We start from the raw sequence: 468,021 nt of genomic DNA, 5'->3' as shown, positions 1-468,021 counted from the left end.
TCCAGCCTGAGCTAGTCAAGCTGTATTCAGATGCAGCCCTTAGGGAAAAAAAATCTTACAGAATGTAATCACAATTACTAATCTTTCTATAGACTTCTGGGCCATCCAGTGCCATTTAATTGTATCCCTACTACAGGATAATGCAAAAAACAAAAACAAAAACCAACCCAACCCTACAGAAAAGTTACCATTTTCTCTTCACTGCTATAGTTTATTTTGGGATACAGTAATTGCTATAGAACTCCATTGCATTTCCATACAACCCTGTTACATTCTATAATCTGTTTCCCTAAGGGAGTTTGCATTAGTAATGACTATGTTAATACTTAGCACTTACATAGTGCCTTCCATCCAAGGATCTCCAAGCACTTCACAAAGGTGATTAAGCATACTTATCACTGTTTTACAAATGTGGAAATTGAGGCAGAGATTAAGGCCACTGATTTCGAATACCTCCGTTTTTGGATGTCCAACCTCAGACACTTTCATCCCAGTTTTGCCAAGTGTTGAGAACCCACAACTCCAACTGCCACCAACAGGACTTGTGGGTGCAGAGCAGCTCTGTAACTTGGGCCCAGAGTGCTTTGAGATGGACACCCAGAAATTAAGGCACCCAAAAATCAGTGGCTGAGCTTAAAAACATAGCTGACAATGATTTCTCCAAGACACTCAGCAAGTCTCCAGCACAGATGGAATTAGGAGCCTGGTCTCCTGTCACCCACTCCTATGCCTCCCACAATCATGCTCATAAAACCTCAAGAAGCACAGTAAATGTGGAAAAACCTTTCAACAGATCATTGTGGAGCAGACAGGTGGAGAAGAGGGCCTCCATGCAGAGCTCAGAGGAGAGACTGTGGCAGGGAAGCTGTTCAACAGGGGAGAAATCAGTGACTTCACAGAGATCTGTCTGTGACATGTGAACCAATCAAGAGCCATTCTAAGCCAAACCTCTGCCAGGCAACAAGCTAAAGTAACCTGCAAGCCATCCATATACCTACCGAGAGCTTCTCCCCCTTATTATTTTCTCTAGACTCTGTTGCTTCTATTATGGTAACGCTGCTCTAGATCCATAGGTTATAAGGTCAGAAGGGACCACTACAATCTAGCACAGCGATACTCAATTAGATCTACCTGCGGGCCAATTTGAGAATGTTATGACAAGAGGCGGGCCATTTGCGCAGAAGGCTGACAAAATAATTATTAAAAAAACCCCACTTCAGCTGTCAATAAATAAAGACCTTGATTACAACATAAGTATTAGTTTCAGAGTAACAGCCGTGTTAGTCTGTATCCGCAAAAAGAAAAGGAGTACTTGTGGCACCTTCAAGACTAACCAATTTATTTGAGCATAAGCTTTCGTGAGCTACAGCTCACTTCATCTTTTTACTGTCAACTTTGCAACATTTCCTCCAGTTCACATTCATTTTTTGGCTCCGTTTCCATCACTAATGAAAAAATGGGTGGGTTCATAGCTCCATTGCAACCGATGCTATCGCATGAACTTAAGATCCAGTAAGCAGGGCTTAATTTGTGCCGGGCTAGCTGGGGCTGAGCCCCAGCACCTCAAGGCTTGGCAGTTCATAACCCCAGCACCTCTGGGCTCCTTGCCAGCAGCCACCGCTTTCCAGGTGCCCAGCTCTGAAAGCAGCACCGCCGCCAGCAGCAGCGCAGAAGTAAGGGTGGACATACCATTCAGCTTCTTTGCCTGTCTACACTAGGGGCTTACACTGGTGCAACTATACCAGTGGCTGCCCACTGATGGCTGTGATGGCAAAGGCAAGATCTTAGGTCAGATCTATGCTATAGACCTATATCAGCATAACTACGTTGCTTAGGGGTGTGAAAAATCCCCATCCCTGAGCAATGTAGTTATACCAACTTAGCACTGTCTACCTGGAGGGTTATGTCAAGGGGAGAACTTTTCCTGTTGACATAATCCACCCCACAAGAGACAGTAGCTAAGTCTGCCGACAGGAGAAGCTCTCCCATCGGTGTAGTAGCGTCTTCACTAAAGTCAGAAAATACAGGGAATCATGAAATACACCCTTTCCTACTCCCACAAGTACAAGAGACAACGTTCCTTCATTAATTAAATGAGATGTCCTGGATCTGAAAAGGAAGTTTCATCACCTCTTCCCTCAAGAGTTACCCTGACAAACCTGCAGGCCACGAACAGGCCAGGTACATTATGGGGAGAAGAGTCATCTTTTCTGAAGTAACCGGAGCAGACAGACTAATTGCCTTCTCCAATAGGGCAACTCGGCTGTTCTCAATTATCACAGCTCACTCACTTCATGCCCCCGCCCCCTTACTTTCCTGTAACTTATCAGAGTAAATTGCACCAGTTCAGCACATCTACCGTAGGCATTTGGACCAGGTTAGTAGCTACATCAGTGCAAACTTCTAGTGTAGACAGAGAATTTGCCTCCTCAAGGGTATGTCTACACAGCAACTAGATACTTGTAGCTAGCCTGTGCCAGATGACTCAGGCTCACAGGACTCGGGCTGTGGGGCTGTTTCATTGCTATGTTGACTTCCCAGCTCAGGCTGGGACCCAGGTTGTAGGACCCTGTGAGGTGGAGGGCAGCAGCCTGAGCCTAGAAGTCTACGCAGTAATGAAACAGCCCCACAACCCGAGCCCCACAAGCCCAAGTCCAGGGCAGCCACAGGTTTTTCTTTACTGTGTAGCCATATCCCAAGAGGCTTTCAGTTGTAGGGTTTCACTTGGCAGGTCCTTCCATGATCTAATTGACTTCACTGAGGTAATATGGTTCCTACCTGCTAACAAAGATTTCTTCTCTTCTTAATTGCAGATCAACCTATAACAGTAACTCTTTGGAGCTGGTGTGAAGAGCCAGATAAAGAATGGATGGGTAAGTACAGAGGCAGAAAGTGATAACAATGGGGGGCGGAGGGGATGCAGGACAGGAAATTAACTCCTTTTCCTTGTCTCACCCCTATAGGATACACCTGTCTGCAAGGTCACACATAGACAGCAGAGGTGTTCACAGGCCACTTCATCTTGAATGGTCCCTTGAACTATGTGATAACTATTTATGTTGAACAATCTGTTCCATCTTGTAGTTAGCTGTGATACACTGAGTTCCTTTCCCAGACTGGAATAAGAGCTCTGTGTAGCTCAAAGCTTCTCCCTCTTCCACCAACAGAAGTTGGTCCAATAAAATTTTATTAAAGCTAATATTAAAAAAGTATATAATACATAGGTTGGGAAAAGAGTGTCTGTACATCTGGGTATAGTGCTTAGATTATCCACAAATACAAAGATAGGTTTTTAAAAATCATATGATCCATAGAGTACATAACCAGCAATAACCCAAATTTAGGTGGATAGATTTAACAATACGAATACTCAGGTACATCACTCATGAAAAGTTGTGCAGAGATTTGGTTGTGGAAAGCAAAATATATCAATGAGTAGAGATTGTCCCTCAGTAATTGAGAATTAGGTGGGTTGTCCATTTAGAAAATACAATCCATGAGGAAAGCATTTGTTACTTTCCTGACTGCGCTTCGCATCGGTACTCCAGCTCCTGGTATTGCCTTGTATTGTATTGTCCTTGTAGTAGTTGGAAAGGCCCAACAAAAAAAATAACAGAACGCCACTAGTCATCACCTTCAGCCCCCAACTAAAACCTCTCCAACGCATCATCAAGGATCTACAACCTATCCTGAAGGACGACCCATCACTCTCACAGATCTTGGGAGACAGGCCAGTCCTTGCTTACAGACAGCCCCCCAACCTGAAGCAAATACTCACCAGCAACCACACAACAAAAACACTAACCCAGGAACCTATCCTTGCAACAAAGCCCGTTGCCAACTATGTCCACATATCTATTCAGGGGACACCATCATAGGGCCTAATCACATCAGCCACACTATCAGAGGGTCGTTCACCTGCACATCTACCGATGTGATATATGCCGTCATGTGCCAGCAACACCCCTCTGCCATGTACATTGGCCAAACCAGAGAGTCTCTACGTAAAAGAATAAATGGACACAAATCAGATGTCAGGAATTATAAACATTCAAAAACCAGTTGGAGAACACTTCACTCTCTCTGGTCACTCAATTACAGACCTAAAAGTCGCAATTCTTCAACAAATAAACTTCAAAAACAGACTCCAACGAGAGACTGCTGAATTGGAATTAATTTGCAAACTGGACATCATTACATTAGGCTTGAATAAAGCCTGGGAGTGGATGTGTCATTACACAAAGTAAAACTATTTCCCATGTTTATTTCCCCCCCACACACACTATTCCTCACACATTCTTGTCAACTGCTGGAAATGGCCAACCTTGATTATCACTACAAAAGGTTTTTTTTCTCTCCTCTGGTAATAGCTCACCTTACCTGATCACTCTCCTTACAGTGTGTATGGTAACACCCATTGTTTCATGTTCTCTGTGTATATAAAATCTCCCCACTGTATTTTCCACTGCATGCATCCGATGAAGTGAGCTGTAGCTCACGAAAGCTTATGCTCAAATTTGTTAGTCTCTAAGGTACCACAAGTCCTCCTTTTCTTTTTATGGTAGGGACTAATCCAATTAGTGGTAGTGGACTAATCCAATTAAAAATGCAATAGCTGATGTAATTCTGATGTTGATTTAGTGAAGCCCAGGAAAATTATCCCAAGGAAAGTGAAGAACAGGAACATCAGACACTCACAATAAGCCTTACTCCATAAGGGCCAGCAGTTAAAACTTCTCAAATTCTAAAATACAACAAAGCCACACGAAGGGGTCAAGCAACAGACACTTCTTCATCTATTTCTCTCCCATACCAAATGGCTCAAGTCTCAAGTGCTGACGTCAACAGAGCTACTCCTAATTTACACTAGTGTAAGTGCAAAGGAAATCAGACACACAGAATTAGAGACTTGGGGTCTTTTGCTGACTAACTTGTAGTGTTATTTTGCACAAGTCACCTGCCTCCAAATTTTCAGAAGTCGTCAATAATTTGAGATACCTTCAGCTTTGGGGCAAAAATCAGCGGTCCTTTAGAAAATGTTGACCTTCATGGCTCCGTGCCTCAGTTTCTCCAATTGTGAAATGGGAGTAAGAACCCTTGCAACTCTTTGTAAAACATTTTTAAGATCCCAAGAATGATTATAAATCAGCGCTTCAGAGGGCATGCACAAATCTCGGAGCAATTAAGCCACTTAGCATACCCCACACCACAGTGATACAAAGAGTGGATTACACAGGGCTCTTTCAAACCTCCCTAGCTCAGTGCAATTAAATCCTTACCCTTTTCTTTAAACTAGACAATGAAATAACTATATGAGGCCAGTATCGGCACACAACAGAGGTGAGCAAACAGTGATAAAACATCAGAGAGCCCATCATGAGTTTATCTTAAGATCAGGGACTGCCTGATGGGTACATCTACACTGGCAATTTTAGGGAGATCTCCTATCTTTCCCTTAACAATGGTATTTGGGAGGGTGAGAGGGCTAGCACATGGAGCAGGGCACATTGGTGCTACCACCATACAAATAAAGAAATCAATAACAATAATAGTGTAGTCTTGATGCAGGCATTTTTATCTCCATGTTGTCTTGCACAGATCAGGTCTAGATAACATGATGGTAAAAAGGACAGTGGCTTGTCACTCTCCCACTCTTAATCCCAGTGGTAGGAGATTGCCCTAAAATTGCTGCTGTAGACAAGGCCATAAAATAATTCCCATCCTTTGATGCCAAAGGCACAGGGCGAAACATCTCATTCCTAGTTTCTACACATATCTGTCTTTTAAAGGTCAGGCTAATTGTGGTTTAGCCCCTTAAGGCATGCTCCCAAGGGAAGAGATTGGAACAAAGAACCCCATTATCACCTAAGGCTTTGTCTTCACTGCTACAAAAAGGTGTGCTTTTACCACAGGTTAACTCAGGCCTGGTCTACACTGCCATTTTACCACACTGCAACTGTCTTGCTCAGGGGTGTGAAAAAACACCCCCCTGCGCGCTGCAAGTTTCAGTGCTGTAAAGGGGCAGTGTAGACAGTGCACCAGCACTGGGAGCTGCACTCCCAGCCCTGGTAGCTTCACCCCTCATGGGGGTGGTTTCTCCCAGCGCTGGTGCCGCGATTACACAGTACATGCTTTAACGTTGCTAGTGAAGACATACCCTTAACAGGCAAAAACCCTGTGGGGATGAGGAACTGTAGTGTTACTATGAGGTAGACTAGGTGAGGTCAACCCAGGTAGGCGTGTAGTGCTGACCTCCCTTAGCCATCTTGTGGTAAACACGACAGGTGCCTGTCTCCACTAAGATTTTACAGCAAGGAAACTGTTTATCCCACTCCAAAAAACTCACCTTTTTGGCAGTGAAAGCATAACCTTAGTTGACCAAAGATGAGTGCAGGTACAAAGGAATCTGCAGTGTGACAAAAGCTCATGACAGCTCTGTGTGTACTTATGTATTTACGCACTAGCCCACAAAGCATGGCCCTGCCCTGGGTCAGACTGTGGAGACCGTAAAGTATTCAGCAAAAGTGGCTGATTCCATTTTTACCTTTTTTACCTTTTCAATTAAATGTTACTGACTTTAATGGGATGGCAAGGTACCCTATACCGTTTACTCTTGTATAAGCCATAAGCTAACCCTTCTACTTTGTAGGGGTAGGGCTCAGTGCCTCAAAATAGGGTCTCATGTTCTTTGTAAGGGGCTTTGTGTCTTCCAGAGGGGGAAAAAGCTGCCCACCAGCCCCTACTTCTTCCCTCCCTACACCCACAATCCTACAGGTTCCAGCTGATTGGCCGGAGCCTTTCTCCAAAAACCTCCACTAAAGCAGAGCCTGGTGGAGTCTGCCAACTTGTGTGGACCCTGTTGTAATAATTACAGTCCAGCAGAGGCTCTTCACAGCTTTAATGCTAAGCAAGCAGAAGGTGCACTGCGCAGAGCATTTCGGATCCCAACCAAAGAGCAAAGGGACACAAGCCTCGAGGCTTCCCACCCCCTCCCTGTGTCTTCTCACTGGGCAACAAACACCGTGCACATAGCACACCACGCAGCCAGGATCCTGAGCAGCGATGCTCGCTCTCACCCTCCCGCACTGGCTGTGCCGACAGAGCTCCACAGCAGAACTTGTTTGATCTTCGGTCACAGGCAATGACCTGGCACGGCATTGCTTTGAACCAGTAATGAGCTCTTCCACGAACGCCCAGACTGGAAAGTGTAATGTCCCAGAAAGATCCGACCACCACCACCTGCCCGCTCTGTATTCATGACCGAGAGAGACCGATTCTCCTTCCCCCTCAAGAAGAATCCATCCCAGTCTTTACACAAGATCCAGTGCACACGGGGACAAAACTTTGGGAGTGTTAGTTACTGCCACCTACACATGGAGCTGGAGAGTGGGTGTGTTTCAATTAAAATGACAGGCCGAAGAGGAAAGGCATATTGAGGGTCACATGCTGCCTGGGAGATGATGACAGCTTGATGTCGGCTCTCCTCAAGTGAAATTTGATCTTATTATTCATCAGTGTTTTCATATCTCATTAACTACAATGAGACAAACTCACCATCCCAGAGCGCCCTCTCACAGTGAGGCCCAGCATGGCAACACTTCCACCTCCCCTGGACTCCTATGGCCTAGCGTGATGATATGGCCCTCAGGCCAGGTCACGCTACCATCCAGCCCTTCCGGAGTATCAATGCCCTGCACTGCACTAGTCACCAACGCAGGTTCCATCCCCTCCAGGGCTCTTTCAGAACAGGGGATTCCCAGACCACTCCCTGGGGCTCACCTGCAGAAAAGCCCCAAACAGAACCACACATGACGTAAGCCACCCAGACCATCCTACGCTTCAGCTTTCAGTCTCTCTGGCTTCTCCCCAGCTCCATGCTCCTCTTCCAGAGCACCAACCCACAGGGCTACCTGCCTGGGGTCTTGCTCCTTGGTCAAGACCCGCCAGAGGGACTCAGGCTACTCCTGTTGCTTCTCAGTGTCTCTGCCGTCCCTGGCTCTTTGGCAGAGCTCCCTTCTCCGATGAAGTGAGCTGTAGCTCACGAAAGCTTATGCTCAAATAAATTGGTTAGTCTCTAAGGTGCCACAAGTACTCCTTTTCTTCTCAGGAGAGGCTCCCAAGGCCTTCTTGCCCTCGCTGCTTTGAGTGCCTCCCTTTATGGGATGACCCAGCTCCTACCCAGCTGGGTCTGCTAAACAAACTGTACCTAATGCACCCTCCAGATGCCACGAGTGAGCTAGCTGAGCCTTTGGGCTCCCAGTAACCTTTTTGCTGTCCACGTGAGGTGTATACACCCCATCAATCACAAAAATTCAAAAAGTTAAAAAAAAGCACACCAAAAAACACTGCCCAGATATTTTTTGGATTGCCACAGATGGATTCAGATGTCTAAATACATAAGAGGCCAAAGACTCACTTGCTTAAGCAATCTCCTCCTCCCTAGGACAGTGGGATGCAGAGCTTAGCACAGGAGATAGCAACTGAGAGAAAAAAACCAGGCATTTTAATAGACACACATTCCCTCAGAGATGAGGGCTCTCATGTTAAATCCCAAATGTCTTACTTAGAAAATGAGCTACTAAAAGTAGCTGGTGATACAAGTGGCATAAAGGGGGATTTGTCTTCCATGATCTGAGGGGATGAGCAGCTCTGAGGAGAAATTGGATGACCTGGAAAACAGGCCAAGGGAAACAATCTCCATATTCTGGGCATTTCAGGTTTAGAAGGGAACGATGCCATTACATATCTTTAGAAAAGCCTCCAGGCCTCCTCTGGTTAGACGCACAGCTCTCTCGTTTTGAAAAAGAGAGGGCGCACAGTGAAAAACAGGTGGGAAAACATGAAGCCCAGGGAAGGGAAAGTCATTTATAAGCTCCTAATGTGGGATGGGACTAGGAAATGGAGAGAGTTGAGCAAAAGTTGAGAGACAAGGAGCAGGAGCTTTATATCTTTGTTGAGCTTTTCAGCAGAGCTCAGCAAGAAAAGAGCATCATTTAATGAGTGGGTGCAGATTCCCAGGTGAACTGGCTGTGAGATACGGTCTCGCATGCGCTGCTATCTCCACCATGCATTTGGCTGCTTTGACTAAATTCTTTTAAGACTTCATTGAAGGGTATGGCTACACTACGAAGCTTTTAGTGACACAGGTGTCCTGCTACAGCTGTGCCGCTAAAAGCCACGCAGCGTAGCTGCTGTTTGTCAGCGGGCGAGCGCTCCTGCCGACAAAGCGCTGTTCAGACCCGCGCTTTTCGTCAGTAAAACTTTTGTCGTTCAGGGGTGTGTGTGTTTTTTAAACACCCCTAAACGACAAAAGTTTTGCCGACAAAGTGCCGGTGTAGACAAAGCCTAAGGCAAGACACACAGCTCCAGACACACAGCTCTGAACTGACTGGAAAGAGGCCTATGTATCAACAGGGTCCATTCCTCTACAAGGTCAGGATATAGATCCCTAGTAAAGGAGCATCAGCACAACTCAAGTCTTAGGTCCTGTCTGTATTAGAAAGGGTTTGGCAGTACAGCTATACTGGTACAGCTATCCAGGCAAAAACTCCTAGCGGAGATGCAGCTTATTTTAGCAAGAGTTCTTTTGCCAGTATCGCTTATCCCAGTTCCCCGAACGAAATAAGCTACACCAGCAAAAGGACTGTTTTGCTGGTATAACTGTGTCTCGACTAGGACTATGTCTACACTTACAGAGTTTTTGCGCTGTGAATTTCACCAGTGATAGAGAACCGGCGAAAGTAGAACTCTGGTTTGTGTACCCACTCAATTCTTCAGGAGTCAGAGTGTTTTCACCAGCAGCACTTCCATCCCCGATGAGAGCAGCGCTGTAGGGCAGCTATCCCACAGTGCAGCTCTCTCGATAAGTCTTGTGGGAAGGGGGGGGTGAGAGGAAGGCATTCTGGGTCCCTGCTCAGTGCTCCGTGCTGCCCTAGCATGTCCCAGCAGCCCTATTACTTCCTGGTTTCTTCCATGGCATTTTTTAAAAAACCGCCTGCTGTCTGGCTGCTTTCCCTGCCACATCTACAAGCAAACGGAAAGTAGGGTGACCAGATAGCAAGTGTTAAAAAATCGGGATGGGAGTGGTGGGGGGTAATAGGTGCCTATATAAGAAAAAGCCCCCAAAATCGGGACTGTCCCTATAAAATCGGGACATCTGGTCACTCTAACGGAAAGGGAGTTTCAAACTTCCCGGGGCTTACAGGGGGAGGGGCGGACCTCCGTGCAGCAGAGCAGCAGAGATGCTGGCCAGAGTGGCCACTTTTGGAACTGTGGGATATCCTTCAGAGGCCAAAGGGGGTTTACGCTGGTAGAACGTGTCTTCACTTTCACAGCAGCACAAAAAGAACAGCAGTAAGAGCTATATGCCTCTCGTGAAGGTGGTTTTCTTTTTGCGATGAAACTTCTGAGTTTCACTGCAAAAAGTCATTAACAAGTGTAGACACTCCCGCTGTTTTAGTGTAAAAAAGGGACTTTTTGCACTTTAAATGGTAAGCGTAGGCATACCCTAGGGCTCTTGTGGACAGGGGTGTGAGTTTTTTCACATTCCTACCCGACATAGCTATGCCAGCAAAATTTTTAAGCGTAGACCAGGTCTTGGTGTCATTAATCCCAGACTCTTAGAGGTCTGATGTACAACAGAGAGGTAGAAAACCATAGGTTGCACCTGTTCCGTCTGCTGCCATACATGCAGGGACTGACCTATTTTAGAACACAGACCTCTCTGGAAGCATTATGAGCCTGATCTAAAAACAGCCTCTATTTTTATAGGCCCAATTTTTCACCCACTATTAATTACAGGCACAAATCATAGCACTTAGACATCTAAGGCCTCACCTACATTCAGTTTATTCACTGATTAATTAAATCAGGGCAGCCCCCTAGCAGAAATGCAGTTATGTCGACAGAGAAGTGTTTAATCAAAACAAGTTATACTGAAATAACCATGTTTCTACTGACATAACTGAATGCACTAGGGGACTGCATCAATTTAACTAAATTGTTTTTTCTATAGACCAGGTCCAAATGCTATGGATTGTGTCCACAAAATTGGAAGCGCTATCCACACAATAGGAGCTCTCTTCTTCCTTGTGTGTACTAGATCCACTTACCTATGTATTTTGTACTCATCAACCATCTTTCCCTCCCATGTTTCTGACCCTCGTCTCAACCCAACCTTGCCCCTAGTTTGGGCAGTTCAATTTCTCTGTTGGGTGGCCCATATGTGAAATGAGTCTGATACTGTCAGTCCAATTCCTAGTGGACAGGTGTCCACATCACAAACGGAAGTCAGTTAGTACCCTGGCTGGCAGTCTCAGCAGGGAGGCTGGGGACTGAATGAGCCATGGACACTTTACAAGAGGTTTCCCACATCAAAGCTGAGGCCTGTTAACAGAGCAGCGTGGGGAAGGTTTGCACTCTCATTGTCCATGCCTAGGGTGACCAGCGAGCAACTGTGAAAAAACGGGACAGGGGGTGGGGGTAATAAGTGCCTATATAAGAAAAAGTCCCCAAAAATGGGACTGTCCCTATAAAAACAGGACATCTGGTCACCCTATCCATGCTGCATCTGTTCTGTGGATAGAGGACTTCAGTCTCCAGTACCTTTCATAAGCACTTTATTTGCACACACAGTGTGTGATCCAATGCGGCATGACTTCAGCTTCACATCAGTTCTATCGGGGAAAATGCTAGTGTAAAACTGGAGTAATGTACTGTTGAATCACATACACAATTATCGATGACATCAAACACCGCACATACAATAAGGCGGAAACGGTTAATCTTTTATTAACCCCCCCCCAGTATAGACAGCACTAGGGCAATGGATGAATTCTCTCACCAACCTAGCTACTGCCTCTGCAGGGGGTGGAGTACTTACGCTGTGCGGCAGCGTTTTAAGTGCAGGCAAGCCCTTGGACTACAGACCCATGCAGGGGAGTAAAAAGACTAAGGTGTCCCTCTGGGGCATCTGGCACTGGCCACTGTCGGAAGACAGGATACTGGGCTAGATGGACCTTTGGTCTGACCCAGTAAGGCCATTCTTATGTTCTTAACCCTCCCCACCCCCATAAATCCTTGTGTGGGCTACATGGGTGCCCAGGAGCAAACAGGCACTCAGCTCCCACTTTACTTCACATTAGAGCCCTGCCCAGGACAAGTGTAGAGCCCTGCAGTGGGACCAGGATCCCGTGGGGCCCGCAGGACCCGCTGCCATAATAGTGGGAGTGGGATGGGAGAAGAATTTAAAATAGTCCAGCACTGGGCTCTACTTCCCATCTAAAGCAAGGGAGCAGGGAGCATGCAGGAAGGGGCGAGGAATGGGAGTCCCCCCACCAAATGCACCAACTAGTGGAGCTGAGCCGGAAAGGGGGTGTTGAAGTTTGCTGCTGGTACAGCCTACTCCTCATCCCTCTTTCTCCTGGAGCAAGGAATTATGTCTCGGGCATGATGCCGCCTGGGGTTATTCTTGGTTGGGGTAGCTTATGTAGCGCTCCTTGATTGGGGCTGTGCTTAAAGGCACAATCTATCCCAGTGGAATTACTTATAAAGTCTTACTCCTCATGACTAAGGCCCTATGGTAAGCAAGTGGTAGCAGGTGGGGCTAATAATAATGTACATCAGTGGAGGTGAGAGCTGGAGGGTCATTTTCTGATGTCGGAGAGGTCCCTGATGAGAGGGAAAGAAGGAAGGGCATCATTTGGCTCGCTTGGGAGGAACAGACACTCTCTATACACAAAAACAATGATGAGTCCTTGTGGCACCTTAGAGACATTTATTTGGGCATAAGCTTTCGTGGGCTAAAACCCACTTCATTACAATTATTTCTCCTTTCCCAGGAGGGCTCCAGAGAATTTGCCTTTGCTGCCTGAAGATGATCCTAGAACCATGGGAGAAACACAGAAAGAGGACAACCTGCACAGACATCACTCCAATAGGAGTGAGGGTCTGGGAGAAGACACCTTCTGCAACCAGGCTCCTCCCGTAGACACTGAGAGCAGCATGCAGCCTGCCAGAGAGGATGTGGGCCAGGGAGAAGATGGCACCAGCTGCTATGGGATTCTTTCTGTAGCCCCCGAGCAACAGCCCAAGTACGTATCAATGCACTCACTTTGCGGCTAAGTTTTCAAGTGTGCCATCAGCATAACACCCCCTTTGTATAGCATCCTCTGAAGAGCTGAAAGCCCTTTACATCCATCGATTAATGCAGCTTCACAAATCTTGTGTGGGAAGTAAGTATTGTCCCTATTTTAGAGGGGCTAAATTGACACTCTGAGAGGTGAAAGGACATACCGAAGACCGCTCAAAACTCTGAGGCAGAGAAAAGAATAGAATCCAGATTTTCTTGAGTCCCAATACCATGTCCTACCACAAAAACCTCTCTCTTCTCATGGCTCTCATTTCCTACCACTTGCCCGTTCTATTTAACACATGGAATACAATTTTCAAAATTGGGGCTTTACTAGGACTGGCAGTCCTGCATTCAGATACACAGCATGCAGGTAAGTCCCCTTTTTACACAGCTGGTGTCAAGCACCAATTAGAATCCTCTAATGTGGGATGTAGGTGCTCTCTCAAGCCCCTGGTGTGAAAATTGGGCCCAGGGGATTGCTATTAAAATAAATTGCTGGTCACTGTTAGCAAACTCCACCTTGTTACCTTGTAGCAAGGCATGTAAATGAGAACCAATGTAGTGGATTTACATGCCTGAGTTTATTTCCACTATTAATTTGAAGGCGTGGTTTCTGGAGGGTTTTGAAAAGCAGGCAAGCTCACTGGCATTTCCCTCCAGATGCAGAATGTTAGCAAGTCATTTGCATAAGAGTACCCATAATGTGCAGCACCTTCCATAAGAGAGAACTCTACCTGGTCTGTGTGAAAGTAAGGAAACCTGGACATCACATGATTTCAGATGGCACCGCTACAAAGGCCCTTTATCACTTCCTGGGCCATACACCTAACACAGCTCTAGTCTAGCTGAGAGCAAGGGTGGAGTCTAAAGGGAACAATGATGCGGCCACTAATTAGCCAGCAGGAGCGTCATTGAACAATGGTTAACCCTCACAAGATATTTCTGATAGCTTTCCACTCTCAAATGGCTCAGAGAACATGTGACCCTGTCTAGCATCCATACCTGCATAGCACATGGTGCTAAAACTAAGAGAATACTACTGCTAAAAATTTACATTGTATGTTACATTCCCAAAGCACTGTACACATATCAGCCAGCTCCTCCTCTCAATACATTTGCAAAGTATTATCCCCAGAGATGTTGTGCAAATCACTTTAGACAACATAATGACTCAATGGCAGAGGCAGGGCTGGAACTCCGAAGTGCCTGGTTCTTGGTCGATGCTCGAGCCATTCAACCTTGCTACCTCTTGGATCTAGTAGCACCAAGCTGGTCTTTCTAGTTTGTACATCTATAATGTTAACTCTTAAAGGAGATCCCTTTGCATAGAAAGTGCATCAGGGTATCTCCCACACAGGTGCAAACTGCTTCAAGCCACAACATAAGCCAAATAGAGCTCATCTCCATATCATTGCAGGTTTGTACAGAAATCCTTATGCAACAATGTCCGTGTCTCCCTCTCTTTTCTCGAGGAATAGCAAAGTAGGCAGGGATCTCATTCACATTTATGCCCCAATAGCTCCTGGAACTAGAACTGCTCACATGGTTTTCTCATACCCATCTTTGAATTAGGCAAATGGACTGCTGCAAGCTTCACTCTTAAATCTGATTTTCTGTTTCAGAGTCTCTAGTAGGGCAGTTTTGTAACCTTGTGCTGGCTTAGGCTGGGGTGAGGTGGACAGCAATATGCACAAAGGGAAGTCAGCTGATGACCATTAAATAATTGATTTGTAACCCAAAATGTCATCAATAATAGTGAATTTTGTAACCATTCAGGAAGGAAAAATCAAATGCACAAATAACTGGCTAGGTAGCAAATGTTGCCAAAAAGGATCTTGGGATTAGAGTGGATCACAGATTGTACATGAGTCAGCAATGAGATGCACTTGTGAAAAAGGCTAATATAATTCTGGGGTGTATTAACAGGAGTCTTGTTAATACAGGATGTAATTATCCCACTCTACTTGGCACTAGTGAGACCTCAGCTGGAGCACTGTGTCCAGTTCTGGGCGGCACACTTTAGGAAAGATGTGGACAAGTTGGAGAGAGTCCAGAGGACAGCAACAAAAATATTAAGAGGTGTAGAAAACCTGACCCATGAGGAAAGGTTAAAAATACTGGATACGTTTAGTTCTGAGAAAAGAAGACAGGGAGGACCTGGTAACAGTTTTCAAATATTAAAGGCTGTTAGAAAGAAGACGGCAATCAATGGTTCTCCATGTCTAGGAAGGAAGGAGAAGAAGTAATCAGCTTAATCTGCAGCAAGGGAGATTTAGGTTAGATATTAGGAAAAACTACCCTTAGAGTTAAAAACTTAAGCACTGGAATAGGCTTCCAAGGGAGGTTGTGGAAACCCCATCATTGGAGGTTTTTAAGAACAGGTTGGACACCTGTCCGGGATGGTCTATATTTATTTGGTCCTGCTTCAGCACAGGGGGAAGGACAAGATGATCTCTCGAGGTCCCTTCCAGGCCTACATTTCTAAGGGCTTGTCTACACTACAGGTTATGTCAATATAATTTATGTCACTCAGAGGTGTGAACAGGCCACCCCACTGAACAACGTAAGTTACACCAACCTAAGCACCAGTGTGGACAGCGGGAGAGCTCCTCCCGCCGACATAGCTACCGCCTCTTGCAGAGGTGGTTCTATTATACTCTCCCGTCGGCATAGAGCATCGTCACCAGCTGCGGTGCAGCTGCGCCGCTGTAGCACTTCTCATGTAGACGAGCCAAGATTCTATGATGGCCTGGAGGGGAGTAAATGAGGGATTCTAGAAGATCCCCTCAAAAGAGAATATGTTTACCGGTGATTGTGCTCCTTTCTGTGCCACAAAAGACCAGCTCCCTGAATGTCCTTTGGGACAATGTTCCCAAGGTGGTGGATTTCTGAAATGACCCACCTACTGGTGGGAGAGTAGCTCCTGACACTTGATTCCTGGGATGGTCTTAGCATGAGTTTCTGAGAGTGGAGCAATAGCAGCTGCGTACTAGGCCAAGGTGGCTCAGGGGCTCCATGGGGGAAAGAGACTGGATAACAAAGGAATGTCATCATCTTGTCAGCAATTGTGTTTGGACTGGGTCGGTCTGGGGGCACTGATGGGGATTCCCCACTAGAATGCCAGGGGCACACGGCTTTAGACTGTTTTGACCTGCTTGTTTGAAATCTCTAACGACAGGTCAAGAAAGTGAGGTGCAAGGCCCAGGAGACAGCTCCCAATCAGAATCACTCCTGGTATCGTACACCTGTCATGGGATTATTGCTTGGCCCTCAGTTATCATCACTGACGCTGAAGGACACTGATGCCAACGGGGGAAAAAATACCCTTCACTATCTCTTTTTGTGGCCTCCTAGCAAGGGGAGTCACATTCCTTTGCTATTTCAGTCTTTTCCATGGCAACAGATGGATGTCACAATCACAAAATCACCACTTTGCCGTATGGCGAGAGGGAGGGAGGGAGAGGGGAAGACAGATGGTGTTTGAGGAAAAGCTCCGATTCTTAGGGGTCTAAGAAATCACAGGAATCCCTGATTGCTGGAGCCAAAAAGCTGACCCAGAGCTGTGGGAGGGAGGGAAGGAAGAGGCGGGCGGCTCTGCTGAGCCCAGAATAGCCGACCAGCTGTTAACTTATCACTTGTAATTATTATAACATATGGGGAGTAAAGAATGGCTCTGAAGGGAAAAACAAGTAGATAAATAAATAAATAAGCCAACAAGTAATCCAGGCTGCTGAAAAGCTGGTTCTGTGCGGATAAGAGAGACAACCGGTACCTGCAAGTAGGGAGGGGACCTTAGCGAGGTACCATGTATATAGGCAATTCCAGCCTATCGGAAAGTGGTCTGTGGAACAGACAGAGGCACATGAGAGCAAAATGTTACAGAGCCACTGGGTGAACGGGTACTGCCAGCCAAGGGGGTCAGAGTCTGGGCAGCAGGGAGGGGACATTGCAGAGGCACTAGGTTCATAGGCACTGCCATAGGAAAAGGGCCTGTCACCAGATACATGTGCATGTGGAAGAGACGTTACAGAATCAGAGGGGTGAAGAGGCCTGTACAACAAGTACCTGTGTAGTAGTAGCCCCATCTGTTTACAGCAGAGTTTAAACCCAGGACCTTTGGCTCAGGCCTCTACTCCTTGAACTAAAAGATGAATCCTCCTAGCCAGGAGCGGTGGCAGGTGGTTAAACTCTGTGGATCAGACACAGAGAGAGGACACATGACACACCCAGAGTGGTGGGTTACACCTGAATGTAGGGAGGAAACATTACAGAGGCGCCGGATGCCTGGACACCTCTAGGGGAAAGGGCCCTGTGCATCAGATACTGTCAGTGAGGTGGTGACATTACAGATGCATGGGCACTGCATGCCGATGGGCAAGGGGGAAGAGTGTGGGAAGTCGGGTACCACAGGAGGACGTTTTCCTGTCGTTTTTGCGGAAAGTGAGGAGCACCAGGAAAACAGAGTTTTATTGTATTGCCTGGTCAAGGTGATTCTAGGAAAATATTCCAAGAGGCAGGGAGTGAGGAGGAAAATCCACCCCACACATTACATTTTCCCCTTGCTGTTTATTACTGTTTATTTTCTGGGGCTGCCTTCGTGACCTTCAGCATCATATCCCCAGAGCTCCTGAGCCCCTTTATTTTCCAGCTGTTGCCTGTCCACCTAAAGCAGCACTTATGTGTCTCAAAAGGTTTGTCTCCTTGTAAACTGCAACAGTGAATAGTAAGAGGTAGTGATGGGCAAACTTCAGGAAGGTTCCAGGCAGCAGTGTCAGATAGACAGTCCACACGCTGTGTTTATATAGTTTGCAGGACACTCAGATAATCTAAAAAGTTTCTAGCCTTCATAGCTGCAAAGGTAATTGTGCAAGTGTATCCTGAGTGCAGGTGATGCCGGGATGGCCGCCTGAATCTGCAGATAGCCTGAAACAATGACTCAGCTGTGTGAATTCCCTAGTCACCTATTAATCTAATCGGAGTATCCGTTGTAAAACCCAAATGTTGATGTTTCAGTTTCCACACAAACTATTGAATCACTGTTCATTTTAGTGCCCTGAAATGGGAGTTGGAGGGTGTGGCGGGAGGGAAGCCCACAGGAGGAAATGGGGAGTTGCTTCAAGGGAAGGAAATGCAGAGAAAAGAGCAGAGGAAGTTTAATAAGACCAGGAAGAGGGAGATAAACAGAAGGAGGAGGATGGGGAAGGAAGAGACACAAAGGACAGAAGTAGCAGTGGGAGCAGATTGTCTCATTCAGTGATGAATGGGATGATAAGGCACTAAACAAATGATAAATAAGCACGAACGGTTTAGTTACTACACAGAGGCCATATTCTCTGCTTGATCACTGTGAAAAGCTCCTACTGACACCCATGGGCATGCACGCCACTGTGCACTGTGGGAAGTATACCAGTCCTGAATTTACACCCTGGCCCAATGGACTATAATGAAACATAGAATCCAGCCCTCTCACCCTTCATCCAGAGATTTCACTCAGATGCTGATAGGGCACCAGACTGAAAGGAACTTGCATTCTATTTCCTGCTCTGCCACTGACTTACTGTGTGATCTTGGGCTTGTCACTTCACCTCTCTTTGCCCCTGTTTCATCCTCTATAAAACTGGGTGATAATGTTTACCCATCCCATCCTTTGTTCAATTCAATATGCATGAAAAGTACCATGGCCAAGCTTTTCAAAACCAGATGACTAAAGTTAGATTCCTAAATCCTTAATGAGCCACTTGAATAAGTGGCCCGTATTCTAGAGATGCACAGAATGTTTGAACCTCCCCATGATCTGAGCATGGGTTTGGATCATTATCATTTTAATGGAATATATATCCTTTGGTTCCATTGCAGAGCCCCTCCTGTGCAGCCGAAGGTCCTGCAGAAGAAGGACGACACCCATGTCCTGCGCTTGTTGCTGCATCAGAGGGACCTGGAAATCCAGGGGCTGAGATGCGCCACTCAGAAGGAGCCAACTTCCCGACTCTCCTTCATTTTGCAGGAGCTAGTGAGCATGAGGCAGAGAGTGAGTGCAACCCCGACGAGGTGAGCAGCAGAAAACAAGGGGTTGAGGTCAGACACTGGTGGGAAATGTGACAAAGTCCCACTGAGTGACAACACAAAGACTGGCAAAAGGAGGGGAATCTGCCTGTGTGAAAAGGCCCAACTCACCATTATGTATCTACATTGCCTCCATAAAAACGACAGTCAAACAACATTATTAAGGTTGCAAAGTCTGGTGCTCAAAAGTTAGGATACACCCCTCTTGTGTGTGTATGCGTTATACTACAATCTTCAATGCATGATCACAGACTACTTTTGCCACAGGACACCTGCCTCAAAATGTATTGGTATTATTTTACACTCATGATTTTGAAGTGAATCTCACGATTTTTTGGGCCCTGATTTACAATGGTCACAAGTGCGTTGAGGCTCACGCTCTAGGCCTAGTCTCTAGAATCAGGGCGCACACTGTAGGGTGGAGAGAGTATAAGGAAACATGATTGATGGAGAGGGTTGCCATAGATTGCAGGGGGCTGCGGGAAAGCAGAAATGAGGGAAGAGGGTCAAAGAGAGCGGCACAGGGGAGAATTCAAGGGAGCAAATCTTTGGGGAAGGAGGGAGAACAGAGAATTTATGCAAATGATATCATGCATATTTGTCAAATTAGGACACTGCCTTATTTCCATGGCACCTCCAGATTTCAGGCCCTAGCTCCTTAATTGGTGATGACACAGCTACTTGGACTGGCTACTTCAGTTTCTGCAGCCCAGGAAAAGAATAAAGTCACTCTAACATAGATAGAGAGTCTCTTCCAGTGAGGATGAGAAAGCTTAGCCCAGCTTCTGTTGGCTCCCCAAGTACAGCAGCTGTCTTCGGATGATGAGCCATGGTAACATGCAGAATACGTACACCCTGGCACTGATTTTCAGAGGTGTTGAGCACCCACACCTCCTACTGAAGCCAAGTGGAGCCATAGATGCTCGGCAGCTCTGAAAATCAAACCCTTGAAGCAAATCCAGCTACTAGATGGATGCAAGACTCTGCAAACTGGTGGTAATGTGTGTCAAGGTCTCAATTTGCTTAGACCTGATCTTGCTTCCATTAAAGTCAATAGAAGCAGGAGCAAGCTGGTGGGGACAGATTTCCAGGATGTCAGCACCCACAATTAGGGTCCAATTTTCAAAAGAGCTCAGCACCCGTCCTGATTTTGGGTGCTGAGCACTTTTGAAAGTCTGGCCTTTAATGCTGAAGAGTTTAGCCAAGAATCATCTCACTGGGATATAGACCAGAGTGAAAGAAAGTGTTGTGACTGCGGAAAGGAACTGCGCACAGCACCAGCCCAAAACAAGACTAGAACAAAAGCAAAGGCTCTTTGCTCAAATAGACACAATCCCTAGGGGGAAAAAAGCCAGGCAGCTCTGAGATTTCTCTGCAAGATAAACACAAAATGGAACTTTGGTTTTGGTGCAGCCTGTGATGGGAAGATGAAAGATTTTTGGGAAACCCACTGAAAAGAGGATCCCGCTCCTGCTGGTGCCATTGATTTGAAAGCCTGCTTTCTGGCGCAAAGTTCATGCCACCGGGAAATCCGGTGAGCTCAGGGCACGGGGGAGAGTGTTCTACATCATGGGTCTGCCTATGAATCACAGTGCAAACAAGGCTGCGCTCCTTCTGAAAGGGAGGCAGTGGAAATATAAACAGCCATTCAAGCTCCATGATCCAGAACATGAATAAATTGTATGTGGCAGAGAACAGCCACCATGCCTATTAAAAAAAATCCTCCCTGTATCCTAGGAACCCATATGTATACATTATATGACACACCTATATGGGCCAGCTCCTCAGCCACTGAAATCAAGGAAGCTATGACAGTTTACATCAGCTGAGGATCTGGCCTTATATATCCTAAATCACTTAGGGCTCCAGAGAAGGGCCTATGGGATCCTTCTGGATAGGCCAGGGGAGCAATGACCATACTGCCACGAGCAAGGAGCAATGATGGTACTGCAGTCACTGCTGTCCTTAGATCACTGCTCATCCCAGAAAAGTTCTTGCATGAATGTCCAGAATTCAACTCCACAGCATAGCTGCATGAGCTGTTCTGTGTTACAAACTGGCCTTTGACGTAAGTCACATGTGTTCCTGCTTGCCTGAAGTGGTGCTGACAAGTGATGGTTGTGGGTATAGTTCTCACGCTCTGGGGCTGCTATTTAACTGGAGCCGCATCACCGGTGCTCAGATACTGCAGGGATGAACACGGTACAAACACCTCAACAGAACAAGGCACATTTAGGGTCAGCTTCACCTTTGTAAAGCCCCTAAGTCCTAATTCTCCCCTGTCTCGCACCTTGTGTAGTCATTGACACCTGCTCCAAGTGGGTGTGTTGTGTTACCATTCAGATTTGCTTGTGCTTTTATACCCACTTTGCACTGACTCTGAACATATGTAAATGACTGCATGGGGCAAGTTAAATCGAGTCTCTGGTGCCTGCAAAAGAAATTGAAGGGAGGGAGATTAGCACAGCCTTTCTGCTGCTGTTTGCTGTGTTATTACAATGATCTCTAAGCCTGGCTGTGGGAGACAAGAGCCTGCAAAGAGCTTCCCTCTTCAAAGCAGATTTGGTGAGCCTTTTGTGCATTCCAGTTCAGCTCCTGGAGTTGGCAAAGGCTGAGTCGGACCTGACTGGGGTCCTGTTGGCTGAACCTCAATCTGATGTACTTCCACTCACCTTTTCATCCTTGGGATCACAGCTGGCACTTGGATGGTCTGTGTTGCCAGAGTATTTCCTCAGAGGGATGTTTGCTGCTTCAACAGGCACGTGCGCACATGCACACACAAGGGAAGACTCACACACACACACACACACTCTTGTGGTTTTGGCTTTGCTTCCAAATGCTGACTTGACCCCTCAGATCCTTTTGGTTTCCTCTCTCTCCTCCGACAACTCTGGGTTTCCTGCATTTAAAGAACATACCACAGAAAAACCCGTGTTGAATCACATGCGCACTGCACTCAAAGCCAAGAACGAGCACATCCTGCCTGGGAGCAATGTTCCCATCGGAAAGGCAAGCTGTCTGACCAGTCGTGACATCAACACATCAGAGGTGATGTCAAGAAGACACAAGTCACAACCAGCAAGGGGCGGAAGCCCTGTGTGGCTCCCAGCCTTCCCAGAGGAGATAGTGCTCAGGCTTCATCTCCTGTTAACATGGCAAGCTTCCTGGTACCTGATCAGAGAGCTCACAGGCAGCCCTTCCACCTCAGCTTCATGGGCCACCAGCGACAATGTCTATATACCCAGGCACATCACTTACAGTAAGAGCCTATCACTTAACTGCTAATCGGGAGCCCTGATCTGGCCCCATCTGACTGCATGTGTTGATGCTCCAGTTAATTGCATACTAGTTACTTGCATAACACGGATTGGAGGTCCAGATCCTGCGTGCTCAGAATGGGATGGGGGTGGTGGTGGCAAAAAGAGCCAGTCAGAGTGCATAGCCTCTCCACGATCACTCATCTTGCTTTGAGAGGGCATCTGGATTTGAAGCTGGATCTGCAGTTAAATGCTCTGCCACTGAGGTGGTTCTCAACCTTTCCAAACTCCTGTACCCCTTTCAGGAGTCTGATTTGTCTTGTGTACCCCAAGTTTTACCTCACTTAAAAACTACTAGCTTACAAAATCTGACATAAAAATACAAAAGTGTCCCAGCACACTAGAACTGAAAAATGGCATACTTTGTCTGTATGAAATTTTAGTTTGTACTGACTTCACTAGTGCTTTTTCTGTAGCCTCTTGTAAAACTAGGCAAATATCTAGATGAGTTGATGTACCCCCTGGAAGACCTCTGTGTACCCCAGGGGTACGCTCACCCAGGTTGAGAACCACTGTGCTATATCTCTCATCCTCCTACTGCAATGTAACATTTTAAATGGGGAAAAGTTGAAAAGAAAATGGGTGTTCCTGTAAACGATAAACAGCAGCATAACTATAATAAAACTCCTCCCAAATCCACTATGTTAATAATTAGAGACAGACTATCCGCCTCAGCCTCTGCACACAAGTTGCCTCAGGTACATAACTTTTGAGGATTCTTGCTCCTCCCTTTCTGGGTGGCCTTTTTATGCTGGGGCCTCCTGAGCTTCTGTTATTGCTCCAGAGTTTTCAAAATAAGGACACCAGGCATTTAAATTGGCTTGGCATAACTTGGTTAATGTGTCACAAAACTAGTTAGGAGGGACGGGGGTTTCAGTCCCCAGTGATTCCACCCCCATCAGGAAAAGTTCACGTACAATTGGTACAAACTGCTTTACGGCTACGAGTGGAAGAGGATGGGGGAGCTGGAAGGGGTTCAGGAGTGTAATGAACATATTGATCATATTGCTGATGTAAAGATCATAGTACTAACCCATGAGCAATGTTGATGCATTCGAAAGGGAGTCCCTATCCAGTCTTGCCCAGGGGATGGAAAGGCAGTGTAGGTAGAAACTGAAAAGAAGACAATGATGGTAATTCTTGTGACCTCATTTCATTCATCCTCTGGCAATAAGGCAAGCAGAAACACACACACACAAACACACAAACACACATGGAAACAGAGGAAATTAGGGTTAGCTGTCTGTCTAGGCATTTATAAGGCACCAAGCACTGTGGTTGTCTCTAAAATGTCTGAAACATGTCTATTGTATTGAGATATCTCTGAACATGGTTTGGAATTGGACAGAGAAGTGTAATGATCTTGTGGGTTTCTGTAGGTACCAAACCAAAAGAGACCAGCCAGAGCATCTTCAAAAGGAAATAGACAGACTGAGCTCTGAACTGCAGGCTGAAAAGGAGCTCCATATGAGGGTAAGTCACTGAAACCCAGCAAGGGGGGAGGATCTCAGACCCTGGACATCACCCAGAGCGGGAACTTCCACATTGCTATTTTTAGCCCGGGCACTCCAAACCCTGCGAGACCAGTCAGTTGACCCAGGCAGGCTCTGAGACTTGGTGCCACAGGGAATTTTTGCAGTGTAGACACACCCGGACAGACCAGGCTAGCCGGGGCTTGGGCACCCCACAAGCAATAGAGGTAGCGAAAGAACTGTGGAGCTGGATAACAGAACAAAATCGCCTGTGATTCTCAGGGCTAAGGCTACGTCTACACTAGAAACACTCTAGTGGCACAGCTGCCACACAGCAACCGTGCTGCTGTAGTGTAGACACTTACTCCAGCGAGGGAGGGGTTCTTCTGTCTGTAGTAAATCCACCTCGCAGTTAAGTTGATGGAAGAATTCTTCTGTTAGCCTAGCGCGGTCTACATTGGGGTTTGGGTCAGATTAACCATGTCTGAATTTTTCACACCCCCGAGCAACGTAAATAGGTGTTGACCTAAGTTTTAGGTGCAGACTCGACAGGCCTATGTAGCATGCAGACATACCTTATACAAATGTTTTATAAGTGTGAACAGAGAGATCAGTTCTGAAAGAGGCAGGCGCGGGCATTTAATGGGCAAAATGAGGTCCAGTGGCATCCGTGCCACATCTGCTGAGCGGCTGACAGGCCAATATTCACCGATAAGAACTACAAACAAATACAGAGTCAGTCCAGCAGAAACTGGCTCCGACACCCAAATACATTTAAACAACAACCACATCAGTGCACTGACTGTCCAGTGTAAGTAGCTGTTGTCATGGTTAACAACAGGGCTCATGCAATGCTCTGCTCTGAGGCCATTACAGCTATTATAGACTGAACGTAAGAAAATATGGAGGGAGCTGTGACAAGATGGACTGTGCCCTGGATGTTCAGTCTAGTCCAAGACCCTCAGGTGAGTGGGATGCGGGGGTTCTTACCGGCAGCCTGGCTAGTGTGAACTGATGGATGGGTGTACTGATTACTGATTAACCTCTCAGACTGCATTGGTTAAAGATTCAGTCTCCTGAGGGCTACAACATCGGGAATATTATTCGTATTAAGAGACCCTAGGAGCGCACTGCTGCAGTCTAAGAGATTAATCAGTAATCAATACACCCATCCACCACTAAGGCTACATGCGGAGCACAGACTATATCTTTTGGGACTGACCTTTCATTGGCCAGACCACTGGTCCATCTCCTTTCTCCTTCTGAGTGAGCTGCAGGACAGTGTGTTTGTGGTAGTGGCTCGGGCTTTGGAGGTAGTAGGTTCAACCCCTGCTGACAGCCCAGCCTGGGGCGGGTGTCATTACAGGCCTGAGGCCAATTTGACCGCCACCATCCAGGCTCATTCCAACAGCTGGGAAACGGGGCAAATATCGACGGTGAGGGAGTGAAGTGTCCCAGGATAAGAATGAGAGTCACACAGCAGCATAGGTGCTGAAACCAGGGCTGCTGGGGGTGCTGCCAGCAGGGAGTATGGCCCCAAGTGGTTGGCTTTGGCATTTACAGGTTTCCTTTTTTAAAAGGAGATGCAGGTCTTGAAGGAGAGACTCTGCAAATCAGAGCTGTTGGGGCAGCACCTGTACAAAGAGATCATGAGGCTGAAGAAGTCACAGCCTGGGAGACCCGCCCAGGGCCGCAGAGAGCCACAGGAAACAGAGACCAGCGTGAAGGGGGGTGAAGAGCCAGAAACAGAGAGTTTCGAGGTAGGAACGAAAGCTTTAGAGAGCCGAGAGCAAGCGAGTGAGAGCAAAGAAACAGAGGGAGAAAGTGGGGGAGGGGGCTGGAAAGGCACTACGGGTCAGAGATGAAGGCTGCACAGTCTCCAGGCATCAGGACTAGAATGAGATTAAATTGCCTGCTCTACAGACAAATCCACTGGCCCGTGATTTAACCGCCCAATCAACAGGGAGAGAAGGATACTGGCACTGTCAAAGCATCCTCTCAAAATGAACACACACACCACCCCAGAGACAGAAACCCCACCCACTCTGTAAAGGGGTGGCCACTATCCTACAAGCTCTCCCCCTTCCCCCAAGCTGTCTCCATCCACACACCCCCGGGCCCCGATTCTAGTCACTCACCACCCTGATATCCAGCCTTGCTTCCCTGCAAACTCTTTGCCATCCCTCAGGGCCTTGAGCACATGGCCCTCGGCTGGGATGGGGGCTACTCATCCCTCCTCCTGGATGGAGTCTTAGAGACAGGGAGGGATGGCCTGGGAAGTGCAGAGGCTCCCTTCCCAGCCGCCTAATGGTGACCCCTGCCACTTCCATTCCCGGCAGGGTGAGGTCATGGTATACGAAGAGGAGTGACTGTGGTGCAGGGGTGGAAGCAAAGAAATAGCACATGCCAGGGGAGGGGGCTGCGAGCCTCACTCTGCTCCTTGCTGTCAGGGTGAGCCACGCTCACTCTAGAGCTGCCCTGTTTCCAGGAGACAGCACCAGAAGGAGCCGGGCTTAGAGGCAGCTTTGTGTGCTGCCTCGCCTCTGTGGCACTCTCTGAACGCTCTTGTTCCTCAGATAGTCGCTCTGCCCTTGCTGGGAGAGGCTTGCATGCAGACTGGCCGGCCAGAGATCTGAGTCCATGTCACTCCCATGGTGTAATTCATTAGCGGCTGGGTGTTCCATTACTCCATCTGGTGCTTGGTCACTTCCCTGCAGATTCCTCCACCCAAGAACCGTTCTCCCACAGATTCTCTTTCCAGCCACCTTTCTGTAGCATAAAAACAAGAAATGCCCTGCTGCTTTTCTGCACCACAGACAGCTAGGTCACTCCCAGAACCGACATGTTTCACTGCGGTGCCCAGTACGCCGTGCCCAAGCTGTCTGCCATGCCGGTACCCTCGGTGCTTCCCATCCTCCTGACATGAGGCTCTCAAGACACTGAAGGAGGAGAGAGGTGGCTAAAACCGAAGTCACACTGAAAGGACAGTCATTGCTGGTTCTCCCAGTGCTTTCTGTCCTCTGCATGGCTTTCCTTCACATCGCAAGCTCTTGCGGGCAGGGACTGCAACTATTGGGTGCATTGCACCGTGCCCGCGCTAAACAAGTGATACTAAGCAAGCAGCCTCAGCTGGTGACACTCCCTGCTCCCACATAACCTCTGGCTCCAAACTGCTGCTCATCCCCCGATATTTCTGGATGTTGCTTCCTTTTCCTGTACCTGATGCTGGGGATTCAGAAGCCCTCTACTGGCTGGGCACTGAACAGATCCTTTCCCCCACAGCTCATTCGGGCCCTGATTCAATAAGGTATTTAAACACAGGCCTTACTTCAAGCTTTGATTTCAGTGGGATTCTCCCCATGTGCTTAAAAGGTAGGCCCGTGCTTAAGTACGTTGCCAAGTTTGGGCAGGGGGAAGGTAAGCAGTAAAGATCCAGCAGATTCATCCATGGTATGCACTGTGCCTACTGCTTAGCGCTCAAGTGGCAGTGACATCTTCTCTTTGCAAGCCCCTAGGCAACAGAGGGCGAGAGCTTTGCAAAGCGATACATACTGGGGCTGGCCTGACCGATCCCGTCCAGTAATGGGCAGTGGTACACACCACAGGGAGTCTGACCCTCTTTATTCCCTGCCCCAGTGAGAATTAGGATGGGAACAAAGAGCCATCCGCCCCTCCTGTGAGCCAGCCAGGTCTAAATGAAGAAGGGGGCTGGGCCTGGAGTAGGGGGCAGATTTGAGAAGTCCTCTTTATTTACCCTTCTAGTCCATGCCTGCCTCCCTGGGGACGCTGAGCGGTGATCAGCTGTGAAAGCCTCTCTGGGAAAAAGGAAATGCTCTAAGCTGAGGCAGCGTCCCTCAGACAGAGATGTCAGTCACTCGAGCCTCACGGGGAGGCCTGTGTGGCTGCACTCTGGGAGTTTAGCAGGAAAGGTTAGGAAAGGTGTATGGCTGAATCAGGGAAGAACAGCGCCTGTCACAAGCAATTACTTTATTATCATCAGTACATAAAGCCAGAGGAGCAGTGCAACCAAGTGGCTAATTCAAGGAAAGTGGAGAGGGAGGGGAGAAGGAAGCAGCAACATGTATCATCATGTATATTCCTCTATTGCACCCTTTTTATACAAACATATTCAGGGCCCAAGCATTTTGCATGGGACAGACAGAAAAGATGGGCCTGCTCCGAAAGCCCAGATTCAAACACCCACAGATTTTGGAGCTTTCAAAATCCTGAGCCCAGAGTCAAGTTTTGCAGCTTTGGTTATAGCACAATTAGAATGGGGTGAATGTGGCTAGGAGCCAGTGTAAGTCAATCTTACAGGAGAAATGGATCTATCAAGAAAGAGCGAGTGGACAGGCCTTACATAAGTTTCTGTGCCATACATGCAGAGTCTGCCACAGGGCTGGAGGGAGTGGGTGCACTGCTTTAGGTTGCCCCTTGTGGCTCAGAGAGAACTCTTAAGAATGCAGGAGACTTGCCAAGTCTCACTCCTTTAGCGCTTGATCCAAAGGCAAGGGGAGGCTGTTCATGGACGTTAGTGCACGTTTGATGAGGCCTCTTGAGAGAGACTCGCTCAGTTGGGCTAACAATTTTTAACATCTCTCACTCTTCAGCTGAAGGAATTTTGAAGTCAGTGTCTTTTTACAGGTCTGACGGATTCAATCTGGTAGTTTAGTCCCTCAAATTTAGGTCTTTTTGGAGAAGAAGGATGGTCTTGTGGTTCAGGGGTTGACTGGCCTGGGATTCGGGAGCTGTGCATTCAACTTCTGGCCCTGCCACAGACATCTTATGCAACTATGGCTGTATCACTTAGTCTCTCTGTGCCTCAGTTCCTCATCTGTTGAATGGGGATAATAATGCTCCCTTTGTCTGTCTTGTCTAATGTAGAGTGTACACATTTCAGGGGCTGTCTCTTAGTATGTGTTCATACAGCACCCAGCACAATGGGGTCCTGCTCTCAGCTGGGGCCTTTCCGCACTACAATAACAAAGAGGTTTTGCAAGATCTAACAGGCAAAGAAATGTCCCTGCCCCCAAGTCTAATGAAAAGCATGTTTAAAAACACACTTTTCAATTTGTCATTAACATACTGAAAAACAATATCAAATTATGTAGATATTTATCCTGATTAACCTTACCTAACACATTCATCCTTCTGCACCAGTACAATCAATCTTAATCATAACCATTTCCATGTATCTCTCGTCTCCTAATTCCACTTTATTTAACCTTTAACAAAAATCCACACAAGAGGCACTTAGACCTCTAGACTTTGACAAAACAAATAAAAGTCTAGTTATCCTCCCCTGCACATAGTGTCCAAATGTGAATAGTTGTTCTGCCTTCCATGGAGGAGACTTTCTGGAAGTGTTCCCTTCTTCTGCTGTTTTTTCCTTTGTAAATCACATATAAGTCATAATCAATTGCTATGTATATCCCTTCATATAGGATCATTTGACCTGTTCCTCATCTGCTTTCCCCCTCTATATCTGTCAAGTTTAAAAGTCCCATTTGCATTTGGTGAGCCTCTTATTGTTGTCTCTATTTGTTTTGTTCAAAAGTAAAAACACAGTGACCATACACTAAAATCTGCTTGATCCCAGTATAAAGCAATCTGTCATTTTTTCCATGGCATTGGTTTCCCAAGCTTTATTTCTCCATGCCATTAATCTAATGAAAAGATTTGTGTTTACATTTAAAACTCCCTGGCATTGTTTGGGAGTATTGGGCTGGTGAATGAGAACTAAGAAGGGGAAATGACTAGTCTATTTCATTCTCCAGTCTGAGTAAAGAAAAGGAAATGGTGTAACAGGTAATAAGTCAGTTATTGAGCTTGATTTTTAATTTGTTTCCAAGTCTAATAACCTACATTAGTAACACAGGGAAAGAAATGTGCTTTCTTCCACCCCTAAAAATCTCAGATTTGTGACTCAACAGCATCCTTTAAAAATCTCATTTGTCACAGGTTGGCAGCATCACCGGGGGCACTATTAGATCAGAATTTGTTCTTTGCACGGTTGCCATGTCAATCCACTCCTTGTGGACAATATTTTGAGTAGAGTTCTCCCACCTAACAGGAAGGCTCAGTAACTGCCCGAAGCCAGGTCCTTCTTGCGGGTCTAGGATGGGTTGGTGGATCAGTAACAATCCTACATATTATTCCTAATAGGCAAAACCTTTGTTGCAAGGCTCTGTCACATCATGCCTTTGCTCTTGGTCAGCATATCAGCAGCGAATATGCCAGGTTGACACGAGTCTTTCCTGCTTCCAGGATGTTGACAAGAACCTCACGAAGGCTTATATATTAATTCTGGCCCTTTGGAGGCCACTTTCCCTTGTTCCGTCTCCGCCTCAGTTTTTGATGGTTTTGAGCTCTGGGTTTGTGGGATCCTCTATCGTAAACAGTCCTTATTCACCAATTGAGGGCCTGATCCAAAGCCCTTGATGTCAATGGAAAGACTCCCACTGACTTTGCCAGCTGTAGGTTCGTAGTCATGGAACAGTTGCAGCTCCCTCTTTAGTTCAAACCCAGACCCTTGCTTCTTGCTGTGGACTTAAAAAAAAATAATAGCAGCACCCCAGTCTGCCTGCTTGGAGCTCAGCACCTTCAAGGTCAGGCTGAAAGTGTCTTCCTACAACAGGATTCCGACTGAATTGCCTCATATAACGTGAGCAGCTAGACACGCCGAACTCAGTAAGGTTTGACAATGACCCCGGTATTGACCTGAAAGGATGTCAGGTATCACTGGGATGGGACAGGCTACAGAGATAGTCAGTGTGGTTCTAAGGGTACAAGGCTGGAAAGGGTGCCCAGTCTACTAGCTTCTGGTCAAGGGCGTCACTAAGCTGCCATGGTTAACATGGCAAGGTCTGGACATTGAGGACCAGAAGAGCAATCAATGATCAAGAGGCCTCCTTGCTGTTGTGCTGCTCCTAAGAATAACTAGCACATATCTAGATGGTCTCATGGGAAGCACTAGCTCTAGGGCTCATTAGGTTAGTGCTGAGTTCTGGGCTGTGCCTCAGACATACTGTGTGAACTTAGGCAAGTTGATTAATCTGTGTGCCTCAGTTTACTCATCTGTGAAATGGGGCTAATGATACTTCCCTACCTCACAGGGGAGAGATGGGGATAAATTCATTCACATACATGCTCAGATACCTAAGAGAGGAGCAACTGGAGAGAGGGGAGGGAGCGATTTCTTATTAGCTGGAGTCATGCCTGTGCATAAAAATGTCTCTTTAGTGCAGAACTCCATTTCGTAACTTGCAGGGGAACTATGACACTCTTAATTTTATATTAAATTATTTAATGTATTAAAACACTGCCTGAAGCACTGATGGGGGATTTGCTTTTAAATTCCCCCACCTCCTCACACATACAAAACATACTTGGTTTTTAAAATAAGACTGGGTGTGCATAAATACCTGTCCCATAGGGAAACAGTTTGTTTTCCTTTGCATTTTCTCTTCTTCTCTCCCTGTTGCTCCCTCTCTTCCCTCTGCCCCTGCCTCACACCCACCTTCTCATGTGTATTTTTTAACAGACACAATCATGGGCAACACAAGAACGTTGACTATTCAGAGTGGAATTTCTTAGAGGGTGTACATCATTACAGGGCTTTTAAAGCTGAATGGAAGTATGTGTGTACACTCACACATGTGCATGCATGGCCCTGTGCACACTGGGACAATAACTGCTCTAGCCAGTCACGTTTAAACAAGGTTATGGCTCGCAGTATTCAGTTTCCATGCCCAGTTTTAATAGGATCTCCTTTTGTTGAATGAGACTCATGTAAGCCAAACATAAACTATGCATAGGGCCATTTGTTTTTTTATTTTCTTTTAATTTTTCCTGGGAGTTTATCAGTGTTTATTACCACAGCAACAAAAACAGGTGAAAATCAGTGGAAAAAATAAATAATATTTCTGGGTAAATATCGGGGTTTATTTTGGTGGACAGGGAAAAAGGTATTCAGTAGATTCATGCTTTGATGAATGGAATTCAACGTGGTTTGCTGCAGAACTCAAAACCCAATGCCACCTCTGAGTTTAAGAAAACAATATATTTCTAATCCCCAAATAAAACTTTTCATTTGAATAAACAGTTTACTGTTGTAGACTTAGAACTATTAGCCTATAAATATTTACATATTTATAAATATATATGGGCCACACCATTTGCAGCGCATATACTCAACTTCATCCTTTTCCCCTGTTTTTTGAACACTTTTGAATATTCGGATACAGATTTTTGTTTTCTCCCCATTTTAGTGGGTCAGATTTTTAAACCATTATCTGCTAACAGCTTGAAAGGTGTACGTGGTGGGCGTGAGATTCGTCAGTACGTTCAGATGTGCACGCGCTTCAGAGCTTGTGTGTGTGCCTGTTTATTGTGTGTATCTTTTAGACTAATACATGGCCTTACTTCAATAGGCAGCTTTGCATATACACACAGACTAATGTATTATCGTCATACATACATCTCATGCAGCATATTGCATTTTCCTAATAAAACAGTTATTTTTTATATATTTGAATGATACAAAAGTAGGGTGAAAATCGGAAAAAACTAAACACTGAAGAACCCGTGATTTTTTCAGTAAAAATCAGTTTAAACTGAAAAGAAAGGCGCTGAACTATGCAGCCTATAAAAAGAAAAGGAGAACTTGTGGCACCTTAGAGACTAACAAGTTGATTTGAGCATAAGCTTTCGTGAGCTCCAGCTCACTTCATCGGATGCACGCAGTGGAAAATGCACCCTATGTAATCCATAGCATGGTTTTACAACACAGATCTCAGACAAAACAACAACAACACTTGCACGCACTGGTCAGGGAAAATGTGCTGGAGCCCTGCTAGTAATAACCTTGTTCAAGCACTATTGTAGCTATCAGTTTCTATATCAGTGTGAATAGGGGCCAAAAATACAAGGATCCTGCAGATAACTGTCTGCTAAAATGCACATAAGCCTGGGAGAGAGAGCAAGTCACAGGCAAAAGACAAATGCAGAAAGAATAAGAAAGGTGCAAAATCAGAGTTTGGGCTGGTTCCCACTGAAGCCAATAGCAAAATTCCCATTGACTTCATTGGTATTAGAATCCAGCCTTCAGCCCCCTCCTGGACAGGTGCCCTGTTATAAGGAATAAATCCTGCTTCATGTGTGAGAGAAATTCCAACGCCAATCTAGCTAAGCACAGTGTCTCCTGTTCAGGAATTAGAACCCTAATTTGGCACAGAAACCTTGGCAGAGGGACGAGAATGTTGGAACAGGTTTGAGCCTGCAGTGCTGGGGGATCTGCAAACTGCATTACAGCAATGGTATGTGGTATGCAGCTCCGCTCTAATCCAGAAGAGGATGGAAGCTATGCAGTGGGCAAGCGTGGCCCCAGGCCAGGGAAACTCACAGCGCTGCGTGCCCTGGATGGCTCAGTTTTGATGTAATGTGGTTACGGAGCAGGGCTTAGGCAGAAGGCATCCAGTGGGGGTGGGGATAGCGTGGGGGTGCGTGTCTGGGCAGGTCACAGCCAGGGCTGCCCTTATATCACGACAAAATACCTCCCCTGCAATTGGAACTAGATTTGTAAGGAGCAGCTAAGGCGTTCCCCCTTTGGGGCAGGTCAGCTCAGGCTGGCTCTGTCGGAAGTTACAGAGACATGAGGTGAGGACTGGAAGGCAGAGCTAGATTAGCTGGCCCACAGGCTGCTGGAGTGCCCGTGACTTCAGGCAGCAAGGGCACATGGGGAGCTGGGCACATTTTGCTGCGACTCCCCCTATATCTGGTAGCGTGGTTTATGTGGAGGGGCCTCAGAAATGCTGTGGGAAGAGGAGTTAAAACCCATTAAGAGAGGAGGAGATATGTGCTGAGTCAACAAAACTCCTCTGTAGGGTTAGAGGCAGGTGCTGGGGCCTGCTCTGGTGGCACAGTTGCAGGAAAGCCCGTGGGTCTGGCCTAAGGACCACCCTGCAGAGCGGACTGCTAGGGACCCTTCACCCTCTTCGCCCCAGAACAGGATTAGAGGATCCTAGGAACTAACGGACTGGGTCGCACCAGCGCTCATCCGGCTAGTCTAGGCTCTGGGTATGGCTATTTTTAGTGTGCTGGTCCAGCAGCATTAACACACGTCTGTGTGCGCAGTATTCAGCAGTGCACATACCCCTGCTGGGGCCCGTACCCGCTTCTTCCGAAGAAGATGCAAGAAAGCCTTCAGCAGGCCGTAATGGGATAACACACCTCCCAATTTCTTGTTTGTTTAACACCCTTAGTGTTGTAACTCAGGGTGTCCTGGCTAGCCATCTAGCTCTCTTCTCCCTTTTTTGCGCCCTCAACAGTATCCTGTGACAGTGAGTTCCACAGCTTAACTTCGCAGTGTGTGTGTGGAAAAAAATATTTTCTCTGAGCAGTTTCAGATTTGCCACCTTTCCGTTTCATTGTCTGTACCTTTACTACCTGTTTATTCGCCCTTCTTGTAACACTTTCCTGATCTACCTTTTCGGTACCGTTCATTTTGCGGTGTCCTTTGAGGCTGGATGGCCAGAACTGAGCACAGTATTGCAGATCAGGGCATCTCAGCAATTTAAATAATGCCAGTGACAAAAGCCAAAAAAGATAAAATTAGAAAAATAAACCCAGCATTGCCGAGCTGTCAGAATCCCCTACTGGCTGAAAGCAAGCCCATAATTGTCCTTGCTAAGGAGGGAGCTGATCCTGCAAAATTGAAGCTAATAAGAATTTGGCCATTGATTTCAATGGGAGCAGAATCAACCCCTAGATTCATTACACCATTTGGACACTAGGGGGAGATAGCCAATAAGCCTTTGCTGCATATGGAATTCACATGTTATTGCTCCCCACATGGCTAAGCTTCCTTCTGTTTTTAAAATCAACCTTTGTGACTTTAGGCAAAACAAACGAAGTAGTGGAAAAGCAGATGGCCCTGTTTGATTATGGGCATCTTCATGCAGGCACACAAGAAAGGAGCGGGGGATCCTTTGGAATTTGAAGTCAAAATGTGACACACCCCAGTAAAATAAGCAGAACCAGAGCTAAACTAATGGGGGCAGATTATATTTCAAACCTTAAAATCAATCACGAATAAGGCAGATGGATCCCCAATACGTAAAGAGTGAAGCAGGACCAGCGAGGGGTATGCTCTTCAGCAGCTCTGAGGGGCTGCAAAGCGCACCCCATCCCATTAAGAGAAGGGAATAAACACGCCTGGACTCTTTACAATTCACTCCTTGAGATTCAAGAGGAAAACCAAACCTGGGGCTGGAGGGAGAGGCAGGAGAATGTTGTTAAGCAGGAATTTAAAAATAAGTTAAATGTGAAAGAGAAGCAGAGACCCAGCGGAATTCAGAACAAACACAACCAAAACAGCAAAGCCCTCTCTGTCAACTAGTGGCTCTTAGGTGTTGCTTACACTCTCATAATTGCACCCATGGGTGCAGCTGAACAGGGTGTGGACCATGACTCAGCTGCGAGAATAGCCAAGCACAAACCAGTTTCTGAAATGATGCTAGAACATGGTGCGTGCTTGGCTACTCTTGCAGTTAAACTGGGACAACTGCACTTATTGCTGACATCCATTGGCAGTAGGGGATATTTCCTGTCCCATAGACAAGGGTTTTCAGGACTGCAAACTTTTAAGCATTGTCACCGACTCATTGCCATCTTCTCCTGTTGTCTGATACTGTAGTAAGGGTTAGCTGGGGGAAGTGAGCCTGGCAAAAGCAACAGGTTTTTCTTCTGACACCAGCTAATAATATTCATGACTCCACTTGCAGAGACACCTCATCACCTGTGAGCGAATTGATTCTGAGGCACCCTCCCCACTAGCTGGCAGTACAGTTGCACCAGTGGGCATGTTACAAAATCATCCCATTACTTGGCACAAATATGGCACCTTTCCTCCAATTTATCTCCAAGCTCTTCGGCGACAGTTAGCTTTGGCCCACTCTTGGTAGGCAGGAAAGCATTGCTGTACTTTAGGGAGAGGGAATTGGAGACTTAATGAAGGAAGGTGACTTGCCTTGTGTTCTTCTACATACAGTAGCAGAGTCAAGGAGCAAGTTCTGATTCTCCTTACCCTGCTGTAACCACTAGCCCATGCACTAGTTACAGAGACTGCAAGTCTAAAACAAGACATGCATGGTGTTTTTCAGGACAGACCTTTGATTCTCAGAGATGGTATTTTCTTCTTTCACATCTGCTTCAGGTGACAACTTAAGCATGGTTAAAAAAACCTGAAAGGAAATATCCAGCTAGCACTGCGACAGAGGATAAAGAGCAGTCTGACTCTGGTACAGTGGGGTTAGAAGTCCTGTTCAGGGTCTTCTCCAGGCTCTATGCCAAGTGAATAAACACACCCTCCACCCTACAGATCAGAGTGCAGACCTGATTGGCCCAAATAGTGGCCCTCAGCAAAACACTGCACTAAATTCTGGTTTTGCTTTTTATGATCTTCCCCCAGTGCTGCGGAGTCTTGATGGTCCCTACTAGACAGATCTATAGCTGCAGGGGACATAGGGACCAGAAAACAGCACAGAGACTGCTCTGGGGGCAAAAAAAAAGCCACTTACAGAAATGTCCCAAAACCACAGAAATAAACATGCCAGCTCACAGTCATGTTAAGACCATTACTGGAGTTTGGGGGTCGAGAGGGAGGTTATTTAAAGACAGAACTGAATGCTCACCCTTGAGTAAGTGAACACGGATTGTGCTTTAGCGTGTCCACAAAGAGGGTGTGATGTTGGCCGAGGATCACTGCTTTAGCTTGTTTCATGTCAGGCCCCCTCCACCCTGGGACTCTTCCCACATCTAGCCAGGAACCTCCTCTCATCTACCAGTATAGGGAGGGTGGGTGGTCACACGCCCCTGGGGCCCCGTTTTGATCCCCACATTGAGAATCCATGAGCTAGAGGATCAAAGCGCATGCCCTGCAGTGGGGCTGCAGCACCTGAGTCCAACTGATGGCGGGGGAGTGGGGGGGATATGATAAAGGACGACCGAAGTTAGGACTCGGAAAACACTCTTGCACACAGGACAAATCACACATGATGGAGTGGCTCTGTTAACGTGCTGCTTGCATCTCTCCATGTAGCTTTGGACAGAGATGGGAAACAACGTAGAGGCAGAGCCTAGTAACATGGTGCTGCGGAGGATCCCCAAGCACATGAGCTTCCTGGATTCATTCTTCAAGGTCAGTCCAGTGCACAGCTCCATGGAGGGCGGTAGAGTCAGGGTTAAGTGCAAGACCAGGGACTGGAAGCCCCTTCTGACAAAAGACTCCACTTCACTGCTTGATGTGCCATCAGTGTGCGATTGTATTAAACAGCTGGTGAGGGGCCAGGAGGGGAAGAGAAATGCTCCTGGGACTGGCACTGGTAGTGAGGCCCTTGTCCAACCCTTTCAGTGAACACGGCAGAGCCAGATCTTTGGGCTGTCCAAAAGCTCGTAGGGAACCCTGCAGCCTTGGGCTTAGAACAGACACAATAGTCACTCTGCCACCATTTTTGGCTGTGGCATTTGTCTCTAGAGGACACGAAAGGGGCTAGCAGTTGGCACACAGATCGCAGTCCTGGACAGCGATTGGCAGGTTCACCAGTTTCTTCCGCTTTTTTAGGATAGAGATCCAGCAACACTTGAGAGGGAAAAGGACAACGGAGGAACCCAGATGGCAGAAGTAGTTCAAGCAGAATTCAACGTCAACCCCAAGTCCTCTACAGAGTCAGAGGCCAGGTACGGCAAAGCCAGTGACTGCTCCCCACCTGCTCTCCATTACCACAGGGCTAGTAGTTAATCCCCACAATACTGATGTTCGCAGCACCACTAGCGGCTTCATATTAGAGTCAGGGGTGTCCCCATGAAGTCTATGGGGCAAATTCACAGTGACACCAGTTCTAGCCCAGTGTAACTCCACTGACATTGTTAGAGTCACTCCTGATTTACACTGGTATGCATGAGAGAGAAACAGGCCGAATGGATTTACAGCAGGGCTGTTTGGTCTGTAACTGTTACTGTGAGCTACATATAGAAGAAACAGGATTTCTACAGGGAGTGCAAGATTCACACCTGCCACTCCAATAGGGGGACCCTACCCCCTTCACCTCGCTCTTCTCATGCCCTTATCCGAGTGTGATGGCATGGAGGTCACCCCAGTCTACCCCTTTTGGCCAGACATGGTGCCAGAGGTGAGCCCTGCCTCACTCCTCTTCACCCAAGCTATAAACCAGGCTAGACGTTTTAATCAACGAGCACCCCCCCTTTCCAAGGTCCATGTATTGACTGCAATAGGCATAAATAGGTGCTTACCCCAATACACTGAGGGATATTTGTTGTGCCATGCTCAGTCCAACCAGCAATCAAGGACTGGATTTGGGGTGAAAGGCTTGGGGGACACCAGGCTTGGGTACTGTTTTTGTTGTTAGTGACAAAAGGGAAAATAGAATGTTTGAAGTAAAATATTTCAGGTATTCCATAGGTGAATTAATTTTTCACTAACGTCCTAGAATATTCTGGACCTTTGTAGAATCTCATGGAACTTTAGAGACTTTCTGAGAACTACATTTTCCTTGAATCCCCTAGAATATTGTGGGCCGTCAGTCAATGAGATTAAGAGCGAAGTGAAGTGAGAGCCTAGCTGTGATATTGTGAACTTCATTTTATTGTGTAATTGTGAAAGTGTATGTGTGGTTGGCACGGAAATGGAGGTGGGGTGCCGAAAACACTCCTCGACTGGGGCACCATTTGGTCTAGGGCCAGCCCTGCCAGCAATCTCTGGCTCCTTCCTTCAGGACACTCTGCTTCCCCAAACCTGTGAGCAGTCTGTTTCTGGGACTCTCCCTGGTTCTGTCTCTGGGTTACTCCTTTTCAGCCCTTCCTTAAGCAGGAGTCCCCCATTCTCCCCTCTGAAGTGGAGTTGTGGATTAGCCAGCTGTAAGGTCTTTGCCAGCTTCCCCCTCAGCTGGCCCCTTTTCCCTCAAGCTTCTCAGCTAGCCTTTCTGCATTGCTGGCTGCCCTGCTATCAGGGAAGAGGCAGCATATGCGCTGCTCCCCTTCTCCTAATTCATCCCCAGTTGGCTGGGGACTTTGCCCCACCGTCTCTGTAAGGGCCCTGTCCCTTAAAGAAACAGTATTGGCATTTCCTCCCAAAACACTTCTTACTCCTAGAACCACTTCCGCTCTCCCAATATCTCCCAGGCAGGGGTGGCAGGTTTGTATAATTTTTGGTGGTGCCCAGAACAGGTCCAAGTCCTGTCCCCCCCCAGCCTTGTAAGCCAACATACAGTAACTCCTCACTTAAGGTTGTCCCAATTAACGTTGTTTAGGTAATACGTTGCTGATCTGTTAAAGAACATGCTCATTTAAAATTGCGCTATTCTCCCTTATAGTGTTGTTTGGCAGCCGCCTACTTTGTCCACTGCTTGGAGGAAGAGCAGCCCTTTGGAGTTAGTGGTGGGGGCTTGGAACCAGGGTGGACCGACACCCCCCTGTCAGCTCCCCTAAGTTCCCCGTGCGGCTGCCGCCCAGCAGACTATCAATTGCTGGACAGTTCAGGTGTCTCTCCCCCCACTGCCACGTGCGGCTCCTGCCCTCTGCCTTGGAGCTGCTCCATGAACCTCCTGCTTGCTGTGCAGGGGCGGAGGGGGAAGAGGGGTGCTGATGTTAGGGTGTCCCCCTCCCCCGTTCCTGCCCCCCCCCATCTCCACAGAGCAGGGGTGGGATACGACAGGGCTCAGAATGGAGGGAGCTTGCTGGCAGCAGCTGCTGTCTCAAAGTCTCTCTCTCACACACAGGGTGTGTGTGTCTCTGTCTCTCTCTGCCATGCTGTTCTCCCCCCACCCCCATTTGTGGTGCCTTATAGAGTGTGAGGCTGCATTAACAACGTGTTAACCCTTGAGGGCTCAGGGGAGTGCTAGTTCATCATTTAGCAGTAAGGCATTCCCTGGGAAATATCCCACCCCCTGACTCCACCACCTCAACCAAGCTTCCATTGGCAAAAAAAGTTCCCTGGAACCTAATCTCCCTATTTACATTAATTCTTATGGGGAAACTGGATTCGCTTAACATCATTTCCCTTAAAGTAGCATTTTTCAGGAACATAACGACAATATTAAGCGAGGAGTTACTGTATATTTAAAATAATGTAAAACTGTGAGGGCTCTGGGGTGGGGCTGGTGATGAGGGGTTTGGGGTGTGAGAGGGCCAGCCCTCTGCCTGAGTTGAGGTTGAGGGGTTTGGGAGGGGCTCAGGCTGGGGAAGAGGGTTGGGGTGCAGGGGGTGAGGGCTCTGGCTGGGGATGTGGGCTCTGGGGTAGGACAGGGATGGAGATGAGGAGTTTGGGGTGCAGACAGGCTGCCCCAGGGTAAAGGGCCCAAGAGGAGGACTCTCCCCAGCCCTCTCCCTGCAGGCAGCAGCAAGCTCCAGGGGAGGGCCCCCCCACTTCCCCTCTGCACCACACTCACCTTGCACCACTGTCACTGCACATGCTCCTAGGGCCCCTCTCAGGTACAGGAAGCCCCCCTTCCTCCCCTGTGGTGGGTGCTGGGGGGAGGGGAGGCTGCCATCACACATGCACCTCCTCCCCTGCTGCTGCCCCTCACTGTAGCCTCACTGGGGGTGGAGGGTGGGGCTTCCCCTTGCCCAGTGTGGGGCAGGAGCTGTGACTGCAGGTGTGGGGGACCCCTGTGCTTGTGGAGGGTCCTGCTGGAAAATGAAAGGGTCTGAGGGAGAAGAGCAGGGTCAGGGTTAGCCTGCCCTGGCACTAGGGGATGGGGGGCACTAGGACCCTGCGGGAGCAGTTGATGCAGGGAGGCAGCATGGAGCTGCAGGGGAGAGATAGGGATGCTCTGCACACAGAGACCCAGGGAAGGCGCGCCCGGGCAGCAAGTGGAGGCCAGTGGGCACTCAGGGCAGGCATGAGGGGGTGGCAGGTGGGGCCCCAGGCCCTGAATATTGCTGGAGCCCAGGCACCACGGGCCCATACAACTTGCTGCCCCTGCTCCCAGGTCCTTGTCTATACAGTCGGACATTTCAAACTCTTAAAGGCTTGCTACGTGATGGGGTGGGCTGACCATTAGGCCCCACTACTCTTAAGGAGCATGCCACCCCATCACACTGAACTACCATCTTATAATCAATCCTTTTTAACAAGGGGTCCCATGTATCCAGAGAAACCCTCACTCTACCCCAGGATGTCTCTCAGAATGAATAGCCACAATAGCTACTATGGTCTGTTGCTTCATTGTTTTCCATTGTGGATGTATGGGGGTCTATCCCCCTTCCTACTGGGGAGTCTCCCCACAGCATCCTCCAACCTCCAGGCATTGATCATAAACTCAGATTCCCTTGAGTCGAGGCAACACAGCACTGGGGCGTGTGTGTTTTGTAGTGATTCATATTATGGAGAAACTAAACTAGAGAGGAGGAAAAATGGCCTTATATGACTAACCCAGCAAGCAGTGGAGCAAGCCATTGAGTTTTCATGTCAGCTGATACAGCTGCAATAGGCCTGCCTTTTTCTATAGTTGTCTGGTTATTAGCTGTCTAATGTGCTAAAAAGTGCTTTTGTAATCCATTTGATTAGGTACCAGTGTTTGACTCATTATTTAAAGGGTTACTACAAACAATATTTTTGTAAGCCCAGATACATCAGTTTTATGTACTGTCTGAGGGGCACGGACCACAAAATGGGCTTAAAATTTGCCGATTTTCAAGTTCTCCTGTGTTAAGACTACCCCCCTCCAGCCCCAGCATGTACTCCGCTAATGCTATGTAAAGCGCAGAACTCCACTGGAGAGGACAGTGGCTGCAATGCAGGTCTACCTGCATTATATTATTCAGCCACTAGAAGTCTGTTTTCTGGATAGAGTTCCAGACAGAATGTGGTCCTTGGTAAACAATGAAGAGGAAGCTGGAACTCAAGCTGTGTAGAAACTAGTTTGGTGTTTTATATAATAATCACAGGTCTGTCTGTTATTCCATATAGCAAGACAGCAGCCACTTGCTCCAGCGTGGGGTTCTACACTATACTGTATTTTGCAATTTTTTAAAGAAAAACCCTTGTTTTACAAAATAACGATAATCTGTAAGGGGTGGGTATGAGGTTACCAGCACAGTGCATGTTGGGGCATTATGAGGCAGGAAATGGACTTTGTAGAAAGGCACATTTAAAGTCCAATCTGTATTGAATGCCTGTCATTGCTGAGCTATCTGAAGCATCCAGTAAAACATTCTAAAGTGGTTTGCTTTTAGTTTATAAGTCAACGCACCTTTAAATGTACTACCGATAGGTGATATGCTACCCCCAGGGTCTGGCCAGAACATACACAAGATAGTTTTTCTACTTATCAAACTGAATAAGGATTACTTTTCCATCACCCATAGTTCATTAGTTAATTCATTCTATTTCTGGGGTAGAGACTGCCAAACATTATAAACAGTACATCAATCCAGCCAGACTTTAAACATTTTATCTTTTCCTACAGATGGAAAATGAGTGATTTTAGCAGCTTCAGTTCAAGTCTAGAGCTGGTTAGTTCACCTGCAAGACAGGAGAGGAAACTATACTCAGAAAGTTCTTGGTGGGATGTCATCTCTTCTCCAAAATCAGATCTTGTTTCTACACCAAGCAGGTCTGAAATTACGGTATTGTTCCCCAGTCTCCCACCATCCTGGGAGAACATCCAGCCCAAACACTCTGGTTGTAAGTTTAAATTCTGCCACTTTATACGATCTGGCATTAGGGGAGTCATGCATGGGCAACACTTGCAGACACATGGCCTGGGCTCATGTAATCTAGATTAATCTGTCCAAGAGGGTGAGAATTAGTTACAGTTGACGCTAAATGACTCCTTTACAATGTGATAGCTACTGTCCTGAGGGATCCAGTTACAATCCTGTGGTCCCCTGACAGTTAAAAAATGTTCTCAGTTATTCTACCAATTTCAGTACAGTCACTCTGGCATAACTGAAATCAGGGTCCAGCTGGCAAACTACAGGAACTAAGTATATTTTAACCACACTGGGGAGTTTATTGAATTATTAATTATTATTATTATGCTAGTGTCTGGATTCCCTATCCAATGTCAAGGCCCCATTGTGTTAGGTGCCGAGCATGCATATAGTAAGAGACAGCCCCTATTCCAAAGGGTTTATAGACTAAATAGACAAAGGGAGCTTTATTATGCCCATTATGTAGAGAGATTAAGTGACTTCCCCAAGACCACACAGGAAGCCTGTGGCAGAGTTGAGAATGAATGATGTCCCCTGAGGCCCAGTCCAGTGCCTGAACCACAAGATGATCTTTTCTCGCAGGATATAAATAGTTCCTGCAGCCACCTCCTGGGATCTACAGCAGCTGTAACTTGATGACAGCTTTAACTAACCTCCCAACTAACAAAGCTTAGTTCAGAAAACCCCACCCAGTCACACCGTACGGTCACGGGAGAGAACCAGCCATCCCAGGCACCGATTGCCCTCGGTTTTCTGCAGTACTGGTCACACACCAGGCATCACCAAACACTTGACACTTACGCGTATGCCTACACCTGGCACTGGGGGCATGATTCCCAGCTGGAGGAGACAAACCTATGCTAGCTCTCGTCATCACAACAGCACACGCGGCAGGAGGGGCTAGCCACCCTGAGCTCCTGCCCAGAGATACTAGGTATGTATTCGGAGCAGGTAGTCCTCTCCCACCACTCACATCACCCCGGCTAGGCTATTTTTAGCCTGCTAGCTCACTGCGAGCGAGTGCAGCTATGTCTCCTCCAGCTGGGAATCACACCCCCAGCTCCAAGCAGAGACACCCCAAAACGGAATTGATTAACTGGCTAGAGTGCCCCAGAATCCACTGCAAGCAGCAATCCTGCACTGGCAGGGCCCAGTGCTAGCTAGAGATTATAGGGACTGCACAGGAAGACAGGGCACCCCTGGGGCCCTGAGTCACAGCTCACGCATCGCAGCTTTGGATGTTAAAGGGCCCAGGTTGGAACCACTGACGCACAGTAAAGTTGTGCCGGGGTTTTCATTAGTAGCAGGAGGACACTAGTGCACAGGGAAATTTGTCAGAACACACGGCGTCATTCCTTACTCTTTTCCAAGAGCTTCTGGGATCTTGAATAGCTATTGGCATGGCCACCAGGGAGAGGGGCGTCACAGGCACCGGGTAGAAGTCTCTCCTAGGAGAGACGATGCTGGCCAGGACATCAGCGTTAGGCCTTCTCCTTTGGCGAAGCACCGTCGGGGCACTGGCATCTAACACAGCCAGGCAGGCATTTTGTGTTGAGGACAGCCCCTGTCATAGCACGGCATCAGGCACCACGCTGCCAGGTCAGCGCCCAGAGCAGTGTTTGAACCTGCAGCCTGGCTGGGGCTGGGAACAAGGTGCACGTTTAACAGGGAGGGGGATTAACCATTGAGACACCTGGCCAGGAGATGTGGTCAATTTGCCATCGCTTGGAGTCTTCAGATCAGGAGTGAACATCCTTCGGAAGAGGCACACTAGTTCAACCACGAGTTACCGTGAGAATCACGGAGTAGAGTCCTTCGGCCTATGTTAGGCAATGGTCTAACTAATGGATCATAATGGTCCCTTCTAGCCTTAGAATCTGTGAACCCCCCCTAAAAAGCAAGAGTACATAGTAAATTGGATGTTATCTGAAACCAGTTCTACCTCTGAGGAGAACTGGGCAGACTGAGCTCCACCTCGGTTTCCCCTTTCAGAGGATTACATTAGCACATGTTAATATTCAGTAGCTGTCCCCCCCACTTTGAGTTTGTGTCTCTTTCTTTTAAAAGTCCTGGATCTGAAGACAGAGCAGTCCCAGGATCTGTGCCGTCTCACTCATGCCAGTCTTGATGGGATAGGAGCTTGCAAGACATCTGCGATGCCCTCAGGTCGGAGCAAAGGCGAAGAATACGAAAGGTGAGTGCCATGACCTGGCACCCCTGAGAACGTCAGACACAGATACAGGCAGCTGCTCTCATGTAGCTGGGACTCAGGAAGAATTACAGAAGTGTAGGACTGGAAGAGACCTTGAGAGTTCATCTAATCCAGTCCCCTGCACTCAAGGCAGAACTACATAATAACTAGACCATTCCTGACAGGTGTTTATCCAACGGACTCTTAAAAATCTCCAATGATGGAGATTCCACAACCTCCCTGGGCAATTTATTCCAGTGCTTAAATTGCTGCAATTTAAGCCCATTACTTCTTGTCCTATCCTCAGAGGACAACGAGAACAATTTTTCTCCCTCCTCTTTGTAACAACCTTTATGTACTTGAAAACTGTTATCATGTCCCACCTCAGTCTTCTCTTCTCCAGAGTAAAGAAACCCAATTTTTTCAATCTGCCCTCATAGGTCACGTTTTCTAGACATTTAATAATTTTTGTTGCTCACCTCTGGACTCTCCAATTTGTCCACATCTTTCCTGAAGTGTGGCACCCAGAACTGGACACAGTACTACAGTTGAGGCCTTATTAGTGCAGAGTGAAGCGGAAAAATTACTTCTCGTGCCTTGCTCACAACACTCCTGCTAATCCATCCCAGAATGATGATTTTTTTTTTTTGCAACAGCATTACCCTGTTGACTCCTATTTAGCTTGTGATCCACTATGAACCCCAGATCCTTTTCTGTAGTACTCCTTCCTAGGCAGTCATTTCCCATATGTATGTGTTCAATTGATTGTTCTTTCCTAAGTGGAGTAGTTTGCATTTATCCTTATTGAATTTCATCCTATTTACTTCAGAAGAAGTTTAAGCTCCGACAGTGATAGGTCTCTCTCTCTCACACACTTGCTCCTTGTCTGCTAGCAGTGGAGGAGGAAGAGAAGCTCCTATCCTCTTTCTTCCTTTGGTGCATTATTCCTTCCATTTGTCTCCCTACCCCCAGGGCTCCTGGGGACACAGGCTTCCTAAAGATCACCACCGTGAATCGCAAGGGCAAATTCGTTCGAATCCTCAACACCTCATTGGACCAAGACATGGACCTGAGTGGCTTCATCATCCAGCAGTGGATGGGAGGGTACCCGGTGTCCATCTACCGCTTCCCCCCAGACACCACGCTGCCCGCACTGCATCACATCACGGTAAGCAGCAGGCCCATTTGTGGCATGATGCACTGCCTGCTCAGTGGCTGGAAAGGCGAGAACTGAGTGACTAAGAAAACCAGAGACTCTGGGCCCCATTCTCCATTACACTACAGCCGCTGCAGACACCTCTGGTGGCATAAAAGTGCCCTTAAAGGGGTGATAAATGGCCCCCTGAGGGTACCTCCTGTGCAGGGCTGGCGTGGAGGTGGCCCAATGGCTTGTAACAGGGTACTCACTGCTGGAGCGTCTCCTCTGCCCGATCAGACGCTCCCTTCCTTCGCTCAAGGAGTCGCAGTGCCTCTCCTTGGTGGCTTGGTCTCCAGCCAGCTCCTATACCGTCTTCCCCTGCCAGGTTAAGAAAGTCTCACCAGACCAGCAGCCGGGGTACCTTTCTAGGCAGTGCCACTGTCCCAGTGGCTGGTAGAGAAACCCAGCCCCACCCACTACTCTGCTTTCCAGTCCAGGGGCCCACAACCAGCAGCCCAGGTCTGCACCATCTCAACCCTTGCTGCTATTTCCCTGGGCCTCTTCCTACTCCACAGGCTTCCTCCACCACCCCTGTGGGTAAACCCTTCCCACCAACCCTCGGGCTCGGGCTCGGGCTCGGGCTCCGAGTTTCCTCCTCCTCCTCTCCTCACTAGGCCCAGAGAGAGACTGCAGCCCCTTCAGCTCTCACTTCCTGGCTTTATACAAGCCCCACCTATTCCTGGCCAAATGGGCTCCATCTTCACTTCGGGCTTGTCAGTCAAGCTTATGTCTTCCCCCAGGTGCAGCCTGCCAGGTTAATTAGCCCCTTCTGAGCCACCTTAATCCCTTCAGGGGTGTGTGGGGAGAAGACCCCATCACACGGCTCTAGGCCAGCCCTGCTCCCGGCCCCCAGCATAAGGGGTATGTCAGGGCCCGTCAGGGTTGTTGAAAGAGGAGGCCGTGGTGGGGAGGGGATGTAGGGTGACCAGACAGTAAGTGTGAAAAATCGGGCCGGGGGCAGGGGGTAATAGGTGCCTATATAAGAAAAAGGCCCAAATATCGGGACTGTCCCTATAATATTGGGACATCTGGTCACCCTCAGGGGATGTGTCTAGAATGCATTGAGCTATGGCTATTCTTGCTTCCCATAGGGGGGCATGAAAAGCAGAGTGTAAATTAGAGCAGCCCTGCAGCTGCCCTAACTTTAACCAAGCGCATGGAAGTAGGCCCCAGAGTATGAGAAAAGCAAAGGGGGCTTAAAGCCACCTTAACACTTTCCCCTCCCCACCCTCCCCCACACACCTCTCTTTCTGCCCCAAGCAAAGGAGGGGAGGGAGGGAGGGAGGGAAAGGGGCCCTGCCTGCTGCTGCAGGACAGACAAGAGGATGAGGGCAGGACAAAGGCTGCCTCACGCATTAGGGTTCAGCAAAGGACAGAAGGAGCCTCCTCCAGTTGAGTTCTTCATCTCACAATGTCCCGGGTGCTGTGCTGTCTCAGAGGTGCCTGACTCAGTGGGAAGGGGAAGCTGGTGAGGAAGAGCCACAAACAACACACAGAGCTGTATAGAAGAGTCAGTTGCCAGGCTAGGCAGCATCTCCCTTCAGGGGTTCCCCCAGCATTCCTGAGGTGGGTGGGGGAAGTGGCAGAGCCCGAGCTTTGGGGGCCCCAGAGCTGTGAAGCTCACTCCCCCAACAGGATTTCGCCCAGCCCAGCCCTCCCCACTTTTAAAACAACACTTGACACTGTGTGTCTGGCAGAGGCCTTTTCTGGTTTAGCCACTCTTGGCCCCAGTGCAGCAGGCCCTGGCCTCTCATCAGTGATGGCACAGCAGCCTGGGAAGCCGCCTGGCCAAACTGTAAGGTGGATGGAAAGCTATCGCCAGCCAGAGCTACAGAGCATAGACATGGGCTACCAGAACAAGGAGTAAAGTAGGCAGTGCAGTCTAATGGCTAGAGCAGGGGCCTTGGAGGCAGGATTCCTGGGTTCCATTCCCAGCTCCACCACCGCACGCTGTCTGACCTTGGGCGAGTCATTTCTTGGGGTCTCTCTTTACCCATCTGTGAAATGGAAACAACCGTACCTACCACACAGGGGTGTTGTGCGCCTTGGGGCCCAATCCTGCCCCTGTGCTTATGCCGAGGAGAACCTTGCTCTGCAAGCAGCCCTGCTGGCTAATGTCAGGAAAGTACTTGAAAGCCCTCAGATGATAGGCGATATAGAGAGGGATGTGCTGGCGTAAGCGATACGGCGTGAGCTCCAGGAGGTGCACAGACACGATTCCCTTTCCCAGGGGCAGGACATGTTCATCTGATTGTAAGCTCTTTGGGGCAGGGGCTGTCTTTTTTTCCGTGTTTGTACAGCACTGAGTGCAATGGAGCCCTGGTCCACAACTAGAGCGCCTAGGCATGCCACTAAAACAAATAACCAGCAATAATAATCTGCCCTGGTTTTTAGGTCTGGGCTGCAAGAACTGATTGCACCCATAAAAAACCCACAGACGTGACAGTGAGGGCCCAGCAGTATTTCCGAACAGGCCCAGAATGCACCACAGTCCTCAGCAATGCAAAGGGCCAGGTGAGTTGCAGTTGGGGGCATGCCGGGGTGGGAGGGGTGCTGTATTTGTTTGTACACCTCTCTGTGTCAGGCAGAGCGGCAGTGGGCAGCTGATAGCCCCAAGGTGGGCTCACATCATGGGAACCTTACCACGGGGCTGCAAGGCAGACAGTGCGGATCTACCAGGGCATGCCTGCAGGACGATCTCCCCTGCACACACATAGCTGTGACCCTGTTACTGACCTGCTTGATATGTCAGGGCTGGGGTAATATGTAACAAGTGATTCTTCACAGGCAGCCTGAGCCGTAGGTTAAAACCCAGGCTCCTGACGCTGCTTTCAGGACCTGTGTTCCCCCATGGCCAGCACAGGCAGGAGGGATCTCCCCTCTCTTTCCCCTAGTGAGGGGCAAAACTAGCTCAGGGCTTGCTGAGAAGTGTAGTCCCCCGAGCAGCCAGGGTCATAGTCTGGGATCTTGACAAAGCCTGCTGGAAAATGGGACTGGGTTTATAACAGGCTCCTTTCAGAGCTGGTGCTCGGCATTGGCATAAGCAGACTAAGCAATTGCCTAGGGCCCCAAGCAGCTCAAGGGGGGTCCCCCATTCACTTGTTTAGTATGTGTTGCCCCCCCTAATTACTCCTGCTTAGGGCCCCCAATGGGCTAGCACCATCTCTGGCTCCTTTTGCCACAGAACAAGGAGAGACTTGGAGGAAGCTTCTGGGACTTCTCCTAGAAGAAGGGGGAAAGTCCCCCTTTTGGGGGGCTGCTCTTTACTGTGGTGTAACTGGGGTGGCCCTTTCCATTGGTTCGCCTTGCCAAAGTGACCCTTTCCGCTTCCAGTGCGGAAGGCAGTTCCTTGCTGGAGGCACAGCTGGATCACGCTCATCCCGCAGCGGTGGTTCCTGTCCCGCGGGGCTGGGGCTGGGGCTGGCTCCCGCTCCGGGCATTGTGACCTGGCACGTGGGGTCATGATGGAGGGGTGGCCCGGCCGAGCTCATGCGGCATTCTGTGACCCTGTGCACCAGCTCCTAATGCCCGAAGCGGGGAGCCTCTGCCTCTGCAGGGTGGGCTCTCTCTCCACTCCCACCCCAGGGCCTGCCCTCTGCACTGGGCTGGGATTAGGGATGTGGTCCCATGGCAGAGGGTGGTGCTGGGGTATTGGAGCCTGCTCAGCAGCTTCATATAGTGCACCCAATGAATCAGGAGGCCCCCTGCACAGTCCTGACTGGGGATGCATTTCAGTCCAAGGAGTCTGTATAACCAGGACAGCAAACCAGAGATTGTAAACCAGCTGGGACCATCTGGCGACTAGGGGGATCTCTCGGGTCTGGAGCACAGTGTGTCTGTTTCAGCCAGAGCTTTGTCTGCCTGCCATAGAGCTGACTCTGTGCCCTACAAGCCCCATCACGTCTTCTCCACCCAGGAGCAATTGCTTGGTGCTTCTGCAGAAGTGAGGGGACTGAGTGCTCCATAGGGCTGCCTCGCTGACTCTCCCTCATCTGTCGGGCTCATTCGCCGTCCATGGAATCAGTAATTACAGCCCAAGGCCTCTGCAGTCTTGCACAGCAGCTTATTCGCCACTTCCCCTTGTATCCAATTAGTCAAGTAAGGCATTTTGCATGCGGTAATGCTACACATTTAAATTCCTAAGCACATCTGTAACTTACATTTAAAAGGGACAGTGATTTTGATTTTGATTTAGCTGGGGCTTGGTCCTGCTTTGAGCAGGGGGTTGGACTAGATGAACCTCCTGAGGTCCCTTCCAACCCAGAGGTTCTAGGATTCTAGGATTTTTCTGTATGTTAAACAAATACCAATTATTCCAAACTGGCTGACTGAGCATGCACATTAGTGTCCGAGATTATAGCCACTGCTGGTGTTGAGGTTGAGACGCAGTGACTGGTTAACAGCTCCTTTTTCTAATGCACATGCTGACTCAGACAATCTCTAGAACGGCTGGACAGCGTGGGGAATCTGGAGTAGAGCCGGTCAGAAAACCATTGGTGGAATCGTTTTCGGTGGGAGAACATTGTTCTCTCAAAGTCAAAACACTTTGGTTCAGAGAAAAACCGGGACCAAAGCTTCGACAATGTCCCATTCTGACATTTTCAGATCGCAGCATTCTGATCTTTTGTTTTGAAATTACTTTTTGTTTCAAATGGTTTTGGTTTTATATTATATTGTAATTTAAAATGTAAAAAGTCACTTGAAACATCATTTCAATAAACCCCAAACTTTTCTTTTTTTTTTGCCATTTTCTTTCATGGAGAACTTTGCAATGTGCGGATTTTGTTCTTAAGTGGGACAAAGGCAAATCTCGAAAGCTTTTGCTCAATGGAATTTCTGTCTTCGGAACAGTTCTAATCAGTGGTCCAAATTTGAGAGCATTTGAGTTAACAGTTCCTGAGATACAGCCTCCTCTCCTCCCCAAAAAATCACTTGATAGCAACATTTTACAGTTCTTATAATGTTTTGTGCACACCTGGGGCTCAACTATAAATCTAATCCTCCCCAAACTGAAGTCACCTGCTGAGAATTGATCTCTGCTAATGCCCAGCACCCTTTGCCCCTTCAGGGAAGCAATATTTAAAAGTTAGCCAGTGTAAAAGTTGGATCTACAATGTGGTTTGAGCCAAGTTGACAAATCAGTGAAAGTCGTTTGTGTATGTGCAGCAAGTCTGGGGCTCTACTGCAAGCTAGAGGGCTTGCAGGCAGCCTGCTATATAAGAGTAAGGTGATGGCTGAGGGTGTTATGTGGTGACCCTTGATCGGCCACAGTAGTACTTGTGTGCTGTGAGATTAACTCCCAGCCCTTGGTGGCGCTCCAAGAATGTGTGCTCTGTGCAATTGGCAGATATGCCTTTGGAAAGTTTTGCTTCTGGTTCAAGAGCAGTTATTTCAAAGTGTTCTAAAATCCACATGCACACTCAGCTGGGTTTGAAAATGGCTATGCCATATCAGGGCCAGGGATAGAGTTAGTGATCTAAGTGTGGGGTCATTGTCCTCTAGTTCCTCAGATAACCCCCCCCACCCCAGGAGCTGCTTTTAATAGACACATTACTCTAAAACTCACATGCACAAGGCGATTGTTTTGAAAAGTGGTATGCTGCAAAATGGTGTGGGGTAAAGTAAATGGTGAAAATTTGAGATCATTTGGTCAAGGGGTTGCTGAAATATAGCCCCAGCCCCCCCAGTATAACATTTTCAGCTTCTAATAGCGTTTTTTGGTGCAGATCTAAGGAAAAATCTAAGACTCTGCCCCTCATTAAATGCATACCATGGACTGGCCTTGAGCTCACCTATTGAACAGTACAATATTTGTACTTCCCGGTTTTCATAGGTTTAAGTATAGGTGCACATTCTGGAAGGGGATTAGGCAGCGCTGGGCAACCTTCATTACGTATTAACAAAGTTTTTGAGCAGTTATTAAAGATCTATGGTACAGCACAACCTCAGAGAAGGAATGTTTTACACCTAGTACTGAGCCAGCCGGTCACTCTCCTTAGACTGCTTCCTCACTCCCAACATAGCAGATATGTCAGGCAAAGCATGTCTGCAGTTCTGCCCCGCGGCCCTCACCGCCGTCCATTGGGACTTCCCCAGAGCATCAAAGGAGCCCACCAAGGCGCACCACTGCAGCTGGGCTGGGGGACCTGCGATGAAGCAAGTAGTTCAGCGTTAGGTGCAGTAGGTGGAGACGTTATCCTCCCGCGTAGTGAGGGGGGACGGAAGGGTAGCACAGAGGATGGCTCCTGCTCAGGGAAGCTCAGCAGCACACAAGCACCGTTCCCCATTTCCTCCCGTGGATGTTTTCCCTCCACACACTCTCACCAGCTCTCTTGGAGTACGGGCGAGTGAAAGCCAAAAGAACTAGGTTCTATTCCCCGCCCTTCCACTGCCTCAGTTTCCCATCAGTACAGTGGTGTCAGGAGAGCTGACTCACACCTTTGAAGTTCCTTAGCTGAAAGGCGCTGTGTAAGCATTGCACGGGCTTCTGGGGAGCTTCCAGGCAGAGTTCAAGGTGCTGACTTTAATCTGTAACGACTGAAATGGTTTGGGTCCTAGTGAGCTGAGAATCCATCTCTCCCCCCCTATGCTGCAGCGGCAGCCGACAGAGGCCTTGGAGCTGCAGTTCCTGGAATTAAATTAGAGGGATCTGTTAGCAGAGTGTCCCCCTGGAGGCCCCTCTAAAATCGACTCCCCTCCTTGCTATACCGCAGATGAGTTTGTGAAGCTTGTGGGGGAGGAGTGGGCTTACAAGTGGTCAGGCAGGTTTGCCTGTGTTGGTGTATTTCTGTAGGGGAGCTTGTTAATTAGAGGACTGTGCAAGTGAACATGGTTCTGTGGTTGAGATGCCTGGAGCTGTGGCCCGGTGTCCAACAAATGGAGCTAGATACTGGCGATCTAGAGTAGCAAAGCATTACGGAGGAGGAGGATGAAGATTGGGAGTACAGGGAGCAGCCTCCTCAGTGGGATTCTCTGGCCCGTTACACTAAGTTTTCAGGAGACATGCACTCAGCTCTCTCTGTCACAGCTGCCACTGGGGGCGATGGACACAGGCCCCGGCTGCATGACAGCAGCCAGGAAGTAAAGCTGTCTCTAACCAGCATGCTGGCGTGTCTCCGCTTTGCTTCCCCTTGGCTGCAGGGGGGAGCACCAGGTGTGTAGCACACAAGCAGGTATCCTTCCCACGAGCAAAAGGTTTTGATTGTCAACTTCCCAGCTTTCATCTCTCTGGTGAAGGCTTTCCTGCTGCACCTCTGCTGCTCCAGGTACACTGCCCAGCAGCTGCCAGTGGAATCATCTTCCCAACAAAGCTGCCTCCTTGTGTCTGAGTACAGGAAGCACAGGGATCTGAGCTGAGATGGATGCTGGAAGCAGGGCTAATTGCAGCCCTGAGCTTGGCAACAGCCTTTTTGCACTCATGTCGCCTTGTGGCCTTGTTGCTGTCCCCTGGCCCGGAGCCTCTCCTGGGAGCTATGTCTGGGTTAGACAGCATCCCTCTGATTCCAGGAGGGGGAAAGATAGACAGTGAAATCTGCAGGTGTTCTCAATATTCTAAGGTTTCAGAGTAACAGCTGTGTTAGTCTGTATTCGCAAAAAGAAAAGGAGTACTTGTGGCACCTTAGAGACTAACCAATTTATTTGAGCATGAGCTTTCGTGAGCTACAGCTCACTTCATCGGATGCATACCGTGGAAACTGCAGCAGTCTTTATATACACACAGAGATCATGAAACAATACCTCCTCCCACCCCACTGTCCTGCTGGTAATAGCTTATCTAAAGTGATCATCAAGTTGGGCCATTTCCAGCAGAAATCCAGGTTTTCTCACCCTCCACCCCCCCCCACACAAACTCACTCTCCTGCTGGTAATAGCCCATCCAAAGTCTCTGTGTGTATATAAAGTCTGCTGCAGTTTCCATGGTATGCATCCGATGAAGTGAGCTGTAGCTCACGAAAGCTCATGCTCAAATAAATTGGTTAGTCTCTAAGGTGCCACAAGTACTCCTTTTCTTTTTTCAATATTCTAAGGCTTTCCCCAACGTGTCCCGAACCCCAGCTTTCTCCTAGTGGCTGCTCCCACCCACAGGCTTTCCCATCACAGCAAAACATCAGCCACTTCCCTGTCGGTCACCACACCGCCCCAAGGCCACAAAAGCTGCGCTGGTCATTCCTCTGTCAGCAGTTGTCCTTTGCCTCCCTACAGAGCCAAGCCCAGCCTCAGAAGCAGCGTTTTCTTCCTTCCCCAGAGTCTGCCATGTGGTGGTCGGTTTATTGCTCCCACCCGGGTCAGAGTTTCAGTAACAGGCTGTGGGGGGGCCATGACAAGCACCAAGCAGGAATAAATCCAGCCAGTGGAGCAGTTGGAATGTGAGGAGGGAGAACCAAGGGATAGAGGGGCCTGGAGAATAATCCTCTCTCTTTCCTTTCCTCCCCTCACTCCCTTGGCCTGTCCGAGACTCTCTCCAGGTACACGGCCCCTCACAGATTCACAGCAGCCGCAGACGCCTACAGTGATAACACGGACCTTTCGGTGGACAAGTTCCCACTCGCTGGAGAAGGAGAGGAAGCAGAAGAACCTCTGCCCCAGAAGGATCAGCAATGGGTCCCTGCAGCGCCATGCAGAGGGAGGACAGGCAGGCCACCGGCTGTACTGCAGGAGGCCAGGTAAAAACCCTGGCTGGAGTGAAACACTCAGCAGAGCTCCTCTCCTGGGCCTGGCACAAGGGGCCTGATGCCCAGTCACACAAAGGCTCCTTTGCCCCATCCCTGCAGGGGGCCTCGCTGCTGCTGTGGAGCTGCTGTGAGAGCTCTGCCCCAGCCCTGCTCCCAGGCCCCAGTGGAGAGGGCAGGTTGGAGGTAGGCCGGGCAGGGGAATGGGAGGCTGGGAGTGGAGACTGGCTGGCTGGAATGTGCTGTGCTCGGGCTAGTCTCTTCTTCCTAACACCCACTCAAGGCCATGGGAGGCAGAGCATATGCTGGAGCTGCTCTAACTTACTCCCAGAGGTGGGGAGTCCACCACCTGCCCCAGACCATGGAAAGACCAAAAGGTGCCTTGAAACTGGCTTTGCCAAGCTCTCCCCTTCCTGCCACAAGGGGAGGAGCAGAAGAACTGAAAATCAGGGCCAAGGGGTGCAATGTCTGATCCTCTAGGGTTTTTCTGGCTCAACTAGGCCTTTAGCACTGATATAGCTGCTACATTATGAGTCAGGGGCAGGGAGAATCATACAGCAGCAGCAGATAGCGTGAAGGAAGTTGAAGTTGGGAAATCAGAGAAGAGGCAGAGGCTAAGCCAAGTTTGGCCAACACGTAGCAGGGAGTTTATTGAGCCAAGAGTGTGAGGCACCCCCAAATGGCCAGGATATAAGAGCTGAGCTGTAACAGTGATCGTATTTGTGCTGAGAGCGGGTGTAACGGAAATTCATACTTCAGGGGCTCAGCTGGGTGCTGCTGCTGGGGTGAGGCAGGAAAGTTCTCTCCCAGGAACAGCATTGCATAACTGGCCAGGTGCATTACGGGCTTTTCACGGGCGAGATGTAGGACGCCAAAGCAGATAGAATATTGATCGGAGCTGATATTGCACATTTCAGAAAGGCTGGTGGTTCCCTGCAAATGAGATTCCATACCAGTAGCTGATGGTTTGAAACATTCCCAGCAGTAAAATGAAGCCCCTGAATTGACTGAGACTGATGAAAAGTGTTGGTAACAGATTACTAACACTCAACCAGCTTACGTGGTGCATCGTGAATGGGTCCTGTTTCTCCTCACAGGGACAGGAAGCACTTTCCTGTTGGCTCTTCAAACAGGAACCATCTGGGAGACCCTTCAAACGGCAGTAAGAGGAAAATCCAGCCTGGACCCAGAGAGACAGTTCACAAGACTGTCTCTTTCTCAGTCGAGAACTTACCTTCCATATCAGGTGCGTTGGTGCAGAGCAGCACAGTGCTACATACCCTACAAAATAGTTTGGTACTAAACCAGCTCAGCCAATCCAGCACTGACTTGCACAGTGGCACTCACCCTCGGTGTCAGGCAACCTGCATTCAGATGATTTTGAACAAAACAGTTTCATGTCAGTGGATACACTACGTGAACCAAGTAGCCATGAAAATGCTCCCCAACCCCCAGGACTGTCTGGAAAGCACCTGTTCCCTACTTTCAGCCTGTGTTTCCTCTGCCCAGAATGCCAGGCCCTCGCCCAGGTCTGGAATGTATAATCACCCCTTACCCACAACCCCACAGCAGGTTCCAGAAAGAAGGCACACCTCAGACTGGCAATTGTAACGTTCTCTTTACTATCAACATCAAGAAGATCCTCCCATGGCGTAAAGCGCCCTAGTGTCGCTGACTTCCCCAGAACTCCGCCAGCTTACAGCAGCTGAGGGGCTGGCTCACATTGGCAACGTGAATGTACTCTCCTTAGAGCACTGAGCGTGTTCCACCAACCACCCAGCATAACCCTCCTGTGCCCTCCCACAGATCTCCAGCCCTCCACCTCGCTGCACCTCCCCTGCCAGCGTCGGGACTCTCCCACAGTCCCCGTGTGATGACATGGTGGTCACTCCTGTGCAGCTCCGGTTGGCTGAGCATGGCCCAGCTGGTGAGCCCTGCCTCACTTCCCTTCGCCTGGGTTATAAACGAGTCCAGACAGACCTATTACATCAAAGCCCACCCCCTTTTTCAAGGGTCTCAGTTATTAACAAGAGCCAAAAGCACAAGCAGGAGCTTACTCAGATACACCTGGGGACATTCATTGTCTCAGGTTCAGTCCAACCAGCAATCTCTGGCTCCTTCCTTCAGAAGACTCTGCATCCCCACACCCCTGAGCAGTGTTTCTGGAACCCTTCCAGGTGTCTTCTCTGGGTGGCTCCTTTTCAGGCCATCCTTAGGCAGGAGTCTCCCCAGCTCTCCTCTTGGGAGCTGAGCGAGTTCTGGGTTAGCATTGCCCTGCTCTGCCCCTTCAGCAAGGCCCTGATCTCTTAAAGCTACAGGGATGGGATTTCCTTCCGGACACCCCTCAATCCCAGCACTGCTTCCTCTCCATCCGTATCCCCCATTAGGGCCTTCTGTAGTCTACTGGACTTCTCAGATCCTTAAGGGCTATGCCACCTGGTGCGGTGGGCTGACCACGAGGCATTATTGCCCTTAAAGAGAAGACTACCCCGTCACACGCCCCCGAAACAAACTCTTCAACCCAGCTCCCCATTCTGGTACACCGAAAGAATGTCAGGGTTTTATTCACCCAGCAGTGAGATGCAGCCACCTCTGGGGCTATGTAGGGCACTCATTTTGGACCACATTTCCAAACCTATGTATAGCCCTGGGGGAACAATGGGTGGAACTGTCAGGGGCCCCTGGCTCTTCCCACCTAGGACAGGCTGAAATGTTTGGCTGAGATTTACTGCTCCTGCTTCCTGGGTGTGCACTCCGTGCATAGCACACTGAGGCCCTGGCTTTGGTGGAGGCTTTTGGCACTACCTAATCCAAACAGCAAGTTAGGAAACTTCCCTGAGTCTCCTCACGATTCAATTGTGTTTTCATGAGAGAGTGCCTCTCCCATTGAAGTCTCTGGGGTTCTCTCTTCAGTGGCAGTCAAGCAGAAACGCTTTTCACCCAGCAAGGAGAAGGAGGATGAAGAGGAGGATTTTGCTCCTCATGGAAGGCAGCCTCCAACTGCAGAGCCAAAACCCAGAGTAAGTAACTCTCTGGCAGCGCTGGACACAGAGGGAGGGGAGCTGTGTGAGAGGAGATGGGTTGTTTAAGGCGTACATTATGTCAGACAGAGCTGAAAAGGGGAGGCAGGGCCCGGCTAGCCATTTGATATCTACACCCTCAGCTGGCTAGTCTATTGTTCTCCCTTAACCAGCGTATCCGTCAGCTCCCTGTGGCAGGGTCAGGGGCTGTAGAACTGGACAGACGCTTGGCAAAAGTCCCAGGATATTCATTGCTCCCTGGTGGCAAGCGTTGCCTGGGGCATTAAGAAAGATCCTGCAGCTGTTAATACATTGCAGCAAGGTGCGGAGGAAGGTGCAATATGTCTGTTATCTGGGACAGCGCCAGAGCATGACCTAGTCCCAGAATAGGCAGGCTTTGCCAGCAGCAGATAAGCAGCCAGCACAGAGCAGCCTGTAATGAAGGCATCACAGCGAGGCAAGAGGTGGCAGGAGGGAAGGGTTTGCAGTTGCTGTGCTCAGGAGGAAGCGCTGTAGGGAAATGAACAGACTCACAATGAGCAGCTTGTGTCCTGAGGAGCCTCGGCCGTCTGGCAGAAAATTCCTCCCCTTGGTCCTGATTTATTAACAGCTGGGGGGAGGGAGGGTGGTTCTTTCCCCCTGCCTCCTGCTTAGACTGTAAATATCAATTTGGCAGCAAAGAGCAAATCCCATTAATTCTGAAAGATTCTTGAAGGCATCAGCAGTTCCTGTCCCGTTACAAGACTGAAGGGACCTGTCTGCGATTCCTAGCATCCTAAGCTGGGACGCTGCAGAGATTCAGATGAAAAGAATGGGATAGGCCCCTTAGATCCCTGGGGGCCAAGGCAGGATTCTAATCAGGGAAACATACACAGAGAAATCCACAGCTAATCTCATTTCCCATTTCATCCAAATGAACCCCCCTCACAGGCATCCCATCACACTCGGCATTTCTTAGTAGATTGATAAAACAAGGCCCTAGATTTTTTTTTATTTTTTTTGTGTGTGTGGCAGTTATAAAGGTGGAGGGTGTATTACACTAGCTAAAACCAGTGTCAGCTTCTCACCCCACAGCTCTGCCAGGACAGCTCAGCCCTGATGTGCAACAGCCAGTTCCCTGTGCCAGCCCTGGAATCAGGGACTGATAATTGTGCAGTGGTTCTCTGCCGCTTTGATGTGGCATCCGCTAGCAATAGAGATGAGACCACCAACCTTCTTCCTTTGTATGTCAGGCTGTGATGACAAGTTTCCTCTCTCTAACCAGCCTTCCTGCTGTTACATTCTCACTGGTGTTATGCTGCTCTGCATGTCTTATTACACATTAAACCCCATTGTACATATGCTTGCATGTAGTATTCAGGAGGTCAGGCCCCCGGGGAAGGATGTATTGAAGGCTGAGTGTGGAGTTCAGACCGGTAATAGAAAATTGTCCACTAAGCCTCAACAACCATTAATTGGATCTGCTCTCATCTGAGCTCCCCTTACCCCGTTCTAGAACAAATTAGCATTTTCCCAGAGAGTGAAAAGTTAACTATGCCACATATGGAAGGAGGCAGTGTGGGCCCCTGGGAGTCAGCAGCTCTGCCACTGGTTTGCTGTGAGACTTTGGGTAAGTCATGTACCTCAGTTTCCCCATCTGTAAAATGGGGATAACAATGCTCACCCTCCTTTGTAAAGTACTCTGAGATCTGCGACTGCAAAGCGATGTATGAAAGCTGGGTGTTATTTATGGAAAAGTGGGAGGATAGTTCATTTGTCTCCTGTGACACTGACTGAGAACGTAGCCATTCGTGCGTCCAGTCAGACAAAGTGTGTCAGCCCCGTGAAGCACAATCCCCCTCTCCTACACTTCAGAGTGTTTGCTGTGCCTACCTCCACTTTTCTGTAAGGTGACTGTAGCAGCAGGCTGAGAAAAGGGAAGCACAGGTAAGATGGGCAACTACTTGTTTGTGTGTCCCCGAAGTTAAAATAATGACTCTGTGTCATCAGGATGCGGGATCATGCATGTTTGGAGAGCCTCCTGGTGTGTCCACATGGGATAATCTGTCCTCGTGCCATGCTGCATCATGAGCCTCTATCACAGCATTATTTGTGCAGATGCATCATCGTGATGCAGCAAGGTGACATAGTGAGACCCGTAGTAAATTCATACGCCTGTCATGTCCTCTAAGAGCAGCTTTCAAGCTGCAGGCAGACCCATCACAATGGACTAGGCTCTGAATGTCAGAGGAGAGGGGGCAACCCTAGGGCTCCTGGGAATAAAAAAATCCCTCCCATTAGAGAACATTAGACATGGATGAACTCCATCGTGGTGTTCTCTGGAGCTTGAAAGGCAAACACCAGCCAGGTACCCAGTGGCACTCCCCATCTGCTACAACATGCCTATTACTTATGATAACTTTGCTTTTCAGGTCTTCAAGACAGCTCTGGATACAACAATTCCTACGGTGGGGCTGACAGGACAGAAGAGTGCTCGATCTAAATACGGCTTCAAGCACATGGCTTACCTACCTACCACTACTGACATGCAGCTTAGGAGATACTGTCCTGCTAGATGATGCACGGATTAATAGGTGACACAGGAAGCTTGCACAGGTTCTTAAATACACGCCATGCTGCTCCAGTGAACGTGCTGCCATCTGGCTTATTTCAACCAGGGGAGAAGAGTCAGTCAGTAATAGGTAGGGTGGCTGTTTTGAAAGGATGTGCTGCCTGCAAGGCTGTTATTTATCACTTGAGAACTCCACCAAGAGCAAAGTCAGGACACTGTAGGCAAGATCATCATGGAGCGGCCATTGGTGGCTGCAGTTCCCACCCTTCCAGTCAGGAGGCCCATGGTGAAGGCTGGGAGTAAGGTCTGCTGGTGATGTGTTCCTCATCTGATGATAGTAGAATTACTGGGGCAAGAGAGAAGGTCTCTATAACTGAGATGAATGATGACAAAGGTCAGAAATGGAAGGGATTGCTCCCACTGAGCCCACAAAGGCACTTCCCAAAAGTCTCTTACTCTGCTCCTGTACCATGGTCCCTGTTAACTTACCAGTCCATAGACAAAAACACTACTGATCATTTCTCCCTGTCCCCCACCACAGGAATACAGTGGAGAGGCCCCTTGCCTGATAATGGTACAGAGCCAAGCCTGTGTTTTCCTGGAAAGATCCCATAGCCATTTCCAGAAGTAGCTTCTATATCTGTGCCCAGTTTGTGTGCAGATCAGGCAGACAAACCCAACTGCCTGATTTGCAAGCCGAAACCCCATTTATGCATGAGAATTTAGGATTCTGTACATACGAAGTCACAAGCACAAATTGAGAGAGTAGCTAGGGGCCATTTGCAGCAGATGGTCCTAAATACCACTCACTTTTACACTAGCTTTTATACGCAGGGCCTGCTTTTCACAAGTGTTGAGCATCTGCAACGCCTATTGACTTCACCCCGGAGTGTGGGCACTCAGCACTTCTGAAAATCAGGCCCTAACATTCTTCTCTTTTCTATCCTATTGAGCCAGACTGTCCCTTTATTTTGTTCATGATCAGTGACACTGGCATAGAATCAATTTGAGATGCCAGTTTAACTACACAAGCACTTTGTTGGGCGATGAGTGACTGGAAATCCCTCCAACACTCACGATTTTGGGGAACTGCTTGCCACTCAATACTTAATGTATCTGATTGATGATTCTTTCTTATGCCCACTGAGAGAATATGAACTTGACTTCCGCTCACAACTATTTTATAAGAAGAATGGGTAGCAGGGCAGTGGGACCAAGCTGAAGGATTTGGGTCTATGGTACATCGTATTCCTTTAGTTTATATTAGCAGTGGGGTTCAGGCAACAAACTATACAAGGGATAATTGCATAATTTAATGTATTATCAACTGTTTCCCAGAAAATATCTGTAACGTATTAATTTGAAGGTAGAAAAAAAAAAGATTTTCTGATGCTTGGTTTGAGAACACCTGACATTGTTCAGATCATACACCGCAGTCACTCTTACCTATATCACAGTATGCAATCATTTAGATCAGCTCATAGCACTTTACATCTTACCCCAACATAGAATAAATACCCTGTGGAAAACAAGAACTGCTCCTTCCTTACCCACTTCACTGTTACTGATGAATCACTTAAAATAATGAAGTCACATTAATTTGGAAAATGTAACTGATCTGAAAGAATAAACAGGGAATGTTTGATTCTGCATGTCTGTTTGCTTGTCACTCATTTGGTCTGAAATGTCAGGGTGACAAAGAGAGTTTTCTGGGGAGCCAGATGGACCCAATTAAACTTATTTACAAAGGTCGCTGGGTGAAATTCAGACCTGGGATGTCTAGCCATAGAACAGCAGTTCTGGGGAAGTGCTGAGAGTTCCTTCAGAGCAGAGACCCGGCAGGCTGACACACTGATTTTCCAGTGAGTTGCATCTTCAGTATTCCTTCCCTTAGCCATATAGCTGAGGGGAACAATTAAAGATTACAAACAGATCAAAGTGGTAAATGTCAGTGGGAGAATGAAATTAGTGCTAAAATCAGACAGACTTCCTGCATGCTGGACTTCAGCTATCCCAGGTGAGTAGGGAACACGCACACTCATCTGCAATACAATCACTTTAAACTGGTCTTTGCAGCAATCCCCCCTCCACTCAGAGTTGTTTCACTTGTGTGTTGAACATATAGGATCCAAGGAGCGTATGCAATGCGCCTGTTTAGATGACAGCAGGCTGACACATGCATGAGTATTTTGCACGCTGAATGCAAGAGGGAAAACTGAGGGCCCTCAGATGCCCTGAGTTTAGGGGACTGCAACTTTCCCTTTCCTATGGGGCATCACTGCAGGCTCCCTAGTAACATAGCTGGGGATTAATGCAGAGAAGCCAAGTGTGCCAAGTCTTGTCCCTTTCAGCACACAAAGACTATACAAATAGCTGCTTTTTATTTAATAAGAGGTTGATCAACTGTTGAGTTGATTAGAAGGTGCTTTTTCAAGCAAGCATTTCTGACCAGCTGTAGCTTTAACTGAGACCAATCAAGCTGTTAGTTCTGCTTGTGCAGCTCCATCAATGTATTCAGCTCTCATAAGAAGTCAGAATACAGCATTCGTGCTGCTGGTGTTAAGTGTGAGGGACGCAGACTCCAACTGAGCACTGTGGGCTTGTCCGACTCGGCTCCAACGTACATGGCTACTTGGGGTATTTTCTATGACTTTGGCATTTTGCTCTGAGTAGCTGTTGAGACACTGGGCCTGCTTGGCAACCTCTGCAGAGCAGCCTTGGCCGTCAGAGGACGGACCACATTCCTCAGCGCAAACCTCTCTGGGGTTTTTGTGGATGAGCGGACAACTGGCTGGTGACGGTTGATCACTTTGGGGGGACTCCTATCCACAGTGGCTCTGAAAGGAAGAAAAAATTGCTATTGTGAGATGGCGCAAGTTGTTATGGGGAACTGAGTGAGCCCCGTGGATTCACCCGAGAACTGCACCAAGCACTTCCAGCACTGGACACCACAGGAAGGTTGGCACAACAGGACTCTCTGAGGAGTCCACACTGCTATTTCAGTTAGTTTGGCAAACACTAGACTGCTTGCCAGTCTCTGTAGATGTGCAGAGTCTCCATATGGATGAAGGACTGATAGAAAGGCTGATATTGGAGTTCTACCCTGAGAAGACAGATCGGGACACAATATGAAAATGTAATTCACTGGGTCTTTGGTTTTTTGGGTTATTTTTAACTCGTTCACTGCTGGCCCCCCTCATATCTGCTGTGTCATCATTGTCCACCAGCATTTCATAGGTAGGAATCCTACCTTGGCACACAGCAGATGTCTTTTACCTGGGTATAGCTGGAACACGGAGTAGCATGCAGGCAATTGAAGAGTTAGATTGTAAAGGGAAATTTTTCTCTGTTTTAGAAAGTAGCTAACCCTCATTTGGAGTGACCCGAACAAACAGTACAAGGGACAGCTCCTGTGTTGATCCTATATTATAACTATTATGTTACCTGGAAATCAAAATGTCCACATTCTGGGCAGCTCCAACTTTCAAATGAGCAAATAAGATGCTGATATTACAATAGAAGGGTCCAATCACAACCAGATTTGCTTTACGTAACACCTATCTACTTTACATCCACTTTTATCTTTAGAAACGCCTTTCCCCCTGAATTTCCTTTTCAAGTGAATTACTGTAAATTTCAAGGAAAAACTGCGTATCTGATATGACTAATATCGAGACTGAATGTTAGACGTAACCAAGGTATGAGTAATGTAAGATCATACTAGTTTAGTTTTGGAAGGACTAAATGATGCATAGGTCACCAAGATACCAAGCAGTGCTTTCTACAGAATATACGGTAGATACCATCTAGCTAAGAGTTTGGACTCTGTGGTGTAGTAAACATCAGAGTCAACAGGGCTTCACCTTTTCTCCCCCAGTGAAGTCCCTTCTATGCTTACCAGAATTGCATAGAAAAGTTGCCTACCTAGTGAGCATACCTGACACTTGTTGATCCAATAGCTGCTGGTCCTGAAATAGGCCTCCTGGTTTGCCTGCCAACATTCTCACTGGTCCAAGTCCTCCCTGCAGCTCTCAATGGTGATGCTTCATATGCAGCAGGTGTGTTGTGCAGACTCAGACTAGCAATCTCTTCACCCACAAGATGGGCTGCCATTTCTGTGCTAACTCTTGATTGGGGATATTCCTTCAGTTGAGCTGCTTCTCTCTGGTTGGGCACTTTCAGACGTCTGACCCTGATGTCTCTCACTTTCGAAGGTCTAGCTGCAACACCCTGTATGGACGAGGGTGAGGGGCACTTTGGAGGAGAAGGTACCAGGGAACGATTCAGACTGGTGAGCACCACACTTTCTTGGGCATGCGATGAATCTGAAACACAACAAGGAAGCACACTGATTTCCTGGCATGGCTCATTCACCTAACTTTTAATGGGCCAATCTAATGTTTACTGAAGTCATTGGAAAGGCTGTTTTTCACTTCAATTGGCATTGGATCAAGTGATGAGTCCCCTCAACTCCGGTTACTTCCAATAAGGGTGGAGGGCTCAGAGCACTTCAGAGGAGTGCATCCCAACTCACTGAAGTTTAAGGCACAAGAAAATTGCAGATCAAGGGATACTGAGTTTTAGCAAATACAGAAGTGCAAACACGGCTCTCACATTAGCATTAGAATAAGGGAAAGCACCTAAATGTTAAAAATATTTTTGTATATTCTTTATACTGTTTATAGTTCAGCTCATATGATCCCTAGCTGTAACACACACGGAAGGAGAAGAATCCTGATGATGATGTATGACTGAGCCCGTTGGTTTTCAGTTTAAACTGATTTTTACCGAAAAATTCCCGGGTTTTACAAAAAGTATTATTCTGTTTTTTTCAAAAAAAGAAAAGGAGTACTCGTGGCACCTTAGAGACTAACCAATTTATTTGACAGGTTTCAGAGTAACAGCCGTGTTAGTCTGTATTCGCAAAAAGAAAAGGAGTACTTGTAGCACCTTAGAGACTAACCAATTTATTTGAGCATGAGCTTTCGTGAGCTACAGCTCACTTCATCAGATGCATACCGTGGAAACTGCAGCAGACTTTATATACACACAGAGATCATGAAACAATACCTCCTCCCACCCCACTGTCCTGCTGGTAATAGCTTATCTAAAGTGATCATCAGGTGGGCCATTTCCAGCACAAATCCAGGTTTTCTCACCCTCCACCCCTCCACACAAATTCACTCTCCTGCTGGTGCTAGCCCATCCAAAGTGACAACTCTTTACATAATCAAGTCGGATGCATCCGATGAAGTGAGCTGTAGCTCACGAAAGCACGTGCTCAAATAAATTGGTTAGTCTCTAAGGTGCCACAAGTACTCCTTTTCTTTTTGCGAATACAGACTAACACGGCTGTTACTCTGAAATCTGTTTTTTTCTGATTTCCACCCTACTTTTGTATCATTCAAATATATAAAAATAACTTGTTTTATTAGGAAAATACAATACATTGCATGAGATAATACATTAGTCTGTGTGTATATGCAAAGCTGCCTGTTGAAGTAAGGCTATGCAATATGCATTACTATGTTGAAGTAAGGCTATGTATCTAGAAGATACACACTACAAACAAACAGGCACACACACAAGCTCTGAAGTACGTGCGCATCTGAACGTACTGATGAATCTCATGCCCACCACGTACACCTTTCAAGCTGTTAGCAGATAATGGTTTAAAAGTCTGACCCACTAAAATGGGAAGATACCGAAAATCTGTATCAAAATATGTTTCAGAACACAAGAAAGAATTCAAAAGTGTTCAAAGAACAAAAACAGGAGAAAAGGATGAAGTTGAGTGTATGCGCTGCAAATGGTGTGGCCCAGTTATTAAATGAAAATATTTATAGGCAAATAGTTCTAAGTCTACAACAGTAAACTGTTTATTCAAATGAAAAGTTTTATTTGGGGATTACAGATATATTGTTTTCTTAAACTCACAGGTGGCATTGGGTTCCGAGTTCTGTTTTAGTTCTACAGCAAACCACACTGATGAACGGAATTCAAAGCATTAATCTACTGAATACTTTTTTTCCCATCTTTCTGTCCACCAGAATGAACCCAAATATTTACCCAGAAAAATTATTAATAGTTTTTTGCACTGGTTTTTGCACTATTTTTGTTGTTGTGGTAATAAACACTGATAAATTCCTGGGAAAAATTAAATAAAATAAAAACTGAAAACGAAGAGCCCTATGTATGACACAGCAATGTTGTGTATGTTTATCGTTAGCAAGATTCTATATATAGGAGAGATCCATTTGCTGCTGGCCATAAAAAGATTGAACAGTACCTAATTGACTGATGTACAGAATTTAGGCTAAGGACACAATCAAAAGAATGGCCTTTGAGTAGTTCGCAAAAAGAAAAGGAATACTTGTGGCACCTTAGAGACTAACCAATTTATTTGAGCATAAGCTTTCGTGAGCTACAGCGATGAAGTGAGCTGTAGCTCACGAAAGCTCATGCTCAAATAAATTGGTTAGTCTCTAAGGTGCCACAAGTACTCCTTTTCTTTTTGCGAATACAGACTAACACGGCTGTTACTCTGAAACCTTTGAGTAGTTGTGTCACTAAACCTCTAGGAGAGAAATACAGCCTTATATGTCCTAACTGAATGCAATTTATTATACTGCTTGGGTGACAAGAAAACACATTCTAATGTACTGCATCTCCAGTATTTCTTCTCATAGCCATGTAGCTGAGAGAAACAATGAATGATTATATTCTTTCTTCGGCTATCCTTCGATGTGAGGATGATGTTTGCCAAGGGGGTTCACTGGTGGGTTTTAAAGTGGCTGTGGAGCCCAATTCATGCATAAGAACATAAGAATGGCCATACTGGGTCAGACCAAAGGTCCATCCAGCCCAGTATCCTGTCTACTGAGAGTGGCCATGCCAGGTGCCCCAGAGGGAGTGAACCTAACAGGTAATGATCAGTGATCTCTCTCCTGCCATCCATCTCCACCCTCTGACAAACAGAGGCTAGGGACACCATTCCTTACCCATCCTGGCTAATAGCCATTAATGGACTTAGCCTCCATGAATTTATCAAGTTCTCTTTTAAACCCTGTTATAGTCCTATAGCTTTCACAGCCTCCTCAGGCAAGGAGTTCCACAGGTTCACTGTGCACTGTGTGAAGAAGAACTTTGCACCCTCCAGATTTTCCTACAGAAGTGACAGGTGTAGTCTTGGAGAAGAAACAGACAAAAAGTAATACATGTCAACCCTTCCCTAGAAAGTGAGAAGGCTAACTGAGACCAGTACCTGAGGAGGCCTGGGAAAGACAGGACTGGCAGGAGGAATCTGGTGAAATCCTTTCAATTAGGTCCTCGTCGTAAGTCTCTGTCAGCTCATCCTCACAGCTGTCACTCAGGCTGCATTCTTCATCCTCCTCCTCCTCATCACTGTGTATCTTCAGCACCTGGGGGGCCTTCTCCATCTGAATGATTTGCAGACACCTGACAAATGTTAAGCTCTACAGTTTTAGCTGGCCCCCACATGCTATCTTAGAGGAGTGTACACATGCATGTACAGTACTCAGAAGAGTTCAGGTGGGGTCGCGGCTGTTTAGAGACAAATATAGGTAACATGGATTTACATTCACCTGGATTGGCTTACCTTTCACACGCAAAAATGGGCTACGAATTAGGTACCTAAACTGCCTGTGTTTTATTGTTTCAGATTCAGCCAACCTTTAATTAGCCAAGTGAAACATGACAGATTTCAAGGAAGGGCATCAGAGTTGAAAAAAAGGCATTTTTATCTCTAAGATAATAGTCACCGCTCAGATCCATGGAGGAAGCTCAGCTCAATATTATTTTCTCCTGTGGTGCATAGAATATCGGGGCAGAGATCTGCCAGGCAGACCAGAGAAGAATTTTGCCCATAAAGTGGCCTGATCCAAAGCACACTGAAGTCGGTGAGAAAACTCCTATTTAGTTAGGCAAATGCCAAGTGCTTTTGAAAATCCTGCCCTTACTGTCTAAAGGAGAACACTGCTAGGATCAGTAATAACCTACATACTGGTAAAAGAAAACACTTTAACTGCACCCTTTATTGCAGGTATTGCCCTTCCTGTGTAGAAGGAGAGCCCAGTTAACTACAGGGCAACAATTTCCCACTGATCCCACACACACTTCACAACTTGCCATCAGCCACACAGAGGGCACTCCAGAGGTCTGAGATCTGCAAGTGGTGAGGAGATGGGAAGTAATTGCTGGCCTGGGGGAGGAGTAGGAGAGCTAGGCATGGGTAGTGGCTGTGGAAGGAGAAGTCCATCTTTCCCTTTCTGCTTTATGGAATTTTGCCAATCTGTATTAATTTTCCTCTGCCCACTCGTCCCTCTACAATAGGGATGTCCCTTTAAGGAGGCTGCCAGGAAGTGGGCTGAGGGAGGGCTCACAGACCCAGAACCAGCATGGACATCTTGGCCTCCCCTTGGATCAACATGGACAATGCCCCAGAGATTTCCTCCCCCTTTGTCCCTCCCATAAGGTTTCCAGCAGAAGGGGCAACTAAGCCTGGAGTTTGCAAATAGATTCCACTGTGTTGTCTCTGCCTGCCTAGATATGAATTTACAAAATTAAAGGCAATTCCCCAAAACTGCCAACAGGTGGCTGAAGAGTTTGCCTTATTACAGAGGCGGAACACTGAGTCCCTGCTTTATTGTAAGATAATTTAGAATCATCCCAAACTCTTACTGGTTATGCTGCTCTCTCCATGCCCTCAGTTCAGCAAAGACATCTTCCCGGCTTAGGTCTTCAGCTTCTTCAGAGTCGTAGGTGTGCTCCATCTTGGGACCAGGCATTTGGAAAGGGTTCATTGCTACAGACTAAAAAATAAAACTAAAAAGAGTTACCACCGATAACTTGATGTTTACTTTACCGCTCACCTTGTTTTGCCAACAACTCTTCCTCTAGCTCAGTTTCCAAACTCTGGGCATCAGAATTTTGATGCAACTTTTGATGTAACGGTTGGGTTTTCAGTTTACCCATGACTGTGTTCTTTATTTTGACTTTTTTAAAAAATTGTACTGAATATGATAATCCCAGCTACAACCCCTGTTATGATACCATGTTTCTAATACATTCACTCCAGAGACCCAGCATTGTGATGACTGGAAGAGTAATGACACGTTTGATTCTGGCCCCACGGATATGTAGCTCTGGGTACACTGACCCGAACCTGTAATAGCTGCACCGACAGGCATTTCAGGCACATATAGTAAAATGTGACTGTGTCGCATATGATTATGGTCCCCTTATACTATTATTAATTCTCATTGTTTTAACTAATTTCAAAAAGCTTCATTGATTGGGCAGGGCAGGGCAGAGAAAAGGGACACTTCAATCCCCCTCCCCCCCCCAATGATTTTTCTAATATCTGTTGTCAGGAATGACATGTAAAAATTATATACATTGTAGTGATCTATATTTCATGTAAGTGACATGGCCCCAATGCAGCAAAGCACATCTAAAGTTACGCACATGCTTACATGACTTGCTGAATCAGGGCCCACAAGGGTACGTCTATACTGCAATTAAATACCCGTGCCTGGTCCATGCCAGCTCACTCAGGTTCATGGGGCTCAGGCTATGGGCCTGTTTCTTTGTGGTGTAGATGTTCATGCACAGGTTGGAAGCCAGGATCTGCGACCTTTCCCCCTCCCGGGGTCCCAGAGCCTGGGCTCCAGCGTAAGCCAGAACCAAATCCTGTGGTCCTTACTGTGCTTTGCTCAGGTCCCAGGGAAGTTGATGCAAGTTTTGTGAGTGAGGAATGCCAGATGTGGCATGTAATTTTCATGCGTTCTTTTACAGTCCATTGTTTTTAATGTCCTCTAGTGAAAGTAACGGTTCTCCCTACTGGTTGTTTCTCTCCTCTGTTTCTTATATATGATCACAGCTGATATCTGAATACATTCTTATTAAATGACACAATTGGTTTGTTTTGGGTTGACACTTCCCTCCCAGCTCTCTCCAATCTCTCCCAGAACAGGAAGTCTGGAATTCTCAGATTCATGACCCCCTCACCACTCTCTATTTATCCATTGATCTTCCAGCTCGCCAAGTGTCCTCTCCTGCCCTTCTCCATGCCTTATTTGGCCTTCCATATCTCCTGACTCAGCAGGACACTTAAGCACATGCTTATGTGCTTTGCTGAATCAGGGCATTTAGACCCCTGCCTTCTCCAACACACATTGCTTTTGTATATAGATTTCTGGACTATAGACTGGAGTGGAAATCCATAAAATACATTAGGGGCCTCAGCTTATCTCAGCAGAACTCATCTGATTTGGGTGTCAGGCAGGACTGGAAAGCATATAGGAAAGAAAACGTACACCTAGCCTTTGTCTCCGTGCATGAAGGGCTTTGATAGGGTTCCCACATATAACTCGGCTGATTCCTAGCAAAAAGAAACAAAACAAAGCATTTCTCACTAGTTTTTAACACTTCGTACAGTTTTTAAATCAGTTTACAGTCCCAATGAGATTCTGTTCTCGAGGATATAACATATTTCATTCATCGACTGTCTGGAGCTGGTCTCCATTTCCTTTGCTAAATGTGGAGTATCCAGTTCTAGCAAGGTGCTGCTTCATGGCTCTGGATGGCTTCACTGGCTCAGCTGGTACTGCTGAGCATTTGAACTACCTGTCTCAGAGAGCTGAGAAGGAACTGGTGTTTACTGGAAAGACAGGCTCAAAATACTGGGGCAAATAAACACAAGCTGACACACCTAATCGGCATCCAAAGAGCTGATTAGATTGCAGCACTCTGGCCTTCTCAGTGACAACTGACCAAGAAATCCTAGGCGGCCTTCAAAACTGGATCAAAACAGGACTCTGCCAGACATTTCCCATTCAGCCATCCTTGGGCATCCTGCCAGTGGTCCTCAGGGGCTTGTTTGTCTTCCCCTTTAAGGTTTAAGATCTGATAGAATATCAGAGTTGGAAGGGACCTCAGTCATCTAGTCCAACCCCCTGCTCAAAGCAGGAGCTATCCTCAATTTTTGCCCCAGATCCCTAAATGGGCCCCTCAAGGATTGAACTCACAACCCTGGGTTTAGGAGGCCAATGCTCAAACCACTGAGCCATCCCACCCTCTCCTTGCTCTTCAGCTCTTCTGGCATATCTACACTGTTGTCTGCTCTGAGAGGGGTCTTGGATGTAGCTATATCCAAATCTCAGTCATCAGCAGTGAGGCTGAATTAGCCAGAAAAATTGCTGCCGAGTGGCAGAAGGCCCTCCACTTCCTTCTGAGGGGCTGTGCTGACTCTGCAGTATGCTCAGGAGGGAAGAGCCGGCCACCAGGTTGCTGAGTACTGCGCTGCAATTAGAACTCTGGGCTGGCCCGCAGGCCAGAAATTTTAAATCAGTGACATGATCCCTCACCCTGGGAGACTGACGCCCTGGAGACTGATGATACAGTCACTTACAGCAATGATCCCTACAGGAATATAAGTATTGAGCTTGGATACTCTGACCTTACGACCCATTCGTGAAGGGGGCATGCAACACAGCTTCTGAACTCCAGATGTTCTGTAGGGACAGTTTATCTTAGGACATTACTCCAGTGTTTTAACACAATTATATGTCCAAATAGTTCTGAATGTTTTCATATAAACTAGATCTAAGTGACCCCAGCAAATTTGGGGTCTATAGATAAGGGCTAATGAGAACAGGTTTGAATAAAAGTAGGGGGACAAACCCTAGCTGAGAGCAGACTGCTTAACAAATAGCAGGCAGGGAGACATAGCCAGCCTTTCATTAGGGCACTTTGTAGCAATGTACAACTTATGAAGGGGGATTAAAGAGTAAAATGGGAAGGTGGCCCCAAAGGACTTTCACCTTCTGCCTCAGGAGAAAATGAAAAAGCACCCCAACCTCACTGTGCGGGCTTCACACTTGGAAACCTATGGGCAAGCCAATGTGCCATCAGTACCGGTGTGTGCCCTTGAGAGCACATGTATAAAGCAGGAAGAACTTTGAGAGGGGGTCGAAAGAGGGGTGGGTGGGGGAAGAACAGACAAAGAAAATTCATCACCATGTGTCAAGTCACTTGCATCATCTTCTAGGAATATCTCATCAGAGACAGTGGATTCTGGAAGGGTGCTACCACTGGATAGCAAATGGACATTGCTAGATATCCCTGCACTCGCAGGTCTCTGAGCAGTCCATGGTCTGGAAGCCGACATGAAGTGAGCTGCAGTAGGTCTCAGACCGGAGCCAGGTCTTCTTCTTGTTGCCTCTGGATGAGTATCTGAGAGATTTCAGTAAGATATAACTAAGAATGCAACATTAAAAATATCCTATCATTTGCAGAGTCATGATAAAGCAATGGCAACAGGCTTGGTGCTAGAGAGAACAGAAGAAAATGCAGTTCCTGCTTCAAGAAACTTAAATGGAAACACTACACCCAGCACAGCCACACAGTGTCTGCCATTTCCTCATGCTGGGACACTTATCTGGCCACCCTCCAGCATGAACACCTGCACTCTTCACACAGTGTCTAAACCACTTAAATATTAAGCAATAGGCTGGCAAAGGAAGAACAGTCCAGCAGTACTGGGTGCTCAACGCTCTTAATAATCAGGCCATTTATTTAGGAGCTTAATTTTAGGCACCTATTTATTAAAAATATCTTGGCCTTTGTTATTAATGCAAAACTGTAAAACACAAAGCATGTGCAAAGCAGCTAAGTTAACATTGCTAAAGAAGAGAAAATGTTTGGAATTTCCTAACCTTTGTGCTTAATGTCAAAGGCAAAAATACAAACATGAATAGAATATAAAGTAATATGAATGCCCTATTCTGTGCTCCATTCTGTGCTCTTTCTGCTTCCCAACTTTACTATTTTTCTGTAATTCAACCTTATGTAGCCAACGGAGGGATCACCAAAGGATCAGATTTTTACAGACTTTTCCTACGATACCTATTACTACAACTAATGATTTGGACCCGCTGGGATTAAAACAAATGACAACTGTGTGCACTTATTCCAAAATAAACTATATTTTTAATGGCGCACAGTTGGCAAGCATACCACAATAGTGGGGGTCAGGAAGCCAACAGTATTGCCCACACTAATGGGAAGCAATAGAAGCAATGATAGGAAATACTTTACTGACCATGGTAAAGCATATGTCATGTAGTATATAAAAGCATAACACATGAACCAGGGGTGACCAAGGAAATTAATAGGCAGCAGGTTTAAAACAAAGATAAGGAAGTACTTCTTCACACAACACACAGTCAACCTGCGGAACTCATTACCTGGGGATGTTGTGAAGGCCAAAACTATAATTAGGTTCAAAAAAGAATTAGATAAAGTTCATGGAAGATAGGTCCATCAATGGCTGTTGGCCAAGATGACCAGGGTGTTCCTAAACCTCTGACTGCCAGAAGCTGGGACTGGATGACAGAAGATGGATTGCTCCATAGTTGCCTTTTCTATTCATTCCCTCTGACGCATCTGGCACTCGCCACTGTCAGAAGACAGGATACTGGGATAGATGGACCATTGGTCTGATGCAGTCTGGTCATTCTTATGAACCAGTTTTGCCAAATAATGTACTGTCATGTAGTTACATGGGTCACTATTTATGAGCCATCACACTGTTTACCACATTCATTTCCAAGATTTCACTTGAATTGCTCAGTTCAAAGCATACATACAAGAAGAATACTAAGGGCTAGAACCTCAGCTGCAGATGAGACATGCTGGGTGGTTTAAGCCACTTTTACATTTCTCTGATCCTGGGGCTAGCATCAGGGCTGCTCTAAATTACTCTAAATTACATTGTTTCATAGCCACATTTGGACAATCACTGGAGAGCAGAGGCATTCTAGCCATTCTCCATTTCTCCTAGCCATTCACCAGACTCAATGGCATAGCAGCCAATATGGCATCCTTACAGTACCGAAGGATTCCCCAATGCAGGAGGGAAGAATCCTCCACTGGCTGGTTAAGAGTAGCACAAAGCAGCCTCAAAGTGGTGGAGGTTCTGGCCATAAGTTTGAAATTTCAGTTACATTTCAAAGAATGACCATGAAAATGGCACGGGGAAGTTCCATCTTTATTGTCCCACAGTGAATTCCATAGCCAATCTGCTCAGTTTCCAAGTGAAGAGATTGAGTTTCCTTCCTCCCAGCCCTGAAAGCTCAACTTGGGATCTTAGAGTCCAGCTGCACTCTTTCTTTCTTACACATCAGCACCAATAAATGGTGAGAAATTTGACATACCAAACTGAGAAATGTCTTTGGCTAAACTGCCCTCCTTAATGGACTCCTTGACAATTAGCCAGTCCTTGTTCATCTTCCTAGAGGGAGGGATGGTGATTTGATTTGCTAGTATTTCATCCAAATACTTTAAGTGAGGGATGTGTTTTTTCACTTCAGCTCTGTAGTTATAATCTGGCACCTGAAAGAATTGAGAATGTGGTCATTTTAACAGATTGTTCAAGAGAAACTGGACTACTACAAGCAATGCGGAGCTGTTCACTTTGTATGAACGCTGGATAGTTTGAAGAATGCTTTGAAGGGGCAAACCAACCCACCTCAAAGAATAAACAGAAATGTAACCATACTTTTCAAATCTCACTATGCTTCTCTCTGATGGAACTGCTGCTCAAGCTGCTGATGTATTGACAACACAAGCTGCACAAAATAAAAGGCGAATTTGCAATGTATTTAGTCAATTACCTCAGCACCTATTACCATAGCATCTGGGTGCTGTACAAAACTGCAAACAATACACTGCTCTCCATGGGAAGATTGGACACACTCAACCCAGAGGCCCCCCCCCCCCTGCTACTTTTGGACGTCTCTGGTTGCAGCATCAACTTCAGGCCATAGTGTGACTAAAAAGATATGCCTGGGCCGGAAGGCTGCCAAACCCAGTGTCTGATGGACCAATAAGGAGCAAACCTCTCAGAGCTAGAGCAAACCTCTCAGAGCTAGATTGGGACATTCGGCAGAACTGTAAGCCAGGTGCATATGCAGCCCGGGGAGGCACTGTGAGTGCTTCTGTATATGAGAGGAGATGACTCAATTTAAACCTAAGCCCTTTTTCTGCAAGAGGACGCATGCCAAGGACAGATGCACAAAGGCTAAAAGGAACTGTATCGAGGTTTCTTTTCTGAGACTTTGGAATGTTCCCTCCCATGCGCACATGCTGGTTATGACCCATGTTGAGGGGCACAGCTTCTTCTGGAGTAATACATCAGCATTTTGGATTATATCTGAAATGGCCATGTGCACATCGCAATGATGGAGGAATTACGAATCGTAGGAGAGAGGAGTTTAGGCTTACATACAGTGGTTATTTCACTATGGTTCTGAATCTCCTGGTGAATAATGGGCATTTCTAATAGATTAGGACACCACACAGATGTCTGTACATGGCATCTCAGCTTTGGGAAAATGTAGTGAGGTGTACAGGTGGGTTGGAACATGCATTTTGCAACACTGGTTAAAAAAAATTAGGTTCAAGAAGGCAGCAGACAATGTTTGACTGTCTCAAATACACTAGCAGTTTAAAGAGAGCACAAAGCAAGATTGTCCTGGTGATGGAGTGTGAGGGGACGGCTCATCTGAATGTTAACATCGATCTATAAGTGAGGCTGTGAGTTTGTCATGGAGGTCACGGAAGTCATGGATTCCGTGACTTTACATGACCTCTGTGACTCCTGCAGCAGCCGGTGCGCCTGGCCTGAGGGCAGCTCAGACAGCCCCTGCGCAAGTCGCACCGGCTGCTGCTGGGGCAGTCTCAGGCCACGGGGAGCTGCGGGGGTGGTACCCTGGGTGGAGGCAGCACACAGAGCTGCCTGGCCACACCTCCGACTAGCAGCTGATCGAGGAGGATGTCGCTGCTTCCGGGGAGCCCCCAGGTAAGCGCTGCCCAGAGCCCATCTCACCCTGTCCTGTGCCACCAACCCCCTGCACCCTCCCACACCCAAACTCTGCCGCTGCTGCGGGGTGTGTGTGTGTGCGTGGCATGGAACCAGGTAGGGAGCCACCAACCCCTCCCCAGCACCAGCGGGGGTCGCAGGCTGCATGCCGCCGCCCACTCTCCCTCCCCAGCTCCCGGGGCACCCCCAGGCAGCCCCCTCAAGTTTTAGTCAGGGGTATATAGTAAAAGTCATGGACAGGTCACAGGCCGTGAATTTTTGTTTAGTGCCCGTGACCTGTCCATGACTTTTACTAAAAATACCCATGACTAAAACGTAGCCTTACCTGTAAGTCACTCATTTGGTCCTGATAGAGTTTTTGTTTTTCACAATGTTACATGTTATACCACCAATTCCCAGTCAGCCAAGTCCTTGCCCACCAGTAATGTTGTCACACAAAGAAATCTTTCTGTAGCAGCAGTATGTATAACAACTGTCCATTCCCTTCCCACAAAACACCACACTGACCGGCAGAGGGCATTTGTCAAATAAAGCATATATTTGCTGGCTGCTGCTAAGAAGAGGCAGACACTGACCTGACTAACTGACTCTTTAATCTTAATTTAGGAACAGCCTTAACCAATCATCATCCCTTCACGTAGCACATGAACTTTGTACAGGGCGCTGGCTATAGGTTTACAATTTATAGTGCTGTCCTGTTTGAGAGATGATGCATCATATTACACTCACACGGCAATACTGCAAACAGCAGCTGTAATAGGGGCTACAGTATGTATCATCAGGTTGTTGCTTTTGGTTTAGATGACAGAGGAAGATGAGGTCATCTGAAAATCAAATTACACAAAGCAAACAGGGAGCCTGAAGAAAGAGCAGTAAATCTAGTTAATCATTTTGTAAATAAAAAAAATACACATACTCTTACTGAGGTTGTACTATGGAGTACAGCATGCATGCAGCTTGAAAGGTTAGACTTGCCCAACCAGGGAACACAAATGTAAGTCCACCTCTATTTTTTCTATTTCCCAGCTGAATTTTCTATATCTCAGTCAGTTGGCAAAAGCATTAATAGGAACAAAGCAACTGACAGAGCCCAGGGTGAAATTCTCAGGAATAGAGGTTAGAATGGGTTTTGTGATGGCCTCAGAGCTGTGGAACTCCCCACTGAGGGGTTAGAGTGAATTTGTGAGTTGCCTCTTTTAGAGCATGGTGGAAGACATGTCTCTCTGAGGAGGCCTCCCATCAGTAGAGGCAACAAATGGCTGATTAATCTGTCTTCTAGAATGACCCAAAGAAGTAAAATCCAACCAAGCGAGAGGCAGAGAAGATGGTCCATATGTGGACAGCAATGAATCTTCTTAAATTCTTATATTTTTCTTTAAATCTAGCTATCCCAGTAACTGATGCACTTGTTATGCAATGACTGACAGAAAGACATGCATGCAATAAGATCTCTGGATTGTAAAGTCTTAGCTAGCAATTACGTAAGAGATCCCATTTTGCAAAACTTGTGTGAGAATGTGTCTTGTGTGCTACATACTCTGTCTGCGTACTCTACTTCCAAAAACACATTGCACTTCAGCATATTATAATACTGATCAGTTCCTGGTTTCATCACCTAAACAGGTCAAGAGCAGTCATGGCATGACCCTATCACAAGTGGTTTTTAAGGACTGAAGACACCAAGTGATAATTATGTCTTCTGAATATGTTACTACATTTGGCGATGGGCGATATGAACTCCTTATAACTCTAGTACCTATTGTGTAGGTTCTGATAGTACTACAACTATGAAGTGACAGAAACTGCACTGTCTTATTTCTATGGGAGTAAAAACAAGCAAGAAGACATGATCTTTCCACTAGAAGCAGGCATGGATTTCTTTTTGTAGAGACTTTTGATTCTGATCACGTCTTCTAATCACGTCTCCAGCAAGGAATGAAATGTCAATAACAAACATTTCAATTATAAATAGTTACAGTATCTGCCTCTGAAGTACACCTCTGAAAGTACAAAGAAGGAAAACAAATGTAGAGCAATTTGTTAAGGTACAGCCTACTGGATCTCTGAAAAGAAAAAACATGACAATTAAAACACTACACTGTGCTGGTGCCTTCAGTGACAGATGTGATCAAGCCAATAATTAAACATAAGAAAGTGATACAAATCTTCACGATTATTATATGCATGGGTTGAAATACCCACACTTGCACTACATGACTGAGATTTTAGGGATGCTATCTAAGCTTTCAAGCTTAAATTCCTACACAAATTAATTCTGTGGACATGAACGGTTTAGAGTAAACGGGGAAGTTATATGGCACGTGATACAGAGGAACAGGGCCAGCCTTAGTGAAAATGGTGCCCTGGGCAAACTTGTATTTTGGCGCTCCCCCTCCCCTCATCACCCCTGGCTCCTAAGGGTTCCCTGGGCTTCCCCCCACAATCACCTCCAGGCCATTACCTATACTTCATACGGAATGTCCACAGGAAAGTCCATTCAATGTAGATGGGCATCTTCCATGGTCCGTTGTGAGTTATGTGTCCCCTGATGAGCCATTTACTTTGACTAGTTTCAGAGTGGTAGCTGTGTTAGTCTGTATCAGCAGAAAGAACGAGGAGTACCTGTGGTACCTTAGAGACTAACAAATTTATTTGCACATAAGCTTTCATGCTCAAATAAATTTGTTAGTCTCTAAAGTGCCACAAGTACTCCTTGTTCTTCCTACTTTGACTAGTCCCTTCAAGATGTGCTGGCTAACTACCTTGTGGGCATTACCCCAGAAGCAAACATTGAAATACAGGTATAGAGACAATACTCATAATTTCAAATACAAAAATGATACATGCATACAAATAGCATAAACGTATTCAGCAAATCATAACCTTTTCATAGACATCTTAATGCCACATCTTGTACAAGATCTGTTGCAAATATATAACAGTGGTTGCAAGAATGATCTACATGGTCATGTTTTACTCAGATAACATCACAATGAGTAACTGCTACAACTAGCAAATTCCTAGGCCACTGTCAGCATAAGCGCAGAAGTAAGGGTGGCAAGGTATGTGGTGTATTGCCACACTTACTTCTGTGCTGCTGCGGTGGCTTGTAGTGCCTGGCGCTTGGCCTGCAGCTCACAGCAGGCTTCGCGCTGTCACATGGGGGCTGCATCTTGCCAGAGCCCCCGGCCCTCCTGCAGCCCCTAGCCACTCCTTGCTCATCATGAGCATTTTGACAGGAAGTACCAAGCAGTAATAACAACAACAGTAATACAAGTGTGTGTGTGTGTGTGTGAGAGAGAGCCAGTGTGTGAAAGAGAGACAGAGAGAGAGCCAGTGTGTGTGTGAGACTATGTGTTGGGGGATTGTGTGCCAGAGTGTGTGTTGGGGAGTGTGAGACTCTGTGTGTGTGTGACAATCTGTGTTGGGGGACTGTAAGAGCCAGTTAGTGTGTGAGAGAGACCGTGTGTGTGACTGTGTGTTGGGGGATTATGTGAGAGATAGTGTGTGTGTTGGGGAGTGAGAGTCTGTGTGTGTGTGTTAGGGAAGTTTGAGAGACACTCAGCGCATGTCACTTAAAGTCTCCCCTCCCCTCTCTCACATGGAAGTTTTGCTCCTCCTGGCCCCAGCCTGGCCAGCCCCCACCAGACCCCAAGCAGCACAGGGCCAAAGGCTGGGAGGGATTCGGCTCAGCTCCGGGCAGCGAGCGGTGGGCCGCGCTGCCAGTGACTGGCCCCGTCCGTGCCACTCTGGGCTCCCCGGGGCTGGGGCAGAACTGGCCGGCTGAGGAGCGAGGGAGGGAGGGGCTAGGGGGTCAGGGGCGGGGTCAGGGAGAAGCCTGCTGGCCCAGCGCGGGGAAGGGGCTGGAGAAGAGAGGAGTCCAGCCACAGCCAGCCAGGAGAGGCCCAAGCCCCTTGTGGTGCCCCCCTGGTTATGGCGCCCTGGGTGCGGCACCGTTTGCCCGGCCCTAAGGCAGGCCCTGCAGAGGAATCATAGTACCATCCCTTTGTTTTCTGTCTTCCTCATGCATTACTGGTCCTCTGTAACATCAATGTGGAATGCTCCAATTCCTAGAAAATACACTATCTCCCAAAACATCTTGATTACATATACTGTATCTTGGTTTTAGCCTACCACTAATAACTCGGGAGATTAGTGCTACAATTAACATTCAACCTAATTTGTTTGTCTCATGTTTATCTCTTGAGAATTGAAGACCTGCAATTACAGCAATCTTAAGAAAATGATAGTGGATCATTTGTTTTAACCCAGAATAACTATTCTCCATGTACACAGAAAGTTTTCAAAGAATATACATTTATTCAATTTATCAGATAAATGTTCTAGAACAGTGATTCCCAAATTGTCATCCACAAACCACCAGTGGTCTCCAGAGGGCTTGCTGATGCGCCTGAGAACTGGTTGATTGAATTATGCTGACTCCGCTGATTGTTTCAAGATGCTACAGTGCGAGGATTTAAAGTTTCCAGATTTAAAGAGTCCAGTTTTAGAGCTATTACCTGTTCCAAGGGTAGTCCCCATTTTAAGTAAAAGGCATATTGCTGGAATCAACATCTCTAAAACTGGAATTAACTTGTTAAATGCATGCACTGTACATCACATTCAGCACTTTTCTAATATCATTTTTGCATGTATACAATTACTGTAGTTGCCACTCGGATGTTATGCAATCCAAACACGAAGGGAGGAGAGATGGTTATTTTGACTGCAAAGAGGATGAGCATGTCCACAAGACAATCTCTCTATTAAGACCCTGATCTATGCTATGAAAAAGTTTGATAACTTCTTTTTGAAAGAGTCCCTCACTTTGACATGCCACTTTAAAGTTTTATTTTGGTGGTCTCCTCTCCTCTTGAAATTCCTTGAAGTCACAAAACAGATTATAAGAATGATCCAGAATCACTGTATTAACACATAAATTTAAGAGACAGGAGAAGGATCTAATATGGATGGACAGATAATCACATGTGTGTGTTGCTAACTCTGGGTGCTTTGCCTTGCTCTTCTGCATTGGTGAGAATATGCTTTTTACCACTGTTAACAACTTTCACGCGGTAAATAAGCACTCGACTTTCACAATAAGCCAAAAATCAAGCTAATCCCATTTCAAAACAAGGCCAAAACAAGCCAATCCCTAAGAACCCCAACACTCTATGTGACTAGATCCCCCTGGCGTGCAGTCTGGGACTGTGGTGGGCCCGCTGTGCACCCCTGACTCTCTCCTCCCTTTGCCCCTGTTTGCCCCCCCCCTCTGCTTGCCGGAGCCGTTAAAAAAAAAAGAAGCAACAAGCTAAAACAAGCAACAAGCCAAAAACTAGCCAACAAGCAACTCACAAGCCAATTAAGCCAAAAACAAACCCAATTTCTGTGTTTTTTTCAACGGGTTTGGCATGTCAGCTTTTTACTACTACACCCATATGAAAGTAATAATGAGAGAAAACAACCATGCAGTCTCAAACTTAAAATGGTCGTTTTGGGTTTCTCCCAAAAGCTATGAAAAGAGGGAGGTGAGGAAAGGGAGAAATGGACAGACTAATGCTGTTACACTGTATTGCTGACACCCTTCTGAAATCCCAGCACAAGAGGCTGCCGTTTTTACACACCGCAGCAGGGTTATCTGACACAGCCACATGATCTCTCATGTTTGAGAAGTTTAGTCCCCAAAGAGCAGAGATAATTTAACTGGTTTCCAGAGGCCTCTTGGGCACTGCAAGGATCCATAAGAAATGCTGAGGGTAACTGGCCCTTAATGTGAGGATACAGACCACTTGGGTGGGGCCATATTAAGCGATTAAAAAAAATATTATTTAACTAGGGCAAAATGCAAACTGGTGTCTTGGCTGAAAGACTTTGACCTCATTTCCAATAAAAACTGGGAACCAGTGGAGACAAATAACCCATTGGTACCAGAAAGGCTACAACAGCTGACACCTTTCAGAGCAGCTGAGAACTTGCAAGTCAATCTGTTTTACCTGCAAGGCGCAGCTGATACCAGTGGGATCATTTGTCTCCACTGGCTCTACTTCACACCTTAGGGAGACATGCAGGATCTGTGCTCTGCAATGCAAGCTGTGGGAATAGGTGCCCTATGCCTAGCGGTAAAGCAGGGGACTTTGAAAATTTTCCCCCTCATTCCATGCCACTAATTCTGGCTTGGCCTCAGTAAAGGGAGCTTCAACGTGGCCCGTTCAGCTGACTCTTTGTGTAGCTTGTCCACATGTTCAGCCAGGCTTCCCTGTGGCCTGCTCATATCTCTCAGTGTGGATCTTGCCCACATGCCAACTGAAAGCTGGTTTAATTGTGGCCTGCCCAGCTCTCTCAGTGTGGGTCTGACCCATATGCCATCTGGGGGCCAGTTTCACTGCAGCCTGCTCATGCTTCTTGGTCTGGACCTTGCCCACACACTGTCTAGGAGCTGGGTTCCTGTGGCCTGCTCAATTCTCTTGGTGTGGACCTCACTCATACGCCGACTGTGAGCTGGGTGCAGGCAGTCTGCTGTCCCTGCCATTTCTGAGTGGAGGAGAGGTGCTGTCCTTCAAACCCTCCTCAGAAAGCCACAAGAATTTTTTTTTTTTTTAGTTTAGCAGTTTTGAGAAGAAATCCTCAAAGCCATAAAGAAACCTGAGAGATGGTTAATTAAAAATCTTTCAAAAATCCTCTGAAAGCTCTACTCCAAGGGGTACCCTAGAGTCTGCTTGGAGGCAGAGAATTCTGGGAAGTTCTTCTGGAGGGCTGGTCCTAAGCCCAGGCTCAGTGCAAAGATCTCGACTGCCCCACTGGCCATGGAAATGAGGAACGCCCACTGTGAAGATTGACATGAGGACTGAGAAAATATTATTTTCTTGCTAAAAGGTAATGGAGGTTAAAAAAAAAAAAAAACTTAAAAGCCTGCTCCATGCTCCCTGGTGAGCAGTGAAAGGAGTTTGGGCTGGCTAGAAAGCAGGAAGAAATTAAACTCTAGCAACTCTTGGGCAGGTTCGCAGCAGATGGTAATAGATTTAATGTTGCACAAATATGTCCACTAGCATGTGGGAGAAGTGTTTATTCTTGTCAGAACAATTTGCTTGCTAGTTTATTTTACCCTACACTATGAAAGGGATTCCTACTAATATCAACACTCCCCTGAAGCCATTAGGGAAAAGGCCTTGTCAATTAATACTAATACTTCCTCTATTTTTCCCTCTGTTCATGTTTAAAGAAAAAATAACTATAGAAAAAGAGGGATAGAATAGAAAAGAGAGAAAGAAAAGACCTACTATAACACCACCACCACCACCACAACGGAAGTATTTCTGTGGGTATCTGATTTACCAACTCAAGATAAATGTGCAAAATTTAACACAAGAAATCTGAACAAGGTTCTTACCTCTGAAGACTCTGGGTTTGGCTTAAGGCAAATAAGATTCCCCTCCACTGTGAGACTATTCAGTTTGCCGCAGAGTCCCAGGTACTGAATCTGGTTGATGTCCTCAATATTGTTTCCTTCCAGGTCCAGAATCTCAAGATGATCCAGCAAGCTCACTTGGCTCAGGTCAGAAATATTGTTATAGGCTATATAGAGTTCCTCAACAGAAGTAAACAGAACATATAAACCACAGACTTGCCCAAATTACATTAAGCCACTTACTGACTTACTTCAAATCTTTAGGAAATTGCATACTACAAAGAGCTAGAAATATCAATTAGAATGCTCAGGTACTAGCTTGGGCAGAGTGCTTCCTATCATGGCTAATGCCATTTTAAGTGAATGAGACTATCATGGAAATAAGTAAGTGTGTTCAGGATCAGACCACAGTGCTGTACTAAAAAATAATTGCTTTAGCATCTTCAAAGATTAATAAATACAAACTCAAGGTGCCCAATCAAAATCCTTTAAGAACTTTAAAAAAAGTGACAGTACAATTACAGGAAGAGAAATATTAACTAAAGATATCGACCGTAGGAGCATATTTGAAATGACCCAGTTTTACCTACCTTCAAAGAGATGCAGGAAGAGATTCCATCTAAATCTGTGAGCCCACAACGAGCCATCCACAATACTTGGAGATGGGACAACGTGCTTCCAAGGTCCCTTGTAAGAGAAACAATTCAAGCACTGATTTAAATGGGAAAAGAAATTTAGAAGACATTTTGTTTCCCCCACACTGGAAAATCTGATTGTTTCCTCATAGCCTGTATCCTTAACAGGCAGGAAACATAGAGAAACAGTTCAACTCTCATAGATGAAGAAAGAGATTAAGGCTGTATAGTGAACATTTTATTCTAATCTTTTCTCCCAAATACACTTTTGATCTCCAGTGACAATACGGCTCATGGAACAGTATCTGCTCCCAATTCAAGAAATCCATTTAAAATTCTGCCAAAAGTTTATACTTTGGTGATTTTTCCATAATTCAAAGCAAATTAGATAAATGCTACAAATTCTGTAAGAATTTATTTCTGTGGTTTTCACTACATATTGTATAAGCATAATCCAAATAAATACATCTGATTTTAACCCCCTCCTCTTGCCTTTTATCAGTTTATGCGGCACCTTTCCTCTCCTTGCACTGGAAGTGATAAACAAATAATATTGCTTGGATCAGTAGAAAATGGTAATCCACCCCATTCCATCTGTCCACCTTGTAGGCCTAGCAACACGTGAGTAAGGGATTGATTCTGCAAGGTTCTGAGCATTATGGCCCTAATCCAGAAAAGCACTTAAGCACATTTAACTTTGTGCACAAGTTGTCCTATTGACTTTGCACAGACATAAATAGCTACATAAAGTACAAAAATAGTGGCAAATCAAGCCCAAGGTCTTTAGCACCATCAATCTTCTATATCATTGAGCTACAAGTGCATATCATTCAAATGTAAATGAGATACAATGGCTTGACAAACCCAGAAGAGACCACGGTATCCAACCCCAGACTTTCTCCACCATAGAAAAAACACTGCACCCTCTCAATATTAATGAAAAAAGTTTTCCCCACTTCCTAGTACATTGTGTTTATTTTAGATTCTTCATAGAACAAAGCAAACAACAAAACCTAAGAACCACCACAGAGCACTCTTCAGTCCAAAGCCTGTGGCTTCCGTGATAGCAGAGAAAAGTGATTCCTTTATGTCTCTATTGTTTACTGTGTTACTGCTGCTGTTAAAGGCAGATCCTCATGTATATTGGCATAGATGCCTTGACTTCACTGGAGTGGTTTCAGTTGACACCAGCTGAGAATCTGGGCCACAGCAACAACGATAAAGTAAACAATAGACACAGAAGAATCACTCTTCTCCACTATCAGTCCTTTCTGTGGACTCACTGACCAATCTCTGCTGATGTCAGCAGGTTATACAATTCCTTAACTGGCAGGATCATAAAGCTAACCTGATGAACAAACTCACTTGCTTAAATCCTGCTGGTACTGAATAAGACCCTGCAGAAGAGGCAGAATTGTTAGGTTTCTTTCCAGGAGCCAGCTTAGGTCTGTTCATCCAGAAGGGTTTGCCCCTGAACCCAAAGGGTCACAATGTGCCATCACAACCACCCAGCATTTGTAAATAGCCTCTCCAGTGAATATTTCCACTGTACATACTTTTGAATAAAACAAACTGATTTCAAGGCATCCTTGAGGCAAGAATGCACCAACTGCAATATTTACTGAAATTTATAATCATAAAAGCAAAGGGTGGAGGGGAGAAACAAAGTAAAAATGAAGCAGCTGCCACCAAGCATGGCAATGCTTACTGCCTGAGCAACACACCAATAAACTCAGACCTGTTAGTTATGACTAACATGAAGAAAATGCATTGCTCATTTCATGACCCATTTACACGCTGATCAGCCTTTGAGAAATGTGGGCAGTGTTATTTTGGTGTGAAAGTCTCCTTTTCCCTATATCATCAGACCCAGGTAAATGTAAAATGGTTACCCAGAATATTCACATTTTCACACTATTAAAGTGGAAAGCAAATTATTTCTGTTAAATTCTCCGTATGTTGCAGTGAAAGACAAGACTGAAAACAATCATAACTTCATATTTTACCAAATTTTAACAAAAAAAATACATTTGTTTGTGTCTTATACTTTCTCTTTTAATGTGTATCTTTCAAACCATAACTTTTGGTATTATGTTTGCCTCCTAAGAGTTCCTCCGAATGCTGAGTCAAAACAACATATTAATTTACGTGCATTTTTCACACATGACTGTTTTAGAGTGACTGCCACCACTTCATAGTTACAGCCATGATCCTGCAGTGAACTCTACACAGGAGACCCCGGCACCCTCACAAAGCTCCACTCCAGCAGTGTTATCCAGGTTAATAATAATTTTGCCTGTAGTGTGTACAAGGACAAGTCATGTTTGAAAAGTGTGTTAGCTGGTCAAGTTTAATCTCAGTCCCTTCCGAAGAGTTAATTCTGACCCGCTCTCACATTTGTAAACATGAATTGCCCCTGTTTACAAATGTGAGATGCTACATTGTGTTAATTAAAACGTGTTAGTTAATCCACAAGTTCTCAAACTTTTTCTTGCTGAGGCCCCCCTCAACATGCTATAAAAACACCAGGGCCTGGGTGCAGGAGCGCGGGGTTCCGGGCCGGGGGGGACTGGGGGAAGATCCTTGGGCACAGGCACAGTTTTACTTCTATTTTGGGGGCGCAAGGGCTGGCGGGGCTCGAGCCAGCTCCGCACAGCAGGGTTCAGGGAGGGAGCGCCAGCTCCACCCCCTGACTCGCTCAGCAGGCCATCCAGTCTGTCTGGGCTGTGGGGGGACACAACCCAAAAATATAACTCAAAGTGGGGGACTTGGTTCAAAAAGTTTGAAAACCTCTCAAGGTACAGGGAGGGGGTAGCTAGGGGCTGTGTATTTCCTAGTTTGGACACAGCCTTAAGGGGGCACTGTAAAATAAAAATTACTTTTTAAAGTTCTTACCTATGAGCAAACTTACTTGTCAAAGTTCATGCTACATCATAAAAATACATATATCAGTTCTGCTTCTGTTTATAGTTTTTGGAACTGATTCTGATCCAGCTAGCCCTTGATGCGAGCAACTCCTTTAAAGCTAACGTAGTTAGAACTGGCATGACAAAGGAATCAGAGCCTGCGTCTCAGGCTCACATGCACATGTGGAATGCTGCAATGTTTGGGATGCAAACACAAGCAAGACAATTTTTGTTACTGTTGCTGATTTACAAAAATGATTTCTTTGGCATTAAAAAACCCCAATTAAAACCTTTATCTTGGTTTTGCGTTTTATAAAAACGTATTTATACAATGCCGAAATATGGGGCTAAACTTGACTGAGAGTATCCAAAGCTGCAAAGCTGACCATTAACTCAAACCAAAGAATGCATAACAATAAAGTTCGAGAAGCTTAGTTTTATTAGATGTACAACTGGATATCAGTGGGCCTGATTCTGTGCTCGGCTTTACTAAGGGGGCCACAAAGCAAAGCTAACTGGGCCCTGGGAAATACAGAAGGGCAGCATCGGATTAAAGTAAGTGACCCAATGCTACTCCTTCCATGCAGCATCCAGTGTAGAGGGATGCCAGCAAATCTTCTAGACCAGGAGGGCGACTGGCCAGAGCACTTTGTTCTTTGTCTATCCTGGGCTTCAGAGAAGCTACTGCAAGTCGAGACAGCAATGGGGCTCCTCTAACTTATGCTGTGGGCTATGCCAGCCATTGGAACAGCCCAGAATCCTGAGTGGTACAGCTCCAAATTTGTCCCAGGGTATTTTTATATTACTTCTATAAAAAACAATGTCAAGTCAGATTGCCTATTACAGCAAGGCACATCTGCAAATATTTTATTTCTGAACTAACACAAGAAGCATTTGGAAAGCTTTGGATCACATCTGAAAACAAAACAAAACAAAAAAAACAAAAAAAGTTCATGCTTGTAGCATCAAAAAAATTCCCAGATTAATTAACGCACAGTAATTCCCACTGAGAATGCTGTTGCTAAAAGGTTGCAATGTAAAACAGCAGTTGAACTCAGAGTAAGCTGGCCCAGACAAGACAATTGCATGTACCTACATTTCTGAAAGTATTTCTACATTTTTGTTGGCCATTTGCAAGAAAAGTTAAGAAATTCCAAACGATGGGCGTGCCTCATCTGGAACCAGCTCTGCTTCATTTGGAATGTACAAGTTTGAGGGGGTTAGCGAGTCTTGGGAAATATTGCACATGTATTGATCACATTTTGTGTGTATGTTCATATATTTAAGTGCAACGCTCAACTGAACCTGAACTACAGAGCCACAACTGATGCCTCCCTAATAAAAATAAAAAAGAGGAGATTTACATTCTAACCATAATTTATGATGGAAATTAGGAGGAAAAATCCATTTCCATTATATTTTTTGTGTGAGGAGGCCCAGAAAAGATTACAATTTTTAGGGAAACAGTGTTTATGAAGATTGTTGAAGATACAAAATGATCCTTCATACCACTATGTGAGGTTAATTATTATTATTTATATTACAGTAGCATCAAAAGGCAGAAATCAGAGACCAGGGCTCCATTGTGCAGAGCTCTGGACAAACAGATAACAAGACAGTTCCTCTCCCAAAGAGCTTACCATTTAAATCAGCTCTGTGGGGCAGGGATTATCTAACTAATAAGTGATTTCTGGGTAGAGATGAAGTTCCACAAAAAGGCTGAGGCGTTTCTGGCAGCTAGGAGAGGTGGCAGGTAAGAAATGTAGGGCACAGCACTAATGAATGATGAAGGTAAGTTGGATAGAAGATCATGTGCAGTATAAAACTGATCCTGGGATGATGATCAGTACTCCACTCTAGGGGGCACCAATCACACAAACACATATAATAAGAGACACTTCTGTTCCTAGTGGATAAGTGTCCCAATCACCACAAATCATATTAATTACCAGAAAGGCTAAGGAATGAAGGGGCATAGAGATTAAACTACCCTCTCATTCCCGCAAGTGTTTCTTCCAGGTCAGCTTTGAGCCAGACTACCAAGGCTATGTGTGAGAAGCTGCCACTTCCCATGCTGTACATTCTCTTGATGAACAAAGGACTACAGTTTCCAGGGGTTTCCAAACCAGCAGCTTTCAGAAGCAATCATCATTTCACACACAGGCCTCATCTTGTGTGTGTGAGGAGCGCGAACAGAGTTCTAAAACATGCTCTTTATTATCCAAAAATATAGAAAGAACATGTGCTAAGAAACCAATGTGTACTCACACAGCCACTGCCTCTTATGTTGCCATGTTCACAGGCCATGAAGAATGCTGGAGAGTTCTATTCAAGAGAGCTTAAAGCTGCACTTCACATTTATTTTGGCTTAAGAAAATGAACAAAGATAACAGTATGAAAACTATGCTCCAATTTTCTCCACATAAGTTTGTCCAGTGAGTTCCTACCACTGCAGTACTATATTCCTGTCAGGGTGTTGCAACAGCCTTCCAACTTGCACAGAACCATTCATGATTTCTTTTGTGAAATCCAATTCTCCAGACAGCTCATCACTCTTTGAAATGAGGGGAAAAAAACAAGTTTGGTTTACAACAACTAATGACATTTTGAAAAACAAAAACTTGTTCTTCTTTTAATCCAGCAGACTGGTTCTTTGGGGATTAGTTCACTTGAGCTAAAATCCTACTGGATGGAGACCAGACTTTAAAAGCAAAATTCTGCTCTTGGTTTTGCCAGCGTAAGTATGGAGAAGCTCCACTGATGTTAACGGAGCTACTCCTCACTTACACAAATGCAGCCTTGAGCAGAATCTGGTCCTAAATGGCTATCAGTGGGAACACTGTACTGTTTAATTTGGAAGTTATTCAGAATCATTCCCTAAACCACAAAGCATCTAAGCCACTCAATTTGCAAACAATAACTATTTTCTAAACACGTATATCTTTGTTTAATGAATCCTAACATGCAATATTCTTCCAAATTCATTTTAGAGGCTATTCTTTTCATTTCTAAAGAAGGCCATCCTAAAGATGAATATGCTAGCTATCAGCCAACTTTCACCATTAAATACAGATTTTAAAATAATGACCAAGTTACTGGCTTCCTGCTTAGGAAAAAACAATCTCCTCACTGATCTATAGAGATCAAGACAGATTTATTAAGGAGTGTAACGATAACAGTGATCTGGTCCATATGTCAGTATACAATGGTTTGGTTGTACGGGTAATTCTAACATCAGAAGCAAAAATGTTTAAAGTTTGTATGTTACTTAAATCAATAACATATGCTTAAATGGAAAGTTTACATAACAGTATCATTGTTCTCTCAAATGGCTATAAAGGACGCAAAACTGTAAAATAGTGTGCACTTCTCGTTTTGTTAAGTCTGTGACATAGCCCCCAATTCAGCAAGCAGATAAGGGGATATCCTTATGTCCCTGTGGTGTCCCTTTGCAGCCAAAGGGGCTCCATGCAGGGGCAAAGACCTACCCAAGTGGATCTGATGGCAGAATTGGAGACTTACTTTGTATATTTGCTAATATAATTAGGGCATACTGATTCTCCTTTGTCTTGCACCTCGCACAGTCATCTACACTTGAATGCAGTGGGTGGAAAATGTTCCCATTCTGATATGTTAATATCTTGTACCCACTTTGCACTAGTGCAAATGATTGGCCCTGGTGCAAGGCAGTGGCAAATAAGGTCCAGACTTTTGTTGCCAAAAGCCTATTGTTACACTGAAATGCTACGTTGTTGTAATGCCTAATATTTTATCCTCATTTCGCCTTCAGAATTGAGCAGTCTTTTCTTGACAAGTGTTCCTAACCTTGTTCTGCAACATCATCCTCAGACTCTGAAAACTAAGTGAGAATAAGGCTTCATCAAGCTATTTTTAAATTTACAGGTGGAAAACATCAGTGGAACGCAAGTGTGCTCAAGTCACATGCGTTGAATAGGAAGCCTGCATCTGTACAAGGTTTGGGTTTAATAACAGGTGTGTTATGTGAAATTCTATTTCCATTTTTTTTTTACACACAAATGTGGACTCGCATTTCACTGTGAATGAAAAAGGTGGAGTTGGTGGGTATCTTTGCAGGCCAGTGTCTGTTGCTGAATGTTTTTTATAGGGTTTTCAGGCAACCTTCATACTAACGGAAACCTTTATTTTCCAAGTGTTGATGACAGTCAGTTTTTCTCCTAATAGAAATATTTTATGGGTTTTTCTTGTTTAAACATTCAGATTTGGAGTAGGGGCAAAAGCACTGTATAGCGCTTTTCTTCTATAGAGCTCAAAGTATCATTATCCTCCATTTTATTGATGCGGAAACTGAAGAACTGAGAAGGAAATGACTTGCCCAGACACACAGTAGTCAGTGGAAGAGTTGGGAACAGCACCCTGGTCTCCAGGCTCCCAGTCTAGCACCCTATGCACTGGGGACCTTTACATCTCCAGTCTCAGAGTTGCTCTCATTTACAGCCAACAGCAACATCTCCCGAAGAGTTGCTGCAGCAGCCTGTGATCACTGGAGAAGAGTGCACGCTGGCCAAACCCCCTCTCCCCAACACGTCCCCTAACCTGGGGCCAGATAGGTGTATAGATGGCTACAGTACCAGGGATTCCAATTGCTGAAGCAGCCAGCCTATTCACGTCTTAGGCTGAGGATCTGGCCCAGAAGCTGTAATGACTGTACATCTTCTCTTCAAACTGTTTTTCTCCTCTGAGTCTCACTGCTGCTGGTAGTTACTTGTCTTGAGTGTTTGCTGTCCAGGGTTGGAGTCAAAGATGAGTGCGTGCAACCACATTGGTAGCTTTAATCTGGAAGAATGGTTGGGCTAATCCATAGACAAATTTGCTACGAACAAGGCAGCTAGAGACACTCCATGGGTGAAACCCCAGTTTCATTGAAATCGATGGCATAACTCCCATTAACTTCAACAGGGCCTATATTTCACCCCAGGAGTCTGTCTTTCATAGGGGTGAACTCTCTGAGCATCTTTTACTCGGCTAGGATTGCTCTGCTGAAGCAGATAGGAGTGGAGGATGCCAGTAAGGATACAACCAACCCCTCCAAGTTGTGTTTCAGGGCTACGTCTATCTTCATTTTGGTGGTATATTCATGTATTATGGTTTCTTAGGCCACCATTGCATCCACTGTAGCAATCACAACATAAGACTAGCAGCACCATCTGCAAATATTTTGTTTCCCAATTCAGAGCATATCAGAGTAGAATCCCATTTTATATGAAATCGGGCTCAACTGAATTAACTGAACCTACCAAGGTAGTTTCAAATGAAATCAGGAGAGCTGATCAATACACTGGTTTTGTAAGGGGTCATAATTGTGTTTTAATTAACTAAGAGTTTTTGTTCAATTTAATAAATTATAATGTACTGTGAAGGGGAAGTCTCTGAAACATAGCTTTAATTTAAAATGTTCTCATTTTCAGTTGCTGTCAAAAAACCCAGAGCAGAATAATTAGCTTGATGAAAGCTGATGTACCTGGAATGAAGAATAAAAATTCTCTAACACATGAATATATGTATGCGTGGGTGGGGTACATGTAATTTTGTGTTAATTTCCTTTCGATCTTGAAAATTGCTTGTCATTTTATCTCCGTGGTAGTCTTTTAACAGGTAACCGAGTATTAATGATGAAATATTAACAGCTTTAACTGAGTTTCCACAAATTTAAAAATAGCCAGATTTGCTCAAATGTGGCTCATAAACCAAATACAGCCCTGGAACTTCTTTCTACATTATGTTTCTACTCCTACCTTTGCCACGGAGTTGTGCCCATAAAGGCTGTACACCCCAATATGCAATGCGCCATCTTGACATCAGCATTACATATTCTGAATTGGCAACTGAACTTTCAAATGGAGGAAAATTTAGATACACTATAAATAAAACTGCATCTCAACTGTCTCCTCTTTTAGCCCCAAAGCTATCTATGCTGCACAGAAATTTGGCATTCCCTCATTTTAACTGTTGAAAATTATGTACAACGGAAAAAAAGACTAATAAAGCTAAGGTTACAGAATGAGTTATTTATACTAAAGGAATACATCCCAGCATTTTCAATTTACTGCATGGTTAATGTCTTTGTATTTTTCATTTTGGGTCTTTGTTTCACATTATCCCAGATTTGAGGTTTGGTAAGATAAGAGAGATGTGCTTCCACTTTGCTTTAATACAGTTTTGACACTTTAAAATCAAGACCCCAGAAACTTTCTATACTGGAGAGAGTAAGTAGGAAGAAAAGGAGGACTTGTGGCACCTTAGAGACTAACAAATTTATTTGAGCATAAGCTTTCGTGAGCTACAGCTGAATGCATCCGATGAAGTGAGCTGTAGCTCACGAAAGCTTATGCTCAAATAAATTTGTTAGTCTCCAAGGTGCCACAAGTACTCCTTTTCTTTTTGCAAATACAGACTAACACGGCTGCTACTCTGAAACCAGTAAGTAGGAAGAATATCTGGTAAAAGTGCTTTGATTGTGAGTAAGTAGGAAGAATTTTTGGTAAAAGTGCCTTGATTGCATGATATCAATTGTAGAGACAGATCACTGGTGTTTTAAAAAAAACCCTTCATTTTGTTCCAACAACTTTAACACACACAAAAATTGGAAAAAATAAAATACCAGAACAACTGGACATATACAAATTAAGAAGAAAGATGCCAGTCATTAGATTTCTATTCAACTTCTGTTCTGTTGGAAGCTGGAAATAAATGTTCTCTCAGAAAACCAAAATAAATTGCTATGAGACCAGAGACCTAGATGCCACAGAGATGGGTGTGATATTAAAACAGACAGAAAATGTTGAGCCATTTAAAAATGACTGAACAGACTCTCATTTTCAAGATTGTTTAAATCTAGCAGTTTCATACTATGCTAAAATGTAAAGCCCTCCATGAATTTTTAATGTCTCCCTATAATTCTCCAATGCAGCAGCACAATGATTTCCAAACTGATGTTCCTGTCAATTTTTAAGTAAACCAACTGGATTAGTTTGCACCTATGGGTGCACCTACACTACGGGGGCTATACCTTCATAGCTATGCCACTGTAGCCATAATCTCGTAGTTTAGACACATTAGAAGGGACTTTTCTGTCAAGGTAGCCGGAACACCACCTTTCCAAATGACAATAAATCTAGGACGATTAAAGCATTCAACTGCATCTGACATATCTGTGTCTACATTGAGGGCTAGGTCGGCATAGATTTTTCACATCCGTGATTGACATAGCTATACTGACCTAAATATTAAGTGTAGACCAGACGTTAGGAAAAATTCCCATTGAAGCCATTGCTAGAGTACAGATGGTACAAAATGAGATAATTTTCTTTAATAGATATGATTTTCTTTCAATGTATGTTAACTGCTTTAAAATGAACATTTTAAAAAATTCTGCAAGATGCAAAAATTTTGGAAACAAACAAACAAAAAATCCTACATAAATAGGCTGTGACTGGCACTTGAGCTCTTCAGCTATAATGTAAAAAGAGAGATGGAAACCTTACTTCATCTAATTATTACACCTGTGTGTTTGTGAATTTCACAGTAAGGAGGATTTATTTCTATATCGCTAACCCCAGATTATTTATCAAATGGGAGATTTGGTTGAGTAAGGACTGATGCTGAGTGAAACTTTTTGGGGGGCTAGTAACTGCATTTTTTAGTGCACTTAAACTATTCACAAATTCAGATCGAATTGCGCCAACAGTTTCAGCCACAGGAGAGAAAAAAAATGCAAAGCCATTTGTTTCAGCCATTTTGAAACAAGTTGTCACGAATATAGGGGGAAGGGTAGCATAAAATCCCTCCTTGGCAGCGGTACTGGATTGCCTTCCTGGAAAGGGTTAAGCAGTTCAAATAACCTAGTTGGCACCTGACCAGAAGGACCAATGAAGAAAGAAGATACTTTCAAATCTAGGTGGGGGGGGGGGGGAGGATTTGTTTGCTGTTCTGTGTGTTGTTTCCTCTCTGAATGGAAGAAGAAGCCAAGCAGGTACAATATCTCCTGAAACATATACCTGAAACAATCCATCTAAAAACACAGAAACTGTGAGTAGGGCAAGGAAATGTGTTAGGTTATCTCTTGTTTTGGCTTGTGAATTTCCCTATGCTACAGAGGTAGTTTCATTCCTGTTTTTGTAACTGTGAAGCTGAGCCCAGAGGGGAATCCTCTGTGTTTTAAATCTTTTTATTACCCTGTAAAGTTACCTTCCATCCTGATTTTGCAGGTGTGATTCTTTTACTTTTTTCTTTATAATAAAAGTTCTTCTTTTAAGAACCTGATTGAATTCAGTGTCCTAAGGACAAAGGGTCTGGTGGAGCTCATGTTGCTAAGGCAACTGGTTGGTATTTTAGTCTCAAGCTTCCCCAGGAAAGGGGGTGAAGGGGCTTGGGGGGATATATTGTTTGGGTTAGGGATTCCAAGTGACCCTTCCCTGAATTTTTGTGTAAATCACTTGGTGGTGGCAGCAATATACCATTCAAGGACAAGGAAAGGAATTTGTGCCTTGGAGAAGTTTTAACCTAAGCGAGTAGAATATAAGCTTAGGGGGTCTTTCATGCATCTGTACCCCAGAGTTCAGAGTAGGGTGAACAGATGTCCCGATTTTATAGGGACAGTCCCGATTTTTGGATCTTTTTCTTATATAGGATCTTTTTCAATATTCTTATTGCCCCCCCACCCCCTGTCCCGATTTTTCACATTTGCTGTCTGGTCACCCTAGTTCAGAGTCAGGGGATACCATGTCACAAGCCTTTTTGACTTTCCATTTAGGAATGTTTAGTTTCAAAATGGTCAAAACGTTTTGTTTCAACACAGTGGTTCATTTAGAAATGTAGCTAAACATAAAAAAAGGGGGTGGTGGTGAAAAACATTCCAAAACAACCTGAAATGAAAAAATGAAACAAAAAACGTGGGGGATGGGGTAAACAAATCATTTTGTTTGACCCCAAACTGAATTGTGTTGGTTTTTCTCACCAAAAAGTGGGGTTTTTTTCTGGATTTTTTTGATTTGGCCCCCAATGTGTCCTAGTTTGCACAAAGCAGCTGCAGAGCATTGGAGAATCAAGCCCTTGATGCACAATAGAAATTACACAATTTATACAGTACAAAATAGTAAGCACAACATATAATTTCATGGGGCCAGATTTTCAAAGGTATTTAGGCACCTAAGCAGGTCAATAGGAGTTAGGGACCTAACTCATAAAGGCACTTTTAAAATCCCACTAGCTGCCTATTTGCATCTTTAGGTGCCTACATACCTTTTGAAAATTTTATCCTGGCCCTCTCTACCACCAAGAAACCAGATTGCATGATCCCAGCACCTCAGCGAAGCAAATAACTCTGCCATTACTTACATTTACTATTACGAGGTGGTAATTACCAGAGCTAAATCATGTTAGGAGGACTTCCAAAATTCAAACACTAAGTTCTTGCAATCTTCCAAAAAGAGGCTACCATTATTTTAAAAAAAGTATAAACACATTGATTACCCACAATTTGTTTAGTGTATTTTTAAGGTATAGTGTCAACCAATTACAGATACCACACTAAAAACTGTGAAGCGTTACAAAGAGTCAGGAGTATGGGAACAACAAAATTAACACATGCAGATCTAAACGAAAAAAGGATCACTTCTTCCAGCAATTAAATCCAGCCATATCCGGGGTGGTTCTAACATTGTGCCATAGCACTACATAACATTTTAAGGCAGGAAGTGAAGAATTCCTTTTCCATATGAAACTCCCGCGTGAATTTAGGTGAAAAGAATGTAATTACCCAAACTGGAATGTGGCCTGAACACCAGTGTCACAAAGAGTGCTGTGGTATCTTTAATGGCCACACCTAGTGAGGAACCTTGTTTTATGTCTCATCTAAAATATACCACTTCCATAGGCACCATAGCATCTGATACCACACAGAGAATACCGGTGGCGAATCAGAGGGAACTGTGCCAGCTCCTGAATTACCAACACCGCTTCCTATTACATGGAGGCTTTGATTAATTTCTTTTATGCAAGTACTGACTCATCCCAACCATGCCTGACTTGTGCAGTCTGTTAAGATCACAACACATGGTGGCATGGCTATCACAAACACTGAGTCCAACAGAAATAACAGACCTACAGGGAAAGAAATATATGTGCACGTGTGATTTTTTTTTGGAATAGCAACAGGTTCTCTTTGTGCTGCAATGCGCTCATGTAAGATGACAATCACTAAATCAATTGCATTCTGAATATTTTACAGAAATCAAACTCTCAGAACTGATCATATATATTATTATCTGCATCTCTTCTTCACCCTCTAGTCATGTTGCATGACATTTACCAATAAGCAAATAAATCTAAATTGCTTCATTTCCCCCTTTTTGAAACCAGCAGCAACCTGGCATTCCAAGCTCGTAATTTTCGATTCAATGTTATTGCTTCAGAAAAAACAAAAGCTGCAGATAAGGGGCTCTTCTGAGGAAAGAATCAAAACAACCCACAACCCCTCATTACACTATTGTTATAGATTGTTTTCCGACCTATTTCTGTAAGGATATACCTTTCTGATGGCTGCTTAGACCACTGTTGTCATGGAGACGGTTAAGGTTGGGCAGCTCTACCAGCAGCAGTTGCATTATCATTACTCCCCAACTCTCAGGTCTTTGGGTTTCCTCTAGGGTGACCAGACAGTAAGTGTGAAAAATCAGGACGGGGGTAGGGGGTAATAGGAGCCTATATAAGAAAAAGCCCCAAATGTCAGGACTGTCTCTATAAAATAGGGACATCTGGTCACCCTAGTTTCCTCAGAGATTGACTGTAATCATTCTCTTTCATCACTAACTAAAAAGATCACTTAGGCCTAAATTCACAGAAGTGAACACTAATATGGTGGGTAGAAAAGTTGCAGATGCAAATGGTAATAGCTGGGCATCTAAATACTTGTCTCCAGATACAAAACCTTTAGTTATTACTATTATTGTTTGTGCTACAATAGTGCAGAGAGGCCCCAGCTGAGGTCAGGGCCCCATTGTGGTGGATGCTGTACACAAATAGAGCAAGAGACAGTCCCTGACCCAAAGAGCTTATAATTTAAATAGACAAGACAGGCAAAGGGAGAATTATAACAATTTTTTTTTAACAGATGGGGAAGAAAGGTGCAGAGAGAGTAAGTGACACACCTAAGATCATTGTGACTGATCAAGGTATTGAACTTGATCTTCTGAATCCCAGTCTAGTGTTTTAACCCCAAAAGCACTCTCTCGCTCAAGTGAGATACTACCATTTCTGTCTGCTGGAGGTGCAAAACTGCACCTTGCAAAATTAGAGACTGGATTCAGGCCCAGCTGAGACTGGGCCCTTCAATTTACTCATTTATTACATTGCAATGTGGCTATTTGAACTAGTTACCTACTGTAAACTATCAATGTTTGTAAGAACAAACCAAACCAATAATGATTGGCTCATTTAAAACATTTTCTTTGGAAATGATGAAGTCATCATCTATACATTTTCATGGAAGAGGAAAGGAAGGGAGAAGGGGTACCCAGAGAGTGAGAACCAGAAGAGGTTCGGGTATACAGAGTTTTTGCTTCCTGACACTAATGCTGGAGTGGGGATAGTCTCTCCCCTCAGTATGCAAAAGGGCAGGTCATGATCTCTCTATTCCCAGACCCTTCACATAGGAAGGGGCAGGCTGGGAAATTCACTTCATTGCCCTTAACTGATCCCACAGGAAACCAACTGTACAGCTGATACAGCCTAAGCACACTACGTATGCTTTTGATTGAGCCACTCTGCACTGTGGAATCCCATTTAAAGAGGGGCTCCAGAGACAGTGCCACATGGAAGAGGCAGAGTGAGAGGACCTTGAATTAATACACAGGATCAGAATTTTATGCCAGTGCCCCTGGCCTCCAGTAGGTCTCAGGAAATCCATTAGTTTTGGGAGGGGGCTGATTTCCCTGCTTTTTCCATGATGAAAACACTTTCCCCTCCCTTCCATGGAAGAATGATCACAAAATGCTGAAAGGGGAATCCAGGACTTTTTCATTAGGAGAGCAGGCTCTAGTCATACTGGGAGGTTCTCTACTAAGGGCTTGGCTACACTTGCAGATGTAGAGCGCCGGGAGTTGAACCAGCCCTCAGAGACAGCAGCAGGGAAAGCACTGCTGTGTGCTCCTTGTGACTGTGGAGCATGTCCACATTAGCAGCTCTTGCAATGCCACAGACAGCAGTGCATTGTGGTAGCTGTCCCAGTGTGCAAGTGGCTGCAGGGTGCTTTGGAAAGGGTTTGCAATGCCTAATGGGGCAGGCACAGCGTAACATGATGCCGATTTCCCAATCCCATTGTTCTATGGGCATCCTACTAGATTGCCAGCTGCTTTTCAAATGAGGGGGTGGGGAGTGTGACAGGGAGTGTGTTGTGTGTATGTGGGGGGAGAGACAGTGTGTTTTCGGGGGCTGAGTGTGTCAGCATGCTACCTTGTAAGTTCAGACAGCGGCAGGGGCAAGGGGGAATCCCGACATCAGCCCCCACCGTCGCCTCTCTCTCTCTCTCTCTCTCTCACACACACACATACACACACACACGCGCCTGCCTCTGCAGCAGGAGCATTCCACAGTAAAGGTTTGCTTTGTGTCCCGGAGCAGATAAGCATGCAGGCTGTCAGAAACAAAGCTTTGAAAGGGGATATCCGCAGGCCTGCAGCTGAGTTCAAAACAATGACCAGAGTGGCCACTGGACTTCAGGGGATTATGGGATATTTCCGGAGGCCAATCACAGTACAGTAATGCAATACGTTGTCCATACTGACACCCCGGCGCTCCAGCTGGGGCGCAGCAAGCTCTATGCTTCTTGTGGAGGTGGATTACCAGAAGCGCTCCAGCTGCAGAGTCCAGGCGCTCGAAGTGCCTTGCCAATGTGGACACTTCAGGAGTTATGGCGCCTGGACCTGATTTAATGCGCTCTAACCTGCAAGTGTAGACAAGACCTAAAATAATTAGAAAGAAGAAAGCCAAGGAATGTGTGGGCCCCTTACTGAATGAGGGAGGCAAACTAGTGACAGAGGATGTGGAAAAAGCTAATGTACTCAATGCTTTTTTTGCCTCTGTTTTCACTAACAAGGTCAGCTCCCAGACTGCTACGCTGGGCATCACAAAATGGGGAAGAGATGGACAGCCCTCTGTGGAGATAGAGGTGGTTAGGGACTATTTAGAAAAGCTGGACGTGCACAAGTCCATGGGGCCGGACGAGTTGCATCCGAGAGTGCTGAAGGAACTGGCGGCTGTGATTGCAGAGACATTGGCCATTATCTTTGAAAACTCGTGGCGAACGGGGGAAGTCCCGGATGACTGGAAAAAGGCTAATGTAGTGCCAATCTTGAAAAAAGGGAAGAAGGAGGATCCTGGGAACTACAGGCCAGTCAGCCTCACTTCAGTCCCTGGAAAAATCATGGAGCAGGTCCTCAAAGAATCAATCCTGAAGCACTTGCATGAGAGGAAAGTGATCAGGAACAGCCAGCATGGATTCACCAAGGGAAGGTCATGCCTGACTAATCTAATCGCCTTCTATGATGAGATTACTGGTTCTGTGGATGAAGGGAAAGCAGTGGATGTATTGTTTCTTGACTTTAGCAAAGCTTTTGACACGGTCTCCCACAGTATTCTTGTCAGCAAGTTAAGGAAGTATGGGCTGGATGAATGCACTACAAGGTGGGTAGAAAGCTGGCTAGATTGTCGGGCTCAACGGGTAGTGATCAATGGCTCCATGTCTAGTTGGCAGCTGGTATCAAGTGGAGTACCCCAAGGGTCGGTCCTGGGGCCGGTTTTGTTCAATATCTTCATAAATGATCTGGAGGATGGTGTGGATTGCACTCTCAGCAAATTTGCGGATGATACTAAACTGGGAGGAGTGGTAGATACGCTGGAGGGGAGGGATAGGATACAGAAGGACCTAGACAAATTGGAGGATTGGGCCAAAAGAAATCTGATGAGGTTCAATAAGGATAAGTGCAGGGTCCTGCACTTAGGACGGAAGAACCCAATGCACAGCTACAGACTAGGGACCGAATGGCTAGGCAGCAGTTCTGCGGAAAAGGACCTAGGGGTGACAGTGGACGAGAAGCTGGATATGACTCAGCAGTGTGCCCTTGTTGCCAAGAAGGCCAATGGCATTTTGGGATGTATAAGTAAGGGCATAGCGAGCAGATCAAGGGACGTGATCGTTCCCCTCTATTCGACATTGGTGAGGCCTCATCTGGAGTACTGTGTCCAGTTTTGGGCCCCACACTTCAAGAAGGATGTGGATAAATTGGAGAGAGTCCAGCGAAGGGCAACAAAAATGATTAGGGGTCTGGAACACATGAGTTATGAGGAGAGGCTGAGGGAGCTGGGATTGTTTAGCCTGCAGAAGAGAAGAATGAGGGGGGATTTGATAGCTGCTTTCAACTACCTGAAAGGGGGTTCCAAAGAGGATGGCTCTAGACTGTTCTCAATGGTATCAGATGACAGAACGAGGAGTAATGGTCTCAAGCTGCAGTGGGGGAGGTTTAGATTAGATATTAGGAAAAACTTTTTCAGTAGGAGGGTGGTGAAACACTGGAATGCGTTACCTAGGGAGGTGGTAGAATCTCCTTCCTTAGAGGTTTTTAAGGTCAGGCTTGACAAAGCCCTGGCTGGGATGATTTAACTGGGAATTGGTCCTGCTTCGAGCAGGGGGTTGGACTAGATGACCTTCTGGGGTCCCTTCCAACCCTTATATTCTATGATTCTATGATTCTAATTACCCAGAGTTCAGATAGTGAGATGGTGCCCTGAGGTGGCAGGGATCTAGGGATACCAGAATCTAGTTCCCAGATGGTCCTGCCACAGTAGAGATATCAGCCACCTGGAAAGAAATGATTCAATTAACCATTTTTTCAAATTATCTAGGGCAAGATAGCCTACCTCCCATTCACACTGTGACCAGGGATGGCAAAATATTTATGAAATTATGGACTTGCATGAGCGAAAGCAGTGGAGAAAATAAGAGTGTTCTGGGCGTGAGCATAAAAACAGAGAACCAAAACAGTGCAACGTTCAGGCATTATTTCTTCCTCAACATACATATATTCCTTTCACCTCAAACACTCCCTGAAATAAAGTTCTCAAAGGGTATTTCTACATTGCAACGTTAGCCCAGGATTCGAACTCAAGCTCAAGCCTAACCCCCTTTCCATCTACACACAAATCACACTAACCCAGGGCTTGGACCCAGGGTTCCAGGACTCCACGGGGGTGGAGGGTCTGAGCCTGAGTCAAGCCAGGACCCAGAAGTTCAAGCCCTATGGCTCTGAGTTGCTCTGCATCTTTGCTGCTAAATTAATAAAATAAATAACTTCCATACTGCTATTGTAGCGCTCTCGTCCAAGGAAAGCTCATGAGTCTGTCTACCTGCAGTAGGACTCACACCTCTCAAAGACTACAACAATGTAAATAAATAGTAACAGTAAGATGTCAAGAATTATATTTATCTTTAATAAAAAGAGCAAACGAATGTGATTTTACCAAACAGTTTAGAATTTCACAGAATCATAGAATATTAGGGTTGGAAGAGACCTCAGGAGGTCATCTAGTCCAATCCCCTGCTCAAAGCAGGACCAACACCAACTAAATCATCCCAGCCAAGGCTATGTCAAGCTGGGCCTTAAAAACCTCTAAGCATGGAGATTCCACCACCTCCCATTCCAGTGCTTCATCACCCTCCTAGTGAAATAGTGTTTCCTATTATCCAACCTAGACCTCCCCCACTGCAACTTGAGACCATTGCTTCTTGTTCTGTCATCTGCCACCACTGAGAACAGCCTAGCTCCTTCCTCTTTGGAACCACTCTTCAGGTAGCTGAAGGCTGCTATCAAATTCCCCCTCACTCTTCTTTTCTGCAGACTAAATAATCCCAGTTCCCTCAGCCTCTCCTCGTAAGTCATGTGCCCCACCCCCTAATCATTTTCGTTGCCCTCCGCTGGACTCTCTCCAGTTTGTCCACATCCCTTCTGTAGTCGGGGGACCAAAACTGGACGCAATACTCCAGGTGTGGCCTCACCACTGCTGAATAGAGGGGAATAAGCACTTCCGTCAATCTGCTGGCAATGCTCCTACTAATACAGCCCAATATGCCATTGGCCTTCTTGGCAACAAGGGCACACTGCTGTCTCATATTTTGGAACTTTCATATTCTAAAAGAATCCAGACAGATTTATTTTGAAGCCATCACTGAGAATTGTTGCTTAAGGATTACTGTATGTATGTACAGCATCTAAACTATATACCAAATGTAGTATCCCAGAACATGGAAAAGTTAAAGGTGAATGGGAAATACCGGAATAATGGAAATGAAAGATATGGGTGAAAGCTGACAGGCAGAAAACCAGACTGGGGAGAATGGTGCCCCGCATTTCAAAGGTACCTGTCCCAAATATCACTTATTGGGTGGGATTTCTATCCCCCTATGCAGTACTGATACTTCAAGCTTCTGTAACTGATATGCTAGCACTTGATCTTGCAACGTACTGAGTACTCTGGACTCTCTCCAACAATGCACTTAAGCACATGGTTACCTTTAAGTACATGAGTAGTTCCACTGAAGTCGGCAGGACTATTCACGCATTTAAAAGTAAGCATGTGCTTAAATTCTTTGCTGGATTGGGGCCAGAGAGGAATACTGTCTATTCCAAGCACTGAAAAATCATGAGTCAGGCTCCCCCACCCCCAAATCATCAGATTGGCTGGCACACCATGAAATTAAAAAAACAAAACCATACAAAACCAATAAAATTTAGCTTCTTTTTATTTGCCTTCTGGTTTCAGAGTGTGAAATCCTGGCTCAACTGAAACCAATGGCAAAATTCTCATTGTTATCAACGGGACCAGATTTTCACCCCAAGTCTTTAGGGTGCATTCACATGACATTTTCAGGCTTTTCTACACAGCCATGAGAGCTAGGGACTTACTTTAAAAAAAAAAATGTGGAGATTCTCATGTAATCATTTGCCTCCAGCAGCTAAGCTTTAAGATAAACACACAGTTTCACGAGACTCTTGATAAACGTGTAAGAGCAGGCAACAGTTGTAGTGCTCCGAACCTTGCAGGAATGAGCCTTTAGTTAAGGATTGCCACCTCCTCGTCTCCCTGCAACTTTTACTGGACACTAGCGCTCCAGCACGACTTTCCTCTCATTCAGCTGTGCACGGACAGCTCCAAAACTGAATGTAACACGGACTACAGCACAGACACATTTTAAATGTATCTGTATTTGGATAACAGAGTTCTGCATTATCTTTGCTCTGTTCCTACTTCCCTCCCACACCCTCTGAGCAATACGTTGATGTGCACCCACCTTTCCCGTCTCCATGAAACCACATACATGGAGCAACATTAATTTCAGCTCCTGAGCTGCAGATGTTACTTCTCTATTGTAAGGAATTGCAAGAGTGAAGTCTGGAGAAGCCCAGCTGTCTTGTGAGCTACAGTCCCTACAGCTGAATGGGAGAGTGGGCAGTAGCTGGTAGAGCAGAGGTTTCAGTCTGGTTAACTATTGCTTGTGCTATGAACTTATGGGCACAAGTTACCGAGAATTTACTTCAGTTTAAAAAAAAGCCTTCCAAGAAGGCAAATGTCTAACATTTTACACAAGTCTCTCTATTCATCCCTGAAATTAGAATGAAAGCTATTAGATAAAACATATAGGATGCTAGCCATACTAGAAGAGAGCTCATTAGTTCTGAAATATTGTTCTTTTTGCTGTAATCATTAGGAAGACAAGTAACATGTCATCACAAAACAGTGAAAGAGAGTCTTTTAACTCACACTCTTCAGAATAGGTTCCATGTTTCTTCCTTAATTATCAGTTCATAAATCTAGAGTTTCTTGGCTGATACGAGAAGGATGGAGGTAATAAGTGAGAACCTCATAAAATCAGTGTAATTTAGCAAATTAACAAGGACCTGAAGTAATTCCTTTTCATCATATACTATATTCTCAAAAAGTATTTCCATTTTTGAAAGAGGTCTGTAGGAAAAACATTGAAACTGAAAAAATGCAGATATTTGACAAATAAACTGGGACTTATTGACCACCTATATGGTATATAATAATAGTTTGCAGTTATATAGTGCCTTCCATTCTGAGGTATCCCAAAGTAATGCAAACTTTATAAACTACCCCCACAAAAAAGACAACTCATTAACTTATGGCTAAGGCTGCTCAGTTACATTCCCTACCATTGGAATCATAAAAATTCCAGGAAATCATCTTTCAAGCCAACAATCAACCTCAACTCACGAGACATACCAATGAAATGTCAGCTTATTCAAATGATTCCTCAGCTCCACATCAAACTCCTTTTCAATTCCAACATACTACATAACCAACCTCTATTTCCTCACAATCACACACACAACTTTAACTCCAGTGTGAGGTAGGTGACTTAAATGCCAAGATTTTTATAAATGGGTACCTACAGGTAGGTTCCTAAATTCTCATTTAAGCACCTAAATATAAGTGGTTTCATTTCCAGAAGTGGCCTTTTCTTGTTTTCAGATTTTAAAAAGTGCTTTTATTATTTTCCATCTTAAAAAAATAGGAAATTCCAGACAAAACCTACATTAAGAGAAATTTAAGGTTGCCTGGATAAGCACACAAGTTGGAAAGTGACAATATGCATCATGCCTCCTCATATGCATGAATTATGATACAGTCTTTAATTACATGACCACACACTATTTGTCATATCATACAATATAGAATCTGATATTCTTTCCATCACATTAGAGACATGTGCAACATCTGGGAAAAAAATTCCAGTCTTCAAAATGCTAAGGATTGTATTAAAGAGGACTGTGATCAATTGTTCTCCATGTCCACTGAAGGTAGGACAAGAGGGAATGAGCTTAGTCTTCAGCAAGGGAGATTTAGTTAGATATTTGGAAAAAAATTCTAATTGCAAGGATAGTTCAATTTCTAATTCCAAGGGAGGTTGTGGAATCCCCATCACTGGAGGTTTGTAAGAACAGGTGAGACAAAGACCTGTCAGGGATGGTCTAGGTTTATTTGTCCTGCCTCAGTGCTGGGGGCTGGACTTCTCGAGATCCCTTCCAGCCCTACACTTCTATGATATACTCACCATATTTTCATTGTTCTAACAGTGGTCCAGTCTATCTTTAACAGCTTGGAATTTATCTCTAAAAATGCCTCTGCCAGTTTTCAGCTTCCTATTCCCAACCATTCTGGCTTTATGGCTATTCAAAAAAGTTAATAGGAATTATTTTTATAATGAGAAAAGTGCATTTCTCCCCCACTGTCCTCATACTCAAAAATATACAATCTCTTATTTGCTCTTTAAGAAAAAAAATCACCTTTTGGACAGAGACCAAGCATGGAAAATTTCAATCCCAAAAGTGAAATTTCTTTGACTATGAGTGACTAAAAACAGAGGGTTAGGATGGAAACCATTATGCAATATTAATTATCACAGTCATAGCTGCTCCCATGATAGCATCTTATTTTAGGATGTTGTAATAACAGGTATTAAACTGACACAATACAGATGCCCAAAAATATAGTTCAAGTAGACACACTATGCTTGTGTGGGCTTTGCCCCTAAGTACTCCCAGTTTATCCCAAGGCTGGAGACTGGAAGTAATGTCTGAAAGCCACTGCTGTGTTGGGCTACCAGAGCTGGTTTTTTTAACTCAGCTGGCAGAATTCTGCTCTAGGAATGCTGCCAGGTTCTAGTCCCTCCTTTGCCTACTCCCTGTAATTTCATTTAATTGACATGTAGAAGACATGCTTATTTAAAAGAGGTGTGAGCTGGCTTCTACTGGTACTTCTGAGCCTGGCAAGTGTCATAGGTAATATTAAAGCAGATATCCATGCCAAAACAGTTCTGAATTGTATTTGATCAAATTACTGCTAAATTTAAGACTAACTCTCACTAGTTTCCAAGACCAAAAGAATGTCAGGTGTCAGGAATTATTTTGTTAAATCTTTTCATGCCAGGAGTTGGATTCCTCAAGTACAGAGACAAGAGCAAAATCTCCCTAAAGCTTCAATTCAAGTCAATGGGACTTAAGGACATACTTAAATCCTTTCTTGAACGGGGGCCTAAATGCAAAACCGATAGAGCTGGTCGAAATATTTTCATCAAAACTTTTGAGGAAAAGTTGCTTTTTGCCCAAAACAAAAAAATTCATTTTGGGCAAAATTTTCATTTTTTTCCAATGATAAAATACTTCATGTTTGGGGACAAATTCGGTTTTTAAAATCTGAAACTTTTTATCAAAAATTATTTTTAAAAACTGAACATTTTTGTTTTTTTGGTTATAAACCAAATCTTTGAGGGAAATTTAAAATAAATGCAAATATTTGTTTACATTTTACTAAAAAATGCTATGCTTTTTTGACCAGTTGTAAATACCAAACAATTGCAAAAGACAAAATAACAACAGGCAAAGGCCCAGCAGAGAGTTCACAGCAAATATGTAAACAACCTACTAGAGTGTATCCTGCAAATACACAGTGTTCATTTCAATTACTTGTGTTTCTGCTAATAGTTCCAGAGTGACAATGCCCCTGATTCTCTACTGCCCTGCAGAGAGGTCATTAATACTTGTGCCAAATACTGCTATCCAGAAATGTCAATCTAGCACTTTTCATGAGCACAAAATCCAAAGTTTTCTATTGAGGTTTGTTTCTCTTAAATTAATTACATATTTTCACCCAGGTATTTTAAAGCAGTACATCTGTGACACCTTGATGTAAACTACTAGCTTGGAAACACCTGTGCCCACAACTGTTCTCACAAATTGGGAGGCCAAACCTCTTCCAATTAATCCTCTTTAATACCTAATTTGTCCTCTCAACTCTCCAAAAGGAGCAGAAGGCACCATTCCCTGTGAAGGGCAATAGAGTAAAACACATTTTGAGTGCCTAGGCCGTCCCGGTTTTGAAACATTACAGGCAAAAAAACAGAACAAAAACACCTGAATTGAAAAACGCCACATTTTTGGAACCCTAATATTACATTTATGCACTGTTCAATTTTCTTCAAACATTCCACAAAATCTCTACTATGAAATAATATCATGGAGAAGAAATTTTGGGAAGTCTGTTTTGTTTAAAAAGGGATTTTCTGACTGAGGCAAACTAGAATGCAAGTTTAATTCAAAAAGCAATATACTTTGCCATATTCCCTTGGATATTGGCAAAAATGGTTTCAACAAAATCATTCCTTTCACCATATATTTTTTCCTCCTATGCAATCCTGCAGCAAAATTGTAATCCTATGCTTATGACTTAACGGCAAGTTGCTATGAAAATGATTAAAGTGATGTAGTTTCAGCATTTCAAACAAATAGGTAAAGATGGGCCAGGATGAAAACAGGCTTTATTCAAACCACAAATACTGTATCTAATAATTAATAAGGGGACAAGGAAAACTAAATACATAAAAATGAAACTCCTCACCTTTCATACTAAGTACTGCTTGTTTAACTGTTTTCCTATTGACTCATAGCCCCTATTTATAAGGACATTTGTGACTGAATGAGCATTTTGTGCCTGAAATTGACTCCAAACAAATGACATCATAGGGCTCCATGTCATCCATACTCTTAATAACTGTCTCATCAAATCTGCTCAGCTTATTAGTAAGATTTCTTTTCTTTAATTGGGAGAACCCCGTAGATGCCTGTGGTACTTCGCTGATGGGGAAAAGGCAGGGTGGGAACAACCACTACTAATGACAGGGATCCAAGGTCATAAATTTCTTAAGCATCTTTTTCAGCACCTTACTGAAGCATTCCACCAGCTCATCTGTCTGAGGGTGATAGACTGATGTCTTTAAGGCCTTGATTTTCAAGAGGTCACACAATTCCCCCATTAGCTTTGAAGTAAAGTTGATCCCCTGGTCAGTCAATATCTCCTTCATTATCCACCTGTGCAAAAACCTTCATTGATTTGGTGGTGATAGTAGCCGCAGCGGTTGTGCAAAGGGAGATGGCCTCTGGGCACCATGTGATGTAATCCATTATCACCAGAATGCACTGGTACCTGGCCGCACTCTATTCAGTGGTCCCATCAGGTCCATACTGATCCTCTCAAAGGGTACTCCAACCACTAGGAGAGGGAGTAGTGGAGCTCATGGGTGGCGGGTATCATAGGCTGGGGAAGGCTCTGCCTCCCCGAACAGCCAAGCATGGCCCCACGGCCCCTGCTTCTGCTCTGCAGCCCGACTCCAGGGGCTGGGGCCACGCCACCTGCCCTCCCGATGCTCCGGGGTTGGGGGGGCTGAGGTGACGCCAACAGCCCTCCCTCCAGGCGCTCCGGGGCTGAGGGCACTAGCCTGGGGCAGGGGTCAGTGGCTGTGTTGCTGGAGCTCTGGGCTCCAGAGGGGGCGAGGCAGGGCCTCAGGTGGAAGGGGCAAGGCTGGGCACTAGCCTCCCCCAGCCGGCGGTTCATGCGCCCCCCATGGTGGAACTTTTGGGGCCCTGTCCATTGGCACGCCGGGCACAATGAGCAATAGTCCGTTTTTGTTCCCCTGACAATAAAATTTGAGGGCCACCCTTTTAAGAGTCTTCTCTCGCCCCATTTGTCTCCCTCAAGGTATTGCATGCGCCAGTGTAGTACTTCGCAGCAGAGTTTCTTCAGGACAAGAAGTTGTACTCCTTACTTCTCTGGTTTGGGGGTCCTTCGCCACCTGATACAGTCTCCCCTCCCTGAGTTCAAATAAAAGCCACTGCTTCATCCATCATGTATTTATCATCTCACCAGTTTATACTGGCAAGTTGGTCATACGCCCTGCTCAGGGTTGTCTTGTCTTTCTGACTGCTACAAAAATTACATCTGCCGCCAGTAAGTTTATTTCTAGGGAGTGTGAGATCCTCTGCTTCCCCTGAATACAGGGAGGGCACAGCTCCTGCCGGGAGCTCCCTTTGCTCGGATCTTCTGCCTCTCTGACTCCAGGGGGCTGTAATATTAGTTCTGGTACTTCTACCCCATTAGCCCACACAGGAACTAATATCTTGATCAGGCCTCTTTTCCAAGCCATGGTATTAGTTGTCCAAGCCTGTTCAGCGTTGCTAACCATGGTAGTCTTGGCAGAAATGTCCTCACTGTCCATGTGAAAAACAACTTCTGATCGAGGGACTTGCCCTGTCCCTTGACTGCCCTAGGGGAAACTGGGTGTCTGAGGGGGGTCTTCCCTCAGGATTGGGTTTTCCTCAGCACTTTGTTCCCAGTGAGACCAGGCTTCTGAGGTTTTGCCATAGCTGTGGATCATCCAGTGGACTAAGCTTTATATTTGGTTCCTCGGAGCTTGCTCCCATTGCCAGGCCGAGAGATCCGTAGTCTACACAGTCTGTAGATCTTAATGAGCACCTTCAGGCCTGGGTGTTTCACTGGCTGGGCATGCAGCTGCCATAGTTTTCTGATAGCTGTACTGTGAGGGCCAATGTCTCAGGCCTGTGCCGCAACACCCGCTCCCATCCCCCAGCCAGGAGAATTTCCGAAAATTGCTCCAGCATGACCTGCTCGGCCACCAGCGCCACCAATAACAATATTCTTTAAATCTCTGGGCTGCTGCACAAAGTCAGGTCCCCAGTGGAAATTTTTCCTGGTGAAAGCGCTGTCAGTGGGTCTCGGCATTGATATCAAAGATGTCTAAAATAGCCACCTTGACCTGTGCATAGTCTTGTTTGTCCACAGAGCTGAGGCTCCAATACACAGCTTGAGCTGGCCCAGTAAGATAAGGTGCCAGCAAAATAGCCCAGTGTACAGATGGCCATCGAGCTGCTGTGGTGACCCTCTCAAAACTGAAGAGGAAAGCATCCAGGATGTCCCGAAGTTCTATCTTTGTGTGTTTTATGAGAAGCCTTGGGGCTGGGGTGTGGCTCAGCATCCTAGCTGCCAGCCCCTCATGGTTGTAAAAGGGTTGCCACTTGCTGGACCAGGCATTATTGCTGCTCTTGCTGTTTCATCTCAAGCTCCCAGATGAGCTGTTATCGTTGCTGTTGATGTTGTGCGGCTACTGTTGGGTGGCCGTTTGTTGAAATAGCTGGTTCTGTTCCTGCTGCTGTTGGGAGGCCTGTAGTGGTCGGCTGTCTATCCGCCACTTCATCAATTTGTCTATAGCCGTGCTTCCCCTCCCCCCCACACAAGGCCTTACAGAAGACCTGGCAGGAGAGACCACATTCTCCATTGAGTTGTGATGGGCAGTGCTCACTGCTGGTGTCGCCTAATGTTCAGGATACTAGGTATCTACTCACCCCGCCTCCAGTGTCTCTCACTGGCCATTTTCATGCCCCTTGGGGTCTGCCTTTTGTTGGGTGTTGACTTGACACTCTGGTCAGGTCACTAATTAGGCTCCAAGGAAGATATTGGGTCCCACGCCCTCACAACTGGGGGGAACATCAGTCTATCTGTTGACCCCCTGCAGGCATCCAGTCCCAGTTGCAGTGTTTTCAAAGTCTCTACCCCCCCTTGTTTCCCCAAGGGTGAGTTTGGAAGTGAAGGTTTTCATGCTCTTCATAACAAGGGTGGTTGGTAGGGCAGCCCTGGCCCTGTCACTCCACTGGACCCTAGCGGAGGACCCAGCTCAGGACCCTGTAAGAGGCAGCATGTCTAGCACTCAGGAATGCCTTAAGGCTGCCTCCCTGGGCCACTTCCTACCGCCTACTCTCTCAACAAAGGCTTATAGTTTGACACAAGGTAGTGAAGAATGAGTAACAGAACGTTCCATCCCTCTGGGCTCAGAAGGCAGGCTCTTTTTCGCAGGGAAAGGCTTCTGGAGCATCCTTCTTTAGGAGCTCTCAGGTTAGGTCTATCTCCCTGCCCTGCCAGGCATTTGCTGAGCTGTCTGGCTCCCTTTTAAGCCCCACCTCCAGCTGTAGCATGCTCTGAAGGTGGGGTGGGCAGGGTCGCCTTGGGCCAGATTTGCTCCATAACCTCTTCATTGTGGTGGGCTTATATACCCCACCACAATAACCCATCTGACTACAGGCTGGGGTGAAATCCTGTCCCCATTGAAGTCCCTTCGACTTCAAAATTCCCTTTGACTTCAGTGAGGCCAGGATTTCACCCCAGACTCTCAGTTAGGGTATACCAGTGTAACACCATTGATATCACTGGAGCTATGCTGATTTATACCAGCTGAGGTTCTGGCCCTAAATCTGTAGGCTATTGGACATATATAGAATTTTCCTACACTGCTTTTAAGGGGTGGCAGGGAATAAAGGCAGCAGAAATGAACATTTTACCACCCAAACAGGGAAAGGAAAGGTGTCATATTCCTCATGTTTATTCCAATTATGGTTTCTTTCTTACCTCACAGATACAAGTAAACTGTTGTTCAATTTCAGTTGTCTTAGATTAGGGAGATAAGCACCTGCAGGATCAGAATAAAGAATCATTTTGTAGAACTGGTTACAGAACATAGGAAACATATGTCCCACCTCACAAGCTCAAGCAGCCCACAGATTTTTCAGATGCACTTCTTACCCATCTCGACCACCTCTAACACACTAGACAATGTCTGAAAAGTTAATTACATTATTTCAGTTGTGCAACATTCCAGCCTCTGCATCCTCTCATTGTAAGCTTGCATGTTAGCTGCAGTGGTTTCACAGTTACAACCTTTGAAACTCCCCTCTGAAAAGCACCATGTGGCATCATTCCTGACAAGATCAAACATTAACACAAGGTTTGCTTGGAGGTGATCATATGTTGCTCTGTCTGATTCTATATCCTTATTGACTAATAATGACTTATTCTGAAGAGTTAAGAAAGATTTACATTATCTCCATGTGTGCAACATATCCCCGTGTTTTTTATAGTTCGCTCTCGATTCTCTCTTCTACATCTCTCTCTACCCTGTTACCTATTGCATAATAACTGGTGACGGAATTGCAGTATGTGTGTCTTACAGCCAAGTCATACTTCATTTGAGGAACTGAAATCCCCCTACTGTATATTCTTCTAACTGTGATTTTTGAGCCAATCAGCAAAAAGTGCCATCTTATTTGTCACAAGCCAATCATGTTATAACAAGGCTGCAGGTTGGTCATGAAGGTCACGGATTCTGTGACTTTCTGGGACCTCCGGGACTTCTGCAGCGGCCGGTGCGGCTGGCCTGGGGGCTGCCTAAGGAGCTCGGGCATCTCCTGGGCCAGCCTCACTGGCTGCTGCTGGGGAAGTCTTGGGCTACTGCCCACCTCCTCCTCACATTTACTGCCCATGACCTGTCCATGACTTTTACTAAAAATGCTTGTGACTAAAACGTAGCCTTAGTTATCATTGCATTGACCAAGATCCCCAAAATCCTACCTTTGCTTTGTTATCTACTTTCATGTATTTTCTGCATATAATCTATTGTTTACTGCTTGGTTTTGTAAGTTTCATAATCATGAGCAACCTTTATTTAATTATTTTAAATTTTTCACTCTCATCCCTTTGAACATTTTCCTTTTCACTTATTTCTAGAGGCAGTTCTGAACCAAAACCACAAAACCAAACTCCTCTAAACCTTGGAGCAATTTGGATACAGGTACAAATTCTGTATCTCAGCCACCATCTCTATTAATCTCTGAATAATTATAGATCTTATAATTCAGTCCAATGTATTTTGTTTTAGTTACCATAGATGAAGGAAAGACTTTAAAATGGTGTCTATGGGCATCTCGGTTTCACTATATGGTGTAGTTGTATGACATACTTTATAAAACACAGTACTCTAGAGCCCCTTTTAATTGTCAGAAACAAATGTTCTATTTAAGTGACAGACACAGAAGCTGGCAGAGTTGAGCAACAGACCTGGCATGGTTCTACCTCCACCAGTTTTCTACCAGCGGAAATTCCCCTAGATAGGGAGAATTCCCCAATACAAACCTCCAGTCACTTTGCAGACAGAACCCTTTCTCCAAACCATAAGAAAAGCATCATCAGTTTGATGCCATATGGTGCATTGTAAAGCTATATGGGGCATTTTACAACATCTCTCTCCAATACTACAGGCTCTCCCTTTAAGTTTTAATACTACATATACAATTGCTTCATTTATGTTAAGAGTTCATTGTCTGTCTAATTGTTTCAATGATCCTGACTCGTTACACATAGATCCAAGAATGGATCCAACTTAGAATGGCTGCCAAAAGGCAACAATTGAAACAGAATGCACAGCACTGTAGGCAACTTGATTAAAATCACATAGGCAGAAGAGAAGCCATGTAATGTCTTAGATGAATGTATCCAACATTACTTTAAACAGGGATTTCTACAAGTTGGTCATGAATACAGCCCCAGATCTGTCAGCAATCAAAATTGAAGGGGTAAACCCATAGAAAAAAATATGTTTACTCTAAACTAAACACCACATGCAGATAAAGAAGAGTGCACAAGTAAATCCAAATGCTGTGGACCTTGAAAAGAGACTTGCCAGGAGAGTTCAATTTTTTGCGTGCCATTCAACAAGACACATAGAAAATAAAGCACCAGAGACTTCAGCAACAACCTGAAACAATAATGGGGCTTAATTTTCAACTGCTGACATGAAGCCCATAATTACTTTAAAATAGTCCATGTGACAGCATTTTTGCAAGGATCTATCTTGTAATACTTTTGCACACACCCTTTCTTTGAGAAATATAACCAGCTCCTCTCCACCATGATCACATCACTGTGCAGAGGGCTGGTCTGACAACTCGAGAGAAGGTCGACTGGATTATTCATTGAAGTCCTCCATTCCCCAGAACTGAACTGACCAATTTTATATAACAGGGGAGATCTTTAGGTCACCCCTAACCTTGTGCTCTGCGAGATGCGGATCTTGAGTGCTTCTGCTGGGGTCCGTACATAGCTAACAACACTTTAAAATTTTCAAGAGGAAATTCTCCACGCAAATTGTGGATTTTAGGGCTACCGGGGTTTCAGCTACTGGAGGGTTTCATGTACTGCCTGGTGACTTTATACAGCAGAGAGGTTAAGTGACCTGATTAAGGCCACAGAGAAAATCAATGTCATAGTCAGGTTTAGAATGCAGGACTAGCTTACTTAGCCTATTCTGTCTCTCAGATTAGCTACCAAAGGCCACAATAGCTGCTCAGCAGAGAAGTGGTTCAAGTGCAATTGGCTGGGCAGGTATTTGTACTGAGTCTGGCACCTTCACTGGCAGCCTAGGTGGCACTGCCCCTTCCACAAAGGCAAATTGTCTTGGGATAACCCTACAAACCCAAGCCCCGTTCCACAGGTCCAAAAAACAAACAAACAGAAAAAAAAACAGCCTCAGATAGCTGTCAGGTGGAGAGAGATAATGAATTACCAGTGAAATTAAGAATAATCCAAGTGGCAAACTTTCCAACCTAGCCACGTATTGCCATTTTCCAGGGTGTTTTCAGAAGGAAAGTGGCTAAAAACTTACTTATGAAAAATTACAGTTCAGATTGGCTTGATATTTTGCAGTACTCAAAGTCATTGGCGACTTACAGCTATGGGATTTGTAGGATCCAAAGGCCAGCTCTCTGTGTAGACTTGGACTAAACAGTGTCTGCATGCAACCCAGAGATAGTTCACTATATCCAGAGAAGTTAGCAAAAGTCTATCGGAAGGGACTGGAGAGTGACAGATTTATTCCAGTACTAGGAGGGAAAGGGAACCATGACCTGAAGGGAACACATGAGAGAGGAAAAGAGAACAGTGAGATGGTAAATAACCAGTTTTCTTTGTTCTTTCTTTCTAGCAAGAATGATTGGGAAGATCTAATAAACAGATAATTTTTTTTTGCATGAGCATAGGAGGAAGAACAGACAGCAGAGATAAAGATTGAAGCAGGCAATGGAAGGGGCTACACATTAAAATAACCAGAAAAGGCATGGAGGATGTACATCTTGTAACTGGCTTGTCATATACAATGGAAAAATATGGCAGAATGGAAGCTCAGCTTTGGGGAAGAAAAGAATGGGAAAGGCAAAAGGAAATTTCCTTAGGGAGATGACCAGTGCCTGCCGATAGTGGAGGGGCAGAGTGAGAGCAGCTGGCTTCAGCAGGTTGCTGAGCATGTTCACTCTGTGTGAGCATGTTTAATACAAGCCAAGCAGCAAATCTGGGTGAGCACATGCCCCTGCATGCCCCTGCAATGCATCATCTCCGTTAGGGAAATCTGAGTGCATTATGAACTGCAAAGGAGATGGTTTAATTATGTACTAAATTATCATGTGCATGTCATAAAAAGATCTGGGCATCAAAATTATCCAAGAAAATGGTGCAAAATGGCTGGACAAATCAACACAACTCTCGTACCACCTTACTTCTCAACCCCTATCTAAAAGTCTCTGCTAAATTAAAAGGCTTCCTTCAAAAGATCATCCTTTGCATATTAAAGGTGGCCATCCACAGACTTTGGTGGACTGCAAGTGAGAACAACTTCCTTGAGTGAAAATACCCTGCCAGTGCCATCCACTTCCTGGAGTTGGTCTCTGGGTACAGGGAGCGAGACCATCCCACTGTACCATAGTTTCTGTGTTGGAACATGGTGGAGGAGATGTTTTTGGTGATGATAAGAATCAGCATGTTGCTGAAAGAAAGGGCTAAACAAGAATTGGGGGGTGGGCGCTGACAAGCTCAATGTAAACCTTCCTATACAAGAAGTTTTCTCAAACTACCTTACTTCCTTTTTCTCGAGCCCACTGACATTCACAGGGAGAAGACCAATAAGTGACAAGTATTGACAGCATTCATCAAAATTGTGGAGCACATAGAATCTCTCTCAAGTCCATTCTCAAACATAGTTAGATGTGCCGTTTTTAACAGGACTGGATGAGAAAGTTAAGTACCGTAAGCAGATACAGACAGACTCTATGCAAAAGAAACCAGGTCAGCATGAGCTGAGATCTTCCAATCTCTACAGCAGTGAGATAACAAATCTACCTTGGTCACTGGACTTGTCAATGATTACAGCTGGACAAGAGAAAATTAGTTCTGTTGCATCTGGTACCACAGATCGATTGAAGAATAAAGGGACTGACCGCCTGATCTGGCTAAGATGAGCATTTTGCAGAACTATGAATGGGGAGGCAAAGGTGGCCAAAAAAGCTTGGAACTGTGCAGCTCCTGATCTGATCAGCAGCCTCAGGATTGCACTATCTTTCACCCCATCTCATATTGCCCCAGGGGGCTGTTCCACTGGCCAGGGAACACAGAGGCCTCTATCTGTACCCCCTTTCTCCCAGACATCTCTTCTATCAGGGGCGAAAAGGATGGACCTATCGCCACTAGAAGATTTCCATTTACAAATAAAATCTTCTACTGGGCAGTTAAGATGAGTTTAGGCTGTTTTGTCCACCTGGAATAGCATAAAGCAGCCTTAATGGACCAGAAAACTAGTTTAAAGACTATGGGTGTTGAATGCAGCTCTTCAAGATTACTGCAGTTTGTGATTTTGAAGTTGGCTCACAGGTCTCTGAACAATCATAGAATCATAGAATATCAGGGTTGGAAGGGACCTCAGGAGGTTATCTAGTCCAACCCCCTGCTCAAAGCAGGACCGATCCCCGACTAAATCATCCCAGCCAGGGCTTTGTCAAGCCTGACCTTAAAAACTTCTAGGAAAGGAGATTCCACCACCTCCCTAGGTAACGCATTCCAGTGTTTCACCACCCTCCTAGTGAAAAAGTTTTTCCTAATATCCAACCTAAATCTCCCCCACTGCAACTTGAGACCATTACTCCTTGTTCTGTCATCTGCTACCACTGAGAACAGTCTAGAGCCATCCTCTTTGGAACCCCCTTTCAGGTAGTTGAAAGCAGCTATCTAATCCCCATTCATTCTTCTCTTCTGAAGACTAAACATCCCCAGTTCCCTCAGCCTCTCCTCATAAGTCATGTGTTCCAGACCCCTAATCATTTTTGTTGCCCTCCGCTGGACTCTTTCCAATTTTTCCACATCCTTCTTGTAGTGTGGGGCCCAAAACTGGACACAGTACTCCAGATGAGGCCTCACCAATGTTGAATAGAGGGGAACAATCACATCCCTCAATCTGCTGGCGATTCCCCTACTTATACATCCCAAAATGCCATTGGCCTTCTTGGCAACAAGGGCACACTGTTGACTCATCACATCCAGGAATAGTGGTAATTAATCTAGACTGGAATTTTCCTATTTGTTTTCCTTTGTGTGCAGCATTATTCATCCTAGCAGCATAAAATCAGGCATGAGACACCAGAAAAACAAAGTCAGCTAAATCTTATTGCCCAGCTACAAGCAGCGCAAACTGAATGGAGCTGAAATTGAACTGGTATTGCTCATCACATTTACATATAATATTTATTGTTCTATTCAGCTCTTCACAGTAAAAAGCTGATAAGATGCTGACTGATGCCTGTGTTTTAAGAAAATCTCTAACAAGACTGTATTTCACACATTCCACTGCTTTCTGAGCCACCAGCCCCTCACGTTCAGCATGCTTCTCCTTCACACCAAAATAAATGAGTAAGAGATTAAGTACAGGATGAAGTGTTTTCTCACCAAAGTTTCCCAAGCTGTTCTCTCTCGTGTCCACACGCATCTCTAGGGCCTTCACTTGCTGCAGATCATCTACCCCCGTCAGCGCTTTCTGTAAAGATAAGAAGAAATAGATGTGAACTCGCAGAAAGTAAGGCAGGTGACATGGTGTGGAAATGCTTCCAATCAATACTTTGGCAACATATTCTCCACATCACAATGGCCCTCTTCCAATATATTCTAAATGAATTTCTTCCAGTAGCTTCAGATCACTCCGGATTGCATGTAACACTTGCACTGTTTACAGTGACAAAAAAAAAAATCTGCACTCAGGGTGAAATTCACCCTTGCACTGAGACGCAGCCCAAGCCCTACACACTACTTAAATCTAACTGAAGCATTATTTTGTGGTCTTAACTACTAGATAAGCTTTGTGCTAGGACTCTGCACAGGGATGAACTTTGTTCTTGATGCACACTGCAATCAAGGACATGTATATAGTGAGATTAATGTAACTTTTTTTTTTTCATAGTCATGCCGTTTACACTCTTCGGAAAAAAACTGTAAATAGAAACTAGCGATTTTAAGTGCCCATTGTCAAATGTCTTAATGCGGCCTGATTTTCAGAAAGTGCTGAGCACACACTCTCTGAAAATCAGGCTCCTTTATAAAGTTGGGCACCCAAAATATTTAGTCACTCCTGAAGATCTTGGTCATAGGGCTAAATCCTGTGAAATACTAAATAATACGAACTGAATGCATTCCATACTTTGCAAGAGGCAGTCAATACCTCACTGGATCAGGCTCAAAATAACCAAAAGCTCCAACAGTCAACATGCACATGCATACTGACATTCTGCTTTATACAATCTGGGTTGTCCTTTGCCCCTGTATTAAGAAGAGGATAGGGGAGCAGAAATCAATTAGTTGGTCCCCATGTATTGGAGAAATTTTAACATTAAAAAGTTACAGCATTCTTTGTTTATTTTGTTTTAATCTGGAGAATAACATTAATGGCAGGGAAATGATTTATGGGAAGACAATATGTGTGAGTCCACCTCTATTTATGTGTTTTAGGAAAAACACAAGCATGTAGTCCCTGATCTTCAAAGGTATTTGGCCACCTAATTCCCATTGATTTCAATGGGAGTTAAGTGTCGAAATATTTTTAGACACTTAACACAGAGATGTGGGAATTACAATATTCCCACTCACTGGGTCAAATTCAGATGTGATGTAAGTGGGCCCAACACGGTTTAATGGGCCATGTCCACTTACAGAGAGGGGATCAAACTCAGTCTTAGTGCATCTAATCATTTTCTTCTTTAAAAGAGGACACTGTATTAATACAAAACTGAGTTTTAAGTATTTGTTAAACTGATTTTTAAAACTACAGTTTTAAGTGCACTGGGTCCAATAAAATTTATAGAATGTATTTTGTTCCCACTAGATTTTATTAGGTGAGAGGTAAAAAGGCGTAAAGCGCTAGCCTAAAGCTCCCCAAGCACATCCAGAACCTCAGTGAGTGTCCCTGCCACAACAACCACAGAGAAGCCCTCATATTCGTCTCCCACAGAAACTGCCCTGCTTCCATGGAGGTAGTTTCCTCCAAATCTGAGTGACGTTATCCTCACAATAAATCAGAAATTCTTCACTGTTGCACTCACTGTTGCAGTAAGCTTTTCCAACAGATAACATGGTTTGTGCATCTACTGGTTTACTGCTAGATGCCATCCTCCCTCAAACAGTCCTGCAGAAGGGTAAAACTGGATGAGAAAGCTCAGCTGTTTTAGCATTTCTGATCCTTCTCTCAGTGAGGAGGAGATTGTGGCAACTCACAGAGGAGGCCCGTAAACTCAGCAGATTCAAAGATCTGCAGAAAAGGACTCCCTACAGTCCTCTGGCATTCCCTCTGCACAGTTGCCCAGTCTCTACCTTCACCAGGACTCTCTTAGGAGTGGTGCTGCTGTTGACTCCCGTTTGTTGTGGCTATACAGTAGAATCCATCGACAGGCCTCTGCTGGAGCCGATGTTTTTAGCATCATTAACTCCTGCTCAGATTTCAGCTCAAAAAGCCCCTTGGATTTCTGCTCTGTGCAGGGCTCTGAGAGAAGCTTGCCACAGACAGCATCATCACACCTATGGCTCCAGGCCAAGTGTCTCCGGCCAGGAACATGCAAACTAAGCATCAGAGTGTGTCTGAGCAGGGTTTTATTTTTGGGGGGGGAGGGCGGAGGGGAGGTTGGAAGAGAGGAATCATGTTGTGCTCATGTGAGTCTCTATTTCTTTATTATTTAACATGCTCATGAGGCTCTTCCAAATACTTTACCTGTTTGGCTCCCGGGTCTTAACTCCATCAGCTCAGCTGAGCTTCTTTGATTTGCTGACGTTCTACTAAAATCACCATGGAACCAACCTCATGACATACCTGGTACAACAGGCAACAATGAGGAAGGAGTACCTGGCATAATAGACAGCAGCAGAGCAGGTACACCCCTTGCAAGTGACACTGCTACCCACAGGACGAGTATGCACGTTTATTAAAGAGAGAATCTTCACCTGCGGGTGCAGCAATCACTTTATATCTGACCTATAAGTCCTCCTCCTCAAAGGAAACCTGCACAACACCTTCAAAAGATAAGGTTGGGAACTTAAATTCATAACTTCGCTAGACACAAATCACGGACTGAATAAAGAAACTGGATTTATGGCATATTACAACAATCTATAACCCACTGACAACTCCCCCCCCCCCCACAGCTGCCTTTCCCTCCCACTTCCTTTCCCTCCTGGAGGGGTGTTAACGGGTCACTTCACTTTCATCAAGACCACATTACACGATCCATTGTCTACAACCAAGCTCTAAGATACAACCGCATTTGCTCCAATCCCTCAGACAGAGACAAACACCTACAAGATCTCTATCAAGCGTTCTTAAAACTACAATACCCACCTGGTGAAGTGACGAAACAGGCTGACAGAGCCAGAAGAGTACCCAGAAGTCACCTACGACAGGACAGGCCCAACAAAGAAAGTAACAGAACGCCACTAGCTGTCACCTTCAGCCCCCAACTAAAACCTCTCCAGTGCATGATCAAGGATCTACAACCTATCCTGAAAGACGGTCCCTCACTCTCACAGATCTTGGGAGACAAGCCAGTCCTTGGTTACAGACAGCCCCCCAACCTGAAGCAAATACTGACCAGCAACCACACACCACATGACAAAAACACTAACCCAGAAACCTATCCTTGCAACAAAGCCCATTGCCAACTCTGTCCACATATCTATTCAAGGGACACCATCATAGGACCTAATCACATCAGACACACCATCAGAGACTCATTTACCTGCACATCTACCAATGTGATATATGCCATCATGTGCCAGCAATGCCCCTCTGCCACGTATATTGGCCAAACCGGACAATCTCTGCGCAAAAGAATAAATGGACACAAATCAGATGTCAAGAATTATAACATTCAAAAACCAAAACCAAAAAGTCGGAGAACACTTCAATCTCCCTGGTCACTCAATTTCAGACCTAAAAGTCGCAATTCTCCAACAAAAAAACTTCAAAAACAGACTCCAATGAGAAACTGCAGAATTGGAATTAATTTGCAAACTGGACACCATTAAATTAGGCTTGAATAAAGACTGGGAGTCGATGGGTCATTATACACGAAGTAAAAACTATTTCCCCATGCTAATTTTTCTCTTACTGTTACTCAGACCTTCTTGTCAACTGTTTGAAATGGGACATCCTGATTATCACTACAAAAGTTTTTTTTCCTCCTGCTGATAATAGCTCACCTTAATTGATTAGTCTTATTACAGTTGGTATGGCAACACCCATTTTTTCATGTTCTCTGTGTATATACACATCTTCCTTCTGTATTTTCCACTGCATGCATCCGATGAAGTGGGTTTTAGCCCACAAAAGCTTATGCCCAAATAAATTTGTTAGTCTCTAAGGTGCCACAAGTACTCCTTGTTTTTTTTGCTGATACAGACTAACATGGCTACCACTCTGAAACCTTTCATCTTGAATGGTTCCCTGAAATCTTATGCTAAACAATTTGTTCCACCTTGTATTTAGCTGTGACACTAGTATGTTTCCCAGACATGAAGAAGAGCTCTGAGCTTGCCTCTCTCACCAACAGAAGTTGGTCCAATTAAAGATATTCCCTCACCCACCCTGTCTCTCTAATCTTTGAACCAACATGGCTACAACAACACTGCATATAAGCTGTTTAGCAAACAGAAGGCAGAGAGGGCAGTTAAAGAGGGTGTTGAGTTGTGAAGAAGAATAGTTGGAGAAATTCCTATTCCAAAGGCATTTTTCATGGAATATTAAAGTAGTTGGAAATATGGAGTATATTTCATATCAGAATGTCACAACTAGAATTATGGAGCCTGGAAAGCAGAAGAGTTGGGGAAGGGATTTCATGGTGACATTCAAAATTATTAAGTTCATACTGAACACTCACCAGTCTCTCTCCTTTTTAGGCTGGTCCATACTATGAGAACATGGAGACACTCAACAAAATTAACAGGGAGAAAATTTAGAACAAATAAAACGGAATGCTAAGAGCCCCTCAATGCCCACTGGCAGAGGGCCCACTATACTGTAATTCATATCAGGCCTGACACACACTGTTGTCATAATATGTGTCCAAAAGGTATCTTCTAAGGTATCATATGTAAACTGGTGACACACTGGGCAAGAATATCAATGCACGATGTATGTACAGGTTGTGTATAAAGAATACAATATGCATGCTGGAAATATATTCTTAAAATGTGTTTAGGAGACAGTGCATAAATCGAGTCTGCCCTAGATAAAGGAAAGTTGTTTCAGCTGTTTGCCTGAGTCTCCAATGTAAATTGAGCAAGGTGAGGCCAGAGACACTGGAAGTACAATTACATCTAAAGTAAACAAAGTGATTACGCCAATTGAAAATAAAGTTGACCATAGGATGAGGAAGACAGCATGGCCTCTACAACCCAGCAGGGGAGAGGAATTTTGTCTGGGTTTACTTTTTAAAGAATATTTTTCAAAATCTTACTGGACTATGAAAAGAAAGGAAGAGAACCCTTTAGTTATCTATCACTCAGCACCCTCTGAGCATGTGAATGGGTGATCTTCCTGGCCTGAAGGGCAGGAGCTGCTGCTAACTTGCTGTAAGTGAGAAACTGTTTAGAGAAAAATATAGTTTGCTAAAGTTAAGACTTAGACACTGGATAGAAAGCATGTGGGGTTTTTTTTGTTTTTTTTTGTAACCATTTTCTGTTTCTCTTACATCTGCTTAGTATCACTTACATTTCTATTCTTTGTTAATAAACTTATTTTTAATTTTACTACAAACCCTCTTAGTGCTGTTATACTGAATTAAATGTGAGTCCTCAGTTAAACCAAATGACTGTACACACCACTGACTTCCTGAGTAAACTACAATCCATTGGTGATCTTCCAGAAAACACCATCCTAGCCACTATGGATGTAGAAACAATGAGAAGTCCTTGTCGCACCTTAGAGACGAACAAAACAACTCTCTACCCCAACATTCCACATAAAGATGGACTACAAGCCTTCAGGAACAGTATCCCCAATAATGTCACGGCAAACCTGGTAGCTGAACTTTGTGACTTTGTCCTCACCCACTATTTCAGATTTGGGGAATTTATACCCTCCAGTCAGCAGCACTGCTATGGGTACCCGCGTGGCCCCACAGTATGCCAACATTTTTATGGAGGACTTAGAACAACACTTCCTCAGCTCTTGTCCCCCAGCGCCCCTACTTTACTTGCGCTACACTGATGACATCTTCATCATCTGGACCCACGGGAAGGAGGCCCTTGAGGAATTCCAGCAGGATTTCAACAATTTCCACCCCATCATCAACCTCAGCCTGGATCGCCCACACAAGAGATCCACTTCCTGGACACTACAGTGCAAATAAGTGATGGTCACATAAACACCACCCTATACTGGAAACCTACTGACCACTGTACTTACCTACATGCCTCCAGCTTTCATCCAGACCACATCACACGATCCATTGTCTACAGCTAAACTCTAAGATAAAAACATATTTGCTCCAATCCCTCAGACAGAGACAAACACCTACAGGATCTCTATCAAGCGTTCTTAAAACTACAATACCCACCTGGTGAAGCGAAGAAACAGACTGACAGAGCCAGAAGGGTACCCAGAAGTCACCTACGACAGGACAGGCCCAACAAAGAAAGTAACAGAACGCCATTAGCCGTCACCTTCAGCCCCCAACTAAAACTTCTCCAGAGCATCATCAAGGATCTATAAACTATCCTGAAGGACAATCCCTCACTCTCACAGACTTTGGGAGACAGGCCAGTCCTTGCTTACAGACAGCCCCACAACCTGAAGCAAATACTCACCAGCAACCACACACCACACGACAAAAACACTAACTCAGGAACCAATCCCTGCAACAAACCCCGTTGCCCACTCTGTCCACATATTTATTCAAGGGACACCATCATAGGACCTAACCACATCAGACACACCACCAGAGGCTCGTTCACCTGCACATCTACCAATGTGATATATGCCATCATGTGCCAGCAATGCTCCTCTGCCATGTACATTGGCCAAAACGGACAGTGTCTACGCAAAAGAATAAATGGACACAAATCAGACATCAAGAATTGTAACATTCAAAAACCAGTAGGAGAACACTTCAATCTCCCTGGACACTCAATAAACAGACTTAAAAGTGGCAATTCTTCAACAAAAAAACCTTCAAAAACAGACTCCATGGAGAGACTGCTGAATTGGAATTAATTTGCAAACTGGACACCATCAAATTAGGCCTGAATAAAGACTGGGAGTGGCTGGGTGACTACAAAAAGTAATTTTCCCTCTGTTGATATTCACACCTTCTTGTCAACTATTGGGAATGGGCGACGTCCACTTTGATTGAATTGGCCTCGTTAGCACTGACCCCCCACTTGGTAAGGCAACTCCCATCTTTTCATGTGCTGCAATATATATACTGTTTACTGTATTTTTCACTCCATACATCTGATGAAGTGGGTTTTAGCCTATGAAAGCTTATGCCCAAATAAATTTGTTAGTCTCTAAGGTGCTACAAGGACTCCTCATTGTTTTGCTGATACAGACTAACATGGCTACCACTCTGAAACCTGACTGTATACTGTTTCTCTGGAGGCAGTAAACTTAATAATTTATGTGAGTGCTCAGAGACAGGTACTGGAGAGTACAGAGAGACATCTCTGGGGAACTCAGGTTCACTGATTACTACTTGCAAAGCAAGGTTTAGACTGGCAGAGTCTTGAGGACTTTGCTGGTAAAACAGACAGATTAATATGGCAGGAAGCTGACACACAGTGTAATCTCTAGCAAAGCTCACTCTTGATAAGACAGAGGGGTAACACAATGGCTTATAGTTCTGGGCTGCCCTGAGGAGAGCATCACAACACAGTACACAGACAACCTGTGGAATTTACTGCTATACATATAGTGTAAGTATAATAAGTAAAGCTCAAAAAAAAAGGAGTACTTGTGGCACCTCAGAGACTAACCAATTTATTTGAGCATAAGCTTTCGTGAGCTACAGCTCACTTCATCGGATGCATTAAGTGGAAAATACAGTGAGATTTATATACATACAGAACATGAAAAAATGGGTGTTTATCATGCACACTGTAAGGAGAGTGATCGCTTAAGATGAGCTATTACCAGCAGGAGAGTGGCGGGGAGGGAGGGTTAAAGCTCAAGCACTGGGCAGAGCTTTATCTCAGCTGGGGCAGAGAAATGTTTGGTGCATATGGAAATGGAGAGTGGGGTAAAACTGGATCTCAGTCATTTTTGTACCTCTTTGTTCTTGGGGCCAGCCCTGGGGCCAAAACAGTTTTTGGCATAAATTAGAGATGCCTCAGGGCTGCTCAGAGTTATGCCTGACTGTCCACAGGTCTAATGGACATTTTGGTAGCTAGGAATAGCTGGAGCACAGAGTCACTCTTGCCATATCTCTTTTCTCCAGTATTGCCTACTATGCCAGGAGCCAGGAAAGGGAAGGGCATAAAGCTAGATATGCAGGCTCTATGCCCCCTGAAGATCCCTTCACACCAGAGGAATCTTCAGTTGTTTTCAGCTGCTTTGTCCCAGCCAAAGCAGGCAGAAAAGGGTGACAACCTGGTCTAACAGCTGGTTTTGAAAGATGGCTGGATGAATTCATGATCACTCTGTGAAAGAAGATAAATTAAAGAAATCAAAACTTGCGTCTCAGGGGATAAAATGATCATCTGTTGGTATCAGGAAAGAATTCCCCATCCCACACCCACATAAAGCACTGCACAAAAAAGCTAGGTATTTTATGGGCAGAGGAGGTTACTTTCTGAAGAATCAGATATTAATTACTTTCTGATGTGGGATGCTTAATTAGATGACCCAAAAGTCTGATCCAGCTGAGCAAATCCTATGGGCTGTCCTAAGTTTTCTGTACATCAGAGGTTAAACAAATGAATTTCTGAGCGTGTACTATTTATTTATTTATACGGAGAGACTTCTGTGAAAAGTACTTTGCAATTCCTTGAGTACTGATGTATTGTCAGTATAACAGAGACAAAAAGTTCACTTGACATCTCTGGGCCTCTTTCCTAAAGAACAAACTGCTTAAAGCATTTTCCCATGTGAAAATGTAGGGACAATTAGTAATCTACACTGCCAGTATTTTTAGCAAAATACTCCATGGTGTCTTATGCACTACTCATATCACCAGAAGGGGCTCGCAGGGATTTAATGGTAAAGTTTGCACTAGTTTAGAAAGCTATTCTTCCTAATGAAAAGTAAAGGCAATAAATATTTTACATAGAGTTCTGAGTTAAAATAAAATAACAAAAAAATAAAATAAAACTTTTCTGATCTGGCAGTGCTTCACATCTGCCAGAACAGTCACCTGGGAATGCTAGGAAATAAGATTCTAGACCCTCTTGCAACCTCTCTATATAAATTCCTTAACTGGCATGTAACATTTGTTTAATACTAGTGCATATAACTAATGTTTTCGCTATTCCTCAGTTTTTTCATGCACTCCTCTAAAAGCAGATACGCGGTGCAAAGCCTTGAAGAGCACGTTGTGTATAGTTGTCACAGAAGCTTTTCCAGCTGTACATTTGTTCTGCCAGTCCTGCTTAATTTGACAAATTCAAGAATTCCTTAATGGTGAGCTTATTTTCTGACTAAATACTATATCTGTATGCAAACACTGGAGTCGTGTCCATTCATGTTTTATTTGCTTTTCACAATGATTCCAAGCTCATGTTTCCCACTGTAGCTTAAACTCCCCCACAAAAAAATGTTAATGTTGCTATAAGGCTAATAATTTATTCCTTTTAAAATTAAATTTACTAGAACTTTATAATTGAGAGTTTACACAATACAAAGTCAGGAAATTCTCAGGTTTCAGAGTAGCATCCGATGAAGTGAGCTGTAGCTCACGAAAGCTTGTGCTCAAATAAATTTGTTAGTCTCTAAGGTGCCACAAATCCTCCTTTTCTTTTTGAGGAAATTCTCAGTTAAGGTTCCATTACAAACCTTTCCTCTGTCCCCCATATGCTCCCCACGTACAGGCTGGAAACACCCAGCATCGCTACACTAACTTTCATTCTGCCACCTTGTGCATATACATTACCTACTCTCTCTTCCAGCTGATACTGAGAGGTTAAGCTAGGCCTCTAACAGATAATCAAGAGTGTGGATGGATGGAAGATGGGTGGGAATGGAGCATTTCCTGGCCTTTATGCGGAGAGTAGGAAAGGGTACTGGTGGCAGAGTTTAGGACGGGGATGGAAACTTCGGAGCGATTTGCAGGATTAGGAGTACTTGTGGCACCTTAGAGACTAACCAATTTATTGTCTAACAATAGAGACTAACAATTTATTGTTAGTCTCTAAGGTGCCACAAGTACTCCTTTTCTTTTTGCGAATACAGACTAACACGGCTGTTACTCTGAAACCTGTCATTTGCAGGATTGGAGCTTCAATGCTTAACTACTGAACAACATATTTTCCATTGCTGAGAACCCTCAATGACCACTGACTTCCAAAGAAATTTATGGCATTCAGGACGTTTCAAGAGGTGCTGAGCATCTCCCAAGATCAGGTCTTACATTTTCTGTAATAAATTCTCAATTTTAATTGTATACAACATTCAAGGTTTTTGCTGGAGTGAGTAAGAGACATACATTTTTATATCAGTTTTTGTTTTTAATTTGTTTTAAAGATTCTCCCTCTCCCCATAGGTAGATACACAACAAGATATACCAAAAGATCTACTTGTTATGCAATGATTCTTTACCTTGTTTACCTACCAAGTAGTTAAGGCTAGAGTGATACAACATTGAGGCAACAAACTCATGAAATGATAAGAATTTTTAATTTGTTGTTATGGTATATTAGCTAGGCAGACATGACCATGTAAAATCAAAATCTGATTTATGAAAAAAATGAACAAGGTTTTTGTCACGATGTTCTCAGTGTGCAACGTCAGATGTTGTCTAAGCAGCCGGATAAACACTATTACAACAGATGCAAGCTTTCACTATAATTTCTAACAGTATTAAAAAAATAGGTAAAAATGCATAAAAGAAAAGACTTGGGACTAAATAGGGTCTTGATGCAGAGATTCCTTCCACATAGTTTTAGTCATGTTAACATCCATAGTGAGCTACAATAGAGCAGAGCGTCATTAGATCCCAATGAAGCTAATTCCCTCTCTCTCCTTCGTTTAGACCTTTACTGCACTTGTAATTGTTCATCATGATTTTGCACTTGTTTGCTCCATCTGTGGCTTTCATGTCAAACTTATGTTGTTTACAACTCAGAGGCTAACTTGCAGCCCAGGAAAAAAGGAAAGTATTTAGTCAGTTCAGTAAGAGTCCAATCTGTAGATGCAGGACCCTCCGATATTTTCTCTTCTCCCAAGAAAATGAGCACATAGCACATGAAATACACCCCAACCTCCTCAGCAATGGAAGTAACAACCACTTCTGAATACGTGTATATCACTTTGCAGAGCAAAACACTGCTGCAATTTATCAGGCAAGGTAGTGGAGCAAGATCAATAAAAAGCAAGACAAGTAAAACGCTTCCTTTCGGCTGTAAAGATCACACACACACACACCTTGACAGTATCAGAAATTCAGAAATGGCAATTGTGATGGGATCCCCCGGGGTGCAGCCTGGGACTGTGCCCCCTGAACTCTTCCCAGCCTGGGTTCTCTCTCACAATGCCTTGCCAGTGACCAGCAGCAACCCCTCCAGGAGCTGTGATCACTCAGCACAACTGCATGTGGAGCCCCACGCCCAGCTAGATTGCATGAATGCTCCCAGAGCCACTCATGAATCACACAGAGAAAGGCACCAGCCAAATCCCCCCAGTGCCCAGCACTGGACCCCAGGAATATACGGTCTTGCACTGCTCAAGATGGACAGTGCAGATTTATGAATTGGTTCACCACTTCAACAATGGAAAGTGGACATACTTTGCCAAGCTGAGTAGATTTGCCCCACACTTCATACAAACTCACTGGTAAAGATAAACAATTAAACACATTTATTGACTATAAAAGATAGATTTTAAATGATATTAAGTGATAGGCAAAAAGTCAGAGTGGTTACCAAAATAAAATAAAATATAAGCACAGTCTAAACTCTCAACTCTATTAGACTGGGCAAAGTCTAGAGTTAGCAGTTTTTCTCACCACACTGGATATTGCAGTCCTTAATATACAGGTTTGTTCCTTAAACCGGGGCCAGTCTCCTCTGTTGGACTCTTGTCTTCCTCTCAGTGTCTTAGGGCTAGTCTACACTGGCAACTCAGTGCTTTAACGTGGCTTGTGTGGTTGCAACATAGTGCTGGGAGAGTGCTGGTGCACTGTTCACACTGGTGCTTTACAGCGCTGAAACTTGGTGAGTTCAGGGGGCTGTAAACTGGCAGTGTAGACAAGCCCTTAGTTGCTTGCAGCGAAGGTAGGGGCAGGCGAAGGGCCCAGTATGAATCCACTCTGTCTGTTTTATACCCTCAGTCCATGTGCTTGGGGAGCACAAGTTCAGGCATGTCCGGGGGGCATTGCTGAGTCTCTCCAGGGGCGTGGCTACACTTGCAGATGTAGAGCGCTGTGAGTTAAACCAGCCCTCGGAGACTGCAGCAGGGAAAGCGCTGCAGTGTGTTCACACTGTCAGCTGCAAGCACACTGGGGTAACATGCATGACATTGTGGCTGGCTTTGCACAAATGGGTTTCCCTAACTGTGGAGGGGCGATAGATGGGATGCATATTCCAATTCTGGCACCAGCCCACCTAGCCTCCGAGTACGTTCATCAGAAGGGGTATTTCTCTATGGTTCTCCAGGCAATTTGTGGATCACCGTGGGCATTTCATTGACATTAACACAGGCTGGTCTGGAAAGGAGCATGACGCATACATCTTTCAGAACACAGGCCTGTTCAGGAAGCTGCAAGCTGGGACTTCCTTCCCAGACTGAAGATCACCGTAGGGGAAGTCAAAATGCCCACTGTGATCCTTGGAGACCCTGCTTACCCTTTAATGCCATGGCTCATGAAATCCTACACAGGGAGCCTTGACAGCAGCAAGGAGCGGTTCAACAACAGGCTGAGACGGTGCAGAATGACTGTGGAGTGTACTTTTGGCCATTTAAAGGGCCACTAGTGCTATCTGTATGGGAAGCTGGACCTGGCCGATGACAACATCCCCATGGTTAAATCCGCATGCTGTACCCTCCATAACATTTGTGATGGGAAGGGTAAAAGATTCACTCAGGCATGGATCTTGGAGGTTCAACACCTGGAGGCTGAATTTGAACAGCCAGAGAGCTGTTATGGGCTATTAGAGGGGCCCAGCGCTTGGCTGCAAGGATTAGAGATGTCTTGAGGGAGCAATTTGAGGCTGAAAGCCACCAGTAATGTTTGGTGCCCTGCATGGGAGCGAAGTGCAGTGGTTCCAATGTTAGTAGGAATCTGTGTTTGCTGCTTATGATGCACTGATTTTCAGTGCCTGTTGCTTTCATGGGCTACGGTATCTTTTACTTAATGCAATAATAAAGAATGTTTTCAAAGCCAAAATTTTCATTTATTGAAAAGAAACACAACTGCGTGGGAAACAGAAAGGGCATGACACTTCTGTGTTGTGTGGGACGAGGGAAAGGGGTGGGGTGGGGTGGGGAACGGGACAATTACAGATTTGCCTATGTCCTGTTATCATACTCAGCCTTCCTGTCTGGAGTGCCGTGCAATGAGTGCTGCACTTCAAGCTGGCGAAAATGCATGGTGCATGGGTTGAGTGCAGTGGGTATGGGTCATAGTTTGCAGGGTGCAGGGCTGGGTGGTGAAACTACAGGTGTTGGAGGCAGCTGGTGGCAATAAGAACCCGAATGTTGGGGAAAGGGGGTTGGAGGTGACATGGGGGCACAAGGGAAAGAGTTTTGGAACAAGGGCTGCGGAGGGAGGGGAGGGGGGTGGGACGCGGCACAGAAGTGCTCCGCCTGCTACGAGCACCTGTATCAAGTCCACTTGGCGTTCCATGATGCTTAGCAGCTGCTCTGTGCTTTAGTGCCGGCGATCCGCATTCTGCTAGCGGATCCTCCTTTCACTCTCCCGCCACTCCTGCACTTTTTGATTTTCATTAAGGGACTGCTGCATGACTTCATGCAGCATGTCCTCTTTGCTTCTACATGGCCACTCCCTGATTCTTTGGAGTCTTTTGGCTGTTGATAACAGGACAGCTGGGATCTCAAGGTTGCATCTGTAAAGTCAAAATGCGACACTTAACAGAAGCAGCATTGTTCACACCAGACAGAGCATTGATTCGGCCGTACTTAAAGACAAGCACAGTGTACACAATAGCAGAAATTGCCCGTCCCAAAGCAAGTGCACATAACCCACAGGAGCCCCAAAATGGTGAGTAAGCACAGGGGCAAGGGAGACTGATTGTTTCACGGCCCTACTGTCCTCTGGGGTTCTGTGCCTTGGGGAGAGCTAACAGCTGCAGGGGGCCCCTGTACTGAACACTCTCCCCACAGTTTCCACAGGAGCTTGTCCTTGAAGATATCTTGCTGCTTAGGGTGACCTGGGAAGCAAGGGAGGGTCTTTTACTACAATGCGTCTTCCGCCCTGGCCCATATGCAGCTTACCTGTGTGCAGCAATGGTCCCCCCACCCCTCACAACACAGTGGCACAGACATGTTAGCCTTACTGGGACAAGGAGCACAGTAGCTCTGCCAAGGAACCTGTGCAAGCGGATTGCCCAGCTTCTGCATGAGACCTTTGAAGAGATCACTGAGGCCGATTACTGCAATGTAAGAGAGCACATCAACGCCCTATTCCACATCTAGGCATGCATGCAGCCCTAACCCTCCTCGTCCCAAGAGCCTGCACCGAACAACTTCCTTCCCAAAATAAAAGCCGCTTACCGAGCACCTCCTCTGGTGTTTGTCCTACCCCAAGCACCGTCCACTGCAACTGGCTACCTTCCTCCTGGCTTGAAAACAGCTCCTGGCTGCATGCATCTAGGGATGCCAGGCTGTCTCCCTCCTCCTCAGCACCCTCGCTCCCACTTTCCTCCTCCTCCTCCTGCCTTGTTGAACTGGGCTCTGAAGTATCCATGATGGTCTTTGGAGTGGAGGTGGAGTCACCCCCAAGTCTTGCATCCAGCTCTTTGTAAAAACGGCAGGTTGTGGGGGCAGCACCGGAGCGGCGGTTTGCCTCGCGGGCTTTTGTGGTAGGCATTCCGCAGCTCCTTCACTTTAACCCTGCACTGCAGTGCGTCCCGGTCATGGCCCCTTTCCAGCATGTCTCTTGATATCTGCCCGAAAGTATAGTAATTCCTACAGCTGGAGCGCAGCTGGGACTGGACAGCTTCCTCCCCCCAAACACGGATGAGGTCCAGCACCTCGCCATTGCTCCATACTGAGGATCGCCTGGCACGTGGCGGCATGGTCACCTGGAAAGATTTGCTGAGAGAACTCCACGCCTTGCTGAGAAAACAGGAAGGGGATTTTCAAAATTCTCAGAGAATTTAAAGGGCAGGTCTGACAATTGGTCACCTGAGGGCAGGGCAGTAGAGTTCAAAGTGATGAGCAGAGTGGCTAGAACAGGCATTGTGGGACACTTCTAGAGGCCGATCAGGGCGCACTGATAGACCAGGGCGTCCATACTGGTGCCATGGCGCTCCAGCCGTGGTGCAGCAAGCGTTATGCTTCTCGTGGAGGTAGATTACCAGGAGCGCTCCAGTCGCGGAGTCCGGGCGCTCTACATGCCTTGCCAGTGTGGATGCGTCATGAGTTAGGGCACCTGGGGCTTTAATGCGCTCTAACTCACAAGTGTAGCCATGCCCCAAGCAAGGTTGAGCTATTCCCCTGCAGTGGTCTCATGCAGGTGAGTCATTGCATTGTAGCTCCCTTGCTGGACAATGGCTGTTGATGGGTTGTAGAATACCCCGCCCAGGCGTTGGTTACTTTCCTTGCTGTTGCTTCTGGGGAGCTACTTTCTGGCTGATTCCCCCAATTTACAGCATGTTTTAGTGACCACCATGCAAAACAATTCTTACAACTTCATATGCATTAATGATACACATCTATGGATAGAGAAATGACTTTCAGCAGATCATGACCTTTCCCCTGATACCTTACAAGGCATGCTTTATACGTAAGATCACAATTATATGAAAATAAGGAATATGGGGGTTACAGTACGCTTCTCCAAGGTATAGAATGTCACAGAAATGATTATTTTTAATAACATGAAATATCTGGAAGAGCATTTGACTTTCTAAAATGGGTTTAATCTGCAAAGGAAGAAGCGAGTCTTCCTGACACTCACATAAGGTTTGTCTCTCAAAATTGAAAGTCAAAATAGTGATTCAAGCCAGATGCAACCATTACGTTCAATACAGAACCAAACCTAATGGGAAGTCTGGGGCAAAGACCTGACAAACTAAGCATTACACCTCGAGTATTTCCTCACAGTTAATCAGTTTGGGCCAAATTCTTCCCTTCTGTGGAAAAAAAAAAACTTTTGAAGGGGCAAAGCAATAGAAATATTGCACCACTTTCAGTCTTTAGCAACAGAGCCTCTTCACCAGTCCTTAATCTGAAATCTTCATTGGGGGATTTCACAAAGTACCAGAGAACACTAATAAAAAGAATCAAAACTATACCATGAAGATTACATCAATATTTCCTTAAATCAACAGTGCTTCCATAAAACAAGAATCAGATGCAAGAGTGGAACACCCTGTAGAGCTATAAACCAAGAAGTAAGGCCCTGAGCCTGCAACATGTTCTGTGCAGCTGGATCTCTGTGCCTGCATAGAGCATCACAGATTTCAATGGGGGCTTACACAATGCTTCAAGGTGTGTGTGTGTGTGTGCGGGGGGGGGGGTCTGTACTGAGTCTGTACAGAGACCCATTGGTGGACCTCACTGGAGCTCAGTGCAAACGCAGAGGTCTGTCCACATGCAGCAGGTTGAAGGATCAGGTCCTAAGTGTGTTCTCACATGAATGAAAAATACAGCTCCGTGTGTGTGTATTTTATTTTAATTTCACTCTTGTATTCAATCTCTTTTTTGGAAGACTGCAGAGACTAGAACACAGCAATAACACCCAAACCCTTCACATCTAAAGAGACAATAAGAAAGATACTGTAAATGTGCTTTTAAAAATAAAACCAAGTCTTTCACACATCTTGATAATTAATGGCATGTGGTTGTTTTAAAAACGTCCCACATGAAGATTTGTTTCAGATTAAGTGTTTGAGCAGTGGCTCTATTTTTACCTTTGAAAAAGCTGAGGAAGTGACTTTATGGAAGCAGCTGTTTCAACTTGATCAACATAAAGGTCAAAGAATAGATAAATTAGATATGTTATTAAAACAAGCTGTAAACATTGTTAATGTTTCCTTGACAATGTCATATAATTTTTCCTTTGAAGGGGAAGTGTGATCCAACAATGCCATCACAGAAGTCAGGTTCTAGGCCAAATAAGTGACCATACACAGTAGAAATCAGACAGACAAAACACGTTCATTTAATACTTGTTCTGATAAGTGGGCTTCCCTATCAATTTGAAAACATGCAACCTTGAAGTGCTTGGATTTGATCAAATCCACTAGGATATGGACACAAAGTAAACTGCTTTAGCATCACTGAAAAAAAGGAAGAGATTCATATTTGTAGGAGGATCTAACTGGTTGTTAATACAAGAAATAAAGGATATAATGAAATTTCAGTTGCTAGGGATGATGGTAACATTAAAGCTTTTCTCATAATAGTTTATTATTTAATAAAAAGCAAATGGCTTTGGAAAAAGAAGGGATATATGCTGACTGAAGTAATGTCTTAAAGCCTTATCCAAAGCCCACTGAAGTCCATAGGTATCTTTTCACTGACTTCAGTGGCTTTGGATAAGGCTCTCTAAGAAAGCAAAAGGCTACTTTAGAGAGAAAGGTGTGTGAGACAATATCTTTTATTGGACCAAATTCTGTTGGTGAGAGAGACAAGTTTTTGAACTACACAGCTCCTCCTCAGGTCTGGGAAAGGTACTTAAAGTGTCACAGCAAAATGCAAGGTGGAACAGATCGTTTAGCATAAGTAGTTAGCCAGGGCCGTCCTTAGGATTTATGGTGTCCTAGGCGAGATTATTAAACTGGTGCGCCTATGCCTGACTTGCTCTTAGCAACACAAACGTAAGCTTACAGTATTGGAAAACTTGCCACATGCACTTTATTAAAAACATTTATTTATTAACTGAATTAAGCACACTGTAATGCTGATGGACGAGCACAAAAGAAGTAGCGCTATAGAAAAAATTCTGATTTATTGACAGAATGACGCAAATAATATAATTTTTTAAATTTGTCAACATTTTATTGGAAATTTCTATGAAGAGGTATTGAAACAAGGATCTGTTTTTAATTAAAAGCGATCTTTCTGGCTTTTTTGGCTGCAAAAATCAGTAATAATGTCATCATATGACAAAGACAAAATGATGTCTTGTTCAATTGCAAGAATAGCAAGACCAGTCAATCATTCCTGACTCATTGTAGAACGGAGATAGTTTTTAATGAGCTTTAGTTTTGAGAAACTCCGTTCTCCTGATGCTACTGTTACAGAAATTGTCAGTAGAATACAAGTGGCAATGTACACATTAGGATATAGGTCAACAAGTTTGCTGATATGAATAAACTGTGCAATGTCCATCATCAATTTTGCATGTGGCAACATTGATGACAAGATACTCAATTCTTCATACAGTTCAAGTCCATTTAAATCAAAACTATCACCGTGCTTCAGGAGGCTCTCTAGGTTCTTGCACTTCGTCATTTGCTGCTCTTGTTTTCCTACTTCGTTGAATTTTGTTATATCATACAAAAATCCAAACTGTTCATGGTGTGCTCGTAAGGTATTAAACCTTTCATCAACGGCAGATATTGCTTTACCCATCACAACATTAAAAAATTCAACCTCAAATTTCTTTTCTGGATCGTCTATGGGCTCATCTGCGCCTTCATATTCTGCTTGCTGTTTTTTCCTTGAAACTCGTGTCATGTTCGGACATGGAAATTTTGGTTCTACACCAAGTGCCTGTGCAAGCTCTCTTGCTGTAACCTGTGCTTCTTTGAATCCATTTTCTCTGTATTTCACTAAAAAGTCTCGTGTGTTGTTTAATAAGGTAAGTGTTGAATCAAGCTGCCTCACTGGACTCTGCATGATTTTGCTTACACTTGAGATTTTAACAAGAATGTCATACCAGATTACGACAGATGTTAGAAACTTGAAGCTGGATATTTCAGAGGCCAATGACTGTGCTTCACTTTTAGCTTTTGGATCTCTGGCTTCTTCCGAAATAGCAACCAGTGCTTCGTAAACTTCCACAGATTGATATCTCAATGTTTTTGCACTTTCTACTCTGCTTTCCCAGTGTGTCTCAGATAGAGGCTTAATGGTAATACCATTGACATGTGCTTTGAATATTTGCCATTGTTGAGTGGAAGCTGAAAAGAGCACGTAAATGCAGCAAACCAAAAAAAGAAATAGCTTCTACAGAAGACCTGGCCATATCACACAAAATCAAATTAAGGCTGTGGTATGAACATGGAACAAAAAAGGCTCATGGATTTTCTGCCAGCAAACTAGCTTGCACGCCAGAAATGCATCCTCTCATATTGGCACCATTATCATAGCCTTGTCCTCTAATGTTCATTATGGACAATCCCATTCATTTTAGTTTATCAAGGAGAGCTTGAAGAAGTCCAAAACCTGTAGTGTCCTCTACTTCTAAAAATGTGATAAATAATTCCTTAACTGTAATCTGTGCTGAATCACTAATGTCAATACATCTCACTACTAACGCATCGGTTCTTGATGACTTATGTCCGGAGTGCAATCTAGAATTACGGCAAAACATTTTGCCAAAGTAACCAATGAAACAATTTTGTCTCTCACTTTATCACTCATTAGCGTGATCAGTTCATTTCGAATTCTTGGTTCCAAATAGTGGTCATGTATTTTATTTTCAGTTACTCTTTGGAGATGTTCACTCATCACTGTGTCAAATTTTCCCAGCAGTTGTACAAGGCCCAAAAAATTGCCATTTTTGGGCTGGAATAATTTCTCAACGCTTCCTCTAAAAGCAAGATTGTTTGTTGATAGATATTCAACAATAGATAATAGACATTCAAGAACATGACACCAATGCTGCTTCTCTGACTCCAGCAATCTTTGATTTTGGGCATCAAGAGTTGTCTGATTTTTTAACCTTACACTCAGCACACACCATTTGTGCATACTTTCCATGTGGTGTTGTGCCTTTTCATGTTGCAGTAATATGTGACTAAGATTTTTCCAATCATTAACACCCATGGTTGCTATCTTAAAATTGCAACTATTGAAAAGCTTGCATGGGAAACAAAATATAGCATCCTTGCATTTAGAGTACACAAGCCACCGTCTGTTGACAATTTCACCATTAGAAAGTCTTTTGTAGTAATAGTTTTCTGTGAATTTCCTACCTCTAATGTCTTTAGGATATTTAAAACCTTTTATTCTCCCAGGGCCTCTTTCAAGTATAATGGCACGGAATTCGTTGTTTAAAGATTGCAGCCATGTGCCAATGTCATCTATATCCCATGCTAGTACAGTTTCAACTGTTGTAATTTCTTGTTTTGTGTCTGCGTCTGTTTCAAATGATTGTTCTGTGTGTTGTTGAGTTTCTTGAGCTTCGTCGGCATAAAAATTTTCTTCAGCAGTTACTTGATGATCTTGATCAACTTCGTTGTTTTCATGACATACAAACTTAAGTATAGAATTAGTTGTACAAGCACAGAAAGGTTCTATTTCATCTTTCCGTTTTCCTATCTTACAAAAAGAAGGATTCTAGGTGGACTCCTCCTGAAGGTCGAAACAGCAGACTGGACTTCTACATAGAGTGCTTCCGCCGACGTGCACGGGCTGAAATTGTGGAAAAGCAGCATCACTTGCCCCATAACCTCAGCCGTGCAGAATACAATGCCATCCACAGCCTCAGAAACAACTCTGACATCATAATCAAAAAGGCTGACAAAGGAGGTGCTGTTGTCATCATGAATAGGTCGGAATATGAACAAGAGGCTGCTCGGCAGCTCTCCAACATGAGTTTCTACAAGCCATTACCCTATGATCCCACTGAGAGTTACCAAAAGCAACTACAGCATTTGCTCAAGAAACTTCCTGAAAAAGCACAAGATCAAATCCGCACACACACACCCTGGAACCCCGACATGGGATATTCTATCTACTACCCAAGATCCATAAACCTGGAAATCCTGGGCGCCCCATCATCTCAGGCATTGGCACCCTGACAGCAGGATTGTCTGGCTATGTAGACTCCCTCCTCAGGCCCTACACTACCAGCACTCCCAGCTACCTTCGAGACACCACTGACTTCCTGAGGAAACTACAATCCATCGGTGATCTTCCTGATAACACCATCCTGGCCACTATGGATGTAGAAGCCCTCTACACCAACATTCCACACAAAGATGGACTACAAGCCGTCAAGAACACTATCCCCGATAATGTCACGGCTAACTTGGTGGCTGAACTTTGTGACTTTGTCCTTACCCATAACTATTTTACATTTGGGGACAATGTATACCTTCAGATCAGCGGCACTGCTATGGGTACCCGCATGGCCCCACAGTATGCCAACATTTTTATGGCTGACTTAGAACAACGCTTCCTCAGCTCTCGTCCCCTAACGCCCCTACTCTACTTGCGCTATATTGATGACATCTTCATCATCTGGACCCATGGAAAAGAAGCCCTTGAGGAATTCCACCATGATTTCAACAATTTCCATCCCACCACCAACCTCAGCCTGGTCCAGTCCACACAAGAGATCCACTTCCTGGACACTACAGTGCTAATAAACAATGGTCACATAAACACCACCCTATACCGGAAACCTACTGACCGCTATTCCTACTTACATGCCTCCAGCTTTCACCCTGACCACACCATACGATCCATCGTCTACAGCCAAGCTCTGCGATACAACCACATTTGCTCCAACCCCTCAGACAGAGACAAACACCTACATGATCTGTATCAAGCATTCTTACAACTACAATACCCACCTGCGGAAGTGAAGAAACAGATTGATAGAGCCAGAAGAGTTCCCAGAAGTCACCTACTACAGGACAGGCCTAACAAAGAAAATAACAGAACGCCATTAGCCGTCACCTTCAGCCCCCAACTAAAACCCCTCCAACGCATTATTAAGGATCTACAACCTATCCTGAAGGATGACCCAACACTCTCACAAATCTTGGGAGACAGGCCAGTCCTTGCCTACAGACAGCCCCCCAACCTGAAGCAAATACTCACCAACAACCACATACCACACAACAGAACCACTAACCCAGGAACCTATCCTTGCAACAAAGCCCGTTGCCAACTGTGCCCACATATCTATTCAGGGGACACCATCACAGGGCCTAATAACATCAGCCACACTATCAGAGGCTCGTTCACCTTCACATCCACCAATGTGATATATGCCATCATGTGCCAGCAATGCCCCTCTGCCATGTACATTGGTCAAACTGGACAGTCTCTATGTACAAGAATAAATGGACACAAATCAGATGTCAAGAATTATAACATTCATAAACCAGTCGGAGAACACTTCAATCTCTCTGGTCACGCAATTACAGACATGAAGGTCGCTATCTTAAAACAAAAAAACTTCAAATCCAGACTCCAACGAGATACTGCTGAATTGGAATTCATTTGGAAATTGGATACTATTCATTTAGGCTTAAATAGAGACTGGGAGTTGCTAAGTCATTATGCAAGGTAGCCTATTTCCCCTTGTTTTTTCCTACCGCCCCCCCCCCCCGACATTGTGGTTAAAGTGGTCACTTTGGATAAGCTATTACCAGCAGGAGAGTGAGTTTGTGTGTGTGGTTTTTGGAAAAAGGGGGGGGGGTGAGAAAACCTGGATTTGTGCTGGAAATGGCCCACCTTGATTATCATACACATGGTAAAGAGAGGGGTCACTTTAGATGGGCTATTACCAGCAGGAGAGTGAGTTTGTGTGTGTGGGGAGGCAGAGGGTGAGAAACCTGGATTTGTGCTGGAAATGGCCCAACTTGATTATCATACACATTGTAAGGAGAGTGATCACTTTAGATAAGCTATTACCAGCAGGAGAGTGGGGTGGGAGGAGGTATTGTTTTATGGTCTCTGTGTATATAATGTCTTCTGCAGTTTCCACAGTATGCATCCGATGAAGTGAGCTGTAGCTCACGAAAGCTTATGCTCAAATAAATTGGTTAATCTCTAAGGTGCCACAAGTACTCCTTTTCTTTTTGCAAATACAGACTAACACGGCTGTTACTCTGAAACCTAATATAGGATGGTCGTGAGTCTGTGACCTTGACCTAGTGTGAAGACACCTCACAAGGCGCTCCACCCTGACTGATACACAGTCGAGTTGGAAACCCATGTCATTTTTACAAAGCCATTTTTTAGTTTTAAATTTATAGTGGGCATCAGCCTTAATGTTAGTTACAACTCTATATCAACCTTATATTGTAAATAGATCAATGGCATTATCCAGTTTAATAAGCTGGGTTTCCAAAAATATAACCCTAGTTTTACTCCTAGGTAAAGCACAAAGTGACCAAAATGACATCAGCACAGAATCATCTCCTCTCGATTAAGGCAGCACAGAAATGTGACAGGAGTCCTATTGTGTCCTATTTTTGTTTGGAAAGACTTTATCAATAGCAGCACATTTTGGGCATGGCCAGAAAGACACGATAAATCACTGCCTCTAAAGTTCCATCAAAACCTGACATTTTCACAGCTCCAGTGTGATCTGCTGCACAGATTCTTCACAAGGAAGTGTCCCTGGCCTTTTTAACTCATATGAACCGTGTATTTACTTTATGAAACTTGGACAAAACATTGTGAAAACGTAAGACATTGGCTGCCCAACCTCTGGGCTTGCAAAAGCTACACTGACTCACTGGAAAAAAAAGCAAGAGACTCTTAGTACAACATGTGGTCACTCTATACACTAGTAAGGAGATGAGCATATCGCAGTTGTTGGAGGGCTCTATTTAGCAGTAACAGGGCTATAGGAAAGCCAGTCAACATTTATTGTTTCTCTGATGAAAACTGGCCCACTCCCTGCCCCAAACCAAAACTTGTCACAAATAATTGTCAACAACTTAATTTTCGTTTTTGGCTAAGATATTGATTTTTTTAAAAAAAGTATTGAAATTGGATTCAGGATTGTTAGCAAGCATTTTTGGCAAACCAAGTTGTTAAATGACAATCTAAATGGCAACACAGTACTGCTTTCCAGCTTGGCTCACTCAACCCCCAGCCTGCTGGTCCAACAGCTGCAGTACAGGAGGAGATAGGAAAACTGCAGTACCCCAAAATCCACCTCTTGGGGTGCAGAGTGTCAACAGCAGCAGCAGCAAACCCTCAGGTCCGACCACACGCCAATGGGCACCACCACCAGCCCAACGGACCATGGTGAAGTTAGCACAGCATCTGATCTCAGGGACGGGGCATCCATGGAGCCACAGCAGCTCATCCTGCCCTGCGCAGCTCCCCCCGGATGAGATGGATCACTGCCAGCCCAGGGGAGAGACGCGCTCCCCAGCTAGGGTGACCAGATGTCCTGATTTTATAGGGCCAGTCCTGATATTTGGGGCTTTGTCTTATATAGGCACCAATTACCCCCACCTAAGGTGACCAGACAGCAAGTGTGAAAAATCAGGACAGGGGGTGGAGGGTAATGGAGCCTATATAAGAAAAAGACCCAAAAATTGGGACTGTCCCTGTAAAAGTGGGACATCTGGTCACCCTACCTCAACCCCCATCCTAATTTTTCACTCATGCTATCTGGCCCAGCCAGCTGCGTGTGACCATTCCAATCCTGGCTGGCTGCCGACGAAGTGAGTTACTGTCACTCTCATTCCTCAGCACACAGGCAGTCAGCCCCCCCCTTCCCCTCACCCAACCCAGTCCTGCCGGAGGGGAGAGAGGAGTGCTCCGTGGGGGGCGGGGAGAAGAATGGGTGTTATGGGGGGCAACAAAGGATACTGCAGCCGCTGAGCCTGCCTCACCTCACACCAGGGGAGAGAGTCACACTCACAGGTGAGTTCCTCCTTCGCCCACCCCTACCCTCTCCCCTTCCCAGAGACCCCAGCAGCCAATCTCCTCCCACAGACTGTGCTGCATTCGGCTCTCTCTAGGACCCAGCAGCCCTGCTCTTACATGCTCTACTGCTTCCTGTCTGTCCGGACTCCCAGCAAGTGTGCCCTGGGCAGAGTGGTGCCCTACGCGGCTGCCTATTCTGCCTATGGCTAAGAACGGCCCTGTAGTTAGCACATATTCTAAGGGACCATTCAAGGTGAAGAACTCTGTGTAGCTTGAATGCTTCTCTTTTTCACCAACAGAAATTGGTCCAATAAAAGAAATTACCTCACCCACCTTGATTCTCTAATATCCCAGGACCAACATGGCTACAACACTGCATAAAATCCTGGGCACTTTTTAGTCCACACACACACATATTATATGTATACATATTACACTGGACATAATCTATTGTCAAAGACTAACTAAGAACAAGCAGACATGCACACACATCAAAGTCATTGGGTGTAATCAAAAGAAACAGAACAAGATATACCATAAAATGTGGCAACTATTCAGAGGTTTATATTCTATATACTCACCAAGAAATGATTTTCACACCTAAACATTTCATGAACAGGAAGAGCACCAAATATGAAGGGGGCAGTTCTCAGTGTAACTAGTTATCTAATCAACAGTGCACTGTCAAGTTCATGTCTTTCATTATCATTTGTATTACATAGCACCTAGGAGCCCTTGTCATGGACCAGCATCCCATGATGAGTCTTACATAGTAAAAAAAAAAAAAAAAGTGTAAATTGGGAATTTGGAGAAAGAAATAAGAGAAATTAAACAGTATTTTAGTTCTTTGAAAGATATAACCTCCATGGATCAGGTCTTGGGAACTGATATTTTCTCCTATGCATAGAGCCTTATATGTGACATATTCTTCGGCACAGAGAGGAGAAACAAAACTTTTCAACCTTTCGTTACTCTCAGCTTAGACTTAGTAACTCTTCAGAAATATGTTGCTCACACCACAGCCATTCACTTCCATAACCAATATCACCATCATCTAATCCTCTTTTGTTGCTGCTGTGCCAATCCCCACTGCCTCTCTCAAGCCGAGTCACTAAAAGGAGCCAGCTACAGGATCAGGCAATCAATCAGGTGCCCTAGGCATGCCATGACAAGGAGGCTCCTCATGACCCTGCCCTCAGGCTATGGTGTGGCCCTGGCCCCACACAGCAGAAGGAGGCCTGCCTCCCATCCTGGGAAGGCAGGGCTGGCAGCAAGTGGCCCTCTCTGCCCCTGAAAGCAATGGCAGGGGTAAAACTCGAGGCCTCTCCCACTCAGAAACAGCAGGGTTCACCTCTTACCCCAGAGAAGTGGTGGCAGCGGAGGTGCCCCCCACAACTTACCCCAGCAGATGGGTGTATCTGTATGGGTGGCCAGGCCCACTGCACTTCTTCACCTCTCAGGGCTATTGACACAGGCTGTCTGCAGACTCAAGCAAACATCACTTATTGATTACACTCAGGTCACGTGTTCAATCCTTTCTTCCCAACTGTGAGGGCTACAAAATTGCTTTTGTTTTCTTAAAATGAAAGCTCAGAACCTGAGGTAATCATGTGACTCCAAGAGCTGCTGTATACAGCCAGTTGCAGAGTACTTGTACTGCACTTTGTAGAGCAGAATGCAGAGGAGCACTTAAACTTACCGGAGTTAGACTTCTCTTCTTCCTACAGCTATGACTGATTTTTCATTTGGCTTTTTAGTTGCCATCAACTTACCCTCCCACAAAACTGGAGTTGAGGCCCAGGGGATCTAGGCAGTTCACAGATGCAATGACCATATTCCCACCACTCCCCTGGCCTGTCCAAAACACAACCTCAGCCCCATCACTCTTGTACAAAGTTCTGCCATGAAGCTCAGCTGTGTGACATGCAGGGAGGTGCAGTCTTTATTGCAACTTCTCTGTTGCTTAGCTCTCTCCACCTCAGCATTCCCCAGCTTCTCAGGACCACAAAGGTTTCTGTTCTTCACTAGTACTCAGTAAATACCATATACTGTGAAATAAAGGGTTTCTTCACAATAGATTTCAACGCATCATTCTCTTACAAGGGCTGCACCAAGATCATTTTCCCTTGTCAAAAAGCAGAATGGCTTTCAATTATGCTTTGACAGAAGTGGAAAACTATAGGCACTTTGATAAATATAGAACGTAATTAAAATACTTTCAGCACTTTATAATTGGCTCTCAAGACTAACATATAGGCAAGTGAGAGTGGCGTTTGGATGATTTTACTCTATTCAGGAATAAAAATTAAATGATGAATTACGCTTCCAATTTCCAGCACACAATCCATGTAGAAATCCCTCTTCTGATGTTCTGATAGAACTCAATGCACTTTAGAAAGAGTTAATTAGGTATGTTTTGAATTATGATTATGCTACATGCACTATTTTATGCCTACCTCACTAGGTCGATAACGAACATGGAAGGAACTACATTGGTCATATCTGTATATGAAACAGACAAATGTATATGTTAAATGATCTTAAGATAGAGGCCACTTTACATGAAATTCTAATTGTCAGCTATTCCATATTTATGCAGTCTTGATTAGAGCTGCTAACAAGCAAGGATAATGTGACTATATGCTAGCGTGCTCCTCACAGCTGCATTAAAAAAAATGAGAGGCCACTCACCAGTTTACTGGGGGAAAGGTATTCATCCATAAGTAGCTCTCCATCATCTTTAACCAATGGGCTAGGATTCAGGAGACCTTGCCACCTCAAATCAGTCACCCGGACTGTGGCTGAGCCTGGACGGAGGACTCTGCCAAGGTTCCAGTTTAGTTCCATTTCGATATGCCCTTAGCAATAAAAACAAGAACAAGAACTAGTTTTCTTTTTCAGTATTTACTGCATACTCTTAGCAAAGGTTAATTTGACTTATCTTGGGAGCTGGCAGGATTTCCACAAGGCGCTATAGATCAGTCGTTCTCAAAGCCGGTCCGCCGCTTGTTCAGGGAAAGCCCCTGGCGGGCCAGACCGGTTCATTTACCTGCCGCGTCCGCAGGTTCAGCCGATCGTGGCTCTTACTGGCCGCGGTTCGCCTCTCCAGGCCAATGGGGAATGCGGAAAGCGGTGCAGGCCAAGGGACGTGCTGGTCGCCCTTCCCGCAGCCCCCACTGGCCTGGAGCAGCGAACCGCGGCCAGTGGAAGCCGCTATCAGCCGAACCTGCGGATGTGGCAGGTAAACAAACCGGTCTGGTCCACCAGGCGCTTTCTCTGAACAAGCGGCGGACCAGCTTTGAGAACCACTGCTATAAATGATCAAAAACAAATAGAAACTAAACTGATACATAATATGATACCCAAGCAACTTCAACCTTATTCTGTATGTTCCTTTTCTCTCTCCTCCTTTAGCCTCTCGTGATCTCCTCTCAAGTCCTGTCTTGCCATGATCAATTTAGACTGTAAGCTTTTGGGGGCAGGGACTTTGTCTTTTACTAGCTATATAAAACACAATGCTCTATATACAAACGTTCTTTAACAATAATAAACTTAGGATATTCATGTGAAAGGTTTTCCCTCCCACTCCTCTCATTACACTCATCTGCCTCTTCCAATAACACCATAGCCCACTTCCCCCTCTGCCACACTTGCACCTTACTCAACCCCTCTGAGGATTGTAAATGACACAGAAAAGAACTTATAGAAGCTCATACTGCCAGTGTAAGTATCAAAACATACAATTACTTTTCTCCAACTTCTTAAGCTTTAACCATGGACAAAATAGATTGCACTATAGGATGTTCTGTACTATGTGAAAGAGATATGAATTGTTAATGTCAGTCAGAACATGTCGACTAGTTCCTACTGCTGGAAACTGTCTTTTTTTTTATAAACAAAACAAATCACACCTATTTCAAGGGAGGAATAAGGTAACGTTTAAGGGGATAGGATTGAAGTAGTTATCTAAATTAATTCATACTGAACCAGACCATTATTTGGTTCCCAGATCTACTATTCTGGACAAAACTTATAGCAATTGATTTTGAAGTATCAAAGTCAATGAAGTGTGCGTGTGTGTGCAGGCTTACAGAGAACTCTTGTTCCGGTCATTTATCATTTTTCTGTGTGAGTTCATTTGGGAGCATAGTGATTTTCTCATTTCCCCACAGTGTTGTTATTGAGGCATTTAGTGCACGGGAGGAGGTACACCACATATTGTGATAGGCATGCATAGGACCCATGGATCTTGAAAAGTGTAGTGTGGGTGGTATTGATCATTGTAGCAGTAGAAATATTGCTGCAGATTTTGTATCTGTTGTTATGGCAGGTCTGGTGCCACTCTGAATTAGTGTCTTACACTACATTCTCAGAAGCAAACTAGGGAAATGGGGTTTAGATGAATTCACTATAAGGTGAGTGCACCACTGGTTGAAAGACTGTTCTCAAACAACAGTTTATCAATGATTCACTGTCAGTCTGGGAGGGTGTATCTAGTGCGGTCCTGAAGCGGCCAGTCCTGGGTCAAGTTTCATTAGTGACTTGAATAATGGAGTGGAGAGTATGCATATTAAATTTACAGATGACATCAGGCTGGGAGAGGTTGATGTGCTTTGGAGACAGGATTCAAAAGGACCTTGACAAATTGGAGAATTGGTCTGAATTCAACAAGATTAAATTCAATAAAAATGGGGCGAAGTACTTCACTTAGGAAGAAAAATCAAACACAGAACTACAAAATGGAGAATGACTGGCTAGGTGGTAATACTTCTGAAAAGGATATGGGGTTTATAGTGGATCATAAAATGAATGAGAGTCAACAACATGGAGCAGTTGCAAAAAAAAAAAAAAGGCTAATATCATTCTGGTGTTTATTAACAGGAGTGATGTATGTAAGACACGGGAAGTAATTGTCCCGCTGTACTCAGCGCAGGTGAGGCCTCAGCTGGAGTACTGTGTCCAGTTCTGAACACCACACTTTAAGAAAGATGTGGACAAATTGGAGAGTCCAGAGGAGAGTAACAAAAACGACGTAAGCTTTAGAAAATCTGACCTATGAGGAAAGCTTAAAAAAAAATGGACAAGTTTAGTCTTAAGAAAAGAAGACCAGGCTGGGAGACCTAATAACAGTCTGCAAATATGTTAAGAGCTGTTATAAAGCGGATGGTGATCAACTGTTCTCCATGGCCACTGAAGGTGGGACAAGAAGAAATAAGCTTAATCTGCAGCAAGGGAGATTTAGTTAGATATTAGGAAAACATTTCTAACTAGTGGGGTAGTTAAGCTCCGAAATAGGCTTCCAAGGGAGGTTGTGGAATCTCTGGCTTTGGAGGTTTTAAAGAGCAGGTTGCACAAACACCTGTCAGGGATGGTCTATGTCAGTGGTGGGCAACCTGTGGCCCGCGTCGCTTCCCACAGCTCCCATTGGCCGGGAATGGCAAACCGCAGCCCCTGGGAGCTGCGGGTGGCTATGCAAATGTAAACAAATGGTCTGGCGGCCCGCCAGCGGATTACCCTGATGGACCGTGTGCTGCCCGCAGGCCGCCCACCACTGGTCTAGGTTTACTTGGCTCTGCCTCAGAGCAGGGGGCTGGACTTGATGACTTCTCGAGGTCCCTTCCAGCTCTAAATTTCTATGATTCCATAGAAAAAAACTGCCTACTCTGTCATTTCAAATTCACTAGCTCTGAACCATAACATAGCGTAATACCTAAAAATATTAAAGAGCTGATTCCTCTGCACCCACTTATTGCTTTTTATACTTTTAACCGCTTATACGTAAGCGCCATAAAACTACACTTGAGTTGAATCATGAGGCTTGTAGCTTCTAAAACACCAGAGTTGCCCATTAAATGAAGGAGTGGGTGGGGAAAGGATTTTGAAAATCCTGAGTTCCTAACCTGTATATTTTCATTACTTTGTTTTTTCCCCATAAAACCTACCATTTTATTTTTTCCATTGTAATTTCCTTCACTAACACATCATTCTTTTACAAAGTTCTGTTCAGAGGGGAGACCCTTCCCCACCCACCTCCATCCAGTGGGGGCTTGAATTTTTCAGCTAGGGCTTCAATGAATATACTTTTCTTCCTGTAAAGAAAGAGGGTTGGGTTTTTCAAAAGAGCCTGCATGACTCAAGAGTATAACCTCCAAGTCTTGGTTTTGTTATATGGTTGGCTCTTTCTTACATGTTCCTACAGAGTAGGAGAATACCAACGATCCTGAAAGGCAAGTTTTAACTTAAAACCTAGGGTCAAACTCCAGCTGGAACATAAAAACATACATAAACAGCTCCCAAATGGACATATGTCCTGTATTGGTACAGAAGGCATTAAATTAAAACCATATTATTGCCATGACCAGGTTTGCAGACCCATTGAGAATTTATTCCTAATAAGTACGAGAATAATCTATGTGAGAGTGAGACCCCACATTAGACCTGAACAGGAAGATATTAATGGTCTGTCCTTGGCCAGGGAGTATGGACATATCAGTGTGAAGCATGATCTCTGATTTCCAGGCCATGTCGGGTAACACTCCCCTGTGTTTTCTGTCACCCAAGTTTTGTGAAGTATACTTATACCACTGTTTCAGATACACCAGAAATCAATTCAATCAGCTTTGATCCTTCTTGTCACTTGTTGAGCGTGGGTTTTCCAGCATACTCCTATGCAGATTGTCTAGACGAATTGGACCAAATTCTTCCCAGCAATGTTAGCTTTATTCAAAACTTTGGGTAATACTAGTCCCCAGTTGTTCAAAAAAGTCAGATCTTGCTGATATGAAGCAGAACAGAAGACTAAAATAAAAAGACAAAAGTAATCAAAGGAAGCCTAGTTTTGCTTGGAGAATTGATTGTCCAGTGTCTGACTGGGATTACAGTGTCCATTGTATGGCTGTATGACCACATGGATGACAGATAAATAAGTATGGCTGTTTTGTTAGATTATTTATAAAGGTTTATAGTTCCTTTTAATTCTAGCAAAGATATCACCATCAGGTGAGAGATTTGCCTACTGTATACATTCAGTGTGTGTTTCTGGAGCGGTGTAGATTGAGAGTCTTGAATTATTGATATGATCCATCAGTGCAAAATGCAACTGTTCTAACAGCAGGAGTGTGCAGACACTGGCACTAAAGAGTTAACCCACTTACATAAAAGAAATAATTTATCTCATTGTTTCAGTCCATCGCTACAACATTTCAAAATGTCCTCCCATCTCTGGCACATGTGTTGATGCAGCACTTACTTAAGGTTTGACAAGCAGATCAATTTGTGGTTTAATATCTGAAGTGATGCTCCCAATTCTGTACTTCCTGCTATTGATCTGTTACTCATAACTACTGGAGTAGTAAAGGGAACAATATTTTCATGATAAATTGTCTGTGTTGAAACAGAGTTGTTGTCTGTAAACAATATCAGTCTTCTAGGGTGCACTTTGACCATGTTAAAACTTCCTCAAGAGGAGACAGAACTTTGAGGAATAATATCCAAAATGAGGAATACAAGACAGTGATACAGGAATCCTAAAGGTAAAGTATACTGTTCAAACAAAAATCCAGTTAATCCCAGAAATATGTGCTGGGATAGCTGGCAAAACTACTTCACCCACAGGAGATATATGCAGTATATGGTAACAGAACTTCCTTTGTCCAGGTGAGAAGCAAGGGAAAAAAATTAGGCTAAAGAAAATGATGTAAAGTCATGAAATCTATGTCTTCTGTGAGCACATGCTCATGTGCTACTTTGTGTACACGTCAATTGTGGGAAGATAGTAACCACCAGCAACAGCAAAAGTCACTAAGCATCTGCCCTAGGGTACACTAAGAATAAACCTATTATCTGCACTAAGCATAACCCTATTGATATTCTAAAGCTTCCCTAGGGTTCTCCTCTACTCTCAGCACAGATTGGCTCCTGAACTCCTTACACATTGCAGGCTTTCCTTGGGTCTACCATATCCTACACAATAACATTAAATTCTGAAACAGGTAAGGTAGATCAAGTATAACCACCCTCAGCCCAATCATTAAAAAAACCCAGGAAATCCACATTATGAGTAGTCCTACTGACCTCAGTGGGACTACTCTTCTGAAAACATGCCATATTAAGAATATGCATCAGTGATTGCAGGATTGGGGACACAGGCCTTTATTCACAAGGGACTTAAGCACATGACTAGCCCCACTGAAGTCAATGGTTAGGGCATGGAGTCAGGAGTTCTAATCTCCCAGACACTTACTGCATAGCCTCAACAAATCAAATCACATTTTAAAATGGGGGTGATAATACTGACCCTACCTACATTCGCTATAGGTGTGTTGTGAAGATGACTTGTACAAAATTTTGAACATGTAAGGTTCTACAGAATATAAATGATAAGGATTATTATCAAAATTGTCCTTGGACTATTGTGTTATTAGAACTCCCTGTAGAACAGACTAATTAACTCTTCTCTGCCAATTTCTTCCTAGTAAATTGATGTGATTAGGTCCTGGCAAGCTGGTGAAGCTCCAAGACTTTGCTGTCTTTCTAAAAACATTCATATGAGAGTTAATGATGATGTAGTGCATTCTTCATTAAATATATATATATAAATATGCATTTCAACCATGGCAGCTACCAGAAGCATTTGCCTCTACATTAATTCCCACCTCCCCCCGCTTTTTTTCCCTCTGAAATCTTTAAAAAAGGGAAGGAGGAGGATCCTGGGAACTACAGGCCAGTCAGCCTCACTTCAGTCCCTGGAAAAATCATGGAGCAGGTCCTCAAAGAATCAATCCTGAAGCACTTGCATGAGAGGAAAGTGATCAGGAACAGCCAGCATGGATTCACCAAGGGAAGGTCATGCCTGACTAATCTAATCGCCTTCTATGATGAGATTACTGGTTCTGTGGATGAAGGGAAAGCAGTGGATGTATTGCTTCTTGACTTTAGCAAAGCTTTTGACACGGTCTCCCACAGTATTCTTGTCAGCAAGTTAAGGAAGTATGGGCTGGAAGAATGCACTATAAGGTGGGTAGAAAGCTGGCTAGATTGTCGGGCTCAACGGGTAGTGATCAATGGCTCCATGTCTAGTTGGCAGCCGGTATCAAGTGGAGTGCCCCAAGGGTCGGTCCTGGGGCCGGTTTTGTTCAATATCTTCATAAATGATCTGGAGGATGGTGTGGATTGCACTCTCAGCAAATTTGCGGATGATACTAAACTGGGAGGAGTGGTAGATACGCTGGAGGGGAGGGATAGGATACAGAAGGACCTAGACAAATTGGAGGATTGGGCCAAAAGAAATCTGATGAGGTTCAATAAGGATAAGTGCAGGGTCCTGCACTTAGGACGGAAGAACCCAATGCACAGCTACAGACTAGGGACCGAATGGCTAGGCAGCAGTTCTGCGGAAAAGGACCTAGGGGTGACAGTGGACGAGAAGCTGGATATGAGTCAGCAGTGTGCCCTTGTTGCCAAGAAGGCCAATGGCATTTTGGGATGTATAAGTAGGGGCATAGCGAGCAGATCGAGGGACGTGATCGTTCCCCTCTATTCGACATTGGTGAGGCCTCATCTGGAGTACTGTGTCCAGTTTTGGGCCCCACACTTCAAGAAGGATGTGGATAAATTGGAGAGAGTCCAGCGAAGGGCAACAAAAATGATTAGGGGTCTGGAACACATGAGTTATGAGGAGAGGCTGAGGGAGCTGGGATTGTTTAGCCTGCAGAAGAGAAGAATGAGGGGGGATTTGATAGCTGCTTTCAACTACCTGAAAGGGGGTTCCAAAGAGGATGGCTCTAGACTGTTCTCAATGGTATCAGATGACAGAACGAGGAGTAATGGTCTCAAGCTGCAGTGGGGGAGGTTTAGATTGGATATTAGGAAAAACTTTTTCACTAAGAGGGTGGTGAAACACTGGAATGCGTTACCTAGGGAGGTGGTAGAATCTCCTTCCTTAGAGGTTTTTAAGGTCAGGCTTGACAAAGCCCTGGCTGGGATGATTTAACTGGGAATTGGTCCTGCTTCGAGCAGGGGGTTGGACTAGATGACCTTCTGGGGTCCCTTCCAACCCTTATATTCTATGATTCTATGAAACCTGGGAAAGACCCTTTGGACTGTGCCTGGCCCTTAGCACTTCTAAGCTCATACATCAAAGTATTAGCAAAAGCTCTTGTCTACATAATGTAAATAGGCTGTTGTTTTTAAAAACAATATCTACACAGACTGATCCGGCTTTATGCCGGGAAAATTTATAAATCCACATATTAAAGCTGTCCTAGCAAATATAAAAATAAATACAGCTGAATGCCCCAAATGTCTCAAGGGAAGAGGAGGACACAGCACACTGGGATTGGAAGTTTTACCATTTGCAAGTCCCTCAATGTCACTGTTGCTATCTTCTGTTGTAAGTAACTCCTCAGTATACATTGCACTGGTGTCACCACATGAGCCACCAAACGCCACTGAAATACTGAGACAGCCCTAAGTGACAAACTGAAACCTTTGGTTAGCTTTTAGTGCCTTCTGGACTAGTGATATAGTCCCTATGGTTCTTATCTGAAGAATGGGAGCCAAAAAAACTTGGTTTCCATCTCTCTGCTGTCAGTCACATCCCTCCTTGTGCTTCCACCATTTCTTTCCCTCCCATCTCCTGATTAAGCCTCTCTTCTCACCTCTTCAGGCTCTTCCTTAGCTATCCCAGCAAGCAAAGAAATCAGTCAGCACCCCATAACAAGCACAGTCCTGCTCTCCTAGCCAGCTGCTGAAGAAGCAGCCTTTTCTGCTTTTTGGCTGCTCATGCCTTCAAAAAGTTACTCTGCGCAGCAATGAGTCTAATTTCAGGTATGGCACTGGAGTTCCATATTATCTTCTTCCTATGCTGCAGGTCTGAAAATTCTCTATACAAAACATACTGCTGTCTTCTCAATACATGGAACGTCCATTGGAGTTTTTAATTTTTCCTGCAGTCCATGATTATGTAATTATTCATTTAACTGCAGAATCACAAGCCATGGCTGGGCTCCCAGCATTACCATCGTCACTAAATGAAAACAAAGAATTCTGTGTTTACCAAGGATTCAACTCTGAGTTACGTTTAGAAGTCCCAAGGGAACTGTAAGTGCCCTTTTAAGTGTAATTCTGTGTAAGTGCACTGCAGATAACCTCTTCTGGAAAATGACTGTTTGGGCAGCTGGAATCTGCTATGATGTCATCAGGAAACTACCGTTACTTTAATCAATCCCTAAAGGGGAAAAACAATTCCCTGCAACATTTATGTAATATGCAGCATCCTACACTACTCTATTTTAGCAGGTGTAATAAAAAAAGTTAAAAATATGTTTTTTATATATAGCAGTCACCCTCAACAGCTTTTTACCTTGGATAACTAGATGTTACTGCATTAATCTTTTGTTATTCTTAAATACGGGGAAAGAAGTGAACACTGCAGTAATGCTATCTTGTTTCCAAAGACAAAATTGTAAAGGGCTAAGAGCAATCACTGTATAAAGCATTAATAATCATTCCATTCACATATTCCCTGACACGTCTCTTGTTTTCATAAAAAATTTGGACTATCAGGCCCTGATTCTCCTCTTGCCTACAGCATTGAAAACCCAGTGGCTTTAAGGTAGTCATATCCAATTTACACTGGTGTAACTGGGATCGGAATCAGGCCCTCCTCACTCTACAACCATATGAAGGCTCGATTCAGCAAACCACTGAAGCACACACTTCACTTTAAACACAGTCCAACTGACGTCAATGGGAATTAAGCCCATGCTTTAAATTAAGTATGTATCTAAGTGCTTTGCTGAATTGGAGTTTGAATTTGTTGGGCCAAATTCACTCACGGTAGAAAATCTGATTTGGCCCATTGTTTACATTCTTCCTGCCTGAATTTACTGCTTGTGAAAGCTACCAAGGCCTCTATTTAGCCATAACAAAAGCTGCCTCACAGCTTTTAGCAGTGTGCATAAACCCTGACCTAGAGATGCTACTGGGGTGAAATTCACAAGGCCTATGCCCCACTTAAGTTCCACTTAAACTCTAAAAACAGGTAGTAAGTGGTGCATAGGCTTTATGCCAGCCCTCTGTGTAGGGGTGAATTTCACCCTGAGTGAGAGGCGTCTTCAGTCTTTATGCTTATTCAGAGTGAAATTCACTTCTGTGCAGCAGGCCCACGCCATAAACCCAGATTGGATTTGAAACAGCAACTTGGAGGTGAAAACTTCGTTTCATTTTCTTACAAAATGTAATATAGATAAATAAAAAAGCAGTGTATTTTAAAACCACAAGTTTATATTATATATAAGTATAAAACAGAAGTTTTGGCTTTTAAGTGCATATATAATGCAAAGCCTGCACACACACACATATTGCATGTATAAAGAGCAAGATGTATAATACTTTGCCAGATCTCTGATGAAAGTGAGAAATTTTTATCATATGTGCTGGAAATGACTCAGTTAAATAATTCTGTGATTAGTTGCCAAATGTTGTTCTTTCTCCATTATATGTGCTATTAGGAATCAGTGAAACAGTAAATCAAAGTTGAATCAATTGTTACAGTCTTTATTGTTAGCAGCCTTTATTGTTAGCAGTGGAGGTAGAATACTAGTTATGCACAGCTATGTATACCACAGAGGATGTCAGTGAATATAAATCCACAAATTAATCTGTGGCTACAAACCACCAAAGGATACAGAGCTAGATTCACTGGCTCCTGTGGCACAAAGTGGCCAGAGAGTGCTGGTAGAGAATTACTCTTGCATAGGGAGACCCTCTGGTGGCAGAAATCTGGCAGAGGTGGCTCTGCTTGCTTCTGCACCAGCCTCTTCCCACACCTAACATAAGGAAAGGAGAGAGGCTTACTGGGGGCATGATGTGGACAGCAGGGGTTGTGGTGAAGCAGAGCTCTTCTACTTCTGATCCTTCACTGGTGTAAGACCTTACACTAGTGGTGGAAGTCAGCACTGCCCACCCCTTCCTGTTCTAACTTCCACCAGGCAACCAAGGATCAGGGAGCTATAATTGGTTTCCCATGGCTGCTACTCTTCACTACATCTGAGCACAGCTTGGATGTAGTAGAGAATCAGAGCCACAGTGTTTAAATTCTCCCTATCATCATGGATGATGATACAGAAATTAAGATGTCAGCTAGTTGTGTTTATCATAAACGCATGGTAACCTTACATGGAGGATACCCCAGAGAGCACAATATTGGGGAAATAAATAAAATTAAGGTTCCTCCGCAACTTTAATTAAAAAATTTTTTTTAAAAGAAGTTAGTATATCTAAATTTCAATCATACTCCTCCCACCCATCCCCAAGATATAGGTATTAATTTTAGCGTTAACTCCAATGTAATGAAGTCTTTTGCCTGGGAGTACTTAATATCCTTCTTTTTACACTCCAGCTCCAAAATCCTCTCCAAGGGATGGAGTCTACAGATAACTGTATTCTCTTGAGCTGAGTAAAGATTTGATCTACAGTTCAGTATTCTGCAAGTTCTCTCAATACACATTGGATCTTCTGTGACATCTAAGGGACAATAACCAAATACTAATTTCTCAGTTTACCTAATATTCTCAGGCTACCCTTATGTACTGAAGTATTATTCAAGGTGCGGTAGCACCCATCGTACTAAACACTTTCCAAATACAGAAGAAGTCACAGCTCAACATTCGGTTTTAGGCCCTGATCCTACAAAAGCTTATTCACATGTTGAACTTTACTCACATGCTTAACTTTACTTACAGTAAATAGTCCCACTACTCACTATAAGTAAAGTTAAGCATGTGAGTAAAGTTTTGCCTAAATGTGGCCGTAATCATTTAGACTTTAAAAAGCCATCCCTGTGAGTTACCAATGCTTTATATTCCTTCTTCACAGTAGCTCTATCAGAAAGAAGTCTGAAGGTCTCCCTTTTCCTGATCAGCCATGCCAAGTTAGCATAAAGTCTCATAGGTCTAACTGAAGTTGAAGTTAAAGTTGTCTCTGACCTCATTTCCATGTAGACTTAGGACTTAGACTTGGTTTTGCTTAGGAGACTTAAAACACAAAATCTAAGATCTGAGACTCTAATGCTAGGACTGGACTGCAGAACCGAGACAGGATAGTGCTGAATGCACCAGAACACCGTAGCACATCTCACTTCTATCCCTACTCCATGTTCAAATCTTTGTATACTGCTAAAAAGAAGTTAGTTACCTCCAGGGGTCTCTCCTCTTACACAGCAGATTTAACAACTGGGAACAAAAGGGTTGCTTCCTCAGCATGTAGTCTGAAAAATAATATACAAAAATTATGATTTGCCCATATTCTAGAAAAGAAAGTAACATTTAAGCAGCTCACGGTGGGGCCTTGGGGAAGGGGGTGGAATTGGGGCAGGACGGAGCAAAAGCGGGGCCCCCGCACTTTCCTGACACATACCACCCCTTACCCCCTGCTGTGAGCTGCTCGGGGCATGGGGCTGGGAGCACCCCCACGACCCCAGCCCACACCCTTAGCCCCCTGCCCTAACTCCTGTACCCCCCTCACACTCCCAGCCCTGACTCCTGCACCCTTCTCACACCCCCCGAGACCCCTGCCCTCCCTGGCTCCTGCACCCTACAACACCCCTTAGCCCCCTACCCATCCTGACTCCTGCACCCCCCACATCCCCACCTGCACCCCTCGCACCAAACGGGAGCTGCCCCAGGTAAGCGCTCCACTTCCCAACCCCCTGCCCCAGCCCTGAGCCCCGTCCCCTACCCTAATTCCTGGCCAGACCCTGCATCCCAACCCTCAGCCTGCTCCTGCACTCTAACTTCCTCCCAGTCCCTGTATCCCCAACCCCGAGCCCCGTCCTGCACCCTAAGTCCTGGCCAGACCCCACATCCTAATGTTTTTTTAAATAAAGTTCTCTTATCCAAAGCGCTTTACAATAGTTATCTAATGGTACAAACAATATTTGGAAAGATCATTAAGTGGTCTGCTGAGACCCTCAGCAATTTTCAAGTGGTCTGTGGAAAAATAAGTTAGACTGTAAAAAACAATCAAGGTACCTCACTTTATTTTCATTTACTTCCTATTACTTATAGGAGGAGGATGAAGAAAAAAAAGAATGAAAAATGGGGGCAGAGGGAGATAAGAGAGAATGTTCTTTTTCTTGGGTGGGTCCCAAGGAGGGGCCCCAAAAATGAAGCTGAACACAGGGCCCCACTAACTCTAAATCCACCACTGAAGAGAGGTCATATGAGTTGTGGCCATGGTCACAAAAGGAGTCACTTTCAGTGTTGAGATTAGAACATAAAATGTTCTCACTTCCAGTGCTGTGCTCAGACCAAGTTTTCTGGTAAAGAAACCCAGGTCTAGCAGAAGTCAAAGGAAAACATCAGGGAACAGAAAACAGCTCAGGAGCACATTTCGGTACAAAATGCTCCCAAAAATTGGCAAAGAAAAACAGTTTAAATTTAAAGGAACACTGTCAAATCAATGTAGGTATTGTATACACAATAATCAAACAAAATGTTTCTCTTTTCGATCCAAGCACTACAATATACTGGTATTGTTGGGAACACTGGGGCATGGCCACTAGGTAACTCGAGGGGATGGAAGACCACGAGTGTCGATGAAGCCCCTTCACACTAGGCCCAGGTGTCCTTGGCCCCCCTCCCCCACCTGGAGGCACTCGCAGCAGCTATGCGTACTAGGCCCAAGTGTCCTTGACCCCCCCGCCTGGAAACACTCGCAGCAGTTATGCTGAGGATCTGCAACAATATGTTGCAGAGTCAAACTGCCTGAAACTAAACAAGGCCAAACAGGGCAAATATGGAAAAACAATGCTGAATAAAGCAGCTTTATGTATGGTTTAACAGATAATACAGAGAACAAGGGAACTAGCTGGGAACTGGATTGACTGGCTATATGGATACTTAGGGCAGCTTGCTATTAAATAAATATGCTAAAAAAAAAAAAATGTATAAAAGCCTGTGTAACTTCCTGCTCTGTGTGCAGGATTTGAGATTCTATTCTCCCTGTACCTTGTTTGCAGCTGCAAATAAACTTTTCTGCTTCTCCACCCCGTTGTGATTATTGGGCGACGCACACCGGGTAATGAACCCCTGCTGTTGTTTTGCCTCTCGGCACTGGGTGCCGGCAACAGCATTGTATAAAAAGGAGGACATGAAATGGATTAGTAACCAACTATAAACAAAAGTGAAATGGTCTAAGATCAATGTAGTGCAAGAAGTAAACCAGATACACAGTGAAAAGTAAGTTACACTTTTAATATTCCTCCAGTGTTAGTAACCTGAGATGTTAATAGTTATACAAGTAACACCATCTGTTTTTTTAAAAATATCCAAATTTTAATCAGACAGTGCCCCTTTAAAAAACCTTAGCTCCTGAGCCATGATTTTCCATTTTTAATGCAGTTCTATTAGCCTTTACACAATACCTGCCATGGCAAATCAACTTTCAACTTGTATAATGGCAACTATTTGTAGCCCATGTAATATCAAATACTACTTGGTGGATTTGTTACCATGTTCTGTGAACACGTAATGGTAACAAAAAACACTAACCGGACTCAGTTTTACTAGCAAATTCAAGTCAGCTGAATACTTCTAAATTCATTTTGGTGAGTTGCTCAAGGATGTTCTAAGCCCTGGTCTACACTAGGACTTTAGGTCGAATTTAGCAGCGTTAAATCGATGTAAACCTGCACCCGTCCACACAATGAAGCCCTTTATTTCGACTTAAAGGGCTCTTAAAATCGATTTCCTTACTCCACCTCTGACAAGTGGATTAGCGCTTAAATCGACGTTGCCGGCTCGAATTTGGGGTACTGTGGACACAATTCGATGGTATTGGCCTCCGGGAGCTATCCCAGAGTGCTCCATTATGACCGCTCTGGACAGCACTCTCAACTCAGATGCACTGGCCAGGTAGACAGGAAAAGAACCGCGAACTTTTGAATCTCATTTCCTGTTTGGCCAGCGTGGCAAGCTGCAGGTGACCATGCAGAGCTCATCAGCACAGGTGACCATGATGGAGTCCCAGAATCGCAAAAGAGCTCCAGCATGGACCGAATGGGAGGTACGGGATCTGATCGCTGTTTGGGGAGAGGAATCCGTGCTATCAGAACTCCGTTCCAGTTTTCGAAATGCCAAAACCTTTCTGAAAATCTCCCAGGGCATGAAGGACAGAGGCCATAACAGGGACCCGAAGCAGTGCCGCGTGAAACTGAAGAAGCTGAGGCAAGCCTACCAGAAAACCAGAGAGGCGAACAGCCGCTCTGGGTCAGAGCCCCAAACATGCCGCTTCTATGATGAGCTGCATGCCATTTTAGGGGGTTCAGCCACCACTACCCCAGCCGTGTTGTTTGACTCCTTCAATGGAGATGGAGGCAATACGGAAGCAGGTTTTGGGGACGAAGAAGATGATGAGGAGGAGGTTGTAGATAGCTCACAGCAAGCAAGCGGAGAAACCGGTTTTCCCGACAGCCAGGAACTGTTTCTCACCCTAGACCTGGAGCCAGTACCCCCCGAACCCACCCAAGGCTGCCTCCTGGACTCAGCAGGCGGAGAAGGGACCTCTGGTGAGTGTACCTTTTAAAATACTATACATGGTTTAAAAGCAAGCATGTGAAAGGATTACTTTGCCCTGGCATTTGCGGTTCTGCCTTTGCAAAAGGTTTCTGGGGAGGGCAGCCTTATTGCGTCCTTCATGGTAGGACACTTTACCACTCCAGGCCAGTAACACGTACTCGGGAATCACTGTAGAACAAAGCATTGCAGTGTATGTTTGCTGGCATTCAACCAAAATCCGTTCACGCGGTGGGAGGAGGCAAAATGCGACCTTGTAACGAAAGCACATGTGCTATGTATGTAATGTTAACAGCATGGTTTACCCTGAAAGAGTGTAGCGACTGTTTTATAAAATGTGTCTTTTAAAATACCGCTGTCCCTTTTTTTTTCTCCACCAGCTGCATGTGTTTCAATGATCACAGGATCTTCTCCTTCCCAGAGGCTAGTGAAGCTTAGAAAGAAAAAAAAACGCACTCGCGATGAAATGTTCTCCGAGCTCATGCTGTCCTCCCACACTGACAGAGCACAGACGAATGCGTGGAGGCAAATAATGTCAGAGTGCAGGAAAGCACAAAATGACCGGGAGGAGAGGTGGAGGGCTGAAGAGAGTAAGTGGCGGGCTGAAGACAGGGCTGAAGCTCAAAGGTGGCGGCAGCGTGATGAGAGGAGGCAGGATTCAATGCTGAGGCTGCTGCAGGACCAAACCAGTATGCTCCAGTGTATGGTTGAGCTGCAGCAAAGGCAGCTGGAGCACAGACTGCCACTGCAGCCCCTCTGTAACCAACCGCCCTCCTCCCCAAGTTCCATAGCCTCCACACCCAGACGCCCAAGAATGCGGTGGGGGGGCCTCCGGCCAACCAGCCACTCCACCACAGAGGATTGCCCAAAAAAAAGAAGGCTGTCATTCAATAAATTTTAAAGTTGTAAACTTTTAAAGTGCTGTGCTTAAAGTGCTGTGTGGCATTTTCCTTCCCTCCTCCACCACCCCTCCTGGGATACCTTGGTAGTCATCCCCCTATTTGTGTGATGAATGAATAACGAATGCATGACTGTGAAGCAGCAATGACTTTATTGGCTCTGCAAGCAATGATTAAAGGGAGGAGGGGAGGGTGGTTAGCTTACAGGGAAATAGAGTGAACCAAGGGGCGGGGGGGTTCATCAAGGAGAAACAAACAGAACTTTCACACCGTAGCCTGGCCAGTCAGGAAACTGGTTTTCAAAGCTTCTCTGATGCGTACCGCGCCCTCCTGTGCTCTTCTAACCGCCCTGGTGTCTGGCTGCGCGTAACCAGCAGCTAGGCGATTTGCCTCAACCTCCCACCCCGCCATAAACGTCTCCCCCTTACTCTCACAGATATTGTGGAGCACACAGCAAGCAGTAATAACAGTGGGAATATTGGTTTTGCTGAGGTCTAAGCGAGTCAGTAAACTGCGCCAGCGCGCCTTTAAACGTCCAAATGCACATTCTACCACCATTCTGCACTTGCTCAGCCTGTAGTTGAACAGCTCCTGACCACTGTCCAGGCTGCCTGTGTATGGCTTCATGAGCCATGGCATTAAGGGGTAGGCTGGGTCCCCAAGGATACATATAGGCATTTCAACATCCCCAACAGTTATTTTCTGGTCTGGGAATAAAGTCCCTTCCTGCAGCTTTTGAAACAGACCAGAGTTCCTGAAGATGCGAGCATCATGCACCTTTCCCGGCCATCCCACGTTGATGTTGGTGAAACGTCCCTTGTGATCCACCAGAGCTTGCAGCACTATCGAAAAGCACCCCTTGCGGTTTATGTACTCGGCGGCTTGGTGCTCCGGTGCCAATATAGGGATATGGATTCCGTCTATAGCCCCACCACAGTTAGGGAATCCCATTGCAGCAAAGCCATCCACTATGACCTGCACATTTCCCAGGGTCACTACCCTTGATATCAGCAGATCTTTGATTGCGTGGGCTACTTGCATCACAGCAGCCCCCACAGTAGATTTGCCCACTCCAAATTGATTCCCAACTGACCGGTAGCTGTCTGGCGTTGCAAGCTTCCACAGGGCTATCGCCACTCGCTTCTCAACTGTGAGGGCTGCTCTCATCTTGGTATTCATGCGCTTCAGGGCAGGGGAAAGCAAGTCACAAAGTTCCATGAAAGTGCCCCTACGCATGCGAAAGTTTCACAGCCACTGGGAATCGTCCCAGACCTGCAACACTATGCGGTCCCACCAGTCTGTGCTTGTTTCCCGAGCCCAGAATCGGCGTTCCACAGCATGAACCTGCCCCATTAGCACCATGATGCATGCATTGTCAGGGCCCATGCTTTCAGAGAAATCTGTGTCCATGTCCTGATCACTCACGGGACCGCGCTGACGTCGCCTCCTCGCCCGGTATCGCGTTGCCATGTTCTGGTGCTGCATATACTGCTGAATAATGCGTGTGGTGGTTAAAGTGCTCCTAATTGCCAAAGTGAGCTGAGCGGGCTCCATGCTTGCCGTGGTATGGCGTCTGCACAGGTAACTCAGGAAAAAAGGCGCGAAATGATTGTCTGCCCTTGCTTTCACGGGGGGGGGGGGAGGGAGGGAACGGGGGGCTGACGATATGTACCCAGAACCACCCGCGACAATGTTTTAGCCCCATCAGGCATTGGGATCTCAACCCAGAATTCCAATGGGCAGCGGAGACTGCGGGAACTGTGGGATAGCTACCCACAGTGCAATGCTCCAGGAGTCGACACTTGCCTCGGTACTGTGGAAGTGCTCCGCCGAGTTAATGCACTTAATGCACTTTAGAGCATTTTCTGTGGGGACACACACACTCGAATATATAAAACCGATTTCTAAAAAACCGACTTCTATAAATTCGACTTAATTTCGTAGTGTAGACATACCCTTACTCAAGAACATCATATCTATAATTCTCAGAAGTAAAAATCAAACCTTTCACACTAATATGAAATGTAGTAACTCCAAGATGAGGAATTTTATTCATATTATTTTGTGGCATTAACAATTTTATACTATTGCAGGTTGAAAAGATTTGGATGCTGTATTCTAGTTCTGTCCCAAAATACATTTCAGTTAGACAGTGGAACAAGTAGTTACCCACCCTGGAGAAGCCAAACTCACATCTGCTCAAAAGACAGCTCACATACTGAATCTGACCCACAGTGTCATGAAAGGCAGCTTGCTGACATCATAGACTTTTTTTTATTCTTTCCACTGACACATGAACACTCCACCGTGGAAAGATACAGACCAAAAGATTTTGTTACAGATGAATTCAATAGGACACCAGATCCTTACACTGAAAACTGCTGTTCTTCCTTCCTGCTACAGAGAAACGTATGATCAGCAACTACTCCTCCAACATGTCAGTCTTCGGCAGCATGAATATATGCAATCCTATTGCTGAAGAATACATTTTACAGCTACCACACTTTATACCAGAGCCAGTCCTCAGGCTATTAGTTCTATGCATCATTTGCTCTTCCTCGGTGACTTGCTGGTAATAATGAATATTATCTAAAGCTCAAACATAGGAAGAGAGCACAAGCATCAGAAAAGCTTTTAGATTGCAACAATCCTGAACTCTGACATGACTGCACACTACTTTCTTATCCAGGTACTTGATTAGGCAAAACTTTCAAGGGTTGGGGAGGTTTTTGAAGGAGGGGATGGAGGATGGGAGAGAGAGCGAGAGAGCACATGTTATAGAAGAAAAGATTTTTAAAAATGCAGAAGCCTGAAACATTGTGGGTATTTTATAAAAAATTTTTAAAAACAAAGTGAAGTCATTCACCCCCTAGCTGTTATCTTTCACCTTTTCTTCTCTATCCACCGTTGTTCTGCCTTCTTCTCATATCCATCTCCCTCTCCTCTTATGGGAATTTTCTTTTACTAGTCACATCTCCATTGGTCTTTAATAGAAAATGGGCTTCTAGTGCAGTGTCTCATGACTTTGCTCCATGTCCTATTAAAACAACATTAAGATGCTTGTCTTCAATAAAAAGAAAAGAAAAAGGAAAGTGGACTCTAAAGGCTGGAGTATTTTGTAATAAATGGGAGGAAAACTGTTGCTTCATCAGTCATAATAGCAGAGGACTGTGCTCAATATGTCCTAAAAATGTGACAGTACCTAATGGAATATAACTTAGAACTCCGTAAAGAAATAAAGACTGAAGGCAGCTTCCAGGAGTAATCAGGACAAGGTAAAGGATTTAATAAAGTACAACTGATGTGCCCGGCAACAGTTATTTACTGAACGCCAGAAACAATAGTTGTCTTTGTGGCCATAAGAAGCAAACTGACTAAATGTGGTAAGAAATGTGTTTGTTTTAGCCTAGCATTGAATAAAAGGCTGAAGTCAACATTTACTGCATTTTCACTGCAGAAAGTATTGTCTGGAAAAAACAGTCAGAATGAGAAATGCAATAGATGTTTACATTAGAACAGTCACATTTGTTCTCATGAAGAAAACATCTAAAGTATTCAGGCGATTACTGCACAAAATAGGTACACAATATGGAGGCCTTCTGTATTACATAGAAGGTTCATGGCTGAGTGCTGGCCATGTTCCCTGGAGCATGCACTCTCTAGTTGGAAATCATGGGCATCACCTGCACAATGTACCATCTTGCCTTGAACAGCGGGCATCCCAAACACACTCCCAATAGTGCATTGGGAACATACTGCACCTGAATAAACTATGGCTCAGTCTTGTAAGGTGAGAAGCATATCCTGCATGGTGCTGAACTCCCATGAAGGTCAATGGGAGTTGAGGATGCACAGCACCTATGCAGGATCAGGCCCCTAATGCGCTACAGGACCAGCACTTCAAATACTAAATAAATAAATGTCTTTGTCCATTTCAGAACCAGCTAAAAGCTATGAACAATAAATTATTGCCATCTCTTAAAATAATCAGGGATAATTCCCTACATTTTGGGATTAGCCTGGGTTATTTATATTTCAATATGCTTCCCCGCAAAGCTCGACACACTTGTACAATTTAAATGTGCAATCAAAAAAAAAAACAAACAGATTAATTGTCAGCCCTGAAACAAGCAGAGAACAACAAACATTCTGTATAAAGGATTTTTCCTCCTCCAGTACGGTAGATGCTCTAGAACAGGAACACAAACTGTCTTTGGTCTTAAAACCTTAGAATTTATTAGACATATTCACTAAAAAAGATTTTTGCTTCTTCTGAAAGGCTTGTCTAAATCAGTGTTCCCAGTCTTTTCAGATAATTGTATGAGTTTAACTGTACCAGTCAGTGCCTGCTGCCTCTTGTTCAACTGGGCATAGATTACTAATAAATAATAATAATGAATCGTCCTTTACACTTTACAGCATTTTCTATTCTCCAAGAACTACACAAACATTAAATAATTTTCAGAACACCCCCATCAAGTAAGCAAGTATTCTCATCTGCATATTATAGATCAGGAAAAAAGAGGCACAAAAAACAGAGGGACTCGCCTAGGGTCACACAATAAGCAGAGCCAGGATTAGAACCCAGGAATTTCTGGCTCCCTGTTTTGTGTTCAAACTGCGATGTCTCAAAATCACAGGATTGGGATTTTCAGAAACACAAACTTCACAGCAAGTGGCTTGGAAAGGAGATAGCAGCCTGCACCATGTGCAGCACAGAGACATATCATTAAGATAGGGGTAGTGGAAAGCTAAGGGTACCAGCAGGGCTACCACGTCTAAGATATTTACGCAGTCCCATGGCCGGACACCACTTTGTTAGCACGTCACTAACTTTACACTGTAATGTCCTTGCGCCAGGATGCAGCACCCCAAAGGCAGAACCATGTTTGCTCAGACTGGGAAAGGACACGGAGGTCACCCCTCGAAAGTGAGGAGGATCCCACAAACACCAGGATGGGCTTCAGAGGGGTTAGCCGTGTTAGTCTGTGTCAGCAAAAACCAGGAGGAGTCCTCCTGGCACCTTAGAGACTAACACATTTATCTGGGCATAAGCTTTCGAGGGCTAAAGTGGGGGACAGCCCACGAAAGCTGAAGAAACGGGTTAGCCTCGAAGGTGCCACAAGGGCTCCTCGTGGTTTTTAAGCGGGATGGGCAGCTCCTCTTCATACCTAGGCACGAAGGGGCTGACGTGTGGCAGCCCCGATCCCAGTGCCTGCTTGGGCCGGGGGCGCGACGGGCACAGGGAAGGCCGCTCCTGCTGTTTCCCCTTTCTCACACCCCAGGGCAGCTGTGTCTCCCCCCATCCTCCGGTACAAACATGCCCCGGGGGGCAGCCCGCCCCTGGGGGGTGCGGGGGGAGGCGACTCCTACCTGCTGCTTATCGCCTGCTGCCAGCACAGGTGGAAGGAGCTCCGCACACCTCCCTCCCCCCACCGGGGAAAAGACTCAGCCTCTGCCCCGGCAGAAGTGAAGGAGCTGGGGGCGCCCCACGCAGGCCGGCCCGCAAAGCCTTTCCGCTTCCCTCCGGCCTTCCAGGTCGGGGTGAGCCGCCAGTAGCGGCCAGGCCGCAGGTTGCCCCGGCAACTGGCCGATTTGAATATGCTCATTAAATATTCATGACCTCTAGTCACTTGACCCAGCCCCTCCCTCCAGGCAGCGCGGAGAGCAGGGCCCGCCGGCGCGCGCGTTTCCCTCGGTGGGGCCCGGGACGCGCTGGCCCCTGCCAGCTCCTTGGGACATGCCGCTAGCAGCCTTCCGCCTAGAGAACATGCTCCCCGCGCTTGTCTCCTCCCCAGCCCCAGACTGGCGCTCCCCAGGGGAATAATGGACTAGCCCCCCCCCCGCCTTTACCTACCCATCCCTGCCCATGTACCCACCTCTCCCTCTCCTCACTTTCCAGCCCCGTCTAGGGCCCCTCCCCCCACTTCTGCCTAGCCACCTCCACACAATTCCCCACCCTCCTCCTTGTTGGTCCAGCCAGCATCTACCTCTTCAACACACCTTGCCAGCCCCCTCAGTCCTCCCCTCTCTTCTGGTCTTCTCCATCTGCGCATGCCCACTGCCCCCATCTCTGCATTATTCCCCTATCAAGTCCTTTCAGACCCAGCCTCCCCCTATCCATTCCCACCCCCAGCCTTGCTAAGGCCTCCTCCAGCTCCATTCCCCACCAGACATACACGCTCACATACCCAAGCTCCAGCTCCCTCTTTACCACCCCACCCAGTCCCCTTCTGCCTCTCCCTGCATCAGTTTATGCAGGCCCTAGCCTTACTATGGTAACCTTTTGTTCCCAGCTCCCACACACCCTTCTGCTTATTGCCTCATCCAGCCCCTTTGTTTCTGCCTTGACTAGCTTCCCCCTCCAATATACACTCCCCTGCTTTTGCACGCCCCGCTGTTTAGAGCCCTTTGTGTGAGGTCTCTCACAGATGTGAGACTTTGCATGGGGCCACATTGTTTTTCCCCTCCCTCAATTCCCAGCTTCTTCCATTCCCCTCCCTGACCTGCCAACCAGTGCAGTGCTATAACAGCCCGTGCCAGCCACCATCTCTGCCAGCCAGCCGGGAGCAGCTAGACAGGAGGAGAAGCAGCTGGCCTAGCTGCTTTACAGGTACCACAGCAACTCTGAGACCAGGAAGAGACTCTGCCTGGGGAATCCCTGCTGTCCCACTGCTGCCTGCTGTACTGGTGACTGACACCTCACCAGGGCTGCGGGCAGGCATGACACTTATGCATCTGGAGCCCTGTCACCCCTAATGCCTGACACTTGCAGCACTGCACATACCATACAGACCCCCAGCCTCCTCATTACAGCTGTGACTGGTCCCTACACCTACAAACATATACACACCCTCCTCACCGTGGATCTAATTCCCTCACCTCTGTGTCCCCATCCTCACACCCACATGCCTCATTAGAAACCTGTCTGATCCTGTGCCTACATGCAAAGCTTCCTCATTGTGGCTCTGTTCACCCCTCCCCATCTCTGTATCCCCATACCCACACCCAGTTGTCCTCACTACAGCCCAGTCCTGTACTCCCCACTGCCACATACCCTCCCCATCACACATGCACATATACAACCTCCTCACTGTGGCTCCATCCAGTGCCCCCACTTCCGTGTACCCACTCCACACACTTTACAAAGGACCCATCTCCTGCCCACCACCTCTGTGTATATTCTCCACACATCCAGCCCCTTCATTACAGCCCCGTCTGATTCCCCCTACTTCAGCATACTCTCGCCTCACTCATACACACCCTCCTCTCACTACAGCTGCATCTAGTCCCCTCACCTCTGTGTACTCATCCTGTACAATCAGCCATCTCATTCCTCTCCACTTCTATATGTACACCCCTCTAAGTACTCAGACCCAGTTGCTTCAGTATGGCTTCATCTGGCCTCCCCTGCCTCCGCATACTCACTCAATTGCCTCAGTAGGATCTCACCCAGCCTCCCCTCCACTTCTTTGGACCTAACCCCACCGCTCTCCTACATGTTCCCAGCTTCAACAGGGCCCAGCACAGTTCTCCCCTCACATCTCCTTTTAACTCCACCCAGGCCTAAAATATATCACAAAAAAAGTTATGAAATATTTAAGCTTGCTATACACATAGTACGCCTGACACAAACCCACAAAAGCAAGGAAATGAAAAGTTAAGCCATATCACAGTATTTATCCTCTACTTCACCCAGAGGAAGGCACTCTACCACTGCATGCCACAGATCACTCATCACAGTCTTAACTCTGCCCCCATAGGGATGCCAGCCTTCCAGCACCCCCTTTACCAAAGCACCCCACAAACTATTCCTTAGCTTTCCCTTTTCCACCCTCCTTTATTATTATTTGTATTACAGGACCACATAAAGCCCCAGCCTGTTCCATTGTGCCAGGCACTGTGAAAGCGCATAAGTAAGAGACAGTCCCCACTCTGGAAAGCTTGCAATCTAAACAGACAAAATGGAAAAGAGAAGGAGGGGAAACAGAAAGGCAAATTGACTCATGTTAATAATAAAGCTAGGAATAGACCCCAGGTCTCCTGAGTCCTAGTTCAGTACCCTCCCACTTGGACTACACTACTTCGGCCTGTCCCTTGCTATCAGTTGTGGAAGTCTGGCATGCTTAAAAGGTGAAGTTTGGCAAAGGGTGTACTGGAGAGTGGGTATCCATAGTGAGGGAGAGTTAAGGTTGTGGTGTGTGACTTTTGTGTACAGTAGTTGTGGTAGTCGTATGCTTCATCAGAGAATTGTCTTTACCAGAGAGCGAGGGTGGGAACATAATCGAATCCAATCTTTTACTCAAGATCATAAAAAATCTGCTCCTCACAATAAAACAGCACTGTTGGTGTTGGAATTAACCCTCACACTCAATATAAACAAACAAACAAACATGCAGTGCAGGTAGTGACACCTGTACTTAAGGTTGCTTGATGCTTCCCATTATAAAATCTTGTTTTCAGTTGCTTATAACTTTGCCAAATTTAAATTGCTTGAGCTGAAATTTTCCATGGCAGGTCTTTGCTTCAGACTGAGGTTTTGGGGAAAGTTTCAGCTAAACCAGTTCATCTGTTTCTCAGAACAAGGTTAGGGAAAAACAGATTATTTTGCTGATGGTAAAAAAGTACATATAACCATTTCATTGGGAAGCTAGCAACTTCATACCTTGGAGCAAGGACTTGAAATTTGGCAGGAGGATTGCCTTTGTGTTATAGATGTGCTTATTGCTCTTCCCATGAAACTATGCCCAAATTTGGTCAAATTATAAGGTTCTGAAAAATCATAGTTCACACATGCTCAGTAGATACTTGCTACTGCTAAATTCTCCTGCCCCTCACAGCTCCTGTGTGTGACCGGACTGTGCATGCATCATCCCTACTGATCAAATGAGCGTGATCCCGCTCAGGGCTACAGAGGCTGAGCAGAACTTTCCCTGCTATTGCTCCTCCAGTCTATAGAGGCCACTACGGCAACACAAACCAGAACTGGCAGCAGGGTTACTAGCTCTCCTGTGCTCCCGATTCTTGCCATGCTGGTGCCCAAGCATCCAGGAGAAGGAAAAGGAAACAAAGTGCCTGACTCAGATGCAGAGAGGTGAAGACTGAGGGAAAATGGGGGAAGGGAGGATAGGAGCCTGGGGGTGGAGGGTTAGGAGGTGGGAGTAGGAAGGGGGCAGGAGCAGAGGGAGACAGAAGAGGAGGTGCCATAAGAACAGGGTTGGAAGAAGGTTGTGGTGAGAACATTGGCAGAAGCAAGGGATAAGGGCTGGAGCAAAGGGAGGGACACAGAGGAAGGAAACAAGGAAAGCGGGCACAGGACTGGAGCAGAGTGGGGACGGGCAGGATTAGAGTGGGGAGTAATGAACAGGAGCTGGCAGGGGGTAGGTGGATAGCAGCAGAAGAGGAGAGGTTACTGGGGGACAGGGGAAGAAGTGTCCAAATAACCACTACAGATCACTCCTTTGAAGAACGTAGAATGGAACCTATTATTCCTGAGTCCCACATTCCTTTGCTGTAAGCTGTGAAACTCACTGGCAAAGTTTGTGTTTCCATACCCTTCTAGTTTTGATTTCCTCATCACTGTAGCATCTGACTGCTTCACAAACATTAATATATTTATCTTCACACTGCCCCTGGGAGGGAAAGTGGCATTATTCTGATTGTAGAGATGGGAAACTAAGGAATAACGCCATTAATGTCAAAAGTGTCCACTAATTTGGGGTACCCAATTTGAGACACTATGGCCTGATTTAAAAAAAAAAACCCTGAGAATTTTATAGCACTTTATTTGGTCAGGGCAGCGCTCCCATTAACTTCAGTTGCTGCAGTGAGGGCTCAGCACTTCATCACCTCACGGTTTCAAATTGGGCATCCAGAAAATGAGAATCACACAGTAGTGGCCAACTGTTGAAAAGTCTGGCAGAGGTGACTTGCCCCAGCATCACAAAGGAACTCTGTGGGGGCAGAGTATCATCATTTATGTAAAAAGAAAAGGAGTACTTGTGGCACCTTAGAGACTAACCAATTTATTTGAGCATGAGCTTTCGTGAGCTACAGCTCACTTCATCAGATGTATACCGTGGAAACTGCAGCAGACTTTATATACACACAGAGAATATGAAACAATACCTCCTCCCACCCCACTGTCCTGCTGGTAATAGCTTATCTAAAGTGATCAACAGGTGGGCCATTTCCAGCACAAATCATTTATGTACACTCCAGTCTATTCCATGCAATGTTGCTCTGGAATACGCATATTCAGTTCTCCATCTGAAATATACACAGATGTGATCATTTTTGAATTTTTAAAATTAAATACACCTATTAAATTCTATTTAGAGCTACAAGAGCAGATTTAAAGGTGTGTTGAAGCTGCTGAGTGTCAATAACTCCATTCACTGGTTTCTTTGCATGGAATGGAAGCTAAGGTTGGTGTCAGAACTCTTTGTATAACGTAACTTGTGATTTCCAGTGGTTTAAAACGATGTATCTAAAGCAACTTTTTCTTTGGAATAACAGTTACCAAGCTTGATGCTCCATTCAGAGCAAGAGAAGTAGGAGGGCCAGTAACGGGCTAGTTACTTGGAGCTCCTTGATTTTTGTGCCAGCCTGAACCCAATGTCATTTAGCACTATGCCACATCCACCATACTGCTGCAAGTGTGTTAGAGCTTAACCACTGCTGATGGCTCTTGGATACAGTATTGCAAAGAAAACACCACAGTGCTCTTAAAAAAATAAACCTTAGACATTAGATCAGGAAATGAGGCATCTTCTGGGCCTGATGGTCAACCAGCATCAGAAAATATCACTCAGGGCCTGATCTTTCACAGTGGAGCACTCTCACTCCCACAGGTGTCAATGCAAGCTGTCAGTCCACTTTCACAGGAAGGAAGGCCGTGGGAGGTAGCATGTTTCGGGAAAGTAGTATGATTCAGTGGAAACAACACTGGATTGGGCGTCTGCAGATGGGAGTATTTTCCGCAACTCTGGCAGACCTGCTGTATGACTTAGGGCAAGTCACCTCTCAATGCCTCAGTTTCCAAGATGTAAATTGGGGGAAATGATACTCTCCGATAGGCTAAGTGTATGTATATGTATATGTATTTGGTAATATTAACCATTTCCCTCCTTCCGTTGGAATTAAGCTTGTTATGATTACTCCAGTCTGAACTACTTTTTTAAACAATTCAAGGAGAAAATGCATCTTTCCATAAGCAAGTAAGATGAAATCTGGCACAATCTCAGAGTAAATACAGGAGCTTTGTGCCTGAACTGCGCAGAGTTAATGTAATGCCTCTGGGGATGGAGCCAGAACAAAGCTAAGATCAGGAAGAAAACTGTAAATTAAAAACTACAGCACTGATGTGATCCCTCTCCAGGAACTATCTTATACATATAAAACCATAGAGAGGAGAAAAAGGTCTGACTTCACTCTTGAGCTACCAATTTTCTTATACTTGGAATATATAAATTAAACAGTTTATGAAATTATATGGAAATTCTAGTCCTGATTCCAATCTCACTTACACCAGTAGAACTCCACTGATTTAGAGAGAGTTACTGTGGATTCATACTGGTGGTAAATTAAGTTAACGAGAGCTGTGGGTGCTCACCCACTCTGCAAACCAAGCCTAGAATGCCTCAGATTGGACATGCTTAGCCCTTGGAGTCATGCCCTGTCTACTTATGTATTTAAATGAATATATGGCCTTCATCACCTTAGAATCTGAGCACCTCACAGTCATGAATGGATTTGATTTGATTTATTATTAATTGATTTTGTAATTTGTATTACAGTAGCTCTTAGAGCAGAGGTGGGCAAACTATGGCCCGCGGGCCACATCCAGCCCGCGGGACCGTCCTGCCTGGCCCCTGAGCTCCTGGCTGGGGAGGCTAGCCCCTGGCCCCTCCCCTGCTGTCCCCCCTCCCCCACGGATGGCTCCATCCGGGTGGCGGGGCTGTGAGCTCCTGCTGCTCTGAGTGGCATGGTAAGGGGGCAGGGGGGGAGGGGTATTGGATAAGGGACAGAGGGTCCCGGGGGGCAGTCAGGGGACAGGGAGTGGTTGGATGGGGCAAAGGTTCTGGGGGACGTGGTCAAGGGATGGGTGGGGGGGGGGTTGGATAGGGCGTGGGAGTCCCGGGGGGCCTGTCAGGAGGCGTGGGTGTGAATATGGGTTGCGGGGGCAGTCAGGGGACAGGGAGCGGGGGGGGGGTTGGATAGGGGGTGGGGTCCTGGGGGGGTGGTTTGGGGCAGGGGGTCCTGGGAAGGGGAGGTCAGGGGACAAGGAGCAGGGGGGGTTGGATGCGTCGGTGGTTCTGAGGGGGGCAGTCAGGGGGCAGGAAGTGGGAGGGGGCGGATAGGGGGTGGGGGCCAGGCTGTTTGGAGAGGCACAGCCTTCTCTACCAAGCCCTCCATACAGTTTTGCACCCCGATGTGGCCACAAGTACTCCTTTTCTTTTTGCGGATACCGACTAACACGGCTGGTACTCTGAAAGGTAAAAGACAGTCTCTCTTCCCCACAGAGTTTATAATCTAGATCGGTGTTTTTCAAACTGTGGTCTGTGGACTCCTGGGTGTCCACAGACTATGCCTAAGGGGTCCGTGAAAGGTTCTTGTTACCATAGAAAAGTGGTTCTCAACCAGTGGTCCGTGGACCCCTGGGGGCAGACTATGTCTAAGATTTCCAAAGGGGTCTGCACCTCCATTCAAAATTTTTTAGGGGTCTGCAAATGAAAAAAGGTTGAAAACCACTGATCAAAGACAAGAAAGACAAAGAAATAACTGCAATCTTCATTTTACCGAGGGGTACTAAGGAAAGGGTAGATTGTCCAAAATCACAAAGGAAGTAAGGAATTGAACCCTAAAACCTCATTCCCAGCCCCTGAGCCACTAGATCATCCTCTGTTCTTCAGCAGTGCTTTCTTTTTTGTGTCACATAAGTGGGGTATTTGATTTCTTTTGTAATTTCTGTAGCAATGATGATTTGATCACTGTCTTGGCAGCTAATTTTGCACAGGCCCCTTTAAAGAGAAACTTGCAATTGGCCCAGGGAAAACTTTATTTCAAGTCTATGTAACTACCTCATAAACCTGTTATCTTTAATATGGTTGAAGTCATTGTGCCCAGTTGATGACATCACAATAATTTCCATAGAAACAGATGTTAAAAGCATAGGACTTCTTCACAGTCGGATAAAGTAGAAGGAGAAACTGAAGATATGAGGGAGAAAGCACTTATTGAAAGAGCTAAAGGAAGATAGGAAAACATGGGATCAATGAGTTTATTTTGTTGCAACTGTTCCTTGTTTTCAAGCTGGACCCAATGTGAGAATCCAATTTAAATCACTTTCCCTGATACACTGAATCAGGGCATTTGTTTTAGCTTTTGAGAAGAGCATATTTGAATTTGTAAATTGTAGTATGAATGGAAAATTTTGTCAGGAAACATACAACGTATTGTACAAAGTCTTCGCCTTTCAGGCCGAGCTGGGCCTGGGAAAACTTGCAATAAGGGTTTCAAGGATATTTTTAATCCAATTTGGAGTGGTGGAAATATTCATCTCTTCCTGTCCCTGCTCCTTCAAACAAATAAACCAAGACATTAGTTTGTTGAAGCAACCCAGAAATACTGTTCAGAGTCAAGAAGCAAACAAGTACTTTCCAGAGGCTACATTGGGGCCAGACCTACAGATTAGTTCCTGCCCTCTCACTGTTATGTAGTTTGACAAGGGAAATGTAAACCCATACTTGACTCTGTGGGAATGCAATCAGATTATCTGGGTACTAACAACAAAACAAAACAGGAAAAGATATCCACTCAAAGAGTAATGGTTCTAACAGCAAAGCTAATCTGTATGATCGGTTTAACACCTCAGGCACTGATCTGGGCAATCTCCTTAGCTAAAGCAGGGCTGAGCCTTCTGACTACTTAGATAGGAGATCCCCAAGGAAAATCCACTCACTTCAGAAAGAAAAGGAGTACTTGTGGCACCTTAGAGACTAACCAATTTATTTGAGCATGAGCTTTCGTGAGCTACAGCTCACTTCATCGGATGCATACCGTGGAAACTGCAGCAGACTTTATATACACACAGAGAATATGAAACAATACCTCCTCCCACCCCACTGTCCTGCTGGTAATAGCTTATCTAAAGTGATCATCAGGTTGGGCCATTTCCAGCACAAATCCAGGTTTTCTCACCCTCCACCCCCCCCCCCCCAAATTCACTCTCCTGCTGGTGATAGCCCATCCAAAGTGACAACTCTTTACACAATGTGCTTCAGAAAGTGGTGTTGGTGATTCAGTAGGTGGCACTCTTCGCTCAGTCAGTTTCAACGAATGCACCAGCCTAGTGTTAGGGATGCTGTGAGCTAAAGGTCCCATCTTTCAGGGAAGATGTAAAACCAAGGGCCTGTAGTCAATAAAGAATCCCCTGGCTCTTTTTGGAGTTCGGGAGTTATAGCTCAGTTGCAGATTTCACCTTAGATAATAATTCTACCTCCCTCAACTGCTCTTTAATGGGTATGATTTTGTTTTTCACTTGTATACTGTTGCTGTCTGCTGCTAAACAGCTGGTGTATTCCATCCCAGAAGTGACAGCATTTCATTGGTGGTTGAAGTGATTCTTTAGTGTGAAAGACATATTGTATAATAAAGGCAAGAAACTGTATTATGTTAAGTGTGACCCATTGATTTTGGAAAACCTTTTAATTTCTAAAGGCCTCCCTCCCATATCTGCCTTGAATTGAATTAATAGTTTCAATACCAAAATAACTTTTGCTGGGTCTTTTTCTCCCTTCCTATTTATACAGGAAGAGAGGAACAAATACATTCTATAGCTGGGAAGTTATTGAACATTGAGATGCAATGTCAGCTAGTTTAGAAGGGGAAATTTCCCTGGTTATATCTTCTCCATCTCCCAAATAAATCACTGGAATCAGGGGAAATGTCAGTACACAAACTAAGGCTTTGGAAGAAAGTCAGATTCGGTGTGGTTCCTCAGAAACTCACAGCAGATGGGAGATATCCTCTTTACCCCCTGAAAATCATCAGCTTGTGTTATTTTTCATCAGTACACCTACATTTTCAGATTCCCATTAAACTAAACCATTTCCTGTGTGCAAAGCCCAAATATGCTGTATTTGCACAAGTGCTTCCCAGGGGAATGGAATCCTCTCCCAAGCTCAGGAGCACCTCTAGAATTGCTCTGCAGCCATCATTATGATCACTGTGCCTCCCACCCCACACAGAGAGGTTTGCTAAGAGGAACTGCAGATCCTGAAACTATTTTTATTATTGTGGTAGTGCCTAGGGGTCTTAATCAGGGCCCTACCGTGCTAGGTGCTGTACAAATGTATATCAAAAGATAGTCCCTGCCCTGAAGAATTTACAGTCTAAGTAAATTGTAAGAAAATGTAACTAGTGAAGATGCAGGCATTTTTTAAAAGAACTCTTTGGTATGAACTGTAGCATAAGTCCCTGTAGGACACAGAAGTCATCGTGGTGATGCTATTTATAATTTACACCTGGTTCATGCTCTAGGTGGTCCCTTGCCCCCTTCTGGGATAAATTCTATTGTTGATGATTGAATTACAACTTTGTTTTCAACATTAACCAAGAAAAAAAGTAAATTGCTTTTGAAAGGGAGTTAGGGTCACTGACCATACCTTGTTTTCCCGTCATTTTCAAGAGAATCACTTGTTCTCTGCAATGCAGAGGAACTTTATGACATCACAGCCTTTGTAGTTCTGGCATCACACTCTTTCCATAAGAACTTGTTTTGCCAAGCATGCATTAGCTGTGAAATTAACCCCCTGTCTATATGTAGGGCCTGATTCTCCAACGCTCTGACCCACGTGTCATCATTTACATCAGGGCAAAGTAAATGTAAAATGCTACCAGATCAGAAAGACAGCATTTTACATTCCCTTTTCACCAATGTAATTGACAACAGATGGAGAACAGAGCAATGGAGAATCAAGTCCTGATTTTTAGCCAACAGTGCAGACCCCTAGTGTACACCCAATTTACACCAGTGCAGCACAGTTTGCATGGATGTAGCTTACCCCACATTACACTGCACCCATATAAATCACGTTTACATTAGGGCTGTCAATTAATTGCAGTTAACTCACGTGATTAACTCAAAACAGATTAACTCGATTAAAAAAATTAATCGTGATTAATTGCAGTTTTAATTGCACTGTTAAACAATAATAGAATACCAATTTAAATTTATTACAAATATTTTTGGATCTTTTCTATATTTTCAAATATATTTCAATTATAACACAGAATACAAAGTGTACAGTGCTTACTTTATATTATTTTTGAATACAAATATTTGCACTGTAGAAGAGAAAAGAAATAGTATTTTTCAATTCACCTTATCCAAGTACTGTAGTGCAATCTCTTTAACATGAAAATGCAACTTACAAATGTAGATTTTTTTTTTTTTACATAACCTCTCTCAAAAATGAAACAACGTAAAACTTTAGAGCCTACAAGTCCACTCAGTCCTCCTTCTTGGTCAGCCAATCACTAGGAGAAACAAGTTTGTTTACATTTATGGGAGATAATACTGCCCACTTCTTATTTACAAGCTCTCCTGAAAATGAGAACAGGCGTTCCCATGGCACTTTTGTAGCCAGCGTTCCAAGGTATTTACGTTTCAGACATGCTAAGCATTTGTATGCCCCTTCATGCTTCAACCATCATTCTAGATGACATGCTTCGATGCTGATGGCACTTATTAAAAACATTTAATTACATTTGTGACTGAACTCCTTGAGGGAGAATTCTATGTCTCCTGCTCCGTGGTTTTACCTGCATTCTGCCATATATTTCATGTTATGGCAATCTTGGATGATGACCCAGCATATGTTGTTTGATTTAAGAACACTTTCATTGCAGATCTGACAAAACTCAAAGAAGGTACCAATATGAGATTTCTAGAGAAAGCTACAGCACTCGACCCAAGGTTTAAGACTCTGAAGTGCCTTCCAAAATCTGAGAGGGATGAGGTGTGGCACATACTGTCCGAAGTCTTAAAAGAGCAACACTCCGATTCAGAAACTATAGAACCCGAACCACCAAAAAAGAAAATCAACCTTGTGTTGGTGGCATCTGACTCAGATGATGAAAAATGAACATGTGTCAATGCTTTGGGTCATTATCGAGCAGAACCCGTCATTAGCATGGAAGCTTAGAGATTGGCTGAACAAGAAGTACGATTGAGGGGACTTGTAGGCTCTATTTTTTTTTTAACATAACTGCACTGAAAAATAAAACAATCTACATTTGTATGTTGCACTTTCACAATAAAGAGATTGCACTATAGTACTTGTATGAGGTGAACTGAAAAATACTATTTCTTTTGTTTATCTTTTTACAGTCAAATATTTGTAATAAAAATAATAAAGTGAGCACTGTACATTTTGTATTCTGTGTTGTAATTGAAATCAATATATTTGAAATGTAGAAAAATCCAAAATATTTAAATAAATAATATTTTATTATTGTTTAACAGTGCGATTAAAATTGTGATTAATCGCAATTTTTTTGATCGCTTGACAGTCCAAGTTTACACTAATGCTTTGCACCAGGGCCATCGCTATTACACTGGTTGATAAAATCCCAGTATAGACAAGGGCTGAGAGTGGGAGTTAATTTCTCAGTTAGTGTCTGTCCTCAAGCAAAGGAAATGGGCTTTATGGAAGGAATTCTGTGGCAGTTTTGGGGGAAGAAATCTATCCTCCAGCTGATGGTGCATACAGTTCTGATGTTTTCTGTGGACTATCTTCCAGGACTTAGACTGACCAGAGGCCGCATACCCTGTACACCTCTACTCAAGGGTTTGGTGGCAACTGGATCTGTGTTATCATGGTCCTAGTGACCATGTCCCCGGGACCTCAGCCTTCCCAGACTCTCTGTTCTGGGTTTTGCAGAGCTGAACAGAACCTAAATCCAACATGTGGAGTTCATAGCTCTCTGTGCATCAGGACCATAGTGGTTCCTCTGCCTTGGAGGCTTTCCACAACTCCTATACCCGTGGGTGAATTTCACTCTACGTAAACTACTAGAAACTTCATCTGAGCTTGTTCTTTGTACCCTGGGCTGGCCTTACCATGAGGCGAACTGAGGTGGCCGCCTCAGGTGCCAGACTGTGGGGGGGCTCCACTAGGACCCAGAGTGTAGAAAATTGTGTCTGCTGCTCCTGCATATGTATTCTCTCTGCTCTAGATGCACAGAGATGGTGGAGTGCTGTGCTGGAAGAAGGAGGGCACAAGAGACATAACAGGCAGGCAGGAGAAAAGGCGAGAGGGAATAACAGAAAGCAGCAGGAGCTACAGGGAGAGAGAGGAGAGGAGGAGGAGGAGCCTCTTCTGTACCTCTCTAGCACCCCCAGGAGCCTGGACTGATTAACACGTGCTTTTCAGGGAGCTTCTTGTTTTCTGCTGCTTCCCTGAACCCACTTGAGGAGAACAGGCAGTCAACTGAAGTAGTAGGAGCCAGTTAGGCCCTTAAGAAGCTGGTATCTTCCCTCACTCCGGCCCTGCTACCAGCCAGCTTATTTGTCCCCTTCAACTGAGTGTTGAGAGCTACTGTAGCTGGCACAGAACAGCAGCCATGAGTGAAAGAAGAAAATGCCCCTCTGGGGCAGCATTCAGAAAAAGCAAGCAAGCAAAGGAAGCATTTCTATCTAAGCAGGAAGGCGCTCTCCTGAGATACATAGACACAAATGTCCATGGTGAGCCTTCCGGCCCCAGTGAGGATGTGAGTGGTGAGGAGATGCCTGATCTTCCAGTTAGTCAAAGTGCAGGTGACCTGGCAGCTACTGCAGCATCCATATCTCCATCTCAAATGGACATAACAATGCATATTCCTGAAGAAAAGTGTAGATCAGAGAAGAGTGTGGTGGAGGCGCAAGAAACAGCTGCTGCTGAGTTTAGTTCCTTAAGTCTAGATGATCCAGGACTGTGGACCCACATGAGCAGTAGCCTGAGGGACTTCCTTGTACTGCATGGGCCACAGCAAGTGAAAAACTTCATGTTCCCCAAAGACAATGAAAATAGAAGTTTCCATCCAACACATTACTGGCGTGAAATCCCCAATGGTGATAAAGTGGAGAGGCCACAGCTTATGTACTCAAAAACCCAGAATGCTGCATACTGTTTTTGTTGCAAACTCTTCCAGTCTAATGTTCCAGCCACATTGGGTTCTACAGGAACAAAGGACTGGAAAAATCTGGCTAGAAATCTGGCATGCCATGAGAAAGCAGCAAATCACCAGAGAGTATTCCATAGGTGGAAAGAGCTTGAGATGAGACTAAGGTTAAAGGCCACCATAGATGATCAGCATCAAGAGAAGATTGCATCAGAGTCTCTTTACTGATTAATTCCCATTAAGAACTCCTGGTAAATGACTGTGGAAAATATGCTTATTATTGTAGTATGCTTGGTGTAACAGGTTGCCTGGTACATGCAATGAAAATAGGATCATTAAATTTAGCAAGTGAAAAATCTCATTTGTGACTAATTCAATTCTCCTGCAAGGGCAGGAGTCTCCTAAGAGTGGATACATATCATACAAATACACCTTCATGTTTGTAATCTTATGCACAAATTACTTCCTCATCATTTACACTGTAACCATCAAGGGAATATGTTCAGTGAATATCTCTGAGTACTTGCAAACATAGCTTTGTGATATAGCAGGTTTTTGCTCATGCAGGCATCTTAACCTGCTCAGAAAACAGAAGTGGCTTGCAAACACAGCACCCTGAGGGTTTCTGTGTTATGTTCTGAATCTTTGTTGCTGTGTGCAATATGCAGTGTGAAGTGAAATCCTAGGGATCAAAAAGTTATAAGAACATCTGCAGACACAGGAATTGTTAAACTGTGATGAAGTAGGCTGCCCCCTAGAGTAGGAAGAAAGAACAGACAGTGTTTCATGCTAGGAGTCTCAGATGGTTGAGCGAGATGGCTGGGAACTCAAGAGTTACGAAAGGCAATCTGATTGTCTGAAAAGGAGATAATGACTTGCACGAGGGATAGTGAAAGAGTCCTATATCTGGATGGCAGTAAAATGAGGGAAAGTAGATAAAAGCATGAATTAAACATAAGGAATGTTTCAACCACTGCCTCTGAAATGCCAGAGGTAAGGAAAGAGCTTAGAGTAGAAACAGACTCCGACTTGGACACGATGGAAGCCAAAACTCCTTTCATCCAGGAAATGCTTAAGAGTGTTTATGCAGGAACTTTATATTATCTTACCTCCTGGAGTGTGGTATCTGCTTAAGCATGATATTTTAAAATACTTTTTGCATACTTGAGACTTGCAATATATAACTGAGTGCAAACATTTAGATCTCAGTTCTGCCCTTTGATAGTTGCCTGCATATCAATGAACAGCTTGTGACATTAGCAGCTAGTAGATGCTTCTGCAAGCCTGTATATAAAGGTGTATTAAAGTGTAGTCCAGCTTCCGCAGTCATTACTTATGGCATTATGGATTATGCTGTTTGCTAGACTAAACAGTTTTCTGTCATGGCATGACTAAGAATAAAGTGGCTTTAGGATCTGGAAAAGTCAAGGATAAAATAGCTCAGAGGAACTGTAATCTTGAGATAGGGAGCTGGCTTTTCACTGCTAGATCAAGGCCAACTGAGAGTGAATGCAGTTTATTGACATGAGAGAAATTTGTATTTTCTGCTCTCAGAGCCTGATCCAGAACCCATTGTACTCAGCAGGAGCTATTCCAGGGTCAGTGGACTTTGGCTCATGTCCTTACCTCTTTGTGGTGTTAAGGTACTAGATTGCATTAAATAACTGTTCTCTTAGCCTACAGCTGATCCCTCCTGCCCAAGATTGCACTGCATGGACAGTGTGGTGTGTGGAAAGCATGTACTGCTACTGTCCATGCTGTATCTGTTCTATGGAGAGGAGTCACCGGGCCATGCTTCTTCCCAGCCCAGAATATGCACTGCCACACCCAGTCTTTGGCAAGGAGGTTCATTTTCCTAGCCAAGGTTGGCAAGCAAACAGGAAAACTGTCTTTTAACTTCTTTCTTAGCCTCAGGCCCATCCTTCCCTGGGGTCTCTGGCACTCCTGTTCCTGGCAGCCTCCCAGTTTCAGTTAGCTCCGCTCCCTTCCTGGAGCGGCAGCTCCTGGGCGGCTTCTCTGAGCCCCTGTGCCAGGGACCCACCACAGGAGCTAACTCCACTCCAGTGTGGCTTTCCCTCTCCAGGGCACAGCCAGTCTCAGTCCATCCCCACACTGCAGTGCTGCCCAGTGCTCTTTAATTGGCTGGATTGGACTCACCTGCTCTGGGCTGGGGCACTGGGCTTAGTCTATCCACAGGGACCAGCTACCCTGTGACAAGAGGACTTGTCTAGGTTTATCATTGTAACACCTTCTACAAATCCTAAATTTGCTTAAAACATATTCATAAAGAGAAAAGGAGTACTTGTGGCACCTTACTTGTGGCACCTTGATGCATCCGATGAAGTGAGCTGTAGCTCATGAAAGCTTATGCTCAAATAAATTGGTTAGTCTCTAAGGTGCCACAAGTCCTCCTTTTCTTTTTGCGAATACAGACTAACACGGCTGCTACTCTGAAACCTGTCATATTCATAAAGATTTGTCACAAGGAGTCTTGGTGGATGGTATGTGGGTGCTAGGTGCAAGGAGAAATCTGTCAGCTGACCTATTCAGTCAGTGACTTAAGGTAAATCCTTAATTTATATCTTTATCTCTGATATACTGTGTGTGCAGCTATAAACAGATACACAAACATGCCCTGATTATCGTAGGAGTGGGATATAAAATAAGAATCTATACAGAAGGGAAGTATAGATATACTGATATTTATATAAACGTACATAATTCCATACGGTGGAATATGTGGTAATAATATCCATGTGATCAGTTCCTGTGTTTCTGCAGCCATGTAATAAACTGCACCACCCTGGTGATAAACCAATGTGACGCTTCCCAAGGGTACCTAGGGCTGTAAGGCATCTTACCACCACCTGTCCTTAGCTTGCTTGTGCCTATTGTGGATCAGCTCCCTGAAACCACCAGCTTCCGGCAACACATGCCCTGCCTTCCAGGCCTCTGCAGGCTACCTCTCCAGTACCTCTCTGTACAGGTAGTGATAGGCACACACCACACACCAACAAATGTTCCCTGTTGTGTCCAGCCCCTTATCCACTGAACGCTCACAGAATTACCAGGCTTGCTGGTCCCAAAGGAACAGTCTACTGCAGTGTATTAGATATACCTTAGAACACAGCTCTGCTGAACACACAGCACTTTGATATATTTATAATGAAAATGAGAATAGGAAAACAGGGATAAGTTTATTATCAAAGAACAGAGATTCAAGTGATAGTGAATAAGAATATTGGAAATAAATGGTTACATGTACAACAAAATCATAACATGCGCTCTAAAACTTAAACTTAATTAACAGAATAACTTCTTTAGAAAGGAGGTTTTCTTCACCCAAAATATTTCCAGCATATTTCAGCCATGTTAGGCTGTGATCCTCCTTTAATGAAACAAGCCGCACTGCCGCTTGCTGCCTCCGTGAAAGATACAGCCTTAGGGCTGGTCGGCACTGCAAAGTGAGGTCAGGTTAACTACATTGCTCAGGGCTGAGAAAAAATGCATGCAAAGTAATTAAGCTGACATAAGCCCCAGTGATGTAGACGCTGCTAGGTCAATGGAAGAATTCTTCCATTAACCTAGCTACTGCCGGTTGGAGGGATGGATTTACTATAGCAATGGAAGAACCCCTTCTTTCGTGGCAGTATGCATCTACGTTACAGTGGCGCAGCTGCAGCTGTGTTGTTGTAGTACTTCTGGTGAAGACGTATCCTTATGCCAGGTCTACATTATAATCTTACTTCGGTAAAACTACATCACTCAGGGGTGTGAAAAACCATACTCCTGAGCGCTGCAGTTTTCTTGACCTAACCCCCGGTGTAGACAGCACTATGTTGATGGGAGGGCTTCTCCTGTCGTCCTAATCCACCTCCTCAAGAGGCGGTAGCTAACTATGCCAACGGGAGAAGCTCTCCTGCCAGTGTAGCAATGTCTTCACAGAAGCACTCCCGGGGCACAGCTGCACTGCAGTGTTTTAAGCGTAGGCCTTCCCCAAGTCTCTCTATCTATAGTTATAGCCTCAAAGTTGATTGTTTTCACTTGTAAATGGGGATCCCTCTGCTCATTCACTTCTTCCTGTAAATTTAGTCTCTTTGGGGATATTGCAATACTTGGTTAGCATTTGGCTCAGACTGCAAATGGTTCCCCATTCTGATCCAGACAATATGCAATTTACATGTAAACATATAGACAGATAAACATTTCTTGCCTGGAAAAAGCCTGCTTTTCACCTTTCCTGGGGACCAACCCCCTAGTTGCACACCTTTAGAACATTATTTTCAGTATGTATACATAACTCCTTACACAATATCTGTACACACATTGCACAATTATGATGATGATCAATGTGACACAGACTTTCATTAGACACCTCACGTCACCCTCTGGTAAACTATTATGTACACATCAAACTCTGGGGATCCCTGTCACCCCTATGCACCTCCTTCTGTGCCCTTTGCCAGTTGGTATTAAGAGGTTCCTGGGTCACAACCGTGTTTACCACACTCCTTTGACCTCCCCTGGGCTCTGCCCACTAATACTTCTCCACTGGGACTGCTTTAGGCATTCTGCATTGCTTAAAAACCACTGTGTTTCGTAAGTGTTTTGCAACAATCACTTTGATTGCGCTGGAAGTTTAAAGCATCCACATTTTCAAAGTGCAAGCCAAAACTTGAACTTCGATTTTCAGAAAAATGCATCATTCTTTCCCATGTCAGGGTTCAATTCAAAATGTGTTGGATCATTTCCCAGAGATAATTTTTAATAATGTACTCACTGCAGTGGTGAATGAAGCATCAGTCATTTGTTATCTGGCAGGCAACATGCTACTGAAGCGCTAGGCAATAATATGCTAACGGTGATTCAGGAATAAGTGATGAGGGAGCTTTTACACTCCCACCTGCTTGATTACTCCACACAAATGGCTGAGAACTGCATTTAGATTTACTGTGTTTTGCACCTTTGTTCTGGTGACTGTTGGATTCATTGTCTCAGAATGGTTGTGTTCATTTAGTTTCTTCAGTTGCATGCGTGAACACATGCACACAAACTGCTGCAACATGGTTTAGCCAGTCTTCCCTCTGGCTGGGCACTGTCCTCACCCTTCTGCTCTGTCTATGAAGGTTAATTTCTCTCTTGGGCTGTAGTCAACACTTCTTGGTCCAGTGGGTGGTGCAGGAGAATGGCATTCAAGGCTCTGGGATTCTACAGCCAGCTTTGCCCCAAACTTGCCTTTTTCTCCTCTGAGCCTCAGTCTACCCATCTATAAGGCAGGTATAAAGATATTTACCTTTATCATAGGGATGTGAGGAGGATTAATTCATGTTTGAGATAGATGAAAGCTATGATAAAAATAGAGATTATTGCATTATTATTATTTTAAAAAGTGACTTAAAGACATAGACCATGCTAGCCACTTCCATGGTAATCCAGAGTGAGCCGCTCCACTCTTCCTCCTTCAAAGGTGAGGTGGGACTCAGGGAAAATCTGTTGGTGCTCGTGGCTGAAGTGCTTCAGGATGTTGTGGGTTCAGTTTCCACTTGGGTTTCATTTTTGTTTGAATGGATAGAGACTTTCGAACAGGAGAGGAGCATTGCAACAAGGCATGTGCTTCCAGAGCCTCATCCAAAGCCCATAGAAATCAATGAAAAAAATGCCATTTGTTGGATGAAGGTTCACTTACTCAGCAGATGGGTCTACCAAATATTTATTAAGGCAAAACACTCAGAGTAGTGATCAGTTACTCACAAGTAGGAAGTGCATCAGGACAATCTCATCACAGTCACCTCCAGCACCAGACAATACAGCTTCAATCTCCCTTTATCACACCAACTTACGTGATGTCTACACTGCCACCTTACTGCAGCACAGTGCCGCTGTAAGGTACGCAATATAGCCACTCTTTGTTGGCAGGAGAGTGCTCTCTTGCTGACAAAATAAAACCACCCCCAATGAGGGGCAGTAGCTTTGTCGGTGGGAGAGCATCTTCTGCAGACAAAGTGTTGTCCACACTGGTGCTTTTTGTCAGTAAAACTTTTGTTGATCAGGGGTGTGAAAAGTCAGTGGTGTGTTTTTTCATACCCTTGACCGACAAAAGTTTTAGCAATGAAAGTGCAGTGTACACATAGACTTAGTTATAACTTTTTGTTATCTTTTCTTATACATTAGTCTCTCATTTCTATATTAACTCTCTTCTCCCACCAGTATAGGTTTAGTGTTAGTTCAAATCGGTCCTTTCTAGCTTTTTAGTTATTATATCTTTTCTTGTTCTTGCAAACACGATTGCTCTGCAATTTGTTACTCGTGTTCAACACTATATATGATTATTCTGCAATTTATCACACATGCACGTCTTATTCTTCTACTTATGGTTACGCTGTTAAACGTTATCAGAATAGACTCTTAAAATCTACAGCAGGCTTCTGTCAGGCCTAAATATCACTTCGCTCCCTCCCAACACCATTGACTTCAATAAGCTTTGGATCAAACCCCCAGTGAACAGGTGGGAATGCTCCAGACAGACAGACTGGGGCAAGCTCACTGAGCATGCACATACTACTTTAGGAGAGCTGCTATCACATGTATGTTCCTCAAAGTGAACAAGTATAAGGTTAAGAGACTGGGGGGATTCACACAGCACCTTCCTAAGTTCCCCCAACCCAGAGACCAAGCATATCATACCTAAAATATCCCATGTCTATTAGCTTGGGGAACTGGACAGTCCTGAGGTCTATCATATAGCATGACAGACAGACAGTATTTCATGATGTTTTAGTTCTTTGTGATCATATAAGTCCCCCAGATCCCTTTGCCAGGAAACTTTCTGATGATTAAACAGCATACTGCAAGGAAACTATATCTAACACCTTCTTCTTTCTTTATAAGATGGGTTACTAATGAATACTGGGAAATCACTCAGCGTTAGTACAGCATCTGTAGATTAACATTAGCTTAGTCATATATTTTCATAAAGGGCCAAGGGCTGGAATTCAATCAATTACTTGAATTCATATGGCCCTCTTCATGCGGACGTCATGCTTTGCCAGTCAGAGCAAACAGAGGCAGCTCAAAAATTCATGGGCAAGATTTACACAAGTGGTTAGTGGATTTTGGATGCCCCCAAGCTGAAGGGCCTGACTTTCAGAAAGCCATACTTCTTTAAAGTGTCTCAAATTGGGCATCCCAAAATAAATTAGTTATTTCTGAAAATGTGGCCCAAGCCTTTAAACTTACATTTAAATTAAGGTAATGGTGTTACAACCATGTAGACAAAAAGCGTCTTCCGGTCCCTCGTGCCCAGATCACAGTTCTGGAAGAGGGGAAAACTTTTCCTTACTGCAAGAATATGTTTTTCTATCTACAGTGAGGCTAGCTTTGGAATTAGCATCTCACTCTCCCAGGTGGGGGAGCAGAAGGAGAAAGAAGGGGGATAACTGAACTGGGAACAGAAAGGGGGGAAACAATTATCTTTATTATATGGGTGTGTGGCTCTCTAGACCCTTCCTGGAAAGATCTTTGGGGCAGAGAGGGGGATGTAAATCCATGGCTACATGTATATAGCTGTCATAATCATGAGCATAGAGGAGGGATCAGAGATAGAACTCAGGACCTCTGACTCCAAAAACACATGCCCCTACCACTTGAACTAAAGGAGAATCTCTGTTTCACATACCTAGTATTGGGGTTGATATCTCCTGTTGCCTGTAACAGCTTGAGAGCAACATGAGGAAGGTAAGAGAATTCTGGAGTTCATTGAAGGGGAGGTGGAGAAGCTTGAATTTCATGTCGCAGAAGCAGGAGCACAAGCACCATCACTAAGGCTCAAGAAAGCAGACATAGCAAGAAGGTTGCAATAGCCAAAAATGGGAAATTACCAGAGCACATACTCAGACCTGGGTAATAGGGATGGAAAAGCACAGAGGAAGGTTGGGCAGCATCCTTCATTGTATTGCATGTTGTGTAGCTTTTTACACCTTTGCCATGTAGCTATTTAAATTGTGAGTTGGTACCATATTACACCAACTGGGTGTTGTGTGTAACCATTTCCACCCAGGCAAAGTGAGAGCAATGCAGTGGAGCATCAGGCTCCTTGTTGAGAAAGGAATGACAGGATTTTGTGAGGCACTGGCTGCGAGAAGATAAAAAAAGATGATCCTAAGATTATAAGCGTGGGTGATTGGAAGGAAGGTGGTGTGGTCAGAATTGGCAGAGAAAGGAGTGAAAGTTCAGCCACTACATTAAAAGGTGACCAAGAAAAAGAAACCAGGAGTTTAGCGGGATACATAGGAATGTCTTTAGAACTGTCTGTAGTTTTACTACCTGTGCATGAATTGATCAGACAATAAAACAGAACTTTGCAATCTTCAAGTGACACAAATTTCTCCAACAATTGTTTTCTTCAGTGTTAATTTGAGGGGTTTTGAGAAATTAGCAGAATAAAATTTTGTTGAATCAGAGGAAATGGGTGATTTAAAAAAAAAAAAAAATCTTGTATTGACTCTTCCAGGGGAAAAACTGTACTGGTCAAAGGTTTAAACGTGGACTCATCTGGTGCAAAGAGGCGTTCAAGTATACAAGGATGAATCTATTTGACCACCAGATGTGGACACTGCACAAAGAAGATTGAAAACTCAATTAGCAACTGGACCTGTTTACAAGCCTGGAATTCAGACTCCTAGCAGCTGACTGGACCTTGTAAGCAACCTTAACATTCTTTTGCATCAATATTTTCTTTACTGAGAGGCATGAATTTAGAAGTATTATATTAAACTGCATTTGCACTGAGGGCTTGTCTACACAAATGGTTCTCAACCTTTCCAGACTACTGTACCCCTTTCAGGAGTCTGATTGGTCTTGTGTACCCCCAAGTTTCATATCACTTAAAAAGTACTTGTTTACAAAATCAGACATAAAAATACAAGTGTCACAGCACACTCGTACTGAAAAATTGCTTACTTTCTCATGTTTACCATATAATAAAATTAATCGATTGGAATATAAATACTGTACTTACATTTCAGCATATAGTATATAGAGCAGTATAAACAAGTCATTGTCTGTATGAAATTTTAGTTTGTACTGACTTCTCTAGTGCTTTTTGTGTAGCCTGTTGTAAAACTAGACAAATATCTAGATGAGTTGATGTACCTCCTGGAAGACCTCTGCATATCCCCAAAGGTATACATATCCCTGGTTGTGAACCACTGATCCAAACTACTGCTTAAGTCTATGTAACTTACATCATGCAGGGGTGTAAAAAAGCCACCCCCCTGAGTGATGCAAGTTACATCGACCTAAGCGCTGTCCACACTAGTGCTATGTTGGCAGAGGTGCTCTCTCGCCAACATAGCTTCCGCCTCTTGCTGAGGTGGAGTAATTATCCCGACGGGAGAGCGCTCTTCACCAGATGCACTACAGTGGTAGCGTAGACTAACCCTGAGTTTAAAATGCAAAGTAAAGGGGACTGGATGATTCAGGGGATTGTTAATGGAATACAGAGACTTCCATCTCTGAGGGCCTGTTCTGTTGCCCATTAAAGTAAACAGAAAGCCTCCTACAGCTTTGAATCAGCCCTAAGTCAACACTTGAAATCTAGCTCAAGTTGACATTGGCTAAAAGTCCTTACCATTTGTTGGCCTATGTACTATGAACTGGTGGCATTACTGTAGCACCTAATGGACAAGTTTTCACCAAAATAACTGATGTTTCTTGGCACCCTCACTGGCAGTCTCAGCAGAGAGGCCTGGGATTCAATGGACATGGAGCTGAGACAATTCTGTCAACTGCCGTGTTGGTCCCTCTTGGGGAATGTCTGCCCTTCAAGCTGGAGGTATAAGTTCCAGCTCAAGGAGAAACACCTGCCCTAGCTCTGATGAAGCTAGTACGCTAAGGATGGAGGGTAGCTGCCCCGAGTACATGCCTAGCATCTAAGATGGGTACATATGCAGGGAAGCTAGCCCCTACTGCCACCGCAGCTACACTCTTTAGTGCGCTCGCTCAATCAGAGCTAGTGCGGGTACATCTCCTCAAGCTGGAATTCACACTTGCAGCTTGAAGTATAGATATGCCACTGCTGCCATCACATAAGTAATGAGAAACCTGTACAATAAGCCTAACATGCAGGGATTTGAACCAAAGTCCACGAAAGCAACTGGGACAGTAGTCTTTCCATTGATTCAATGGGCCTTGCATCTCTCTACCCAATGTGAGAGCTAGGTCATTGGGTAGAGAGAAGCAACTTCTAAATACAGTGTCACAAATAAAACAAACTTTCTTTCTATTTCCACATTCCATTGCCTATGGAGTTCTGCCCCCCGCCCGATTTGGTTCAATTTAACGTTAAATCCAATACATTCAGGCATCTGCCTGGGTTAGGTCTTCACACTAGAAATAGGTTTCTGTACAAAATATGCCGTTGGTATGATTGTTCATTTCTAAAACAGTGGCAGGTTGGCCCATAACGAGAGGCAGTTCTGCCATCTCCTTCACTTCTCCCAAAGTTATGCTCAGTCCTTCTTCTTTGTTTTTTAAATGGGACAGGGTTTTCTTGATCAGCGTTCATTCATATTTTAAACATTGGAATAGAAAACGTTTCTCACTTTCAGTCTTTCCTCTGCTTTACTGATTATAAAGTCCTTGCTCTCTGTGTTTCCAGGGAATCTGGTCTCTCCCAGTTTCTATTTTCAGTTTATGATTGCTAAGGGCCTGATTCAAAGTCCATGGAAATCAATGGGAATCTTTCCATTAATCTCAGTGCGGTTTTGTTTCAAGCACTAAATCCCTATGTGGGCAAGGTCTGCCTGACTTTTGCGTCTTGCACTGTAGAATGATATTTTGTTAAAGGAATCAACAGTACGTCAACTTCTTGGTCCTGATCTGCCCTTCCAGGATGCTGTGCATTTTATTTTTAAGGGTTTGATTTAAGGGAATTTTGAGCATTATTTGTTTTTCAGTAGGATTGTTTGTATCATGGATCTTAGTGTCAAATGTTTTTTGGGTCTTGGTGCAAAGCTGCATAGGAGTGAAGCGTATAACGAATTTCAGGTGTAGGTCTTTTAGTGCTATATGATGAAGGGAACGGGTGGTGCTGTAATTGAGATGGTAATAGAAACCATTTTTAATTGTTCATTAATTAGAACATGGAATCCTTCTAGTTCCGCTCAGCAACCTTTGCTGGTAGAGTCCCAAAATGACCTAGGAGCACAAGTCCTTTTGGGTTTTCTCTTGTCTCTGTGCATTTTCCTAATGGCACTTATGCTCCTAAGTCTCTTGGACACTTTTGAAAAAATCCCACTCCCTCTGAATGTGTAGTGCTTGTTTGTAGAAATTCACGCTGTTCCTCCTAGAGCTTTGTCCTTTTTGGTACAATCTGCAGCTGATCCTCAGACTTCTCTTGTGTAACAGAATGAGTTGAATTATACTATTGAATAATTTTAGTGGTGTTTTTATCAATGGGTTGCATTTATCTCGTGGTTTCTTTATGGCATAGAAGGCTCACAGAGCTTTTCCTTATACAGTAATACTTCTACAGCCAATTACAATACAGTAATTCATTTTATGCAATCAGCTAGAGCTTGCATCTCAGTATAGATTTGCTCCACACATAAAGAACCTGCATAATAGCACCAGTTGGAAAGAAGCCTATCGTTACAGTTTGTTATCTCAGAGTTTTCTCTACAGCTTCAACAACAAATTAGGAAAGGATCTGTCATTAGCCACTATAGTTTTATCTGCAAATTCAACAAGAGTCCAAGTGACAGGAAAAGGTTGTCTGTCCTTTCTCAAGCTTTGTGAGCTTTTCCACTGCATAAACAGCCTGAACTTTAAGGGATCATTTTTCAGCAAGAGAGAGAGCTTCCACTTCATCCCGACATGCGGGAAAGGGGATCCTAATTACAGCTGGTATCAATAGCATAGGGATCATAAACCTTACCCGGTGTCTAAGAGAGATGAAAGTCTATCCACCAGTGAGAGTTTGGTTACTGCAAATTACTTCTTCCAGAGAGGTACTCATTCTGGGTATCACTGGGAACAAAGGCTTCCACATCAGAGACACCTTTATGGCTGCATAAAAACAACAGCTGCCTAAGAGGATGTGATACTCACAGCTGCAAGTATCGTGTGGGCTTATTGGTCTCCCATCTGCTTCTTTCAGGTCAAGAGTGCCCCTGGCTACTGGTACTAACTATGCACTTATGTTTTTAAGCGCACACAGAAGCAGACTCCTAGGCCACTGGCTCCTCCTATTTGCATGTCAGTCAATGATGCTGATAACCTTTCAGCCTATGAAATCAACCAGAAGAGAACATGCTTCTGTTGACATCTTCATTTTTAATGGAAAAGAATCTTTGTATCTGACTTCATACTGGGTCCTGTGAACAAGCAACGTCCTCACCCTATTCTAGCACAGAAGAAACACACACTGGGTTAGAACTTGATTCTGCGGACACTTCCACACATGCTTAACTTTAAGCATAAAGCAAGTGAGCTTGGTGTAGCTCAAAAGCTTGTCACTCACTAACAGATGTTGGTCCAATAAAAGATATTACCTTACCTACCTTGTCTCTTTCATATCCTTGGACCAACCTGGCTACAACACTGCATATAACTTTAAGCATGTGAGCAGTGGGGCGGCTTGTGCTTAACTTAGTGCCCAAATTCACCCTTTTCCTAGGCTGTTTTTGTTAACTGTTGAAATAACATAAGATTCAGCCTAAACCCACCCCCACAGTCGAAGTGAGGAAGTTTCTGGGGTTCCCCATCCTCTCTTTCTGTCCTGAACCAGTTTCCTCTGCCCACTCTCACTTCCCAGAGTGGACTTAATGAACTGAACTTTCCACAATGAGCCAGGAGCAATCAGTATTTTCAAACAGTCCCAATATGTGCTAAGAGGGTGAGTTAATAGAACAACTATGCCTGCCTAGTCTACCTTGAGGCAACAAGAACTCTATGGCTAGCCTCATCTCTCAGATCTATTGAGAGGAGCTTTCCCATTGGACAAACTTTGGAAAAGAAGATCCTAAATATGAAACTTGATGAAGATGGTAAGTCAAATTCAGTCCTGGTGTAAACAGATGCAGCTTCCAATGACATCAGCAGGAGTTGCACTGCATTACACTTGGACGGAATTTGGCCCTGTATTTCTAAGAAACCAGTTCTGTCCCTGCCCTTGTACGCATTTCCTTAATTCCTACTGACGACTGTGTTTCACTTTTGATCCATGTGCCAGACAATGCAATGCAAGCCCGCTACCTTACAAGCCCAACAAGGACTTTTATTGACTTGGACCCTCCTGCCTAGATGATGCATGGCCACCAATGAACAAAGAGGAAAAGGTCTCAGCTTCTCTCTTCACCATAGCAACCAAACACCTTATGCTCAACACTTTTCTGTTTCATAAAATGGTTGCCATGGCAAATTACTTATGTCAGAGGGGAACAGGAAGCATTCTGTGTTCTCTAAAGAAAACAAAACAAATTCTTAAACTTTATTTCTTATTAGTTCACTTTTTGCCATGCTGCAAGTGACCCCTAAGCTCTGGGGAGAGCCAAGTCAGTGAAGTGGCCACAGTCTTCTAAATGTTTTAAAGGTACCCATGATTACTAAATCTGGTGCATCTGCAGGAGAGTTGGATTCAGGGAGCCTAAGTGGTGTACACTGAGGCGGGGGGGAAGGGGGAACCAATCTAAAGTTACGCAACTTTAGCTACGTGAATAATGTAGCTGAAGTCAACGTATTTAGATCTACTTACCGCGGTGTCTTCACTGTGGTAAGCTGATGACTGATGCTCTCCCGTCGACTCCGCCTGCACCTCTCGCCCTGGTGGAGTACCAGAGTCAACGGGAGAGTGCTTGGCGGTCGATTTATCGCGTCTAGACTAGACGCAATAAATTGACCCCCGCTGGATTGATCGCTGCCCGTCGATCCCGCGGGTAATGTAGACAAGCCATAAAAGTTTTCTGGGAAGAATAGCAGCAAAATGATATTGGGGAGTCCGGCATTTTCACCAGGGAGACCAGTTTTCTCAGTATCCTCCGGAGGAGGAAGTTCTGAAACCATGTGAGGCAAGAATCTGCACAGACATTAAGAATATAACATAAGAATGGCCACACTGGGTCAGACTAAAGGTCTATCTAGCCCAGAATCCTGTCTTCCAACAGTGGCCCTTGCCAGGTGCCCCAGAGGGAATGAACAGGTAATCATCAAGTGATCCATTCCCTGTCACCCATTCCTAGCGACATTCTCCTCTCCCCCCCACCCCCACAGATGCCCCAGGGAAGCCCTGATTTCAGTTACACAGAAGATGCTTATGCACACTATGAGAAGGGACCAAATGAACGTGTGGTAAGCAAAGGATGGAACCATGGAAATGAGCAGCAACATTCTGCTACCTAAAACCACCAAAGCTAAGCAAAGTTACCCATGATGACCCACAGTGCACCTCAACCTTAAAATGTTCCAAGAAGACAGTAAAGGATTCAGTCCAGCTACTTGCAATCAAGATACAACTGGGACTGATAATTCTCCTCAGTGTCCAGGACAGGGGGCCAGGTTTTGATCTCCTTTACAACAGTGTAAAGTCAGCCTAACTCTATTAACTTCACTGGAATTACTCTGGATTTACATTGGTGTAACCAAGGGCAAAATCTGGACACACTCACACTTACATCCCTTTGATTCTAGCACGCTCTGGTGTTTGCTATGTCAGTGAGAAAGTTATCATGGAGAAACAACTTCTGTGATTAGCTGGAGGGGCGGGGCATGGGGAAAGATAGTTCAGACTTCAACTTGGCTGATTCCTGGGTTTCTCTAGTGGAAATAGATAAATCAGAGTACACCCTGCAGAATTATTTCGGATGATCTTCATCTATAATGGGACTTAAAAGACCATTTTTTTAATTGTACCCTGTGTGAAGGTTTCTCTGAAACAGGGTGGAAATCATGCCAAAGTACCTCAGGATACATACATGCCTGTTGGTAGAGAAGATCAGACCGGGGAGTTGTGGATCCTACAGCATAAGTGGCACTATTGCCTGAGCTAGAAGACCCACTCCTTATGACAAGAGGCTGATATCTTCTATTTTTCCAGAGAACACATACACCATGGGCAGCAAAAATGTGAACGTCCCTACGCTGCCTGGCCAGAGTACCTCAATACCAGTGGGACCACTTGTAGGAGGGTGGTTGCATTCTCATTCTGTGCTTTCCCTCTTTCTTGCCACTGGCATAACCAGCATCCATTTTGGCAATTATGGTGGTTGCTTTGTAAAGTGAACAGTTATTGACGAGGAACAGGATTGAGGTGATCAAGGCAAAAAATTAACCATGAGTTGGTAACGATCACCACTGACTGTAGACCAGCTTCGGGTGCAAGCCAGTGACCCTGAGATAGTGAAAGAACAGCTATCGCTGGTCTGCTGATACGGGCATTGTGCACTATGCTGTGCAGTGAGACAACAGATTTGAATCTACACTGGCAAAATTCAGGACCTGTAATTCACCACCAGGGCAGCTCCACTGTTGGCAGCAACTTTTGAAGCTGTACATCAGCTAGTGCACATGTGTTTTTACTAGGGCTGACAAGCAATTAAAAAAATTAATCGCAATTAATCGCATTGTTACTCAATAGGAGAATACCATTTATTTAAATATTTTTGGATGTTTTCTACATTTTCAAATATATTGATTTCAATTACAAACACAGACTATAAAGTGTACAGTGCTCACTTTGTTTATTTTTGATTACAAGTATTTGTACTGTTAAAAAAAAGTATTTTTCAATTCACCTAATACAAGTACCGTAGTGCAATCTCTTTATCATGAAAGTTCTACACTTGTAAGTTTAATTATGTACAAAACCCCCCCTGCATTAAAAAATAAAACAATGTAAAATTTTAGACCCTGCAAGTCCACTCAGTCCTACTTCTTGTTCAGCCAATTGCTCAGACAAATAAGTTTGTTTACATTTGCAGGAGATAATGCTGCCCGCTTCTTGTTTACAATGTCACCTGAAAGTGAGAACAGGCATTCACATGGCACTGTTGTAGCCAGTGTCGCAAGATATTTATGTGCCAGATGCTCTAAAGATTCATATGTCCCTTCATGCTTCAACCACCATTCCAGGGGACATGCGTCCATGCCAATGACAGGTTCTGCTTGATAACAATCCAAAGCAGTGCAGACTGACACATGTTCATTTTCATTATTTGAGTCAGATGCAACCAGCAAAAGGTTGATTTTCTTTTTTGGTGGTTCGGGTTCTGTACTTTCCGCATTGGACTGTTGCACTTTTAAGATTTCTGAAAGCATGCTCCACATCTCGTCCCTCTCAGATTTTGGAAGGCACTTCAGATTCTTAAACCTTGGGTTGAGTGCTGTAGCGATCTTTAGAAATCTTACATTGGTACCTTCTTTGCATTTTGTCAAATCTGGAGTGAAAGTGTTCTTAAAATGAACTACATGTGCTGGGTCATCATGCGAGACTGCTATAACATGAAATACACAGCAGAATGCAGGTAAAACAGAGCAGGGAACTTACAGTTCTCTCCCAAGGAATTCAGTCACAAATTTAATTAACACATTTTTTTTTTAACGAGCATCATCAGCAATGGAAGCATGTCATCTGCAATGGTGGCTGAAGCATGAAGGGGCATAAGAACGTTTAGCATATCTGGCACGTAAATATCTTGCAATGCCAGTTACAAAAGTGCCATACAAATGCCTGTCCTCACTTTCTGGTGACATTGTAAATAAGAAAGAAGGCAGCATTATCTCTTGTAAATGTAAACAAACTATTTGACTTAGCAATTGGCTGAACAAGAAGTAGGACTGAGTGGACTTGTAGGCTTTGACGTTTTACATTGTTTTGTTTTTAGTGCAGTTATGTAACAAAAAAAAATCTACATTTGTAAGTTTCACTTTCACAACAAAGACTGCACTACAGTACTTGTATGAGGTGAACTGAAAAATACTATTTATTTTGTTTATCATTTTTACCGTACAAATATTTGTAATAAAAAAATACACTTTGATTTCAATTACAACACAGAATACAATATATATGAAAATGTAGAAAAACATCCAAACTATTTAATACATTTCAATTGGTATTCTGTTGTTTAACAGTGCGATTAAAACTGTGATTAATCGCGATTAATTTTTTTGAGTAAATCGCATGAGTTAATTGATTAATTGACAGCCCTAGTTTTTACCTCTGTCTCATGCAGCCATAATCTGAGCAGGGACAGACAGGACAACACTAAAAATGCCCCAGCTTCGACCAGCAGAGCTGCACCACTAGTGAATTTTACATTCCATTTCCCCGAGAATAGGTGATGCCGTGCTACAGAGACTAGTGGAGCTGATATCTGCTTGATGGCTAGTGAGGTTTCAGACCAGTTCATATTAGTGGACAGGCATTCACATCATAGAAACCGCCATGAAGGCACCTTTGTTGGTAGTTTCACTGTGGCCAGGTCTACACTATTACTCCTGGGGGAATTTTGCATCATTGCGCATATGCAGAATTCATGGCCCCCGGAGATTTCTTTGCTTACCTGCAGAAAATGACTTCTAATGGGGAAGTAAAGAGAAGCCACAAAAAGTGGTCATACACCCACTTCCTGGTAGTGCAGACAGGTTGGTTTGGGCATCCAGAGCAGCTGGTAGAGACATAAATCACCACCTGGGATGCGGGGGGGCTGGGTAGTCATGTCCTCTGTCCCTCTTGCTAGCTATTGCAGCACGCTCAGCGTGGAGGGGCAAAATTTGGGGGGTATTTCTGAAGGGGTAGGCATGGGGCAGGCTCTGTTGCCTCAGGCAGAGGAGAATGTAGCAGCCTGCCTACTTAGTGAATTGTTCCCATTGTTGTTAGTGAATTCCCCCAGGAGTAGAAAATAGGTATAACACTTTAAAGGCTCCTTTACATTGCCAGAGTGGTGTAAAGGAGCCTTATTGTAAAGGACAGTGTGGCTGCATAAATGCTTATGGTGCTTTAGTGATTAAAACGGGTCTACATTTTTGGGCTGAAAAAATTTCCTGTCAAAATGTGCTCCATGAATGGTCTGCTACTGACCTTTTTGGAAATGGTCAGTAGCCAGTATAAAGGCGAGTTTGAGTCCCCAGCCCTCACTTGCTCTTCAGGTGCCTATGATGTAACACTGAGCATATGACTGCATGTATTTGTTGACTAATAACTAGAAGTAAAGGGTGAATACTAGCTACATTACTATTAGACAGAGGGGGTTTGGTGATTTTCTCCAATGCTCCCCACTCCCATTCTTCATCCTTTGTATTGTAGTTTAAACTTACATCTGTATAACCCCCTTGTGAAAAATCCACACCCCTGAGCAACACTTATACTGACCCAACCCCTGGTGTAGAGAGCGCTATGGTTCTCCCATCAACATAGCTACCGCCTCTCACAGAGGTGGATTAACTATGCCAACGGGAGAAGCTCTCCTGTTGGTTTAGGAGCATCTTCACTGAAGCACTGCGGCAGTATTTTAAGCGTCCCTTTCCCTGTGACTGGAGAAGCCCAGGAGCGTCCTAGCACAGGGACTGAACGACCCTAACTGGCACAGCAGTGTGGGAGTTGCCCAGGTCCTTTATGTTCTGTGGCTAAACAAAAGACTCCATCCTCCAGGGTCATCAAATAGGCCAGCACCTCTCACCACCACTAAATCCAAGTTACAAGGAAGCGAGAGAGGCTGGCAAGGCAGGATGCCTTGTTGCTGCGAATATAAAAGGCCAGATCCTCAGCTGGTGTAAATCAGCACAGCTCCACTGAAGTCCACGGAGCTAGGCTGCTTTCCGGCTCCTGAGGATATAGCCCCAAATGTCTGTTTTTATTTAAAAAAATAAAGAGAGAGAGAGAGAGAGGTGGGAGGAGACCAAGACTTATTAAACAACGTCTCGGGGTCTGTCTGGACCATTCGGGTTATCAGCCAGAAGCGCGGTTCTAACTCACCATTAGCGGCTCAAGTTCTGAGTGCACCAGGCTGCAACCAAACAACCCTCCCCACGTCTCGCTCCTCCACCGGCCGGCACCACGGCTTGAGCGAGGCGCTGAAAATAAGGGCTGAGCAGCAAGTCCCCTTCGGCGGCGGCGGCGGCGCCTCCCCCCGGCCCAGCGCCCCGGCGGAGGGAAAGGGAGGCGCCTTTAGCGTCGGTGACTGACGCGGCCCGCAGCCCACCAGGAGGGCGGAGGAGCCGGGGCTGGGGGCCCGGGGGCCCGGGCTGGCGGGCGCCGAGCGCCTATCAGCGGCGGCGGGAGGCGGTGAGTGACTGGTGGGCGGGGAGCGGAGCCTGGGCGTGTGCCGCTCGCCGCTGCCGGGGCTCGCCGAGCCGCCGCTGGTGCACGCACACACCCCCGTACATTGTCCGAGCGAGCCGCCGCCGCCGCCGCTGCAGCCAGAGAGCGCCCCAGGGCTCGGTGCCAATGCGGGCTGGGCGCTGCCAGCCGGGGGCTTCTCCACCACCCCGGTGGAAAGTTCACCTTCGCCTGGGCCCGCCGCTCCATTGATCCAGAGCGGCCGCCGCCGGGCAGGGAGGCAGGATCTGCGGCTCTGGCCGGGAGGGGGGATTTTTTTTTTTTTTTTGGCCTTTTCCCTCCAAACTTTGTGCGCGCGCCTCCCGCAGAAGCCCCCCCCCCCCGCCACCGCACCCGCATCTCCGCTGAGGATTTGCCTCTCTGCCGCGCAAGGATAAGCCGCCCGGGCGGGGGTGAGCGCTGGTAAGTGCCCGCGTCTCCTGCGCCGTGCGGGGCTTGGAGGTGGCGGTGCAGCCCTGGGAGTTGTTTTTGCAGGTGGTTTCCAAAGTGCGGGGGGCGGCGGCGGCGGCGGGGGGGGGGGTGATGGTTCTCTGCCTGTGCGACCCCCCCCCACCCCGCTCCCACGCAACCCCCCGGGAATGCTCCGGGCGGCGGGCGTGCAGCAGGCACTGCAGTGGCAGGGGCAGCGTGTCCCAGGGAGCATGTGTGCGCGGTAAGGACTGGTGGCGGCAACCGGGCATTGCAGAGCAGAGCTGGCTTTGCTGAGCAGGAGGCGGCGGCGGCTGCTGCTGGGAGGGGGGGGGGGGGTCGCTCGCGGGAGCTCCGTCGATCCTGCACCAGCTGGGATACTCGGCTCCAGAGTGAGCTGGGAGGGTCAACCCACCCCTCTTCGGAGTCGGAAAGCGGGTGCCTTTGAGAGAAAGAGTGTGTGTGTGTGTGGGGGGGGGGTGTCCGTGTGTGCCTGCCTGGATGCATCAGTTGGGAGGGAGCGCTTGTATAGGGAGGAGGACGGGGGGCTATGCTTGTGAGAGGGCAGCAGCAATGGGAGGGGTTACGTCTGCTAGGGGAGAAGGGAGACAACAATGGGTGTGTCTGGGTTGGGGTGGAGGAGTAGCTTTGGTCTTGGATGTGTCCGCCGCTGCACCGTGGTGGAAGAAGGTAGTGAGGGGAGAGGGGGTAGCCACCTGTTGGTGTTTGTGGGGGGGTGGCTGCAGTTTTTCTTCCCATGATTCTCTGAGCATTTGCAGATTTGTTGCTCCTCCATCCTCCAAAGGCTTTCACTCTTCCTCTTGATTTTTAGACCTTCTTGTTTTGTGAAAATCAGGCCCCAGCAGCCTGCTCCGGAGGCCACTGGGGTGGTTCTCATACCTCCAGATTTAAAAGCCTCTGCGTTAGCAGAAGGAGATGGTGGCATTCACGTATGTGTCTAGGCTGTTTGGCAATGGTATAGATTTCTCCTTCTGTATGTCCCAGCCCAGCTGCCCTCTCTCAGCTGGGGCACTCCACATCCCCCTGCTGCACCTTTTGCACCTGGGAGCCAGTGCCAATAGGATCTCAAGGCAGCTGCTGATGACTTCTGTTCTTTCTTCCTCTCCACTTCTTTTCCCTCCCCAAAATGTGACAGGGCTTCCAAACAGGAAAGGAAGGGAGAGGAGAGAATCACCTGCTGGCCTGCCCTCCCAGTCTTACAATGACTCTGCTTTCTGTAAACACTTCCTGCCAGTCCAGAAAACATGGGGAAATAAATGGGAGGGGCCCTGCATCCTTCAGGAGAATACCACAGCCTGCTGTCACATTTCCCTTGCCTGTTTTTTTCCTGCCTCTCTCGTTTTTCATCTTTCCTAGATCCCTTGGTATCGCTATACTGATGCCTACAGTGATATCACTGTCGACAGAAGCTTTAGGGCGTGGTCTATGTTGATAGCACAGCAAGACTTCTAATAGCTGAGCCTGGGTGGCCACTGTTCTTTCAGTCGTCATGTGCCATTGAATCGGTGCAGTAATAATAACGCCTCTGAGTGCCTTTCATTCCAGAGGGTCCCACAACCCGTTACAAGGCAGGGGCTAAAACAGAAATACAGGGGGGTGGGGGGCTGAAGAGAGGAATCTCTCTAGGATCCTTCCTCCTTCCAGGGTGTGTCTTGCTTTCTAGTCTCAAGCATTATACCACGGCCACACACAGGTAGCGGAGGGATGGACACAGCTCCCAGAGCAGCGTCACTTGAGAATAATGCCAGGGAAACTCTTTATCCCTTCTGTAGCTCCAGGGTGAGGCTTGCTGTCTCTGCAGTTGGAAAGCCAAATGGAAGTCTGAGCTGGGATTAACAGACTCTGTGTGGCTGATGGTCAGCTCTTGAAATGCCTTGTACAAAGTTGTACATCACAGTGGGGCGCACGCTGGGGTACTGAGGCTGAGAGTTTCAAAGAAGCCTAAGGGAATTAGGTGCTGAACTCTTAGACCTGACTTACACTCACAGTTATCCTAGTTTAACTACAGGTGTGCTTTTAAACTGACTTAAACAGGTGCAAACACTTGAGTGGATACGCTCTTTGCATTGGGCTGAGCTTGTCTTATATCAATTGAGCTTGCATTGGTAAATTTTACAGGTGTGAGTAAAATCGATAAAACCTGTTTTAAACAGATAGAAGCATGTCCACAAGGGGTCTGCCCTGGCATAAATAAAGAGTTATTAAAGGAGTCTGAGGCCCCTTTGAAAACCCCAGCCTAAATGCACAAAATAAGCAAGAAAATTACAGGTCCAAGGGGGGGACTGGCTGGCTCCAGGGGTTGGTGTTGAGAGACACATCCTTTATATGTTTAAGACCTTGTCTACACAGGGGTTTTAGCCAATGATGTTGCACTGCTTCAACATCCCCACCTGGCAGAGATGCATTGTACTTGCGTAAACAGTGACTTGCATTGGTACAGCATATGAGGTCATAGAGTTTAAGGCCAGAAGGGAACATTAGATCATCTAGTCTGACCTGTATACCACAGGCTACCAGCACCCACTGAAACTAGACCAAAGCATTACAGTCCATAGGACACTAGACTATTATGCGCCACAGGCAGAGAATAGGAGGAACTGAGGTGGCCAGTGCCTGAGGCCTCTACAATGGCAGGGAATTGACTAAGAGAGAGAGACCCAGTTAATCCTGGCAAATGATCTGCACCCTATACTACAGGGGAAGTGGGGGGGAAAAGACCCCCTAAGGTCATTGCCAGTCTGACCTGGGGGGACATTCCTTCCTGACTCCATATACGGCAATGAGTTAGACCCTGAGCATGTCAGCAAGAACCAGCCCATTAAGCAGGTGACCAAGGGAATACTCAATACCACTCCAGAGTCCTGGCCCATCCAGTTGAATGTGCCGTCTCTTGATGAAGCCATCTCTGATGCCTCAGAGGAAGGAGACCAAACTGCTGCCTACTTCCAAGAATACGCGGGGCAGGGCAAACCCCTTCCTGACCAGGGTGGATTGATTTAACTCACCAAGTGGAAAGTCTCGATTTAAATTATCAATTTTAATCAACTTTTCCATTTGGATTTCATTTATGTTCTAAAGAAAAATTCATTCTCATTGGTGGATATCACTATTAAAACGTTGATTTACAACTAAATAGATCCTTTACACTAGATTTGGTACATCTTTTTGCTATCTAGAGAGGTACACTATAACTATGCTTATTTAAGCAAGTGTGTACCTTAATATTTTCAGATTCTTCATTGTACATTTTTAGTAAGTTAGAAAATGGTGAATATGTTGCTTATTTACTAGATCATTAACTTTTTGCTCGTGATTTGTGTAGAGCTGCATTAGGATGGTCAGTGGAATTTAATTGCACACAAAACAGCATATAAAATTTATTTCTATTAAAACAACCTTAAATGTTTTGAATACATAAACTTCTGTTATGAAAATGTTTCACATTTACAGCTTTTTTATTAAACAGAGGGATTGACTGTTGTCAGTGGATTAAATTGATCATTCCAGGTCAGCCTGGGAAAATTTTCAAATATGCCTACGTGAAAGTGACTGAAGCTTAAATTCCTACTGCCCTACGTCTCTTGAAAATGAGTTTCCCAAGATACTTAAGCTGTCCTTCAAACTTTAAAACTAGTAGATCTCATCCGCTCCCTCCTTTGTCTTTATTCATAGACTGGAAGAGAGAGACAAATTTTCCTTTTTCAACTGAATCAATTTCTCAACTTTGAATGAATTAGTCCAAATGAAGAAAATATTTTTCTGTGCCTGCAGAGGAAGCTACTGCTGTCAAAAGCTGGTTTAGCACTTCAAGAAACTCTGGTTCCAGGTGCTTAGCTAATAACTTCCACCAGTTCAATGGTGTGACTTTCTTTAAAACGTCAGCAAGCATGACATGTACTGCTTGACTGTTTCCCCTCCAGCCCTGACATTTATTTTGGTTGGTGATTTGGTGCCCATGTCTTAGCAGCAGCATCTTCAGCAGTTAGACATCTACCCTGATACTTTGGGTTGAGAATATTGGCAAGAAAATGAAGTGCTGTAAAGTTCTCGATCCATTTGCTGCTTGCTATTTAACTTTGTTGCTGGGTAGTTTTTTCTCCGGTATCTCTTGAACTTCTTTCCAGATTTAAAAGCATCAGCAATACAGCAGCAGTCTTTCTGCAGTTTGTCCAAGGCTATGGAAATATGCTGAAACCTATCTTCTATTTAATCCTGACCCTGGCAGGTGACTGGGTGAACCATCAATCAGGAGGGACTGTCAGGGTTGCCGAGCCCTGCCCCCACCATCACAAACAATCTCATAATACTAATTCACTCATAAATATGTCCCACTCTCTTGAAACTCATTAAGTTGAGTCAGCAGGTCCAATCTAGTCTGGGTCAATGGTAAATAACCAGTCTGATGGCTTTTCATTGGTCTAGTTATCTTCGGTACTTATGTAGTCCCCATTACTGCAGTGCCTCACTGTCTTTAATGTATTTATCCTCACAGCCTCTCTGTTATCCCTGTTTTACAAGTGGGGAACTGAGACAGAGTGGCTAAGGCCCAAATCCTCAAAGGTATTTTGGCTCCTAATTTCCACTGAAATACCTTGGCTCTCTAAATCTGAACCTAAGTGATATGCTCAAGGTCACACACTAAGTCTTTGGTGGATCAGGAACTTGAAGTGCAGTCTCTCCCAGGTCCAAGGGCTACTGCCTTTAATCACTAGACCGTCCTTCCCCTCTGTTCATCAAAGATCTTCTCCATCCTGTTCCTAAAAGACAAACTTTTCTATGGCAGAAGCACCAGCACAACTGTGGCTAATTGGTACCCTTGTTCACAGTTTCATTAGAGAGGCCAAGGATTGGCTGGGCCTGGATAATGAATTTCCTTTTCCTAGAGGAAGTCCCTCCATGTCAGGGCTGAGTCACGTTTGTGCGGCACCCACCATTGTGGCACATATCATCAGCAGGAAACACGCTTTGTTTTTAAAAGTGAAAGATGAAAGGAAAATCTCCTTTAAAAAAAAAAAAACCCACTTTTAAATTAGCGATAATTACCTAAGTGCAGGGCATCTCTGGAGTGCTAATGATCAGACAGGGCTTAGGACCCAAAGTGAACTCTTCTAGCTGGCATCCGGTCCCCAGAAATGCCCTGAGCTTGGTTCTTCAATCCTTAGCTATGGTAAATTTTTGATATTACATAGTAATAACATGAACAGCATTTGATAGCCTAACATGCTGGCAAATTGCAAAGTGCCTATTTCCCAGACTGGTGCCTTATCACTTTGAAAGGGATCTACTCTATTGTACTCTGTGATTGCGTATAAAGAGGGACGTCATCGGCTTATTATATTAGTTCTCCAAAGGAGGTCTGGAAAAAGCTAATAGTGTGTGCGTCAATTTCCATATAATTTCATCTTTCTTCTAAAAAACAAATTACATTTCTACCATTATAGTTGCACAGATAATCATACAAATATGAACTGGTGCAGTGCTGGCTTCCTAAGTCTGCAGGCAGACAACTCCAGTGCCTCTTCTGCTGCTTATGCAGACGGAAGACATTGCACTGGTTCATGCCCAATTCTTCTTTGAATACTTGCAAGGACTAGAACCTTAATTGCATGTACCCAAGAAAGCTTCCAGCTTGTCTTATGCAGGTATATGTTTCAGATCCTGGAGATACTACGTTATCCTGACCATAGTAAGGTGGGACTGTAGGGTTGGTTCATTCTTTGCTGATGATGAAGATGGTGGCTATGGGCATGGCAAAATAACTTTACTGTTCTTAGTATCACTGTAGTTAGTATCTTGAGATCTATGGTCATACATGTTATGCGTGTTCCTTGAGACAGATGGCAGCAGAAGGCACATGGTTTCTGTAGTGCATGGGATCCTGCATGCCATTCCCCATGGTGAAATGGATAAATGCCTGAGGTCTACGTGGCCCATTCTACTCTGGTGATGTCTTATGCACTTGACTGTAGAATTCCACACCTTTCCGAATTAAAGCTGAACATGGCGGAATGCCTTACTTGTAGCAACCAGTACAGTCACGCTAAACTGTTTGAAGAAACCAGCTTCATCATTGCGTGGTTCTTGTGTAGGTCTATGGGGGAAGGAAGGAGGGCCATCTAGGACTTATCCCTCTGCCATCCTAGAGGGGCCAGTGGTCAGGGCTTGAAAAGAATGACCAGATACTTACTAGCCAGGGTAAAAAATAACTGCAACCTACAGTTTAAAGGAACAAGAGTTGTGTATTACACTGTATCAACTGTATCCTATTGTCATGCGTCTTTCTACTTAATGTTTTAAAATGTAAACTTGCAACCATGTCTCATCAAATACCGACAAAAAAAATCAGAGTATATTTGAATTCCACCTGCATTATTTTAATCTGATAACTAATATACAGCTGGTCGGATTCCACAGAGTATTATTTGAATACATTATTTGACAAATGCTGATAAACTTGATCAAATGAATTATTTGCTCAGTGCTGTTTAACCATCCTGCCTTGCTATATTTCTCTTGGTTGTTTTTTTAGACCTTCGTTCTCTTCCTGTCTTCATTCCACTTGTTTGTATAGTAAACTGCAGTGTATCTTTTCCTGAGCTATCTTCACTGTCTTTTTTTCTTCCTTTCTTCCCCTATCCCTCCATTGTTCTTAACATCTTCCCATATATCTTCTTTCCTTTTTTTCTTCTCCTAAAACCTTTCTCTGTCTTTCTAAATTATCCCATTATTCCCACTTTTCCCCTATCCCCTCAGAGGAATTGCAAACAATATCAAATGCCTCACGGCCAGATTAACTAAATCTACTAATTGCATATGAATATGAAACCTGGGAATGACCACCGGGGCAATGCTACTCCATCTTTCTCTTGGTTTTCTGGCTGTTGCAAGGAGGGTGTTTCTGCAGTTCGATATCTCTTTCAGCATTCATATTTGATTGGAGATAAATTATATTGGAATTGGATACTTGAAAAAGTTCAGAAAAGGGCAACAACAATGATTAGGGGTATGAAACAGCTTCCGTATGAGGAGAGATTAATAAGACTGGGACTTTTCAGCTTGGACTAAAGGATGACATGATTGAGGTCTATAAAATCATGACTGGTGTGGAGAAAGTACATAAGGAAGTGTTATTTATTCCTTCTTCTAATACAAGAACTAGGGGTCACTCAATGAAATTAATATGCAGCAGGTTTAAAACAAAGAAAAGGAAGTATTTTTTTCACGTGCAGTCAGTCTGTGGAACTCTTTGCCAGAGGATGTTATGAAGGCCAAGACTATAACAGGGTTCAAAACAGAGCTAGATAAATTCATGGAGGATAGGTCCATCAGTGGCTGTTAGCCAGGATGAGCAGGGATGGTGTCCCTAGCCTCTGTTTGCCAGAAGCTGGGAATGGGCGACAGGGGATGGATCACTTGATGATTACCAGTTCTATTCATTCCCTCTGGGGCACCTGGCATTGGCCACTGTTGGAAGACAGGATACTGGGCTAGATGGACCTTTTGGTCTGATCCAGTATGGTCATTCTTATGTTCAGTGAATATCTCCAGTGCCTCCTTTTGCTATTGCTCAGAGAGTTCCCTGTCAGCTGCAGAATGAAATTGACCAGATTCTTGTAATTTTCACTGCTGCCCAGAGAGAGCTTGAAAACAAGTAGTGAAAACTGATAAATCTCATCAGTTTTCACTCTGCTGCAGCTTGTGGGAACTCTGAGCAGCAGTCATCGCATATGACTTGTCTGCAGGCTCAGAAAGGCAGGGCTTTTATCAGTTTGTTTGGAAAGTTTTCTTCACAACAATTAGAGATATGTTACTTATCTTAAAAATTTAAAATCTTGATTCTGCAAATGGAGACTGCATTTGTACTGGAAAGTTTCCATCTTATCCTGGACTAGTGGATTTTTTTAAAGACTTACCAGTAGGTCCCCACCTTCTTCATAGGAGAGCAGGGATCCACTTCCCCCGATAACTGGTCAACTCACAAATTACGTTTTAAGTGTCACTTTCATTTGTGTGCTTTCTTCATTGTTCTTGCTAGTATTTTTTTAAAAGCTAGGATCCTCTTTAGGAACAAAGGACTTGCCAGACTGGATCAGACCAGTGGTTAATCTGGTCCAGTATCCTGTCTCCTTTGAAGCAATCGATAGTCATTGGGAAGTGCAAAAAATCCTTCTTTAAGCAGTTATGCCCTCAAGGAAAGAGTCCTCATGACTCCCATTAGTTAGAGGTTGGCTCAAGCTCTGAGATGCACAGGTACCACAATAATGGGCCACTGCATAAAAGCCTACATAGATAGACGCATGAGGGCTTCTATTACTTCCAAAGCTATTTTTATTTTAATTCTTAGTATTGTAATTCTGGATGTTATTGTTACCCATGCAAATGTCCAGTTACTGCTCTTGGCCACCATATATTGTGACAGTGAGTTCCACAGACTAATTCTGTTTTGTGTAGGGAAAGGAATCTTAAACTTTTTCTGACTTTAAATGTCATTGAATGGCCTTATATTACTACACAGAATGAATAGTAGCATATGATATACTTTCTTTGTCTTATTCATCTGCTGTCTAAACTAAATAGTCCCAGTCTCTCTTCATTTGGAAGTTCTTCTGGGCTGTGTAAAGGACTGGAAAGCTTTAATAGGCTCTTTCCCCACTCCCACTCCCTTCCGTGGTTTGTCCCCTGTGTATGGTATCAGAGCTCAGAAAGATTGCTCTTGGAAGGTATAGGGAATTGTTGCTGTTTGATCTCTTGTGGTGGTAGGACTTTGAGCATCTGTGGGCTTTCTGACCTGCTGTTTTGAGAGCGCAGGTGGCGGCGGGGACAGGTTGTCATGTATGACGGAGGCAAAGACTTTGGAGGATAATAGCCCTCTTCCAAATGGTGGCCTGAATATGATGCTCTCTGTCTCAGGTTAAGCTTGCCTCTTGCATTACTACTTTGACGCTTCCTATTCTCCCGTGTTGCAATATACTGGAAATGTCCTTTTTGATAGAGGTAATTAAAAAAAAAAAAAAGCTTTGTGTTTTCAATGAGGATTGTGTCTTGTCTTGGATGCTTAGCTCAGCAGGCTGAGAAGAATGAACGCAGTTTACATCACTTTATGCTTATACATCACCTTACATTATGCTTGGTTTACAGCAAAAGAACAGTGAGAGGGAAGTGTTCAGGTGATGTCTTGTGCACCAGTGCCTCTCAGCTGTTAATCACAATGTTAGCTGACTGTGAGCAGGAGGCATTATATGTTGTAGCCTTCTGGTTTCAGTACTGGGAGTTGTACAATGACCTCCTCGTACCCATAAGGAGGTGCCTCTGTTTCACTTGAGGGGGGGCCTTTATGAAGTGTTGGAACAATACTCCAGTGAATAGCCCCACTTAAAAAGTCAATAGCATATATTATATGCTAAGATTTGTCCTGGGAGGATATTCCCTGGCAGTTAATCACCCATGATGGGGACAGGATGAAGCTGGCAGTAATGGTTATAAAAATAAAACAGGTTTTTCTTCTTTTGATCATCTAGAATAGTCAGAATATGACTTGTGTGTTGTGCCATGCACATGTTTGGTTTCTAATTCAGAAGTGTCTCTAGAAACAACAGACCAGTACAATAAGAAAGCAAAACTTCATTTTCATCCTCCGGTTGGAATGAAACTTTCAACTACTGCACATGCAGCAGAACGGTTAAGAATCCGTGGTCGAGAGAATGGGGGTGTGTACTGCGGTACTTTGGGTGGGCATCCTAATGAGACAGGACGTATGGGTGGCTCATCTGTCTAGGCCAGGAGGTGATGCATAGTTTCTGTGGGCAAGGACTGAGAATGCAGGTCTCAGGGCTCCATTTTCAGCTGTCACAGACCTGATGTGTGACCCCACTGTGTCTTATCTGTAAACTGGAAATAATACTGAACTGCTGATCAGGGATGCCGTGAGGATTAATTCATTAGCATTTGCAAAGCACTTAGGGGGCGGGGGGAGTTGGATGGAAGGTGCTATATGATTGCAAAGGGGAAAAACAGACTTGGTCCCTGAGTAATAAAGAATGGGCCTATCTAGGGGTGACTTTGGATTTTTATTTTTGCATAAGCAAAATCAGTGCAGTTCAGATGCTGGTCCCATTTTCATTTGAACCCTGGAAGTTGGGGGCATCTGGTTAAAAGACCCCAGTTTGGCCCATCCCTAGGGTAATAGCTCCAGTTAGAACTCTCACATAGGGATGTCTTCACTGCTGCCTGTACGTCTCCCTATTGTTTAGCAGTGGTATGTCTGTAATTTAGTTTCCAACATGGGGAAGATGTTATGCCCTGTGGAACAAAGAGGACGTTTTACTGTAACTGGGAAGAGAAAAGAGCAAGAGCTGTGAGCAAGTAGCTAGGAGAGAAGGGTGAGGCTCGTGCGAAGGTGTCTGTGATGGTAACCAGTTCCAAACAGACACAGATTCTCACTCGCACCTGGGATGATCAGGAGGAACATGTCTGAGTCTGTTGCAGTAGCTCTCTGCAGGAAGTAAAGTGAAGAGCAGAGGGAAGGGACGCTTCATGGGAAATGCCATTAACCAGGCTGCTGTTGTGTAACAGGTACAGCCAGCCATCCTGCCAATCCAGATTGAATCAGTGTACAGACAGCTGAGAGTGGGAGCATTCAGTGAATGTCACCATGAGGGAAAGCAGAATCCAGTGAAAATATTCCAAGGAGATTCTTCCCGGTTAATGGTGGAGTCTGGGGTAGGGAAGGACCTTATTTTGAGGCTTGCAGAGGTACCTGGTTCAGTAACGCTTTGTTGGAACGACAGATTATACACATGCAAGAGAGACAGAGACCTTCTGTATTTGTCAAAGGTGGGTATATCCTGCTCAGGGGAGGATAACAGAGTGGTAGTTTGCTTTAGGAGTCAGTACTCCTTTGTCAGCCTGACCCAAACCAAAGAGGAAAGATCAGGACAAAGGGAAGGAGGTGGGGTCTAATCTGGGGTCCTGGGTAACTTTGCCCAGGCTTTTGTACTGTGGATGACCCACTTATACTGGAAGAAGTCGCCCTTGCTCCTGCTAGCACCAAAGGAGATGCTCCTTGGATGGTCCTAGCTCACTCCTTTTTCCAAACGCTGCAGAGATTGTGGCATGTGCGCACTCTCTTGCTGTACAATACACCCAGTTTAGGCAAAAAATAGAGCTGCTCGAGGTCTAGAGCAGTGTGGCATTGTTAGTCGTCGTCTTCAAAAATGTGCTCTTGAAAAATCAAGGCATTCATTTCTCCCAAAACCTGTGAATTGGGTGCAAGGACAAAAATGTCTGTCTCTCTCCCTATGAAATCACCTTGCCTGGGGGAAAGTCACAAGAGCTTGTGGCAAAACATGCTAAACCAGCAACTAATTTCACATCGTGAGCCTTAGGCTGGGGCTATGATACTGTGGCAGCTCATGCCACCCTGTATTACAGTGTTGGACTGCCTGTGTGTTTCTAAGTTCATTTGGCGCTCTCGCATCTTTAACCCTTTGAGTGCAGATGCTTTGCAGCATGCGAGTTGAGCAGATGCTGGAGGGAGTGTGTGATCTGCATGTGCGCACGCATGCACTGTGTACTGTTCGTGTAATGTCTCCAAAAGGCCAATAGCATATTTCTCCCCTAACCACCCTGTTTGAGTTGTGTGCAGAGAATGGAAGTGATTTGACCCTTTCAGTATTCGTCCCACACTCATTACCCTTGACTCTTCCTGATTTGCATGAGGAGATATGAGGCCAGCAAACTAGCTTTTTACTTGAGGGCCTGTCCCAGTTTCCAAGCAGCCAGCCCTAGGCAGTGGCCTACTTCCTGACCTGCTTGGATAGGCACTAGCTGGCTTGTTCCTCCGTTGGTGTGGGAAGAGAGGTGCAGATATCCATGTGGGACTGTGTGGGAAGGGTTTAGCTTTCGCTGTTTGCATCAGGACCTCCCATGCGTGCAGTGAGTGTGCATGCTTATTAACAAGGAGTCTGAGCAACTCCCCACTTCGGGGTTGTCTCCTTCCTTTCTGCTTCTGCTGGGGATTGTCCCAGAAGGGTGCAGTGACATTTATTTAAACACACTAGAGTGCCCACCTCCCGCTCTCCTAGTGCTCTTTACAATATGTAAAATGCTTTAGTTGCCACCACTTTCCCCTTGAAAACACCTGGTGTCCAACACAGAGGCATTGCCTGTTTCACCTAAAACGGACCCCCTGGCCTTACCAACCAAAGGGGACATGGGCCTCGTCATGCCCAGATGCCAGCGCTTCTTGACTTTCGTTGAACATTGCTGGTTGCAGCTCAGGCAGAGAGGAACATCCATTTATCCCTTGGAGACGTTGCTCCAGACCAACCAACGTGGCAAGCTCCGTCAGAATCTGAGCGACTTAATCTGTGGAGCAAATGGTTCATTCATGGCAGCTCTACTTTCAGGTGAAGGCAGCGTGGATTAATCATGCTGAACAGGTCTGCAGTGTGCTGCTTAGTAGTTGCCACCATTGCAGTGGCTTGTGACTTAAAGCTGCATTCCCCTCTTCTTTAAACCATCACTAGTCCCCTGTAAACCACACTGGCCAGTGAGGGTGGAGCCAGGGAAAAGGGTATTTAAGAGCAACTATTAATAGTGGTGGATACTAGGTTTTCATCATATGCTGCCAGACCAATGAGAGAGGTTATTTGGTGCCGTGGCACATACCTCCAAAGCTTCCTGGACCTTCTGCCGGACTATAATACTGGACTCTTGCCTCAAGTGGAATAGTGGTGACCCAACCTCAAACCAGAGGAGATTATGCTTGGTCCGTGACACAGGTCTATTTATAACCTCACCTCGCTGCCTCCAATCCGTAGATCCAGAGTGTGGCCGGTTATGCGGGTTGCATAGGTAACCACTTGGGATAGCTCAGTTGAGGTCACAGTAGCCGTGAACTCCTGAGTTGGTCTTAAAGAATCATCACCTGAGTGGATATTGAGGTCACCAAACACCACCATCCACCAGGGCTGAATACTGATGCTGCTGTCTTGTCTAAACAGATCTCAGTTGTCATTTATAATCTGAGCATGAGCTACAGGAGCTTTTGTTAGCTGCCAATTTTTTGCATTCCATAGCGCAAAGTGAAGACTGGGACTGGTGTGAGCCAGCTTCCCGAGATTACGTGCTTGCTGATGCTGGTGAGATCAAGACCAAAAACCTTGGCCTTGTCATGCACATAGATAATCTCTTATCCACTGGCTCCGTCCTGCATCATCTACCCCCTACCCATCACCATGGAGATGAAGGAATCAAAGCCCATGCAACTGATTCTCTTCTTGCCACTTGCCACTACATGACTCTGGGTTTCTAACGTTGTTCTATTTTTTTGGCCACTGAAAGGATGTAGTTGGCTTCCTGCATAAGAGCCCCGGAGGCTGCAAAAGTCACCTGTGTATTCCTTCCTTACCCTGGAGACCCTATGCTCCCATCATATTGCAGTCGCCCATCTCAGCAATCTGTCACTCCATGCAGGTATAACTAAATAACCCACTGGAGACAAGTATTCGTTGTGTTCTTATCCCCTTCCCCCAAACAGTCCTCTATCTGCCACCGTTGCAGGATATGAGTACAAAAGAACTAATCGAAAGGAAACCCCAAGACTGTTGCTCCTCAAAGGAATTTACTCACCTTCCTCCCTATAATGAACCCCCCCCAATTATCCCAACTGACCACAAGGGATTCTCACTTTCAAGGCCCGACAAGGCATTCCTTACTCTCTGACTTTTGCCTAGAGTCAGATAAAGGGAGCTGTAACCTTAGTTTATGGAGACAAGAAATAGAGAATACTTACTACCTATTCAGTGCATCTACCTCCCCCCATCCCTACAGACGCACCTACAGCCACTTCCCGAAATGCCCCACTCATTCCAATGTGGGAAGAGTCTGCTCCTCGGTCGTCCTCTGCTCATCTCCAGACTGAAAGCCAGTAACTCCAGGCAGGGTGAATTTGATTTAAATCATGATTTAAATCAGTAGTCAGGAAGACTTGATTTAATCATGGATTTCTACATAAACGTGCATTCTTGTTAGTTATTATAACCTTAATACATATTCTTCACAACTCCGAGATAGATGTAGATTTCATTTTTAGAAGGTACACACTATACATTTTTTTAAGTGATTTTATTTTGAAAACTTTTCAGATTAGTTTTACAGCTATATCAGAAAATGAATGATTGTTTGCTTATTTCATTTACCAAAGATAATTGAAACAAATATTTATGAAGTCACTGGGAGGTGAACTGTCTCCAGTTCAACAGGTTAATCATTAATATTTGGAGGATTTTCTTGCCATGCTGTATGAGCAGGAGAACATCACCAGACAGACACTTAAATTGTTTTATTTAACTAAAACAACAACATTATGTATTCTTATTTTTTTCTTCAACAGCAAACATATAACAAAACAGGCATATGAATTTTTGAATTTAGTTAAACATTTAGGTTTTTTAAAATCAGGTTTGTTTTTGTTAAAATTGTTTTTAACTAAAATAATTAAATGAAATATTTAAAAAAACCCACAAAAATTAAATCGACTATGTCAGCCAGGTCAACATGAGAAACTTAAAAATATTGGCTTCTGCAGCTAACCTCAGTCGTCTTCACCTTCATTTTCCTGTTTGTTCATAAGGTGGAAAAGGAAAAACAAGCTTTCCTGCTTTTTCAGGTCCCAAACGATCTCTGAATTTGGAATGAATTAGAATATTTTCTTCCTTTGGACTTTCTACACCGGCAGAAGAAAGGTACTGCTGTTAAAAGTGAGATTATCACTTCAACAGTCTCTGACTCCAAGTGTTTAAGTGACTTCCACCAGTTCATTGGTGTGACTTTCTTTAAAACATCATCAGCAAACATGCATTTCTTGAATGGTTCTTATTCCCAAATTGGGTCTCTTTTACAGCCTGCTGCCATTATAGGTTTTCCCTTCTTGTGAGAGAATGATATGGTAGATCTCAAATCAGTGAAGGCTATACTCAGAAAGACCTCAAGACTTCTGGAATATGCTGCTCAAACAGTTTCACTTTTGTTTCTTCTGCCTGTCCCTCCCTTCTCACATTTATCTCCAGACTTCTTCTCCTTGACAAGATCTATGCCGCCCCCGACAATCTTCTATTTATTGAACTTTTTGAAACTTTGCACTTTTAGAAAGAGGTAAGGGATTGACTCTGTGTACACAAATTTGCAGAGGGACAATAGAGTTGAGATCTGTTATTTCTCACCTCTATAGATTATTTATTTAAAAACATTTTTGCAGTTAACAAGCATGTTATTTCTGGACACACAAATCCACGGTTTGAGAACTGCAAAACTAAGCATCTTTGATGGTATCTTCTAGACTGAGCACTGAGTCCCATTGGGTAGATAGAAAGATTAACCTAAATAATATATACAGAAGCCCCTGGAACCCTATAAGATTGGGTCCCTAATCCATGAACTATTGGAATTCATTTACAAAACTTTTCTTAAACATTACATGAATATATTGTCTCATACTATAGAATTAGAATTTATAATCCCCATTCCATGATGATTCCATGACATTTGAGCTATAATGTATCTTAATTAAAACTATCCTCAGATAGGTTTATTTCCTCAAAAAGCATTTTACCAAAAAATCTGATTTAAATAAAAAAAAATTAAAAATTGTTTTTTATCCACCCTGAGCAGCAGGAAGTGAGTCACAGGGCTTGTGACTCCCTCCCTCCACCGCGCAACTCATGTGAGAAACTTTGAAGTCCTTCAGGCTAACACATACGGACTTTATAAACTCCCCAGAGCATTCTTACACTTTTGAGATTAAAGTATCTGTAGAAAATAACTCCAAAATGAACCATGCTCCTGTCCCCCAGATACTCCAAGGCACTCTTTACAGAGAGACTAGTTAATTAAAACAAATGTGGGGTTAATGGACCAAGCCTTTTATAAGAAATGGCTTTCCAAGGAAAAGTTAGATCTTTCTTCTAGAAGTTAAAAGTCTTTCATTTATTCACACTCCTCTCCCAGTCACTTTGGTTGATTAAACTGGCACTTTCCAAAACAACTGTGACAGGGTCAGGCCAGATGGCTACAGGAGAGTGATAGAAGGCAGATATATTAGCCCCAGGTTAAGTAGGTCCCTTTTCCCTGGGTAAGGTAACAGGGAAGGTTCCAGAACAATCAGGAACTTTCTGGAAACAATTAAGGCAGACAGGCTGAGTAGAACACCTGCAAGAAGCTGCTAGAATCAATTAAGGCAGGCTAATCTGGGCACCTGGGTTTTAAAAAGGAGCTCACTTCAGCTTGTGGTGCGTGCGATGAGCTGGGAGCAAGAAGCTGAGAGTGGGAAGGCATACTACTGGAAGACTGAGAAGTACAAGCATTATCAGACATCAGGAGGAAGGTCTTGTGGTGAGAATAAAGAAGGTGTTGGGAGGAGTCCATGGGGAAGTAGCCCAGGGAGTTGCAGCTGTCATGCAGCTGTTACAGGAGCCACTGTAGACAACTGCAATCCACAGGGCCCTGGGCTGGAACCCAGAATAGAGGGCGGGCCCGGGTTCCCCCAATCCCTCCATCTCCCTACTTGATACCGGAGGAGTTGACCTGGACTGTAGGTTCCACCAGAGGGGAAGGTCTCTGGCCTTTTCCCCGATCCACTAGGTGGATCAGCAGAGACTGCGGGGATTGTTGCTCTTCCTTTTCCCCATGCTGGCCAGTGATGAGGCTAACTGAGTGAACGGCAGATTTGAGCAACAAAAGTGGCCACACTGAGGGCTGCCATGAACCTCTGAGGTGAACAAACCTGCCAATAAGCGCAGGACCCACCAAGGCAGAGGGGGAACTTTGTCACACAACACTCCTCCTAAGTAAAATTTTTCACACGTGAAAGCAATTTTTTGTGCAAGGTAGAGTGTATGTGACAACTTGGCTTAGAATAGAAAGCTATATATAAACTTAACTAATGAACTGCTACCATGCTTCCACAAATAAGCCTCACAGCACCTTTTTTGGTAGATAAGGGATATATAGTGATTCTTAACAGCACACAACACAGCAGTTTAGGAGACATAATGAACAAAGGTAGCTCATCTAGATGAAACCACAGAGTGATGTTGAGCTGCACAAAAATGTAATTACCTGAGAGGGAATTTGGCTAGAATTTTGGGGTTGACATTTTTATTTCCTTTGAAAGTGTCTAGGGCAGGGGTTCCCAAACTGGGGGTACGCAAGTCATCTTTGAGGGGTATGTGGGAGAAATTGTGTAATGGTGGATTTTATTATTTTATTTCATTTTCATAATAGGCTACTCAGGTGAAACTTTAAAACTCTGTGGGAAATTGTTATATAAAAAACAGTAGTTAATTTACTTCAAGATGTACCAATGAGAACACAGACATGCTGACTTACAGAGCCCTCACCTCCAATCACCGTACAGCGCAGGTTCAATTGCCCAACAACTGTCCAGTGTAACATAGCTCAGAACTTTGTGTGTGTGTGGGGGGGTTTCGGTTGTATACGTTGCACTATACATCTGTACATAACAGTGAAATATGGGCAGATGGCTAATGATAGTTGGTGTTTAAGAAGAACACAAAGTATCAGTGATGAGAAGGGTAGGGAGATGTGGGCAGCTGGGAGATCTGGAAGGGGGTATGCAATAAGAAAGGTTTGGAAACCGTTGGTGTAGGGGGGTCTTTAATGACCACAAATAGTGATGACATTGGTATTCCATACATCCTAAAAGATAGCACCTCTCGCTGTATGGTGCTTCCTTGTACCTGGCGGAGTCAGTTGGTCATTGCGGACTCAGTAGTAGTTGTTCTCTGGAGGTCTCCAACCTGAGTACTGATCAGCCCCATACTGTCCAGCTTATAATATGTGATAGGTTTATAGAATAAGGTGGATGGCTATAGGCCCTTAATAAAGGCAGACTTTTGTGTTCTTAAAGACTTGTACTTTGGTTACAGAATGTCTGGATTTGTACAGAAAATGGGCCTCTCACTGATTTGTTTTACTGGTGCCAGCAAATAAGAAATGAGGAGAAAAGACTCTCGCCTTCCCCTGCTTTCGCCTCTAGTACATGCAGGTACAGTTCTGTATAATGCGGACCTGTCGCTCCAGCTCTGTCCTCTTGGGATAATGTGATTCAGATGCCAGACTCTTTAAAGAGAGTATTTGTGCTGTCGGTCCCCTTCTCACAGACTCTGCCATGCTCCAGACTGCATTGTTACGGCAGGTAAATGACGGTGCAGTCTTTGGAAAGCTAAACTGTTCTGCATTATCAGACTTGCATCAATGGACTTTCACTCAGGGCAGCAAGGCTGGAAAAAGAAGAGGGTGTTCAGGACTTGGAGGGTTTCCTGGAGGCAACAGAGTTGCATTATTTATATGAGGTTGGCTGATGTGCCATGCTGTACAAAACTGCCACCTGTATGGGCTACTGATTCTCAGTGGCAAGTAGTGGCACAAAATCTTCACAGTCTTAAGCAGAAGGCCAGCAGTACCTGGTGGACAGTACTGGGACACGGAGAGGAAGTATACTGAGACTTAGAGGAAATGAGGTGATTTAAAGAGAAGGAAGCTTGTGGCTGTTCCTATAGCCCAGTTTAAAGTACCAGAAAAACTGAAGAGGAAGGTTGCACACAACAAATCAGTGGGAAGCATGGTACGAAGTGCATCTGGACCATTCTACAGGTGCACGGTCGTTGGTGAGACTTGGTAGTGTTGCACTGAGGTCTGATCCCCACGGTTGGGTCAGGCCGGTAGTCAGCACAGTGTCTCACTTAAGAAGTCATCCGAGGTGTCCATCTCTAGTTTCCCATTGGGATGCCAAGATCAGGTTTATTCTTTGCACAATCTAAAACAACACTACTGCAACCCTAGCATGGATCTCTGAAAGTCAAATTTTCCTGCTCGCTATCAGTGAATGCGGTGGGAATCAGTATTTGATTGGCAATTGTGTTGATGTGCTGGGCTAAATGGGTCCAACTCTCTCTTCTGCAGCTGTGTTGGCTCTGCTGGGATGATGGGAGTAAGTACTTGTTTTTTTCAGCATGTTGAAGAGATTCAGTTTAGAGTCTGAAGAGACACAAGGGAGCCAATGAGGGCAGGAAGAGGTGGTGGTGGGAGTGGGGGGACTTTACTTGCAATAATTCACTCTTTCTAGGAGTTCATTTGAACCTGGCCCTTCCCTTTTGTTTTCCTCTGAAGTCTTCAATCCAGTTTCTCTCCAGGCAAATGTCATGCAGTCCCTAAGTTCATTTTTCCTGTTTGTAGTTGATGGCCTCTCTTAATGGTCTATTCCATATGTTTATCCCACTGTCAGAGGAAAAATTACTCTGCCTGCCCTCCCTGTTTGCTCTTAATTTCCTTATTTTCTATAACATCAGGGCTGATGGCTCAAGAATCGTTTACAATAACTCCTAAATCTCTCTCCTGGCCAGTCCAATGGCATGACATTTCTTTTTAATATGTATTCTCTGCTTTGGCTTCGTGCCCCTAGACTCATTATTTTACATTTGTCTGCATCAAAACTACAGTGTTGCCAATCCCAAAGGATCATATATCAGAAGAAGTAATGAAAGAAGAAAAAGAGAGAGACCCTGAGAGCAGTCTAAAAATCCTAGGCCTCCCCTGGAGCGTCTTTTTTTTTTTTTTTTAATTGGTATTGTCTCATCCACCCAGTATACATGTTAATTGTATCTTCCCCTTCTCCCAGCCCTATTCTTCGATGTCTGTCTCTCCTGCTCCAGTCTAGGAATTAACATCTGCAAAGTGAACCTACCAGACTCTCCAGACACCACAGTTCTTGTTACACATAATGGCTGGAGGCCTGTAAATTTCACTTTTCCTACTGTGGGCTCAGAAGGGAGGTTACACTTGCAACATGGTCTTCCACTTACTATCTTAGGTGTCCCCCGTCTTCTCCCCGCACCCCCCAAATTGACCTAGATCCCTCTGAATCTTGTTGGGGGGGGGAATATTGCTGAATATTCTCTACAGAAAATAGGACTGTTTCCAGGCATGACCCTGTCTTTTATTGTTTGAATTACAGTCGCACCTAGAGGCCCCGCTTGGGGATCAAGACTTTGGTGTTAGGCACTGTACACGCACAATGAAAAGATAGTCCCAACCCCAAGGAGACCTTACAGTTCAAGATGAAAGACAGTGGGTGGATTCAGCAAATAGATTCAAACAATAAACGACCAGATCTTGTATTGTTTGAATTACAGTTGCACCTAGAGGCCCAAATAGATGCAAGGTAACAGTGAGACAGTTAGGGACCTACTTAGGGACTACCTCCTCTTGTCCTTTCTGAGCTGTCTCTCTCTCTCCACCTACTCTTCTTGCCTTCCCTCCCCCCAAAGGCAGCTCCTCACCTGGTGACTTGCTAGCCCTGAGCCAGTGGAATGTTGCTCCTGGAACAGCAGGAGGACTTCACTAAATATCTCCTGGGAGTTGCTGCTCTCCTCCCTGTGTATGGTACAGTGGGGAGCTCTCCCAGTATCGGAGCACGTGATTATTTTTTAAAATCTGATTTAAACTCATAAATGGCAATAAATGTAGGCTGATGAGAAACCCAAGGGCTCAGCTTCCTATTCTGGCTAAGCTATGTTCCGTGTTGTTCTGCTCCCCTTACCGCTCCTTGTATTCTGGGGTTGCCCAGCCCCTGGCATAAGTTAGGGTAGCGTCAGGGCTGCTGTAATTTACATGTTGCTGCAGTGACACCTTGAGGACCAGTGTGGCAGGTGGGAGTAGCAGGAGCGCAGTGATGCTCTCACCATGCTCCTGGCACTGTGGGTGAGGTGGTGTGGTGGCACAGAACCAGATATACCAGTCTTACCCCTCTCTCTTTACACAGTGCAGCCATGAAGATGGTGGATCTGCTTTCTGAGCAACATTCCTAGCTTAGGGGCTTCCTTGGAGGGTGAAAAGCGTCCTTAGAGCAATGGAGACTTGGGGCTGCTGATACTGTTTATGGTGGTTTTACAACCTGTTAGATCCAAGCCATCACTTATTGCTCTGAAACCCCTGTGCTGCTTGTGCAGAGCAGCTGGCGATAGAGCAAGAAGCCTCAGGTATCAGCCCTCTGACTTCGGTGGATTTAAGTGAGTCCCTCGTTGTAGCCTCTGTCCTTGCAGTGAAAGGTTGCATGGTGCTCCCTTCAGAGCTCTCTCATTCTTGCTTCTCACCTGAGACCAAGCCTGCTGCCTCACGGCACTTCCAGCACCCTCTGGTTTGGGTAGCAAGATGCCAGGAATGGAAGACTGGGATGGGGGTGTGAGATGCTGGGAAGATGCCTTGCAACTCTATATACAGCAAGTGCATTTCCTGCGAACAACCCTGTTGTGCGAGGCGCTGTACGGACACACAGTGAGAGACAGTCTCTGTTCCTGGGGTGTTAAGTCTTGATGATAAATTACAGAAGGATGTGTGTGCTGGCAATGTAAAATTTTTTGCTAGAGCTGGATGGTGGGGCAAGACCTGATAAAATGAGTGGAATTCTCCTGGCTGGCTGAGTTTTCCCTTTGATCAAAAGCACTTGTTCCATCATGCCTGATTTCGCACAGGTTGGCCCAATGGGCATGGCGGCAGGAATGTGGCGTACCAAGCATTTTGGAAGGAGTGTTGCTAAGGAATCTGTCAGGGGAGGGAACCTGTGGAGTTCAGTAGCTAACCTCTGAAGACTTTTTCTCTACAGTGGATAATACAGCTGGCATCATCAAATTGCATCTCACGCGAGGGGGTGGTGCCAGGTTGGTCATTTCACCCCGAGTGTCCTGGGTGCATCGCTAGCACTGGATATCAGAGTTGCAATAGAATCACATATCTAGGCATCCAGCCTCTCTTTGTGGTGTTAGGTAGACTTGTGCCAACCCAGGGGTGCTGGAGAGATTTCATTGTGTCACGTCTTCCTCCAGCAATCTCAGTAATACTTCCAGAAGGGGCTTTTCCAAACCTTCCCCTCTCTCCACCCCATCCACATGTGCCTACTTGCTGTCAGGGCACGGGCAAGCAGGCTCCTCTGCTTCCAGAATCTACTGCCATGGGACAGAGAGACCTTGTGCAATGAAGAGTGAAAACATAAGACAGTCCAGGATAAGGAGCAGTTCAGGGTGGTGGTTGTGTTTGTGTCATTGCCCAGTAGTTAAAAAAGATTATGTGTGTTTCTGTTTTGATATTTTCACTGTTTTCCTTCCCCCACTGAACTTTGGTACAATATATAGTTTCTTTTGATAATTCTCACAGCAAAGTGGTGTCTGGCAAAGCATCAAGTACTCTGAGACTCGCACATAGTCGCTCAAGGATGGAGAGAATCTTTGTTTTGCTTAGGTTTTAGAGTAACAGCCGTATTAGTCTGTATTCGCAAAAAGAAAAGGAGTATGTGTGGCACCTTAGAGACTAACCAATTTATCTGAGCATGAGCTTTCGTGAGCTACAGCTCACTTCATCGGATGCATACTGTGGAAACAGCAGAAGACATTATATACACAGAGACCATGTGTATATAATGTGTATATAATGTCTTCTGCTGTTTCCACAGTATGCATCCAATGAAGTGAGCTGTAGCTCACAAAAGCTTATGCTCAAATAAATTGGTTAGTCTCTAAGGTGCCACAAGTACTCCTTTTCTTTTTGTTTTGCTTAGTCTGTCCTCTTGCCGCTTGCGATTCCTGCTTCTTAACAGGTGGATCTGTGGGCAATGTGTATAAGCCCAACTCTTGTAGCAGTTTGTCTGTAATATCTGCTGCCATTATTTCTCCCAGTTAAATTGGGAAAACAAATAGCCAAAGCCACAAAGATACATTAATTCAGGCCTTTTGGTTTACAAGACCAGTGCTGTAACCCCTGAGCTCTCAACCTGTTGTGTATGATTGCAGTCAGACACAGTACTTTGCTCTGCTCTTTTATGACTCCATGCTGATAGGCACTGTGCAAAAACTTAAGCTAGATCTGTGTAGGCAATGAGAGGAACACAGTTTCTGTAATTCTTAATGTTGGTCACGGCTGAATAGAACTCATTTTTGTTTGTAAGAAAATCATCATTGTTGGGTTTTAGCCCTTTGGCCCAATCATTGATTTCAATTTGCTTCTGTTTGGATAGGCCCTCCAGAATGTGCTTGTTGAGTTATTCATTCCTATGCCTCCAATAAAAAAAGAGAACTATATGGGAAGACACTAGAAACTGGTGACTGGACAATTTGTAGGACAGTGGGAGATGCTTAGTGACATGCTTGGGATTTTAGCTCTCTTAGCTAATGGGTCAGATACACTGACATTTGATAAATGGTTGGAATCAGCATGACCTGAACATAATTTGGATAAGAAGGTAGGTGTGGGGGGGGGGAAGGGAAGGGGGGAGAAATTTGGTTGCTACCTGAATCTTTTCCTGTGCTTGTTGAACCCCTGGTATAATTCTGGTACTACAAATAAGAGGGCAGTGCCGAATCTAGCCAGAAAAACGCCTAAGATTTCCTCTTTAGAGGTGCTGAACACCAGCAATTTCTACGGTAGGCAGTAAAAGTTGCACTTTCTGTACAAGGGCAGAACTCAACCCTTAGGAATTATATAGCACTTCGTAACTTTAAAAGAGAGGAAGGATGGTCCAGTAGTTAGTCTAGGACTCCAGAGACCTGAGTTCAGTTCTCAACTCCATCACAGACTTCCTGTGTGACCTTGAGCAGGTCACTCGGGCTCTGTCTCTCAGTTCCCCCATCTGTCACAAGGGGATAATAGCATAAGTGTGCCGTGAGGATAAATGAGTTAAAGATTGTGATGTGCTCAGATACTATGGTAATGGGAGACACATGAGTACCTAGGATAGAAAGCGGTTTGCAACCATTAGCTAATGCTCCCCAAAACCATATGAGGTAGGTCAGTATAATCCCCTTTTAAATAAATAAATAAAGGACTGGAAGTGGATGGAAAGGTTAAGTAACTCGTCCAAGGTGATAGACTGAATCAGTGTCAGAGTCTGAACTGAATCTCTGTAGATCCTAGGGAGAGGTTCTTGCTTTTAGGAGGCTTTTGGTTGATATTTTTGTCTCGCACAACTCTCTTGTCCCTGAGGTGTAGGTGGATTTTAACTTTAATTGTTTAAAGGCAGGTGTTTGTTCTCTCTCTCATGTTTACTTAACAAATGGTCTACTTTTGTTACCATTGTGCCATTGGTATTCCTCATCATTTTGCTGTTTTGAACCAGGCATGCTCTGGTTGGGAGCAAGTTGTTGCTACAAGTTAACCCTCTCAGAGAGATTCTGGGAGCTTTTTTCCCCTAGTGGTTGTGGATGGGAAGCCATTTAATATACATAGCACTTACAATTGCTCTTTCCATAAGTTTTGCCAGGTGGAGTCTATGCCGGCCAATCATACTAGCATGTTCATTTACTGGTGTGTGGCTAGCAGACCAAGAGGTACCTAAACCACTCAAAGAGCAACAGGTCTAGTAGTAAGGGAGTGAGACACTCACCCCTTTACACCAAACGCAGTTGGGAAGATAGTGTAACACAGTGGTTCTCAACCTTTCCAGAGTACTGTACCCCTTTCAGGAGTCTGAATTGTCTTGCATACCCCAAGTTTCACCTGATTTAAAAACTACTTGCTTACAAACTCAGACATAAAAATACAAAAGTGTCACGGCACACTGTTATTGAAAAATTGCTGACTTTCTCATTTTTACCATAGAATTATAATATAAATCAATTGAAATATAAATATTGTACTTACATTTCAGTGTATAGTCTATAGAGCAGTATAAACAAGTCATTGTTTGAAAGTTTACTTTGTATTGGCATTGCTAGTGCTTTTTTTGTAGCCTGTTGTAAAAGTAGGCAAATATGTAGGTGAGTTGATGTGCTCCCTGGAAGAACCCTGTGTACCCCTGGTTGAGAATCACTGGTGTAACAGAAGTAAAGTTATTCTAACAGGATGTTATAGCAGGATCAGTGTCTGCTGATTTGGAAATAAAAATGAAGGTCTGTGCTATCTCAGCCTTGTTCACCCTGGACATAGCATAGAGCTTTATTTTTAAAGCACCCTAACCCATCTTATCTCACTTTACAATTTTGTACAGTCCTCCACCATCGTGTCTCTCAGTGCCTTTCATGTTAACTAGATTTGCAGTTAACCAAGTCCCAAGTGCACTTCATGGAATCTCTCTCTTATCCAGGTTATCGAAAGCTCTGCTTGAAATAGTATTGCCATTTTTATTTTATTTAAAGAGTGGGGTGTGAGGAGGCAATGAAGAGCTGGTTGATGTTGCTGTGAATATTATTCTTGTTATGGTAAAAAAACAATCTCATGAGGCAGCTTCTTTGCAGCAGCAGGAGGCCATTACTCTTTGACGCATCCTATTCTCTGTCGCAGGCTACTCCCTTTTCTGAAATGAAGCGGTCTCAGCAGAGCAGAGCTCACGGATGCTGTCTGTGTACAGTTATCTGCCTCCCCAGAAGCTGTAGGTAGCCTTGTCTCATTTAACAAATACTAAATGAATTCATTCTAATGTCTGATCATGGAATATTTCAGTAGATTAACTTGAGGGTGCTTCCCGATAAACCAGGGGTGGGCAAAGTTTTTGGCCCAAGGGCCACATCGGGGAATACAAATTGTATGGAATGCTCCCAAAATTGGAGTTGGGGTGTGGGAGGGGGTGAGGGCTCTGGGTGCGGGCTCTGCGGTGGGGCTGGGGGTGAGGAGTTTGGGGTGTAAGATGGTGCTCTGAGCTGGGACTGAGGGGTTCAGAGGGTGGGAGGGGGATCAGGGCGGGGGCAGGGGTGTGGGAAGGGGTGCAGGTTCCAGTGGGGGTGCGGGCTCTGGGGTGGGGCTGGGGATGAGAGATATGGGGTGCAGGAGGGTGTGCTGTGCTGGGATCAAGGGGTTTGAGCAGGAGAGGGATTAGGGCTGGGGCAGGGGTTTGGGGCATGGGGAGAGGCTCAGGGGTGCAGGCTTTGAGCGGCACTTACCTCAGGCGGTTCCCAGAAGCAGTGGCATGTTCCTTCTCCGGATCTTAGGCGTGGAGCGGCCTATGATCCTCGGAGCGGGGCCGTTCCGCAGCTTCCAGGAGCCGCGTGGTGCAGCCCCTGAGCCGGTGCCTCGTGGAGCACCAGAGTGGGGCCGAGTCGCATGGTGCGGCTCCCCCACCCCCGTGCCCCAGCTGGAGCTCGCTGGCCAGCTTAAAATGGCTCACCGGCCGTAGTTTGCCCACCTCGGTGATAAACGGTTATTGCAGCAATTTAAGTTTGGTCAAGACTTTGTATTGGTGGTGGGGAATATTATATACAGAGTAAGATCCATAAAAATGTTTCCATAATTAAAAAATCCAGTGAAAACAGTTGCTTCCAAAGAAATGCACTTTTCCTTGCAGTGTTTGAAATCCAGACATCGTAGCACTGAGAATTTGTGGAAGAGAGACTGGCCTCGTTTGTTTGTTTGTTTGTCTGTTTGGGGTTCTTTTGCCCCTTCCTTCTCCAAGTGGGGTTTGATGTTGATAGTAATTAGAGTGACAAGCAAACTGGATTTCAAAAATTACTGCCATCTCAATAATCGAAGGTGTGACCAGTAACACAGATTTTCCACTGAATGCATCCGATGAAGTGAGCTGTAGCTCCCGAAAGCTTATGCTCAAATAAATTGGTTAGGCTCTAAGGTGCCACAAGTCCTCCTTTTCTTTTTTGCAGATACAGACTAACGCGGCTGCTACTCTGAAGCAGATGAAGATGCTTGTTCTATGATTTTGAGTCGACTGTCCCTTTTAACATGGTAACAATCATAATTGTAGGCTAAAAAGTACCCAGGTTTGTACTCGGAGGGTACATCTACACTGCAGTAAAACAGCCATGACTGGCCCCTATCAGCTGATTCGGGCTCATGGGGTGTGGGGCTATAGAATTGCAGTGTAGTCATTCAGGCTTGAGCTGTGGCCCAGTACTGCAATGTTTGGGGATGCACGCACTGCTTATCTGGAAACAAAGCTGTTTTCACTGAATTTATTCCTGTACTTTTTAAGATCCATAAAAACATTTCTATTAATAATATTTGGCTTCATAAAAACATTAACCACAAAACCAAACCTAGAATTTTAGGCTTGCGCCACCTGACAGTCTTAAACTCTTCTGCATGTTTATTATGAAGAAGGCAGAAGGTTTTAAATTTCCCAAAGGAAGGGAGAGGCTGCAGACCGACCTGTGAGTTTAAAAGTCAGAAGTAATCTTGCAAGTGTCAGGTTAGATTTGTCAATGTAAAACCTGCCAAAGGAAGATGATTTGACTTAAAAGGATACATCCTCAACTAATTTACACCATCTGAGAATCTGGCCTAGCATATTTTAATTCAGAGCGTTGGTCAACCTGGAGTCTTTATGCTACAGGAGGTTTTAAGAGACATTCTTACAGTTTTTTTGTTGTTGTCTATTATTTGTATTACTGTAGCATCTAGGGGCCTCATCCTAAAATAAGGCTTCATTGTGCAGGGCACTGTACAAACAGATTGAGACATCCCTGCCTTGAAAATTTTACAGTCTAAACAGCCAAGACAGCAAAAAGATGGAAGGGAAAACTGAGGCCCAGAGCGTGCCCAAGTTCCCACAGCAGGTCAGTAGCAGAGCTGCGATAAAGACCCAGGTCTTCCAGACTCCAGTCCAGGGTCCTATCTGCTAGACTAGGTTGCCTCTCTATTTTAGATTCATCTTCTCATCTTTAGTAAATAACAGCAGATGCTGGGATTTTTCAAAAGACACCAAAGACATTTTTCTAGCTTCCCATATCATGACGATATGAAGCCAGAAGGTGAAATTGAGATGCAGAGACATTGAAAGAAACCCAAAGGTAGCAAATATAAAACCAGAAAAAGGAAATAGTTTTCTGCACACTGTACAATTAAACTGTGGAACTCATTGCCACAAGATGTCATTGAGACCAAAGAGCTTAGCAGGACTGTGGAAAAAGATTTGAAGATTTTATGGACATAAGAACATCTGTAGTAAGAACATAATTTGTGAGCTCTTTGGGACAGGGACAATGTCTTTATTCTGCATTTGTACAGTGCCTGGCACAGTGGGGTCCTGGTCTATGACTGGGGTTGCTAGGCACTACTACTAAATAATAACCTCCCTGGGTTTGGGAGGGGTAGAGACTCTCCTGCTTCAGGGCACAAGTAAACTTGTAACTAATGGGGGTTCAGGAAAAGCTTCCCCAGTAGGCCAGTTATACTGCAGGTTTGTTGATCCTTCCTCAGAGCACCTAGTACTGGCACAGGATATTGAGGTAAGTGGTCCAAAGGACTGATCCAGTATGAGACTACCTGTGCTCTTAACCAGTTACCCTAGAGAAAGTATCTGAGTTGGGAGCTGAGTGAACTGCCATTACTCCCTACTCCCACCCCCCCCAAACAAACACACACCGTAGTAGTGAAAAGTATATTAGAGTTTGAAAATTCCTTCTGTATTTTTAATATCTGATGATCTAAGATGGTGGAATATCAGTACAAGGAGTGTGTATGTATGTGTGTAAAATTTGATCACGTTCCTACACATCACTACCTTAGTCCTCTGGCATTGCATCTTGCCTGTACTAACACAATTAAGAGGAACATTCTGCCAAATATTTTATGGTCTCTATTAATTTCTCTCTCATTTTGCTTAATACTTGAACAACAATCTCTCTCTGGTTAGCCAACTGCTCCATTCCATTTTCTTGCTTCCAGGTTGGCTGGGATATTTAAGTCCTTTCCTGGAAAAATGGGTATTGGCTCAACTCACGCTGGAGATGCATGTAGCATTGGGGCTGGCTGGATCCCATAGGGCTGATGGTTGAAATGGGGTAGAGTTAGTGGGATTGCTCTTCATTTCTCTGGGTGACTGGCCTGCGCACGGCTATGGTGGGGCAGGCTCCTGGGTCAAGCATCGCTGCTGAAGGGGAAACCGTTCACAAACCAGACATTCCACAGGAAGCCTGCAACCCTGGAGCTCTATGATCTGGTACTCTGTAAATTGGGACCATATGCAGTGTGCGTGAATGTATTGTACTGTGGCTCGTAAAGTTTCCAGCGGGGATGGGTGTGAGGAGGATGGGGGCAAGGAGTCTGTTTATAGGTTGTCTGCAGAATTAAATTATCTGGGAGACATGTTTTGACTTGGCACCAATAGGATTTAGGAGGAGCACTTAGCGGCGCTTCAGGTCTTCTCTGTGCTGTGGCTTCCCCCAGATAGCTGCACGGGACTTTCCTCCTCTCCAAGGAGTTCATCGTTTAGAGGCTGAAATTCAGGCTTCTCTCAGAATGATGCCTTTGGTCTGTTCAGGTCAAAAGGGAACCGGATGAAATCAGCTGTTGTAAGTGAACTGGACTCTGAAGGTCGCCCCAGAAGCCTTATCTTGAGTGCAACTCTGACCCTGTTTCCTCTTCCTGTTCCTTTTGGCAGTGCCTGCATCCTTCTACTGGAATGGCTGGGGGATAAAATAGCTGTAGCCTGGGGGACTGAATTGCTTCAGGCAGTGCTGACCATTCGGAAAGGCCATTGCTAATTCCTGTTTGTTTGTTAGGGATTGTATCCTCCCTTGAGCTGCCGTGTCACTGCAAGGAAGGTGCTGCCATGCAGGAAATGGGGAAGTTTGTTTCCATAGGTAACTTTTGCTCTTCCCAGTAGTGGAGCAGGTGGTGGAAAAGGGGAGACCGAACATGAGAAAGAAGCCTATGTGGGGAAAAGAGGAGGAGTGAGAGATGTAGTAGGATTTCAAAAATTGGACTAGAAGCTGAAAGAAGTGGATCAGTAAAATGTCCCCAATGATCCTTTACTAAAGCAAACTCTGAGCAAAGCTGAAATAAAAGCACTGCTTTGGGCTGCTAGGTACTGAGACATAGTGGATGAGTCTGACTCAACTATTACCAAGTCAAGTAAGCTTTGTTGAGGCAGTGGTGGTGCTGGACTAGGAGTCAGGGAAGTGCGGGGTCTATCTGTGGCTCTGCCACTGAGCTACTGTATGACCTTGAGCAAGTCACTTATCTTCTCTGCCTCTGTTTTTTCCCTTTGTCTGTCTTGTCTGTTTGGGTTGTAAGCTCTTCAGGGTAGAGACTGTGTGTTTTATAATGGGTTTGTACAGCACCTGGCACAACAAGGCCTTGATTTCAAGTGGAGTCTCTAGGTGCTACTGTAATAGAAATACTAATAATCACAGATTAAGCATCTATGAGCAAAGTCCTCTCTTTAATTTTAAAAATATTCTACAGTAACCGTCCCCACACACTGTACTAACAGTCTGTTAAACTGGTAGGTGGGTGTTGAAAAATACATATTGCTTACACATTCTGTATATATGTCTGCTAAGACATCAGTGGCTTTTTGGGGAGGAGAGCCAGGAGCTAAGGTGAAAGATGTTTTGTCTTAGGGTAAGAGGGTGCCTTTAGATTGGCTTTGAGGCTCACTTTCCTGTTTTGCGTGGAACTTTGTTGCATGTAAGCACATGTACCACGTATGAATCTTGCATATACTGGTCAGAGAGTGCTTTCATGGAATGTTCTTTTAAATTACACCATTGCCTCATGACCTGTATCGTGTGAAGTGTCTAAGGATTAGTCTGCTGTGTCCTATGGTTTATCTAGTAGTGTGTATTACATTCGCTTTTATAAATGTGCCTACAGATGAGCACTAAGGGTTTAATTTCAGTCCTGCTGCCAGTGGACTTGAGCCCCCTTTCCTTTTTGTGTCTTCCCTTGTGCACCTCCACAGATTTCATATTGGGAACGATGGTGGGGATAGCATAGGTGGGCTTATACTTAAGGGGTGAGCATAGTTGCCTAAAGTGCACTAGATTAGCAGTACAGGTCTCCCAAGAATCATGCAGCAGGTTCACTGCTTTGTTTGAACTATCCAGGTATTTTACTCTAGAAAAGACTTGACTTACATAGGCCACGCCACCTACTTCTTCGTTTTCCCTTTGCTCCCCTTTCCAGTTTTTTTAATTAAAACTTAAAACGTTGGCTAATTTTTTCTGAGGTAGAGCCTTGTTCCCTGCAGGTCTGGGGCCTTGCTTTCTGTGTGTTCTGTTCAGCTTTGATCCATCTCTGCGTGTGCTGGCTGGTGAGCCTGGCCAAGCCCTGCATGTCATCGCTGCAGCATGTTCCTAAGGAGGCTGTGAGTGGGGGGAACCCATTTTTGCTGACCATGCAGATTTATAGGCAGATGCTGGAGGCTGGCTGGGGTAATGGAATGACCCTCTTTCTCACAATGCTCTTGTCTCCTGCATAACTGACCAGCACAATTGACCAGGAGGACAGTCTTGTGGTTAAAACCAGGGCTTGCATAATCAGAAATCCCCAGTTCTGCCATAGGCTTCGTTTGTGAACTTGGACAAGTCACTTAATCTCTGTACCTCAGTTGCCAATCTGTAAAATGGGGATAATATCTTTGTCTGTCCATTTATAAGCTCTTTGGGGTGGAGATAGGGATAGGAGAAATTGGACCACTTAAACTGGAATCCTCATGAAGTGTTCCCATGCCTGTCACTCCAAAACCAAGCGGCGCATCCGTCCTGTTTCAGTGCCAGCAGATTTCTGTAAGTCTAGGAGCAGGCAGCCACGCTGACAGTGGTTCAGGTCTGTGCAGAGGATGCTGAAGGTGAACTAAATGGAAGAGGGCAAGCTGGCCTTGTAGCGAGAGATGGATTCTTTGCTCCGTCCAAGCACCATTTGAATCCCAGAACAAACTCCACAGTAGTAGAAGTCAGACTACTTTATGCTTCTGTAGCACCTTATATTAGAATATCTTGAAGAACTCAGCAGATGTTAATTGAGTCTCACAAGACCCTTGTGGTTGGCTATTTTTACAGATGGGGAAACAAAGAGGTTATGGGGTGAGATTTTCAAAAGCATTCTGCGTTGGCCTAACTCTGCTCTCCCCTAAATCTATGGTAAAACTCTCATTGACTACAGTGCAGGGTGGATAGATTTTTAAATCGGAGATTTAAATCACCAATTTTAATTATGATTTATATCAAGCTGGAAAACTTGATTTAAATAATTGATTTTAATCTTGTAATTTGTACTTTTACTTTTTAGTTATTTTACAAAGAGAGGTTGATTCTCAAAGGTAGGTGTAATTTGGTGGTACTTTTTGTTAAGCAGGAGGGAATACACTATATCAGTGGTTCTCAAACTTTTTTTTTCGCGGACCACTTGAAAATTGCTGAGGGTCTCGGTGAACCACTTAATGCTCTTTCCAAATGTTGTTTGCACCGCTAGCTAACTATTGTAAAGTGCTTTGGATAAAAGCACTGTATAAAAAAACAAACTTAATAGTAAGTTTTTGTTCTACACAAAAAAGCACACAGCTCATATTTTAATATCCATAGTCTTACCTTTCTTATGCGATGGATGTGCCCTCTCTCTCTTGCCACAGCACCCACATTGGTGGGGCTGGGAAGGGGGGCGATCTCTCCCCGGCAGCTGCAGCCCTGGAGCTGGGGAAAGTCACCTCTTTCTCTGACTGCTGCAGCCCTGCGTGTCCCAAATTCCCCCTACTCCCTATTCCCCCCAAGGCCACCACCTCACCTTACATGTGCGTCTTCTCCAGGGTCCAGGCACCTAATTAGTGGAGCTGCGCCTGGACTACTTAGGTGGGTGGCCCTTCATTCTCTTGTGTGTGGCTGCCCAGGTGTGCACCTTAGAGGGAACTGTCCATGGACCACCTGAATGGAGCTCCCAGACCACTGGTGGTCCACTGACCACAGTTTGAGAACCTCTGCACTATATCTATACACAGGTTTCAGAGGGACAGCCGTGTTAGTCTGTATTCGCAAAAAGAAAAGGAGTACTTGTGGCACCTTAGAGACTAACCAATTTATTTGAGCATGAGCTTTCGTGAGCTACAGCTCACTTCATCAGATGTTTACCGTGGAAACTGCAGCAGACTTTATATACACACAGAGAATATGAAACAATACCTCCTCCCACCCCACTGTCCTGCTGGTAATAGCTTATCTAAAGTGATCAACAGGTGGGCCATTTCCAGCACAAATCCAGGTTTTCTCACCCTCCACCCCCCACACAAATTCACTCTCCTGCTGGTGCTAGCCCATCCAAAGTGACAACTCTTTACATAATCAAGTCGGGCTATTTCCTGCATAGATCAAGGTTTTCTCACATCCCCCCCTACCCCCATGGGTACCCGCATGGCCCCACAGTATGCCAACATTTTTATGGCTGATTTAGAACAACGCTTCCTCAGCTCTCGTCCCCTAAAGCCCCTACTCTACTTGCGCTATATTGATGACATCTTCATCATCTGGACCCATGGAAAAGAAGCCCTTGAGGAATTCCACCACGATTTCAACAATTTCCATCCCACCACCAACCTCAGCCTGGTCCAGTCCACACAAGAGATCCACTTCCTGGACACTACAGTGCTAATAAACAATGGCCACATAAACACCACCCTATACCGGAAACCTACTGACCGCTATTCCTACCTGCATGCCTCCAGCTTTCACCCTGACCACACCACACGATCCATCGTCTACAGCCAAGCTCTGCGATACAACCGCATTTACTCCAACCCCTCAGACAGAGACAAACACCTACAAGATCTCTGTCAAGCTTTCTTACAACTACAATACCCACCTGCAGAAGTAAAGAAACAGATTGATAGAGCCAGAAGAGTTCCCAGAAGTTACCTACTACAGGACAGGCCTAACAAAGAAAATAACAGAACGCCACTAGCGGTCACCTTCAGCCCCCAACTAAAACCCCTCCAACGCATTATTAAGGATCTACAACCTATCCTAAAGGATGACCCAACACTCTCACAAGTCTTGGGAGACAGGCCAGTCCTTGCCTACAGACAGCCCCGCAACCTGAAGCAAATACTCACCAACAACCACATACCACACAACAGAACCACTAACCCAGGAACTTATCCTTGCAACAAAGCCCGTTGCCAATTGTGCCCACATATCTATTCAGGGGACACCATCACAGGGCCTAATAACATCAGCCACACTATCAGAGGCTCGTTCACCTGCACATCCACCAATGTGATATATGCCATCATGTGCCAGCAATGCCCCTCTGCCATGTACATTGGTCAAACTGGACAGTCTCTACGTAAAAGAATAAATGGACACAAATCAGATGTCAAGAATTATAACATTCATAAACCAGTCGGAGAACACTTCAGTCTCTCTGGTCACGCAATCACAGACATGAAGGTCGCTATCTTAAAACAAAAAAACTTCAAATCCAGACTCCAGCGAGAAACTGCTGAATTGGAATTCATTTGCAAATTGGATACTATTAATTTAGGCTTAAATAGAGACTGGGAGTGGCTAAGTCATTATGCAAGGTAGCCTGTTTCTTCTTGTTTTTTCCTCCCCCCCCCCCCCCCCCCCCCAGATGTTCTGGTTTAACTTGGATTTAAACTTGGAGAGTGGTCAGTTTAGATGAGCTATTACCAGCAGGAGAGTGAGTTTGTGTGTGTATGGGGGTGGGGGGGATGTGAGAAAACCTTGATCTATGCAGGAAATAGCCCGACTTGATTATGTAAAGAGTTGTCACTTTGGATGGGCTAGCACCAGCAGGAGAGTGAATTTGTGTGGGGGGTGGAGGGTGAGAAAACCTGGATTTGTGCTGGAAATGGCCCACCTGTTGATCACTTTAGATAAGCTATTACCAGCAGGACAGTGGGGTGGGAGGAGGTATTGTTTCATATTCTCTGTGTGTATATAAAGTCTGCTGCAGTTTCCACGGTAAACATCTGATGAAGTGAGCTGTAGCTCACGAAAGCTCATGCTCAAATAAATTGGTTAGTCTCTAAGGTGCCACAAGTACTCCTTTTCTTTTATCTATACACAGTTATTTAAGCAATTATATAGCTTAAGATAATTTTATTCAGATTCTTTTTAATTTTTATTATGTTAAAAATGGTGAATGATGCATTTTGTATTTAATAAGTTTATCTTTTTATTTGTGATTTTGTGTCCAAGCTGCATTTGGGGATAATTCTACTGATTTCCTTTATAAAGTGCTTTGAGATCTATGGCTGAAAGTGCAATATAAGAGCAAGGTGGCATTATTATGTCATATTTGGATGGATATTGGAATTCAGTTTAAAAATGCAAAAATCAGCATTTTAAAATTGTTTTTTAGTAGTTAAAGAAATCTACCTTAAATGTGCTGGATATATAAGGAAAAAATTATCCAAACATGTTTTGTATTTAAAACTGACTTATTAAACAAAAGTATTCCCTGTATTTAGTGAACTGTGTGCAACAAGAAAGGAGCAATACTGGTATCAAAGCGAGGAAAAAGGGACAACGTTCTTCAGAGGGCAGCCTCTAGTGTTGATTTCAACACTTGGGAACTGGAGCGGGGGAAAAACCTGCTATGACTGCAGGTCATAAAAAAGACCCTATTAAGTTAATTATCTAAGCAATATATCCCTCACCATTTTCTGACTCACTAAAAATGTACAATTAATAAGAATCAAAACATTAAGCTGTATAATTGCTTCAATAAATGTATATAGTTATCATGTCCCCTCCGAGGTGGCAAAAAGATGTACCAAATTTAGCATAACGGCTCTAGTTGTAAATCAACATGATTTACTGGTTATATCTGCTATTGAGAGTGTACCTTTTTTAAAGAAAATAACTAAGTACAAATGGAAAATCTGATTTAAATTGAGGCTTTCCATTTGATTTAAATTATGATTTAAATCAATGACTAGTTCACGGAATGAACTGAGCTAGCTGATCAACTGAAATGAAGAAAATATTCTCTGTACCTGCGGAAGAGGCTACTGCTGTCAAAAGCTGGTGTAGCACTTCTGCAGTCTCAGGTTCCCGGTGCTTAGCCAGTGACTTCCACCAGTCTGGTATTTTGAATTTCTTTAAAACTTTAGTAGAAAACATATACTGCTTGAATATTTTTCTTTAATTTAATTGAAATTATTTTAATAGATGATAGTAAATTTAGGCCTTAACATAGGTTGCCATAATTTCAAATTTAAATATTTAAATAATAAAAAATTAAATAGGTTAATTTATAAAAAGACTGATATAAATGAAAACAGATTTTTTTTATTTATTAATTGATTTTTATCCACCCTGCTTAGGTGAGCGCGTATTTAGACCAACACTGAGGGACTCCAAAAATCCAGTTGTTCGATTTACCCAGGGCTACAAAGTGAGGCTGTGGTATATCTGGGAACAGCACAATCTCCTGACTCCCAGTCTTGTGCCTTAACCCTAAACCCAGCCTTCGTTCCCCTTTTGATAAAACACTTGCTGGGGGTGGCCTCTCAGTAGTGCACACACTGAGTCAGTGGGCTGCGTCCAGGACCAGTTAGCATTAATTGGCTTCATGGTCAGTGCTCTGAGCAGCATGAGTATGGAGATTTATTTGCCTCCTGACCTCTAGAAATGGTCCCCCCAGTTGCTGCTGGCTGGCGTGGCAGTGGGGTGGAGCTTACACTGCTGCTGCTGTGCCTGTTTTGGAAGAGCCAGACAGAAGACTCAGGGATGTCAGTCTGGCACCTTTCACCAACACTAGCACTGTAGAGGTGACTAGAGCCTGTGGACTCTGATGTCCCTTCCAGGCACTCTTCCCCCGTATCTTCTACTCTGTACTCAGGAAGGAGACCCTTCAGTGCATCCCTGGGCTGTTCCAGACAGCTCCTCACCCATCTTTCCCTGCTTTGCACTTAGTGATGGAGTAGCTGTCTTCTCTTCCCGTCCCAATCCCTGCATTCCGCGTTAATTCACAGCACCTGTCAGTGCAGGGCAAAGAGGCCAGCGTGAGCATGTGGGGGGTGAAAAAGGGATTTGTTTAGCAATCCCACTTGGCCTGTAAATCAGCAGTGTGCATGGGATCAGCTGCTACATAACTGATGCATATTCATGCTTGCTAGCTGCAGCAGAGTCATTCAGCTGGGGGATCCTTGTGTCCCTGTGTTGTTAATGTACCCCAATGGGAAGGAGGGAGGGAAAGGGGGGATCCCAGCGGCAGGTGCCTGACTGCTTGTCTTTATCTCCTCTCCCAGCTGCCCATCCTTCCTCAGCGTCCTGAGATGGGGGCACCATGGTTCGCTTGCTTTTCATCTGCATTTTCCTCAGCCTTTGAGCGCACTGAGGCTGATTTGGGACTCCGCAAGGGAGATTTTGTTGTTTTGCGGCTCTAAATCACTCCTGTCATACTTCCATCCTTCCTTGCATCCCTGTTGAGCTCATAACCGAGGTGATGTACCAGCGACTAAATAAAAATAGACCGATCCACCTAGTTGGCTTAGAGTTGCTAAATGAGCATGGTGGTGTTAGTGTGGAAGGGATTTGATCATGTCAGTTAGATGACTTATTTTATTTTATTTTTTTTAAAAAAAAGAGGAGTCTATGAACGTATCTAGAATTTGACACAGAATATGAGAGCTGCCCCATCTCCTCTCTGCCAGTGCACTTGTTCCTGGTTTCCCCTATTGCCCCTCTGCCTACACATAAATCTGCATCATAATCCCGACCTGTAGCTCTCCCTGATATTCAATGCCTCTCCCACCATCAGCTCTGACAGCGCATCTCCAACCTCGGTTGTGTCAGTCCTGGGCCTCTCTTGAATGGAGAGGCTGCTGTGATGCCATTTTTTTCCCTAGATGGCCCATTAGAGATTGAGATGAAACACCCCCCCCACACACACATACACACACTCATTTCCGCTTGTGGCCTGGCCCCGGAACTTGAACTGTGGTCTCCAGAGTGAAAAGCCTAGTGTACCTAAGAATATTTCCAGGTCTCCCGAATCCTACTCCAGTGCCCTATCCACTAGGCCACTTTGGTGTAAAAGAATGTGTAAGACCCTGTATTGTTGAGAGGGACACAATTTACTTCCCAGTAATTCCTCCCACAGACTGCCACAGCCAGCAATCCCAGATGCACTTCTTCAACTTTACTCCCACTTCCTCACCCAGTGGTACTCCACTATCTCTCTAGGTATTTGTATGGCCCTCATCACTGTAGTATCTGAGCTTCTATAACACCCTTGTAGCAGGGGTTGCAAGTAACCAGATGTGGGTGCAAACAGTGTTACCCAATTTTGAGAGGCAGTGTGGCCCAGTGGATATGGGACTTAGAACACTAGTCCCAGCTCTGGCAACTGACCTGCTGTATGAGGTTGGTTGGCAAGTCACTTCACCTCCTTGTCTCTTTCCCTTTCCATCCTTTCTCTAATCTGTTTAGCCTGTAAATTCTTCAAAGCAGGGACTACGTGTGGTGCCTTGCACAGATGGGTCTTCTTCTCAGTTGGGGCTTCTAGGAGCAGCTATAACACAATTAATAATAATAAGGCTTGGAAGGATTAGTTTTTTATTGGTATATGTCGGTAAATGTCAATATCCAACCAAACCAAATAAAAAAAAATTTCCACTGATAAGCAAAGTAAGGAAAATGCTGTTGGAGAACTTATTAGTTAAAATCCACTGATTTAGACTTTTGAATGAGGCTGGTTACAAACGGACTAGCGAATGGATAGTAAAAACAGATATGGTTTGTTGCCTTAAGGGTAGTTATTTTGTGTATTTTTGACATGTGATGTTGACAATTTGTGTTGTAATGATTTAGAATGTTTTAACTTTCTGAATCTCTGCATCGGTCACTAAATAATTGTATGACCCCCGCCCCTCTATTTCCCATAGCTGTGAAAATTTAAAATGGATAAAAATATAAAAAAATTCTTAAAAACAAACATTGAAATTATCCATGAAAATTATTTTAAAAAGTAAAAATTGAATGCTGCCAAGCCTAATTATAAACTGTGTTAAGAGACTGTTTGCCAGAAGCTGGGAATGAGCAACAGGGGATGGATCACTTGATGATGACCTGTTCTGTTCATTCCCTCTGAAGCACCTAGCATTGGCGACTGTCAGAAGACAGGATACTGGGCTAGATGGGCTTTTGGTCTGACCCAGTATGACCGCTCTTCTGTTCTTAGTGGTACCCTCTCCACAAAACCAGACCTCATTGTTTTCTCTCACTCCTTCTCTGTGTTCTTTCTCAGGGGGAATTGAGCCACCCCCGACAACGAGGGGACCACCACTTTCTACAGGGCCAGAGTGGCCAACAACAGGGTGAGTGGTGCATTGGGGGATGGGGGATGAAACCATCTTCACACTGGGGGATAGCGGTGTGCTGAGACACTCGCCTGAAATGCTTTTGGTTTGTTCCTGACCAGCCATCCCCTTCTTCCTCCCTCCTCAAGCTTCATCCCTATAGTTAGTTGTTTGGACCTTTCTGTCATGTTGGGAACAGAGGGATATGGTACATGCTACTTGAGTTGGTTTGCTCCTTAGGGGTAGAGCTGGTCAAAATGTATGGAAGAAAAAATTTTGCATCAAAAAGTGGCCTCTTGATCCATTTTTTAATCTAACATTTTCATGGAAAAACATTTTTATGATGTTTCACAAAAAATGTCATTTTAGAAAAAAAAGCGCTACTAAAATGGCTACCCAGACTGTTTGGCTGCAGAAACCCAGTTTCAATAACATTTTGGATAATGTTTTTCAACACAAATTTCAAAAATATCGTAAAAATTAAAAAAAGGTTCCATTTAAAATCTCTCTCAATCAGAATGGCTGAGATGTTTTCCATGAAACTAATTTTTCATTTTCCGACCCGCTCTCATTTACAAGTTCGAATGAAGAGAACGCAGATGGAAGTCTTGTCCGTCGAGACTGGATGCCTGTCTGGGAGATATGCTGTAGTCAAGTACAAGTTAATGTGCTCAATACAGGGGTAACTGGAGGAAATTTGTGGCCAGTGCTCATGTTCCCTCTAATTTTTGATGTCCATGTGTAGAATTAATTTTATGTGCACCAATATGGAGGTGATGTGATGTAGGGGGTGGGGCCGAGGGGTTCGGCGTGTGGGAGGGGGCTCAGGGCTGGGACAGAGGGTTGGGGTGTGAGGGCTCTGGCTGGGGGTGCAGGCTCTGGGGTGGGGCCCGGCATGAGGGGTTTGGGGTGCAGGCTGCCCTGGGGTTGCGGCGAAGAGAGAGGGACACCCCCAGCCCTCTCTCGCCGCAGCAGCCTGGGGCCGGGGAGAAGCACCTCTCCCTGCCTGCGTGACCTTTGATAGCCGCTGCGTGGCCACGCAGCTTAGAGGGAATTTAGGCCAGTGCTATACAGGGGTCAGATTAGCTGATTATAATGGTGCCTTCTGACCTTTTAAATCTGTTTGTCACAGTTTTTATTGAAAACCCTATCCCAACCGTTATTGAAACTGAGTTTTCACACCTGAAAAGGTTTTCAATAATGCTTTTAATCCCCCCCCCCCCCCCAAAACACTCCGTGTTCAGTTGTGAACCCAGCAGTCATAGGGGTTCTCTGGCTGAAGAAGCCAGAAAGCAACCTCTCAACCCCTGATTTAGCCATTTAACAAATCTGTGCTGTAATACCTAGTGGCACGTTTCCTGGTGATGCATTTCGTGGCATGTAGAATGGACGGCTGGCTGCTGAGTATGGAGCTCAGTTTTTATTCTCTCATCCTGCAGGAACACTCTACAGTCAATCTGCAATCTTTCCGTGCAGATGCTTGTTCTTTGCCCCTAGGTTGGCTGTGTATTGCTGCTCTGTTTGATGCCTATTAGCTCAGGTTAGAAGATGACCTAAATCCTTCTGCAGTAAAAGCCTGCATGAATGGGAGCTCGCTGTTTGTTAACCTCCCCCAGCCTGAAAATCAGTTTGCTTATTGAAATATCTCCATCTTCTCTGCAGTCTGCCACGTGCCAGCTGGTGGCTCTTTGTGGAATCACTTGAGAGCTGCAGGGACTGTGCCCTGGCTTGTCACTCAGGTGGGATATTCCCCAGTGTGTGGTTTCAGGGTAGATTGTGAGTGCAGATGCCTGAAGTGTGAGTATTAATGCAATTGTTCTGGAACCTCTTCCTTCAACACATGCACGGTGTGGATATCTCAGATGTGCTGTCTGTGACCTACACAAAGCAGGTGAAATACTGTCTGTTTTGGTTAAGTCCTGTTAGTTGCTTCAGCTTCTGTGTACAGGTCAGTTCAGTTCCCTCTTCAGCTCTTGTTGCCACACCATACTGGTGTGTTAGTGTGCCCATGCCCTGCCTGCTTGTAACATCCACCCTCATTCCCCTTATGACGCTGCTGTGATTTGATTGGAATAATTGGAGAGCAGGGCCCCTTCTGGGAGCCAGCCTTACGTTCCAGCTCCGTGATTTGCTTTCCCATTAGAAGTGTCTCGGGGCGGGGGGAGCTCCTCCGCTACAGGGAGGCTGTCAGCTCCAATGAGAGGAACACAAAGACCCAGTATAAAACAAACGGTCGTTCCAGCCAGAACCTATAAATGGGGCCTTTCACCAAGCAGTTGTTGGGGCAAACTGTGCTCGCAGCATGGCCTAGTGGTTAGGACACAGAGTCGGGAGACCTGGATTACATTCGAAGCTCTGCCGCTGACTTGCTGTATGATGTTAAGGGAGACGGTTGGCTGCTCTGCCTCGATTTGCCCGTCTTTATGGGGTGGGGGAAGGATGGAATTGCCATACTGACAGTGGCCAGCACCAGAGGAAGATGCAAGAAACACAACAGGGGACAGTTTTGGAATAACCTCCTTCAAGAAGGATGTTTCTTCTCAACCTCTATCAGTTAGTGTTTGGCTTCTGCCTTGAAGCAGGAGAATTTATGTCCCTGTTAACACTGATACCTGCTGTAACTGCAGATGTTCTGATGAGCCAGATAAATGTCTGCTCACATTTTATATTCTGTTCTGTTCAGAAAGGGCTAAAAAGTGATTAATCGGTATTTAATAAACAGGCACTCACTTGTTATAGATTGTTACCAAGTCCAAGAGGTTAATAGCCTGCTTATAACCATAGCTTACAATAATCTACAATATCTTATAGCAGTGTGCTTATAATCTTCTGTGACATGCCACTCATGTCTGTAACATGCTTAGAGCATCTACAAACCACTTGCTACATAAGAGCTAAATGTTGTTATTTATTATTAACCAATTTATAAATGGAACCTTAATAGTAAGTATAATTAAAAGTCTAATCCTCTCTTGAATTTTCCTAAACTCTTGGCCTCAGTGGCTGTGTGAAATGAGTAATTCATAGTAGGTTTTTCACTCCATGCATCTGAAGAAGTGGGTTTTTTACCCACGAAAGCTTATGTCCAAATAAATCTGTTAGTCTTTAAGGTGCCACCAGACTCCTCTTTGTTTTTGTGGATACAGACTAACATGGCTACCCCCTAATACTTAATTCATTAGTGTTCTCAAAGTGCTTTGAGATCCTCAGACAGAAGTAGCTACTCTTTGGGCATGTAAAGTATTGTTAAGCGTTGTAGTTGGGAGAAGGAGCTATTGTTCTGAGTCATCTGCTTGGCCCTGATGGGCAGAAAGGGCAGGCAAAAACTGAGAGGGTATTGAAGCTCCTTCCTGTAACCTGGATCTGAGCAGTGAGAACTTTCTCTCCTCCTCCTCATATGATGCAGCAACAGAACCCTTAGGACTTATCTACACAAGAAAGTTCCCCCCCCCCGCATTCAATTTAAGAGGTGAATTTAAACCTCATTTAGAGTTATGCTGTGACTTAAAGCAGTGCGAAAGGGGAGATTCTTATTTTGCTTTAAACAAGGTTTTTCAGTTTATTTTAAATTTTTTTAAACTGGTTTAAAATAAACTGCTATAAGAGTGTCCACAAAGGGGATTGCATTGGTTTAACTTAATTGGTTTTAAAACAGATTGAATTTAAACTGGTGCAACTTTCTTGTAAAGACAGGGCCTTAGAGAGGAAGAGCTGTAGTCCGAGTGATACCCCCATTTTAGATGGACTGCAGCCCCTACTGCTGCCTTAGCCTTTCAGAACCTTGCAAGCCACCCCTTGCTGACAACCTGCCCAATCCTCAGTACCTTAGAGACACCCATTCCTTCTCTGCATCCCATCGCTTCCTTCATTCCCTTCCACAAATACCCAGCATGTTGTTATTGCTAATTCCACTCCGTCTTAGTTCTTTACATCTGTAAGTCTCAAGGCACTTTACAAAAGAGGGTATGTAGCATTGCCTCCATTTTAGAGATGGGAGAAACTGAGACACTGGGAGCTGAAGGGCCTTGCCTAAGGTCAGATGGCAGGTCATTAGCAGAGCTAGGTCTCCTGAGTTCTAGACCAGTGCCCTATCCACTGGACCATACTACCTCCTATTTCCCCAGCTTGTCTCATGGCTCCTATGCCTAAGCCACCAGGCACCTCAAATACCATAATCGAGGCACCCATGAACACATCATTCTTTCTTGTGGGCAGAGCCAAGTAATAATGAACAGGACACCATTGTAAACAAGGTGCATCTCTTCCCTGGAGGAGCAGTTGCTGCCACAAATCATAACTGACAGTGCTCGTTGGAAGGTTGAAATACACGTGTGTCCTGCAGGGAGGAAAGTGCCACATTCTGAGTCTTTGGTTATTTTAAATGGTTAGTCCTGCCTCTGCGCCAGTGTTCCTAGAGAATGATGTTGGCTGTCTCCCATGTGGTTGAGATGTTAAGCCATTGTGTTTGCTTTCAGGAAAGGGGAGTGTTTGTCAGCTGTGGGGCTTCTACCTAGCAATTCAGCAAACTGATGAATACCCTTTCCCCACTCTGTGCCCAGCCCTTCCCCCCAACTTTGGTTTTGACTCTTCAATCCTTTTCCCGCTTTGCTGGCAGCTAGACCTTCAGGGAGGGAGTTCCATTTTGGCTCTAGATGTTACTTAACGACCAGCTGTTTGCCTGGCTTATTGGTGAGACCAACCCTCTGCAGAAAACACAGTGGGCCAGCCTTCTTTGATTCAGGACATGGGGATGGAGGGACTTGGACACAGGTCCCTCTGTGACTTTGGTGCATTCCTCACTGACCCCATCAGAGTCACAAGTGGGGCCCTGAGACATGGATGTCTCAATTTGTGGGAGGAAAACATTGATTACCTAGACAAATCTTGCATTTCTTTAAAAGTCATGTATAGGTGTTGCTGGACAGGATTTGACCATTGGGCCAATTAGTCCAGTATCCCACTGAGGAGAACAAACCCTGCATTGCACCTGGCCTATTGAACAATGCTGCAGGTGGAGAGGGGAAAAGGCTTTCTGCCCTGCTACAGGAATATTTCATAGACAATGACTAGATCCATGCACCTTTCTGTCCCACTCGTAGGTATGAATATGCTGAAGGAAATAAAGAACAGATCACATGTAACTCTGTGGAGGATGCAAAAGAAAGATAGGAAGAATAATAAGAGGCCAGTGTTGCTCCATTAGGAGCTGTTTAAGGAGCTGAAAATCAAACAAGAATCCTACAAAAAAGTGGTAACCTGGACAAATTGCTGAGGAGGAGTCTAAAAGAATAGCACAGGCACATAGGGATGAAATCAGAAAGGCTAAGGCACAAAATGAGTTATATCTAGCAAGGGACTGAAAAGGCAATAAGCAGAGATTCTATAAATACATTAGGAGCAAGAGAAAGATGACAAAGTATAGGTCCCCTACTTAGTGGAAAATGAGATCTAATAACTGATGACATCAAGAAGGCTGAGGTGTTTAATGCCTATTTTGCTTAACTCTTCACTAAAAAGTTAGTGGTGACCAATACTTAACACAATTAATATTAACAAGGGGGAAGGAATGCTAGGCAAAATAGGGGAAGAACAGGTTGAAGAATATTTAGAAAAGTTAGATGTATTTAAGTCACGAGTGCCTGATGAAGTTCACCCTGGGGTACTTAAGGAAATAGCTGAAGCAATCTTGGAATTGTTAGCATTTATCTTTGAGAACTCATGGAGGATACGTGAGATCTCAGTGGACTGGAGAAGGGCAAACATAGTTCCTATCTTTAAAAAGGGGAACAAAGAGGACCCACGGGAACTGTAGACCAGTCAGCTTAACTTCAATACCTGGAAAGATACAGGAACAAATTATTAAACAATCATTTTGTAGGCACCTAGAGGATAATAGGGTAAAAGGTGATAGCCAATATGGATTTGTCAAGAACAAATCTTGCCAAATCAACCCAATTTCCTGCTTTGACAGGTTTACTGGCTAGTGGATGGGGGAAGCAGTAGATGTAATACCTCTTGACTTTTAATAAGGTTTTTGACACAGTCTCACGTGACATTCTCATAAGTAAACTAAGGAAATGTGGTCTAGGTCAGTGGCTTGCAACCTTTCCAGACTACTGTACCCCTTTCAGGAGTTTGATTTGTCTTGCGTACCTCCAAGTTTCACCTCACTTAAAAACTACTTGCTTACAAAATCAGACACAAAAATACAGAAGTGTTATGGCACACTGTTACTGAAACACTGCTGACTTTCTCATTTTTACCACAGAATTATAAAATAAATCAATTCGAATATAAATATTGCACTTGCATTTCAGTGTATAGCATGTAGAGCTGTATAAACAAGTCATTGATGAAATTTTAGTTTGTACTGACTTCACTAGTGCTTTTTATGTAGCCTGTTGTAAAACTAGGCAAGTATCTAGATGAGTTGATGTACCCCCAGGAAGACCTCTGTGTACCCCCATGGGTATGCGTACCCTTGTTGAAAACCACTGGTCTAGGTGAAATTATTATCTAGAATGAGTGCCCAACTGGTTGAAAGGCTGTACTCCAAAGAGTAGTCTTGGTCCTCTGTCAAATAAGGAGGACATAGCTAGTGGGGTTTGTCCTGGACCTGGTACTAGTTGATATTTTCATTAATACCTTGGCTAATGGAGTGAGAAGAATGTTTATAAAATGGGTGGATGACACCAAGTTAGCAGGAGTTGCTAGCACTTTGGAGGCCAGGATTAGAATTCAAAACAAGCTTGATAAATTGGAGAATTGGTATGAAATCAACAAGATGAAATTCAGTAAAGAAAAGTGCAGAGTACTACACCTAGGAAGGAAAAATTGAATGCACAACTACAAAATGGGGAATAGATGGCTAGGCGATAGTACTTCTGAAAAAGGATCTGGATCACAAATGCAATGAGTCAACAATGTGATGCAGCTGTGAAATAGGTTAATAATCTGAGGTGTATTAATATTCTGAGGTGTATTAACAGGAGTGTTGTATGTAAGACACGGGGTAATTGTTCCACTCTACTCAGCACTGGTGAGGCTTCAGCTGGAGTAGTGTCCGGTTCTGGGCACCACACTTTCAGGGAGAGGTGGACAAGTTGGAGAGAATCCAAAGGAGATCAACAAAAGTGATTAAAGGTTTAGAAAACCTGACCTATGAGGAAAGGTTTAAAAAAACAAACAAACAACTGGGCATGTATTATCCTGAGAAAAGAAGAGTGAGGTGAGGACCTGGTATGTTGTCTTTATAACCACCCTTAACATAACAGAAGATGATCAATTTTTTCTCCATGTCCGCTGAAGGAAGGACATGAAGCAATGGGCTTAATCTGCAGTAAGGGAGACTTAGGTTAGATATTAGGAAAAACTTTCCAACTATCAGGGTAGTTAAGCTCTGGAATAGGCTTCCAGGGGAGGTTATGGAATCCCCATCATTGGAGGTTTGTAAGAGCAGGTTGGACAAACACCTGTCAGGGATGGTCTAGGTTTACTTGGTCCTGCATCAGCACAAAGGGATGGACTAGATGACTCCGCCAGTCCCTTCCAGCCCTTCAGGTCTATGATTCTGTGCTCTCCTGAGTATATTTAGAATCTAGCAAAACAATAATTGGTATTGCTGTCTTGCCTAGAGGCCCCAACTGCGATTGGTGCTGTACATATGTGTAAGTCAGAGACAGTCCCTGGAGAGCTCAGGTTTGAACAGACAAGACAAAGGGACAGGGAAGGGGAAAGTGACTTGCCCAAGGTCACCCAGCAGCTCGGTGGCAGAGCTGGAAATAGTACCCAGGTCTGCTGATTGCTTTATGCTCTGTGACTGGCACTGTGCCTTGTAGTGAGGCCTTCTGAAGTTGTGGCTCTGGCTGACCCAGTCTGTGTGGGATGGCTGGGCTAGCTGGATATCTCCCCAATGGAGTCTTCCCTATGCTCTGGGTACTGATTCAGTGATTCCCAGCCACTGGTAGTTTGGCCTGGGTTTGTGACTCCCTCCCTTAATGATCAGCCCCTTGGCTGGGCCTTGGTGCATGGTCTCTGCCCACCCCCTGTTCAGCTGTGCACTTTCTATTCCACATTGGAGCCTGGTCTGGAGCAGGCCAAGTCCCATAGGTGGGGGGAGGGGGTACATGCATTTGAATGGGGGTGGAGGGCACAGCCAGGGTCTGATAAACTGGAATGGTTGCCTGCGTGATAGGCAGATGAAGGGTTAAAGGGGAAAGCTCTCTGCACGCCTTCCCCAACATAATCCTCTGATTTGGAAGAAGAGCGCAGGCTGGGTAAGCCTACCCCAGGTCTGGGGCAGAGAGCTCCATTCTCATGGCCCCTGTGCGTGGCTGGCAGATGTTTCTTGTTTCCTGAAGCTGTGCTGCTCGTACTGCCTGGGAAACCCACAGAGCGGGGGAGGATCTGCGGGCTACTGGACTGGGAGCGGCTGCTGCCAGGCGGAAGCGCTTAGTTAGGTTTTCCTAGACAGCTCTGAATGGGAGCCAGCAGCCCTCACGCTACGGGAGAAAATCCACGAGGTCAGGAAATCCAGCAGCAGCTCCAGATCCGTGCTAGGGCGGTCTGCTTGGCATTACTCATCCCAGCCGTTCTTTCCACCTCTTTCCCCCCCCCCCCCCCCCCGCAAACGATAACCTCCAATGGCTTTTGACTCGGTATCTTGCTTGGCTTCTGATGTACATCATTTGGCATCCTTCTGAGGTATCTGCGTGCAGGATGTTAGTTCGGTGACGAGGGCAGAGGGGCTGACTGTAGTTCGAGTCAGTCTCGCTGAACAAGCACCTGGACTCTGGCTTTTCCTACTCTGCCACGTTTGTGCCACAGCATCCAGCATGGAACAGAGACGTGGAGATGTTAGTGGTTTTTTTCCTCTTTCTCTTTGCTTTAAAGTCACCCCTGTTTGAGAGCTACAAACTCCTCCTCTCTTCCGCTTCCAGAGATTATTTGTTTTAGGCCAGAAGGGACCCCTGTGACCAACTAGTCTGAGCTCCTGCAGAACAGGCCCTAGAATTTTCCATCCCGTGAGTCCTGCACCGAGGGCAGGAACGAGTGGTAACTGTTACCACTCGAGCAAGTGACTGCTTTCCTTCCCTGCCTCTCCCCCCCCCCCTTTTTTTTTTTTGACAGCCAAGAAGCCTTCTCCAGAATGACACGTCTTCGCAGACAGGCCTCATCTGGTGCTGGGGTCTCGGTGGGCGCCCAGGGGCGGGCGGGCTAGCTAGCTAGCAGTCTGTAAGCTGTGCACACACCGGCTAGTCCGCCCACGGTATAGCTGCAGTCTCTGTGGGTAGATCTGCTGTTACATACAGCATGAGCACTGCAGCACCATGTGCGCTTACTAGACATAGGGCAAGAGGGGGATAAACAGAAACTGCCCGTCCCTAAAGAAATGTGGCTGCCAGCAGCACTCCATAAAACCCAGCATGCTGTGGCCTTTAGGCCTGCTGTAACCTCTGGTAGCTGCAGGACAGTGCCTTCTGCTGCTTAATAATTAATGGGAAAGTCCCCCATCTGCTTTGTGAACAGAAGAACTTGGGTACTATAATAGCAAAACTATTTTAGTCCTCCTTGCTCCACTCCAACCCCCCAGAGAGTTCCCCTCCCAGAGGGTTGTGAGCTATCAGGAAGCCCTCAGCACCCCAGCTTGTACTGGTAAACATGACCTGCGGAAGGGGAAAATATCTTGGGCTTCTGTCTTTTTCCTTATGGCGATTGAGGCCCTCTGAAAGGTTTTATTAAAAAGGAGCCTGCTTATTTCATCCCTTGAGAAACCCAGGTCATGTGGACCCTGGAAGACTCCATGGCAATTGGAAGGCTAATTAGATGATGACCTCACTGGAGAAGAGACTGGAAGCTGAGCAGAGAAGGGATTTTTATGCCTTGTCAGTATCAGGCTCTTGCTCTGATTGCAGTGATGAGTGGCCTGAAAATGATGTAGCTGCACTGGGGAAAACCCCATGTGTCAGACTCCATTTGCATCTCGTGCTTTCCTTATGTAAAGCTTAGGGTTTGCACTACTGCACCTACATCAGTGACTGCCAAAGCACTCATGATTGGAACTGGGGCAAATTCCCAATGTCAACAAGGCCTCAGTCACTGATTAAAAAATTATTTGGTTTTTAACACCTTTATTTCCAATGTAGTATAAACTATTTGGAGAAAAGATGTCTCTGTTAAAGAGTCAATTAAGTCAATTAAACAATACACAACCTCTGAGAGGCCCAGAAATTCCTCCAATTTTACCAGCCTCAACACACCTGATATTTTTAAAGTAAAAATCAAGCAGAAATCTTGGTTTTGTGTTTTAAATTACTTTTCAGGCTTTCTCCAAGTGAGCTGTAGCTCACGAAAGCTTATGCTCTAATAAATTTGTTAGTCTCTAAGGTGCCACAAGTACTCCTTTTCTTTTTAAAAGCCCACTGTTTGACATATGCGTTGCAGGTGGTTTTTAATGGACCAGTAAGGAAAGGTGTCTGTCCAACTGGTTTCTGGAATTTGGAAGTTGCCCAGGAGGAGACTACACCAGGTGCCAGCACCTCTGCTGCTCTCACTTGAACACAGAAGTTGGCACAGAGCACACCAGTGCCTGGTATGTATATGTACTGTTAGCAGTCTGAATAAATATGATTGGATCGGTGTGTAAACCGATGGTGTGCCACATAAGGGAAGATCACAGTTGATCTGAAGGGGTATTCTAGAAGATGTCTACACACATTTGCAAACAACTCAGCTCCATGTGTGGACACTCGTTTTTGATTTGAGTGGCTAGATTAAACTGAAATAAGCGTGTCCACACAGCTTTTTGCACGAGTTCAGCTAAACTGGTTTAAAGTAATGCCTTTAGATAAGCACATGCCACTCTGTGTGTAGATAAGCCCTTGGAGCACATTTTATATTACAACTGATTAATACTGGGGGAGGGTCCTCAAAATCCAGTCACCTCTTTATTGGGGGATTATTGAAAAGAGTTGGATCGTAATTTTAGTATTAGAATTTGGTATGTAGCTACCTGCCACCCAGCAATATGTAATATGCATGGCTGGCACCATGGAAATCTCTCCTCCCCTCTTGTGCCATTCCTATGGCTGTTAGTTGTGTTCGTATTCCCTTGTAAATAATCCATCATGACAGCCTCATGTTTGGTTCTGCAGTGTTTGTAAGTACTTCTCCCCTCCTGAAGCCACTGGGAAGCCATTTTCCAAGGCTGTGGTGGAGGATGGCTCTTTTCCGTTGCAAATGGCCCCAAAATTGGAAATGATCTACTCAGTACACCTCAGACTTTTTACCCCACCCTTTCTGCATGCACAGCAGGGATCATGTCAAAAGTGGGAACTTGTTCTAGACTGACTCCCTGTGCCACTAACCTACAGCACGTATAGCTCGTTAGCATGCAAATGTCCAAGCCAAAGTGTCAGTCCTCTTGCTCCCATCACATAGTGATAGGCTGTTGTCTGCCTAGGAGACAAGCGGGCATTTGTTTAACTTCCCGTTGCATACTGACATGGGGCCACGTTGGGCCCTCACCATGTCAGTCTGGAATGAGTGTGCACTGGCTTCAGTCGAGTTACTGGTGTGAATCTGGAGTGCAACAGAGAGCAGGATTTGACCATGGAATATTCATCTTCTGCCCACAATTTTCCCATACCACTTGTGCTGTGTTCTTCCCAACTTCCTGCAAAAGGGGTGCATTTAGGATGAAGACTGTTGGATGACTTGGGGAGAGGGAGGCTTCCTTGAATGTTGAATTAATATTCCTTGAATAGTCTGTAAGCTTGCATCAGAAGCTGGGCACGTAGCCTGCAACACCATCCCCTCTCCAGCTTCTCCAAACACTCTTGTAACCCTTTATAAACATCAGGTTGCATCCGCATCCTAAGGAAAATCCTAAGGGGACCTTAACTGCAGTGTCACAGAAATGCTGCTGTAACAAGCAACCTGTCTGCACCCCAGGCAGTCTATGCTGGCATGTCTAGAACCAAGAATAAAGCCTGGAGCAGTCAGAAATGGACTTATTCACCGACATCCACTAGATCAAATTTTGTGTTACTGGCTGACTGTTAGAAAGGCCAGCCTCTTAAACTTAAATTGTAAGCTCTTTTGCGCAGGGACCATTTTGTGGCGTGTGTGTGTACACAGCATCTAGGACAATGGGGCTCTATCCCTGACTGAAGACATTGCAGATTAATAATAATGGGACATTGCCACATTCCTCCTGCTTTAAAGTTAAAAAAAAAATTAGCATTTAGTTCTCGGTGGCAATGATCTCTTCTGCTCACCTGATTTCTTAAATCAAATGCCTCACTGTGACGTGGGCTGTAATTATTGGGCTGTTTGTCAAGTGGGAAGCTGATCTTCAGGAGACTGTATGGACTGTGTAAGTGACCTAGTCATTCAGCAGAACCAACTGAGAATTGCCACCCAAAAGTGGGAGAGGGGAAGGAAGGGAGGGAATCTCTAGCTGAAACCTTCTTTAACTTCTGGAGTAGAGCTGTCTTCAGTCTTTTCTGCACTTACCTCATGATTCTGCTGCAAAGTGGGGGCCGCTGCACCTCTGATCTAGCAGACGTGCAGTTAGGCAGGGGTGTGCACACCTTTAAATTTTCCTTTGTTTGCATTGAGCGCTAGCTTCAGAGTGGCAGTTACATCCCTGACCCTACTGTAGTCAGCTGCATTGGGATAACCAGCGTGGTTTGTACCGGTGTGGTCTGAGTATGCAACAGGGTGTTCTTAATCCTAGCTTTTGTCACTGAACCTCCTCTATAATGCCCTAGAGCAACTGGTCTAGCTGCACTCTAAAGAAGTATTAAGTATTATTCCCACCATGCCAGCACCATCAGCAAACAAGCAAGTAGTGTGGCTGCTGTGACGGCTAGTAAGCGAGGAGGATCCGAGGGGACTACTTTGGGCACTAACGAGGAGGCAACCTTTCCTTCTCCTCCAGTTACTGAGACAGCATCTGATGAAAGGGCTTGTGTTAGAGAGGTTTGTGTCTTGCTGTTCAAAGCTTTAGTGTTTGAAGTGTTAAGTCTGAGTGTTTGGTCTAGTTTATACTGGAAAATGTTTACTGCTATCGCTATACCAATATAGCTATAATGGCAAACCCTCCTAGTGGAGGCGCGGCTTATACTGGCAAAAAATGGCTGTTTCTGGTATAGGTCTTACCAGTACCCTGAATGAAATGAACTACACAGGCAAAAGCATTTTTTGCCATCATAACCGTGTCTACAATAGGGTTTTTATCTGTCTAAAAATGTTATTTAAAAAAAATTGCATCTCTAACCAACATTACTATACTTCCAGAAGTTTTAAATGTAGACATGGCCTTCCTCTTAGTGTTTGTTCACTGCCTAAAAGCCCACAGCCTTTCCAAGGGACGTTCTTTTGCAACATACAGTGCTGGTTACAATCTTCACTTGGCATCATTGCTAACCCTGACTGTTCAAAAACTCAAGTCTAAGCCCCCAGAAATCATGAGATTCACTTAAAAAAAATCTTGATTTAAAATGTATGTTAATTTGCCTTTTGGATTTTGAGCCCCTAGAGTACCTGTTTTTCAAACCTTTCTCTGCAACCATGAGTGCGAGACACTTGCTTTTCTTCTTTCTTTTTAAATGAAAGCTGAGATTCTTAATTAATCATGTGACTCCAGGAGCTGGGATTTTAAGAAAAGCACCAAATATTTAATTTGCAATAAAATTGCCAGAGTTGGGAACACTGCTGTGAAGCTATTGACTTGGCACCATGATACAAGGTATAATGTATGTGGGTGAATCTTCCTCTGCTAGGTCCCTGATTTCTGCAACAGATGGGAAATTCCTCAGCTATTTCACTTAAATTTTTAAAAACTGTTTCCACTGACTTAAATATGAAAATAAGTATCAGTGCAGTAATCCCCAAGTTATTTAATTTGATCCTAAATTCAATTTATTGTACATTGTCCCTATATTTTAAGTTTTCAGTAGACCAGTGGTTCTCAAACTTCATTGTACTGCGACCTACTTCTGACAACAAAAATTACTACCTGACCCCAGTGCCCTATGTCACTCTAGATTTTAGAGTCTAGAATCAGGGCTGGCATTAGGGGGAGGTAAGCAGGGCAATTGCCTGTGGCCCCACATCACAGGGGCCCCTGCAAAGCTAAGTTATTCAGGCTTTGGATTCAGCCCTGGGCAGTGGGGAGTCTAATGCTGGCCCTGGTGACCCCATTAAAACAAACTTGTGACCCACAGTTCGAGAACCACGGCTCTAGATTTTTATATTGGGAGAGCCTGGGGGTGGAGAGTGGGAGTGGAAGTGGAATAGCGAAAGGTGTTACAGTTCAGGACCAAAGAGCTTTGGCAAAGCTGCAAGGGACCTTTCCTTTTGTCTTCTCTACATGTGCTTTGAAGGAAAGTATTCAGTCCAACGTCACCGCCTGGTAACCAGGGTTTGGGTGATTGTCAGTGGGATTCCAGCCTGGGTGGTAATTAGTTTCCTCTTGGCTTCTCAATGGTGTAGGTGAAAGACTGTCACCTGTGTCTTGGTTGGGTTGGCACAAACCTGGTTCTTATTCTAATAGGTTTAAAGCAGTGGTCACCATCCGGTCGATCGCGATCTCTGGCGTGGCTGCTGCTAAGGCTTGCTCCCTGCCTGCCCCGGCCCCACACCACTCGCAGAAGCCGCCAGCACGCCCCAGGGTTCTCCCTCTGTGCGCTGCCCCTCTCTGCAAGCGCTGCCCCTGCAGCTCCCATTGGCTGGGAATGGGGGATCTGTGTCCAATAGGAGCTGCAGGGACAGTGCTTGCAGAGAGGGGCCGTGCGTGGGCCATGTGCTGCCTGCCCCCCTGCAAGGGTGCGTTGCCCCCTTCTGGGAGCAGTTTGGGGCCGGGGTAGCCAGGAAACCTACCTTAGTGGCAGCCACGCTGCACCGCCGACTGGGAGCCGCTGCACGTAATTGCTGCCCAGCAGGAGGCCGCACCCCAGCCCTGAGCCCCCTCATGGAGCCAGCACCCTGAACCCCCTCCTGTGCCCCAGCCCTGACCCCCTCTCAGAGCCAGCACCTTGTATCCCCTCCTACACCCCTGCCCCAACCCAGAGCCCTCTCCTGCACCCAGACTCCCTCCCAGAGCCCACACCCTCTCCTTCACCCTAACTCTGCCCCAGCCTGGAGCCCCCTCCTGCACCCAAACTCCCTCCCAGAGCTTGCACCCTTCACCTCCTACTGCACCTCAAACCCTTGCCCCAGGCTCAGCCCAGAGCCTGCACCCCTTTCTGAAACCCAACCCCCTATCCCAGCCTGGGATGACAGGGATGTGTGTGGAGTGAGTGGGGTGGGGCTTTGGGGAAGGGGAGGGGCCTCAGGGAAGGGGCAGGATAGATCCTGGGTTGCCCTTAAATTCAAAAAGTGATCTTGGGCGTAAAAAGGTTGGAGACCAGTGGTATAAAGTTTGCTCGATGCACATGTCACTCTGTTCTCAACAGTGGCAAAGCCCTCCTCCTGTGATGTGACGCATAGATCACTGGTTCGTATGTAAAATGCCTATATTGCTCTGTATGGGCTGGTCATTGGTATCTATGTTGAAGAGGATTGGTGCTGACACACTGCCCCATGGGAGGCCATTTTGTCATCTCCTGTGGCTCTGTTTCGTTTCTGGCACAGTTCTGTGTGCAGCGCTGAGGGGCCTGGGCAGAGCAATAGAAGGGGCAGGACTGGAGGAGCAGGAAGTGCCATGGCTCAGCGCTGAGGTGCACGGGCAGGGCTGAGGGGGGCAGGGCTGGAGGAGCAGGAGGGGCGATAGCTCAGCGCTGAGGGACATGGACAGGGCTGCGGGGACGGGTCTGGAGGAGGAGGCGTTGCAATGGCTGAGTGCTGAGGGGCAGGGCTGGAGAAGGAGGAGCAATAGCTCAGTGCTGAGGGGCATGGGCAGGCCTGGGGGGGCAGGAAGTGCAACGGCTCAGCATTGAGGGGCACAGGCAGGGCTGGGGGGGGGTCAATGCTGGAGGAGCAGGAGGTGTGATGGCTCAGCGCTGAGGGGCACGGGGTGGCTGTGGAGGGAGCATCAGGTCTTGAAAGAGGCTTTCTTTTAAATTTATAAACCCCTCTCATCCAACAGACTCCAAGGGTGCGCGCACACACTGTGCAAAGTATTACTGACTATGACAAACTATAAATGGGCTGTAACTTAGCTGTCCCTTCCCACACCATTACACACACACACAAGCAAAAGCCTGAGCGAATACACAGCCTTGAAGCTTAGCAGACTGGCTGTGAGCCAGCATGGGAAGTGAATACTAGAAGCCAGGGCCTGAGCGAGCACAAGGCCTCCAATGCCTGGATCTGTAAACCCAGGGACTCATCCCAGTAGATCACAACTGTTCTGACTGCTCACAGGATCTCGGGAGTTGCAGCCCAAGATTGAGGAGCACCCAGGTCGAGCATTGCAGGGGGTTACAGTGCGCTGCATGGGAAGGCCTGCTTGGTAGCAGTGTCCCTGCCGCCTGGCTCCTCTCCAGGAACACTAGGTTCGATGGCAGAGCTTTAAAAACAAACAAGGAAGCTTGAGTGGCTGGTTCCGTTTGTGTGGGAGCCAGCGAGTGCCTCACTGTTCCAAAAAGAGATGCTGGGACAGTGAGCCAGGGGGGAGATGGGCTTGGGGATTGGTTGGCGTTACGGCTGATATCGACATGCTGATTCCTGACCCTCGGCTGACTTCTGGCAGGCAGTAGCCGTAGTCTGATGTGGGGGTGGATTTCCATTTAAACCGTTAGGGTTTTGTAATCTTCCTCTTGTACGTGCTGAGTCAGAGTTCCTCTTTCACAGTGGAATTGGGACAAAAATAAAGGGTGTGTATGTGGGGGGGAAATAAAGGGCGCACGTCCCTGCCCACTGCTGGTAATGGCAGTGCAGGTTTCTGCCGAAGCCGGACTTCCCAGCAATACCAATAACAAATGCCCTCTGCCAGCACCTTTCACATTGCTAATGAGTCAGACTGGCTGAAGCTGGGGAGACGAATGCCTAATGTACGCTCAATTCCTTGGGAAAATTAATGAGCCTTTTTGAAAGATCGTCCCCAGCTCAGGAGCACAGAGGAGACGGGAGGGCTGAGGGGGTTGGGCCCTACTTCCTTGCTGTTGCTCCTCAAACAAGGCTTCAAGTAGCCAGTATAGTAATAGGGGCTTATTAGCTTAGGTGACTAGCAGGTAATGTAGGTGCCCTGCCCTCTGATGTGTGAACCTGTTGCAGAAGGCTGTAAGTGTTTAACTCAGTTCTGAAGATGGTGGCATAATTTGTTAGTGCTGCCTAGTGATTAGTGCAGAGGCTGAGAGCCAGGACTCCTGGGTTCTACTCCCAGCTGTGCTGTTAACATTAACAACATAGTCTCTGATCTTAACCAAGTCATTTAGGCCAAGATTTTCAAACCCGACTAGTGATTTTGAGCACCCAAATTGAGACTTCTCTAAAAGGGCCTGATTTTCATAGGGCGGGTACTCAGCACTATCTGAGAAATCAGGTCCCTTTAAATTGGGCAAGTTAGGTGCCAGTTTTGTCTTTAATCTCTCTATCCCTCAGCTTCCCCATCTGTAAAATAATGCCCTACCTGACAGCTCAACCCATGAATGTATGCAGTCACATTGAGAGCATCAGATGGTGCATGCTGTCGAAGTGCATGGTGTTCTGTTTAGGATAGAATTTGTGAATAGGTTTTAATTCAAATTGATTTTTCTTTAATTATTTGAAGTGACTTCGGTTACTGATGATGGGTGCTAGATAATGGGTCTTACCAGTAAAGTTGTCTATTTTAGATGACTTCTCCCCCCGCCCCTCCAGTTTTAGGCGAAGTTCACATATTTTTAAGCAAGATGAATTCAGATTTAAATTCGAATGAATTTGCATTCAAATAGCAATCTGATCATTAATGCAGAATAAAGCCAGTTGACCTCCAAAGGCAGAGCATGTGTGACAGAAGGAAAAAGGTATGAATTCAGATAGTGTGAACCAGTGGATTCTAACCAGCCTCAGGGATCATGAAGGTGAGCTGGCCCTCCAACAAAGCCCCAAATCCCACAGCCCCAAAAGGTACTCAGCCATGGCCAGGGATGATCTGACTACCACAGACATGCTGGGGGGAGAAAAGGAGGCCAGAGGGACTGCAGCAGTACTTAGCAAAGGGGTGTCTCGAAATTCAGGTTATCACAGTCTACGCCGTCTTTAGTTCCACTTCCCCATATGTTCTCTTACATCTCAGGTAAGTCCGGAGTTTCCCAGGGAGGCGTTTCCCAGCCTGTGCCCAACTCTCCCCAAACTCTACCTTGTTCCCAATGTGTCTGCCTCTTCTCCTGCCCCTCTCTGGAGCTGTTTTTTCCCTTGGTACTCCTTCAGCCTCCAATTGTCTTGGGTGCCACCCTCTCTCTTCTCTCTCTGCCATCAGCTGGGTCTGGGTTATATAAATTCCATGTCCCACCTATTCCCAGCAGCCTCTGAGAGGAGTGATTGATTGGAGTCAGCTGCTTGGGTGGGTTTTTTTTCTCTCCCAGTGTGATAGTTCACTATGTCACATATGGATACATTTCCAGGGAGTTCAGTGCCACAGGAAAGCATAAGAGGTTATAGGTCCTTTGGGTGGTTTTTGCTTTTCTAATTTGATAGTCTTACAAGAGAATATCTGGAGGGTGGGATGGTTTGTATGTGTGTGGGGAAAGAGAGGGTAGTGCAGTCTGTGGGTAGAATTCATCCCTGCTGTAATTCCATTGACTTGGGCCAAGTTACACTAGAGATGAATGTAGGCCTGGGTCCCCCTGGTGATTAGATTTCTTCCAAAGGAAGGTCACATTGCTGCTGCTGTTATCATCATCATCATCTGAAACTCATTTTCAGAGGGGAATGGGTTGGACAACAGCATCATACATTCACCTGCCTGCCTAAGTGTAGTGTCCATGCAATGGGAAGCCTTTTAAAACACTCTAGAATGGGAGGCAGCCTGGGCTTGTAAGGCCCTGGACAGGAGTCAGGAGATTTGGGTTCTGTTCCCAGCTCTGTCACTCACCTGCTGTGTGACCTTGGGCCAGACACCTCGCCCCTCGTGTTTCCCTCATACGCTTTGGCTGTCTTGCCAAATTCTCAGATTCTCTGACTCTGTTTGTACAGCCCCAGTTTCTGCTGGGGCACATAGGTGCTACTGGAATACAAATAATAAAAGTCAGCCGTAACTGGCTGGGTTTTGTGGGAATGGGACACCCTCGATACTCATGCAATGAGGTTATCGTTTCACTCCCTTCTAACTGCACCTGTCCCCACTTTGTACCGGTGCCTCTTGCTGTGTCATGCTGCATAGCCACCGCTGGCTTTCTCCTGCGTGGCTCTGGTGCAGCAGTGGCAAAGCTAGGTGACAAGAAAGAAGCACTAACCTAATGCTGATGGTGTCTGTATCTCTGTCCTTGCAGGTGGTGGTGCTGCTGGAGACGAGACCCTGAGCTGGGGTCAGCGGGAAGATGACCGAGTATAAGCTGGTGGTGGTTGGAGCAGGTGGCGTTGGGAAGAGCGCTTTGACAATACAGCTCATTCAGAACCATTTTGTTGATGAATATGACCCCACGATAGAGGTGAGCACCCTGCAGACTCTGAGATGGGAGTGAGTCTGAGAGTTTCTTATATGATCTTCAACTTTTTAACTTTGCGGTGGATTCCAGGGGCTGTTTGTTTAACCAGAGAATTCAGAGTTAAAACATGGAGAGATCAAATCTGAGAAGCCAACCCAAGACCTGAGTTACAACTCCAGGGTTGGCTGTAGCCCTGTGGTTCTGAACCTTTTCTTTACTAGGCCTTCCCAACCAGCTGGGACACCTCTCCTAGTAGAAAGACGGGAAAGTCAGGGTATTTGCAACCTGTGCCCCCCTGCAACTCCCGTTTTAAGAACTCAAGATTCAGCCATAGGAGGTGAGGTTCAGCTTTCCTAACATTTGATTGCTTGTGCTTCCAGTACACGCATTCTCTTCTTGAAAGCACAGTTGAGCTCGAATGGATAACGGCAGAGAAGAAACACAGGCCAGATCTGGTGGAAAAACTACCAGTTGGAAGTGCATGTGAAAAAAATCCTCAATGAGAAGAAAGTGAAAATACAGGATCTTGTATCCCTCCCAGGTTTCTGCAGCTGGTGGCGGGATCAGCTTCCTTAGTGTGGCTGGGGCTCCCTTAAAATCAAGAGCTCCCTTTTCTAGGGCTGGGCAGCTAATTCTCTGACCTTCCATCCTTGGGGAGCTGAGTTCAAATCTCGCTTCAGTCCCAAATGAAAATGCCTTGAGTCTGGTCTCAGCCTGAGCCCCCGGGAGATGTTCCTCCACTTTACAAAGCTACCACATGTTGCCACAGCACCCCTAAGTGTGTCAGGGGATTGCAGTGACCTAACTTGCGGTGGGTGGCTGTGTCTGCTGAGGAAAGGCCCCGGGCTGGAATAGCGGTAGGTGCTGCAGGTCAGGATGTTGCATAGGCATAGCTGTGGATGGGCTGAATGGCAGAGGGGGTTGGGAGCTAGGATTGAGGTGTGTGTGTTGGAACTTCTGGGGGGTCTTAAGGGGTTGGGTTTGTATGAGCTGCTTCAGATCAGGACTGAGATGCAATTGAAGACCTGGGGGCAGAAGGAAGTTTGCGTAAGGTCTTTAATGTCTATTTGTGTCTGTCTTTACTCCGGATGGTGACTTTCTCTCTTTCCTTTGGGAGGCTGATGTGACTGAGTGGACAGAGCACTGAACTGGGACTCGATCTGGTTTCTATTCCCAGTTCTGCCATTGGCCTCCTGGGTGACCAAAAAAGGCACAGAGAGGCAAAGAGACTTAGTTTCCCCTTCTGTAAAATGGGAACAATGATACTGACTTCCTCTGTAAAGCGCTGTGAGATCTGCTGATGCAAAGTGCTGTATGAGTGGTGGTGGTGTTTTGTTGTCGAAAGAAAGGATTAACCCTGCTGAAGTGCCCAGAGTGTGGTGAGGGATGTGGCATAATCTCCTGAACAAAACAGAACTTTGCTTCATAGAATCATAGAATCATAGAATATCAGGGTTGGAAGGGACCTCAGGAGGTCATCTAGTCCAACCCCCTGCTCAAAGCAGGACCAATCCCCAATTTTTGCCCCAGATCCCTAAATGGCCCCCTCAAGGATTGAACTCACAACCCTGGGTTTAGCAGGCCAATGCTCAAACCACTGAGCTATCCCTCTCTCCAAATATCAGGGTGGAAGGGACCTCAGGAGGTTATCTAGTCCAACCCCCTGCTCAAAGCAGGACCAATCCCTATTTTTTGCCCCAGATCCCAAATGGCCCCCCTCAAGGATTGAACTCACAACCCTGGGTTTAGCAGGCCAATGCTCAAACCACTGAGCTATCCCTCCCCCTTCCCTTCCTTCCGCTTCCCTTCAAATAGTAGGGAGCTACTCTGCTGTCTTTAAAATTCAGCCCCCTGCCCTTGCTGCTACCACCAGTCCAGCCCACCAGAGGCAGCAGTGGCGAGAGCACTGGTGTGGACACAGGGCTGGTGGACAGCAGCACTTCAACCACTCTGTCACCTAATCGTGCTTGGAGTAAGTCCGTGCAACGTTGTGCTTGAAACCCTGGTGGACGCTGGGCCTGTCCACTCTGTGGCTGAAAGGGTGCTAGCAATTAGCCCTGGAAATTCATAGCCCAGAAATGTGTCGCGTTTCTCAGACACAAACTCCCTGTCCTCACTGCTTGAGGACGTTTTGTACTGGCACCCTGTTAGCAACAGATGGATCTAAACACAGCTTTTTGCTAGTATCACCGTTATAGTGATACCTTGAGGGCCCCACTTAGGATCAGAGCCCTGCTGTGTCGGGCGCTGTATATACACAGCCGTTGTCTTAAAGAGCTTGCAACCTATATAGACAAGTTGGAAATGTTATCTCTGTTTTACAGTTAGGGAGATGAGGCAGAGAGAGATTAAGTGACTTGTCCAGGGTCACTCAGGGAGTCCGTGGCAGGTCTCCTGAGTCCTAGGCCTACACCTTAACCACAAAGCCCTCCTCCCTCCCTGGGACTTCAGCCACCTTGTGGGCAGGATCTAGAACAACTATGTGTGGCGGAGTGAAATTACAGCCCATCTCACGAGGTCCTGGAGCCTGGGCTACCGTCTGAGCCTAAACATGTACACCACAGTTAAACAGCCCCTTAGCCTGAGCCCGAATCAGCGGGGATGGGCCAGCTGTGGTTTTTAATGGCAGTGTAGACATCCCTTAGGCTTTTCTGCTCCAGCCCCTCTTCTGGGCTGTTGCTGCAGAAGCTCCCACACTTTCTTAGAAATCTACTCTCAGTCGTTTTGCAGGAAAGCACCATGACAGCTCCACGTGACAGGAGATGCCTGTGCTGGGAAGTAGAGGTTTCCACTGCTCTGTGAGGAGCAGAGCCCTGCTCTTCCATTGGACCGGGAGAGGTGGAAACGGCCCCTCCCCTCCCCTGATAATGGACAGGAGAGAGTGCCCCGAACTTTCGAGTGGCTGGTTTTCAGCCTTGTTGTCCTCTCCAGCCTCACAGCCTTGTCTCTGGTGTGCCTGCCGTACCATTTCCACGTGCTGTAGAGATTCACTCCACATAAACACGGTGCTGGGAATGTAAACCCTGAGCATTGTTTAACTGAATGTCCCCTGCAACCGGACCGTCCCCTCTCTAACGTATGTCTGCACCTCCTGTGCCTCTAAAAGACTTTTCCCCTCGTCTGCTTTGTGCAAGCCAGGCAGTCCCCTCCCATAGGTATCTACGGTTCCCCCTGCACCATGCCTTCTGCCACTTCATACCCTCACAGGAACCTCAAACCACTGAGGCTTTCACTGCTCTGATAAATAGAGTTTTCCTCCTTTCACTTAAATATATTTGCCTGCTGCTCCCCCCCCGACCCCAGAGTTACACTAGCATGCTGTGCTGTGGATGGCAGGAAGGAATCTCCCTTCAGTAGCAGCCCCATCTTCCTAAAAATACACCATAATACCTTCAGCTAGGGGCTTTATGGGAGCTTTATCAACCTGTCTCTGAAGAACTGTGTAGAAGCAACAACTGGAGGCAGGATACTGGACAGGATGGTCCTGCAGTCTAAGGGGCATAGTTCAGGGGTTAGGTACCTGGCTCCCATTATTGGAACTAACTCACTTAATGTCCCCCCATGAGTAGGGAGAATTCTTCTCACTGCACTTTACATTCATCCTGTATCTAGGCCTTGGGTTGGATTACTATGATAACAGCAGCTCCCTCACTGAGGAGTCCTCTCTGCTCCATTCCCGTGCATCAAAATGAGCCTTCCAGCTTCCTCTCTGCCATAAATCTCCTGTTATAAATGAAACTTGCTCAGGCAGATACAGCAAATCCCTCTCCTGCAGATTTGGTGCTGAGCTGAGGCTGGGGGAGAAGTGCTGTGAAATTGTGCTAGAGGGCGCGGCCCCTTCAGCTATGGGAGAACGTGAGCCCAGGCGCCCTCCTTCAGGGAAACCATGCCTGGCATGTCTGGGGCTGATGCCCTTTTCTGGCGGTTGCATTCTTTCTGCACTTAAGAGGACTTGTACTGGGCGAGAGATGTTTGGAAAGCATGCAAGTCAGAGTCTCCCAGTGCGTTGGAATAGGTCCTACATGTCTCCGCCCAACCCTTCGCACTCTCCCAGTGGGTCTCCTGCTTAGCCTTTCTGGCTGCAGCTTCAGGAAAGCTCAGTGCTCTGAGCTGCCTGGGTCACTATCGATGTGCATCTGGGATGCAATAAGCCGCTGTTTCTGTAGCAATGGGGTGTAGCAGTCTGCTCTGTCTTGTTGAGCTCCGCGCATATGAAGTGGGAGGAGGGTTTCAGTCACCGTTCCTCTGATGAGCTCAGCTCAACCTTAGATGAGCCTCTTTCTGTAGTGTATGGAGTGTATGTAGTGAGTGTTGTCAGGTTTAAAGGGCTCTTAGAACTGGAAAGTTTCGACATGGTGGAAACTGCAGGTGGCCGGGACTCTGGCTCCAGTGGTCTGATATGTGCCCCTGTTATGACAGTGTCTTCATAACTTGGCAGCCAGCAAAAGGAGGGGCACAAGTGATGGTGCCTGGTTTAGGGAGGGGATGAAGCAGAAAGTAACATGAGCAATGAAAGAAAACACTGTGGCATTTTTGGTTCAAGCTGGGCAGAAAACCAGGAAATTCTTCCCTTGAAATGATTTCCTGGTAATATCTCCTGGGAACCTTAGATCCCATCTTACCCTGTCAGACCTGAAAAAATGCAAAACGTTCTCAACAAAACCTCAAGGAACTCACCTGTTTCCTGGTTCTGTTATGAACTTGAAACTGAACCCCAGCTTTGTTAACAGAGTTAGGAAACTTTCCACGTGACCCTGGGTTCACTTTACCCTCAGGCCAAACTCAGAAGTTTAGCTGGAGTTTCACTTTGAGTTTTTGACTCCCTGCAGCCATCCTTCCCTGGGTAGTGAATGGAACATGGATACTTGCAGCCAGAGGTTTGTCCTCCAGACACATGCCAGGGACCACTGTCTTGTCAGTTAATGAAGGATCTGGATGATAGTAACCTGATATACACAGACTGATCTCCGCATGCTTCCTCCCTTGCTGCCAGCACCAAGAGGAGGCTTGGAATGTTTGTGAAGATGTTGTTTAATTGTAGAAGAGCTGGTGATGGTTGAATGCTGACACACTGGCCCCAAGCTCCATCACCTTCATGGGACACCTTAGTATGCAGGAGGAGATTAACGTGGCTGGGGACAGCATGTCCCACATCCAACCAGTAATATTGCCATAGTCTGAGGGTAAAAGGGTTTCTTCTCATCCATCATTGGGTCCCCCCAAATCTAGGCATGTAAGGCTGTTTTGTCTATGTGGTGAACACCCTAGTGAATCTGGATTCTTTCCACTCAGGGACAGATCCAAGCATTTCTGACTGCAGATTCCCCATATCTTTCCTGTATAAGACCAGCTTTGATAGGAGTTGGTTAAGCTACTTCCATGGACAAGCGAGCTGTGTTTACAGGTGGAGTTCCCCCTGTTTACACCCCCGGGGCCAGTGGAGCTGTGGGCTGTGATCTCAGAGACCAGACCCGTGCTTCTCTTGGCTAGTGAAAGGCATCAGGCAGGTTTCAGATATGTTAATGGGGAATGTGAATGCCTCCCTGGATGGCAGGATGCCATTCGCCTTTACAGTGGCTTGTATCTTGCCAAGCAGTCACTCAACATTGGTGCTCTCTTCTATTACTGCTCTGTCTCTAGCCTTCCCTTTATGGGGAGGGGTATCGAGACGGTCACAGCTCTGAATTCTTTTGACTTCTTGGATCCCTGTGGGTCTGGTTTCAGGCCTCACTGTATGGTATGGAGTGTTTATAAGGCGTGCTTGTGGTTGATTTCCTAGCCATGAACAAAGGGAATGGGTCCATGTCAACTTCATTAGCTCAGTCTTCAATACTGTTGCTGACCTCTGCTTCTGCTACTCTTTGGTCGGAGAACAGTTTTTCTTGTGGCAGGGATGAAGGGGCTATAGCCCATCTGTTTACATTATGGTGGCTGAACCTTAGCAACTGAAAGAGCCAAACATTTAATTTTGGTTTTAAAATGAAGGCTTAGAATTTGCAAAATATCACAAAATGCAGCCAGAGCTGCAGAACGATCCTTAAATCGCAAGATCTGGAACGATGATTTTTTTCACACCTGTGATTTCCCTCCCACCCTTTTTCTTGCTATGAAAGGATTTGGTTGTGAGTCTTACGCTTTTGAGGTTGGACTGGTGGGAAGAAAGAGACTAAGCTGTTTCTGTGATTTGCATGAAACATGACAGTCCCCTTTCCATGCAGATTGTCCCAGCAACGTCCCCTGTGGTTAGACTAGGCAGGGAGGAAGTGTGATGATGTCACTAAGGGGCAGAGCTTTATGAGGCCCTGCTTTTAAAACTCTTAAGATTCCCACTGAGAATCTCCAAAAGTGACTTTTTTTTTTTAAACAGTTTTAACTTTTTCACACCCAAACCTACTTTCTAAACTGAAACACTCCAGAATGAGCCCCGTTTACATTACGCATCAGATTTCAAGGTTCAGCCATTTTTGCCTTCTCCATGTGAAAAATGGGTAGCAGCAATCCGTTCTACAATGGGGACAAGTATTTGGGGCTTTTGCATAACTGAATGGCTTTTCCTCCAGCTGTCCAAACTGGAACTTTGAACATAGACCAGTTGTGGGAAATGCCTGCCGCACAAGAGAATTTTTTGAGACGTCTGAATGAAAACAAGGGGTTATAATTAAATCCAGTTGGCAACCTTAACTATAGAGTTTGCTACCAACCTAGTACTACAACAAACGTTCAGACAAAAGGGAGAAAGATTAGTGAACTTGGATGCCCAACTTGAGGTGCTTTATATGTGCCAGATTTGCTGAGAGTTGAGCATATTAGGGAATCTAAAGCCATTAGTGAAGTCTGGAAATCTTGGCAGCTCTGAACTGGCTAATGGCTGGCAGAAGTAGGCTGGATTTCGAAAAGGGAATATGAAGAAAATCTTTGCAAGGGAGGTGTCCTAGGCCTGGGAATTCCCAGGGGAATTGCTGGGAGGCCTGGCAGCTGGGCCAGTCAAGGTTAGGATGGATGAGATGTGGTAGAACATCTCCCATAGGGAGTAGCACTGTGTTTGCAAAGGCTGGACTGGATAATTTAGCAGGTCTTCTTTGTCTCTGATTTCCAGGACTGATTAGCTACAGGCTGCACTAGAAGTGGTTGGAGGTGTCGGTGACTCACATGAACTCCAGCCCCCACTCGCCCACACACTGTTTGCATGTCCCTAGGTGTGGCCGCAGGAGGTGACTGAACCACCACTGTGCCTTGCAGCTCCCTAAGAAAAGCTGCATCAGGAAGGGAGGCATGAGGAGGGTTTAGCCTGTACTAAATAAAGTTAGAAAAATAGTTGTCTGGGCTGGGTGGCCCTAGTGTGAAAGGCGCACCTTGTCTGCCGGGAGACAGCGTCGTAAATAGGAGGAACAGAGGTTGTGTTAGCTGCTGCTCTGGCACAGAGGGGAAATCTGTTCTGCTGCTCCCCCCCCCACCTCATTCCATGTTTAAAAGGAGTTGAGTCAATTTAAGGCTGGCTAGAGCCAGGTGTAATGTGGGCAGAGATTGTGTAAGTCCCCTCTGCACAGCATAGCCAGTGTGCCATAGTCCTGGATGGCAGCACCCTCTTCTAGTCCAGTCCTGGGCCCCCACCTGCCATGCTGCCCATGCACCACAATCCTGACCTGCAGCACCCCCTGCTACGCTGGTCCTAGGTCCCTACACACGCCTGCCAGTGTATTTCTCCCTGCCATTCCAGTCCCTGTGGAATTGAGGCTCCTAATCCTGGCAAATGGGGTGGTGGTATTTGTGGGGTGTGTGCAAACATCCACTGGGGGTGACTAGGGTGAGACGAAATTCCCTTCTGTTTGTTAGCTGCAGCACGTCAGGATTGGAACCCCAAGGCTCAAGCAGCGGAAGACCCCTGTGGTAACTTCCTGCTCATTCTCTCCTAGTGACTGTCCCTTTCTGTTGGCCTTGCAGGATTCCTACAGAAAGCAGGTAGTTATTGACGGAGAGACCTGTCTGTTAGACATCTTGGACACGGCGGGTCAAGAGGAGTACAGCGCCATGCGAGACCAGTACATGCGGACGGGGGAGGGCTTCCTGTGCGTCTTTGCCATTAACAATACAAAATCCTTTGAAGATATTCACCAGTACAGGTCAGTATCCCCTCCGAACTCTTCCCCTATGGTCAGGGCTGCTGTGCTGCCTCCCATTTTAAAGGGCAGGCCTGGCTGGCATACTGTGCCGCTTGCCAAGACCAGGCTTGTCCGCTGTGGGAGCGCTGGCTGCCAGCAAAGACAATTACCTCAAGCATTCCCCAGAGAAGGAAAGGAGCAGGCGGCTAATGTCAGTGGCTCTGATAAAATCCATCCGAGGGGGATTGCTGGTGGCCTTGGGGGACATGGTAATGTAACGTTTAAGTGTTTACAATGACTAAAGAGAGAGCTGATCCCTTCCATCTCTAATTAATGGCGTTGCACTGTGAGTGAAGCTGATCTCAGCAGCTCCTGCTGTGCAGGAAGGCTGAGAGAGGAGGGGAGAACCAGGCTCAAGGGTAAGGAGAGGCAGGGTGCCTGATAGGCAGGGCTGCTTCAGCCTTAGCTACTTATTAGAATTGCAGAGCACACAGCTAGGGAGAGGTCCTGAAGAATCATAGAATACCACGGTTGGAAGGGACCTCAGGAGGTCATCTAGTCCAACCCCCTGCTCAAAGCAGGACCAATGCCCAATTTTTGCCCCAGATCCCAAATGGCCCCCTCAAGGATTGAACACACAACCCTGGGTTTAGCAGGCCAAAGCTCAAACCACTGAGCTATCCCTCCCCCCAAGAGTATATAATGTGAACAAACAAGACAGATAAAGGCGGGGAAGGAGGGCGAGGTGACTTGCCTGCGATCACCCAGAAGATCAGTGGCAGCGCTGGGAGTAGAACCCAGGTCTCCTGGCTCTCAGACTAGTGCCCTATCCACTGCACCAGGCTGCCTCTTAGACACCACATGTAATTTGGCGGTGGGAGGGACTAATGCACCCAAGGCAATAGCTGCTTTCTGGTTGCCACCCAAGGAGCAAGTGGCTGGCCCAGGTTGGATGGAGTGTGGTTTTGTGGTGTGACCCTGGCCCAGGTGTCTCACTGTAACCTAGCTGCCTTACACCTTCTCCCGAGGACTTGTCTTTGGGGGCAGGAGGGCTTTATGGATGTAGTCTGTTTGTTTGCAGTAGGAAATGCGGGAGGGGCTCTTTGTAAGCACATGTTTCACAGGCCTGGGAGCAGCTATTCCTTAGGCAGGCAGGCAAAGGAATGGGAAGCCCTGCCAGCACTGTCTGTCGCTGCTAAATAAGTGTTCTTCAGGGAGGGGTTCTGTGCTGTCTGGAGCACGAGACAAAGAGCGTGTTCAGCAAACATTCAGGGCAGTGAAAAGGTTCGTGGCTTCTTGGGCTCCCAAGGATCAGGCCCTCCGAGCAGGAAGTGCTGACTGACCATGCTCCAGCCCTGGGTGCCTAGAACAGTAGTATCTTTGACTTCTGGGAGGAGGTTTGCTCTGTAGGGTGGTTCCCAGCAGTCATTCATGCTGGCTGAGCAGGAGCTGGAGTCTGAAAGCCAATGTGATAGAGTGGAACTGTTCAGACAGTGGCTGACACACATGCACGAAGGGCTGCAGTTTGGTGCTCCTGAAGTTGGGGGAGAGGGCTAATGGTTACGTACTGGTTTATCCAAGTAAAGGGTAGGTTGACATAGTGCAGGGCCCTTAACAGCTCTGCCAACGCACCTCAGGCCTGACCTGCAGCCCCTCTGCAATCCCAGCTCTGCCAGTGCACCTCAATCCTGAACTGCAGCCGCCCCTGCTGTCCCAATCCTGAACCCCAGCCCACAGCTCTGCCAGTGCAGTCCAGATCTTATTTGTAACACCCTTTACTATTCCACTCCAGCCAATGCACCTCAGTCCTGATTTGCTACCAAGGCCAGCCCTAGATTTTTGCCAGGGTCCTATAAGAAGTGACACTTCGCAGGCCACCTCTAGCCCCTACCCCCCACATTCGACCAGGTTCCCCATTTCTGAGTACCATCACTCCCTCCAGTGGCGGTTTCTGTGTATCTGGAAGCCTTCCCCTCCCAGCCTTTGGTGACCATCATTATCCTTTGTACACATCTCTTCTTCTTCATATTCTGTGGGTTCTAGCAATCCCCTTCCATCCGGGGGTCGAGGGAGCTGAGGTGGCTCTTGGTCTCTGCCACAGCTCCCAGGCGATGGGATCAGACAGGAGTGTGAAAGGGGAATCTGGAGGAATGGGGTGTGTGTGTGTGCAGGAAGATCAGGATCCTGTGCACCTATATTGGCCGAAGGCAGCAACTGCCTGCAACACCCCTTGTTATTCCAGCCCAAGGTATGTCTCTTTGAGTAGACGAGGCTGGTTATAGAGGCCCTGATTTAGCACATTAAGCATGTGCTTGATTTCCATTGAAGCTGAGGAAAGTTAAGCACATACGTACATGCCTTGCTGAATTGGGTCGATAGTGCAGTCCATGGTTTTGCAATATGGACAGATGGGAACTGAGGAGATGATCCTGTTCACTTGTGAACGTCAGGATTTGAAACCAGGGCTCCAGGATTGAAAGGCCAAGAGGCCAGCATGCTAATTCGCTGCTTCTCACCTCCAGGGGATTTTGAACATGTTGAATGAGTATCCAAAATGGGGTTGGAATAATGAGAGGGATTAACGACACCTTGTTTGGTGGGGGGGGGGAGAGGAGAGGAGAGTGAAATGCATGTGGCTTTTTATTTAGATCATACGTCTGTTCTCCCAGCGGGGCGAATAACCAAGGGGAACAGTTGTTGCCTTGGAAAAACACCGCAGAATCCATCAGCTCATGGTCCTGAGCATTCTCTTTCTCCTTGCTCGGTTCAAATTGGCAAGCAGATCCTAGCCAATGGCTGCTGCACTTGGGCTCCATGTTCATTGCTTTGCATTTCCGTATGAGCAAGTAAGACTTTGTTCCTGCCCCGGGATACGGGATGTTTCTTTGCCCCTGGACAGCTGCCTGGTGACTCTGGGATTACGGTACTGAGCCTGGCTGTAGTTTTGTTGCTGACAGAGGGAAGCTGTTCCCAGATAACCCTCAAGACCTTATGACAGGTCAAAGCTAGGCACAGCCCATGTTTATCCTGGAGCCAAAGGGGCCACTTTGGTTCTGTGTCCCCAGCCTTCCAATAACAAATATGCCCCACGTAATCATTTTTAAAATGTATGAGCTTGTCTTGGCTCCACAAAACAAATGGACAAAGAGTGGGATTTTCATAAGGCACCTAAATGACATAGAAGCACAAATTCTGTTGACTTTCACTGGGGCTTGTATTAGTGAAGCAGAATTTTGTTCCTATCCGTTACAAGTGGCACGTGCTCTGCTCCCACGAGGATCTTTCTGAAACTAGCTGCTGTTGTTGTGACAATGAAATGGCTTTTCCCCTCCTCACTTCAGCATCTCTTATCTCTGCAGAGAGCAGATCAAGAGAGTGAAGGATTCAGACGATGTCCCCATGGTGCTGGTGGGAAACAAGTGTGACCTTCCGGCCCGGACAGTGGAAACCCGGCAGGCGCAGGACCTGGCCAGGAATTACGGAATCCCCTACATAGAGACATCAGCGAAAACCAGACAGGTAGGAGGAGAGATGGTTTTAAAATGTGAACCAATAGCAGTCCTCAAAGGCCCCCTTTTTATACACCTACAAACCCCTATCTCCATGTGACCCATCTAACATTCCACACTCAGCACTTAGTGTAGGTCCTACTCGATTTCTCTGTGGTGACAGTCACGTTGGGTTGGATAGGTTGTGGCTGGTGGGATTTCTGTAGTAAGTTTTTTGCCCCTGAATCCAGGTAGGGATATCTCTGGTAATGCCAGAGATGGGTGTGTGGATGCAGCATATCTTGAAAGACCAGGGCTCTGGGATTGGTGCCTGGAGAGCTGCCCCAGCACTAAAGGCTACACCAGCCTGTCTAGTTACCTCCTCTTCTCAATGCTTCATTCCATTGTTGTGGCTGTAAGAAATTGCCTAGTCAACTCAGCCAGAAGGAACCTCCTCCCCTGCCCCTCCCACAGCTGCCATCTGCCCCCTCCCTGTGTTGGGTGAGGAAACAATCCCTGAGCCGGCCTCCTGCTTCCCGCAGCAGTTCTGCGTGCTCTGTGACTGACAGCAGCAGGGCTGACGCACAGCCCTGTTGACAGAGCAACATGCATTTGCTGTCAGGCAAGCAATGCTCCAACTGCTAATTACACAGTGTGCTGAGCCTCCTCTGACAGCTCTGAAGTGCCAGTGAGCAGGGGAGTGAGCATGAATTAGAGCAGGCCAGCGCTGGCAGTGATTTACCGCAGTCGGGATGCTGGGATAAAGCTGCCAGGAAACCCATCTTGGGGGAGGGCTGCCACCTGGGTGAGCTCGGAGTGATGGTGCTGGAGAGATAAATCCACAGCCGGATCTCTCCCACGCCCCAAACCCTTCAGCCCTTCCCAAGGCTGCTACTTCTGTCCTGGCCAACCACGCTGGTTTGCTTTGTGAGGATCCGATGCTGTGTCGCAGCATGAAGGCCCATGTTGCACCAGTGCACCGGGATAGTATATTTGTGCTGCACTCATCGCTGTATTACACGAGTGCCTTGCGGGATTAAATGTGCCCCCCAGGAATCTGATTAATGCTACCCTTGCCCTATCCACAGCAATTCCTGATGGAGCTGAGTGTCCCGGGTGCTAGGCCTGGGAGAACACATGAGGTTCAGGGTTAGTGGCTACCTCTTCTCTGCCTCCCCTCTCTAAAAAGAAGCGTCTTTTTTGTGTCTTGCCTGCTCTCCCCCTAACTTCTTGGATCCAGTGCCTAGAGATGGCAGAAACGACCAGTGAACTATTGTGGCGGTCGCGTGCCGTGTAGATCAACGGGGAGAAATGCCAATGGTTGGAGGACTCAGTTGCCACCTCAAGGCTGGATGTTCCAGGAGAGAATTCCTCTCCCTATCCCAGTGAGCTGGTCCAGTTCCCTGCACAGTGGGGGCTTGCCCTGTGTGTGAGCTCTGGAGGGGGTGGAATTGAATGCACAGGCCAGAAAGGCGTGGTCACAGGGTAGCCTGTGTGGAATGAGTCCGCATCTCCAGAGCACTTCCATGATTGGCACCAATAGGAGCTCTTCTTGGTAGTCTCAGCAGAGAAGCCTGGGGCTGAATAGGCCGCCTTGCTGCTAGAGGGGGTCCCCACAGGTCAGGGCTGAGACATGCCGGCAGAGGGTTGTGGGGACGCTGCTTGCCCTTTGGACAGGGAGGACTTCGTTCTTCAGGGCCCTTGATCTGGGACATTTGACCAGCACCCAACTCACCGGAGGGATTATAAAAAAGGGTTAAAAAGCCACCCACATGCTGCAGTTGGGTGCGTCTTAGGCTGGCATTGGCAGCAGATCGTTTCCAATGCACCTTTGTGCAGCGTCCCTGTGTTTATCTCCTAACTCTTCATCCTTAAGTGTTTTCTCTGGTCACTGACCTCACTCTCACTCTCACCCTAGAAAAGCGATGTGTCCCCTTGCTGTAGGGAGGGCTACATCACAGGCTTGCACAGCTCCAAGTGGGTCGTAGGGAGGGCTATGTGGTACATAACTTCCATAGAGTTAATAAATACCTGCAGCCCCATATGATTTAAAATTGCACCTTGATCTTCACTCCCCATGGTCCCGTAGCTTCTGCTGGTGGTCTCTCTTGGGGCCATGCTGCATTGCCCCATAACGCCTGTCAGGGCAGTCTGCCTGGTTGTGAGGAAAACACCCACAAGAAGTGGCTGCGGAAGGGCGAGAGGGCACCTATGACAAATGGCTCTTGATTGCAAGCCCTCATGGGCTAGCGCAGCACAAGAAGAGGATCCTCTCGGGTTTGTGGTGCAAACGAGTGCGTGCTCAGCCCCACATTTGAAACATGAGAGAATGCGTGAACCAAACCCAGTCCAAGGCTGAGTTCTGGCTTCTGGTTTAATCCAGAGGGAGGGGCAGGGGTTTTTGCTCCTTGGGCCAACATGGTTTGCTCCCCAGTTTCCCAATGTGTGCACCTCGGGGGACGAGAGGTGTGTTAAGGGGCTGAATGTTCAACAGAAGGTCTTTGATGTCTGCTGTATTGAAATGAAGCTTTCTGCAGGGCTGTGGGCTAGTCCTTATGTTCACTGCATAGCTGTCTGATCCTGAGTTGTTTTGCTAACCTCCTTGTCCTGCTGTCCATGCAGACGTTACGTATGGGTGCAGTTTCTGCGGGGAGTGCCCCTGGTTTGGAGGGTTAGAGATGGGAAAGAGGCAGTCGGCTCAGGGCTGTTAGTTCAAGTACAATTTCTAGTGGGATGTCCAGTCTCGTTTTAGGTGGCCCTAGAGATGGAGCTTCCGTGTCCTTTGGTAGCCTGGTAGTTATGTGCCACATTTTGCCAGTAGGAACCATTTCCTGGGATTCCTCTCTGATTTCTTTGCACAGTTTCATCCCTTTAACTCGAGTCAAAACCCACTTGAACTACACTATGCAGTTCTCTGCAGGGGACTTCTAGTGATCATCTAGATCCATCTGCCCTCACCTCCACCCTTTTTCCGAGCGGCTTTGGCGCTCTTTGAGCAGAATGTTATGCCTCTCTTCCAGGGTGTTGAAGATGCCTTCTATACCTTAGTGCGGGAGATCCGGCAGCACAAACTACGCAAGCTGAATCCACCGGATGAAAGTGGCCCAGGCTGCATGAATTGTAAATGTGTGATATCATGACCAAGGTGAGCCCAGTTGGAGGGAGAGGGGTGTGCCAGAGATGGGTGCAGGCTGCAGCCAGGCGTGTGCCGGAGGCAGGGATTCATTGACCGTGTACCAGGCTGCAAAAAGAGTAGGTTGAAATGATTTCATTGAACCCTTTGTTTCCCCAACAAAAAAAACCAGCTTATTGGCCAAAACAAACATTTCCTCAGAAAGCCCTTGCTTTGGTCAGCATTTTCTGGTGGTGTGTTTTTGTTTGTTTGTTTGTTTGTTTTTAATGAAAACCGAACAATTTTCATTTAAAAAAGCTGGATTTTTTGGTAAAGGTGGTCAGTTTTAAATAAAAAAAAAACTGACAAATTTTTACTAAAAACGTATTTTTTCCTCTGTTTTTTATTTTTTCATTAAAAGGAAAAAAAAAACCCAGCTCTAGCTGCAAATGAAGTCAGGTTCTATTACACCCCACCACTACCCCCCTGTGGCAACAGCAGGGCAGTGAAGGAAGTGGGCAGCTCAGTGATTCCCTTATACTCGCTCTCCCTACAGGAGTCTGAATAAGCGGGGCTGGGGCTGCATTTCTGATTCAAAGTTGTTTGCAGTGCTGTTGTACCCGTGTTGAGGGAAACAAGGTGGGCGAGAGGCAATCTCTCTCTCTTTTTGGACTAGCTTCTTTTGGAGAAAGAGACAAGGGCTGTGAAGCTCAAGAGCTTGTCTCTGTCACCAGCGGAGGTTGGTCCAATAAAAGGAATTCCCTCACCATCGCAGCTAGGGCGGGTATGTCTCTTCGAGCTGGAATTTACCTCCCCAGCGCCACTGTAGACATGCTGCCAACAGAGTCAAGGGTGTTGTGAAAGGGCTGTTTGCCTTTATAAATCATGTTAGTCAGAGCCAGAGCTGCATGTCCGGCTTTCCTTTTTTAAAAAACTTTTGATTAAGTAAAAGGGTCCTGGGGAATCCGGCCCCGGATGGCAGTGAGCAAAGGCTGCTATCAGCTCTCTGGCGGCCAGCATGGAATGAGCATGGTGGCTTTAGTTCACGTCACCCAAACCTCTCTGCTGACACTGCTGCAGGGTAAGCAAGGGCTGAATGGGTCAGGGAAATTGAAGTAGCCTCTTTCCCCAAAGGGCTGGGGTTGAAGTGTGCTAGTCAGGGAAGCTTGCACGGCTGCTGCCCCGATGAGCCTTTTCCCTGGATAATAGAGGACGCCAGGCGCCAGAGCTGTTCTTCCATCTCCTTTAACAGGTACTGAATTCCCAGGGGAAAAGCTGGGGTTATCCAGTTCCAGGAACTCTGCTAAAGGGGGCTAGTTGAATGGGCGGCAGCTGTCTTCCTCCATTGCATCTCGACACACAGCCTCTGGCAAGGCTGTGAGCTCCACAGAGCTCTTCCCCGAGCTCCCCCTCCTCCCCCCCCACATTCCTTCTCTGTAAACAAAAACAGCGGAGCGCCCCGCCCCATGGCTCTCTGCTGAGGGGAGAGTGGATCCTGGATGGGATCTCCCAGTGGGACTGATCCTTGTGCTGGGCCGAGTGCAACTATTGTTACAGGAGGTTTCCAGATGTTCAGATAATCCAGATGTTCAGAAGCATTTCCTCCGGATGGGGATACGAGTACTGGGGCTCGTTTCCTGCTCTGGCGATGATCGTTTTCAGCTGAAAGCGCGCACACAGCTCCAAACATCTCCTTAAACTACTGTTCCCTTCTCCCTCACTAGGAGGGATTGTGCTGCCGAAGCAGGAGAGGGGCTGGCGTCTATCACTGACATGGACAATCTTTCCAAAGGGGCCTTGAAAATGTTTTGATCTAACTATTCTGTGAGTTACCCACATCCCAGTGGCAATGAAGAGCCTTTACCATTTCCCTGCAGTGACAGAAAACTGACACTTAAATGCCGAGTGGACATCAGAAATACCCTGCAGCATTGTATGGATCAGTCCAGCTGTTTCTCTACGCGGAGGAAAGCGGAGCCTCTTTAGCCTTCTTTATTTGCAGTGCAAACCACAATACAGCTTTTAACTGGGAGAGCATCTTTCTGACACGCTATCCCAAAATGCTCCAGGGAATTGCGTAATCCAGGGCAGCCTCCGTGACCAACAGCGGAGGAGTAAAATCAGAGCCGTATTAACAGTGAGCCTTGCAGTGCCCCGTGACGTAGATTGGGGCAGTACACCTATTTTTATGATGAGTAAACTGAGGTACAGAGAGGTAAAGCGACTTATTCATGGGGCCATGAGTCAATGGCCAAGGAAGGAATTAGAACCTGGGCGCTCAGCTCCCTTTTAGATGCGGTATCTGGTAAAGGGCAAGAGTAGAGGGGGAGTAAAACTAGAAGTGCGGGGAAAAGAGAGGCCAAGATGCATTGGTGGCTGGGGCCTGGGAGTCGAGATGCCTGGGTTTGATTCCTGACTCTGCTCTTGCCTCACTACGGGACCTGATTTGTCAGAGGTGCTGAGCGCTCAGAATGCCCCCTGAAGCCCAAAGGAGCTGCATGTGCTCAGCATCTCTTTGGCACCCAGTTGTGAATGTTTTAGCCAGCAACATAAAATGTTTGCCTTCCCAGCGCTGCCTATGTCCCATCTGGGAGAGGGAGATGCTGATATTTTCCCACCTTCATCCAATATGTGGAGATTTGTGGGTGGAACATGCCCTGTCAGGGTGCAACACCAGCATGCTCATCATGGACGTTAAAATGCCCCTTAACCATAAAGGCTGGAGTCTTGAAAGGCACCTAAGGGAGTTAGGTACTCAAATGCCAGCATAAAGCCCCATTCAGCAAAGCGCCTGCTTGCTCTCTTAAGCGCATCTTTAAAGCCAAGCATGCACTTGGCCCAGCAGGGGCCTGAACTCTCAAAAATTAACATGTTCTCTCAACCCCCCGCTCCCCAAGCCCCATGTAACGTTTTGCGTCCCCTCAGCAGGAGGCAGTGGGAGCAGGAGGGCTGGGTAGCGGCTAGCAGAGGGTAGGATAAGAACAGCTGCTGATTCTCGTTCCTCCTCCCCCTTTTCATTTCAGTTGACCAGACCGTGACTTGGAGGGGTTTCCACTGTGCGGCGCAGGCAGACAGCGGTGACACAAAAGAAGCAGCAAATGGATTCAGGGGAGGAGTGTGGGGGAGGAGGGAGACACAGAGGGTATCTTGAGCCCCACACGGACTGTCTCAAACTTCATCAAGGCTTGTGACAAGCAACTTTTTCCCCCCCTCCCCGTCTCCTTTTGCCTCCTCCTCCTCTCCCAGCAACTGTACAAAGCCACAGATTGAATCGCAGTAAATTATTATTTGATGGTCTCAACAAATGGTCTCTGTGGCTCTGTCCTACTTCAGAGGTGGCTGCTGCTGCTGGTTTTTGTGGGTGGAAGGTGTGGGGGTGGGGTGAACTGTTCACTTGATGGGTTGAGGTCCTATTTGCAGACAGCCAGGTTTGAAGATTGGGCAGCCAGCCGATTTGAAGGTGGCTCAGCTGAGCATAGCCCATCTGTTATGGAACCAGTCGGTGGTCCTGGAGATATGGGGTACCTCGATTTTAGAAAAGGACGTGTGGTGTGGGGGCCAGTATGACTATCCCTTGGTCTCCAGAGAGAGAAAACCTCTTCAAAGCACCCCACCAGAAAGATCCTACCCAGGGTTACTGCCAGCCTATAGCGGGGAGAGAATAAGGATGGTCATTCTGTGCCCAAATGGGAATGGGTGATTTTCTGGAAAGATGGTTGGGATTTGAAGATTAAAATGTGGAGGTGCTCTGTTTATAGTAGGTCCTGCACTAACTGAAAGTCCCCAGTTTCCATGGGTTGGTTTGCTCTGATCATGTTTTGTGAGATGTATGCTGCTCCGGAGATGGGAAGTTGTCTTTGTAACCACCATCGCTGCTATAATGCTTCTCTCTCTTGCCCCTTCCTAGGGAGTAGGAAAAGTCCTGTGAATGTCTTCGCAGGGAGCTGAGATTTGGTCTGGCAGGAGATCACTGCATGCCTGGGTCTGCCCTCAGAGCGATGGGGGAATGATGCCTGTCAACATGTGCCATGTGGTATTTTTGTGGGGCTGAGAAAGCTTGTATGTAAATCGCTGCTCTGCACCTGGTTGGTAGGGAGTGGGGTCGCATTTGATGTGAATTCTAAGCCTGGTGTTTTATTGAGCCAGCACCAGGATTTACTGTGTGTTGCTTTCTGCTGCTGCAATTTGATTTCTCCTCAGTGGGCACTTTCAAACAGTGGGAGCTGTTTCCATTCCCCAAAGTGTCATGGGGGCGGGGGGGGAAGAGTCATGGGAGAGTAACTGTCAGCTCATCGATTTGGCCACTTTAAACTGCCCTTGCCTGGGATGGGGCTGATTTTGTCCATGTGACTGTTTTGAGATGTTTGTAAGTTCTGGAGGCAGGAGGGGGCCCCTCTGCCATAGATGTGTCTGTCTGTTCCCTGGTAGCCTCTTCCTTGGCAGCAGCTGGCTAACTGTGACCCCGCTGGGCATGCACAGCTTGGATCTTGTGGCAGTCACATATATTGCACGTGTATGTAAATCTGTGACTATAGCTAGTGTGGCTAATTGCAGGTGAACCAAGAGCAAAAGGAATCTACTTACTGAACTAAAGCTCCTCGTAGGACCCAAACCAGATGCTCAGCGACCACTGACAAGGTTAAAGGTCAGGGGTCTACAGGCACTTAATGTGGCTTTATGCTGCAGAGGGTGGTGTAGCTGCTCCAGTGTTGGACAACCCCAAGTGACGCATTGAGAAGTTATTAAATTTTCTCTTTCTCAAAGTGCTTTTATTTAGTTTTCCTGTTCAGCTGCTTGTGTCCCATCCTCCTGGTGCGCCTGCTGGAGCTGCATCTCCTCCGTGATAAAACCGGGTGTGTGCTTTGGGCAGCTGCCGTGTGCGCCCTTTGGGACAGGACCCAGGCAGGGGTGTCTGCCTGCAGTTTGTCAGTGGCCGTGCATCGCTGAGCCAGTCCTCCCAACGGGGGATTCAGCTGGTGCTACTGATTCACTCAGGAGTGGAGTCAGATGATGATTTCTTAAATTCCATGAGTGCATAAAGGCCCCTCTCGGCATTGTGGGCAGGGGGTGAAGTGCTGGTGCTCTTCATGCTCTGCCCACAAAATAAGCTTCACCCATGTGAGTTGCCAGAAGGAGCCATCATGCACTGTGAATTGTGCACAGCTGTGACCCTCCCCTCACGTGAGGAGTGAAAGGAAACAAGGCTGATATTGGCAGATATGTCTATACTGCGAAGAAAAACCTGCAGCTCTGAGCCTGGGTCAATAGCAGTGTAGACGCTCCAGCACGAGTCCAAATCTGTATGCTGCTGTTTTCAGCCCCACAGCCCAAGCCCAGTGAGCCTGAGCTAACTCACCAGGGCTCTGAGACTCGGTGCCTCAGGCTTTTCTTTGCTGTGTAGACACGCAGTGGTGATCATTTAGGGTATCTGAGATAACTCCTTGCTGAGATGATTGGGGCGGTTGACACCTCTGAGGCCTAAGCACACTCTCAGACCTCTCTGCATCTGTTATGCTTGCGTCATGACTTGGAGGTGTTCTTTAAATCTCTAGATTTTTAGGGTTGCAGTGTTTTCAAATGAAAGCTGAGATTCGATATTACACCGCAGCAGCTTCAGCGAGGAACCAGTACACCCGACTGACTGAATCTGCGCCCCGTGGGCCCCAGAGTGCTGGGTGCCTTACAAACATAGGCTGTATCCGCAAGCATTCAGGACATGTGCTTGCAAAACATGGAGGCATGCACCAGCAAGCTTTAATCTAGCTAGTGCAGCTAAAAATAGCAGCGATGCCATAGCTGCACGGGCTAGCCAACGTACCCCGGAGCCCAGGCAGTATTGTGCTCGGGTAACTAGCCCATGCCATAGCCACTGCCAAAACGTCACTGCTATTTTTAGCTTTGCCTGCTAGCTTTAAGTTAGCACAGTGACTCTGTCCATTGTATCTGATGATGTCATGGCATCACTTGTGTTCTCATGTGGCTGAGTAGCCCGATGGGTGAGCAGGAAGGTGGCAGACAGATATCCTGTAGGAATACGCAGGCTGCCATTGAAGACTTTGCATGAGGTTGGCCTTTTTTTGATCCATTTTTCACATCAGCCTTCCTCAAAGTGTTTAAAGCCTTTATTGATAGTTGCTCTCAATTCAGATCTGTCTGGGGCTGTCTTCGAAGTAATCAGTATTTAGGGCGCATGAGGTGAGAATCTGCTTACGGGTGTCTTTGAAGCATTTTCGTTGTCCCGCTGTTCTTTCCGAGTTTCAGCTCACCAGGGAAAATTTTTTTCAGGGGTCTGTTGTTGCCCAGTCTGACTATGTGATCTGTCCATCTAAGCAGAGCTTTGCTGAACATTGCCTCAATGCTGGTTGGTTTTGCCTTTTTTCAGGATGTTAATATTGGAGATTTTGTCCTGCCAGTGGACCTTCCGACTAGAATGAAGACAGGACATGGGAAATATTTCAGGTTGCTTAATGTGTGTTGGTCAACTCTCCATGTTTCACGTCCATATCAAAGGGATGCTAGCACTGCTGCATGGTATATCCTCCCTTTTGTTGCCTGTTGGAATGTGTGCCCACATGTGCGGCAATCACTTCCTACCTGCTGTGCAGACACAGCAGCTATGTCCAAGGCCACCTACTGTGAAATGCTTATAGATTAACCAGACAAGACGGACAAAGGGTGGGAGTGGAAACAGATGTGGAGTGATTCACCCAGGGACACCCAGCAGGTGAGTGGCAGAGCTGGGAATAGAACCCAGGTCTTCCACGGCCCCAGTGGGTGCCTTAACAACCAGATCATGGTTTGTCTCAAAAGATTGGCTTCCTTTTATAGAGAGGAATGAACAGTTGCCAGGATTCGGACCAGACTTTGATAAGAAAAGGGAGAGGAAGTGGCGTGTGGTTTCTTAAAATTATTCCCAACCTCTGTATCAAAGGTTTAACACACCTTCGAAAGAGACATCCGCTGTCATCAGTGACCAGCCCAAGTCAAAGCCCAGGCTGGTGCATGTGCGATGCTCTTTGGCATTTGTGCCAGCTGATGATGTAGGAATCCTGCCCATCAGAGTGAAATCTTCCACAGCCTTCCCTACCTGGCCCTCCATGCAGTTTCGCAACCCTGATGTGGCCCTCAGGCCAAAAAGTTTGCCCATCCCTGTTCTAGAGTGTGTGTTTTTTGTGGTGTCCCAGGTTAGTGAAGCTGGGAGGGAGGGGGGTAAAGAGGGTTTTCTGATCAACTAGGAATTATTCCCCACCACCCCCACGTGCAAAGGGGGAATGATGCACACACTAGCCCATAATATTGTCTCTACCAAGGCAGCAGGGAATGAGATTGTGGGGCCTTTCCAGGTGCATGAGATGCCTGCATTGTACCTGGTGTTACTGGAAAATCAGGCCAAATCAGAGCCTTGCTTCTGTCCTCCTCTCTGGAGTGTGAGCAGAGACAATCCCAGGGAAATGTGCTCTGGTTTGTTTGGTTCCTGTTTCCCCAACACTGGGGGCAAGGAGTTGTGGTGCCATTTGCTTTACCCTGCTGATCCGGGGGGGAGGAGGGGGTTCAGAGGGGGCCGAATGCTGGTGCAGAGGGAGGGGTTACCCAAGGAGAGTGAGTTCAAGTTGGAACTCTTGACTTCCTGGATTAGCTTGAGCCCTCAAGAAGCCTGACAGACTTGGGTCCCACCTTACAACTCAGTATAGTGTGCAGACCCCTTGGAGAGCAGCTGCAAGGACTTGGGATGGGACGTAGCAAAGTCCACAAAGTCTCCATCCTGCGTGATGGTGCAAGGCATGTATATACTGAAGCAGCTCTGTGCATCAGCCAGAGGCACCTGGGAACCTGCCTCTCTGCTGGACTGGGTAGCCTCGACTCATCCTCCCCTTCTTGCCTGTGGAAGCCTAGCTCATGGCTGTATCCCAGGAATTGCTAGGTGCAGGGAATCCTGTGGCCATTTGACGCAGGGATCGTTGCTGTATCTGAACCACAGACTAAACTGGCCCGGTGTGCGACGTCCTGGTCGTATTAGCAGGCAGGTGGCCCTTGGGATTGCTTACTCCAGGGCTGTGTTGCTCAGGCTGGTGTGCAGCAAGGCTCGCTGTTAGAACAAGACTGGCCACAACAGGAAGGCTTAGACCGCAGTCCAGGGTGGGCCCAGCCTGAGCTGTGGTGCTCACAGGCTGTATATCTTACAGCCCTGCAGTGAGAATGCCCTGCCCTTGCCCCTCTGGCTTTGAACCTGGCTTCTGTGAGCTGTGGTGCTCCTGTGGAGTGTAGCTGCGGTTGTGAGATAGGGGTGTAGACGGACAGTTGCTCAACCTGGTGATCTGTATCAGGGTGTGTGCTGGAGGAAGGGTGGTCGCATCATACAGAGGGGAGACAGGTGACGAGCTGCACTTTGCTGAATTACAGGCTGCTGTGACTCAGAGGAAAGCTCTCTCAGAGCTTATCTCATTGGAGTCTGCAGCTGGTTACTGGCAGGAGACGTGGGGAGCCTGTGGGTTTGGGACCCTTTGTTCTTGCAACCAGTGAACTACAGTGGCTTCACTTACACCTCGGGGAGGTATCTCCCGTCACCCTAGTGTGCGCAGGCCTGACGCGCACGGACAGAACAGATTGTGGAAAAGCCCTTTGACTCTGGATTTCATCTCTAGCTGTGGGAGAGTCTGATTGATCTTTCGAGCTGGGATGGTGATTGAACTGGGACAAAGTCCCCTCTACAGTGCAGTCCTGAGGCAAGAGGAAGGGCAGCGACAGGAAACGCACGCGCACTCGCTTCTGGTGCAGCTTGCTGCCCTGTGGAACGATCTGATCTAATGTCAGAGCCCCTCTGTAGCTACAAGCTGCTTTGCGCTCAGCACCTGCTCAGACACTAACTGATGGCACCTTAGCAGGTAAATCCATCCAGCACAAAAGACAAGGCCGAAGAATAGTGCATTTCCCAGTGTTTGTGTGCCATGCCCAGTGGCCCCAGGCAAGCCAGCCCCAGGCAGGAGCATGCACCCTGGGCCCGTTTGGCTGAGACTTGCTTCAGCAGGGTTGCCTGCCAGGTTGGTTGTTGGCATGATGACAGCGTCTAGAGGCTGCAACTGAGATCAGATTTCCGTTGTCCGTGCCCAGTGTGAGAGACGAGCCCTGCCCCGAAGAGCTCACAAGAGCAGGGAAGGAGGGGGATGCCCAGGCCAAGCCCAAATGCTCAGTACTTCGTCTGTGGCAGCAGGGAGCATCCCACCCTGCTCTGGCAAAGAGCTGGTGGCTAGGAGGTCCCAGCCTGAGAAGCAGAGACCAATACTGAGTCCGAACTGAGGTGCTACCTCCATGCAGCCTTTAAAAGGCTTCTTTACCCAGCATCCCTCTCCCAGACCTCTGTGTGCCTCTGCAGTGCCCCCTTCTGCCTATTGACCGACTCCTGCTGTGCCACGTGTCCTCCTGCCCTTCGGAGGGTTCGAGCAGGCTGCGGAAGCCAATGACACTGCGACCTATTCTGGCCACGTGGACCGGGACACAGAACTGCTCTTCCTTTCCCTGCCGCAGCCCAGCCTCTGGAGCCTGACATAGCCCAAAGCTTTGCTTTCTATCTTGGCTCCACTCCAGACTCCACTTAGCATCAATTATTTAGTGCTGACTCATTAAGTTGTGAGGGTGGACGGCAGCAGTCAATAAGCTCATAGCAACCGTGGGCTGGGCAGGCTGAGGTGGCGAGGGCTGATGGGGATCAGCCGCATTTGGTTCTGCTACTGCCATGTCCCAGACTGCAGGGAGCCTATGAGAGACACACTGAGACTCATCGTAAAGGTAAGACCCAACCTCTCATGTCTGTTCTGTTTCTCCTCATTGCTGAGGCCTCTGGTGGGAGCCACGCCAGGAACCCTGGAGTGCTCCAGCCAGTATAGGGGATGGCTCTTTCCCAGAGCTGGAGCAGGGAACTGAGGCACCAATTGCAATAGCATGGAACGTGCCTCTGTTGGCCAACTGCAGTTGAACACTGGGCTCTAGCAGAGTTTGACCCCTAGCACGGGCAGGGCCTGTGTGGCTGGGAGCTTTCTCCCTGCAGCAGCTTACTTAGGAGGGGGAGACTTTACAATCTAAACCTAGGGTGCTGAGGGCTATTTCCTGCAGCATTTCCCAGGGTGGCTAACACCTGGGACAGTAGGACCTGGGCCTAGGCTTTCATGAGAGCTCTGCACTGAGCAGCTCCCATTGAGAGGATGGAGGATCCCAACCCAAGTTGAGAACCATGGGAGCTCTGCTTCTTTGATAGTCTGGCTCCTACAAAACATAGGGCACCAATGTTTTTACAGTGTGGATCTGCTCTGTGCTGACAGCTGCTCTCCTGAGCTGGACTTGGCTCAGAGCTCCAGGAGCTTACCCCTGCTCTTACAGCTCCCACAAGCTTTTTAATAGGCACAGCGGGTCTGGATCTCTTCTGAAGAGCGAGCTAAGGCACTAAGGAATAGGACTGGACAAGCCAGTTGTCTTTTGAGAGTGGTTGGGGCTTGTTCCATGAGGCCTTCATTGGTGGTTGTGTCCTCCCCTCTTAAAGGGCAGGACTCAGACCTAAAGCTCACTCATGAATCAACACTATAGGGGTCACCAGTCCTCTAGTACAAGGGCTCCCATTGTGTGTATGTGTGGGGGGTGCCATAGAGGGACCTCTTCCCCTGCCATTCCCATATTGCTAAAAGGGAGGGGGTGGAGAACTAGTGCACTAAATGGCCAGCACCTGACTGGAAGGAGGAGCATGGTAATGGGGAACAGGACAGGGGTTTTGTGCAGGGATCAGTGGTGCCATGTGAAAGGGCATGGAATAGTGCTGGGAGCTAGTGCATCTGAGAGGGCTTAGTGTGGATGTGGTGCCATCTGTTGGCTACAGTGTTGCACAGCATTCTGCGGTTTACCCTAGAGCAGTGGCTCTCAACCTTTCCAGATTACTGTACCACTTCCAGGAGTCTGATTTGTCTTATGTGCCCCCACGTTTTACCTGACTTGAGAAGTACTTGGTTTTTTGTAAGCAAACGTCACAGCAAACTGTTACTGAAAATGGCTTACTTTCTTGTCTTTGCCATGGAGTATAAAGTCATTGTATGAAATTTTAGTTTGTACTGACTTCACTAGTGCTTTTTATGTAGCCTGTTATAAAACTAGACAAATATCTAGATGAGCTGATGTACCTCTGGTTGAGAACCAGAGCCCTAGAGCATGGGTTTTCAATTGGTGCCTACATGTGTGTCTGTTCTGTTTCTCCTCATTATCTGTTTGTCAGGGAGGGGCTGCTGGCTGTGTGATATTTGCCTCCTTCCTGCCCCTTGCTGACTCCAGGCCTTGGGGGTACAACATGAGCAGTTCTGGGCCTGAAGCAGCCATGTCACACTTGGAGGGGAGGAGAAACAAAAGGGAGCTGTGAGTGTCTATTGCACATCACAGCTTCAGTGGCTCAGCTGTAGGGAGGTATATCCTGAGAATGCCAGTAGGCTTGGTGGGGGCCTAAGGAGGAGAAAACCCTTCATTACTAGGGTCTAATATACATCTCAGCCTGTTTAGATGTCTGGCTACAGCTGCTTGGTGGTTTCTTTGAAAAGGGGGGCATTGGGGTTGTGCCTCTAAGGCTGGTCCACAGCGGTTGCAATGAATGGCTCCCACCCAACATCCTGTTCTATTGATTTGTTTCCTCTTCCTTGCCAGGGCCTGGGCCATGACCAAACCTGCTGGCAATTTCTGTTTAGAGCCACACTGACCTTCCAGAGGGGCAGCTCTAGGCCTGCACTTCTGTGCTTTTCTCCCTCTGTGCCACATGGATGGCAAGGTTTAATTTTTTTAGTCATTTGAAGCCTGTAATGAGAGTGATGGCTCAGGAGTGAAATGGTTGATTTAATGGGTCTAGCTGCAGTCAACAGGGGTGTTAGAGACCTTAGTAATAGCACTTGTCTGAGATAATTATGCTCTAAGCAGTATCGGATGCCTTTGGCAGCAGCATTCATTCCCTGCTCTTACCATCTGGGGAATATACAGCTACTAGGATTTGAGGCTACTGCCTGGGCGGGAACAGACAGACTGAAGGTAGGTCGACACTACACGTGGAGAGTGCAGATTCCAGCTCAAGGAGACTTAGCCACATAACACTCTGCTTGAGCTAGCAGAAATGGAGCTGCAGCAGGCGGGGGCTCAGCACCCTGAATGTGGTACGTAGTCCAGGGCAGCTATGGGCTGGAATGTCTCTTCCTCTGCCCTGGCAGTCATACCCTTAAAGAAGGTGGGATTGGCAGAAGCCCTATACTAAGTTAGGCAGACCAGTTCCATTGGGGTTTGCACCACTTTGGAAAAGCCCACCTCCTTCATTACATACTCTAGGGAGCTGCTCCATTGGGGATGAGAGTTAAGGAAGGTGGGAGTGGTAGGCTAGCCCTGCAGTGCCTTGTGTAGCGTGTGTGTCTCTCAACCCCTGGTCGCTGCATTGTGGGGAGAGGCAGGGCAGCCGTGCCCTACCCCTCTGTCATGATACTAGACTCCATAAGCCAGGCTGAGCAGTAAGCACCGTTTCCCCTCTAGCTGACCTCTGCTTTTAAACAGACTCCTCTTTTTTTGGAGCAAGGAGGAACTGAATCTCTAGTGGCAGCCCGTGATGTGACCTTGTCTAGGCCAAGCCCTGTTAGAGAAGAGTGGAAGGGGCTAGGCCCCCATTCTGCAAAGGGCACAGGCCTGAGTTCAGCTTTGCCTCCTGCTGAGGTTTTTTTCCCCCCCTTTTTTTCCCCAAAGGCAGGAGAGGAAATCCACCTAGCAGAGAAGGGTGTGTTCCCTCAGGAAGGGGAAGCTGGGCTAGGTCAGTAGGTGAGCAGCAGGGAAAAACATGGTAGATAAATTCTCTCTCCTCACAGGGGCTGATCAGACAAAGTGTTTTTTAAAAAAGAATTTTGCCCCTGGGGGAGGTTAAGGTGCTTCCAGGATCTGCCTTTCTTCTGAAGTACAACAGGAAGTTTATAGCACTGTAATGCACTACCCAGCTGAATGTGGCCTCTCTGCATCATTTCCCCTTGATGTCACAATCAAGTCTGTTACAATCCAGCAGTGAAAAGGGTTTAAGTACTTTGTTTTAAAGGTAGCGCTGGTGCAGGAAGAAGAATGCTGCCCACAGAGTTTGCTTAAACTGACAGTATAAGCCCCCTCGTCTCCTTTAATACAGAGATGTGGCATGGGGAAGTTGCAGGGCCTGCAATTCATAACAGCACAAGCTGGGCTACAGCTGTTTGAGACAGTCTAACAGCTCCAGCCTCCTAGTGTCTACAGCTTCATGCTCTAGGGCTTTATTGAAAAGTGCTCCTCACCTCTTTAATTTACAGCAGAAGTATGTGTAATCTGAAGTTACCAGGCCCCTGTACTAGAACTTCAGGCTTTCTGCTCAGCTCTAACAGGATCATTCCTTTTAGCTAAGCCTAGCCCTTGACTTCTGCTACATTTCAAATCCACAGTGCTGGAATAGTGTTATGCTCCATCTTAAATAAAAGGCCTAGAAACTACAGTACCCTGAAGTGCAGCCAGTTCTAGTGTGAAACAATGCTGCTGCACATGTTTAAATGCACAAAGAGGGAATAGTTGGAGTCCACCCTCCACGCCTTCCCCTGGTGCTTTGAATACCATCTACTCTTACAGAAAGTGGGAAAGGCCCCATATGCTCCCTATATCTCCTCTAGGAGAAAGCGCAATGGTGTCAATACTGACTCACTGGGCAGAGCTGTCCCCCATCCAAGCACAGGAGAGGGGGCCTGTGTCCTGTGAAATCAGACAAGATCATGTAACGAACTGACTGTAGTGATGCAGAGGGGAAGTGTGACTTACTCGAAGGCTTCACGAGACCATGAACTTAGTACTTGAAACTGCATCAAGCCAGCTGCTCACTATCTTACATTTGAGAAGGGGCAGGGTTTCAATGAGCCATGCAAGAGAGAATTAAAAACCAAGCCAGGAAGATTTTAAAAAAGAGGCAACCCACTTTCCTCTTTACACTATAGTACTAAGCAAAACCCTGCCTCTGAGTTGGCTCACCAGTGAGGCTGAAGGACTGAACTTAGTCCACCTCCACTACAAGTAGTAACCTGGATGGCTCTCTGTTAGAAGTCAAATGTCTGCAGGGATGGAAATGCAGTTCTGTAATCCTGGTTGGGGTTAGTGATTTTGTATAAGGCTCAAGGACATTTTGATCCACACTGCTGGTGACATCCTTTTAAATCTCTTCTCCCTTCCCCCAGCCCTTTTCTTGTGTGGACAGACCAGGGACAGGACTGAGGCAGCATGGGAGGATTTTGCATAGTTTTGCTGTTCTTGCTCTGTAGAGACGAGACATCAAGCACCAGCCTGTCACTCAGGCCACCTCTCTCCAGCACTGAATGCGCAGAGAAAGAGTAGCCAGTTCCCAGCACGAATGGCATTTTCAGAGCAGTGCCCATATTGTATCCAGAACCTAGGACCCTTGAGCAGCTAGTACTGCATCAGGGGGCAAGCAGGCAATAGACAGTTTTAATTACACTATAAAATCAGGGACATTGAAGTCCAAGGAGACAACCCAAATCTTGATCTCCCCACCCCAATGGAATAAGTAGCTAATGCAGTGAATTTAAGGAAACAGGAGGAGGGGATGTAGTGCATTGCCCTAGAAAAAAGACACGCTGCAGCTGTTTATGCTAAACTTCTTAAACTGTCATCATTACAACCATGTAAAACACAGCGTTGAACACTATGTACAGTCTGTTTGGATCAGCGTAAAAAGGAATGAGCATTTTGCTTTTCAAACTCCCTTACCAAAAAAAAAAGCATACATAACAATGGTTTAAAGTAATAACAATACATTAGAAAGAATCACAAAGGAAGATCTCCACGTTGTAAACAAAAGTAGCAACTGAAAATAAAAGCCAATGGTAGCAGATCTCTCAAAGTGCACCAAAGAGACACACCAGCCTCTAGTCCACTGCAATGGAAAGGTTACAGTTTCAAAGACAGGAGTTTCCTGAACTCTGGTGCTGCATTCCTGCCACAGGGCTGCACAGCCTCTGCTCAAAGTGCTAGTTCACCAACAAAAAAGCCTAAACACCAAAAAAACCTACTCTTTTAAAACTACATATATTTCAGCCAAGTAAAGGATACGTGGGGGGAGGAAGCTGTTTTCCTGAGTTAGCATGAAATAACGCTGGCTTTGCCATCTGATTGGGGGCATCCTAGGAGCCATGCATTATTTGTAGACGTGTCTTGCAATTTGTTCCCTCCTTCCTCCCACGAGTCCTCCTTGTCTCTTGGAGCCCTTGTCTCTACTCCCCCCACATAGGTGAAGCTGGGCATAATCATTCCCATCTCTGCTACCACACAGCTCCTTATCAAGCCCCGATACCACCATGGGGCATGCAGTATAAGAACCTGAACAGAACTGACTGGAGTCAGAGGGGTTACTTGCAAGCCCCTGCAATGATGGCAGGGAATGCCTGAACCTGACATGCTTAAATGGTCATTTGCAACCATAGATTGAAATGGAAAGATTTAAGTTGGTTTGTATGTAAAATGTTAATTTCACAAACAAAAAAAGTAATATGCCTGTTTATAAATGAGGCATTGCTCCAATGGTACCCACCCATAGCAGCTGGCTCTGGCAGTTTGGGCCAGTAAAACCTTTGTGCAAAGACACAGATGAAGGAAAAAGGCAAGAGTCTCATGGCTGTAGCAGCAGCTCCTCGCTCCCCCTCAGAAACACACTCAGTCCCAGACGACACAAAGGGCTTTGCCTTCTCCTCACAGTTTGGAATAAGTCCAAAAGGCAGCAAATGAACCAGTTTGGAGCAGGGTGGGGGTTGCCTGGTGAAGAGAAGACACTATAGGGACTGATGGCACCTACCCTCTCACCTTTAATGAGGACTAGAGGTCCTAGCTGCTCAGACTATGGTGGAGCATGGTGTGCTGTGGCCTCCAACAATGGCACTTTTCTTACTGAAGAGGAAGGTGATCCTAAACCACGTGCTGTACAATGCTGCAGGGATCATTAGCAGTCTAAGTCCACTGGAGTCATTCCACTGAGTTCAATAGACTTTGGAACAGGTGCTAAGCTTCCAATTGGACTCCTATTTTAGGAGAACACTGTATATATATTTCAGCTACTACCTCTGAGACAGAAGATCAGGAAAACCGAAATGATTCTTGGAAAATATACACTTGGAATTAGCTTGGCTGGCCTCTCCCCAGTGAGATTTCATGATAAAAAGGAGATATGCATCCTGAATTCAGCGTACGTGAGATTTTGGCCTGCATGGCAAGTATTGTGCGTTAGGAAGCTATTCAGTGTTCTAAAGTCAATCGCCATTAAAAGTGTGTTTTACAAGAGGTCCTAGATACGCTCCATCTCTGACCTCACACTGCCTACATACACCAGAACAGCAACAGACCCAGTGGGAGGAAGGCCAAGCAAACAGAAAAATGAAGGTAAAGGGGTCTAATCTCCTATCTCATGTGTGAGCTCAACTCCCACGCAGGTTAGTGGAAGTTACATGTGTGCTTAGAGGAGAAAACAGACCAGCACACAGAAACCATGGCTAGCAGGAGATTGCAGCTACTTTAACAATTTCCATTGCCCACTGGCTTCTGGAGCTCAAGGGGACGCACACAGTTCCTAACTAAAGGATACTGCTCGTCCTGCAGAAATACTGCCCGGGGATTACACACTCAGACATGTTACTCTCCAAACTACTGCACAGCTATTGGGAAAGGACCACTAAAATAAAAACAACTCAAGCACCTTTTTGCTACAATTGAAAATGAGCTGTGGTGGCCGAGAATCATAAGACTTAGCATTTATAGAGCGCCTCTCCTCCTCCGAGCGCTTTAGAAACATTACAACTAATCCTCACCATACCCCTGTGAGGTCGGACAGTCAGGATGCTTACCCCATTTCATAGATGGGGAAAGCAGGCAGAGAGGTTACGTGACTTGCCCAAGGCCAAAGAGGAAACTGGTGGGAGAACAGGAATTAGAACAGGAGCTGCTGGCTGCCAGTGCTGTGCTCAGGCCACCTCTTGAGAGAGAGAAATGGGGAGCTCCCTTTGCAAGCTGTCATCTACATCCACATAGAACCACCACACCCAGCTGGTCACCTGCAGGGGGCCAGGAAGGAACCCCCACACACACAATGTATTCTGGGTGTTGTTTTGGGTCTCCTTCCTCCAAGACATCGGCCATGGCTGAAGGTGAGACACTGGACAGGGTGGGCCAGGGCTCTGAGGTGGCACCAAGCATTCTCTCTCTCATCTGCTTGGCTGGCTGGTTCTTGCTCACATGCTTATGGGCGAAATGATCGCTGTAGGTCAGACTAGATGATCTAGATGTCCTTTATGGCCTTAATCTCTAGGACACGTTTAGGAGCTGGTCCGAAGCCCATGAAAGTCAATGGGAGTCTTTCCATTGACTTCATTGAACGCTGGTTCAGGCTTTTAGTATATTTCTACTCCCTAAGGGAGCCTTTAACCAGTGTTCAGGGGACATGTGTGTATATCTATCTATATGCATGCCTCAAGTATGCTCTCAAAGCATCCTCAGCTATTGAAGGAGGCATCACCTGTAGTTAATTCTGTGGAATCAGGTTCCTCATTACGAAGTATGGATGGTAATAACCACGCCTAGAGCTCTATATGCTGTACTACAGTAATTCAGGCTCCTGACCAGAAAGCAGGACTGGCATTTCTCCATAATTACAGAATATTTCCCCATGAGCTGTGAGCTTGCTTTTAAAGAAATCTGCCCCAACTTTCTTCATTCTCGAAGACAAGACATTTGCATTTCTGGACCACAGGCTTTAAGCTTTACAGAAAAGGCCTCTTCTTCTAAATCTTTGAGCCAAGATTCTCTCTTGGCAGCTTCTTATTCTGTTGATTTACAGCCAGACTATTTCAAGGAGGAGCTCAGCCAAGGCTTTCAGAACTTTGCCACCTTCCTTTCTAACTCCAGTGTGGTTTCCACACTGACACTTCAATTGCTCAAAGCAGGGACCAATGTAGGTTTTGGAATTTTGATGAGAAGTGATCAAACCCTATTACACTCTTGTGGCTTGCTAGCTAACGCAAAAGACCAGCCAGGGCACTGCCTCCATTGCTCAAATAAGAATACATCCTGTGTTTATTAGCATAGCTACACACTGATTGGTCATTTACCGAGGCAGTGGCCTCCTTTTCCTTTCAGTCAGTCCTAAGGCAGCGAGCCCGCTCACTGTCCTGGCTTCCCAGAGAAAAGGATAAGACAGGCAGGCTGGAAAACTGATTGTAGCTCTACTTCAACCTTCTGTCCCTATATCACATGAGGAACTCAAGGAATCTGAACAAACATTTAGTGGATCAGCACAATCCTTCTTCAGGCTCGTGGAGGAGCATGGCAAACGCATCTTTCCCACCTTGCCTTCTGCCTGCATCAGAAGTTAACTTTGCTTTCTGACAAATCCTAGCTAAGGCGCAGCCCAGAACAAACCCACCGAGAACAGAAGGGCACTTCAGCACACAACATTCAGCTTCCCTTCAGGAAACCTCCCACTGCAAATGGAAAAGAGCTAGAGAACTAAGAACGGGCCTACTACACCGCCCCATTGCACTCGAGGTGAAAAGATGCACGGTCTTTCCCCTGGGACGTGAGCAGTACTCACCGGGATTTCTGGAATAGAGCTGGACGTTGCACAGACTTTACAGAAGGCTGACTTCCCTGGTGAGAATACTCAGTAGCCTTGTTCGAAGGACTGCTGGCTGTTAGGATTTCAGAAAAATCTATTGGTGCAAAGGCCATTGGGAAAATGCGACTGGCCACATGGACCAAGTGCTCGTTTGTAAAGAAAGGCCCCTCTGTCTCGCTTTCTCTCCCAAAGCTGCTCTGTCTGTAAGAGCAGCTCAAACCCCTCTGCATCGTAGTCCCATGTTAACAGAAACTAAACTCTGGTTTATGAGACCAAGCTCCTGTGTTTATAAAAATGATGGGAAAAAACAGTCAAAATATTTAGCACATTAACCAGCTTTGCCTCCCTGCACACAAGCAGGGATGAAAGCACTTTGTGATTTGTCCACAGAAAAAAACCCCGCAGACTTTTTCCACCACCTCCTGGCACCAATACATTGTCTATTGGCCAAGGTACCAACTCCTGCATGCCACACGTTGCCCCCAAACATTCGTACCAAACACAGCTCAGCACAGGATCATCTCCTGTCATCTCTACCCTGGGCTGTGTTGCCTTTTAGTTGCAAACCTTTATAAGGATGTCTCATGAATAGACAGAATGTAATTATATTGTTTGTTCCCCCCCTTTGCCCCTACCCCTGCTAAAATGTCACTGATTTGGACATCTGCATTGCGGAAGTGCAGTCTGGATAGAAACTGTTCTCTGAATGGGCTTTAGCAACCTTGGGTGGTATTTTTGGCTTTGGGTGTAGACAGGGACGCGGCTCTCTCAATGCATTTAATGACTTCTGCGCACACTGACTGGCAGCCACCGCCTCAAGTTCTGCAGCTGTAGGAAATGCCCCTCCATCAGCTGCCGTCAAGGCTGCACCTATGTGATGACTGCCCTCTTGCAAAGGCAGTGCCATTTTTTTTCGGTTCAACAAGTCCTGCTCCGTAGCATGAGCCACGTGAAGTGGGGTGGTGGTCTTAACTATTTTATAGGGGCTGGACTGCCCCTGTAAAGCCGGGGATGACAGGTGTCGAGCGGGGAGACCCTCTGCCAGCTGAACTGCCCCAGAGTCAAGCATAGATAAGATTGGCACACTGCCGCTGCCACCAGACAGTCTCTGATGAGGAAGCAAGTTGAAGGCTGGGTGGCCCAGTCCTACTGTCTGCTGTGCTGAGTCTGTGCTCCCTCCTGAGTGCATCCCCAGATCTGCAATCTCACCCACAGATGCAGATCTGGGTACCGAGGATTTTGAATCTGGTTTGTTCTGTGGCACTGCTCCGCTAAGATTCTCGGTCCTGGGCACCTGCCCAGAAGAGTTATCCTCACTGTACTCCAACTCGGATATGTTGTCATACTGAGATACGTTAGAAGGCCGTCGTCTACCATCCTGCAGAGGGAGAGAGAGAGTAACAAGGGCCTTCTCCATACACAAGACAGGCACTTGTCCTTTCTCTGACAAACCGCAAGGAGAAGCAAGGTTTTGTTCTGGTGCTGAGAGCGAGTCTGTACTGGGAGGCCGGTGCGGCTGCTCTGGAGGCGGCCCTGTCAGTAAACCCACCGGGAAGATGGTAGCGCTCATGTCTTCAGGCCTCTCCGAGACATTTTGCACAGAAGCATCTGAGGGTCTTTGTTTAGCAAGGGATGGAAGAGACGGCGTTTGGTTTGGCAACTCCTGACCTGCTAATGTTTTATTGTGATTGACAGGCAGGTCTACTTGGGGGTTGTGGCTCTGGGTGGCAATGTCCCCTGCAGAGTTGTCCTCGGCTGTCCCTTCGGGTTGTGCTTGCTGAGGTGCCAACAGCTGAGCTGCCTGGAGAATGGCCTGGTTTGTGTTGCCTACAACAGGGGAGGGGTTACGTTCCTGCAGTTCCCCTTCACCCGTTCCTGCACGGAGAGTCTGAGGACTCTCTTGTGAGACAGCTTCCCTGCTCCCTGGCGGTGCATCCTGGCTCTCCGAGAGGGCCTGAACTTCATTCTCCTCAGGAGGAGACCGCTCCTGTGATGGGGTTTCACCAGCAACTGTCTTTGGCGACTCTACCCGAGTTTCTTCTCCATGCTGGTTTTCCTCTTGGCATCGCTGGTGGCCCTTTAATGGCTGCTGATGCACATCTGGTGCTGCTGCCAGCGAAGGAGGCCCGTCCTGCTGCAGAGGTGGGAGCCTCTCGTTTATTGCCACGCTTGCATTACCAATAGTATCATTCAGATGAGCGGGGCTGTTGTTTGGAGGGGACAGCTTTGTATCTCTGTCAGGGTTGAGGTCAGTGGCAGCCTTCTTCTGCCCATTCGCTGCAATGCTGGGTTTCAGTGCCACAAGATTTAGAGAAAGCTCCAGCCCCAATGGTTTCTTAGGGAATTCTTCAGGTTTTGCTGTAAGGGAAAAAAACACCACGCACGTATTAAGCTCTTTTTCAAGGAGTGCTGTAACAAGTCCAGCAAGACAGGGGAGCTGAACCATGTCCAACAAACATCTGCCCTTCAAAAGGGGGGACGCTTTAGTCACTCAGAGCAAACGGTGTTTGAAAAACAAAGATGGGAGATCACACGTTAGCCTTTGGGAGCTTCCTGCCGGTGATCAGCCTACCTACGAGAGGTGCCACTAGCCACACCGGCAACCTGGGAAGCTCCAGCATGATCCCCAAGCTCACTGGCCTCCTGTTCTAGCAGGTTCACCATCTAAGGCAGGACTTTCATTTATAAACTTCTAAATGTTTCATTTTACTAATGGCTGATGCTGGGATTGCTGTCAAAGGTAGGTAGGCGCCAAAATTTCAATGGCATTTGAGTGCCGGAATCCCAGGCTGAATCTGTATTTAAGGAGATAAGAAATGGTCAACCAGTTTGTAGCTCATCCTGGCCCTGCTGCTGCCTTCCTTGCTCATGTGCAATAGTGCCTCACTCAGAGGGTAGTCCCATTGTGTTCCCTCATCTTCACACACAAGCATTTTTTTTCATCTTAATGAAATTATTAGTAGCACAAATGCAGCCATAAATGAGGACAATGATTTAACTGGGGCTACTTGCTGAATGAGAGAGAACCTGGCCAGCAGAGTCAGTACTAGATCGTTAAAATGTTACTATTCCATGTTGTAATTATATAGCTGGAATTCTATGCTTAGCAGTATGTCCTGATTTTGTTTCTTTATGAAGTATAAAGGTGGCCTAAAAGGGCTTAACAAGAACTATTTTATTCTCCTTGTTTTAACATTACACAGTCAGGTTCTGTCTAGCTGGAAGATTTGATGGTGACTGGAGAATCAGTGAATGGCATCACAATATAATTATTAAAAATGTGCGTTACAGTTGTGCTGGGGCTGTGCAAACATAGCAAGAGGCTGTCCCTTCTTTGGACATCTTACAAACTAAACAGACACAGGGAGGGAGGGGAATTGACTGGCCCAAGGTCACAGTGGCAGAGCGGTAACAGAACACAGGTCTCCAGTGCCCCATCAGTCTGACCACCACAGTGCTTCCCCAGGAGTGGAAAGCCTGAGCAGTTGAGAGAAGAGATCGGAGCCAGAGGATTTCCACACCACCAGGCTGTTTGGGGTTTATTTTATTGTGTTATTGGTAGCACCTATTTTAACTTCAGTGAGGAACCAGTTGGATAAAGGATGCCTTTGTTAAAGATTCACATTACCTGCCCCTTCACCTACAGAGGTAGAGCTCACAAAAGACACCCCCTGAGGCCTCCCAGAGCTCAGCCCCCAAAAGCAGGATGCACCAGACTTGACATTTCTGATCCTGTTACAGTATAAACAAGCAAAGTGACAGCAGAGGTGGGCACTGGGAGTCAGGACTCCTGGGTTTCATTCATTGTGTAGCTCTGGGTAAGTCACTTAACCTCTTTGTCTCTGTTTAGCTGTAAAATGGACATACTTTGCTGTTCACAACTTTGTTGTGAGACTTCAGACAAGACTGAATCTTTACACAGGGGAAGATGCATGGGTCAGCATGCACCTGCACCTCCAGAGGCAGCCAGGCAAAGGAATTGTGACCCATCACTCTGCCACAGGGGGAAACTCATGTGTGCCTGTTTCTTGTCAGGTGCTACTCCCTCCTCCCCCTGCCCTGGCTCAGCTCATACCCTGCCTATGGGGGCGAGGGAGGAGGGGGAAGGGAGATGCTCACCCCCTCCTCTATGCACACACCATCAACCTGGGGAGCCTGTAAAGCAGAGCAGAGGGGAAGCTATCATATTCTCTTATTCCCGCTGCACAAGCATGTATGGCAAGTGACAATCTCAACCTTAAGTTTTGCAATCTTTTCTCAGAGGAGCTCAAAAGTTCTTTACTGACATCAAAGATCATGTTCAATAATTAATTCCCTCTTACCATATAAGAAAAGCTCCATGTGTGTGTTTTGTTGTCAGCTGATCAGGGTTTATTAGTCCGATTATACAACATGGTCCCAAACCTTGGGAGTTCAGATAAAAATTAAACTGGCTCCAAACCACCCTGATTTGAGGTTGCAGAACCTGGTTCCCCTTAGCCAGTCTCTGGTTACAGCCTGACACAAGAGTCCCTCAAAACAGACCTAGAGAGAACTGCAGTTCAGTGTATTCATGTACTTAACCAGGTGGGGTTTTGTAGGTTTCTAATGAGTGTTTCATTTATTTTTCAATAAGTATTTCTACAGCAGGGGCCACAGCCAACTTCCTCCTCGTGCAGCATGAAGGATTTATGCTGAGGGGGCTGTATCTAACCACTCACCTGGAATACAATGCTACAACATAAAGAGGCCAATTACCATGGCAACCCCTGCATATGTGAAACACAACATTGCCCCTGCCTGCCCTGTGAAGTGCCAGTGGCTGGGAAGTTCACACACCCAGAAAATCTGTGTAAGCAAAACAACGCATGCAGACCACATTTGAAACATCTGGCTCAATTCAAACATGCAAAGACTCTGCAAATCAGAACAAAATACCCAAGAGGAGCAGAGTGATGCAACTTGGGGTTAAAAATCATTTATGACAAACAGGACAAAGGGCCAGATTTTCAAAAGAGCTCATGCTCCAATTTAAGTACTGAAATAAGCAGCCAGATTTTCAAAAGAGCTCAGCATGCCTGGTGTGAGCTTTGCCAAAAAATCCACATATCTCCCTAGGAGCTGTCATGTCCCAGAATACAAGTGACACAAAGCCACCATTGCTCAACCCACTCTATCTTTGCACCCAAGAGATCTCGAACAGAACAGAGAACCGGGGTCACACAATTGCCTCTGCAATTCAGAAGGCCACAGCAGTTAACCTTTTCCTGCTGTTTAGAGAGAAAAGAATCCTGAAAAAATTGCATTGCTCTGGCCCTGAAAGATAGGGTTAGTGCTGGCACCAAGAAGTTAATTTTAACTGTAGGGGAAAATTTGGAATTAATGCTGCTTTCATGCTCTGCTTACCTGGGGGTGGAAGGTCAAATTTCATTTTGCGCAATTCAGTCATGGACATTTGCAATTGTTCAATAATAATATCATCTTCATAATGCAGAGAAGCAGAAATTCTCTCCTGCAGGAATTCCCGTAAGTCTTCCAGGGACATCTTCAGTAAGCGTTCTAGAGGACAGCAGAAAACACAGCAAAATGTGAGAACAAATCAATTAGATTTGGGGTGGGGTGGGGTGGTAATCCAGACAGTGTTTCTACTGGAGCAGCAGTTTTAACTCTATCAGTACAGGAGATCTGGTTTACATTTAAGTTAAAATGTGGGGCAGAACAAACAATGCATTGCTTCCTTTTTCCATGTGTTTTTCGGCCAGGTATTTATGGCTCTCTCAAGTCAATCTCTAGTCCCCATCCTGCAAACATTTATGTTCGCATGTAACTTTACTCAGGTGAGTAGTTCTCATAGACTTGGATGGGCTCATTGAATGAGTAAAATTATGAAGGTGCATAAATGTTTACAGGTTCAGGGCCTTGGTTCAGTGACAGAATGTGTCTGACTGTTTCTGAATGTTTCTTTTACACCTCTAGGGGGAGTAAAGCTGCGTGTTACAGACGCCGCAGATTAATGGTGGATAGTGCAGCCTGAGGTGGCTCAGCACAGACATTCAGAATTGGTGCTTCACACTCTTCCCGTATCTAATATAGGATTTCACAGCCATCCGAGATGCAGAGCAGCCACTGTCATTAGCCACCCATCTCACTGCATTGTTCATCAAGGCTTAATTTGTCCAGTCTTCCTCTCTTTTTCTTTACATACAATACTTCACATGCACAAATCAGTTACTTTTAATTAAGGGCTTGTCCACGTGGAGACTTAGTGCACAGAAAGCGGAGGTGTAAATCTACCCTGCCGTGCACTAACTGGCTGAGTGGACCCTGCTACCGCACACTTAAAAGTTCCACAGTGCACTTTGATCTACTAAGATCTCTTCCTTGGTAAGATTTTTAAACAATTATAGGAAGTTTAGGATGGATGAAGGTAAATAGCACTCACCCACTTATAAATGCACCTACCCCGCTAATGTACTAATGGTATCCATGTGATGGATGCATGGTTACCATGCACCTTTGACCATTACACCTGCACTCCGTCCACTAATCCATCTCTTCAGGATTTATTCAAACATTCCAAACCTCAGAGCCGCTTCAAACCCCTGCATTTCTCCTGTTCCCTCTAAAAAAAAGTTACACTGGCCAAAGCCCTCAGTGCGCAATATTCACTACTGCCCAGTGACAGGTTTAGGAGCTGACCCTGTGACCCAGTGTGGCTACAAACGAGGGCCTTGTACCACTGGCAAGAGGAGATGCTGAGCTTTCCAGTGAGACTAGCAGGGCCTGCCTTGAAGTGCTGAAGGTCCTGAGATGTCTAACTTTAAGGCAGTGACATTTTTATGTAAATAAAAGCAATTTCAGGTCATTTTTAGAAGTATTTTTATAAATACATTATTGTATTGCTCTCTCCTCTGAGCCTTGTTTAGTTGGACTAAGGAACATGACTTCGCAGAAGAAGAGATACAAATAAACAAAACAAAATAGTCCCACTAACATTTTTAAATGCTCTCTAAAACACTCTTAAAATAGTTTTTCTGTAAAGTGTGTTACACATGTGCACAATATAGTACATGGTGTCAGAAAGTCCATTTTGTAATGTTTACAGTTCTGTAGACTGGGCCCAAGACTGCACCATGGTGGGGGATTTTTTTTTTAAAGACTGGATGTTTCAGTGCAGGAACTGTGCCTTCTTTGGTGTATGTACAGCACCTAGTGCTAAGAGAACCAAGCAATCAACCACAAAGCATTCATCTCCACCACCAGTGTGCACTGAGCAAGGCAGGGCTTCTATAGGACATACTGCCCTGGTCCACGGAGAGGAATTTCCCAGTGGCTGATGGAAGTCCTGCAGCCGAGGACGCACTCTTCTCAGTCTACGGAGCAGGTGGGATTTGGCCCTTGCAGAGTAGATGTGAAAAGGCCAATGTGCCTTTTTTGCTGGCAAAAGCATAGTTTTCCTCTGGTGTTAAGAGTGACAAACATGGGACTGTGTGTAGTAATTTGCTTTCTCTGAACTCTGGGTGAGGCCTGAAACTGCACCAGTCTGTAATGCCCAGTAGGGGCTGCACGGTATCATACATGTCTAAATCCAGTGACACCGAGAAAAAAGCCGAACAGCCAACTGTGGAGCACCATCAGGCTAACTTCAGACATAGTGTAAATGGGGACAGCTTCAGGAGATGCACCTATTTTGGTCAGATCTGTATCTTGGTCCAATTAAAGTAGAAGGAAAACTTTAAAACCAACGCTGGGCTTCTCTCTCTCTCTAAGCCCTTCCCTGACTAAGGAGGTTAAATCTAAACCCCAGACTCTAATGATAGGATCATCCCTACTGAATGGGAAAGTCAAGCAAGTCTGCTGAGCCGCTTACTTTTGTGCAGCTTCAGGATGGTGTACGCCATGGCTGTCAGAACCCGTTCTCCTTCCAGGATATAGACATCCCACAGCCGCAAGGTGAGCGTGAAGGGAGTCTGTTTACAAAAAGAAGCAGGTTAGATGATGTGATGACCTGGGGAATCTGCCTGTAAAATGTATGGATTCTGGGTGAGATTATGAACCCTTTCCTTGTAAGTATCTTTACCAATCTGCCAATTCCATTGGAGGCTCGTTGGCTTCTCTTTGTGCTTTTGCCTTTATGCTGGGTCGAAATTCCAAACGTGGGTGACAAAGGGCTAACAAAAGAGGGTCACTGACTTAACACGGACTTAACATAGAACAGCACTAAACAGACTGGCTCCCCACCAGGAGAAGGGATTTATTAGGGGAGAGCTCACCGAGCAAGAAAGTTACCCATAACACACTGTGGTCCCCTGTTGAGGCTGACCAGGGAGTCCACCTGATGTAGGAGACAGGAAGGTGATAAAGGGCAGAAGCTGATCTACTTGCTCTCTCTTTGGCCATTTTTCACCAGCTTAAGATGAGTGAAGCTGCTGCGAGAGCTGGGTGAGGCAAAGCAGGGGAGATCCCGCCTACACGAACACACTGTGAGCTAGAGCAAGAGGCAATGCACGTAGGCTGTATTATTACACTGTGGAACTCTGTGCCGAGTTTGTGTTATATGCTACAACTACCATGTGACCTGTGAGTTAAATTGCATCTCTGAAGGCTCACCCCGTTGGTGGGATTCTGGGAGAGGTTGCGTTTAAATGACAGGGGCAGTCTAAGGAGTCAGCACTGGTTCCAAGGGTTAGGCAGTGGGGATGCATGGTTGCAACTCTCAGGGGTGTGTGGTGCTAGACAGAGGGTCTGCACTCAAAGAGCATCAAGGGACCCCAAGACTGGGGCAGCGCTTGGAATCTGTTCAGACTTGAGGCTTAAAACCCCAGGGGAATCCAGATGCTGGATTCCTGTCTCAGCACTGTGGTGGTCTGCCAGCAAGGGGAATCAGACATGATCTGTAACAGATGGCATAGTATTTTGCTCCAATGCTATTCTAACTGTATTGATCTGCCCAGGAATGACAGTGCATAGAATGTGCCATAAACCTTCCCATTAGCACCCCAGTGTAGCACAGAGAGATTCTTTGTTTTCATGACAGATTTAGGGTTGTGTGTGTATTATGAGCTACAATTCTGGTTTTAAAACAAATGTTCACCCGCTTGGATGGCCAGAGAGTTGCAGTTAAGATAGACACAACGTTCCTTCTTTGGGACGGTAAGGTGAACAAAATTCAATCTAAGACAACTTGCAAAAGGATTCCCTACCTTGAAAAGTCGTTACTATATTTAGTTTTGCAAGTATGTGAAAGCTTTGCTATTTTCAAGGCTAGACACACGAATCACCAGAACAGACAATGGCCTGTTTAATTGGATGATCCTGGGCCTGTCAGTCTAGTATATCAAGGCAGCTTTGCACTGCTCTGGTGACACAAAGCTGCCCTCAGCCCAACAGTGTGGGACTTCCACCAGCGTAGGGGAATCTTTCGTGGCACACAGCCACTGAAGTGGCTCCTTTGCCACTCCCTGTGGCTATCACCATAGAAGTGTGGCTGGGGAAAAGAAGTGGAGCAGGCTCCCTTTCGCTCATTTGATTCCTTCCTGCTGGAATATACAGTAGGGGCCATTGGCAGCTGCTCTATGTCAATGACCAGACCAATTTAAACAGAAGTGGTTTGACTGTCAAAGGTGTTTGAGCAACCTCATTTCCCAGTGAAGTCAGTGAGAACTGCAGGTGGCTTAAACACCTTTGACAATTGGGCCATTTCTGTTGTGATATCTAATTATGGACTTAGGAGCCTACATCTATTTGCTGAAGTTTGAAAATTCTGGCCACAGCAGTTAATTTAATTCAGACACACGACTATACAATAGGTTTCAGAGTAGACAGAACGCCACTAGCCATCACCTTCAGCCCCCAACTAAAACCTCTCCAACGCATCATCAAGGATCTACAACCTATCCTGAAGGACGACCCATCACTCTCACAGATCTTGGGAGACAGGCCAGTCCTTGCTTACAGACAGCTCCCCAACCTGAAGCAAATACTCACCAGCAACCACACACCACACAACAGAACCACTAACCCAGGAACCTATCCTTGCAACAAAGCCCGTTGCCAACTGTGTTCACATATTTATTCAAGTGACACCATCATAGGACCTAATCACATTAGCCATGCCATCAGGGGCTCATTCACGTGCACATCTACCAATGTGATATATGCCATCATGTGCCAGCAATGCTCCTCTGCCATGTACATTGGCCAAACCAGACAGCCTCTATGCAAAAGAATAAATGGACACAAATCTGACATCAGAAATCATAACATTCAAAAACCAGTAGAACACTTCAACCTCTCTGGCCACTCAGTAACAGACTTAAAGGTGGCAATTTTGCAACAGAAAAGCTTCAAAACCAGACTCCAACGAGAAACTGCTGAGCTTGAATTAATATGCAAACTAGATACCATTAACTTGGGTTTGAATAGAGACTGGGAGTGGCTGGGTCACTACACATATTGAATCTATTTCCCCGTGTTAAGCATCCTCACACCTTCTCGTCAAGTGTCTAAATGGGCCATCTTGATTATCACTACAAAAGTTTTTTTTTCTCCTGCTGATAATAGCTCATCTTAACTAATTAGCCTCTCACTGTTTATATGGTAACTTCCAATTTATCTGTGTGTATATATATATATATGGATGGAACATATAGTAAGATAGATATAGGTACATATAGTTATATATATATATATATATATATATATATATATATGTTCCATTCTACGCATCCGATGAAGTGGGCTGTAGCCCACGAAAGCTTCTGCTCTAATAAATTTGTTAGTCCCTAAGGTGTCACAAGTACTTCTGTTCTTTTTGACTAGACTATACTGCCTTTCATCCAAAAATCTCAAAGTCCTTTACAAGCGTGATGAACTTACTCTACTGAGGTACGTATTATCCTCTTTATAAAGTTGGTGAAACAGATGCTCAGTGAGGGTAAGTGATTTAGTAGATTTGTGGCAGAGCCAAGGAAAATAAAAATCTGACTCCCATGCCTATACTTTTGCCCTAAAACTATCTTTCCATCTATTATTCATGGTGTGACCATCTGAGTGGCATGTAGTTATTTTAAGCCCATCTCCTGCCGGGTATATGCTTTATGAAAATATGCAAAATATCTTGGCCTATAAAATATTCATGGAATCTTATTAGAAAAATATGTAAAAATTCCCAGATACACTAAAGAAAATCCACTCTGGATCCAGGTTGCCAAGTAGACACTCTCCCAGGAAAAGCTCTCACCCGGTCAATGAAGCACTGCAGGAACCACTTGGTTGTGTAAATCCCCGTTGTCATCTGCTCCTTGTCCTAGAATGAGACAACAAGCAAAGAGATGTTTACTTCACTGGACCAGCTGCTGGAAGCTTGTGTAAAACTCATGTTTTTTTAAAATTCTTTCTGGGCAAGGTCCTGGAAATGGTTTGTCAGGCTCTGAATGGGTCTATGAAGCATCATCTCATCTGAAATGTGTCTCCTGCCCCTACTCAAATGACAGTAAGACCAACCCAAACCCTTGCCTGAACCTGAGCCTTACTGTAGTTACATTTGTACCCCTGGTTTCAGCTGCTCCAGATACACTTAGCCCCACACAAGTGCCAACATGCCACAGAAAAGGCATTTGTGCTAGAGGGTTTTCTGGCCCAATTTCCAGACCACAGAGGTCTGCAAAACAGTTCAGGCAATAGAAACACAAATGAATCTAATTAATAACATTGTTTGTAAACCTCTTCCATTCAAGAATCTCAAAGTGCTATGAGCAAAGGATGAAGGAACTGGGTGTGTTTAGTTTGGAAACGAGATGAGGGGAACAGGATAGTGGTCTTCCGATACTTGAAAGGCTGCCATTAAAAAAAAAAAAAAAAGATGGAGAAAAGTTGTTCTCTCTTGCCGCAGAGGGCAGGACAAGAGGCAATGGGTTCAAACTACAGCATGGCAGATTTAGATTAAATCTCAGGAAAGACTTCTTAACTGTAAGAACAGTAGGGCAAGATGCCTCGGGAGGTTGTGGAAGCTCCTTCACTGGTGGTTTTCAAAAGGAGGCTGGATAGCCATCTGTCTTGGATGGTTTAGACAACAAATCCTGCCGCTTGGCAGGGGGCTAGACTAGAGGCCCCTTCTAACCCTGATTCAAACAATCAAACCTCACAATGCTCACCTGACATAGGCAAGAAGAGAAGCATCCTATAAGAATTCTAGACATGCTTACAGACAAAATTGTTTGCTACACCACATTCATATAACAAGCTCCAAACAAGCCCTTACTTGCTGAGCTAAAGGAGACACTTAACTAGTTGTACTGGTTCATTGCATGTGTGGTCTGCAGGCACTAGAAGACAAGTTCCCACATGTCTGAGCAGCTTGGACACTGTATATCCAATAGAGGGTAATGGCACACAGACAGGTGGGTTCATGGCTATGTGAATTTTTGGATCCTTATCTAAATGGGCCTTTTGGACATTTGCTATCACTAGTTTCAAGCCTGCTCTCCTTCTGCTTCCCCCTCACTCTGGTGCTAGGTGAAAAATTGCAGGGTATGCCTCACTGGAGGGATGATGTACAACACATGCACCTGCATGAAAACAATGGGAGCACTGCTGTGGTATCAGAAAAGAGAAACTGAGGGAGGAGCACCAGAAACAAGAGGGAACACCTCCAGAACCACCCCTCGTGTCAGCTTCACTCACCACCAGTCCAGCTGGGATTCTAGGGGTGCCAGCTACCTGCTCTTTTCCAGCAAACTCCTTTTTTTCCCCTGTATCCCTCCAGAGTCTCTTCAGCTTCCACCTCCACTCTGTTACCTTCACTTTCCAAATGGTCAGACTTTATTTAACTGGACAGATCAGCCAGAAACAAGGATATAAATCTTACTACTAAGTGTTCAAACATGAATTAGCTCAAGGAAGTTTAACAATGATAGCACCTGGTATGATCACATTAAGCAGGGGGGTGTATTGTCAAAGCACAGACATAGGCCTCTCTTCTGTACTTTCCCATACCCTGTTTTGCAGAGGTATAGCATGCTCTCCATTCAGGGAAATATGGTTACTAGCTCGTGGAGTCTCTCAAATGCAGGTACTTTTGTTCCTGTTGGCTGGAATTCAGTGTTTCTTCCCCCGCCACCATCTCTCTCAGAACAGTGGTAATTTAGTGAAAAACTAGCCTGGCTGTGTTACATTTCTACAGCAGGGGTGGGCTCATCTGCAGCACCAAGCAAAAGCTATTTCAGATGATGGCAATATAGACAGCTTTTCCTGGAGACACGCCACGAAGACCCTCTAGGAATGCAGAAAACCTTTAGGGGTCTGAATACCCAAAATATGAAACACATGCAGAAAAGGAGGAGCGAGTGTCACAAAATAGCTGGCTAGTTGCTAGTCCCATACTGCAGATGCTATTCCAGCTAACGAATGGGGTTGTACCATCCTCTGGAGACAAAAACCATTGGAGATGCTGAGCCAGCAAAATGAATGACAGCATCAATTCTAATGTTTCCTGTGTCCCTCTGCTGGAAGGGAGGAAATGTCCCCACACAGCAGGATTGGCATAGGAGAATGTTAAATGAAACAAATGTGCAGCAAGGAGCCAAACTGTAAGGGGAAAGCTCTGGGCTTTCCAGCATCTGCAACGCAAGAAGATGATAATACCGTCCAGGTTTTATGGCCAGCATAACATAGCAATGCCCGGTTAACGCATGAAATAACTCCGTTCACACATGCCCTAGATACATTTTCTTGTTCCTGCCTTTTCTAGGAAAGTCTCCAGATTTTACAATGTCTTGCACAAATGCTGGTGGCCAGCCACAAAACCTGAACTGTTCACTTCAGAAATATTTAGGAGACAAATGAGTTAGCTAAATACTTGCCTCTTCAGTGGCGGAAGCAGTTGTATGATTAGCTGTACATTAGGGTAGGAGTGTATTTAACAGAACAAGTTAACATTAAAGCATTTAACGTAAGCATGACATGAGTATGGGAAGCTGGGTGACAAAAAGATACCATGTGCTTCTTCAGCTTCGGAAATAGTTTGCTTAAAATCTGCTCATGATGGGCCTGAAATCTCTGCAGCTTTGGGAACCCAGGAATGAAAAACCCTTTAAAAGAAAAATACACAGAAGCAATTAGAGACAAACTTAAAAGTTAACGACAGATGTAGACTGGGGGGCTGATTTTCCAAGATGCTGAAAATCCACATTTCCCATTAACTTCAAGCAGAGCTGAGGATGCTCTGCAAAACAGACCTTACTGGCCTTTTGTCTTTCATGGCCTAGGTTCTACCCCTTTTATTTGGGCTGTGTCTAAAACTCTGCAACATACCCTACTCTGGCATCCAATGCTGGTTCTTCTGAAACTGCTCCTTCACAGCAGACCAGTCAAACCTTAAACACTCCATTACAATCTGGGCCTGATCCAGAGCCCACTGAAGCCAATGTAAAGGCTGCCATGGATTTTGGATCAGGTCCTTTATTTGCATGACAAGGTATGCTAGGCAGTACATCACCTCTCTGGGTCTAGAACAAACAGTGGTAAACAGGTTTTATACAATGGGAGCACAACACGAGCTTCCCCATCACTATAATTTAGTGGCAGACACATTTTAACCCAGATGTTGAAGGAAACTATAATAAAGTCAGAGGGTAGTTCTGTCTTCCGTGCATGCCCTCTGCTTCTTATATGCCAAGAGCCTCTCTCCTTTTCTTTTTTCTTTTTTTTTTTTTTTTAAGCAAAATATGTGATGGTTTTATGACAGGATAAATAAAAGCAAGAAGCATTTGAGCAACGTCTTTCAATGCTCCCTCACTATGATCTTCTGTAGCTATTAAATTATACAAACCACCCCCTTATTAAAAAATATCTCTGGATAAAGACTTTAAAAAACAACACTTCTTCAGTTTAAAAATCACAATAAAATGAAAGGAGCGTTAATGTGGTTGGTGTAAAATAGTACACCACATTTCCCAGTACACATCTGGACAAATGCATTAGGGAATGTATTCTATAGTGTGTTTAAAGCAGCACACTATGTATGGTTCCTAATGGTAAGTCTACACTGGACATTATTTTTAAACCTAGAGTTAACTGATTGTCATGAAATGTTTGACCCTGGAACACAGTAGCTTTTACAAATGTGTTAATTACCTTGAGTCAAGAAAGTCCAGTGTAGATAAACCCTAAGTTTTTCAATTATAAACTAGTCAGCATGCAAAGGCCAAATCTGGCTCCATACTTCTGTCATTGTACGCATAATAAAGCCTTTACACATGTTTCAGATAATCAGGGGACAAGAGCAGGAAGTGGGTGGAGTACACATCTAACTGCTGATTTCCTCTTGCTGACCAAAGAAGCAGCAGCAAAGACTCATCAACCATCATGTGAAGTCTACAGAAACGGCTGCAGTTCTGCTTTTCTGCCGAGGCTTACCATGCATGGCATGTCTCTGATTGGTCAGTAGTTGTGCCAGTGCCCAAAAGGCATCCTCTTCATTTAAATACATCAGCAGGATGGCAGCAATCTGACTCATCCCTTGGCAGTAGCTCACTTCCTGGAAGGGACAAGCAGCACATACCTGTTTACAGGACACTAAGCTGGGCACAGGTACACGTGCGACTTCCACCCTCTTCATTAGGCGAGTGCCCAGCTTTGTGTAAAAACATCTAGACGTCAGTACTTTCAACAGGTAAGGGTACCGGTCTCTCTAAAAAGCCACTGCCCCAGAGTGTTTTCCAGCCTTTTCTCACTTCCAGACCCCTAAACGTTTTCAAATGGAGATGAGAACCCCTTTGGAAGTTCAACCTGTGATCTGCCAACCCCTGCCACAGAAGTCAGACTGAAACCTAAGTGAACAGAATCCAACTATAAATGTTGCACATGCTTGGCACAGAATTTGACACAGTGTGAGAAAGGGCGCGAAACTGTGGGCTTCTATGGTAACGACAACACTTCTGGGTTTTGACCAGCAGGTGGGAGTATTCACATATGTTTGTTTGACCAGATAAACGGAATGCCTTTTCTGGGAACTGAAACTTTATTTTCACAAAGTCACCTTTCACAGACCCCTTTAAACACCACGTGCAGACCCCCAGGACCACAGGTTGAAAGGCGCTGCTCTAGGGATAGGATTGTCAAAAGCAACCTGAGTGATCCAGGAGAACAAATCCCTCTGACTTTCAGTGGGGCTTGTGCACCTCAGTCACTTAGGTGCTTCTGAAGATCCCACCTGTGCATTCCCTTCCCACTATTCAAGGGCTGTTCTTACTCTGTTTATTCTCAGATTCACAGCTCCCATAGGGTACTACACTATGCTTCTACTGTTCAACTAAGTCAGCTTCATGGACTTGAACATCAGCTGCTATTCAATCTCTGGCTCTGCCCATGCTGTGGTTAAACTCCTGATTGCAGCAACTATATCTAAGAATGACTGGGAAAGATTTTCAGAGGCCCAGGTCTCTAACACCCAGCCACTTTCAATAGGACTTCGGCACCTAACTGCTATTTGGGCCTTTGAAAAAATCTCTCCCTCAAGTCTATCATGGCATTGCTAGATAGCTCCTTGTGAACTTCTACACCAGATCTCCATTAGATCAAACGGTCAACCATTTGGGACACCACTTGATATCAGTGGATTCTGCACCAAGTTCTTAGTGTCAATTTAACATCTATGGAGACTGAAGTCCCCTATTCATCCGTAGCACGGGTCCCACAGCAAGCAGAGCAGCAGCAGAAGTTTCCCCACGCTTCCCCTAGCTTTGCCCTGGAAAGTCTACCTTGAGAGGGTAGATCAGGCTCCATGGTATCTTTGCTGAGAAAACTAGCCAGGTTGCCAATCACGTGTAGGAGAGATATGGACACTTGCCTTTGGGAACTGAACTGAGCGTGTGCTAAGTCCATTTCACATAGGCCTCTGTACATCATCAAATGCTCCAACTTCCAGTCACCAGCTGCCTGAATTGGCACCCGTGACCTACAGATGAAAAAGTTTAGTTGGGATGAATTTGATGCATTTTAGTGTCCAAGGACAATCCACGTTGTCACTACAGAAATTCCCATCACATAAGTAGACTTATACTTGGTTTACAAAACTCTGCTTTGCTATCCCAGGACTGGTCCCAAGACATCCAGAAAATAAAAAGCCTACTGTACTCTACCCTATCTTCATGAGCAGAGAGTGCTCTTTGCGCCAAATTGCCTGATGGCTCTGTGACATGGAGATATACCCACTAGTTCAAGGCCATGAATCTAATTTTGTTATGCTGTGTGAGCTACCGAAGCATGAACCTGAACTACAAAAATTCAGTCACAAGTAGGGTTACAGCTATTTCAGGAAATACTGTATAGGATGATAAACAGTGTATTGCTCAGATGCTATTTGGGGTTTCCTTAAACATGCTAGACCTAAAAATACAAAGGGAACTTCAGCAGTCCCCCTAAGTATGCTTAGGCTGGGGGAACAACATTGTTTTTTGTCTACAAGTCCACTGTGCCAATCTAGACCTTGTGGGTTAACTGTCCTCCACTGGCAGATGGAGACAGTTAATTCTTGTAGTTCATTTATTCCTACTGTCCTCTAAACCCTTCAGCTGAAAATGATTAACACACTGTAAGAAGTTACTGTCTTCAACCATGAAGATACCACTAAACACAGGGCTAGAAATCACAAGAAAAAACAGATAGATACTCTCTTTGGACAGTAGGCTAGACTCCTGGGATAATCGTTCGGGGAGGCGGGGGGAAGGATTATGATAAAGGGCAGTTTATCTTCCTGTGTTGAGCTCCATCCTAATCAAACCTTCAGGATATCACAGGCAGTTGGAATTATGCATGGGAAATAAAACAGCTGTTCGAAGAACCCACTACCTACTGTAGTTGTGGCTTCTGAAGATAACTAACTTGGGTTTCTTCCATGTTTACTTTCTGTAAAGACGCACCACTGGGGCGCTGTACACAGTCATCTGGCCTTCCAAGTAAACACTGGGGGCCTCCCAATGGAAGACGAACTGTGCAAGTCAAGAAAGAGGTCAACTCAGGAGTGCTCACTTTTAGCTGGATCTACTTACCGTGTTGTAAACAGAGTATGCTGAAAGGACATGGAACAACGCTTGCTGCCTAGGAAGAAAGAGAGGACATTAAGATTTGATAGTCTGAGGAGCTAATCTTGAACTTCAGCAAGTATTTCACAAAAAGCAAAAGGTGATTTTACCGTAGCTTCTGCAAGTTCCTCTGCTGAAACAATGCAAAACTCAGAGAATCACACCAGGTACGCATTACACCTCTTATGGCAACAGGGCTTGCCTCTCTTTCCCCAGTGGAGGAATACCATCAGAACAACGAAACAGTGCTAAACTATCCCATCAAACCAACAGATCTATTAAGATGACATGCACAAATATATAGTCTTCAGCTGGGCTATAAAACTCAGAAAAACACCACCATCTTGGTTTATTATGAGATATTTCCTCTCACACCTTCAATGTTTGCTAAAGAAGAGCTAGGATATAAACATACAGTGCAACGGGTAGAGGCTTAGCAATATGACTCCCCTCAACACTGGTGGGTGCCTTATAGCTAAAATCCCTTCACTCCCAACCTCACCCAATTGTGTGGAAAATGTCACCCCTTAATGATGTCAGGATTCCTGCATCACTGCCTCAGAAACCACACCACTATTGTTCTATGCAACCAGGCAGGAATGCGTGTGAGTGTCAATAAGTAGATTATGCAGTGTTGTAGCCGTGTCGGTCCCAGGATATTAGAGAGACAAGGTGGGTGAGGTAACTCACCCGGCTTAAGCTTAATAAGTAGCAGACAGATATGTAAAACTCCAGTGCCTCAGTTGCTGTGAAGCAACCTCAGTGACTGCACCTACTAAAGGTTTATATTTTTCTTCCATGAATGCAGCTATTTCCTTTCCCCTTTGGGAGGCAGGGGAGCCTCGTATCCTTGCTGGAGCCCTGAAGATGTATCCATTTCCCCCCCTACTTTAACACCCTGGTTTCTTTAGGTTCTGCATTGCAGCCTGGAGCCTCCTAGCTAAGGACTAGCAGATACAGAAGAAGAGGCACTGACTGGGCATGGAAACCAAGCAGCCCTCTCACCACTAGACATGGTCCATCCAAGTCAGAGGGGTGCTGACAGAGGGACAATGCTGCTGAATGTGTGGTACCTATTTGGAAGCCTGCACTTCAGTCCCTGGGTCTATCAAACTGATACCTTTGTGATGGTCAGTCAAGGGATCAGAAAGAGAATAAATAGATTCCCAATTATGGACAGTTTGGAACCATGTATCCAATACTCACTTGACTCCATAGCGATCCCGGAACATGATGTGGTTTCGAAAGGTGCGGTTGACATCTAAGTCTATCTGCTTGATTTCTGATGAGAAGCTCCTGGCTTGTTCTTTCATTTTCTGGATGGAAGTGAGGGACAGAGAAAGGAAACCCATTAGACAGCCACATATATCATCTCTAGAAATAGAACATTTCAAGAGAAGAGACCTCTTCATTCTAGAGAGGGAGCTCAGAACCACCAGCCAGCCTATAACTCTTCAGTATTTAACGATAACAAAGCAACAACAGAATGAGGGAAACACATGCAGACTTGGAGAGGGAGCACAAAATGCAGCCTGTCTATGGATTACAATTCTCGCTTCCTCCCCAGCATTTTTATGAGGCCGGGAGAAAGGAAGAACACCCTTAGGAACATTTCCATATGTCTTTCTCAGTGATACTGCACTCGTAACAAGCAGCATTTCAGGTTCATTCCTCTCAGACAAAGTGAAATCAAGAAGCTGAGATTTTAAACAAGGTCTGGTCCCTCCATTTCTGATTCCGTTACTATGGAAAAAGTGCGGAAGTGGGAACATGGACCAGTCTAGCAGACATGGATTAGACACATCTTCTGCCTGTTAGTTTGCCATTGAGAACAATGAGTCTGAAGCCACTTAACCCTCTCAGTGCCGTCATATACGCCAGGTACATGCAGACACTATTCTCATTTCTGTTCAGGAGCACACCAGAAACATATAGAAAATGTGCTAATCTGTGCAGAGGGACACAATCAGGTACATCCTGAAGTTCTGTTCATAGGAATTTCTATTAAATAAATCCCACCACCAAGACCTAACGTGCACTGGCAGCGCAGCAAGGCTCGTGCCCTACTTCCCTTTAAAGGTTTCTTTATTATTGAATTATCCCTGAGAAAAGATTAAGCTGCACACTCACCACTGAAATCTAGAATAAATCCCCCACCACTACCACCAATGCCAAATCTGAGCTCCCCGACATTAAAGATTTCTATCAAGGGACCACTTCAGCAGGTTTTTAGAATGGATTGTTTCTACTCCGATCTGACACGTACACCATGATCCAGTGGATCGATGGTTGCCTCTGAAGCTCTTCAGAACAGAGACCGTGTATCTTTGGTCTTGTAAAGCACCAAGGTGGCTCTTGGTGGGTAGAAAAATAATACATATTAATACATAGCTCATAGACCAATAGCAGAGACCCCTAGGTATTCTTGGCCTAGATGCTGTGCAGTGCAATTTTTTATGGTCTAAGCAGCTCCATGATTTGATTGCTAATTACAATTTCCCTCCTCTCCAGAGAAACAAAACCATCTTAAGCCTATTAACCCCTCCTGGGGCTTTTTTTGAGTAGAGATTACACTGAGCCTTGAAGAGGGGTTCTGGCTTGTCCACTAGGGATGGGACCAAGACTAGTAAACTGGTACAGTTAAGAATAAAAGTTAAATACATAGCAAGACTCCCTCTTTGCAAAGAGAATTGCTGGTTTATTCTCTAAGCCACATTCACTGAAAACAAAGATGGCACTGACTAAAAGGATTGATGCCTGCTAATGCTCGGCGCCCATCGTATTTGAAGGAAATCAAACCACTACTATATGCTCACCTCACCCTAATACAGGATCCTTGCTCAAAGCTCCCGAGGAAGGCAAAAACCCTTCCAGCTCTTAACAAACATGCCCCGTGGAAGAATTACTTACCAGTCCCAAAGATGGCACTCAGCTGAAGCGTGTGCATGCAAGTAAGAATCACCATGCTGTAGCTAAGCATCTGAACTCATTTATATCCCTTAGATACCACTGGCAACCACATAATTGTCCGTTTGTTCTTTAAGCCCCTAAGGCTATTTAGTGAATGAAATGTTCTGCCACCGAGTTTTGGAGCAGCCTGAGATGTAACTGCAAGTTAGAGTGCACACGACTGAACAATGATGCCACACTGGAGACCAGCACGAGGCTCCTCGTTAACCTACAGGCGGGAAGCCTTGCATATCAGTAATAGATACACAGATGGATGGTAGGGAGCCACTGCTTTAAAGGTGTTAGTGGATCCAATCTACAGTATCCGCAGGTTGCCATTTCCCCTAAAGCTGCCACATCAATTTGGAGTTTTGGATAGAAGAGCCCACCACACCCAGAGCCGGCTTCAGACTCATAACTGACTAGCAGCCCTGATCTGCCTAACAGCAACACAGGCACTGGCTGAACACTATGTGGGGTTTCCATCCTCCGCAGAAAATGCTCAGAGGCGATTGTGGCCTTTACATATTGTAGCCTGTAGCAGTAGCATTAACTCTGAACTTGTACCAGGGTTTGTGAAGGAGACACTGAAACTAGGGCCCAGGCAGAATTATTGCCTGTATAAACTAAGGGAGAATGAAGGGAAGGGAGCAGTAAAATGTGACGCTTAGGAGTGGTTTAGTTTTCTAGCATTAATACTACAGGTATCCTTTCTTGCACCCTATGGTGTCTTACATGTTACAAGGAAGCAGGCTACATGAAGCACCCTTACTACATACACTAGGGCACTTTGGTTCAAGTTCATTAACCAACCCAGGCTCCTGCTGGTAGCTCACTCACTAAAGGAACAAAGTAACTCCAATGTAATCAATGTTTCCTATTAATACAAAAAACATTTCAGTCTCCACTGATTGGGGAGTCCCTTAAGAGGCCACAAAGGGAACTAGAGCTGACTCCAGAGCAACTCTCAGCCGTGATTCTGACCTGCTAAAACAAACCCCCTTTCACACCGACTCATGAATAATTACGAACTGAATGCACTTGCCCAGAGACTGCACCTGTTCTAAGGAGCATCCTGTGCTCAGTGAACAGAGCTGCTCATGGTACAGTATTTAGTATGCGAAGCAATCCTAAAGCCAAGAAGAACAAAGTCACTAGAATGTAAAAGAACAAAGTCACAACATCTTGGGATCTGAATGGCAGATAGTAGCTCAGGGCCTCATGCAAGGTGTTTCAATCGTGAAGGTTCCTTAGCTCTACAGACTACAAGCAATGGGACTATGTTTTCATTTTCAAGTAATTTGTGGACTTCTGAATCTGGCTTGTTCTGCTCAGTTGCACTCTGTTGTTGAGCCCTGCAGATGTTTAAACAGACAGAAGAATAGATGCCACTAGCTAGAAGTACCGACTGTAAAACCAACTTCACTAGTCCCATTTCATAAAACTTTTGAAAACAACAACTGGCAAAAGTTGACAGGTCTGCACTTCTTTCCTCTGGCAAACTCCCACTTTTCCTCCCCTCCTTCAGCTTTAAAGCCATCCTGTTGGGGGACAGAAACTTCATGGCAAAAGATGCATAGGAGGCGGGTATAATAGGCATGGGGAGGCTCTGCCTCCCCCAGCACCGCCGCTTCCTCCAGACACCTGGTTGTGAGTTTGGTGGGAGACGTTTTTGCTTTATTATGCCCCACGCAGGTTCCAGGGCAACTGAGGAGGCAGTTTGTCCTATTCAGCTTCCTGGGTTCATCAGTAATCTCCCTGGACTCCAGGGAGATCACTGATGAACTCAGGAAGTTGAGTAGCAAATACTGTCTCCTCAGCCATCCCAAAACCTGCATGGGGCATATAAAAAGCTCAGGTTCTTCTTTGGGAAGAGACACTGTCATGCTGCAGCTTTTCCCAGGCATCTTGGGGTTGGCAGGGAGAGAAAGGGACAGCACAGCTGGTCTGGGGCTCTTCCGGGCAAGTTGGGAGGGGCTTGGCCGGGTCTCCTCCGGACAGGTGCTGGGGGAGGGGGGGGCTCGACACCCGAAGCTTTGGCCAGCCCGGGGCTTCTCCAGCTGCGGGGGACGGGACACTCGGGGCTCCTCCAGGTGGGCAGAGGGCTCATTGTTCCAGCCTCAGGGATGGGGGGGGGGGGGGGAGTTGGGGGGCCAGGCAGAAGAGGCGGAGCTGGGAGCTAGCCTCCCCAAAGGGAGGCTTCACCCACCACCCATGTATGAGAGATCAAGTTCCACCTATGAGTCATTCTCCTCCCATGCTCAAACTCCCTCACTAGTGGCTAACACAAGGACACTTGTAACAAACATCCACGTTGGTGCAGTAGCTTCAAAGGCAATACACCCAAATCCGAGGCCATTGCTACAGACTGCATTCAGCCCTGCGCCTCACGATCGCAGCAGACAGTCCTGGTGCCACTTTGGGAAGTGCTGTAGTGGCGACACAGGACCATGGAAAATTGGCAAGAGATATTGATGTCTCCAACAATAACCAACAAGTGCTAATCTGCACGGAGGAAGACAGGGAAGGCTTATCTAAAGGCGACTCAACGAGACCTTAGTAAAAATTAAGCAACACAAGAGTAACAAAAATCAGGGCTATTCCCTGGACCACTTGGGGGCCAAAGTGAACAAGGACAGTGAGGTATCAAAACTTACCAAGAAAGAGTATCTTGAAAGATAACAGCTTGGCTGAAAGGAGGCTAGAGAGACTTAGGAACCAGGTGAAGCCATAAAACCTGCCATTGTTGGGGATCCCAGACAAAAAACAACTGACTTGCTGAGCTCCATAGAGGAGTGTTGGTTTAATCCTGCAGGATGCTGAATGCCCGCTGAAAGGTGCAGGGAACCCGCAGCTCCCACTGACATGAGGGTACTCAACACCTCTCAACAAGAGCTCAGGACCTTGTACGTCCTGGCCCTGTAACCAGAAGCTCCTCCAGCTAGATATGCAAGGAGATACTCATTACATAGAGATCCCTATGGGTAAACGTGGGAAGAACGAGGACACTAGTAGCCTTATTATGATGGCCCTGCCTGATGTTAGGGACAGGGAGAGTCCTGAAAACAGCATGAGCAGCTCTGTGTAAAGGAATTTCAAGACAGCTCAGTATTGGCCTTGTTCCACACCCAGGACTCCACGTTGGCCTCAGCGGGAGCAGCGAAAGGCCAATGCTGAGCACTTATGAAAATCCCACACAAAATATTTTTTCCTCTTGATTTAAACTCCCTGGCAGAGGCAAGGAGGAGAGAGAGAGAGACTGACTGACTTTGGGCCCCCTTAGAGCAAGCATTATAGAGGAAAGAGTCAAGGCAGCTATTTTGATCCCAACACACAAATCCATGGTTTCTGAGAACTGGACTCCAAACCTCTTCTGGATGAAATTAGAAAGAGAACTAATTGCTGGCCTCAGGTGACGCCAAGGCTGAGGAAGATTAAGAAGAGCTGCTTTCAGGGATTTGTGTCATGCAAAGGCTCTTACGCTGTGTGGTTCCTGTTTATTGCAGACCCCTCAGGAGTTTATCATTAAACTACTTGTGACTTTCATTCAGATTGTTTTACTTACTGTGCGGCATGGCATGCTGGGGCTCTTCTGTACCCTCTCCCATGATGGTTGGAGAGAAAAAATGCGAGAGAAACCTCATTAACCCTGCTTTTTGGGATGATCTCGGTTCCATGTTCTTGTATGTCTTACGAGATTATATATACCAGCAAGATTTTGCTATTAATATCTATGTTTGACTAACTGTAATAGGCAGGAAATTATTAGAAATACTTGGGTCTACTGGATGAGACACTTGACTCTCTTACCCTCTGCCTCTGAAATGTAACCACGGGGCTATGCTGTGTTTGCTTTACTGTATTGTTCTTATTGCCAGAAAGAATACAAAGTTCTAAAGACCCCTGTGTTGTGAATACCTTTTCTCTGGCATGCAGCTCCCTCCTGTGCCTGTTAGCAGCACTCAGCTGGCCAGAGGAAGCTCCAGACAGCTATGGGAGGTGCTTTTCTCCCCTCTTCCCCCCCCCCACTCCTCCACAGGCCCTGCATGCTGCTTCTATAATACTCCTGTCCTCTGTTGGGTTTGGGGAGCAAAAGACCAAGTGATCTTTGCCACATGCTCTGCAGAAATGCTACTAGCCTGATATCTGAAACCCAGACACATTTAGGATGACGACAAACAACCGATCAGGAAAGAGTGGAAACCACTAATGGGTGAGGGTAGTGGGACAATCACGGAAGTGCCATGAGGGCGGCTGCGGGGGGTGATTAGGAAGCAAGAACAATTATTGACCTAGTGCTCCCATGAACTGCATGCAGAAAAGGATGCTGGAAAGTAGCCACTATGTTTCTTGTTAAAATGTTTTTATTACAATCAAACTCAATAAGCCCTCTTGTTCAATTTCTTGTTTAACATACACAGATATTGTTTAGTTCATGCCAAAAAATCCTCAAAAGATCTAGCTTTGTAAAGAGATTTAACGGGAGGCAACGGAATCAAGACTTTTCTCCTATTTATAAAGGAAATCCTGTAAACTGAATAATTTTTAATAGACTATTTCAATAGGATATTTCTATATAAAAGGGCCGAGGGTCTGAAAATAGGAGACACTGGTCATTTCAACCTGAGCTGCAATGATGCTGCCAGCAAAACCAAATTTCAGTGAAATGAGGGAGTGGGGGAAGGGGGGGATGTTTCATAACCCAGAACTCTTAAATACACAAATCCTTAAATGAATTCTCAGCTATGTGATTTTCCCTGGACTTTAATTGGGTCATGCTGCTAAAATCCTTTTCCATATTGGTTTGAAAATTCATCCATCAAACTCAGCTGTGCAATGAAAATATAAGAGCAAAAACTAGTGAAGAGAGATTTTTGCTGTCTCAGTTTTTGGCGGATTTGGGACACTTTAAAAAGGAGCCAGAAAATGCTGAGCACCTACTATTTAAGCTATCTCAAGTTCGACGTCCCACTCCCCCAGACAAACCCAACACACCCAAAAACTTGTGGTCACTTTTGAAAACATTGGCCACTATCTTCAGTGACCAGTTTCAATCAGATACAGCAACATCTAAAACATCTGTTGGCAGAGTCCCAGTAGTACATTTTGAAGCAACCAATATGCCAGAAAGAGCTTCTGGATTTAGGGTCCTGTTGACACAGTGGGGTGGAGGGTACAAATGGACAAAAAGAGTCAATCCTCTTTTTATTTTCAGTCTGTATTCTTACTTGTAGCACCTCTGAATGTAGAGGAAGAAAGGCTTATGGGACTGTCTCCCAGATCAGTGGTGATAAAGAGACAGAACACAGTGAAAGGAGCAGTGATTCACTCCTTCACCTATTTCACTAGTGGGAACCAAAAGTTAACATCTGCTGAATGGTATTCACTACACCACTGCCTACTGGGGAAGGGACACAGACGGTATTCTGTCTCCCTCTCCAAAACCCCTCCATCAAGAGATCACACATCCATCCATCATCTCCCACCTTCTGATGGCTCAGGCTGCAAGAGTGCGGGTCTAACTTATCATGATGTACCGGAATCCCAGCAGACTGGCCACAGGTTTATCCACACACACATCCCCTTGTGACCACTGCTATGAAGGCACCATACCTCATACTTTCCTTCATTCTCAGTCTTCACCTTCTCGATGTCCAGCAGGAGTGACCAGACCTGGCCTCGCACCTGCAGGGGGATCCCTTTGTAAACCCTGCGGAACATCTGCAGATTAAATGGAAAACAGGATAACGTTAATGCGACAAGCCTCCAAGACAGATGTATTTCAAGCACAGAAGCCTCCTAAGTGGAGCATCTCGAGGAGACCATCGACATGGCAGTGAATGATTTGGTAATTAAATGACCCCCTCTTACAGTCTCAGCCATTGTTAATTCCCTCTATGAGGTCAATTCAATCCAAGACAGAGCAGGAGCACTCACATGCTGTAAGAGTGAGGGGATCTTCACTGAGACTCTCCTCTGCAGACAGAGATACTGTCCTTCCAGAGGCAGCATGGTACATCTGGAAGGGACCAGACCCCAACATCCACACATGCATCTTCCCCATTCTGCATGGAAGAGAGCTTGGGGACTTTGGCAGCAGTACCCCACCCCTCCCCGTCAACGCCGCAGGGAGCAGTCTGCACAGGGCAGACTGGGCCCAATGAATACTGGGCTCCCGCTGGGGAGCTTCATGGAGTGTATCTGCATTGAAGCTATGCTGTCAGGGAGGAGATGGTGCTGCAGGGGAAGGAAGAAGGTTTAGAGGCTCAGCACAAATGGCCCAGAGTATGTGTGATACTCCCCAGGGATTCCCAGCATTGTGAAGCACCTCACAACACCTGCCCCTAGTGTGAAGCAGTCTGCTCTGTGCCTGCCAGGGCTGAAACCCAGCAGCCAGTGGCCACATAATCCCTGCCTCCCAGGTCTGCACAGATGTTGCCATCTATTGTGCAAGCTAGCAATAGGCACACGCCAAGCCCCGAGCCCTTGGAGCACTCCCTGCAGTATCCAGCTCCTGTCGCTGGACTCTCAGGGTAGATCTACACTGAAATAAAAGAGCGGCTCGCCTGGGTCAGCTGACTCAGTCTTCGGGGCTAAAAACTGCTGTGGAGACGTTTGGGCTCAGGCAACCTCCTCCCCCCACAGGATCCCAGAGCTCAGGCTCCAGCCCGAGCCCGAGCGTCTACACAGACATTTTACTGCCTTGCAGCCCACGCACCACGAGCCCAAGTCAGCTGACCCGGGCCAACCCCGGGTGTTTAATTTTTGTGTAAACATACCCTCATAGTAATCACCAAATTCACTGTACCCAAGGGAACAGCATACACACAGCTTGACTGGCACAACTCAGGATCCGGTCCTTTATAACATCACAACACAGAGATACACTTATAACTGTTTCACTATAAATGTATGATTGAAGATTAAGATTCAAGAGATACGGAGTAAGGATAATGGAAACAGAAATGGTTACATATCAAATTAAAAATGTAGCACACTTCCTAGAGTCTGAACTTAACTTTAACAAGCTAAAATCCTTGTCTTAAGCAGTTTCCAAACTAAAGCAATCTTCCAGCATCAGCAACCTACGTGGCTGGGATCCACCATTCACGGATGCAAAAAGGGCTGTCCTTTTTGCCCCTGGATGACAGTGCACCTCTAGACGAAAGCTGTTTCCCGTAGCTTTTTTTTCTCTTCCTGTTGACTCCCCATCCCCCGCGTTGACTCATAGAATCATAGAATATCAGGGTTGGAAGGGATCTCAGGAGGTCATCTAGTCCAACCCCCTGCTCAAAGCAGACCAATTCCCAATTAAATCATCCCAGCCAGGGCTTTGTCAAGCCTGACCTTAAAAACTTCTAAGGAAGGAGATTCTACCACCTCCCTAGGTAACGCATTCCAGTGTTTCACCACCCTCCTAGTAAACAAGTTTTTCCTAATATCCAACCTAAACTTCCCCCACTGCAACTTGAGACCATTACTCCTTGTCCTGTCCTCTTCTACCACTGAGAATAGTCTAGAACCATCCTCTCTGGAACCACCTCTTAGGTAGTTGAAAGCAGCTATCAAATCCCCCCTCATTCTTCTCTTCTGCAGACTAAACAATCCCAGTTCCATCAGCCTCTCCTCATAAGTCATGTGTTCCAGACCCCTAATCATTTTTGTTGCCCTTCGCTGGACTCTCTCCAATTTATCCACATCCTTCTTGTAGTGTGGGGCCCAAAACTGGAGACAGTACTCCAGATGAGGCCTCACCAATGTCAAACAGAGGGGAACGATCACGTCCCTCGATCTGCTCGCTATGCCCCTACTTATACATCCCAAAATGCCATTGGCCTTCTTGGCAACAAGGGCACACTGCTGACTCATATCCAGCTTCTCGTCCACTGTCACCCCTAGGTCCTTTTCCGCAGAACTGCTGCCTAGCCATTCGGTCCCTAGTCTGTAGCTGTGCATTGGGTTCTTCCGTCCTAAGTGCAGGACCCTGCACTTATCCTTATTGAACCTCATCAGATTTCTTTTGGCCCAATCCTCCAATTTGTCTAGGTCCCTCTGTATCCTATCCCTGCCCTCCAGCGTATCTACCACTCCTCCCAGTTTAGTATCATCTGCAAATTTGCTGAGAGTGCAATCCACACCATCCTCCAGATCATTTATGAAGATTTTGAACAAAACCGGCCTCATGTCAACAGCACTTCCATTCTTTTGGCTTACAATGCTTAATCTACATATGAATCTAGGCAGACAGGTGAGTATACAGGCCTTTGTCTGACCCAAAACCTGTTTGTCAGTTCTGTCTTGGACAGAGTTTTTAAAACATGTATTTAGCACATACAACTTCTGAAATATAACCCGTACACACAACACACGATGATGAGGATCAGCATGCTTCTGGCTTTCATTTAAGATCTCACACAACATGCTTTATAGAGAAGTACGATGATAGCAATGTGTTGGGTGTAGCGAGTTTGTCAGGACTGTTAGGCATTGCTGACAGAGTAGTGAACCCTTTGCCAGCTGGCATCAATGAGCCTGTGTCCCATCGTCATCCAGGTTTGGGTGAAAGATTTTTCCATGGGAGAAAGGGGGACACCACCACACTCCCTAATTGGACAATCCTGGGTTGTCAGGGAATCTCCACGGACACAAATGATCTGTTCCTGTGGCTTAGGGTGACCGTACACCCCGTTTTGGCTGGGACAGTCTGTTTTTTAAGCCCTGTCCCGGCCATCCCGACTTTTTGGCAAAAGTGGACATCTGTCCCAAATGGGACCCAGCCCCGTGCAGGGGAGGGAGAGGACTCAGGCAAGCAGCTCGGGACAGCCCCGTGCACGGGATAAGGGGGGCCAATAGGCCATAAAATGTCCCTTTTCACCCTAACATTTCCCAGAGTGGAAGAAAATTAGCCTGCTCGAAAATAACAGCCCATGATTAAACCTGGAGCTGGATAGAGTAATGACATCTTGCTTAAAATCAGGGCTTCCTACTACATCTCAAATGGGATGGAGATCTGACTGCACGTGTGCAGCTCCTACTGTTGTTTTAATTCTTGTTCAGTATTCACATACCAAAGATGTGATCTTGCAAATGCTTGTTGCCAGGTGTGGTGCTTGCGTACTGCGAGTGGGCCCATTGAAGCCAAAGGGACTATTTGCAGTAGTAAGCTTTCTGCCCAGTTGTAAGCATTTGTAGCCCGCACCTCGGGCTAGCCTACACGTTTTCCCTTTGGGAAATATGGTCACCTTACTGTGGCTTTAAAACATGGGAGAATGATCTGGGCTAATATTCTGATTACTACTACTGGGAAGGAAGTAAAATACTTCATATGATACTCCTAACATTAGAAAAACAAAAGTGCACGCTTGGTTGTTTTTTTGCAATGTGTTTGTGTCTAGTCTCTTCCATTTTTCCCCTCGTCAGGTCAGTTTCTTTCTTGATGAAAAGCTCTTTAATCATCAATGGCAAAAAAAAAAAAAAAAAAATTTTAAAAAGTTTCATCCCTTCTATCAAACATGAATGTTTTAAAAAAATTTCAAGATGTTTTTGTGACACTAGCAGGCCAGATGCCAGCTCTTGCCTAGGCTACTGGCATTAGCTAAGAACTGACAAACTCGTAGCTGGACACCAGTCCAGTTCACCTGTATGTTAGTTTTGCTCAAAATAGCTATTAGTCTGATAAGAACGTCAGTGTTTAGACTCTATGAAATGCTTGTAAGTTGCTGCATGCATTAATCTCACTTGTAACGTCTACATTCCATGCTGTAAGGAAATATGTAAGTTTTTCTTTACAACTTTGAAAATGTTTGCTCTGAACTTGTGAACCCATACATGGGAATCCTCCCCACTGCCCATCCAGGAGGGCTATCAAGAAACATCATCATAGAAAGGATTAGTTAATGACTCTATCGCAACCATGGAGCAGTACATGCAGAAGGCTTCATCCCATCACTTTGAATGCTTGACGATGGAAATTAAAATAGCATATGTGAAAATTTTTCATCTCTTTGCTGTTTGAACTCTCACAGAGCCAGAGAAATCAAACTGGAGCCAGAAATCCCCAAGGGTTACCTGGTTTCTGCCCTGACACACTCTTTCAATTGACAGATCACTACAACTCTGTCACTCCTAGGATTTAGATGGTAACTCATTTGTGCGTATATGTTTGCTTGCTTTAATCTGTAAATAACACTCCTATTCCTTTTTCTAGTTAATAAATCTTAAAATAGTTGATTACAGGATTGGCTACTGGCATTGTCTTTGGTGTAAGATCCAGACTACCAATTGATCTGGGTAAATGACTGGTCTCTTTGGACTGAAAGCAACCTGAATATTGTGTGATTTTTGATGCAAGTGACCATTTATCATTTAGTCCAGTCTGCCTGCATGGCAAGATAGACTGGAGAGTCTAATGGGACTGTGTCTCCACGGTGCAACTGTTGTAGAAATGCAGGCATTCGCATTTGTTACTGCTTTGGTGAAATCTAATTATAGAACATACCACCACTTTGGGGTGCCTGCCCTGTTTCTGACAATCTGCCCTGGAGTAGGCATTGACTGTCATGAGCCACTCCAGACAGTACAACAGTTTTCTTCTTGTGAGTTCAACCCATCTTCCCCACAACCTTGAATGGTCTTTCAGCTGCAACATTAAAAAAACCAACAAATAATCCCACCACCTGTGACTAACGAGGCAATGATTTTGGCATAGAAATTTTTAATAAATTTCACAGTAGAGATGCGGGGACAAATGACAAGGCATGGAAAAGAGGGTCGGGTTTGGAGAGTGAGCCCACCCCACACTTACTCCAGTGTCAGCTCCTCTTCCACAGGGCTGGTCCTAGCTCCCTGCTCCAAGTATCGTGACCTGGCCATGTGGTCACGACGCACTCAGGTCTGGCATGCCCAACCCTCCATCAGGTCACAACACCCAGAACAGGGAGCTGAGCCCAGCCCTGCAGGACAGGAGCCGTCACTGCAGGGTGAGCTCGTCATGGACTACATTCAAATTCATGATTATCATGAACACTGTGACATCTGTCCCAAAATCGTAGCCTTAGTTATTAAGGACCCCGTGGCGCTTTAAATTGGCCTGGGTGCTGCTCAAACGCTAACCCTGCCGTTTACATTCTGCCTACTTAAATTTCACTGGCTGTTTCCATGGGGTGTTTTCTTCACTGTTATGTAGCGTTAGTGCATGATGGCTGCTACATTGCAGTGGTGGCCTGAGCATTTAGACTCTAAGTGGCTTCAGAAAAAAGCCTGCTTTACTGTATACGCCACTGAGTTACTGACGTGCTCCTGAACACAGCTCCATTCAGTTTCCTACACTGGGTACAAAGGTTTCTATTTTCAGCTTCCTATCCCAACTTATCTTACAATCAGTTTTACAGAATTATTTCCCTGCTTTGTATATTGAACGGAATCAAGTTCATGCATTTGTACATAGGCAAATAAAGCGAATATGAACGTGGTACCTATTTTATATTATCTTGCAGTTTACACGTATCAAAACACTCAAGTGACTCTGTAGGTTGATTTGTAAGGTAACGGTATAACTGTCGGTGTCCTGGGCTAGGAGGCAATGAATTCACTTTTCCATGCTGCCTTATTTCTCTACACGACTGTCGTACACAGGAGCCTTAGGCATGGACCAGGACCCCATCGTACTAGGTGCTGTACAAACAGAACAAAAAACAGTTTCTGCCACCCAAAAAGATTAGCCTATATATAAGACAAAAGACAAAGGGTGGATTCAGACAGACAGGAGTACAAGGACAATCACACCAGCATGTGGGCTAATAATAAATGTTGAGATTACACTGCCATTCTGCTGCACTCTGATATTTCCCCATTTAGTTGGGACATGATTAGAACACTGTTCCTTTCAATTAATTTCATGTGGAAGTTAGATGAGCCCATGATTCTTAACATTCATACCATGACAGAATACGATCAAGGGTGCAAATAACATCACGATGCAACATTCTTGTCTATAGTAAGCACTTCCAAAAGGCTGTCCCACTTTTGACCCTGATCCTACAAATGCTTACAACTGGGCAGAAAGCTTACTACTGCAAATAGTCCCTTTGGCTTCAATGGGCCCACTCGCAGTACGCAAGCACCACACCTGGCAACAAGCATTTGCAAGATCACATCTTTGGTATGTGAATACTGAACAAGAATTAAAACAACAGTAGGAGCTGCACACGTGCAGTCAGATCTCCATCCCATTTGAGATGTAGTAGGAGGCCCTGATTTTAAGCAAGATGTCATTACTCTATCCAGCTCCAGGTTTAATCATGGGCTGTTATTTTCGAGCAGGCTAATTTTCTTCCACTCTGGGAAATGTTAGGGTGAAAAGGGACATTTTATGGCCTGTTGGATGGCTAGAGTAGCATGCTGATCTCTTTTGGAGAGTGTTCCAGAGTCTCAGTCCAACTGAAGGCTCTGTTACCTGGTCTCTGGAGCAGCTGGCTGCAGAACATTGAGACCCAAACCTATTTCATGTTTGGATCTAGTTCAGGGGTGGGCAAACTTTTTGGCCCGAGGGCCACATCGGGGTTACGAACTGGTATGGAGGGCCAGGTATGGAAGGCTGTGCCCTCAAAACAGCCTGGCCCCCGCCCCCATCTGCACCCTCCCACTTCCCGCCCCCTGACTGTCCCCCTTGGAGCCCCCAACCCATCCAATCCTCCCACCCCCGCTCCTTGTCCCCTGACTGCCCTCTTCCAGGACCCCCACAACTGCCTGCCCGGGGGGGGGAGGGAAACCAGTGTGTGAGACAGGAAGAGGAAGAGAAATCTTAAGCCACAGAGATGTTGATGAAGAACCAATGAAAGCCTTGCTCCAGGCAGGAGTCTGGATGACTTTAGCACAAAGGAGGAGATGAAAGCCAGGAACCCCATATTGAATCAGTTAAAATTCCCTCCTGATCAATTTATTTCCAAAGGATTAGAGACTTCGAGGCTAGCAGTGACATTTTCCTGAGGTATAATAAGCAGCTCAACTCTGCAGGGAGGAAACATTTGGCTTTGAATCTGAACATTCAGCAAATGTTATTGCTGAACTTTAATGAATTCACCAGGATTCAGTAAACAGCTTTCAACACCCCATTGGGAGTGTAGCAGGTAGAAAGGGCGTAACAAACCAAGCTAAGGGCATGGCCACTTTGGAAACTTAAAAACACTGTCGCAGGAGCACTCCCACAGCAGCACTTTGACGTGCGAGTGTGGTTGTGCGGGAGCACTGGGAGACAGCTCCCCCAGAGCTCCTGGTAATCCACCTCCACCAGGGGATTAGCTCCCAGCGCTCAGAGCCTGTCTACACAAGCACTTTAAAGCGCTCAGACTTGCTGCACTCAGGGGGGTGATTTTGCACAACCCTGAGCCAGCAAGTCAGAGCACTATAAAATGTAAGTGTAGAAAAGCCCTAAGATTGTATTTAACAAACTGCCTCTGGGTCATTTACCTGATGGCTTCTTTCCTCCCACCACCCACAAAAATGAAAGTGGTAAAACCTCGAAGCCCTGGGAAAAAAGAGCAATTTCCCTCCACAATGAAACCCAAAATGAAAATGAAGACATTGTAAGAGACAATGACAATCTACACCAGGGGATGAGATGACTGAGCATAATGGGTGCAGTTAGTTCTTCTTAACCTCTTCTAGCTGCTTCCTGTTTCAGGGGGGAAAGGATTTTTTTGTTTAAACATCGCTATCTTGCTGTATATCTTTGCAAAAGGTTAGAAGTCCAGGCCTTTGGGAAACAATAGGGAAGCAGAGGAGCAGCTGCCTCCCATACCTAATGTTAAAAGTAGAGTGACCAGATGTCCCAATTTTATAGCAACAGTCCTGATATTCAGGGATTTTTTTTTTTCATATAGGCACCTATTACCGCTGCCCACCCCCATCCCGATTTTTCACACTTGCTACCTGGTCACCTAGTTGAAGGAGACCTAAAGAGGAAAGAATAAAAGGGCTTATACCTTCTTTTTAGTATCTCTAGGACACTAACACCTAACGGTCCCTACTAAAATTGGGCCCCACTGCCATAGGTACTATACAGACAGACAATCCCTCCCCTGAAGAGCTTACAAGATACAAGACAAAGGATAGGAGAAAGAAATGTCAGCTGGTAATTAAAGTATGGCGACATTAAGGGTTTGTCTACATGGAGCAGCAATGCATCCTAGAGGGAGTGACACTTCTAAAACACAGTAATATGTTATGCTTTAATTGGTCAAAGTAGACCCTGGTGGTGTGCACAGAAGGTTCCCTAGTGCACAATACTACATTCATGCACACTTGGGAACCTTTAGTCCACACCAGCAGCATCTACACATACTAATTAATGCATGATATGTTAGTGCACTTTAGAAATCACACACCCATAGGGTGCATTACCCCATCATATAGACAAGCCCTAAGTGACATGCTCAAGGTCAAACAGGAAGACTAGCAAAGCCAGGAACTGAACCCAAGTTTCCTGAAGTCCAGTTCAGCATTTTAACTACAAGATCATCCTTCCTTTCTAGGCTTCATGATGGATAAAGCTCTGCAACTGCTTATTACAAGTTTTTTTTTCCCCCACTCACAGAAATATCAGATCAAGCCTAAGTTCCCCACCCTTCTGCTTATGGTCTCCCTTGAAAAGCACCCAGCATTATGATGGAAGAGTGCTATCAGCCTTTATAAAAGGGTGGGGTGCTGAATCTCTAACCAAAAGGCTTTTCTTCCAGCTGTTAAGCGTTTTTGTTAATCAGGTGTCAACAAAAACAAACTAAAAATCTCTTACCCACTTGACCCACTTTCATTTTGTCACTATCCATCATAAACTTATTAAATTGGCAGGCAAAGACAGGGTGAATAAGATGTGGATTTCTAACAGCTTCAAATATATATATAAATATATATATCAATATAAATATAAATTTTTTTTCTTTTTAAAATGCCTTCATTTATCATAAGGTAGCAACCACCTTTAATGCATGAGCCAGTGCCAGGACAGCTCCTCTTCCCGTAAAATTAATGACCCATCTATAAAGGAAACATGCTCCCTCTCTCCCTCTCCTTTGTGATTATTTACTAACCTCGGCTCTGACAGCAGGAGCTGAGCTCTGAAGATCTTTGGGATCAGGGACAAAAAAAAAGCTTCCCGTTACGAACCCCAGGAAAGAAAACTTGTTCAATTCCTTTTCACACCATAAAGCTGGTTGTTTGATGATCTGTCAGTCATTTAAAACCTGAACTTTCATGTGCAGTATATTTTGATGGATACCAGTTGTTTCTGAGTTGGTCTGACAGCAAGCAGCCTAAGGGCTTGACTACACTTTTAGCACTGCAGCAGCGCAAGCTGCATAGGTGTAGATGTGCCGCTGTAGGTCTTAGCGAAGATGCTACCTGCCCTGATGGGAGACCTTCTCCTGTCGGCATAGATATTCAACCTCCCGAAGAGGCAGTAGTCACGTGGATGGGAGAAGTCCTCCCATTAACATAGCGCTGTCTCCACCGTGGATTTTCCACACCCCTGAGCGACGTAGTTCTACTGCTACCAGGCTGTAGCGTAAACCCAGCCTAACTACTCGCAAGAAGCAATCGACGGAGGGAGTTTAAGAGCTGGAACCTGAAGAATAGTTACAATCCCAGAGGCTACAGCCTCAGATCCAGTCCAACTGCCACTCTTCTAAGATGTCCAGGGTTAGTTGGAATGAGTTGCATTAGCTCTGTTAGAGTAAGCTTTCAGAGCACAGTGCAAGTTAGCCACTCACGTGAGCCCCACAGATAAAGCCCCATGCGTAGCATTAACAATTTCTCTTCATTTGCTGCAGAGAGAAAAAGCAGTGAAGAAAGGGAGTCACTTTCTTTTTTAAATGATGTTCAGAGGAGGGCAGAAAGGTTCCCCCTCCACCCACAAAAAAATAAAATAAAGAAGGGGTCTCTGCCTTTCTCTCTCTCTCTATCTCTCTCACACTCAGAGATCACATAAGTCTTCACTTCTCTGTATTGCTGGAGAACGCTGTGGACAGCTGGAGAACTAGGGGGATTATGACATCCATCACTAGAAACAAACCTGAGCAACTGAGAGGGGAAGGGATTATTAGCCCAATTCTCAGTTGTTTTTGCTAATACTTCCTCCCTCATACACACACTTGGGAGGAAAAGCTCTGTTAAGAGATTCAAATTCTCCTGCCTCATCAATTAAGAGCTGAGAAAGGTTCCAAGCCAGTTCTCCAGTCCTGGGAAAAAAACCTGATTTTGCTGAAGGGCTATGATGAAACTTAACAGTCCTGCTATTTCAAAATAAAAGGGGGAAAAAAAATGAAATAGCTTTCAGGCCTCCATGGTATAGCACAAAGAAGAACAAACATGGTGGGATGTTTTTCTTCTGCAAGTCGTATTTAAGACCTTTGCCAGGTTTACTATAAAAAACACCCCCCTGAGCACTGCAAGTTTCACCAGTGCAGACGGTGCACCGGCCCTGGGAGCTGTGCCCCTCGTGGGAGCTGCGCCCCGCCCAGTGCTCTGCCGTGACTCCATAAGCCCCATTGAACGTTGCCTGTGCAGACTAGCCCTAAGACAGTGGTACTCAGCCTAGGTGTGCACACGGATATGGACAGCCAGGGGTTCACGTTCTTTTTTATTCCAGTTGTTGGTGTTGCGGCAGGAATCGGGGGGCCTGATTTCACCAACTGTTGGCAGAACAACACTGCAACAACCGTCTCTCTGCCAGCCCTTCCCTCCCTCTGCTGCCACCAGGATTGACAGATTATTCACTCTTGGGGGTCTCGGTCAGACACGAAAGAGCATTTGAGCATACTGGCTGGTTCATCCTGAGCAGCTTTGTCAGCCTTCGTTTTATTAAGCAGCAGTCACTGCACAGACACATCATCAGGATCAGAGAAAAAGGGAGGTGAGGCTTGTCTTTTCTGTAATGCTGATACAGACTCTGCCTAAAAACAGACCATCTGTTGGCTGAGAATCTTCCAAGGGAGGCCCCTCCCAGATAATCTGGGGCACACCCACAGCAGCTCGAGGCAGTTATGGAACAACCACACCGCATGTTCCTCTTTCCCTGCTCCCCCAGGGCCAAATCACAGTGGGTCAAAATTTATTCCTGGCATAACTCCATTTATTTTAATGGCCAGAAACTAATTATTCCACTAACTCTGTAGCACACGCAGGCTTTGGGCTCAGCCTTGCCTACACTAGAAAGTTGTACTGCTTTAACTTTATTGGTATACTTAAAGCACTACAAGCCCCTTAGTGTGGACACGGTTATATTGGTCAAAAGGTGTACAGCAGTATAGCTATATAGCAGTGACCTTTTTAAGCCACCAGCTGCACGTTTGCCATCATGTCACCTATTATGGTCTCATCCGCCACACCAGGATGTTAGGGAGGAAACATTCTGGCGAGAGGAATGGATCTCTGTTATAAAACCAGTCCCTCGTTGCCGACCCCACAATCTCCCTGCTTCGTTTTGACCTGCCCAGTCTTCAACGGTCCCTGCTGAACAGGTTCTGGACCAGGCATGGTCTCCGTGCACCCTACCACTATCGCTGGGGCCTTCGTGACAGCCCTTTGTGCAGCTGTGGTGCGACACAGACGATGACACACATTGTCGATGAATGCCTCTGACTAGGTTCAGTGGTGGCCTAGAAGAACTGCATCCCACCACTGAAGATGCCATCGCTTGGCTAGATGACTATGCACACGCAAAATAAATAATAAATAGTATGGTGAGGGGAATAAGCTATATTAGTATAAGTCACCTTTATACCAATCTAAGAGTGTCCACACCACAGGTTATACCTGTGTAGTTATTTTAGTAAAATAAAATCATACCATGACGTTACACTCCATATCTTTATGGAAATATGATTATGCTATGGATATCGCATAAGAGATATACTTTATGAAAGATGGCTTATGTAAGGATCATTGGAAAGGTTATGATTTACTGCATGTGATTATCTGAATGTGATTATCCAATTTGTATGCCTGTATCATTTCTGTATCTGAAGCTAGGAATCTTGACCATGTATCTGTATTTCAAATGTGCTACTTTGGATGACACCCACAACTAGCCCTTCAGGTATAACAATGGAAAAGCCAGACTGCGCTGATGTCCCATCAGCAAAGACAATGTACTGTGAAAGAGCTTAGTCTTCCTGTGGATGCTCCAGACAGCCTGCAAGTAATGGCTGCTACAACCCTGCCGAGACATGTGACTGAGTCACCTGGTACTAGACCCCCACCTTGGAATGCCATTGTTTTTCCATTAGAAGACAAAGGGTTCCCGCCATACAGAAAAGCTATATAAGGCAGGGGAGTGACATCATCAGGGTTCTCCTCTACCTCCCCGCCTAAAGAAACACTAGGAAACACCTGAAAAGAAGAACTGAACTGAGGGGAGAAGAGTTGAGCCAAGGGTATCTAGCCTGTGAGTAATACCACCTGAAGTTTCAAGCTACAGGCCAGTGCACCTGGCTTTCAAGAATCTCTAATCTGCCTGAAACAACATTTAGGGTGAGAAATTACTATTTGTAGACAATTTCTTTAGTGACTCAAGCTTAGTTTGCATGTTTTGTTTTATTTGCTTAGTAATCTGCTTTTTTCCATTTGCTATCCCTTTAACCACTTAAAATCTGCCTTTTATAGTTAATAAATTTGTTTTGTTTATTATTAAACCCAGTTTGTGCAATTTCTAACTGGGGGGGGGGTTGGGGAGGGAGGCCAAAAAGCTGTGCTTATCTCTCTTCACATTGAGGAAGAGGGCGAATTTTTTTGAGCTTGTGCTGTGCAAATTTTTCTATACAGCGCAAGACAATATATCTTTGGGTCTGCACTGCAAGGGAGGTGCGCACCTGAGTGCTGGGGCAAGTCCCTTAAGCTGAGTTTTTCCAGAGCTGATCTCAGTGTCTGTGTCTTTCTGCAGCTGGGTGTGGCCCTGCCTGTGCGTCTGCTAGAGGAAGCTTAAGAGCCTGGTTCAGCAAGACAGGTTAAAGGGGGTCCATGCTGGCAGAACAGGCAGGCTCACTGGCATCTCAACACATCAGGTGGCACCTTGAAGGGGGGCAACCTGTCACACATACCCTTACCTGTAACAGTTACAGGTACAAAATTTGCGCTATGAGTAAGCCTGGTACTAGGTCTCCTCTATTAGTGACAGCATGGAACCCCAAGGTCCTGCACTGAGCCTTTAACCTGAATGTGGCTTGCGGTTCTGTTTTGCTTTTAGTTTAGGAGGATACCATACTTGTTGCCCATGAAGAAATGATTAAATACATTTGAATACTTTGCCTTCAAGTTCTTACAGATCAGCGTTAAACTAGGGAATGTAAGCAAATACTCTGTTTCCTGGTCCTGCCTTGACACCACTGGATCTCTCAGATATCAAATAAAACCTTTCCCAAGTTGTCCTCTCTGCTAAGTGAGATAGGATTCTTGAGAGGCCATTATTCAGTACTAGCTAGTGCTGCCACATGATATTTCACATCACCACATTACTGAAGAAACTCATACAAAGGTGAGAATGTTGTTCCTGGACGGTGGTTGTTTGAAAGGGTAGTGCTCAAGACATCGAGATGTTTAGAAGCTTCAGTAAAGCATGCTGGCATGAGAGGAAACTTGGTAATGGGAAACCCTTTACTGAGAACTTCGGGTGTTTCAGAGGAATCTACTGCTAGCTGAAGGATCCTAACCTGTGCTATACTTTAAAAAGGCTTCTTTGTTTTGGTCCAGTATTAGCTTGAAAGGGTCCCATTAGAGTCTAGCAATAGATTGTTTTTAGTAATGAAGCTTTGCCTGTTTCCAGTTTAGAACGGGGCAATTATCTAGCCCTTGCAATGAACATTAATTTCCTCCCCCCTCCATTTTCGCTCTTAAATTACTTCTTCTCTACAGGTTATTGCTTGAGTACCCCTTCCCTTCTTTAGGCTGCAGAGTAGACAGATTCTTGACTGAGTTTTGTCTGTTTCAGTAAGACAGTCTTCCCTATTCTCTGGACTGAGGACGCTGTGGGTAGTAGCAGCTGTCTGTTAGCTATGGCAAAGATTAAACAAAAAAATCACCGCACACTGAAGGTAGTCTTATTTGCACACAGGCAGCTAGAAAGCCCAACAGACTATCCAGCAAAGGAATTAAATTAAAGGGTAAATACATCCAATCCATATTTATTAACGTACTTCCACAACTCAACTGACTAAGAAAGCACTAGATTATGCATAATCTATCTTTGTAAAATGATGTGTCCCTTAGTATTTTTAAGGTGTCACAGTACCTAGGCATCCAGTGTTTTGGGATACACCTAAAGAATGGACAGCACTGTCAAAAACACTGCACTGTAGATCCATCTTGACATTTCCATACAGATAGGTATTTACCATACAGTGATCCATGCCTTTGTCACCTCTAGAATGAACTGCAGTGCACTCTACATGGGGCAACACCTTAAAATACACTCCTAAGCCGAAGCCGGTGCCGATTTCAACAACTGGCTTGTTAAACTGAGAATCTGGCTGTTCGAATATGAGAGCAGTACTCAGTGAACTGCACGTTGGCTGTCTAATGTCTTCCAAAGTGGAATTTAAGGTGTTGGGTCTGACATATTGGCCTCGCAACAGCCTGAGACCCTCCTGCCTGAGCAAGGCTGCACCTCTGTCTGTGCCATTTCTGAGATCAGCCCTGGCACTTGTGCTGGAGCCACTTTGCTATACAAGAAAGGGAGCTGCTAGCAGGATGTTTTCTGTGTCTCTGGAATTCACTCTCCTCTGTCTGAAATAGCCTGAATCTACCGACCTCCCAGATTCACCACAGAGCTCACCTGTTTGAGCAGGCATTGTGGGAGAGAGCAGAGGAGGAACGTGAAGGGTGGGAGATGCATTAGGATATGTGATGACTGGTGGTGGGTTTGTGTTTTTCTGGAGTGGTATGGAATGCAGTGGAGTGGCTGAAATGTTCCTGGGGCCTCAGTTTCGGTGATGTGATTTTGGTACTATAATTTTTAGTTAGTTGATAGGATGCACCTGGAGTCCGTATCCAAATAAATAACCATATTCCATAATTCAAGTGGAACTTTTTGCTTCTGGTCAGATTCTGATATCAAGATTGTTCAGACCTGCAGAGGCCTCCACTGTTTGCTTGTGGGGGTGTTAGGCTGCCCAAGTTCAGGTTCTTCTCCCAGAGCACCTGGCTCAGGCTCACCGGGCTCAGGGTTAAAAATTCCAGTGTAGATGGGTCTCAGAGCCCAGGTTGCAGCCCAAGACCGAACTTCTACAATACAATTTTTAGCCCTCTCGCCTGAGTCAGCTGACCTGGCTGAGACTCTGTGCCATGGGTTTTATATGGCAGGGCAGACATACCCTTAGACTGCTTGGTTAGGCTTGAAGTGAGCAAAAGTTAATTATACAATTATCAGATTGATGGCTATCTCCAGCACTCAGCCGTTTATTCCCAAGGAAACTTGAATTACCCTATACGACCCTGTCCAGCCCTAGAAATAGTTCAAGGAAATTTTATTTTGCTGTAGGAAGTTAAAAGCAGCCTGGCATTGAGCTAGGTAAACAACTAACTTATTATCCCTGATTGTGATAGCAAGAGCCCACTTCCTCCTGCCAGCCACAAACTGTTCCATGCAGTGGGATCAGTCAGATTGTGTGTAAAAAGCCAGTAGACACCTCACGACCAGAAAGGGCAACAGGGAATGGAAGCCGGTGGGTAGGGGGACTGTCAACAGCTGGCCACATAAGCTGACAATGAAATCTCACAACCAGGGTATTTACAACATGTTAACAAGTTCACAAGTCTCAAGCAGCTTAGTTGGATGCCAACTCAAAGGTGAGTTTTGCCCTGTTAAAAATAAATTCCAAGGTATATTAGGCAAGGGATGAGCGCCTTCATAGGAAGGTGATGAACATAAAGAAAGGTAGAAAAATAATGTATACAGTAGGAGAGATTTAGAGGTGAAGTTACTTGTGGAGGATAGAGAAGTCTTCCAAAGCTACTTAAAATCAAACGGTTTATGCTACAAGGTTTTTTATTAGTTATTATAAAAGCAGTCAGTCAGCATGACTGATTGATTTAGTTTAGCATTACTAATCTTATTGCAAAGAGAAGGTTGGCCTTTCCACTGGCAGTTTCCCTAACAAACTGTTCCATTCGCTATACTACAGAGATCACTCAAGACAACAGGCTGCAGGGTGTCAGTGAAGTGATGAGAACAAGAGAGCATTAAAAAAGTGCATACTGTATAATAACTGCCATGGGACTGGAGCAAAAATGATAGACTGCTTTTTACAATCAGCTTAAGCAAGTGGATTTTACTTTTGATTTTTATTTATTTAGAAAAACTTTAGAGTTGATTTCATTCCAAGGCATCACATTCCCACACTGGAATAGTATTATTCAGTTTCATGGTTCTCTAAGGCCAGCATCTGAACTGCTCTCAGATATCCACTGACATCCTCTGAGTCCAGCAGAAGGAATCTGTGCAACTTCTAAACTCACGATATAAATTCATGAGACCATTCAGCCCTCTGGGCCAGGCGATCTCAGCAACTTTAATCTAAAAAGCAATGCAAATGTTGTACTATCAGTGAAAGGAAATTACTGTGGATGAGGGAACAAGCAGTTCAAAGCTCTGCTTCGGAAAACAGAGCTGAGCTTTGGGTTGCATTTCCCTGCAATTTTATATTTAATATCATGCTGCATGACAGTGTCACTGTTCCAACATGCATATACGGGCAATACTGGATGTACAGGTTTCCCCATGTATAGCATATGGGATCTTTCCAAATCTCTGCCAATGGAAGCTTCTATTGGAATTGCTAGGGTGGAATGGGAGCGAAGTCAAAGATTCTTTATGTTCCTGTACGTCATCTGGCTTATCGTTTCCGCACCCCCTCACTGTTTAGCACTTAATGTGGCTCCTTCTCAAGTCAATGGGAGCAAAATGTCAGCTCTTTGGCACTGGGATAATGTCTTATCTGTCTGGAAGAATCATGAACCCTTGTGGTTCATTATAAATAATTCCATTTATTCTATTACAAGAGCTCTATGCTTTTCAGTCACTGAAATAAAGGAATGAGAGCTCAATCTCTCATTAGGAGAGGGCCAGTTTGGACCCACATTTGCTCTAACTGCTGTTAACCCAAGAAGTTATTGTAAATTGTTGACATCAGAAGTCATTAAACTGAGGTCACAGTTTGTGTCAAGAACACGTTTGTGTTTGTGTTTGTGTCAAGAACCTAATCGGGACTCATGTTAAGTTTCATGTTCTATTATCATTTTGCCCTGTTGAAACATTTGGGCCCCATCCAGTTGCGAGGTACAAAAAGATACAATACCATCTTTGCTTATGATAGAGATGCAGTAATAATTACTTAGGACAAAATACAGCATGAGCTAATGGTACAGTGGAGCAGCTGGCTACTGCGTCTCCATGAAGAAGCTGGAGTCAGATTCAGACTTGCTGGCACAGATGTGAAGGGTCTACCCACACAATCCAGTGTGACCAACAGATTGAAGCTGGATCCTATTCAGGTTTTTATAGGGCCTCATTACTGTTGTTTAATTTTATTTAATTTAAGTTAACCAAGTGACCCCCCCTTGTATTATGCCCCAAGTTTCCTTTAACTTGACCATTTAATTTGCTAACCCTTTTCTAGCCAAACTGTTATTTTAAAATATACCCTTTTTTCTCATCTGGATTTTTATTTACATGTAAAGGCCTATATTTTCATACTTATAATTGTGGGTGCCCACCTTTAACCCCAGAAAGAGCCCAGATTATCCAATAGTGCTGAGCACCTACCCTTTGAAAATCAGGCCCCATTAAGGTGTCTCAAATTGGGCATCAAAATAACTAGTCACTTTTGTACATGTAGGCAAAAGTATATTGCATCAGCTCTTTCCCCCTTCAACTTTAGATTCATGATAAGAGTTCATTTAAAACTGTATCAATGGGTTAATTAATTTCAATTTACAAGTACAGATGTGAAGTCTAATCCAGGGGTACTCAACCTTTCCCTTCTGAGGCCCCACCAACAGGCTATAAAAACTCCAGGGCCCCACAGGGTGCCAGGGCTGGGGCCTTCGGGATTCTGCCCCAGACCCCAGCCAATCTACTGCTGGCCCTGCTTCGTGGATCCCCTGAAATCATCTCACGGACCCCTGGTTGAAAACCGCTGCTCTAAACCAAACACTGCAGTCTTTACACAGGCAAAACTTCCATTTAGGTCAGTAATAATTTTGCATTAATAAGCATTAAGAGCTGAAGGACCTGGTTCAATCCTTCTAGAATAGAGGACACTTTATCCAATATGCTACCAACCACTTAGGACTGATTTTTTAAATTAGTGGGATTATTATGGCCACTGGAGGGCTCCCATATTTTTCCCTACTAAGGTTACCGAGTGATAGAGAATGACTAAAAGAACATTGAATTGAACACAGAAGGGCTATAAAATCTAAACAAAGTGTGTCCCTGTCCCTTTCATACTCAGATTGGCATCAATGTCAAGTCTGAAAAATCTGTTTTGTTTCTTCAATAAAATTGAGTATTTGTATGCATCTTCACTACTGATTGCTCTATAACTACAGCTCCTCTTAAAAATCATGTTGAATGTGGGATCATGTGACTCTGTTCTGATGCTTGGTAATGTCAAGGTCATCATTGTCCCACAGTCCCCCATCTATTTAGATCCTGCACAGATGGTCACAATAATGTTTGCTCTTTACCAGGATTCAAGTCCCTACTATGAGTCTCTACGAAGACTATAAAAATATACATTCTGCACGTTTCTATTGAATGAGATCACTCAAGTGAACAGTTGTGTAATTTTGTGTTTCTTCCACTGCAGAAGTAGAAAAATATATCATTTTTAGACTACCAAGTCTAGACATGTAGGAAGCGAGACTGGTGCTGGGAATCAACTATGTTCACAAATTAACTATAAAAATACTTTATCTTGGCATTCACTGTTAGGTCATAAGCAAGGGTGTTGCCTGACCTCTGCTCATTAAAGTTGAGATCTGTGGACTACATGCCTGCCCACCTCTTCACAGGCACTGTGCCAACTCATCCTACCAGTGCCTGGGAAATGCTGAAAAATTAAAACGTAAATGCTGTTATATTTTACATTTTTTTTTAAATATAGCTTTGTCTATTTCTAAACACTTTTCATCTGAAGATCTCAAAGCACTTTAGAAACATTAATGAAGCTTTCCAGGAGATCACAGAATCATAGAAATGTAGGGCGGGAAGGGACCTCAAGAGGTCGTCTAGGTATACTTGGTCCTGCCTCAGCACAGGAGGCTGGACTAGACTATAGATGTACAAATACTGACAGACTGGGAAACGGAAGCACAGAGGGGTTAAATGACTTGTCCAAGTTCTCAATAATTCAGAAGCATAGCTAAACTATAGAAGCCAGGAGTCCTGGCTGCCAGTCTTGTCCCCAAACTATTAGACTCTCTGCCCTGTGTTAAGTAATGTTATGTTGATACCAACTAGAATTACACACAAGCAGGAAGAATAGGACAGACATGTCAACAGTCTGGACTTCCTGCTCAGAAGCAGCTCCAAAGTGACAGCTGCCAGTGAGAACACCCACCACCATTCACACAGACAGAGATAGTGATGTGGTAACAGGTTTTTCCTTTTTTCATTTGAAAATTTAGTTAGAATACATACATTTCTTTTAGTAAATATTTGGATAAAGTATAACAGTAATGACACAAAGCATCCAAATGTGCTTTACACACCACATACACACACCACCAATGAAATGCAACCATTTTTGAGTTAGAGAACAGGAAAACAGAAGCGGGAGTGAAAAGGAGCAGCAGAGGGTATTTTTGCAAAGACACCTGGGAAAATTCCTACTTGTATGAAAAAAGTTATGGGATGCTCAAGGTCCCCAACAGAGCACACAGGACCTTGGGTTTTTGAATTCTTACCCAAAGGTACGCCCACATCCTCACAGAGTATGATCATCAGTGCAGTTTTGGTTTCATGCTTCCCTCCTACTCTATCTACAGTCTAGAAGCTAAGTAAATGTGTTTTGATTCACGCTGTGATTTTTAGATGACCTCTTAAAATAACTAGGTTTTTCCATTGCTGTTCTGCACAGAGTTTATTTTAAGTCCCGTATTTTGGCATATTGGTGATGTTCACAAAATAGCCTCAGTTAGCAGCCAAATGGGTTCAGACAATCAAATCAGTATCAGGATACATAGTATGCAGGTAAATCCTAGGCAAATAAAAATATCCCCCACATTTATCTGTCAAGGAAACTGGCCTAGAAATCAAGGGGCCTCCTAAGTTGTGCATGGACAGGCTCACAAGCAAAGGTGGCCTTTTTTTTTTTTGGCGCTTGCACAAATGGGGACAAGTGCCAAATTTGCAGGCAGAATTTAGGAGGCCCTCAAAGTTTGGCCCCATATGTCACAACAGTCAGCACTTTTACTGAGCCAACATATTATTAAACTTTAAAAGGAAGAATAAAATAAAGCATTTTTCAGGGGTTTCCGGTTTCTTTATAAACCTTTGGAAAAAATGACTAGCACAAAGGGAAGGACATCACAATCTCTCCCCCTATAGTACTACAAGTGGGTTTTGTTTTGTTTTTTTATCTCCTCACCTTGTCACTGTTTCTGTATTTGCCCCATTTCTTCAGCATCTTCAGCCATTTGTCCACTCGTTCAATCTCCTGCAGCTTTTGCTAAAAGAGTCAGTTCATATCAAAACAAACATTACAGAAATGCTTCTTGTGAAAGCACAAAACAACTCCACATCCTCATTCAGTTTAACCTTATGATAATGACATTTCACATTCAGCCCTCCCACCCTACCCTTTTGTATCTGCGGTAGAGGATATAACGGAGGGAAAAGTACTTACAGAGGTATACAATTTCTACACGCAGTAGTGGGGGCGGGGGGGGGGGGGAAGCCACCACGATACACAGACAATTCTTTCAACAGGAGAACTTCCTTGACAGGTAACAGATACTTAGGAATTCATCCAGCCACAAATTACCCTGGGTTCTGTCTGTCTGGTAGTATACAGATACTACAGGGGATTTAAGCCCGGATCTCAAAACTAGACATTCATGTTACCACAACCCAGAGCCAAATCAGCTCCCTTGAGGTCAAATGGCTGCAACTTTACCAGCTGAGCTCAGTCACCCCTTATTATTCACAACCCAAGCAAGCATGTTACAGGGATTTTTGTTTTGAGGTGAACTCTAGTTTATTTCTAGTGGCAGTGTAGTTGAGAAGAGGACACCACTTAGAACCTTTAAGCTCTGTGATCTCAAAATAAAAAGTGTATTTTATTATAGTTTTAATCTAATTTTTTTTATTTGGGGCTTTTGAACTTGTAGAGAAATATCCTCTAACTGCATAGGTTTCCTGCAGTGAGCTGAAGCAATCTAGCCCCTCCTAAAGTGACTGAATGGGATCTAGCATCTAGTCTCAGCTGAATCAGATGTTTAGAAATATTGCATGAGTCGAGCTCTCCTAAGTTTCATTAATGTTCCTAAATGTGGGTTCCCAATACTTCCTTGTAGAAGCTGATCCTGACCCTCCCCCACTGCAGCACTCATTTCATCTACAGAGTAACTAGCCATGCCTAGAGATATGCAAATAACACAATTAGCCAGGTGGTTTAGCACTCATCACAGGAGGAACAGAAACACTGAAAAACTTAAAGGAGACATGAATGGGGAGCAGGATACTCAAAGACACTTCCATTTTTCATCCAGTGAGGATCAAGCATTTAGGCTGAGATTTTCAGAGTCACTAAGGCATCTGGATGCCCATCTGACTTTAAGCTGCAGCCTGTTGATCTCTTCCACCATGCTCAGAGAGAGCAAGAGGCACAAGAGTTGAGACCACTCTCCCAGCAGGGGCTGACTATCAACCTCTTTCCTGCCTATAAGTCTTAAATAAAGTTTTATGATTTCACTGGAGCAAGAAAAATAAATTATCCGAAGTCTGGAACAATGAAATAAAAAGCACTAATAATAATGAAACTGAAAGGGATAGGAAACAAGATTTGAAAGAAAAAAATGGAACCATTAACTGGAAGGTCTGATCAGGCCTGTTGTGAATAGATCACTTCCATTTTATGCTCTCACACTCTGCTTCTCATGAAGATCTGTGCTGCACCTTCATGGCATTTTCCTACCTTCCACTCTCCACATCAGAACTGCTGCACAGGACTAAAGAAACTCCCCAGCTTCCCCCTCTCCCTACTCCAAGCTCAGCTGCAGTACTGAGAGTTCTGCTGCTTTCTCAGGTGCCTTCTGGTCTCTCCAACCGAGCTCACATCTTTACCACAGCATTATGAAACGACTCCTCACTGAGCACTGACTTCCTGTAACTTTGTGCTAAGGTGTCGCTCCATCAACTCCAGAGTATCAGTTTAGGAGATGCTGGTTTTTATATTTTTGGAGAAAATCTGATTAGTTGGCCATGCTGCAAAGTCTGTATTTGCTGTTTAAAAAGCAGACCTAAGCACCTTCCCATTTAGCACCATGTTTTGCAAGGTATGAGCCACATAGGTAGTAAAGCTGACAGCTCTTACCTTCTCTTCCACTGCACTGCGGGTTGGCAGCTCATGCTCACTGAAAGATTAAGGATTTGATTGAATCAACAAGCAACAGGGGTATGGAAAACAATATACTGTACAATGCAAACAAGCAGTCTTCAATTGACCACACCTGAGGGACCAAATTAAAATTAGTTGCCTTATAGAGACGGTCTAAATCAGAGGACAATCAATCACTCAAAGCTTAGAGTTTTAAAGAGACTGCTTAGTACAGCTGATCAGCAATTTTCTGTCAATGGTTTTTCAACAGAAAAACAGTTTCACAGGAAACATTTGATTTTGTAAAAATTTTGATTTTCTGTTAGGAAAATTGAAACAAAGTATTTAGTTTCAGGTCAGGTCGACAATTCAAAGGTTTTGGTTGTCAAACCAAATTGAAACTTTTCATTTCAAGCCAGTTTGACATTGCACTACATCTGCCTGAGCTGTCATGGTGCCTCATGGGAGTTGTAGTTCAGGTGCCTCGTGCTCCCATTCTCTTCTACGAGGCGGGCTCCCTGGTTGGACTACGTCTCTCATGATGCTCTGCTCTCTCCTCTGGTGGAACTGCTGCAGTGCATCATGGGCATCCCATGACCACATCCTGGGAGATTCAGTCCAACTGGGGATTCTGGCCCATAAAGAACTGGGACATGAGGCTTCTGAACTAAAGCTCCCATGATGCACTGCACCAGCTTAGACAGATGCAGCACTACGTTAAAATAGCCTGAATGTTTCGACTTGGTTTAATAAGCCAAAATGTTTCAAGCTGGGAATGTTTAAAAGTTTACTACTGATCAAAAATGTCTAAATAAGACATTTCAACATCAGAAGGTTTCCACACGCTTGGATGCAGAAGGAGAAGATACACTGCCATTCCTTTCTAGACATTTGGGATTGATCAAATAAGGCCATACAGCAGCCTGCACTGAGGTTGCTGGAGCTGTTACAGGACATCCTTCTGCACGGAGTATGACTGTACAATGTCCATTTCATTGAAGGGTGACTGGGAGGAGAAACGAGTAACTTACTGCAGAAATCCAAATCTGTCTGTGACTTTATACAGGGTGAAGTCAGCATCTTCCCATGGGTCAATATGAGCTCCTTCCTGCCTTCCCTGCAAAGCAAAAGGAGACACAAGAGTCATGACTGTAGGGAACACAAGTGTGAGGCCATCAGCATGTGCACGTTTGTCTTGCGCACTCGGAAGCTGGTACTGGACTGACAGTCCTAGTGATTAAAATCCACTCAGTCTACAGATTTGATGAGACACAGGCCTCACCCATGCAGACTTCCCTCCATACTGTCCCGCTGCTGTGTGTCAACCCTGAACTGGGAGGACCATCTTTGGGGCGGTATGGGGCTTATTCCATTCCTGTCTGTAAGGTGATACAGAAGGCCAGAGTAATATATTAGTTTTAATTCAGTCTTCAAGCCCATTCACCCTCTGTTCTGAGACTGTCACTTTCCTGATCACAGGATTTGTGCTGTGTGCCAAATGATGAGGTCTGAATGAGAAAACCCTGGGAGTACAGAGTGAAAAAAATGGGCTGGTGATGAAAGCTCTCCACTTTGCTTCCATATCCTGAGTAATTGCCATAGGCCAACTCTTTTGACCTTGTTCAGGTAGAATAGGCAGAACCTGCATTTGTATACCTGACGGAGGCTCCTAAGCCTATCTGCCGAACACCCATCATAGATTACTAAATACACACGGTCACGTCACCTGTACCCTTAAAAAGGTCTGCAGGCAGAAAAAAAGTGTGTGTTTGTGTAGTCTGTTACTGGCATGAAGACATCACGTTCTGTATGACACGTTCCTGCTTTCCCCAGACAGCTTAACTATCAGGAGTCCCGTGCCTAGTGAGCAGATTAATGGAGGAAAAATGAGATCAGTACCTTTTCATACTTGGCGAGGATCTCTGCTCTTTCCTGTGCTATTAAGGTCTCTAGATCTTTCTTCATGTCAGAAGCTGTAAGGTAAAAGGGGAAAAGAGAAAAGGAGCTAATAAGCAAATATGTATGCAGCCCGGGGAATATTTTGGGAAAGCGCTAATAGAAAAAGCTGCGCTGACAACTTCAACTTCCAGCTTTATCCCAGGGCTAAAATTAGACTGAGAATGAAAAGCTGAAAGTACAAAGGGTGTGTGTGGTACTCACACATACAGAGTATATCTGCCAATTCTACTGTCTTTGCCTGCGCAAACAGTTATATTTAAGTAAGTGAAAGTTTTGTCTACATGAAGGACTGCAGGAGCAGATACTGTATATTTGTTCATTATGTGCACATGCCTGTCCTAAAATCAAGTTTTTAGTGGGGATACTTTAAAATTATTAAGCAGTCCTGCTACAGCACAGCTCTTACATTATACCAAACTGCATGCCAGCTGGATCGCTAAATGGCTGAGCATTTATTCTGATAAAAACGAAATGCCAAATTCTTCCCTCAGATATGTACACAGAACTCATGGAGAGCGCCACATATATATCTGAAGGCAGATTGTAGGTCAAAGAAAAATCAGAAAAAAACTTTACTTATTAAAGTACACATATGTAATAAAAATGGGTCAACATATGCAACAGATCTGTAAACAAAACAGGATGCAACAAGTCAGTAACCGTACCATGAACTACTGTATTGGACACCCATCTTTCCATATAAAATGATTAAATAGTTCAGCCGGAGTAACAGAACATGGTCATGCTTTGCCACACATGTATGTACATACTAGCAAGACAACTTCCAATTTCACATACATTTCAATTTTTAACCCCCTGCCCCATACAAACCCTCGCTGATGGAAATGGCCTTCCAATCAAACCACAGCATATTCCCAAACTAGCACTGGCAGTCTCCTAGATACCTGTACATGCTGGATCAGTGTCAACATTTGGTGCAGCCTGAAGAAACCTGATCATCAAGGATAGGCATTGACAATATGATCTACTGTGGAAAAGACGACTGACGAAGAAAATGTCAGAGAAAAATTGGGGGTCTTTATGGTCTATTGCAGAGAATAGAATTGAGAGAGGACCCATTAACTCATCTTGCTCCCTCCTCACCCTAATACAAGACTGCTCCCTTCAGTATACTCTCCAGTGATTTGTCTAGTCTAGTATAAATGACACATGCTTTACACTCTAGCTGATGTAATATTTCCCTAACACTTAAGATAGGAAAGTTGGAAAACTAACACCTTTGTGCAATTTTACCGGAGCGTTTCATTGCGAAAAAGCAACACCTCTGTGGGTTTCCACAGGCCACAAACTGTTCCAATTCTCAGCTACAGGGCTGCAAAGCGTAGATGTAGTCGCTGCAGGGGATATGTTCCCTCAGAACTTCCCCAGCTGCAATGAGGGGGCACAAGTCTACTACATTCTCACTCTAGGCCCCTCCAAGCTTTTTTCATGTCATTTCACCTCTGCTGCAAAGTCCATAAGAGAGTGAACCATTGTTAACCAGGCTACCAAACTATAAAGGGCATCTTTAGGATAAGTTACAAATATGAGGCCGGATCCTGTAGCCACTAGTCAATAGGTAAAATTATCCAATAGGCTTCAGTTACCTACTAGAAGCCTAAGTTCCATTGCAAAGCAATGGGACTTAGTCACTTTGGAAAATTTTACTCAGTGGGACTACTCATGGGAAGAAGGATGGCAGTATTAGGCCCTAAACTGAAGAGACCAATGGTTGCAATGAAGCAATTTACGAGGAGGTACCTCATCTGTTGAAGCCATCTATGTGCACAATTACTGGGTTAAATGCAGCTGACCATTCCACAGTGATTTGTACGGAGATAAAATCTTCAGCACACTCCAGAGTTAAGCATCCTTTTTTACTTATGATCCTACTTAGCTTGGTCCACACTACAAAGTTAGGTTGATGTCAGGCAGCTTACGTCGATCTGTCAGTGTCTATACTACAACGTTGCTCCCGCCGACGTAAGTTGCCCACTACACTGACCTAATAACTAAGGCTAAGATTTTTTTCATGGATATTTTTCGTAAAAGTTATGTGCAATAAAGAAAAATTCACGGACAAGCAGATTTCTCCAGACCAATATTCACAGCTAAACCTGTGGTATTTCAAGAGCAGAAATGCACTGTGGTCTGAGTGTAATTATTTCACAAGTGGCTTAATGCGAGAACATTTTAAAAAATATGAAGTATCACAAAACTTTTCAGTAATTTGTTTAAGGGGGGGGCGGGTGGGAATCTGTTCTCTGTGCTCTAAATGGATTCAGCAGAGTCAGGAAAATATAAAAGCTACTGAAGTCAAACAACAATTCTCTCCCATTGCACACATTGAATTGTGACCTATCACTTGAAGCTCTAACTAGTATATCCATAAACTAAACAACTCTGATAGTCCCTATTAATGCAGAAGCTTTAAAAGGAAACTGCTCTCAGTTCTTCCTTGTAGGATTTTAAAAGGGATTCTCTGGAGCATGTGACAAGTCCTAATGGAATTGACAAGGAAAAGCCTCCTGGAAAAGTAACAACTTAGTAACAAACATCTGTTCCTCCATGAAGAAAGCTAAAATGTGACCTCCTCCATTTAACAGATACACCACAGACACGCTCTACCCTTCTCCATCTGCATATGGAACTATTATTAAAGTTAATGGGACTCACACTCACCAATTAAGGAGACTAGGCCCTTAAGAGCAATTTCCCAAAGCACATATACTAGCTTGAATATGAATTGACAGACGATCACTGGCATTACTAACATGCTAAGGAATGGGGAGAGCTGCTAAATAAAACTGGTACTTGCAAAAATGAGACGGAGTAGTGCAGTTTTATTCCTCTGTTCAGTAGCTGGGAAAGCTCCTTGTGGAACCCTCCTGTGAACTGCAGACATGGGGTTAATATGGGATGTCTCCATTTTACATCCGAACCCCTCCAAAGCGCAACACTGGACACCGTTCTATTCTCTCCTTAAAGAAAGCGGCTAAAGCAGAGGGGTTCTATTCTCCCACTGAAAGAAAATGAAACAGCAACACGAAGAGCACCTTTCAATCCACTCTTTCCAATGAAATCAGTCACTCTTCATAGGTTTCCACTGGAAAGATTGCATTTCCCCCTCTCCTAGTCTCCCTGCAGGGAGCTTTTCCCTCCCCTGATGCTGCAGGAGGTACTGTGTTATGCTATGCAAACACCATAAACAGCCTCAGCACAGCTTGCTACTGAAGTTATCAGAACCCCATGGTGCCTGCTCAGCCAAGAGTTGTTGCACTGGAATAATCTGAAGAACCTGAATTTCCTTGCATAACCTCTCACAGCAGGAGGAGATGTGGTGAGCAGAGCCTTAACCACAGTCTGATATTCAGCCTGTTTACTCTCCTTTGGGCTTTCAAGAATCATCAGGAGATAATGTCTCACATTACTGAACCATACTTAATTACTAACTGCTCATTGCCAATACAGTGTCAGCTCCAGACCAAGGCCTTAAAAAGGTCCATCCTTCACATCAGACTCCTCATTTTGAAAGCGGTTCGCAAACACAAATGATTTCAAGTGATACTAAGTGCATGAACGTTAACCATCCATTAGCCCAGCATTCGCCTTTTAAAAGACTTTACAAAGTTTATTCAGTAGATCGGCTTAGTTTATGATAAAAATAAAACCTTAAAATGTTTGAGGCAGCAACAAAAGGTTGATTGGAAACATCTGAATACCGAGGGGCTTGACTTTTATATTACAGCTGCTTAGCAAAATTGCAATGTGTTCAGGTTTTTTTTTTCTTTTTGTTTTGATGAGCTACAATTAAAGTAAATAGACAAACATATTAAACAATCCTCCTGGCGTGCTTAAAATCCATGTACGCAGACTCCTAAAAAGGTAAATATAAAGGCCAATGGAAGAATCTTGTTAATTCACACTAATGGGGGGTTGAGGGGGGAAAGAGATGCATTACTGAATTGGCAAACAGACACAATAAAGCAAGAATTCTCCACTAGAAAATGTATTTTGTGCATATATTTTCCCAGTTACAGCAGATACTGTAGGAAGAGTAGCCTTGGAAGAATTAGATTTTTATCTGTAAATGTTAACAAACATCAATATCAGTGTACACACAAACCAATGAAAAAGCATTTCCAGCAACAACAGAAATTTACAGATAGGTAAAGTAAGAAAAATGCTGCATGAGAACTTACTAGAGTCAAAATCCAGTGATTTAGACCTTTGAATTAGACTTGTTACAAACTGACTGGCAAATGAGTAGTAAAAACGTGTATGATTTGTGGATTTAAGGATATTTATTTTGTATATTTTAATGTTATGTTGATAATGTGTTTTAACAATGTATAAAGCTTTTCTCAATGTCTACTGTCATTAAATAATTATGTCTCCCCCATAATTTCCCAAAGCTGTGAAAATCTAAAATCAATAAAAACTGAAGAAATGCTTAAAAATAAACACTGATATTATCCATCAAAGTTACAAAAAACATAAATTGAGTTCGCCAAGCCTACGTATAAGCAAAATCTGAGCAATAAACCTTATTACATCACCTGTTATTAAATCTTTACTAGAGGTGTTCACTGTCATTTTCTCCTCCCTAACTGTTCTATCTTCTCATAAGTTTAGCTTTTTGAGGCAGGGACTATCTTTTTATTATATAGGTACACTTGACCACACTGGGATCCTGGTCCCAGACTGGGACCTCTAGTTGTCTAGTACAGTAGAATTATATCTTCTACGCTATTTTAAATGCGCAGTTTAGCAACACAAATAAGAGGCAGAAACTGTTCTGAATGCCTCTGACCACACATTAACAGAGAGCAAGAGGAAGATCTAATGAGTAAATTAAAGTTATTTACCTGTAACTGGAGGATCTTCGAGATGTGAGGTCCCTGTGTATTCTACACATGCATGCACCTGAGTCTGGAGATTTTTAGTAAGCAGTGTGCTTTGGTCTGCTCACACACAGGTCTCCTCATGCTCTGATCTGAGGATACAAAGGGCAGTGCAGACCAATGCCACTCCAGTTCCTTTTCTTACTGAAAATCTAGTCATGATCTGCAACAGACGGGACAGACGGCAGGTAGTGGAATACAGACAGGGACCACACATCTCAAAGTAACTCCAGTTGCAGGTAAGTAACCTCCATTTCTCCTTCAAGTGATGGTCTTTATGTGCATGCAACACATGGGAGATTTGTAAATAGTAGTCAAACACGATATGGGTCTGACCAAAGCGTAATTTTTTATAAAAATATGTATGGAGCTCCCAGGTAGCCACCCTACATCTATCTAGTAAGAGTACATCTCACAGAGATGCTTCAGGGGTTGCTTACTCTCTGGTGGAATGGGATCTCACCCCTTCTGGGATGGGGTGAGGGGTGGGGGCGGGAATTTGAGCTAGTTGGTAACAAAAGGATGATGCACCCTGAGATCCACTTAAAGTCTCTGTGCAGATTGATCAAGAGGTCAAGCTCTCTCTGCTAGAGTGATAAAAAAAAAGTCTAGGTATTTTCCTAGTTGCTTTTATACTCTGTACGTAAAACGTCAGAGCCCATCAGACATCTGGAGAGTGAACCCTTCTCTCCTGATCAAAGGCATGAGGCTTCAGAAAAAATACCGGGAAAAGGATGGTTTGATTCATGTGAAACTCAGAAATTACTATAGGGATGAATTTTGAGTCAAGGCAAAGAAAACGGTATGGGGCAGATCTGCCATGAATGGCCCTGGCTGATGTGATGGCGATTAGGAAGGAGACTTTCATTGAGAAATAAGACATTGAATAGGTGGCTAATGGTTAGAAGGGAGGTTTGGTGAGAACATAAAGGATGAGACTGAGATCCCTTTGTGGAGTGGATTTCACCACTGTTGGGAAAGTTCTAAGTAGTCCCTTCAAGAATCTAGTCATCGTAGGATGAGTAAAGGTAGTCTGGTCATCAACTGGAAGATGAAAATGATGCAAGTGATTCCGCTGACTGATGCAAGATGGTCCCAGAGAAGCCTAATGTCTTAAGGGCTAGTAGGTATTAATAACAGGATTCCCAGCAGATTCTGGGGATAACCAGCATTGTCGTGACCAAGAGGAGAAATGCTTCCATTTGGCCACATAGCATCTCCTAGTAGACTCCTTCCTGCTTTGGTTGAGAATAGATTGAACATGTGCACCCTATGTCTGGGTAGCCGTATCCCAAAGGAGGTGGACAGTTCCAATACTTTCCACGCGTTCTGTCTGGGTTTGTTTCCCTTCGGCGGGGGAAGAGTGATACACATCTGAAGCATCATATTCGCTCAATGAAATAGACTCCCACATTATTGGTGGTACAATCAATACCGGTGGGAGGATGCTCCAAGTTGCGGATGCAATAGGTGAGGATCCCCTTCTCCTCAAGATGGTTTCTTCAGGAGTAGTGATGTCTCCAAGGAGGACCAGGCCCAAGAGGAGACTGTGGGATGGAGAAAGCCAAAATATCCTCCGATGAGGTAAAGTTTTTGGTCCTTCCTGATGATCCCCTTGAGGAGGGGACAGCAGATCCGGGCTGTCAAATGGTCTAGTATTTGGAGGATCCCACAAGGAGTGTGTCCAGAACTGTCAAAGGGGGTCCAGTTTGGAACTCCCAGATGGGATCGGTGAGTACCGATCTTTTGGTTCCTTCTTCCTTCGTGCCTTACCCTCTTGAAAAGGAAGTTTATGGAAACCTAACTCCTTAGGGCCCATGTGCAAGAATTCAGTCCAAGTTGGATGAGATGGGGAAGGATCCTTTGTCTTAGAGGCAGTTCTGGATGGGGATCTGTCCTTATGCCTATGGTCATATCCTCTGCTCTCATGAAAGGGTTTCTTAGTACTAAGTGTTTTGGCCTTTACTCCAGAGGGATGCTTGGAGGGGTGCTGATTGCGGTCTGAGGTCATGGTACGGGGGGTTTCCCCAGACTGGATCCAAATGGGGCCTCATAGCCTGCTCCATGAGGTGCTTCCGCAAGTGGAGTTCTCGTCCTTCATGAGTTCAGGGAGAGAAAGACTGGCAGACGCTGCAATTGGTGACAATAAAGGCAATAAAGGCAGCCCTGGTGTTTGTCACTGAGAGAAGGAACAGGGCAGGAGACAGCTCCTAACACAGTCCTCTTGCAATAGTCTCTATCCACAGAGAGATACTCCCTGCGGCAGAGAAAACTAAGCTAACGAGAAAACCACTAAAAACACGACGTCTAAACTACTAAAAGCTATTTACAATTGGTGATTTACAGGTACTAAAGTAGAGGAAGACCAAAGCGGGCACAGACAATTCTGACTCAGGCCATGCAGCAGCAAAAAAGAACTGGAGAGGCGTCGGTCCGCACTGCCCTTTCTGCACTCAGTGTAGAGCGCAAGGAGGGGAACTGCATCTGAGCGGATCAACAGACACAGTTTACGAAAAGTCTGCAGACTCAGGCGTATGGTACGTAGGCAAACCTACGCATGGAATACACAGAGGCATGGGCGGCCGGCATAATCGGCCAGGGGAGGCTCTGCCTCCCCTAGCGCAGCTGCTGCCGCAGGACGCTGGTTGCAGGTTTGGCAGGGGAAATTATTGCTTTTTATTATGTCCCATGCAGGTTCCGGGGTGGTTGAGGAGGCAGTATGTGCTATTTGGCTTTCTGGGTTCATTAGTAATCTCCCTGGATTGGGGCTGCGGTGGGAAGGCGCGGCTGCAGGGGCTCCGACCAGCCCTGGGGTCCTCCGAGCAGGTTGGTGGAGGGCGCTCATGGCTTTGGCTGGCCTGGGGCTCCTTGGCTGTGGGTGGGGACAGGGGGTCTCGGAGCTCCGGCCGCAGAGGGAGGCCAGGAGGTCTCGGCGGGGCTCTGGCGAGAGGAAAGGGGTCTCGGGACTCTGGCACTGGGGGAGAGGGGGTGGGGCTAGCCTCCCCAAAGTGTGGCTCCACCCGCCGCCCAAGCACATAGGGACCATCGCTCAATGAACAAGTGGATATAAAGGCAGCGGTGGAAAGTGGACGGGGCTAATACAAAACATATCTGATCATCTGCAAAAGCAATCTAGTTCTGTCTGCAGCCATGCCATTAACTGTGTCAAATCACAAACTCCTCAGTGGTGGCGATGGTGGTGAGACAGACTACCTCCTTGTCACCCAGGCCTGGAACATGCTAACAGTTTATTCCTTCAATTAGCCACATTTCTTAGCTCAAATAGGTGCCATAAACTCCTAATACAGGCTACAAGTGAAGCCACAGAAGCACATTACAAGACTCAAATGAGGAGCATGCAAGTAGGACCAAATTCAGAGAAAGAAATTTAAATGTAGCTAATAAAACCAGGGACACAAACAGGTTTATTTGCAAGAAGGTGGTACTGCTGGTACACTATGAAAAGCCTTGTAACTTGTTACTTTTCTGATCCATCAGCATCAAGAACATAAGAGTGGCCATACTGGGTCAGACCAGAGATCCATCTAGCTCAGTATCCTGTCTTCTGATAGTGGCCAATGCCAGTTGCCCCAGAGGGAATGAACAGAACAGGTAATCATCAAGTGATCCATCATCCCTTGTTGCCCATTCCCAGCTTCTGGCAAACAGAGGGTAGGGACACCATCCCTGCCCATCTTGGCTAATAGCCATTGATAGACCTATCCTCCATGAACTTATCTAGTTCTGTTTTGAACTCTGTTATAGTCTTGGCTTTCACAACATCCTCTGGCAGAGTTCCACAGTCTGACTGTGCGTTGTGTGAAAAAAGACTTCCTTTTGTTTGTTTTAAACCTGCTGCCTATTAATTTCATTGGGTGACCCCTAGTTCTTGTGTTATGAGAAGGAATAAATAACACTTCCTTATTTACTTTCTCCACACCAGTCATGATTTTATAGATCTCAATCATGTCATCCCTTAGTTGTCTTTTTTCCGAGCTGAAAAGTCCCAGTCTTACTAATCTCTCCTCATACGGAAGCTGTTCTATACCCCTAATCATTTTTGTTGCCCTTTTCTGAACCTTTTCAAATTCCAATATATATACTTCCAATATACTGCATGCAGTATTCAAGATGTGGGCGTACCATAGATTTACATAGGGGTAACATGATATTTTCTGTATTATCCATCCCTTTCTTAATGATTCTCAACATTCTGTTCGCTTTTTTGACTGCTGCTGCACGTTGAGTGGATGTTTTCAGAGAACTATCCACAATGACTCCAAGATCTCTTTCTTGAGTGGTAACAGCTAATTTAGACCCCCATCATTTTACATGTATAGTTTGGATTATGTTTTCCAATGTGCTTTACTTTGCATTTATCAGCATTGATCCCTCAACAATCTAAAGAATTCATTTTGCTAAAAACATTGACTAATACACAACAGCCTGCTGGGGAAATCCTGATTTATTGCTCAACACCTTAGTTTTCTCTTAGCAAAATACTCAAGAGAGGGACACAGTACAACCTGGCGACTGGGCGCCATCATCATCTCACAAATTCTACCCTTTGCTCTGATGAGGACTCATCCTAAAGCATTGAGCAGGTACCTAATCTCTCCACCTCAGTTTCTCCATATGTACAATGGGAACAATACTACTTACCTACCATGAAAGAGTGCTGTGAGGCTTAGATGGTTAATAACTAAAGCACTTTGTAGATGGAAAGTGCTTCCATACTTTATTATAGCATTCCTATTAGTGGACTATTATTGCTCGATCCTGAGCAATATCAGGCTGCAAAACAGTTTGAGATATAAACACACAAAACTGACATGCTTAATGGTCAAAATATTCACTTTTGAGATTGAAACTTTCCATATTTCATTTGGATGTTCAATTTTTATTTGGAAAGTCTGAGGATAAATTCCTTCCCTAGTCTGAGTAATGACAGAAAAAAAATTACACTTTTTCCATTGTAAAAAACCAAAAAATTCTAACCTCACTTTTTTGGGGGGGATGGGGGGGTAAGTTGATACTTTTTTTAATTGGAAACAAACTGGCTTTGGATTTGATTTAAGCAGTCATTTGAAAATTGAATACTGAACACGTGCAGTGGAAAATGTCTTCAAATATACAAGCATGCCTTCAAACGAGTGGCTCTGTGCCACCACCTAGGTATGTGTTCACTGGCTTGCTCAAAGAGCTTGTAAGTTCTGTTGGTGATGTGGGGACCTTGTAAACTCTGCAAACTAAATAGCACCATTCAGTTTGCACTCCACCTCTGAAAAAATCTAGAAAATAAAAAGCAAAACAAATACCTATGTGAATTTTAAGTCCCAATATTTTAGCTTACCTCAAAGGTTGGTTCCCAGACCTCCTCTCTCATTTTCTTACTTTTCCTCAGGGGTGGGAATTTCCTTATTTAAAAAGAGTGTAATGTATCATAGGTCCCAAAGCAGCTATGAATGTCCTCAGTGAAAGCAGAGAATGCATCTGAGATAATGAAAGAAAGATTGCCAAAATAGCAGGTAAAGCTGTGCACATGACTTTGGTTAGGAAATAACCAAGTTATGTACTAGTTTCTTTTTAAATTTTCTCATGAGTTGAGGAGGAGATAAAAAAGGACCCAATAGGACTATAGAGGCCAAACTTCCAGCTCCCAATATCAAGAGTTAAGGAATTAAAGGATTAAGCTGTAACTGACCCCAACATAAGATCAATTGAGACTTGAATAGAAAGTATGTTACTGCTTATCTGTACTGAACACTGTCCAGCAATCAATATGTAGCCTGAACTCTTCACACTTCTACAAACAACTTTCCTAGATGACCTGGAAAATTTCCAGGCTGCTAATTCAGCTGAGCTGGGATTTCAAATAATGTTGCCCACAACTCTGTTGCCCTGAAAGAATATCCAAGGCAATTTCACATAAAAGCATATAGATTAGGCAGGGCAAGAGTGTTGTTTTGTTAGCCTGCAAGTTACAACTTGCTACTATGATCCCAAAATAACTGCCGGTATTTTATATTTTAAGATAATTCCCCCTTGTATAGTTTTTATTGCTAACTACATGTACTCACCTAGGTAACAATGATTGTTTAAACAGAATCTGTGTTCCATGTACCTACCTTTTCACTTTATTTTCCCCAAAGATCAAATTGCCCGTTTCTGGTTATTTTTCATTTATGTACAGTTGGATCACTAAAAATATGTTTAACAAGAAAACCGAAGCTCCTGAGGGAATATCAACTACTTCTCTCCTTTTATCTGGTGTAGCAAGCTTAAGAAAACTGTTACTCGCCTTCTCATAACTGTTGTTCTTCAGGATGTGTTGTTCATGTCCATTCCAAAACAGGTGTGCTTGTGCCACTTCTACGACAGATGGAAGATTTTTTCCCCTAGCAGTATCTGTAGGGTTGGCCTGGAGGCCCCCTGGACTTGCATCTTCATAGTACCCAACAGAGGGCCCTTCTGACCCAACCCAACCCTCCCCAGTTCCTTCTTGCTGGGGACTCCGACAGAGGGGTAGGGAGGGAGGGAATTGGAATGGACATGAACACCACATCTCGAAGAATAGTTACGAGAAGATGAGTAACCATTTTTTCTTCAAGTGCTTGTTCATGTCAATTCCAACCAGGTGACTCAAGCCCAAGTTCAGGAGGCGGGGTCAGAGTTGTCCACCAATTGTAGTACCGCCCTACCAAAGGCCGCATCGTCTCTGGCCTGCTGGGTGATTGCGTAATGTGTGGTGAAACTGCGTATGGAGGACCATGTCACTGCCCTGCATATTTCCTGAGTAGACACCTGAGCCAGGAAAGTGGCTGAAGAGGCCTGCGCCCTGGTGGAGTGCACAGTGATCAGAGGGGCAGGCACCCCTGCCGGGTTGTAGCACTCTCAGTAGAAGGACTTGATCCACGATGAAATTCATTGGGAGGGGACTTGAAGACCTTTCATGTTGTCTGCCATGGCCACCAACCATTGAATGGACTTCTGGAACGGTTTCATTCTTTCAATGTAAAAGGCTAGTGCTCGGTGGACGTCTAATGAGGGAAGTCTTTGCCCCTCGCCGCTTGAGTGCGGCTTAGGATAGAACATGGGAAGGAAGATGTTCTGGTTGATATGAAACTGCGACACAATCTTCGGGAGGAAAGCAGGATGTGGCCTGAGCTGAACCTTGCTCTTATAGAACACCGTGTAAGGGGGCTCTGATGTTAGTGCCTTGAGCTCAGACACCCTCCTGGCTGAGGTTATTGCTACCAGAAGCGCCACCTGGTACAACAGGTAAAGCAGGGAACAAGTCACCAGTGGTTTGAAGGGCCACCCCATCAATTTGGAAAGGACCAGATTGAGATCCCAGGCCAGGACTGGCTGCCTGACTTGTGTGTATAGCCTGTCAAGACCTTTCAGGAAACGGCTGACCATAGGGTTAGCAAAGCCCGAGCAGCCCTCTGCACCTGGGTGGAAGGCAGATAGGGTAGCCAAGTGACCCCTTATTGACAACATGGACAGCTCCTGCTGCTTGAGATGGAGAAGATAGTCTCTGTGCCACTTATATTAGACTAGCGTCAGGGACGAACGGTGCTGTGCCTACCAGATTGAAAATCTCTTCCACTTGGCCAGGTAGGTAGCCCTGGGGGAAGGCTTCCTACTGCAAAGGAAGACTTGTCTAACCTGGTCTGAGCAAGAGAGCTCCATCGAGTTCAGCCATGGAGCTTCCATGCCGTGAGGTGCAGTGGCTCGAGGTTCAGGTGTTGGAGGCGGCCGTGGTCCTGAGTTAGTAAGTCCGGGAAGAGCGGCAAAGTGACTCAAGCTTCCACAGACATTTCCAAGAGTGATGTGTACTAGTGCTGGGGGGGGGGGCCAGGATGGAACTATCAATATCACCGAAGCTCATTCCCTCTGACTCTTGAGGAGTACCTTGTGAACGAGGGAATGAGCAGAAACGTGTAAAGGAGATCCTCCTCCCAGGGGGAGATGGAACGCGTCCGTGATGGAACCTGGATTGTGATTCAGTAAGGAGCAAAACTGCTGGCACTTCCTGTTGCAACGCCTGGTGAATAGGTCTATTTGGGGAAAGCCCCACTGATGAAAGATTGAGTTCGCAACGTCCGGGCAAAGGGACTCACTCGTGGCCGTGGAACGACTTGCTGAGATGGTCCACCAACTTGTTCTGTACTCCGGGGAGGTACAATGCTTGCAGATGTATCAAGTGCTCTACACAGAAGTCCCACAGCATGAGGGCTTCCTGGAACAGGGGAGAGGAGCGTGCATCCCTCTGTTTGTTGATATAAAACATCGCCGTGGTGTTGTCTGTCATAACTGATACATACCTCCCTGTTAAGTGGGCTTGGAAATTCTGGCATGCCAGGCGCACTGCTCTCAGCTCTCTGACATTTAATGTGGAGAGCGAGTTCCACCTGAGACCAGAGGCCTTGGGTTCTAAGGTCTCCCAAATGTGCTCCCTAGCCCAAAGCTGATGCATCCATCACTAGGGAGAGACACAGATGAGGGCTGGTGAAGGGGACCCTTGCACATACTACCTGTGGGTCAAGCCACCACTGGAGGATGTTGAGGACCAGGCAAGGCAGAGTCACAACCCTGTCCAAACTGTCCCAAGCCGGCTGATACACTGAGGCTAGCCACAATTGGAGAGGCCAGAGTCTGAGCCTGGCATGTTGCACCACACAGGTACAAGCAGCCATGTGTCCTAGAAGTTTCAGGCAATTCCTTGCTGTGGTGGTGGGAAACTGCCTGAGACCTCGTATGATGTTGCTGAGGGACCAAAACCTTGCTCCCGGGAGGTATGCCCTGGCTTGTGTCGAGTCCAGTACTGTCCCTATAAACTCTATCCTCTGAACCAGGGACAGCGTTGATTTCCCCTCATTCAGAAGGAGGCCCAGTTCATCAAATGTCATTCTTATGAAGTCGACTTGTGCCTCCATTTGAGATCTGGAGCAGCCCTTGATCAGCCAGTCATCAAGGTATGGGAATACCCGTACCTGCTGCCTGTGCAGGAACACAGCCATGACTGCCATGCACTTGGTGAACATTTGAGATTCCACCGACAGGCTGAACTGGAGGACTGTGAACTAGTAATGGGTGCTGTTCACCACAAACTTGAGGTATTTTCTGTGGGACGGAATTATTGCTATGTGAAAGTACGTGTCCTTCAAGTCGAGGGAGGCATACCAGTCTCCTGGATCCAATGACGGGATGATGGAGATCAAAAGAGACCATGGGGAACTTGAGCTTCTTCACCAACTTGTTGAGTTCTGGCAGGTCTAGGATGGGCCTGAGCCAAGACTAGAAACCCTTGCCCTTCTGCTCCTGAGGAACCTTTTCCACTGCTCCTAGTGAAAGGAGCAAGTGCACCTCCTGTATAAGGAGGTGCTCATGAGAGGGGTCCCTGAAGAGGGACACAGAAGGGGGATGGAAGGGCACAGAATTGGACGAAGTATACGCTCTACCGTGTGGAGCACCCAGCGATCTGAAGTGATATGGGACCGTGCACAGTAGAAAGGGGACAGTCAGGATGAAAAGGTAAGGCAGGGTAGCTCCAGTTCTTGTCCTGGTGTGCGGTCCTTGACCACACCTTCAAAAGGCCGGTTTGGGGCCTGAAACTGGCTTGCGTTGGCCATACCCTGGCCTGAGGATGGGTGCCTTTTCCTTCTGCCCCTATTCCTCCTCCGGGAACCGTCCTGTCGGTTTTGTTGGTAAAACCGTTGAGGAGGCTGTGGCCTGAAGTGCCTGTGCTGTGTAGCTGTGGTGTGTATGCCCGTGGACTTGAGGGTGGCCCTCGAGTCTTTTAAACTGTACAGTCTCCTGTCTGTCTTTTCAGAGAAAAGGGCCTGACCTTCAAAGGGTAGGTCCTGGATGGTCTGTTGGACTTCATAAGGAAGCCCAGAGACCTGGAGCCAAGAGAACTTCCTCACGGCCACCCCTGTAGCCACGGTTTGGGCGGCCGCATCAGCACCATCAAGAGCCACCTGCAAGGAGGCCCTAGAAATGAGTTTGCCTTCCTCCACCAAGGCATTAAATTCGGAGGAGGATTCTGGTGGTAATAGCTCAGCAAAATTGGCCATTAAAGGAGTACCTACTAATGACAGCCTGCTGGTTTGAAATGCGGAGCTGCAAACCACCAGTGGAGTAGACATTTCTCCTGAACAAGTCCATCTTTTTCACCTCCCAATTTTTGGGGGAGGGTCCCTGAAACCCCTGACGCTCCCTTTGGTTTGCAGCATCCACTACCAAAGAGTTGGGTGGAGGGTGAGAATAGAGATGCTCATATCCCCTTGAGGGGACGAAACAGAGTCTCTCATTTCTCTTCGCTGTAGGGGGCAAAGAGGCCAACATCTGCCGCAAAATTTGTGTGGTCTCAGTTATAGTTTTGATGAGTGGCAGCGCAATGCACAAGGGCCCAGAGGGGGCGAGGATGTTCACCATGGGATCAGCATCCTCTACCAGCTCCTCTACCTGGATCTCCAGGTTCTGGGCCACCCTGTGTAACAACTGTTGCAGAACCCTGCTATCCTACAAGACGGGGGGCTGCTGAAGTGCCTGCAATGGCCTCATCTGGGGAGGAAGATGATGAGAGCACCGGCACATGACCTTGGTCGCTGCCCTCGTCCCCAAGAGGGTCACGTTGTTTGTTGGGCTGCTGTAACCCCGGTGCCGCAGTCAGAGGGGTAGGTGCCAGCACGGAGGCCTGAGCAGTAGGGGAAGGCATCGGCGTAGTCTCTGGTGCCAGCTGCTGCACGGGTGGGAAGGATGCCGACACAACCAATGCTAACCTGGATCTCAACGCCTGGCTCTGACCCTGGGCTTGATGATAGGCCCAGGGAGTCCAAAAGGGCCACCGAGCTGGTGGTTGCCATTGAGGTGGCCACAACACCGGAAGAGGCTGCCAGTGTCACTGAGATCTAGACCAATCTAGGGGATTGGTGTGGTCCCCCCACACTGGCGGCCCCACAGAGATGGGGAGCAGTGCGACATCATTGCCGGCTTGCCCCTAGATGGGATAGGTGGCCAGGTTATTACCAGTGCCTTGTCCCTCCTTGGAGAAGGTGGTGCCGTCAGGCAAATAAGGTCCTGTGCTGCGTCAAAAGTCTCCAGAGTGAAGGGGAGTTGAATATCCCAACCATGACAGTCTGGAGAACAGTAGTGGGCCCAACTCGACTGAACCCCTTGCAGGACAGGAGTCGGTGAGCCCCTGGGAGGTGCCGGGCCCAACGTATGCTGGATGGGCTGAGGCCTCCCTGTCACTGGCTCCTTAGGCTTAGGAGGGGGAGAGCGCCCTCTCTCCTTCCTCTTTTTCTTCTGGGGCACCGAGGAGGAAGACCGATGCCTACCGGAAGTCTTATGCTTGGCGCCATGTCAGTGCCAGGAGTCCTTAGCCTCCTTCCTGGTGCCGGACGAGGCACTCGGCACGAGCTCAGCCGACCTGGGATTGGACTGCGGGTGGAGGGCTGTCTCCATGAGAAGAATTCTGAGTCTCTGCTCACGATCCTTAAGGGTCCTCAGCCAAAACCCTTTGCAAATGCAGCACTTGTCCTTTTGGTGACTCTCGCCAAGGCACTTCAAACAAGAAGCGTGCGGGTTGCTCTCTGGCATCAATTTACAGCAGTCTTGACAGGGTTTGAACCCTGGCGACCGAGGCATGCCCCAGTGTTGGGGACGAAATGGGGGAAACCCCTGCAATGGAAACTTAGAGAAACTACTAACATTGCTAATACTACTAAGAATCTAACTATATACAAATGACAGTGGGACACTGCTAGAGGCGTTTGCAGAAGCAAGAGTGAGGGAAGTTCAAACTAGCAGTCACCAGCGGTAAGAAGGAACTGAGTAGGGGTCGGGTCGGCAGGGCCCTATATTGGGCACCATGAAGGCGCAACTCCAGGGGGCGCCCAGGCCAATCCTACTGATACTGTTAGGGGACAAAGTCTTCCAGCTGTCATGCACACGGCACACGCACACCTGACTGGAATTGGAAGAAACAAGCACTCGAAGAACATTACCATGCTGTTTCCTATGTATGCTCTTGCTGACATGCAGATCAAATGTGATCAGTTTACAACTCAAAAGCTGATTTTTCTACTTGCCAGCCCTAAAAACTCCACTTGGGATCTGAACATCTGAACTGGGATCATCCTGCCTTATGTACGCTGCACACTAGTGACTCAGATTCTGCAAATAGCATTTATCTAGCAGTATTTTTTTGTGAGGCAAAGTAGAACCCAGCTCACTCTTCCATCAGTGGATTGGTTCTGCAGAATTAATGGGGGGGGGGGGTTTCGTCAGCAAGGTAAGCAGATGTCGCTCAAGCCACAAACAGGAAAGTTGAGCAAGTGGCCTCTTTACTGTTCGTGTTCTGGCTAGCACTGAAATGATGATTTATTTGTGTTAAAGGGAGATGTAGGAGTTCATAAAAATGCCTGGGATATAGCAGCTGGCACAGCCAAGTTCAGCTGCTAATTGGCAGGTGTTTAGAACATTGGAAGTCCATGACACAGTTACACTTCGACAGTAATTTCTGCTGCACAGAGATTCAGGGCATTCATTCCAGAAATACCTTCTGTACAAGCACCTGCCAAATCTGTGAAGCAGCAAGCGAGTCCTCTGGCTTCCAACAACAGGTGTTGGGGGTTAGAAGGGTGCTTTTATCACAGCTCAGTATATCCACCTATGGACATAGCAATGAGTTTCTCGCTCTGTTTTCGCTCCATCAGCTGCTTTGGGACAACCTTGCTAGTTATGTGCAACCACAGCTGTAAGCAATATATGTCTGCTTCAGCAATGTTTAGTTATTTCCCCGTGGCCCTTTATCAGTTTACACATTCTTTGCCCCCAGATTAGACTACAAGTGAACTGAAAATGGGAACTATTTATTGGGGGCTGAATCAGATTGGAGTACCATTGCGCTATACAGATATAACAGCAAAAGACATTCTGTCCCAAAAGGATATACTACCTTAGTTCAAGATAAAATGCACCAGGTGGGAGAGCAAACAAGGGATGTGGAGGAAGAAGGATGAGAAATCAAAAGAAATTTCTTTGCATATGCTAGCTGTATGAAAAAGTTGTAGAAAGAGACCATTGTGGAGTAAAGGGGTAGTTAATAGGATAATGCAGGGCTTAATTGTGGATGGCCTTAAAGGAAAGGATAAGAGTAGGCAGTGGAGAGACTCGAAGTGGATGATGTGTCAGAAAGACTGGCCAGAAGATGGGGGACACTGGCAGACCAGGTGCCAAGCTCATACAAAAGCCTCCATGTCTCAATTGGACACTGACAAATACATAGCTGGAATCAGTCTGGCTCACCTGTGTGTTAATATTGTTAAAATAGGTATTAGAATTATAAGAATGTCATTAAGTGTATAGACTTTATTGAATGCCTGTGAGTTGCTGCAGGCATTAGTTTCACTTATACCGTCTGTATACCATACTGTAAGACTGGATTGTGAGCCTCTGTAACTAAGTCACCAGATGGGACAGACATTAACTAGTGTGAAATGCTGATCTCCAACAGAAGGTGTTACATCTGGCCAACAGGAAAGGTCCATCAACAGACAGACTATTCTGGGATGTTAAAGAGGACGAAAGATGTTGTTTGTTCTGCCCTCCTCCACATGAAGATGACTCATGCAAGTGGATTCCTCCCATCAGCTGAGTTTGCAGCTCAAAGCACATGGCAGGCATGGGATAAAAGTCCCAAACAGAAGGAACTGATTATCTCTATGCCGTCTGGACTCTAAGCACAAGCAAGAGAACCCCAGCTGCTTAGCCTGGGTTAGCCGCAAAGGACATATAAAGCTTGCTGAATACAGAAGTTTCCTAACAACTTTGGAAATTTAAGATTATAACATTTGTGTATATATGTTTACTGCCTTGACTTTGTAAATAACTTATTTCCTTTTCCTACATAATAAATTGTATATAGTTTAATATACATATATATAGGGTATATATACGGTTGGCTAGAAGCGTTGTCTTTGGTGTAAGATCTAAGGTGCAACTGACCCGGAGTAAGTGGCTGTTCTTTGGGTCTGGAAGTAACCTAAAAACTTGGTATAACAGATCATCTATCACAAAAGGTACTCTCACCTGGGTGGCAAGATGGATCAGAATGCCCAAGGGGACTGTCTGTGGCTCCATGTTTAGGCTGTTAGTGCCTGAGGAATTTACACTTGATTATTGGTTGGTGAAATCTGAGGCTGGTACTCACACTCTTGAGTCACTGAAGGCAGCTTTACAAGAAGATCTTAGAAGTGTTTTAAAAGGACCTAATGAGGCTAAGGTTACACCACTTAAGGCTGGAAAGGCAGAGGTTTCAACCATCAAAATGCAAGATAAAGAACTGGATTAGTATTAGAATGGTGGATAAAGAGGAAGGGCCAAATCTGTGAAATGCAATATAGGAAGAAGTAGCAGGATTTAGATACAGCCTAACATTTAGCTCAAAATGCTGTTTGCGTGCTCCTCACTGCCAGATTTCTCCTGCACACTGTCAGATTTTTCTTGCATATGGCACATGCGCTGCCATTGACATTAGTGGGACTTCAGTGTAAAGAACAAGAACGTACAGCAGCTCCCTGCCACATGGATTGGAGAGGAACATTTTGCTCTTAGTTTCACTTCTATTCTCATTTAGTATTTACAGAATCATAGAAATTAGAAATAAGGGAGTGGTGGGAAGGATGGGACAAATACCACTGGATCATCATTTGTTCACCCTCTGGGAACCAAGACAGGACCACTCTCTACATTCTATCTTCTAGTGCTTTTGTTTAAACTAGTGTTACGATAAAATCCAGTCAATGGAGCCTCTACAGGTTTGAGTACTACAACTTCTAGATTGTTTTAGAAATCTTTCCCTTTCCCCGACCCACTGTAGGCTGTTAAAAATAGGGAAATTGGTTGCTTTCAGTAGGTTCAGAATGAAATGCAAAATGGATAGGAGAGGGTGTGATGACTGCATCTGTGTCAGATGAATTACTCAAACTCTGCTTTTCACCTCTGACAGTTCTACATCATGCAAGGCTGGTAACTTTAAAACAATTTTTTGAAGTGACTGATAATTGGGAGAGTAACTAGATTCACTCTCCTTGTGCTCACAAGAATGTTGAGTCATACTCCCTTAATCCTTTCATACATTACCCCTCTCTGAAAGCGCGGGTGGCTAATCGACTCAACTCAAGCTGTACAGGCTGGATGATGATATTTTAGAATTAAGATGGGGCCATTATGTTTCTACAGGCAACATGGACCTCTTGTTCTCTTCCTTTACTATTTCTTTTGTGAGAGAGGGTCCTGTTTTCTACCTCATTTAGCCATTACCATATTATACTCTCCTTGCACTCTTACGGTAGACTTCTATGAAAGGTCTCTGATTTTATACTGACCTTATTCACCTTTAATGGGGACAGAAATGGCTATATTCTATCCCTTCAGCGGGAAGGAAGCTGGCAACCCTCAGTGAGTCTAATCCTGGCAGGGTATCTACATTTGGATATAGACCACCATTGCGACTTAAGTCAACAGGTGACCAGCTTTGCTGTGACTACCCCTATGGTTTTTAAACTCACTTCCTATAGAGCATTCATTTCAGGTCTTTCCACCCCACTTAAAAGAAAATGCAGCAATACTGTATATTCCACACACATTTTCTGGTTTAAATGCTGTCAGGAATCTCATAACCTTTATTGTTATTAAATAATGCTCACTTGTCTGAATTTTTACTATTTATTTGTTTTCAGATTACCTGTTTGTGTTTTTTTTAAATGCATTATGTTTTAACCGTTTGTACAAAGTCCCAAACGCTTGGGCAGGTGAGGGGCGTTATAAATGAAAGTATTACCTGATATAGCACTGCCTTAATTACACTATAGTGTCTACCTCTGAATGAGACTTGATTTTGGACCAACAATTAGCACATACCAATCATTTAATTTTTTTAATTATTTTACACACAATCTGATACCATGGGCAATTTTAGTGTCATCAGTAGAAAAGCCACATTCACCAATTACAGCAAATGAAATTGATCAAATGTTTGTAATTCCTTAAGCAAACTGCAATATACAGCATTATAGAAGATATTCTAATTACATCTATTTACAAAGAACAAGTTACTGAAAGAATTTGTGTCGCATATAAGAAAACAATCGTGACTTCATAGTACTAAAAATATTAAATTAAAAATAGTGTTACAAACCCTTATCAACCAAAAATCAATAAGTAACTTCTTACAAGAACTTTGACAAATCCGGCTTTTAATTGACATCCTGGTTTATATCACAGAAACTCCTGCTAGGAAGCAAGAATAAAAATTTAATTTATTCAGACAGCATCCACCATCATGAGATACTGAAACAGGAACAGGGATTTCTAGAAACTATTTTAAAAACACCATCCAACATATAATTTGTAAACGTTTAACTGTCTAAAGTATAAATTAATCCCTGCAATTTTCTTTTGAAGAACATGCCTAATAAAGCTGGCCTCTGCCATTTAATAAGTGGAAGGTCTTACAGATCATTTATTTTTGCAGAGAAAAGAAAGAGATCCATAGCGAACAAGGCAGATCTGTATTCTTCAGCAGTCTCACACAATTGCTACCCTTCTCCGGTAAAACAATAACTGTCACTTGTAAAGCTGTTATTAGCTATAACCGAGTGATTAACACATTTGCGTGCCATGGAATAAACACAGCCATGTAAAGCAACAGTACAATGCACGAGATGCACTACTGCAATTAAAAAACAGCTAACTGAGCATAAGGCTAATAGAGGCTAAAATGCCCAGATGTGGTTTTATGGAAGTACAGAAAACAGACCTTCATACGCTTCTGGTCACCGTAGACATTAATTCACAACAAGAGCAAACAATACAAGTTGGTGAGATTCTCTCTGACTGAGGGATGTACTCTCTTTAAGGCAAGCTTACTACCAAACCGGTGTTCCTACAGGAGCTCTAGACTTGTAACGGAATAACCTCAGATTCAGAAAATCCTTCAGACCAGTAATGGAACAGTTGAACTATTATACACACACACACAGTACATATAAAAGGAACAAAGCGCAAAATCTGTTTCGACTCCAAATGCAACCATGTGTTGGGTACCTAGTGATACTCAGACCTCAGTGGTTCAGCAGTCAAATTAGTGATCAAAATTACCTAAAAGAGCCACAGACGTGTGAATTCATTGTTTCGTTTACTATAATACTATTCATATTTAAATAATATGATGGGAAATATTTAATTTTCATATATATATAAATTCTCTCAGCAAATAAGTTAATAACTTAGTGCAAGTTGACAACTTAATTGGTTAACAGCATAAAAGCATCCTGATTGGTTAATAATTAAATCATAGCGTTTTAATACGTGCTGAAAAGAGCCACAGAAGACATTAAAGAGCCACTTGCAGCTCACAAGCTGCAGTCTGAGTATCACTGTTTTAGTGTATAGCCTAGAATAGATCTTATCTGTGTTTCAGAATGAGATTAAAGCCTTTAAGGATCTAGCCATGTCTCACCAGAAAGGCACTACACACCTGGTGTGTTGCTAGCATAGTCTGGGAAAGGTTATGAACAGAGCAGCAGGAAATAAGGGTTGTGGCTGCCTGTGAGAAACATGAAAGTATTCAACTACATGGCGAGCTTCTGCTTCTCCTGAGACCACTACCTTTATAGCAAGCATCAGAAACATTTCCTCTACACAGATTTGTAAGAGACACTTTCTCTTCAGTTTTGTTATGGGCCTACCTGTTAGCATTGCTCTAATTGTAAAGGTTGTCTCGGTATTTTTATTAGAAAACCTGGATGAGATGTTCAAACGCCAACGAGGGGATTTAGCCACAGAATTCTCAGGGTAGGTCTACACAAGCAGATGACATCAGCGAGGCTTTACCGATGCAGCTGTGCCTCTGTAACACGTCTGGTGAAGAAGCTGTATGCCGATAGGAGGACGCTCTCCCATCAGCACAATTACTCCACCGCCGTGAGAGGCAGAAGCTATGTTGGTGGAAGAGCATCTCCCACCAAAATAGTGCCGGTATAGACAGTGCTTAGGTCTGTAACTTGCGTCGCTCGAAGAGGGTCTTTTTCACATCCCTGAGCAATGTAAATTAGATGGATTTAAGCGGCGGTGTAGACCTGCCCTTATTGTGGTTAAATCCCCTAGGTAAATGTGAAAGTCTCAACCCCTACTTTTAAGACATTTCCACATCCTGGACACTAAAGTTTTGGTTGTAGCTGAAACTTCAACATCCCCCATGGTACCAGGACTTTTGGGTCACATGCCCCAGCAGCTCCCCAACCCCATCCATCACAACTGGACATGAAGCTATAATATTGAGTGTGTGGGTGCTTCAGCCACATAAATCATCCACACCACAACAGCATGCCACACCTGAGAAACCTGTTTTAACCAAATTCTGGCCATTGTTAAGTTACAGGGGAGCAAAAAAAGGAAAATTCTGGTTTCAAATACTCTCTTAAGGATGGTTATCACTTTAGGGAAGTCAGTAGCATCTAGAGGGATGAACTCCTAAGAAACAGAAGATCCTGTTTTCATGGAAATGTGGCTGACCACCACCATCATCACACAAATGCAAGGAGAAAGACAAGTAAGAATTTCAAAAAGCACTTATGGGGCTAAGGAGCACAAGTCCAACTGACTTTTCTTGACACTTGTGCTCCTAAGTTCTCTCAGGCACTTTTGAAACTCTCACCCACAGACTATGAAAAATACCTTTATAGACCCACACACCCAATCTACATCTATATGTGGCTCATAAAAGCACCTGTTCCAATAATGTTACTAACAATGTAAGTTAAGTGGTGTAGGGAATTAGTGGTTTCTGGAGATGAGTTTAAATCCTGTCTAGGGTTACAGGCAAAAGTTAGCATAGTGGTCTCATTTAGTATCCATTTATACACATCACAAGGCAACACAGCTAGCATACCTAGCAGTGTTTTACAAGGCCCAAAACCAGAACAGCAAGGAAAAGACTAAGATGTTCAGATATCTGAGAAGAATCATGCACTATGAGTGATTTCAGCTAATTCATTTAGTTCTTTCAGAAGCACCAGTTTCACACTTGATTTTAAAATTTAGAAAAAAGGTGGCACAGAAATGCAATACAAACTTAAGCCAAGTTGGCCTTACCTGAGCTGGATATTAGGTTCTGTGCTACATCAGTTCAGGCTAAGTTGCCCTCTCCCCATCGGGCCCATCTGGTAGAAAATATTTCCAGTTCCAAAATGTTCACCTTCATGACCCTTAGAATTTTCTGTCCTAAGCGGAAACCTCCAGACTATCCAAGCTCTGCTCGCTTTCACTATCACTCTGACACTCTCAAATCAATGCAGCGTCATCTGTCTCCGGTGTGCCCCCACACAAGCGGTCACTGCAGCAGGGAAATGCAACGTCAGAAGCTGTCACTATACAGACTCTCTTCCCTCTACCAGGCTCACTGCAAAGAAAACAAGAAGAGGTCCATCAGCTTTCTATTTCTTGCACCATGCATATATTTTTGTCACAAAATCAGTATCGGTTTGCGAACAAAAAAAAGTGTTAAAATTCTGTTTATGTGAACACCCAAGTAAATACACTCAGGGCTTGGCTGTACCATGGGGGTTACAATGGATGTAACCCTGTAGTGCAACTGCTATGGGGAAGTTACTACAGCAACAGAAGGAGTTCTTCTATCCTGGTAGTAACCCCACCTCCCAGAGGTATGTCTGCATTCCAATTAAACACCCACAGCTAGCCCATGTCAGCTGACTCAGGCTCATGGAGCTGTAAAATTGCAGTGCACACACTTGGGCGGGAGCCCAAGCTCTGGGATCCTCCCCGCCTTGCGGTGTCCGAGAGCTCAGGCTCCAGCCTGAGCCCGAACGTCCACATTGCAATTGTATAGCCCAGCAGCCCGAGTCAGCTGACATGGGTCAGCTAAAGATGTTTTATTGCAGTGCAGAAATAGCGATTGTAGCTAGGTTAACAAAAAACGCTGCTGTTGACCCAGCTACATCTACACTGGAAGGTAGAAGCTGTGGCATCATAGCTATGTCTCCCAGGCCTCATGATCACTATACCGTGACCACTTTGTACAACATTTCAAGGGTGTAAACCACCAAAGAGGAAAGGAAGCACTTAGGGTGGTACAAGGGACCATAAAAACAGTGGTGCTGAAACTGAGCAAATGAGGATTAAGGCTGAGTTGTCATGAACATTTCCTAAGCCGCACAGTCTGAGACACTGTGGAGTAGTCTCCCAAAGGAAACTTAGGGAGCTACATGGCTCAGGTTATTGAAGAGCGTGGGCTGGACTAAGCAATGGCAAAAATACCAAAGGGAGAATCCTGAACTGGCCAAGGGGGATGGGTTACATGCCTCACTAGGTCTTCTCCATTTCCAGTGTTTGCTTCTTTGTGGATGCACAGGACCTAGATATGTTTGTGCATCCAAACAGCTGTTAAAGCCAGTGGGCAGTGATGCAGTCGCTCAGCCAGAAATTTCACAAAGCAGCGGGCACACAATTGACCATACGTTTAGATCTTAATGGCAACACACACAACCAAATTATTTAAAACAGTTATGACCTCATTTTGCTCAGTTTGGTTTCATTTTATTCATAACATATTCTGTGGTCATTTTTGAAAACTGAGCGGCTCAAATTTTGCTATTCTCCCTTCCAGTTTGAGATTCCAGTCATGTCCTGATTTCAGTGCTGCTGCATAGAAAAAATGCCCAGCACTGCTTTATATTAATGGAGAGATCTCGCCTTGTTGAATTGCATTTTGTTTAGGATTAGGATGGAATTTTGTGATCTGACCAGACATTCTGGGTGAAGTAAAATGCAGTCAATGGGCCTACAGCCACATGATGTCATTTGTCTGTAATTTATTTATGCAGAGAAGCTCAGTTCAAACACACCTCATTTTCAGTGGGGTCCTGTGTTTTACCCCATTTTCTAGCTTGGTTGACAGATTTATGAGGGCAAGTGGATTTACCTGGAGGTCTCAAAGCGAGTTAACCCATGGAGACGGTAGGCAGACATATACTATACAACGTCACCCTCAGTTTTCCTGCAGGAAAACACAAGACCCTCCAAAGCCCTTTGCTGCTCTAATTCGTTATCCCACACTGTTAACGAGTGAACAGTGCTAATGGAAAAACCAAACTGATTTCCCAACACTAGCAGCTGCTACCAGTTATATTTTAGATGGAATAATCTTGGCCATTTGCTGACAGCTAAACACAATGAAGCCCAATGGTACACAGGGATTATCTGTCATCCAAACGTTACAGAAAATTGTTGTTAGTCCTTCATCCTGCAATATTCTCTCAAGACATCAAAAAAAGTTATGAAAGCTGTTAGATTGCAACCTGTGGTATGCACAGCACACAGAACTTTAAAGGCTGATTAGAATTTTCCAGCTGAGAATCTCTAAACTATTTTCCAATCACTAACTAGGCTTTGAAAGTGGTTTTCAAATAAATAAATAAATAAATACAGAGAGAGAGAGAGAGAGACAGACAGACATTGAATTAAACCATGTATTCCTGCCCAGTAGAATGCAGTACCTTCACTTGACTTGGATTTTGTAAAATGGCTACCGCAGCAAATTGTTTATCAGGGCAGCTCAAGACATTTCTTCCATTAGGGAAAAAAAAATACTCTCAGCATTGGCAGCAAAAGCAGCAGTAGCAGGGGGCTTGGAAAGGGGAATAATCTGAATAATTCCGAGAAAATTTACAGGTTTGTAGTTCTTACCTCAAATAATTCAGAAAAAGTTGTTTTTGCAGGCATAAAACTGCCCATTTGTCACAGAGTGTGACGTTTCTACATGAAATTGACAAGCCACCTCAAGGGGAAAATTTATGATTCCGGCCAGGAGGGGATGTAAAGTCCACTTTCAGTATGAAAAGGCTGAATTAACGGGTTGACTCCACTTCTGAGCTCATTCACAAATATTTGTGAACACACTTCAAAGCATTTAAAACCCCAACATTCACAAGTCCCTTTGTGATACTTCCCTTTCATGTCTCTCCAACCATGCTACAGCCCAAGATGTAATGACCAAAAAACAAACAAATAATCTAGAACAGTTTATACATTCCTCCTCTGAGTTGGTTGCATTTATTTGTGAGTAGTCCTTTGTATGGTGAGTGTAGACAAGTATAAAAAACATAGTCAACACAGAAAGCACTTTGGAAAATTTTAATCACACTAATAATCTTTTTCTGTAAGATGGCAATCATAATGGTAGGTGAGAACCTACAACCAATAAGCTACCAGGCAACAAATTTCAAATCTGCCTCCCCCTCAAACATCTCCTATGCTTATAATTCACTCCCATTTTCCATTGCAGTGGGGAAGGAGGAGGACGACGACGAACTTTAGAATGTGAACTGAAGATCATCAGATTCAGGCCATCTCAGAACAAGGATTGCAGGAGAGGGAAGAAAGAAAAATACAATTAAAAAATGGCGAGGTTCATGCAGAGAACACCTAGTAGCAGCATCCTCTTGTTTATATCATCGAGGCTCCAGCTTGAGTGCCTCTGCTGATCTTAACTGTGGTAGTATGGCATGGGGAAAGAGATGGCTTTAAATCAGGGGTGGCCAACCTGTGGCTTCAGAGCCGCATGCGGCTCTTCAGAAGTTAATATGCAGTTCCTTGTATAGGCACCGACTTTGGGGCTGGAGCTCCTGGCGCCAACTTTCCAATGTGCCAGGGGGTGCTCACTGCTCAACCCCTGGTTCTGCCACAAGCCCTGCCCCCACTCCACCCCTTCCCGCCCCCTCCCCTGAGCCTGCCGTGCCCTCACTCCTCCCTCCCCTCTACCCCACAGAGCCTCCTGCATGCCACAAAACAGCTGATCAGGAGGTGCAGGGAGTTGCTGATCAGCGGGGCTGCTAGTGGGCAGGAGGCGCTGGGAGCGACAGGAGCTGATGGGGGGCTGCTGATGTATTACTGTGGTTCTTAGGCAATGTACATGAGGAAATTCTAGCTTCTTTTCAGGCTCAGATTGGCCACCCCTGCTTTAAATGAAAGCTAGACTCTTCAAGTAGAACTGCTAGGTTCTTGCTGAGAGAATCCTACAACAATTCTTCCGCAGCTTCTGTTTTTAGACCTCGTAGAGAACAAACAAATACCCAAAAAACTTTGTTGGGTTTTTTTTGCCCAGAACTTGTCCTTCAGTTGATGAGAGTTTTAGATATGGATTTTTTGTAGCCTCATTATATAAAATGATTTCTACTTGACCCCACTAAAACATAATAATCAGACTGGAAAAAGCAGAAGATTACAAGTTTTTGGGAAACACTCAAGAGACTTTTTCTTCCTCTAATGTCTGCCAAAAAAAAAATAAAAGACAGTGAAACCGAAAAGAATTCCCCTCTCCCCACGCACACCCTTTTTTGGAATGAAAAATGCATATTGTACTGGGAAGGAACTGTATAAATATGACCTTTAGAAGTCAGATTCTTCTTGCTTAAGACAGGATGAGAAATAAATCAAAATTTCTGTAATTGCAAACTTAAGCCAGCTGTAATATTATCCATTCTTCATTAGGTACTAGACCATGTGCCCGAGGAATGCAAACACGTCAGACAAATACAAAGTGAGACTGGCGATTTATTTACTAGAACATCCACCAAGCATTTTAAGCGTTCGTTATATAAACGAGCAACGTGAATTAGACATAGCTGCTTCACATCTTCAGTGCCAACTGCAAATTTGTAAGCATCAAGTCATAACCTACACTGGCCTTTTGTCTGCCAGCTCACACACACCCAACTATTTAATCTCATCTAACACAGGGGAATAATGAGAGGCAAGTAAATTGGCAGAGAGTCTTCCAAAACCACACACACTTCCCAGAATGCATTCCTCCCCTAGATCTACTTCTCCACTCTCGTGAGTCCACACCAAATGGGTCATATTACTTCCCCCAAAATCCCAACTCATGTCATTTGCATGTGACTGCACAGAGCAGCATCTAGTAACATAGAAACTTTCACTGTAATAGTTCCTTTTCCTACACAGTCTACCTGTTTTTTCCTTCCATAACTGAACACACAATTAGATGTGCCTGGCTTCAGCCACTTACAGGCTGCTCAACCACAATGAATCACTAAGTGATGTGACAGCCATGAACTGGCTAACACCTATGATTAAAATTGGGCCCTCCAGAACTAAATGTGTGAATCTACACAGCTTGCACTAAAGAGCCAGGCTCTCTGGTTGAGCGCTGTAACAGACTCTCATCCTGTGTGGATCAGGCTACTGAGGGGGACATTTACACACTGAAGAGGGTGGTACTGGCATTCCCAAGATACCCAACTCCTGACATCTCAGATACACTGGTCTCTTGTGGTTAAGTAGGGGACTATCATACAGCTGCTGGGAAGAACAGCCCAACAGAAAAAAAAATGCATACGTACCCAAAACATGCCATCTCCTATACTCAAGGGAGGACTTTCACTACAGAAAGCAAAAATAAATTAATGTCGCCAGAATCTTGAGCCCCTTTTACGACTAGTGGGTCTGTTTACCTTTAGAAAGGAGGCCATTAAGAGGGACATGATGCAAGTATATAAAATACTTAGTGGTACAGAGGAAGTAGATTGGGGGCATCAGTTTCCCTGGTCTCAGAATACAAGAAACTGGCTTACAGTCAATGGGAAATTCAAAAACTGGTAAGAGGAAATAGTTTAATCACACCTAGTGTGAAAAAGTGTCAAACGTGTTGGCATGGGACATTATGGAGGCCAAGAATTTAGCAAGGTTCAAAAAGGGATTAGATTTTTAGATGGATATCAAGAATTTAGAGTTATAATAATTCATGACAATAGAAGTTTTGGGAGGGCTATTAAACTTTGTGTTTCAGAGTTTAAGCCACTCTGCTTAACAGAGATCAGAAAGAGATCAATGAGGGGTGCAGATCAGTCCACAGGTACTTACTGCTGGGTTTACACACCATCTTATGCGGCATGTGGTTTTGCCCACAGTCAGCAACAGGGCACTGGACTACATGGACCACTGCTCTGATCCAGTCTGGCAATTATATTCCTATGAAAATATATATATTTTAAATTAGCTTTTCCCCTAAAAGCCATCCTCATTCTTCAAACAAGACCTTAAAGGGATTAATAATCAATGATGTATGCCAAGAATGGATCCCACATACTCAAAATATCATATTCATTTTCTAGTCCAAAAAGTATATTTTCATGTTTGGCTGCCTCTTCTGAAGACAATTTTTTTTTTCTGGAAATACCTTGGATTTCCATTGCCTTGATATTACTACTCTGGCTACCAATATGCTGATTCTGATTAACGCTCTTCTTTTTAAACCCCAACTAATCATATCAAGTAACAGAAAATTTAAGAGAAACCTGAAGTGTTAAATCCAAGATTTGACTCGTGCTGAGAAATGAGCTTCCAAAATTCTGCAATCTTAGTATATCCCTGAAATATATAGCATCAGCATATGAGAATCTTCAGAATTCTTAAAAGGGGCATCAACTTAAAACTACTATTTCAACAATTTTTGGCCTGCTATAAATCCTAAAATTGCTAGAATTGAAAAATCAGAAAAAATTATTTCTTTTTTGGTGTATTTTGAGCAAATGAAGCCCTTTTGGACTACGCAGGGGAAACAGTTAAATGAATTAAATACAATAAATCAATTTCTCTTGTTTTTTGTGTGGCTCTTCCATACAGCAAAAGGAGAGAAATGACTGTCTAAAAATATAGGAAAATGTGGCTATAAAATGACAAAATCTGGCAGAGGAACTGAAGGACAGATATAGCAGTTACCTAATTTATTTTTTAAACTGACAAAATGTCAGTAGTGTATTTGCCAAGCAGAGAATTCTGTTAAGCACAACTCAAACCTAAACCCTACATTATTTTGTTTTGTTTTTTTTAAACTTAAAACAACCTTGGCCAAGAGTACCTTACGACTAATGCCTGGTATTGACCAGCATTTTAAAGCAATGGCAGCTAAAGCTGTTAACAATCCTCAGCTAGGGCAGGCAGATCTGGTGATTTAATTGTTTCTGAAAAATATGAAGACTACATCTACCTTTCCCAGAGAAGAAAGAGGGCTTAAACTTTTAGATTCTGCTGAACAGAACATACTGAAGTTTCGAGGCATGGGATGATATCACAATACTGAACATATCTTTTAAACAAATATGCAATGGTACTGCATGGCTCAGATGAGTGGAACTACAAAGGCTTCAAGACTGATGTGTTAACATCCAAGGAACTGAAAGTCACTACCATCAGATGGCAGCTGAGGTGACCTTTGTGAAATGAGTAAGCATCTCAACCCCATATCACAAATTGGTACCCTAAGTGGGATTGAGTTTCTGAAGATGGAACTCTCCCTCTCACCCCTAATATCAGAAAGCAGGTACATTAGTGTGGCAGACAGGGTTAGGGGTTAAGGCAATTTGTACTCAAGCTACCTGCGCTGTGTCTGTTCAGGATATAAAGACAACTTGTAGCGAGTCTGATGAAAACACGGTAAGTCGATGGGCAAGCGCTCACCCATCAATTAATCCACCTCAATGAGAGGCGGAAGCTATGTCAATGGGAGAGCTTCTCCCATCAACATAGCGCGGTGTAGACACCACTTTAAGTCGATGCAACTTACAATGAATCAAGTTATGCAGCTTACGTAACTTAACTAGTGTAACTTGCATCAGCCTTCAGCGTTTGTGCAGACAAGGCCTAAGGCAGTAAATTCAGCACCATTTGCCAGCAGCAAACACTTATTTTTTAAAATATTAAAAACATGTATTTGGCATTTTGTGCATTTCTTAATTAAACACCACCTCTGAGGCTCCAGGCAAGGTTTATTCATATCATATGCTGCTGTCTCCCCACCTCCCACAAACTTCATAAGGATCTCGCCACTGCTGTGTTAGCACTTTATTTCTGTTGGCAACTGCCAGTTTGTGCATTTACAAATGCACAGTGAAGCCAGAGGTTGAGAGTTGAAGGAGAAGGTGCCCTCTCTTTTCACAACACCTTGAGAGAGGGAGTGCAACAGCGACATTGAAGCAGGGTTTACAGATCATAGGATCCCCTATCATCCTGCTAGCAGATGGTTCTCTTTCTATATACTAGAAAACTGTCAGCCCGAGAAACTTCCCAGCTCCTCAAGGCAAACGGCCCTTTGGCTGTCTTAATAAAACATCTCTGTTGCTAGGTCTGCAGGAATAGAAATAGATTACAGAACACAACACAAAAACAGATCTGTACTGTTACTGCCTGAGGCTGTTAACCCTCCTCTGAAGCACTGTGTGCAGGCTTAGTCTCTGTGCCCCAGGAAAGCTATTATTGCCTGGGAGAGTGGGTAATATGGGGCTGGTACTAGTTTTAACCACTGGGAGAGAGGAGACAACTATGAAGTGACCTGATGTAGCATTTTAAAACATTAACGGATTAACAAAGATGACAAATTACATGACCACTTTAGAGATGTTTGTATCTGTGAGAGGTTCACACAAGAAAGAAACTAGGAGTAAAATAGAGAACTCTAGCAAAACCACCTCACATAAACAGTAATAAAACAGAGCAATTTAGCAGGGAAGGCCACTGAAGCAAAGCGTATGAGTTTAATCACGACGTTGCAGGGGGAGGGGGAAAGGGGGGGAGTGGAAGAGGCTACTGAGGAGTCTTGGAGAGAAAGAAAAACAATGGCTAAATATTTATTTGTAATCCAGTACTAAAATATCCTATGCCCCAATGTCCCTACCTCTTTTCACAGGCCATTCAAAACTAATATGAACCAGAAACTTAGGTTTGCTAGGCCAGATATTCCCCACCCCTTGTTTTGAAGAATGTATTATGATCACAGACTTGTAGACTGGACAAAGAAAAAAAAAATCCATCTTCACATGTGGCCTAAAACAGGATTTGAACTCAGTACACTAGCCCCCTAAACTCCTCATTATACAGAATGAAAAAGGCCCATATCTCTCAGCAAGTATCTGTGCTGCTCACTGTGCCTGAATTCCTGCTAGGAGCTGGATGACTGCAATGAATTCTGCTTATAACTGCAGCTCTCGGGAGGCAGGCAGCCGTGCCACTTGAGCAGAGAACAGCTCTAAAAGCTCCATGACAAGATTCTTGCTACTTACTGCCAATGGACCATTAAAAAATATTTCCCAATATTCCCAGCTGGTCACTGCTCCCCAAAGACCTCCTACCCAACTCCCACTGTAAGAAAAGAAGGGAATTATCAGACATGTAGACAGTAGTGAGCTGGAGCCGGAGCCGGTTCGCGCAAACTGGTTGTTAAATTTTGAAGCAGTTTTAGAGCCGGTTGTCAACCTGCTTCCCTGCAGGGGGCCCTGAGGCTTTGATGGGCTCCAGCCGAGAAGTGATTTAATTCCTCCTCCAGCCGCCGGGGGTGCTGTGCTGCGGGAGCCATGTGGGCTGCCGCCTGGCCCTGAGCACAAGCCCGGTTACTGCTGCTGCTCCCCCAACCCCTGGCCCTGGGGTTCCCGCTGCTGCCTGGTGGGTCCCCTGCCGCAACCCCCTGCAGCCCTGCCTGCAGCCAGCCCCTACCTCTAGTCAGCCCCTGCCCTGTCTCCAGCCAGCCCCACACCCCCTTGCCTCCAGCCAACCCCGCCACCCCCTGCCCTGCCTGCAGCCAGCCCCGCACTCCCAGCCTCCAGCTAGCCCTGCCCCACGCCCCTGTCTACAGCTGGCCCCACGTCCACTGGTGCCCTGCAGTTCCCAGGGCAGTAACCCTGCACAGCTGCTTCAATGAGGGGGGCAGGGAAAGCTGGGACCCACACATGTGTCCACCCTAGGGTGACCAGACAGCAAGTGTGAAAAATCAGGACAGGGGGTGGGGGTAATAGGAGCCTATATAAGAAAAAGACCCCAAAATCGGGACATCTGGTCACCCTGACACACCCCCAGGGAGTGGCGGGGACCCACACATGTGAAACGGAGCTCATTTCTATTTCAGGCCCATCTTTTTAAAAAAAAAAAAAAAAACTTTAGGCAGGGTTAACATACACCCGTATTTTCCCGGACACGTCAGGCTCTTTGGTTCTTAAAACTGCTGCCCGGGAGGAATTTTTGAATTTTAAAAATTCCTCCCGGGAAAATACAGACGTATGATAACTCTGTTGGTACAAAAAATACATCCTGTGGCACATCCCTTAAATCAGAACTTTTTATAGGGAACCGGTTGTTATGATTTTGGCAGCTCATCACTGCACGTAGATGAACACAATACATGACAAAGAATCAACATGGCTTTTGAAGGGGAAATCATGCACCACCAATCTGTTAGAATTCTCTGAGGGTGTCAACAAACATGTAGACAAGGGTGATCCACTGGATATAGTGTACTTGGACTTTCAGAAAGCCTTTGACAAAGTCCCTCACCACAGGCTCTTAAGCAAAATAAGGAGTCATGGGATAAGAGGGAAGGTCCTCTCACAGGTCAGTAATTGGTTAAAAGATCAGAGACAAAGGTAGAAAAAAAACTGTCGGTTTTCCCAGTGCTGCTAGAAGCTGAAAGATAGGGGGTAGATCACTAGATAATTGCTCTGTTCTTTTCACTCCCTCTGAAGCATCTGGCACTGGACACTGTCAGAGACATGGTACGGGGCTAGACGGACCATTGGTCTGACCCAGCCATCTGACCTGTCTGCTAGTTACTTTGGGGGGGCGGGGTGGGGAGGCAAATGTAAGGCTGTCTAGCCTGTGACTTGTTTAGTCTGGAAAGTGCTAGGTAAAGCTATCGGGACTAGCTGAGCACCTCAACACTTACAGAGGTATAAAGGAATGACGTCTGCTCTTCTCAAAGAAATAATAATAATAATAAAAAACTTTTCCCAAAGGATCCCTGCGGTATGTAAAGCTAAGAGAAGGCAACTTCACTTATTTCCACAGGGAAACCAAAGAACACAGGAGCTGCAGGGAACTAGTGAGAGCCTATAGATTCTCTCGGTATCTCATAATGTCTTTTTCCCCTCAGAATAAACCTTAAGTTATCTGGAGAGTTGGGATGGACAAATTGGAGAAAGTCCAGACGAGAGTAAGAAAAGTGATAAAAGGTATAGAAAACCTGACCTATGAGGAAGGGTTAAAAAAAGTGGTCATGTTTAGTCTCAAGAGCAGACTGAAGGGCGGGACCTGATAAGTCTTCAATTATATTAAGGGCTGCTCTAAAGAGGACTGTGATGAATTGTTCTCCATGTCCAGTGAAGGTAGGACAAGAAGCAATGGGCTTCATCTGCAGCAAGCCTGGTCTACACTAGGAAATTAGTTGGGTTTAACTACATCACCCAGAGGACGTGAAAAATCCACACACCTGAACAAGACAATTAAACCGATCTATTACCTCTGTTGTACAGTGTTAGGTTGACGGGAGAATTCTCCCGTCAGCCTAGCCATCACCTCTCAGGGTGGTGGATTACCTACACCGACAGGAAAATCTCTCCCATCAGCCTAGGTGGCGTCTTCACTGGAGCACTACAGCAGCACCAGTGCAGCATTTGAAGCGTAGACGAGCCCTTAGGTTAGATATTAGAAAACACTTTAACAATAAAGGTAGCTAAGCTCTCCAACAGACCTTCCAAGGAAGTTGTGGAATCCCCATCATTGGAGGTTTTTAAACAACAGGTTACTCAGCACCTGTCAGGGATGGTCTAGGTTTACTTGGTCCTTCCACAGCACAGGAGGCTGGACTTGAGGACTTTTCAAGGTCCCTTCCAGGCCCTCCTTTCTCTAAGTCATCTGTCATGGCAACTATGTCTCCAGCACTCTAGGTCTCTCCTTTTTCTCCCTCTAAAGAATGATATGTTAAAATATACAAAGTAAATATCCTTCAATCAAACTATAATAAGTTGCCAAGCGGTTATTTTTGTTACTTTGCTGATTTGTAAAGTTCAATCATTATCTATGGAAATATTTTTGGGGCAGTTTTTGGGTGTACAGTGAAATTGATATTTACCAATAAAAATCTAATCCTTCCAAGCCTCCCTATAAACTGTTGATTTGTTGCTGTGTGCGGTGTTGGACACAATTCAGCTGTGCTAACCAAGTGGTAAGAGACAGGTGAGTAGTGTGGGAGCAGAGCTGGGCAGGAAAAGCCACAAGAAAGTGGCAGGCAGAGAGGATACTGGATTGGAAGTGCAGTCTAGTCTCTAGAGGTAGTTTTGCCAGCTGTTGAGTACAGAAGGTTCAATCCAGGGAGACAAGAGGTTTGTGAGGAAGTTGAGAAGGCCTCCAAGACCTGTAGAGCTAAGGGAGAGCTCGGAGAAGCAGGATCAACAGAGCAGTAGCAATGGCCAGGACTTGATATGTAGGGCAAATGACACAGGAGAGTAAAGTGGATCTGGGAGAATAGATCACAGAATCACATGCTGGAACCAACATGTTACAAAAATTATAGATCATACCGTAAAAGCAATCTACCTTCTAAATCTTATTTTTCAGAAGTCCCTCCAAGCATCATCATAAAAAAAAACATGCTTGAAGACCCAAAACAGAGAACATAGAAGAGTAGGGTTGCCAGTCTGATTTTAGACTGGAATGCCTGGTTGAAAAGGGATCCTCTCAGCTCCTATCGGCATCGCCGACCAGGCCGTTAAAAATCCGGTCAGTGGTGCAGCGGGGGACTGGGGCTAAGGCAGGCTCCCTACCTGCCCTGGCTCCACGCTGCTCCCGGAAGTGGCCGCAAGGTCCCTGTGGCTCCTAGGCACTAGGGTGGCCAGGGATTGGGAGGCTCCACATGCTGCCCCCGCCCTAAATGCCGGCTCCACAGCTCCCATTGGCTGGGAACCATGACCAATGGGAGCTGTGAGAGGTGGTGCCTGCAGGCGCGAAGGCAGTGTGCACGGCACACAGTCACCTGGCCACCCCTGCACCTAGAGGCTGCAGGGACTTGGCGGCCACTTCCTCAGAGCCGCGGTAAGCACTGCCGGGACCCCACACCCCCCAAGCTCCTGGCCCAGCCTGGAGTCCCCTCCCGTACCCCAAATCCTTCATCCCCAACCCCAGCCGGAGCCCTCACCCCCTCCTCCTCCCCAAACCCCTCATCTCCAGCCCCACCCCAGAGACCATACCCCCTCCCCCAGCCCCGTGAAAGTGAGTGAGGGTGGGGAAGAGTGAGCGAGCAGGAGGATGGAGTGAGCGGGGGTAGGGCCTCAGATAAGGGGCGGGGCAGGGGTGTTCAGTTTTGTGTGATTAGAAAGTTAGCAACCCTACAGAAGAGAGCTTGAGACTGCAGAGGATCCATTTCTCTCACATAATTATAGTTTTCCATATCCTCAGCATTTCTAGTGACTGTACAGTAATAAATGTGGGATAAAGCAATTCAGTGGGGACCAGATGTGCACTCCCTACAGTAGGGTTGTTTTCCACTTAAATTTTCAACTTAAATAAAGCTGTCTGGGGGTGGGTGGAAATATGTAAGGAAGGGCTAGATGGAGATGAACTGTTCTCAGATGACTAAAAATTTCTCCCTTAGCTTTTACAGTAGATGAGTCACTGTGTAGTACATACAAGGCACAGACAAAGACAGGCACTTGGTAAGTAAAATGACAAAGATAGGCACCCTGAGTGACGCTTCACCTATGGCTAGAGATCTATATCTCTATATCCGGAAGATGAATCTTCTGTTCCTTTAGCCCAGCATAAACAGAGTCTACCAAACTCTTCCCCTGCTTGACTAATGGAACACTGCCTGTAAGAATAAGTGGCAGTGTTTTACATACACCACTTTCTTCGACAGGGTAAAGAAAAGTTAGTCCCGGTACCAACTGTGCTGTCTAAAGGTGAAGACGGTGACTGAGGTGCTCTGGATTACATACAGGGCTCAGATACAGGATAAGCTCAACTAAAATATATTGATGGTTTATCCCAAAAGCTGCCCATTTACCTACTGAAACAGAAATCAGGTTTGGAAGAGGTCAAGTTTGGTCTAAGGAGATACTTCTGGGGCCGATAATCTTGTTTGTTTACAGGCCTTATTTGATAGCTCTGTGTTGCTATGTAAATGCATACACTATTGCCTCCAATTACTCCCAGCTTCCATGCATTCCAAATTCTAAAATCAGAGGCCAATCCTGAAAGGTGCTGAGCACTCGTCCTGTAATATGTTGCTCTCCCTCAACTGCCATGGACTTAGCTCTTTGCAGAAGGAGCTCAGTACTTTGCTGGATTATGTCCTAAATGATCAACAGTAAATGAGCAAGAAGGTGATTGACAACAGTGGGTGGAATTTTGGTTGGAAATGTGCACAGAAAAGGGTTTGATTTTGTTTTTTAAAGAAAGCACAAGCTAACAGATGGGGGAAAAGCTCCACAGTCTTCTGTTGGAACTATCACTGCAGGCTTTCAACTGAGACTTTGAAATATTTAAAAAAGAAGGGGAAGGTATTTTAGAGAGAGCTGGTTTGTTCTTAATAATCAGATTGCAGAATCACTATGATCAGTCTCTTTCTAAATGGAATTACGTAAGCAAGTCCCATAGTTAAGGTTCCCCTCTATTAAAAAGAAAAAACTATTTCCCAGCACTGAATTTTTTTTAGAGCTTGGTCTGGTTGTTTATACACACAACAGGAGTCAGATTTTGAATCAATAATATGCCGCCTAACAATGCAGATCATTTTCAAGGGACAGAGCGAGCTCAGACAAAGGTCCCATTCGGAGAGCTGCTGATCAGAGATCAACCTTGTTTTTCCCCTCAAACCTCATGTTGGCTTGCTCATAACTCCTGAGACACCTGTGAAGTTCCCAATGAGATTTAATGGTAGAATAGGCTGCAATATAGCTAAGAATCATGTACCATCCTTCCCTAGATAATTTAACCTTGGAAGATCACCTCAGGGGCATCAGTTCCACTAGTGGAGTAGGTGACTAAACTGGCTACCAGATTGTTTTACACTGGTACATTTTTATTTATTGTTTTTATATAAATGGGTTGTTTGTTCACACCCACATCTGTTGTATTGGCCCAAAGTAAGCAGGAACTCTAGCGTCATTATCATTTCCTAGCTCATTTGACACAGGCCCTCAAACTACTCAGTCGCATGAACTGGGAAAGCTTGGACTCATGGCCTAGAAGGAGAATCTCAAACCCATTGCCACCATGTTGGCAATCTCAGAAGAGAGTCTGAGAACTCAGGGCTTGTCTACATTACCCGCTGGATCAACAGGCAGCGATTTATCCAGCGGGGGTCGATTTATCGTGTCTAGTCTAGTCTAGACACGATAAATCGACCACCGAGCGCTATCCCGTCGACTCAGGTACTCCACCAGGGCGAGAGGCACAGGCGGAGTCGACGGGAAAGTGTCAGCCATCGACTTACCACAGTGAAGACACCGCAGTAAGTAGATCTAAGTATGTCTACTTCAGCTAGATTATTCACATAGCTGAAATTGCATAACTTAGATCGATCCCCCCCACCTCAGTGTAGACCAGGCCTGAATAAGAATGGAGACACCTTCCTAGAAGCAATTCAATCATAGTGGGAGGGCAACACCTTACATGTAGGTGTATGAGTGTATGGCTTAACAATGCTCTTTGGTTCTGCAACACATGAAAGGCAATATGCTCATATGGCATACTGGGCTGCTACCATCACACTGGTCAGCAGTAACATTAAGATCTACAAAGATGTCAGTCTATTTCAAGTAGATCAACCAAAAGGTTGTAGTTTCAGTTCAGATTATTTATTTCTCTTTCCCACTTCCTAAGCACCACAGGACCACAAACATCAAATTGTGGACTCTTATCCAAGAACAGTGCTCACTTTCCCAAGACAGGAATACCAGGATCATGACTGGTAGAAGCAGGAATTGTGGAAATTGACTCTTTGCCTTTGCATTTTAGGGTATTCCCCCCCATTAAATCCTCCTTTAGACTCCCACTGCACATGTAATAATGGGTTACTCATCTCCGGATTTGCAGCTAAAATAGTCTACTGCTCCAAGACTGCAAAAGGACTAATGCAGCAGGTGGGCTGAGGGATGAACCATGCAGCATTCTACAGAGGCTAAGAAAGAGGTGTCCAGTGAGGATAGTAATCAGTCTCCTCTGCAGCACCACAACATATAATGCACGATCAACCACTGAGGTCATTCCCACTTCTTTCCATTAAAAAACGAAGTATTGTGCTGCTGCTCACCGTTACCACAAAACACTTGGCCTTTCAGGGTGTGTGTCTCACCTCCCTCCTTATAAAGTGTTTTTGGGGGGAGATACCAATTGCAGTAAAATCGTGTGTTACACCTTCAAACCGGCAGCATACAACTCGGTTCAAGCATTTTACCATTACAGTAACTGACAAAATATCCCTTGGCAACAAGCAATCCAGCCAAGGCAGAACAGTGCACCAGATTCAAAATTATCTTCCTGCCTACTTTCCTGGTAAGGAATTTCACTGCAATCTTACATGAATTGCAGAGGAAGAGTTCTTTTCAGAACCCACACTGTCTTATGAAGAAAAGGAGTACTTGTGGCACCTTAGAGACTAACCAATTTATCTGAGCATAAGCTTTCGTGAGCTACAGCTCAAAGTGAGTTGTAGCTCACGAAAGCTTATGGTCAAATAAAATTGGTTAGTCTCTAAGGTGCACAAGTCCTCCTTTTCTTTTTGCGAATACAGACTAACACGGCTGTTACTCTGAAAACTGTCTTATGAGCAACTCTACACTGAACAAGGCCACAGATGTGCCTGGGGTCCTTGTTTTGTAGAGCACACAGTCTTGGGTATGATAATCTCCCTAACCTTGCTTTGTTCTGTAGTTCTCAACATAATACTTACCCTGAGCACATCTCCTTCCTTCCTCCCAGCCCCACACCACGACATTTCTTTACTTAGGTCATCTGAAACCCATCAGCTTTGCTCTTGTCTCAGTATAGGGGCATGTGCTCTCATACCAAAAGGGCTGAGTACACTAGACCTGCATCGCTCCAGCCTGAGCAGCCATACCAAGGTCAGGCCCTAGAAATTAAACCCAAGTCTCAAGTCGATAAAGTCACTACAGGTCCATGGAAAGTTGCAGCAGGTGCATTTTCATCTGAGCCAGAGATTTTGCTTGGGCTCAGACTTCTGGAAAACTTGTCATTTTTCTTTACTTAAGAAAAACTCTCCACAAGATGACATGCCAAAATACACAGCTAAGCTGAGTCTAGGAAGTATTTCATATGATGATTAAAATAGAATGGGCAGCGTGCACAAGTGACAACTTGCTAACAGTGTCAGGAATGGGAAAAGTGTTCCCTATTAACCCCCACTCCCCAACACAAAAATATATGGATTTTTTGCTCTGTACTAGGTTAAATGCCCACCACCACACAGGGACTGGTTCTGAGTCTGGTTCTGTTCAATATCTTCTCTATGCCATTATCTAAATCACTGATGAGTACACTTATAAAGTTTGCGGATGATACCAAGCTGGGAGGGGTTGCAAGTGCTTTGGAGGATAGGATTAAAATTCAAAACGATCTGGACAAAGTGGAAAAATGGTCTAAGTAAATAGGATGAAATTAGGAAGGAACAATCAGTTGCACACATACAAAATGGGAAATGACTGCCTAGGAAGGAGTACTGCAGAAAGGGATCTGGGGGTCATAGTGGACCACAAGCTAAACATGAGTCAACAGTGTAACACGGTTGCAAAAAAAGCAAACATCATTCAGGATGTATTAGCAGGAGTGTTGTAAGCAAGACAAGAAGAAATTCTTCCTCTCTACTCTGCACTGATTCGGCCTCAACTGGAGTATTGTGTCCAGTTCTAGGCGCCATATTTCAGGAAAGATGGGGACATACTGGAGAAAGTCCAGAGAAGAGCAACAAAAATGATTAAAGGTCTAGAAAACATGACGTATGAAGGAAGATTGAAAAAATTGGGTTTGTTTAATCTGGAGAAGAGAAGACTGACAGGGGACATGATAAGTGTTCAAGTACATAAATGGTTGTTACAAGGAGGGGGGTGAAAAATTGTTCTCGTTAACCTCTGAGGTAGGACAAGAAGCAATAGGCTTACATTGCAGCAAAGGGAAGTTTAGTTTGGACATTAGGAAAAGCTTCCTGTCAGGGTGGTTAAGCACTGGAATAAATTGCCTAGAGAGGTTGTGGAATCTCCATCATTGGGGATTTTTAAGAGCAGGTTAGACAAACACCTGTCAGGGATGGTCTAGATAATACTTAGTCCTGCCTTAAGTGCAGGGGACTGGACTGGAAGACCTCGAGCTCCCTACACTTCTATGATACTATGATTATTGTAAGGCTTCTTTAGGTTTCCTGCAACCATGCCACCTTGTGCTGCAATTATGCTAAACCTCAAACTGTGACAGGACAGCAGTTACATACAAAACATCTAAAGAGTTGCAGGAAGTGGTGTTGATGATTCAGTAGGAGATATTCTTCTGACTGACTCAGAACTGGACCTGTGACCAAGTGTGGTATTAGAAGGGTGTACTGTTGACAGAGTCCTATTTTTTAACAGAAGCAAAATCAAGAACCTGAGCACTTGTGGTCACTAAAGATACTATGACACCTTTTTAAGTGTTGGGATGTAACACTCAGCCTCCTGGTCAAATTTTAACTGCAAGAATTACATTATACCTCCCTGAATTCCTCTTATTTCAGCTGGTTTTCATATTCACTTGCTGTCTTAAATGGTCATAATAAATTATGCTAAATATCTGACACTTTCACCTGAGTGCAGTAGTGGACAAAGCGATCTGATTGGAACGTGTATGAGTGTTTGCTCAGATTCTTCAAAATGAAAGGCACAATTATAAACTTAAGTTCACCATCAATGGACCTGAAGTATTTGACTCTCGTGGGTAGCAGCCTAATAGAAGTGGCAAGAATACAGGATATGATTATGCTAAAAGAACCCTAAATGTCTTTCTTTGATTAAAAAAGGCATGAGTTTCACATTTGTCTAGAAGACAGCGTCAGACTTTGAATAAAAATACTCCAATTAGGAAAACCATGCTTGCAAAGAACTCTTTGCATTCAGTGCACACTCAAATCACTAAAGAGTCATCCAGAAGGCTGCCCATTGTCACCAAACTTATTTATATTTCACAGTAAATATATGGGGCTCTTCATAGAAGACCTGGGAGGCAAGGGACTACCCTACACAGGAACTGGATCATGATCTATACATTCCCACTTCCCACAACCTCTTACCCTAAGAGTTACATTTAAAATGTTTTTTAGAGGAAAGGTTTATTTTATTTTATTTTCTACAATTCCAGTAAGCAGCAGAAGTGACATTAACCAGAGACTTTAAGATAGATTGAATAAGGAACCTATAATCATTCTAGACTTAATTTTTATTTTTAAAGGGAACTGACAGCTCTCTGAAATAACAACTTCTCATAGACAATTACTTTATCCCAGACTGGGGAAAGAATGTTAAGACAATCTCTAATAGCCAACTAATCCACTTCTATTTTATGACATTGTCTGACAGAGATCTCTTAGCTGAACTATGGTTTTACTGTATTCACTGAAATGGAAACATGTAATGCCCTTCTATTTTTTACATTCACTTTAGTAGGACTTATCACACAGTACTCATCAAATGCAAGCAAAATGAAGCTTCTCAACATACTAAATTTGCAGTTTACTTTTAAAAGCACAACTATTTCCGGTTAGATAACCACAAAGATAGTATCAGCAGCCTAAACTCCAAGAGCACTTTTCTCACTCGTCAAGTGAAGTCTTTTTAAAAAGCCTTTCTAATGCCATCTCCATATTCCCTAAGAAAGGAAATTTTCAGTGCTCTCACCTGCTCCCAATGATCTATGCTTGCAATTCAAGTTGCAGATGTAAGGAGAGAAACATAGCAGCCTTAGGACTGATGGAGAAGGCCTTGAGGTTTTATACAGGAACTTGACTACTATCTGTAACATCTCAGCAAAACATTTGCATGAAAACTCCGTCTCTCTACACACAGCTGGTTACTGACAAAGCCAGCACACAGAGACTGAAGAAATTTAAATGGGTCTTTTCTCTGTGCAAGTTCTAGCTCCAGGAGATGCAATTTAAAGAAACTAAGCCAAATTATCATTGTTATTATTCAGTATTAGAAATGAGAGGTCACAGCACAGCAGAGACAAGAGGGCAGATACTGCCTGAAATGTCTGAAACGGACACCCACACTTCAGGGATGAAGTTAATCAGCCACTCACTTTTCACTATGAATAGAAGCTTTATTCAAAATGTTATTAGATCATGTTATTTTCTTTTCAGGTTTGCAGATGCTAGGTTCAGGCTGCTCTTTATTACCAGTGTTTGAAAATTGAACCCTTCCTTTCAATCAACAGACACGAAATGAGAGGTTTCAGGAAACAGCAGTAGAAGCAGTTATGAAGAGACCTGTTGGCTGACTGCTGCCTGGAAGATCCAGTTTTTAAGACTGTCTGAATCGAGCATCTGCAAACCATAAAAGAAAATTATTTGAACGATCTAAACTTTGCAAGCTACAGCTTCTTGGGATACCAGGATATTTTGTCTGCATATAGTACACACAAAAGTCACTACTAAGTTGCAGATGCGGTCTTTGTAAAGGGGATTTTTCAAAGCAGAGCATACCAGAGCAGAGAAAGAAGGGACAATGCCATGACTGGGTTAGTAAGAGTGGAGTAGGCAACATGAACAAGTAAACAAATAGTGGCAAAGGAAACTAGTGAACGACTGTGCTGGAAACCTCAACTTGTCTTATTTAAAACCTAGGCTAGACAAAGGACCGAAAGACATTGCATTGTGGATGGGCTAGATAACTCATTTGATCTTTCCCACTTCTAATTTTATAATTCAGACAGTGGTAGAGCGGGCTCCCTACCCTCTTATATAAAGATGATACTTGAGAATGGTACGTCCTATGGATTAGAGAACACCCTGAGAAAACATCACTGTACTGTCCCACAGGGACTCCACAGGACACTAGTACTAGCAGGTCATAGGGCCTATTGCTCAATATTCTTTTTTTCAGCTGCATCCTGGAAATGGCGTGGGTTTTATAAATACTGGCACAGGCATGGAAACATGATGAGCTGCAGCCTGTCATTAGGTGTGAAATTGCACAGCAAATCTATTCATTTAACAGATTTACTCTTTAGCAAGCATTTGTTTTCAAAGGAATGCATTTGGCCTAACTTTATAAATTAATACCTAACGAGCCTTGTTCATTTCCTAGGATTCTCTGCCTTAACAAGTCCTGTAACAGTTCTGCATGATTAACTAACTTACATTTGTCTGACAGTTAAAGTGTCTGCTTTACCCCCTCCCTCTAGGAACTCAAGTATTCAGTGTTAATATCTGCACTGTAATAGCGCCTCTAAGCCCCAGCAGGACTCTACTCCCCATTGTGCAAGGCACTGTACACACGCATAATGAAAAGCTAGTCCCTGCCCATGAAAAAGTACAATGTTGGTTGTAAGCTTATTCTTGCCATTAAACAACTGTATGCCAAGGCCAGCAGTGCAGTTCTCGTCAATGGCACAATAGGAGAGTGGTTTCGCACCACTGTTGGAGTCCGACAAGGCTGCCTTCTTTTGCCCACACTATTCAACATCTACTTGGAGCGCATAATGACTGATGCCCTAGATCATCACATATGGACAGTCAGAATTGGGGGGCAAACAATCTCAAATCTTCGGTTCGCTAATGACATTATGGCCTGGCAGGCAGCGAAGGTGATCTTGCCAACCTTGTGAAATGATTGGATGAAACCTCCACAAAATATGGCATGGAAATCAGTGCAGAGAAAACCAAACTGATGACAGACAAATGTGATGGGATAAGCTCACATATCACTGTCAGTGGACAAGAGCTGGAGACAGTGAAACAGGTCAAGAATTTGGGGGCAATCGTCACTGATGAAGGATCCAAGGCAGAAATTCGGTCAAGAACTGCGCAAGCAGCAGCAGCAATGGCAAAGCTAAAGCCAATTTGGAGGAATAAGAACATCTCCCTGGAATCCAAACTGAAACTGATGCACGTACTGGTCATCTCCATTTTTCTGTATGCGTGCGAAACATGGACCCTTACAGTAGAACTTGAATGGAAAATACAGGTAGTAGAGAGGAGATGCTTCCATAAAATCCTGGGCATCTCCTACTTCAACCACATCACTAACAAAGAGGTCCACAACATCACCCGATGCGCTGGGTCATATGAAAACCTCCTGACAACCATGAAGAAGCGCAAGCTGAAGTGGTACGGCCATGTAACAAGATCATCTGGCCTATCCAAGATCATCCTCCAAGGGACAGTACAGGGGAAGTGAAGAAGAGGTAGACAGAAGAAGAGATGGACTGACAACATAAAAGAGTGGACAGAAATGGACTTCGCAGAGACTCAAGCACTTAGACAATTGTCAGGGGTGGAGACAATTGGCTGATTGCTCATCAATGATGGTGCCCCAACGACCAATGCAGTTATGGGAGTAGTGTGGTGGTGGTGATGGTGATATGAGTGCTAATGACAAAACCCCATCCTTAACTTTCCTCAGTTACTCCAAGAAGGCAGCAGTTACAGATATCCATTGTCTGTAATAGTAGGGCAGTTCAACTATGGGCTGAGCAAGTGCAGAATGGTGGTAGAATGTGCCTTTGGATGTTTTGCTGACTAGGTCAGACCTCAGCGCAACCAACATTCCCATTGTTATTGCTGTTTCCTGTGTTCTCCATAATATCTGAGAGAGTAAGGGGAGATGTTTATGGTGGGGTGGGAGGTTGAGGCAAATCGCCTGGCATCCCATTTTGAGCAGCCAGACACCAGGGTGATTAGAAGAGCACAGCAAGGCGTGCTGTGCATCAGAGAGGCTTTGAAAACCAGTTTCATGACTGGCCAGGCTTCAGCGTGACAGTTGTGTGTGTTTCTCCTTGATGCAAACCCGCCCCCTTTGTTGATTTTAATTCCCTGTAAGCCAACCACCCTCCCCCCTTCAAAATAAAGTAACTATTGTTTTGGAACCATGCATTCTTTCTTTATTAATTAAAAAAAAAGAGATAACGGACAAGGTAGCCTGGGTGGGGTGGGGTGGGGTGAGGTGCGGAGGAGGGAAGGACAAGGCCACATCGCTTATTGTAGCCATACTAAAAATCAAACTGTTTGAATGACAGCCTTCTGTTGCTTGGGCCATCCTCTGGAGTGGAGTGGCTGGTGCCCGGAGCCGCCTCCCCCCAGCATTCTTGGGCATCTGGGTGAGGAGGGTATGGAACATGGGGAGGAGGGTAGGCGGTTATACAGTGGATGCAGCGGGGGTCTGTGCTCTTGTTGGCTTTCCTGCAGCTCCAACAGATGCTTCATCATATCCGTTTGCTCCCCCATTAGCCTCAGCATCGCGTCCTGCCTCCGCTCTTTGCGCTCACTTAATTCTTTCCTGGCCTCTGCCACTGAATGCCTCCATGCATTAAGCTGTGCCCTATCAGTGCACGAGGACTGCATGAGCTCGGAAAACAGGTCATCGAGAGTGTGTTTTTTTCACCTTCTAATCTCAGGGGCGGAGATGATAGGGGGAGCGTAGAAACATTCTATGCTCTACGATTCTGGGGGGACTGCACGGTCACCTGTGCTGCCGAGTTCGCCACACTGACCGAACAGGAAATGAAATTCAAAAGTTCCCGGGGTTCAAACATTCACAGGGCTTTTCCTGTGTACCTGGCTAGTACATCAGAGTTCAAAGTGCTGTCCAGAGCGGTCACAATGGAGCACTCTGGGATAGCTTCCGGAGGCCAATACCATCGATTTGCATCCGCACTACCCCAAATTTGACCCAGCAAGGTCAATTTTAGCACTACTCCCCTCATCGGGGAGGAGTACAGAAGTCGATTTTAAGAGCCCTTTAGGTCGACGAAACGGGGTTGGTTGTGTGGACGCAGTCATTTTTAAATCTAATGCAGCTAAATTAGACCTAATCCCATTAGCCCATAACCAGGGCTTAGTGAACTTATTGTAGACAGGTCAATCAAAACCTCTGTTCTACTCATAGCAGCAGTCAAACAAACAAAAGCATTTTTATATATAAAGTGTAAGTCAGAAAATGTACTACAAATATTAAATGTGACATTATACAAATTAATGGTATTTCATCAGTTCTGAGCATATTACTGCCAAATAAAAGGGGTACAAAGAAGGGTGATGAAAATTATTAGAGAGTCATGGAAAGATTTCCTTATGGAGAAGAGATTAAAAAGGTTAGGGCTGTTTACTTTACAAAAAACCTAAATAAGGGGGGACATAATAGAGGATACGAAGAAAAGAACGGAACGTAGAAGACAGGTTGTCTTCAACTTCTTTGACCTTAACAAATGCAATCTTGTCCCACTTATGTCCATTCAAAACAATGCTGGAAAGATCATTTTCTTGCTCTTCACTTTGACCTTATCAGCTCTGTCTGAATCCCTCCAACTGCCTTCTCCTTCTCCATTGCAACACACACAAAAGGCGGTCTTCACTTTCTGGGTTTTTCATGGCCCACCACCACACTACCTACCAGATCATACTATCAAAATGTCAACTCCTGCCTCTGCTCCACCAGTGATACCAGTCTTCATTGCCGATTTGTTAAATTTTCAAAACAAGTACCTTTGTTTTCTCTCCCTCAGGCATGGGAAAAGCTCCCATAAACATCCATCAAGCCACCTCATTTTCCTCTGTCAAATCTCTCCCTAAAACTTTCCTTTGACATGATCTCTGCAAAAAAAACTTAATGGTTAGGTCCCCAATGTCCCAAGACCACTATCCAACCAGTAATGTTGTTTCATTGTCATCTTTGTGTCCTCATTCACCTATTGTCACTCATCTTAAACGGTAAGCTCTCTTGGCTTACCTCATCTTGTTTTAGGTTTGTACAGCACCTAGCACAATGGGGTCCTGGTCCATGACCAGGGCTCCTATGGCCTATTATTGCTACCACAATCATAAATAATGATGCATAGATTGGGCGTTCCTATACCCTGTCACAAAACACAATAACAAATGGGCAATTAAACTGGGAGGGCAATGAATTTAGAACTGATAAAGGAAATTATGCTTCATTTAAAAAAAACATAACCCATGGAAGTAACTGGAGCTCAGAGCAAGGTAGGATGAAGAAAAGGATTAGACATTTACATGGATAAGAACATCCAGTTACCTAGGATAGAATTTAGAAATTTAAGAAAGGTCTCTGCACCCTCAGGTTTCTGGGCATGCAACCACCTGACAGCATAAGAACGGTTGCTCAATAGGCATAGTATTCCATACTTGTCCACTATGAGGTTTCTTGCACCTTTGTTTGATGCATCTGGTACTGCTTACACTTAAAGACCAGATACTGAACTGGGCTGCTGATGCGATCCAGAATGGACAGTCCTATGTTCCTGTATACATGCATACAAGATTACCGACTTTATGTGCACTAATTCCTTTTTGTGGAATCAGTTTGGACAATAACCTTTGAAATTTGGCCAACGTCAACCCATTTTACAATTAGTTGGCTTTTTAAATAAAGGAAGTTTCCCACAGAATTTCCCTTTTAAAAGTTTAAACACTCAACTCATGACGACCAGGAATTTGTTGAGGGGAAAGGAAAAAAAAATAAGCACATCATTGTTGAGGGTCGGCCCCCCAACCTGAAGCAAATACTCACCAGCAACCACACAACAAAAACACTAACCCAGGAACCTATCCTTGCAACAAAGCCCGTTGCCAACTCTGTCCACATATCTATTCAAGGGAGACCATCATGGGACCTAATCACATCAGCCACATCATCAGAGGCTCGTTCACCTGCACATCTACCGATGTGATATATGCCATCATGTGCCAGCAATGCCCCTCTGCCATGTACATTGGCCAAACTGGACAGTCTCTACGTAAAAGAATAAATGGACACAAATCAGACGTCAATAATTAAAGCATTCAAAAACCAGTTGGAGAATACTTCAACCTCCGTGCTCACTCAATTTCAGACCTAAAAGTCGCAATTCTCCAACAAAAAAACTTCAAACACAGACTCCAACGAGAAACTGCAGAATTGGAATTAATTTGCAAACTGGACACCATTAAATTAGGCTTGAATAAAGACTGGGAGTGGATGGGTCATTACACAAAGTAAAAACTATTTCCCCATGCTAATTTTTCCCCTACTGTTACTCACACCTTCTTGTCAACTGTTTGAAATGGGCCATCCTGATTATCACCACAAAAAAAATTTTTTTCCTCCTGCTGAGAAAAGACAGTTACCTTTTCTGTAACTGGTGTTCTTCCAGATGTGTTGCTCATGTCTATTTCACAATAGGTGTGCATGCCGGAAGTTTTTCCCTAGCAGTACCCATGGGGGGAGCACTCCCACAACCCCTGGAGTGGCACCTGCTTGGCGCAGTATAAGGGGAGCTGCGTGCTCCCCCCACCTTCAGTTCCTTCTTGCCAGACAACTCCAACAGAGGGGAAGGAAGGTGGGATGTGGAATAGACATGAGCAACACATCTCTAAGAACACCAGTTATGGAAAAGGTAACTGTCTTTTTGTCTTCAAGTGATTGCTCATGTGTATTCCACAACAGGTGATTCCAAGCTATATCTGTTGGAAATGAGTAGGAGTTCACAAGTTCCCAGGACAGAGGACAGCCCTGCCGAACCTGGCGTCATCCCTGGTTGGGGGGACGATCGCGTAGTGCAAGGAGAACTTGTGAACCGAAGACCATGTGGTGGCCCTACAAATGTCCTGGATGGGAACGTGGGCCACGAAGACAGCCAAAGAGGCCTACGCCCGAGTATAGTGTGCCTCACAATGGGTGGCGGGGGAACACCCGCCAGCTCATAACAGGAACGGATGCACAAAGTGATCCGACTGGAAAGCCACTGAGTGGAAATCGGCTGGCCCCTCGCGCACTCAGCCGAGGCGACGAACAGTTGCGAGGACTTTCTGAACAACTTGGTCTGCTCGAGGTAGAAAGCCAGAGCCCACCGCACATGGAGCGTAGGGAGACAGTTTTCCTCACTGCACGCGTGAGGCTTGGGGCAGAGGACCAGTAGAAAAGTGTCCTGACCCCTTTGGTAGGTGGAGACCACCTTTGGGAGAAACACGGGGTGTGGGCGGAGCTGGACCTTGTCTTTATGGAAGACCGTGTATGGCGGCTTGTAGGTCAGGGCCCTGAACTCCAAGACTCACCTGGCCGACATGATTGCAACCAGGAAAGCCACCTTCCACAAGAGGTTAGACCAGGAGCACGTGGCCAGTGGTTTAAACAGGAGCCCCGTGAGATGAGCCAACACCAGGTTTAGGTCCCACTGCGGGACCGGGGGTCTAGAATACGGAAAAAGATGGTCCAAACCCTTAAGGAACCGGTTAGTCATAGCATGGGAAAATACCTTGTGCCCTTGCACCGGCGGATGGAAGGCTGATATGGTTGCCAGGTGAACCTTGACTGTCGAGGGCACCAGGCCCTGGGCCCTCAGGTGGAGGAGGTAATCAAGGATAAGCTGGATCAGGGCAGTCACCGGAGAGACACCCTGGTCCGCCGCCCACCTAGAAAACCGGGACCACTTCACCAAATAAGCACGCAAGTGGAGGGCCATCTACTTTCGATAAGGACGCGCTGAACCTGCTCTGAGCACATCCTTTCCTCTCCACCTAACCACTGAGAAGCCACACCGCGAGGTGAAGAGCCGCCAGCCCTGGTCCTGAGAGAGCAGGTCTGGGCGGAGCGGCAACAGCCATGGTGGAGCTACCGCCAGGCCTGTGATGTTCCCATACCGATGCTATCTGGGCCACGCCGGGGCAGTCAGAAGGACCTGGGCCTCGTCCATCTTTAACTTCTCCAGGACCCTGACGACTAGAGGGAACGGGGGAAAGGCGTAGAGAAGCCGGACTGACAAGGACAGGAGAAAGGCATCAGAGATAGCGTCCGCCCCAGCCGCCCCCCCAGAGCAGAACCGGAGGCATCGCCGGTTCTGCCGAGTCACGAACAAGTCCACCTGGGGAGTTCCCCACTTTCGGAAGAGCCGGTGGGCCACTTCCGGGGGAGGGACCACTTGTGTTGCAAGGAAAAGTCCCTGCTCAAGCAATCCGCCCTCTCGTTCCGGGCACCTAGTAGGTGGAAGGCCTTCAGGTGGATGTCATGGACTATACAGAAGTCCCACAGCCTGAGGGCTTCGCAGCAGAAGGCAGAGGATCAGGCCCTGCCTTGCCTGTTAATATAGAACATTGAGGCCGTGTTGTCCATGAGGACCCTGACTACCTTGCCCTCCAGGAGCGAGCAGGCGGCCACACACGCCAGCCGCACTGCCCTGACCTCCTTGATGTTTATATCCTTGAGCCAGCCACAGATCTTGGGTCTGAAAGTTCCCCACATGGGCCCCCCAACCCAGGTCCGACACATCGGACACCAGCTCCAACGATGGGCCCTGTCCCTGAAGGGGACCCCTTGGAACATGTTGTTTGGGGCGGACCACCACCGTAGAGAGGTGATCACAGAGTCCAGCATGGTGAGGACCTTGTCCATCCTGTCCGTGGCCTGGGAGAACTTCGAGGCCAACCAGAGCTGGAGGGGGCCTCATCCTGCGTCTGGCATAATGGACCACGTATGTGCATGCCGACATGTGACCTAAGAGTTGTAGGCAAACCCTGGCTATTGTAACCAGGAACCTTGTGACCTAGTCGATGAGACCTTTCAGGGTCTTAAATCTGTCTGGCGGGAGAGAGGTCCTGGAGGACACTGCGTCCAGGAGTGCCCCGATAAACTCAACACATTGGACCAGGACTAACGTGGACTTCACCAACAGGCCCAAGGTGGTGCACGTGGACAGGAGGAGCACCACGTGATCCCTCACCTGCGACTGGGAGGTGCCCTTGACAAGCCAATCGTCCAGATAGGGAAATATCTGGACTCCCCGCCATCTGAGGTAGGCCATAAACACCCTGGGGGCAGTGGACAGACCAAACGGGAGGACCATGAATTGGTAATGATTCTGTCCCACCAAGAAACGGAGGAAGCGCCTGTGCTCCTCGAATATGTGGATGTGGAAGTATGCATCCTGTAGATCGTGGGCAGAGTACCAGTCCCCGAGATCCAGGGAGGGGATGATGGAGACCAGGGAGACCGTGCGGAACTTGAGCTTCACCATGTACTGGTTCAGACCTTGGAGGCCCAGGATGGGCCTGAGCCCCCCTTTGGCCTTCAGGATAAGGGAACAACAGGAGTAATACCCCTTGCCCATGAACTCCTTGGGCACCGCCTCTATCACTCCTAGACCTAGGAGCTGCCCCGCCTCCTGCTCGAGCAGAGCTTTGTGCGAGGGTTCCCCCAAGGGGGTTGGGGGTGGAACCCCAGGAGATGGTGTTGAGGACACATCGGTCTGAGGTTAGCTGCAACCATTCCGGGGGGAAAGCACACAACGGGTTGGAGAAGGGAAGCTTTATCGGGGGGTGGATCCCTAATGAGGGCCAGTGGGGTGCCCCCGAGTGTCCCGTCAAAAACATCTTTTCCCCGGCTGCTTGCCCTTGGAGGACCCAGGCTGGGGGGCAGGCCAAGACTGCCTCTGAGGGCATCTCATAGTCCTGATGCTTCTTATGGGCGGCCTCATACTTCAGGAGGGTGGCCGGGGCTGGAGTCTGCTGTGGCTTGACCTTAGGTTTTGCCGGAGCCGGGACATAGAGGCACAGAGTCTGGAGGGTCATGCGGGAGTCTTTCATACCATGCAGCCTTGTATCTGTTTCCTCTGCAAACAGAGCGTTCCCGTCCAACGGTAGATCCTGCATGGAAGACTGCACCTCGCTGGACAGCCCAGAGAGCAGGAGCCATGACCCCCGTCTCATGGACACTGCAGAGGCAGTGTCCGCAGCATCCGAGGCTGCCTGCAGGGATGCCCTAGCGGCCACTGCCCCTTCCTCCACTAGCACCTTGAATTCCTTCCTATCGTGCTGATGGCTTGCCACTCGTAAAGCACAAAGCTCAAAGATGAATAAACTTTCCTTCCAAAAGAGTCCAGTCTCCGAGAGTCTTTGTTCTTTGGGGGCGGGGCTGGCTGACCCTGCTGTTCCCTGTGGTTGACCGACTCAACCACCAGGGAGTTAGGCGGGTATACAAGTACTCTTGCTCCTTAGCGGGTACTAAGTACTTGCATTCTGCCTTTTTAGTGATGGGGGAAAACAAGGCCGGTGTTTGCCACAAGGCATTTGAAATCTTAGCCACCCCTTCATGGAGAGAAAAGGCCACCCTACCCGGTGCCGATGGGGACAGCATGTTGAACATCTCCTCTGCCTGGAGGTGGAGGCTTGCTGCCACCCTCTAAGAGTTCTTGGTGGGCCCTGAAGTCCTCCTGCGGGACAGAGGGGGGGCGGGGCCGCAATCGCCTCCTCCGGGCGGGGTGAAGAGGCCGGTGTGGGGCTCTGGGTGTTGGCCAGCACCGGAGGGTCAACCACCTGGTTGGACTCCGGTCACGGTGCAGAGGACGCAAGTTCCACCGTCTCCTTTCTCGGGGGTCTGGAGAGGGAGGCCAACGGTGCCTCCGAAGCTCTGGCCACCGAGCGAGCTCCCACTGAGGGCTGTGCCGGAGGCCACGGTGCCCACTGGTACCATTGGGCCGGCCATGACGCTCGGTGCCACTGGACCTGCTGTGGCACCGGCGGGGCTAGCTGTTCAGGTTGGCTGGCCTGGCCCATTGAAGGACGGCTATGAATGGAGACCAGGCTAGCGTAAGATCTGCTGCTGTTGCCGTGGACGGCATCTGGACATCCAGAGAGGCCTGTTCCGAAGGGGCCGGGCTACTCCGCTCAATGTGAGTCAGAGACCTGGGGCCGGGTGAGGATCGAGGACTGCCCGACATGGGTCTAGCCTCTGTCCCAGACTTCCCTCGGTGCCACTGCGAAGAGGGAGTCTTCCTGGCCCTCGTGGCATGCCCCATGGATGGGGAGCGGTGCCAACTGGTCGATGGCACCGGAGGGTCGCCGCATACTGATGCCGTGGTGCCAGGTACCGGTTCGGAGCAGCATGATGGGGTTGGGGTCAGCGCAGACTCTATCAGGATGGCCCGGAGTCTAATATCCCTTTCTCTTTTGGTCAGAGGCTTAAACAACTTGCAAGTCTTGCCCCTTTCGCTGATATGGGTTTCTCCCAAGCAGCGCAAACAGTCTGCCTGCAGGTCACTTCTTGGCGTAGACCGCCTACAAGAGCTGCACAACTTAAACCCCAGGGCACGGGGCATGCCCCGGCTTGGGGTCACTGACTATCTAAACAGCTAACTAACTACAGGTACTAACACTGAATGAAAGAACAGTTCTGGGGACCAGTTACAGCAAAACTGGAGCAGAGCAGTTCCGATGCACCTTCACTGGCAGCAAGAAGGAACTGGGGGTGGGGGTTGTGCGCAGCTCCCCTTATACTGCACCAGGCAGGCGCCACTCCAGGGGCCGTTGGGGCGCTCCCCCCTATGAGAATTGCTAGGGGAAAAACTTCCGGCACCGGTGCACATGGTGAGCACGCACACATATTGTGGAATACACATGAGCAATCACTTGAAGAATAGGCCACCTTAATTGATTAGTCTCATTACAGTTGGTATGGCAACACCCATTTTTTCATGTTCTCTATGTATATATCTCTTCCTACTGTATTTTCCACTGCATGCATCCGATGAAATGGGTTTTTGGCCCACAAAAGCTTATGCCCAAATAAATTTATTAGTCTCTAAGGTGCCACAAATCCTCCTTGCTTTCTTTAAAAAAAAATATATATCTTTTTTTAAAAACCTTGAGTTCAGAGTGTACCTTTCAGTGCCTGCATTTTGGATGCAAGGTTAAGTTAAGGGCAACCCTAACCAGAAGAGGCTTCTATTTTTAACTGCCTTGTCAAAAGAGGCCCTGCCTATTTCTACACTGTGAAAAAACTTGGGACTCAGAGATATTTGAATTACTGTTGAAAGCAACAACCACACAGTAGTTTCGCCTCAGAGGGGGTTTCATAGTCAAGTGGCAATTACTGTGTTTTCTAAAACAAACTGGGATACGTTTTATATTCAGAGAGCAAAGAAGAAGATTCAATGTAAATTCTTGCATTGTGACGATTAGTGCATATTGTCACTGGGCGCTTTTAGGAAACGTCAGTAAGAGTTCTGCGAAGAGAACAAAACCCTTCAGCAGTTTAGTCAGGTTTTGTGGGCTTCATCCTCTACATTATGGACGGGTCTACACTTAAAACTCTGCAGCAGTGCAGCTGCGCGGCTGTAGCGCTTAAGTGAAGATGCTCCTACACTGACGGGAGACCTTCTCCCATCGGCGTAGTTAATCTGCCTTCCCCAAGAGGCAGGAGTTATGTACGTGGGAGAAGGTCTCCCACCGACATAGTGCTGTCTACACCAGGGGTTAAGTCGGTATAAATACATTACTAAGGGGGGTGGATTTTTCACGCCCCTGACTGATGCAGTTATACCAATATAAGTCTGTAGTGTAGACCTGTCCTATATCACTCATTTCTTCAGCACTACAGAGTAGTTCCCCGTCTCCCCTCCTTAGCGAGTGCTCAGACTGTTTCTTATGGAACTGGTCAGTCAAACATCCACACGTAGAGGAACAGCTGCAGTAGCCAAGTGACTCACGTTGCAGTAATGTGGGTGGGAAATACTCCAATGCTCGTCTTCTAAGGACAGACTCCTTTTATGGTATTTTGAGAGTGGAAGCTGATAAAGTAGCTTGTAGCATTTTGTCTTTTTCCTGCACGGGCTTTAAAGACAGCAGAACATGTTTTTTAGGATACAGTGCTTCACTGGAGAGTCAGCATAGGCCATGAGAAAGCAAACAGCGTATTCCAGTTCCACCACTGCAGGAGCCTGATGGATTGTAAATATTATTGTAAGATCATGATGGAACAGTAGTGCAAAGGCAGCCCATGACACAAGCACCTTGAGAAGTCACCACTTGACACTACCAAGCCTAGCTAAGTTTTTGGCTTGTTTAAAGTCACCAAGATCAAATATTTATATCTTCATAAGCTTCCATCCTTCCACAAACTCCTAGCTCCATGCCTGATGGGGGAGAAAATAAGCACAAGAAAAATATTTAACAGAAAAGAGGAAACTATTTCTCACAGCTCTCCAGTGACTGAAAGAGCCGGCAGTGACAAGAAGCTCTGGGAATTACCTGGATCCAGCGCTCCTCGCAGGAGGAAAGGGAGCCCAAACACGAAGGTGGAGGAGGAAGACAGGATACTGGGCTAGATGGACCATTGATCTGACCCAGTATGGCCGCTCGTATGTTAGTGAAATGAAAGAAAACAGTGGATCACATGAGAGCCCTTACTCCTCAAGGTTTATTGCCAAGTGAATCCATCGCCCTCAAACCATTTCCTGGTAAGTTGCCACTTTCTGACATGGCAAAGCCACCATTTTGAACGACTCAATAGGGTCAGGTTACACACAAAGTGAAGTGCACATGTGTGTGATTTAAAAGGCATCTCAAAACTTTACTGCATGTAGACACCAGATGAAAAAACAAACACTGCTCACACTGCAGTGCACAGAGCTAGCGTGCAACACGTAGTGCTTTCTGGGGAGACCATCACCTCCTTCCACCATGGGCGCAATATGCCTCTGTTGGACGGGATATGAGCACTTCTTGATTTCTCATGACTCCTCAGTCATAACTCCAAGTGATAGCTGAATTTGGTACTTTTTAAAGCTACACAAAGTACAGAGAAATACTGCAAAGAACACACAGCAGGTGCACAACATTTCCAGAAGCCTACCTCAGGGAAGTACTTTGTTTACAGCCGCCTTCTTTACTTAAAAGTAACCAAGAGGGATCAAGGGAAGAAAGAGTTCTCTACAATTTTTAACTGTTGTGGTGTAATGCACAGAGAAGTCACGGACTTCTAAAGACCAAAGCATTACCATTAATTTTAAAGAGCGCTTTTTCTTTTAAATTCCTCAGAGCATAGCCCAAGGAGTCAACTTCTCTCTGGGAACACCCGAGTGACGGCCTAGGCTTTAGGTAAGCCACTCCACATGTAAGCCACTCATTGCCTACAAGTCCTGCTGCAAAGGACACAAGACAGAGCTGCCCAATCTGTGGAACTCCTTGCCAGAGGATGTTGTGAAGGCCAAGAATATAACAGGGTTCAAAAAAGAACTAGATAAATTCATGGAGGATAGGTCCATCAATGTCTATTAGCCAGGATGGGCACGGATGGTGTCCCTAGCCTCTGTTTGCCAGAAGCTGGGAATGGTTGATAGAGGATGAATCACTTGATAACTACCGGTTCTGTTCATTCCCTCTAGGGAACCTGGCATTGGCCACTGTCAGAAGACAGGATACTGGGCTAGATGGACCTTTGGTCTGACTCAGTATGGCCATTCTTATGCCCAGAAGTCTCAGTTCATGTCCAGTGTGGGTGAAAATCAAGCAGAGTTTTGTAGGAGTTACGTTTTAGCTAGCACTACACAACTAACTGAATACCTCGGAGGCTTGCCAGAGAGACAAAGCTTCTGAACAAAAGCAAACCTTGCAAAAAAGTGTAGAGCTAATGAAAGTTAAAAAAAATCCTTGATGGTGATCCAACACATTACTCTTGGCACAGGAATCTATAACATCTGCTAAACACAGTAATCCCCAAAAGATGCCCCGTGGAGGGTTTCCAAAGGCACTGTACAGCATGACTTTGTATGTACAGTCTATGGTTTCCCTCAAAGGTTCCAAATGAAAATTTCTTCCTCTAATGCTCAAGTCCAAGACAGCTTTTAAACCAGCACGTGGCTGGCGCATGTTAAAATTCCTAATGCTTCATGCAATGGATGATTTTTCTCTGTGAAATCTCAAGCAAGCCATCTGACAGCTGCTGCTTTTAACGCCCTCGAGGTGATAGGCAGAACTTTCCTATTTCCAATACAACTACTAAGATGGGATGACTTTCTCTCTCCAGGGTGCTACAGGAAAGCTCATGCCCCTCTTTAGTGTTCAAGTTCCCAGCCATGTCCAAAGGCTACTTATCATTTCCCCCTTGGACTTTTGTGTTACACTTGTCTTAGGTTGGCAGCAATGTCCTTAGACTGTAAGACTCCTTGGGCAAGGACCTTCTCTCCTTGCTGTCTAGAGAGGTGAACAAACTTCAGGGTGTTATAAAAATTAATACCACCTCACTGGTCTAGAATGAAGTAGAGAAAGACTGAATTTCAAACTTATACATCAACATCCTCTCAGGTGAGATGACTGATTGAATTTACAGTGTTACAGTCAGGAAAAATGACTGTAAAAAAAGATACCTTCTTATTCAATGTATACAGCGTGCACTCTGCAGGCCAAATTCTCCCCTTTGCATTCAGTGGGAGCCATGTGGACATGTGAAGGCAAAATCTAGCCATATGTGCCACTGGTTCATATCCAATTACTAATTTACGGTTAATCCTGAAGAACCAAGCCGGTCCTAGAAGAACAAGGTGGATTCTATTCAGCCTCTTGCATTGTAAAGAACACTGGTCAATTAAGTGCCAGTTACAGAATCTCTCTAACTGATAATGGTCTAAGACATAGAACAAACTGATCTTCTTAAAACCCTGCTTGAGCAGGACTAGCAAATTTGATCTAGAAGTCATTCAGAGACGATACGCAAAACTCAAGGTGTCTTTTTTACCACGAGTTTTATAACCAACTATATCCAATAAAATACAGTTGAAAGCTCATGCACAATATAGGCCCCTCACAGAGCACCCTAAGTCTCAGGGTACAGAATTGTACAACAAGGAATCGCCTGTATTCCATCTTTATCCTCAGGAATGTGTCATTGGTTTTGTTCAGTCTTTCCTTGAGGACAACATGAAATTAGGAAGTAGTTGACTTGTCCAGATACCCATAAAATACTAATGCAGTTTGGTTGCTATGACCATACAATACTAGAATTCTGGTTTGCTATGAAGCCATAAGAATGCTGCCTTATGAAACAAGGCTACATGATCTAACGTTATAGAATTATTCTCTAACACTTGAGTTGTGCGGCTATGACAGTCAAATAACATGAACATTTGACGTTAAAATATGATACAAGTGGGAAGCTTTTTCAATCCTGGGCAACAGTAAGTGGATTTCTCGGCAAGTTCAGGAGCTTCAGCCACCAATTTCTGTACAATACAAGCTCTTAATTGTTTTAAAAATAGTAAATTTCTAGCCTTTGTGACGGCAAAGAAAGCCTTCAAATGCATAACAATACACTGCAGCCACAGATCCAGCCTCTCCACTGCGGCTCTGAGTGAAGTTAGCAAGAGGCTGTCTACACTAGCACTTGTGTCAGCACAACTTTTGTCGGTCAGGGGTCTGGTGGGGAAAAACACACCCGACTGACATAAATTACACCAACAGACGTGCCAGTCTCCCGCCAAAATAGCTACTGCTGCTCATTGGGGGTAGTTTAATTACGTCGACGAGAGAGCTCTCTCCCATCGGCATAGAGCTATTTAGAATGCTTTGGGCAACAGTAAAAATTAATTTCATGCTACGCTTTGGAAACTGCAAAAAAGTAGTAACAGACATGGTAATGGAATTAATGACGGGGAAAGGCCTCCCCAGAAAAAGTAACTGGGAGAGGCAAAGGAGACCTGCCCCCACACAACAGTCACGAGGCTCTGAGTATAAACCTCAATCCATCGGGTATTTACTAGCCAGCTGACAACAAAGAGGATGAAATCCTGGTTCCACTGAAATGAAAGAGAGCTCTGCCATAGACTTCAGTGGAGCCAGGATGTCACCCAGAGCTTTCAAAGAGGACCCAGAAACAGCACTTCAGTAGAAATCACAGGAGAGCTAGGAAAGGGCGTCTGTGTATTTGTCTGGAAAAGGAGCCGAGCATCTCACCAGGGTGTTGCTCCTGGACCTTCCTGCCCACCTTTTCAACATTTCTCCTCCTCCATATTTACTACCTCTGATTTATAGCTTTAGATTTGTAGCTAGTTTCTGGTAACGTTCTTGAAGACCTATTTACACCATTAGGGGTTCGATGATGGAAAATACTGATCCTCTAGCCACTAAGCAGCTAGGGATTAGACCTAGTGTCTATGAAAAATATAATCCAATAAACTGTATTTCAAACCATCTGTAGGCAATGTATTACTCACCATGAAACAACACTGGTTTAAAAAAGAGACAAGGGCCTGCAAGCAAAACAGACACACAACATACGGAGACAGTGGGCCATTTACATCAACTCACAAAATCCTTAATGATAACAAGAATGTTAATCTATCATTTTGGCTATGGGAAATGAAGGAAGGGGCAGAAGAACATGACACAGGGAGGTGGTTAAACAAACTGCCTGTCATCTTATGAAAAAAAACCTAGGAGAAATGCCCTGCTATGGTCAGAATTAATGAGCCGTTACCTTCGTCATTCCTCCACAAGACTGCAGCTTTAGACTAATGAAGCAGCTTGCTCTTGGCATGATGGCAGACCCCTCACATTGGCATCTAAGGATTGCAGCTCTGGCCCCGGAAGTAATGTATTCCTATAATTAATTACTAAACTGTGTTTTTGTACAGTAGATTGCCAATAGACAGATTATGGCAGTCACCGAATGCAGACTGCTCATTTGAGACATTAGTGCATTGTTGGTATTCCACAGGAAAAATTTATTTTGCTTGTCACTGACTGCGCCTGACATGATCTAACCTAATTTAAGTGTCTTTACAGTCAGATCTGCTTAAAATGCATCAGTCTGCAAATTATATTTCATTTAGAGATTTAAAAAAACGTTCCAATTAACAAGTCAGTGGGGTAGGTTCCCTCTCAGTCAATTAACATTTTTCATATAACGCAGTCAGCTATACAGCTCAAAGAAACGAAACATGAATTGACTAGATCTTCTACAGCTGAAGACTGAAACTGTCACTGCACTGATACACTCTGAAACCCATTCTGAAAGAGGCCCTATAGCCAGCAGCAGTCAACATAAATCAATGCATCCCTAGATTTTAAGGGCATGGAGCCATAAGAAAATTTTGGGCCAGAAGATCATCAGAAAAGGTCTCCTGTCACAGTGCTACTGGTTTGCTTTTCTGTTTCATTTTGCTCCTCTGATACAAGCATTGACCTAATCCATGTTCTTTAACTTTCTATGTACTATGAGTGCTAAAGATGCTTTTGCACCATCCTCTGAAATAGTCTATAAAAACCCTGGTAACTAGGACACTGGACTCCGTTGCACCTGAAAGACACTATTCCCATTTCTCTCAACAGGCTCTCTCTCAAGACCCAAGAAAATAATTCTTTGGAAATATAAATAGAAAAATCACCCACTTCAATTCCACGTCTGCCACAAGAGCTGTAATTGGGCAACTCATATACAAGCGTTGGGGTAAGACTATACAGAGTGAAGAGTTGGCACAGGTCAGAGGCAGACACTAAGATGAGAACAAAGACACTCAGCAGGTGATTAGGCTAACTTTCTATTCTGAATAATGCAAGCAATTTTAGGGGATATGAAAAATGCTACCATAGGCCCTAGATAGATCCTACAATTCAGGAATACGCAAAACTCCTGTTAAAATAAGTGATAGCTGAGTGCATAACAATTGCAGCAGTGTGTCCAGAGAATTTACACTACACTTTATATCCTCTGACATGATTTGAAACTCAGCCCTGGCTCCTACTATGAATCACCTAGTTATTTTATTACTACTCAGTGTCCAGATGCAGAGAGGAGTGAGTTTAAAGGCAATTCCTGATACCCTTAAAGTCACAATACAGGTTTGCTTAGGGGTTAATGGGTGTTGGTTGGTTGTTTGGATTTGTTTTTTGGGGTTTGGTTTTGTTAAGTCTTAAAGATTTTTGGCATCATTTCTTCACATCAGGATTTGGGAAGTGTGTCTACTACACCTGGGCACCCTTTCCTTGTGACTGCAAAGATTCAGATGTGTATACATAGAAGCTGGATAGGAATAGTCTTGTTCATACAAATGCCATTTATTTGAAAGAAAATGCAGTGGAAAGACCTACTTAAAAGGGACCACTGTCCAGGATGGAAGGCCCATAACTTGTGCTTTAAAAAGAGAAGTTGGGAGTTCAGTATTTATTAAAAGTCCAAAAGCAATCACTTGTGCAACCACAGAAAAACACTAAGTACTTAAACATTACCTAATGCATATAACACCCCTATTATAGTCTATCCAAAGTCCAGTGTTTTCCACTATACCACCACCATCACAAAAATCAACCAGTGCTGCAGAACTGCAATTGAGAATCCCAATTTTGATTTTTTTAAAATTAACTTTTTAGCCTTGTTGAATGCAAAGAAAACCTGTAAAACGTACAAATGTGAAAAAACTTTTAAACCAAACCCTATCTTTAAAGGGTTTTCCTACACTGCAATTTTTTGCACCTGTGTAGCTACACCAATGTTGTACTAGTGCAAACACATTGCACTGGTGTAAAAAGTAACTGGAACCAGTGGTGTGCATTGACAGTAGTGGCCGGCACCAGTACAGCTACACTGGTACAAAAAACAGGGGAGGAAACACACAACCACAAAAAAACAAAACAAACAAAAAAAAAAACACACACATCGGCTTAGACAAGTCCTAGATCTGCAACAAGACAGCCTGAAGTGATAGCTCTGATGTGTGAACTGTCCCAACTCATTTCTTGCACCATCTTCTGAAGCATCTACAGTGGGGCACTTTTAGTGTATGTCTCTACTGCAAAGTGAAGGTGTGTTTGTAGGACAAGTGGGCATACCCAGGCTTGCTTTTAATTTAGCTAGCAGAGGTAACAGCAGCAGTGAAGATGTGGCAGCACATATCCTTCCACACAAGACAGATGAATCACTAGTCTCATCTAACATGACAATTCCTATACTCCTGCGAATACCTAAGACCACTTAAAATGGTTATGCTGTAGAAGCCTCAGAGGATCAAAATCTCCATTCCAATGCACTGGACACTGGCCGCAAAGGCAACTTCATTTCAGGCGTGTTTATACAAAGCTGCATCAGTTTAAATTAGGGTGTGATGTGTAACTGGTGCAAACGGCTGTGTAGGTACATTTCCATTTAAACAAGGCTTATTTTGGTTTGTCTTACATAGATTAGGAACTGGTTTAAGCTAAACCAAAATAAGCCTTGTTCAAAATGGGAATGTACCCACACAGCCTTATGCACCAATTTCACATCACACACACACTCTTAAATTGCAGGAAGTGTCCACACACGAGTTTGTGCCAGTTTAACTAACGTCAGTGCAAGTCCGTGAGTGCATAAGGTAATCGTGATAGCTACTGCACTCTCAATATTACTGGGGGAAAGTAAGGCACAGAAAGATTAACTGATATACCCAAGGGGTGTCACAATCTGTCAGTCAAAGATGGAAGGATTCTAGCAGTCGGACTCCAAACCTCCATTCCCACCATTAGAAAACACTACTTTCCCACAAAAATGAAGCATTAGACAACAGATAAGCTATACAGATTATTGTATTAACGAATGCTGTTACAACATGAGTAACAAACAAAAAATGCTAAAATTTGTGTCCTTTTAGTCTAACATCCACAATCATAACTGATTACTAGTATGCGAGTCATAGATGTCTCTCGAGTTCTTGTGGGAATGCGCAGGATGTGGGTAACAGTAGGATTAGGATTTCCATTATGTCACTACTTTGTCCTACTACTGAGATAATGAAAACTAAAACGCAGCTCAGACAGTACAGGGAAGAACTCAGCATTTGAATTCTTCCTTTTACTGATCAACAAGCTACTCCTGCATTTTATTTTTCTGTTTTAAAAAAAAAGGGGAGGGGGGGGGAGTTTCTGCAAGGCTAACACAAAGTCATCTTCCTTAAGTCAGATTGCTGTGGAAAAGAATCCAAAAATGGGGTGAGTTAAGGACAGGATGTCATCACTGAACTTTGAATTTCCTGGCTTCTCTTATCTTGTATCATCTGCAGGGTTATTTTAATGCAGGAGGAGGAGAGGAGGGTTTTTTATTTTCTTTACAATTAAAAAAGTCTTTTGGGAAAGTTCTTATAATTCATATTACTCAGCAATGTGCCAGCCGGTAAGGACAATATGTAATGACTTTTCTTATTAAAAAAGGCAAAATTTATTGTATAAACTGGAACTGGAAGAGCAGGCATAACATTACCTACGATAGTACAAATAGCTTCGCTGTACTAAACAGGCTTAAACAGAGGTTGCACTCCTGCTGATGGAGACACCTTTGAAGAATACGAGGGCATTTAAAAAGTTATGCTTAGCAAGAAGGCATCAAATTGTTTAACGATCTACTTTTATTATAATAATTGCAATACTTTGCACTTTGGAACAAAGCTACTTCCATTTTGCAGAATTATACAAACCACATTTAGTGGCCTACGTGGTGGTGGTAGCCCGGTTCCCAATTGACAGGCACAAGTACATCACAAAAACCACAACCAGAATCCTTACTAACAGTCTCAACAGAAAGACAAAGGCATTTGGAGGCTGAACTGCCCTACTTGCCCTAGAGGTAGGCCCTTCAGGGTCCGGGCAGAAGAATATTGGCAAGGCAACTGTGTAGGAATTTCACACTGCTACTGTTGGACATGTTCTGTGAGTAAATAAAGGACTTCAGTGTCCAGTACTTTTCACCACCATTTTAGTTTAATGAAAGAGTGTAGGGTTTGGTTCCCCCCACCCCAACCCAGCAGTACTATACAAATGAAGGAAAAGAAAATGCCACTAAGGGTGAAGTCAGTCAATATTACTGATCTCTGCTACAGTACTATTTTAGAGGAAGAAATTGGAATTTCCAGGGTCCTATGCCTCAATGGTAGGGACTCTGTTTCTAAAGCAGCAAGGAGACATGGAGAATGAATAGGTACAATCATGTCCAGAACAGCAGACACCCTAAGCACTCTGATCCTTATGAGAATGAGTAAGACTACTTACCCCCATCTCCCTGATGCACGTGAAAACTATTCTTAGTTTAATCACAGGCAACTTCATGAACATTTCAGCAGTTGCCTCCCCTGAGAGCAAGCTGCCCAAGAGCTTACCAAAGCTGGGACCCTTGCCACATTATCTGGCTGCCCTAACTAACAAAATGTTCTGTTTGTAAACACGCTTTGACAGACACTCTAGGAAGCAGAAATATAACAGTAATTATAACAGCAGACATTACAATCTCACAACATGAAAGGGGGCTGCTAGCTGGAGCATTCTGCTATGCCACTGATTGATACAGACTCCAACAGATAGGCCAGGAACACAAACTTCTGTGCAGGTCTAGTTCTGAAGTCTGTTCACTTTTTACCTAGGCAAAACTCCCACTGATTTTAATGGATCAGGCCATTGTACAACTCTGAGAATAGCCTTCCCCAAGAATCTCAAGGAAGTCCACACCTCAGGATGCCCCTCTCTCCATGGGACTGCACTGCTACCAAAGTCACTGGCACAAAACACTGCATACAATTTTATTATAAGAGGAAAGGTGTGGAAGATGGTAGATCAGCAAAGAAAGCCCTGCCTGACAATATTTGGACCACTTTACATAATCAAACACTTGTTTAAAAAGATGTTAAAGCTCACATATACAAAATACTCTTTGTCAATGGAAAAAGCAGTTCGGGCCACCCCACCTACAAGAGAAAATACAGCCCGATTTGGCTCCATAGAAAGGAATCTTATAGTGATGTCGGAGCTTGCGTCTATTCTTTTCTATGGCGGTTCTTATATCACCCTCACCACCATAGAAGTGCCTTTCATTAGTGCATTAAGCAATGTGTCCAACATCCGTCGTATGTGGTTTATTCCCTCTCTTATCCTCTCCCCAGGGAGTGTGTTGTGTGTGCAGTGAAGTGTTTTGTTTAGGGAGAGGGTTTTATTTTGGTTTTTTAGTGTAAATAATGCTATGTATATGTTGAAGAAGCTCACCTTGCACTTGGGATGGAAGGTGGTAAAGTTTGTCATGTTCCTTAGCTCCTGTGGAAGTTCATTTCACAGTCTTGGACTAGTGCCTGAGAAAGTTCCATCTCCTGAACAGATGGCAGAAAATTCCATTTTGCCTGAAGAGAAGAGTTATCAACCAGAGTTTTCATCCCGGAGCTCTAGGCCACCATTTAGATATCCCGCATGCAGACCACAGAGCACCCTGAAGATCAGGACTGAGACTCTGAACTTGACTCAATATTTATGGGAAGCAAGCATAGAGAGATGAGGATGGGTTTGATGTGCTCGCGATAACCCACATTGATGAGATGTGTTGCAGCCTTCTATACTAGTTGGAGTTTAAGGGCTGATGGCTTCATGCCCTAATATGCTGCATATATTGTAGTTCATATAGGGGAGGTGATACTGGCACATGCAACTGAAGGCAGGTTGTTGTCTGCCAGGATGAGAAGGAGTCTCCTAGCCAACCAGACAGGACAGAAAGGAGCTACTCTTGAATGAAGCTATACAAGACTGAGGAATCCAGCAAATACTCTTAAATTACAAACTGAATTGATCAGTTGTGGGTTTGTATCTTCAAACAAAGGATACCGTACCATGGTTACAAGGCCATCGGGCCTCACCTCACACAAGAGAAAAAAAACAGGGGCATTTTCAAGAGAGCTAATAGGGATAAGAGAAGGGGTAATGTATTGCTACAAAATAAGAAATGCATACCTGTCACTGAGTGTAATTCCTTGCAAATTCAGCTCCTTAACCACAGCTTATCATAGTACTCAAAGTAGCACCTTTAGGTGACACTAAACTTAGCTCTCCTGCTGCTATTAACACAATTTCTGTCAAATTTTTGGTCCTCAGAGACAGATCTACGTATGTAGTTTGCATTTTCCAACTATGGAAAGTCCTTCATTCTAGTTGTATATTCAGTCTTGTTGCCCTATTTGTGACATTTTCAAGGAAAATACAACAGGGCTTTTCCTGAAGGCAACAGGTACCCCACAAATGTCTAATAAATTATAAAAATGATCTCAAAGGTAGGCTTTGAACTCTTAAATATGGGCTTCCAAACATGTAGACCTACATCTTTGTACTCCGCCCCCAAAATGCCAGTATACACCACCAGAAACATACCAAAACACCCCCACGCAAATACAGAGCTCACCAGCCCCACACTCACAGCCATCATTACTCATCATGGCTCAAAGTCATTTCTTTTCCTTTTAAAAAAAGGGTCAGCTTTGTTTTCCAATTCCTTTTGCAAAAACCAGATCAGCGTCTGCAGTCAGGTGTCCTGTGAAGTTAACTATAGAACCATCCCCTATTGAAGGAGGGAAGGGAAGGTACTGAGAAGAGGTTCCAGACATACCAAACAGAAGTTAGCCAAGCAGACAGTTGTTTTCTTTGGTTAGGCCCAATGCAGCTGACCAACAAACTTGCACAATGCCTCAGACTGATGCTTATAAGCTCTTAATTATACCTTGCTGGTATCGTGAATATAGTTTAAGCCTCTTAGGCATAATGATATAGCTAAGATTATTTTACTTCTACATAATAGCCAATTACAACAGAGGTTGTTTACAATGTTTAGCATATCTGGCATGTAAATACTTTGCAATGCCAGCTAGAAAAGTGCCATGCAAATGCCTGTTCTCACTTTCAGGGACATTGTAAATAAGAAGCAGATAGCATTATCGCCTGTAAATGTAAACAAACTTATTTCTCTTAGCAATTGTCTAAACAAGAAGTAGGACTGAGTGGACCTGTAGGCTCTCAAGTTTTACATTGTTTTGTTTTTGAATCCAGTTCTGTAAACAAAAAATCTACATTTGTAAATTGCACTTTCACGATAAAGAGATTGCACTACAGTACTCATGTGAGGTGAACTGAAAAATACCATTTCTTTTACAATTTTTACAGTGCAAATATCTGTAATCAATAATAATTATATAAAGAAAGCACTGTACACTTTGTACTCTGTGTTGTAACAGAAATAAATATATTTGAAAATGTAGAAAAACATCCAAAAATATTTAATACATTTCAATTGGTATTCTATTGTTTAACAGTGTGACTAAAACTACGATTAATTTTTTTAATCGCGATTAATTTGTTTGAATTAATCACGTGAGTTAACTACGATTAATGAAAATGAATATATAATGCTGGCAGAGAGAAAAAAGAAGGAAGATTTTAAAAGCCTCCATGTGTACGCCAAAAGAGGAGAGCACAAATGAGATTCAGCTGCTTGACATTACCTGCTGACTAGTGTTTTTGTAAATCACAGGGATGAGCCAGAGGAGACTGCCTGTGTCATCTACTGAAATTCTCACTGGTAACACTTCTCTGCAAATGTAAATAAATATCCCTTACACTGCCTTCACCAGCAGTGCACTCGGGGGGGGGGGGGGTCAGTACTTTTTCTTCTCTCCAATAGTGGAAGAAGACTTGTCATAGAGCTTTCCTAAATGCGGGCATTGTCCTGTTTTCACTAACAGGACCTTGCCTCAAAGTGAAAACTTTGCTTCTACTTTTCTTTTCCCCCCTCACTCCTCCATCATCATACTTGGACAGCAGCCTCCAACACAGAGTCTTCCCTTCAAGCATCAGACAGGTTCCAGTGAAGTAGTCCGACCCTTGCAATCACTCCCCAGGCCTCCAGAGCACTAACTCTGCTCATAAGTAGGCATGGAAGGATTAGATTTTTATCAATCAGCAAACATCCATTTCACTACACACAAACCCACAAAAAATATTTCCAGTGATAACTAAAATTTACAGACAGGCAAAGTAAGCAAATGCTGCTTGAGACCTTAGAGTCCCACCTTCATGTATATAAAACAAGCTATAATTAATGCTGCACAAAGCACATATTTACAGCTCTGTTAAAACAAGACAGCCTATAAAGCTTTAACTTTTTGAATCTTAATGACTACTGTCAAATAATTCTCTGATCCCTCTTCTCCCCATAGTTTCCCGCAACTGTGAAAAATTAAATAGATAAAAATAGAAAAATGCTTAAAAATATTTGCTAAAATTATAAAAAAAATAAAAATTCTGCCAAGCCTTCTCAAACTACTGCTCCTAGTGACTTAGAGCAGAAGTCTGAGGGAATCTTTGAAGACAAGTAACAGAAAGCAGCTGCAATAGCAGTGAACTAGCCAACCAAGCCATTTTAACATGTTTTTGAATGCACTTTTCGTCCATCACAAGAGGTTATCCTTACATTCTTCAAAAGCGTCTATTTAGTTCTCAGAGGGTATCTCCCAAAGGGAAGCTGAAGGGCAGAGCCTACTGACCAGCTTCAATTCAAAGATGAATTTAGCCAGATGGTGCTTATATTCAGAGAGGCGTGGGTGCCTGGTTATTGGCTCTTATGCACCACACGACACCCCACACTACTCTAATGACCTCGGAAGGAGAGGTAATTAAACTGATAAACAGTTCAGAGATCAAATGGAGTTAGTTCCTTTTATGTAAAAAAAAGTTAACATCCCCCAAACAAAATACATTTGAAGCCATTTGGAGTTAACGGAATAAGGAAGCCTTCTTGTTTAAACTTCATTCTATGTTAAAGGCTTCTGTCTACCTCCAGCTGAGGAGACAGCCCATAGCGTACACAATCGGATCTGTCTTCTGATCCTTTGTGAGGCAGCAGTTGCCTTGTCAGCCTTCTGACTCACACTGTGGAGGACGGCTGCAGAAAAACATACAATTAGGTAACCTGGCCAAGCCTTCCCATTTAACTATGTATATAGTATGCAGCTCTCTTATTAATGACCTCAGTAGCCACACAGACTGTAAAAGCAGACAGACCTTCAGACATGACATTACTCATTTCAGTGCCTCAGGACATGAGGGTTAAACCTCCCAAAGAGAATACCAAGTTATACAAGCTCCCAGCCACACACAGCTCAAAGTGCATCAGCAAGAAATTGCTAGTTCTTGGGAGGAAAACAGCCTAGATGGTTACATCTTAGGAAGAAATAGTGCTCCAAGGGAGACAGGTGGGACAGAGCTACTTTACTTTGGGGGCTGGATGGTAAGCAGATGGATACCAGGATATCGAGTCTTTCACCTCTGAGTCACTGGTTAAATGGGACCCATGTTGGTAGTGACTAAAAGCGGTGATCATCCTTGTTTGTACGTGTCACACACACACACTCACACAAACAGTTTTAGATAGAAAGAACTGCATTGCATTTTGGCACTAAGGTTCAGTGCCAGGGCACAGAAGGGGGGAAGCCCCTCCAAATCAATGAAAAGCCCTTGAACAACAGTAACTTCTCAGCCCTACTGCAAAGGCCCATGCAAAATGTGTTGTGCTACAGGGCAGACAAATCCCCCCTCTGAAACTGTTAAAACCAGGACATCCTGTTGATGGGGTCTGTTTATTCATGGTCTCTGAGCTGTCTGAAAATGAGAACTGACAGCAGAGTCAATACAAGCAGTCTGTCCTCTCCACTCTGCACTAGACTGCATGTGCTGGCAGATCAAACCTACTCCTCTACATTTGGCACCCAGTCTTTTGGCATACATTTAATGTCAGTGTTTCCCTTCATTTCGTCTCTTCCCCTTTTCCAAAGTGACTTCTATCAATAAAGAAAGCAACTGGAACAAATGGCCTGCCTCGCTCTATTTCACCATATACCACAGAGAGGTATTCAGAATTATGGGACACATGTATTAAAACAAAAGTGACCTCCAGCACAGGGCCTTTCCTCATAGCTAATGATTGGCTAGAGGAGTTAAGGGCCTGAGCAATTTGACATCAAACCCATCTACACTGCTGCAGCAAGAAGTACCCAACTCAGAGGTCCATATGGCGGTTTCTCACCCAACCTATTTACCATATTCTATAGCACCCGGAGCTGTGTATGATGCAGGTGCATATTGGTATACTCAGCCAGACTTTCTAGCAGAGCATGATCAGTAACCAGTGGGAACGGTTTAATAATGAGCAATAATCATCAGCGCCACAGTGTTTGTTGAACCGACTACCGAACTTAATAGCTCAAAGCAGCCACTAGATCACCTACTGTGCCATGACTGAATAACGGTCACAGCAGTAACACCATTATAAGCCCTCTTCCAATCTGTAGTGCCACGTACGATGTTCTGTTCTGCCTCCATTATCGACTCACATCATGGAATGGAGTCAAATACCGGGGCCAATTTCATCTCTGTTGTAATTCCAATTATTTCACTTAAATTGCATCGGGGTTACCAGCTCCTGAAGTTTAAATTGTGCAGCACTGGAGGAAGCTTAGGTGTGTTTTAATTAATCCAGCACAAGGCTGACAAAGACATAATGTTTCTATTATTAGCCTTCATTTCAGTCAGCATGTGCCCCATTCAACATCTCCCTCCCACCAGCCCTTTATGTATCCGCTTTTCCCTGGGTGAAGTTACGTTCCCTGCTATAGCCTAGATGCGAGGCCACTGAGTGCTTGCAGTTGGGGGGAAAAGTTCTAAACATGACTGATCAATCCCTCTGTCATTTAGTGACCCAGCCTGATTTGTGCCTGGGATTATAGTAAAAGGGGACGCTGAAGCTCCAGGTGGGATCTTCTCCATCTCCCACCCCTGACTGTTGTTCAGGTAACACTACAGAATTAACAAAAAAGGGGCGGGGCTCTAGTATAAAAGCAGGGGGCTAACATTTTCAGCCCTTGGATTGGTTTGGTTTTTCCTCCCCAATGTATAGCAGATGATCTGTATAGCAGATGCTTCCTTTGTTAGTTTTGTTTTTGTTAAAAAAAATAATATATATGAGTTCTTAACAATAAAACTTCACCCTGGAGCTAGGCTCTTAATTGTACATTAATTTGGCTGGCAGACTGCCCTTTTTCATTTGTTAACACCAGTAGGCTTTTCTCTTCAGTTCTGGGGAATGCAAGCAGTTCGGTCTCTTGGGAAATACAACTCTCTAAATTTATGTTAATTGTAACATTACATATCTTATCAAATGTGCACTCCTGACTCATATAGGACTAATATATACTCATGGTCATTTCTTTAGCCTGAGCCAAGGAGCAGCTTGGGGACACGAATCTCAAACTAAAAACAGGACTAGCAATTCTTTCCTTTGTCCACCAAAGAGGATGGGGTCCCCAGGAGGGTTCTAACTGCATTATCATAAGGGACCTGTATATAAAATGAGCAGCCTCACACTACTCTTCCATGTCTGATGTACATATAGTAATCAATCTAAAGCTATATGACGAAGCATGACACAGACACTGTGTAGATTTGAATGTCTGCTATAGACCTTACATCAAGTATACTTGGGGTGGTTATACTAAAACCGAACAGTTGGGTGAATAAGTCAAGAAACTAATTATGGGAACTGACTGTTATTGTCTTAAATCTGTTTTAGCCACCATTATTTTTGGAACATGTTCATCTTATGTGAATTGGATATGATTGGGTTTCTTATGAAGATGTATGCATTGCCCATACTGGGAAAACTACTGTTTTATTGGCACTATTCATGCTGATAGGAGAGAGATTCTTAATCACAACATGCTGCATGGGTGACTGCCTGATTTTATTGTTTCTCATCTCAAATTTAAAGAAACCATGTAGTATGCTGCTTTTCCATGGGTCCAGAAGATGAAGATGTCATCAATGTAGCGCAAGCAGAGTAGGGGCATTAGGGGACAAGAGCTGAGGAAGCGTTGTTCTAAGTCAGCCATAAAAATGTTGGCATACTGTGGGTCCATGCAAGTACCCGTAGCAGTGCCGCTGATTTGAAGGTATACATTGTCCCCAAATGTGAACCCATGGAAAAGAAGCCCTTGAGGAATTCCACCATGATTCCAACAATTTCAATCCCAACATCAACCTCAGCCTGGACCAGTCCACACAAGAGATCCACTTCCTGGACACTACGGTGCTAATAAGCGATGGTCACAAACACCACCCTATACCGGAAACCTACTGACCGCTATTCCTACCTACATGCCTCCAGCTTTCATCCAGACCACACCACATGATGCATTGTCTACAGCCTAGCTCTACGATACAACTGCCTTTGCTCCAACCCCTCAGACAGAGACAAACACCTACAAGATCTCTATCAAGCATTCTTACAACTACAATACCCACCTGCTGAAGTGAAGAAACAGATTGACAGAGCCAGAAGAGTTCCCAGAAGTCACCTACTACAGGACAGGCTCAACGAAGAAAACAACAGAACGCCACTAGCCATCGCCTTCAGCCCCCAACTAAAACCTCTCCAACGCATCATCAAGGATCTACAACCTATCCTGAAGGACGACCCATCACTCTGACAGATCTTGGAAGACAGGCCAGTCCTTGCTTACAGACAGCCCCCCAACCTGAAGCAAATACTCCCCAGCAACCACACACCACACAACAGAACCACTAACCCAGGAACCTATCCTTGCAACAAAGCCTGTTGCCAACTGTGTTCACATATCTATTCAGGGGACACCATCATAGAGCCTAATCACATCAGCCACACTATCAGAGGCTCATTCACCTGCACATCTATCAGTGTGATATGTGCCAGCAATGCCCTTCTGCCATGTACATTGGCCAAACTGGACAGTCTCTACGTAAAAGAATAAATGGACACAAATCAGATGTCAAGAATTATAACGTTTAAAAACCGGTTGGAGAACACTTCAATCTCTTTGGTCACTCGATTACAGACCTAAAAGTTGCAATTCTTCAACAAAAAAAGTTAAAAAAAAGACTCCAATGAGAGACTGCTGAATTGGAATTAATTTGCAAACTGGATACAATTAACTCAGGCTTGAATAGAGACTGGGAGTGGATGGGTCATTACACAAAGTAAAACTATTTCCCCATGTTTATTCTCTTCCCACCCCCCACTGTTCTTCAGACGTTCTTGTCAACTGCTGGAAATGGCCCACCTTGATTATCAAGCTACAAAAGGTCCCCTCCCCCACCCCGCTGCTCTCCTGCTGGTAATAGCTCACCTTAAGTGACAGGTTTCAGAGTAACAGCCGTGTTAGTCTGTATTCGCAAAAAGAAAAGGAGGACTTGGGGCACCTTAGAGACTAACCAATTTATTTGAGCATGAGCTTTCGTGAGCTACAGCTCACTTCATCGGATGCATACCGTGGAAACTGCAGCAGACTTTATATACACACAGAGAATATGAAACAATACCTCCTCCCACCCCACTGTCCTGCTGGTAATAGCTTATCTAAAGTGATCATCAAATTGGGCCATTTCCAGCACAAATCCAGGTTTTCTCACCCTCCACCCCCCCACACAAATTCACTCTCCTGCTGGTGATAGCCCATCCAAAGTGACAACTCTCTACACAATGTGCATGATAATCAAGGTGGGCCATTTCCAGCACAAATCCAGGTTTTCTCACCCCCCCACCCCCATACACACACAAACTCACTCTCCTGCTGGTAATAGCTCATCCAAACTGACCACTCTCCAAGTTTAAATCCAAGTTAAACCAGAACATCTGGGGGGGCGGGGGGTAGGAAAAAACAAGGGGAAATAGGCTACCTTGCATAATGACTTAGCCACTCCCAGTCTCTATTTAAGCCTAAATTAATAGTATCCAATTTCCAAATGAATTCCAATTCAGCAGTATCTCGCTGGAGTCTGGATTTGAAGTTTTTTTGTTTTAAGATAGCGACCTTCATGTCTGTGATTGCGTGACCAGAGAGATTGAAGTGTTCTCCGACTGGTTTATGAATGTTATAATTCTTGACATCTGATTTGTGTCCATTTATTCTTTTACGTAGACACTGTCCAGTTTGACCAATGTACATGGCAGAGGGGCATTGCTGGCACATGATGGCACATATCACATTGGTGGATGTGCAGGTGAACGAGCCTCTGATAGTGTGGCTGATATTATTAGGCCCTGTGATGGTGTCCCCTGAATAGATATGTGGGCACAGTTGGCAACGGGCTTTGTTGCAAGGATAAGTTCCTGGGTTAGTGGTTCTGTTGTGTGGTATGTGGTTGTTGGTGAGTATTTGCTTCAGGTTGCGGGGCTGTCTGTAGGCAAGGACTGGCCTGTCTCCCAAGATTTGTGAGAGTGTTGGGTCATCCTTTAGGATAGGTTGTAGATCCTTAATAATGCGTTGGAGGGGTTTTAGTTGGGGGCTGAAGGTGACAGCTAGTGGCGTTCTGTTATTTTCTTTGTTAGGCCTGTCCTGTAGTAGGTAACTTCTGGGAACTCTTCTGGCTCTATCAATCTGTTTCTTTACTTCCGCAGGTGGGTATTGTAGTTGTAAGAAATCTTGACAGAGATCTTGTAGGTGTTTGTCTCTGTCTGAGGGGTTGGAGCAAATGCGGTTGTATCGCAGAGCTTGGCTGTAGACGATGGATCGTGTGGTGTGGTCAGGGTGAAAGCTGGAGGCATGCAGGTAGGAATCGCGGTCAGTAGGTTTCCGGTATAGGGTGGTGTTTATGTGACCATTGTTTATTAGCACTGTAGTGTCCAGGAAGTGGATCTCTTGTGTGTACTGGACCAGGCTGAGGTTGATGGTGGGATGGAAATTGTTGAAATCATGGTGGAATTCCTCAAGGGCTTCTTTTCCATGGGTCCAGATGATGAAGATGTCATCAATATAGCGCAAATAGAGTAGGGGCTTTAGGGGACGAGAGCTGAGGAAGCGTTGTTCTAAATCAGCCATAAAAATGTTGGCTTAAGTGGTCACTCTCGTTACAGTGTGTATGGTAACACCCATTGTTTCATGTTCTCCATGTATATAAATCTCCCCACTGTATTTTCCACTGAATGCATCTGATGAAGTGAGCTGTAGCTCACAAAAGCTTATGCTCAAATAAATTTGTTAGTCTCCAAGGTGCCACAGGTACTCCTTTTCATATTAGTTTTAGAAGTCTAACATTTTACTCACAGATAGAGTCTTGATACATTCATCATACAATATATTTGATATATCAACAGTATCATGCAGTAATAAAAACATCTAACGTATAGGTCATCTGAGCCTGAAAGGTCACAAAACATATTACAGTTACATACACAACCACTGAAAAGACGTCACTTGTAAGGTGGAGACCAGCAGCTAACCACATACAGCACCCTTCAACAACAGTGGGGAAAGGAAATATTTTGGCCAAGAACACAAAAGCAAATCCCCTAATTCTTACAAAAAGAGTACCCTATGATCGCTGATGTTCACACAACCCCATCAGATCTCCTGTTTCTTCCACCATCAGTTCTAGTTTTTGAGTTCTTCACAGTTCATAGACTGAGTGGGGCAAAGAATCAATCTGAAGTCTATGTTGGAGCCAGGAAAAGGAGGACGGAAGCAAATATGCTGATATACAGAAATACTGTGATGGGTAGTACACAGTTCCACCACAGCTAACATTAAATTCATTATTATAAAGTTTATCCAAGGCAACCACTACAAACCACCACCAAAAGTCAGTGATGACAACATTCTAAAGTTGGTTTTAAACTGGAAAATAAGTGTTACCAAAAACCGTTATTACAAATCAGTGAAGAGGGATTTCATGGGAGCATTGAGAATGTGCTGGTTCCCCCTCAAACTCCTGCTGCTCCCTAGAACAAGATGAAAGATCAAGGGAAGTAAACACTACTTATACCGTAGTTCACAACCATTGTAACCATGCAATTCTGATTTTGTTCTTAGCATTTATGCTTTTTTGCAGCCTTATCACCTGTGGGTAGCTCTAGATATGCTTAATAAAAAACCTGCATGGAGACCCTTAAATAAGGATGCACAGCTCTCAATTTGCTCTGAGTTTTGCATACTACAGTACTTCTGTTCATCTACGTAGGTATCCACAAGACCACCACCATAGCTTCTAATCACCTCAAAATCACTATTGGATATTATCCTCACAACACCTCTGAGAGACAGGGAAGTGTTAACTCCATTATACAGACGGGAACAGAGGCACAGAGAAATTAAGTGACTTGCTCAACATCACGCAGGCTGAGACTGAGCCAGGAACTGAATCGACATCTTCAATATCCCACTACACTGTCCCTCCTAGCCTAACTGCACACTGACTCAGCCTCCCACATATTTTTCTGCTGTCCATTTCCTCTACTATATACCCATTTAGTTCTCACACATGGACTAGTTTCCCTCTATTGTGGGAAAGATCAAACCTTGTAATTAGCAACACCATAAGTCTTATTTCTGAGGCCTGATATAGGCACAGTTTTTGTATCCAAATAGCTGTCAGTTCAGGATGTGATTTTTTTTTTAAACCAATATATATTTATACTGACGCAACCCCCTAGCGTGGGCACAATTATACCAGTACAAAAGTGTCTCGTACCAGTGTAAGTTATTTCTCTTGCAATATAGGAATAAACTATACAGCAGGGGTAATCAATTGTTTTTTTGTCAAGGTCCAACCAAGGTCCAGACTCCAGAGAAAATAATACAAAAACCAACAACAACGATAATGAGTAAATAAAAGATTTTGCGATCCGTTCGAAAGTAAGTGTCTGGTGGTCTGGATTTGGCCCACGGACCACCTAGTGACTATCCCTGCTATACTGGTATTACTGTACTGCTTTAACAAATACCAGCATATCACTTTAGTAATACCAGTCATACAACTTGTATGTTTAGAAAAACCCTTAGCAAGAGTATGTTCTCAACAGGTGTATTTGGTTGCTAACCATGGTTGCTCTACTATTTCAGCTGAATGTCCCCATAAAGTCTCTGGACACTCAGAGGATTTATAAAGGATATAAGTAAGTGTTTCAGTGTTGGTGCTGTACATAAGTATTGGAAGAACAAGCCTTTAAGTAGGTCCTCTGAAGTCACCATTCATGAACAATAGCAAGTGACCAACAGGAGCTTCCTCTACAGAAGTCAGGGGACACTTACAAGCCTTCATATACCACATGCAACTAACGTCAAACATAAAACAATCCTAAACAGATCATTTCTACTGGGGAAGCAGGGTTCTCTTTCACAACACAATTCTCTGCCCTGCCAAGTCTCTACACTTTTAAAGCTCAAGTCACTTCTAGGATGACCACCACCTAACGAGGTGGGATCCCTTTCTCTGCAATTAACCTGCTTGTATCCTTGCCATCCGACGACTTGCAAACCACACTTAGCCTTTAAACTAGCCTTAAGTTTAGAGACTATTCCCACGTAAACATTTAAAGAGATCCAAAATACTTCCAGGGTTACTTACAATAACCCTGGACACCCAACAGAATAGTCAAAAAGACAGCAGGTTTCACATCCTGGAGACTTCTGTGGCTAGAGTTCTCTTTAATCTGGAAAGCTTTGGAGTGCCTCACAATCTTTAATGTATTCATGGGTGGCGGGTATCACAGAACAGGGAGGCTTAAGTTTCCCCAGACCTCCTCCTCTTCCCCAATGGTGGAGGCCCTGGGCTGGAGCTAGTGGGGGCTGGCCTGTTGCCAGGGACTCTGGGCACCTGGAGCTGGTGCCTGCACCGCCCACCAGCCTGATGCTGGGGGGGGTCTGCACCACCTGCCCAGTGCTCTAGGACTTGGGGGTCCACGCTGCCTGCCCGCCTCACGCTCCGGGGCTGGAGGTGCTCGGGTGGCGCGTGGCTGGGGGAGAGGGGGCTGCCGGCTGTGGGGGAGGGAGGGAGCCTCTGGGCTCCAGTGGGTGAAGGGGGACTGGAGGGGCAAGGCCTCGGGCAGAAGGGGTGGGCCCGGCCAGAGGCTTGCCTTCCCGAGCTGGCAGCTCACCTGTCACCCATGAATGTATTTATCTTCACAATAGGACTTCCTTACCTCAGAGGGTTATTACCCTCATTTGCACAGAACTGAGGCACAGAGACTCTAAGGGTACATCCACACTGCAATTAAAAACCCAGGGCTGGCCCCTGCCAGTTGACTCAGGCTTGTGGGGTTCAGGCTAAGGGGCTGTTCAATTGTCCTGTAGACCTCTGTGCTCAGGATAAGCACCTCACAGGGTCCTAGAGCCAGGGCTCCAGCTCAACCCTAAAACATCTACACCACAATTAAACAGCCCCACAAGCCTGAGGCAGCTGGCATGAGCCACCCCTGGGTTTTTAATTGCTGTGCAGACATACCCTAAGGGCCATGCCAGAGGCCACACAGAAATCCTATTCAGAGCAGCATATCAAACTCACTTCTCCTGTGTCCCAGGCTAGAACCCTAACCACTAAAACAATATTTCTCACCACATTGGATAAGGGAAGCCAGACTCCAGGCACGAAAGCATAAATGCTGGGTAGAGCAGTTAACTAAGCTCCAGGAGCCTAGATGCCTGTTAACATTACTAGACTTGTGTGGCAGCTAATGCTGGGGTTATATTCCCTAAAATAACATCTCAATCTGCATGAAGACTGAACAATACTGTTCATTAGAGATGTTTCATGAGTGACTGGTCTGCGCATTTCAAAGAGACTTTTGGAATTTTAAGTGGCCTCTCATGTATGGGCATTTAAAGAGAAGGTTACAAAAATCAACCCAAATCCGACACATGAATACCGCCAACCTTCCACAAAATCTGACAGAGATAATGTCTCAGGCAAGGGTTTTTCATTTTGATGAAAAAGTACTTGAGTTTGCAGTTTTAAATGCATGAGCTCAGAAGAGGTACTTTGTGTAATGCTTCCCTCTTATGTGGTTTCTTTAATGGAGCCTTCATTAAGCCATGAAAGGGAAAAAATTCTTAATTCATTCAACATGTGTTCAGCCTCTAGGGGTTTAATCAAAATCTTTTTCCCCTGTTACCATTTAATATTTAGAAGACCACTTTCAATCTGGTTTGACTAGGAGAAGCACCACCAATTTTTCACATATGGACTTTATATATATATAGCAGAGAACTTTGCAATAATCTCTCAAAGAGCACATATGCAGGCAATAATTTGGGGAAAGACTTTCTAACAAAGGCTAAAAAGCTCCACAAGTAGGGATTTATTTATTTATTTTGAGAGACAAGCTATATATAGCAACACTATACAGCACTGCTAATCCTCAGCAGCATGTGCTAAGTAAGAGTATTCTCTAAGAGATATTCAGGACTAATTTGTGGGTGGGGGGGTGAGCAGAATTCCCTTCCTCCAATAAAAGCTGTATTTCTGGCCCTCTATTCCCTATGGCACTATGCAATAGAAACATTTAAGCATATGCATCATCCCAGTTACGTATTTTGGCACATTATGCACAAGAATGAAATATTAGAGTTCCAGAACAATTCCAGATACTCTGCCAATGACCATGGACAATACTCTGCAGTTCACTACCGCCTCTTCCTGGCTACAGTGAAGGAAAGGGTTTGGCCTGGTGCCAAGTAGCAGGTCTGTTTCATTACCACTAGTTCAAACACAAACTGTTTGTTTGCAGTAGCTATGGTTGCATGTAATTTATTAGCGTGTATCTGATTTTCATTGTATTGCACAGGACAAATATACAAGAGGCAATTGGGAGTGGATGGTTCACATGATTGGAAATAAGACTCTGCAGGAGACTGCCTTTTATGTCTACGGTGCAGTAGGTCACCAGTTCTAACCCAGTGCAAGGTCTCACTTTTTATCAAATGTTTAAGTGGCTTGCGTGTGTTGAGTTGGTGGCTTTCATCTTTTCCTAGCAGACAGAAGTCCCTGTGACAATCCATAACCAAAATCCACACCTTTCTTTATGGTTTCAGCAGACTTCAAGTATGGAGACAAATCTCTTCTCCTAAGAGGTGTCATTTGAGTCAGCGTGAATGCACATTGGAAAAGACAGCAGGGGGAAAGTCAGCTATGCTGTCTCACAGGCCATACCCATTCAAGGATAAAGAACATGAAATCTGGCAACAGATATAATCCAATACTTTTCACCAGCACTAGATTCTCTCAAAAAACAGGAGAGAAAATCCTAGCAAAGCCAACTTCCTGTGCATAAAGGATATTTAACTTAAGAAAACAGATTTTTGTTCAATTTGGAAATTCATAATTGTTTTCTAAGAGTAGTACGCATTTTGATTTTAAATTAGGAAGTGGCCCTACTTCTTCACAAAGCAGAACAGTGTGCTTGTTTGGCACATAAGTAACACCCTTGATTAGAGTTCTGTTTAGGAAACTCCATTTCAGAATGACAAAAATATAGTAGATACAGGGCATTCAGACCAATCACTGCTACTGGAGTGAGTAAAGTCATTGATTCCTCATGGCATCTGAAAACAGGCTGTAACTTCCTCCATCTGATTAGCCAAGACAATACTCCAAATATCTTGTTTTTGAAGCTGGGAATTAGATTGAACACTGTCATCCCTGCCACATCGTCTCCATCAAGCAACTACATGGATAAAAATTTATCATTCCAATAGTGCTTATATGAAGCCCAATTTTCATGCTTGTGAAGTAGATCAGGGGTTTAAGAAAAGCCTTCTAAATGCCAGCATATTCCAAGCTTGGTGCTCAAACCCATAAAAAAGTCTAACACCAGCCTGTTATTTCTGACACCGGGAGATGAAAACGATAAGCTAGGCATATACCATGATATTCATTAACTCTGAATAGTGGACTTCATCACACTCGAGGAAAGTTCAATTAGCTTTCAACAAACAAGTCAACTCCCTGATTTATAAGAAATCATATTTCAAACTCTGAATGCTTAGCAGAATTCTAATTAAAATATGGCCAAAAATGACAATCTTGCCTCACCGAGGCTCCCAGTTTAACCAAATACAATACCTCGAAGGCAAATCCTTCTTGTTTGCTTCCAGTCCTCAATGCTATGAAATCTATAAAAATTAATTTATTTTTTCACTTCTACAACCTGATTCTGAGGATTCCAGGAAACAGCTGCAGTTTGGGATTTTTAAAAAAAATTCTGTATTCAAAAGAAGAAGTTTATAACAAAAACAATATAAGAAATGTTGAGCTATTCATTCAGACTAAAACTGATGCTGTGAGAATAAGGGGCCCTTGCTCATTCCCAGAGCTTTTGGAAAGCACAAACCAAATCCTCTCAGAAAAAGCAAACACATCAGACTCCTCAACCAGTACAAGCCATTAAATGTGTAGTTTTCAGGCAGTTAAAAGTGTTCCAACATAGGATCAGTCATTCATGTACTAGAAATTCATGACGGAAAAGACCTTTAGGTCGTCTGATCCAGCCTCCACTGATCCAATTCCCTTATTTAAATTTTCATTGGCTGATTTTATCTTCCTCTTAGGGTCCAGTGTGGAACATAGACAAAAGTTCCAAACCTTGCCTCAGCTCTCGCCACGTATACCCCAAGATGTAGGCCTTACACCAAAAGCTTCCAATTACTGCAGTACCTGGCACTCTCCACCCCAATGCCTATTTGCATACTGAAAAGAATCACCTTCCAACTGTTTCCACCACTCCCTCCCACACATGCAGAATGAGAGAAAAGTAGCCATGACTGGCACTATGTATCGATGCTCTCTCTGCTTAGTACCAAGCCAGTGGGAAAACAAGGAATGAATGACTGTTTGTCAAGGGGAGGAGGAGATTCCTACTTGGCTGTGCAGCTTGTGGCTCAATCCTCAGCGATTCCTCTTTGCACAGACACATATTAATTAATATGATGCCTAAGGCAGGAGCCAAAAACAAAACATGCAAGACGATAAGGCAAGCTGCACAGCATATGGTATGTAAGAGCCAAGGAATTCCACAGGAAAACCCCTCTTAAGAAAAGGCTTTCAGGACATCCAGAAAAGAAGCTTTAAAAAAAAAAAAAAAAAAAAAAAAGATTATGAGTCTCAAGACTGATCGTATGCTAGTTCTTGCCTATTAAGCTACTTTGTTCTTCTATTACCCATTTCTCTGGACAGAAGAGAAGGGGTTTATTTACAGCCCCTTTTATACTCCAAGTATCCCAAAGAAATAAGTTAAACTGATTCCACACTCACTTAAGTGCTCTCACAGGCTATGTATGTATGTATAGTATTACATATGGGGGGGGGGGGGGGGGGGAGATTCAGGATTTGGCCTATTCTATAATACAATATTTTGGATGACTACAGCACCAGTCACCCATGCATTTTACAAATAGGAGATAGGTGAGGGATATCTCCAGCCACCACTGAAATGCAGCAGCTGGTTAACTGAACAGCAACGCAACTTAATATCTTGCCATATGAAGTGAATGCTGCTATGTCTTGCTGAGCCATTAGAAGACATTTTAGAAAGCATGAGTGCCTGCTCCCTACTGTGTGGTACAGAGGGAAGGCAAGGGGCCATACAGACAAGGAACTGTGGCTTTGAAAGATGATCTCTGCCCCATACCAGGCACAGAACCACCTCTGTCCCTTCAAAACCATATCTAGATAGCCAAGCAACAGAAATAGTGAGCATAACCAGGGAGGGGCTCTATGCAAACTTGAAAAACTAGTATTAGTTAATACCCGTTCATACAGTAGTCACTTCTTCATGCTGGGATTCCACTGGTGTAAGCAGAGTGCAGCCCAACAGCCCGCTGTTTTGACTTTACAGTGCGGCAAAGCAGGGTAACGAAAGCAGAAGACCCAAGAAGTGTGTGGAAGATGATCCACAAGTCCAGCCAGGACTCTACAAAAAACTTTTGCTTTACAGTTGCTTAATTTCCCATGGTTTCCATGACCCTCTGTCTGCACAATTCTCTGGCCTCTACTTGTTTTCATGACAGAAACACCACATTTCTGCTGGTCCAGCAGCACCAGGGAGAAGGCAGACCAATATACATGTTTCAAGAACTGATGGCTTTTAGATTTTGTCCCCCTCCATGTTTTTATACCAGAGGAGACACATGGACCAATATTATCCAAGTTTAAAATCAGCCAGGAGAACAGAGTTAAACACCCTAGTCTTATAAAAATATGCCATAGGATGTTAACAAGAGGTCAGAGACTACATTTTTCATTTCATCCAAAAAATCCAACTCGCCAAGCAACACCTAAACTTTCCTTGGCAATCCCCCATGTAAATAATGACCCAGCAAGTGTCTGCATAGCTTGCAAGAAATCAATTCACAGCACAAGGTGTTACAGCTTCAGGTGGAGGCTTCCTCTCACATAAGAGTGCTGCTTTAGCAGGTGATAGCAGAATCTCAGGTCCTCCTTCACTCCTTACATGCCAAAATAAATAGCAAACTAAGTGCGAGTTCCATCCTGAACTGCACTGAATCCTTGACTGACCTTCAGGGCTGGTTTTGTTACGGTCGCTTCCAACTGTGGTCTACTACATTTCCAACGGATTTATAGACAGAAAATTTGCAAGCTCCATGGCAAGCGGATAGTGAGGTATTGCTCTAACAATTCCTTGTCATGGCGCATACACTCACATTCACCTACCCTACTAGTTTTCAGTTAGCTTAAGTAGTTCTTTGTGGCCCGAAGACCTAAAATTGCCTATTTAATAGATGCCAAGGAATTCCTCTGAGACTGGATTATCAAATTGCTGAAGGGAAAAAAAACCTAGAAGCTTAATCCTGGTACGACTCCAATGCACAGCACTTAGCCTCGGTATCCACCGCTCAGATGGTATGAAACCAGGGGCTAAATACAGCTTGGAAGTTTTTGGATTAGGAATAGGTGCTCTGTTCTACTTTGAGTATCAAATATTAGCTGAAAGGGCACTGCCAAAATGGGATCTTTGCATTCCCCCTTCTCATGAACAAATCATTTGTTGTACTGGCACAGACAGACTGCTACACTTCTATTGTGTAAAGGGAAAAACAGATCCTAGGCAGGTGAGAATTTTCCTGCTTGTATTTTCTATTGCAGGAAATGCTTCTGGGAGTCAGTTTTTCACCTTGGGGGAGGCAGAGCAGAAGGGAGATTTAAAAAAAAAAAACAAAAACCCAATGGTTTTGGCATTAAGCAGCAGCAATCTATATAGGTGTTTCCCTTTCCAAACCTAAATACACAGTAAGCTGGGTTTTTCACAGAGGGAGCCAAAACGAGAGTTTCTTTCTGAAGAAAAGGAGTACTTGTGGCACCTTAGAGACCAACAAATTTTACTCCTTTTCTTTTTGTGGATACAGACTAATATGGCTGCTACTCTGAAACCTTTCTTGAACAAGGTTTCAGTAGGATTAGATTTGAGCGTAAATTTTGCCCAGATATCCTCGTTCAAAAGTTGTTTTTTTTTAAAGTCTCTTCAGATTTTACTACCCTTGTTTGGTACAACAATAAGGGAGGATAGGTCAATCAACGGCTATTAGCCAGGATGGGAAGGGATGGTGTCCCTAGCCTGTGTTTGCCAGAAGCTGCTAGTGGAAGACAGGGGATAGATCACTTGATGATTACCTGTTCTGTTCATTCCCCCTGGTATTGGTCACTGTCTAAAGACTGGACACTGGGCTAGATGGTCCTTTGGTCTGACCCAGCATGGCTGTTATGATAGGTTGCTGCCCAAAGAGGCTTCCAAAAGACAGCAGAGACTAAGGGAATGAGATTCATGGCAACATATCCAGTATATGTTAAATGTTAAAAGCTAAATCATAAATTCATAGACAATGAGCTGATCTTACCAGACTATGGTCAAACAGGAAGATATGGACCTCAAATCAAATGCTTTCAGAATGCACAAAATTACATATTTTACTTTTTAAAAAAACTGAATGCAAGTAATCAGTGTAAATTCCCTTTTATTCCACAAAGGGAAGTGTTTTGCCTTACTTTGGATAGGTACTTAGAACACACAGCTAGGAGCAGAAGGGGGCCAGAGAGTCTAAAACAGTATTAACTTTAAGTGCCATTGTGTAGCCAGTTAGTTCATTTTATCATCTATTTATCATTGTGTTACTTAGTGGTATGGTCAACTCATATGCTATATAATCAATGTACACTAAATAGATTTAAATTGTAGGATTAGAGAAGTAGAAGACTGACATGTATTTAACAGCGATGAGTGTGTAATAGGTATGTAAGTAAAGCCTGGCTGTAATGCAAGGTCTATAGGCAGAGGCATGTAAGATTTTAGCTTAGCCATAACAGGCCATAAGATTTAGAACACTTGACATGAGTGGGTGACCTAGGAATAACCCTATGCCAGTAAGGTTACAAGATTACTGGAAAGATTGTGCCAATGGGTAATGTTCCGAAAAACAGATCGTCATGTGCTGTCCAAGACCACAAAACACCTGACTGTAACCTCATAGGATATCCTAATTTAACCGCGGGTTACCATGGGCACATGTTATGCATAGATGCTAATGAAAATAAGGGGAACTAAGTAACAACCTATGAAAAACGGGGCACCCCAATACTCATAGGGTGCAGAAGTACAAATAAGGAAAAGAGGGTTCAAACTCTCATGCATATGCATAAGGTGTTAGGTGTGGTCAGAACAAATATAAGAGAGGTTCCCTAGTCAGGTGAAAGTGGGAAAACGCCGTGGGAAAACCCCAGCAGGAACCACCCTTCTATCAATGTTTATCTGTTGAGAGATCCATCAAACTCTAGAATATCTTTGGGGATGTGAGTATGACTACAGTATTAGTCACTGCATGGGTTTTTGAAGGATTTATATGTGCACGGGTAATTGTAACTTTACTTATTGCTTTAATATAACTTGTAGTACAGATAAGACTTTGTCCTTGATTGTGTCTGTGGTCACTGCCCTTGGTTTTCATGTGTTCCTGGAGTCTCCAAATTTGAGAAAAGCACAAGAGGGGATTTTCACTCTGGTGAGCTTGAAACTGTAGCAACAGGTTGAACCCACTGTGGTTTAAACAGATCAATTAAAATCATAGGCTGCAATTGGAAGAGCCTTTATCATCAAAGCAACTGAAGACATCAGAGATCTATTGTTCTTTATACTTTTCTACATAAGCCATGTTAAAACTGCAATAAAGATGCTGAAGAATATATATACTTGTAACCCAAGCGTACAGAATGGCTTTTCCTTGTATCCACAAGCATATGAAGCCTGAACATCTGTCAAGCCTTAAGTAATTCACATACTGTACGTATGATGACTTCATCATCACTTTAATGCAAAAAAAATGAAGGGAAAGCATTTTCATCACATCACAGGTCTTACCACTGCTGCCAAGCGATGTCCTGGCTCATGATTATATTGCAAGCAAATCATGGAGGAGAGGGGAATCCCTTAAGATGTGCTCAGTTCACAAGTAGCAACTGCACTTCAGTGAAGAATAAATACAGATTTTACACATTAAAACACATTCATTCAAATGCCTTTATAGAGTTCCTCTAGACCAAGTAACTAATTTGCCAATATGCCTTAACAGAGCTATACATACACCCATCATTGCTCTTCTTGTTTACGGAAAAGCCTGTTCCAGTTTGTTTGTTTTTAAATTACATGTTTGGGTACAGGAGCCATAAGAGCCATGGGTACATCTTCACTGCAGAAGTAACTCAGGCTCTCGCTCGGGTGTAGTCCTAAAGCCTCATCCACACATACAAACAACCCGCACCCAAGCTGAGTGATGGTTCAGCTCAGGCTAGTTGGTTTGTCTGCAGCTGTAGGATAAAACCTGAGTGAGGCTTTCACTTGGGCTGGTAACCCACTCAATTTGCAATGAGGACAAAGGCTAAATCATTCAAGTGCTGACAGTCCTCCAATGCCTTTCAACTATTCCTCCCATGTGCCCAGGACAGACAAGTTCTCCCACAATTCACAGAGAAAGAATCAGAGCTTCTCAACTTACTGCTGCACAAAGGACCATGGGATATACTCCCAGAAACCCTGGCAACACACTGGAGAAAGCGTGTCCTCACTGGTGCTGCACTAACTCAGGCAGAGCTTGCCAGTGTGGCTGCTGCTCACCAGTCACCCAAGTTAACTCTCAAGACATACTCCAAGTGTGATGCTTGTTGACTCCATTCATATATTCAACGTCCAGAACACTTTTACCTCTTGGTTTTGCAACCGTACAAGCTCTGGACACAAGTCAAAAGGCTTAGAGGTACACCTCTACCCCAACATAACGTGACCCAATCTAATGAGGGTTCGCATACAACGCGGTAAAGCTCCGACACGCTGCTCTGAGCGGTGTGTTAAGGGTGCCAGGCCGGGCCGGGAAGAGGGGTTGGATAAGGGGCAGAGGGGCCCCCCCCCAGGGTTTGGGAGGCAGGAGCTGGGGGGGGGGCACTTTTGGGGGCCCCGCAGTCCCAGAGTGGCCCGGGGGATTAGCGGGGGCCGGGAGCAGCCCACTCCACTTCCCTCGCCCCGGCCCCAGCCGTGTCGCTCGCGGGAGGGGACTTGGGGGAAAGGATCCCCCCTGCACTCACCCGCGGTGGCGGAAGTGGAGCAGCCCAGCCCTAGCCCGTTCCACTCCGCCAGCTCCCAGCCACGGTGCTCCACTTCCCGCTGCAGATGAGTGCAGGACCTTTCCCCATCCCCAGTGACACGGCTGGGGCCGGGGCCGCAACACTCCACTTCCCACCGCCGGTGAGTGCGGAGGGCGTCTTTTCCCCAACCTCCCCACACTCACCGGCAGCGAGAAGCGGAGCAGCCCGGCCCCAGCCCGCTCTGCTCTGCCAGCTCCCAGCCATGGCACTCCGCTTCCCGCCGCTGGTGAGTACGGGGGGGTGGGGGGGGTGTCCTTTCCCCAACCTCCCCACACTCACCTGTGGCAGGAAGCAGAGTGCCGCGGCTGGGAGGTGGCAGAGTGGAGCGGGCTGGGACCACGTTGCTCCGCTTCCCGCCACTGCCAGTGAGTGCCTGTGAGGGGGCGGAGGGTGTGGATAGGGGTCGGCGCAGTCAGGGGACAGGGGGGTTGAGTGGTCTCTGGAGGGGGCAGTCAGGGAACAAGGAACCGGGGGGGCCAAAGCAACTTCAATAGAATGCGGTCTCACCTATAACGCCTTGAGATTTTTTTTGGTCTCCCAAGGACCGCGTTGTATCAGGGTAGAGGTGAAAATAGTTGTGTGTGTGCATCGACTTCTTTTCTGCAGATCTTGCAAAACTGGGGGATGAAAGGAGGAATTGTCACTTCCCCCTACTTAAGCTCTAAAATGCAGACATCAGAGCTTCCAGAACAGAGTCCTCCTACAGATTAGTAGTCTGGTTGACCCAGAGGACTTGACATTGTTGTTTGCAGAGTTGTTGCCATCTTTGTCCCAGGATACGAAAGAGACAAGGTGGGTGAGGAAATATCTTTTATTGGACCAACTTCTGTTGGTGAGAGAGACAAGCTTTTGAACTACACTCCATAATTAATCGCTGTAAAAGGAAATCAAACTAAACTACTCCTGTAAAGACTGCTTTAAAACAGAGATTTGTTTCCCCACTGCAAAACAATCTTCCTGCATTTTGAGGAGGTGGGGTGGAGGGTTCAGAGAGAACTGCCTTTCAAGCAGAAGTTAGCGATAAGACAGTCAGGAGTTCCCTTTAGATAGCCAGTAGCACAGCAAAACAAATGCAAGTTGACACAAACTTTTCCTAAAGAATTCTTCCAAAATTGGGATCTTTATTTGTCTAGTGATAGGTTGAAAAACCATTGCATTACCTTGAGGCTGATGCTGTATAAAATCCCTTTATTCACTGCTCTCACAATATTTCCAGAGTTTAGCAATATGCAAAAAAATTTTAAAAGATAGATATTTCCCTAAATTTGTATATTTTGTTCAGAGTTTTTGTTAACCTCATGAACAAACTAATGGGGATTGAATTTCCATTGATGTGGTTTGTATAGTCATCACTTCTATAAGATACTTTCTCCAGACTTTAGGGCGGGGTGGGCAAACTTTTTGGCCTAGGTGCCACATCTGGGTGGGGAAATTGCATGCAGGGCCATGAATGTAGGGCTGGGGCAAAGGGTTGGGGTGCGGGACAGGGTGTGGTGTGCAGGAAGGGGCTCAGGGCAAGGGGTTAGGATGCAAGAGGGTTGAGGGTGCAGGAGGGGTTCGGGCTCCAGCCTGACACCACTTACCTGGAGCAGCTCCGGGGTGGCAGCAGCGTGGATAAGGCAGGCTCCCTGCCTGCGCTAGCCTTGCGCTGCTCCCGGAAGCGGCTGGCACCACATCTCCTGCGGCCCCGGGGCGGCGCAGAAGACTCCATGCTGCCCTCGCCTGCAGGTACCTCCCCCAAAACTCCCATTGGCCGCGGTTCCCCATTCCCAGCCAATGGGAGCTACGGGGAGCGGTGTCTGCAGGTGAGGGCAGCACACGGAGCTGGCAATCCCACAGGCCGGATCTGGCCCACAGGCCATAGTTTGCCCACCCCTGCTTTAGGGAGACATCACAATCAGTGCATGGCAAGGTGAGTGGCTCTGCTGATTACTTTGGGGCTCCATAATAAGGGGTGAAACTCTGGCCTTTAAAACATGGAAGCAGATTTTTAAAAGGGAGGCCAGTCCCTAGTTTCCCGTTTACGTTTAAATTATTTAAGATATTAACATTGTTGGAAAAAATCAGAGGCTTTTGCCTGCACTCAATTTTTCCCCACCTTCCCACAAATCTGCCACTGTGTTGGGTTAAGTTAGCGCTACAGTAAATGATGGCACAGCTGTAGAGGAGTCTTCTATCACTGGAGAAATTCTGCTCTTGGAGTAAGCCCCGGCTATTAGTCTGATTTAGACTGCGTGCATGAGAAAAAGTTTACCTGGTCAATCTTGAACATTAAAAGGTGCCATTTGCCTGGCTTGCACTGGCATCTCTGTAATGGCTGACTGAAAATGGTGCTTAAAAAAAAAAAGGGGGAGGAGGCATCATGTTGACTTCTCAGAAAATATATAATTTGCTGGAAAAAAATAGCCTCCAGATGCTGGGGAGAAATGTGTCCTTCCGAGTGAATGAATGGAGAAACTCTACATGACTTCCCTCTTTCTCACTTCTCCCATCACCGAACACCACAGAAGAAAGTTACTCAGACTGGACTTGAGCTGAAAACTTCTCCATGAAATTACCATGCAATTCTATCTAAAAGAAATGCAGCAAGTGCAATATAAGCAGCAATGGTACAAGTGTTCCTTGCAACAGGAGCAGCTGAAGGCAAGACCTTTACACATACGACACAGACAACAACTCAAGCGGCTGGAGTGTTTCCAGCAGTGCTGCCTCCAGAGGATTCTTAGGATCAGCTGGGAAGACCAATGCACTAACATCAGTGTTCTCTCTGCAGCCAACATCAGCAATACAGAAGTGCAGATCATGAAATACCAATTCCGCAGGGCTGGCCACTGTATACATATGCCAGACCCTCGCCTCCGGAAGCAAGTTCTCTTCTCTCAGTTGAGTCAGGGAAGAAGAGCTTGCAGAGGGAAACGGAAACATTTCAAAGACATACTGAAAGTACACCTTAAAAAGGGAGGCATCAACCCAACAAACTGGGAGGACTTGGCATGGAACAGAACACAGTGGCGCCACACCATACACCAAGCCACAGCTCACTTGGAGGAGAACTGATGTGCTCATAAGACAGAGAAGCAACAAAGGAGGAAAGAAAGGGCACAACACTCCAGCAAACAACTATGTCTCCTCCAAGATTACACCTGTCAATTCTGTGGGAAAAGCGCAAGAATTGGGCTCTTCAGCCACTTAAAAAGTCATCAATGAACTCCCTTGGCAGACATCATCCTCGAATCGAGGGACTGCCAAAGAAGGCGGCACATACGGAGTCAAGTCCTTTGCTGCACCAGAGGAGTAACGGTGACACATGCATTCCTCCACCTTTTAATGCCATCCTTAGGACCTAGGCATTTAGAGCATTACAATGAAGCAAGTTAACTAGAACAAAGAAGTTTCCACGAGCGAAGTGGGAGTTATGCCAGGGAAGGTATAGGAACAAAGTTTGCATGAAAAAACAAGTAATCATTTCTTACACAGGAATTAGTCTTTCAGAGGGGCAGACAGCTCTCAAGAGCCTCGCTGGTTAAAAGCCTGTGATAACAATGAGGCATGTCATGAAGGCACCTTGTTCCTTCAGCAGCTGCAGCTGAGGCAGGTAGAAGAAGACACAGCTGCAGCAACAGCCTGTATAATTCAACACCACTCTATTTCTTGATGGATGATTAGGGCACTCAAATACTAAGGTGATGGGGCCCATAAGTACCTAGATGAATGCAAATGGTAAACAAGGTTTTGTTTTAGTTTATTAAAGCAAACCCAAGGCATATGCTCACAGGTTATTAGAAATGAATCACGCTATTCCATTTTGGCCTGAACTACTGGCTTTATATACACAGGACCTTTGAAGACAGGAGATCCCTGTAATTTATCCTCAGAGTTTGGGTAAGAGGAGACTCCAGTGACAGATATACCATTAAAAAACACATTCCGATACATATTGAAAGTGGCACAAACTGGTATCAGACATCAGGAACAGCTACACGCTGCAGAGAGTTGCACACTTCACTTTGTAACTTCTATTATGCAGACAAAAATTCATTTGTGCCCTCAACTGCTAAGGGAGAGCCATGCTGGCAAAATGCATTTTTTCCACTAGTAGACATTTATGGTAGCTTGCTTCTGACAGGACTGAAGTCTTTCATAAGCAGAACCATCACGCATTTAAAATGCTTCAATAGAACAAAGCATGCTTCATTCTCTTAGCAGTCATGTAAAGCTCCTCTGTTAAATCCTATTGCAGCTGACTGTAAAAGGCAACAGTAATCAAACCCCAGCTAATCACTTAGTTTTTGATAGCATGTGGTCTTGTCAATACACACAGTATCCATTACCTGACTGACTCCCAATCATTTTAATTGCCTATTGACAGCAACATGACATACATCTTGATATAGATTGATGGTCACTTGTGCTCTTAAAATGATATAACCCAATTATTTTTCAAGACAATATTTCCATTTCCATTAGCTAACAGCACACACTTGCGCGTGTGCGTGCGTGCACACACACACACGTATTAGAAGCAATCCAAGTGGTGTTACTGTGTCTTTGAAGGCAAAATTCATTGACACTGAAAAATGAAGAATGATTTACACACTGCAGTTCTGCAAATAAAGAAAGTGGAGTCTTGATTATAAATAAAGTATATTCCACAGAATAAGCTCTTTTGCACTTCAGAGAAATAGTAAATAGTGTATGTGTTAGGTTTATTATAGAGAAAGAAAATTCAGTCAGCATTCAGAAATACATAAGCTTCTTATCCACTCTCCCTACAGTCTCTACAGATAGCCGTCTAGCAAACTGAGAACTTGCACCACTGGGAATGGACAAAGAAAAAATTTTCCACCTTTTTCAAGAAAACACCACTTTGGAATCTCACCTCTTTCCTCCCCCACCCCACCCCACCCCACCCACACCTAAAAAAACCTAAGACTGTGATTTCCTTGTGGCATACATGTGAATACCCATTAAATGGCAAAACTTCCCCTTTGACCAGTTCATGGATCTTCCCTAAAAACTGCAGCTTTCATATGCAGAAACAAAGACTAGCAAAGCTCTACCCACTATCATTCCTCCGCCACGCTAGAAACTGTGCGTGAGATAAAACCCCTCTATGCCGCTCAAAAGCTTGCCTCTTTCACAAACCAAAGTTGGTCCAATAAAAGGTAGTAGCTCACCCACCTTGTCTATCTCATATTGTGGGACCAACAAGTCTACAACAACACTGCAAACAAAAAAGCTGGACACTAGTATTCAGTGCACTAGGAGGCTAAGAAGCAATTTAAATTCACCAAAGAGAACGGAGCAAGCAGTTGATGACAGCACATGACCCTAACAGCTGGCCTAATTGTGCCACATCCCTTATGAACAAAAGTTGTTCATTATCCAAATGAGAAGAACTGAATCAAAAAGAGGCCTCTTGTACTATAATTTCTATTGTTTTGGGAGGTAACGTTGTAATACAGGAAACTTCACTGAGACATTGCAGATAAACAGTTTAACGGCTCACGTTATACAACGTAACCCATTAGAAGTTTAATGAATTAATTAAACAGGTGCTCTCTGGTTCAGAAGCACGTTTGAGCTAGGATTGTTGGGAGAGGGAAGCAACTCTTACCTTCCTTTTAATTTCTTTTCCATTACTGCGCCGCCCTTACATTAAATCCTTTGAATAAGCAATTATTTCTTGGCCCCAAAAGACTAGAAATGCTGGTGTCCGTCTCTAGCTGGCTCTGCTCTAAAAACACAAGCAAAACCTAATTCACATCTGGTTGCGCCAGGCTGACAGAGAACACTGAACAGCAGTTCCTACACTGAAGCTGGGTGGAAACAGCCCAACCTCTACTCCTATTCCTCATATGCATTTGCAACATCAGACCCAACTTCTCCTAGATAAACCAGGTTTACAAGAAAGATTGGTTCACTTAGCTCTCTTGTATCCTTTAATGAATACTGAAATTATAAAAATACTGCAAGTGCACAGAATTCTTTGCTATACAGCATTAAGACAGCCAAGGCCACAGGTCTCAGGATGAGAAAAATACTCACTGCTTATTTTAACATCCACACATTAGCCATTGTAACCCAAGCCTCCAACAGAAAGGCAAAAGGATGGAACAAGGCCAGATGCTTTTTCAAGAGAACTCAGAGGTTCTTGCGGAGATGTCTATTACCTGCTACATAGCTTCTCAACCTTTCCATTCAGACAGTCACTGCTATAGCACACAGCTCATTAAGAAAAAAGAAAAGGAGTACTTGTGGCACCTTAGAGACTAACCAATTTATTTGAGCATGAGCTTTCGTGAGCTACACGAAAGCTCATGCTCAAATAAATTGGTTAGTCTCTAAGGTGCCACAAGTACTCCTTTTCTTTTTGTGAATACAGACTAACACGGCTGTTACTCTAAAACAGCTCATTAAGAAACAAGCTATACTGGGTTTGTAAAGGATTAAGTACTTCTACAGTGAAAAGAGCCACTGTCAACAGGCTAAAATTGAATTAAATTTTATTTTAGAAGCAAACATCAGGAGAAGACAGACTCAAAGGACCAATCTGGTTTAAAATTGTGTTATGGAAAAGATGAAGGCTCAAGTTTAATTTATGAGGCAGATCTCTTCACTGTTTATGAATCCTCCCACCAGAACACTCATCTACCCAACTTTCTGACCTGACTTAGGCGACCACAAATAACAAAATACCCTCAGTTCAGATGGCCAAACAGACACTCTGTGTGGGTTGGGAATGTAGCAACCACTGTCCCCCAGTCCCAAAATAAAAAGGTTTGAATTGGACAGGTTAGGGTAGCAACTGATTATCGAAAGTACATTCAGCATCTTAGATACGCTGATCTCCAAAGGCTCAGGAAATCTACTTTTGCTGCGAGCTTCAAGACTATACAGAGGAGATTTTCAGATGAATACAGGCTCTTCTAAACATTAAATACTTTGGGTAAATCACACAAGACCATGCATCAGGTAGCACGTTGCAGGCATTATTGCAATGGTTTGGATAGCATTCAGAAGCAAAGAAGCGTGATAATTTGCCTAGATAGGAGTTAATTCACTACAGACAGTGCCTATTATGAACTGGGAAACCTTAAAAACCAAGGGCTAGTCTACGCTGGCAGCGCTTTAACATGGCTTGTGTGGTCACGGCAGAGTGCTGGGAGAGCTCGAAAAAAACCCAGCGCTGGGATCATAAGCGGGTGATAATGAAGATAAGCTGAACACAATGATAAAGCACTACCACAACAGCACAGCAGGGTGTGTCAGTGTAAAGGCTCCCTTCAATAGGCTTTGAATCAGACACTTGTGGTGTATTCGGTTGCGCATCAAGGAGTGTATAGATGCACATTTTAGGTACACTGTAAGGTACAAGGTGCCAGCTGTACATGAATAGGATACTACAAAGTTCCACTCAGGCCATCAGAACTATACAGCATCCCTAGAATTCTAGACACATTGCAATATTGAGCTTTATAGTTGGGATACCTTTCCCATATCTTAAACTTAAAGTATGGATATGGACAGCAATATATCTAAAGCCATACTCTGTTGAGATCCCTCAACACGTTTGGGGACAAAGTTATAGCTCAGCAAAAAGATCTTTGCTAGAAAAAAAAGTAAGTCAGATGCTATGGATGACTTGCAATTTCTTCTGTTAGTATCTGTTACCAATGTCCACTTAGCTGCAAAATACTAGCTCTGATGAACAAGGAAGCCTGTTCAGCACAGAGCCACACAGTTATGATAAGCAATACCCTAACATAGTTCAGTATTGTGCTTTTAAACCCATCAAAGCAGCATGAACTCAGCAATCTTAACATACAGAGTCTAGGCTTCTCCCAATGACCATTCAACAATTAAGTAGTCTGAACAGTGAGGAAGAACTGAATTCGTATGGCTACATTTACCCCTAACACACCACAGCAGCACAGGTACAGCGCTCGAGCTGCGCTGCTGTAACGCTTTGTCTCGACGCTCACTACGGTGATGGGAGGGGCTTCTCCCACCACCGTAGGCAATCCACCTCCCCGAAACGTAGCTAGGTCGACAGAAACCATTTTCTGTTGACCTAGCACGGTGGGGTTACTACACCAGGGGTTAGGTCTGCTGAACTGTCGCTCAGAGGTGTGGATTTTCCACACCTCTGATCAACCCAGCTGGGTTGACCTAACTTTTCAGCACAGGCTTGGCCTCTGAGGCCTGTCAGTTACTTCCTGAACTACTATTCTTCATGGCCTAAAATTAGGCCCTCTGACAAAGCCAGTATCTCATTTACACATTTTTTGTAGATCTAATGTTAATGTTTGCAACATATGAGCTGCTCTTGGGTGCTGCTACAGCTCCTCCGAAGCTGAATCGCTTCTGCTGTTACTTCCTGCTCAAGAATATGAGAAACCACAGAAACTCCACTGAAGGATTCAGAGGAACAGCCGTGTTAGTCTGTATTCGCAAAAAGAAAAGGAGTACTTGTGGCACCTTAGAGACTAACCAATTTATTTGAAGTGAGCTGTAGCTCACGAAAGCTCATGCTCAAATAAATTGGTTAGTCTCTAAGGTGCCACAAGTACTCCTTTTCTTTCCACTGAAGGAGTAACTCAGAACACAAAGACAGGACTAAAGAAGATCCTTTACAATGCATGCTGGGTAACATCCGACCATATGAATACAAAACACTTCATTTGTCACCCAGCACTACAATGGAAGTTCAAGCAGCTCCCAGAGAGAAAGCTGTGACAACCATGGAACTCAGAAGGAAAGAGTGATGGATGATTAGGACATGCAGCGGGGAATCAGCAACCCTACACTGGGAGAGAGGTTGAATGTTCCCCTCCCAGCCCTCAATGCTCTGGAAACCTTTCATCAGCCAACCAAGCAGTTTTTTTTGTTTGTTTGTTTGTTTTTTTTAAACACATATCTCCACTGGCACCAGTAGGATTAAATGCAGACTTTACATCTGGGAAATACAGTTGAGAACAGATATTCTCTTGGCATTTCCATATTACTCTTGATTTTCACTGGGGGGAAAAAACAGCAGTTGTTAAGCATGAGGGAAATGCCACAGTAAAAGTCTCTCCCCATGTCCGGCAACTGACCGTAATAAGCCAAGCAAGGTGGGAGATAATAAGAAGGCTGTAGACCCTTCTATCTCCTCCACCATTTCACCTTTAGTGAGAGACACATCCTACATTAAAGGTGGCTTGCAAGGATTTCCTATCAGTCAGCAACAAATCTGACTCTTAGGTAAGGTGGAAGGGGAAAAAAGGCTAAGGGCTTGTCTACACTTAAAATACTATAGCAGCACAGCTGCTCCACTGCAGCACTTCAATGTGGACACTACCTACGCAAAGGGAGGAAACCTCCTGTCCATGTAGGTAATCCACTGCCTCGAGAGGCAGTAGAATTCTTCCGTCAACCTACTGCTGTCTACACAGGGACTTAGGTCAGCTTAACTATGCAGCTCAGGGCTGTGGATTTTTTACACCTCTGAGCAACACAGTTATGCCAATCTGACATTCTAGTGTAAACCAGCCGTAAGTCTGACCAGTAGCTAAGGAACTGTGTATTACAACTGGACTGCAGGCAGCCTGCTCAGAGGCTAATCCACTTATGGAGTAATATGTGCTGTGAAATATAGTGCTCACATGGATTTTACAGCAATTCATTTGTTCTACTTGCTCTCTCTTCTTTACCTTCCCACATTAGTGGTCAAAGTTTGGGACAATTCACCAGAGAAGTGAGCAAAAAATAAAATTTAGATAAAATAAATAAATAAATAAATAATCTGAACAGATACATCAACATAATAGGTTCAGATCCCATTAACTATAAATATTTGGTAATACTACTGGGCTTCTTTTTCTGAAGGTCAATGATTAATTTTGTAATGTATCACCACAAGTGAAAAGCAACAAAAAAAGCTTAAAGAGCTCTAAGTGCACCAGTTTAGACAGCAGGCTTCTTTTAAGAAGGCAACACTGAGTCAGGACGTGATCCCCATTAGCATTTAAAAACTTTTGAATCCTGTAAGTGTTATAGAATCTAATAATTACAATGATGCTGATGAAAACAAGGTGGGAGTTAAGCCTTGCCAACTTCATGAGGAACAGACGCAAGGTAATACTTAGAGTTTAACATTAACGAAAAGTCTGTATTTTCCCCATTTTACAGATAGATACTGAACTGAAGGGGTTAAATGATTTCCCTAAAGTCAGAAAAGGAGCCAGCATAAGAACCTGGATTACAACCATAAAACACATGGTCCGTTGTCCAGTGCTCCATCAGCGAGACAATACTTCCTCAATAGTAAAGATTATAAACCCCCCAAAATCTAAACATTTAAGAAACATTATACTGACACCACACACAGATATCCCCCCAGTTTCCCTGCTCCCTCTGTATAATGCTGATCAAGAACCAAAGCCTGTCTATGCTTTAAGGGGTGTAGTTTATAATAGATTTTAAAGCAATTGCTTTCTTTTTTATACTAGCCCTGTGCCTGTTTTATTAGGCACAGTACATTAAATGTTAAGAGCAAAATAGCTTTATTTCCACCGCTTTACTGAATTCCTTGCATAGTGGTTATACAAGAGAAGTCTAGCAGCGCCAAGCAGAAGCTGCAAAAGTGCAGCCTGCTTTCCTGACTAGAGGAACACCAAGTGATAGTGTTTGAAGTGCCAGATACATGCCATAGGAGAGAGACATATTAGAACAAGATATTTTATTGGATACATTTAAAAACAGTCGCAACTAGATTTTTCTTCTGGCAGCCCAGCTATACCAAAGATTCAATTGAAAGGTATAAAAATGAAATATGGAGTTTTACTCTTCAGTTATGAAGATTTTCCAGTTTTGTTCATACCACAATTTTGGTGCAGTAGTAAATGTATTTCAGTGGTAAGATTTTGTGGTGGATGGACAAACAACTACTTTCAATTTCAATCTTTTGCACTAAAGACTTCAGATGGGAAAGTTTTTAGCAGCGCATATTACACTACTAAAAATTGTAAACACCTCTTCTTGTAAAGCTTCAGTCACAATATCTCAAAATGATCAGGGGAAGTGATTGTTCAGTTTTTAACTACCATGATGTCAACCCAAGAACTTGGGATACATTTCCTGTTTATTAAGCCTCCATATAAACCGCAGGAAGATTTACTCATCGAATGCATCTGTTCATCAAGGACTATGAATAAATATTCTCTTAATTCCCCAGTCTTTGCCTTTGTATCTGAATTATGGACTTTAGCCATCAGTGACTAGTGTTTTAAAGACCAAAAAGCTCAATCCAAACCCCCTTCCCCACTGAGGAGACTGCAAATATTTCAGAAGCACTGAAAAAAACTATTCTCTCACGGAGTAAAAATGGTGCTGAAAGCCACAAGACCGTAGCGCAGCCTGAGCGTCCAAGCCTCATGTACAAACTTTCCATTACCATTTATACTAACTCCTCTTTCTGCTTTAAATTACTGCTGTAACCAGAGCAGGAAAATTAGACTTACAGAAATCTGCTCAAGCTGTATACCCATGGGAGGAGTTTTTTGGTTTTTTTTTTTTTAAATCACCACTAGCAAGTTCTGAACTGAGCACAATCTCTCTATGGTGAAACACACACAGCAAAAATGAAACGACATGAAGGACATACATCTAACCTGGTCACCCATCCACTGCAGTGGCAGATTATTTGTAGCCTACGGAAAGGCAATTTTCCCCAGTGACAGTGAAACTTATCTCCGTTCACTTTACAAGGCTCAAAATTGAAGAAAGCTGCGTTCACTCTGCAAGGTTTCATCTCTTTGAAAATGGGAACTTCAGACCAGAGTATCAGCAACACATTAGGATTAACACCTTCTAATTAAAAAGCACATCTACCACCCTATCCTTCTCCTACACACTGAACAGGAAGAGTGCAGTCTCTCAATTACACTGTAGAAAAGCAGTGAGAATGCTATTGCTTGGGAAGAGGACTGTGTTCCTGATAACAGAGCTATCTCCTCTACCTCCCGCTTACGGCTGCCTTTCTGCAGCAAGTATTTTTAATGTGGTTACCCTTACTACTCGATCTTGGCAAGATTGAGACTGATCTACTGACACTCCTGCAACAGGAACAACTGAATTGCTCATGGTGTTCCATAGGCATTGCTGGCTGGTGAGACTAGTATGTGGTTTGCCAAGCCTTCCTTCCCAAAACAGCCACAATTGAGAAACACAGCAATTTCTCCTGCAACAGCTACTCCTGGGGGAATTCTGCGCCACTGCGCAATGCAGAATTTTGCAGAAATTAGCATTGTGCATGCAGAATTTCCTTTCCCTCACAGAAATGGGCTGCAGTGCTGCTAGCCACCACTAGGGGCCACTGGACCCAGCAGAGCCCAGCTCACACAGACACTGCTGGGAGGAAGGAGAGGGAGCTAGAGGGTTCCTGACACCTACAGTTCCCAGCATGCCTTGAAGGAAGAAAAAACTCCATACAAGCCTGGGACTGAGCATCAGGCTTTTTTTCCCTCTGGATCCCTGGGCGGGAGGGGGGTGGGCATCTGGGCAAGGGGGGGCCTCCGCGGCTGGGCTCTGGGGGAGAGGGAGGCAGGTGTCTGGACCAAGGGGATCCCACAGCTGACCTGTGGAGGGAGCGGGGGATGTATCTGCGCAAGGGGGGCCCCGCGTCTGGGCTCCTGGGTGGGAGGGGTTGTGGGTGTCTGGTGTCCCAGCTGGGCTTGGGGGCAAAAGGGGGCAGAGAAACAGGAACTGGGTTGTCACAGGGGTTTCTTTAACTCTCTACTCCTGGGGAATTTTTGGTGTCTGTATTGTTACAGATATACTTGCTGACAGATATTTTGAAATAAATTACCAAAATAATTGAAACTGGTGTGATTATGTAGCATTATTTTGACAAACAAAATTTGCAGAATTTTAAAATATTGTGCGCAGAATTTTTAATTTTTTGGCGCAGAATTCCCCCAGGAGTAAACAGCCAGCTATAAATGATGCCAGTGCCAGAGATCTTCATCCATGCACAGACTTCCTAGAACTCCACTCTACTGGAGCAGCACACATCTCCAAGCAATTCCTGTGAACGCCTCACTAGGAATTGCTGTATTCCAGAAGCATGGTAGTACTTCATGATCTGAAGTACAAAATGTTGCTTTTAAACAGCATTGGATTGACACGAACACATTCGCAAAGCTCCTCTGCTGTGCATTTGCACTAGTCCATCTGCTCCATAGTCTCAACAAAAGCTTTGCCACTATGGTGACCTCATCAGGTCCTTTATATTGATGCTCGAGGGGGCCCCTGTTGGTACTGATCACACCACCGTAATTCCCAGTGGGCACACCACCATTTTATTTTACCTAAAGCTGCTCAGAGATTCAAACAGAATTAAATAAAAAAATATGGAGCAGAGAGAAAGAAATTAAGTGGCCTATAAAGGGAGGGGGAAAAAAACCCAGTGTTTTCAGATAAGATTTGAGACGTGCTAGAAAAATGATGATGTAGAGATAGAACAAGGCTACACCACATGGCAGAAGCTGCAGGGAAGACACATAATAAATGCGAATGAACAAAATGGAGGCCTGGCCTAAGACAAAGGAGAAGGCAAGTGGAGATGAAGGAACTCAGCAGCTGCCAGCCATCCTCAAATCCAAAAGCCTGACCGCACAGACATGCTAATTCTATAATGATCAAAGCTGCCACAGCCATGCCTCATCACAGGGGAAATTTTGCCATGGAGGCCTAGGCCTGGGGGGAGGGGAGAGGAGCGAAGGCACAGGGTGCTCTACTTTTAAAATCATATATGCTTTTCCTTAAGAGATTTAATGCTAATTCAGTTTGTGAATTGTGCCCATTTTGGCCTTCCTACAACACCGGCATCATCAAGCACACTCAAAGTTCTGGCCCCTGCATAACTATCAGGTTTTGACATTTTTAGAAATGATAAAAATCCCTTAGCTATGAGCATGAACTCCTGTAATCCTTCAGGCATACCCAGTGTGTGTACACAGCCTTATTAAAATTATCCAGGCTCTCTTAGCAGCAGGCAGGCATCTTGAAGAGGTCATTTTCACGGCAACAAGGTATTAGCAATAAGCATCTAACAGGTTTTTTAGCTCTGAGCTAAACCTAATAAATACTAATAAAGAGGCAGGCAAAAATTCCTTCCCAGCCCCACTGCCAGAAGTGGGTGAGCATGACAGCAGGATTTGTTTCACTTCTCTCTGAAACAACATGGACACATTTCAGGCCACGTCTCGCCATTCCTTTAAGCAGAGGAAAATTCTCTTTGGTTTTCTGAGGGAATGTTTTATTTAAAACTCTGCTCAAAATTCTCCCTGAAGGAAACCTTCCCAGGTCAACTAGGAAATGAAATGTTTTCAGCTATTAATTGGCATGTCTATAAAGCTGTCTGAACAATGTATCTCAAAGGACTTAACCAACATTAAAGCCTCCCAACAGCCCTGTGACAACTATTATTATCCTCATTTTACAGATGAGGAAACTGAGGCAAAGCAGTAAAGTAACACAAAGTCAATTGGAATGAAATCTATTTCCAGTCACCGGCTCTAACCACTAGCCCCATTACTGTACATCCCTGATGCGCTACCTCTCACCTTATCACTCTTCAGTTGTTATCCCTGGATGGTCTTCTCCCCTTTGCTAGCCCATACAGAGAATGAAGTTTTGCAATGCTTCCAATAGGTATTTCCTGTCTTTCATTACCATAGGGTCAGAAGTTGCTCAAAGGTACTACAGATGCATGCCATACAGGAACCAGCAAGGAATGACCAAGGGCAAAACAGGCCTGCCAGGATAGCACTTCCTTACATGCTGATGGCTTAGTGACAGCATGTTCTTCAGCCCTCACGGAGAATGAGGTCCCTTTAAAGAGTTGGCCTTTTTAAAACGATGATGGGACATTTGGCCTATTCTTTGTCATGGGGAAGAGCTGTTCTTCTGTAGCCTTTTCTCTGCAGTTGTGGAATCACTTAGAACAGTCAATCATGCCAGCAGTAGTGTCTGCTGCTGAACATACCTGAAGTCATAATGCCGTGTGGTTTTCATGGGAACGCCTATTCAAAACAGCCCTGTAGCGTGCTTCTCATTATAGGCAGAGAGAGCCCCCCTCTCCAAACTGGCTAGTAAAAGATGGATTGGCAGGCAAGCAGGGAATGTTGTTTTTGGTTGTTTTGTTTGGGTTTGTTTTATTTTTTCATGAGCTAGTGAAAGTTTCAAATGATTTTGCAAGACTAGTTTAAAGGACAGAAAGGGGAATAAGCAGAGGGTCTAACAGTAAAAGCTCCAGGCAACTTTTAAGGGGTTTAGAACTCAGAAACAAAGTAACATCCAGCTGAAAAGCTCAGTCAAGAGAAAAGTTTAAATCTATTTGGGCATTTCTAAAACAATTACAGGAGCACCTAAGAGATTTTTCTAGGTTCAGAGTTTTGACATTCAAAGTTTTTGTACTCGGGTTTAGTGCTGCAGACAAACGCAAAGAGCAAGGCAATTTAGAGTCAAAGCTGAAAACCTAGGATGACATGCAGGGCTATATGCTGCCCTGCGACACCCCCCACCCCCAACAGGAAGTCCCACACAGATTGAAATCAGCATATAATCTTAAACCCAAATTTCATACTCATTGGGACAGAAGACAGGCATAACCCACCCACCCCCACAGAATCACACCAGCACAGGGAATTTCTATGCCAGGCATAGATCTGGCTCACCACCATCTTCAAAGAACCCTCCAGTGCAAGGGGAATTCAAGAATGGACTGAGGCAGTGCAGAATCCTGACAATTCCCCATTGCTGCAAGCAACATAGAAGCTATGGCAATGGAGAAGTGCAAATTAGGGTCAAACCCCATCATTTCCTGAATTGTGGAACCACAAGCTGTTTCCCTTCAGGCCCTGTGCTGGTCCTAACGCCAGAGCAAGGCTGGGTGCGTCTAACTGTGCTTCAGAAGTATGGAACCCAAAATATCACTGCCATTACAGATGCTTCAATAAGCACACTAACAGGGTGAGATAAAAGAGTTCTGGCCTGAAATCTGAATTTCAGAGTTTGAGGGAATTTCAGTCTGCCCTGGCATACTACTTTCACATGAGATGCTGTAAAATAATCCTCTCGACCTCTCCTCCAAAAGCAGCAGCAAGAGCCTCTCAAGGAAAGGAGCAATGTGTATGCATTCAAAAACAAAAAAGATGGAGTTGTTTTAAATGTATGGAACTAAATTTAATCTGCAGATTTAGAAGTTAAATAATAAAAATCACCCAGAGATGTAATTTAAATATGTACAATGACTTTAGCAACAATTTTCAGAGCCCTTTGTGATAATAATCAAGATGGGCCACTTCCAGCAGTTGATAAGAAGGTGTGAGGAACAGTGGGGGGGGGGGGGGGGGGCGGGGGAGGAGAAATAAACATGGGGAACTAGTTTTACTTTGTGTAATGACACGTCCACTCCCAGTCTTTATTCAAGCCTAATTTAACAGTGTCCAGTTTGCAAATTAATTCCAATTCAGCAGTCTCTCCTTGGAGTCTGTTTCTGAAGTGACCCATCATTCTCACAGATCTTGGGATACAGGCCAGTCCTCGCTTACAGACAGCCCCCCAACCTGAAGCAAATACTCCCCAGCAACTACACACCACACAACAGAACCACTAACCCAGGAACCTATCCTTGCAACAAAGCCTGTTGCCAACTGTGTCCACATATCTATTCAGGGGACACCATCATAGGACCTAATCACATCAGCCACACTATCAGAGGCCCGTTCACCTGCACATCTACCAATGTGATATATGCCATCATGTGCCAGCAATGCCCCTTTGCCATGTATATTGGCCAAACCGGACAGTCTCAACGTAAAGGAATAAATGGACACAAATCAGACGTCAAGAATTATAACATTCAAAAGCCAGTCAGAGAACTCTTCAATCTCCCTGGTCACTCAATTACAGACCTAAAAGTCACAATATTACAACACATAAACTTCAAAAACAGACTCCAGAGAGAGATTGCTGAATTGGAATTAATTTGCAAACTGGACACCATTATATTAGGCTTGAATAAAGACTGTGTAATGACCCATTCACTCCCAAAGTAAAACTATTTCCCCATGTTTATTTTTCCCCCCTACTGTTCCTCACACGTTCTTGTCAATTGCTGGAAATGGCCCACCTTGATTATCATAACAAAAGGTTTTTTTCTCTCCTGCTGGTAATAGCTCACCTTAACTGATCACTCATTAGAGTGTGTATGACAACACCCATTGTTTCATGTTCTCTGCGTGTGTGTGTATATATCTTCCTACTGTATTTTCCACTGCATGCATCAGATGAAGTGGGTTTTAGCCCACGAAAGCTTATGCTCAAATAAATTTGTTAGTCTCCAAGGTGCCACAAGTACTCCTGTTCTTTTTGAAGGAGGTAGAGTTACTCTTCTCTTGTGACGTTTACATAGTGACTAATCACATGGTCGGTTGACAAAACTCCTTTTGCTTTCTTCAGTCCGGCCTCATTTCTGAAATATCAAGTATCTTATATTGGACACAACTGAAGATCAAAGTCACCTCCAACATCAAAACCTGGAGATCCTTACAACGAATTCAAGATCTCCACATTAGGAGACTACTTTAAAAAGAGGTCTAGTCAGAGAGTAAACCCTACTCCCTTGCTTAATATGTAAATTTTTTTTTTTTTTTAGTGCCACACTGCACTACCTCAAACCAAACTGCTATTGCCCTAGAACAGTGGCGGGCAACCTGCGGCCCGCACGCAGCCCATCAGGGTAATCCGCTGGCAAGCCGCAAGACAGTTTGTTTACATTGACCATCCGCAGACACGGCCGCCCACAGCTCCCAGGGGCCAGGAATGGTGAACTGTGGCCAGTGGGAGCTGAGGGCGGCCAAGCCTGTGGACGATCAATGTAAACAAACTCTTGTTGCCCACCAGTGGATTGCCCGTAGATTGCCCACCACTGCCCTAGAAGCTATTACACTGCTTATCCATCTAAATCTCTTTAGAACTGCATAGTTGTGATACTTCTAATAACTACTTCCATTTACAGAGAACGAAGCACTTTAAAAGCATAAATTTGTGTACAGAGATCACTCTTCCCTCCACAGAAATTCAGCTTCCTCTGGGATGAATGAGCAGCTGACTAACAACACAGATCAAGACTACTCAATAGTTTAGGACTAGAAGTCAAGGAAAATTCTATATCCAGTTGAAACCACACAGGGAAAGTTAGCCAGGACATGAAAGGTAACAATCAATCATTAAAATTACACTGGGATCTCTAATTACCTTGATTATAAGCCTCCTGGGGGAAAAAAGAGACTGTACAGCACCACGTACACTGCAGTGATCAATTAACAGTTACTGATCAATGCCTGTTTTGCATTCATAAACAAAACCACATTCAGCAGCACAAATCATCACTAATACCATGCTAAAGGAATGGTTCAGTACTCTCAGAGGGAAGAGTCACCACTGAATCATCATCAAAGTCCCTGAAGTGTTCTTCTTTAGAAGAAAAGGAGTACTTGTGGCACCTTAGAGACTAATCAATTTATTTGAGCATAAGCTTTCGTGAGCTATAGCTCACTTCATCAGATGCATACTATGGAAAATACAGAAGATGTTTTTATACACACAAACCATGAAAAAATGGGTGTTTACCACTACAAAAGGTTCTCTCTCCCCACAACCCACTCTCCTGCTGGTAATAGCTTATCTAAAGTGATCACTCTCCTTACAATGTGTATGATAATCAAGGTGGGCCATTTCCAGCACAAATCCAGGGTTTAACAAGAACGTCTGAGGAACGGGGGGCGGAGGGTAGGAAAAAACAAGGGGAAATAGGTTACCTTGCATAACGACTTAGCCACTCCCAGTCTCTATTCAAGCCTAAGTTAACTGTATCCAATTTGCAAATGAATTCCAATTCAGCAGTCTCTCGCTAGAGTCTGGTTTTGAAGTTTTTCTGTTGTAATATCGCAACTTTCATGTCTGTAATCGCGTGACCAGAGAGATTGAAGTATTCTCCGACTGGTTTATGAATATTATAATTCTTGACATCTGATTTGTGTCCATTTATTCTTTTACGTAGAGACTGTCCAGTTTGACCAATGTACATGGCAGAGGGGCATTGCTGGCACATGATGGCATATATCACATTGGTAGATGTGCAGGTGAACGAGCCTCTGATAGTGTGGCTGATGTTATTAGGCCCTGTGATGGTGTCCCCTTTCTAAACTTCTTTAGAAGATTTCCATCCACATGACGACTTGGCATGACCCTGCTTACCTCGCAAGATCAGACAGATTCATTGTACAATCACAGCTGGCTTCTACTCTGCTACTGCTGAAGGGGATACAAAATTTTTGGTACATTTTCTTTCTGCTAATTTTATGGAACTTTAAAAAGAAAAGGAGTACTTGTGGCACCTTAGAGACTAACCAATTTATTTGACCATAAGCTTTCGTGAGCTACAGCATCCGATGAAGTGAGCTGTAGCTCACGAAAGCTTATGCTCAAATAAATTGGTTAGTCTCTAAGGTGCCACAAGTACTCCTTTTCTTTTTGCGAATACAGACTAACACGGCTGTTACTCTGAAACATGGAACTTTAAGTAACTTCAGTTTATTCTGCTTGTTCAGAGGGAAGTACTGTAAAGCTATGTAGAAGGAAGAAAGCTTAACTGACGAACCATAGACTAACATTTAGAACAGCATTTTCACCTTTTAAATTACAGGCTGCAGACAGAGATTGTATAACAAGATTATGTTTGATCTAGAATCACAACAAATTACTCCCAAGAGAGTGGAGTTCAGTTCATCCGATCTCAGCTCATTCACTGTATTTTCAAAGTTTTACAGAAGACCCATGTACAAAATAATTTGCTCTCACAGATTGAGCCTGCTAAACCAAGAATACCGCACACAGGAGCGATGTAGGACTGAATGGTAAACTAACTGCTCTGTATTACTGTCTGCACTCTACACTTGCTAACATAGCTCAGCAATCCATAGTTCATGACCTGCAGAGTCTGCTTTGGGATTTACACTCTGAGCTTAGACAGTCAAAAGAACAACATTATTAGCTTCCATTCACTTAAGGCTCTACATCAAATAAGAATTGTTGAGAGAACAGTGTTTTTCGTTATAGTATCTCCAAGATTCATAGCGACAATTCCACACAAGTCAGCCCTTCACATTTAAGGAATTCTCGCCTTCTGATTTGAATCCACTTATGAAGCTCATAAGGCAAGTCAAGAACCAAACAGTTAAGTTTCAACTACAGTATTTCAACTATTTTCTCCAAGTAGCATTGTCATCTTCACTGTTAACAGCTTTAGCCCAATTTTAATTATGGTATAGAGAGCTTTTATCACCCAGAGGATTAAACTTGTTTTTATATCCTCTCTCATTAATCAGCCCAAAATCAAGCTTGAAAGTCCACTGGATTGGATTCCACTTATGAAAATGATGATGAGAAAGAAAAATCACTGTGTCCTTTTGGAAATAAAATTCTTCAAGAAACTGAATAACTTCTGTCATAAAGCTCCTAAATATGCACAGACTAGGGCTGTCAAGCTATTAAAAAAAATTAATTGCGATTAATCATGCTATTAACCAATAACAAAATTCAAAAATATTTAAATAAATTGTATGCTTTCTACATTTTCAAATATATTGATTTCAATTACAACAGAGAATACGAAGTCAGTAGTGTTCAGTTTATATTTATTTTTGATTACAAATATTTGCATTGTAAAAAATAATAAAGTATTTTTCAATTCACCAAATACAAGTACTGTAGTGCAATCTCTTTGTCATGAAAGTTGACTTTACTAGTGTGGAATTATATAAAAAAAACCTGCATTCAAAAATAAAACAATGTAAAACCTACAAGTCCACTCAGTCCTACTTCTTGTTCAGCCAATCACTCAGACAAACAAGTTTGTTTACATTTGCAAGAGATAATGCTGCCCACTTCTTGTTTACGTCACCTGAAAGTGAGAACAGGCATTCCCATGGCACCGTTGTAGCCAGCATCACAAGATATTTACATGTCAAATTCCCTAAAGATTCATATGTCCCTTCATGCTTCAATCATCATTCTAGAGGACATGCGTCCATGCTGATGACAGGTTCTGCTCGATAACGATCCAAAGCAGTGCGGACCAACACATATTAATTTTCATCATCTGAGTCAGATGCCACCAGCAGAAGGTTGATTTTCTTTTTTGGTGGTTCAGGTTCTGTAGTTTCCGCATTGGAGTGTAGCTCTTAAGACTTCTGAAAGCATTCTCCACACCTCATCCCTCTCAGATTTTGAAAGGTAGTTCAGATTCTTAAATCTTGGGTTGAATGCCATAGCTACCTTTAGAAATCTCACATTGGTACTTTCTTTGCATTTTGTCAACAAACAATGTGTGCTGGGTCATCATCTGAGACTGCTATAACATGAAAAATATGGCAGAATGTGGGTAAAACAGAACAGGAGACATACAATTATCCCACAACGAGTTCAGCCATGAATTTAATTAGCTTTTTTTTTTATTATTTTAAACGAGCATCATCAGCATGGAAGCATGTCCTCTGAAACGATGGCTGAAGCATGAAAGGGTATATGGATGTTTAGAGTATCTGGCACATAAATACCCCTTGTAATGCCAGCTACAAAAGTGCCATGAGAATGTCTGTTCTCACTTTCAGGTGACATTGGAAATAAGAAGCAGGCAGCATTATGTCCCATAAATGTAAACAAACTGTTTGTCTTCACGATTGGCTGAACAAGTAGTAGGACTGAGTGGACTTGTAGGCTCCAAAGTTTGACATTGTTTTGTTTTTGAGTGCAGTCATTTATGTGACGTTGCACCTCATAATGCTTTATAGAAATGCTTATGAGTGTAAATGACATAACCGGAATATGTTTTATGCTAGATATGCCATGTAACATATCTTTGCAAAGGTTATGTTCTTCTGCATGTATTCATCCTATTCATCTGCATGTATTATTTTTATATCTGAAGTTATGAGCACTGGCTCTATGCTTGTATTTAAAGCGTTTGCTACAGAAAGCATCTAAGGCAGATGTGGTCAACATAGTGTGAAGGGGCTATTCAAGTAACTGGGAGTATTTGGTTAACAATGGACCTTGACAGACACCAATCCACATATGAGCTTTCCTGGAAAGTCCTGTGGAAAACTGAGTCATTCATGAACATGCGACTTGCCCATGTGACTCCAAAACTCCATTTTGTAGCTGGATTCTATACAGTGGGAGAGAGGGGTTTCCACCCACAAGAAAGCCCCTGCAAAAACCCCTCCATTTTGTCTTCAGCTGGCTCAAGAGGTAGCCTCTCCACCCCCAAGGAGAGGCCTGAAAGAAACTGGAACAAATGACAGTAACTACAGGGGTGAGAGTGATTGCTGACCCAGACTAGAAGGAGGCTAGTCTGCCAAAGAAGCTTACTGGAACATCTCTGAGGGTGAGATTTCCTCTGTAATCACTTTCTTACTGTATTAGGCTTAGACTTGTGTGTTTTATTTTATTTTGCTTGGTAATTCACTTTGTTCTATCTGTTATTACTTTGAACCACTTAAATCCTACTTTTTGTATTTAATAAAATCACTTTTTACTTATTAATTAACCCAGAGTATGTATTAATAACTGGGGGGGGGGGGCAAACAGCTGTGCATATCTCTCTATCAGTGTTATAGAGGGTGAACAATTTATGAGTTTACCCTGTATAAGCTTTATAAGATTTATTTGGGGTTTGGACCCCATTGGGAGTTGGGTATCTGAGTGTTGGAGACAGGAACACTTCTTAGCTGTTTTCAGTTAAGCCTGCAGCTTCTGGGGGACGTGGTTCAGACCTGGGTCTGTGTTTGCAGCAGGCTAGTGCGCCTGGCTCAAACCAGGCAGGGCACTGAAGTCCCAAGTTGGCAGGGAAAATGCGCTCAGAGGTAGTCTCCGCATATCAGATGGCAGTCCCAGAGGGGGGTTTCTGTGATTCAACCCGTCACAATGTAACAAAATAAATAAATAAATCTACATTTGTACACTGCACTTTCATGATAAAGACATTGCACTATAGTACTTCTCTGAGGTGAATTGAAAAATACTATTTCTTTGCTAATATTTGCACTCTAAAAATGATAAATCAAAAATATAAAGTGAGCACTGTACACTTTGTATTCTGTGTTTTAACTGAAATCAATATATTTGAAAATGTAGAAAAATATCCAAAAATACACCCGACCCTAACTAGAACGCGCATCTATATAACGCGAATTGGGATATAACATGGTTGTGGCCGTGGATCCCAAATTTAAGTACAGTACAATTTTTCTGAGCATAGACCTGATAAATTGACTGCTGAGTGCTCTCTTGTTGACTCTAGTATGCCACGAGAACAAGAAGCGCAAGCGCAGTTGACGGGAAAGCTTCAGCTATTCACTTAGCTGAAGTTGCATATCTTAGATCGACCCTGCGCGGTAGTGTAGACAAGCCCTAAGACAATTGCTGTAGGCCTAGAACGCCATACAAATGTAATTTAATAAAAATTTACAGGTATGGTACTGTATTTATCTTTAGAAAGATGTCAAAAATGTCAGGCAAAAGGAAGGCTTACTCAGTGCAGGAGAAATTGGACGCTATCCAATTGTGCATTGGAAAGTCTCGCATGCCTTGGTGCTTTCATCATGTAAATGTGAATTGCCTGCCGTTTTCGTACAAGAACTCCAAAAATTCCTGGAGGACAAGAGAGATTTTTGAACAATCGTTCTTCACCAAATTTGTCCCTTCTGTGCGAAAGCATCTGCGGGCAAATCACTTAGAAGAAAAGGCCATTCTTTTGCTAGACAACTGTCTGGGGCATCCTCCGGCCGAAAGACTCAGAACCCCTGACGGTAAAATATGGATTGAATACTTACCTAAAAACACAACTTCCAAAATTCAGCCGCTTGATCAAGGTATTATCACCATTTTTCAGCAGCACTATCAACGGAACTTGGTATAACAAATGATAGAAAGCGAGTTGTCTGTCACCGATTTTCTGAAGAACTTGACTATAAAAGACTGCTTTTACATTGGCTGTGATTCCTGGAATTTATTACGTGCTGAAACCATAAACCGCTGTTGGATGGTGGGACTGAGACAGTCGTTTGGCCACCTACTCCTGGAAGAAAATGAAGAAAGCAGATCACAGTCTGAGGAGGAATTCAACTTCAAGGGATTTACAGAGGAGGAAGTTGGAAGAACAGACATGGAGTGGATGCAGGAGCTGTGCCAGCAACTGTCCGGGCTCAGGGTAACTGTTCTGCCACAAAATATCGAGTCCTGGATAAGAGGCGACCATGAAGCAGAAGAATTTTGTCCCGTTGCTGAAAGTCTAACGGATGACCAAATTCTTCAGGCAGTACGACCAACAACATTCCAGAAGCTGAAGAATTGGCCTTCGCCGTGGAAGAAGAAGAGGAAGATGAAGTGGACGTCGTTTGAACATCAACTGCGACCCGTAGCTGGCTTAGAGACGCAAGACATTGAGCCTATAAAAATTATGCAGCTCCGTAGTCTTTTGCAGTTTGCTAAGCGGAAGCAGCACAGCAGCAAGAAGCAAAAGCAACTCACCGACTTTAAGAAAAACTAGACTAGTTTATTGTAATGTCTACTTTAAATCTCTAATAAAGCAACACTTTTTTTCTCATTTATTGTTCCCTTCAACTAGGAGTTTATTTTCTAAGGTTTTCTATACTTTATAGATGTGATATTTACTGTATACAGTAATTTCATTTTAATGTGGTCCCCGCTATAACGCGATACTTGGCATGGATCCCAAATCCCACATTCTAGTGAGGGTCCGGTGTATTTAAATAAGTTTTCCCTGGTAGTCTATTGCTTAACAGTGCGATTAAAACTGTGATTAATCACTATTAGTTTTTTTGAGTTAATCACATGAGTTCACTGCAATTAATTGACTGCCCTAGCACAGACCATTTCACTACTTCCCCTACCTCTCCCCTCTGTAGTAAACCCCTGGAGAAAACCAGAAGTGCAATACACAAATAACTAGCACTGTAACTTTGTTCCACAAATGAGCCTATAGTAGACATTAACTAGTAAGATCACTATTGATCAGAGGGAAAAGGTTGCAGTTGGATATTCTTTGAAAATATATAGGCAAACCTAAGGCTGATAAGTAAAATGTCATTTCGCTTGCTTACAATGAATGGGAACCATGATCCCACTAAGCAACACTTCCTAGCTAGAAGACTAGCGAACTACCATGCAGTGGAAAGAGAAAGGAGAATCCCCCTTTTCAGGGCTCAAAGTGGAATGAGAAGATCAGCATTGGCAGGAAGCTTGCAGGCCAGAGACTGCCATTTGGCCCCAAAGAGGAATTAAACATGCCAGCTGGGAATGGGAATGTAAAAGAACAATGCAAGCCTGCTGGCCAGTCCCATACAAAAGCTATTAAGAGATGAGCCAGCTGGGTGAGAAGAGAAGCCAGCAGGAAAGGGGCTGGAACGCTGAGGGAGCTTTGATGGTCATTTCAGCTATTACAAGCTCACTGGTTAATGCAAACACTCCACATTACTGACAAAATGAATCCCATCCCCACCTCTCAGAGTGGAAGAGGGATCAACTAACTGTTGAAGGTGTTAATAAATGAGTGTTTTTATGCATGCTGCCATTAGTTCTTCTGTCAGAAAGCCAGCAGAGCCTAAAGCAGTGAAGAGTGTCTTTGTACTAACAGATTTCAGAGTAGCCACCGTGTTAGTCTGTATTCGCAAAAAGAAAAGGAGGACTTGTGGCACCTTAGAAATTAACCAATCTATTTGAGCATAAGCTTTCGTGAGCTGATGATGAAGTGAGCTGTAGCTCAACAAAGCTTATGCTCAAATACATTTGTTGGTCTCTAAGGTGCCACAAGTCCTCCTTTTCTTTGTACTAACAGACTCACTCTTAGGCAAAGTGGCATGAACCAGGCAGAGATGAGCTACGCATGCCTAAGAACACTGTCAAAAATACATCCAGTGTGTGTCTCTGTTCAATTTGATTGTACAGAAGAGGAAGCTTAATTTAGAGACTGGGATTTACATATTCTCAAGAGTTCTTAGTTCGGCTATATTTGAGGTCATTTTCCCTGGCTTGGAGCCAAGTAGCTTACAGACAACTATACTGAACTAAAAGAGGCTGGGGCAAGTGGTTCATTTGTTTAAGTTTGCAGGATCTTGGTGCATACACTGAATCCTTATCGAGCCTGAAGTCCTCACTCCTGACAATCCATGGCTACAGCCTCAAGGGCTAGAGCAGAGATTCTCAAACGGTGGTCCACGCACAGGTGGCTAGTTATCTAGTGCTGGCTTCTGTACCCTATTTCCAATTGCTAAACTGCATGAGGAAACAGCTAAAAATGCATTAAGAACTATTAATATTTCCTCTTCTACTTAAGCATTTGCTGATGTTAACACAGGGATATTATGCAATGGCAAATTGGAGGGGATGGTCTTCATGATTTGGAACAGGAGGGGAGTTGGTCCACCAGATAGCATCTCTGTATTCAGGTGTGGTCCATGCTATGAAAGAGTTCATGAACCCCTGTACTAGAGGCAACTAGAGTTCTGGAGGTGAGATTTGTTATGTGTTTCTGAATATCAGCTCCAGTTTGTTAATGCTGTGTTTGCGCTGCTTGTTTAGCATTGATCATATTTTGGGAGTTTGTTATAGACACCATAGTATGAGCTAAAATCTGCTTAATTAGCTGGATACTTAGTTCTGTGTTCTTTGGAACAGTATGGAAAAAACAGAAATTTTAATCTGTATTGCTAAAAAGTGTTACAGAATGACTGGTAAATTCTGAACTGGGTACTGCCCTCCCAGTAAGGATGTATTTACATGTGGGTTTAGCAGCAGACTTTTCTTGTGTCTAACTTTGATGTGGATATCTATATTTTTTTTAAAAATCAATTGTAGCCAATGGAAAACTCCATTACCCACCACAGCACCAGACTGAGACCAGGCAAATCCTCCAAGTTTGATTCTACTGAGTGTTTGCTTGAACTAGGCTCCCATTAATAGAGCTACCAGGTACGGTGCTTCAGATGTAGCACTTCACGCAATGTTTCTGGAACAGCATCAGTCCAGCCACAGCACACAGGTTCTAAATATCTCTGATCTTCTAGAAAGCCTTTACCCAATGCGCCTCGCTGTATGACAAGGGCAGAAAAAACAGGAAAAAGAAAACAGGGACTGTCCAAGACATCAGCGTCTTTCTAGGAATACCCAAGACTTCTTGCCAATTATCTTCCAATCCATTTAGCAGATAAATGAATGCGTTCAACCTTCTGACTGAGAACTGCAAAGCTGTGGTACATTAACAGCAGGCACTTATTCTGGCACATATACTAGCCTTATCTAAATAATAATGTTTGTGAACATTTATTTTTACTTTTTAAAATATAAACAATAGGAGTTGTCCTTTCCAATATTGAACTAAAGGGAACCACTGAAATCCACTGACACCATTAGAAAAACCAGTTGTCTTACTTTATGAATGTAGATCTATTTGCTGAGATTGTTCTCCGATGTTCAGCTGCCATGTTTACTAGTTCCAAACCCATGAGAAACACTCACACAGTGAACACAGAGCTGTGAGAGCTGAACCACTATAGCACATGTAATTAACTGCAGAAAAAGAAAGCACACCAGCTATAGAAGTATAAAGCTCAAATGCAACCACAGATAAACCAGTGGGCTTTCAGTTTCAATTTTTAACCTTCCTAGCATCCCTTTTTCATGATTATTTGACCTTATAAAGATATGGTTATACACTCTAGTATAATCTCTTTCTGGAGAAAAAGGAAGCAGGATTTTGGCTGCAAGGAGAGTTCCCCCAAAGCAACCAGCCATCAGACATTATTAAAATACATAATCAGTGTATGAGAGAAACAGTTGCTTGTGCTGATAAGAACAAGCTAATCCCTTTAAAGCCCCCTACCACTTTTACATTTCATCTGCTGAAGTCACTGATGCAACCAATTTTGGCAGTCAGGACTCAGTCACAGGAAACACACAAACAATACAGCAACTGGCCTGCGGCACCTAATCTAGTAGCGTCTAAGAAAAATGCTGCATACGTGCTTGTGACTGCTTTAAGTAACTCTTTCACCGATTTAGCTATAAGACTAATTTCCAAAAACTTCAGTCAGTGACCACCACCACTCATGTGGAAGGCATGTGTGGTAAACTAGTAAGGGGGTACATACAAACTCTGTGATGCTTCAGAATATTGAAAGAAAGAACGAACGAAAGAAAGAAAGCTGCAGGCAAATCCCTGGGGTCTTCTAAACCAGCAGGGTGTAAAAAAGACAAAGAGGATAAGAAGACTGTGGAGAAGCTAAAGACTGTGCATGCACATCATTTCTCACAGGTAACTAGGGCTGAACACCTCAGCTAAGGTAACGCTTTATGAGTGATGCAGGTGAAACACTAGCGGAGATAGAAGTGATGGAGCAAGATGACAAATTAATTGCTGAAGGCCCAACATGTCTCTTGAAAATATTAATGGTGGTCTTGGGACTGTGTTTATACATCAGCTTTTCCTTCACTACTGAGAAAAATAACAATAGTACTAAAGAATGTAATACCTCACAAGAATGGAGATACTGTAATTATGATAAGAATAAGCCAGCACAGCTTCTGTGGAGTTAAAGTCATGCCTTCTCACATACCAGAATTCTCTCAGATGTGACAACAGTGGATAAAGGGAGAAAAAAAAAAAAGGGAGATAAGTTCTTGAAAGATTAAATTTTGATAAAGGTCCTTCAAGCAGCTATTAAGAAAATCTGTTAAGCAGAGGGAAAAGGCAGAATCCTTTTATGGATTGGAAACTGTTTGAGAAAGGAAAGAGAACAAGAACATACAATTCTCAATTGAGAAAGATGTTAATATAGCAAGCTGCCTCAGATATCAGTACTGTAGTAGGTTTCAGAGTAGCAGCAGTGTTAGTCTGTATCCTCAAAAAGAAAAGGAATACTTGTGGCACCTTAGAGACTAACAAATTTATTTGAGCATAAGCTTTCGTGAGCTACAGCTCACTTCATCGGATGCATTCAATTAATCTGGACAAGGGGTGAAAAGTGAGGAGGCAAAATATAGTGAGCACAAAGTCATTCAAACTTTTAAAACTAGGGAGAATTAAAATTGGTTAAAGGGACAACAAAGTAACAGATTAAATTTAATCCAGATAAATGCAAAATACTACACAATGCAAGGACCAACATAAACCACTCACATATACTGATGAGTTTGATGGACTGGATGATCTACCAGATCTTTTCCATTTTATACTTCTGTGATTCAGAATTAGTTGTGATTGCTCAGATAAATGACCTAGACATCATCATGTTCAGTTCAATAAAGACATCTCAGCATGCAGCCATGGTCCACAAAGCATCTAAAATGTTAGGCAGCTATCAAGGGTGGTTAGAAAGTATTATGGAAAAACCTTTATTCAGATATTTAATCATATGTATTTGCCTTGAAGACTGTGCTCAGTTTTGGTTATCTAGTACCAAACATTACAGAAACAAGAATACAGAAGCAGAAAAAAGTTTCACATTACAAGGAGAAAAAATAAGAGAAATTAAATGGGAGCAAAATAAAATCTAAAAAGGTAGCATTTTAAATATAACTATACATCATATATGAAACTTGATGTTGCTGGATATTATTTAGACAGATTTTTAAAATTCTAAACACACCAGATACATGCATTTGCAATTGCAGTTGTAGTTACACTAAACTAAGATAAAAATTACAAAAGCTCTCAGTCATTTTCTTCAGGACATAATCTGATCATCAGCTGGGGTCAGGAAGAAATTCTTAACTCAGACAGCATTCCCCCAATTGGTCAGATGCATTACACTTTTTTGTTGCTTTTTTATTTTTGTTTTGGATTTATTGTGATTTACTCAAAAGTAATTTGTATAAGCCCTCTAGCAGAAAAGATACTGGATGGATCACTGCTCTTGTCTAACAAGACAGTTTCTGTATTTGTATGAATAACTTCATACAAAAAGACTGTCTCATATCTCTGCCTTAAGAAAGTTTTACTAACCTGTTTTATTAAATATCATTATTTTAATATTAGCATAACTGATGCAACAGTTTCTCTTAAGCAAGATTACCTCACTACTAACAAAGCATAGGTGCCAGAATTCAGGTTATATTTTTCTGTACAGTTATTTCAAGCATGGGGGAAATACAACAATAAGAGAGGTAATACAAGTTCAGGTACTCTACCTCTGAATATTGGTATACCAACCTGATGTCAACAAAAATCAAGATGTGTAAGTCAGAGAAAGAAATGACACTGAGCAGGGACTGTGAATAGACTGTGAACAGACTGTGAACACTTTAGAGATCCCTCTGTATGAATGCATTCATTCATTCATTCCGGTGCAGACTTTTCTGGCATTGAGTTGAACACCCACACCAAACCTTTTTGTATACCAGGAAGGTTATGCTACCCAGTTACCAATGCTATTTTGTAAAAATCCTTAAGCATGCAGACTGTTCAGATTAGCTGTGAGAAGATCATTTTCCAGTGGGGAAAATGAAAACCCCACACCAATACCACTTCTACCCCTCCCTTCCAATATTTGAAGAGAATCTGTTTCTACATTTTTAAAGTTTACAGGACTAGATGAATGAATTCTATTCATAAAAATTCCAAATCCTCCCCTAACAAAAGCAAAGACATAAAAGAATTATTTTTTCTTTCAGTTTTTATGTTGAATATAGGAACTTTTTCATCTTAGTCCAGTCTTCATTCTTGATACGAACTTCACGCCTGCCTATCTGCAACTGTCCATAAAAGCCACAACATGTCCCGAACTACGGTGGTTTCTACCAGACTCGTGCGCTGTAATATACATACACCCTCTACCACTCCCTATACATACACGCACCACATAGAGTCCAGAAAATACACTACACTCAAACCCCCCAGAGCTACACACCCAGAGCCTCCCCATAGATACAAAAAAGAAAAGGAGTACTTGTGACACCTTAGAGACTAACCTATTTATATGAGCATAAGCTTAGTCTCTAAGGTGCCACAAGTACTCCTTCTATTTTTGCAAATACAGACTTACACGGCTGCTACTCTGAAACCCATAGATACAGACACCTTGTAGCCCCACTCAACAGACAAGCCTTTCACAGAGATTATCTATGCCTAGACGTCCCTCACATCCCATGTCCCCAGGCAGACCTCCCTGCCGTATTACCCTGCTATAGAAATACTCCCATGTTCCCATACAGAACCATATGGACACTCCCCAGACACCTCGTGCCCTGCATACAGCGCACCCCCCATATACCACCCCCACTGCATATACCACCGTGCAGACAGACCCCTGCACGTTAGCCCCACGTACCCAACCCCTTGCATGCCACCCCCATGCAGACCCCTACACATCAGCCCCAGGCACCCCGCCCCCACACGCCCTGCCCAGCCCAGCCCACTCCCCCCACATACCACCTCCTGCCCACACCCCCCGGTCTCTTTACACGCCCCCCCCCCCGCGGACACCCAGGAGCAGATCCGGGCGGCGGGGGGTCGGGGGGAGGCACCTTCCCCCCAGTCCTTGGGGAAGCCGAGCCCCGACACGCTCATCACACCCCTAGCCCCGCCCGTGGGGGGGGTCCCGCGGCCGCTGCCCCGCGGGGAGCCGGCTCCTTACCGCTGGGCAGGGGGCGGCGTCCGCGCGCGCGGTCCCGGCGGGAGCCCCAGTCCCGGGTGCGCATCCTCCCGCGGGCGCGAGCAGCCGCCGGCTCCAGCCCCGCCAGCGGCGTCTCTCACAATGAGACTCCGCGAGCGAGCGGGCAGCCGCTCCACCTCCCCCTCCCATCCCGGGGGCTGTTGTAGCGCGCAGGCGCACGAGCCGCCCGATGCATCTCGGGAAATGTAGTCCTTCCTCCGCCTGCGCTCTCCGGCCGGCGCTGTCCCCCACCACAGCCCCGGTGGGTTATTCCCACAGGACAGTCAGTGACTGTGCGGCGGCACCCCTCCCCTACTCGGGGACGTTGAAGGTTCGCGGCCTAGGAGGAAGACTATAAAGGGCTATGGAGTGACACGTTGTCCAACGCGGGGAATTAGCTCAAATGGTAGAGCGCTCGCTTAGCATGCGAGAGGTAGCGGGATCGATGCCCGCATTCTCCAAGAGTGTGTTTTTTTGTGTTAACTTCATTAAATGAGAGCAAGTCCCACAGGAAAAAAAAAAAAAAAAACCTGGGGCTCAATACAGCTAAATAATTTAAACCAAGCGAGCCACCAATCATTGCAGTTGTAAACATACAAACAAACAAACAAACAAAAAAGGGGGGGAGGCGGGGCTACAGCTGGCCCTTTATTATTGCATTTAGTTATAATTATCTATGCCATTTATTATTTATACAAGCGGGGGGGATGACTCTTCCTTTGCCACAAACAAATAAAACGAGATCTCTGCTCTCCAATCTGAACTCCCCTTTATACAAATCCGTCCCAGGTTGTCTGCACTGTAGCTCTGTCTGACTACTTGGTTTGCAGTGTTACAAAGTCTGCAGTGCACTAAAAATGATCATTATGTGCGTGATTTGGGGAATTCATACAATAGCTGGATGCCAGGCACTCCCTGCCTCCTGTCCTGGGTGTTTTCTTTCAATCCAGTAACATCCCTTCCCATCTTTGGCACTGTTTGCCGAAAGTGAGGAGTTATTAAAAGAGCCCGAAGCGATCATTAATAAATGCAAATGCCATTTAGTGTTGAAATTTGTAAGATTAAAAATATCTGCTTCACCCAGAAGGTCCAGCCCAGAAATAATGAAAAATAAAGACAAGATATTCATAGGGGGAAATTGGGAGACCAGTTTTATTAGAACGGGCATACCAAAAATACTCAAGTATTACAACGAAGAAGAAATAGGGCTGTGAAAATCATTACCCACATTTAACAAGTATAATTATTTAAAAGAAATGAATTAAATTTTTTTTAATCCAAGTAATAACTAGAATCTGAAATTAAGGTAAAAAATCAAATAAAGAGTTCACATGTCCAACAGGAGACATTATTGAATAATTACCCTTCCAGTATCCCTCAACTCCTAATAGTCTCTAGGAGTTTAACTTTCAACCATTCAAAAATCCAGAATTAACAAATTATAAGGGTTTGTTCAAGGACTCAATTAACAGTTTTCAGATTAATTTTAGATGGTGATCTATGAAGGATGGTTTTGAGAGGAAATCTGAGCTCTAATATTTGACTGTGTTAGAAATTTTACTGTTTAACTTTTAGTCAAATAATTTCATCACTCTGTCCTTGCCCTGTAAAATGGGGGTACTACTACTTCCTTTGTTTGTATTGGTTATTTAGACTGTAAGTGCTTTGGGGCAGGGACTGTCTCTTCCTACGTGTATGTACAGTGCCTAGCACAATAGGTATAACACAAACAACAGTAATAAATAAATGGCATCACTTAATTGTTTTAACACTTTGGGGTGGGTTGTTCCAAGGTGTCTTTATGTCCCCCCTCCTTATACCTCTTCTACCATCAAAGTCTTCATACCTCCATGACCCTCCTCGTAGTAAGGAGAGCCGGATGTGGCACCCTGTGAAACTCATCACTGCCACTCTGTGCATTGAGGGGAAAGTACTTTGAAGGTGACAAAAGCCTGGCTTCCTCGCCAGAGCTAAAAGAGGTGCCTGTGAGATAGCCCCACGGCTGGGGAATGAGGGCCCTAGTTTGGGACATACACGCTGACAGGACCACATTACACGTTCACGAGATTGCCAAACTGCTCCCTAGAGTTACAAAAATCAACAGTGGACTGTGAATTATTGCACTGCATTTTTTAATCTGTTTCATCAAAGAGAGCGATATAGCCACAACTCACTTTTAAAAAGAGTAGGCACTGGCATCTATCTTCTGTTTGTTTGCATCAGTGCCATGTGTAGATATTTTGTATACACCATATGAAGTATGAGTTGTGCTTTCCTGCAGGTCTTGCTAGCTGCTGCTTCACTTTTGCACTTCTCTACGTTGAAAATGTATTGTTTGCAAGCTACAATCTGGAGAAGGGCTACAAACACCTACACACGTATAACAATGCAAAACACTCAGCTTCTTTCATAACATTTAATTTACAACATGACAACTGGAGGTCTCCACAGAAATCTTTGAAAGTACTAATACAGTATCTTTGCCGCTCAGGACAGTGACATTAATGGGAAGTGTCCTATGAAACCGAGGAAGGAAGAGTTCAAATGGGAGAGCATTACCAGAAATTCCACTTGAAAAGGGACTCTTGGCCATTGCAAAGTGATTAAGTGGTGCTTTTTATAGTAACACCCACATAATCTTAGGTAGCCATGGATTTGCTACAATACTTTTAATGTACAGAGAATATTGACTAACACTCTTGCAAAGCAGAGCTCAAAAAGTATACGAAGTGTGTGATTTTTATCTAG

The 468,021-nt window shown here is 45.0% G+C and overlaps 4 protein-coding genes, 1 long non-coding RNA gene and 1 other non-coding gene across 22 annotated transcripts; 4 read left to right on the top strand and 2 right to left on the bottom strand.

Moving 5' to 3' along the window:
• The first annotated feature begins 12,563 nt into the window (after window positions 1–12,563).
• LMNTD2 (lamin tail domain containing 2) lies at window positions 12,564–60,562 on the top strand. Its single transcript, XM_048853118.2, has 15 exons — window positions 12,564–12,580; window positions 12,840–13,091; window positions 18,989–19,180; window positions 23,892–23,985; window positions 25,565–25,744; window positions 37,084–37,182; window positions 37,606–37,721; window positions 42,470–42,687; window positions 44,784–44,910; window positions 45,880–46,075; window positions 48,500–48,619; window positions 54,560–54,768; window positions 55,872–56,020; window positions 57,688–57,794; window positions 60,206–60,562. Exons 1-15 carry the CDS (start codon window positions 12,564–12,566, stop codon window positions 60,350–60,352), a joined length of 2,223 nt encoding a protein of 740 aa, XP_048709075.2. The 3' UTR covers window positions 60,353–60,562.
• Window positions 60,563–61,638: 1,076 nt separating this feature from the next.
• Window positions 61,639–200,329, bottom strand: LRRC56 (leucine rich repeat containing 56). Of its 14 annotated transcripts, none has more exons than XM_048852547.2 (15): window positions 200,077–200,328; window positions 194,860–195,180; window positions 157,661–157,733; window positions 146,156–146,322; window positions 118,747–118,834; window positions 112,558–112,618; window positions 84,245–84,341; window positions 83,637–83,834; window positions 74,583–74,760; window positions 72,385–72,600; window positions 70,683–70,747; window positions 69,046–69,176; window positions 67,610–67,803; window positions 64,283–64,670; window positions 61,639–63,182 (listed from the first exon to the last, which is right to left on the bottom strand). In XM_048852547.2, exons 4-15 carry the CDS (start codon window positions 146,309–146,311, stop codon window positions 62,990–62,992), a joined length of 1,965 nt encoding a protein of 654 aa, XP_048708504.1. In that variant the 5' UTR covers window positions 146,312–146,322; window positions 157,661–157,733; window positions 194,860–195,180; window positions 200,077–200,328; the 3' UTR covers window positions 61,639–62,989. The 14 variants fall into 14 exon arrangements, with proteins under 14 accessions (XP_048708504.1, XP_048708505.1, XP_048708501.1 ...); XM_048852548.2 differs by lacking the exons at window positions 194,860–195,180; window positions 200,077–200,328 and adding exons at window positions 164,806–164,976; window positions 167,313–167,544; XM_048852544.2 differs by lacking the exons at window positions 194,860–195,180; window positions 200,077–200,328 and adding exons at window positions 164,827–164,976; window positions 167,313–167,544.
• An 87-nt stretch (window positions 200,330–200,416) lies between these two features.
• On the top strand, window positions 200,417–277,507 carry HRAS (HRas proto-oncogene, GTPase). Of its 4 annotated transcripts, XM_048852568.2 has the most exons (8): window positions 200,418–200,841; window positions 239,875–239,944; window positions 250,370–250,517; window positions 259,348–259,506; window positions 267,445–267,623; window positions 270,962–271,121; window positions 274,111–274,235; window positions 277,226–277,507. In XM_048852568.2, the coding sequence occupies exons 4-7, from the start codon at window positions 259,396–259,398 to the stop codon at window positions 274,228–274,230; spliced, it is 570 nt and encodes a 189-aa protein (XP_048708525.1). In that variant the 5' UTR covers window positions 200,418–200,841; window positions 239,875–239,944; window positions 250,370–250,517; window positions 259,348–259,395; the 3' UTR covers window positions 274,231–274,235; window positions 277,226–277,507. The 4 variants fall into 4 exon arrangements, with proteins under 4 accessions (XP_048708526.1, XP_048708527.1, XP_048708525.1 ...); XM_048852569.2 differs by lacking the exon at window positions 250,370–250,517 and having other exon boundaries at window positions 200,417–200,841; XM_075129303.1 differs by lacking the exon at window positions 239,875–239,944.
• An 11,345-nt stretch (window positions 277,508–288,852) lies between these two features.
• Window positions 288,853–465,395, bottom strand: LOC125637691 (uncharacterized). The gene is made up of 15 exons (XM_048852538.2): window positions 465,256–465,395; window positions 368,503–368,809; window positions 344,369–344,442; window positions 343,501–343,586; window positions 342,467–342,506; window positions 340,520–340,600; window positions 319,494–319,601; window positions 312,138–312,247; window positions 310,899–310,947; window positions 308,266–308,386; window positions 306,844–306,938; window positions 304,091–304,156; window positions 300,719–300,818; window positions 298,255–298,407; window positions 288,853–295,227 (listed from the first exon to the last, which is right to left on the bottom strand). The coding sequence occupies exons 3-15, from the start codon at window positions 344,432–344,434 to the stop codon at window positions 293,510–293,512; spliced, it is 2,793 nt and encodes a 930-aa protein (XP_048708495.2). The 5' UTR covers window positions 344,435–344,442; window positions 368,503–368,809; window positions 465,256–465,395; the 3' UTR covers window positions 288,853–293,509.
• Window positions 401,090–406,666, top strand: LOC142072323 (uncharacterized). The gene is made up of 3 exons (XR_012668716.1): window positions 401,090–401,688; window positions 402,269–402,328; window positions 406,556–406,666. It is a non-coding gene; the product is annotated as an uncharacterized LOC142072323 (long non-coding RNA).
• A 266-nt stretch (window positions 465,396–465,661) lies between the features above and the next one.
• TRNAA-AGC (transfer RNA alanine (anticodon AGC)) lies at window positions 465,662–465,734 on the top strand. Its single transcript has one exon. It is a non-coding gene; the product is annotated as a tRNA-Ala (tRNA).
• The last annotated feature ends 2,287 nt before the right edge of the window (window positions 465,735–468,021 follow it).

This window comes from Caretta caretta, chromosome 6 (assembly GCF_965140235.1).
Source record: "Caretta caretta isolate rCarCar2 chromosome 6, rCarCar1.hap1, whole genome shotgun sequence".
Taxonomy (NCBI): domain Eukaryota; kingdom Metazoa; phylum Chordata; order Testudines; family Cheloniidae; genus Caretta; species Caretta caretta.
This window is presented reverse-complemented; position numbering and strand designations above follow the sequence as displayed.

What these genes read in the sequence shown, in the direction of transcription:
- LMNTD2 (XM_048853118.2), top strand. An exon ending in AAAAGGAGCTCCATATGAGG is followed by an intron (nt 23,986 to 25,564) that starts GTAAGTCACTGA and finishes CTTTTTTAAAAG; the next exon opens with GAGATGCAGGTCTTGAAGGA. An exon ending in TCCTGGATTCATTCTTCAAG is followed by an intron (nt 37,183 to 37,605) that starts GTCAGTCCAGTG and finishes CCGCTTTTTTAG; the next exon opens with GATAGAGATCCAGCAACACT.
- LRRC56 (XM_048852550.2), bottom strand. Translation starts at nt 146,311, where the DNA reads ATGGAACTAAACTGGAACCTTGGCAGAGTCCTCCGTCCAGGCTCAGCC. An exon ending in CAAACCCAGAGTCTTCAGAG is followed by an intron (nt 74,761 to 83,636) that starts GTAAGAACCTTG and finishes CAATTCTTTCAG; the next exon opens with GTGCCAGATTATAACTACAG. An exon ending in CAAAGACATTTCTCAGTTTG is followed by an intron (nt 72,601 to 74,582) that starts GTATGTCAAATT and finishes GAAATCTCTCAG; the next exon opens with ATACTCATCCAGAGGCAACA.
- HRAS (XM_048852570.2), top strand. Translation starts at nt 259,396, where the DNA reads ATGACCGAGTATAAGCTGGTGGTGGTTGGAGCAGGTGGCGTTGGGAAG. An exon ending in GAAGATATTCACCAGTACAG is followed by an intron (nt 267,624 to 270,961) that starts GTCAGTATCCCC and finishes TTATCTCTGCAG; the next exon opens with AGAGCAGATCAAGAGAGTGA. An exon ending in CATCAGCGAAAACCAGACAG is followed by an intron (nt 271,122 to 274,110) that starts GTAGGAGGAGAG and finishes CCTCTCTTCCAG; the next exon opens with GGTGTTGAAGATGCCTTCTA.
- LOC125637691 (XM_048852538.2), bottom strand. Translation starts at nt 344,434, where the DNA reads ATGAAGAAAGATCTAGAGACCTTAATAGCACAGGAAAGAGCAGAGATC. An exon ending in CATACTCTGTTTACAACACG is followed by an intron (nt 308,387 to 310,898) that starts GTAAGTAGATCC and finishes TGTCCCTTCCAG; the next exon opens with GAAGTGAGCTACTGCCAAGG. An exon ending in ATTTGACCTTCCACCCCCAG is followed by an intron (nt 295,228 to 298,254) that starts GTAAGCAGAGCA and finishes TTTCCCTTACAG; the next exon opens with CAAAACCTGAAGAATTCCCT.